Source organism: Pleurodeles waltl, unplaced genomic scaffold (genome assembly GCF_031143425.1).
Source record: "Pleurodeles waltl isolate 20211129_DDA unplaced genomic scaffold, aPleWal1.hap1.20221129 scaffold_71, whole genome shotgun sequence".
In the NCBI taxonomy this organism is placed as follows: domain Eukaryota; kingdom Metazoa; phylum Chordata; class Amphibia; order Caudata; family Salamandridae; genus Pleurodeles; species Pleurodeles waltl.
In genome coordinates, this window is record NW_027150392.1 from 319,577 (window position 1) to 896,292 (window position 576,716).

General features: G+C 48.2%; 1 protein-coding gene across 2 annotated transcripts; it reads left to right on the plus strand.

Annotated features, from left to right (window-relative positions):
• The first annotated feature begins 37,318 nt into the window (after positions 1–37,318).
• LOC138280278 (CD5 antigen-like) lies at positions 37,319–443,436 on the plus strand. Of its 2 annotated transcripts, XM_069219467.1 has the most exons (7): positions 37,319–37,429; positions 56,220–56,293; positions 71,269–71,589; positions 131,868–132,182; positions 214,325–214,645; positions 227,674–227,706; positions 442,057–443,436. In XM_069219467.1, the coding sequence occupies exons 2-7, from the start codon at positions 56,230–56,232 to the stop codon at positions 442,584–442,586; spliced, it is 1,584 nt and encodes a 527-aa protein (XP_069075568.1). In that variant the 5' UTR covers positions 37,319–37,429; positions 56,220–56,229; the 3' UTR covers positions 442,587–443,436. The 2 variants fall into 2 exon arrangements, with proteins under 2 accessions (XP_069075568.1, XP_069075569.1); XM_069219468.1 differs by lacking the exon at positions 56,220–56,293.
• Positions 443,437–576,716: the final 133,280 nt, after the last annotated feature.

Consider the following 576,716-nt stretch of genomic DNA (forward strand, 5'->3'; position numbering starts at 1 on the left):
TGGACAGTCATGTGGTGGCAAAGATGCACCTCCATTAGTATGCCCCAACAATATAGGGGTGCATTCTTCTCATCATGTGCATCCAAGAGAGACGTCCAAAAGCTGGTTACTTGAGGACTGCATGACCTCTCAAACTCAAACAACCTATGTGGTCATTTTCCCTACACACCAACCAGACACACATGTGACATATGTGTGAACAACATTGCTAACTTCAATTGACGTGAAGGCTTCACTCATTTATAGCATCATGTTGGGCTTACAAATGTCAGTCTAGCTATGGCGTCTACATATGTAGGTATGATGTTTCAACATCCATTTTTCACTGGCTATTGTGACCTGTAGAGTTCTAATTGAGTCATTAACGTGTTGCTTGTCTGACACAAAGGCAGCACTACATTACATACTGCTACAGGCAACCGGTATGTGTAGAAAACATGAGCTACCTGACTGCTTGCATTTGTCGGTTTCCCTAGCATTACACACAGTCAGCTACTTATCTGGCAGATTGGGTAACAATCATCACATGTCGCCACACAGCTTTAGATTGTGCACATGTAATTGATGTGTACTCACCAACATGGCCACCAATCCTGATTCCCAGGTGGTCCAGCAGATCTTGCTCCCTGGATATCAGATCAGCCCAGCGGTGCTTCAGTTGATGTTCATTCCTTAGGCTACCATATACACGGACCAAGTGATGGCGCACCTTCCCCCACCGGACTTTACGGCCTGCGTGTGATACCCCTGTATCACCCTACCCCCAGCCTCCAGCATGAGTGGGAGGAAATGGCAAACAAGCCATATAAATCCCCCCAATTGCTCCTCACCCATCCTGGCAAGCCGTGGCCTACCAGACATGTCAGCACTGACAAAGGGGAAAAAGTTGTAGAAAAAGGAAAAGGGGGAAATGGGGAAAGGTAGAGTGGTGAAAAACAAAGAAAATTTAAGAAGAAGAGCCCAACTAAACCCTAAATTACAGTACCCACAACAGACTCCCACAGACAATAAATGAAACACTGGACTTGACAAAATAATACAACACAGACTCAGACAGTATTCAACAACAAGACAATGATGACAAAAGCACAATTGGGATGGTACACAGGACACAAAAGCACTAATACACAGGACAACACTTTCCACACAGCCACACAGTCTAGAATAATCTGAGACTGCAAAGTGAAAGTGAAAGTACACCCACTGTACAGATTCTGTAAACAGGATCTCCTATTACATCACATCCTGCATAAAATGGCCGCCATTTTTTTCCCGCTATGCGTCATTTTTTCACGCATACAGCTTGTGCGTCATATTTTTTGACGCATAGGAGTGCACATAATGCAGAGTCAAAAAATGTTTCAACATTGGTCCATTATATTTGTTTGAGGCTTATTTTACAGTTCTAGAGTTGAAAATTAAGCCGCTGGCAATTATGATATCTAAATATGAAAAATAATTTTGACTCTGCATTATCTGCACTCCTGTGCGTCAAAAATTATGACGCACAAGCTGTATGCGTGGAAATATGACGCATTATGGGAAAAAATGGTGGCCATGTAATGCTGGATAGTATTATATCTATTTTTAAATTATTTTTTTGACTCAGCATTATCTGTACTCCTATGCGTCCAAAAATTATGACGCACGAGCTGTATGCGTGGAAATATGACGCATTATGGGAAAAAATGGTGGCCATGTAATGCTGGATAGTATTATATCTATTTTTAAATTATTTTTTGGACTCAGCATTATCTGCACTCCTATGCGCCAAAAATTATGACGCACAAGCTGTATGCGTGGAAATATGACGCATTATGACAAATATGTCTTTCATTTGTCAAATTGTGAAAAGAATTTTGTCATGACCAAACGGTGCTAAGTGATACACATTTGGGGTTAGCTATGGCAAATGTCCCTTATAGGATGTCTAGAAGGTATTCACAGTGCAATAGTAATGATTGGTCAGAATGGATATTACTCATAATTGTACACATATGTGGGTAATTGCTGATGGCTATTTTCAAAATATGAATGGGATACCAGGATGTATTCCTTAGCAAAAATGTGTCCACATTTATCACGGTAATCAAAATTATATAAAGGCCAAATAGGTAGTGCAATTGTCGCCTACACTTTTTAAGGGGGTAACCATGTCCTAATTACGGGTTAATGTATCTTAAATGTGTTTTACTTTTGACATGTAGGCCACACATGCACCTTATGCATGTGTGTGCTTCACATGTGCATATATAGGGGGTCATTCTGACCCTGGCGGTCAGTGTTAAAGCGGCGGCCAACCCGCCAACAGGCTGGCGGTCAAAAAAATGGAATTCTGACCCTGGCGGGAACCGCCAACACAGGCCGCCGCTTTAACACTCCGACCGCCATGGCGGCACAAACAAACAGCGCGGCGGTCACCGCCAACAGCCAGGCGGCAGACAATGTACCGCCCACACTATCACGACTCACCAATCCGCCACCTTTTCCGGGGCCGGAGCCCCGCCGATAAAAACACGGCGGAAACAGACTTTCCAAACGGAAAACGCTCACCTCTACACACTCCACGCGAAATCGGGACAGCATGGAACCGTAACTCCACATCCTCCCAGTCATTGCCTTCCTGCTCTTCTTCCAGGATCACGAACGTCGCCGCAGACGACAACGGTGAGTACTGCACCTATGACACAGGGGAGGGGGGAGGAGGAAAGGTTACGGGCACACACATACGCGACACACCCACCCCCACCCTCACCCCCACCCAAATACCTACACACCAATGCAGATTAAAAAGTCAGAGTGACACCCCCAAACCCCCCAAAAAAAAATGCAAAGACAAAAGGCAATGATTGAAAAAATATAACTATATTATACCAATAATTAAGTATAGTGAACTTAGAAATATATAAAAAATTATTATTCATCTGGAACTAAATATATACAGGTAGCAAAAGTCCGGCACAGTTTTGCTAAGTTCAAATGTCCGTGGGCCAATGTGCAGCAACACATGGGCAAAGCCCACAAACGAGATCGAGTCCACTGGAGAGAACACTGCTGGGGCATCACAAAAATAAAATACAGGCACCTCAGGGGGAAGGGAAGGGGGGGCACCTCAGCCACATGACTCCACGACGCAAGATCCACGAAGGGCCTCCATGCCCACTGTGCAATCCTGGGGAGTGCAAAGCCACAGTCTCTCAAGTCTCTACAGTGGGTGGCTTGCCCGCTGGACCATCCTGGGGAGTGCAAATCCACAGTCTCACAAGTCTCTACAGTGGGTGGCTTGCCCACTGGACCATCCTGGGGAGTGCAAAGCCACAGTCTCACAAGTCTCTACAGTGGGTGGGTTTCCCACTGTACCATCCTGGGGAGTGCAAAGCCACAGTCTCTTAAGTCTCTACAGTGGGTGGGTTGCCCACTGTGCCATCCTGGGGAGTGCAAAGCCATAGTCTCTCAAGTCTCTACAGTGGGTGGTTTGCCCACTGTGCCATCCTGGGGAGTGCAAAGCCACAGTCTCTCAAGTCTCTACAGTGGGTGGTTTGCCCACTGTGCCATCCTGGGGAGTGCAAAGCCACAGTCTCTCAAGTCTCTACAGTGGGTGGTTTGCCCACTGTGCCATCCTGGGGGGTGCAAAGCCACAGTCCATCAGGTGGATTACAGAGTCCACAGGTCATGGAGGAGGCATGGTGGGCAGAGTGCCTCGTGAAGCCCTGCCCGACACAGATCCGGGCCTGCCAATGTGCCAGCGGTGCTTGACAGGAAGGGCCAGCGGAGCGGTGCTTGAGATGAGGGCCCAGCGGAGCGGTGCTTGATAGGAGGGCCCAGCGGAGCGGTGCTTGAGATGAGGGCCGAGCGGAGCGGTGCTTGACAGGAGGGCCCAGCGGACCGGTGCTTGACAGGAGGGCGGAGCGGTGCTTGACAGGAAGGGCAAGCGGAGCGGTGCTTGACAGGAGGGCCCAGCGGAGCGGTGCTTGACAGGAAGGGCCCAGTGGAGCGGTGCTTGAGATGAGGGCCCAGCTGAGCGGTGCCTGACAGTAGGGGCCCAGCGGAGCGATGCTTGAGATGAGGGACCAGCGGAGCGGTGCTTGACAGGAAGGGCCAGCGGAGCGGTGCTTGAGATGAGGGCCCAGCGGAGCGGTGCTTGACAGGAGGGCCCAGCGGAGCAGTGCTTGACAGGAAGGGCCAGCGGAGCGGTGCTTGAGATGTGGGCCCAGCGGAGCGGTGCTTGAGATGAGGGCCCAGCGGAGCGGTGCTTGCCTTGAAGGGCCCTGTTCAGCGGTGCTTGCCTTGAAGGGCCCTGTTCAGCGGTGCTTGCCTTAAAGGGCCCTGTTCAGCAGTGCTTGCCACGGCGGTCCCTGTTCAGCGGTGCTTGCCTTGAAGGGCCCTGTTCAGCGGTGCTTGCCACGGCGGTCCCTGTTCAGCGGTGCTTGCGTTGAAGGGCCCTGTTCAGTGGTGCTTTCCACGGCAGTCCCTGTTCAGCGGTGCTTGCCTTGAAGGGCCCTGTTCAGCGGTGCTTGCCTTGAAGGGCCCTGTTCAGCGGTGCTTGCCACGGCGGTCCCTGTTCAGCGGTGCTTGCCACGGCGGTCCCTGTTCAGCGGTGCTTGCCACGGCGGTCCCTGTTCAGCAGTGCTTGCCTTGAAGGGCCCTGTTCAGCGGTGCTTGCCACGGCGGTCCCTGTTCAGCGGTGCTTGCGTTGAAGGGCCCTGTTCAGCGGTGCTTGCCACGGCGGTCCCTGTTCAGCGGTGCTTGCCTTGAAGGGCCCTGTTTAGCGGTGCTTGCCTTGAAGGGCCCTGTTCAGCAGTGCTTGCCACGGCGGTCCCTGTTCAGCGGTGCTTGCCACGGCGGTCCCTGTTCAGCGGTGCTTGCCTTGAAGGGCCCTGTTCAGCGGGGCTTGCCACGGCGGTCCCTGTTCAGCGGTGCCTGTCTTGTGTTTCAAGTGAACCACACCTGGCCAATACTTCCCGCTCAGTCAGCATCGGACCTTTCCTTTGCGGGGCCCTCCTGTGATGGAGTCCTAGGGCCCTGGGTCTCCTCCGATACCCCCGGAATGGGGCTGGTGGGGCCCTCATGGCCAGGTTGGCTGCTCCCTGCCTTTTCCGCTTTGCTGCCCATTGTCCTCCTTGGCAGACTCTCCGTGGCCCTTGGCTCCCTTACCCGATTTGGCAGGTGACGGTGCAAGGCTACTCTCCTTGGGGGCAGGTGTATCAGGCCTGTCACGCCTGCCCTTCAGTTTTTTTGTCCTCTTCCCGGGGAGGGGGGCTGGCTGTGCTTATGCTGCTGGTCGATGTCCCTGCCCAAGGAAAGGGCGGACTCCAAAAACCAGGCACGACGTTTTTGGGAGTCGCTGGGCTGGTGGTGGCTGAGGTGTTTTTCGAACTCTTACGAGAAGGAGGGGGTGGGTCAGGTGAGGAAAAGAGGTTCACTTTAGAGAGGAAAAGTTTTTTAGGAGCAATGGGAAGGGTAGCTGGAGTGGGTATGGGAGTGGAGGAAGAGGATGTGGTTGTAGGAGAGTCAAGTCTGGTGTCTTTGGGTGCAGGTGCTTGGGCTGGAGGCTGTCGTGAGGTGGATGGCTGTTGGGTGGGTGGCTGCCTGCGTTTGTGTGGTTTGGAAGCGGGGGTGACAGACACACTGGGAGAGGACACAGGGGACGTGTACATGGCAGTGGGGGTGGTGACTGCACGTGTGCGGACTGGTCTGGAGGGTGTGCTGGTGATGGGTGTACTGGCTGATGGTGGTGTGCATGCAGGTGTGAGTGGAGACGTCACAGGGAGGGAGGAGTGAGACGAGGAGGTGGGGGACACAGAGGATGTAGTGGCTGTTGGCATGTCTGCATCTGGATGTTGCTTGGGTGAATGCTTGTGTGTTTTGTGGTGCTTATGTTTGGATGAGCTTCCCTTGGGTGTTGAGGTGTGTGCAGGCTGGTCTGTAGGTGTGGATGGGATAGGCAGAGGAACAGGGGAGTGGGACTGGGTGGAGGCAGTTAGAAGAGGGAGGCTGGAGACAGGGACAATCGCTGCCGTCAGTGCTGAGGCCAGAGCGTTGAACGATCGCTGCTGGGCAGCCTGACCCGAATGAAGGCCCTCCAGGTATGCATTGCTTTGATGCACCTCCCTCTCCACACCCTGGATGTCATTCAAAAGGGTAGACTGCCCAACAATGATGGTCCTCAGGAGGTCAATGACCTCCTCACTGAGGGCAGCAGGGGTGACTGGGGCAGGGCCTGAGGTGCCTGGGGCGGAGGAGATGGCCGCCTTCCTGGCCGTGCGGGCACGGGCCGAAGGCTGAGGGGCTGCTGGGAGGGCGGAGCTGGTGCGCTGGGTGGCGGCTGTACCTGTAGTATCTGTGGGCAAGGATGTTGCCGCCACCGCAAGGGAGCTCCCATCCGAGGACGTGTCGCTGTCACTGACGTCTGCACGGGTCCCCGTGGTGGAGCCCCCCTCGCCCTCCGTCTCACTGGTCAAGTCGGAGTCCGTTGCATGGCCCTCCGGGACCATGTGAGATGCAGCTCCCTCTTGCGCCGATGCCACTTCTCCTCCGTCTGATGATGCTATGGCACACATTCACAGAAAAACAAAGAAAATGGGGGGGGGTGGAGAAATAAAGACAAGTTGAGTGCATGCACTGGGGACACCGTTGGCGGAGAGGACAGACACAGATGCCCCCTGCACTACGCTGCGCACTTGGGGTACACTACTCATTCACTGGGACATGCCCTACAAGCCTATGGGCGACAACTGCCCACACAGAATACACAGATCCATGAATAGCGTTACTAGGCACCCTACAGAGGTGGGGGGCGGGGGCACAGGACCATACCTCACGGAGGGGCCTAGCCTACAGAAATCGCCCTGGCCTGGGAATACCCACAACCCTCCTCCCCCACCCAGGCACCTCCACTGCGCGTAACTATAGCTGAATGTGCTGGTACTCACCCCCTTGTGTCTGCTGTGATATCCTCAAGCGCCCATCTAAATCGGGGTAGGCCACCGCCAGGATCCGGGACATCAGGGGGGTCAAGGTACGACTGGCACCCCTCCTAGGTTGGGAGGCCATCCCCAGCAGAGCCTCGGCGGTCTTCCTGCTCCCACGGCGGATGTCCTCCCACCTCTTGCGGCAGTGGGTGCCCCGTCTGTTGTGGACCCCCAGGGCCCGTACGTCCTTGGCGATGGCACGCCAAATCTCGATCTTCTGATGGGCGCTGACCTATGTGACATGTACAGGGGGGGAAAAGAAACATCATCACTTTTCTGCATGATGGGTGTGAGTGGCCCCCCCTCCCCAACTTTGAAATGTGGCACATGCTCTCATCTGTCGTGCCATGCATTCCGCATTCGCTCCCCTCCCCTCCATCGTACATCCACTCCACTCATCCCAGGCATTGGCCACTATGCATTGTCCCCCGTGTACTCACCTGTTGGTCTGGAGGACCGTAGAGTAGTGCATACTGGGGGAGGACCCCGTCCACGAGCTTCTCCAACTCTTCCGAACTGAAGGCGGGGGCCCTTTCCCCAGTCGTAGCAGCCATTATCACTTCCAGACCGAGGTCACAGCAGCACTTGCAGTATAGGCCCTCTCCTGTGGATGATCAGGTCTCGAGTGATTAAGCAGATAGAAAATGGCAGTTACGGCCGCGGCGGTGCGTAACGCGGCGGTGCGTACGGCGACCGCCGGCGCACATCGCCATTGGCTCCTGAAACCGCCTACCGCCACAGTGTGCCACGCCAGCGCAATGACCTCACTTCACATTGTCACACTTCACAGGTCAGGCAGCCGTCATTTCAAAGGCCCACATGACTTAATTCCTACTGCGTCACACATGCCTAGGCCTTGCATCTACACTCATACACGCCATTCAATCCAGAGAGATTTGTGTACTCTGCAAGCTGTGGGAACTTACCTGTGGGTTGATTGACTCTGTGCTCGCTGTTGTCCTTCCTAGGCACCGTCCGCTGGGACTTGCGAGGAGACGGAGGAATGTTCCCGTGTACAGACCGCTGGTGGACCTGGCGACAATGGAAGAACGACATGTCATACTGACCTACAGACTCAACCGTGCCACTATACAGGAACTGTGCGCCCAGCTGGAGCCAGACCTGATGTCACCCATCCGCCAACCCACAGGGATTCCGCCTCTAGTGCAGGTGCTGTCAGTTCTCCATTTTTTGGCTAGTGGATCATTTCAAACTACAGTGGCCATATCATCTGGAATGTCTCAGCCTATGTTTTCCAAGGTATTGTCCAGAGTGTTGTCTGCCCTGATGAAATACATGCGGAGCTACATCATTTTCCCTGAGGTGGGTGACTTGCCTACAGTGAAGGGTGATTTCTATGCCCTTGGACACATTCCCAATATCATTGGTGCCATTGATGGTACCCATGTGGCTTTGGTCCGACCAAAAGACGATGAACAGGTGTACAGGAACCGAAAAAATTATCATTCGATGAATGTCCAGGTGGTCTGTTTGGCTGACCAGTACATCTCCCATGTTAATGCCAAATTCCCAGGGTCAGTGCATGACGCGTATGTCATGCGAAATAGCAGCATCCCTTATGTGATGGAACAGCTACAGAGACAGCGTGTGTGGCCTATTGGTGACTCTGGTTACCCCAACCTGCCTTGGCTATTGACCCCAGTGAGGAATCCCAGCACAAGGGCAAAGGAACGGTACAATGAGGCCCATGGGCGTACTAGGAGGGTGATCGAGCGGACCTTCGGCCTCCTGAAGGCCAGGTTTAGGTGCCTGCATATGACTGGTGGATCCCTAATGTACTCACCAAAGAAGGTGTGTCATATCATCGTGGCCTGCTGCATGCTTCACAACCTGGCTTTGAGACGCCAGGTGCCTTTCCTGCAGGAGGATGGTCCAGATGGTGGTGTTGTGGCAGCTGTGGAGCCTGCGGAGAGTGAAGAGGAGGAAGACGAAGAGGACGACACAGGCAACAGGGACAGAGTGATACTGCAGTATTTCCAGTAACACACAGGTAAGAATCTACTCCAGCATTTTATGATATCTTTAACAGTACTGGCTCTCTACTGTCTGATCTTTCCCCCCAATGTATGGTTACTTAGTTGAGAATTTCCCTTCCTATTTCAGTGATCTGGTCCCCACGGAGTGCCCTCTGGTTTATTTCCCCATGGACTACCGCTGTGTGACACTGGTATGTTGTCATCACAATGTAATTGCACATTTTTGATTGGTTATTTCGAATACATTTGGTTAGAAATAAAAAAAAAGCACACTCAAGATGGTTTTTGTGCAATAATTGTGTTTATTTAAGTTGGAAAATTGGTGATTAGTTCTAAAAGGGTGATGGGTGATGGTGGAGGCATGTCCATGGCAGAGTCCAGACTCTCGTTCGCACAGGTGCATTGTCCATGTGCCTGTGGAAGGTGGAGCAGGGGCAGTTCAAGGTTGGACAGGGTGAACAAGTGGGATGACATCCGGGGGTATCCGTGCATGGCGGGGGTCTTGACATCCTAGATCTCAGGCCTTTGTTGCGGGGTGGTTCTTGTTCTGCAGGGGGTGGGGTCCAGGTGGCCCGTTGCTGTTGTGTCGGGGCCTCCTGACCACTAGCGCCGGCAGAGGTGGTGGGCTGCTCTTTGTCCATGCTAGTGGCAGGGGCCCTTTGGGGGGCCACATGGTCCCGCAATGTGGTGACAATCTGGTTGAGTGCCACCACGATTGTACCCATTGTGGAACTGATGGTGCGCAGTTCTTCCCGGAACCCCATGTACTGTTCCTCCTGCATGGCCTGGATCTCCTGGAACCTGGCCAGGACCGTCGCCATCGTCTCTTGGGAGTGGTGGCAGGCTCCCATGATGGTGGTGAGGGCCTCTTGGACAGTGGGTTCCCTAGGCCTGTCCCCCCTCTGTCGCACAGCAGCCCTCCCAGTTCCCCTTTGTTCCTGGGCCTCTGTCCCCTGGACGGTGTGCCCACTACCACTGCCCCCAGGTCCCTGTTGTTGTTGGGGTGGTGGGTTACCCTGGGTGCCCTGTAGTGGTAGACACACCGCTGCTTGACCTGTCCTGGAGACAGAGGCATGGGCCCGCTGGGTGGGTGCTGTGCTGGTGTTCCCAGAGGGGGGTAGGTCTGCTGTGGCCTGTGGCTGCCTGAGGGGAACCGACTGCCCAGAGGTCCCCGATGGTCCGGGCTGGTCATCAGGTTCCAGGTCGACAGAGCTGCTGTCATCACTGGGGGCCTGTTCTGGGGGTGGGATGGACATTTCTGGACCCTCCTGGCCGGTGTGTTGGCGTTCGGGTCCTGCAGGGGTAAAAGAGTATGGTTATTGCTTCTGTGTGTGCCATGGCGTGCGATTTGTGGGTGCCCTTGTCCCCCAGTGCTGGCATTCTCTTGTGGGAGGAGTTGTGAAGGTGGTTTGTGGGGGGGGATGGGTATGTGCAGTGGTCATGCTTAGGTGATGGGTGTCCATGGTTTGTGTTGGCATTCAGGGGTTGGTGTTGGGATGGGTGGGTTGTGCTGGTGAGACATTATCAGGGAGGATGTGTGATGGGGGATTGGGGGTGAGGGTGGGGGTGTGGGTTGGCATGCTGGTGGGGTGGGGGGGATGTAGTAGTTGAGATTAGACTTACCAGAGTCCATTCCTCTGGCTACTCCAGCGAGGCCCTCAGGATGCAGGATGTTTAAGACCTCTTGCTCCCATGCTGTGAATTCGGGTGGAGTGGGTGGGGGTCCGCCGCCAGTCTTCTGCACAGCGATGTTGTGTCTTGACACCATCGACCGCACCTTCCCCCGTAGGTCGTTCCAGCGCTTTCGGATGTCTTCCCGATTTCTGGGATGCTGTCCCACAGCGTTGACCCAGTCTACGATCCTTTGCCATAGCTCCGCCTTCCTGGCTATTGTGGTGTGCTGCACCTGTGTGCCGAAGAGCTGGGGCTCTACCCTTATTATTTCCTCCACCATGACCCTGAGTTCTTGGTCCGAGAACCTGGGGTGTCTTTGGGGTGCCATGGGGTGGTGTGGATGAGGTGTGGGGTGGTGTTTGTGGTGATGAGTGTGGTGGTGTGTGGTGTTTTGTGCGTGGATGTGGTGTGGGTGATGATTTTGGGTTCCTGTGTGTGTAGTGGTTTGCGTTCCCTGTGCTCTCTCTCTGTGTATTGCGCCTGGTCTCTGAATTCCGATTTATGGGGGTTTGTGGGTGATGTGGGTGTGTGTTTTATATCGTATTGATTGTGTGGGAGTGGTGGATGTATGTGTTTCAGGTGTGTGTATTTCAAATTGTCCAATGTGGCTGTGTTTTGGTGCTGGGTGTGTATTTTGACCGGGGCGGTGTGTACCGCCAATAGAATACCGCGTTTGAATGACCGCCACGTGGATTCGTGGGTCGTAATGGCATGGGCGTATTTCTGTTGGCGTGACGGTGGAGGTTTGGTCATCTCCAGTTTATCGCTGCCCGCTGATGTGGCGGCCTTCAGTGGAGGTCGGGTTTTTGGCGGTTTGGCAGTTGTGGGTCAGAATGACCGTGGCGGTTTACCGCGGCCGTGGCGGTGTTATGGCGGTCTTCTGACCGGCGGTATCTGCCTTTTACCGCCGAGGTCAGAATGACCACCATAATGTCTATTTGGGGGGCAGTAGAGGTGGACTTAGACCCCCAGCACCCTAGGGTTTGCTCTTCCAGACTTGCAAATTTATCCAAGGGTTTCCCAAATTCAGTAATGCTAAACCTGCAGCAGCAGGCTCATGGAAGCAAATAGGGTATGATTCACTGTTTGCCATTCTGTAATCCCATTTGCCCATTTGACGTTTGCCCTATTGATTCTTTGTAGAAATCTGACATACCATTTTGCATTGATATTTTTTGCTACATCTCAACGTTCCTCATGTCCTGATGGCAAATAGGTTGTTGATGCATGTGGCCCTTTATGCATTACCTGGTTTAATGGCATGTTTCATTCTTCCTGCTAGGTTACAACTGGGACACTACTGTGATCAGCAGCTTGCAAATATTTTGTTGATTGGATGGTACATGTTTATGTGTGTGGTCCAATATTGATCCACTATCAACTGTCAGGGTGTATGTTGTCACTGTAACTTCCAGGTCTCCTCATGAGTTAGTGGCAGCTAATGTTGTTTCAATTGGGTATTGTTTGTAGCAAAATTTGAGAGAAGCCATTGAGGACATGGTCACCTACACATGGATGGTCCCACCCTGTCACTGAAAACGTGTAATGAGACTTTCAACTGGGAAACCTTGGTGTGCTGAGTGAGAGAATGTCTCAGGTGTCTGGATCTGGTATGTGTCATTGCAACATTTCTACTCCAGTTGGCCTCTGTGGATGGTAATGTATCATGAAACATCATAGCCTCTGTACAGAGGTAAATGGCTGGTATTCAACACATGACGCATCTTTATCATTTGAAAAATGTTACTCAGCGTTTGAACAGTCAGGGTCCTCATATGTGTTACCTTTTCATGGACATTATCTGAGGTTGCTGGCTTTGATGGAGGCCATTTACACCATCATACACTATGGTCCTGGTCCACTGTCACACTTTGTAGTTTAGGCATTAATGAGGGCCAGACAACGGAAGTGCCAAGATTTGGCTATTCAAGGGCACTGTCACAAATCGGATGCAAACAACAGTCAGATGATGCAATACTATGTATTTGAGTATACATTGATGAGGCTAATGACAAATTAGTGTCTGAGGTACAAGAGGTTTTGGACAGCACTTGTGGGCCATAGGTGGGCCCCAGGTATCTGTAGAGTGACCCACGGACAGGTGACAGTCAGGCTGACAGGATGCTGGGTCAATCAGGAGCAAGTTCTTTCAGTAATTACATGATCACGTGTTCTGACTAGGACTGGTCAGAGGGAGCAGTAGACAGTTGAGATGTCACACTGTGTATGTCCTGTGTTGTTTTGAAGGTGACACATGAACCATGATAAAGTTTTCTACGGCAACATTAGTGTCAAAGCTTAATGATGTAATAGCTCAAATTCAAACATGTATGCAGTAGGAGGCATCAGCAGGGACGGGGCATGTACATTTGGGTGGTGTGCATGGAGGGGATCACTGGTGTGGCCTCCATTTGTGTCTCACTAGTCCTGTCAGATGGGATTTGCTGATAAATAGCCTACAGTACCTTTCACAGAAGAATCAATCTACAGGTGATACCAGGCCTTATAAAATCCAAGCCAGTGAATTCTATGAGCTGAGTTCCATGCACTGAGATGGTAGTATGACAATGGTAGCCATAGTAAAGGGTGTGGCACACTGGATGACTCTTGTGAGTGTGTGTGTGTAGATGAGGGAATCTCAGTGTACACAAATCCGCATTCCAGGGACCTCTTCAGACAGGTGGGGTGTGAGCAGCTGCAAGTGTGTGTAATGTTTTTAGAAAAGGGCTGACATGTAGATGGGATGTGATGTGCTGGATGCTTGTCATAGGTGTAGCACTTGTGCTGTGTATGTTCTGCTTATGTGTAACTCTAGTGACAGATAGTCATTGCAATGATAGTAAGTAGTTGGAATTACTGTTGGCAAGAGTCTAGTACTACATTCCTGTTCCTGAAGCATTAGCATGTGAACTGCCTAATGTATGAGGCCTGTTTTCCCCTAGTTGAGTGATGGAGTTTTAGTTGTGTGCCATCTGCTGCGATGTTCCATGTTTACTACATGTATGTGAGTCATATGTGTGGTCCTCAGCTATTGCCCTTCAAAGGTGAACTGTACAGGATGTCTGTCATTTACATTGTGTGTTTATTTGAGCATTGTATGGTGGCCATTACATTTGTGGTGTATTTTTTTGTGTCATGATTGTTATATCATTATTGCTCAATGAGACGACATTCTTCTTCAGATATTTCAAGCTAAAGGTGGGCAGAAATGAATAGGCCAAACCATGATGTGGTGTTTGTTATCAGTGTTTATTTACAATAGTGCATTATGTGGTGATGGTGATAATTATGAAAATAAATTATTTACAATGTGTTGGCGCCTATGCACTCCAGCAGCTGTGTTTGGTTGTTCCCCCTCCTGTTGCAGGCCAGCATCCTCCTCTTCGTCGTCTTCAGGCATGTATGGGTCTGGTTCGAGGAGGGGAATGTTCCTTTTTACACAAATGTTGTGCAATATTGCACATGTGAGTATGATCCTACAGACCATCTCGGGGGAATATAGTAGGCTACCGCCAGTGATGTCAAGGCAGCGGAACCTTGACTTTAGGATCCCAAAGGTCCGCTCGACAATGCTGCGTGTCCTCTTATGGGCGTCGTTGTATGCCCGCTCTGCAGCAGTACTCGGGTTCCCAAATGGTGTCATTAGCCATGGCTGGATGCCATACCCCTGATCAGCTGAAAGAATAACACAGAATGGGATCATGTAGATGTAGCTGGCACTATTGAAAAGACCTTTAATGGCAGTAGCTGTCTTGTGTTGTCCGTGACTCTTTTGTGTACTAATGTGACATCCTATACTTGTAGGCTATACCATATGCATTGTGTTGTTTCCTTGGCTGAGCAAGTGTTTGTCTGCTAACCGTTTGTCATCAGTATGTTTTGGGATTTTCAGTACAGTGTGCCCTCCCTAGCATTGTGACTTGTGATACAGGTGTCCGTGGGTCTTCACTGAGGGTGAGATGATAGTTCCATGCACATTTAAATTTGGAAGTGTTGTTAACACGTTCATATGAAAGTACCCTGTACATCCCATACCTTGAAGCTTATGCAATGTATTAATGTAAAGGTCATTGTGACACTTACAATTTGCAAGGTGACATTTGGGCAACCACACTCATTAATGTCTTCACATTAGGCTGTACAGTAAATTCCAATGTGTGACAGGTTCAATGGTGACTTAAGAAACATGGCTAGTGATGTAAGGACCTCAGTGTGTTCCTGTCTAGATGTTGCTGTTGTGGTGTATGTGTTGTGTGTCCTAGAGGGTTGCTGTGCAGTGTGTATATAAGTAGGTTTCATTACTTACCAACAAGTAGTCCATTGCCATACCGTCCATCCTGGAAGTGTTGGTTGATGGTGCAGTGACGGAAGATGAATGAGTCATGTACACTCCCAGGATATTTAGCCACAATGTTGCTGATCAATCCCTGGTGATCGACTATGGCCTGCACGTTGATTGAATGTGTGTGCTTCCTGTTGCGGTAGAGGTGTTCTGTTGCAGCAGGTGGCACAAGGCGTACGTGTGTGCAGACGATTGCACCAAGGACGTGTGGGAAGCCACTGATGGTGTAGAACCCCTGTTTAGTTTCCTACTGCTTCTGCAGTGTGTTAGGGTAGCAGATGTGGGAGGGGTGTTAGGCGAATGATGGCATCTAGTACTTTTGGCAGAAATGCGGAGAATGATGGTTGTGATATTCCGCCAACCAGGGCACCAGTTGTTTGAAACAACCCACTTGCCAGCAGGTGAAGTACGGCAAGCAGCTTTGTTTCTGTTGGGATGGTGCGGGGTGTCACTAAAGTGGGGGCCAACTGCGGTTCAATGTTGCGCAGCAGCTGCTGAATGGCCTGCCAGTTCAACCGGTACCTCTGGATGATGTCGTGTTCCCTGAGGCCATGCAGGGTTGTTCTTGGGCGGAATATCCTCTCCTGCGTTCTGCGCTGCCTTTGGGGTCCCTGCTGGTGTTGTTGTAGCTGCTGTTGTTGCTGCAGGGCTCTGCGTCTACGTGCACGCTGGATAAAAATCACCTCCATGTCTCCCTGTTGCTGCTCTGCTGCTGCTCTGCTGCTGCTCTGCTGCTCTGCTGCTCTGCTGTTTGTGCTGTGTGTTCTGATTAAATACAGGTGTGTTTGCCCCATTTTAACGCCTGCCCTGACCCAGGCATTAAATTTTGATGAAAATCGGGCTGTGCGTCATTTTTTTGCTCCGCCTTCCGGCCGAGAGTCATTTTTGCCCGGAAGCATAAATACGACGCACGGCCGTTTGTGTCGTTTTTTGGACGGGAACGCCTACCCTGCATATCATTAACGCAGGGCCGGTTGCCGCATCCAAGAAATGACGCACACGGCGGATTTTTGTCGTCCTCGGGCGTCAGAGTTTAAATATGGGGCAACGTTTGCGCTGATTGTGCGTCCAATTTTTTGACGCACAATCGGCGCAAACGGAGTATAAATATGCCCCTTAGTGTGTGGGCACCCTGGCACTAGCCAAGGTGCCCCCACATTGTTCAGGGCAAATTCCCCGGACTTTGTGAGTGCGGGGACACCATTTCACGTGTGCACTATACATAGGTCACTACCCATGTATAGCGTCACAATGGTAACTCCGAACATGGCCATGTAACATGTCTAAGATCATGGAATTGTCACCCCAATGCCATTCCGGCATTGGGGAGACAATTCCATGATCCCCGGGTCTCTACCACAGAACGCGGGTACTGCCAAACTGCCTTTCCCGGGTTTTCACTGCAGCTGCTGCCAACCACTCAGACAGATTTCTGCCCTCCTAGGGTCCAGCCAGGCCTGGCCCAGGAAGGCAGAACAAAGGACTTCCTCAGAGAGAGGCTGTTACACCCTCTCCCTTTGGAAATAGGTGTCAGGGCTGGGTAGGAGTAGCCTCCCCCAGCCTCTGGAAATGCTTTGATGGGCACAGATGGTGCCCATCTCTGCATAAGCCAGTCTACACCGGTTCAGGGATTCCCCAGCCCTGCTCTGGCGCGAAACTGGACAAAGGAAAGGGGAGTGACCACTCCCTTGACCTGCACCTCCCAGGAGAGGTGTCCAGAGCTCCTCCAGCGTGCCCCAGACCTCTGCCATCTTGGATTCAGAGGTGTGCTGGCACACTGGACTGCTCTGAGTGGCCAGGGCCAGCAGGTGACGTCAGAGACTCCCTGGTACCCACTACAAGCCAGGCCAGCCTCCTACACTCCTGTTCCCTGAAGTCTCAGGATCAAAAAGACTTCTCTCCTGCAGCTGAAATCCCTGTGCGGCGAACATTCTATGCACCGCCTGCTCGTGGTGAAAAATTCCCTGCACGCCGAGACCGGAATGACGCATCCTGACTTTGCGACAGAAGATCGACGCAGCACCAGCGACATGACGAGAACTTCGGCGCACGGCCCTACTGGATTGACGCAAGCCAACCCGGAACGACGCAGCCCGACTTCCTGAGAGAAATCGACGCAGCGGCTGCCGTGTGGGAGAAATTTCCACGCATCGGCGACCGGAATCGATGCAGCGCCTGTGACTTCGCTCCGTGAACCCAGGATTCAACGTATCGTCCCCGGGGCGTCCAAAAACCCTGCAACCCGAAGAGGATCCAAGTCTGCACACCAGAAATCGACGTAACTTCTTCCCCGCGTCGAAAATATTGACGCAAGTCCATGTGCAAAGGGACGAAAATGACACACACCTGCCTTTTTTCCACGCATCTCCTCCTCTGCGGTCCCTTGCGATGATTTTTCAACGCAAACCATGTACTTTGCCCTGCAAGCGATACTTGTTGTTTCTTGGAGTACTTAAGACACTTGTTATTGCTTTTACAGTGAAAATTAAACTCTAAAGACACTTTATATTGCTTTTACAGTAATATCTCAACGTATACTTATTGCATTTTAATCGTTTTGACCTGCAAATATTCAGATAAATATTCTATATTTTTACAAACACTGTGTGGTATATTTTTGTGGTGTTATACTGTGTTATTGCATGATTATTGCACAAATACTTTAAACATTGCCTTCTAAGTTAAGCCTGACTGCTCAGTGCTAAGCTACCAGATGGAGGGCAAAGGATAATTTGGATTGTGTGTGACTTAACCTGACTAGAGAGAGGGTCCTTGCTTGGACAGGGGGTAGCATGAATGCCAACCAAAGACCCCATTTCTAACAATGGTGATCAGCGGTGAGGATAGGACTTGTATTCATGCAGTGACATACAGTAGCTACGTGTACACTACCTACCCACAGTTGAAGGTCATCTTGATTTTTATCCTTTTTTTCTGCAATTTCATTTTTCTGCTTGAGTTTAACTAAATGCTCATTTTCAACATGTCTCTGGCTGGGTCTCAAGCAGGATCTAAAGATTTTGACCTAGTCAGGCTGGAGACATATACTGTTAAACAGCTGAAGGGGTTCTGCAAGGATATGGGTGCACCCACCCAAGGTGCCTCCAGAAAGGAGGAAATTCAAAAGGCGCTCAGGGCCTGTGCAGAAGCCCATTCTGAAGAGAATGTTGAGAAGGAGGGTCCAGAGGATAGCCCCTCAGAGGATTTTTCGCCATTAGTGGAGGAAGTTACCACTGTGATTGTGCCCCCTGCCAAACCAGGGAGCAGTGTCTCTAGCCACGGCCTGACCGCAGAGGAAAGGAGGGAGGAAAGAGAGTTTAAATTACAAATGGCAAAGTTAAACCTGGAAGCAGAGAAAAGGAAAGCTCAAAGAGCAGCAGAAGAGAGGAGAGCTGAGGCTGCTGCTGAGAGAGCCTTTGCAGAAAAGAAACGTTTGTTGGCTTATGAACTGAGTCTCAAGGAACTGGATCTGAAGGTGAAGAAGTCTGAATCCAGCAGTAATGGTGGTAGAATACATGCAGGACCTGCTGGAGAGAAGAAGGTTTGTATACCCAAAAGTGTGATGCCCAGTTTTGTGGTGGGAAATGACATTGATAAATGGCTAGCTGCTTATGAAGTTGCACTAAGGGCTCATGGGGTTCCTGAAGAGCAATGGGGTACAGCTATGTAGGGGTATGTACCAGCAATTGGGAGGGACACACTCCTTACATTGGACCCAAAGGATCAAAACACATACCCACCCATGAAAGCCATTTTACTTGCCAAGTTTGGACTGACCCCTGAGAAATACCGTCAGAGGTTCAGGGACAGTACCAAAGAGTCCACACAAACATGGGTAGATTTCTTTGACTTTTCCAATAAGGCACTGAATGGATGGGTGCAGGGTTGCAAAGTAAATGATTACACAGGATTGTATAATTTGAGAGAGCATAGTACTTGTTTTACAGAGTTGCACCAGCACCTAATAGACAGTAAGCTGACTGACCCCAGGAAGCTTGCTGAGGAGGCGGACCTCTGGACTAGCACCAGAGTGTCCAGAAAGGTATCTGGGGGGGGCACCCACAAAGGTGGTCAGGGTTCCCATCAGAAGAAAGAGGGGGAAGAAAAACTTAAAAACAAGGATTTCTCAAAAGGCCCCCAAAATAATTCCCAAGGAAATAGTGGTAACCAGTCCTGGTCTGACTCTAAGAAGAGAGGGTTCACTGACCATAAGACAGGGAGGTTTGTACCCCAATGTGCAAAGTGCAATAAGTGTGGGCACTCTGAGGGTGACTCCAAGTGCCCCAAGAAGGCATAGCCCCCCAAAGGAGGGCAGATACCTGGGTTGGCTAGTGTAGCGCTCGGGGAGGAGGTAGTCCCAGATAGTTTTGGGGAGCAGACAGAGGTAACCCTAGTGTCCCTGGGGGATGCAGAGATGGTGGCAAAAGCCCACATGCCTGCCAATACTTCTAAGTATAGGCAGTGGGTCACCATCAATGGGGAACGGGTGGAGGCTCTGTGTGACACAGGAGCCAGCATGACTACTGTCAGGGGTCAGCTGGTGTCAGCAGAGCAGGTCATCCCAAATACATTCCACCAAGTCATAGTTGCTGACAATCGAGAGAGCCACCTAACGGTAGCTCTGGTTCCCTATGAGTGGGGGGGGAGTCTCTGGTACTCTGAAAGTAGCTGTGAGTCCTGCCATGCCTGTAGAGTTCCTGTTAGGCAATGACCTTGAGCACACTACCTGGAATGAGGTAGAGCTAAGGTCTCACTTGGAGATGTTAGGGTTGCCTGAATGGGTCTGCATGACCACACAGTCCATGGCTGCCCAGGAGGGAATCAAGGGCGTCTAGAGCCTGGAACAATGGCCCAGGCAGCTGCCAAGAAGAGGGCAAGGGGCACGCGAAACCGGTACCAGAAGTTCCAGTGGTGGTTGATGGGGTTCCCGAGGAGGAGGCCCCGACCCAACTGGGGAAGACATTGCCACCCTACGTGACCTACCTGAGCTTGCTGGCTGGCAAGTTGAGGGTGGGCCCACCAGGGAGGAATTCTGCAAGGCGCAGAAAGAGTGCCCCACTCTAGAGGGCTTGAGGCGACAGGCCTCAGCCCAGGCAGCAGGTGAAGCCTCTGGCGATCACCATATCTATTGGGAGAATGATCTCCTTTACAGTGAGCCTAAGGTGACGTCCATTGGGGCAGCGCATGCGCTGGTGGTCCCCCAGTGTTACCGAGCCTTCCTACTGGGTTTGGCTCACGACATTTCCCTGGCAGGACATCTGGGGCAAGACAAGACCTTTGCCACGCTTGTCACCCACTTTTATTCTCCCCGGATGAGGAATAACTCAGATGCGTTCTGTAGGTCCTGCCAGGCCAGTAGGAAAACAGGTAAAAAGCTCAAAGCTCCCCTGATCCCAGTCCCTGTCGTTGGCACCCCCTTTGAAAGGGTAGGCATCGACGTTGTTGGTCCCTTGGACCAAAACACTGCCTAGGCAACAGGTTCATCCTGCTTTTGGTGGACCATGCCACCCGTTACCCAGCGGCAATCCCTCTGAGAACCGTAACTGCACCGGTGGTGACCAGAACTCTAATGGGAATATTTATCCGTGTGGGATTCCCAAAGGAGATTATGGGGGTCATTACAACATTGGCGGTAAAAGGCGCTTACCGCCGTGCAGAAGACCACCAATACACCGCTGGCGCCGCGGAACTCCGCCACAGCTATTATGACCCACATCTCGGAATCCGCCGAAATTCAGACACCCACACACGTCCGCCACACCAAAGGTCAGTGGTAAAGTGTCGAAAACAAAACCTCCACCTCCACGCCAACAGAAACACGCCCATGCTATTACGACCCATGAATCCACGCAGCGGTGTTTCAACCGCGGTATTCCATTGGCGGTACACACCGCCGCGCTCAAAATACACACACATCTCCAAAACACCGCCACATTGGACAATTCAAAATACACACACCTGAGACACATACAAACACCACTCCCACACATCCAGCACTATATAAAACACACTCTAACATCACCCACAAACACCTACGACCAAAAATTAGTCATGAAGGCCAGAGAGACAGCACAGAATAGACAACCCCACCACACAGAGGCACACAACACCATCACCCACACAACATCCACGCACAAAACACCACACACCACTACACATCACCACACACATCAACACTGACACCGCCCCACACATCACCCACACCACCCCATGTCACGCCAAAGACACCCCCGCTTTTCCGAGGAGGAGCTCCGGGTCATGGTGGAGGAAATCCTACGGGTAGAGCCACAGCTATTTGGCTCACAGGTGCAGCACACATCCATAGCCAGGAAGATGGAGCTATGGCGCAGAATAGTCAACAGGGTCAACGCTGTGGGACAGCATCCAAGAAATCAGGAGGACGTCAGGAAGAGGTGGAACGACCCACGGGGAAGGTGCGTTCAGCAGTCTCCAGGCACAACATCGCGGTTCAGCGGACTGGCGGCGGACCCCCACCTCCTCCCCCACAACTAACAACACGGGAGGAGCAAGTCTTGACCATCATGCATCCAGAGGGCCTCAGAGGAGTCGGTGGAGGAATGGACACTGGTAAGCCAATTCTTAACTATTATATCCCCCACCCTACCTGTATGCTATCACACACCCCCACCAACACCCCCTCCCCTATCACTCCAACTCCTCACTAATGTACTCATAACACAAACCACCCATCCCAACACCAAGCCCTGCATGACACAACTAAGCATGGACACCCATCACTAAAGCATGGCCACTGCACATACCCATACACCCCCCTAAACCATCATCACACAAGCCTCCACACAGGAATGCTTGCACTGGGGTACACGGTGAGCCCCAAATTGCACACCATGACACACACACATTCAATAATCATGCACTTATGCCCCTGCAGGAACACGAAGGACCGTCACCACCCCGGAGGGTCCAGACAACTCCACTCCACCCACAGAAGAGGCCCACAGTGACGATAGCAGCTCTGCCCTACTGGATCCTGATGACCAGCCCAGACCATCGTGGGCCTCGGGACAGTCGGTTCGCCTTGCACAGGCACAGCCCAGCACTGACCTTCCACCCTCTGGTAACACCAGCACAGCACCCACCCAGCGGGCCCAACCCTCCATACCCAGGACAGGTCAATCAGCAGTGTGTCCACCACTACAGGGAACTCAGGATAACCCACCACCCCAACAACAACAGGGACCTGGGGGCAGTGGTAGTGGGCACACGGTCCAGGGGATGGAGGCACAGGAACACAGGGGAACTGGGAGGGCTGCTGTGCGACAGGGGGCGGACAGGCCAAGGGAACCCACTCTCCACGAGGCCCTCTCCTCCATCATGGGAGCATATCACCACTCCCAGAAGACAATGGCGACGGTCCTGGTCAAGTTTCAGGAGACCCAGTGCCTGCAGGAGGAACAGTATTTGGGGTTCAGGGAGGAGCTCAGGACCATCAGCTCCGCCTTGGGCACCATCGTAGGGGTGCTGAAGGACATACAGCAGACCTTGAGGGACACCGTGGCAGTCCAAGGGGCCACTGACACTAGCCAGGACGATGAACTGCCCACCACCTCCGCTGGCGCTAGTGGACAGGACGCCCCGCCACAGTACAACCACACCAGCACGCCACCCCCTGCAGACGAACAACCACCACACAAGCGGGCCCTGAGATCCAGGAACAGGACAGAGCAAGATGGCAAGACCCCCGCCAGGAAATGAGACCACCTTGATGTCCTCCCACTGTCCCACTTTGTTACCCTGTCCATACTTAAACTGCCCCAGCTCCACTTCCTATGCCCATATGGGCAGTGCACCTGTGTGACCAATAGACTGGACTCTGCCATGGACATTCCTCCACCGTCCATTTTACAACCCCCCTCCATTTTTGAGCACTTAAATAAACACCCTTGAAACGCCAAACAATCTGGAGTCAGTCTATGATTTGGTAAAATGTATTATCAATGACAGTGTGAAAATGCGTTTCTAGTTGTAAAGGCAACATACCTATGTCACACATCACAAGTCCTTGAAGGATGCATGCAGATGACACACGTTGGTAACCACACCTGTGAAACCGTAATGGAAAGGTACAACTCAGTTACCAAATAATGCTATGAAATTACACACAGGATAGAGGAAGACGTGTGACAGTGAATGTAATGGTAAAAATGGAAATGTTCTCACCTGTTTGTCACTGGAAATATTGCTGTATGGCTGACTCCCTGTTGTCGTTGTCTTTTTCCTCAGCTTTCTCCTCATCACTGTCCACAGGCTCCACAGCTGCCACAACACTGCCATCTGGACCATCCTCCTGCAAAAAAGGCACCTGGTGTCGCAATGCAAGATTGTGAAGCATCGAGCAGGCGATGATGATCTGGCACACCTTCTTCGGTGAGTAGAATAGGGAACCACCTGTCATATGGAGGCACCTGAACCTGGCCTTCAGGAGGCCGAAGGTGCATTCAATCACCCTCCTAGTTTGCCCATGGGCCTCATTGTAGCGTTCCTCTGCCCTGGTCCTGGGATTCCTCACTGGGGTCAATAGCCAGGACAGGTTGGGGTAACCAGAGTCTCCTAATAACCACACACGGTGCCTCTGGAGTTGACCCATCATATCAGGGATGCTGCTATTCCACAGGATGTAGGCGTCATGCACTGAGCCAGGAAACATTGCATTTACCTGAGAGATGTACTGGTCTGCCAAACATACCATGTGTACATTCATAGAATGATAACTCTTCCGGTTCCTGTACACCTGTTCACTCCTGTGGGGGGGGACCAGAGCTACATGAGTCCCATCAATAGCAGCTATGATGTTGGGGATATGTCCAAGGGCATAGAAGTCACCTTTAACTGTAGCCAAATCTTCCACCTGAGGGAAAATGATGTATCTCCTTACGTGTTTCAGCAGGGCAGCGAACACTCTGGACAGCACGTTGGAAAACATAGGCTGGGACATCCCTGATGCCATGGCCACTGTTGTCTGAAAAGACCCACTTGCAAGGAAATGGAGCACTGACAGCACCTGCACGTCAGGGTGGATTCCTGTGGGATGGCGGATTGGTGACATCAGGTCTGGCTCCAACTGGGTACACAGTTCCTGGATAGTGGCACGGTCAAACCTGTAGGTGACGATTAAATGCCACTCCTCCATTGTCAACAGGTCCACCAGCGGTCGGTACACCGGAGGATTCCGCCATCTTCTCCATTGTCCCAAATGACGGTGCCTAGGAAGGACAACAGCGACCACAGAGTCAACTGTTTTCCAGGTATGTACCCACAGTTACACAGAACACGACACCAAACACAAAACCCTTCCTGTATGTGTGTTGAGTGTAGGCCTAGCTATGTGTGACGCAGAAGTAAATGAAGCCATGTGGGCCCCTGAGATGGCGGCTGCCTGACCTCTAAACTGGGACAATGGGATTGTGGGGTAACTGCGTTGCCGTTGCACACCGTCGCGGTAGGCGGTCGTAGATCGCGGCGCAATGCTGCATTGGTTAACATTGGACCCTATGGGTCCCAGGAGCCAATGAACAAGTGCGCCGCCGGTGATAATACGCACCGCCGCGGACGTCACCGCTGCGGACGTCACCGCCATTTTCTATCTGTTCAATCACTAGATACCTGATCTTCGACAGGAGAGGACCTACACTGCAAGTGCTGCTCTGACCTCGGTCTGGAAGCGACGATGGCTGCTGCATCTGGGGAAAGGGCCCCTGCCTTTACTGCTCAGGAGTTGGAGAAACTAGTAGACGGGGTCCTCCCCCAGTACACGCTACTCTACGGTCCTCCAGACCAACAGGTGAGTACACAGGGAGCACGTTCTATGGGTTAGGCCTGGGTGGAGAGGGCTGTTTGTAAGAGGGAAGGGGGCAGAGTTCAGGGAACATGAATGCATGTGAATGAATGTGCCACATGGCTAGGGTAGGGAGGGGGGACACTCACATCGATGGTGCAGTTGATAATGACTTCTCTTCTTCCCTTGTGCATGTCATGTAGGTCAGCGCCCACCAGAAGAAGGACATTTGGCGTGCCATTGCCAAGGACGTCCGGACCCTGGGGGTCCACCAGAGACGGGGCACCCACTGCCGGAAAAGATGGGAGGACATTCGCCGTTGGAGCAAGAAGACGGCGGAGGCTCAGCTGGGGATGGCCTCCCAACGTGGGAGGGGTGCCCGTCGCCCCATGACCCCCCTGATGTTCCGGATCCTGGCGGTGGCCTACCCGGAGTTGGATGGGCGCTTGAGGGCATCACAGCAGACACAAGGGGCTGAGTACAACCTCATTCTGGGGACTTTGCGCGCAGTGGAGGGGCTGGCTGAGGGAGGAGGGCTGTGGGTGTACTTAGGCCAGGCAGAAATACGTAGGCTAGGCCCCTCCGTAATGCAGGCCATGTGGCACTCTACCCCACCGCAGTATAGTGCCAAGTACAGGTATACATGCCCCTGTGGCATCCATGTGTGCAGATGTCTACCATGGCCATGTAGGCCAGATCCCAGAAATTGCATCTGTAGAGGCCAGGAGCACGGCGTAGTGCAGGGGGCTGCTGTGTCTGTATTGTCCGCCAACGGTAGCGGTATGCCATGCACTCAACCTGTCTTTCTTCTGTCTTCCCCCACTGCTTTTTCTGCTCTCCCTGTTCTTTTGTGCCTCAGCATCATCAGGCGGAGGTACAGGCAGAGGAGCTGCATCCCACATGGCCATGGAGGACCACACCACGGACTCAGAATGCACCAGTAGGACGAGGGCGAGGGGAGCATCACGTCGGCCACCGGATCACCAGCCAGCGACACGGACTCGTCCGCCGATGGGAGCTCCCTTGTGGTGGTGGCACCATCTGTGCGCCCCACTTCTACAGGTACAGCCGCCACCTCCCCTACCAGCACCACCCTCCCAGCAGCCCCCCTGCGTTCGGCCCGTGCCCGCTCACCCAGGAGGGTGGGCATCACCTTCGCCCCAGGCACCTCAGGCTCTGCCCCAGTCACCCCTGCTGCCCTCAGTGAGGAGGCCATTGACCTCCTCAGGTCACTCACTGTTGGGCAGTCTACAATTGTGAATGCCATCCAGGGAGTAGAAAGGGAGTTGCAACATGGTAATGCATTCCTGGAGGGCATTCATTCTGGTTAGGCTGTCCTTCAGCGAACCCTGCAATCTCTGGCCTCAGCACTGATGGCAGCCATTGTCCCTGTCTCTAGCCTCCCCCCTCCAACTTCCTCCACCCAGACCCAGTCCCCTGTACCCCAGCCTGTCCGAAGCACACCATCAGATCAGCATGCACACACCTCAACACACAAAAGTAGCTCAGGCAAACTTAAGCACCACACAACCCACAGGCACTCACACAAGCATCACCCACATGCAAACACTGCAACATCCACTGCCTCCACTGTGTCCCCCTCCTCGTCGTCTGCCTCCTCCCTCCCAGTGTCGTCTACACTCTCACCTGCATGCACTACATCTCCAGGCACCAGGACTCGCACCAGAACACCCAGCACCACACCCCGCTCACCTGCACTCACCACCCCCACTACCATTTACATGTCCCCTGTGTCCTCTCCCAGTGTGTGTGTGACACCCCCTCCCAAAGTACACAAACGCGGGCACCCACACACCCAACATCCATCCACCTCACGACAGCCTCCAGTACCTGCACCTGCACCCAAAACACCTAAAGTGACACCTTCTACAACCACCTCCTCTTCCTCCACTCCCAGACACCCTCCAGCTACCCATCCCAGTGTTCGTTAGAAAACTGTCCCTCTGTAAAGTTGACCTTTTTGCACCCACCCCTCCAATTCATCAGTCCCGTCGTAGCGCCTCAGCCAAAAAGCCTCCAGTACTAGTGGTGCGTGTTACAGGTGTGTGGAGTGCACCGGCCACCAGGGCAGGCAGTGTGACACGGAGCCAAGGCACTGCCAGTCCACCCCCTGTAAAGGCTCTGAAGTTGGAAAGTGGCCGACGGGACCGTGTGAAGACTCCTGGAGGCAAAACAACTCACAGGGGTCCCAGGGGGATTGCAGAGTCAGCTGTGACTCCTCCAAAGGTGGGGAAGGGCCAGGAGAAGTTTGCACAGCCTGGTGTGAGCATCACAGCGGAGAAGGGCGGCATCCTTCCCGGCGGCCGGGACGCCACCGCCAGCACCGTTGTCACTGGTCAGGTGACCACCGCCGGAGTCATTACCCAGGAGGGCCCAAGTATTGTCACTGGTCAGGAGACCACCGCCGGAGTCATTGCCCAGGAGGGCCCAAGTATCGTCACTGGTCAGGAGACCACCGCCGGATTCAGTGCCCAGGAGGGCCCAAGTATCGTCACCAGTCAGGAGACCACCGCCGGAGTCAGTGCCCAGGAGGGCACAAGTATCGTCACTGATCAGGGGACCACCGCCGGAGTCAGTGCCCAGGAGGGCCCAAGTATCGTCACTGGTCAGGAGACCACCGCCGGAGTCAGTGCCCAGGAGGGCACAAGTAACGTCACTGGTCAGGAGACCACCGCCACCGCAGGAGTCAGTGCCCAGGAGGGCCCCGGCAGCCACAGCCCCGCTGGGCAATGAGGGACCGTCATGCCACACACCAATGCCCAGTCCAGAGAACGTCAGGCCACACACCAGTGCCCAGTCCAGAGAACATCATGCCACACACCAATGCCCAGTCCAGAGAACGTCATGCCACACACCAATGCCCAGTCCAGAACCGTCATGGCAAAGCACTGCTGAACAGTCCAGCACCGCCATGGCAATGCACCGCTGAACATGGCAAATCACTGCTGAACAGTCCAGAACCGCCATGGCAAAGCACCGCTGAACAGGGCAAGCACCGCTGAACAGTCCAGAACCGCCATGGCAAAGCACCGCTGAACATGGCAAAGCACCGCTGAACAGGGAAAGCACCACTGAACAGGGCATGCACCGCTGAACAGGGCAAGCGCCGCTGAAGAAGGAAAAGACCGCCACATCAAGCATCGTTATCCCATGTGCAGCTGGGACAGTGACGGGACAGGAACTGTCACCGGGAGACTAATCCAGTCTGGGCACCAGACCCCCTCCAGAACCAGTGGAGTCATGCATCCACTCTGTCTGTCCTGCACAGGATGAAGCACTCTGGGCACCAGACCCCCTCCAGAACCAGTGGAGACATGCATCCACTCTGTCTGTCCTGCACAGGATGAAGCACTCTGGGCACCAGTCCCCCTCCAGAACCAGTGGAGGCTGTCATCTACTTGAGAGACTGTGGCTTTGCTCTCCCCAGGATGGTCCAGTGGGCAACCCACCCACTGTAGAGACTTGAGAGACTGTGGCTTTGTACTCCCCAGGATGGTACAGTGGGCAACCCACCCACTGTAGAGACTTGAGAGACTGAGGCTTTGCACTCCCCAGGATGGTACAGTGGGAAAACCACCCACTGTAGAGACTTGAGAGACTGTGGCTTTGCACTCCCCAGGAGCAAGCAGTGGGCAACCCACCCACTGTAGAGACTTGAGAGACTGTGGCTTTGCACTCCCCAGGATGGTACAGTGGGCAAACCACCCACTGTAGAGACTTGAGAGACTGTGGCTTTGCACTCCCCAGGATGGTCCAGTGGGAAACCCACCCACTGTAGAGACTTGAGAGACTGTGGCTTTGCACTCCCCAGGATGGTACAGTGGGCAACCCACCCACTTGTGAGACTTGAGAGACTGTGGCTTTGCACTCCCCAGGATGGTACAGTGGGCAAACCACCCACTGTAGAGACTTGAGAGACTGTGGCTTTGCACTCCCCAGGATACATCAATGGGCACGGAGCCCCATCGTGGATCTGGCTTTGCACTCATCCGGCTGAGGTTGCCCCCCGTTCCCTTCCCCCTGAGGTGCTTGTTGTATTTCTCTCTGATGCCCCGGCAGTGTTCTCTCCGTTTGTGGACAGGTATCTTGTGTGGGCCTCGCCCATGCATTTTTGGACTAGTGGTGTACGGACATTGATATGTGCATATCTGCACTACTTCTCGTTATGTATATATTTTTGAATGATTTTATGATATATCTGTATATATTTGAAACATGTATATTGATACATTACAATGTTTGAACTGATTTTGTTTTGTCTTTGCATTCTTCCGGGGGGGGTTGTGGGTTGTTACTGTGATGTTTGTAAATGCATTGGTGTGTGTGTTGTAATGTGCGAGGGTGGGGGGGGGTCTTGCATGTGTGTCCCCTTGACTTTTGCCTCCCCTATGTCGTAGGTGCAGTACTCACCGTTGTCTTCGCCGGCGCCGGCGTTGGTCTTCGTAGATGAGTAGGAATACAAGGGCAGTTAGGATTTGTAATTCCGGCTCCATGGTGTCCTCCTTCCTCATGGGATGTGTTCAGGTGAGCATTTTTCCATCGCAGAAACTGTTTCCGCCGTGTTTTTATCCACGGTGAAACTGACCCGGAAAAGGTGGCGGATTGGCGCGTTGTGATACTATGGGCGGTACATTGTCTTCCGTCTGTCTGTTGGCGGTGACCGCCGCAATGCTTGTCTGTACCGCCGTGGCGGGCGGTGTGTTAAAGTTGCTGTCTTTGTTGGCGGTTTCCGCCAGGGTCATAATTCCCTTTTTTTGTCCACCGGTATTACCGCCGCTTTAACACCGTCCGCCAGGGTTGTAATGACCACCTATGTCTGACAAAGGCACAAACTTTATGTCTGCGTACATGAAGTCAATGTGGGATGCGTGTGGTGTAACCTACAAGTTCACTGCACCTTATCATCCCCAATCTAATGGTCTTGTGGAGGTGCTTCAGGCCCTGCAACAGGCAGGCCTGGCCATCAAGGCTAGTAAGTGCCAGATTGGGTAGGGTTCCGTGGTGTACTTGGGACACCTAGTAGATTTTTGCAAGGTGCAGCCCCTCTAGGCCAAGATTGAAACTATCGAGGCCTGGCAACCACCTAAAACCCAAACCGAGATGAGGGCCTTCTTGGGCCTCACTAGTTACTACCGCAGATTTGTCAAGGGCTATGGAACCATTTTGACACCCTTGACAGCTGCCATCCAAAAAGCAACCTAGGTTGGTAAATTGGACAGAGGCTTGTCAGAACGCCTTTGATTCTCTCAAGGAAGCAATGTGCACGGCCCCCGTGCTCAGGGCCCCTGACTACTCCAAGGAATTTATCATGCAGACAGACGTTTCAGAGCATGGCATAGGGGCAGTCCTAGCACAGCTAAATGAGGAGGGCCTAGACCAACCAGTAGTCTTTATTAGCAGACTATTACCACTGGAACAGAGGTGGAGTGCTATTGAAAGAGAAGCATTTGCTGTGGTCTGGGCACTGAAGAAGCTGAGACCATACCTTTTGGGACTCACTTTCGGGTTCAGACAGACTACAGGCCCCGCAGATGGCTCATGCAGATGAGGGGCAAAAATCCTAAACTCTTGAGGTGGATTTCCCTACAGGGGATGGGCTTTACGGTGGAGCATCGTCCCGGGATTGACCACGCCAACGCTGATGGTCTCTCCAGATACTTAGCGATGAGAGCTCCCAGGAGGTTGGGTAGCTCTCCCCACTTTCAACTGGAGGGGACACATGTTAGACCTGACAGCCTTAGGGTGGTCACCCCTAACTTTTTGCTTGCCTCCCCCCACTTTTTGGACAGTGTTTTTGCTGGTTTTAGGACTCTGCGCACCTTACCACTGCTAACCAGTGCGAAAGTGCATATGCTCTCTTCCTTCAAACATGGTAACATTGGTTCATACCCAATTGGCTTATTTAATTTAGTTGTAAGTCCCTAGTCTAGTGCACTACATGTGCCAGGGCCTGTAAATTAAATGCTACTAGTGGGCTGCAGCAGTGGTTGTGCCACCCACATAAGTAGCCCCCTAACCATGTCTCAGGCCTGCCATTGCAGGGCCTGTGTGTGCACTTTCACTGCCAATTCGACTTGGCATTTAAAAGTACTTGCCAAGCCTAAAACACCCTTTTTTCTACATATAAGTCACCCCTAAGTTGGGCCCTAGGTAACCCCTATGGCAGGGTGCTGTGTAGGCAAAAGGCAGGACATGTACCGGTATAGTTTACGTGTCCTGGTAGTGTAAAACCCCTAAATTCGTTTTTACACTGCTGTGAGGCCTGCTCCTTTAATAGGCTAACATTAGGGCTACCCTCATATACTGTTTTAGTGGTAGATTCTGATCTGAAAGGAGTAGACAGGTCATATTTAGTATGGCCAGAATGGTAATACAAAATCCTGCTGACTGGTGAAGTTGGATTTAAATTTTAGAAATGCCACTTTTAGAAAGTGAGCATTTCTCTGCACTTACATCCTTTTGTGCCATACAATCCACGTCTGGCTAGGTTTAGTTGACAGATCCTTTGTGCATTCACTCAGACAAACCCCAAACACAGGATGCTCAGTCACACTTGCACAAATCTGCATTTTGAATGAGTCTTCCTGCGATGGGAGGGTGGAGGGCCTGACACTTATATGTCAAAGGACAGTAGCCTGCCTTCACACAAAGGACTGCCACACCCCCTACTGGGACCACTGGCAGACAGGATGGAACTGAAAGGGGACCTTGTGCACTTCTAAGCCACTCTTTGAAGTCTCCCCCCAAGTCACATTTGGGTACTTAAACAGGGCCTCTGTCCTACCAAATCAGACACTACTTCGGAAGGAAACTCTGGACCAGAACCTGCAACCTGTCAAGAAGAACTGCCTGGCTGCCCAAAGGACTCACCTGACTGCTTTCTGTGAAGGACTGCTGCCTTGCTGTTGCCCTGCTGCCTTGCTGCTCTCTTGCTGTGCTGAAGGAGTGCTCTCCAAGGGCTTGGATAGAGCTTGCCTCCTATTCCCTGAAGTTTCAGGACCAAAAAGACTTCTCTCCTGCAGCTGAAATCCCTGTGCAGTGAAAATTCGATGCACTGCCTGCCAAAAACGACGCACAGCCTGCTCTCAGTGAAAAATTCACCGCACGGCGAGACCAGAACAATGCAGCCCGACTTTGCGACGGAGGATCGACGCAGCGCCAGCGACGTGACCGGAACATCGACGCACGGCTCTACTGATTGACGCAAGCCGACACAGAACGACACAGCCCGACTTCCTGAGAGGAATCGACGCAGCCCTATATTTTGTGTATTACTTACCTCCTAAGGAAGTGTTGCCTCTATAGCATTTTTGGTATTTGTTTCACCAAAATAAAGTACCTTTATTTTTGTAACACTGAGTGTATTCTTTGATGTGTGTAAGTACTAAGCATCTCTCCTAGATAAGCCTTGGCTGCTCATCCACAGCTACCTCTAGAGAGCCTGGCTTCTAGACACTCACTACACCACACTAATAAGGGGATACCTGGACCTGATATAAGGTGTAAGTAACATAGGTACCCACCACACATCTGGCCAGCTTCCTACAGTTCTTATGATACTATCTTGGCCTATGATTATACGCCTATTGCGCCATGTGTATTCTTGGGGGGTCTGTCATGTTATACTCCTCCATGATAATGTAGTGGCCATTATGATCATATGTTTTACCCTGACATGTGCATTCTTATGATAATGACAACCTGCTTACCATTTATGTTGTAGGACAACCAGTAACCTACATGCCTACCTGACCTATGTGTTTTATTATGACTACTGCTTACTTCTGCAAAGTACTAGTAACCTGAGGAATGTTCTGCTTGAGTAGCAGGGTACTACTGATACATGTTGTGTTTGATCTAATGATGTTTTGTGCAATACAGTTTATTTTTATATAACATGATGTTGTGTTTCCTTTGTGGTGGGGATAGTGCATCACGTGTGTTGTGTGTGTTGTGCAATTGCTCTACACATTGTCTCCGGGTTAGGCCTGACTGCTCGTGCCAAGCTACCAAGGGGGTGAGCCGGGGTTATCCTGGGTGTGTGACCCCCTCACCCTGACTAGAGTGGGTGAGTTCTGCCTGACTTAGGTGCATACTCTAGCCAACCAAAAACCCAATTTCTAACACAGTACAGTCTCCTCTCTGCTGCTCCAGTGGCGTGGGACTCCTCTCTAGGTGTGCTGATTGGGCTTCACCGCAACTTAATGTGCCTGCTGCCAGTGGGTTGCCTGTGGGGGCTGCAACTGCTTCTTCTGACTCTCCCAACTGCTGAGGGCAGCCCAGACTCCTCTCCAAGGGTCAAGTTCCTTGGACCTTGCTGGTCCTCTTCACCCATGCAACTCTTCTTTTGCTCTGACTTGCATTTGCCAAGGCTTGTTGGTGGTCTTCCTGACCACTGACCAACGGCAACGTGGCAACTGACGTGGGACATCACCTGCATGGCCCCAAGGACTTCTCTGCAGCTCCTGGGCTCCACAGCTGTTCTTCTTCCTCCCCTGTCAACCCGAATCTTCATCCACAGAAGGGTGGGTAGTGGCTCCTGCCCTTTCTGGACACTCCATCATAGACTGGACTCCGTCCTCTTCTTTTACAGGTCCTCTTCTTCTAGAATCCACCTTTGGGTTCCTTTGATCTGGTCCTGTTCTTGCAAAGTTCCTTTTCTAAGCCCTCTTGTTACTCCTTGGAAAGAACAGGTACTTACCGCTGCTCTCTTGGTCGCTGGGGGTCACATAGGTACTCACCTCTTGGGGTCCCGAGTTCTCCAAGCTCCCCTCTAATGACTCTATAGCCTTGGGTGGGGGACTTCACTTCACATTCCACTATTTTAGTATTTGGTTTGGCCCTCCCCAGGGCCCTAACTATTTTCTATAGTTTCTTGCCAGTGCTTGTTGTGAATTTCTACGGTTTTGTACGAGTAAATGCAGAACCTAACTATAACATTCATGTAACCTTTGTTTTTTTCAGTGAATTTCTAAGGTTGTTTAAATTCTATTTCCTAACTATAACGTCCCTGTAACCTTTAGTTTTTTCAGTGAATTTCTAAGTTTTTTTTATTCTATCTCCTCACTGTAACCTTTGGTTTTTTCAGTGAATTTCTATGTTTTTTTTAACGAATAGTAATTTTAATTACTATACGTTAATTCAACCACCACAGCGCACGGCCTTTGGCCATGTGCGGCTGCGGTTAGGCCAGGCCCTGAGGCCAACCCCCTATAAGCTTCCAACCGTGCATGTCCTTCACCCATGCGCAGAGGAGGTTGCCCACAGGACCTGGCCTGCAGCCAGACCCTGCGGCAATCACTCCCCAACCACCTAAACTCATGCTGTGCACAGCCCTTTCGCTGTGGCGGCAGGAGTTAGCTGCATCTTCTGTGGGTGTGAGAATAGATGTGAGAGGGTGTATCTTGTGGTGAGAGTGGCTGTCAGATTGTCTGTCTGGGTGTGAGAGTGCGTACATCATTGTTTTAGTGGGTGTGTCAGCCTGTGCGCTGGTCTTTGAGTGGCTGCAAGAGGGTCTTAGTTGGTCTGTGAGTTGTTGCATGAGTGTCTGAGTGGGTCTGTGAGTGGGTGCGTAAGTGTCTAAGTGGGTGTGTGAGAAAATGATTGAAAGAGAGAAAGAGAGAAAGTGAGAGAGGAAGAGGTTTTTTTTAGGCTTTAATCTCATATACTTAGAATGAGATATTTTTGTTAGATTTAGCAACAAAAAGTATTTAATATATTTTTTTATTTTTTTCATTTATAAAAAAAAAAAGGAAAATGAGTCCCGCTGGACTCAAACCCCCATAGTTTAGTGTGAAAGTCTCTGACCCTAACACTGAGCTATGGGGGTGTTAGATTATTTTTTTTAGCCCTTTGTGGGCTTTGTAGTGAAAAAATATATATTAAAAGTAGGGACTGCGGGTGGAGCCCTTAAGGGATCTCCCACGGCCCCTAATTATTTTTTTTATTGAAAACAAAATGTTAAAATTTTATTATAAAGCCCTTTACGGGCTATGTGGGACCGCGAGGGACCCCTCAAGGGCTGCCCCCGTGGTCCCTACTGTTTATTATTTTTTTTGTTTTTTAATACAAAGCCCTTACGGGCTACCTGGCTCTGCGGGGGAAGCCTCAAGGCTTCCCCCGCAGTGCCAATGCCTCAGCAAGTATGGAGCTGCTTTGACAGAAGCTATTGGAGGCCGAATCTAAGTGTAAGGAAGGGGACAGGGTCTGATGTTCCACTTAGGCACCTTGACGCCTGGAGGTAGAACTTTGTATGTGTTGCAATAGAAATCCTACATGGTCCTACTACAATTACAGCTGGCTGAGCATGCTCCAAGTGGTCTGCATCGTTGTTTTGTGAAGTCTCAATAATAGGTAAGAAGGGCTATGCTAAATAAGAATCTCGTTGAATGAATAGTTCTGAACACAAAATACGAGTCTCCTGAACACCAGTGAATAAACCTACAGGCTGCTTCAAGTGAAAGAGGACCAGTATGGGAACAGAGTTTGTTTGTTCTACATGTATTTGCGTGTGTTTGCTTCTGTTAGCCTGTTCATGCCTATTAGTGTGTGTTTCTATAAGCATGTAAATAATTATCTATGCTCTGTTGAGTATGAGTGGGTCTCTTTTTATCTTACTCTGTTTGTGACTATTTTTGTCAGTGTTAATGTTAATGTGTGCCAATGCATACCTATGTGTGAGCATGAGTGTGAGCCGGGGTGCCCAGGTCTGTGTGTGCTTGCTTCTGTGAATCTACTTGTGTCAGTATTTCACTCTATATTTATGTGTGAGCACGAGTGTGAGCCTGTGTGCCCAGGTCTGCTTGTGCTTGCTTCTGTGAATCTACTTGTGTCACTATTTCACTCTATATTTATGTGTGAGCACGAGTGTGAGCCTGTGTGCCCAAATCTGCGTGTGCTTGCTTCTGTGAATCTACTTGTGTCAGTATTTCACTCTATATTTATATGTGAGCACAAGTGTGAGCCTGTGTGCCCATGTCTGCGTGTGCTTGCTTCTGTGAATCTATTTGTGTCAGTATTTCACTCTATATTTATGTGTGTGCACGAGTGTGAGCCTGAGTGCCCAGGTCTGTGTGTGCTTGCTTCTGTGAATCTACTTGTGTCAGTATTTCACTCTATATTTATGTGTGAGCATGAGTTTGAGCCTGTGTGCCCAGGTCTGCGTGTGCTTGCTTCTGTGAATCTACTTGTGTCAGTATTTCACTCTATATTTATGTGTGAGCACGAGTGTGAGCCTGTGAGCCTGTGTGCCCAGGTCTGTGTGTGCTTGCTTCTGTGAATCTATTTGTGTCAGTATTTCACTCTATATTTATGTGTGTGCACGAGTGTGAGCCTGTGTGCCTAGGTCTGTGTGTGCTTGCTTCTGTGAATCTACTTGTGTCAGTATTTCACTCTATATTTATGTGTGAGCACGAGGGTGAGCCCGTGTGCCCAGGTCTGTGTGTGCTTGCTTCTGTGAATCTACTTGTGTCAGTATTTCACTCTACATTTATGTGTGAGCACGAGGGTGAGCCTGTGTGCCCAGGTCTGTGTGTGCTTGCTTCTGTGAATCTACTTGTGTCAGTATTTCACTCTATATTTATGTGAAAGCACGAGTGTGAGCCTGTGTGCCCAGGTCTGTGTGTGCTTGCTTCTGTGAATCTACTGTCAGTATTTCAATCTATATTTATGTGTGACCATGACTGTGAGCCTGTGTGCCCGGGTCTGTGTGTGCTTGCTTTTGTGAATCTAGGGTCTGTATTCCAATCTACATTTATGTGTGAGCACGAGTGTGAGCCTGTGTGCTCGGGTCTGTGTGTGCTTGCTTTTGTGAATCTAGGGTCAGTATTTCAATCTACATTTATGTGTGAGCACGAGTGTGAGCTTATGTGCCCGGGTCTCTGTGTGCTTGCTCCTGTGAATCTACTGTCAGTATTTCACTCTATATTTATGTGTGAGCACGAGTGTGATCCTGTGTGCCCAGGTCTGTGTGTGCTTGCTTCTGTGAATCTACTTGTGTCAACATTTCACTCTATATTTATGTGTGAGCCCGAGTGTCAGCCTATGTGCCTGGATCTGTGTGTGCTTGCTCCTGCGAATCTATTGTCTGTATTTCAATCTAAATTTATGTGTGTGCACGAGTGTGAGCCTGTGTGCACAGGTGTCTGTGTGCTTGCTTCTGTGAATCTACGGTCAGTATTTCACTCTATATTTATGTGTGATCACAAGTGTGATCCTGTGTGACTGGGTCTGTGTGTGCTTGCTTCTGTGAATCTACTTGTTTCAGAATTGCTTCTGGTTGCTGCATCTGCCTGTATTTCTGTTTGGGTTTGCTTCTGTTTACATTTAGGTTTATGTACACTCAGAAAGCATGTAACTTGCATTTTCTCAGGTAGAAGAGGTGGTAAAAGGTGGGTGGAGAGGTGGAGAGTGGGTGGAGAGTAGGTGGAGTCTACTGCAAACCAGACTATACATTATCAGTTGCCTTGTTTTTCTCTCTTCAGAGCTACAAGTTAATGATTAGAAGTGGTTTGTTCATCACCATTCCAACTGAATAAATATTCTACTTGATCTACGCCAGCAGACAAGAAACACAGCTCTTTCCTGGACGTGCGTGTGAATCCAGATGGTAAGTAAACTTTGTTTCACTACCTGAGGAGACAGCTGAGTTAAAGTCTGTTAACTCCAGGCAGTTTGTGTATTTCATCCTTTAGTGGGGAATCTGTGACAGTGATTAGACGAGAAATTCAAAATAGTGAGTTTCTTGTTTTGGGTAGGACAGTCACTGCTGGTTTGATTTACTCAAGAAATAGAGGTGAGGTCAAAAGTCCTAGTCCTCCTCAGTCAAAAACTCCCTCAGATTGTCCACTCTGCGGACTATGTTCTGAATCAGACCTTGAAATTATGAGTTTATTTCACATGATTTTTGTAACATTTGGTTTCTCGTGGGACTACATAGGTGGAAGATTACATGAAGGACATCTGCAGTATGTTTGTGACCCTAAGGCACCGCTGTTGTGCTAGGCAATCAAACACAGAATCTAAGTTATTTACTTTATTTGTTGTGAATGTTATAGTTAGCTCAGAGGTTACATTCAAAAGGCATTTTTGTTTGTTTTCTTAATAACGTTGGTACTGTTTTTTGTATTCCCAAAATGTGCATCCACTTTGAGATTTTCATAGCACGTTTCATGTTACAGCTGCTATTAGTCAACTCGGTGGACAAGCAGAAAGCTGGAGAAAAATGAAAAAGTCATATTCAAAATACTAGAGTGGTCGAGGGTCTAACAAAGAAAACTATTTCTTTCATAGCAGGGTGACAGCCAGAGGGCACACTGGTTTTCTTAAGAAATGGGAAAAGGTATGGGACACTTTTTTTAATGTGACAGATTACTAAGGGAGAGTGGTTCCCCATTTCTTAACACCCAAAGTCCCCGAAGAAGGGCCCTGCAGTACCTTCTTTTTGCTCCCAGAGCCAAAAGCAAAAAGCAAAAGGGACGGGGTTAACCTACCTCGATCCCAAGGCCTTGTATGGTCCCCCAAGGGACTGTGTCAGCAAAAAAGTAATGATTAAACATATACTTGTATTGCTACATTTGCAGATCCTACAATGGCTGGTAGAACCCAGAGAGTTGACAGGTTTTATGAATCGTGGATAAAAAAAATAGAAACAAGTATTTAGGGTGCTGTTGAAGTGCTTGGCCAGCAGCCCCACATGGGCACTGGCCACACATGGTTGTTTGGGAGCAGGGCCAGTCCCTACAGCCGATCCCTTCTGTGCACTGCCAAATCCCATGCAGAGTGGGGGATGGCCACCTTTGCAATTTGGGATACTGGGTCTGGCAACAGGGCATGTTCAATGGTCAACTTATGTTGTAACAAGATTGTGGCTGTGTGCATTAGGGGTTGGCTGTCCATGAACTGTTAAAAGCTGCTCTGGCCAGACATCAAACTCTACATCCAATCCCCTTAAGCAAAGATCTTAACATTGCACAATAGGCTTGGCCACCAATATAGGGTGGGTTACAGGGTACAGCCTGAGCTTTGCAGCCAACCGCCACTGCCCAAAGCCAAACGCAATACACTGTGGGGATTTGCTGCCCCCCACAGGTTGGGTGCCCACAGGAAGACAAGCACAGGGCTTGGCCAGAGGACAGGTCCTGCATCCAACCTCACACTGTGCATGGCAAAAGGATGTGCATAGAAGGTGGTTGGGATCCCAACGGGGTCGGGCACAGTTTGAACAAGAGGGTTGGGCACATGGTTGACTTTGATTATGATAAATAATTTATGCACTAAAAAAACAAGTGTTAATATAAATTTATAATTAGTATAATTAGGTATGTAAATTAAATCTTAACATATATAAAAATAGTAAATCTCTAAAAAAGAAAGAAAGGTTAAAGTTACGTTATAGACAGGAGTTGAAATCAGATGAGAACTAACATTTAGATAACAAGTAACTACTGCTGTTCACTAGCAAAGGTTTTGTGAACTATATATAACTTGCACCTCCATCAGCCTCACATATTACATCACTCATGACATACTAAATGACATCATTGATGATATCACTGATGAGATCTCAAATTACATAATTGATGAAATTACTAATGACATCATCCAGTCTCTGTGACAGTGTCCTTAGCTTAAAATTCAACAAGCTACACCTGTACCCATTTTTCTATTATGAATCAAGTGATAATTATTCTTGAACACATGCTGGCCACATACAATACCTGTCAAGTCACCGGCATTTGGTGGATGTTACCCTCTTTTCACTGGCATTCATTTACTTAGAAAACAAAATGCCTTGATAGACTGTACTGGGTTCACACCCATTTTAAACTTTGAACACGATGCAAAAAGAGACTGTAGTCCATCCACCTTAACAGGATCAACCTCTTAAAGGCTTCATATTACCTAAAGTTTTAAGTTAAAAGGTTGACAAGTATGGGGGCGTGGTTACAACATTGAAGGAAGATGGTGCACAGTGAGTATTTTCCAGCTGATGAAGATTGGATCCAACACTTTTCCATAGTTTCTCCAGCGTAGCAGGCAGGATCAGGTGGCAGCAGGTAAAAGGAGTCACTGGGACTGCTGGAATCTCCTTGAGAAAAAAAGGTAATATTCTGCTGCTGGCATGCTGCTTGGAGCACATTCAGCAACAGTCGATGACAAAGATTGTATGCCGGGCTGTGATGAGTGGGATTGTTGAGACAGCCCCAAAGGAAAGAGACTGAGATCCTCTTGGCCACTGGATGCACTAAACAAACTGAGCCCAACACGCCACAACCGATAACAGCAGCCCTCTCACGGGCCCTTCAGTTCCCTTTTGGGAGTGAAGGAACACAGAGGCAGTGCCTAATCCTGAAAGCCTCCTGTGAAGTCTGTTGAAACAAAAACCAGGTGAAAGTATATGGTTCCAAAAAGGAACTTCTGGAAAGCTGTTGAAAATACCATTAGCACACATAGTGAGGCAAAGACAGAGAAATTGGTAAAGATCAAGGGGGGACCCAGCACTCAGGCTGTCCCAGGTGGGTCTCTCTGTACACCTCCTCACTTTCTCAGTCATTTATACCATAAGGAGCAGTAACCATGCCACCATCACAGCAGTTCCAGTGTGAGATGTATGCAGACCCCCTCCCGGTGAGAGAACACTCATGATTTTCCAATAAGGGTCAAACAACCGAACAAAGCAACAAATGGGAAAATAATGCATTCTGGGGTGGAGAAACATGCAAGATGCAGAAATGGGAGGGCCCTCCAAACAAGTGGACAGTTAGGAACAAGATCCTCACTCAAGGAATTGCTGGTGGCAATTATGGGAACCAGATCAGCCCTGGTGAATAAAATTTGCAAGGTGATGTTGGGCATTTACTAGCTCCGGACAGATGTCGGGAAAATTGCAGCTAGATTCTACAAGGTGAGCACAATCAACAATCACACTGAATCAATCAATCAATCAAGCACAGCAAATTACCCATGAGGGTCTCAAGGCACTGAAATAGCAAGGATAAGACAGGAGCAAGAGCGAAGCAGCAGCATGGAGAGAGCTAGGCTTGGGACCTGCTCAATGGGGTTGTGCTGCGGCCTCCATTAAGTTGGTCATGGGAGGAGGAGGGGTGCTGGGAGGCAGTGGGTGGGGCTAGGCAGGAGGTGGGAAATAACAGGTGGCATGCAGAAGCAGCAAGGGAAAAGCAAGAAGAAAACAATGAAAATGAGGTGAAAGCAAGGAGAAGACACAGAAAATGGTGGAAGAAGCAAACAGAAGACACACAAAAAATTAGGGAAAAAAGCAAGGAGATGGCAAGCATAAAATGAGGAATAAAGCAAGGAGAAAGCAGTGAAAATGAGGGACAAGCAAGGGGAAGGCACACAAAAAACAGGGGAAAAAGCAAGATGAAGGCACACAAAAAAACAGGGCAAAAATAGGGCAAGGAACACAAAAATGGGGGGAAAGGCAAGGAGAAAGCAGTGAAAACAAGGGTAAAGCAAGGAGAAGGCAAACAAGAAACTGGGAGGAAAGCAAAGAGAAAGCAATCAATCAATCAAGGATTTATAAAGCTCAGCAAATCACCCATGAGAGTCTCAAGGAGCTGAAGAAACAAAGAGAAGACAGGAGTAGGAGCGATGCAGCAGCATGGGGAGAGCTGGGTCAGGGATCTGCTCAATGGGGTCATGCTGAATCCATCAGAATGGTGCTGAAGTTAGTACAAACACTTCAGAAGACCACCCGTCACCTCCATGCCAGGGTGGAAGATGTGGAGGAGTGATTCCACCACAACAACATACTGATTGTGGGCTTTCCAGAAAAGATAGGGCAACAACAGTACCAAAATCTGTCTAGAACATTGTACAAACTATACTAAAACCTGAAGACCTATCCTCACACTTCATAATAAAATGAGCTCACTGAGTGCCAAGTGCAGCGCTGAGACATGAGATGGGATCACGGCCCATTATAGCATGTATCATGAACTTCCGAGTCAGGGCGCAAACATAGGGTTGGCTTGCCTATGCGATCTACTACAATTCGAGAACCATTCAATTATGAACTTTCTGGATTATACTCAGGAAGTAAAGGAAGATCCTCTGATAAGGTAAAGCCCAAACTACAGGATATGATGATCCCCCCCAAACTTAAAGTTCTGTCAGAAGGAAAATGCTGGTCCTTCGGCACACCTGAAGAGTCTTTGGAATGGTTAAAGGGATGGTGACCATTGGAAAACAGGCAACAAGGTGGCTGGCTGTTACCACTGAAGGGATGGGATTGAGAAGAAACATCCCCCACAGAGGCTGTGACGGTGAAGAGAACCATCAAGTCTCCGAACAAGATCCACAGTAGGTTCAAGGAGACAACATGCAGGATTGTGCTTGAAGCATAGTTAAAAGAGTAAAACTACTACAGATACGGCCATGAGCAGGAGTCACATGATTGAGACACACCCTATGGAGCCTGCTGCATTCTTGGCATCTAAACATGAGGCATTGAGGCAGGAATGTAAAGAGGTTTGATGTCAATATGGGGATTAGCTTTTTAAGAAGGTGTAGTTTAATGGAGGATGCTCTTGTCAATTTGGTGGTGTGGTGTGTTAGGTTAAGGTCTGGATCTATGAGAAAGATCCTAGCCCACAAGGGAACGCGGTCAGTGTTTAATGAAGCGGTGGAGACTCTTCCTTCTTTTAATATGACCCTTACACACTCTAATAGTCTCATGCTTCTTCATCGGGTCCTTCCTGGCCCCTAAAAGCTAGGATGGGCTCAACCATATTCCAAGGAGTGCTTTTGATACTAGTTCTACTGGGAAAACAATACAAATAGCTCAAACAGACCAATGTATCCCCTTATTTGTGGTCTGAGAGTATATGGTTTAAAAAATCAATAAATGGGGTACTTAGGATATAATGATCCATCCTATAACCCTAAAATGATTGCTGGCATGCGTCAGCCCCTATACTATGGCCTATCAGGTCCAGGGCTTTCTTCAGGATGTAAGGATATTCAATGCCCGGTGTAGTGTACATTCAGTAATTAGTGGCCTGTACATAAAGCATGCAGTCCTAAAATCACATGCAAGGTGAGTTTAAATCACTCGCCTCAATATGGCATCATTGTTCCTGTAACAGAAATAACAAAGCATCAAATAACTTTAATATACAGCTTTCGTATTATGTGGAAATCACCACGTGGAAAAGGAAAACATAAGGTAGACATTGTCTGCTCTAAGGGCACTGTTTGATGATATTTGTCATCACATGGGTGGTGCCAAGACATGAGCAATTCACAAAGATGTGTCATGCTGTACTCAGCAGTATAACAATTGAAAGAATAGCAGCTGGTATTTCACACTGTGCGTTGCATATTCTAGATTACACAAGTATTTCGTGTCCATTCATAGTTATGCATTAAATACAGTCCATGCTTAGTGAATGTACTGACAAGTGGAGTAAACACACAAAAGAGAAAAAAGCATCAGCATTCACACTCTCACTTACCCCAGTTGGGATAGTGGTCCTGCTACTCGAGAGCGGGGGACCATGTCCCTGTAGTCACACACTGCCAAGGGATTTAATAAATACCCTCATAAAATTAAAATTAAAGAAAAAAAAGGTTTTCCTTACAGACAGATGGGTAATACTAAAAACAAAGCTGACATTGGCGTGTTATTGATGAAATCCTTGGGGACAAGATCCCCTGTCCACGTCCTCAAGGATAGCATGCCTTTCACAAAAAAATATGCAGCATAAATGTATCAGTATATTAAACTGTGCTGGAAATTTAGAATTGAAAAAAAATAACAAAAAATATTTCAGAACAAGAAAAAAGTTTTGCGGAAGAAGGACAAAAAGGGGGAAAACAAAATGGAAGAACAAATTGGTTTGATACCACAAATCTCAGCACTGATGTAATACGGGTCATGAGTAACTGCTTGAAGCATGACCATGTTTTATCAGAAAGACAGGTGATGTCGTGTTTACAAAAAATTGTGTAATTTACAGACACAAAAGTTATTATTTCTGGTCTATATTATGCTGGATTTTGGTCCTCAGAAGGGATCTCTTGAGGGATGATTATAAAAATATCTTGAAAGGCGAAACCTATTGCCCTTGAAAAACTAGCGTATTAGTTCACTCAACGCTTGAATAAACCATATACGGGGACTTAATAATGCTCTTGTTAGGGAGCAGGTGGGAAGAAAAAGGTCATGGTAAAGTTGTTACAGTGTTTAATGCGAGGAATTAAAATAGTTCCATGGGATCTCCTCATTGAGGCCGAAACTGTGCATTTCTTTTCTCTAAATTCAACTTTGTTCTTTTTCCAAGAGGGGCTTTATGTTCCCTTACAGGTTTGAAATTTTCTCTATGATCGTCCAAGACATTTCATTATTGGTATGCATCTTCTCTTTGAACAGCGGATAATGCTCCTGTGCTCTCCTATTCTGATTTTCACTTTTCATGTCATCAGACCTATGTACCTTAGGTTGCACAGACATTCAATCAGGTTTGTGTGCAGACGCTGTTCCCATGGGATGGGGAGGCCCAGGTCTAGAGTTTAGGAATGTTTCTTAAGTGGGCACACTGCACATTGGCCACAAGGAAAGTGGCCCATTACTGGTGGGAGGTTCCATAAGGTAGTAGGGCAAGAGATACTCCACTTCTTGTATTATTTATTAAGGGAGACTGCATTCAACAAAGTGGACAGATTGAGACTCTGGCAGAAGCTGCATAACTGGGACATCCTGGAACATCTTATGAGAGCCATTAGGAGCCTTTACAGCAAGACTTGGGTGACAGTGAAAATATTGGATAATAATAATAATAACAAATGATTCCTATAAAGATTTTATACACAACTACAGCCCGAACCGCTGGATGGAATTACACCAAATTTAGCAAACAACTAGCTATTGGTCCAGAAAGTGTGCCTTTTGTGATTATTTATATGCCTGGGAGCAAAACTCCTCTCTGCTGGCAGAGTTTGTGGAATTCAGGGACTTCGCACTATGTCGAGTTGCGCAGACTTTCCGAATTCCGGTGCGAGGCAGAGATATTTTTTTTTTCTTCATACGCAAAAGATTTGTTTTTGGCGCTCGCTCGTGCCAATATATTCTCAGGCTGCTTGCGAGTTCACGCAAGATTTGCAAGTGCGAATGCACCTCGAGTATATTTTCTACTCTAGAAGCAGCTAAAAATACTCAATAATAGATTTTTGAGTGGATTTTCTTCTCCAAAGGACCATTTATGTTGTTTTTTTAGTGTGAGAAGGCTTTTTTAAAACTTTTTTTTCCAACAGGAAGGAAGTGTCCCACAGCAGCCTACTCCCAGCAGGCTTCTTTCACTGCTTTTTCCATTTCCTGGTCACTTTTCATTTGGATTTCGAGATGGGAGGATCACTCTCTTTGACTCCTGGATATATATGTTTGGATTTAAGGACTTTGCTTTTGTGCTATCACACAAGTCATTTCAAAACTATTGTATAAGGGTGTTGTTTGTTTTCTTGGCATGCACCAGTATTTCTTTGTACTTTTATTTGATAATTAAATTCCATTTTAATGGGTGGCCTTGACTTAAAGTAGTGGCCTAGATATATATTTTTTTTTTTTGCATTTCATTGATTTTTCATCTTTTGTAAAGGAAAATTGTTACACAACTCAGTCTGTACCTTTTCTCCATGTTTGTTACATTTGCAATATTCATTTATTTTACTATGTGGTCTAGACTTCCAACAGGCAATCTAGCCAGTAGGCCCAGTATTAATCATCAGTGTATGAAGGAAATGTTTCAGGGGGATACAGCTTTAAAAATTCATTTAGGTCAAGGATGTCATTAGATTAAATAAAAAATGTTGTCTATTGTTTGAAATTCATTTATTTCTCCAAAAAGTGTATATGTGGGGTAATATTTGAAGGCATAGGAGGATTTTGTTGCTGTAAACATTTTGTAGCTCAGTTGATTTTCTTCAGTGTTTGCACCCTGCCTCCTTTTTCTGGTCTTTGTGTGTGCGTGTGTGTGTATTTGTCATCAGTCACCCTTTGTTTGTTCTCCATGCCATGTGGCCAGGGGCCATTATGGGTAGTCTATGTCCAAAGGCCTGAATGTGTTCCTTGGTCCCCATGCTGCCTTGCTCGCTGTTATTGTTTGACAATGTGGCTGGCAGACAATGTGTGCATGCAGCCAATGTTTTTTTGCCATAGGCTTGCATGTGTTCTTTGTTCTCCATGCCTCCTTGCTCGCTATTGTTGCTTGACATTGTGGCTGGCAGCCATTTTTTGCTTACAGCCAGTGTGTTTTTGCCATAGACTTGGATGTGTTCTTTGCTCCCCATGCCTCATTGCTTGCTGTTGTTGTTTGGCCATGTGGCTGGCAACCATTTTGTGCATCCAGGCAGCGTGTTTTGCCATAGGCATGCATGTGTTCTTTGTTTCCCATACCTCCTTACTTGCCGTTGTTGTTTGACCATGTGGCCGGTAGCCCTTTTGTGCATCCAGCCAGTGTTTTTTTTTTTAGATAAGCATACATGTGTTTTTTGTTCTCCATGCCTCCTTGCTCACTGTTGTTGTTTGACCATGTGGCTTGTGGCCATTTTGTGTACCCACCAGTATTCCTTTGCCATAGTCTTGCATATGTTCATTGTTCCCTATGTCTTCTTGCTCATTGTTGTTGTTTGACCACACGGCAGGCAGACATTTTGCGCATCCATTCAGTGTGCTTTTGCCATGGGCTTGCTTGTGTTCTTTGCTCTCTATGCCTCTTTGCTTACTGTTGTTGTTTGACCACATGGTTGACGGCCATTTTGTGCATCCAGCCAGTGTGCCTGTGCCATAGGCTTGCATGTGTTCTTTGTTCCACATGCCTCCTAGCTTGTTGTTGTTGTTTGACTATGTGGCTGGCAGCCATTTTGAGCGTCCAGCCAGTGAGTTTTGCCATAGGCTTGCAGGTGTTCTTTGTTCTCCATGCCTCCTTGTTCTCTGTTGTTGTTTGACCATGTGGCTGGCAGGCATTTTGTGCATCCAGCCAGTGTGCCTTTGCCATAGGCTTGCAAGTATGGGTGTGATATCAGTTGAATAAGTATTGAGGATCATTGTAGTATTTGTATATTAAGAATATGACTTTGATCAACAGTGCTTATATTATAATCTGTTGTTTTTGCATTTTTTATTTTGCACCACCTTGCCTCCCAATAGGTTTCTTTCTTCCCATCCTTCCATACAAACATTGGCAATTATTGATCCTTTTTCAATTTAATATTTTATTTTAATTTTAAATTCATTTTTTTAATTTTTATTTTTTTTATTTTTTATTTTAGTATTTGTTATTTAAATGTTCTTATATTTTTATTTTAGATTTTTTTTTAATTTAATTACATTTTTCTATTTTTTAACATATTTATTCATTTATTTTTTCGCATTTCACCTGGGTCGATTCATCCACCATAGGCGCACAGGTATAATTCAATTTCTTCCTGGACACCCTGGCTGTGGTGCACTGCAGACACATCAACATCATTCTTTTTTTTAATGATTATTCCATTTACCCATGCACCTTTCTGACTACCACAGGTGTCTTCTTTAGAATAGATGGACATAGAGCAAAGAGCTATATCTGTATGTTGTGTTGCCTGATTTGAAGTGAAATTTCATGGTATGGTGGGGTGGTTTGAATTGACAAAGTTTGGATAAATTGTTATTAATGATGTAAGTAACCAACCACACTAATATTGTCTTTGTCTGTACTATTCCAACCTGCAACAATAGCACGTTTCACTAACTACATGTTTTTTTACCTTGGTGCTTTGATGTGTACAAGAGAAGAAGAGACATCACAAGCAGTACTACCAAACAAAAGGCCTGTACAGTTACTTCAGTCCTCCACTCTCTTCCGCTTGTGCAGCTTAGTGTCACTGCCAACTGAAAGCTTTAAGATGGCCCCCAAGAAAGTTGCTTCCAAGACAGCGAGAAGAAGCAGCTTTCCAACAGTGGCGTGCCAACCACAACCTTTTTCAGAAGACGTGTGCCTGCCACATTGGCCTCCGGGGAGGAACCTGGGAGCAGCACTCCCCCATCAGCAACACCTCCCCAGCTTAAGCCCAAGACCATGTCTGTCAGTGATGCAGCCACTGAAATCATGGCGACGCCAACGAGCAGTGACGTTAGATTGGATTTATCCCTTTCACAAAGTAGCACCCAATTGTTTCAGGAAACTGAGCAAAGTGGACAGCAGCTTCAGCCAGCAACAGTAGATCTTCCTGATGTTGGAGCAGAACATGAGGTCAAGTTTCCTGTTGAGCTAGATCCTCCTCTTTTAGAATCATTGGCTCCCAGATCTCTAGCAAGGAAAAGGAAGGGTACTACTCCACCATCTTTTCTAAGCACCACTTCTGATGATGCTGATAGGGACATGGAGTGGACCCCGGCAGAGTCTGGAAAAAAACAGGAGAGACAAGGGAAAAGAAAAGTTCATGAAAGCCTTACAATAATAAAAGGGGATGATGAGGAGGAATACGATGACGAGCCAGTCACTGTGGAAGCTGGCACAGAGGAGCACAACATTACTATCCAAACTGTTCCCAGGGATGTGGCACAGGCAGCACCGCCAGCTCCCATATTTGTAAGACCCCAGCAGAGACCTGCATCAAATCCTACCTGAAGTATTCACTAGAGAGGCAACCGACGACACAAATACCTACTTCCAGTTCTTCTTCAGGCATTGGCAGTGGCCCACTAAGAAACTACTCCTCTCCAGTTTGAGACTTTTTTATGACTAACAAACCTGAGGAGAACATTACAATATGCTTCATTTGCCAGACAGGTGTCCGTCGAGGTAAGCCTGGGTAGGTGAGCCAGGAAACATCAGCTACAAGTCTGTTCACAGAGGGAAGTGATGATGAGAAAGAAGAGGGTGACATCCTAATACAAATCAGCCCTGTCCCCAGCAGTGCATCAGAATCACCTGCCTCAGCTACCTCACAATGGCACAGGAAGACTCAAAGTCAGATGGGGACACCTCAGCATATGGTGATTGCCCCATGATGCACATTGAGTCTACCACCACCTATGTCTTGAAAGTGGCTTGCTTCAGTGGACCCAGAAAAGAAGAAAATCCAGGCTACTATTACAAGCATGTTTTGGCAGGAGGGGCCCTACGACCGCAACCACCCAACGGCATGTTTGTACAATGGGAAGCTGGCAAAAATGTTAGAGCTGGACCTCCTCCTTTTTTCTTTTGTGGAAAGAGTGGGATTCTTAGAGTTTGTGGCAGCCCTCTGCCTGAAATAGAAGGTTTCAAGTCAGACTTATTTTGCCAGAGTATCTGTTCCAGCACTGCATCATGATGTGCTGCAATTTGTTGGACAAGCTTTGCAGCGAAGTGTTTTCCGCACTATTCACCTGACAACAGAAATGTGGACCAGTTGTCAGGCAACTAATCACATGTGCATCACTGCACACTGGATCTCTTTTCTGGGGGTAAAGCAAAAGCTATCTACAGGTTTTGGCCCTGAAGAAAGTTTTAATTTTAGGAGCATTAGGAGGCATGCAACAGTAGCCATGTTCGCCATGGAGAACTCATATACAGCTGCAAATATCAATGATGAATTTAGCAGCAAGGTGTCTGAATGGCTGCAACTCAGGGGTCTCCAAATTGGATTTGTTGCAACAGACAATGCCAGTAACATAGTCAAGGCCATGGCAGACTGTGACTATTTCAGGGTCCTGTGTTTTGTGCATTGCATCAACCTCGTTGTGGAAGCCTCTCTCAAAAAAGAAGACATAGTCAGCAACATACTGACCACATACAGACGAATGCACACTAGTTTCAGCCATACTTTTAAATCCCAGAAGCAGTTGTAGATTATTCAGCATGCTAACAGAGTACCAGTTAGAGCCATGATATTGGAGGTGCCAACACGTTGGAACTCGACCTATTACATGTTGCAACATCTATTTGAACAGTATAGACAGATTCATGACTATGTAATGCAAAGAGGAAGTAATGCAATTGGGAAAACTATGACCATGGATTGCAGACAAATGGGGCCTAGTCAAATGTCTGACACAGATGCTACTCTCTTTTGAGATTTTCCCATGAGAAGTTAGCAAGGACAACAGTACAATGGGCCAAGCAATCCTGTTGGTGCATCTGCTACAGGATTAGCTAAAGAAGGTGTCTGCAAGGTTCACACTCGCAGGTGTGAACAAAAACCCAGAAGCACATGCCTTGGTTGAGAGAGTAATCTTTCGCTTGGCTTGTAATGCAAGGTTGCAAAATGACATTGTTTCATCCACAGAGTACATCTGTGCCATACTACTTGATCCATGGTATAAAAAAATGCTGCACACTTTCATTCCTTTTTCTGAACTGGATGTTTCAAAATACAATAAGAACAGTTAGAACTTAAGGCCTGATTATGAGTCTGGCGGTCCCAAGACTGCCAAACGCGCTGCAACGGTTGGACCACGGAAGCTGACCTGCCAAAAGACCTCCATCTCCACCAGGATCCAAGATCCTGATGGGCTAATGGTGATCTTAGTTGTAATCAGCCAGGGCAGCGCTGAACTCAGCACCACCCTGCTGATTACAACTTTGTTCTTTGCCAGCCTTTTTACATGGAGGTTTCCTCACCCTGAAAAGGCTGGTGGAGAACAAAAGCAGGAGGCCATAGGGGGGCCTCTGCACTGCCCATGCCCATGGTATGTGCAGTGCAGGGGCCCTCCGCCAGAACCCTCGGAATATGCACTGTCTGCTTTGCAGACAGTGTGCATTCCAAGGGTGCTGGACGGCTCCCTCTGTGCTACAAGATAGCTCTTGGCTTCTTTAAGGGAGCCGATTGCTATCCCGTAGCCCAGTTCCCACCTGTCAGACCAGCGGGAGCGCTCTATTTCAATGTTTCCGCCAGTCAGCCTGGTCAGACCAATGTAAACATTGTAATAGAGCGGGGGGACGCCACCACCATGGTGGTGGTGTCCTCCCCGCAGGTTTGGCGGTCACACGTTGGGACTGCCAAACTCATAATCAGGCCCTTAGAGTCCCACTCACCAGTTCTGGGGAGCCATCTTCAACTTACAGAGAGGGCAGTCTTGTCTCACAGCAGCCAACACCAGCAACAAGAACACCGGCAGCAACAGAAGAATCAGACCCAACCTCTACTTTGGCAGCACCAATGACCATTCAGATGATGTTTCAGGTGTATCTGGATAACCCACAAGAGGTCTATGTGGATCAAACCCATTGATGTATTGGTATGGGAAGAGATCAGCAGGCTGGAAATAAAGTATCTGGCTTGTCCTGTCATCAGTGTGTCTGCTGAGCATTTTTTCAGTGCAGCTGGCACAGTTGTTACAGTGAGAAGGACCAGTCTCTCACCTCAAAACATGTAGAGATTGACCATGATGAAAATGAACCAAGATTTCATACCACCTGATTACACAGTTGCTGAAACAGCACAGGAAGAGGAAGATGATTGGTCAGAATTAAGGGGCATATTTATTCTCGGTTTGCAAATTAGCGTCATTTTTTTCTGCAAATTCGTCGCAAACTGGACTCCATATTTATACTTTGGTGCTAGACACGTCTTGCGCCAAAGTTATAGAGTTTGCAACATGTTTTGTTTTCAGGAAACTACCTTGCGTCAATGAGATACAAGGTAGGCGTTCCCGGGCAAAAAATGCTGCTATGGCTTTAGTGCCATATTTATCCCTTCGTGCCAATATCACGCACGGGGGTGGGGACCTTAAATAATGGTGCTAAGCTTGCTTAGCGCCATTATTTAAGGCCTGGGTCAAGGCAGGCATTAGGGGACCTGTGGACCTATTTCCATGGTCAGAGACCATGGAAAGAACCCACAGGTGCCCTTCCTAGCCCCAGGGACACCCCCACCCACACCAGGAGGACACCAGAGGATGGGGGACCCCATCCCAGGTAAGTACAGGTAAGTAGAGGTAAGTATTTACAATATTTTTTATTTAAGTGCCATAGGGGGGCCTAACTTGGGCCCCCTTACAAGGCACTAGGCCCAATGGCCTTGCCTAGGGGACATAAGTCCCCTGGGCATGACCATTGGGCTGTGGGGCATGACTCCTGTCTTTACCAAGAGTCATGTCCATAACTTGACTTAGGGACTGATTTAGATTTTAGACTAGAGTTTGGCAGAGGGGCTACTCCATCACAAACGTATTACAATTCATAATGGGGCCGATGGGATATCCGTCACGCTTGTAGTGGAGTAACCCTCTCTGCCAAACTCTAAATCAGCCCCTTAGTCTGCGGCAGCAGTGTAAGGTACAGGGGAAAGTCTGGGCAGGTACGATAGAGGTTTTGCTCTAGAATACTGGGAGGGGTGGTTCACTGATGATGTAGCTTCAGCTTAATCAGTTGATGTAGTTGAAAATGAAAGCTGAAGAATGTCAAATTTAAAAGGCGTAAATCCATTATGGAAGCCATATGAAGTGTGCAGTATGAACCACTTGCCTGGGCTGTTACATCTGATACATGCCAAAAATGTTTTGTTTAATGTGGACAGAACTTAGGAATGTATAAAGGAGTGCAGTACTAAGGGGGGTGACTGAGTGGGCACTGAAAGGGAAAAGAAAGACACCTTGTTTTTTTTGTTTGCAATCCATTGAAAGCTTTGTAAATGCTGCATTGAAAGAAGCAGACGCACATTGCACAGCCAACACTACAGTACCTGATTGTACCATGTCGCAGTTGGGAGGGGTCATCATCATTATCATGACTCGCAAAGTGTCATGGGCAGGGAGGTCATAGATGATGGTGAATGGGTGTGTAGTAGGGCTCTTGTTCGAATGAGACTGCTGTATTCAGGACGGCAGCGCCACCACTTGTGGGCGACTGAGTCATTCCCACAGCAGTTGGCGGTTGTTAACCCAACCCTTCTCGCTTGCTAGTAGCACCTCATTCAGTCCAGAAAGAAAAGGTGACTTGTGGCAGCCTATCGCATGACACTCAAATGATCTTTCAGGGAAATGATGGTGCCAGATCTTACAACAAATCTTACATCAAAGATCTCATACAGGAATACAGCACACCCCTGAGTTTCCCCCTGCGCCGGCGCTGAATTAAGTTGCCTGCACCAACACAGGCACCCTTGCACCATAGTGCAAGGGTGTCTGTGTTGAGGGGATAGGTTGGTTATGTGCATGAAGGTGTCCCTTCCTGCACATAAACAATCTACAATGGCGATTTGGCAAAATGCAACACTCATAGAAGTACCAAAGCATCATTTTGAAATGATTGTTTATGTGCAGGAAGAGACACCTTCCTGCACATAAACAACCATTCATGGGATTTTGCTCCTTCTATGTGTATTGCAGAATGCAGCACACATAGTAAGAGCAAAAAATTAGGAGGAGTAAAAGTATTCCTCTTCGTTGCACCATGCTAACATCACCACTGTGGTGGCATTCGTTTTTGGTGCTGCCTCAGATTTACGCCTTCTTGTAAAACTCGGGCAGTATGAAAAGCAGTGGGTGTTGTGGTGGAACGCCCACAGCAACACTCATTGCATGCCCCTCAGACGCAGAAAACTGCATTGGGGGGCCATATATACAAGGAGGCGTTAAGCTACAAAACAGTGACTTAACGCCTCCTTGTAAATATGGTGCAGTGAAAAGCGCCACCGGAGCGTCACTGAAAGTGACGCTCTGGTGGCGCTAGGGCCTTGTAAATCTGGCCCCACGTGTCTTAGTCTTAGGGGCAGCATAACCAAGCAGATGAAAGCTTCAGCTACAGATTAGTGTAGAAACAGGAGGAACTCAGCTACAGAAACACAAAATATAGAAAAAAAGATAATGCAGGGTGGGATAACAAGAAAAAACATGGAATAGAATGAAGAGCATTTGAAAAAATAATGTATTGGGGAGGGTTAAAAGAGAAATAAATATTAAGAAGAACTTACTGGGGCCAGCAGAGCCGTCTGCCGTGGCACTGGTGGTGGATCTTCCACCTGCCGCAGCACTGCTTGTGGCACCCTCCTCGGCCCGCCTCTAATGCCCTCTTCTTGCCCTTGGGTGCTAACGTAAGAAATAAAGAAGGTAACAAAAATAGATTAGTGATACAATTGATCTCCTAGAAAATATTTTAACAGGGAAAGGCAGACGCAGTAACCTATTGACATTCTACTTTTCAAAATCAGATTACCTGTATGACCGAGTTCGCCTATTCCTGATTTCTGACACCTTACCTAAGCCCTATTTCAAATTTCCTAATCTACATTTGGAAAGACGGATGCATTGCAACGAATGATCTTTGCTTCCCAAAGCGCATTCACAACCCCTTTTGATGGGCCAATTCAGTCAGTTTCCCTTTTCAATGCATAGATGCACGGACACATCACTGGGAGATTGCTTGAGACAGTATGAGCTACACAAAAAGAAAGACACAGAGAACGCTAACTCACTGATATATGTTACTTACTACAACTACCGCAGTACCACTATCTTAGTGACAGGCGGACAGAGAAGTCAGTATAACTTCTTAAATAGTCCGACCAAGCGAGCGTCTACAGCAACGAGCAGAACTAGGTAGCACTGATCATCTGTCTCAATCAAATTGGATCACATAATATTTGTAACCTTATATTACATGATCTTAATTTACCTCTGAGTGTAAGCATCATGTTAGTTGAAAAAAATTGCAATGTAGTATAGGACACAACAAAACCAGTAATAATTATTTACTAGTACTCGCCAAGCCCCGTAACCTGGACGTCCATCAAGTTGAGGAGGTCCCTCTCCCAGTCAAGGATATTGGCCCAGCAGTGCATCAGCTGCTGCTGGGTGCACCGGAACCCAGTATATCGGTGGACGCAATGGTGTACCTCCCCCAAGCAGCCAACGCTCCCTCATGCCGTCCCTACACCCGGGCCTGCCACCTGCTGCCAGCATGGAGGGGAGGAGGCGCTGCACAAAGAAAAACAAGTGCCATCACCTCCTCCTCACTAAAAATGATGCGACGTTGCACCTCTTGGCGGGGCGGGTGACAGCAGGGTGTGCTGTTCGCTGCATTAGTGCCTCCTTGTCCCCCACGTTTTGCCATGGCGCTGGGTGGAATATAAAAAAAGACAGTGGGCAAAGAAGGAATAGAGAGGGAGAAATTAAGTTAGGGAAGTTACAGGAAAACTAAGGGATGGACAAAAAAGTAACAGAAAATAAATAAAAGAGGCAAAAACATAAAATACACCAACACAAAGATAATAAATGTAAAACTGGGGGTGCTAATTTGGATAAAGTAAGGATGGCTAAGATAAAGTATGGATTGAAAAGTTGGCCCAGCACCATGTACAGAATAGGAAAAACAAGATGGCAGTGTGCGCGACTTGCACAAATCAGCGCGAACAGGTTGCCAATCACAACTTTGCCCACTCACGCAGAGTTAGGCGGAGTTCGCAGAGTTTTTTCTTCACTCCACAGAATTCCACATGGCGGAACACCACAGACGCCTTCCAGGCATATTCTTGATAACTTCTTCTTTTGTACCTTTAAATATGATCTTGTATTGCTCTGAGTTGCTCATTTGAGTGAATTGAGAAAACGGTAGATATCTTTACAGACTGTCAGGATGAAAAACATGGTAAACAATGTATTCCTCTCTTATATATGTTAGTTTTGGTTTAATGATTGACTAGAAATACTAACACTTCAAGGTAAGTAATGTGATCTTTGCTTCTGTGACTGAAAGAGATATGTGCATTTTTTTGGTTCAGAGAACAAATATTTAGTTCCAGATTATGAGCCCACACCACTCCCCTTGAGTATGAGAGTCAAATGCTACTATGAGTTACTTGGCTCCCAGTAAAGAAACATTAGTGGACTTATTACTAGTTAAGTCTTCATGTCCTTCTCAACTACTAAACAATTTTCTGTATTAAGCACTTTTTACAGAGATTCGAGGACTTACCCTTCCCATCTCCTTTTAAATGCTTCTCTTTTTTGAGGATTGCTGCTTTAACTTTCAGGATACTACACAGAAAAGGCAGGTGTTTATTATCACTAAAATGTTTTAAAATAGGGTATAGTATTCATGTGAGCCCTGGGTTACCGAGAGATAGAGAATGAAACAGGTCAGTCTATAGCTGGCGTCTCCAACCTTTTCTGTAGTAAGAGCTACTTATTTTACTAGAATTCTAATACTGACCGCATCAGACAAGTTTACATTTTTTTCTTGAATACACACTTTTTAATTTTATATATATATATATATATATATATATATATATATATATATATATATATATATATATATATATATATTCATTCAACCCAGCAAAAGCTTCCATGTTTGAAGACCGGGCTGCACACAGGAGAGCTACTCATGGGTACCCAGAGATCTACTGGTAGCTTCAGAGCTACCAATTGGAGAAGCCCGGTCTAGAGGAAACTAATATTTTCATTCTTTTTTCAGAGCCTCCATCATGCTGGTGAAGACTGCTTGCCTTCTTCAGGTCCTGAGTGTTGTGGTCATTTATTCTGCCTATGGTGAGTGTGGACTCAGTCTGAGGAAGGGGTAGTAATGTCATGTAGTGATGACCAAAGGCTGCTGAAATTAACTTTAACGTGACCTAGAAAAGTAGAGTGTACAACTGAAAGCTCACTTAAAAACCTTCTAAAGTGCTTCTAATCACACAGCACTTGCGATCCAAGTTCCATTCGAGTGAAAAAGATTTTGTTTTTAAATAAACTATAAGATTAGTGACTACTGCAATGCATTTGTCTGAGCTACTTACTCTGGTGAAGAGATTCCAAGACTGTGAAAGGCATACAACTTGTACTAGTAATTAATGTACTTAATGACCATATAAGTACATCAAGTAACCACTTCTAAACACCCCCAACACCATTCGCACCCGTGACCCTCAAGGTGCTCAAGGAGCAAAAGGAATGCATTTATTGAGCTGTCCCTTCAACTCTGCACATCCCCTACTGAGAGGCAGGTTTGGTGTAAGTAACACTCCCTTCAGACTCTGACATCATTCTGAGTTTTTACATAAAACCAGCACCCCCTAGAAGTGGGCTCTCCTTAGCAGGCACCTGGACCTGGATACCCTCATGTTCTTCATCTCCATCCCCTCTTGGGATGATCCCTCCTAAAGCTCTGTCAAGAACATGTGGTGTATGTTATCTTTTCTACTGAAGTGGACAATTGGAATATACAATCACACTAACATTGACTGCCAGATACCCCTCAATTTACACTCAATGGAGGTGAATCCTGCAAGGGAGGCCAAGGTTTGACGAGTCAAGAAGAAATGATGAACTGCATCTAAAACAGTATTTGGCTGAATCCATCCTGAAGTTGGTGAAGACAAACTCTGCTGACTATATCCCCACAGCCCCTGTTTTATTGTTTAACGAGACCACCGAGGAGGCTGCCATCTGCCTCTATAGTATCTTTTAAATCTCATAATGTGTATACACCGGCTTCTAACACCAATAGATTTTACACCTCATATATTATATACATCATACTGGCTCAAGCTATATTACTCTGCAAGTAAACGAATAAACTGTTTCACACTGAAAACCCCCACACAGAGCGAGACGTGTCAGTAATTATTGAACAGCTTTGAGAGTTCATATCAGGCCATGAGCCGAGCTTTGACTTCTAGCTGACTTTGAGCTGGTGAATGGAAAGTGTCTCCTAAAGTATGGACTACCATACCTGACATCAACACTACATTTTCTCTTACTCATAATTTCAACATTCTGCTCAACTAGCTAGACTGTGCAGATGGCTTGTGTGACAAATGCTCTCTATGATTTCTGTGCTGCTCTGCAAGTGTTCTAGACTGTGCTGGACACGGTCAGTGCATCCAAAGTGGACCTCCTTTTATCAGGGTTGATTAACATCCGCCTAACTAGGCCATTGCTGGATTAATAGTTGGTGCCATATGATCATGGAGTTCAGGCCTTTTCATCTGTCTTTAGTCCTCTGTTGTAGCCCAGTATTGCTTCTTCTAACCAGAACCATGGTGGAGGGGGGGTGCAGGCTGATGGGATCCATATATATTAGTTGGGAGATGTGATGAGCTACGTACAGCTTCATGTGTGGTAGGCATAAGCCCCCTGCTTCTCTTTCGATTTACAGTTTGTCACTCTTCAGTCTTGGTTTCCACCCTCCAGATGAAGGTCCTTATGTCTGTGTCTATCTGGTTCATTAGGGCTTTCCCTATAATAAGGGGGAGCAAACCAAGGACATCATCTTATCGGGGTGCGACAAACATTTTGCTTTCACCCTTTCCCATAGTAATAACTGCAAATTGGACCACTTCTCAAAATCCTGCCTGTTTTCTCCATCAATAGCCTCAGATTGCCTTCATGTTTACCCATCATCCCTCAGTTGACGAAAACTCTGAAGTATCTTGGTCCCTGTCACACTCATTTGATGAGGAAGTCCTCTAGGCTTAAGCTCATGCTTGAGAAATGGAAAGTGGCTCACTCTTTCACAGATTACTGGGAAAATGTGTATATTGGTTTTATCATGGTTGGGATGGTAGCATCAGGCTGCTTAATAGTCAAGAGAATGCCACAGAGAGTGACTTGGCTGAACCTGAGGGTGTAAGTATCCCCTTGAGTTCTACCTTAGATCTCCTTACATTGATGAAAGGCGCTAGTGCTATGAGGCAGACCAGTGGTGATAGTGGACACCCTTACTTCCCTGTTTGATTTCTACTGTGAAGGATTAAAACCAACTGCAGTTTATGTATGCTGTGAGTATCTAGTGGGACAATTTTACTCTTGAAATGAAGTTTTTTCCTAAGCTGAATATCTCAAGTGTTGTGAAATGGCACCCCCATTCTACACGGTCAAGAGGTTTTTCTCCATCTAAGGATAGGGTGAGTTCTTCTTCATGAGCGTCCCAGGAGTTCTACTGAAGGTGGGATAATGTTTGATAATGATTTCTTGAAGACATGGCCAGCACAACTCCACTTGGGAAGGGTGTATGATAGTCGCTCTGAACCTGCTCCGTCATGTTACTGACTGCTCAGTCACGCTGGTCAGTTTTAAATGTCTGCATCTATAAGTATGATGGGTCCACAGCTTTCATTCTCTAAGACGTTCCTGTCACCGTTTGGCAGTTATGTGATTATTGCATGCTTGGATATGTGCCCTAGGGAGCCTGAATCCTCTGATTCTCTGAAGGTGTCTAGTGGTAGGAATCATGAGTCCCCTGTTCTCTGAAGGCTTCCAGTAGTAGGGGGATTGTCTGAACTTTGCGGGAAACCCTCAGCGGATTTTCACACAGTAGTGCCAATATTGACTCTTTGATCTTTTCTATGTTGATGCATCTCCTCAAGAGGTCTCTGCTCACCTCTCCCAATGTGGGTAGCTGTGTAGAGTTAAAGAATTATCCCCAGTCCTTTTTCTTATGCTGCATCCAAATCATACTTTCCCTTAGAAAACTGCCCAAAAACTTCAACTATTTGTTCAGGATGGGTCACTATTCTGACCTGTTTATTTTTGATGGCCAGATAGCAAACTGCTTTCTGCTGTCTCAATTGATAGACAAGCACCTTGCTAGCCTTCTTGCCTCATTCATAGTCCTTGTGTCTCAGTCCTGTCAGGGCGTATTCAGCTGCATTGCTATTCATTATATTCACTTTTGGCCTTCTGCAAGCATCTCCTGTTATCTGCAGAGGAGAAGTGACTAAATTCTCATGTTAGGGACCCAGGGGGTCATTTTGACCCCGGCGGTCTGCGTTAATGTGGCGATAGTACCACCAACAGGCTAGCGATACTTACTGCCACATTAAGACCGTGGCAGAGCCGCTACGGTAATACCGCCGGGACCACCAGGCTGATGCCAGCCTACAGCCTGACGGTCCCGCCGGCAGTAATCCGCAAGGGCAGCGCTGCAAGCAGCGCTGCCCTGGGGATTACGAGTCCCCATCCGCCAGCCTTTCCATGGCAGTAAACACCACCATGGAAAGGCTGGCGGTATGGGGAAATCGGGGGGCCCCTGGGGCCCCGGCAGTGCCCATGCACTTTGCATGGGCACTGCAGGGGCCCCCATGCCCAGCCCCATCACGCATTCCACTGCCCAAATTACGGGCAGTGGAATGCGCGACGGGTGCTGCTGCACCCGACACACCTCAACATTGTCGCCGGCTCGATTATGAGCCGGCTTCAATGTTGTGGTGAGTTTTCCGCTGTTTCCGTACGCTGGCCCAGTGTAAAGCTCATAGTAGGGCAACAAACATACCGCCAGCACTGGCAGTATGTTGTTGCCCGCGGCTTAGTCGGTCTTTAGACTTCGACGGTCTTTGGAAAAGACCGCCAAAGTCGTAACGAGGGCCCTAATATCTTCCTCTAGTCATTTTCCTGACTCACAACTTTACGTTTTGTGATAGCTGAGCCACACAGCATTTGCTCCCTCTATGTTGTCTTGCATGTAGTTGATGGTAGTTGAGGTGCATGGCGTTTTATGTGTCCCAATGTAGGTACATATGTGTGCATCCAGCAGTCACTTCTCTACAAGGAGCCTATGCTGGGTAGATTGCATTCTCCAACAGGACAGGGTTCGGGAGAAGAGTCCCAGTAATACATCTAGTTGGACTAGGGAATGGTCCAATATGTTACATGGTATTATCCTGGGATCTTGTATTGTTGTAAATAAATTCATTGTCAGTCATATTGAAGGTCTAGATCTACTGTCCTGTGCCATCTGTTAAATGGGTCTGGGTGTCTGGCTTATCAAGTAATGGATCTAAAGTTAGAGTCCTGTCTCCATCTATCACTGTTTTTGTTCTGTTGAAAACTATCAGATGTCTAATGAAATGTGTTAGAAATGTTTTGTTCAGTATGTTAGATTGGTATTCTGTACCCACTATTAGGGTCATCCCCATTGTTCTGAGCTTTGCAGACATGTATCATCTCTCAGGGTTTGTCCAAGTCTTTAGTACTTTGGGGGACAGTGGCTACATAATTAGAATAACCACTCAACATTTTCTGTGTCACAAGGCTGTTTGAGTGTGCGTGACTGTGTCTGAACCTATTAATTAGCCTTCTCTCCCAATTTTATTTGAACTCATCAACTTTACAGTGGAGTAGGTGTTTCTCCTGAATTAAGGCTGCGTCTAATTGTTTAAGATAGTGCAGCTAAACATGCTGTTAAGTTTCTTGGTCAATATCCTTAGTGGTTTAGGTCACAATCTCCTGTCCATTTGAGGCTGCATAATTGGCTGTGAAGGTGCATTAATTATGTGTGTGCAAAGATTTGCAATGTGGGTTGCTTAGGAGTATCCTTAATTTAGGGAGTGTGGAGGGAGCATTATTTCCACATCTCTCCTGGTATTTTAAGTTTGTGGTATTTTGATTCTTCTCTCTACTCTTACCAATATGTAGCTATTTACATTTTAGCCATGTGCACCAGATGTACTCAACTTTTAACTGTGGGTATATCTCCCATGTCTCCCACTCTGAGTGCTTTTAGGCCCACGTCCGCATTCAGGACTACGGCTGTCAGTGTGTTGTTCTGGTGTTAGGTTTGGTTCTGTCCTGCTTTAGAATTATGATGAGTCTGACAATTAATGAGGGTGTATGTTTGATGGTGTGTGACCAGAAAATTTTGCCTCAGGTCTGGTGATGACTGACAGGCCATCCGCTCTCATCTGTGTTTTTAGTGTTGTTTGATTATTACCAGAGTTGACTCCACTTTATGGTCCTGTACTATTGTCATCTAGGGATTAGCCAACAGTATACAAACTCTGTGAAAAAAACAATTAAACACCACAAATAACTATAAGTCCTTATACTTTCCTTAGGCACTGATTGTGAGAAGCTGGCCCGGCTTGTAGTGGGTACCTGTGGTACTTATACCTTACACCAGGTCCAGTTATCCCCTTTTAGTGTATGTAGTAGTGTTCTAGCAGCTTTGGCTGATAGAGGTAGCTATAGCAGAGCAGCGTAGACTGAACTAGGAGACATATAAAGCTCCCACTATACCACTTGTCACTTGTACTATATCTAGGAGGCTGGCCTGGCTTATAGTGGGTACCAAGTGGTACTTACACCCTGTGCCAGGTCTAGTTATCCCTTACTAGTAGAATAGAGGTGTTTCTAGCAGCTTAGGCTGATAGAGGTAGCTATAGCAGAGCAGCTTAGGCTGAACTAGGAGACATGCAAAGCTTCTACTATACCACTTATATCATATAGTACAATATCATAAGAAAACACAATACTCAGAGTTGCTAAAAATAAAGGTACTTTATTTTTATGACAATATGCCAAAAGTATCTCAGTGAGTACCCTCAGTTAGAAGGTAAGTAATATACACAAGTTAAGTGTACACAAACCCAAAACAGGTAAGTAACAGTAAGAAAAGTAACGCAAACAGTGTAGGATTACAATAGGATGCAATGGGTGAACATAGGTCTAGGGGCAACAAAAACCATATACTCCAAAAGTGGAATGCGAATCACGAATGGACCCCAGACCTATGGGAGCTTGTAGAGGGTCACTGGGACTGTAAGAAAACAGCCAGGGTGTCCAAGATACCCCACCCCAAGACCCTGAAAAGTAGAAGTAAAATACACCTACCACCCCAATAGGACACAATAGTCGTGATAGGGGGATTCTGCAGGAACCACAAACATCAGCAAAGCACTGAAGATGGATTCCTGGACCTGAGGACCTGCAAGGCAAGGGGACCAAGTCCAAGAGTCGGATAGTGTCCAGGGGGGGCAGGAGCCCAGTAATCCCCGGATGAAGGTGCAAGGAAGCTGCCTCCGGATGGAAGAAGCTTAGGATTCTGCAACAAGGAAGAGGACTAGGAACTTCTCCTTTGGATGGAAGATGTCCCACGTCGTGCTGAAGGTTGCAGAAGTGTTCCCATGCAGAAATACCACAAACAAGCCTTGCTAGCTGCAAGGGTCGCGGCAGAGGTTTTTGGGTGCTGCTGAGGACCAGGAAGGACCAGGATGTCGCCACTTGGAGGAGGAGACAGAGGGGGCGATCAGAAACTCAGAGAGCCCCCACAGAAGCAGGCATCACCTGCAAAAGTACCGGAGCAGGCACTTAGAAGATTTGTGAACCAGAGTCCATGCAGAGTCACAAAGGAGGGTCCCACGACGTTGGATTTCAACTCAGCGAGTTGAGCAATGCAGGACGGAGTGCTGGGGACCCATGCTAGGTTGTGCACAAAGGAATCCTTGGAAAAGGGCACAGAAGCCAGAGCAGCTGCAGATCACGCAGTACACAGGTTTGCAGTCTAGCGTAGGGAGGCAAGGACTTACCTCCACCAAACTTGGACTGAAGGATCACTGGACTATGGGGGTCACTTGGATATATCTCCTGTGTTCCAGGGACCATGCTCGTTGAGATGAGAGGGGGCCCAGAGGACTGTTGATGCAGAAGTTTGGTGCCTGCGTTAGCAGGGGGAAGACTTTGTCAACCCACTGGAGATTTCTTCAGCATTTCCAGTGCAGGGTGAAGGCAGACAGCCCTCAGAGCATGCACCACCAGGAAGAAGTCGAGAAAGCCCGCAGGATTAGGCGCTACAATGTTGCTAGTAGTCATCTTGCTACTTTGTTGCGGTTTTGCAGGCGTCCTGGAGCAGTCAGCAGTCGATCCTTGGCAGAACTCAAAGAGGGAAGTGCAGAGGAAGTCTGGTGAGCTCTTGCATTCGTTATCTGAAGAATACCCCAGAGGAGAGACCCTAAATAGCCAGAAAAGGAGGTTTGGCTACCAAGAAAGGAGGATTGGCTACCAAGAAATGTAAGAGCCTTTCAGAGGGGGTCTCTGACGTCACCTGCTGGCACTGGCCACTTAGAGCAGTCCAGTGTGCCCCCAACACCTCTGAATCCAAGATGGCAGAGGTCTGGGACTCACTGGAGGAGCTCTGGGCACCTCCCCTGGGAGGTACTGGTCAGGGCAGTGGTCACTTCCCTTTCCTTTGTCCAGTTTCGCGCCAGAGCAGGGCTGGGGGATCCCTGAACCAGTGTAGACAGGCTTATGCAGAGATACAGCATCTGTGCCCATCAAAGCATTTCCAGAGGGTGGGGGTGGCTACTCCTCCCCAGCCCTTCACACCTATTTCCAAAGGGAGAGGGTGTAACACCCTCTCTCAGAGGAAATCCTTTGTTCTGCCTTCCTGGGTTGGGGCTGCCGAGACCCCAGGGGGGCAGAAACCTGCCTGAGGGGTTGGCAGCAGCTGCAGTGGAAACCCCAGAAAGGCAGTTTGGCAGTACCCGGGTTCTGTGCTAGAGACCCGGGGGATCATGGAATTGTCTCATCCTGCCGGCTTTCTCGACTGTTTCCAGCTGGTGCATGCTCTGGGGGTAGCCTGCCTCCTCCCTGCACAAGAAGCTCTGAAGAAATCTTCCGTGGGTCGAAGGAATCTTCCCCCTGCAACCGCAGGCACCAAAAGACTGCATCACTGGTCCTCTGGGTCCCCTCTCAGCACGACGTGCGTGGTCCCTGGAACTCAGCAACTCTGTCCAAGTGACTCCCACAGTCCAGTGACTCTTCAGTCCAAGTTTGGTGGAGGTAAGTCCTTGCCTCCCCACGCTAGACTGCATTGCTGGGTACCGCGTGATTTGCAGCTGCTCTGGCTCCTGTGCACTGTTCCAGGATTTCCTTTGTGCACAGCCAAGCCTGGGTCCCCGACACTCCTTCCAGCAGTGCACAACCTTCTGAGTTGTCCTCCGGCGTTGTGGGACTCCCTTTTGTGACTTCGAGTGGACTCCAGTTCACTTTTCTTCTAAGTGCCTGTTAAGGTACTTCTGCGGGTGCTGTCTGCTTCTGTGAGGGCTCCCTGAGTTGCTGGACGCCCCCTCTGGTGACATCCTGGTCCCTCCTGGGCCACAGCAGCACCCAAAAACCTTTACCGCGACCCTTGCAGCTAGCAAGGCTTGTTTGCAGTCTTTCTGCTTAGGAACACCTCTGCAAGCTTCATCGCGACGTGGGACATCCATCTTCCAAAGGAGAAGTTCCTAGTCCTCTTCTTTCTTGCAGAACTCCAAGCTTCTTCCATCCGGTGGCAGCTTCCTTGCACCCTCAGCTGGCATTTCCTGGGCTCCTGCCCACTCTCGACACTGTCGCGACTATTGGACTTGGTCCCCTTGTCTTACAGGTACTCGGGTCCGGAAATCCACTGTTGTTGCATTGCTGGTGTTTGTTCTTCCTGCAGAAACCCCCTATCACAACTTCTGTGCACTCTGGGGGTAGTAGGTGCACTTTACACCTACCTTTCAGGGTCTTGGGGTGGGCTATTTTTTTAACCCACACTGTTTTCTTACAGTCCCAGCGACCCTCTACAAGCTCACATAGGTTTGGGGTCCATTCGTGGTTCGCATTCCACTTTTCGAGTATATGGTTTGTGTTGCCCCTATACCTATGTGCTCCTATTACAATCTATTTTAATTCTACACTGTTTGCATTACTTTTCTTGCTATAACTTACCTAAGTTAGGTTTGTGTACATATATCTTGTGTATATAACTTATCCTCATACTGAAGGTACTCACTGAGATACTTTTGGCATATTGTCATATAAATAAAGTACCTTTATTTTCAGTACTTCTGTGTATTGTGTTTTCTTATGATATTGTGCATTTGACACCAGTGGTATAGTAGGATCTTTACATGTCTCCTAGTTCAGCCTAAGCTGCTTTGCCATAGCTACCTTCTATCAGCCTAAGCTGCTAGAAACACCTCTTCTACACTAATAAGGGATAACTGGACCTGGCACAGAGTGTAAGTACCCTTGGTACCCACTATAAGGCAGGCCAGCCTCCTACAGAGGCTACCTCTCCAAAGCCTGTAACACCTATTTCCAAGGGGAGAGGGTGTAACACCCCTCTCCCAAAGGAAATCATTTGTTCTGCCTTCATGGGCTTGATCAGACCAAGCAACAGGAAGGCAGGAACCTGTCTGTGGGGTGGCAGCAGCTGGGCTGCCTTGAAAACCCCAGAAGGCTGATATGGCAGTACTGGGGGTCCACTGTGGAGCCTCAAGGGTGCATGGATTCATAAAACCAATGCTTGGGTTAGCATTGGAGTATGATTCCTACATGTTTGATACCAAACATGGCCATTTTTGGAGTTACCATTGTGAAGCTGTACATAGGTACATAGCCTATGTCCAGTGCACTCGTGTAATGGCGTTCCCGCAATCACGAGGTCCGGGGAAATGGCTCTGGGCAACTTGGGGGCACCTCTGCTAGTGCAGTGGTGCCCTCACACACAGATACTCTGCACCCAGCCTTCAGGGTTGGAAGGCTTAGTAGATGGGTGACTTATAGGTGACCTGGTGCAGTGTAAATGGCAGTGAAAGGGTGCATGCACCATTTCACACTGCCTGCAATGGCAGTCCTGTAGAAGCCTTTGCATTGGCTCCCTATGGGTGGCAAAAGAATTGGTGCAGCCCATAGGGATCCCCTGGCACCCCAATGCCCTGGGCACGTAGGTACAATATACTAGGGATTTATAAGGGGGCACCAGTATGCCAATTGTGGGTGAGATACCGAGTTAACAGTATCCAAATAACCATAATTGAAGGGAGTGAGCATAACTACTGGGGTCCTGGTTAGCAGGATCCCAGCAGACACAGTCAAACACACTGACAAACAGGCCAACAGTGGGGTAACCCTGCTAGAAGAAGCTACCTTCCTACACAAGGACAGGGCTGCTGTCCTATATTTTTAGAGGTAGTGCAGGGGTGTTGCACTAAAGCTTATCTGGGAGGGCTGGAGGGTTGCTCCAAAGTTACTAAAACAGGGCCAGTATGCTTGTGTGTTTTACTGTTTCCACAGAGATACTTTTACCTCTGGGAGTTCAGCTGTGGTAGCTGTAGACTCCTTTGGTACAGGTTCTACCCTAGGAGAGGTGTCTCCCACCACAGGAATGGTATCCTTAGTGGTAGGGTGGGGAAGGGATACTTTGATACCCTTTTTACCTGTGGGGCGAGGACGATCCTGAGACTTCAGGGGTCCTTCTCTTCTTTGCTTTTTCATCTCACTTGATATTAAAGGAAGCAATTCCTTGGGTTTGCCCAGCATGGATGCATGGGTAATAAACTCTACTACAGCCTAACCTGAGGCCTCTAGGTCATTTCCTAGACAGTCTACAGGTAAGCTAGGTGACGCTACCACCTGCTTAGGGCCAGTAACTCCACCCCAACTAAGTTGCACTACAGCTAAGGGGTGATGCTGAGTGGAGTTGTTGACATCAGTAACCTGGCACTTCTGTCCAAGGAGCTGTTGTGCAGGTGACACCAGGTTTTCAGTCATCGAATTGATACTGGCACCTGTGTCCCTGTAGGCCTGGGCCTCAACACCATTTATTTCAATTAACTTCTGGTACTTATCCATGTTAAGGGGACAAGCAGTCAAGGTGGCAAGGCCAGTGCCACCAGGGGAGACAGAAACTGTCTTGGGGGTTTCTACACCTACCCCAGTTTCTATGATTGCCCCAAAAGTGAACCCGACCACATCTTTGAATTGACTATTGCCAGTAGTCCACCCACTATTACTACTACTACTAGGGGCACTAGAAGTGGAAGCAAGTGTATTAGTGGTGGTAGGCTCGGGGGCTTTACCTGGACAGGATGTGTCCCCTGGACTATGGCCTTTATTTATGCACACATAGCACCAGGGCTTTTTATTTTGTGAAGAAGAGGAAGAGGTATTAGTCCCACCCCCAGAGGTGTTGTTTGAAACGGACTGGGAATCCTTACTTTTTTCTTTCTCCCCAGCCTTTTCACCAGACTTACCATCCTTCTTCTTTTCTTTGTCACCCCCTGTATGAGCTTTTCTTCTCACCCGTGTTCTAACCCATTTGTCAGCCTTCTTTCCCTATTCTTGGGGAGAAGTCAATTCTGAGTCTACCTATTATTGGTGTACCAAATCAGATACACAGCTATTCAAAATATGCTCTTTCAGAATTAGATTATATAGACCCTCATAGTCAGACACTTTTCTGCCATGTAACCAACCTTCTAAAGCCTTCACAGAACACTCCACAAAGTCTATCCAATCTTATCTCTTTTCTGGTGTCTCTGAACTTGATCCTGTAGTTTTCAGTGGTTAAGCTAAACCCATCCAAGAGTGCATTCTTAAGAATGCTGTAGTTGTCTGAGTCTTCTTCTCTGACAGTGAGAAGTCTATCCCTCCCCTAGTCAGAAAAGGACAACCACAGAATAGCAGCCCACTGCCTATTAGGGACCCTCTGAACTTTGCAGGCCCTCTCAAGTGCAGAAAACCACTTATGAATGTTATCCTCCACCTTGTAAGGGGAAACAATTTTGTGTAGGTTTCTGCAGTCAATGGTGTTCTCCCTAACTCCATAACTCCTGAAACTGCTGCAGCCACCAGGGGGTGCTAACCCCAACCCCTGCCTTTCCACAGCTAAGGCCTTCCTGTCTAGGGCTAGCTGTTGCTACTGCAGCCTCAGGCTGGCCTCCTCCACCCTCAGATTTCTGAGCTCTCTATCTAAGGAGCATTCACCTGGAGTGGAACCATGGGATCCCTCAGAAACTGAGGTGATATGGGAATGTGCAGAAGCAGATCTTTCCCTAGGCTTAGTAACCCTGACTACCTGCCTTTTGGAAGTGAAGGGAGCCCTGCTTGTGTGACTACCCCTCCCACTCCCAGAAATACTAGAGGGTTTGCTAGGTACTCCATCCTTGGAAGTACCCTCCCCTGGAGATGGAAGATCCTTTTCTATCTCTAAGGTTGTAGAAGTTTCCTCCTCCTGCTCCTGACTACCAGTCTCGTCCTGTTCAGCCTGGAGAAGGAGGTTCAATAGGAACTCCCTGCTTGGGTTCTTCCCCACACCTGGCTTCCTCTTTGAACATATCTCCCTTAACGTCTTAAAGGTGAGGTCCTCATATTGAGGGTTTACTACCTCAGATTTAAGTTCAGCTGTCGACATGGTGTGGTATGAGTGTTAATGTAGTATAAGTGAGGTAACCTACTCTACCTAACAAGAGAGAAAAAAATATTTTTGTGTTTTTGCACTAGGTATAGTGTATAGCTCTAGGTGTCAAAGTAATCTTTCCTGTGTAAAGCACCGGTGACAGAGTGATAAGGCAATTGCAAGTACTTATCCCACCACTGCCATCAATGTGAGAGGCTGGCCTGGTTTGTAGTGGGTACCTAAGGTACTTACACCTTATACCAGGTCCAGTTATCCCTTATTAGTGAAATGTAGACAGTGTCTAGAAGCTCTCTAGCGGTCGAGTGGATGAGCAGCCAAGGCCTAACTAGGAGACATGCAAAGCTCATTCAATACCACTGTAGTCACGCAGTACTCACACACATGAAAGTAAATACCCAGTGTTAGAAAAATAAAGGTACTTTATTTTAGTGACACAATACCAAAAATACCATTAGAAACTAAGGGGGTCATTATGACCCTGGCGGTCACTAGACCGCCCGGGTCACGGTCGCGGTCAGACCGCCGCCAAAGTGGCGATCCGACCGTGACATTATGACAGTGGCGGAGCCGCCATGGTCAAACCGTCTACACCGCCCGGCTGCCTGGGTAGCAGGATCCCAGTAGACACAGTCAAACACACTGACAAACAGGCTACACAGCTATTGAGCGATCACCTTCGGGGAGGAATTGCCTGCTTGTCTAGTAGAGTGAGCGGGTGAGCTAGAACTTACAACGTACCCTCACAAATCTCCATCTCTGTCTTTGCAAGGACGGTACACATAGGCACATTCCATCACTATAATATATCTCCTCAGATGTGGGAAATTGGGTTACTGGTTGTGGGGGGTGAAACCCTACTCAAGCAGCTACCATAATTCTTGTCAAGTTGAAGTCACAAATAAATCCTAAATAAACCTGTGCTTAACGCTCTAGTAGTTTGGCACAAAGTAGTCAGACTTTTTTTTTTTACATTTTATTCCTTTTGGTAACATCAGCACAGGAAACAAACACACTTTGCAGTCCCTAAAAAGGCCCCCAAGGGGCCAGTTACAGTAAATCTCTCCTCTGTGTGGAACCTCTTCCCTCATCTTAGGCGCTCCCCAAGCTGACTCTGTGGTATTTCCACCATTTCCCTCAAATGTTGGAATGTTTCTTGGGGCATCTATGTGCTAAGTAGATGGTCTCTTCTAATTTCACACATCTGACTATACCATTTCCTCGGTTGGGGGGAACGGTGGGGGTATCTGGCGCCTTCTCATGCTTGGTGAGGCCCCATTTTACCAGTAGCGTTCCCAGACCTACCGGAGGTCTGTCACCCCTTTGGCTAGCCAGGTTGTCCAGGAGACCAAGCAAGGCAATTTTTGGGGAGGCCTCAATGTCAGGCCCAGCACCTTCAAGAAGGTCCTGATTTGGTTCAGCCAGTATCATTGACCGGGCAGCCCAACATCATGTGGAAAAAGTCTCTCATGCGCTTCTGGGCCACTAGCAGCATTTAATTTACAGGCCCTGAGTACATGCAGTGGTACTTTACTAGGGACCTATAAGTAAATTAAAAATGCCAATTGGTTGTGAGCAAATTCCACCATGTTTAAAGGAAGAGAGCAGAAGCACTTTAGCACTGGTTAGCAGAGGGAGAGTCCTAAAAACCAACAAAAATGGGTTCAGAAAGCAGGAGGGTGAAGGCACCAAATGTGGAGATGACCCTGCAGAAAGGGCCAAGTTCAATATGGGGTTATCATATCCATCCCATTCCATTGGTTACGTTTTTTCTCCACTTGAAAAGTATTTCTTAAAGTGCATCCCCCACTCCTCTTGTCAACATACTTACTTTCTCTTGCTTTCTCTCTCAATGCCACTCTAATGTGTGTGACAGCAGTTTAAGTCCTGTGAATATCCCAACCCCTCTCCCTGACTTTCGTTTTTAAAAGTTCTGTGTCAGAAATTCCTACAATTTTATGTTTTGTGTTGCGCATTTTGATATTTTATTTGCATAATTCTTGTATCGTCTTGTCTGATGCACTGAAAATGGTTGATTGGAAATGGAAGAATCAGGTAAAATCCTCTGCCCAGGACAACTTGACCCAGAACAATAGCTGCTGACGCGTTAATAAAACTCAAATGTGTAAATGTGGCAGATTTTCAACCACTGACAAGGACAAGGTACAATCTTGGAGAGAAGCCAGAATATCCACCCGCCAGCCTCAGACCACTGCCTGCCCAAGAATGCATGGGAAGTCAGTGTGTGAATGAAATCTACTTGTCACCACTGAAGTCCCACTGAGTGCAGGATTATGGCACAAATGGTTGTTTCCTATCATGTGCTTTCTACTCAATTATATGTAACGCGATTGAGGTGTGAACACTTTAGAGGCATTTATTAACAAAGAACAGGATGATGGGAGCTGACCTCTGACCTCAGAAGAAATCAAAATCTGCGTAAGAGCGATTAACACCGCTTTCTTGTCCTGTCTCTGTCGCTGTGTTCCTCTATTCTTGGCAGTCAGTGGAACAATATTAATGAAAACAGGGAATAAATAACATTAATGAGTAACTGTAAATATATTCTGTTTCTTTGAAGCCTACATCGGTCCTGTTAGACTGACAGGCTCCAAAGCCCCCTGTGCTGGGGTTGTACAGGTGAAGATAATGCGCAAATGGGAAAGAGTCTGTGACAGCCAATGGGACCTGCAGGACGCTGCTGTGGTGTGTAAGGAGCTGGGATGTGGAGTTCCCTATTCAGTCCCTCCAGCCTCAGCCTTCGGGGCAGCAATGACTGACGCAGTTGTGATTACTGATGTCCAGTGCAGAGGAGATGAAGACAGCCTGGGGCAGTGTCCACACAGCACCAGGATACAGCGCTTTTGTTATGACGGGAGGTTTGCAGCCGTGAACTGCACAGGTAAGGACCAAACCTCCTCCTCTACAGCACTTCTTCACTCTCAATCGAGGGTGATTAAACCTCCTCTACAGCACTTCTTCCCTTTCATCCAGAGCAATCACACTTTCTCCTACAGCACTTCTTCTCTCTCCATCCAGTGTGATTACACCACTTCCTACAGCACTTCTTCCCTTTACCTCCAGTGTGATTACACCGCTTTCTACAGCACTTCTTCCCTTTACCTCCAGTGTGATTACACCGCTTTCTACAGCACTTCTTCCCTTTACCTCCAGTGTGATTACACCTCCTCCTACCGCACTTCTTCTCTCTCCATCCAGTGTGATTACACCGCTTTCTACAACACGTATTCCCTTTACCTCCAGTGTGATTACACCACTTCCTACAGCACTTCTTCCCTTTACCTCCAGTGTGATTACACCGCTTTCTACAGCACTTCTTCCCTTTACCTCCAGTGTGATTACACCGCTTTTTACAGCACTTCTTCTCTCTCCATCCAGTGTGATTACATCTCCTCCTACAGCACTTCTTCCCTTTCCATCCAGTGTGATTACATCTCCTCCTACAGCACTCATTCCCTTTTCCATCCAGTGTGATTACACCACTTCCTACAGCACTTCTTCCCTTTACCTCCAGTGTGATTACACCACTTCCTCCTACCGCACTTCTTCTCTCTCCATCCAGTGTGATGACATCTCCTCCTACACCACTTCTTCCCTTTACCTCCAGTGTGATTACACCACTTCCTACAGCACTTCTTCCCTTTACCTCCAGTGTGATTACACCGCTTTCTACAGCACTTCTTCCCTTTACCTCCAGTGTGATTAAACCACTTTCTACAGCACTTCTTCCCTTTACCTCCAGTGTGATTACACCACTTCCTTCAGCACTTCTTCTCTCTCCATCCAGTGTGATTACATCTCCTCCTACAGCACTTCTTCCCTTTACCTCCACTGTGGTTACACCTCCTCCCACCACACTTCTTCTCTTTCCATCCACGGTGATTACACCTCCTCCTACAGTACTTCTTCTCTTTCCATCCAGTGTGATTACACCGCTTTCTACAGCACTTCTTCCCTTTCCTTCCAGTCTGATTACACTTCCTCCTACAGCACTTCTTCTCTTTACATCCACGGTGATTATACCTCCTCCTATATCACTTCTTCTCTTTCCATCAAGTGTGATTTTCTTATAAGTCCCTAGTAAAGTGCACTACTTCTGCCCAGGGCCTTTAAATTAAATGCTACTAGTGGGGTGCAGCACTGGTTGTGCCACCCACATAAGTAGCCCCCTAACCATGTCTCAGGCCTGCCATTGCAGGGCCTGTGTGTCCAGTTTCACTGCCACTTCGACTTGGCATTTAAAAGTCCTTGCCAAGCCTTTTCTGCATATAAGTCACCACTAAGGTAGGTCCTAGGTAGCCAATAGGGCAGGGTGCTATGTAGATAAAAGGCAAGACATGAACATATGTGTTTTATATGTCCTGGTAGTGAAAAACTCCTAAATTTGTTTCCACTACTGTGAGGCTTGCTCCTTTCATAGGCTAGCATTATGACTGCCCTCAGATACTTTTTGAGTGGTAGATCCTGATCTGAAAGGGGTAACCAGGTTATATTTAGTATGGCCAGAATGATAATAGAAGCTCCTGCTTACTTGCTGTAGGAAGCTGGCCTGATGTGTGGTGGGTACCCATAGTACCTACACCTTATATCAGGTCCAGGTATCCCCTTATCAGTGTAGTGTAGTCAGTGTCTAGAAGCCAGGCTCTCTCGAGGTAGCTGTGGAAGAGCAGCCAAGGCTTATCTAGGAGACATGCAAAGCTCATGCAATACCACTGTAGTCACACTTAGTACTTACACACATGAAAGAAACACTCAGCATTACAAAAATAAAGGTACTTTATTTTGGTGACACAAATACCAAAAATACCATAGAGGTCATACTCCCTTAGGAGGTAACTAATACACAAAATATATACACTAGCATGCAGAAAAAGGCATAAAAACAGTTAGAAAACAGTGCAATATAGTGAAAATCCCATAGAGAATAATAGGCCTAGGGGAGCACAAACCATATACTAAAAAAATGGAATGCGAAAGTCGGTCCCCCACCTAGATAAGTGGAGTGTGTAGAGGGGAGCTGGGAGTATTAGAAAAGCACAAAGGTAAGTACCACAATACCCCCCCAGCGCCCAGGAACAGAGGAGTAAAACACTGTAGTTTCCCCAAACCACCCACTTAGAAGAAAAGAGGAATATTGCAAAGACCAGAAGAGACTGCAAGACACCAACAGTAGATTCCTGGACCAGAAGACATGTGGAAGAAGGGGACCAAGTCCAAGAAGCACAGAAGAGTTCAGGAAGGGCATGAGCCCCTACCCACCAGGCTGAAGGTGCAAAAAGAGAGTCGACTGTGAGGATGAAGAGTCACTGCTGCACCCTGGAAGACGGAGTTGAGTTCCTGAAGGATGTAAGTGCTGTCCCACGCCGGAAGAAGGATTGCAGTTGGGTTTGTGTCTTTGGATTCCACCAACAAGCCTTGGAGCATGCAAAACTCGCGACTGGTGGAAAGTGGTGCTGCCGGGGACCAGGAAGGCCCAGGAGGACTCTACACAAGAGGGGGAATCAGAGGGGGCTCTCAGCAACTCAGCGAGCCCACAGAAGCAGAGGCAGCTCTCACAGGAGACCCACAGGACAGGGACACAGAAGTCGAGGAAGGGGTCCATTCAGCACTACGAAAAGGGATCCCACGCTGCAGGAGAACTACTCAGGAAGCTATGCGTCACAGGAAGGAGTGCTGGTGGCTGGAAGTTCCAGATGCCTGAAGATCCTGGAAAGGATGCCAACAAGCCTTGGCAGACGCAAATGGCGATGGACACTGAAGTAATGTGCTGCGTGGGAAGGCAAGGACTCACCTCCACCGAACCTGGACAGCTGGACTTGAGAACCATCGGGACCACTGCAGTCTACCCAACATGTTTCAGGATCCACGCAGCTCATCAGGAGAGGGGATCCATGCAACCAGTCATTGTTGCAGATGGTGCCTGCTGATGCAGGGTAGTGACTCCTTCACCCCAAGGGAGATTCCTTTGTCCTTCCTGTGCAGATTGAAGTCAGGCTGTCTTCAGAGGTTGCACGACTGGGAAATTGTTGCAGTTGCAGGCAGGAGCCGAAGATACATTGTTGCAGGCAGAGTCTTGCTTCTTTGTTGCAGCTTGTAGGTGCCAGGAGCGTCTGGATACAGTTTCTTCAGCCAGAAGTTGAAGTAAAGTTTGCAGAGGAATCCTGCTGGAGTCTTGCAAAATGAATCTGAGGAACCACCCAAGAGAGAGACCCTGAATAGCCCTGAAATGGGGATTGGTCACCTAGCAGTGTAACCACCTATCAGGAGGGGGCTCTGACGTCAACTGCCTGAAATGGCCACTCAGATGCTCCCAGAGTTCCCTGCCAACCTTGTTTCCAAGATGGCAAAGCTCAGGGACCATCTGGAGGAGCTCTGAGCACCACCCCTGGGGTGGTCATGGGCAGGGGAGTGACCTCCCCTTTCCTTTGTCCAGCTTTGCGCCAGCGCGAGGACTGGCAGTCCCTGAACTGGTGTAGACTGGTTTATGCAAGGAAAGCACCAAATGTGCCCTTCAAAGCATTACCAGTGGCTTGGGTAGGCTACCCCTCCCAAGCCTGCAACGCCTATTTCCAAAGGGAGAGGGTGTAACACCCCTCTCCCAAAGGAAATTCGTTGTTCTGCCTTCCTGGGCTTGAGCTGATCAAGCAACAGGAGGGCCGAAACCTGTCTGTGAGGTGGCAGCAGCTGTGGCTGCCTGCAAAACCTCTGAAGGCTGAAATGGCAATACTGGGGGTCCTTTAAGGAGCCCCCAGAGTGCGTAGGATCATAGAACCAATGCTTGCAAAAGCATTGGGGTATGATTCCAACATGTTTGATAACAAACATGACCATATTCATTATATACCATTATGTAGCTGGACATAGGTATTGACCTATGTCCAGTACACGCATAAAATGACGTCCCCGCACTTACAAAGTCTGGGAAAATGGGCCTGGAGTTCATTGGGGCACCTCTGCTAGTGCAGGGGTGCCCTCACACACAGGTACTTTGCACCCTGCCCTCTGGGCTGGAAGGTCTGCCATAAGTGTGACTTATAGGTGACTGGTGCAGTGTAAAATGGCAGTGAAAGGGTGCTTGCACCTTTTCACGCAGGCTACAATGGCAGTCCTGCAAACAATTTGCATGGGCTCCCTGTGGGTGGCAAAATATATGCTGCAGCTCATAGGGATGTCCTGGTACCCCAATGCCCTGAGTACCTAGGTACAATATACTAGGGACTTACAAAGGGGCACCAGTATGACAAATGTGGAGTGAAAGACAGAGTTTTGGGAGAGAGAGCATAATCACTGGGGTCCTGTTAGCAGGATCTCAGTGAACACAGTCAAACACACTGACAAACAGGGGACAGTCTAGAAAAGGCCTACTTTCCTACATTGGCGAGGTTGGATTTTATATTACTAATTTAGAATTGCCACTTTTAGAAAGTGGGCTTTTCTCTGCACTTTAAAACCATCTGTGCCTTACAGCCTGTCTCCAATCCATGTCTGGGCTGGTCTGGTTGACAGCTCCCTTGTGCATTTCACCCAGACAACCACAGACACAGGACACTCAGTCACACCTGCACTCATCTGCATATTGAATGGGTCTTTGTGGGCTGGAAGGGTGGATGGCCTGACACTGACATTTCAAAGTCCAGTGGCCTGCCCTCACACAATGGACTGCCAAACCCCCTACTGGGACCCTAGTAGAAAGGACTGTACTGAAAGTGGAACTTGTTCACTTTAAAAACCACTCTTTGAAGTCTCCCTCACTTCAAAGGCATTTTTGGGTATATAAACTGGGTCTCTGACCCCACCAACTCAGACACTTCAGGACCTACACCTGCATCCTGTCAAGAGGAACTGCCTGGTTGCCCAAATGACTAATCAGGACCGCTTTGCTGAGAAAGACTGCTGCCCTGCTGTTGCCCTGCTGCCCTGCTAGCCTCTGATGTTTCTGAGAAGTGCTCTCCATGGGCTTGGATTGAGCTTGCCTCCTGTTTTCTGAAGTCTCAGGGCCAAGAAGACTTCATCCCTTGAGGAAACTCCTTGTGCATCGAAAATCGACACACGGCCTGCCGGAAGCGACGCACTGCCTACCTTGCAACCGAGAAATCACTGCAGAGCCGAACCAGAACGACACAGCCCGACTTCCAGAGTGGAAATTCGACTCAGTGCCTGCCTTGCGATGGAAAAGTCAACGCATCACCTACCGGATCGACGCAACGCCCGTGTCAAGGATTTGCCTGGATCATCCCTGGGTGTCAAAAAGATCCCCGCATTGCAGTGAGGAACCAAGACTGCGTGCCGGAAAATGACGCAAACCCCTTGCAGCGTGGAAAGAAACAACGCAACGTCTGTGCCACCCTGGAAAAATCCGACCCACACCTTATTTTTCCACGCATCTACTCCTCTGCGTTCTCCGTCCGTGATTTTGTTTACGCAAACCAAGTACTTTGTGTAACCAAGAGACAACTGTTTATTTCTTAGGAATAAGACTCTTTAAAATCTTTTAAAAGTGATATTTCAACTTATACTCATTGGATCCTTGTCGATTTGACCTTATCCTCTTCAGATAAATATTATCTATTTTTCTAAAACCTCTGTGGTGTATATTTGTGGTGTTTTTTCTGTGTTACTGTATGATCTATTGCACAAATACTTTACACATTGCCTTGTAAGTTGAGCCTAACTGCTCAGTGCCAAGCTGCCAGAGGGTGGGCACAGGATGATTTGGATTGTGTGTGACTTACGCTGACTAGGATTGTGGTCCCCACTTGGATAAGGGTGTATACCTCTGTCAACTAGAGACCCCATTTCTAACATTGTTGATCAGCGGTGAGGATAGGACTTGTGTGTGTGCAGTACCATACAATAGCTATGTGTACACTACCTACCCACAGTTAAAGGTCAATTTGATTTGTTATCTTTTTGCTGCAATTTCCCTGCTTGACATTCTTTAATCAATATCCTATACAACATGTCTCTGGCTGGGTCTCAAGGAGGAGCTGGAGAGTTTGACCAAGCCAAGCTGGAGGCATATACTGTCAGCCAGCTGAAAGGGTTCTGCAAGGGGATGGGAGTACCTACCCGGGGAGCCTCCAAGAAGGAGGAGCACCACAAGGCGCTGAGGGCCTGGGCAGAAGCCCTTTCACAAGAGAAAGTTGAGTTGGGAGAGCAAGGGGATGGCTGTCCTGAGGATTTTCCAACAGTAGTGGGGGTGAAAGCTCTGAATTTGTGCCTCCTGCCAAACCAGGGAGCAGTGTCTTAAGTCACAGCCTGACCGCAGAGGAAAGGAGGGAGGAGAGAATTTCAACTACAGTTGGCAAGATTGAAAATAGAGGCAGAGGAGAGGAGAGCTGAGGCTGAGAGGGCCTTGACAGAAAAGAAACTAATCTTGGCTCATGAACTGAGTCTGAAAGAGCTGGAGCTCAGGTCTAGGCAGTCTGAGTCCAGCAGTGATGGTGGCAGCACACATACAGGACCTGCTGGAGACAAAAAGGTTCGCATACCCAAGGATTTGGTGCCAAGTTATGTGGTGGGAGATGACATTGATAAGTGGTTTGCTGCATATGAAATTGCACTAAGGGCTCATGGGGTTCCTGAAGAGCAATGGGGGACTGGCTTGTGGAAACACATGTCAATACTTGGGAGGGACACACCTCTTACACTAGAGGTTGGGGACCAGGACAATTATGCCCCTATGAAAGCCATTTTGGTTGCCAAATTTGGACTGACCCCTGAAAAGTATCGCCAAAGATGCAGGGACAGCATCAAGCTCCCCAACCAAACCTGGGTAGATTTTTTTGATTCTTCTAGTAAGGCAGTGAATGGTTGGGTGCAGGCAGTACGCTAAATGATTACATGGGTTTGTAAAATTTGATCCTGAGAAAGCATATGCTCAGTATTTGCTTTACAGAGTTGCACCAGCATCTAGTTGACAGTAACAACATGTCAACAATGACTTCAAAATAGCGGCACATCCCTATAATTACTTCAAAACCTAATATATCACTTAATGGTGATCAATACATTATAACACATCTGTTGCCTTCATGTGTGAGCTGGAATCAAAGAACCAGTTAATAACAAAAACAAAAAATAGTGGAGCACTCAAAAACTCTTTTTTCAATCATATTATAGTAATCATTGGGACCATCTGGAGAATGGATTAAGTCAATGTATGATGAAAGAGAAAAAGACACATGAAGAGTTAAATACAAAAACAAATGGGTGTCAACATTCTCTTGATCGTTAACATCTTTAATAATAATATATTTCTGTATATTAAAAAAGCAGTATATTTTTCCCCTTTGAAACTGCGAAAGGATTAATGTCCATTCATATAAAATTCCATTTGGCCGTGGAGCCCAGATGTTCAGTCTTTATAAATCCTCAACCAATGGAAGAAAGTTTCCGCCTGTACGATGTTTAGCCATGTCCATTCATATAAAATTCTGTTTGGCCATGGAGCCCAGATGTTCAGTCTTTATAAATCCTCAACCAATGGAAGTAAATTTCAGCCTGTACGATGTTTAGCCGACACGTGTTTCGTCCTATTCCAGGACTTTATCAAGGCTGATAAGATATTAATACCGAAAAAAGCAAAAAAAATTCTGTCACCTATTACATATGCCCACTGACTGATAGATACTTATTAAGATCAACTAGTGTTTAATAGATTAACAACTATCAACGTCACCTTATACTCCAGTGTCCTATAATGTATCTTATGTTCAAAATCACAGTACCAGACATATGTGAGAAAGACTTAAATGAAGAAACAATCCAACACCCAAAAGTTAAAAAAACAATTACAGAAAAGAGGAGACCCTCAGTGATCCCTTGTTACATAGAACATGCTTTGTTAATGTTGATGTGTAAAAGTAGAGAATCAGAGTTGAGAAATAACCATAATGTCCCACAAGGTAGAATTTCTAAGTATACCTTACATTTTATTCATAATGAACTACAAATTCCAAATCCAATAGAAACCAACTCTGTAAGATAATGTCCAAAATTGATGAAATATCCCACATTTTACTAAAATTCTAAATATATGTCCACATATAGTACATGAACCAACCTTGTCATTTTTTTATTTTTTTTCCTCGCTTACTTTTCAATATCCTGGTTTGGCTCATTGTTTTTTATTGTTCAACCCTCATCAGGGTTTCCAGACTCTATATAATGGTCCATATTAAGCGCGCATTATCTTATGCATGTCTGAGCGAAATAAACAACGCATATGATTTAATTGAATGTTGAGACAGAGGACCAAAAAATACGAATGCAGAATCCAAAAAGGTTGATGATTAATGCCGTATTTGGCTATATTATGATCAATCAAACCCTGCCCATACTATATCGCTTTATCCACTGTATGTAATTTTATTTCAAAATTGTTAAGATACAAAATCATATCATTGCACGTTCATCAATATCTGATATAGATTTTTACTATAGAAAATGCCTATTATGTCACTTCCCATCTTGTGATAAAACTCATATCAATTTAGCATACCAATATCTACAGATCACCTTTCATAATTTGTCCTTAGAAAGCCAGCCAACTTCAATTAATTCTATCGAATCACAAGTCAAAAGGAAGTATGGTTACTTAATGGTAATGATCAAGGAAACGGGTAGACAATGGTTCGTCATATTTGTCTCATATAATTTGAAAAAATCTAACTGGACAATCTATTTATCCAAAAATTACTCAACTTCCTAGCAATTCATTTGCATTGTTATCTTATTGTTCTTATCTTGGCCTGTTTGTGAATATATGTCAGGGTATTTTCACTGTCTCACTGGGATCGTGCTAGCCAGGGCCCAGTGCTCATAGTGAAAACCCTATGTTTTCAGTATGTTTGTTATGTGTCACTGGGACCCTGCAAGTCAGGACCCCAGTGCTCATAAGTTTGTGGCCTATATGTATGTGTTCCCTGTGTAGTGCCTAACTGTCTCACTGAGGCTCTGCTAACCAGAACCTCAGTGGTTATGCTCTCTCAGCTTTACAAATTGTCACTAACAGGCTAGTGACTAATTTTACCAATTCACATTGGCATACTGGAACACCCTTATAATTCCCTAGTATATGGTACTGAGGTACCCAGGGTATTGGGGTTCCAGGAGATCCCTATGGGCTGCAGCATTTCTTTTGCCACCCATAGGGAGATCTGACAAATCTTACACAGGCCTGCCAGTGCAGCCTGAGTGAAATAATGCCCACATTATTTCACAGCCATTTTACACTGCACATAAGTAACTTATAAGTCACCTATATGTCTAACCTTCACCTGGTGAAGGTTGGGTGCAAAGTTACTTAGTGTGTGGGCACCCTGGCACTAGCCAAGGTGCACCCACATTGTTCAGGGCAAATTCCCCGGACTTTGTGAGTGCAGGGACACCATTACACGCGTGCACTATACATAGGTCACTACCTATGTATAGCGTCACAATGGTAACTCCGAACACGGCCATGTAACATGTCTAAGATCATGGGATTGTCACCCCAATGCCATTCTGGCATTGGGGAGACAATTCCATGATCCCCCGGGTCTCTAGCACAGAACCCGGGTACTGCCAAACTGCCTTTCCGGGGTCTCCACTGCAGCTGCTGCCAACCCCTCAGACAGGTTTCTGCCCTCCTGGGGTCCAGGCAGGAAGGCAGAACAAAGGATTTCCTCTGAGAGAGGGTGTAACACCCTCTCCCTTTGGAAATAGGTGTGAAAGCTGGGGAGGAGTAGCCTCTCCCAGCCTCTGGAAATGCTTTGATGGGCACAGATGCTGCCCATCTCTGCAAAAGCCAGTCTACACCAGTTTAGGGATCCCCCAGCCCTGCTCTGGCGCGAAACTGGACAAAGGAAAGGGGAGCGACCACTCCCCTGACCTGCACCTCCCAGGGGAGGTGCCCAGAGCTCCTCCAGTGTGCCCCAGACCTCTTGCATCTTGGAAACAGAGGTGTTGCTGGCACACTGGACTGCTCTGAGTGGCCAGTGCCATCAGGTGATGTCAGAGACTTGTTCTGATAGGCTCCTACCTTTCTTACTAGCCTATCCTCCTTCCTAGGTAGCCAAACCTCCTTTTCTGGCTATTTAGGGTCTCTGCTTTGGGGAATTCTTCAGATACCAAATGCAAGAGCTCATCAGAGTTCCTCTGCATCTCCCTCTTCACCATCTGCCAAAGGATCGACCGCTGACTGCTCAGGACGCCTGCAAAACCGCAACAAAGTAGCAAAGACGACTACTGCAACCTTGTATCGCTTCATCCTGCTGGCTTTCTCGCCTGTTTCCTGGTGGTGCATGCTCTGGGGGTAGCCTGCCTCCTTCTTGCACCAGGAGCTCTGAAGAAATCTCCTGTGGGTCGACGGAATCTTCCCCCTGTAACCGCAGGCAACAAAAGACTGCATCACCGGTCCTCTGGGTCCCCTCTCAGCACGACGAGCGTGGTCCCTGGAACTCAGCAACTCTGTCCAAGTGACTCCCACAGTACAGTGACTCTTCAGTCCAAGTTTGGTGGAAGTAAGTCCTTGCCTCCCCACGCTAGACTTTATTGCTGGGAACCGCGTGATTTGCAGCTGCTCCGGCTCCTGTGCACTCTTCCAGGATTTCCTTCGTGCACAGCCAAGCCTGGGTCCCTGACACTCTAACCTGCAGTGTACAACCTTCTGAGTTGTCCTCCGGCGTCGTGGGACTCCCTTTTCTGACTTCAGGTGGACTCTGGTTAACTCCTCTTCTAAGTGCCTGATCTGGCACTTATGCGGGTGCTGCCTGCTTCTGTGAGGGCTCCCTGACTTGCTGGGCGCCCCCCTCTGTCTCCTCATCCAAGTGGTGACATCCTGGTCCCTCCTGGGCCACAGCAGCATCCAAAAACCCTAACCGCAACCCTTGCAGCTAGCAAGGCTTGTTTGCGGTCTTTCTGCGTGGGAACACCTCTGCAAGCTTCTTCACGACGTGGGACATCCATCCTCCAAAGGGGAAGTTCCTAGTCCTCTTCGTTCTTGCAAAACACCAAGCTTCTTTCATCCGGTGGCAGCTTCCTTGCACCCTCAGCTGGCATTTCCTGGGCATCTGCCCACTCTCGACACTGTCCCGACTCTTGGACTTGGTACCCTTGTCTTACAGGTACTCAGGTCCGGAAATCCACTGTTGTTGCATTGCTGGTGTCGGTTTTCCTTGCAGAATCCCCCTATCACGACTTCTGTGCTCTCTAGGGGTTGTAGGTGCACTTTACACCTACCTTACAGGGTCTTGGGGTGGGCTATTTTTCTAACCTTCACTGTTTCCTTACAGTCCCAGCGACTCTCTACAAGCTCACATAGGTTTGGGGTCCATTCGTGGTTCGCATTCCACTTTTGGAGTATATGGTTTGTGTTGCCCCTATACCTATGTGCTCTTATTGCAATCTATTGTAACTTTAGACTGCTTGCATTACTTCCTTTTGCTATTACTGCATTTTTTTGGTATTGTGTACATATATCTTGTGTATATTTGGCATCCTCATACTGAGGGTACTCACTGAGATACTTTTGGCATATTGTCATAAAAATAAAGTACCTTTATTTTTAGGATATCTGTGTATTGTGTTTTCTTATGATATTGTGCATATGACACCAGTGGTATGGTAGGAGCTTTGCGTGTTTCCTAGTTCAGCCTAAGCTGCTCTGCTATAGCTACCTTCTATCAGCCTAAGCTGCAAGAAACACCTCTTCTACACTAATAAGGGATAACTGGACCTGGTACAGAGTGTACGTACCCCTTGTTACCCACTACAAGCCAGGCCAGCCTCCTACAGGAACCCACAGAGTCTGGGTACCTCTAGAATCCCTAGGATGTTGGAAAAAAAGGACGCAAATTTGGCGTGGGTAGCTTATGTGAACAAAAAGTTATGAGGGCCTAAGCACGAACTGCCCCAAATAACCAAAAAAAGGCTTGGCAGAGGAGTGGGAAAAGGCCTGGCAGCGAAGGGGTTAATGATCAAGAGAATGTTGACAACCATTTGTTTTTGTATTTAACTCTTCATGTGTCTTTTTCTCTCTCATCATACATTGACCTAATCCATTCTCTTAGATGGTCCTAATGATTACTATAATATGATTTTAAAAAGAGTTTTTGAGTCCTCCACTATTTTTTGTTTTTTTTCTAGTTTACAGTAAGCTGACTGATCATAGGAAGCTTGCTGAGGAGGCGGACCTCTGGGCTAGCACCAGAGTGTGCAAAAAGGTATCTGGGGGGACACCCACTAAGGTGGTCAGGGTTCCCAACAGAAGAACGAGGGGAGAGAAAAACTTAAAAATAAGGGGTTCTCAAAAGGCCCCTGAAATAATCCCCAAGGGAACAGTGATAACCAGTCCCAGTCTGAGTCTAAAAGGAAGGGGTTCTTTGACAGTAAGACAGGGAGGTTTGTACCCCAATGCTTAGAGTGCACTAAGTATGGTCACTCTAAGGGTGACTCCAAATGTCCCAAGAGGGCACAGCCCCCCACTGGAGGGAAGACACCTGGGTTGGCTAGTGTAGCGCTCGGGGAGGAGGTAGTCCCAGTTAGTTTTGGAGAACAGATTGAGGTAACCCTAATGTCCCTGGGGGATGCAGAAATGGTTCCAAAAGCCCACATGCCTGCTAATATTTCCAAGTATAGGCAGTGGGTCACTATTAATGAGCAACGGGTGGAGGCTCTGCGTGACACAGGAGCCAGCATGACTACTGTCAGGGGTCAGCTGGTGTCAGCAGAGCAGATTCTATTGAACACATTCCCCGAGCCATAGTCGCAGAAAATTGTGAGAGCCACCTACTGGTAGTTCCTGTTCCCTTTGAGTTGGGGGGGTCTCTGGTACTCTGAAAGTAGCTGTGAGTCCTGCCATCATGTAGGTTGTCTGTTAGGCAACAACCTTGAGCACACTACCTGGAGGAAAGTAGAGCTAAGGTCTCACTTGGAGGTGTTGGGATTGCCTTAGTGGGTCTGCATGACCACAAAGTCCATGTCTGCCCGGGAGGGGAGTCAAGGACGTCTGGAGCCTGGAACAATGGCCCAGCTAGCTGCCAAGGAGAGGAGCAAGGGGCACAGGAAACTGCTCCCAGAAGTTCCCGCAGTGGTTGACGGGGTCCCTGAAGAGGAGGACCCTGAGCCAACCGGGGAGGACATTGCTGCCCTAGGTGACCTACCTCAGCTTGCTGGCTGGCAAGTTGAGGGTGGGCCCAACAGGGAAGAATTCTGCAAGGCACAGAAAGAGTGCCCCACTCTTGAGGGTCTGAGGCAACAGGCCTCAGCCCAAGTAGCAGGCGAAGCCTCTGGTGATCACCTTATCTGTTGGGAGAATGATCTCCTTTACAGTGAGCCTAAGGTACTGGAGGCTGTGGCAGCATGTGTGCTAGTGGACCCCCAGTGTTACCAGGCCTTCCTACTGGGCGTGGCTCATGACATTCCCCTGACAGGAGAGTAGGCCTGACAATCAAGGCCAGTAAGTGCCACATTTGACAGGGTTCTGTGGTGTACTTGGGACACCTACTAGGTGGCAAGGTGCAGCCCCTCCAGGCCAAGATTGAGACAATCACGGCCTGACAACCACCTAGAACCCAAACAGAAGTGAGAGCCTTTCTAGGCCTCACTGGATACTACCATAGGTTTGTTAAGGGTTATGGCACCATAGTGGCCCCCTTAACAGAACTCACTTCCAAAAAGCAACCTAGGTTGGTGCATTGGACATAGGCTTGTCAGAAAGCCTTTGACTCTCTAAAGGAAGCCATGAATCAATCAATCAGTTTTTGTAAAGCGGGGCCACTCACCAGTGAGGTTCTCAAGGCGCTGGCACCCGTGCTCAGGGCCTTTGACTACTCCAAGGAGTTCATTGTGCAGACAGACGCTTCAGAGCATGGCATAGGGGTGGTTCTAGCACAGCTGAATGAGGAGGGACTAGACCAAAGAGTAGCCTTTATTAGCAGAAGGCTTTTACCACGGGAACAAAGGTGGACTGCCACTGAAAGAGAAAAATTTGCTGTGGTCTAGGCACTGAAGAAACTGAGACCATACCTGTTTTGGACTTACTTCCGGGTTCAGACAGACCTCAGGCCACTCAAATGGCTCATGCAGATGAGGGGCGAAAATCCTAAATTCTTGAGGTGGTCCATTTCCCTACAGGGGATGGACTTTACACTGGAGCATCACCAATGCTGATGGTCTCTCCAGGATCTTCTGCCTTAGTGATGAGAGCTCCCAGTGGGTTGGGTAGTTCTCCCCACTTTCAGTTGGTGGGGAACATGTTAGACCTGACAGCCTTTGGGTGGTCATCCCCCAACTTTTTGCCTACCTTCCTCCACTTTTCTGACACTGTTTTTGCTGATTTTAGGACTCTGCACACTTTACCACTGCTAACCACTGCTAAAGTGCGTATGCTCTCCCTTAAACATGGTAACATTGGTTCATTCCAAAACAGTATCATTGATTTACTTATAAGTCCCTAGTACAGTCCACTACATGTGTCCAGGGCCTGTAAATTAAATGCTACTAGTGAGCCTGCAGCACTGATTGTGCCACCCACAACAGTAGCCCCTTAACCATGTCTCAGGCCTGCCATTGCAAGGCCTGTGTGTGCAGTTTCACTGCCATCTCTACTTGACATTTAAAAGTTCTTGCCAAGCCTTAAACTCCCCTTTTCTACATATAAGTTACCCCTAAGGTAGGCCCTTGGTAACCCATAGGGAAGGGTGCTATGTAGGTAAAAAGCAGGACATAAACATGTGTGTTTTATATCTCCTGGTAGTGAAAAACGCCTACATTTGTTGTCCACTAATGTGAGGCCTGCTCCTTTCATAGGCTAGCATTTGGACTGCCCTCAGATACTTTTTGAGTGGTAGATTCTGATCTGAAAGAGGTAACCAGGTTATATTTAGTATGACCAGAATGGTAATAGAAAATCCTACTCATTGGTGAGGTTGGATTGCATATTAGTATTTTAGAAGTACCACTTTTAGACAGTGGGCATTACTTTGCACTTTAAAACCATCTGTGCCTTACAGCCTGCCTCCAATCCACGTCTGGGCTGGTTGACAGCTCCCTTGTGCATTTCACCCAGGCAACCACAAACACAGGACACTCAGTCACACCTGCACTCATCTGCATATTGAATGGGTCTTCCTGGGCTAGTAGTGTGGAGGGCCTGAAACTTACATTTCAAAGGCCAGTGGCCTGCTCTCACACAATGGACTTCCAAATCTCCTACTGGGACCCTGGCAGACAGCACTGTACTGAAAGGGGAACTTGTGCACTTCAAACCCACTCTTTGAAGTCTCCCTCACTTGAAAGGCCTTTTGGGTATATAAACTGGGTCTCTGACCCCACCAACTCAGACACTTCAGGACCTACACCTGCACCCTGTCAAGAGGAACTGCCTGGTTGCCCAAAGGACTTCTTTGCTGTTGCCCTGCTGGCCTCAGACTTTGCTGAGAAGTGCTCTCCAAGGGCTTGGATTGAGCTTGCCTCCTGTTTTCTGAAGTCTCAGGGCCAAAAAGACTTCATCCCTTCAGGAAACTTCTTGTGCATCGAAAATAGATGCAAGGCCTGCCAGAAACGACGTACAGCCTGCCTTGCGACCGAGAAATCGCCGCACAGCTGATCCGGAATGATGCAGCCCAACTTCCAGAGTGGAAATTCGATGCAGTGCCTGCCTTGCGATGGAAAATTCAACGCATCACCTACCGGATCAACGCAATGCCCGTGTCTTCTTCCAGCGCATCAATGATTTCCCCGCATCGTCTCTGGCCGTCAAAAAGATCCCCGCATCACAGTGAGGAACCAAGTCTGTGCGCCGAAAAACAATGCAAACCCCTTACAGCGTGGAAAGAAACAACGGAATGTCTGTGCTGCGTCAGAAAATACGACGCACACCTTATTTTTCCACACATCGTCTGCTCTGCGGTCTCCATGTGTGTTATTTTTTACGCAAACCAGATACTTTGTGTAACCAAAAGACAACTGTTTATTTCTTAGGAATAAGACTCTTTTAAATCTTTCAAAAGTGATATTTCAACTTATATTCATTGGATCTTTGTTGTTTTTACCTTATCCTATTCAGATAAATATTATCTATTTTTCTCAAACCTGTGTGGTGTATTTCTGTGGTGTTTTCACTGTGTTACTGTATGATTTATTGCACAGATACTTTACACATTCCCTTTAAGTTGTATAGAAGGGTGTATACCTCTGCAAACTAGGGACCTCATTTCAAACAAGTGTGATTACACTGATTCCTACAGCACTTCTTCCCTTTACATCCAGTGCGGTTACACCTCCTCCTTCACCACTTCTCTTTCCTTCATGTGTGATTACACCTAAAGCACTTCTTCTCTTTCTATCCAATTTAATTATACCTCCTCCTACAGCACTTCTTCCCTTTCATCCAGAGGAATCACACCTTCTCCTACAGCACTTCTTACCCTTCATCCAGAGTGATCACACGTCCCCTACAGCACTTCTTACTTTTCCATCCAGTGTGATTACACATCCTCCTACAGCACTTCTTCCCTTTCCCTCCAGTGTGATTATACCTTCTCCTACAGCACTCTTTCACTCTCAATCCAGTGTGATTACACTGCTTCCTATAGGACTTCTTACCTTTCCATCCAGTGTGATTACAGCTCCTCCAATAGCACTTCTTCCCTTTCCATCCAGTGTGATTACACTTTCCCTACAGCACTTCTTCCCTTTCCGTCCAATGCTATTACACCTCCTTCTACAGCACTTCCTCTCTTTCCCTCCAGTGTGATTACACCTACTCCTACAATACTTTGTCCCCTTCCATTTAGTGTGATTACATGTCCTCTACAGCACTTCTTTCCTTTCCTTCCAGTGTGATTACACTTTTCCTACAGCACTTTTTCCCTTTCTGTCCAATGCTATTACACCTCCTTCTACAGCACTTCCTCTCTTTCCCTCCAGTGTGATTACACCTCCTCCTACAATACGTTGTCCCCTTCCATTTAGTGTGATTACATGTCCCCTACTGCTCTTCTTTCCTTTCCATCCAGTGTGATTACACTTTCCCTACAGCACTTCTTCCCTTTCCATCCAATGTTATTACACCTCCTTGTACAGCACTTCCTCTTTTTCACTCCAGTGTGATTACACTTTGTGAGAAAGTAGCCTCTTTCTAGTCTTGTTACCCCCACTTTTGGCTGTTTGTGAGTGTATGTCAGGGTGTTTTCACTGTCTCACTGGGATCCTGCTAGCCAGGGCCCAGTGCTCATAGTGAAAACCCTATGTTTTCAGTATGTTTGTTATGTGTCACTGGGACCCTGCTAGTCAGGACCCCAGTGCTCATAAGTTTGTGACCTATAGGTATGTGTTCCCTGTGTGATGCCTAACTGTCTCACTGAGGCTCTGCTAACCAGAACCTCAGTGGTTATGCTCTCTCATTTCTTTCAAATTGTCACTAACAGGCTAGTGACCAATTTTACCAATTTACATTGGCTTACTGGAACACCCTTATAATTCCCTAGTATATGGTACTGAGGTACCCAGGGTATTGGGGTTCCAGGAGATCCCTATGGGCTGCAGCATTTCTTTTGCCACCCATAGGGAGCTCTGACAATTCTTACACAGGCCTGCCACTGCAGCCTGAGTGAAATAACGTCCACGTTATTTCACAGCCATTTTACACTGCACTTAAGTAACTTATAAGTCACCTATATGTCTAACCTTTACCTGGTAAAGGTTAGGTGCAAAGTTACTTAGTGTGAGGGCACCCTGGCACTAGCCAAGGTGCCCCCACATTGTTCAGAGCCAATTCCCTGAACTTTGTGAGTGCGGGGACACCATTACACGCGTGCACTACATATAGGTCACTACCTATATGTAGCTTCACAATGGTAACTCCAAATATGGCCATGTAACATGTCTAAGATCATGGAATTGCCCCCTCTATGCCATCCTGGCATTATTGGTACAATTCCATGATCCCAGTGGTCTGTAGCACAGACCCTGGTACTGCCAAACTGCCTTTCCTGGGGTTTCACTGCAGCTGCTGCTGCTGCCAACCCCTCAGACAGGTTTCTGCCCCCCTGGGGTCAAGCCAGGCTTTTCCCAGGATGGCAGAACAAAGGACTTCCTCTGAGAGAGGGTGTTACACCCTCTCCCTTTGGAAAATGGTGTGAAGGCAGGGGAGGAGCAGCCTCCCCCAGCCTCTGGAAATGCTTTCTTGGGCACAGATGTGCCCAATTCTGCATAAGCCAGTCTACACAGGTTCAGGGACCCCTTAGCCCCTGCTCTGGCGCGAAACTGGACAAAGGAAAGAGGAGTGACCACTCCCCTGACCTGCACCTCCCCTGGGAGGTGTCCAGAGCTCCTCCAGTGTGCTCCAGACCTCTGCCATCTTGGAAACAGAGGTGCTGCCAGCACACTGGACTGCTCTGAGTGGCCAGTGCCACCAGGTGATGTCAGAGACTCCTTCTGATAGGCTCCTTCAGGTATTAGTAGCCTATCCTCTCTCCTAAGTAGCCAAACCCTCTTTTCTGGCTATTTAGGGTCTCTGTCTCTGGGGAAACTTTAGATAACGAATGCAAGAGCTCATCAGAGTTCCTCTGCATCTCTCTCTTCACCTTCTGATAAGGAATCGACTGCTGACCGCGCTGGAAGCCTGCAAAACTGCAACAAAGTAGCTAAGACGACTACTGCAACTCTGTAACGCTGATCCTGCCGCCTTCTCAACTGTTTTCCTGTCTGTGCATGCTGTGGGGGTAGTCTGCCTCCTCTCTGCACCAGAAGCTCCGAAGAAATCTCCCGTGGGTCGACGGAATCTTCCCCCTGCAACTGCAGGCACCAAAAAGCTGCATTACCGGTCCCTTGGGTCTCCTCTCAGCACGACGAGCGAGGTCCCTCGAATCCAGCAACTCTGTCCAAGTGACTCCCACAGTCCAGTGACTCTTCAGTCCAAGTTTGGTGGAGGTAAGTCCTTGCCTCACCTCGCTGGGCTGCATTGCTGGGAACCGCGACTTTTGCAGCTACTCCGGCCCCTGTGCACTTCCGGTGGAAATCCTTTGTGCACAGCCAAGCCTGGGTCCACGGCACTCTAACCTCCATTGCACGACTTTCTAAGTTGGTCTCCGGCGACGTGGGACTCCTTTGTGCAACTTCGGCGAGCACCGTTTCACGCATCCTTGTAGTGCCTGTTTCTGGCACTTCTCCGGGAGCTACCTGCTTCAGAGAGGGCTCCCTGTCTTGCACGACGTCCCCTCTCTCTCCTGGTCCAATTTGCGACCTCCTGGTCCCTCCTGGGCCTCAGCAGCGTCCGAAAACGTTAACTGCACGATTTGCAGGTAGCAAGGCTTGTTGGCGTTCTTTTGGCAGGAAATCACTTCTGCACAACTCTCCACGGCGAGAGGGATCCGTTCACCAAAGGGGAAGTCTCTAGCCCTTTTCGTTCCTGCAGAAACCGCAGCTTCTTCTGTCCGGTAGAAGCTTCTTTGCACCCGCAGCTGGCATTTCCTGGGCATCTGCCCATCTCCGACTTGCTTGTGACTTTTGGACTTGGTCCCCTTGTTCCACAGGTACCCTAGATTGGAAATCCACAGTTGTTGCATTGTTGGTTGGTGTCTTTCCTGCATTATTCCTCTATCACGACTCTTTGTCTTTTGGGGAACTTCAGTGCACTTTGCACTCACTTTTCAGGGTCTTGGGGAGGGCTATTTTTCTAACTCTCACTATTTTCTAATAGTCCCAGCGACCCTCTACAAGGTCACATAGGTTTGGGGTCCATTCGTGGTTCACATTCCACTTTTGGAGTATATGGTTTGTGTTGCCCCTATCCCTATGTGTCCCCATTGCATCCTATTGTAACTATTCATTGTTTGCACTGTTTTCTAAAACTATACTGCATATATTTGGTATTGTGTACATATAACTTGTGTATAATTGCTATCCTCATACTGAGGGTACTCACTGAGATACTTTGGCATATTGTCATAAAAATAAAGTACCTTTATTTTTAGTATATCTGTGTATTGTGTTTTCTTATGATATTGTGCAAGTGACACTTGTGGTACTGTAGTAGCTTCACACGTCTCCTAGTTCAGCCTAAGCTGCTCTGCTAAGCTACCATTATCTATCAGCCTAAGCTGCTAGACACCCTATACACTAATAAGGGATAACTGGGCCTGGTGCAAGGTGCAAGTACCCCTTGGTACTCATTACAAGCCAGTCCAGCCTCCTACATTGGTTGTGCAGCGGTGGGATAAGTGCTTTGAGACTACTTACCACTCTTGTCATTGTACTTTTCATAAGAGAAAAATATACAAAACAAGTTCAGTGTGTGTACACAGTGCTAAAACGTTTTGCATTTCCTCTTTTCTCTCTTTTCTAAGTGCTAAAAAGTACATCTAAACTTTCTAAAAAGTTCTTAAAAGTTTTAAAAGTTTTTTTTTTCTGTCTTTCTAAAAAGTTCTGAAAACTTTTTACTCTTTTTCTATCACTTTAACTCTCTCTAAAAATGTCTGGCACAGGCCAAAATGTTGATCTGTCCAAACTTGCATATGATCACCTTAGCTGGAAAGGAGCAAGGAGTCTCTGCATAGAGAGAGGTTTGAGTGTAGGGAAGAATCCTTCCTTGGAATTGTTAATTAACATGCTTAGAGAACAACATAAGGCCATAAGTGCCCCATCTGTTGAAAAAGTACCTAATAGTTCCCAATCTGATTCAGGGTCTCCCCCAGGAAAAGATTCAGGAAAGAAACTTCATAGCCTGCCCATTACTAGACAGTCTAGCATAGTTGGTAATGATGGAGAGCCACACCATACAAATAGTGTTGTCTCACATCATAGCAAAAGCATTTATTCTCACCACACTGGTAGTAATGTTTCTGTTAGCCAAGCTGTTAGGGTGGCTTCTGTAAGGGACAGGTCTCCTTCTGTCCATTCTCACCATACTTCTGTGTCTAGGAATGTCCCTCCCACCCACCCTGATGACAGAATGTTAGAAAGGGAACTCAATAGATTGAGAGTGGAGCAATCCAGACTGAAGCTTAAACAGCAACAGCTGGATTTAGATAGACAATCCTTAGAAGTAGAGAAGGAGAGACAGAGGTTGGGTTTAGAAACCCATGGTGGCAGCAGCAGTATTCCCCATAGTCATCCTGTAAAAGAGCATGATTCCAGGAATCTGCACAAGATAGTTCCCCCTTATAAGGAGGGGGATGACATTAACAAGTGGTTTGCTGCACTTGAGAGGGCCTGTGTTGTACAGGATGTCCCTCAAAGGCAGTGGGCTGCTATCCTATGGCTATCATTTAGTGGGAAAGGTAGGGATAGACTCCTTACTGTGAATGAAAATGAAGCCAATGATTACAAAGTTCTTAAGAATGCACTCCTGGATGATTATGGCTTAACCACTGAACAATACAGGATAAAGTTCAGAGAGACCAAAAAGGAGTCTTCACAAGACTGGGTTGATTTCATTGACCATTCAGTGAAGGCCTTGGAGGGGTGGTTACATGGCAGTAAAGTTACTGATTTTGAAAGCCTGTATAACTTGATCCTGAGAGAGCATATTCTTAATAATTGTGTGTCTGATTTGTTGCACCAGTACTTGGTGGACTCTGATCTGACCTCTCCCCAAGAATTGGGAAAGAAGGCAGACAAATGGGTCAGAACAAGAGTGAACAGAAAAGTTCATACAGGGGGTGACAAAGAGAACAATAAGAAGAAAGATGGTGAAAAATCTCAAGATAAGCATGGGGATAAGGGTAAGACCAAAGATCCCACTTCTAATCTTAAACACTCTTCAGGGTGTGGGGATAAAACAAATTCTTCCTCTTCTTCTCAACCTACACAATTTAAAAAGCCTTGGTGCTTTGTGTGTAAAAATAGAGGCCATAGGCCAGGGGATAAGTCCTGTCCAGGTAAACCCCCTGAGCCTACCACCACTAATACATCAAGCTCTAGTGCCCCGAGCAGTAGTGGTACTAGTGGTGGGACTGCTGGCAACAGTCAAGTTAAGGGTGTAGTTGGGTTCACTTATGGGTCCATAGTAGAAACTGGGGTAGTCAGTCCCAAGACAGTTTCTGTCACACCTAGTGGCATTGGCCTTGCCACACTGGCTGCTTGTCCCCTTACAATGGATAAGTACAGGCAGACAGTTTCAATAAATGGTGTTGAGGCCTTGGCCTACAGGGACACAGGTGCCAGTATCACTTTGGTGACTAAAAACCTAGTGCATCCTGAACAACACATCATTGGACAACAGTATAAGATTATTGATGTCCATAACTCCACTAAGTTTCTTCCCTTAGCTATAATTCAGTTTAGTTGGGGTGGAGTTACTGGCCCTAAGCAGGTGGTGGTATCACCTAGCTTACCTGTAGACTGTCTCTTAGGTAATGACCTAGAGGCCTCAGGTTGGGCTGATGTAGAGTTTTATGCCCATGCAGCCATGCTGGGCATCCCTGAGGAATTGTTCCCTCTCATTTCTACTGAAATGAAAAAGCAAAGGAGAGAAGGCCTGAAAACTCAGGATCCCTCTCCATCAACAGGTAAAAAGGGTATCACAGTATCCCCTAACCACCCTACCATTCAGGATACCATTCCTGTGGTGGGAGAAACCTCTCCTGGGGTGGCACCTGTTCCAAGGGAATCATCAGCTGGCAAAGCTGGACTCCCTGAGGTAGAAGTACCTCTCTGTGGGATAACTAACATTGGTGAGAAAAAAAACACCATTTTAGTTAACATGGAGCATCCCTCCAACCCTCCCAGAGAACCTTTAGTGCAGAAACCCTGCACTGCCTCACAACACTTAGGACAGCATCCCTGCCCTAGTGTGGAGCTCATAGGACAGCATCCCTGCCCTGCTCCAACTAAAGAGAAACAGCATCCCTGTTCTCTCTTCCAGCCATATGGACAAAGTTTTTGCCCAGCTATGGCTTTTCTGAGACAGCATCCCTGTCTGGCATTTCCATCACTACAAATAGGTTCAGTGGACAATTCCCACTGCTGTAAACTAAAACTTACTGATAGAAACTCTGAAAATACATCTTCACATTGTTGCTTAACTAAAAAACTTCAAACAGGGTGGTTTACATCCCCACAGGGAAGTAACCATATAGTGGATGATAAAGGGAGTAACCAGTCTATTGCAGAGCTACTCTCTACTTATCACCACTTAGACAATAAAGTCTCAACTGGCCAAGGTTAGCCTTATTGTCCTTCGTTTGGGGGGGGGGGTTGTGTGAGAAAGTAGCCTCTTTCTAGTCTTGTTACCCCCACTTTTGGCTGTTTGTGAGTGTATGTCAGGGTGTTTTCACTGTCTCACTGGGATCCTGCTAGCCAGGGCCCAGTGCTCATAGTGAAAACCCTATGTTTTTAGTATGTTTGTTATGTGTCACTGGGACCCTGCTAGTCAGGACCCCAGTGCTCATAAGTTTGTGACCTATAGGTATGTGTTCCCTGTGTGATGCCTAACTGTCTCACTGAGGCTCTGCTAACCAGAACCTCAGTGGTTATGCTCTCTCATTTCTTTCAAATTGTCACTAACAGGCTAGTGACCAATTTTACCAATTTACATTGGCTTACTGGAACACCCTTATAATTCCCTAGTATATGGTACTGAGGTACCCAGGGTATTGGGGTTCCAGGAGATCCCTATGGGCTGCAGAATTTCTTTTGCCACCCATAGGGAGCTCTGACAATTCTTACACAGGCATGCCACTGCAGCCTGAGTGAAATAACGTCCACGTTATTTCACAGCCATTTTACACTGCACTTAAGTAACTTATAATTCACCTATATGTCTAACCTTTACCTGGTAAAGGTTAGGTGCAAAGTTACTTAGTGTGAGGGCACCCTGGCACTAGCCAAGGTGCCCCCACATTGTTCAGAGCCAATTCCCTGAACTTTGTGAGTGCGGGGACACCATTACACACGTGCACTACATATAGGTCACTACCTATATGTAGCTTCACAATGGTAACTCCGAATATGGCCATGTAACATGTCTAAGATCATGGAATTGCCCCCTCTATGCCATCCTGGCATTATTGGTACAATTCCATGATCCCAGTGGTCTGTAGCACAGACCCTGGTACTGCCAAACTGCTTTTCCTGGGGTTTCACTGCAGCTGCTGCTGCTGCCAACCCCTCAGACAGGTTTCTGCCCCCCTGGGGTCAAGCCAGGCTTGTCCCAGGATGGCAGAACAAAGGACTTCCTCTGAGAGAGGGTGTTACACCCTCTCCCTTTGGAAAATGGTGTGAAGGCAGGGGAGGAGCAGCCTCCCCCAGCCTCTGGAAATGTTTTCTTGGGCACAGATGTGCCCAATTCTGCATAAGCCAGTCTACACCGGTTCAGGGACCCCTTAGCCCCTGCTCTGGCGCGAAACTGGACAAAGGAAAGGGGAGTGACCACTCCCCTGACCTGCACCTCCCCTGGGAGGTGTCCAGAGCTCCTCCAGTGTGCTCCAGACCTCTGCCATCTTGGAAACAGAGGTGCTGCCAGCACACTGGACTGCTCTGAGTGGCCAGTGCCACCAGGTGACGTCAGAGACTCCTTCTGATAGGCTCCTTCAGGTGTTAGTAGCCTATCCTCTCTCCTAAGTAGCCAAACCCTCTTTTCTGGCTATTTAGGGTCTCTGTCTCTGGGGAAACTTTAGATAACGAATGCAAGAGCTCATCAGAGTTCCTCTGCATCTCTCTCTTCACCTTCTGATAAGGAATCGACTGCTGACCGCGCTGGAAGCCTGCAAAACTGCAACAAAGTAGCTAAGACGACTACTGCAACTCTGTAACGCTGATCCTGCCGCCTTCTCGACTGTTTTCCTGTCTGTGCATGCTGTGGGGGTAGTCTGCCTCCTCTCTGCACTAGAAGCTCCGAAGAAATCTCCCGTGGGTCGACGGAATCTTCCCCCTGCAACCGCAGGCACCAAAAAGCTGCATTACCGGTCCCTTGGGTCTCCTCTCAGCACGACGAGCGAGGTCCCTCGAATCCAGCAACTCTGTCCAAGTGACTCCCACAGTCCAGTGACTCTTCAGTCCAAGTTTGGTGGAGGTAAGTCCTTGCCTCACCTCGCTGGGCTGCATTGCTGAGAACCGCGACTTTTGCAGCTACTCCGGCCCCTGTGCACTTCTGGCGGAAATCCTTTGTGCACAGCCAAGCCTTGGTCCACGGCACTCTAACCTGCATTGCACGACTTTCTAAGTTGGTCTCCGGTGACGTGGGACTCCTTTGTGCAACTTCAGCGAGCACCGTTTCACACATCCTCGTAGTGCCTGTTTCTGGCACTTCTCTGGGGGCTACCTGCTTCAGAGAGAGTTCCTTGTCTTGCTCGACGTCCCCTCTCTCTCCTGGTCCAATTTGCGACCTCCTGGTCCCTTCTGGGCCTCAGCAGCGTCCGAAAACGCTAACCGCACGATTTGCAGCTAGCAAGGTTTGTTGGCGCTCTTTTGGCGGGAAAACACTTCTGCACGACTCTCCACGGCAAGAGGGATCCGTTCACCAAAGGGGAAGTCTCTAGTCCTTTTCGTTCCTGCAGAAACCACAGCTTCTTCTGTCCGGTAGAAGCTTCTTTGCACCCGCAGCTGGCATTTCCTGGGCATCTGCCCATCTCCGACTTGCTTGTGACTTTTGGACTTGATCCCCTTGTTCCACAGGTACCCTAGATTGGAAATCCACAGTTGTTGCATTGTTGGTTGGTGTCTTTCCTGCATTAGTCCTCTATCACGACTCTTTGTCTTTTGGGGAACTTCAGTGCACTTTGCACTCACTTTTCAGGGTCTTGGGGAGGGCTATTTTTCTAACTCTCACTATTTTCTAATAGTCCCAGCGACCCTCTACAAGGTCACATAGGTTTGGGGTCCATTCGTGGTTCACATTCCACTTTTGGAGTATATGGTTTGTGTTGCCCCTATCCCTATGTGTCCCCATTGCATCCTATTGTAACTATACATTGTTTGCACTGTTTTCTAAAACTATACTGCATATTTTTGGTATTGTGTACATATAACTTGTGTATAATTGCTATCCTCATACTGAGGGTTCTCACTGAGATACTTTGGCATATTGTCATAAAAATAAAGTACCTTTATTTTTAGTATATCTGTGTATTGTGTTTTCTTATGATATTGTGCAAGTGACACTTGTGGTACTGTAGTAGCTTCACACGTCTCCTAGTTCAGCCTAAGCTGCTCTGCTAAGCTACCATTATCTATCAGCCTAAGCTGCTAGACACCCTATACACTAATAAGGGATAACTGGGCCTGGTGGAAGGTGCAAGTACCCCTTGGTACTCATTACAAGCCAGTCCAGCCTCCTACACACCTCCTCCTACAATACTTTGTCCCCTTCCATTTAGTGTGATTACACTTCCCCTACAGCACTTCTTCTATTTCCATTCAGTGTGGTTACACCACTTCTTACAGCACTTATTCCCTTTCCATCCAGTGTGAATACACCTTCTCTTACTTCCCTTTACATCCAGTGCGATTACACCTCCTCCTTCACCACTTCTCTTTCCTTCATGTGTGATTACACCTCCTTCTAAAGCACTTCTTCTCTTTCTATCCAGTTTAATTACACTTCCTCCTTCAGCACTTCTTCTCTTTCCATCCAGTGTGGTTACACCTCTTCCTACAGCACTCATTCCCTTTCCATCCAGTGTGAATACACCTCCTCTTATAGCACTTCTCTTTCCATCCAGTGTGATTACACAGCACTTCTTTCCTTTCCGTCCAGTGTGACTACACCTCCTTCTTTCCATACTGCAACAAACAACTACGGAGGAAGACTATTTTTCTAACTGCAGTTCCAACTACCTCAGTACCATGTGGACTGTGCTTTACAAAACTGCTTTACAACCGTTTTGTGTGTGAATAACGCAGGAAGATTGGAGCACGGTGGTGACTCTGCCACATTGTTTTTCTGGACTTTTTCGTCAATAGTATTTTGTCGATATACACATATGTTTTTATATGTTGATATATACCTTGTATCGTATCCCTTATATTTTGATGTATAGCTCGCATTGTACTTTGTATGTGTAATCTATTTTAGGTTGAAGGGTAGGATTGTGTGAGATAGCAATAAATTGTGGAAATAATTCTAGATAAAAATAATGATTATTTCCCAGTAATTAATTTACATATATTTTTCCCTACTGTATGCCATTTCATATGACGTACACCTCCTTCTACAGCACTTCTTCCCATTCCCTCCAGTGTGATCACACCTCCCCTACAGCACTTCTTCACTCTCAATCCAGTGTGATTATACCTCCTCCTACAGCATGTGTTAACTTTCCATCCAGTGTGATTACACCTCCTTCTACAGCACTCCTTTCCTTTCAGTGTGATTACATCTCCTCCTGCAACTCTTCTTCCCTTTCCATCCAGTGTTATTAGACTGCCTCCTGCAGCACTGCTTCTCTTTCGATCCAATGGGATTACACTACTTCCTACAGCACTTCTTCACTTTCATCCGGTATGATTACACCTCCTCCAGCAGTTCTTCCCTTTCATACAGTGTGATTACACCTCCTCCTACAGCACGTCTTCTGTTTCCATCCAGTGTGATTACATCGCCTCCTACAGCACTTCTTCCCTTTCCATCCAGTGTTATTAGACCGCCTCCTGCAGCACTTCTTCCCTTTCTTTCCAATGTGGTTACACCTCCTCCTACAGCACTTCTTCTCTTTCATCCTGTGTGATTATAACTACTCATGCAGCATTTCATCCCTGTCACACCTCCTCCAGTAGTTCTTTCCTTTCCATCCAGTGTGATTACACTTCCTCCAACAACACTTCTTTCATTTCCCTTCAGTGTCATTACACCTCCTTCTACAGCAGTTCTTCCCTTTCCATCCATTGTTATTAGACCTCCTCCTACAGCACTTCTTCTCTTTCCATCCAATGTGATTACACTTCCCCCTACAACACTTCTTCTCTTTGCATGCAGTGTGACTACACCTCCTCATACAGTACTTCTTCTATTTCTTTCCAGTGTGATTCAACCTCCTCCTAGAGCACTTCTTCCCTTTCCCTCCAGTGAAGTTACACCTTTCCCAGCAGCACTTCTTCCCTTTTCATCCAGTATGATTACACCTCCTTCAGCACGTACTCCCTTTTCATCCTGTGTGATTACATATTTATCTACAGCACTTCTTCCCTTCCAGTCCCACGCATACCCTGCATTTAATCTTCACCTACTTGACTTGACTTAAATGGATTTTCCAAACATATTGCACAGAATATCTGATATGTGATTAAAGAGAAAGAGGCAAATAATTATTGCATCTCTGTCCACTTGAGTAATTGTATTTTATTTTATGGTACCTTTTCATCAGAATCATATAACTGATCACTCTTGTCTGTCTGCTTTCTTCAAGTTTTGTCCAATCTGTACTATATCATCCCAGCAATGAGTAGCTCGTCCCCAGCTGCTGAGGTTCCGCCTATGATGTCCTCTTACCACCAAGGCCTCACTGTTCTAACATCTTGGTTTTCACAGGTTATTCTCTCACTTTGAGAGAGTCCTCACTGAGGGTCAATATCCATCACAAATGGAAATAACACAAGATAACACAAAACAGCATTTCCCCAACAAAGTTGTACACTCTTTGCAAGATGTTGAAAACAAGATTTTATAAATGATTTGATGTGAGATATGAAACAATACGTTCATTTGTATTAAGATCTTTGGGTCTTAGCAATGAATTTGTCTGGATTTAGTAAAATGTTGCTAAAACAAAGAAATGGTTGAAATATTTTTAGACAAAGTGCCCCTGTGAGGTTACACTAGGAGGTGGAGGGGCGTGTGGAGGCGAGGAGCGGTGAGTGGAGAGAAGAGTGACAGGAGTACAGGAGGTACAGCAGTTCACAGAGGTACGGGGGAGTGGAGGAGGGCTAGAAAACCCCCTGTGAGACATCCGGGTAACCAGGCAGCCCCAAGTCAGGTGTGAGTGTGCTGCAGTAGGCACTTGATGAGTAGGGTGGAGCACTGCCTGGTCACAGAAGATGCAGGCTTAGAAGCAGGTGTGGCTTGCATCTGCATTGCTCCCTGGCCCTGCACTGTCCAGACCTTGTGGTGGCAGGTAGTGGTCTACTATGCCTTGCCTTCAGTCTTTAGCTGCTGCTACTGCTAGTAAGCGCATCACCAAGCTCCAAGCCCCAGAGTGTCCAAAGACACTTCATCTGTCTGCTACATCACTGGCAAACTCACTCAGGAGCACTCTGGCCTAAGACACTCCATCTGTCTGCTACATCACTGGCGAACTCACTCAGGAGCACTCTGGCCTAAGACACTCCATCTGTCTGCTACATCACTGGCAAACTCACTCAGGAGCACTCAGGCCAGGGTACTGTGGAGAAGGGGCTCCAACGCAGGCAGTGGGGGCTTTTGTTACACCACTGATCACTATCACCTTGCCTGCTTAGCTCAGCCCAGAGTGCAGGACCCCAGCCTTTCTGAGAAGTGGGTCAAGGACATGGGGGCCTGACATCAGGGGCCTGACATCAAAGGCCTACATCAGAGGACTGAATAATGGCAGAAAGGGCCACTTGTGACGGTGCAGCTCCAAATGTCCTGGTGCCGTCTCCCCCTGCAACAGTTCTCCTGTCCATCTTGCCTGCAGTCCGCTACCCTCTGCTGCTTTCTGATTGTGACTCCTCTGCTCATTTTCTGCAAATTTTTCTGCCTCTTCTGCTCTTTTTCAGCTCCTTTTCCACTCTTTTTACTATCTTTTCTGCTTGTTTTATTGCCTTTTCTACTCCTGTTCTGCTATTTTTCTTCCTCTGCACTCTATTTTGCCTTTTTCAGCCTCTTCTTCTCCTTTTCTTCTTGTTTTTCTGTCTTTTCTACTCATTTTTTGTTCCTTTTCTGCTCCTTTTCTGCTCGTATTTCTGCCTCTTCTGCTCCTTTTCTTCTGTTTTTTCTGCCTTTTCTGCTCATTTTCTGCTTGTTCTTTGCTAGTTTTTCTACATTTTCTTCTCCTTTTCTGCTAAATTTGTCTGTTTTTCTGCTCCTTTCCTGCTCTTTCTGTCTTTTCTACTCCTTATCGGCACTCTTTTTCACCCTTTTCTGCTCATTTTTCTGCCTCTTCTGCCAGTGGCGTAACAAAACTTGAGGGGGTCTGTAGGAAGTTGGCTCTGTATGTGCTATTTCAAAGTAAGGAATAGCATGCACAGAGTCCAAGGGTTCCCCTTAGAGGTAAGATAGTGGCAAAAAGAGATAATACTAATGCTCTATTTTGTGGTAGTGTGGTCGAGCAGTAGGCTTATCAAAGGAGTACTGTTAAGCATTTGTTGTACATACACACAGGCAATAAATGAGGAACACACACTCAGAGACAAATCCAGCCAATAGGTTTTGTTATAGAAAAATATATTTTCTTAGTTTATTTTAAGAACCACAGGTTCAAATTCTACATGTAATATCTCATTTGAAAGGTATTGCAGGTAAGTACTTTAGGAACTTTGAATAATTACAGTAGCATATATACTTTTCACATAAAAAACAAATAGCTGTTTTAAAAGTGGACACACTGCAATTTCCACAGTTCCTGGGGGAGGTAAAGTATTGTTATTTTTAGCAAGTAAGTAAATCACTTACAAGTCTCAGTTTTGGGTCCAAGGTAGCCCACCGTTGGGGGTTCAGAGCAACCCCAAAGTTACCACACCAGCAGCTCAGGGCCGGTCAGGTGCAGGGTCAAAGAGGTGCCCAAAACGCATAGGCTTCAATGGAGAGAAGGGGGTGCCTGCGTCTTCGGAGGGCAGACCAGGGGGGTTTTGTAGGGCACCGGGGGGGGGGACACAAGTCCACACAAAAAGTACACCCTCAGCAGCGCGGGGCGGCCGGGTGCAGTGTGTAAACAAGCGTCGGGTTCTCTGTTGATTTCAAAGGGAGACCAAGGGGTCTCTTCAGCGGTGCAGGCAGGCAAGAGGGGGGCTCCTCGGGGTAGCCACCACCTGGGCAAGGGAGAGGGCCTCCTGGGGGTCACTCCTGCACAGAAGTTCCGTTCCTTCAGGTGCTGGGGGCTGCGGGTGCAGGGTCTTTTCCAGCCGTCGGGACTTTAGGTTCAGGCAGTCGCGGTCAGGGGGAGCCTCGGGATTCCCTCTGCAGGCGTCGCTGTGGGGGCTCAGGGGGGACAACTTTGGTTACTCACGGTCTCGGAGTCGCCGGAGGGTCCTCCCTGAGGTGTTGGTTCTCCACCAGTCGAGTCGGGGTCGCCGGGTGCAGTGTTGCAAGTCTCACGCTTCTTGCGGGGATTTGCAGGGGTCTTTAAATCTGCTCCTCTGTAACAAAGTTGCAGTTCTTTTGGAGCAGTGCCGCTGTCCTCTGGAGTTTCTTGTCTTTCTTGAAGCAGGGCAGTCCTCAAAGGATTCAGAGGTCGCTGGTCCCTTGGAAAGCGTGGCTGGAGCAGGTTTCTTTGGAAGGCAGGAGACAGGCCGGTAAGTCTGGGGCCAAAGCAGTTGGTGTCTTCTGTTCTTCCTCTGCAGGGGTTTTTCAGCTCAGCAGTCCTCTTCTTCTTGTAGTTTCAGGAATCTAAATTCTTAGGTTCAGGGGAGCCCTTAAATACTAAATTTAAGGGCGTGTTTAGGTCTGGGGGGTTAGTAGCCAATGGCTACTAGCCCTGAGGGTGGGTACACCCTCCTTGTGCCTCCTCCCAAGGGGAGGGGGTCACAATCCTATCCCTATTGGGGGAATCCTCCATCTGCAAGATGGAGGATTTCTAAAAGTTAGAGTCACTTCAGCTCAGGACACCTTAGGGGCTGTCCTGACTGGCCAGTGACTCCTCCTTGTTATTCTCATTATTTTCTCTGGCCTTGCCGCCAAAAGTGGGGGCCGTGGCCGGAGGGGGCGGGCAACTCCACTAGCTGTAATGTCCTGCGGTGCTGGAACAAAGGGGTGAGCCTTTGAGGCTCACCGCCAGGAGTTACAGCTCCTGCCTGAGGGAGGTGTTAGCATCTCCACCCAGTGCAGGCTTTGTTACTGGTCTCAGAGTGACAAAGGCACTCTCCCTATGGGGCCAGCAACATGTCTCTAGTGTGGCAGGCTGCTGGAACCAGTCAGCCTACACAGATAGTTGGATACAGTTTTAGGGGGCACCTCTAAGGTGCCCTCTGGGGTGTGTTTCACAATAAAATGTACACTGGCATCAGTGTGCATTTATTGTGCTGAGAAGTTTGATACCAAACTTCCCAGTTTTCAGTGTAGCCATTATGGTGCTGTGGAGTTCGTGTTTGACAAACTCCCAGACCATATACTCTTATGGCTACCCTGCACTTACAATGTCTAAGGTTTGGCTTAGACACTGTAGGGGCACAGTGCTCATGCACTGGTGCCCTCACCTATGGTATAGTGCACCCTACCTTAGGGCTGTAAGGCCTGCTAGAGGGGTGACTTATCTATACTTGCATAGGCAGTGAGAGGCTGGCATGGCACCCTGAGGGGAGTGCCATGTCGACTTACTCATTTTGTTCTCCACAGCACACACAAGCTGGCAAGCAGTGTGTCTGTGCTGAGTGAGGGGTCTCCAGGGTGGCATAAGACATGCTGCAGCCCTTAGAGACCTTCCCTGGCATCAGGGCCCTTGGTACCAGAGGTACCAGTTACAAGGGACTTACCTGGATGCCAGGGTGTGCCAATTGTGGATACAAAAGTACAGGTTAGGGAAAGAACACTGGTGCTGGGGCTGATTAGCAGGCCTCAGCACACTTTCAATTCAAAACATAGCATCAGTAAAGGCAAAAAGTCAGGGGGTAACCATGCCAAGGAGGCATTTCCTTACACAACCCCCCCCCCCCAAACGAAAGAGGATGAGACTAACCTTTCCCAAGGGAGTCTTCATTTTCTAAGTGGAAGAACCTGGAAAGGCCATCTGCATTGGCATGGGCAGTCCCAGGTTTGTGTTCCACTATAAAGTCCATTCCCTGTAGGGAGATGGACCACCTCAACAGTTTTGGATTTTCACCTTTCATTTGCATCAGCCATCTGAGAGGTCTGTGGTCAGTTTGAACTACAAAGTGAGTACCAAAGAGGTATGGTCTCAGCTTTTTCAGGGACCAAACCACAGCAAAGGCCTCCCTCTCAATGGCACTCCAACGCTGCTCCCTGGGGAGTAACCTCCTGCTAATGAAAGCAACAGGCTGGTCAAGGCCATCATCATTTGTTTGGGACAAAACTGCCCCTATCCCATGTTCAGAGGCATCTGTTTGCACAATGAATTGCTTGGAGTAATCTGGAGCTTTTAGAACTGGTGCTGTGCACATAGCTTGTTTCAGGGTGTCAAAGGCCTGTTGGCATTCTGCAGTCCAGTTTACTTTCTTGGGCATTTTCTTGGAGGTGAGTTCTGTGAGGGCTGTCACAATGGATCCATATCCCTTCACAAACCTCCTATAGTACCCAGTCAAGCCAAGGAATGCCCTGACTTGAGTCTGGGTTTTTGGAGTTGCCCAGTCCAGAATAGTCTGGATCTTAGGCTGGAGTGGCTGAACTTGGCCTCCACCTACAAGGTGTCCCAAGTAAACCACAGTTCCCTGCCCTATCTGGCATTTGGATGCCTTGATAGAGAGGCCTGAAGATTGCAGAGCCTTCAAAACCTTCTTCAGGTGGACCAGGTGATCCTGCCAGGTAGAGCTAAAGACAGCAATATCATCAAGATAAGCTGCACTAAAGGATTCCAGCCCAGCAAGGACTTGATTCACCAACCTTTGGAAGGTGGCAGGGGCATTCTTTAAACCAAAGGGCATAACAGTGAACTGATAATGCCCATCAGGTGTGGAGAATGCTGTTTTCTCTTTTGCTCCAGGTGCCATTTTGATTTGCCAGTACCCTGCTGTTAAGTCAAAGGTACTTAAGAATTTAGCAGCACCTAATTTGTCAATCAGCTCGTCAGCTCTAGGTATGGGATGGGCATCTGTCTTGGTGACAGAATTAAGACCTCTGTAGTCCACACAAAACCTCATCTCTCTCCTTCCATCTTTGGTGTGAGGTTTGGGGACTAAGACCACTGGGCTAGCCCAGGGACTGTCAGAGTGCTCAATTACTCCCAACTCCAGCATCTTGCGGACTTCCACCTTGATGCTTTCCTTAACTTGGTCAGACTGTCTGAATATTTTGTTTTTGACAGGCATGCTGTCTCCTGTGTCCACATCATGGGTACACAGGTGTGTCTGACCAGGGGTTAGGGAAAAGAGCTCTGCAAACTGCTGCAGGACCTTCCTACAGTCAGATTGCTGTTGGCCAGAGAGGGTGTCTTAATAGATCACTCCATCCACTGAGCCATCTTTAGGGTCTGATGAGAGGAGATCAGGGAGAGGCTCACTCTCAGCTTCCTGGTCCTCATCTGTTACCATCAACAGATTCACATCAGCCCTATCATGGAAAAGTTTTAGGCGGTTTACATGGATCACCCTCTTGGGGCTCCTGCTTGTGCCTAGGTCCACCAGGTAGGTGACCTGACTCTCCTTCTCTAGGATTGGGTAAGGGCCACTCCATCTGTCCTGAAGTGCCCTGGGAGCCACAGGCTCCAAAACTCAGACTTTCTGCCCTGGTTGAAATTCAACCATTGCAGCCTTTTGGTCATACCAAAACTTCTGGAGCTGTTGGCTGGCCTCAAGGATTTTACTTGCCTTTTCCATGTACTCTGCCATTCTTGAGCGAAGGCCAAGTACATAGTCCACTATGTCTTGTTTAGGCTCATGAAGACGTCTCTCCCAGCCTTCTTTAACAAGAGCAAGTGGTCCCCTTACAGGGTGGCCAAACAGAAGTTAAAAGGGTGAGAACCCTACTCCCTTCTGAGGCACCTCTCTGTAAGCGAAAAGCAGACATGGCAGGAGGACATCCCATCTCCTTTTGAGTTTTTCTGGGAGCCCCATGATCATGCCCTTTAATGTCTTGTTGAATCTCTCAACAAGGCCATTAGTTTGTGGGTGATAGGGTGTAGTGAACTTATAAGTCACTCCACACTCATTCCACATATGTTTTAGGTATGCTGACATGAAGTTGGTACCTCTGTCAGACACCACCTCCTTAGGGAAGCCTACCCTTGTAAAGATACCAATGAGGGCCTTGGCTACTGCAGGGGCAGTAGTCGACCTAAGGGGAATAGCTTCAGGATACCTAGTAGCATGATCCACTACTACTAGGATGTACATATTTCCTGAGGCTGTGGGAGGTTCCAGTGGACCCACTATGTCCACACCCAGTCTTTCAAAGGGGACCCCCACCACTGGAAGTGGAATGAGGGGGGCCTTTGGATGTCCACCTGTCTTGCCACTGGCTTGACAGGTGGTACAGGAGATGCAAAACTCCTTAACCTTCTGGGACATGTTGGGCCAGTAGAAGTGGTTCACTAACCTCTCCCACGTCTTGGTTTGTCCCAAATGCCCAGCAAGGGAAATATCATGGGCTAAGGTCAGAATGAACTCCCTAAACTCCTGAGGCACTACCACTCTCCTAGTGGCACCAGGTTTGGGATCTCTTGCCTCAGTGTACAGGAGTCCATCTTCCCAATAGACCCTATGTGTTCCAGTTTTCTTGCCTTTGGACTCTTCAGCAGCTTGCTGCCTAAGGCCTTCAAGAGAGGGACAGGTTTCTGGCCCCTTACACAACTCTTCCCTGGAGGGTCCCCCTGGGCCTAGGAGCTCAACCTGATAAGGTTCCAGCTCCATAGGCTCAGTTCCCTCAGAGGGCAGAACTTCTTCCTGAGAAGAGAGGTTCTCTTTTTCTTGTTGTGTTGCAGCTGGTTTCCCAGCTGATTTTCCTTTTCTCTTGGTAGGCTGGGCCTTTCTTCCAGACTCCAGCTCTACTTTTTCACCCTGTGCCTTGCACTGTGCCCTTGTATTGACACACACCAGTTCAGGGATACCCAGCATGGCTGCATGGGTTTTCAGTTCTACCTCAGCCCATGCTGAGGACTCCAGGTCATTTCCAAGCAAAAAGTCTACTGGGATATTTGAGGAGACCACCACCTGTTTCAGGCCATTGACCCCTCCCCACTCTAAAGTTACCATTGCCATGGGATGTACTTTAGTTTGATTGTCAGCATTGGTGACTGGATAGGTTTGTCCAGTCAGGTATTGACCAGGGGAAACCAGTTTCTCTGTCACCATAGTGACACTGGCACCTGTATCCCTCAGGCCCTCTACACTTGTCCCATTAATTAAGAGCTGCTGCCTGTATTTTTGCATGTTAGGGGGCCAGGCAGCCAGTGTGGCTAAATCCACCCCACCCTCAGAGACTAATGTAGCTTCAGTGTGACACCTGATTTGCTCTGGGCACACTGTTGATCCCACTTGGAGACTAGCCATTCCAGTGTTAGCTGGAGTGGAGTTTGAAGTGGTATTTTTCTTGGGACAGGCCTTGTCTCCAGTTTGGTGTCCAGACTGACTACAGCTACGACACCAGGCCTTTTTGGGATCAAAGTTTTTACCCTTGTACCCAGAATTGTTTTGTGAAGAGGCTCTGGGCCCACCCTCCTGTGCAGGTTTTTGGGGGCTGTAGAAGACTCTTTACTATTTTTGTTTTTGGCTGTCTCACCACCTTTCCCCTGGGGAGGTTTTGTGACCCCTTTCTTTTGGTCACCCCCTGTGGAAGTTTTGGACACCCTAGTCTTGACCCAATGGTCCGCCTTCTTTCCCAATTCTTGGGGAGAAATTGGTCCTAGGTCCACCAGATGCTGATGCAGTTTATCATTGAAACAATTACTTAACAGGTGTTCTTTCACAAATAAATTGTACAGCCCATCATAATTACTTACACCACTGCCTTGAATCCAACCATCTAGTGTTTTTACTGAGTAGTCTACAAAGTCAACCCAGGTCTGGCTCGAGGATTTTTGAGCCCCCCTGAATCTAATCCTATACTCCTCAGTGGAGAATCCAAAGCCCTCAATCAGGGTACCCTTCATGAGGTCATAAGATTCTGCATCTTTTCCAGAGAGTGTGAGGAGTCTATCCCTACACTTTCCTGTGAACATTTCCCAAAGGAGAGCACCCCAGTGAGATTTGTTCACTTTTCTGGCTACACAAGCCCTCTCAAAAGCTGTGAACCATTTGGTGATGTCATCACCATTTTGTTACAATCCCTTTGGGGATTTTCAACATGTCAGGAGAATCTCTGACTCTATTTATGTTCCTGCCACCATTGATGGGTCCTAGGCCCATCTCTTGTCTTTCCCTTTCTATGGCTAGGATCTGTCTTTCCAAAGCCAATCTTTTGGCCATCCTGGCTAACTGGATGTCCTCTTCACTGGAGTTATCCTCAGTGATTTCAGAGAGGTTGGTCCCTCCTGTGAGGGAGCCAGCATCTCTGACTAGTATGCTTGGAGTCAGGGCTTGAGAGGCCCTGTTCTCCCTAGATAGGACTGGTAGGGGGGAATCATCCTCCAAGTCACTATCATCTTCCTCTGTGTTGCCATCCTCAGAGGGGTTGGCCTTTTCAAACTCTGCCAACAGCTCCTGGAGCTGTAGTTTGGAAGGTCTGGGGCCCATTACTATTTTCTTTATCTTACAGAGTGACCTTAGCTCCCTCATCTTAAGATGGAGGTAAGGTGTGGTGTCGAGTTCCACCACATTCATATCTGTACTAGACATTTTGTTTCTAAAAGTTGGAATACTTTTTAAGGATCTAAAACTAGTTCTAGAATCTAATTCAAACTTTTCACAAACTTTTAAACTCTAAAAGCAATGCTAACAGGGACTAACACAAGGCAATAGCAGGACTTTAAAGAATTTAGAAAAATTTCAAATTGCAAAAATCAATTTCTAATGACAATTTTTGGAATTTGTCGTGTGATCAGGTATTGGCTGAGTAGTCCAGCAAATGAAAAGTCTTGTACCCCACCGCTGATCCACCAATGTAGGAAGTTGGCTCTGTATGTGCTATTTCAAAGTAAGGAATAACATGCACAGAGTCCAAGGGTTCCCCTTAGAGGTAAGATAGTGGCAAAAAGAGATAAAACTAATGCTCTATTTTGTGGTAGTGTGGTCGAGCAGTAGGCTTATCAAAGGAGTAGTGTTAAGCATTTGTTGTACATACACACAGGCAATAAATGAGGAACACACACTCAGAGACAAATCCAGCCAATAGGTTTTGTTATAGAAAAATATCTTTTCTTAGTTTATTTTAAGAACCACAGATTCAAATTCTACATGTAATATCTCATTTGAAAGGTATTGCAGGTAAGTACTTTAGGAACTTTGAATAATTACAGTAGCATATATACTTTTCACATAAAACACAAATAGCTGTTTTAAAAGTGGACACAGTGCAATTTTCACAGTTCCTGGGGGAGGTAAAGTATTGTTATTTTTAGCAGGTAAGTAAATCACTTACAAGTCTCAGTTTTGGGTCCAAGGTAGCCCACCGTTGGGGGTTCAGAGCAACCCCAAAGTTACCACACCAGCAGCTCAGGGCCGGTCAGGTGCAGAGGTCAAAGAGGTGCCCAAAACGCATAGGCTTCAATGGAGAGAAGGGGGTGCCCTGGTTCCAGTCTGCCAGCAGGTAAGTACCCGCGTCTTCGGAGGGCAGACCAGGGGGTTTTGTAGGGCACCGGGGGGGACACAAGTCCACACAAAAAGTACACCCTCAGCAGCGCGGGGGCGGCCGGGTGCAGTGTGTAAACAAGCGTTGGGTTCTCTGTTGATTTCAATAGGAGACCAAGGGGTCTCTTCAGCGGTGCAGGCAGGCAAGGGGGGGGGGGCTCCTCAGGGTAGCCACCACCTGGGCAAGGGAGAGGGCCTCCTGGGGGTCACTCCTGCACAGAAGTTCCGTTCCTTCAGGTGCTGGGGGCTGCGGGTGCAGGGTCTTTTCCAGCCATCGGGACTTTAGGTTCAGGCAGTCGCGGTCAGGGGGAGCCTCGGGATTCCCTCTGCAGGCGTCGCTGTGGGGGCTCAGGGGGGACAACTTTGGTTACTCACGGTCTCGGAGTCGCCGGAGGGTCCTCCCTGAGGTGTTGGTTCTCCACCAGTCGAGTCGGGGTCGCCGGGTGCAGTGTTGCAAGTCTCACGCTTCTTGCGGGGATTTGCAGGGGTCTTTAAATCTGCTCCTCTGTAACAAAGTTGCAGTTCTTTTGGAGCAGTGCCGCTGTCCTCAGGAGTTTCTTGTCTTTTTTGAAGCAGGGCAGTCCTCAGAGGATTCAGAGGTCGCTGGTCCCTTGGAAAGCGTCGCTGGAGCAGGTTTCTTTGGAAGGCAGGAGACAGGCCGGTAAGTCTGGGGCCAAAGCAGTTGGTGTCTTCTGTTCTTCCTCTGCAGGGGTTTTTCAGCTCAGCAGTCCTCTTCTTCTTGTAGTTTCAGGAATCTAAATTCTTAGGTTCAGGGGAGCCCTTAAATACTAAATTTAAGGGCGTGTTTAGGTCTGGGGGGGTTAGTAGCCAATGGCTACTAGCCCTGAGGGTGGGTACACCCTCTTTGTGCCTCCTCCCAAGGGGAGGGGGTCACAATCCTATCCCTATTGGGGGAATCCTCCATCTGCAAGATGGAGGATTTCTAAAAGTTAGAGTCACTTCAGCTCAGGACACCTTAGGGGCTGTCCTGACTGGCCAGTGACTCCTCCTTGTTCTTCTCATTATTTTCTCCGGCCTTGCCGCCAAAAGTGGGGGCCGTGGCCGGAGGGGGCGGGCAACTCCACTAGCTGGAGTGTCCTGCGGTGCTGGAACAAAGGGGTGAGCCTTTGAGGCTCACCACCAGGTGTTACAGCTCCTGCCTGGGGGAGGTGTTAGCATCTCCACCCAGTGCAGGCTTTGTTACTGGCCTCAGAGTGACAAAGGCACTCTCCCCATGGGGCCAGCAACATGTCTCTAGTGTGGCAGGCTGCTGGAACCAGTCAGCCTACACAGATAGTTGGATACAGTTTCAGGGGGCACCTCTAAGGTGCCCTCTGGGGTGTGTTTCACAATAAAATGTACACTGGCATCAGTGTGCATTTATTGTGCTGAGAAGTTTGATACCAAACTTCCCAGTTTTCAGTGTAGCCATTATGGTGCTGTGGAGTTCGTGTTTGACAAACTCCCAGACCATATACTCTTATGGCTACCCTGCACTTACAATGTCTAAGGTTTGGCTTAGACACTGTAGGGGCACAGTGCTCATGCACTGGTGCCCTCACCTATGGTATAGTGCACCCTGCCTTAGGGCTGTAAGGCCTGCTAGAGGGGTGACATATCTATACTTGCATAGGTAGTGAGAGGCTGGCATGGCACCCTGAGGGGAGTGCCATGTCGACTTACTCATTTTGTTCTCACCAGCACACACAAGCTGGCAAGCAGTGTGTCTGTGCTGAGTGAGGGGTCTCCAGGGTGGCATAAGACATGCTGCAGCCCTTAGAGACCTTCCCTGGCATCAGGGCCCTTGGTACCAGAGGTACCAGTCAATCAATCAATCAATCACAATATTTATAAAGCGCGCTATGTACCCGTCAGGGTTTCGAGGCGCTGAGGGGAGGGGGGTGGGGGGTGCGCTGCTGTTTAGCGGTCGAAGAGCCAGGTCTTGAGGAGCCTTCTGAATGCGAGGAGGTCCTGGGTCTGGCGTAGAGGTGTGGGGAGAGAGTTCCAGGTCTTGGCGGCGAGGAAGGAGAAGGATCTGCCGCCGGAGGTCTTGCGCTGGATTCGGGGTACGATGGCGAGGGCGAGGTTGGCGGATCGGAGTTGACGTGTTGGAGTGTAGAAGTTAAGTCTGGTGTTGAGGTAGGAGGGTCCGGTGTTGTGAATCGCCTTGTGAGCGTGGGGGAGGAGTTTGAAGGTGATCCTCTTGTCTACCGGGAGCCAGTGGAGTTCCCTCAGGTGAGGGGAGATGTGACATCGGCGGGGTATGTCGAGGATCAGTCGGGCGGAGGCATTTTGGATACGTTGAAGTCGTTTGATGTCTTTGGTTGGGATGCCTGTGTAGAGTGCGTTGCCGTAGTCAAGTCTGCTGCTGACGAGGGCCTGGGTCACCGTCTTTCTGGTTTCTGTTGGAATCCACTTGAAGATTCTGCGGAGCATGCGAAGGGTGTTGAAACAGGAGGAGGAGACGGCGCTGACCTGTTTGGACATGGTGAGGGCGGAGTCCAGGATGAAGCCGAGGTTTCTTGCGTGGTTGGCAGGGGTGGGCGGGGGTCCGAGGTTGGAGGGCCACCATGAGTCGTTCCAGGCCGAGGGAGTGCGCCCGAGGATGAGGACTTCCGTCTTGTCGGAGTTGAGTTTCAGGCGACTGTTGTTCATCCAATCGGCGATGGCTTTTAGTCCCTCATGGAGGTTTGTTTTGGCGGTGAGCGGGTCTTTGGTCAGGGAGAGGACGAGCTGGGTGTCGTCGGCGTAGGAGATGATGCTGAGATGATGTTGGCGGGCCAGTTTAGCGAGGGGGGCCATGTAGACGTTGAACAACGTAGGGCTGAGGGAGGATCATTGGGGGACGCCGCAGATGAGGTTGGTGGCTTTGGAGCGGAAAGGGGAGAGACGGACTCTCTGAGTTCTGTCGGAGAGGAAGGATGAGATCCAGTGGAGGGCTTTATCTTGGATGCCGGCTTCCTGGAGGCGGGTCAGTAGGGTGCGGTGGCAGACTGTGTCAAAGGCGGCTGATAGGTCGAGGAGGATGAGGGCTGAGGTTTCGCCGTTGTCCATTTGATGTCTGATGTCATCTGTGGCGGCGAGGAGAGCAGTCTCAGTGCTGTGGTTTCGTCTGAATCCGGATTGTGAGGGGTCCAGGATGGAATTGTCTTCGAGGAAGTGGGTGAGCTGAGTGTTGACGATCTTCTCGATGACTTTAGCTGGAAAAGGGAGGAGAGAGATCGGACGGAAGTTTTTGAGATCGTTGGGGTCGGCCTTGGGTTTCTTGAGGAGGGGTTGGATTTCTGCGTGTTTCCAGCTACAAGGGACCAGTTACAAGGGACTTACCTGGATGCCAGGGTGTGCCAATTGTGGATACAAAAGTACAGGTTAGGGAAAGAACACTGGTGCTGGGGCCTGGTTAGCAGGCCTCAGCACACTTTCAATTCAAAACATAGCATCAGCAAAGGCAAAAAGTCAGGGGGTAACCATGCCAAGGAGGCATTTCCTTACAGGGTCCCCTTGCAAAATACATGGTTGGAGCCCCCATGTTCTAGACCCAGTCAGGAGCTCTCATGCCTGGGCCCACTGCCCATGCACAATGTCAGAGAAGTCCCTCTGGAGCTGGGGGCCCACCTGCACCACAGGGGCTGCGGGGGCTATTGTTAAGCCATTGTCTTCTGCTCCTTTTCTTCTCATTTTCCTGCCTGTTCTGCTCCTTTTCCGTCTCCTTTCCTGATTGTTTTTCTGACTTCCTTGCTCATATTTCTGCCTCTTCTGCTCCTTTTCGTCTTGTTTTTCTTCCTTTTCTGTTCATATTTCTGCCTTTTCTGCACTCTATTTTGCCTTATTCTGCTATTTATTTGCTTATTGTTCTGCCTTTTTTCCCCCTTTTCTGCTTACTTTTTCTTCTTGTTTTTTCCGCTACTTTTCTGCTCGTTTTTCTGCCTTGTCTGCTCGTTTTCTGCACTCTATTTTGCCTTTTTCTGGTTGTTTTTCTGCCTTTTCTACTCCTTCTCTGCTTGTTTTTCTGCTGTTTCTGCTCCCTTTCTGCACTCTTATGCCCTTTTCTGCTTGTTTTTCTGCCTTTTCTGCTTGTTTCTCTACCTTTTCTGCACTCTATTTTGCCTTTTTCTGCTAATTTTCTGCTCATTTTTCTTCTTGTTTTTTCTTCCTTTTCTGCTCATCTTCTGTTCATTGTTCTGCTCCTCTTATGCTCATTTTCAGCCTTTTTTGCAAATTTTTGTCTCACTTTCCTGCTCCTTTTCTGCACTCCATTTAGCCTTTTTCTGCTCTTTTCTTCCCTCTTCCCACTGTTTCCCTCCTTCCGCACTTTATTTATCATTTTTCTGCTTGTTTTTTCTGCCTTTTCGGCTCATTTTCTGCTTGTTTTCTGCTCATTTTTCTACCTTTTCTGCTAGTTTTCTGCTAATTTTTCTACCTTTTCTGCTCATTTTCTGTTCATTTTTTCAGCATTTTCTGCTCCTTTTCTGCCTCTTCTGCTCCTTTTCCTCTTGTTTTTCTACCTTTTTTGCTCGTTTTCTGCTTGTTCTCTGCTTGTTTTTCTACCTTTTCTTCTCCTTAATTGCTCATTTCTTCTGCCTTTTCTGCTCCTTTTCTGCTCTTTCTGTCTTTACTGCTCCTTTACTGTACTCGTTTTTGTCCTATTCTCATTTTTCTGCCTCTTCTGCCAGTGGCGTAACAAAACATGAGGGGGGCCCTGCAAAATACAGGAGGGGGGGCCCCACGCTCTAGACCTAGTCAGGAGCTCTCACCCATGGGCCTGCTGCCCATGCATAATGCCGGAGAAGTCCCACTGGAGCGCGAGCCCCCCTCCACCACAGGGGATGTGGGGCTATGGTTAAGCCACTGTCATCTGCTCTTATTCTACTCGTTTGTCTGCCTTTTCTGCTCCTTTCCTGATCGTATTTCTGACTTTCCTGCTCGTATTTCTGCTTCTTCTGCTCCTTTTCTTCTTGCTTTTCTTCCTTTTCTGCTCCTTTCCTGTTCATATTTCTGCCTTTTCTGCACTCTATTTTGCCTTATTCTGCTAGTTTCTGTAAGAAGCTGGCCTGGTTTGTAGTGGGTACCACAGGTACTTGCACCTTATACCAAGTCCAGTTATCCCCTTATTAGTGTAGTGTAGACAGTGTTCTAGAAGCCAGGCTCTCTAGTGGTAGAGTGGATGAGCAGCCAAGGCTAAACTAGGAGACATGCAAAGCTCATACCATATCATTGTAGTCACACAGCACTTACACACACGAAAGAGTGTTGCAAAAATAAAGTATTTATTTTTGGTGACACAAATACCAATTATACTATCAGATACTATACTCCCTTAGGAGGTAAGTAATATACTTATTATATACAATAGTACACAGAAATAGTCACATAAATACTTAAAAAACAGTGAAAATGCTGTAAAATATAATAGGTAGAAATGGGCCTAGGGGGAAGACAAACCATATACTAAGAAGGTGGAATGCAAATGTCGACTTCCCACCTAGGCAAGTGTAGTGTGTAGAGGGGCGCTGGGAGCACTAGAAAACCCCAAAGGTAAGTAATAGAACTAACCCCAGACCCCAGAAAAGTAGGAGTAAAGTGAGGAAACTTTACTCTTAGACACATAAAAACGACAATCAGGATTGTGCAAAAATTAAGAGGGACTGCATGGCACCAACAGTGGATTTCTGGACCTGAGGACCTGTAAAAGAAGGGGACCAAGTCCAAGAAACACAGAAGACCCCAGGAAGGGCTGGAGCCCCGGATTTCCTGGGAGAAGGTGCAAAAGTGGAACCACCGGTGCAATAGAACAGTTAGGATTGCACCAAAGAAGACGACTTCGGGTTCCTGGCTGGTGCAGGTGATGTCACACGATGGATGGAGTATTGCATTCTAGTTTGCGTCGCTGAAGTTGACACAGGAAGCTCGCAGAAAGAACAAAATGGCACTGCCTAGGCCCAGGAAGGACCAGGTGGACTCTACCCATGTGGGGGAGTCGAAGGGGGCTCTAGGCGTTCTAGACAGCCCACAACGGACCAGGCAGCCCACTCAGGAGTCCCACAGGAATGGAACACAGGATTTGCAACACAACAAAGGCTCCACTCAGGGAGCTGTGCGTTGCAGCATAGTGTGCTGGGGGCTCAGGCTTGGATATGCACTTGAAACTTTGTGCCTGCAAGCCATGCGGTGCACAGGGGTGCTGCGTGGAGTCGGGAGGCAAGCTCTTACCTACACCAAACTCGCACTGCTGGACAAGGGGACCATCCAGTACACTTCTATCCACCACCCGTGTTGCAGGATCCCCTCAGCTCCGCTGGAGAGGAGGTCCAAGCTACCGGTCATCGATGCAGAGGGTGTCTGCTGAAGCAGGGGGGTGACTCCTTCTACCCCAAGGGAGATTCCTTCTCTCTTCCTGTGCAGGCTGAAGACAGGCTGTTCTCTGAGGATGCACGACCGGGAAACAGTTGCATTTACTGGAAGGAGCTGAAGTTACAATGTTGCAGAATGTTTCTTGCTTCTTTGTTGCAGGCTTTGTAGAGTTCCTGGAAGCCCAGATGCAGTTTCTTCAGGTCAGAAGTTGAAGTAAGAGTGCAGAGGATTCCTGCTGGAGTCTTGCGATCCAAATCTGATGAAACACCCAGGAGAGATACCCTAAGTAGCCGTGTAAGAAGGAGTGGTCAGTTAAATGAGTGTCCATCTATCAGGAGGGTGCTCTGACGTCACCTGTATGGCCTGGCCACTCAGATGCTCTCAGAGTGTCCTGCCCATCTGGAAATCAAGATGGCTGAACCCAGAAAAACTCTGGAGGAGCTCTGAGCCCCACCCCGAGGGTGGAGATGGACAGGGGAGTGGTCACTCCCCTTTTCTTTGTCCAGTTTCGCACCAGAGCAGGGACTGGGGGTCCCAGGACCGCTGTAGTCTGGTTTATGCAAGGAGCAAAGCCAGTGGCTTGGGGAGGCTACCCCTCCCAAGCCTGTAACAGCGTTTCCAAAGGGAGAGGGTGTAACGCCCCTCTCTCAAAGGAAGTCCTTTGTTCTGCCTTCCTAGACTTGATGAAATCAAGTGACAGGAGGGAAGAAACCTGTCTGGGGGTGGCAGCAGCTGAGCTGCCTCTGAAAACCCAGCAAAGCTGGTATGGCAGTATTGGAGGTCCACTGTGGAGCCCCCAGAGTGCATGGAATCACAAAACCAATTCCAGGGTTAGCATTGGGGTATGATTCCTATATGTTTGACACAAAACATGGCCATATTCGGAGTTACCATTGTGAAGCTGTACATAGGTATTGACACTTAAAATGACTTCCCCGTACTCACGAAGTCCGGGGAATTGGCCTTGGACAATGTGGGGGCACCTCTGCTAGTGCAGGAGTGCCCTCACACTCAGTTACTCTGCACTGAGCCTTCAGAGTAGGAAGGCACTGCATATGGGTGACTTATAAGTGTCCTGGTGCAGTGTAAATGGCAGTGAAAGGGTGCATGCACCTTTTCACACAGGCTGCAATTGCAGTCCTGTAGAAGCCTTTGCATGGGCTGCAGCCCATAAGGGTACCAGGAACCCCAATGCCCTGGATACCTTGGTACCATATACTAGGGACTTAGAAGGGGGGCACCAGTATGCCAATTGTGGATGAAATACTGAGGTAACAGTATCCAAATATCCTTCATTAAAGGGAGAGAGCATAACTACTGGGGTCCCGATTAGCAGGATCCCAGTAGACACAGTCAAACACACTGACAAACAGGCCACAAATGGGGTTACCATGCTGGAAGAAAGTTACCTTCCTACAGTTTCCTGCTTATTGTTCTGCCTTTTCTGCTCCTTTTCTGCTTGCTTTTTCTACTTGTTTTTCTGCTGCTTGTCTGCTCGTTTTCTGCACTCTATTTTGCCTTTTTCTGCCCATTTTTCTGCAGTTTCTGCTCCCTTTCTGCACTCCATTATTCCCTTTTCTGCTTGTTTTTCTGCATTTTCTGCTTGTTTTTCTACCTTTTCTGCTTGTTTTGTGCACTCTATTGCGCCTTTTTCTGTTCATTTTCTGCTCGTTGTTTTTTTCTTCCTTTTCTGCTGCTCTTCTGTTCATTTTTCTGCTCCTCTTACGCTAATTTTTCTGCCTTTTTTGCTAATTTTTGTCTGGATTTTCTGCTCTTTTTCTGCACTCCATTTTGCCTTGTTCTGCTCTTTTCTTCCCTCTTCCCACTTTTTCTCCCCTTCTGCACTTTATTTTGCCTTTTTCTGCTTGTTTTTCTGCTCCTTTTCTTCTAGTTATTCTGCCCCCTTTCTGCACTTCTCTATTCTGCTACTTTCTTTCATCTTCCCGTCTTTTCCCTCTTCCCGTCATTTCCCTCCTTCCGCACCCAGCACCCCACCCTCGGCCCAGAAACTATGTAACGGAGGCCACAGCACAAACCCATTGAGAAGGTCCTCATGCCAGCTCCCCCTGCAACAATTCTCCTGTCGAGCTTGCCTGCAATCCGCTACCCTCTGCAGCCTTCTGTTTGTGTTTTCTCTGCTCATTTTCTGCCTCTTCTGCCTCTATTCTGCTTGTTGTTTGGCCTTCTCTGCTCCTTTTCTGCACTCTATTTTGCCTTCTTCTGCTCATTTTGCTGCCCCTTCCGCTCCTTTGCTTCTTGTTTTTCTGCCTTTTTTCCTCCTTTCCTGCTAGTTTTTCTGTCTTTTCTGCCCGCTTTTCTACCTCTTCTGATTCTTTTCTTCTAATTTTTCTACCAAGCAAGGCGAATGCCGCCACTTGGGCTATGGCAGACTTGAGGGCCTCATTTACAAGAATCTGGCACACCAGCATCGATGTAGGAAGGTAGCTTTCTTCCAACATGTTTACCCCCATTTTTGGCCTGTTTGTCAGTGTGTTTGACTGTGTCTACTGGGACCCTGCTAATCAAGGCCCCAGTAGTTATGCTCTCTCTCCTAAATTATGGTTATTTGGATACTGACAACTCTGTATTCCACCCACAATTGGCATACTGGTGCCTCCTTGTAAGTCCCTAGTATATGGTCCTAGGTACCCAGGGCATTGGGGTTCCAGGGGACCCTTATGGGGTGCAGCATTTCTTTTGCCACCCATAGGGAGCTCATGCAAAGGCTTCTACAGGACTGCCATAACAGCCTGTGTGAAAAGGTGCATTCACTGCACCAGGTCACTTATAAGTCACCCATATACCAGGCCTTCCTACCCTGAAGGCTGGGTGCAAAGTACCTGAGCAGAGGTGCCCCCATGTCCTCCAGGGCCACTTCCCCAGACCTCGTGAGTGCGGGACGCCATTTTACGAGTGCACTGTACATAGGTCACTACCTATGTACAGCTTCACAATGGTAACTCTGAATATGGCCATGTTTAGTGTCAAACATGCAGGAATCATACCCCAATTCTAACCCAAACATTGGTTTTCTGATTCCATGCACTCTGAGGGTTCCACAGTGGACCCCCTGTACTGACACACCAGCCTTCTGGGGTTTTCAAAGGCAGCCCAGCTGCTGCCACCCCACAGACAGGTTTCTGCCCTCCTGTTACTTGATTTCATCAAGTCCAGGAAGGCAGAACAAAGGACTTCCTTTGGGAGAGGGATGTTACACCCTCTCCCTTTAGAAAAGGTGTTACAGACTTGGGAGGGGTAGCCTCCCCAAGACACTGGCTTTGCTTTGAAGGGCACATTCGGTGCCCTCCTTGCATAAACCAGTCTACACCGGTCCTGGGACCCCCAGTCCCTGCTCTGGCATGAAACTGGACAAAGGAAAGGGGAGTGACCACTCCCCTGCCCATCACCACCCCAGGGGTGGTGCCCAGAGCTCCTCCAGAGTTTTACTGGGTTCAGCCATCTTGATTTCCAGATGAGCAGGACACTCTGGGAGCATCTGAGTGGCCAGGCGGGTGACGTCAGAGCCCCCTCCTGATAGGTGGACACTCACTTCACTGACCACTCCTCCTCTCAGGGCTACTTAGGGACTCTCTGCTGGGTGTTTCATCAGATTCGGTTTACAAGACTCCAGCAGGAGTCCTCTGTATCCTTTACTTACACTCCTGACTGAAGAAACTGCAACTGGACCTCCAGGAACTCTACAAGCCTGAAGCCTTCTGCAACATTGTTACTTCAGCTCCAGCCAGCAACTGCAACGGTTTCCTGGTCGTGCATCCTCAGAGGAAAGCCTGTCTTCAGCCTGCACAGAAGAAGCAAAGGAATCTCCCTTGGGGTTGAAGGAGTCACCCCCCTGCTTCAGCAGGCACCCTCTGCCTCAATGACTGGTGGTGTGGAACCCCTCTCCAGTGGAACTGCGTGGATCCTGCAACACGGGTGGTGGACAGAAGTGTTTCAGATGGTCCCCTTGTCCAGCTATGCAAGTTTGGTGTAGGTAAGACCTTGCCTTCCTACCCCACGCAGCTACCCCTATGCACTGCGTTTGTTGCATCCACCAAGGCTTGGCTGCTCCTTCCCACAAGGTTTCAAGTGCATATCCAAGCTTGAGTGCCGAGCACACGATCCTGCGATGCACAGCTCCCTGAGTGGTTCTCTGGTGACGTGGGAGCCTTTGTTGTGTTGCTGCATGGGCTACTTCTGCTAATTCTTTGTCCCCATCCTGTGGGACTCCTGAGTGGGCTGCCTGGTCTGTTGTGTGCTCTCTGGAAAGCGTAGAGCCCCCTTTGACTCCCCCACATGGGTAGAGTCCACCTGGTCCTTCCTGGGCCCAGGCAGCACCATTTTGTCCTAACAATGAGACTCCTCTGTGTCATGGCTTGTGGGAGGACTTCAGTGACGCAAACAAGACTGCAATCCTCCATCTGGCGTGGGACATCACCTACACCAACCAAGAATCCGAAGTCATCTTCTTGGGTGCAATCCTGACTGTTTTTCTGAACCAGTGGTTCCACTTTTGCACCTTCACCCAGGAAATACAGGGCTCCTGTCCTTCCTGGGCTCTACTGTGTTTCTTGGACTTGGTCCCCTTCTTCCACAGGTCTTCAGGTCCAGGAATCCACTGTTGGTGCTTTGCAGTCTCCTTTAGTTTTTGCATAATCCTGATTGTTGTTTTAGTGTGTCTAAGAGAAAAGTTCCCTCACTTTACTCCTACCTTTCTGGGGTTGGTTCTAGTACTAATCTTTGGGGTTTTCTAGTACTTCCAGCTCCCCTCTACTCATTACAGTTGCCTAGGTGGGAAACCCACATTCACATTCCACTTTCTTAGAATATGGTTTGTGTTCCCCCTAGGCCCATTTCTTCCTATTGTAGTTTACATAATTTTCACTGTTTTCTAAGTATTTCTGTGATTATTTCTGTGTACCAGTGTATATAATAAGTATATTACTTACCTCCTAAGGGGGTATAGTCTCTGATGGTATATTTGGTATTTGTGTCACCTAAATAAATCCTTTATTTTTGTAACACTGAGGGGGTCATTCCAACTACCGCCGCCCGCCAGGCGAGAACCGCCATTTGGCCGCCACGCGGCCAAAATACCGCTGCCCCCATTCCAACATTCCAGCTGGGCCGGCGGGCGCTAACCATGTTAGCGCACGCCGGCCCAGCGGGAATGAGGCCTGCAACACAGGAGGCGGCTCCGAATGGAGCCGGCGGTGTTGCGGCCGTGCGACAGGTGCAGTTGCACCCGTCGCGCTTTTCACTGTCTGCTAAGCAGACAGTGAAAAGCTGGCCTGGGCCCTGTTAGGGGACCCCTGCACTGCCCACGCCTGTGGCATGGGCAGTGCAGGGGCCCCCAGGGGTCCCAGGACACCCCTTACCGCCAGCCTCTTCCTGGCGGTGAAAACCGCCAGAAACAGGCTGGCGGTACAGGGGTCAGAATCCCCAGGGCAGCGCTGCCCTGGCGGATTCACCCAGCCGGGGCAAAAACGGCGGAAAACCGCCGGCCCCGGCGGGGCGACCAGAATGGCTTGGGAAGCACCGCCAGTCTGTTGGCGGGGCTTACGTCATTCGCGACCCTGGCGGTCCAAGACCACCAGGGTCAGAATGACCCCCTGAGTATTCTCGTTCGTGGGTGTGAGTGCTGTGTGACTGCAGTGGTATTGCATGAGCTTTGCATGTCTCCTGGATAAGTCTTGGCTGCTCATCCACTCTACCACTAGAGAGCCTGGCTTCTAGACACTGCCTACACTACACTTATAGGGGATAACTGGACCTGGTATAAGGTGTACGTACCTGTGGTACCCACTACAAACCAGGCCAGCTTCTTACAATCAATGCATCAGATTTCTTGTGCTTTCCTAACATCTCCTATTGACACCATGGATGCACTCCATTTACATTACAAAGCTTCATGGTGCACGTTTTCACAGATGAGTCGACGCATCTGTTGGCGCTAAACTCACACATTGCTGGAGTAGCGTTAAACTGATGCAACTGCAGCAATGCGAGGAGCCTCCCATAGGGAAAAGCCTTGTGTCAATTGTACGCCTACTCTGAGAAGGTGGTAAAAGTTTGACACAGTGAAGTCACAGAATGACGCAGTCAAATTTGTTAAATTTCATTGTGTCATTTCTGCATAGTTTTTCCCATGGGAATAACCTACCCTGCATACACTATACCTGGTGCAGGTATAATGTGACGCAGGGCTTTCCAAACTCACTCATTGGTCCCAATGCGTCAGTTTGTAAATATGGAGCAGTGTAGTACACTGCTAGCGCCACCACTGAGTCAAAACAACATGATGCAGTGGTGGCACAAGGGGCTTGTAAATAAGCCCCTGAGCACAGAAAACTCTTCCTTTAAGGGACTTGACACTTCCATTCATGTCCCGCTCCTTCATGACCCACACCAGACCAAAATGTCAGTAAGGGAAGCCAAGGCCAAAAGCATCCTGCAAGATAAAAGGCTGTCAGTACATTCTATACATCTTCTTAGGCTCTCTAAGAGCACTTGGGCCCATAGTTAAACATTTTCACGCAAACCTGCGCTAACCCAAGTTTGCGTGAAAAAGTTTACCGCTGTCTTGCGCCATTCCAAGATGCCGGCCGGGTGCCATATTTATGGAATAGCGCAAGCAGGCGGTAATGCCCAGCTAGCGTCATAGAAAATGATGCTAGCGGGTGGGGGGTGGCGGTAGGGAAGGTGGAGGTTGCGTGTCAGTAAATGACACTAGTCTGGTTTAGAGGCAAAAACTGCTTCTAAACAGATTAGCACCATTTCCTGGCACCCAACCCCCACAAACATGACTTCTGTCTTAGATAAGACAGGAGTCATGCCCACTACCCCAGTGGCCATGCCCAGGGGACAAATGTCCCCTGGACATGGCCATTGGGCCCAGTACCATGCAGGGGGCCCCAAGTTAGGGCCCCTGATGGCAAAAAAATAAAATAAATAAAAAATACTTACCGGGACTTACCTGGGATGGGTCCCCCATCCTGTGGTGTTCCTGTGGTGTGGGTGGGGGTGTCCCTGGGGCTTGTGAAGGGCACCTGTGGGCCCATTCCATGGTGTTCCACCATGGAAAGGGGCCCACAGGTCCTCTAATGCCTGCCCCTACCCAGGCGTTAAATATTGGTGCTAAGCAAGCTTAGCACCATTATTTAAGGCCGCTTCCCCCATGCATGATTTTAGTATGGGGGATAAACATGGCACTAAGGCCATAGCGTGTTTTTTGGTCGGGAACACCTAACTTGCATCTCAAAATTCCGCTAACTCCATAACTTTGGCGCTAGATGGGTCCAGCACCAAAGTATAAATATGGAGTTAGTTCTGCACGGAATTTGCATCAAAGAATTGACACAAATTTGGCGCAAAAAAAGTATAAATATGCCCCTTCGTCTCAGATCGATGAGGCAGAAACTCATGGCCAGAGCGTTAGAGAGACCCAGAACCTAATCTGATGGCCAGATAATTAGATCATTAGGGAAAAAGCACAGATAAATTAATATTATGTCCTGGTTATGCATCACATGTCAAGGAAGACTTATCGAATAAAGGAAAGCTATTAAAATTATTCATTGCAATTCCATTTCTGGTGTACATATCCTTCAATGACATTGATTTTATAGCTTTCACCCCCAGATTACAGGAGGAACTCAGAAAAGATCAGAGATACGCTTTCTCAAAAACAACATTCTACCACATATTTTAGCAGAAAAACACAAGTTTAAACAATGGGGCATATTGACCGTTGAACCAGCTAAGGCGAAATAGCCATTCATGTGTGCGCCAGTTAAAACGAGATCAGCTCACTGATAGGGCAGTCCCCTCAAGGACTTCTGTCCTGCACAGTTCTATTGGACTATTGTAGAGTTCACTTCAGCTAGACTCACTGAACAGTTTAATAATGTGCAAAGACAGTGGGTCAGGCAGAAGGGATTGCTGCTTTCTAAAAACAACACCAGACAATTGTTCTTGGTTACTGGGCACCGTCCATCATTATCCCTGATCCAAGATTGAGGCAATATAGCATCATGCTTACCATCTGCACATGGAAAATCAGGGGCCATAATAATGTAATCTCCTCTCCTGATTATTTACAACATGTATGAACCTTCAAAATAGTTTGCCTACAAGAAACCTGGCAGGTGACCACAAATCCCTGGACAGATTACACCGAGTTCCAATCACCAGGTCTGAGGTCAAATAATGGTGGCCACCCTCTGGGTGGTGTTTCAGTTTATGTGCGCAATCCGTTAGGGCTAACCACAACTGTGGCTGATTTCAATGGAGAGATTATCATAATAAAGCTTGAGTCGCACACTGGTGCAAACATTCGTCATAATTTTGTAGTGCTGGCCAATATACACATATTCCTAAATCCGGCTAAGAAAAGGGCAACAATGGAGTATTAAAGTGATGCCCTCCGTCAACTAAGACCTGACAACCTAAAATCTGTATGGCTACTAGAAGGGGATTTCAACGCCAATTTGGTAACTCCATTGAGTGAACAGGAATGGTTAGACATCGTGAATCAGCTATGGGGTATACCTCAAATAACCGCGACCTGTCCAGATAGACGCACCAACACAAGCATTACACTTACCTCTGCTCTGAACGTCCTAGGTTTATGGCCATTGAACGAGTCCAGCCAGAAGCACCAACACAAGCATTACACTTAGCTCTGCTCTGAACTCCCTCAGTTTATGGCCATTGAATGTGTCCAGGTAGAAGCACCAACGCTAGCATTGCACTTACCGCTGCTCGGAATCTCCAGGGTTTATGGTCACAGAAATGTATGAGACCAAGCCACAAATTTTACGCATATCTCACATCAGAGGTATGCTTGACTATTAATGGGTATCAACTCAGCATTTTTACTGGCTTGAAATTTTCCAAATTAACCATAAGCTCATAAGAGATCATGCTATCCCTGTGTTTCCTAGTGAAGCTACTCCTTTGAGAAAAGTAACAGTATTCAGCCACAATGCTGATGACACCTTTCTCATGGACAAATGACAATAGGTCTACAAAGATATCTGATGTGTCAGAAAAGTAAACGAGCTCAGCATTAACATGTCGAAAACCAAGATTCTAGTCTTTGGCAAAAGGAGGGACACGTGTGGGGCATGGTGGATAAATGGCAAGGAAATTGAACGAGTTTCTACAATCAGATACCTAATGGAAGCACAACCTGCTACAGAAAATGCTCTTACTTTTGCCTTCCAGCGTCTTCTTAATAACTGTCTGGGTCCAGATCTTTCTGCAATTTGTAAAGTGATTGAATTAATGTCTAATGGCTCCCTTGTTTATAAACAAATGCCTAACGTCTTGGTTGGATCTTGTTTAATGCCGTTGTTACAGACGTTTTTTCCAGCTTCTGTCAAGCACGGCTCAGACTCAAACCCCAATGGAGTTCAATTTAATCCACCAGGATAGCTCCCTTTATGCCAGATTTGTTTCAATTTGTGTGAACTTACAGTCAGGTGATTTGGAGTCTATTAGGCATCTCCTATGGAGTACTATCTAAGATAAGGGATCACAAATCCTTAAGCTTTACCAGACTGTGACTGATGGGCCTGCGGCTAAAGATCCGATGCAAATTTCACTTCCATTGAATACACTAGCAAAAATTATTTTGAAACAAGTCTGCATCAGCCCAGGACGATTTGCAAGCCATCCTTTCAAGGGCTCATGCAACATGTAATATGCATCTTCACCGGCCCGATCCCTGCCATTACATCTACCCCCCCATCTAAACTGTTTTGCTAAAATTCATCTACTTCTTCAACAACTCAGTTGGATGCCATTGAACGCATACATGTAGGGTGCAGTGGTGTAGCAAAGGCGCCTGCAGACCCCGTGGTACTGGGGGGGGCGAGCTCTAGGGTTGCACATCCTGAGTGAATCGAGAGGGGACCCTCCATGTACTGTGCAGGAGGGACCCTTAGGTTTCATTACATCACTGATAGGGTTGCCCAGCAGGTGACCAGGATGGTTATTGCAGAAGCTGTCGAACCTCGAGGGATATTCTCCAGCACATTACCTACCCAAAGCACCTATCTTCAGATGGCTGAATATTAAATCTTGCAAACCTGCTGTAGATGAATGTTTAAGGGGCGCTTTGTGCGAATTATATGCAAAATTCTTGAAATCCACGAGGTCTGCCATATCAGTGCTGAATGCTGTTACACAATAGTATCTGCAATTGACTTGCTTCCAATGTGGGCTGAGTGGACGCACCCTGCGACACCCCTCTGATTGTATTTAGATTTACATCAGCTCTTCATTCGTGATGATCCTTGATGAAACGTGGTTTTCCCCATTCATAGCATGTGGATTTTAAGTCATCTCTGATCAATCAATCAATCAATCAGTCATTGAATTTATAAAGCGCGCTACGTACCCATGAGGGTTTCAAGGCGCTGGGGGTGGGGCGGGGTGGGGTGGGAAGAGCTGGTGTTACTGGTCGAAGAGCCAGGTCTTGAGGAGTCTTCTGAAGGTGAGTAGGTCTTGAGTCTGTCACAGGTTGGTGGGGAGGGTGTTCCAGGTTTTGGCAGCAAGGTATGAGAAGGATATGCCGCCGGAGATCTTTCTTCGGATGCGGGGGACGACGGCGAGGGCGAGGTTAGTGGAGCGGAGCTGACGGGTGGGGGTGTAGAAGTTGAGTCTGTTGTTTAGGTAGACTGGTCCTGTGTCATGGAGCGCTTTGTGAGCGTGGGTAAGAAGCTTGAAAGTGATCCTTTTGTCTACGGGGAGCCAGTGAAGGTTTCTCAGGTGGTGGGAGATGTGGCTGTGGTGGGGTACATTGAGGATCAGCCGGGCGGAGGCGTTTTGGATGCGTTTGAGGTGTAGTAGGTCTTTTGCTGGGATGCCTGTATAGAATGCGTTGCCGTAGTCCAGCCTGCTGGTGACGAGGGCCTGTGTCACTGTTCTTCTTGTTTCTGTCGGGATCCACTTGTAGATTATGCGGAGCATGCGGAGTGTGTTGTAGCAGGAGGAGGAAACCGCGTTGGCCTGTTTAGACAAGGTGAGGGAGGAGTTGAGGATGAAGCCCAGGTTGTGAGCGTGGTCGGACGGTGTCGGCGGGGTTCCTAGTGCAGTGGGCTACCAGGAGTCGTCCAGGTGGAGGGGGTGGGTCCGAGGATGAGGACCTCCGTCTTGTCTGAGTTCAGTTTCAGACGGCTGTTTCTCATCCATTCGGCAATGGATTTCATTCCCTCGTGGAGGTTGGTTTTGGCGGTGTGGGGGTCTTTGGTTAGTGAGAGGATGAGCTGGGTGTCGTCGGCGTAGGTGAGAATGTTGAGGTTGTGTTGTCGGGCTACTTGAGCGAGGGGGGCCATGTAGATGTTGAACAGCGTCGGGCTGAGGGATAAGCCTTGGGGGACGCCGCAGATGATGTCAGTGGCTTCGGAGCGGAAGGGGGGGGAGGTGGACTCTCTGGGTTCTGCCGGAGAGGAATGAGACGATCCAGTCGAGGGCTTTACCTTGGATTCCGGTTTCGTGGAGGTGTGTTTTCAGGGTGCGGTGGCAGACAGTGTCGAAGGCGGCAGATAGGTCCAGGAGGATGAGGGCTGATGTTTCGCCGTTGTCCATTTGGCGTCTGATGTCGTCTGTGGCGGCGAGAAGGGCGGTTTCGGTGCTGTGGTTTCGTCTGAAGCCGGACTGGGAGGGGTCTAGGATGCCGTTGTCTTCGAGGTGGCTGGTTAGTTGTGTGTTGATGATTTTTTCAATCACCTTTGCTGGGAAGGGGAGCAGGGAGATGGGGTCTGCTTTGGGCTTCTTGAGGAGGGCGCGGATCTCAGCGTTTTTCCATTTTTCAGGGAATGTCGCTGTTTCAAAGGAGATGTTGATGACCTTCCGTAGTTGGGGGGCGATGGTGGAGTCGGCTTTGTTGTATACGTGGTGGGGGCAGGGGTCTGACGGTGAGCCTGAGTGGATGGAGTTCATGATCTTGTGTGTCTCTGTGTCATTCACTTTGGTCCAGGAGGTCAGGTGGTTTGCACAGGTGGAGTGTTCGGGGGTGGGGGCTGGCGTGGGAGTGGCGTCAAAGCTGTTGTGGATGTCGGTGATCTTCCGGTGGAAGAAGGTGGACAGTGCGTTGGGATGGAGGGATGTCGTTGATGTTGGCACTGGGGTTGGAGAGTTCTTTCACGATGCTGAAGAGCTCTTTGCTGTCGTGTGCATTGTTGTCCAGGCGGTCTTTGAAGTGGGATCGTTTGGCTTGTCTGATGAGTTGGTGGTGCTTGCGGGTGGCTTCCTTGTGGGCTGTGAGGCTGTCAGGTGTGCGTTTGAGAAGCCATACCTTTTTTAGCTTCCGGCACGTTTGGAATTTAGGAGCTCGTCGGTGAACCAGGCGGCTTTTCTTCTGGCTTGGTTGTCGGTGGGTTTTTTGAGTGAAGCGAGGGTGTTGGCGCAGTCATTGATCCACAGGGTGAGGTTGTTGGCGGCGGTGTCTGGGTCGGTTGAGTCGGGGGGTGGGTTCTGGGCGAGGGTGTTGGTAAGCTGGTCTTCCGTAACTTTGCTCCAGCATCGGCGGGGTGGTTGTTGGGTGCGGTGGTGCTCGGTAGGTTTCTTGTAGGTGAAGTGGATGCAGTGGTGTTTGGTCCAGTGGAGTACAGTGGTATGGTTGAAGGTGACGTGGGCGCTTGAGGAGAAGATGGGATCAAGCGTGTGGCCGGCGATGTGGGTTGGTGTGTTGACGAGTTGTCTGAAGCCGTGAGGTTGTCGATCAGGGTAGTGGAGTTGGTGTTGTTGTTGTTCCCCAGGTGGAAATTTAGGTCCCCGAGGAGGATGTAATCCGTTGAGGTGAGTGCGTGGGTTCTGGTGAGGTCGGCAAGGGATTCGCTGAATGGTGCTCGTGGTCCGGGGGGTCTATAGATGAGCGTTCCTCTGAGAGTGGTGTTGGGGTCGGTGTGGATGCAGAAGTGTAGGTGTTCGGTGGTCTTGAGGGAGTCGTCAGTGTGGGTGTCGACCTTGAGGGAGGATTTGTGGGCGATGGCTATGCCTCCTCCGATTCCGTTTTTGCGGTCCCTGCGGATGATCTTGTAGCCGTCCGGGATGGCTATTGCGATGTTGGGTGCCGAGGAGTCGTTCCACCAGGTTTCCGTAAGGAAGGCTACGTCGGGGGCGGTGGAGTCGAGCAGGTCCCAGAGCTCGATGGCGTGCTTGCTTGAGGAGCGGGTGTTGAGGAGTATGCAGTGGAGGTGGTTAGTTTCGGCCTTTGTTGGTTTCGTTGTTCTGTCACAGGTGAGTCTGCAGGTGCGGCATGAGAAGGGCCCGTAGGTGTTCCTTGGTGAGGACTGGGAGCATGCTGTGATGCGGCCGGGGTTGAGGGCGTTGAGTTGGTCGGCAAAGTAGCGGCGTCTGGAGGTGCAGGTGTCTCGCGGACCAGGGTGGGGTGGCACTGGGCGCGGTCCAGGCGCGGACGGGCGCAGACGGGCTTGCCTTTGGCGCACTTTTGGCACGCCGCGGCTGGCATAAGAGGAGGGGAGGGTGGGAGTGGCAGCTGGGAGGCGGGAGGGCATGTCCAATGGGAGGGCTGGGGGGAGGGGCCGCAGGGGACGCAGCGGCGGGAAAAAAGGCAAAGCAAGCGGTGAGAAGGAGGGTAGAGGCGGGATGGGCCGCGGGAGACGCAGCGGCGGGAAAAAAGGCAAAGCAAGTGGTGAGAAGGAGGGGGGAGGGGGGAGACGGGAGGGGCCACAGGGGACGCAGCGCCAGGAAAAAAGCAAAACGGGAGAAACAGGATGGAGCGCGGCAAGGCGGAGCGGGGAGCGACCTGCCTGCAGTAGCAGGGTCAGAGGTTGCTCCCTTTCACCGCGCTGCGGCTGGCATAAGAGGAGGGGAGGATGGGAGTGGCAGCTGGGAGGCGGGAGGGCCTGTCCAATGGGAGGGCTGGGGGGAGGGGCCGCAGGGGAGGCAGTGGCAGGAAAAAAGGCAAAGCAAGCGGTGAGAAGGAGGGGGGAGGCGGGAGGGGCCACGGCGGATGCAGCGGCGGAAAAAAAGGCAAAGCAAGCGGTGAGAAGGAGGCAGGAGGGGCTGCAAGGGACGCAGCGGCGAGAAAAAAGCAAAACGGGAGAAACGGGATGGAGCGCGGCAAGGCGGAGCGGGGAGCGACCTGCCTGCAGTAGCAGGGTCAGAGGTTGCTCCCTTTCACCGCGCTGCGGCTGGTATAAGAGGAGGGGAGAGTGGGAGTGGCAGCTGGGAGGGCCTGTCCAATGGGAGGGCTGGGGGGAGGGGCCGCAGGGGACGCAGCAGCGGGAAAAAAGGCAAAGCAAGCGGTGAGAAGGAGGGGGGAGGCGGGAGGGAACACGGGGGACGCAGCGGTGGGAAAAAAGGCAAAGCAAGCGGTGAGAAGGAGGCGGGAGGGGCCCCAAGGGACGCAGCGGTGGGAAAAAAGCAAAACAGGAGAAACGGGATGGAGCGCAGCAAGGTGGAGCGGGGAGCGACCTGTGTGCAGTAGCAGGGTCAGAGGTTGCTCCTGCTGACCCTGATGTGGTTGTTTTTTTTCAACTAATATATAGTGGGCCTTGATGAGAAGGGGTCCTTGGACCTCACTTGCACTTGCATTTTAACTGCTCTTGTTGCGGGATTCTGCACTCTTAGGGTCATATTTATGAGAGGTTTGCTTCATGCTTGCATCACGCAGTGTGGTACAATTATGACGCAAATCTCCAAGTCAGATTTTTTAAGCTATGCAAAGCCCTGACTGGTTTAAAAATCTGGAGTAATGCAAAGCAGTACAAAGTTCACATACAACTCCTATGGCTTTTGATGAATTTCCAGATTTACACAACCTGGTAAACCATGGAGTACACCAAAGCGATGTGTCTCTCCAGGAGAGGCGTAACGAGGATAAATCTTTTTATTTTTCCTCATTATTTCCTCTTTCTACGTGTGCTGCAATCTGAACAGGAATACACACTATGACTTAAATACCTTGCATTCCTGCCCTTTTCCAGTGACGCAGTCCAGCGCAGTAAGGTGACTGGCTGCTCTGCCCCACTTTCCCATGAATATGGGCCTTAATATTTAGCTACAGTTCACCTGAGCTTGACTAGAATGGACATTTTATGACACTTTTCCTGCTGCTCTTGCTTTCCTTACCCATCTGTCTACAATGAACCACAAAGAGCCTGGACCTGTGTTGCTTTTGTTTGATGTTTGTATTGCTATATTCCCACTGTATATGCAGTGTGTAAACTGATGATTTGCAGTGATTTTGATTAATCGTGAACAATAAAAAACAAAAGTAAAATGTTGAGACTTTGCCTGATTTTGCAGCTGTTGATTGACATCTCTTTCCCATCCTGCTGTTTCCAGGTCCTGATGAGGTCCGGTTGGTGAACGGCACATCCATCTGCTCCGGGAGAGTGGAGGTAAAACACAAAGGAGTCTGGGGGACCGTGTGTGATGACTCCTGGGATCTGAAGGATGCTTCAGTGGTCTGCAGGCAGCTTAGCTGTATTTCAGTACAAGAACATGAATACAACCCAACATTTGGAAAGAGCTCCCTGCCTGTTTTAATGAGTAATGTTCAATGCACAGGAGATGAGGCTGCTCAATGGGAGTGCCCACAGCAAGGCTGGGAGCACAATACCTGTCCTACAGGAAGGGATGCTGGAGTGACCTGCACAGGTAAGATATGCAATGGAAATGCAATAAACATATCTTTGCTCAAGAAATGGAAGGAACTAACAGTGGAAGACACATATTTGATGCAAGATGCAAAGTGAAAGATTACAACAAACAATAACTGATTGCAATAACTACAGATGTGTATGTTCTAGACTTGCTCTCCTCTAAGAAACCTCACATATTTTCCCACAACTCACAGACAGCAGATACCCTGACACAGGCATCCTCACAACAACTCTCACTTCTGCAAAGAATTAAGACATGTCATTAGGACAGCTATGCAGGCAGTTGGTGATCACCACCCCTGATGGTGGCAGTGCTCCACTTGCCAGTATCCCACAGACAGATCTGGTACCACTGAAGAGCATCTACCACATAGCTGCCAGATTCACTGAAGGGCTGAGGAAGAACACACAGATGAATCCTGGACCTGTCTAACACCATCACTACTTCACCTCTGTAAGAAACATCTTGATTTCAAGTATGAACACCTCCTATAGTCCCAGCACTGGATGTGATTCTACAAGTGACCCATTATCCTGAATCCCATGATAACCTGTACTGCCTGCCTTCATGCACAGTGCTCAGTAGCCCTGTAGCTAGTTTTACGCTCTGTAATGACCCTACATGCAGATATTCACAGAGGCCCACATGTCATGATTAAAGATTATGCTTATATCCACCAAAGCAGTAAAGTCTACAGTTGTTTAAGTGCTGGAGGCATTAGCACAGAAAACTGCATCTAATCATGCATACTGGTGCAGTAATCCAAACACATTTACAGAGTGTTAGCCTGCACTAAGCAATAAATCCCATTAAGTGATCCTTGATTATAACAGCATATTTTTCCTACAGTGCTTCGGACTCAGAGGCAATGCATAGGTGAAAATGATACATATATGTTCTTTCAATAGGTCTGTGTCTATTTATGATTATTGTAAAAGGCACCAGGGCATAAATTGTATGGGAATTGATATGGTTTGTTGATTTGCTCATGTGCCTGTGTGTGTTTATGTGCGTTTGTGTGTGTGTGTGTGCGTGCATGTGTGGGTGTGCGTGGGTGTTCATGTGCATGCATGAGAAGGAGTGATGAGGTTGATGGTTCAGCCAGCATCAGCAAAAACTCTAGAGTCAGCTGTGAATTGCATAACTAGATTAGATATTCAAAGTAAAAAAGTTGGCTATTTTGAGACTGTTTGTGTGTTATGGATAATGTAGCAACAAAAGACACACTCTGGGAAATCATTGTGAATTCTTTTTATCAACAATGCAAAGGCATTTCTGTAAATATGATTCCCTTGGAGAACACCCATCAACTAAATCCCCACTGTGTTTTAGGATTTATCTTCCTCTGCCCATCCTGCATGTGGCAGTATTGCCACATTGACAGATTCCTGGGTAGAAAGGGGTTAGAGAGGAAAGTCCCTCCCCTGCTTCAATTCATGATGACATGAGGCAGTCTTGCCTCTGTATACACCAAACCCCTAGAACCTTTAGCAGAAATGCCCCCCACCACTCCTTCCCTTCCTCGTTGTCTCAAGAGACACCCACACCTGCTGCTGAAGGGGGTCTCATGACGTGTATTTGCAGTTGTTGGAGTGACTCTATGTGGAAAGAGGATCCCGTTAGTGATGTCTGTGGGGTAGGGGACAAGGGAGAAGGACAGCGGGAGGCGTCTAAACTCACTGCTCTGCAGGAAGGTGGCCCTCCCTCTATAGCGGCCATGACAGGGTTCAGTAGGTTCATGCTGCCAGCTGCCTTTTCTTTTTGCTAGTTTCCTGTTTTCTTTTCCTGTAGCCGCTGCGTCCCCGCGGCCCTGCCCCCTCCCTCCTCGAGTTCTTGCCTCCCCGTGGTTTCCCGCCTGGAGACCGGCTGCCCTGCCCCCCCTGCCCCCCCTGCCCTGCTATTGGTCCATCCACCCCCTCCTCCCAGCTGCCACTCCCTCCCACCTCCCCTCTTATGCCAGCCGCACCGCACCCAGCGCCAGACCCCCTGGCCAACACGCCCCGTGCCACCATTCACCATTACACCGCCGACAAACTCCACGCCCTAAATCCAGGACGCTCCTCTATCTGCTTCAAGTCCACACCAACGCGCACCAGAGGACCCTTCTCCTGCAAAGCCTGCAACTTCACCTGCAACCTAACCCCCGAACACCATATCAAAACAACAGACAGCCGCCTAAGATGCATCCTGCTGAACGCCCGCTCCATCCACAAACATGCAATTGAACTCTGGGACTTACTGACCACACACTCGCACTACATCGCATTCCTCACCGAAACCTGGATGAACCCTGCCTCGGAACCAGACATAGCCATAGCTATACCAGAAAACTACAAGATCACCAGAAGAGACCGCAACAACAAACCAGGAGGAGGAATCGCCACAGTCCACAGAAACACCATAAGAGTCTCCAACTCCGACAACATCATCAGGTCCGCCGAGCACCTCCACTTCACAATCCACATCAACGCCAACAACACACTCAGAGGAACAGTGGTCTACAGACCCCCTGGCCCTAGACCAAAGTTCTGCGACGACATTGCCGACACCATCAGCACCTCGGCGACCTGAACTTCCACCTGGAGAATAACAACAATACCAACACCACCAACCTAATCGACAACCTCGGCCTCAAGCAACACGTCACTACACCGACCCACTCTGCAGGCCACACACTCGATCCCATCTTCTCAGCCAGCAACCACGTCTCCTTCAGCCACACCACCAAACTCTACTGGACTGACCACCGATGCATCCACTTCTCCTACCAGAAACCAGTCACTCACCACCACCGCACACAACCTCCCCGACGCAAATGTAGCAAAATATCTACAGATCAACTGATCTCCACCCTCGCCCGGGCCCCTCCCCCGGTACCGCGGACCCCAACACAGCCGCCAGCAACCTGCATCACTGGATAGAAGACTGCGCAAACACCCTCTCACCGCTCAAAAAACACCCAAACACCCCCCACTGAATCAAGGCCAGCTGGTTCATCCCAGATCTACAGGAATCCAAAAGACTTTGCCGCAGAATGGAAAACACCTGGCACCGTGACCCTACCATCTCCAATAACATCGCCTTCAAGGATGCCCTACGCAAACATCACCAACCGATCCGCACCACCAAAAGGACCCACTTCAAAAACCGCATTGACACCAGCGCTCACAACAGCAAAGAGCTCTTCGGCATCATGAAAGAGCTCTCCACCCAACTCACTTGCAACACACTTCCGTCGAAATATAGAAGAAATCCACAACAGCTACAACCCCCAGACCCACCAGCTAGCTACAAACACCTACGAACCCTATGCTCCAAGCAACACCCACTTCCTCCACACCTGGACCCCTGTCAACATAGAAGACACCGCCAGCGCCATGGCCTCCATCCACTCCGGATCACCATCGGACCCCTGCCCACACCATATCTTCAACAAAGCTAACACCATCATCGCTCCCCATCTCTGCAACACCATCAACAGGTCCTTCGAATCAGCCACCTTCCCAGAGAGATGGAAGCACGCAGAAATCAACGCCCTGCTAAAGAAACCAAAGGCAGACCCTGACGACCCCAAGAACTATCAGACGATCTCCCTCCTCCCCTTCCCAGCCAAGGTCATCGAAAAAAATCGCGAACAATCAACTATCCCAGTTCTTGGAAGACAGCAAGACGCTTGACACCTCCCAATCCGGATTCCGCAAAAACCACAGCACCGAGACCACACTTATTGCTGCCACAGACGACATCAGGACCATGCTCGACGAAGGAGAAACAGCAGCACTCCTTCTCCTGGGCCTCTCTGCAGCTTTCGACACGGTATGTCATCACACTCTCCGCACACGCCTCCACAACGTCGGAATCCACGACAAAGCACTGGACTGGATCTTGTCATTTCTCACGGGCAGAACCCAGAGAGTCTGCCTCCTGCCGTTCCTGTCAGAAGCCTCCAGAATCACCTGTGGCGTCCCTCAAGGATCTTCGCTCAGCCCCACACTTTTCAACATTTACATGGCCCCCCTCGCCAACATCACACGAACATACCACATCAACATAGTCTCCTACGCAGACGACACTCAGCTCATCATCTCCCTCACAAAAGACCCTACTACTGCAAAGCACAACCTCCACAACGGACTCCATGCCATCGTCAGCTGGATGGAATCAAGCCACCTCAAGTTAAACACAGACAAGACAGGAAATACTCATCTTTGTCACCAACCCCTCAGCTAGGACCGACTCCTGGTGGCCCACCTCCATAGGATCTGCACCCTCACCCATCGCCCACGCACGCGACCTGGGCTTCATCTTGGATTCCACACTCAGCATGACTCAGCAGGTCAATGCCATCTACTCTTCCTGCTACAACACCCTCCACCTGCTCCGCAAAATCTTCAAGTGGATTCCCATTGAAACCAGGAAAACCATCACCCACGCCTTGGTCAGTAGCCGATTGGACTACGGAAACACCCTTTATGCAGGAATAACAAACAAACTCCAAACAAAGCTGCAAAGAATCCAGAACGTGTTCGCCCGCATCATTCTCGACGTCCCACGCTGCGACCACATCTCACCCCACCTCAGAGACCTACGCTGGCTACCAGTATCAAAGAGGATCACCTTCAAAACCCTCATCCACGCACACAAAGCCCTCCACAACACAGGGCCCGCCTACCTCAATGACAGACTCACCTTTCACACCCCCACCCGCAACCTTCTCTCCGCCAACCTCGCCCTCGCCTACGTCCCCCGCATCCGTCGCACCACCGCCGGAGAAAGATCATTATCTCACCTAGCCACCAAGACCTGGAACTCCCTACCGCTCCACCTCCGCCTGACCCAAGACCTTCTATCATTCAGGAAACACCTCAAGACTTGGCTTTTCGACCAGTAGCTCTCCCCCCCCCAGCGCTTTGAGACCCTACCGGGTGAGTAGTGCACTCTAAAAATACTTGATTGATTGATGTGTGGCTGGGCCTCCACCATCCAAGCTGAAGGTAAGCGCCCCCCCCAGTACCTGCTACAGGGATGACAGAAGGCAGTGCCACTATCGACAGAAGGTAAAAGCCCGGAGGGGCAAAGTAATACAAATGTGTTAGCTTTGAGGGTTTCAGAAGCTTTTGAAATAATTGGATTCATTCCTTACTTCGACTTATTGCTTTATAGGGAGACACAAGAGGTATCTTGGTCATGTGTGTGTACGAAGAGTAAAAGACTTACAAAGGGAAAGCATGTCTTATCTACTTCACCGGAGGACAAGGAACTGATCTCAGCAAGGAGAGCGAGAGTGAGGTGCCCTCATTCAGGGATACCTGCTCTCATAACCCTGCGAGAAATGCAAAGAATGATGACAGCCAATCCAGGACAGAAGACAAGTACCTGTGTATGAGGGCACCCCTGCACTAGCAGAGGTGACCCACCGAACTCCAGCCCCATTTTCCTGAACTTGTTGAGTGCGGGTATGCCATTTTATGCGTGTACTGGACATACGTCACTACCTATGTCCAGCTACATAATTGTTACTACAAACATGGGCATGTTTGGTATCAAACATGTTGGAATCATACCCCAATACATTTGCAACTATTGGTTGTATAATTCCATGCACTCTGGGGGCTCTTTAGGGGACCCCCCAAAATTACCATTATAACCTTCTGAGAATTTCTAGGCAGCCCACCTCACAGACAGGTTTCTGCCCTCCTGTTAATTGATCAGCTCAAGCCCAGGAAGGCAGAACAAAGGATTTCCTTTGGGAGAGTGGTTTTACACCCTCTCCCTTTGGAAACAGGTGTTACAGGCTTGGGAGGGGTAGCCACTCTGACATGTGGTCACCCAGCTGGTGACCAATCCCCCTTTCAGGGTTATTTTCACCTCAAGCTAACACATAGCCTACACTCACACCACTGAACTCCTCTGGACTGACCACTGCGTCCACTTCTCCTTCACCAAACCCCACACACACCACCATCAACACACCACACCCTACCGCATGTGGGACAAGATCCCCACAGAACGCCTGAAGTCCCAACTGGCTCACAACCCCCCCCACACCAACGACCCCAATGCAGGAGCACACAACCTCTCTAAATGGATCACTACCTGCGCAGACACTCTAGCCCCCCTCAGAAAACACATCGCCACCCGCAACTTCAAGAACGCCTGTAGGAGGCTGGACTGGCTTGTAGTGAGTACCAAGGGGTACTTGCACCTTGCACCAGGCCCAGTTATCCCTTGTTAGTGTATAGGGTGTCTAGCAGCTTAGGCTGATAGATAATGGTAGCTTAGCAGAGCAGCTCAGGCTGAACTAGGAGACGTGTGAAGCTACTACAGTACCACCTAGTGCCATATGCACAATATCATAAGAAAACACAATACACAGTTATACTAAAAATAAAGGTACTTTATTTTTATGACAATATGCCAAAGTATCTTAGAGTGTACCCTCAGTGAGAGGATAGGAAATATACACAAGATATATATACACAATAGCAAAAATATGCAGTATAGTCTTAGAAAACAGTGCAAACAATGTATAGTTACAATAGGATGCAATGGGGAAACATAGGGATAGGGGCAACACAAACCATATACTCCAAAAGTGGAATGCGAACCACGAATGGACCCCAAACCTATGTGACCTTGTAGAGGGTCGCTGGGACTATTAGAAAATAGTGAGAGTTAGAAAAATAACCCTCCCCAAGACCCTGAAAAGTGAGTGCAAAGTGCACTAAAGTTCCCCTGAGGACAAAGTAGTCGTGTTAGAGGAATAATGCAGGAAAGACACAAACCAGCAATGCAAGAACTGTGGATTTCCAATCTAGGGTACCTGTGGAACAAGGGGACCAAGCCCAAAAGTCACAAGCAAGTCGGAGATGGGCAGATGCCCAGGAAATGCCAGCTGCGGGTGCAAAGAAGCTTCTACTGGACAGAAGAAGCTGAGGTTTCTGCAGGAACGAAAAGGGCTATAGACTTCCCCTTTGGTGGACGGATCCCTTTCGCCTTGGAGAGTCGTGCAGAAGTGCTTTCCCACCGAAAGGACGCCAACAAGCCTTGCTAGTCACAAATCGTGCGTTTGGCGTTTTTGGATGCTGCTGGGGCCCAGGAGGGACCAGGAGGTCGCAAATTGGACCAGCAGAGAGAGGGGACGTCGAGCAAGACAAGGAGCCCTCTCTGTAGCCGGTAGCACCTGGAGAAGTGCCAGAAATAGGCACTACGAGGATGCGTGAAATGGTGCTCGCCGAAGTTGCACAAAGGAGTCCCACGTCGCCGGAGACCAACTTAGAAAGTCGTGCAATGCAGGTTAGAGTGCCGTGGACCCAGGCTTGGCTGTGCACAAAGGATTTCCGCCGGAAGTGCACAGGGGCCGGAGTAGCTGCAAAGTCACGGTTCCCAGCAATGCAGCCCAGCGAGGTGAGGCAAGGACTTACCTCCACCAAACTTGGGCTGAAGAGTCACTGGACTGTGGGGGTCACTTGGACAGAGTCGCTGGATTCGAGGGACCTCGCTCGTCGTGCTGAAAGGAGACCCAAGGGACCGGTAATGCAGCTTTTTGGTGCCTGCGGTTGCAGGGGGAAGATTCCGTCGACCCACGGGAGATTTCTTCGGAGCTTCTGGTGCAGAAAGGAGGCAGACTACCCCCACAGCATGCACAAGTAGGAAAACAGTCGAGAAGGCGGCAGGATCAGCGTTACAGAGTTGCAGTAGTCGCCTTTGCTACTATGTTGCAGGTTTGCAGGCTTCCAGCGCGGTCAGCAGTCGATTCCTTATCAGAAGGTGAAGTGAGAGATGCAGAGGAACTCAGATGAGCTCTTGCATTCGTTATCTAAAGTTTCCCCAGAGACAGAGACCCTAAATAGCCAGAAAAGAGGGTTTGGCTACCTAGGAGAGAGGATAGGCTACTAACACCTGAAGGAGCCTATCAGCAGGAGTCTCTGACGTCACCTGGTGGCACTGGCCACTCAGAGCAGTCCAGTGTGCCAGCAGCACCTCTATTTCCAAGATGGCAGAGGTCTGGAGCACACGGGAGGAGCTCTGGACACCTCCCAGGGGAGGTGCAGGTCAGGGGAGTGGTCACTCCCCTTTCCTTTGTCCAGTTTCGCGCCAGAGCAGGGGCTAAGGGGTCCCTGAACCGGTGTAGACTGGCTTATGCAGAATTGGGCACATCTGTGCCCAAGAAAGCATTTCCAGAGGCTGGGGGAGGCTACTCCTCCCCTGCCTTCACACCATTTTCCAAAGGGAGAGGGTGTCACACCCTCTCTCAGAGGAAGTTCTTTGTTCTGCCATCCTGGGCCAGGCCTGGCTGGACCCCAGGAGGGCAGATGCCTGTCTGAGGGGTTGGCAGCAGCAGCAGCTGCAGTGAAACCCCAGGAAGGGCAGTTTGGCAGTACCAGGGTCTGTGCTACAGACCACTGGGATCATGGGATTGTGCCAACTATGCCAGGATGGCATAGAGAGGGCAATTCCATGATCATAGACATGTTACATGGCCATATTCGGAGTTACCATTGTGAAGCTACATATAGGTAGTGACCTATATGTAGTGCACGCGTGTAATGGTGTCCCCGCACTCACAAAGTTCAGGGAATTGGCTCTGAACAATGTGGGGGCACCTTAGCTAGTGCCAGGGTGCCCTCACACTAAGTAACTTTGCACCTAACCTTTACCAGGTAAAGGTTAGACATATAGGTGACTTATAAGTTACTTAAGTGCAGTGTAAAATGGCTGTGAAATAACGTGAACGTTATTTCACTCAGGCTGCAGTGGCAGGCCTGTGTAAGAATTGTCAGAGCTCCCTATGGGTGGCAAAAGAAATGCTGCAGCCCATAGGGATCTCCTGGAACCCCAATACCCTGGGTACCTCAGTACCATATACTAGGGAATTATAAGGGTGTTCCAGTAAGCCAATGTAAATTGGTAAAAATGGTCACTAGCCTGTTAGTGACAATTTGGAAAGAAATGAGAAAGCATAACCACTGAGGTTCTGATTAGCAGAGCCTCAGTGAGACAGTTAGTCACTACACAGGTAACACATTCAGGCACACTTATGAGCACTGGGGCCCTGGGTTACCAGGGTCCCAGTGACACATACAACTAAAACAACATATATACAGTGAAAAATGGGGGTAACATGCCAGGCAAGATGGTACTTCCTACACAACCCCCCCCCCCAAACGAAGGACAATAAGACTAGCCATGACCTGATGAGTCTTCATTGTCTAAGTGGAAATATCTGGAGAGTCCATCTGCATTGGAGTTGCTACTCCCAGGTCTATGTTCCACTGTATAGTCCATTCCCTGTAGGGATATGGACCACCTCAACAATTTAGGATTTTCACCTTTTATTTGTTTTAGCCAAAGTAGAGGTTTGTGGTCTGTCTGAACAATGAAGTGAGTGCCAAACAGGTATGGCCTCAACTTCTTCAGAGCCCAGACCACAGCAAAGGCCTCCCTCTCAATGGCAGACCAACGCTTTTCTCTAGGGGTCAACCTCCTACTAATAAAAGCAACAGGTTGATCCTGGCCCTCAGAATTAAGTTGTGATAGGACTGCCCCTACTCCTAATTCAGATGCACCAGTTTGGACATAGAATTTTTTAGAGTAACAAGGGCTTTTCAGGACAGGTGCAGAGCACATGGCCTGCTTCAGCTCCTCAAAAGCTTTCTGACAGCTTGCTGTCCATAATACCTTTTTAGGCATTTTCTTGGATGTGAGGTCATTAAGAGGGGCTGCAATGGAGCCATAGTTCTTAATGAACCTCCTGTAATACCCAGTGAGGCCTAGGAAGGCTCTCACCTGAGTCTGAGTGGTAGGGGGAACCCAATCAATAATTGTTTGGATTTTCCCCTGAAGTGGTGCAATCTGTTCCCCACCAAGGTGTCCCAGATAAACCACCTTACCCTGCCCTATCTGGCACTTTGAAGCCTTGATAGTGAGGCCTGCCTTTTGCAGGGCCTCCAAAACTTTCCATAGGTGGACCAGGTGATCATCCCAGCTGGAGCTAAAGACAGCTATATCGTCCAAATATGCTGCACTGAAAGCTTCCAGCCCTTGCAGGACTGTGTTCACCAACCTCTGAAAAGTGGCAGGTGCATTTTTCAAACCAAAAGGCATTACAGTAAACTGGTAATGTCCTCCAATGGTAGAAAATGCAGTCTTAGGTTTAGCATCTTCTGATAATTTGATCTGCCAATACCCTGCAGTCAAATCAAAAGTGCTTAGATACTTGGCAGATGCCAGTGTATCTATAAGCTCATCTGCCCTGGGTATAGGGTGAGCATCAGTTTTGGTTACCAAGTTGAGACCTCTATAGTCTACACAAAACCGCATTTCCTTCTTTCCATCTTTAGAATTGGGTTTTGGTACCAGTACCACAGGAGAAGCCCATGGACTGTCAGAGTGCTCAACCACTCCTAGTTCCAACATTTTCTGAACTTCTTGCTTTATGCAGTCACTGACATGGTCAGGCTGCCTATAGATCTTACTTTTGACAGGTAAACTGTCTCCAGTATCTATAGTGTGCTCACACCAAGAAGTGGTGCCTGGCACAGTAGAGAAGAGTTCTGAAAATTGTCCTAGGAGATTTATGCAATGGTCTTTCTGCTCAGCAGTAAGACAATCTGCCAAAACTACACCTTCCACAAGAGCATCTTGTTCTGTGGAAGAGAAGAGATCAGGTAGAGGATCACTGTCTTCTTCCTGTCCCTCATCAGTTGCCATGAGCAGGGTGAGATCAGCCCTGTCATAGTAGGGTTTCAGGCGGTTGACATGGAGCACCCTAAGGGGACTCCTGGCAGTGCCTAAGTCAACCAAGTAGGTGACTTCACCCTTCTTTTCAACAATTGTGTGGGGTCCACTCCATTTATCTTGGAGTGCTCTTGGGGCCACAGGCTCCAAGACCCACACTTTCTGCCCTGGTTGGTACTGAACCAAAACAGCCTTCTGATCATGCCATTGCTTCTGGAGCTCTTGGCTGGCCTGAAGGTTTTTACTGGCCTTTTTCTTGTACTCAGCCATCCTTGATCTGAGGCCAAGTACATAGTCCACAATATCATGCTTAGGAGCTTTTAAAGGTTGTTCCCAACCCTCCTTTACAAGTGTGAGTGGACCCCTCACAGGGTGTCCAAAAAGAAGTTCAAAGGGGCTGAAGCCCACTCCTTTCTGGGGGACCTCCCTGTAGGCAAAAAGGAGGCATGGTAGAAGGATATCCCATCTCCTGCGGAGTTTTTCAGGGAGACCCATAATCATGCCTTTGAGAGTTTTATTAAATCTCTCCACCAGTCCATTTGTTTGTGGATGATAGGGTGTTGTGAACTTGTACGTTACACCACACTCCTTCCACATGGCCTTTAAGTATGCAGACATGAAATTGCTTCCTCTGTCTGATACTACTTCCTTTGGGAAGCCCACCCTGGAAAATATTCCCAGGAGGGCCTTTGCCACTGCAGGAGCTGTAGTGGTCCTTAAAGGAATAGCTTCAGGATATCTTGTGGCATGGTCCACTACCACCAAGATAAACCTATTGCCTGAAGCAGTAGGAGGGTCAAGGGGGCCAACTATGTCAACCCCTACCCTTTCAAAGGGAACCCCAACCACAGGCAGTGGGATAAGGGGTGTCTTTGGGGTGCCACCTGTCTTGCCACTGGCTTGACAGGTTTCACAGGACTTAAAAAAATTCCTTTGTGTCCTCAGACATCCTAGGCCAATGAAACAGGGGAACAAGCCTGTCCCAAGTTTTCATTTGTCCTAGAGGCCCAGCTAAGGGAATGTCATGTGCCAGTGTTAGGAGGAACTTTCTGTACTCCTGAGGAATCACTAATCTCCTGGCAGCTCCAGGTTTAGGATCCCTATGCTCAGTGTACAAGAGGTTGTCCTCCCAGTAAACTCTGTGAGAGTCACTGACATCCCCATTAGCCTGTTTGACAGCTTGCTGTCTGAGACCCTCTAATGTGGGACAGGTTTGCTGTGCCACACTCAGCTCCTCTCTGGCAGGCCCCCCTTCACCCAAAAGCTCAGCAGTGTCTGCTTCCAGCTCCTCTGGTGTAGGTTCTGGACATGGAGGGAATTCTTCTTCCTCAGAAGTAGAATCCACTGTAGAGGGAGGGATAGTAGGAAGTGGTTTGCTTCTACTAGCCCTAGCTTTAGGGAGCACTTGGTCCATTGTTCCAGGATCCAAGCTTCCCTGTCATTTTTGCTTTTTGGCCTGAGCCCTTGTCAAAGCAAAAATATGCCCTGGGATGCCCAGCATTGCTGCATGGGCCTCCAACTCCACATCTGACCAAGCTGATGTCTCCAAATCATTCCCTAATAGAAAGTCTACAGGTAATTCTGAAGCTACCACAACTTTCTTTGGACCAGTTACCCCCCCCCAGTTGAGATTTACAACAGCCATGGGGTGGCTTTGTGTTATGTTGTGAGCATCGGTTACTTGGTACTGGTGTACATGTATGTGTTGTTCAGGGTGCACCAGTTTCTCAATCACCATTGTGACACTGGCACCTGTGTCCCTGTAGGCCTGAACCTCAACACCATTTATTAGGGGTAGCTGCTTGTACTTATCCATATTAAGGGGACAAGCAACTAAGGTGGCTAAATCAATAGCCCCCTCAGAGACTAACACAGCCTCTGTGGCCTCCCTAACAAGGCCAACCCCAACTAAATTACCAAAAGTGAGCCCAGCTACTCCCTTGGATTGGCTATTAGTAGGTTTGCTCCCACCACCACTGCTATTAGTAGGGACACTAGGTGTAGCAGTAGGGGTTGTAGTGGTAGGAGCAGTGGTGCCTTTCTTTGGACAACTGGGATCTGTTGTCCAATGGCCTTTTATTTTACATAAATAGCACCATGGTTTCTTTTCCTTGTTCTGATTAAAGGAGGATTTGGACCCACCATCCCCACCAGAGTGTTTTTGTGGGCCTGATGAAGACTCATTTTTAGATTTGTCCCCACCCTTGTCAGAAGACTTACCATCCTTTTTGTTGCCATCTTTGTCACCCCCTGTATGAACTTTTCTGTTCACTCTTGTTCTGACCCATTTGTCTGCCTTCTTTCCCAATTCTTGGGGAGAGGTCAGATCAGAGTCCACCAAGTACTGGTGCAACAAATCAGACACACAATTATTAAGAATATGCTCTCTCAGGATTAAGTTATACAGGCTGTCATAATCAGTAACTTTACTGCCATGTAACCACCCCTCCAAGGCCTTCACTGAATGGTCAATGAAATTAACCCAGTCTTGTGAAGACTCCTTTTTGGTATCTCTGAACTTTATCCTGTACTGTTCAGTGGTTAAGCCATAACCATCCAGGAGTGCATTCTTAAGAACTTGGAAATTATTAGCATCATTTTCTTTCACAGTAAGGAGCCTATCCCTACCTTTTCCACTAAATGATAGCCATAGGATAGCAGCCCACTGCCTTTGAGGGACATCCTGTACAACACAGGCCCTCTCAAGTGCAGCAAACCACTTGTTAATTTCATCCCCCTCCTTATAAGGGGGAACTATCTTGTGCAGATTCCTGGAATCATGCTCTTTTGCAGGATGACTATGGGGAATACTGCTGCTGCCACCATGGGTATCTAAACCCAACTTCTGTCTTTCCTTCTCTAATTCAAAAGACTGTCTATCCAAATCCAGCTGTTGCTTGTTAAGCTTCAGTCTGGTTTGTTCCACCCTCAACTTATTGAGTTCCCTCTCTAACATTCTGTCATCAGGGTTGTTGGGAGGGACATTCCTAGAAACAGAGCTATGATGGGAATGAACAGAAGGAGACCTGTCCCTTACAGAAGCCACCCTAACAGCTTGGTTAACAGAAACATTACTACCAGTATGGTGAGAAAAAATGCTTTTGCTATGATGTGAGACAACACTATTTATATGGTGTGGCTCATCATCATTACCATCTATGCTAGATTGTCTAGTAATGGGCAGGCTAGGAAGTTTCTTTCCTGTATCTTTTCCTGAGGGAGTCCCTGAATCAGATTGAGAACTATTAGGTACTTTTTCAACAGATGAGGCACCTATGGCCTTATCCTGTTCTCTAAGCATGTTAAGTAACAGTTCCAAGGAAGGATTCTTCCCTACACTCAAACCTCTCTCTATACAGAGACTCCTTGCTCTTTTCCAGCTAAGGTTGTCATATGCATGTTTGGACAGATCAACATTTTGGCCTATGCCAGACATTTTTAGAGAGAGTTAAAGTGATAGAAAAAGAAAAAAAGTTTTCAGAACTTTTTGGAAAGACAGAAAAAAACTTTTTAAACTTTTAAGAACTTTTTGAAAGTTTAGAGGTACTTTTCAGCACTTAGAAAAGAGTGAAAAGAGGAAATGCAAAACTTTTTGGCTATGTGTATATACACTGACCTTGTTTTGTATATTTTTCTCTTATGAAAAGTACAATGACAAGAGTGGTAAGTAGTCTCAAGCACTTATCCCACCACTGCACAACCAATGTAGGAGGCTGGACTGGCTTGTAGTGAGTACCAAGGGGTACTTGCACCTTGCACCAGGCCCAGTTATCCCTTATTAGTGTATAGGGTGTCTAGCAGCTTAGGCTGATAGATAATGGTAGCTTAGCAGAGCAGCTCAGGCTGAACTAGGAGACATGTGAAGATACTACAGTACCACCTAGTGCCATATGCACAATATCATAAGAAAACACAATACACAGTTATACTAAAAATAAAGGTACTTTATTTTTATGACAATATGCCAAAGTATCTTAGAGTGTACCCTCAGTGAGAGGATAGGAAATATACACAAGATATATATACACAATAGCAAAAATATGCAGTATAGTCTTAGAAAACAGTGCAAACAATGTATAGTTACAATAGGATTCAATGGGGAAACATAGGGATAGGGGCAACACAAACCATATACTCCAAAAGTGGAATGCGAACCACGAATGGACCCCAAACCTATGTGACCTTGTAGAGGGTCGCTGGGACTATTAGAAAATAGTGAGAGTTAGAAAAATAACCCTCCCCAAGACCCTGAAAAGTGAGTGCAAAGTGCACTAAAGTTCCCCTAAGGACAAAGTAGTTGTGTTAGAGGAATAATGCAGGAAAGACAGAAACCAGCAATGCAACAACTGTGGATTTCCAATCTAGGGTACCTGTGGAACAAGGGGACCAAGTCCAAAAGTCACAAGCAAGTCGGAGATGGGCAGATGCCCAGGAAATGCCAGCTGCGGGTGCAAAGAAGCTTCTACTGGACAGAAGAAGCTGAGGTTTCTGCAGGAACGAAAAGGGCTAGAGACTTCTCCTTTAGTGGACGGATCCCACTCGCCTTGGAGAGTTGTGCAGAAGTGTTTTCCCGCCGAAAGGACGCCAACACGCCTTGCTAGTTGCAAATCGTGCGATTGGCGTTTTTGGACGCTGCTGGGGCCCAGGAGGGACCAGGAGGTCGCAAATTGGACCAGCAGAGAGAGGGGACGTCGAGCAAGATAAGGAGCCCTCTCTGAAGCCGGTAGCACCCGGAGAAGTGCCAGAAACAGGCACTACGAGGATGCGTGAAACGGTACTCGCCGAAGTTGCACAAAGGAGTCCCACGTCGCCGGAGACCAACTTAGAAAGTTGTGCAATGCAGGTTAGAGTGCCGTGGACCCAGGCTTGGCTGTGCACAAAGGATTTCCGCCGGAAGTGCACAGGGGCCGGAGTAGCCTGCAAAGTCGCGGTTCCCAGCAATGCAGCCCAGCGAGGTGAGGCAAGGACTTACCTCCACCAAACTTGGGCTGAAGAGTCACTGGACTGTGGGGGTCACTTGGACAGAGTCGCTGGATTCGAGGGACCTCGCTCGTCGTGCTGAGAGGAGACCCAAGGGACCGGTAATGCAGCTTTTTGGTGCCTGCGGTTGCAGGGGGAAGATTCCGTCGACCCACGGGAGATTTCTTCGGAGCTTCTGGTGCAGAGAGGAGGCAGACTACCCCCACAGCATGCACAAGCAGGAAAACAGTCGAGAAGGCGGCAGGATCAGCGTTACAGAGTTGCAGTAGTCGTCTTTGCTACTATGTTGCAGGTTTGCAGGCTTCCAGCGCGGTCAGCAGTCGATTCCTTATCAGAAGGTGAAGTGAGAGATGCAGAGGAACTCAGATGAGCTCTTGCATTCGTTATCTAAAGTTTCCCCAGAGACAGAGACCCTAAATAGCCAGAAAAGAGGGTTTGGCTACCTAGGAGAGAGGATAGGCTACTAACACCTGAAGGAGCCTATCAGCAGGAGTCTCTGACGTCACCTGGTGGCACTGGCCACTCAGAGCAGTCCAGTGTGCCAGCAGCACCTCTGTTTCCAAGATGGCAGAGGTCTGGAGCACACTGGAGGAGCTCTGGACACCTCCCAGGAGAGGTGCAGGTCAGGGGAGTGGTCACTCCCCTTTCCTTTGTCCAGTTTCGCGCCAGAGCAGGGGCTAAGGGGTCCCTGAACCGGTGTAGACTGGCTTATGCAGAATTGGGCACATCTGTGCCCAAGAAAGCATTTCCAGAGGCTGGGGGAGGCTACTCCTCCCCTGCCTTCACACCATTTCCCAAAGGGAGAGGGTGTCACACCCTCTCTCAGAGGAAGTTCTTTGTTCTGCCATCCTGGGCCAGGCCTGGCTGGACCCCAGGAGGGCAGATGCCTGTCTGAGGGTTTGGCAGCAGCAGCAGCTGCAGTGAAACCCCAGGAAGGGCAGTTTGGCAGTACCAGGGTCTGTGCTACAGACCACTGGGATCATGGGATTGTGCCAACTATGCCAGGATGGCATAGATGGGGCAATTCCATGATCATAGACATGTTACATGTGTAGGAAAGTACCATCTTGCCTGGCATGTTACCCCCATTCTTCACTGTATATTTGTTGTTTTAGTTGTATGTGTCACTGGGACCCTGGTAACCCAGGGCACCAGTGCTCATAAGTGTGCCTGAATGTGTTACCTGTGTAGTGACTAACTGTCTCACTGAGGCTCTGCTAATCAGAACCTCAGTGGTTATGCTCTCTCATTGCTTTCTAAATTGTCACTGACAGGCTAGTGACCATTTTTACCAATTTACATTGGCTTACTGGAACACCCTTATAATTCCCTAGTATATGGTACTGAGGTACCCAGGGTATTGGGGTTCCAGGAGATCCCTATGGGCTGCAGCATTTCTTTTGCCACCCATAGGGAGCTCTGACAATTCTTACACAGGCCTGCCACTGCAGCCTGAGTGAAATAACGTCCACGTTATTTCACAGCCATTTTACACTGCACTTAAGTAACTTATAAGTCACCTATATGTCTAACCTTTACCTGGTAAAGGTTAGGTGCAAAGTTACTTAGTGTGAGGGCACCCTGGCACTAGCCAAGGTGCCCCCACATTGTTCAGAGCCAATTCCCTGAACTTTGTGAGTGCGGGGACACCATTACACGCGTGCACTACATATAGGTCACTACCTATATGTAGCTTCACCATGGTAACTCCGAATATGGCCATGTAACATGTCTATGATCATGGAATTGCCCCCTCTATGCCATCCTGGCATTGTTGGTACAATTCCATGATCCCAGTGGTCTGTAGCACAGACCCTGGTACTGCCAAACTGCCCTTCCTGGGGTTTCACTGCAGCTGCTGCTGCTGCCAACCCCTCAGACAGGCATCTGCCCTCCTGGGGTCCAGCCAGGCCTGGCCCAGGATGGCAGAACAAAGAACTTCCTCTGAGAGAGGGTGTAACACCCTCTCCCTTTGGAAAATGGTGTGAAGGCAGGGGAGGAGTAGCCTCCCCCAGCCTCTGGAAATGCTTTGTTGGGCACAGATGTGCCCAATTCTGCATAAGCCAGTCTACACCGGTTCAGGGACCCCTTAGCCCCTGCTCTGGCGCGAAACTGGACAAAGGAAAGGGGAGTGACCACTCCCCTGACCTGCACCTCCGCTGGGAGGTGTCCAGAGCTCCTCCAGTGTGCTCCAGACCTCTGCCATCTTGGAAACAGAGGTGCTGCTGGCACACTGGACTGCTCTGAGTGGCCAGTGCCACCAGGTGACGTCAGAGACTCCTTGTGATAGGCTCCTTCAGGTGTTAGTAGCCTCTCCTCTCTCCTAAGTAGCCAAACCCTCTTTTCTGGCTATTTAGGGTCTCTGTCTCTGGGGAAACTTTAGATAACGAATGCACGAGCTCAGCCGAGTTCCTCTGCATCTCCCTCTTCATCTTCTGATAAGGAATCGACCGCTGACCGCGCTGGAAGCCTGCAAACCTGCAACATAGTAGCAAAGACGACTACTGCAACTCTGTAACGCTGATCCTGCCGCCTTCTCGACTGTTTTCCTGCTTGTGCATGCTGTGGGGGTAGCCTGCCTCCTCTCTGCACCAGAAGCTCCGAAGAAATCTCCCGTGGGTCGACGGAATCTTCCCCCTGCAACCGCAGGCACCAAAAAGCTGCATTACCGGTCCCTTGGGTCTCCTCTCAGCACGACGAGCGAGGTCCCTCGAATCCAGCGACGCTGTCCAAGTGACCCCCACAGTCCAGTGACTCTTCAGCCCAAGTTTGGTGGAGGTAAGTCCTTGCCTCACCTCGCTGGGCTGCATTGCTGGGACCCGCGACTTTGCAGCTACTCCGGCCCCTGTGCACTTCCGGCGGAAATCCTTTGTGCACAGCCAAGCCTGGGTCCACGGCACTCTAACCTGCATTGCACGACTTTCTAAGTTGGTCTCCGGCGACGTGGGACTCCTTTGTGCAACTTCAGCGAGCACCGTTTCACGCATCGTCGTAGTGCCTGTTTCTGGCACTTCTCCGGGTGCTACCTGCTTTAGTGAGGGCTCTTTGTCTTGCTCGACGTCTCCTCTCTCTTCAGGTCCAATTTGCGACCTCCTGGTCCCTCCTGGGCCCCAGCAGCGTCCAAAAACGCCAAACGCACGATTTGCGCCTAGCAAGGCTTGTTGGCGTCCTTCCGGCGGGAAAACACTTCTGCACGACTCTCCAAGGTGAGAGGGATCCGTCCACCAAAGGGAAAGTCTCTAGCCCTTTTCGTTCCTGCAGAAACCTCAGCTTCTTCTGTCCAGTTGAAGCTTCTTTGCCCCCGCAGCTGGCATTTCCTGGGCATTTGCCCATCTCCGACTTGCTTGTGACTTTTGGACTTGGTCCCCTTGTTCCACAGGTACCCTAGATTGGAAATCCACAGTTGTTGCATTGCTGGCGGTGTCTTTCCTGCATTATTCCTCTAACACGACTTCTTTGTCCTTAGGGGAACTTTAGTGCACTTTGCACTCACTTTTCAGGGTCTTGGGGAGGGTTATTTTTCTAACTCTCACTATTTTCTAATAGTCCCAGCGACCCTCTACAAGGTCACATAGGTTTGGGGTCCATTCGTGGTTCGCATTCCACTTTTGGAGTATATGGTTTGTGTTGCCCCTATCCCTATGTTTCCCCATTGCATCCTATTGTAACTATACATTGTTTGCACTGTTTTCTAAGACTATACTGCATATTTTTGCTATTGTGTATATATATCTTGTGTATATTTCCTATCCTCTCACTGAGGGTACACTCTAAGATACTTTGGCATATTGTCATAAAAATAAAGTACCTTTATTTTTAGTATAACTGTGTATTGTGTTTTCTTATGATATTGTGCATATGACACTAAGTGGTACTGTAGTAGCTTCACACGTCTCCTAGTTCAGCCTAAGCTGCTCTGCTAAGCTACCATTATCTATCAGCCTAAACTGCTAGACACCCTATACACTAATAAGGGATAACTGGGCCTGGTGCAAGGTGCAAGTACCCCTTGGTACTCACTACAAGCCAGTCCAGCCTCCTACATTGGTTGTGCAGTGGTGGGATAAGTGCTTGAGACTACTTACCACTCTTGTCATTGTACTTTTCATAAGAGAAAAATATACAAAACAAGGTCAGTGTATATACACATAGCCAAAAAGTTTTGCATTTCCTCTTTTCACTCTTTTCTAAGTGCTGAAAAGTACTCCTAAACTTTCAAAAAGTTCTTAAAAGTTTAAAAAAGTTTTTTCTGTCTTTCCAAAAAGTTCTGAAAACTTTTTTCTCTTTTTATATCACTTTAACTCTCTCTACAAAATGTCTGGCACAGGCAAAAATGTTGAACTGTCCAAACTTGCATATGATCACCTTAGCTGGAAAGGAGCAAGGAGTCTCTGCATAGAGAGAGGTTTGAGTGTAGGGAAGAATCCTTCCTTAGAACTGTTAATTAACATGCTTAGAGTACAGGATAAGGCCATAAGTGCCCAATCTGGTGAAAAAGTAGCTAATGGTTCTCAATCTGATCCAGGGACTCCCCCAGGAAAAGGTTCAGGAAAGAAACTTCTCAGCCTGCCCATTACTAGACAGTCTAGCATAGTTGGTACAGAGGTTGAATCACACCATACTAATGGTGTGCTCTCACATTATACTGTTAGCCAAGCTGTTAGGGTGCCCTCTGTAAGGGACAGGTCTCCTTCTGTTCATTCCCATCATACCTCTGTATCTAGAAATGTCCCTCCCACCCACCCTGATGACAGATTGTTAGAAAGGGAGCTCAATAGATTGAGAGTGGAACAAACCAGACTGAAGCTCAAGAAGCAACAGCTGGATTTGGATAAACAGTCTTTAGAATTAGAGAAGGAAAGACAGAAGTTGGGTTTAGAAACCCATGGTGGCAGCAGCAGTATTCCCCATAGTCATCCTGCAAAAGAGCATGATTCCAGGAATCTGCACAAGATAGTTCCCCCTTATAAGGAGGGGGATGACATTAACAAGTGGTTTGCTGCACTTGAGAGGGCCTGTGCTGTACAGGATGTCCCTCAAAAGCAGTGGGCTGCTATCCTATGGCTATCATTTACTGGAAAAGGTAGGGATAGGCTCCTTACTGTAAAAGAAAATGATGCTAATAATTTCCAAGTTCTTAAGAATGCACTCCTGGATGGTTATGGCTTAACCACTGAACAGTACAGGATAAAGTTCAGAGAGACCAAAAAGGAGTCTTCACAAGACTGGGTTGATTTCATTGACCAGGCAGTGAAGGCCTTGGAGGGGTGGTTACATGGCAGTAAAGTTACTGATTATGACAGCCTGTATAACTTGATCCTGAGAGAGCATATTCTTAATAATTGTGTGTCTGATTTGTTGCACCAGTACTTGGTGGACTCTGATCTGACCTCTCCCCAAGAATTGGGAAAGAAGGCAGACAAATGGGTCAGAACAAGAGTGAACAGAAAAGTTCATACATGGGGTGATAAAGATGGCAACAAAAAGAAGGATGGTAAGTCTTCTGACAAGGGTGGGGACAAATCTAAAAATGAGTCTTCATCAGTCCCACAAAAACACTCTGGTGGGGGTGGTGGGTCCAAATCCTCCTTTAATCAGAACAAGGAAAAGAAACCATGGTGCTATTTATGTAAAATAAAAGGCCATTGGACAACAGATCCCAGTTGTCCAAAGAAAGGCACCAAAGCTCCTACCACTACAACCCCTACTGCTACACCTAGTGTCCCTACTAATAGCAGTGGTGGTGGGAGCAAACCTACTAATAGCCAATCCAAGGGAGTAGCTGAGCTCACTTTTGGTAATTTAGTTGGGGTTGGTCTGATTAGGGAGACCACAGAGGCTACTTTAGTCTCTGAAGGGGCTATTGATTTAGCCACTTTGGTTGCTTGCCCCCATAACTTGGAGAAGTACAAGCAACTAACCCTAATAAATGGTGTTGAGGTCCAGGCCTACAGGGACACAGGTGCCAGTGTCACAATGGTGATTGAGAAACTGGTGCACCCTGAACAACACATACTTGGACACCAGTACCAAGTAACCGATGCTCACAACATAACACAAAGCCACCCCATGGCTGTTGTAAATCTCAACTGGGGGGGGGTAACTGGTCCAAAGAAAGTTGTGGTAGCTTCCGATTTACCTGTAGACTGTCTATTAGGGAATGATTTGGAGACATCAGCTTGGTCAGATGTGGAGTTGGAGGCCCATGCAGCAATGCTGGGCATTCCAGGGCATATTTTTGCTTTGACAAGGGCTCAGGCCAAAAAGCAAAAAGGACAGGGAAGCTTGGATCCTGGAACAATGGACCAAGTGCTCCCTAAAGCTAGGGCTAGTAGAAGCAAACCACTTCCTACTATCCCTCCCTCTACAGTGGATTCTACTTCTGAGGAAGAAGAATTCCCTCCCTGTGCAGAACCTACACCAGAGGAGCTGGAAGCAGACACTGCTGAGCTTTTGGGTGAAGGGGGGCCTGCCAGAGAGGAGCTGAGTGTGGCACAGCAAACCTGTCCCACATTAGAGGGTCTCAGACAGCAAGCTGTCAAACAGGCTAATGGGGATGTCAGTGACTCTCACAGAGTTTACTGGGAGGACAACCTCTTGTACACTGAGCATAGGGATCCTAAACCTGGAGCTGCCAGGAGATTAGTGATTCCTCAGGAGTACAGAAAGTTCCTCCTAACACTGGCACATGACATTCCCTTAGCTGGGCACCTGGGTCAAATGAAAACTTGGGACAGATTGGTACCATTGTTTCATTGGCCTAGGATGTCTGAGGACACAAAGGAATTTTGTAAGTCCTGTGAAACCTGTCAAGCCAGTGGCAAAACAGGTGGCACTCCAAAGGCACCCCTTATCCCACTGCCTGTGGTTGGGGTTCCCTTTGAAAGGGTAGGGGTTGACATAGTTGGCCCCCTTGACCCTCCTACTGCTTCAGGCAATAGGTTTATCTTGGTGGTAGTGGACCATGCCACAAGATATCCTGAAGCTATTCCTTTAAGGACCACTACAGCTCCTGCAGTGGCAAAGGCCCTCCTGGGAATATTTTCCAGGGTGGGCTTCCCAAAGGAAGTGGTATCAGACAGGGGAAGCAATTTCATGTCTGCATACTTAAAGGCCATGTGGAAGGAGTGTGGTGTAACATACAAGTTCACAACACCCTATCATCCACAAACAAATGGACTGGTGGAGAGATTTAATAAAACTCTCAAAGGCATGATTATGGGTCTCCCTGAAAAACTCCGCAGGAGATGGGATATCCTTCTACCATGCCTCCTTTTTGCCTACAGGGAGGTACCCCAGAAAGGAGTGGGCTTCAGCCCCTTTGAACTTCTTTTTGGACACCCTATTAGGGGTCCACTCACACTTGTAAAGGAGGGTTGGGAACAACCTTTAAAAGCTCCTAAGCAGGATATTGTGGATTATGTACTTGGCCTCAGATCAAGGATGGCTGAGTACATGAAAAAGGCCAGTAAAAACCTTCAGGCCAGCCAAGAGCTCCAGAAGCAATGGCATGATCAGAAGTCTGTTTTGGTTCAGTATCAACCAGGGCAGAAAGTGTGGGTCTTGGAGCCTGTGGCCCCAAGAGCACTCCAAGATAAATGGAGTAGACCCCACACAATTGTTGAACAGAAGGGTGAAGTCACCTACTTGGTTGACTTAGGCACTGCCAGGAGTCCCCTTAGGGTGCTCCATGTCAACCGCCTGAAACCCTACTATGACAGGGCTGATCTCACCCTGCTCATGGCAACAGATGAGGGACAGGAAGAAGACAGTGATCCTCTACCTGATCTCTTCTCTTCCACAGAACAAGATGCTCTTGTGGAAGGTGTAGTTTTGGCTGATTGTCTTACTGCTGAGCAGAAAGATAATTGCATAAATCTCCTAGGACAATTTTCAGAACTCTTCTCTACTGTGCCAGGCACCACTTCTTGGTGTGAGCACACTATAGATACTGGAGACAGTTTATCTGTCAAAAGTAAGATCTATAGGCAGCCTGACCATGTCAGGGACTGCATAAAGCAAGAAGTTCAGAAAATGTTGGAACTAGGAGTGGTTGAGCACTCTGACAGTCCATGGGCTTCTCCTGTGGTACTGGTACCAAAACCAAATTCTAAAGATGGAAAGAAGGAAATGAGGTTTTGTGTAGACTATAGAGGTCTCAACTTGGTAACCAAAACTGATGCTCACCCTATACCCAGGGCAGATGAGCTTATAGATACACTGGCATCTGCCAAGTATCTAAGCACTTTTGATTTGACTGCAGGGTATTGGCAGATCAAATTGTCAGAAGATGCTAAACCTAAGACTGCATTTTCTACCATTGGAGGACATTACCAGTTTACTGTAATGCCTTTTGGTTTGAAAAATGCACCTGCCACTTTTCAGAGGTTGGTGAACACAGTCCTGCAAGGGCTGGAAGCTTTCAGTGCAGCATATTTGGACGATATAGCTGTCTTTAGCTCCAGCTGGGATGATCACCTGGTCCACCTTTGGAAAGTTTTGGAGGCTCTGCAAAAGGCAGGCCTCACTATCAAGGCTTCAAAGTGCCAGATAGGGCAGGGTAAGGTGGTTTATCTGGGACACCTTGTTGGTGGGGAACAGATTGCACCACTTCAGGGGAAAATCCAAACTATTATTGATTGCGTTCCCCCTACCACTCAGACTCAGGTGAGAGCCTTCCTAGGCCTCACTGGGTATTACAGGAGGTTCATTAAGAACTATGGCTCCATTGCAGCCCCTCTTAATGACCTCACATCCAAGAAAATGCCTAAAAAGGTATTGTGGACAGCAAGCTGTCAGAAAGCTTTTGAGGAGCTGAAGCAGGCCATGTGCTCTGCACCTGTCCTGAAAAGCCCTTGTTACTCTAAAAAATTCTATGTCCAGACTGATGCATCTGAATTAGGAGTAGGGGCAGTCCTATCACAACTTAATTCTGAGGGCCAGGATCAACCTGTTTCTTTTATTAGTAGGAGGTTGACCCCTAGAGAAAAGCGTTGGTCTGCCATTGAGAGGGAGGCCTTTGCTGTGGTCTGGGCTCTGAAGAAGTTGAGGCCATACCTGTTTGGCACTCACTTCATTGTTCAGACAGACCACAAACCTCTACTTTGGCTAAAACAAATGAAAGGTGAAAACCCTAAATTGTTGAGGTGGTCCATATCCCTACAGGGAATGGACTATACAGTTGTGAGAAAGTAGCCTCTTTCTAGCCTTGTTACCCCCACTTTTGGCCTGTTTGTGAGTATATGTCAGGGTGTTTGTCACTGTTTTCACTGTCTCACTGGGATCCTGATAACCAGGCCTCAGTGCTCATAGTGAAAACACTATGTTTTCAGTATGTTTGTTATGTGTCACTGGGATCCTGCTGGTCAGGACCCCAGTGCTCATAGGTTTGTGGCCTATATGTATGTGTCACTGGGACCCTGTCACACAGGGCCCCAGTGCTCATAGGTGTGCATGTATATGTTCCCTGTGTGGTGCCTAACTGTCTCACTGAGGCTCTGCTAACCAGAACCTCAGTGGTTATGCTCTCTCATTACTTTTAAATTGTCACTAACAGGCTAGTGACCATTTTTACCAATTTACATTGGCTTACTGGAACACCCTTATAATTCCCCAGTATATGGTACTGAGGTACCCAGGGTATTGGGGTTCCAGGAGATCCCTATGGGCTGCAGCTTTTCTTTTGCCACCCCTAGGGAGCTCGGACAATTCTTACACAGGCCTGCCACTGCAGCCTGAGTGAAATAACGTCCACGTTATTTCACAGCCATTTTACACTGCACTTAAGTAACTTATAAGTCACCTATATGTCTAACCTTTACCTGGTAAAGGTTAGGTGCAAAGTTACTTAGTGTGAGGGCACCCTGGCACTAGCCAAGGTGCCCCCACATTGTTCAGAGCCAATTCAATGAACTTTGTGAGTGCGGGGACACCATTACACGCGTGCACTACATATAGGTCACTACCTATATGTAGCTTCACCATGGTAACTCCGAATATGGCCATGTAACATGTCTATGATCATGGAATTGCCCCCTCTATGCCATCCTGGCATTGTTGGTACAATTCCATGATCCCAGTGGTCTGTAGCACAGACCCTGGTACTGCCAAACTGCCCTTCCTGGGGTTTCACTGCAGCTGCTGCTGCTGCCAACCCCTCAGACAGGCAGCTGCCCTCCTGGGGTCCAGCCAGGCCTGGCCCAGGATGGCAGAACAAAGAACTTCCTCTGAGAGAGGGTGTGACACCCTCTCCCTTTGGAAAATGGTGTGAAGGCAGGGGAGGAGTAGCCTCCCCCAGCCTCTGGAAATGCTTTGTTGGGCACAGATGTGCCCAATTCTGCATAAGCCAGTCTACACCGGTTCAGGGACCCCTTAGCCCCTGCTCTGGTGCGAAACTGGACAAAGGAAAGGGGAGTGACCACTCCCCTGACCTGCACCTCCCCTGGGAGGTGTCCAGAGCTCCTCCAGTGTGCTCCAGACCTCTGCCATCTTGGAAACAGAGGTGCTGCTGGCACACTGGACTGCTCTGAGTGGCCAGTGCCACCAGGTGACGTCAGAGACTCCTGCTGATAGGCTCCTTCAGGTGTTAGTAGCCTTTCCTCTCTCCTAGGTAGCCAAACCCTCTTTTCTGGCTATTTAGGGTCTCTGTCTCTGGGGAAACTTTAGATAACGAATGCATGAGCTCAGCCGAGTTCCTCTGCATCTCTCTCTTCACCTTCTGATAAGGAAACGACCGCTGACCGCGCTGGAAGCCTGCAACATAGTAGCAAAGACGACTACTGCAACTCTGTAACGCTGATCCTGCCGCCTTCTCGACTGTTTTCCTGCTTGTGCATGCTGTGGGGGTAGCCTGCCTCCTCTCTGCACCAGAAGCTCCGAAGAAATCTCCCGTGAGTCGACGGAATCTTCCGCCTGCAACCGCAGGCACCAAAAAGCTGCATTACCGGTCCCTTGGGTCTCCTCTCAGCACAACGAGCGAGGTCCCTCGAATCCAGCGACACTGTCCAAGTGACCCCCACAGTCCAGTGACTCTTCAGCCCAAGTTTGGTGGAGGTAAGTCCTTGCCTCACCTCGCTGGGCTGCATTGCTGGGAACCGCGACTTTGCAGCTACTCCGGCCCCTGTGCACTTCCGGCGGAAATCCTTCGTGCACAGCCAAGCCTGGGTCCACGGCACTCTAACCTGCATTGCACGACTTTCTAAGTTGGTCTCCGGCGACGTGGGACTCCTTTGTGCAACTTCGGCGAGCACCGTTTCACGCATCCTCGTAGTGCCTGTTTCTGGCACTTTTGCGGGTGCTACCTGCTTCAGTGAGGGCTCTTTGTCTTGCTCGACGTCCCCTCTCTCTTCAGGTCCAATTTGCGACCTCCTGGTCCCTCCTGGGCCCCAGCAGCGTCCAAAAACGCCAAACGCACGATTTGCGTGTAGCAAGGCTTGTTGGCGTCCTTCCGGCGGGAAAACACTTCTGCACGACTCTCCAAGGCGAGAGAGATCCGTCCACCAAAGGGGAAGTCTCTAGCCCTTTTCGTTCCTGCAGAAACCTCAGCTTCTTCTGTCCAGTCGAAGCTTCTTTGCACCCGCAGCTGGCATTTCCTGGGCATCTGCCCATCTCCGACTTGCTTGTGACTTTTGGACTTGGTCCCCTTGTTCCACAGGTACCCTAGATTGGAAATCCACATTTGTTGCATTGCTGGTTTGTGTCTTTCCTGCATTATTCCTCTAACACGACTATTTTGTCCTTAGGGGAACTTTAGTGCACTTTGCACTCACTTTTCAGGGTCTTGGGGAGGGTTATTTTTCTAACTCTCACTATTTTCTAATAGTCCCAGCGACCCTCTACAAGGTCACATAGGTTTGGGGTCCATTCGTGGTTCGCATTCCACTTTTGGAGTATATGGTTTGTGTTGCCCCTATCCCTATGTTTCCCCATTGCATCCTATTGTAACTATACATTGTTTGCACTGTTTTCTAAGACTATACTGCATATTTTTGCTATTGTGTATATATATCTTGTGTATATTTCCTATCCTCTCACTGAGGGTACACTCTAAGATACTTTGGCATATTGTCATAAAAATAAAGTACCTTTATTTTTAGTATAACTGTGTATTGTGTTTTCTTATGACATTGTGCATATGACACTAAGTGGTACTGTAGTAGCTTCACACGTCTCCTAGTTCAGCCTAAGCTGCTCTGCTAAGCTACCATTATCTATCAGCCTAAGCTGCTAGACACCCTATACACTAATAAGGGATAACTGGGCCTGGTGCAAGGTGCAAGTACCCCTTGGTACTCACTACAAGCCAGTCCAGCCTCCTACAACATGGCCATATTCGGAGTTACCATTGTGAAGCTACATATAGGTAGTGACCTATATGTAGTGCACGCGTGTAATGGTGTCCCCGCACTCACAAAGTTCAGGGAATTGGCTCTGAACAATGTGGGGGCACCTTGGCTAGTGCCAGGGTGCCCTCACACTAAGTAACTTTGCACCTAACCTTTACCAGGTAAAGGTTAGACATATAGGTGACTTATAAGTTACTTAAGTGCAGTTTAAAATGGCTGTGAAATAACGTGGACGTTATTTCACTCAGGCTGCAGTGGCAGGCCTGTGTAAGAATTGTCAGAGCTCCCTATGGGTGGCAAAAGAAATGCTGCAGCCCATAGGGATCTCCTGGAACCCCAATACCCTGGGTACCTCAGTACCATATACTAGGGAATTATAAGGGTGTTCCAGTAAGCCAATGTAAATTGGTAAAAATGGTCACTAGCCTGTTAGTGACAATTTGGAAAGAAATGAGAGAGCATAACCACTGAGGTTCTGATTAGCAGAGCCTCAGTGAGACAGTTAGTCACTACACAGGTAACACATTCAGGCACACTTATGAGCACTGGGGCCCTGGGTTACCAGGGTCCCAGTGACACATACAACTAAAACAACATTTATACAGTGAAAAATGGGGGTAACATGCCAGGCAAGATGGTACTTTCCTACAACGCCCCATGGTTCACCCCCGAACTCCAAGACTCCAAGCGCAAATGCCGCCAAGTGGAGAAAATATGGCGACAAGAACCCTCTACAACCAACTTCTCCACCCTCAAAGCCACCATTCGCACCCATCACCAACTCATACGCACCGCCAAAAGAGATCATTACAAGACACGCCTTGACAACAACTCTCAAAACAGCAAAGAACTCTTCACCATCATTAAAGAGCTTGCCAAACCCAAAGCCAGCAACATAGACCCCCCACACACACACAGCCCCTATGTGACGCCCTCTCCAACCACTTCCACCACAATATCTCGTCCACAGCAGCTTCATACCACACACACACCTCACTCACCCAACTCAACCCCCGCTCACGACCCCCCACCACACTCACCACCTGGGCCCCTACCACACCTGAAGAAAATGAAAAAACCATGAACTCCATCCACTCCGGGTTCTCCTCTGACCCCTGTCCACATCGCATCTACAACAAAGCCAGCCCAACCATCGCCTCCGTACTCCGCGACATAATCAACTACTCTTTCGACTCCGCCACCTACCAAGACCCCTGGAAGCACGCGGAAATCACCGCTCTCCTAAAAAAAAACAAAGTCGACCCGGAGATCCTCTCCAACTATCGCCCCGTCTCCCTCCTGCCTTTCCCCGCCAAGGTTGCAGAGAAACTAATCAACGTCCGCCTATCCCACTTCCTTGAAGAAAACAACACTCTTGACCCCTCACAATCTGGGTTCCGCAAGAACCACAGCATGGAAACCGCCCTCATCGCATGCACTGAGGACATCAGGACCAAAGTCGACAAAGGCGATACCGTCACACTCATCCTCCTAGACCTCACCGCAGCCTTTGACACTGTCTGCCACCACACACTCAGCACACGCCTCCACAACATAGGAATTCGCCAAAAAAGCCTTACACTGGCTCACCTCCTTCCTCACCGACCGGACCCAGAGAGTCCGCCGTCCACCTTTCCACTCCACCGCTACCAAGATCATCTACAGAGTCCCCCAAGGGTCCTCCCTCAGCCCCACACTCTTCAACATTTACTCGATGCCCCTAGCCAACATCCTCCCACCACACGGAATCACTATCCTCTCCTACGCAGATGACACCCAACTCATCCTCTGCCTCACCCGCAACCCCACCACCGCCAAAACCAACCTACATGCTGCTCTCCTCGACACCGCCAACTGGATGACAACTAACCACCTCAAGCTTAACTCCAACATCATCATCTTCGGCCCCAATAAAACCATATGGCACAACTCCTGGTGGCCCACCGCCCTAGGCCCCGCACCCACCCCCACAAACCACTCATGCAACCTCAGCATCATCCTGGACCCCTCCATCTCCATGACACAACAAATCAATGCACTAACCTTATCTTGCTTCCACACACTCCGTACTCTAAAAAAATCCTTCAAATGGATTCCCCCAGAGACCAGGAAGACAGTCACCCATGCACTCATCAGCAGCAGACTTGACTATGGTAACGCCCTCTACGCCGGCACCAGACTCAAACTCCAGAGAATCCAGAACACAGCTGCACGCCTCGTCCTTGGCCTCCCCTGCCACAAACGAATCTCACCACACCTCAAGTCTCTTCACTGGCTCCCCATTGACAAGAGAATCACTTTCAAGATCCTCATCCACGCACACAAATCCCTCCACAACACCGGCCCGACCTACCTCAACGAAAGAGTGAACTTCCACACTCCCACCCACAACCTCCGATCAGATGACCTCACACTAGCTACAGTCCCCTGCATCTATCGAACCACCACAGGAGGCAGGGCCTTCTCATACCTCGCCCCCACAACCTGGAACTCCCTCCCCACCAACCTCCGAAAAACCAAAGACCTCCTACTCTTCAGAAAAAACCTCTGGACTAGGCTGTTCGAACAGTAACTCCGCCTTACCTCCCCCCCCCCACTAGCACCTTGAGACCCTCACGGGTGAGTAGCGCGATCTATAATTTTTTTTGGTTGATTGATTGATTGATCTCTCTTGGGTGGTTCCTCAGATTAAGCATGCAAGATTCCAGCAGGATTCCTCTGCAATCTCCACTTTGATTTCTGACCAAAGAAACTGTATCCAGATGCTCCTATTTCCAAAGGTAGAGGGTGTAACACCCCTCTCCCAAAGGAAATCCTTTGTTCTGCCTTCCTGGGCTGGTATTGACCTATGTCCAGTACACGCATAAAATGGCATCCCCACACTCATGAAGTCTGGCATCCCCACACTTGCACCCTGCCCTCTGGGCTAGGAGGGCCTGGCATAGGGGTGATTTATAGTGACCTGAGTGCAGTGAAATGGCAGTGAAAGGGTGCTTGCACCTTTTCAAGCAGGCTGCAATGGCAGGCCTGCAGACCAGTTTCCACGGGCTCCCTACGGATGGCGTAATATATGCTGAAGCCCATAGGGTTCCCCTGGTAGCCCAATGCCCTGGGTACCTAGGTACCATGTTCTAGAAACTTACAAGGGGGCACCAGTATGCCAAATGTGGAGTGAAATAGAGCGTTTTGGGAGAGAGAGCACAGTCAATGGGGTTATGGTTAGCAGGATCCCAGTTAACACACTCAAACATACTGACAAACAGTTAAACAAACTGACAAACAGACAGAAAATGTGGGTAGCCATGCCAAGAAAGAGGGTACTTTCCTACAGGATTGCACTTGGAATAGGGACTGGAGTTGCTGACACCCCCAAGGTTACTCTCGGTACATAGATTGGAGTTAATGACACTCCCAATGTCTGCTAGAAACACAGACTGAGGTGACAAGGTTCACACAGTATCAAACACATCTAAAAGAACATTCTTCTTGACACTTGAGTTCAACAGAGAAACACAGAATTAAAGGCCTGATTGAGATCTTGACGGACGACTTACTCTGTCACAACAGTGATGGATATCTAAATCCAATTATATCCTATGGAACTTATATATTCAGTAGCCAGAATATCCATCACCATTGTGGTCCGTCAAGGTCTCACTTAGGCCCTAAGGCCCATATTTATACTTTTTCAGCACTGCGTCATTTTTTGATGCAAAAGCGGTGCAAACTTACAAAATATAATTTAATTTTCTAAGTTTGCGCTGCTTTTGCATGAAAGAAAAGTAAATGCGGTGCTAGAAAAGTATAAATATGGGCCTAAGTCTCTAGTCCATGAGCAACAAGAGATCAAGCACCAGGGTTGGAGAGATGATCTAGAGTAAAGACAAACAAGGAGCGATGAAGAAAAAATCACAGAGAAGGAACTGGAGAGGAGTCTAGAGTCTTGGAGCAAGTGAATGTCCGGCCTGCTTACTACTATAAAGCATTAGTGCACACTAACCTGAAGGGAAGGTGTAGGAGGCTGGACTGGCTTGTAGTGAGTACCAAGGGGTACTTGCACCTTGCACCAGGCCCAGTTATCCCTTATTAGTGTATAGGGTGTCTAGCAGCTTAGGCTGATAGATAATGGTAGCTTAGCAGAGCAGCTTAGGCTGAACTAGGAGACGTGTGAAGCTACTACAGTACCACTTAGTGTCATATGCACAATATCATAAGAAAACACAATACACAGTTATACTAAAAATAAAGGTACTTTATTTTTATGACAATATGCCAAAGTATCTTAGAGTGTACCCTCAGTGAGAGGATAGGAAATATACACAAGATATATGTACACAATACCAAAATATGCAGTAATAGTATTAGAAAACAGTGCAAACAATGTATAGTTACAATAGGATGCAATGGGGGCACATAGGGATAGGGGGCAACACAAACCATATACTCCAAAAGTGGAATGCGAACCACGAATGGACCCCAAACCTATGTGACCTTGTAGAGGGTCGCTGGGACTATTAGAAAATAGTGAGAGTTAGCAAAATAACCCTCCCCAAGACCCTGAAAAGTGAGTGCAAAGTGCACTAAAGTTCCCCTAAGGACAAAAGAGTCGTGTTAGAGGAATAATGCAGGAAAGACACCAACCAGCAATGCAACAACTGTGGATTTCCAATCTAGGGTACCTGTGGAACAAGGGGACCAAGTCCAAAAGTCACAAGCAAGTCGGAGAGAAATGCCAGCTGCGGGTGCAAAGAAGCTTCGACTGGACAGAAGAAGCTGAGGTTTCTGCAGGAACGAAAAGGGCTAGAGACTTCCCCTTTGGTGGACGGATCCCACTCGCCTTGGAGAGTCGTGCAGAAGTGTTTTCTTGCCGGAAGGACGCCAACAAGCCTTGCTACACACAAATCATGCGTTTGGCATTTTTGGACGCTGCTGGGGCCCAGGAGGGACCAGGAGGTCGCAAATTGGACCTGAAGAGAGAGGGGACGTCGAGCAAGACAAAGAGCCCTCACTAAAGCAGGTAGCACCCAGAGAAGTGCCAGAAACAGGCACTACGAGGATGCGTGAAACGGTGCTCGCCGAAGTTGCACAAGGGAGTCCCACGTCGCCGGAGACCAACTTAGAAAGTCGTGCAATGCAGGTTAGAGTGCCGTGGACCCAGGCTTGGCTGTGCACGAAGGATTTCCGCCAGAAGTGCACAGGGGCCGGAGTAGCTTGCAAAGTCGCGGTTCCCAGCAATGCAGCCCAGCGAGGTGAGGCAAGGACTTACCTCCACCAAACTTGGACTGAAGAGTCACTGGACTGTGGGGGTCACTTGGACAGAGTCGCTGGATTCGAGGGACCTCGCTCGTCGTGCTGAGAGGAGACCCAAGGGACCGGTAATGCAGCTTTTTGGTGCCTGCGGTTGCAGGGGGAAGATTCCGTCGACCCACGAGAGATTTCTTCGGAGCTTCTGGTGCAGAGAGGAGGCAGACTACCCCCACAGCATGCACAAGCAGGAAAACAGTCGAGAAGGCGGCAGGATCAGCGTTACAGAGTTGCAGTAGTCGTCTTTGCTACTATGTTGCAGGTTTGCAGGCTTCCAGCGCGGTCAGCGGTCGATTCCTTATCAGAAGGTGAAGAGGGAGATGCAGAGGAACTCGGCTGAGCTCATGCATTCGTTATCTAAAGTTTCCCCAGAGACAGAGACCCTAAATAGCCAGAAAGGAGGGTTTGGCTACCTAGAGAGAGGAGAGGCTACTAACACCTGAAGGAGCCTATCACAAGGAGTCTCTGACGTCACCTGGTGGCACTGGCCACTCAGAGCAGTCCAGTGTGCCAGCAGCACCTCTGTTTCCAAGATGGCAGAGGTCTGGAGCACACTGGAGGAGCTCTGGACACCTCCCAGGGGAGGTGCAGGTCAGGGGAGTGGTCACTCCCCTTTCCTTTGTCCAGTTTTGCGCCAGAGCAGGGGCTAAGGGGTCCCTGAACCGGTGTAGACTGGCTTATGCAGAATTGGGCACATCTGTGCCCAACAAAGCATTTCCAGAGGCTGGGGGAGGCTACTCCTCCCCTGCCTTCACACCATTTTCCAAAGGGAGAGGGTGTCACACCCTCTCTCAGAGGAAGTTCTTTGTTCTGCCATCCTGGGCCAGGCCTGGCTGGACCCCAGGAGGGCAGCTGCCTGTCTGAGGGGTTGGCAGCAGCAGCAGCTGCAGTGAAACCCCAGGAAGGGCAGTCTGGCAGTACCAGGGTCTGTGCTACAGACCACTGGGATCATGGAATTGTACCAACAATGCCAGGATGGCATAGAGGTGGCAATTCCATGATCATAGACATGTTACATGGCCATATTCGGAGTTACCATGGTGAAGCTACATATAGGTAGTGACCTATATGTAGTGCACGCGTGTAATGGTGTCCCCGCACTCACAAAGTTCAGGGAATTGGCTCTGAACAATGTGGGGGCACCTTGGCTAGTGCCAGGGTGCCCTCACACTAAGTAACTTTGCACCTAACCTTTACCAGGTAAAGGTTAGACATATAGGTGACTTATAAGTTACTTAAGTGCAGTGTAAAATGGCTGTGAAATAACGTGGACGTTATTTCACTCAGGCTGCAGTGGCAGGCCTGTGTAAGAATTGTCAGAGCTCCCTATGGGTGGCAAAAGAAATGCTGCAGCCCATAGGGATCTCCTGGAACCCCAATACCCTGGGTACCTCAGTACCATATACTAGGGAATTATAAGGGTGTTCCAGTAAGCCAATGTAAATTGGTAAAAATAGTCACTAGCCTGTCAGTGACAATTTAGAAAGCAATGAGAGAGCATAACCACTGAGGTTCTGATTAGCAGAGCCTCAGTGAGACAGTTAGTCACTACACAGGTAACACATTCAGGCACACTTATGAGCACTGGGGCCCTGGGTTACCAGGGTCCCAGTGACACATACAACTAAAACAACATATATACAGTGAAGAATGGGGGTAACATGCCAGGCAAGATGGTACTTTCCTACACAACCCCCCCCCAAACGAAGGACAATAAGACTAGCCATGACCTGATGAGTCTTCATTGTCTAAGTGGAAATATCTGGAGAGTCCATCTGCATTGGAGTGGCTACTCCCAGGTCTATGTTCCACTGTATAGTCCATTCCCTGTAGGGATATGGACCACCTCAACAATTTAGGGTTTTCACCTTTCATTTGTTTTAGCCAAAGTAGAGGTTTGTGGTCTGTCTGAACAATGAAGTGAGTGCCAAACAGGTATGGCCTCAACTTCTTCAGAGCCCAGACCACAGCAAAGGCCTCCCTCTCAATGGCAGACCAACGCTTTTCTCTAGGGGTCAACCTCCTACTAATAAAAGCAACAGGTTGATCCTGGCCCTCAGAATTAAGTTGTGATAGGACTGCCCCTACTCCTAATTCAGATGCATCAGTTTGGACATAGAATTTTTTAGAGTAACAAGGGCTTTTCAGGACAGGCGCAGAGCACATGGCCTGCTTCAGCTCCTCAAAAGCTTTCTGACAGCTTGCTGTCCATAATACCTTTTTAGGCATTTTCTTGGATGTGAGGTCATTAAGAGGGGCTGCAATGGAGCCATAGTTCTTAATGAACCTCCTGTAATACCCAGTGAGGCCTAGGAAGGCTCTCACCTGAGTCTGAGTGGTAGGGGGAACCCAATCAATAATTGTTTGGATTTTCCCCTGAAGTGGTGCAATCTGTTCCCCACCAAAAGGGGGCCCAGATAAACCACCTTACCCTGCCCTATCTGGCACTTTGAAGCCTTGATAGTGAGGCCTGCCTTTTGCAGGGCCTCCAAAACTTTCCATAGGTGGACCAGGTGATCATCCCAGCTGGAGCTAAATACAGCTATATCATCCAAATATGCTGCACTGAAAGCTTCCAGCCCTTGCAGGACTGTGTTCACCAACCTCTGAAAAGTGGCAGGTGCATTTTTCAAACCAAAAGGCATTACAGTAAACTGGTAATGTCCTCCAATGGTAGAAAATGCAGTCTTTGGTTTAGCATCTTCTGACAATTTGATCTGCCAATACCCTGCAGTCAAATCAAAAGTGCTTAGATACTTGGCAGATGCCAGTGTATCTATGACCTCATCTGCCCTGGGTATAGGGTGAGCATCAGTTTTGGTTACCAAGTTGAGACCTCTATAGTCTACACAAAACCTCATTTCCTTCTTTCCATCTTTAGAATTGGGTTTTGGTACCAGTACCACAGGAGAAGCCCATGGACTGTCAGAGTGCTCAACCACTCCTAGTTCCAACATTTTCTGAACTTCTTGCTTTATGCAGTCCCTGACATGGTCAGGCTGCCTATAGATCTTACTTTTGACAGGTAAACTGTCTCCAGTATCTATAGTGTGCTCACACCAAGAAGTGGTGCCTGGCACAGTAGAGAAGAGTTCTGAAAATTGTCCTAGGAGATTTATGCAATTGTCTTTCTGCTCAGCAGTAAGACAATCAGCCAAAACTACCCCTTGCACAAGAGCATCTTGCTCTGTGGAAGAGAAGAGATCAGGTAGAGGATCACTGTCTTCTTCCTGTCCCTCATCTGTTGCCATGAGCAGGGTGAGATCAGCCCTGTCATAGTAGGGTTTCAGGCGGTTGACATGGAGCACCCTAAGGGGACTCCTGGCAGTGCCTAAGTCAACCAAGTAGGTGACTTCACCCTTCTGTTCAACAATTGTGTGGGGTCCACTCCATTTATCTTGGAGTGCTCTTGGGGCCACAGGCTCCAAGACCCACACTTTCTGCCCTGGTTGGTACTGAACCAAAACAGCCTTCTGATCATGCCATTGCTTCTGGAGCTCTTGGCTGGCCTGAAGGTTTTTACTGGCCTTTTTCATGTACTCAGCCATCCTTGATCTGAGGCCAAGTACATAATCCACAATATCCTGCTTAGGAGCTTTTAAAGGTTGTTCCCAACCCTCCTTTACAAGTGTGAGTGGACCCCTAACAGGGTGTCCAAAAAGAAGTTCAAAGGGGCTGAAGCCCACTCCTTTCTGGGGTACCTCCCTGTAGGCAAAAAGGAGGCATGGTAGAAGGATATCCCATCTCCTGCGGAGTTTTTCAGGGAGACCCATAATCATGCCTTTGAGAGTTTTATTAAATCTCTCCACCAGTCCATTTGTTTGTGGATGATAGGGTGTTGTGAACTTGTAAGTTACACCACACTCCTTCCACATGGCCTTTAAGTATGCAGACATGAAATTGCTTCCTCTGTCTGATACTACTTCCTTTGGGAAGCCCACCCCGGAAAATATTCCCAGGAGGGCCTTTGCCACTGCAGGTGCTGTAGTGGTCCTTAAAGGAATAGCTTCAGGATATCTTGTGGCATGGTCCACTACCACTAAGATAAACCTATTGCCTGAAGCAGTAGGAGGGTCAAGGGGGCCAACTATGTCAACCCCTACCCTTTCAAAGGGAACCCCAACCACAGGCAGTGGGATAAGGGGTGCCTTTGGAGTGCCACCTGTCTTGCCACTGGCTTGACAGGTTTCATAGGACTTACAAAATTCTTTTGTGTCCTCAGACATCCTAGGCCAATGAAACAATGGTACCAATCTGTCCCAAGTTTTGATTTGACCCAGGTGCCCAGCTAAGGGAATGTCATGTGCCAGTGTTAGGAGGAACTTTCTGTACTCCTGAGGAATCACTAATCTCCTGGCAGCTCCAGGTTTAGGATCCCTATGCTCAGTGTACAAGAGGTTGTCCTCCCAGTAAACTCTGTGAGAGTCACTGACATCCCCATTAGCCTGTTTGACAGCTTGCTGTCTGAGACCCTCTAATGTGGGACAGGTTTGCTGTGCCACACTCAGCTCCTCTCTGGCAGGCCCCCCTTCACCCAAAAGCTCAGCAGTGTCTGCTTCCAGCTCCTCTGGTGTAGGTTCTGCACAGGGAGGGAATTCTTCTTCCTCAGAAGTAGAATCCACTGTAGAGGGAGGGATAGTAGGAAGTGGTTTGCTTCTACTAGCCCTAGCTTTAGGGAGCACTTGGTCCATTGTTCCAGGATCCAAGCTTCCCTGTCCTTTTTGCTTTTTGGCCTGAGCCCTTGTCAAAGCAAAAATATGCCCTGGGATGCCCAGCATTGCTGCATGGGCCTCCAACTCCACATCTGACCAAGCTGATGTCTCCAAATCATTCCCTAATAGACAGTCTACAGGTAAATCTGAAGCTACCACAACTTTCTTTGGACCAGTTACCCCCCCCCAGTTGAGATTTACAACAGCCATGGGGTGGCTTTGTGTTATGTTGTGAGCATCGGTTACTTGGTACTGGTGTCCAAGTATGTGTTGTTCAGGGTGCACCAGTTTCTCAATCACCATTGTGACACTGGCACCTGTGTCCCTGTAGGCCTGGACCTCAACACCATTTATTAGGGTTAGTTGCTTGTACTTCTCCAAGTTATGGGGGCAAGCAACCAAAGTGGCTAAGTCAATAGCCCCTTCAGAGACTAAAGTAGCCTCTGTGGTCTCCCTAATCAGACCAACCCCAACTAAATTACCAAAAGTGAGCCCAGCTACTCCCTTGGATTGGCTATTAGTAGGTTTGCTCCCACCACCACTGCTATTAGTAGGGACACTAGGTGTAGCAGTAGGGGTTGTAGTGGTAGGAGCTGTGGTGCCTTTCTTTGGACAACTGGGATCTGTTGTCCAATGGCCTTTTATTTTACATAAATAGCACCATGGTTTCTTTTCCTTGTTCTGATTAAAGGAGGATTTGGACCCACCACCCCCACCAGAGTGTTTTTGTGGGCCTGATGAAGACTCATTTTTAGATTTGTCCCCACCCTTGTCAGAAGACTTACCATCCTTCTTTTTGTTGCCATCTTTGTCACCCCCTGTATGAACTTTTCTGTTCACTCTTGTTCTGACCCATTTGTCTGCCTTCTTTCCCAATTCTTGGGGAGAGGTCAGATCAGAGTCCACCAAGTACTGGTGCAACAAATCAGACACACAATTATTAAGAATATGCTCTCTCAGGATCAAGTTATACAGGCTGTCATAATCAGTAACTTTACTGCCATGTAACCACCCCTCCAAGGCCTTCACTGCCTGGTCAATGAAATCAACCCAGTCTTGTGAAGACTCCTTTTTGGTCTCTCTGAACTTTATCCTGTACGGTTCAGTGGTTAAGCCATAACCATCCAGGAGTGCATTCTTAAGAACTTGGAAATTGTTAGCATCATTTTCTTTTACAGTAAGGAGCCTATCCCTACCTTTTCCAGTAAATGATAGCCATAGGATAGCAGCCCACTGCTTTGAGGGACATCCTGTACAGCACAGGCCCTCTCAAGTGCAGCAAACCACTTGTTAATGTCATCCCCCTCCTTGTAAGGGGGAACTATCTTGTGCAGATTCCTGGAATCATGCTCTTTTGCAGGATGACTATGGGGAATACTGCTGCTGCCACCATGGGTTTCTAAACCCAACTTCTGTCTTTCCCTCTCTATTTCTAAAGACTGTCTATCCAAATCCAGCTGTTGCTTCTTGAGCTTCAGTCTGGTTTGTTCCACTCTCAATCTATTGAGCTCCCTTTCTAACAATCTGTCATCAGGGTGGGTGGGAGGGACATTTCTAGATACAGAGGTATGATGGGAATGAACAGAAGGAGACCTGTCCCTTACAGAGGGCACCCTAACAGCTTGGTTAACATTATAATGTGAGAGCACACCATCAGTATGGTGTGATTCAACCTCTGTACCAACTATGCTAGACTGTCTAGTAATGGGCAGGCTGAGAAGTTTCTTTCCTGAACCTTTTCCTGGGGGAGTCCCTGGATCAGATTGAGAACCATTAGCTGCTTTTTCACCAGATTGGGCACTTATGGCCTTATCCTGTACTCTAAGCATGTTAATTAACAGTTCTAAGGAAGGATTCTTCCCTACACTCAAACCTCTCTCTATGCAGAGACTCCTTGCTCCTTTCCAGCTAAGGTGATCATATGCAAGTTTGGACAGTTCAACATTTTGGCCTGTGCCAGACATTTTTAGAGAGAGTTAAAGTGATAGACAAAGAGAAAAAAGTTTTCAGAACTTTTTGGAAAGACAGAAAAAAACTTTTTAAACTTTTAAGAACTTTTTGAAAGTTTAGAAGTACTTTTCAGCACTTAGAAAAGAGTGAAAAGAGGAAATGCAAAACTTTTTGGCTATGTGTATATACACTGACCTTGTTTTGTATATTTTTCTCTTATGAAAAGTACAATGACAAGAGTGGTAAGTAGTCTCAAGCACTTATCCCACCACTGCACAACCAATGTAGGAGGCTGGACTGGCTTGTAGTGAGTACCAAGGGGTACTTGCACCTTGCACCAGGCCCAGTTATCCCTTATTAGTGTATAGGGTGTCTAGCAGCTTAGGCTGATAGATAATGGTAGCTTAGCAGAGCAGCTTAGGCTGAACTAGGAGACGTGTGAAGCTACTACAGTACCACTTAGTGTCATATGCACAATATCATAAGAAAACACAATACACAGTTATACTAAAAATAAAGGTACTTTATTTTTATGACAATATGCCAAAGTATCTTAGAGTGTACCCTCAGTGAGAGGATAGGAAATATACACAAGATATATATACACAATAGCAAAAATATGCAGTATAGTCTTAGAAAACAGTGCAAACAATGTATAGTTACAATAGGATGCAATGGGGAAACATAGGGATAGGGGCAGCACAAACCATATCCTCCAAAAGTGGAATGCGAACCACGAATGGACCCCAAACCTATGTGACCTTGTAGAGGGTCGCTGGGACTATTAGAAAATAGTGAGAGTTAGCAAAATAACCCTCCCCAAGACCCTGAAAAGTGAGTGCAAAGTGCACTAAAGTTCCCCTAAGGACAAAAGAGTCGTGTTAGAGGAATAATGCAGGAAAGACACCAACCAGCAATGCAACAACTGTGGATTTCCAATCTAGGGTACCTGTGGAACAAGGGGACCAAGTCCAAAAGTCACAAGCACGTCGGAGATGGGCAGATGCCCAGGAAATGCCAGCTGCGGGTGCAAAGAAGCTTCGACTGGACAGAAGAAGCTGAGGTTTCTGCAGGAACGAAAAGGGCTAGAGACTTTCCCTTTGGTGGACGCATCCTTCTTGCCTTGGAGAGTCGTGCAGATGTGTTTTCCCGCTGGAAGGACGCCAACAAGCCTTGCTACACGCAAATCGTGCGTTTGGCGTTTTTGGACGCTGCTGGGGCCCAGGAGGGACCAGGAGGTCGCAAATTGGACCTGAAGAGAGAGGGGACGTCGAGCAAGACAAAGAGCCCTCACTGAAGCAGGTAGCACCCAGAGAAGTGCCAGAAACAGGCACTACGAGGATGCGTGAAACGGTGCTCGCCGAAGTTGCACAAGGGAGTCCCACGTCGCCGGAGACCAACTTAGAAAGTCGTGCAATGCAGGTTAGAGTGCCGTGGACCCAGGCTTGGCTGTGCACGAAGGATTTCCGCCGGAAGTGCACAGGGGCCGGAGTAGCTTGCAAAGTCGCGGTTCCCAGCAATGCAGCCCAGCGAGGTGAGGCAAGGACTTACCTCCACCAAACTTGGACTGAAGAGTCACTGGACTGTGGGGGTCACTTGGACAGAGTCGCTGGATTCGAGGGACCGCGCTCGTCGTGCTGAGAGGAGACCCAAGGGACCGGTAATGCAGCTTTTTGGTGCCTGCGGTTGCAGGGGGAAGATTCCGTCGACCCACGGGAGATTTCTTCGGAGCTTCTGGTGCAGAGAGGAGGCAGACTACCCCCACAGCATGCACAAGCAGGAAAACAGTCGAGAAGGCGGCAGGATCAGCGTTACAGAGTTGCAGTAGTCGTCTTTGCTACTATGTTGCAGGTTTGCAGGCTTCCAGCGCGGTCAGCGGTCGATTCCTTATCAGAAGGTGAAGAGGGAGATGCAGAGGAACTCGGCTGAGCTCATGCATTCGTTATCTAAAGTTTCCCCAGAGACAGAGACCCTAAATAGCCAGAAAGGAGGGTTTGGCTACCTAGGAGAGAGGAGAGGCTACTAACACCTGAAGGAGCCTATCACAAGGAGTCTCTGACGTCACCTGGTGGCACTGGCCACTCAGAGCAGTCCAGTGTGCCAGCAGCACCTCTGTTTCCAAGATGGCAGAGGTCTGGAGCACACTGGAGGAGCTCTGGACACCTCCCAGGGGAGGTGCAGGTCAGGGGAGTGGTCACTCCCCTTTCCTTTGTCCAGTTTCGCGCCAGAGCAGGGGCTAAGGGGTCCCTGAACTGGTGTAGACTGGCTTATGCAGAATTGGGCACATCTGTGCCCAACAAAGCATTTCCAGAGGCTGGGGGAGGCTACTCCTCCCCTGCCTTCACACCATTTTCCAAAGGGAGAGGGTGTCACACCCTCTCTCAGAGGAAGTTCTTTGTTCTGCCATCCTGGGCCAGGCCTGGCTGGACCCCAGGAGGGCAGCTGCCTGTCTGAGGGGTTGGCAGCAGCAGCAGCTGCAGTGAAACCCCAGGAAGGGCAGTCTGGCAGTACCAGGGTCTGTGCTACAGACCACTGGGATCATGGAATTGTACCAACAATGCCAGGATGGCATAGAGGGGGCAATTCCATGATCATAGACATGTTACATGGCCATATTCGGAGTTACCATGGTGAAGCTACATATAGGTAGTGACCTATATGTAGTGCACGCGTGTAATGGTGTCCCCGCACTCACAAAGTTCAGGGAATTGGCTCTGAACAATGTGGGGGCACCTTGGCTAGTGCCAGGGTGCCCTCACACTAAGTAACTTTGCACCTAACCTTTACCAGGTAAAGGTTAGACATATAGGTGACTTATAAGTTACTTAAGTGCAGTGTAAAATGGCTGTGAAATAACGTGGACGTTATTTCACTCAGGCTGCAGTGGCAGGCCTGTGTAAGAATTGTCAGAGCTCCCTATGGGTGTACAAGAAATGCTGCAGCCCATAGGGATCTCCTGGAACCCCAATACCCTGGGTACCTCAGTACCATATACTAGGGAATTATAAGGGTGTTCCAGTAAGCCAATGTAAATTGGTAAAAATAGTCACTAGCCTGTCAGTGACAATTTAGAAAGCAATGAGAGAGCATAACCACTGAGGTTCTGATTAGCAGAGCCTCAGTGAGACAGTTAGTCACTACACAGGTAACACATTCAGGCACACTTATGAGCACTGGGGCCCTGGGTTACCAGGGTCCCAGTGACACATACAACTAAAACAACATATATACAGTGAAGAATGGGGGTAACATGCCAGGCAAGATGGTACTTTCCTACAGAAGGTACTTACTTTAACTGGAATCTGAAGATGGCAGGAGGCTCAGGAGCTCAAGAGGAGGTGGAATTGTAGCTCATGAAGGAAAACACTGGAAGTGTCTCAGAAGCCAGGATCATGGAATAATCAGGATGGCTTGGAAGACTAGAGCACAGGTAGTTCCAGGTGACTCAGGAGATGAGTGTAGGGATGACACTTGCGCAGGACTGAAACTTTGAAGATCTGTGTAGGAGGCTGGCCTGATGTGTGGTGGGTACCTATGGTACTTACACCTTATACTGTTGAAGCTTCCTTTAGCTCAGGAACAAACCAAAGACCAGGCAGCCTTAAGATACAAGCAGAAGGCTTTATTACATGCACGGAGACTGGGGCTTGAGTGGCCAAGTCCAACAGTCTACATACAGGAAGTAATACATGATCTTATATTCGTGCAAACCACAAGTTGTGTTCATACATTACATCAATTCTTGTCATCAATATATGGTCATTTCTTGAACATTGAGAGAGGTGTTACCGTTAATGTCTAGGTACCATATCAAATAAGGTATGATAGAATACTTGAGGGAAGTTGTAGAACATAGCCTACGTGTTTCATACTGTAAGGTGGAACTTTCCATCCGAGAGAGGCAGCAGATAGACCGGATGGTACATTTCATCATGCATAGTGCTCCAGCTTAGCGTGCATTGATATTTCATGAGCGCTGTCTTACTGGCAAGCCTTGCAACATAACGCGCTCCAAGCGAAGATAAATAATAACAGTAAATACTATTTATTTGTATATAAGTCATGTTCAACAAACAGGTCTTGTTATCATTGAGTATCACAGGGCCTAGTAGGCCCAAATGGAGGTAAGAGTGAAATGCAATTCCACATTCTGCCCTCTGATACTCAATTATAACCTACACTGTCCTTTGGAGCAGAATTGTCTCAGGGGTAACTTTCTCCTCAGGGGCAGCGTCTCCAGAGTGCAGCTGGTGATATGCATCATTCCTCTTACAGCTTTGGTGCAGCCTTATCCTTATACACGTGGGACACACCTGTATTTGCCCACAGATCGTTATCAAAGCCACTACTCCTATTATTGCACCTCTATGAACCAAGAGCCCCAATTGCTGAACCATGACCCTAATTGTTCCCAAATCCCCCCGGTGTCTGAATATTGCCTCTTCATCTACTTTCCTTATATTTCCTATTGCTTTATTGATGTTGCCACTATTGTCCGGTATATAAACAGCAATACTGATGGATCACGGCACATACCCCACCATCCTTTGTGGGGATGATGTCTAATGCCATTCTGGTCGGACAGCTCTTAAGTCGGTAAGCTCCTCTGTGATATTTCCCAGAGCTGTCGCTGTGGAGTTCTGCCAATGTCTCAACCAGCCCGGGCAGTCTGTGTTTTTTATTTTCAGAATGCATAACTTCTAGTGGTGGCACCATCACTCCCATTACTGCTAATACCTGGTCTATCCAAGAAGGGGTTCTCTTTTTGCGTTTCTTCCCTTGTGTTAGATCTGTTATCTGGGACAGGCTAGTTACATGTGTCATGCATGGCAACACCAGTGCTGGGTAGAAGGTACCTCGCCATCCAGCCAGTAGTCTGAAGTAGGCGTTATTGCCACACACAAAGGAAAAACCCCTGGGCCCTGACAGGCCCACGGACAGCCTTTTGGGGCCCAACCTTATCTTATCTAAGTTGGTATAGCTGAGGCAGTCACTGGTGCCTACTTGTATGTTGACATTGGCATCAGTGGTACCCTCCTGACAACGGGGGTCAACCTGGGGATTACGTCCAGAGAATTTCAAGATAGGGCACAGGTACTTTCTATCATTCTCTGCAGTTTTCTTTTCTACTGGTGTGGAACCTTTGGTGTATTTTATGCACAATGGCGCCTTCTTATAGCCATATATCCTAAGGAATGGGGTGCCCATACTTCCTGCAGTCATATCACTGGGCGCCTGCCCCTCTCTTCTACCGTGTTGGTATCCCTGCCCAATTGCCTAGTACACTGAAGGTGGGCCAGGATCAGCTGATCCTCTGCTGAGGGGTCAGCCCCCACACATGCTGATGAATTTCGAGGTCTGTCCCTTCCGTATATTCTGGCTGCTCTTAACAGGTGTCTGGAGCTGCTGCTCTATGAGTCTGTTCACCACGTTGCACCCCACATACTTGCTAAGTGTAATGGCTCTATGATTCATGGCGCTTTGGAGGTGCGTGGGCAAATGGGTACATACATAACAGTCTGATACATTTGCCGTTTCTATGTACAACTTAACTGTTTGCACAAACGTGTTGTCAGCATATATCTCCTTGTTCTCACTCCATGGTACCTGTCCCCTCTTTTTCTCGTCTCCTAATATCCCTGTCTCCATTCCCTCTGATACATTGACATGCTGTTCTCCACTCTTAATATTAACATAATTATTATCATCCAGAAATGGTATGTATGTTTTGTCTGCAAACAGTATTAATATAATTGTCGATAATATTCCTGGGACCGGGGTGCAGATAGCTTTCAGCACTGCAGGCCATTTCCTCTTGTCAATCTTTTTTTTAGGCATTGTTCTTGCCATTGGTATCAGTGACCAGAAGATGTTCCCTTTTTCCCCACCACAGTTAATTTGTTCCAGTGTCCTCTAATAAGTGTGTTGTTATTTCATCTATGGTACTCTAGAAGATGGCATCTGAGGTTATCCAGCACTTAATGCCCATTCCGGTACATTTATAGGCAAATCCAGAATCCAGACAGGACCCGCTTGCACCCTGTATTTTCAAAGGTGTGCAGCACGAGCAGTCCTATGAAGAGTCACCACAGTACCCGCTTGCGCCCCTTCACTTTGGCGAGGATGCAGCACGAGCAGTCCTGCCAGTGTTCCCTTGTCTTGTTCCTTGGTCGAAGGTTGTATTCTGGTGGTGGTGGCTGAACCCTTGTTGGTGCCACAGGTGGTTGTTGCAACTCCGTTGGTCCCGCTCCTTTTTTGGTGTCGGAGCTGTGTGTCCAGGATGTTAGCCCCTCACACTTGACTGCGGTAGCTGTGATCAGAAGGACCTGGTAAGGTCCCTTCCACCGGGGCTGTAGGCAATGGCATCTTCCAGACTGCAGTCCGTGTTCTGGTGGTGTTTCCTCTTCTGGTAAGGCCTGCAGCACCTGGCATTGGAGATAACACAGGGTCTCTTTATTTTCTTGCAGTACTGTAACAATATATCATCTGTTACTGCTAATGGTGCCCCAGACATGTGGCCAGGGATGTGCATGGGGCAGCCAAACAGTATCTCATGGGGGATCAACTTTGTCACTCTGTCGGGGGTACTTCTCATGGCGATCAGTGCCAATGGTAGCGCATCAATCCAGGAGAGTTCGGTGGATGCACAGATCTTCCCTATCTTGTTACACCATTCTTTCTTTCAACAGCTCCTGCTGCAGGTGGATAGTATGCACAATGCAATTTCTGGGTGACCCCTAGCCCCGTGCAGAGTCCCTGTATTACCTGAGTAATGAACCCTGGTCTGTTGTCAGAACTCAGGGGTGCTGGGACCCCAAACCTGGGATAAGTTCTTTCAACAGGCACGTAACTACTGTCTGTGCATCACAATTCTTTGTGGGATAGGCTTCTGTCCATTTACTAAACATGCACACAATGACCAAAACATGTCTAAACTTGTGTGTCAGGGCATTTCAATGAACTCCATTTGTAGGTTCTTGAAGGGTCCATACGGCGATGGGAAATGGCCTGATGCAGTGGGTGTGCCTTTGCCTGTGTTGTACTGAGCACAAATAGTGCATTGCTTGCATAAATGTTCTGCATACTGGCGAAATCTTGGGCTGAACCAACATTGGGAAAACAAACGGATCATTCCATCTCGCCCCACATGCGAGGGACCATGGAAGAGTTGGGCCATGGAGGAGAGCAACACTGATGGCAGACATATTTTACCATTTGGGGCTACCCAACCCCTCTCCCCATTCTGTATACATCGTCCACTCTTCCATTCCTCCAGCTCCTGTTCCCCGGCCTGTTCTTGAACACATTTAGCATCAAAGTATGTGCATTCCTCTTTAACTAGTGGGGCAGATGTCACCTGCACCATTTCTTACTCGCACCCACTTAGGGCTATTCTCCTTGCTTCCCTATCAATGAATGCATTACCGATGGAGGCATAATCCTTGGCAGAGGTGTGAGCTGCACACTTTACAATGGCAACCCTTTTTGGTAAGAGCAATGCCTGCAACAGTTCGGCAATCAATGATGCATGTTGTATGTGTTGGCTAGCTTAAGTGAGGAATCCCCTCATCGCCCACAGCTGGCCAAAGTCATGTGTTACTCCAAAAGCATATTGACTGTCTGTGTAGATATTTACTGACCTTCCCTCCGCCAGTTTGCAGGCCCTCGTCAGTGCACCTAATTCTGCTGCCTGGGCACTTTTTACTGTTGCCAACCTTCCTCCTTCCAGCAGTCTCTTTGCTGTACCTACGGCATAAGCAGCCTGCAATGTCCCATTTTTATCCCTGATGCATGACCCATCAACAAACAAGTCCCCCTCTGCATCTGGAAATGGGGTATCTCTGATATCTGGTCTTATTTTTGTGTGACTATCAACTGCCAAGATGCAGTCATGGAAGGAGTTGTCTATGGAGGGGTCATCATGATCTCGTTCTGTTGGAAGGAGACAGGAAGTGTTCAGTGTGATGCATATTTTAATGATGATAATTGGTGCCAGTAATGTCAACTCATATCGAGAGAGGCAAGCGTTTGTGAGGTGCTGTGTTTTTGTGGTAATCAGTAATGTGTCCACAGCATGTGGAACATGTAAAATCATTGTGTGCCAGCACAACATTTTCTGACCGCTCCACTGCCAGGGCAGTGGCAGCCACCACCCTCAGACATGGTGGAAGTGCTGCAGCAACAGTTTCTAGGGTGGAGCAGCCTCCCTTCTCATGACAGAATAAGTGGAAGTCTTTTGTATAATCTGGGAGCCCTAGTGCTAGTGCTGCACACAGTTCTCTTTTCAACCTTTGAAAGTCTTCCTCACAGTCGGGGGACCAGGGGACTTCATCTGGCACTTCTTTGTGTGTGAGTTTCTGGAGTGGGCGCTACAAGGGAAAAATGTGGGATCCTGTGCTTGCAGTAGCCTGCTACTCCCAGAAAGGCCCTCACTTCCTTCTGTGTCTGTGGTCTGGGATATTGTGTTGACTGCTATCCTGTCTGGAAGTAACTTCTGTGTCCGCTGGGATAGTTCATTGCCTAAATACTGTACTTTTTCCTGGCAGAACTACAATTTCTGTGTTAATTGAGCATCGTCCAAGGAGCGCAGTCCGCTGTCTGTGAAGCTGAGCTGGGGGGCACCCCAGGTGTATGCTTGTGGTAGGGGGGATGCACTCTTGGTGTGCTGAGTGTAGCTGAGGTGAACTTGGGGACGTTGGATCATTAAGTCAGCAGGTGCCAATTTCCTCCCTATGTGATCTGTTATCATTTTCATTTACGTCTGCCAGCGTTATCCTTTTGTCTATTAGATCTGTTAATAATGTGCGGCATTTGGCACTGTCTGCTCTAAGCAACATTTTCTTTTGTGCTGCAGGGGAGCCGCGTGGGGTGGTGGGGGGGTGGACCTTTAAGACGCGGGCTGTGAAATGCTTTCCCTCCTGCTGCCTGTTGTAGTGCCCTGTGAAGCCTCTGTCAGCATATTAATGTTGTGCTGTTTGTGATGTGCATATATGCATATTTCCCATATTCGTTGCTGCATTCCATCGGTATCCAGAGCACTGTCCCCCGAGTCATCATCAAGATATTGTGCCCAGTTTAGTTTGACCAGGAGGGGCATCTTGTCCCCCCTTCCCTCACATTCTTTTTGTAACTGCGTGCTAATGTTGCTGAGTTTTCCAGCAGCATGAGCTACTTCCTCTCTAATTTCTTTCAGCAACACTGTGTCTGTCACTTTCTTAAGTTCCATTCTCTGTACTTCCTCTTTTACCAGGCGCTGCGCCAAGGCACGAAAAGCTGCCTTCTCAGCTGTGGACAGCTAAGAGGGTTGAGTCCCAGTCACTGAGTGCTCCGGAGTGTCTTTCTTCACTGGAGCAACTATATCATTTGTATTTCCCATTCTCCCCATTAGTATGTCTTCCATCAGTTGGTCTTCTCCCTCATCCCCTTCTATGCTTTGTTCCTGTGGTTGTGCACCTACCACAGGAAGAGATGGGAATGTCCCTACTACCTCTAGTGTCCTTTCTCTCCACTCCTCCATTTTCCCTTTGTCTTTTTAGCTCAGAATAGAAGCCCTTTTTCAATTCCAACAATTCCTTATGCACTTTCTCTGCCACATTGCTAGTCACACGCAAGTCACTCAACACAGTATCCCACATCCAGAATGCGTCCCATTCAAGAGGCCGAACTTTCCACTCTTTAAGAATCAACATTTGTCTCAAATAGGTCAATTTATTCATATCATAGGTGCCAGTTTTAGGGTACTGCAAGTCTGGTCTCTTGGCCATTAACCTGTTCCACTTATCATGGAAGAACAGTATCTTAAAGCCTTGTTTAACTGCGACCTGGTGCGCTGGGGAATCCCGAGGCGGTGAGGGCCGATTGGTACCCAAATCCCTTTTACTTTGAGAGTTACCCATAGTTGGTATGTAATCTTCCCTTGTGGTGCTACACAGACAATCCAGCTGTACTTAGTGTGGGAAAACAAAGGGTGTCGACAGGCTGTTTCTGCCGCTTATGCCCAATGGAACATGAGGGAGCAGACAGTGGATACCACAAGCAATCAGGCGCTCACCTGCCAGCAGCGCAAATATTATTAGTGAAGCAGAGAGAGCATTTCAATTATGCCACATTACACTTGGTACTAGTTCACCGTAAGCATTCACAAGTTAGAAATAGGTAGACGCCAAAGGTGCTGTTTTACCGGTGTCCTTACACAGCCAGAAGGAGAGATGACAGAAAGTAGTGATGGAAGGTAAAAATCCCACACCCTTCCGTTCGTGACCAAAGAGGCCAAGGTGCGGCTGTATGAGCGTTAAGCCTACCAAATCCACAGGAGACATCACACAGGTAAAGCAGTAGATGGTGAACCCTGGAGGCACTGACATTCATACAGACACAATACAAGAAGCAGGGGAATATCCCTTGTAGGAGGCTGGACTGGCTTGTAGTGAGTACTAAGAGGTACTTACACCTTGCACCAGGCCCAGGTATCCCTTATTAGTGTATAGGGTGTCTAGCAGCTTAGGCTGATAGATAATGGTAGCTTAGCAGAGCAGCTTAGGCTGAACTAGGAGACGAGTGAAGCTCCTACAGTACCACTAGTGTCACTTGCACAATATCATAAGAAAACACAATACACAGATATACTAAAAATAAAGGTACATTATTTTTATGACAATATGCCAAAGTATCTCAGCGAGTACCCTCAGTATGAGGATAGCAAATATACACAAGATATATGTACACAATACCAACAATATGCAGTATAGTCTTAGAAAATAGTGCAAACAATGTATAGTTACAATAGGATGCAATGGGGACACATAGGGATAGGGGCAACACAAACCATATACTCCAAAAGTGGGATGCGAACCACGAATGGACCCTAAACCTATGTGACCTTGTAGAGGGTCGCTGGGACTGTGATAAAACAGTTAGGGTTAGAAAAATAGCCCACCCCAAGACCCTGAAAAGTGAGTGCAAAGTGCACTAAAGTTCCCCAAAGAGCACAGAAGTCGTGATAGGGGAATTCTGCAGGAAAGACCAACACCAGCAATGCAACAACGATGGATTTGCAGACGAGAGGACCTGTGGAACAAGGGGACCAAGTCCAAGAGTCACAAGCAAGTCGGAGATGGGCAGATGCCCAGGAAATGCCAGCTGTGGGTGCAAAGAAGCTGCTACTAGGCAGTAGAAGCTGAAGATTCTGCAAGAACGACACGGGCTAGAAACTTCCCCTTTGGAGGATGGATGTCACACGTCGTGAAGAGTCGCGCAGAAGTGTTTTCCTGAAGAAAGACCGCAAATAAGCCTTGCTAGCTGCAAATCATGCAGTAAGGGTTTTTGGATGCTGCTGTTGCCCAGGAGGGACCAGGATGTCGCCAATTGTGTCTGGGGACAGAGGAGGCGACGAGCAAGACAAGGAGCCCTCTCAGAAGCAGGCAGCACCTGCAGAAGTGCCAGAACAGGCACTACGAAGAGGAGTGAAACTGTGCTCACCCGAAGTTGCACAAAGGAGTCCCACGCCGCCGGAGGACAACTTAGGAGGTTGTGCAATGCAGGTTAGAGTGCCGTGGACCCAGGCTTGGCTGTGCACAAAGAATTTCTGCCGGAAGTGCACTGAGGCCGGAGTAGCTGCAAAAGATGCGGTTCCCAGCAATGCAGTCTGGCGTGGGGAGGCAAGGACTTACCTCCACCAAACTTGGACTGAAGAGTCACTGGACTGTGGGAGTCACTTGAACAGAGTTGCTGGATTCAAGGGACCTCGCTCATCGTGCTGAGAGGAGACCCAGAGTACTGGTAATAAAGTTCTTTGGTGCCTGCGGTTGCAGGGGGAAGATTCCGTCGACCCACGGGAGATTTCTTCGGAGCTTCTAGTGCAGAGAGGAGGCAGACTACCCCCACAGCATGCACCACCAGGAAAACAGTCGAGAAGGCGGCAGGATCAGCGTTACAGAGCTGCAGTAGTCGTCTTTGCTACTTTGTTGCAGTTTTGCAGGCTTCCAGTGCGGTCAGCAGTCGATTCCTTGGCAGAAGGTGAAGAGAGAGATGCAGAGGAACTCTGATGAGTTCTTGCATTCGTTATCTAAGGAATTCCCCAAAGCAGAGACCCTAAATAGCCAGAAAAGAGGGTTTGGCTACTTAGGAGAGAGGATAGGCTAGCAACACCTGAAGGAGCCTATCAGAAGGAGTCTCTGATGTCACCTGCTGACCCTGGCCACTCAGAGCAGTCCAGTGTGCCAGCAGCACCTCTGTTTCCAAGATGGCAGAGGTCTGGAGCACACTGGAGGAGCTCTGGGCACCTCCCAGGGGAGGTGCAGGTCAGGGGAGTGGTCACTCCCCTTTCCTTTTTCCAGTTTCGCGCCAGAGCAGGGCTGAGGGGTCCCTGAACCGGTGTAGACTGGCTTATGCAGAAATGGGCACCATCTGTGCCCATGAAAGCATTTCCAGAGGCTGGGGAAGGCTACTCCTCCCCTGCCTTCACACCTTTTTCCAAAGGGAGAGGGTGTAACACCCTCTCTCTGAGGAAGTCCTTTGTTCTGCCTTCCTGGGCCAAGCCTGGCTGGACCCCAGGAGGGCAGAAACCTGTCTGAGGGGTTGGCAGCAGCAGCAGCTGCAGTGAAACCCCGGGAAAGGTTGTTTGGCAGTACCCGGGTCTGAGCTAGAGACTCGGGGGATCATGGAATTGTCTCCCCAATGCCAGAATGGCATTGGGGTGACAATTCCATGATCTTAGACATGTTACATGGCCATGTTCGGAGTTACCATTGTGACGCTATACATATGTCGTGACATATGGATAGTGCACGCGTGTAATGGTGTCCCCGCACTCACAAAGTCCGGGGAATTTGCCCTGAACAATGTGGGAGCACCTTGGCTAGTGCCAGGGTGCCCACACAAGAAGTGGTTTAGCACCCAACCTTTACCAGGTAAAGGTTAGACATACAGGTGACTTATAAGTTACTTAAGTGCAGTGAAAATGGCTGTGAAATAACGTGGACGTTATTTCACTCAGGCTGCAAGGGCAGGCCTGTGTAATAATTGTCAGAGCTCCCTATGGGTGGCAAAAGAAATGCTGCAGCCCATAGGGATCTCCTGGAACCCCAATACCCTGGGTACCTCAGTACCATATACTAGGGAATTATAAGGGTGTTCCAGTATGCCAATGTAAATTGGTGAAATTGGTCACTAGCCTGTTAGTGTGAATTTGGAAAGAAATGAGAGAGCATAACCACTGAGGTTCTGGTTAGCAGAGCCTCAGTGAGACAATTAGGCATCACACAGGGAACACATACATATAGGTCACAAACTTATGAGCACTGGGGTCCTGACTAGCAGGGTCCCAGTGACACATAACAAACATACTGAAAACATAGGGTTTTCACTATGAGCACTGGGCCCTGGCTGGCAGGATCCCAGTGAGACAGTGAAAACACCCTGACATACACTCACAAATAGGCCAAAAGTGGGGGTAACAAGGCTAGAAAGAGGCTACTTTCTCACATCCCTCAACTAGTACAGTGCGATCTACCCTTTGCACTGAGTGTTTCTACCAGCCCCTTCTGTGGAGTAGGAGCCACAGTATGAACAACATGACACAGAAGAGGGTAGTGAGAAGTAATGTTTCAATGATGGATACCTTGTCATTTGACGGCATCAGTAATCTTAATATATCTGTCACAGTCCTAAAAGGAAACCCTTCTCTGGTAAGGGTAGCAGCCTAGAAGTGTCATTTTCTGTAGAATGTCAGAATACCCCTATAGACAAAGATATTGTCCTTACCTTAATCGTCCGCTCATTCGGCCTACAGATGTGTGCTCAGACATTCAACATCACACAAGAAGCTAATATTTCACACAATGCAACATTGCCTCCTGCATACAAAGCATTAAAAGAGAGCAAAATATCTATACAGTAAACAATGGTACCAAGACAGTAGAATCCTCTTTAAGACACACAATAATCAAAAACCACCACCCGTCTCCCCACCTCTTGTCCCCTGGGCCCTAGTGAGCTCTCAGGGACAAACCAGAGGCCCCTGGGGTATAAGCGTCTGGAAGAAAGGAGCAAAATGAACCATTCTGAGGTGTAGGCAGGCAAACCAGCAGAGCACCCCCTCCCTGCTGCACTGGGGCAGACCTCTACTGCCCCTCTGGCCATGTCTCCACCACAGCCCCTCCAGCTGGGTACATAACTGTCACAACCCCTCCAGCTGTGACCAGAGACCACCTCACTGGGTGTCCTAGAAAATACGCGCATTAGCCCCACTGGCTGACAGCTGCACTGTTACACCCCCTCTGGCTGCCACCCTGGACAAGCTCTCGTGCTGTCCAGAAAACCACACTGCAGCCCCACAGGCTACAGACATCCCCAAAATATGACACTCACTCACATCCCCGGAGCCAAGGAAACAAATAGCAGAATTAGCTCAGAAAGAAAGGAGTAAGGAAACGATGTGTGAAGAGGGAAAGTAGCACATTAGCACAGAATCCCAGAATCGGACGCGTGGTGGACAGCTACCAATGGAAAATAAGGAGCAGGCACTTGAACAGCGGTGGCACAACAGGCATGGCACCGAACACAAAGTTGCAAACAAACCAGAAAGAAAACCATGCTCAGGGGAAAGGAGATGGTGAAGATCAGAACAAAAACAGAATCCATACAGGCAACAGCACCACTTCACCCCTTTAATGCTCCGTTCCCCTGCCAGGCAAGACCAAGGCATAGCGTAATAAAGGAGAGGTGACCAGGAGTTCACAGATACCCACCACTGCACTGGCTCCCCTCCTGGAAGGGCCCACACAGCAGAGCGGGAAGACCACAGGAGCCGGATGGCCCCCCAAACAGCTGGGAGCCAGGCAGGGGAGGCCGTCAATCCAAGCAGCACTGGATTCTCCACCAAGATGTTGAAGCTTCCTTTAGCTCAGGAACAAACCAAAGACCAGGTAGCCTTAAGATACAAGCAGAAGGATTTATTAAATGCACGGAGACTGGGCCTTGAGTGGCCAAGTCCAACAGTTTACATACAGGAAGTAATACATGATCTTTTTTTCATGCAAACCACAAGGCGTGTTCATACATTTCATCAATTCTTGTCATCAATATATGGTAATTTCTTGAACATTGAGGTAGGTGTTACCGTTAATGTCTAGGTACCATACCAAATAAGGTATGATAGAATACTTGAGGGAAGTTGTAGAACATAGCCTACGTGTTTCATACTATAAGTTGGAACTTTCCATTCCAGAGAGGCAGCAGGTACACAGGATGGTACATTTCATCATGCATATTGCTCCAGCTTAGCGTGCATTGATATCTCATGAGCGCTGTCTTACTGGCAAGCCTTGCAACATGATGTGCTGCAAGTGAAGAAACATAATAACAGTAAATACTATTCATTTGTATATAAGTCATGATCAGTTCAACAAACAGGCCTTGTTATCATTGAGTATCACAGGGCCTTGTAGGTCCAAATGGAGGTAAGAGTAAAATGCAATTCCACATTACCAGGTAATGGTATCCCTTATTAGTGTAGTGTTGTAGGAGGCTGGACTGGCTTGTAGTGAGTACCAAGGGGTACTTGCACCTTGCACCAGGCCCAGTTATCCCTTATTAGTGTATAGGGTGTCTAGCAGCATAGGCTGATAGATAATGGTAGCTTAGCAGAGCAGCTTAGGCTGAACTAGGAGACGAGTGAAGCTCCTACAGTACCACAAGTGTCACTTGCACAATATCATAAGAAAACACAATACACAGATATACTAAAAATAAAGGTACTTTATTTTTATGACAATATGCCAAAGTATCTCAGTGAGTACCCTCAGTATGAGGATAGCAATCATACACAAGTTATATGTACACAATACCAAAAATATGCAGTATAGTCTTAGAAAACAGTGCAAACAATGTATAGTTACAATAGGATGCAATGGGAACACATAGGGATAGGGGCAACACAAACCATATACTACAAAAGTGGAATGCGAACCACGAATGGACCCCAAACCTATGTGACCTTGTAGAGGGTCGCTGGGACTATTAGAAAATAGTAAGGGTTAGAAAAATAGCCCTCCCCAAGACCCTGAAAAGTTAGTGCAAAGTGCACTAAAGTTCCCCAAAGGACAAAGAAGTCGTGATAAGGGAATTCTGCAGGAAAGACACAAACCAGCAATGCAACAACGATGGATTTCCAAACGAGGGTACCTGTGGAACAAGGGGACCAAGTCCAAAAGTCACAAGCAAGTCGGAGATGGGCAGATGCCCAAGAAATGCCAACAATGGGTGCAAAGAAGCTGCTACTGGACAGTAGAAGCTTAGGACTCTGCAGGAACGACAAGGGCTAGAAACTTCCCCTTTAGAGGATATATCCCCCACGCCGTGGAGAGTCGTGCAGAAGTGTTTTCCCGTGGAAATACAGCCAAAAAGCCTTGCTAGCTGCAAATCGTGCGAAAAGGGATTTTGGACGCTGCTGTGGCCCAGGAGGGACCAGGATGTCGCCAATTGCGTCAGGGGACAGAAGGGACGTCGAGCAAGACAAGGAGCCCTCTCAGCAGCAGGTAGCACCCGCAGAAGTGCCAGAAACAGGCACTACGAGGATGCGTGAAACGGTGCTCGCCGAAGTTGCACAAAGGAGTCCTACGTCGCCGGAGACCAACTTAGATAGTCGTGCAATGCAGGTTAGAGTGCCGTGGACCCAGGCCTAGCTGTGCACAAAGGATTTCCGCCGGAAGTGCACGGAAGCCGGAGTAGCTGCAAAATTTGCGGTTCCCAGCAATGCAGTCTGGCGTGGGGAAGCAAGGACTTACCTCCACCAAACTTGGACTGAAGAGTCACTGGACTGTGGGAGTCACTTGGACAGAGTTGCTGGATTCAAGGGACCTCGCTCGTTGTGCTGAGAGGAGACCCAGGAGACCGGTAATGCAGTTCTTCGGTGCCTGCGGTTGCAGGGGGAAGATTCCGTCGACCCACAGGAGATTTCTTCGGAGCTTCTAGTGCAGAGAGGAGGCAGACTACCCCCACAGCATGCACCACCAGGAAAACAGTCGAGAAGGCGGCAGGATCAGCGTTACAGAGTTGCAGTAGTCGTCTTTGCTACTTTGTTGCAGTTTTGCAGGTTACCAGCGCGGTCAGCAGTCGATTCCTTGGCAGAAGGTGAAGAGAGAGATGCAGAGGAACTCTGATGAGCTCTTGCATTCGTTATCTAAGGAATCCCAAGAGACAGAGACCCTAAATAGCCAGAAAAGAGGGTTTGGCTACCTAGGAGAGAGGATAGGCTAGCAACACCTGAAGGAGCCTATCAGAAGGAGTCTCTGACGTCACCTGGTGGCACTGGACACTCAGAGCAGTCCAGTGTGCCAGCAGCACCTCTGTTTCCAAGGTGGCAGAGGTCTGGAGCACACTGGAGGAGCTCTGGACACCTCCCAGGGGAGGTGCAGGTCAGGGGAGTGGTCACTCCCCTTTCCTTTGTCCAGTTTCGTGCCAGAGCAGGGCTAAGGGGTCCCTGAACCGGTGTAGACTGGCTTATGCAGAAATGGGCACAAATGTGCCCATGAAAGCATTTCCAGAGGCTGGGGGAGGCTACTCCTCCCCTGCCTTCACACCATTTTCCAAAGGGAGAGGGTGTAACACCCTCTCTCAGAGGACGTCCTTTGTTCTGCCATCCTGGGAGAAGCCTGGCTTGACCCCAGGGGGGCAGAAACCTGTCTGAGGGGTTGGCAGCAGCAGCAGCTGCAGTGAAACCCCTGAAAAGGCAGTTTGGCAGTACCCGGGTCTGAGCTACAGACCCGTGGGATCATGGGATTGTACCAACAATGCCAGGATGGCATAGAGGGGGCAATTCCATGATCTTAGACATGTTACATGTGTAGGAGGCTGGACTGGCTTGTAGTGAGTACCAAGGGGTACTTGCACCTTGCACCAGGCCCAGTTATCCCTTATTAGTGTATAGGGTGTCTAGCAGCTTAGGCTGATAGATAATGGTAGCTTAGCAGAGCAGCTTAGGCTGAACTAGGAGACGTGTGAAGCTACTACAGTACCACTTAGTGTCATATGCACAATATCATAAGAAAACACAATACACAGTTATACTAAAAATAAAGGTACTTTATTTTTATGACAATATGCCAAAGTATCTTAGAGTGTACCCTCAGTGAGAGGATAGGAAATATACACAAGATATATATACACAATAGCAAAAATATGCAGTATAGTCTTAGAAAACAGTGCAAACAATGTATAGTTACAATAGGATGCAATGGGGAAACATAGGGATAGGGGCAACACAAACCATATACTCCAAAAGTGGAATGCGAACCACGAATGGACCCCAAACCTATGTGACCTTGTAGAGGGTCGCTGGGACTATTAGAAAATAGTGAGAGTTAGAAAAATAACCCTCCCCAAGACCCTAAAAAGTGAGTGCAAAGTGCACTAAAGTTCCCCTAAGGACAAAGTAGTCGTGTTAGAGGAATAATGCAGGAAAGACACAAACCAGCAATGCAACAACTGTGGATTTCCAATCTAGGGTACCTGTGGAACAAGGGGACCAAGTCCAAAAGTCACAAGCACGTCGGAGATGGGCAGATGCCCAGGAAATGCCAGCTGCGGGTGCAAAGAAGCTTCTACTGGACAGAAGAAGCTGAGGTTTCTGCAGGAACGAAAAGGGCTAGAGACTTCCCCTTAGGTGGACGGATCCCACTCGCCTTGGAGAGTCGTGCAGAAGTGTTTTCCCGCCGGAAGGACGCAAACAAGCCTTGCTAGTTGCACATTGTGCGTTTGGCGTTTTTGGACGCTGCTGGGGCCCAGGAGGGACCAGGAGGTCGCAAATTGGACCTGAAGAGAGAGGGGACGTCGAGCAAGATAAAGAGCCCTCACTGAAGCAGGTAGCACCCGGAGAAGTGCCAGAAACAGGCCCTACGAGGATGCGTGAAACGGTGCTCGCCGAAGTTGCACAAAGGAGTCCCACGTCGCCGGAGACCAACTTAGAAAGTCGTGCAATGCAGGTTAGAGTGCCGTGGACCCAGGCTTGGCTGTGCACAAAGGATTTCCGCCGGAAGTGCACAGGGGCCGGAGTAGCTGCAAAGTCGCGGTTCCCAGCAATGCAGCCCAGCGAGGTGAGGCAAGGACTTACCTCCACCAAACTTGGACTGAAGAGTCACTGGACTGTGGGGGTCACTTGGACAGAGTTGCTGGATTCGAGGGACCTCGCTCGTCGTGCTGAGAGGAGACCCAAGGGACCGGTAATGCAGCTTTTTGGTGCCTGCGGTTGCAGGGGGAAGATTCCGTCGACCCACGGGAGATTTCTTCGGAGCTTCTGGTGCAGAGAGGAGGCAGACTACCCCCACAGCATGCACAAGCAGGAAAACAGTCGAGAAGGCGGCAGGATCAGCGTTACAGAGTTGCAGTAGTCGTCTTTGCTACTATGTTGCAGGTTTGCAGGCTTCCAGCACGGTCACCAGTCGATTCCTTATCAGAAGGTGAAGAGAGAGATGCAGAGGAACTCGGATGAGCTCTTGCATTCGTTATCTAAAGTTTCCCCAGAGACAGAGACCCTAAATAGCCAGAAAAGAGGGTTTGGCTACCTAGGAGAGAGGATAGGCTACTAACACCTGAAGGAGCCTATCAGCAGGAGTCTCTGACGTCACCTGGTGGCACTGGCCACTCAGAGCAGTCCAGTGTGCCAGCAGCACCTCTGTTTCCAAGATGGCAGAGGTCTGGAGCACACTGGAGGAGCTCTGGACACCTCCCAGGGGAGGTGCAGGTCAGGGGAGTGGTCACTCCCCTTTCCTTTGTCCAGTTTCGCGCCAGAGCAGGGGCTAAGGGGTCCCTGAACCGGTGTAGACTGGCTTATGCAGAATTGGGCACATCTGTGCCCAAGAAAGCATTTCCAGAGGCTGGGGGAGGCTACTCCTCCCCTGCCTTCACACCATTTTCCAAAGGGAGAGGGTGTCACACCCTCTCTCAGAGGAAGTTCTTTGTTCTGCCATCCTGGGCCAGGCCTGGCTGGACCCCAGGAGGGCAGATGCCTGTCTGAGGGGTTGGCAGCAGCAGCAGCTGCAGTGAAACCCCAGGAAGGGCAGTTTGGCAGTACCAGGGTCTGTGCTACAGACCACTGGGATCATGGGATTGTGCCAACTATGCCAGGATGGCATAGAGGGGGCAATTCCATGATCATAGACATGTTACATGGCCATATTCGGAGTTGCCATTGTGATGCTACATATAGGTAGTGACCCATATGTAGTGCACGCGTGTAATGGTGTCCCCGCACTCACAAAGTTCAGGGAATTGGCTCTGAACAATGTGGGGGCACCTTGGCTAGTGCCAGGGTGCCCTCACACTAAGTAACTTTGCACCTAACCTTTACCAGGTAAAGGTTAGACATATAGGTGACTTATAAGTTACTTAAGTGCAGTGTAAAATGGCTGTGAAATAACGTGGACGTTATTTCACTCAGGCTGCAGTGGCAGGCCTGTGTAAGAATTGTCAGAGCTCCCTATGGGTGGCAAAAGAAATGCTGCAGCCCATAGGGATCTCCTGGAACCCCAATACCCTGGGTACCTCAGTACCATATACTAGGGAATTATAAGGGTGTTCCAGTAAGCCAATGTAAATTGGTAAAAATGGTCACTAGCCTGTTAGTGACAATTTGGAAAGAAATGAGAGAGCATAACCACTGAGGTTCTGATTAGCAGAGCCTCAGTGAGACAGTTAGTCACTACACAGGTAACACATTCAGGCACACTTATGAGCACTGGGGCCCTGGGTTACCAGGGTCCCAGTGACACATACAACTAAAACAACATATATACAGTGAAAAATGGGGGTAACATGCCAGGCAAGATGGTACTTTCCTACAACATGGCCATATTCGGAGTTACCATTGTGAAGCCACACATAGGTAGTGACCTATGTGTAGTGCACGCCTGTAATGGTGTCCCCGCACTCACAAAGTTTGGGGAATTGGCCCTGGACAATGTGGGGGCACCTTGGCTAGTGCCAGGGTGCCCTCACACTAAGTAACTTTGCACCTAACCTTTACCAGGTAAAGGTTAGACATATATGTGACTTATAAGTTACATAAGTGCAGTGAAAATGGCTGTGAAATAATGTGTGCATTATTTCACTCAGGCTGCAGTGGCAGGCCTGTGTAAGAATTGTCAGAGCTCCCTATGGGTGGCAAAAGAAATGCTTCAGCCTATAGGGATCTCCTGGAACCCCAATACCCTGGGTACCTCAGTACCATATACTAGGGAAATATAAGGGTGTTCCAGTAAGCCAATGTAAATTGGTAAAATTGGTCACTAGCCTGTTAGTGACAATTTGTAAAGAGAGAGCATAACCACTGAGGTTCTGCTTAGCAGAGCCTCAGTGAGACAGTTAGGCACCACACAGGGAACACATACATATAGGCCACAAACGTATGAGCACTGGGGTCCTGACTAGCAGGGTCCCAGTGACACAAAACAAACATACTGAAAACATAGGGTTTTCACTATGAGCACTGGGCCCTGGCTAGCAGGATCCCAGTGAGACAGTGAAAACACCCTGACATACACTCACAAACAGGCCAAAAGTGGGGGTAACAAGGCTAGAAAGAGGCTACTTTCTCACACAACCCCCCCCCCCCCCAAACGAAGGACAATAAGGCTAACCTTGGCCAGTTGAGACTTTATTGTCTATGTGGTGATAAGTAGAGAGTAGCTCTGCAATAGACTGGTTACTCCCTTTATCATCCACTATATGGTTACTTCCCTGTGGGGATGTAAACCACCCTGTTTGAAGTTTTTTAGCTAAACAACAATGTGAAGATGTATTTTCAGAGTTTCTATCAGTAAGTTTTAGTTTAGAGCAGTGGGAATTGTCCACTGAACCTATTTGTAATGATGGAAATGCCAGACAGGGATGCTGTCTCAGTAAAGCCATAGCTGGGCAAAAACTTTGTCCATATGGCTGGAAGAGAGAACAGGGATGCTGTTTCTCTTTAGTTGGAGCAGGACAGGGATGCTGTCCTATGAGCTCCACACTAGGGCAGGGATGCTGACCTATGTGTTTTGAGGTAGTGCAGGGTTTCTGCACTAAAGTTTCTCTGGGAGGGTTGGAGGGATGCTCCATGTTAACTAAAATGGTGCTCTTTTTCTCACCAATGTTAGTTATCCCACAGAGAGTTACTTCCACCTCAGGGAGTACAGTTTTGCCAACTGGTGATTCCCTTGGAACAGGTGCCACCCCAGGAGGGGTTTCTCCCACCACAGGAATGGTATCCTGAATGGTAGGGTGGTTAGGGTATACTGTGATACCCCTTTTACCTGTTGATGGAGAGGGATCCTGAGTTTTCAGGCCTTCTCTCCTTTGCTTTTTCATTTCAGTAGAAATGAGAGGGAACAATTCCTCAGGGATGCCCAGCATGGCTGCATGGGCATAAAACTTTACATCAGCCCAACCTGAGGCCTCTAGGTCATTACCTAAGAGACAGTCTACAGGTAAGCTAGGTGATACCACCACCTGCTTAGGGCCAATAACTCCACCCCAACTAAACTGAATTATAGCTAAGGGAAGAAACTTAGTGGAGTTATGGACATCAATAATCTTATACTGTTGTCCAATGATGTGTTGATCAGGGTGCACTAGGTTTTCAGTCACCAAAGTGATACTGGCACCTGTGTCCCTGTAGGCCAAGGCCTCAACACCATTTATTGAAACTGTCTGCCTGTACTTATCCATTGTAAGGGGACAAGCAGCCAGTGTGGCAAGGCCAATGCCACTAGGTGTGATAGAAACTGTCTTGGGACTGACTACCCCAGTTTCTACTATGGACCCATAAGTGAACCCAACTACACCCTTAACTTGACTGTTGCCAGCAGTCCCACCACTAGTACCACTACTGCTAGGGGCACTAGAGCTTGATGTATTAGTGGTGGTAGGCTCAGGGGGTTTACCTGTACAGGACTTATCCCCTGGCCTATGGCCTCTATTTTTACACACAAAGCACCAAGGCTTTTTAAATTGTGTAGGTTGAGAAGAAGAGGAAGAATTTGTTTATCCCCACCCCCTGAAGAGTGTTTAAGATTTGAAGTGGGATCTTTGGTTTTACCCTTATCCCCATGCTTATCTTGAGATTTTTCACCATCTTTCTTCTTATTGTTCTCTTTGTCACCCCCTGTATGAACTTTTCTGTTCACCCTTGTTCTGACCCATTTGTCTGCCTTCTTTCCCAATTCTTGAGGAGAGGTCAGATCAGAGTCCACCAAGTACTGGTGTAACAAATCAGACACACAATTATTAAGAATATGCTCTCTCAGGATCAAGTTATACAGGCTGTCATAATCAGTAACTTTACTGCCATGTAACCACCCCTCCAAGGCCTTCACTGAATGGTCAACAAAATCAACCCAGTCTTGTGAAGACTCCTTTTTGGTCTCTCTGAACTTTATCCTATATTGTTCAGTGGTTAAGCCATAACCATCCAGGAGTGCATTCTTAAGAACTGTAAAATTATTGGCATCACTTTCTTTCACAGTAAGGAGCCTATCCCTACCTTTTCCACTAAATGATAGCCATAGGATAGCAGCCCACTGCCTTTGAGGGACATCCTGTACAGCACAGGCCCTCTCAAGTGCAGCAAACCACTTGTTAATGTCATCCCCCTCCTTATAAGGGGGAACTATCTTGTGTAGATTCCTGGAATCATGCTCTTTTGCAGGATGACTATGGGGAATACTGCTGCTGCCACCATGGGTTTCTAAACCCAAGTTCTGTCTCTCCTTCTCTACTTCTAAGGTCTGTCTATCCAAATCCAGCTGTTGCTTCTTGAGCTTCAGTCTGGTTTGTTCCACTCTCAATCTATTGAGCTCCCTTTCTAACAATCTGTCATCAGGGTGGGTGGGAGGGACATGCCTTGAAACAGAAGTATGGTGAGAATGGACAGCAGGAGACCTGTCCCTTACAGAAGGCACCCTAACAGCTTGGTTAACAGAAACATCACTTCTACTGTGGTGAGAATGAATGCTCTTGCTATGATGTGAGACAACACTATCTGTATGGTGTGACTCTACATCAGTACCAACTATGCTAGACTGTCTAGTAATGGGCAGGTGTAGGAGGCTGGACTGGCTTGTAGTGAGTACCAAGGGGTACTTGCACCTTGCACCAGGCCCAGTTATCCCTTATTAGTGTATAGGGTGTCTAGCAGCTTAGGCTGATAGATAATGGTAGCTTAGCAGAGCAGCTTAGGCTGAACTAGGAGACGTGTGAAGCTACTACAGTACCACAAGTGTCACTTGCACAATATCATAAGAAAACACAATACACCGTTATACTAAAAATAAAGGTACTTTATTTTTATGACAATATGCCAAAGTATCTTAGAGTGTACCCTCAGTAAGAGGATAGCAAATATACACAAGTTATATGTACACAATACCAAAAATATGCAGTATAGTCTTAGAAAACAGTGCAAACAATGTATAGTTACAATAGGATGCAATGGGGACACATAGGGATAGGGGCAACACAAACCATATACTCCAAAAGTCGAATGTGAACCACGAATGGACCCCAAACCTATGTGACCTTGTAGAGGGTCGCTGGGACTATTAGAAAATAGTGAGAGTTAGAAAATTAGCCCTCCCCAAGACCCTGAAAAGTGAGTGCAAAGTGCACTAAAGTTCCCCAAAAGACAAAGAAGTCGTGATAGAGGAATAATGCAGGAGAGACACAAACCAACAATGCAACAACTGTGGATTTCCAATCTAGGGTACCTGTGGAACAAGGGGACCAAGTCCAAAAGTCACAAGCAAGTCGGAGATGGGCAGATGCCCAGGAAATGCCAGCTGCGGGTGCAAAGAAGCTTCTACTGGACAGAAGAAGCTGCGGTTTCTGCAGGAACAAAAAGGGCTAGAGACTTCCCCTTTGGTGGACCGATCCCTCTCTCCGTGGAGAGTTGTGCAAAAGTATTTTCACACCGAAAGAGTGCCAACAAGCCTTGCTAGCTGCAAATCATGCGGTTAGCAGTTTTGGAAGCTGCTGCAGCCAGGAGGGACCAGGAGGTCGCAAATTGGACCAGGAGAGAGAGGGGACATCGAGCAAGACAAGGAGCCCTGTCATCAGCAGGTAGCACTCAAAGAAGTGCCAGAAACAGGCACTACAAGGATGCATGAAACGGTGCTCGCCGAAGTTGCACAAAGGAGTCCCACGTCGCCGGAGACCAACTTAGAAAGTCGTGCAATGCAGGTTAGAGTGCCGTGGACCCAGGCTTGGATGTGCACAAAGGATTTCCGCCGGAAGTGCACGGAAGCCGGAGTAGTTGCAAAAGTTGTGGTTTCAAACAATGCAGTCTGGCGTGGGGAGGCAAGGACTTACCTCCACCAAACTTGGACTGAAGAGTCACTGGACTGTGGGAGTCACTTGGACAGAGTTGCTGGATTAAAGGGACCTTGCTCGTTGTGCTGAGAGGAGACCCAAGGGACCGGTAATGCAGCTTTTTGGTGCCTGCGGTTGCAGGGGGAAGATTCCGTCGACCCACGGGAGATTTCTTCGGAGCTTCTGGTGCAGAGAGGAGGCAGACTACCCCCACAGCATGCACAATCAGGAAAACAGTCGAGAAGGCGGCAGGATCAGCGTTACAGAGTTGCAGTAGTCGTCTTTACTACTATGTTGCAGTTTTGCAGGCTTCCAGCGCGATCAGCAGTCGATTCCTTGGCAGAAGGTGAAGAGAGAGATGCAGAGGAACTCTGATGAGCTCTTGCATTCGTTATCTAAAGTTTCCCCAGAGACAGAGACCCTAAATAGCCAGAAAAGAGAGTTTGGCTACCTAGGAGAGAGGATAGGCTAGCAACACCTGGAGGAGCCTATCAGAAGGAGTCTCTGACGTCACCTGGTGGCACTGGCCACTCAGAGCAGTCCAGTGTGCTGGCAGCACCTCTGTTTCCAAGATGGCAGAGGTCTGGAGCACACTGGAGGAGCTCTGGACACCTCCCAGGGGAGGTGCAGGTCAGGGGAGTGGTCACTCCCCTTTCCTTTGTCCAGTGTAGCGCCAGAGCAGGGCTAAGGGGTCCTTGAACCGGTGTAGACTGGCTTATGCAGAATTGGGCACATCTGTGCCCATGAAAGCATTTCCAGAGGCTGGGGGAGGCTACCCCTCCCCTGCCTTCACACCATTTTCCAAAGGGAGAGGGTGTAACACCCTCTCTCAGAGGAAGTCCTTTGTTCTGCCATCCTGGGACAAGCCTGGCTTGACCCCAGGGAGGCAGAAACCTGTCTGAGGGGTTGGCAGCAGCAGCAGCTGCAGTGAAACCCCTGAAAAGGCAGTTTGGCAGTACCAGGGTCTGAGCTACAGCCCCGTGGGATCATGGGATTGTACCAACAATGCCAGGATGGCATAGAGGGGGCAATTCCATGATCTTAGACATGCTACATGGCCATATTCGAAGTTACCATTGTGAAGTTACACATAGGTATTGACCTATGTGTAGTGCACGCGTGTAATGGTGTCCCCGCACTCACAAAGTCCGGGGAATTTGCCCTGAACAATGTGGGGGCACCTTGGCTAGTGCCAGGGTGCCCTCACACTAAGTAACTTTGCACCTAACCTTTACCAGGTAAAGGTTAGACATATAGGTGACTTATAAGTTACTTAAGTGCAGTGTAAAATGGCTGTGAAATAATGTGTGCCTTTTTGTCACTCAGGCTGCAGTGGCAGGCCTGTGTAAGAATTGTCAGAGCTCCCTATGGGTGGCAAAAGAAATGCTGCAGCCCATAGGGATCTCCTGGAACCCCAATACCCTGGGTACCTCATTACCATATACTAGGGAATTATAAGGGTGTTCCAGTAAGCCAATGTAAATTGGTAAAATTGGTCACTAGCCTGTTAGTGACAATTTGAAAGAAATGAGAGAGCATAACCACTGAGGTTCTGGTTAGCAGAGCCCCAGTGAGACAGTTAGGCACCACACAGGGAACACATACATATAGGCCACAAACTTATGAGCACTGGGGTCCTGACTAGCAGGGTCCCAGGGACACATAACAAACATACTGAAAACATAGGGTTTTCACTATGAGCACTGGGCCCTGGCTAGCAGGATCCCAGTGAGACAGCGAAAACACCCTGACATACACTCACAAACAGGCCAAAAGTGGGGGTAACAAGGCTAGAAAGAGGCTACTTTCTCACACAACCCCCCCCAAACGAAGGACAATAAGGCTAACCTTGGCCAGTTGAGACTTTATTGTCTAAGTGGTGATAAGTAGAGAGTAGCTCTGCAATAGACTGGTTACTCCCTTTATCATCCACTATATGGTTACTTCCCTGTGGGGATGTAAACCACCCTGTTTGAAGTTTTTTAGCTAGGCAACAATGTGAAGATGTATTTTTAGAGTTTCTATCAGTAAGTTTTAGTTTAGAGCAGTGGGAATTGTCCACTGAACCTATTTGTAGTGATGGAAATGCCAGACAGGGATGCTGTCTCAGAAAAGCCATAGCTGGGCAAAAACTTTGTCCATATGGCTGGAAGAGAGAACAGGGATGCTGTTTCTCATGAGTTGGAGCAGGACAGGGATGCTGTCCTATGAGCTCCACACTAGGGCAGGGATGCTGTCCTAAGTGTTGTGAGGCAGTGCAGGGTTTCTGCACTAAAGTTTCTCTGGGAGGGTTGGAGGGATGCTCCATGTTAACTAAAATGGTGCTCTTTTTCTCACCAATGTTAGTTATCCCACAGAGAGGTACTTCTACCTCAGGGAGTCCAGCTTTGCCAGCTGATGATTCCCTTGGAACAGGTCCCACCCCAGGAGAGGTTTCTCCCACCACAGGAATGTTATCCTGAATGGTAGGGTGGTTAGGGGATACTGTGATACCCTTTTTACCTGTTGATGGAGAGGGATCCTGAGTTTTCAGGCCTTCTCTCCTTTGCTTTTTCATTTCAGTAGAAATGAGAGGGAACAATTCCTCAGGGATGCCCAGCATGGCTGCATGGGCATAAAACTCTACATCAGCCCAACCTGAGGCCTCTAGGTCATTACCTAAGAGACAGTCTACAGGTAAGCTAGGTGATACCACCACCTGCTTAGGACCAGTAACTCCACCCCAACTAAACTGAATTATAGCTAAGGGAAGAAACTTAGTGGAGTTATGGACATCAATAATCTTATACTGTTGTCCAATGATGTGTTGTTCAGAATGCACTAGGTTTTCAGTCACCAAAGTGATACTGGCACCTGTGTCCCTGTAGGCCAAGGCCTCAACACCATTTATTGAAACTGTCTGCCTGTACTTATCCATTGTAAGGGGACAAGCAGCCAGTGTGGCAAGGCCAATGCCACTAGGTGTGACAGAAACTGTCTTGGGACTGACTACCCCAGTTTCTACTATGGACCCATAAGTGAACCCAACTACACCCTTAACTTGACTGTTGCCAGCAGTCCCACCACTAGTACCACTACTGCTAGGGGCACTAGAGCTTGATGTATTAGTGGTGGTAGGCTCAGGGGGTTTACCTGGACAGGACTTATCCCCTGGCCTATGGCCTCTGTTTTTACACACAAAGCACCAAGGCTTTTTAAATTGTGTAGGTTGAGAAGAAAAGGAAGAATTTGTTTTATCCCCACCCCCTGAAGAGTGTTTAAGATTTGAAGTGGGATCTTTGGTTTTACCCTTATCCCCATGCTTATCTCGAGATTTTTCACCATCTTTCTTCTTGTTGTTCTCTTTGTCACCCCCTGTATGAACTTTTCTGTTCACCCTTGTTCTGACCCATTTGTCTGCCTTCTTTCCCAATTCTTGGGGAGAGGTCAGATCAGAGTCCACCAAGTACTGGTGCAACAAATCAGACACACAATTATTAAGAATATGCTCTCTCAGGATCAAGTTATACAGGCTGTCATAATCAGTAACTTTACTGCCATGTAACCACCCCTCCAAGGCCTTCACTGAATGGTCAATGAAATCAACCCAGTCTTGTGAAGACTCCTTTTTGGTCTCTCTGAACTTTATCCTGTATTGTTCAGTGGTTAAGCCATAACCATCCAGGAGTGCATTCTTAAGAACTGTAAAATTATTGGCATCACTTTCCTTCACAGTAAGGAGCCTATCCCTACCTTTTCCACTAAATGATAGCCATAGGATAGCAGCCCACTGCCTTTGAGGGACATCCTGTACAACACAGGCCCTCTCAAGTGCAGCAAACCACTTGTTAATGTCATCCCCCTCCTTATAAGGGGGAACTATCTTATGCAGATTCCTGGAATCATGCTCTTTTGCAGGATGACTATGGGGAATACTGCTGCTGCCACCATGGGTTTCAAAACCCAACTTCTGTCTTTCCTTCTCTAGTTCTAAAGACTGTCTATTCAAATCCAGCTGTTGCTTCTTAAGCTTCAGTCTGGTTTGTTCCACTCTCAATCTATTGAGCTCCCTTTCTGACAATCTGTCATCAGGGTGGGAGGGACATTCCTAGATACAGAGGTATGATGGGAATGAACAGAAGGAGACCTGTCCCTTACAGAGGGCACCCTAACAGCTTGGCTGACAGTGCAATGTGAGAGCACATCATCTGTATGATGTAACTCCACCTCAGTACCAACTATGCTAGACTGTCTTGTAATGGGAAGGCTAAGAAGTTTCTTTCCTGAACCTTTACCTGGGGGAGTCCCTGGATCAGATTGGGAACCATTAGCTACTTTTTCAACAGATGGGGCACTTTTAGCCTTATCTTGTTCTCTAAGCATGTTAAGTAACAATTCCAAGGAAGGATTCTTCCCTACACTCAAACCTCTCTCTATGCAGAGACTCCTTGTTCCTTTCCAGCTAAGGTGATCATATGCAATCTTAGACAGGTCAACATTTTGGCCTGTGCCAGACATTTTTAGAGAGAGTTAAAGTGATAGAAAAGAGAAAAAAGTTTTCAGAACTTTTTAGAAAGACAGAAAAAAACTTTTAAAACTTTTTAGAACTTTTTAGAAAGTTTAGATGTACTTTTCAGCACTTAGAAAAGAGTGAAAAGAGGAAATGCTAAACTTTTTAGCACTGTGTACACACACTGAACTTGTTTTGTATATTTTTCTCTTATGAAAAGTACAATGACAAGAGTGGTAAGTAGTCTCAAAGCACTTATCCCACCGCTGCACAACCAATGTAGGAGGCTGGACTGGCTTGTAGTGAGTACCAAGTGGTACTTGCACCTTGCACCAGGCCCAGTTATCCCTTATTAGTGTATAGGGTGTCTAGCAGCTTAGGCTGATAGATAATGGTAGCTTAGCAGAGCAGCTTAGGCTGAACTAGGAGACGTGTGAAGCTACTACAGTACCACAAGTGTCACTTGCACAATATCATAAGAAAACACAATACACAGTTATACGAAAAATAAAGGTACTTTATTTTTATGACAATATGCCAAAGTATCTTAGAGTGTACCCTCAGTAAGAGGATAGCAAATATACACAAGTTATATGTACACAATACCAAAAATATGCAGTATAGTCTTAGAAAACAGTGCAAACAATGTATAGTTACAATAGGATGCAATGGGGACACATAGGGATAGGGGCAACACAAACCATATACTCCAAAAGTGGAATGTGAACCACGAATGGACCCCAAACCTATGTGACCTTGTAGAGGGTCGCTGGGACTATTAGAAAATAGTGAGAGATAGAAAATTAGCCATCCCCAAGACCCTGAAAAGTGAGTGCAAAGTGCACTAAAGTTCCCCAAAAGACAAAGAAGTCGTGATAGAGGAATAATGCAGGAGAGACACAAACCAACAATGCAACAACTGTGGATTTCCAATCTAGGGTACCTGTGGAACAAGGGGACCAAGTCCAAAAGTCACAAGCAAGTCGGAGATGGGCAGATGCCCAGGAAATGCCAGCTACGGGTGCAAAGTAGCTTCTACTGGACAGAAGAAGCTGCGGTTTCTGCAGGAACAAAAAAAGCTAGAGACTTCCCATTTGGTGGACGGATCCCTCTTGCCGTTGAGAGTCGTGCAGAAGTATTTTCCCGCCGAAAGAACGCCAACAAGCCTTGCTAGCTGCAAATTGTGTGGTTAGCATTTTTGGAAGCTGCTGCGGCCCAGGAGGGACCAGGAGGTCGCAAATTGGACCAGGAGAGAGAGGGGACGTCGAGCAAGACAAGGAGCCCTCTCAGCAGCAGGTAGCACCCAAAGAAGTGCCAGAAACAGGCACTACAAGGATGCGTGAAACGGTGCTCGCCGAAGTTGCACAAAGGAGTCCCACGTCACCGGAGACCAACTTAGAAAGTCGTGCAATGCAGGTTAGAGTGCCGTGGACCCAGGCTTGGATGTGCACAAAGGATTTCCGCCGGAAGTGCACGGAAGCCGGAGTAGTTGCAAAAGTCGCGGTTTCAAACAATGCAGTCTGGCGTGGGGAGGCAAGGACTTACCTCCACCAAACTTGGACTGAAGAGTCACTGGACTGTGGGAGTCACTTGGACAGAGTTTCTGGATTCGAGGGACCTCGCTCGTCATGCTGAGAGGAGAACCAAGGGACCAGTAATGCAGCTTTTTGGTGCCTGCGGATGCAGGGGGAAGATTCCGTCGACCCACAGGAGATTTCTTCGGAGCTTCTGGTGCAGAGAGGAGGCAGACTACCCCCACAGCATGCACAAGCAGGAAAACAGTCGAGAAGGCGGCAGGATCAGCGTTACAGAGTTGCAGTAGTCGTCTTTGCTACTATGTTGCAGTTTTGCAGGCTTCCAGCGCGGTCAGCAGTCGATTCCTTGGCAGAAGGTGAAGAGAGAGATGCAGAGGAACTCTGATGAGCTCTTGCATTCGTTATCTAAAGTTTCCCCAGAGACAGAGACCCTAAATAGCCAGAAAAGAGGGTTTGGCTACCTAGGAGAGAGGATAGGCTAGCAACACCTGGAGGAGCCTATCAGAAGGAGTCTCTGACGTCACCTGGTGGCACTGGCCACTCAGAGCAGTCCAGTGTGCTGGCAGCACCTCTGTTTCCAAGATGGCAGAGGTCTGGAGCACACTGGAGGAGCTCTGGACACCTCCCAGGGGAGGTGCAGGTCAGGGGAGTGGTCACTCCCCTTTCCTTTGTCCAGTTTCGCGCCAGAGCAGGGCTAAGGGGTCCCTGAACCGGTGTAGACTGGCTTATGCAGAATTGGGCACATCTGTGCCCATGAAAGCATTTCCAGAGGCTGGGGGAGGCTACCCCTCCCCTGCCTTCACACCATTTTCCAAAGGGAGAGGGTGTAACACCCTCTCTCAGAGGAAGTCCTTTGTTCTGCCATCCTGGGACAAGCCTGGCTTGACCCCAGGGGGGCAGAAACCTGTCTGAGGGGTTGGCAGCAGCAGCAGCTGCAGTGAAACCCCAGGAAAGGCAGTTTGGCAGTACCAGGGTCTGTGCTACAGACCACTTGGATCATGGGATTGTGCCAACAATGCCAGGATGGCATAGAGGGGGCAATTCCATGATCTTAGACATGTTACATGGCCATATTCGGAGTTACCATTGTGAAGCTACACATAGGTATTGACCTATGTGTAGTGCACGCGTGTAATGGTGCCCCCGCACTCACAAAGTCTGGGGAATTTGCCCTGAACAATGTGGGGGCACCTTGGCTAGTGCCAGGGTGCCCTCACACTAAGTAACTTTGCACCTAACCTTTACCAGGTAAAGGTTAGACATATAGGTGACTTATAAGTTACTTAAGTGCAGTGTAAAATGGCTGTGAAATAATGTGTGCATTATTTCACTCAGGCTGCAGTGGCAGGCCTGTGTAAGAATTGTCAGAGCTCCCTATGGGTGGCAAAAGAAATGCTGCAGCCCATAGGGATCTCCTGGAACCCCAATACCCTGGGTACCTCAGTACCATATACTAGGGAATTATAAGGGTGTTCCAGTAAGCCAATGTAAATTGGTAAAATTGGTCACTAGCCTGTTAGTGACAATTTGAAAGAAATGAGAGAGCATAACCACTGAGGTTCTGGTTAGCAGAGCCTCAGTGAGACAGTTAGGCACCACACAGGGAACACATACATATAGGCCACAAACTTATGAGCACTGGGGTCCTGACTAGCAGGGTCCCAGTGACACATAACAAACATACTGAAAACATAGGGTTTTCACTATGAGCACTGGGCCCTGGCTAGCAGGATCCCAGTGAGACAGCGAAAACACCCTGACATACACTCACAAACAGGCCAAAAGTGGGGGCAACAAGGCTAGAAAGAGGCTACTTTCTCACAGCAGGCTCTGAAGTTTCTTTCCTGAATCTTTTCCTAGGGGTGTCCCTGGATCAGATTGGGAACCATTAGCTACTTTTTCAACAGATGGGGCCCTTTTGGCCTTATCTTGTTCTCTAAGCATGTTAAGCAATAATTCCAAGGAAGGATTCTTCCCTACACTCAAACCTCTTTCTATACAGAGACTCCTTGCTCCTTTCCAGCTAAGGTGGTCATATGCAAGTTTGGACAGACCAACATTTTGGCCTGTGCCAGACATTTTAGAAAGAGTTTAAGTGACAGAAAAAAAGTGAGAAAAAGTTTTTAGAACTTTTAGAAAGACAGAAAAAAAAAACTTTTTCAACTTTTTAGAACTTTTAGAAAGTTTAGAGGTACTTTTCAGCACTTAGCAAAGAGTGAAAAGAGGAAATGCTAAACTTTTTGGTTAGGTGTACATACACTGAACTTGTTTTGTATATTTTTCTCTTATGAAAAGTACAATGACAAAAGTGGTAAGTAGTCTCAAAGCACTTATCCCACCGCTGCACAACCGATGTAGGAGGCTGGACTGGCTTGTAGTGAGTACCAAGGGGTACTTGCACCTTGCACCAGGCCCAGTTGTCCCTTATTAGTGTATAGGGTGTCTAGCAGCATAGGCTGATAGATAATGGTAGCTTAGCAGAGCAGCTTAGGCTGAACTAGGAGACGAGTGAAGCTCCTACAGTACCACTAGTATCATTTGCACAAGATCATAAGAAAACACAATACACAGATATTCTAAAAATAAAGGTACTTTATTTTTATGACAATCTGCCAAAGTATCTCAGAGTGTACCCTCAGGAAGAGGATAGCAAATATACACAAGATATATGTACACAATACCAAAATATGCAGTAATAGTATTAGAAAACAGTGCAAACAATGTATAGTTACAATAGGATGCAATGGGGGCACATAGGGATAGGGGGCAACACAAACCATATACTCCAAAAGTGGAATGCGAACCACGAATGGACCCCAAACCTATGTGACCTTGTAGAGGGTCGCTGGGACTATTAGAAAATAGAAAGGGTTAGAAAAATAGCCCACCCCAAGACCCTGAAAAGTGAGTGCAAAAATGCACTAAAGTTCCCCAAAGGACAAAGAAGTCGTGATAGGGGAATTCTGCAGGAAAGACACAAACCAGCAATGCAACAACAATGGATTTCCAGTCGAGGGTACCTGTGGAACAAGGGGACCAAGTCCAAAAGTCACAAGCAAGTCGGAGATGGGCAGATGCCCAGGAAATGCCAGCTGTGGGTGCAAAGAAGCTGCTACTGGACAGGAGAAGCTGAAGGTTCTGCAGGAACGACAAGGGCTAGAGACTTCCCCTTTGGAGGATGGATTTCCCACGCCGTGGAGAGTTGTGCAGAAGTGTTTTCCTGCTGAAAGACCGCCAACAAGCCTTGCTAGCTGCAAATCGTGCTGTAAAGGTTTTTGAATGCTGCTGTGGCCCAGGAGGGTCCAGGATGTCGCCAATTGCGTCTGGGGACAGAGGGGGCGTCAAGCAAGACAAAGCGCCCTCTCAGCAGCAGGCAGCACCCTCAGAAGTGCCAGAAACAGGCACTACGATGATGCGTGAAACGGTGCTCACCCGATGTCGCACAAAGGAGTCCCACGTCGCCGGAGGACAACTTAGGAAGTCGTGCAATGCAGGTTAGAGTGTCGTGGACCCAGGCTGGACTGTGCACAAAGGATTTCCGCTGGAAGTGCACGGAGGCAGGAGTAGCTGCAAAAGTCGCGGTTCCCAGCAATGCAGTCTGGCGTGGGGAGGCAAGGACTTACCTCCACCAAACTTTGACTGAAGAGTCACTGGACTGTGGGAGTCACTTGGACAGAGTTGCTGGATTCCAGCTACCTCGCTCATCGTGCTGAGAGGAGACCCAGGGGACCGGTGATGCAGTTCGTTGGTGCCTGCGGTTGCAGGGGGACGATTCCGTCGACCCACGGGAGATTTCTTCAGAGCTTCTAGTGCAGAGAGGAGGCAGACTACCTCAACAGCATGCACCACCAGGAAAACAGTCGAGAAGGCAGCAGGATCAGCGTTACAGAGTTGCAGTAGTCGTCTTTGCTACTTTGTTGCAGTTTTGCAGGCTTCCAGCGCGGTCAGCAGTCGATTCCTTGGCAGAAGGTGAAGAGAGAGATGCAGAGGAAATCTGATGAGCTCTTGCATTCGTTATCTGACGAATCCCCAAAGACAGAGACCCTAAATAGCCAGAAAAGAGGGTTTGGCTACCTAGGAGAGAGGATAGGCTAGCAACACCTGAAGGAGCCTATCAGAAGGAGTCTCTGACGTCACCTGCTGGCACTGGCCACTCAGAGCAGTCCAGTGTGCCAGCAGCACCTCTGTTTCCAAGATGGCAGAGGTCTGGAGCACACTGGAGGAGCTCTGGGCACCTCCCAGGGGAGGTGCAGGTCAGGGGAGTGGTCACTCCCCTTTCCTTTGTCCAGTTTCGCGCCAGAGCAGGGCTGAGGGGTCCCTGAACCGGTGTAGACTGGCTTATGCAGAAATGGGCACCATCTGTGCCCATGAAAGCATTTCCAGAGGCTGGGGGAGGCTACTCCTCCCCTGCCTTCACACCATTTTCCAAAGGGAGAGGGTGTAACACCCTCTCTCAGAGGAAGTCCTTTGTTCTGCCATCCTGGGACAAGCCTGGCTGGACCCCAGGAGGGCAGAAACCTGCCTGAGGTGTTGGCAGCAGCAGCAGCTGCAGTGAAACCCCAGGAAAGGCAGTTTGGCAGTACCAGGGTCTGTGCTACAGACCACTGGGATCATGGGATTGTGCCAACTATGTTACATGGCCATATTCGGAGTTTCCATTGTGAAGCTACACATAGGTAGTGACCTATGTGTAGTGCACATGTGTAATGGTGACCCCGCACTCACAAAGTCCGGGGAATTTGCCCTGAACAATGTGGGGGCACCTTGGCTAGTGCCAGGGTGCCCTCACACTAAGTAACTTTGCACCTAACCTTTACCAGGTAAAGGTTAGACATATAGGTGACTTATAAGTTACTTAAGTGCAGTGGTAAATGGCTGTGAAATAACATGGACGGTATTTCACTCAGGCTGCAGTGGCAGGCCTGTGTAAGAATTGTCAGAGCTCTCTATGGGTGGCAAAAGAAATGCTGCAGCCCATAGGGATCTCCTGGAACCCCAATACCCTGGTTACCTCAGTACCATATACTAGGGAATTATAAGGGTGTTCCACTAAGCCAATGTGAATTGGTAAAATTGGTCACTAGCCTGTTAGTGACAATTTGAAAGAAATGAGATAGCAGAGCCTCAGTGAGACAGTTAGGCACTACACAGGTAACACATTCAGGCACAATTATGAGCACTGGGGCCCTGGCTGGCAGGGTCCCAGTGACACATACAACTAAAACAACATATATACAGTGAAAAATGGGGGTAACATGTCAGGCAAGATGGTACTTTCCTACAGTCACACACAGTACTTACACACATAAAAGAAAATACTCAGTGTTACAAAAATAAAGGTACTTTATTTTGGTGACACAATACCAAAAATACAATAGAGACTGTACATGCGTATGAGGTAAGTGATACTCAAATTATGTACACTAGTATGCAGAAATAGGCATAAACATATTTAGAAAACAGTGCAATATAGTGAAAATCACATAGAGAATAATGGGCCTGAGGGAGCACAAACCACATAGTAAAAAAATGGAATGCGACAGTCATACCCCCACATAGGTAAGTTGAGTGTGTAGGGGGGAGCTGGGAGTACTAGGAAAGCTGAAGGTAAGTACCACAACAACCCCCAGCGACCAGGAAAGCAGGAGTAAATTACTGAAACACCCACTTGGAAGAAAATAAGAAGAATGCAAAACCCAGAAGAGACGGCAAAACACCAACAGTGGATTCCTGGACAAGAAGTCCTGTGGAAGCAGGAGACCAAGTCTAACACGCACAGCAGAGTCCAGGAAGGGCAGGAGCCCCTTCCCACCAGAAGAAAGGTGCAAGGAGTGAGTCAACGGTGGAGAAGAAGAGTCAGTGCTGCACCCCAGAAGATGGAGTCGAGTTCCTGGAGGATGCAGGGGACCAGGAAGGATCAGGAGGACTCTACACAGGAGGGGGAGTCAGAGGGGACTCTCAGCAACACAGATAGCCCACAGAAGCAGAGGAAGCACCCACAGGAGTCCCACAAGACAGGGACACAAAAGTCAAAGAACAAGCTATGCAGCACTATGAAAAGGGATACCACGCCGCAGGAGAACCACTCAGGAAGCTGTGCATCACAGGGAGGAGTACTGGGGGCTGGAGCTTCAAAATGCCTGAAGATCCCATGGAAAGGATGCCAACAAGCCTTGGCAGCTGCAAATGGCGATGGACACGGGCGTACTGTCCTGCGTGGGAAGGCAAGGACTCACCTTCACCAAAGTTGGACAGTTGGAAGAGAGGACCGTCCCGACCACTTCAGTACACCACCCATGTTGCAGGATCCATGCAGCTCAGCAGAAGACGGGATCCACACAGCCAGTTGTTGTTGCAGTTGGTGCCTGTTGATGCAGGGGAGTGACTCCTTCACCCCAAGGGAGATTCCTTCTTCTTTCTAGTGCAGACTGTTGATGGGCTGTCTTCAGGGGATGCAGGACCCGGAAATTGTTGCAGTCGCAGGCAGGAGCTGTTGTGACAATGTTGCAGGCAGAGTCTTGCTTCTTTGTTGCAGCTTGTAGGGTCCTGGAGGGTCTGGATACAGTTTCTTTGGTCAGAAGTCGAAGTGAAGGTTGCAGAGGAATCCTGCTGGAGTCTTCAAGCTGAATTTAATAAATCACCCAAGCAAGAGACCCTAAATAGCCCTGATAGGGGGCTCTGACGTCACCTGCTTGCACTGGCCACTCAGATGCTCCCAGAGTTCCCTGCCAACCTTGTTTCCAAGATGGCAAACCCAGGGACCCTCTGGATGAGCTCTGTGCACCACCCCTGGGGTGGTGATGGACAGGGGAGTCCCCGAACCAGTGTAGACTGGTTTATGCAAGGAGGGCACCAAGTGTCCAGGGCGGGAATCATGGAGTGCTCAAGACTGGAAGGTGCCAAAGGGAAGCATGACTTGAAGTACTCGGGCTGGGAACCCACCACAAGGGAACAGTGAAAGGAGCCTGGTGATTAAACCCCACCAAACATAGAGCACAAGATGGAGCCATGACAGAGGGTCAGTTACAACGAACAAATTACCCCCACACCATAGGACAATACTGCCATGGTGTTGGCGCTTTAGTTTTTACTTTTCCTTAAATAACTCCTGCTTTAAATGGCTTTGTATGAATGTGAGAAGCTGGCCTGGCTTGTAGTGGGTACCAGAGGTACTTACACCTTGCACCTTGCACCAGGTCCAGTTATCAGTGTATGTAGTAGTGTTCTAGCAGCTTAGGCCGATAGGGGTAGCTATAGCAGAGCAGCTTAGGCTGAACTAGGAGACATATAAAGCTCCTACTATATCACTTATCACTTGTACTATATCATAAGAAAAGACAATACTCTGTGTTACTAAAAATAAAGGTACTTTATTTTTATGACAATATGCCAAAAGTTATCTTAGAAGATATCATCCAACAGGAGGTAAGTAACAAGCATAAAATATACCCAGATACTGAAATCAGGTAAGTAAACAGTCAGGAAAACAGTGCAATTACCATAGAATGCAATAGACTGTAATGGTCCTGGGGCAACACAAACCATATACTTCAAAATGTGGAATGCGAAATGGAATGTCCCCTAGGTAGGACTAGTGTGTAGAGAATCGCTGGGAGTATGAGAAAACACCAAAGGAGTAAAGGATACCGCACCCCAGGACCCTGGAAAGTAGGAGTAAAGTGATACTACTTTCCATAGAAGACACACAGAAGTTGAAGTAAAGGATATTGCAAGAACTACACCACTGTGCCAGACACTGAAGACGGATTATGGAAGCTGAACACCTGCAAAGAAAGGGGACCAAGTCCAAAAGTCACTGGAGTATCCAGGGGGGGCAGGAGCCCACTAAACCCCGGATGAAGGTGCAAAATGGCTGCTCCGGTTGAAAACAGATGCTGGTTTTGCACAGACGAAATGACCTAGGAGGTCTAAATTCATGCAGGAGCTGTCCCACATCGTGCTGGAAAATGCAGTGAAGAAACTTTGCAAAAGCACCGCAAACAAGCCTTGCTACACGCAAGGGTCACGGTTCGGTGAAAAAGGTGCTGCCCGGGCCCAGGAAGGAACAGGATGTCAAAACTCAGACTGAGTGGACAGAGGGGGCCCTCAGCAAGGATGAAGGCCCACAACGAAAAAGGTAGCATCCACAAGAGCCTCTGAACACGGGTTGAAAGGAGCTAAACATGCCGGTCATCTCAAAACTGCTTTGAGGAGTCCCACGCCACTGGAGATCAACTCACAAAGCTGTGCGTCGCAGGACAGAGTGCTGGGAACCTTGGCTCGGCTGTGCACAAAGGGATTCTGGATTGGACTCACAGCTCTAGGAGCTGCTGGACACTGGACACATGGTGGCACTGACTGGTGAGGGGAGGCAAGGACTTACCTCCACCAATTTCGTGCAGTTGGACCTCTGGACAGTCGGGGTCACTTGGGTCCACCACTCGTGTTCCGGGGACAACGCTCTTTGAAGAGGCAGAAGCCCCAGAGGGTCAGTGTTGCTGCTTTTGGTTGCCTGATGGAGCAGGGGGAAGATTCCTTTGACCCACGGGAGATTTCTTCTGGACTTTGAGTGCAGACTGAAGGCAGACAACCCACAGAGGATGCACAATCAGGAAACAGTTGAGAAAGCCAACAGGATTAGGTGCTACAATGTCGCAGTAGCCGTCTGGATACTTTGTTGCAGTTTTGCAGGCGTCCTGGGTCAGTCAGCGGTCGATCCTTGATAAAAGTTGAAGAGAGAGATGCAGAGGAGTCCTGGTGGATTCTTGCAAGTCGTTATCTGAGGAAACCCCCACAGGAGAGCCCCTAAATAGCCCAAAGAAGAGGTATGGCTACCACCCAGGTCTGAGCCTATCAGGAGAGGTCTCTGACGTCACCTGCTGGCACTGGCCACTCAGAGGTGTCCAATGTGCCCCCACACCTCTGAAGTCAAGATGGCAGAGGTATGGGACACACTGGAGGAGCTCTGGGCACCTCCCCTAGGGAGGTGCAGGTCAGGGGAGTGGTCACTCCCCTTTCCTTTGTCCAGTTTCGTGCCAGAGCAGGGACAGGAGATTCCTAAACCGGTGAAGACTGGCTTATGCAAGGAGGGCACCATTTGTGCCCTTCAAAGCATTTCCAGAGGCTCTGGGACGCTACCCCTCCCAAGCCTGTGACACCTATTTCCAAAGGCAGAGGGTGTGACATCCCCCTGCCAAAGGAAAAACATTGTTCTGACTTCCTGGAACTGAGCTGCTCAGACCCCAGGAGGGCAGAAACTTGTCTGGAGGTTGGCAGCAACTGTAGCTGCAGAGAAACCCCCAGAGAAGTGGTTTGGCAGTACTGGTGGTCCATGGTGGAGCCCCCAGGGTACATGGAATTGCCCCCCCAGTACCAGATTCAGACTGGGGGTGAAATTCCACAATCCCAGACACCTCACATGGCCATATTCGGTTCAGCCATTGTGCAGCTACATATAGGTGGTGACCTATATGTCGTGCACGCGTGAAATGGCGTCCCCGCACTCACAATATCCGGGGAAAAGGCCCTGGACAATGTGGGAGCACCTTTGCTACTGCAAGGGTGCCCTCACACTTAATAACTTTGCACCTAGCCAGAGCTGGACATATAGGTGACTTATGGGTTACTTAAGTACAGTGAAAAATGGCTGTAAAATAGTGTTGTCACTATTTTACCCAGGCTGCTGTGGCAGTCCTGTGAAAGGTTTGTCTGAGCTCCTTATGGGTAGCAAAAGTAATGCAGCAGCCCATAAGGTGCTCTTGGAACTCCAATACCCTGGGTACCTAAGTACCATATACAAGGGAATTATAAGGGTGTTCCAAAGTGCCAATTGGAATTTGAAAAATAAGTCACTAGCCTGCAGTGAAAAATTTAAAGCAGAGAGAGCATAAGCACTGAGGTTCTGATTAGCAGAGCCTCAGTGACACAGTAAGCACTACAGACTGCACACACATAGGCCACAAACTATGAGCACTGGGTTCCTGGCTAGCAGGATCCCAGTGAGACAGTAAAACACACTGACACACACTCACAAACAGGCCAAAAGTGGGGGTAACAATGCTAGAAAGAGGCTACTTTCTCACAATGAAGCGCAGTGATAGTGGTTCATACAAACACATAGAGTTCCCACAGGGCTGGTGGTGAACTCTGAATCTGGCGGGTGGAGTAAAAGTAGTGTGGTGGACATAAAGTCCGCCACCACCTTGACTGCCTTTTCTCCCTCTGCCAAACTCTAAATTGGGCCCTAAGTGTGAAATTACTCAATGCTGAATTCTACAGTCTAATAATAAAACATTCTTCTGAGAGTGACTCTAATGTCGTTAAAGTTATCCAATCAAAAAGCTCCCAAGAAAATGATTTTATTTTGCAGATCCACATGATGGCTAAGGCTAGTAAATAATGTTGTACCAGGATTCAAAAACAGCTTATTTGAACACAATTAATTAACTTATGTATCTAACGGTGAGCTTGTGCTAATATTTCAGAATGTCTAAAGGTTGTATTAGCTTCATGGACTTCATGAGGTTTTAAGATGTGTCTCTGACCTTTTAGATCGTATCCAAATATATAAATTTGGGGTTTAGCGCTGGACAATGTGCAGCTTCTTAGATCTGTTTGCTGGTGTGTGAGCTCAAGGAGGAACCTGCTGGCTGGTGATATATCTCTTTATTCACCTTTGAATGTCTCCCTTCTGGAAGTGGTCAGTGTACTCAGTATCTGTTCCCTTCTCTCCCACTGGTCACAGGTGATGCTGATGAGATCCGCTTGGTCAATGCTGGTGACGAATGCAGTGGGAGGATAGAGGTCAGGCATGGAAAGCGATGGGGAACAGTCTGCGATACTGACTGGGATAAGAAGGATGCTGAGGTGGTCTGCAGACACCTTGGATGTGGATCTGCTTTAAGAGTGCCAATTGTCAATGGAGAGATTCGAAGAGGATGGCACCCAGTGTGGCTGAGTCAGGTTCAATGCACAGGAGCAGAGACATCTTTCTTCGATTGTGCTCATGGTGAATGGGGATATAATGACTGCTCGTTCAGAAAAGATGCTGGAGTGATATGTACAGGTAAGAGAAAGAAGCCTTAGAGGAACAATTCATTTATGAAAACTAATATCATGAAATATGAAAATGCAGTAATGTGATTGTTGAAGCAATGAGCAGTGCTTGGATGTGGTGGCTGTGTGGTGACGACTCATCTGCAAGTCTATCACTTGGTGATTCACAACAATACGGGTACCCCATAGAGTGATGCAGGATGACTAACTGATAGTAGCAGCCAATCATAGGGGGTTATTCTAACTGTGGAGGAGTGTTAATCCGTCCCAAAAGTGACGGTAAAGTGACGGATATACCACCAGCCGTATTACGAGTTCCATAGGATATAATGGACTCGTAATACGGCTGGTGGTAAATCCGTCACTTTTCCGTCACTTTTGGGACGGATTAACACCTCCTCCAAAGTTAGAATAACCCCCATAGTGTCTGTGTCTCTTTTGTGCACTGTAGCATCATGGGAAGTATTTACCCTATGATAGAAATGCCTCTGCTAGGTCATTTATGAGAGGAGGCAGCACAGCCTACACAGTCAATCAACAAGCAGGTATCTTCAGTAGGATTCAGTCGATTTCTGGAGAAATTCAATACCTAGGTCTTGCAAAGGAGATTGTGAGTTGGGCCGGTGATGGTTAGAGATGCATAGAAGGTGAACCGGAGGATAAAAGACAGAACAGATAGGCAGATAGCAGAAACCAGAGAGAGTTGTCAAGGTAATTTATCAAGCTGGGTTAAGAGATTGTATGTGCCTTTTCATTCCATTGTGTTGATTTATTTTATTTAAAATAAAGTTTATAATGGCTGAAATTGAGAGCCTTTACAAGCCACTGTTTGTTATTTGCTCAAATCCAGTACTAGGGTGTTTCTTCTGGAGTCTGTGGGCCTTATTTATGAATAGGTTGTGTCGCTTTTGCACCATGCAACAGGTTGCACTTGCGACGGAACCCTTAAGTGTGATTTATCAAGCCATGAAAGGCCACCTTGCAGGGTCCTGATGGGCTTGACAAATCCAGAGTAATGAAACGCAGTGCAAGTCGCTGTGATGTGCTACTCTGCCCCAGGGAGGCATTCCATGGATGGTGCTTGGGTGTTCCCATGCAAACCCCTGGATTTTGACGCATTTCCAGATTTCCCATATGTGTTAGACCTGGGAATGCACCAAAACTGCTACCACTCCCCAGGTGACGTGTAATGAGGAGAAATATGTTTATTTCTCTTTGTCTTTTCCTCCTTCTATGTGTGCTACATTTTGCAGCACACATAGAAAAAAGAAAATGCCTCAGGGGACTGTTTTTGTGCAGGAAGGTGCACTTTCCTGTTTACAATGCAGGTACCCTAGCACCATGGGGCAAGAGTGCCTGCGCTGGTGCCAGGGAGCACATTGTGCAGCAGCGCTGGGAAAAGGCAGGAATGCGGCATATTATTTTAAGTACAGCACATTCCTGCACTTTCCCTGTCACGCAGTGCAGCAAGGTGGCTTGCTACGCTGCATCACTTAATGATAAATCTGCCCTTGTCATTTCATGCAGCAGGCCAGATAAAAACATAACTAAACACAAAAACAACCAAAAAAAATAGCACAAGAGAACACACCTGCACAACAAATATGCCAACAGAATTCAACACTATATAGGTGAGGTAGCAAGAGACATAAGGTGAGCTAGGGATAAACGTTAGGTGAATATTGTAGGAAGCAGGCCTGGTGTGTGCGAGGCACCTATGGTACTTACACCTTATACCAGGTCCAGGTATCTCCTTAGTAGTGAAACGTAGTCAGTGTCTAGAAGCCAGGCTCTCTAGGGGTAGCTGTGGATGAGCAGCCAAGGCTTATCTAGGAGACATGCAAAGCTCATGCAATACCACTGTAGTCACACTTAGGGGCATATTTATACTCTGTTTGCCTCGAATTAGCGTCATTTTTTTTAACGATAATTTGACGCAAACTTAACTCCATATTTATACTTTGGTGCTAGGCCCGTCTACAGTTAATAAACAGTGTAATATAGTGGAAATCACTTAGAGAATAATGGGCCTAGAGAAGCATAAACCATATACTAAAGAAAATGGAATGCGAAAGTCTGTTCCCCACCTAGGTAACTGGAGTGTATAGAGGGGAGCTGGAAGTACTAGGGAAGTCCAAAGGTAAGTACCACAACACCCCCAGCGACCAGGAAAGCAGGAGTAAATCACTGAAGTTTCCCCAGAACACCCACTTCGAAGAAAAGAAGAAGAATGCAAAAACCAGAATAGATTGCAAGACACCAACTGTGGATTCCTGGACAAGAGGACCTGTGGAAGAAGGGGAGCAAGTGCAAGAAGCACAGCAGAGATCAGGAAGGGCAGGAGCCGCTACCCACCAGAAGGAAGGTACAAGAAGTAAGTCAACGGTGAGGAAGGAGAGTCACTGCTGCAGCCCAGAAGACGGAGTCTAGTTCCTGGGTGATGCAAATGATGTCTCACGCTGGAAGAAAGATTGCAGTCGGGTTTGCGTCTTCGGATTCCACCAACAAGCCTTGGCACACGCAAAACTCGTGGTTGGCGGAAAGTGGTGCTGTTGGGGACCAGGAAGGCCCAGGAGGACTCTACCCAGGAGGGGGAGGAAGAGGAGACTCTTAGCAACACAGAAAGCCCACTGAAGCAGAGGCAGCACCCACAGGAGTCCCACAGGACAGGGACACAGAAGTCCAAGAAGGAGCCTCATGTAGCACTACTAAAAGGGATCCCACGCCACAGGAGAACCTCTCAGGAAGCTGTGCATCACAGGAAGGAGTGCTGAGGGCTGGATTTTCAAGATGCCTGAAGATCCAGTGGAAAGGATGGCAACAAGCCTTGGCACCTGCAAATGACGATGTACACGGGGATACTGTCCTACGTGGGAAGGCAAGGGCTTACCTTCACCAAAGTTAGACAGTTGGAAGAGAGGACCATCCGGACAACTTCAGTCTATCACCCGTGTTGCAGGATCCACGTAGCTCGTCAGGAGAGGGCGTCTACGTAGCCAGTCATCATTGCAGTTGGTGCCTGCTGATGCAGGGGAGGTACTCCTTCACCCCCAGGTTTCTTGAGCAGACTGTCTATGGGCTGCCTTCAGAGGATGCACAACCGGGAAATTCTTGCAGTTGCAGTCAGGAGCTGGAGATACAATGTTGCAGGCAGAGTCTTGCTTCTTTGTTGCAGCTTGTAGAGTACTGGAGCGTCTTGATACAGTTTCTTCCGCTAGAAGTCAAAGTAAAGGTTGCAGAGGAGTCCTGCTGGAGTCTTGCAAGTCAACTTTGAGGAACCACCCAAGAGAGAGACCCTAAATTGCCCTGAAAGGGGGATTGGCCGCCTAGCTGGGTGACCACCTATCAGGAGGGGGCTCTCACGTCACCTACCTGCACTGGCCACTCAGATGCTCCCAAAGTTCCCTGCCAACCTTGTTTCCAAGATGGCAAAACCCAGGGACCCTCTGTAGGAGGCTGCCCTGGCTTATGGTGGGTACCTTGTGGTACTTACACCTTCTGCCAGGTCCAGTTATCCCTTATTAGTAGAATAGAGGTGGTTCTAGCCTCTTAGGCTGATAGAGGTAGCTATGGCAAAGCAGCTTAGGCTGAACTAGGAGACATGCAAAGCTCCAACTATACCACTTATATCATACAGCGCAAGATCATAAGAAAACACAATACTCAGAGTTACTAAAAATAAAGGTACTTTATTTTAGTGACAATATGCCAAAAGTATCTCAGAGGATACCCTCACTTAGGAGGTAAGTAATATACACAAATTATATGTAGACAAACCAAAAACAGGTAAGTAACAGTTAGAAAAGTAGTGCAAACAATGTAGAATCACAATAGGATGCAATAGGTACAAATAGGACTAGGGGCAACACAAACCATATACTCCAAAAGTGGAATGTGAACCACAAATGGACCCCAGGCCTAGTGTAGGTTGCAGTAGGTCACTGGGACTGTAAGAAAACAGTAAGGGTGTCCAAGATACCCCACCCCAAGACCCTAAAAAGTAGGAGTAAAGTTACCCTACTGCCATGTAGGAGGCTGGACTGGCTTGTAGTGAGTACCAAGGGGTACTTGCACCTTGCACCAGGCCCAGTTATCCCTTATTAGTGTATAGGGTGTCTAGCAGCATAGGCTGATAGATAATGGTAGATTAGCAGAGCAGCTTAGGCTGCACTAGGAGACGAGTGAAGCTCCTACAGTACCACTAGTGTCACTTGCACAATATCATAAGAAAACACAATACACAGATATACTAAAAATAAAGGTACTTTATTTTTATGACAATATGCCAAAGTATCTCAGAGTGTACCCTCAGTATGAGGATAGCAAATTTACACAAGATATATGTACACAATACCAAAAATATGCAGTATAGTCTTAGAAAACAGTGCAAACAATGTATAGTTACAATAGGATGCAATGGGGACACATAGGGATAGGGGCAACACAAACCATATACTCCAAAAGTGGAATGCGAACCACGAATGGACCCCAAACCTATGTGACCTTGTAGAGGGTCGCTGGGACTATTAGAAAATAGTAAGGGTTAGAAAAATAGCCCACCCCAAGACCCTGAAAAGTGAGTGCAAAGTGCACTAAAGTTCCCCAAAGGACAAAGAAGTCGTGATAGGGGAACTCTGCAGGAAAGACACAAACCAGCAATGCAACAATGATGGATTTCCAGTCGAGGGTACCTGTGGAACAAGGGGACCAAGTCCAAAAGTCACGATCAAGTCGAGAGTGGGCAGATGCCCAGGAAATGCCAGCTGTGGGTGCAAAGAAGCTGCTACTAGGCAGTAGAAGCTGAGGATTCTGCAAGAACGACAAGGGCTAGAAACTTCCCCTTTGAAGGATGGATGTCCCACGTGGTGAAGAGTTGTACAGAAGTGTTTTCCCGCCGAAAGACCGCCAACAAGCCTTGCTAGCTGCAAATCGTGCAGTTAAGGTTTTTGGATGCTGCTGTGGCCCAGGAGGGACCAGGATGTCGCCAATTGCGTCTCGGGACAGAAGGGGCGTCGAGCAAGACAAAGAGCCCTCTCAGAAGCAGGCAGCACCCGCAAAAGTGCCAGAACAGGCACTACGAAGAAGAGTGAAACGGTGCTCACCTGAAGTTGCACAAAGGAGTCCCACGTCGCCGGAGGGCCACTTAGAAAGTCGTGCAATGCAGGTTAGAGTGCCGTGGACCCAGGCTTGGCTGTGCACAAAGGATTTCTGCCGGAAGTGCACAGAGGCCGGAGTAGCTGCAAAAGTCGCGGTTCCCAGCAATGCAGTCTGGCGTAGGGAGGCAAGGACTTACCTCCACCAAACTTGGACTGAAGAGTCACTGGACTGCGGGAGTCACTTGGACACAGTTGCTGGATTCAAGGGACCTCGCTCGTCGTGCTGAGAGGAGACCCAGGGGACCAGTGATGCAGTTCTTTAGTGCCTGCGGTTGCAGGGGGAAGATTCCGCCGACCCACGGGAGATTTCTTCAGAGCTTCTAGTGCAGAGAGGAGGCAGACTACCCCCACAGCATGCACCACCAGGAAAACAGTCGAGAAGGCGGCAGAATCAGCGTTACAGAGTTGCAGTAGTTGTCTTTGCTACTTTGTTGCAGTTTTACAGGCTTCCAGCGCTGTCAGCAGTCGATTCCTTGGCAGAAGGTGAAGAGAGAGATGCAGAGGAACTCTGATGAGCTCTTGCATTCGTTATCTAAGGAATTCCCCAAAGCAGAGACCCTAAATAGCCAGAAAAGAGGGTTTGGCTACCTAGGAGAGAGGATAGGCTAGCAACACCTGAAGGAGCCTATCAGAAGGAGTCTCTGACGTCACCTGCTGGCCCTGGCCACTCAGAGCAGTCCAGTGTGCCAGCAGCACTTCTGTTTCCAAGATGGCAGAGGTCTGGAGCACACTGGAGGAGCTCTGGACACCTCCCAGGGGAGGTGCAGGTCAGGGGAGTGGTCACTCCCCTTTCCTTTGTCCAGTTTCGCGCCAGAGCAGGGCTAAGGGGTCCCTGAACCGGTGTAGACTGGCTTATGCAGAAATGGGCACCATCTGTGCCCATGAAAGCATTTCCAGAGGCTGGGGGAGGCTACTCCTCCCCTGCCTTCACACCATTTTCCGAAGGGAAAGGGTGTAACACCCTCTCTCAGAGAAAGTCCTTTGTTCTGCCATCCTGGGCCAGGCCTGGCTGGACCCCAGGAGGGCAGAAACCTGTCTGAGGGGTTGGCAGCAGCAGCAGCTGCAGTGAAACCCCTGAAAAGGCAGTTTGGCAGTACCAGGGTCTGTGCTACAGACCACTGGGATCATGGGATTGTGCCAACTATGCCAGGATGGCATAGAGGGGGCAATTCCATGATCAGAGACATGTTACATGGCCATATTCGGAGTTACCATTGTGAAGCTACACATAGGTAGTGACCTATGTGTAGTGCAAACATGTAATGGTGTCCCCGCACTCACAAAGTCCGGGGAATTTGCCCTGAACAATGTGGGGGCACCTTGGCTAGTGCCAGGGTGCCCTCACACTAAGTAACTTTGCACCTAACCTTTACCAGGTAAAGGTTAGACATATAGGTGACTTATAAGTTACTTAAGTGCAGTGGTAAATGGCTGTGAAATAACGTGGACGTTATTTCACTCAGGCTGCAGTGGCAGGCCTGTGTAAGAATTGTCAGAGCTCCCTATGGGTGGCAAAAGAAATGCTGCAGCCCAGAGGGATCTCCTGGAACCCCAATACCCTGGGTACCTCAGTACCATATACTAGGGAATTATAAGGGTGTTCCAGTAAGCCAATGTAAATTGGTAAAATTGGTCACTAGCCTGTTAGTGACAATTTGAAAGAAATGAGAGAGCATAACCACTGAGGTTCTGGATAGCAGAGCCTCAGTGAGACAGTGAGTCATAACACAGGTAACACAGTCAGGCACACTTATGAGCACTGGGGCCCTGGCTGGCAGGGTCCCAGTGACACATACAACTAAAACAACATATATACAGTGAAAAATGGGGGTAACATGCCAGGCAAGATGGTACTTTCCTACATGCCCCAAAAGGACAGAAAAGTTGTGATAGGGGATTCTGCAAGAACCACAAGCACCAGCAAAACACTGAAGACGGATTCCTGGACCTGAGGACCTGTAAAGGAAGGGTACAAAGTCTGAGAGTCACGAAAGTGTCCAGGGGGGGCAGGAGCCCACTAAACCCTGGATGAAGGTGCAAAAGGGCTGCCTCCGGGTGGAAGAAGCCAATGATTCTGCAACAACAAAAGATGCCAGGAACTTCCCCTTTTGAGAGAAGTTGTCCCACGACGTACTGGAGGTTGCAGAAGTGTTTCCAGGCAGAAATACCGCAAGCAAGCCTTGCTAGCTACAAGAGACGCGCTCGAGGATTTTGGGTGCTGCTGGGGCCCAGGAAATACCAGGATGTCGCCACTTGGAGGAGGACACAGACGGGGTACTCAGCAACTCAGAGAGCCCCCGCAGAAGCAGGCAGCACCCGCAGAAGTACTGGAGGAGGCACTTAGAAGATCTGAGGACAGCAGTCGACTCAGAGCCACAAAGGAGGGTCCCACGACGTCGGAGTCCAACTCAGCAGGTTGAGCACTGCAGGACAGAGTGCTGGGGACCCAGGCTAGGCTGTGCACAAAGGAATCCTTGGAAAAGTGCACTGAAGCCGGAGCTGGTGCAAATCACGCAGTGCACAGGTTTGTCATCTGGTGGGGGAGGAAAGGACTTACCTCCACCAAACTTGGACTGAAGGGCCACTGGACTGTGGAAGACAATTGGACCCAGCTCCTGTGTTCCAGGGACCACGTTCGTCGAGATGAGAGGGGACCCAGAGGACTGGTGATTCAGAAGTTTGGTGCCTGCGTTAGCAGGGGAAAGACTCCGTCAACCCACGGGAGATTTCCTTGGGATTTCCAGTGCAGGGTGAAGGCAGGCAGCCCTCAGAGCATGCACTAACAGGAAGCAGTCGAGAAAGCAGGCAGGATTAGGCGCTACAATGTTGCTGGTAGTCGTCTTGCTACTTTGTTGTGGTTTTGCAGGCGTCCTGAAGCAGTCAGCGGTCGATCCTTGGCAGAAGTCGAAGAGGGAAGTGCAGAGGAACTCTGGTGAGCTCTTGCATTCGTTATCTGAAGAATACCCCAGAGGAAAGACCCTAAATAGCCAGAAAAGGAGGTTTAGCTACCAAGAAAGGAGGATTGCTACCAAGAAAGGTAAGAGCCTATCAGAGGGGGTCTCTGATGTCACCTGCTGGCACTGGCCACTCAGAGCAGTCCAGTGTGCCCTTAACACCTCTGAATCAAAGATGGCAGCGGTCTGGCACACACTGGAGGAGCCCTCGGCACCTCCCCTGTGAGGTGCAGGTCAGGGGAGAGGTCACTCCCCTTTCCTTTGTCCAGTTTCGCGCCAGAGCAGGGCTGGGGGGTCCCTGAACATGTGTAGACTGGCTTATGCAGAGATGGACACCATCTGTGCCCATCAAAGCATTTCCAGAGGCTGGGGGAGGCTGCTCCTCCCCAGCCCTTCACACCTATTTCCAAAAGGAGAGGGTGTAACACCCTCTCTCAGAGGAAATCCTTTGTTCTGCCTTCCTGGGCCTGGGCTGCCCAGACCCCAGGGGTTTAGAAACCTGTCTGAGGGGTTGGCAGCAGCAGCAGCTGCAGTGCAAACCCTGGAAAGGCAGTTTGGCAGTACCCGTGTTCTGTACTAGAGACCCGGGGGATCATGGAATTGTCCCCCCAATACCAGAATGGTATTGGGGTGACAATTCCATGATCTTAGACATGTTACATGGCCATGTTCGGAGTTACCATTGTGACGCTACAGATAGTGACCTATATGTAGTGCACACGTGTAATGGTGTTCCCGCACTTACAAAGTCCGGGGAATTTTCCCTGAACAATGTGGGGGCACCTTGGCTATTGCCAGGGTGCCCACACACTAAGTAACTTTGCACCTAACCTTCACCCAGTGAGGATTAGACATATATGTGACTTATAAGTTACTTATGTGCAGTGATAAATGGCTATGAAATAACGTGGACTTTATTTCACTCAGGCTGCAGTGGCAGTCCTGTGTAAGAATTGTCTGAGTTCCCTATGGGTGGCAAAAGAAATGCTGCAGCCCATAGAGATCTCCTGGAACCCCAATACCATGGGTACCTAAGTACCATATACAATGGAATTATATGGGTGTACCAGTGTGCCAATGTTAATTTGTAAAATTAGTCACTAGCCTGCAGTGACAATTTTAGAAAGCAGAGAGCTCATAAACACTGAGGTTCTGGTTAGCAGAGCCTCAGTGATACAGTTAGGCACCACACAGGGAACACATATAGGCCACAAACCTATGAGCACTGGGGTCCTGGCTAGCATGATCCCAGTGACACATAACAAACACACTGACAACACAGGGTTTTGACTATGAGCACTGGGCCCTGGCTAGCAGGATCCCAGTGAGACAGTGAAAACACCCTGACATATACTCACAAACAGGCCAAAATTGGGGGTAACAAGGCTAGAAAGAGGCTACCTTCCTACAGCCACATATGAGAGTTTAAACTACAAAGGTTTGAGGGGTCTTTGCCTGGATAGAGGTTTGAGTATAGGTAAGAATCCTACAAAAGAGTTTCTCTTTAACATGCTCATTGTAGATGACCAGAACCAGTCTGGCCCATCACAGGAGAGGTTAGAAAAAGGGGACGCTTCCCAGTCAGACTCAGAGGAGTTCCCTGAAGAAGCAGGCTGGCCTGGCTTATAGTGGGTACCTTGTGGTACTTACACCTTGTGCCAGGTCCAGTTATTCCTTATTAGTAGAATAGAGGTGTTTCTAGCAGCTTAGGCTGATAGAGTTAGCTATGGCAAAGCACCTTAGGCTGAACTAGGAGACATGCAAAGCTCCTACTATACCACTTATATCATATAGCACTATATCATAAGAAAGACAATACTCAGAGTTACTAAAAATAAAGGTACTTTATTTTAGTGACAATATGCCAAAAGTATCTCAGAGGATACCCTCACTTAGGAGGTAAGTAATATACACAAATTATATGTACACAAACCAAAAACAGGTACGGAACAGTTAGAAAAGTAGTGCAAACAATGTAGAATCACAATAGGATGCAATAGGTATAAATAGGCCTAGGGGCAACACAAACCATATACTCCAAAAGTGAATGCGAACCACGAATGAACCCCAGGCCTAGTGTAGGTTGTAGAAGGTCGCTGGGACTGTAAGAAAACAGTACGGGTGTTCCTCTTGGGCCACGTTTACCAAAAACCCTTCTATTGCCATTATAGGGCCTGTGACTGGGTGACTTTTTTGGATAGCTTTGTTCATCTTCCTTATGAGTAATTGGACCTTCAGCATTTCCAACACAGGCCTTTCAACCTGGAGACATCAACCAGACTCTGCCTCTGGGGGCTGTATTTTCTTGCGTGTGTTGCCTTGGTTTCCTCAGTGCTTCTTGAAATTTTGTGAACCTTTAGGAAACGTGTTTAATCACTTATGTACTTTGTATGTTGGTTAGTCTGTTGGAGGCCAAACCCATCCTTCCTGCGGTCTCCCCTTGGGACTTCTTAGACATTCTGGTGGTGAGCAATTATTCTGAAGCCCTAGCTAACTCCCTGGGGCCAGAGAACATGGGCCGCAGCAAACACCTAAGCAAACCTGCAAAACAAATATTCAAGATCTGCCCTCTAATTATCAGTTTTTTTAGACCATTTTGCAACCTTTAATCAGGCCATGGAATCCCTTTATAATAGTATATGCAAAAATATCCCAGGTCAGGGCAGATTGACCTGAGACGCCTCTGTTTTCTGCACGTTCTTCAAGGAGTTATCCCAGACCTTTGGATTATAACATCCTTAACCTTTGAGTCCAGTGAGAGGAGCCCAGGTTTTAAGATACATATTACACCTGTAGGGAACCCCTCCCCACTACCACCCCAGTGTTCTCAGTCTTCATTATACAAGGTGCAGCTAAATTAATCTAACTATTCTCTTGTCGCTATCATCTGAAATGCCCAATTCATTAGGTAGATAACGTCAAGTGTTAAAGGTGTTTGAAGCACAACTCACCTGGCTTGAAAAACCTGTACTGAGGTCATCCAATACTCCGGGTCAAGTTTTCACATGACTTGCATCTGTACAGTCTCTTCTCCTCCATTACTAGGCCTATCAGCTTGTACACCTCAGCTCTCTGGCTTTCTGCGCAGGTCAGGCAAGATTGGAAACACCTCTGATGTCTCTCAGCCTCCTCTCGTCAATTTCCATTCTTTTAAATTCTGGTTCAATGGGAGCACGTTTATTTTTTTATTTCTGCTTACACTCATTGCACCAGACCTGATCTCAGCATCTGATCTGACCTGTCAGCAGCGTTTAATGCTTTTGAACTGCAGGTCTTACTTGACAAAGCCCCCTAAGATTTTCAGTCTGTACTAGAGACACTAGGAGTACTAAAGAGCCAAGATTACATTTCTGTCCACTAATATGCCAAAAAACTAACCAATAATATCTTACTATGATGTCAACTAACAACTACCATATGCTAAGACTGTATTAATGTGACAGCTAATCTGCAAGTCTGCAAACAGGTAATGTTAAACTCAACCTAAGAATGATTTAGGGGGTCATTCTGACCCCCGCCGGCGGCGGAAGCCGCCGGCCTGGCGGGTACCGCCAGAAGACCGTACTGCGGTCAAAAGACCGCGCGGTCATTCTGAGTTTCCCGCTGGGCTGGCGGGCGACCGCCAGAAGGCCGCCCGCCAGCCCAGCGGGAAACACCCTTCCATGAGGATGCCGGCTCCGAATGGAGCCGGCGGAGTGGAAGGGGTGCGACGGGTGCAGTTGCACCCGTCGCGATTTTCAGTGTCTGCATGGCAGACACTGAAAATCTTGGTGGGGCCCTGTTACGGGGCCCCTGCAGTGCCCATGCCATTGGCATGGGCACTGCAGGGGCCCCCAGGGGCCCCACGACACCCGTTACCGCCATCCTGTTCCTGGCGGCCAAAACCGCCAGGAACAGGATGGCGGTAAGGGGGTCGGAATCCCCATGGCGGCGCAGCAAGCTGCGCCGCCATGGAGGATTCCCCAGGGCAGCGGAAACCCGGCGGTACACCGCCGGTTTTCCGTTTCTGACCGCTGCTGTACCGCCGCGGTCAGAATGCCCATGGGAGCATCGCCAGCCTGTTGGCGGTGCTCCTGCGGTCCCCGGCCCTGGCGGTTTTTACCGCCAGGGTCGGAATGACCCCCTTAGTCCTTATAAAAGGAGGGGACCTTGAGGCCTATAGCAAGTTGTGGCTCAAGAGTTAAGAAGACTCCTTTCCTTGTTTTGAATCTAATGCTAAAGTCCAAGGCTTTGTCATTGAGCTTTGTCCTAAAAGACCATATCAAGAAAAGGCCAAAGAGCATTGATTCCAGGCCACATTCCTCTGAAAAATCCAGCCTTTCTTCTCTTCCTCAAATGTTCTAGTCCACATTCGAGGTCCTCACATTATCATACATGGACGGGTGTAACACAGTACTTGTTAGACTTCCAGAGTCCAAGAACAAAACTTTCCTCAGTCAGTATCTCAAATATTGTTTAACAAATAGACTTTGAGAACAACTCCACTACAATGGAAGAACTGCATTGGGTCCCTCTCCCTGATAGATTCCATTTCACAGCCTGTTGTGTGATCTACAAGACACTCCACCCAAGTAAACCTGGCTATCTTGCCTCTAACTCTGCATTTCCTGTTTCGTATGCACTAACAGGAGCACATTCATGGCCAGACAGGAAATCCCAAAACCTCAGAAAGAACATCTACATCAACATATCTCTGTACATAGTCTTAGACTCTGGAACAAGCTCCTTTTGATCCTCAAACATACTCGCTTGGTGGTGCAATTCAGGGAAGGTATCAGCACAGACCGTATACCTGTATCCTTTACACCTGACCACACTGTGAGGCTGTTTCTGACCTAGTCTGCATTTGAACACATTTATTATCCAGATTTCTATTTTTATTTATAACAAATATTAATGATCTTATCTTCATTTTTTTCTCTTTATAGAGAAGCGGAAACTGCATCCACAGAGATACAAAGGTAAATGCATATTGAACAATGTATGCAGACATTTACAGTTGTTAGTGTTATAGCATATATTTGAATTAATGGTTTGTATATTCTTTTACTTATATATCTTAGTACACTTTTGATCATACTACTGCAGTACTAAACTGTGCTATGCGCTTACCGTGTGTCGCCACCCACATGCCCTTAGCACGTAGCCATGATTCTGAGTAAACAGTGGTGTAGGTGCTTCCACTATATTTCAAATAGCTGCTTTGTAGCTCCACCAGATTGCTTAAGACCAGTTAGGAACCAGGGCCGAGATTTACTAACAGTTGGTGCAACTCACAACAGCAAGACAACTTGCTGAGCTGCAAGAAATGGAGAGATCAGGAATGTGGCATATTTACTAAAATATGGCGCCTTCCTGCTCTCTTTCTCTGCACCCTGGGGCACTAAGTGCTGCCTAGCACCAACGCAGGCACCCTTGTGCCATGGTGCCTGTGTTACGGGCAGGATTGTTTTTGTGCAGGATAGAACACCTTCCTGCACAAAAACAATCCTCTGAGGTATTTTCCTCTTTATACATATGCTGCAGAATGCAGCACACGTATAAAGAGGAAATCACAAGTATAAATAAACACATTTGTCCTTGTTACACCGCTGTTGGGATGATGTACTATTTGGGCGCATTCCCAGGTTTACTATTCTTAGTATATCTGTGACTGCGGCAAAACCCATGGGTGGGTGTGTGGCAATGCTCTCACGCCACTTATGGAACGACTTCCCGACAGAGTTACACAATGCAGCAAAGTTGGGGGGTGGCCACCCTATGGCTCACAGGTCTAACACTTATAGAGCAAAACAATCTGTCTGACAGATTACAAGAAATATATTCAAAAGACAAGACTGAAATATAGTAGGCTATGATCTGGCAGGATGGTTGCTTGATTTTTCATATGTGATGAGCATTGAGCATCTACATTATAAATAATCATGTGCATTTCCACCACTCCTGCCAAACAGAATGACCCCTTAGGCTCCATTCCCAGCCCATGATATGTAACTGGCTCAATAGAAGTGTTTCGCACAAAATTAAATATTGCCCGATAACCGGATGCTGAAGACTCTCATTTCTACTAAAAGATTTTTGTAAGCAACTAACATTCTTTGCCTAACACCCTGTTTCGCATCAATCAGACCTGAATTCAGGCAGTTGTCCCCTTTTTTTATATTATTGCACCGGTAGAGAAACAAACATAACCAATTTTGTCCCTGTTACCCCAGTTCGTCCTTGAGCCCCACACTATTTATCCTCTATGTCTCCCCTTTGGCCAAGCTTAAATGCTTCTTTGGGCCTCAGGCTGATGACACCCTGATAATTGTGTTTATCTCAAAAGACTCCGATGCCCTTGCGGTTAATTTCAATAACTGCATGAAGGCAGTGACCACGTGGATGGGCAAGAATTGATTGAAGCTCAACGGTGATAAGACGGAGGTTCTGATTTTTAGGAGCCAACCAACTACTTGGAATAGCAACTGGTGGCCAAATATGCTGGGTACCCTACCCACTCCAACGGACTCAATGAAAAATCTAAGAGTAATCCTGGATAGTGAGATATTACTAGACCTCGAGGTTAATCACACAGTCGGTCTCCAAAGGACTACTCAAACTGCACTGGCTTCCAGTGAAAAAGTGCATTATGTTTAAGGCACTTTGTATTGTTCATAAAGCTCTGTATAATGTGAATCCCTATGGAATCAAAACCATGTTTCAGTGGTATATCCCAATGAAAAAAACTTCGCTCGGCAGATCATGATTGGGTTGCTACACCCAGAATTCAGAAAAAGAGATGGAGAGGAAGAGCTTTCTCAGTTGCGTCAACTAGTCTTACTTGTTTGAAGGTGCATACTCCTTTCAGGAAGGCTTTAAAGACCTGGCTTTTCTCCCAGTAAGGAGGTTAGCTTCATCTGTGCAATCAGGAACAAGCTTACGGCCAAGCTGTATAGCTGGACTAATTTTTTAGCACCGGATGCATTAAGACATTTGTGCTCCCATACAAATCCATATCATATCGTATCATTTTATATCATATCATATCATAGCATATCAATTATATCACATCATATCATATCATGTCAAGTTGTCATGTCATGTCATATCATATCATATATCATATCATATCAATTTTGCAATTACAGAGTAGGGTTACAATGCCAATTAATTTCTACAGCAATTCTTCTATGGAAGATTACTGCAATCTTCATCAAACTTTCCAAAAATGTGCTCTTTTTCCTGGAAAGTTTCAGGGTGATCCGTCAAGTGGGGGGCAAACAAAGAGGGAGTGCTCAACGCTGCCCTGTGTGAATCCACAACTGATTTGCAGATCCAGACCCCAATCAACAAAATAATACACCAACTCACAGACCTACTCAGACACTCGCTGAAACACCCACAAAACCACTACCATACTCACTTATAGACCTACAGAGCCACTCACATACCCATTCACACACTCATTCACACACTCACATACCTACTCACATACCTACTCACACACCCACGACCACACCCACCCACTACCATACCCACTCGTAGTCCCACCCCACTCACACACCCATTCACACACTCACACACCCACTCACACACTCATTCATACATACACACCTACTCACAGACCCACAAATGTAGGAGGCTGGACTGGCATGTAGTGAGTACCAAGGGGTACTTACACCTTGCACCAGGCCCAGGTATCCCTTATTAGTGTATAGGGTGTCTAGCAGCTTAGGCTGATAGATAATGGTAGTTTAGCAGAGCAGCTTAGGCTGAACTAGGAGACGAGTGAAGCTCCTACAGTGCCACTAGTGTCACTTGCACAATATCATAAGAAAACACAATACACAGATATACTAAAAAAAAGGTACTTTATTTTTATGACAATATGCCAAAGTATCTCAGTGAGTACCCTCAGTATGAGGATAGCAAATATACACAAGATAAATGTACACAATACCAAAACTATGCAGTATAGTCTTAGAAAACAGTGCAAACAATGTATAGTTACAATAGGATGCAATGGGGACACATAGGGATAGGGGCAACACAAACCATATACTCCAAAAGTGGAATGCGAACCACGAATGGACCCCAAACCTATGTGACCTTCTAGAGGGTCGCTGGGACTGTAAGGAAATAGTTAGGGTTAGAAAAATAGCCCACCCCAAGACCCTGAAAAGTGATTGCAAAGTGCACTAAAGTTCCCCAAAGGACATAGAAGTCGTGATAGGGGAATTCTGCAGGAAAGACACAAACCAGCAATGCAACAACGATGGATTTCCAAACGTGGGTACCTGTGGAACAAGGGGACCAAGTCCAAAAGTCACAAGCAAGTCGGAGATGGGCAGATGCCCAGGAAATGCCAGCTGTGGGTGAAAAGAAGCTGCTACTGGACAGTAGAAGCTGAGGATTCTGCAGGAACGACAAGGGCTAGAGACTTCCCCTTTGGAGGATGGATCTGCCACGTAGAGGAGAGTCGTGCAGAAGACTGCCAACAAACCTTGCTAGCTGCAAATCGTGCAGTTAGGGTTTTTGCGTGCTGCTGTGGCCCAGGAGGGACCAGAATGTCGCCAATTCCGTCTGGGGACAGAGGGGGCGTCGAGCAGACAAGGAGCCCTCTCAGAAGCAGGCAGCACCCGCAGAAGTGCCGGAACAGGCACTACAAAGAAGAGTCAAATGGTGCTCTCCCGAAGTTGCACAAAGGAGTCCCACGCCGCCGGAGGACAACTTAGAAAGTCGTGCAATGCAGGTAAGAGTGCCGTGGACCCAGGCTTGGCTGTACACAAAGGATTTCCACCAGAAGTGTACAGAGGCCGGAGTAGCTGCAAAAGACGTGGTTCCCTGCAATGCAGTCTGGCGTGGGGAGGCAAGGACTTACCTCCACCAAACTTGGACTGAAGAGTCACTGTACTGTGGGAGTCACTTGGACAGTGTTGCTGGAATCAAGGGACCTTGCTCGTCATGCTGAGAGGAGACCCAGAGTACCGGTAATGCAGTTCTTTGGTGCCTGCGGTTGCAGGGGGAAGATTCCGTCGACCCACGGGAGATTTCTTCGGAGCTTCTAGTGCAGAGAGGAGGCAGACTACCCCCACAGCATGCACCACCAGGAAAACAGTCGAGAAGGCGGCAGGATCAGCGTTACAGAGTTGCAGTAGTCGTCTTTGCTACTTTGTTGCAGTTTTGCAGGCTTCCAGCGCAGTCAGCAGTCGATTCCTTGGTAGAAGGTGAAGAGAGAGATGCAGAGGAACTCTGATGAGCTCTTGCATTCGTTATCTAAGGAATTCCCCAAAGCAGAGACCCTAAATAGCCAGAAAAGAGGGTTTGGCTACTTAGGAGAGAGGATAGGCTAGCAACACCTGAAGGAGCCTATCAGAAGGAGTCTCTGATGTCACCTGCTGGCCCTGGCCACTCAGAGCAGTCCAGTGTGCCAGCAGCACCTCTGTTTCCAAGATGGCAGAGGTCTGGAGCACACTGGAGGAGCTCTGGGCACCTCCCAGGGGAGGTGCAGGTCAGGGGAGTGGTCACTCCCCTTTCCTTTGTCCAGTTTCGCGCCGGAGCAGGGCTAAGGGGTCCCTGTACCGGTGTAGACTGGCTTATGCAGAAATTGGCACCATCTGTGCCCATGAAAGCATTTCCAGAGGCTACTCCTCCCCTGCCTTAACACCTTTTTCCAAAGGGAGAGGGTGTAACACCCTATCTCTGAGGAAGTCCTTTGTTCTGCCTTCCTGGGCCAAGCCTGGCTGGACCCCAGGAGGGCAGAAACCTGTCTGAGGGGTTGGCAGCAGCTGCAGTGAAACCCCTGAAAAGACAGTTTGGCAGTCCCCGGGTCTGTGCTACAGACCTGTGGGATCATGGGATTGTGCCAACAATGCCAGGATGGCATAGAGGGGGCAATTCCATGATCTTAGACATGTTACATGGCCATATTTGGAGTTACCATTGTGAAGCTACACATAGGTAGTGACCTATGTGTAGTGCACACGTGTAATGGTGTCCCCGCACTCACAAAGTCCGGGGAATTTGCCCTGAACGATGTGGGAGCACTCTGGCTAGTGCCAGGGTGCCCACACACTAAGTAATTTAGCACCCAACCTTTACTAAGTAAAGGTTAGACATATAGGTGACTTATAAGTTACTTAAGTGCAGTGAAAATGGCTGTGAAATAATGTGTGCATTATTTCACTCAGGCTGCAGTGGCAGGCCTGTGTAAGAATTGTCAGAGCTCCCTATGGGTGGCAAAAGAAATGCTGCAGCCCATAGGGATCTCCTGGAACCCCAATACCCTGGGTACCTCAGTACCATATACTAGGGAATTATAAGGGTGTTCCAGTATGCCAATGTGAATTGGTGAAATGGTCACTAGCCTGTTAGTGACAATTTGTAAAGAGAGAGCATAACCACTGAGGTTCTGGTTAGCAGAGCCTCAGTGAGACAGTTAGGCATCACACAGGGAACACATACATATAGGTCACAAACTTATGAGCACTGGGGTCCTGGCTCAGAGACCCAGAGAACCACTCACACTCCCACTAACAGATGCACACAGGCACATACACACCTACTCATAGACCTACACAGCCACTTGCACACCCACTCACACACTCATACAGCCACTTACACACCAATACCGTGAAATCAGATCCGCAGAGGCGTTGAAGATCCTCCCACAATATGAGAGGCAGACCCCTTTTTTGGCCAGAAATCTGCGATGGATGTGCAGATCCGAGTGAGAAATTGAAGAAATTGATTTGAAAACAAAAAGAACCAGGGTTTGGGAAAAGGGTTGGCTTTGAGAAAAGCGGCTGTATTTTGTGTGCAGATGATAATTACACATAGAAAATGATGCAGTATTTTAAGTTGTTGAGGAACACCCTGTTGCCTCCGTCGGTGAAATGGACTCTGTCTTTTCAATATATTCCATCCACATCGAAGCGTATGTTGTTATGGTGTACAAATCCCATGTTGTGGTCTCGGAGGAATGCAGAAACAGCTTCATTGACATGTTTCCTGGATTTCTCTAACTGTGGAAAAATTTGGTAGGCCACTACCACCCCTGTCTTTGGCAAATATTGGAGAACACCAAGGCAGTACGTGGGAAAAGTGACATTAATTTACGAAAGTCATCCTTCATTAGGCTTTCCAGTCCAACCACAGTATTTGTGCCTAGGACATTGCCACCACAGTGCATAATCATGATGTCTGGATGTTAGCAAGCAGCATTGCTTTCAACCAAAGGCAGCAATTGATGTCACTTTAATCCTCTCTGACCAACCCAAGTAAAGTCACCAATAGGTCAACCTAGGACCCTGTCAGTGCCACTCTTTCTCGCAATCTCCCTGGCTCAAAAAAACAAATTATGGCCCACAATCCAGACTCTGACCATTTTGTATACAGGCAAGAGTATCACACTGGAAACAGATGCAGCAGAATGAGGCAGGTTTGAAGAAGAAAAGCAGTTAAAACTGAGAGCAGAAAGTGAAATATAAAAAAACATATTTGATTGTTGGTTGCAATGTGCAGGGAACTAAAATTAGGAAGTGACTTTAGGAAAAAAAAGTAACTTACTCTGTGATTGGCGTTTGAAAATAAAAAAAGCTATGTTGTTAGGGATATGCTTGGTATTGCACAGTCAACCACACCTGCGACAGTTAATGTGAAACTAGAATGCTTTTGAGAGAAACTCTTGTTATCTTTTGACCTAATGCTAGGCAGAGACTATTGGAATCATGGCTACTATGGAATCGGAGCTAAAAGAGTGTGAGGGAAGGCACAAAAGAGGCTGCAGTGCAAAACCGAAAAGCAGACTGCTGTAGAAAAATAGCTCAGACGGGAGTATACATCTTGCAATGGACAATATTTTACAAAATAACAATATAAAATAAAAATCATTGACCGCATATTGTTGAATGCTTTTAAGGTTTTCCGTGTAGATCCGCAGATCTGCCGCAAATTCACACAGGGGCTGTACTGAGCCCCACAGTGGAGCTGTGGATCTGCAAAAAAGCTACTGAATTGGACTTCTTTACAGGAAACATGGAAAGGGTTAAAACATAGTGATCATTTAGAAGTGGTAAAACAAAAATAAAAGTTAAAAGGAAGTCTGTGATTTGATAAGTACAGCAGTATGAGTGAGAGCCAAGTGGGAAGGGTAGGTATTACTGGTACTTTTCTACTGAGAGTAGAGGAGGGTTTGCATATTTCTGACTTCCGATTTGTAGTGGAAAATGACAACAGCTAAGAGATTTTTCGGAAAATGTAAAAAAAATCTGTGAGTGTTTATAAGCTGAAAGAATATGTGTAGCTTCTAGACACTACATTAAAAAGCAAAATTGAAGAAAACGTGTAGCTTCTAGATAGTGCAGTAAAAAGCAAAATAGAAGGGAGGTTAGATGAGAATATTAACCCCTTCGCTGCCAGGCCTTTTCCCCCTCCTGTGCCAAGCCTTTTTTTGGCTACTTGATCCCTGGTGCTAGTGGATTCTGCCCCCCTTGGGGGCAGATTGACCTAAAATCGTCCGATCTGCCCCCAAAGCGGGCAGAAATGGCCTAAATACAATTTGCCCCTCCAGGGGAGCAACCCTTGCCTAAGGGGTCGCTCCCCATCTCTAAAAAAACAAACAAATAAAAAAAAAATTTGCCCTGGCGCCTAGAGGTTTCTGCCCCCCCCGGGGCAGATCAGCCTAATAACAATAGGCTGATCTGCACCCAGGGGGGGCAGAAATGGCCTAAAATAAATTTGTCCCCCCATCCTCCCGGGGAGCGACCCTTGCCTACAAGGTCTCTCCCCTTGCGTGACGGCGCAAAAAAAGATCCCTGGTGCCTAGTGGTTTCTGCCCTCCCTTGGGGGCAGATTGACCTAAAATCGCCCGATCTGCCCCCAAAGCGGGCAGAAATGGCATAAATACAATTTGCTCCTCCAGGGGAGCGACCCTTGCCTAAGGGGTCGCTCCCCATCTGTAAAACAACAACAACAAAAATCCCCAGTGCCTAGTGGTTTCTGCCCCCCTTGGGGGCAGATCGGCCTAATTAAAATAGGCTTATCTGCCCACCTGGGGGGCAGAAATGGCCTAAAATAAATTTGCCCCCCAGGGGAACGACCCTTGCCTAAGGGGTCGCTCCCCTTACGTGAAATTCACGAACAAAAAAAATAACTCCCTGGTCGCTAGTGGTTTCTGCCCCCTTGGGGGCAGATTGGCCTCATAAAATAGGCCAATCTGGGCAGAAATGGCCTAAATATAATTTGCCCCCTATGGGAGCGACCCTTGCCTAAGGGGTCGCTCCCCACGCCTAAAACAAAAAACTTAACAAAACAAAAAAAAATAATTATCCCTGGTGCCTAGAGGTATCTGCCCCCGTGGGGGCAGAAAAGGCCTTAAAAAAAAAATGCCCCCCGGGAGAGGCCCTTGCCCAAGGGGTCGCTCCCTTATCAATCAATCAATCAATTAATGCATTTATAGAGCGCGCTACTCACCAGAGAGGGTCTCAAGGCACTGGAGAAGGGGGGGGGGAGTTACTGCTACTCGAAAAGCCATGTCTTAAGGAGTTTCCTGAAGGCGAGATGGTCCTGGGTAGTTCTTAGGTGTGCGGGCAGGGAGTTCCATGCTTTGGCTGCCAGGTAGGTAAATGATCTTCCTCCGGCGGTGGTTCTGCGGATCCGTGGGACGGTGGCGAGGGCGAGGCTGGCTGAGCGGAGCTGACGGGTGGGCGCGTAGAACGAGAGGTGGCTGTTGAGGTATTCGGGGCCCATGTTTTGGAGTGCTTTGTGTGCGTGGGTGAGGAGCCTGAAGGTGATCCTCTTGTTGACGGGGAGCCAGTGAAGGTGTCTCAGGTGGGCTGATATGTGGCTGTGGCAAGGGATGTCGAGGATGAGGCATGTGGAGGCGTTCTGTATGCGTTGCAGACGTTTCTGAAGCTTTGCGGTGGTACCTGCGTATAGGGTGTTTATGCAGTCCAAACGGCTCGTGACGAGGGCATGGGTAACTGTCTTTCCAGTTTCGGTGGGGATCCATCGGAAGATTTTTCGGAGCATGCGTAGGGTGTTGAAGCATGATGACGAGACGGCGTTGACTTGCTTGGTCTTAGTGAGAAGGGGGTCCAGGATGAATCCGAGGTTGCGTGCGTGCTCCGAGGGGGTTGGAGCGGTGCCCAGCGCCGTGGGCCACCAGGAGTCGTCCCAGGCAGATGGGGATTGTCCGAGGATGAGGACCTCCGTTTTGCCTGAGTTCAGTTTTAGGCGGCTGAGCTTCATCCATTCCGCGACGTCTTTCATTCCTTCCTGTAGGTTGGTTTTGGCGGTGGTAGGGTCTTTGGTGAGGGAGAGTATCAGCTGGGTGTCGTCGGCGTAGGAGATGATGTTGATGTTGTGTTTGCGTGCAATGGCGGCAAGGGGGCTCATGTAGATATTGAAGAGGGTTGGGCTGAGCGAGGATCCTTGGGCACGCCGCAGATGATCTCGGTGGGTTCTGAGCGGAAGGGAGGGAGGTGGACTCTCTGGGTTCTGTCGGAGAGGAACGATATGATCCAGTCTGGGGCCTGTCCTAGAATTCCAGTGGTGCGGAGGCGGGTTATTAGGGTGCGATGGCATACGGTGTCGAAGGCAGCCGTGAGGTCCAGGAAGATGAGGGCGGTTGTTTCTCCGTTGTCCATCAGAGTCCTGATGTCGTTAGTGACTGCAATGAGGGCGGTTTCTGTGCTGTGGTTGGCTCGAAATCCAGATTGTCAGCTGTTTATTGACGGTCTTCTCAATGACCTTGGCCGGGAAGGGGAGAAGAGAGATGGGGCGGAAATTCTTCAGGTCTTTGGGATCAGCCGTGGGTTTTTTCAGGAAGGCGTTGACTTCCGCGTGTTTCCATCTCTCGGGGAAGGTGACTGATGTGAACGAGCTGTTGATGATGTTCCGGAGATGAGGGGGCGATGACGGAGTCTGCTTTGTTGAAGATGTGATGGGGGCAAGGGTCCGAGGGGGAGCCGGAGTAGATGGTATTCATGATGCTTCTGGTCTCTTCTGAACTGATAGTGGTCCAGTAGCTGAGTGTAGTGGTGAGGGCTGCTGGATCGGTGGTAGGGGGCGGGGTCTGGGGTCCGAAGCTGTCGTGTAGATTTGCGATCTTTTGGTGGAAGAACGTAGCGAGGGAGTTGCAGAGTTCTTGTGAGGGTATGATGTCGTTGGAGCTGGCGCTGGGGTTGGAGAGCTCTTTGACGATGTTGAAGAGTTCTTTGCTGTTGTGGGTGTTGTTGTCTAGTCGCTCTTTGAATGAAGTCATTTTGGTGGAGTGGATCAGCTGGTGGTGTTTACAGGTGGCGATCTTGAGGGCTGTCATGTTTTCTGTGGTTCGCTCCCTGCGCCAGGTTTTTTTCGAGGGTTCGGCAGGATTTCTTGGATTCCTTGAGGGCGTCCGTGAACCATGGGGGTTTCCTAATGCTGGTCTAGCTTGGGGGGCTTTTAAGTGGAGCAAGGTTATTGGCACAGTGATCCACTGTGTGAGGCTGTGGGCTGCGTTGTTGGCGTCAGCGATGTTGGCTGGTGGGTTTTGGCTCAGTGTTGAGAGGAGCTGCTCTGTGGTGATCTTGCTCCAGCGTCTGTGGGGGATTTGTTGTGTTTGATGGTGGTGAGTCTCATGTTTGAAGGTGAAGTGGACGCATCTGTGGTCAGTCCAGTGTAGCTCGGAGGAGTGGCTGAAGAAGATGTGCTTGCTGGCGGAGAAGATGGGGTCGAGTGTGTGGCCAGCGGTGTGGGTGGGGGTGTTCACCAGTTGCTTGAGTCCGAGGTTGGCGAGGTTGTCGAGCAGGGTGGCGGTGTCGTTGTCGTTGTTTTTCTCCAGGTGGAAGTTCAGGTCCTCGAGGAGGATGTAGTCTGGTGAGGCTAGTGCGTGCGGGCTGATGAAGTCTGTGATGCTTTCACTGAATTGCGCGTGTGGGCCCGGGGGTCTGTAGACGAGTGTTCCTCTGAGGGTGGTTCTGGGGTCGGTGTGGATCTGGAAGTGTACGTGTTCGGCGGCAAGTGGGGTGTCTTCGGTGGTGATCGTGATGTTGATGGTGTTCCTGTATATGATGGCGATTCCTCCTCCGGTTCGGTTGATGCGGTCCTTCCGGGCGATCTTGTAGCCGTCGGGGATGGCTATGGCGATGTCCGGAGCCAAGGAGGCGTTCATCCAGGTTTCTGTGATGAAGGTGACGTCTGGTGCTGTTGTGTCCATGAGGTCCCATAGTTCGATGGCGTCCTTCTGGACGGAGCGTGTGTTGAGGAGGATGCACTTGAGGTGGTTGTTGTTGCGAGGGCCGGTGGGTGATCTGCAGGTTCGGTGGAACGTGTGCTTGCAGGCTTGGCAGGTGAAGGGTCCATGGGTACGTTTAGGGCTGGCTTGGTAGCAGGTGGCCATTCGTCCGGTGTTGAGGGCGTAGAGGGAGGCGGCGTTGTATCTTAGTCCGGTGTTTTGAGTGCGGTAGGGGCCAGGGGTTCTGCCGCTGGCTGCGGTCCAGGCGCGGCCGTCATAAGAAGGAAGGGGGGGAGGAGGGGTCAGCTGGGAGGCGGGAGGGGGGGAGAGCCAATGGTAGCAGGGGGGCGTGGCCGCAAGGGTGGCAGCTGTGGGAAACGAGCGAAGCGCTAGGACAGGAGGAGAATGGAGAATGGAGGAAAAAGGAAGAAAAAGAAAGAAGAAAATGGAAGAAAAGGAAAAAGAAAGAAGAAAGAAAAGAATGGAAGAAAAAAGCGACAAGAAAGGAGAAAATGGAAGAAAAAGAAACAAGAAAGAAGAAAATGGAAGAAACAAGAAAGGAACAACAAAGGAGGTAACAGGGATCTACCTGGCAGGGGCCTGGGCAGGCGGAGCTGCAGCAGCGGGGAAGCGACCTACCCGATGGTCAAGGGTCGCTGTCTCTGCTGCGCAGCGGCCGTCATAAGAAGGAAGGGGGAGAGGAGGGGTCAGCTGGGAGGCAGGAGGGACGGAGAGCCAATGGGAGCAGGGGGCGGGCCGCAAGGGTGGCAGCGGCAGGAAACGAGCGAATCGCTAGGACAGGAGCAGAATGGAGAATGGAGGAAAAAGGAAGAAAAAGAAACAAGAAAGAAGAAAATGGAAGAAAAAGAAACCAAGAAAGGAGAGAATGGAAGAAAAAAGAGACAAGAAAGGAGAAAATGGAAGAAAAAGAAACAAGAAAGAAGAAAATGGAAGAAACAAGAAAGGAACGACAAAGGAGGTAACAGGGATCTACCTGGCAGGGGCCTGGGCAGGCGGAGCTGCAGCGGCGGGGAAGCGACCTACCTGAGGGTTATGTCCATTTCCTTTTTAGAAAAGATATCCCTGGTGTCTAGTGGGCGTTTTGACAGCCGGATTGCTTTCAATCTGGCTGCCAAAACGCTGAGAGAGACTTCAAAGGGAAGGAAATACATTTTCTTCCCTTTGAAGCCTCTCTCGGCCTCCTCCACGTGATCGGAAGAGAAATGCAAAGCATTTCTCTTCTGGCGCGATGGGGGAGGCTCTGTGATTGTCAGATTGTTAGATTTGGGTGTTTGCTTATGGTATGCCATTTATTAGTATGTAATTTGCACTCACTCACACAGTCAGGCAGGCACTTACATACCCAGTTACAGTCCTACAAAATCAATTATGTACCCACCAGTCACAGATAGTCACTGAAACTCTCAGCCAGACACCCATAAACCCATTTACACACCCCTTTACTCACCTATACATTTGCTTACTCAGTCATTCACATACCTGTGCAGGCACTGCCACATCTACTCACACACCTATACAGCCATTCATGTGCCCAGCACTCAGACAGACAGTTACACATGCACTTACACACCAATACACCAGTTATACACCTAGCCAAACAGGCACTCACATACCTTGGGAAAAGGGTTGGCTTTGAAAAAAGCATTTGTGTTTATGATGTGTAGATGATAATTGCACATAGAACAGGATGCAGGTTTTTAAGTTGTGTAGAAACATCCTGTTGCCCCCTTGTGTGAAATGAACTCTGTCTTTCGATATATTTCGTCCATATCGAAGTATAAGTTGTTATGGTATACAGAGCCCATGTTGAGGTCTCAGAGAAATGCAGAAACAGCTTTATTGAGATGTTTCCTGGATTTTTCTATCTGAGGATAAATTTGGTTGACCACTACCACTTCTGTCTTTTGCAAATGTTGGAGAACACCAAGGCAGTATGTGGGAAAAATGACATTAATTTACCAAAGGTATCCTTCATTAGGATTTCCAGTCCTACCTCAGTAATTGTGCCAAGGACATTGCCCCCACAGTGAACAATCATGAGGTCTGGATGTTAGCAATTTGCAATTCTTTCAACCAAAGGCAGCAATTGATGTCACTTTAAGCCTCTCTGGCCATCCCAAGTAATGTCAACATTAGGTAAACCTAGGTCCCTGTCAATGCCATTCTTTCTAGCACTTTCTCTGGCACAAAACACAAAATACAAAACTATGCCCCACAATCGAGCCTCAGATCATTTTGGAGATAAGCAGGAGCAGCACACCAGCAACGTCTGCAGCAGAATGAGGCAGTTTTGAAGATGAAAGGCAGTTAAAATGGAGGACAGCAGGACTGAGATGTGCAGGGAACTCAAATTAGGCAGTGACTTTAAGAAAAAAGTAACTTACTCGGGTAGGCAGGGACTATTGGAAGCATGGTTAGTATGGAAACTGAGCTAAAAGAACATGGGGGAAGGGACTAAACAGACTGCATTGCAAAACTGAAAAGCAGAGTGATGTGCAAACATTGCTCAGTAGAGAGTGTATGTCTTGTGCTTGACAATATTCTACAAAAGAACAATATAAAATAAAAAGCATTGACATTAGACTGTTGAATGCTTTTAAGGGTTTCCGTGTAGATCCACACTTCTGCCGCAAATTCACACAGTGGCTGCGCTGTGCGCAGCTGTAGAGTCACGGATCCGCAAAAAGCTACTGAATTGGGCTTCTTTACAGGAAACATGGAAAGGGTTAAAAAATAGTGGTCACTTAGAAATGGTATAGCAAAAATAAAAGTTGGAAGGAAGTCTGTGATTTGCTAAGTAAAGCAATATGACTGAAAGCCCATTGGGAATGGTAGCTATTACTTGTACTTTTCTACTGAGAGTGGAGACGGATTTACATATTTCTGATTTCCGATTTGCAGTGGAAAAGAGATAGTAACAGATACTAAAAGAAACGTTGGACAGCAGCAAAGAGATTTTATGGGTATGTGAATTAGGTTGTACTATAAAAATGTATTTAAAAAATAAATGAGTGTTTATAACCTAAAAGAAAATGTGTAGCTTTTAGACACTACAGTAAAAAGCAAAATAGAAGGGAGGTTAGATGAGAATATTAAAAAAAGATAGTCAGCAGCAAAGGAAGAAAAGGAATTGCTATTCTGAACATATACTTATTTTATTAAGGAATTATGAATGAATGTGTTTGAAATTAGATGTGGGTGCTTGCTTATGGTACATCATTTATTAGTATGTAATTTGCACCTACTCACACAGTCAGGCAGGTACTTACATACCCAGTTACACTCCTACAAAAGCAGTTATGTACCTACCAGTCATACAGACAAATAGTCACTGACACACTCAGTCACACACCCATAAAACCATTCACACACTCATTTACTCACCTATACATTCACTGACTTAGTCATTCACACACCCATGCACATCTACTCTCACACCTATACAGCCTATACCTATACAGCCATTCATGCACCCACCATTCAGACAGTCAGTAACACATGCGCTTATACACCCATACACCGGTTATACATCCAGTCACCCAGCGAAACAGGCAGTCACATACCTATTTACAAAACCATACAGCCACTCATACACCCAGACAGCAACAGATACACTTATACATCCACTCACTCACCCATACATCACTTGTATATCCACCACCAACAGAGACACTTCCTCATACAGCCACTAACACAGCTAGTTACCAATCCATACTGCCACTCACATAATCACTCACACAATACCTAACACACCCAGTCACACACCCACACATCCAGTGACACAACCATAGAGGCACTGATACATTTACCACATGTCCACTCAACCACTGACACACCCAGTCACCCTCCTGTACAGCCACTCACATACACATTTATACACCTATACTTGAACACTTACATAGCCTGTTGTACACTGACATAACCCCTTATGTAGCTACTCATTTGCTTATAGTATGTAATGTAATAGTATGCAATATAAAGGTAACTGTGTCACGATTCACCCTGGGCTTACCATCGAGGTTGGAGAGAGGTGGTGAGCGGCCCCGGTTCCTGCAGGTCCTGCTTTGGCCGAGGTAGGGGCGACCCCTTCCGGTAGCCACAGTGCTGTTTGACAATAGTAAGCCACTACAGTCCGTGCCCTCCAGAAGGGTAAAAAACCTCCAACAGGAACTCCCTGAAACAGAAGGTGGACACAAGGATGTTAGGACTTAAAATTCTGGAATTCAGGAATTCTGGAGACGGAAGACAGATCAAGAACAACTGGCTTAACAAGAGCAAACCAGCCGGAGCGTGACTACCACCACAGGAGTGTTGCAACGCAATGAGAAAGAAGCTAGATTTTTCTCATATACCCCTAGACAGGAAGTGGAAAACAGGAAGTAGTGATACCACCATCTTTGATTGGGGAAAAGATCATAACTAAGAATAGAGAACATGCGCCTGAAAAAGAGAAACACTGCATGCAGGGAAGAGAGGAAGTGAACAGCATGCTGGGAAGGGGAAAAGCATGCATAAAAGCTAATCATGTGCAGGCATCCGGCTTTTGATCGTGTGACCAGTAAGTGGTGTAAAGGAGGGGGTACTGGGAATCCCAATGCGCTATTTATGCTTTCCGTGCTGAGTGCGGCAAGGACCGTGACCCGATTCGGGTTCTCCGGTCCTGCCGCGTTTGCCCAGGAATCCGTGGCCGGAGAAAAGGGCCACGACGAGTGCCGCGACCCTTGAATCGGGCCCCGTCTTCCCTCGCGGCCTGTCTGCGGGCCGCCGCGGTCTCAGAGACCAGCGCAACAAAATGTATTCTATATTTGCCTTTCAGATATATACTTGTGTTTAAAGATAAATTGAATATGGAAGAGTGAGGTGGAAAAAAATAAACATCATGCTTGTTGACAGTATCCATAAACCGGAACAGATTACATTTTTAGTGCAGCTGGCATATGGCATCTGCTATAATGAGTGACCATGTCTTCCAGTTTTGGTGAAACAACGGTGGTGGTAACCATCTGGTTAAGAGGTAAGGGTTCCACAGATGGTCCAGCTGTTCATGATGACGCACACATTCCCTCTCTCTTATCATGTTGTGATATGTCCTTCTATGTATGGCTTTCAGGTGTTTCCAAATAGAGGATGTGCCATGTGAATACTTCTTCACCATAACTCTTGACAGATTTTTGCTGCATATATTGCATTGGACAAATTTTAGATAGAACTTTCTTTTCTCCTGAAGGAATGGAGAAATATTTTCAAAGGTTAGAGGAATTCTTTGAGGTGGTAAACCTTCTTCTTCTTTGTCCTTCTCTTCTATCTTCAGCAGAAGACATTCAAACTTTGAAACTCTTCTTTTGAAGGGAAGCCAAAAAAAAAGATGGAGCTGTGGCTTTGAGTCTGTCTCCAGAGAGATGTGAAACCCAAATAACTGATTTAGGGTATAGTTTGCAATGTGGATGGGCGGTGGCGGTCCGACAGCTGCTTCCTTGGCACTCTTACTGCCAGATTATGAAGCTGGCAGTCGGACTGCCACAAGATCTACGCACCCGCCAAGATCACAGATCCCGCAGTTACAGCGGTTCAGAAAGCCATGGTCAAACCCCGAGGTGCTGATGTCGGCACCGCCATGCTGATCACATCTTGCCTTTCCACTGACCTTTTCATGGCAGGGATACCACCATGAAAAGGTTGGTGGAAAAGGCAGATAAGTGGCCACAGGGGGGCCCCTGCACTGCCCATGTCATTGACAGTGCAGTGGCCCCCCTGTCAGCACAGTCGGAATGCGCACTGTCTGCAATGGCAACAGTGCGCATTCCGACTGTGCTGGCAGCACCATCTGCACTTTCCAGCCCCACAGGAACACCATAATACGGAAGTTGGGCAGCCTCCGGCTTGGTGGCATCCTCCCAACTGCCATATTGGTGGTCTGACGGTCGGACCGCCAAAATCCGAATCGGTCCCTTATTTTATCCAATGATATGTTTTATATGGAATTGGGGCAGATTCGTGGTGGCATTGCAGCAGATCCATGGATCCATAAAATGAAAACAAAAAGAGAAAAACGTGCTGTATTGCATTTATATAAAGTTTACATAAGTTACCCTACGTTGTTTTTTTTAATTGTTACTTTTAAAATATATTACAAGAAAAGGTGTGTTAATGAAATGTATTTATAAACTTGTGAAAATATATATTACTCAATTGAATGTATGGGTGAAATTGTACCAGAATTTGTATTAAAAAAACCTTAGAAATTCACTGAAAAAAACAAAGGTTACAGGGATGTTGTAGTTAGCAAATAGAATTTGATAAATCTTAGAAATTCACTGAAAAACCAAAGGTCACAGGGACGTTATAGTTTGGAAATAGAATGAACCCCTTATATGCCTGGGACGCAGGAACGGTTATGTCCTGGAACTGATCCACGGGGGAAGCGATAACGGTCCCCCCATGAGTCACTCACCCTCACCGGGAATGGCAGTGGAAGACCTTCCGCTGCCACACCGACACCCCTCCTCAGAGATCTGATGATGTCAGTGAGCTGACAGCTCGCCAACATCATCAGATGCTGCTGGGGACGTGCTAGAAGCATTTGCTTCCAGCGCATCGAAGAGAAAGGACTCTTTAGAGTTGAGTCCTTCTCCTGGGGCGGTTGGTGGGGGGAAAACAGACACAGGGAGAAAGGAAAGAGTTTTTCCTTTCCCCCTGTGGTTGTTTTGAATGGATTCCTGCTCCACAATCGCAGGCGAGGCGCACGATCATGGAGCAGGAATCCACCTAATAGACACCAGGGATTTTTATTTTTATTTAGAGGAGCGACCCCTTAGGCAAGGGTTGCTCCCCTGGGGGCCATACAAGATCCATGTTTCGACCCCCCCCCGGGTGTTAGATCGGCCATTTTTCCAGCTGATCTGCTCCCCCTGCCACCCGGTGGGTCGAAACTCACTAGACACCAGGGACTGTTTATAATTATATTTTTAGGGCAGCAACCCCTTGGACAAGGAATAACATACAGGTTGGAGGCGGACCTAAATAATGACGCTAAGCACCATTTTTTAACGCCTGGGTCAGACCAGGCATTAAGGTCCAGGTAGGCCCATTTCCAGGGTGAAACACCATGGAATAGGCAGAAAGATGCCAACCCCAACCCCCAGCAACACCACCAGCCACATCCTAGGGACACCACAGGAGGAGGGAGCACATTCCAGGTAAGTTTGAGGTAAGTTCTTTTTTTTGGGGGTTGTGCCACTGGGGGCCCCTTACATGGGGCCTGTAGGAGGCTGGACTGGCTTGTAGTGAGTACCAAGTGGTACTTACACCTTGCACCAGGCCCAGGTATCCCTTATTAGTGTATAGGGTGTCTAGCAGCTTAGGCTGATAGAAAATGGTAGCTTAGCAGAGCAGATAGATAATGGTAGCTTAGCAGAGCAGCTTAGGCTGAACTAGGAGACGAGTGAAGCTCCTACAGTACCACTAGTGTCACATGCACAATATCATAAGAAAACACAATACACAGATATACTAAAAATAAAGGTACTTTATTTTTATGACAATATGCCAAAGTATCTCAGTGAGTACCCTCAGTATGAGGATAGCAAATATACACAAGATATATGTACACAATACCAAAAATATGCAGTATAGTCTTAATAAACAGTGCAAACAATGTATACTTACAATAGGATGCAATGGGGACACATAGGGATAGGGGCAACACAAACCACATACTCCAAAAGTGGAATGCGAACCACGAATGGACCCCAAACCTATGTGACCTTGTAGAGGGTCGCTGGGACTGTAAGAAAACAGTTAGGGTTAGAAAAATAGCCCTCCCCAGACTACCCCCACAGCATGCACCACCAGGAAAACAGTCGAGAAGGCCGCAGGATCAGCGTTACAGAGTTGCAGTAGTCGTCTTTGCTACTTTGTTGCAGTTTTGCAGGCTTCCAGCGCGGTCAGCAGTCGATTCCTTGGCAGAAGGTGAAGAGAGAGATGCAGAGGAACTCTGATGAGCTCTTGCATTCGTTATCTAAGGAATTCCCCAAAGCAGAGACCCTAAATAGCCAGAAAAGAGGGTTTGGCTACTTAGGAGAGAGGATAGGCTAGCAACACCTGAAGGAGCCTATCAGAAGGAGTCTCTGACGTCACCTGCTGGCCCTGGACACTCAGAGCAGTCCAGTGTGCCAGCAGCACCTCTGTTTCCAAGATGGCAGAGGTTTGGAGCACACTGGAGGAGCTCTGGGCACCTCCTAGGGGAAGTGCAGGTCAGGGGAGTGGTCACTCCCCTTTCCTTTGTCCAGTTTTGCGCCAGAGCAGGGCTGGGGGATCCCTGAACCGGTGTAGACTGGCTTATGCAGAGATGGGCACCATCTGTGCCCATCAAAGCATTTCCAGAGGCTGGGGGAGGCTACTCCTCCCCAACCCTCACACCTATTTCCAAAGGGAGAGGGCGTTGCACCCTCTCTCAGAGGAAGTCCTTTGTTCTCCCTTCCTGGGCGAGGGCTGCCTGGACCCCAGGGGGGCAGACACCTCTCTGAGGGGTTGGCAGCAGCAGCAGCTGCAGTGCAGACCCTGAGAAGGCAGTTTGGCAGTACCCGGGTTCTGTGCAAGAGACCCGGGGGATCATGGAATTGTCCCCCCAATACCAGAATGGTATTGGGGTGACAATTCCATGATCTTAGACATGTTACATGGCCATGTTCGGAGTTACCATTGTGACGCTATGCATAGGTAGTGACCTATGTATAGTGCACGCGTGTAATGGTGTCCCCGCACTCACAAAGTCTGGGGAAATTGCCCTGAACGATGTAAAGCCATAGCTGGGCAAAAACTTTGTCCATATGGCTATAAGAGAGAACAGGGATGCTGTTTCTCTTGTTTTGGAGCAGGGCAGGGATGCTGTCCTATGAGCTCCACAATAGGGCAGGGCTGCTGTCTTAAGTGTTTTGAGGCAGTGCAGGGTTGCTGCACTAAAGTTTATCTGGGAGGGTTGGAGGGATGCTCCATGTTAACTACAATTGTGGACTTTTTCTCACCAATATTAGTTATCCCACAGAGAGGTACTTCCATCTCAGGGAGTACAGCTGTGCCAGCTGATGGTTCCCTTGGTACAGGTGCCACCCCAGGAGAGGTTTCTCCTACCACAGGAATGGTATCCTGAATGGCAGGGTGGGTAGGGGATACTGTGATGCCCTTTTTACCTGTTGTTCGAGAAGGATCCTGAGTTTTCAGGCCTGTTCCTCTCCTTTGCTTTTTCATTTCAGTAGAAATTAGAGGAAGCAATTCCTCAGGGATACCCAGCATGGCTGCATGGGTATAAAACTGTACCTCAGCCCGACCTGAGGTCTCTAGGTCATTACCTAAGAGACAGTCTACAGGTAATCTAGGTGACACTACCACCTGCTTAGGGCCAGTAACTCCACCCCAACTAAGCTGAACTATAGCTAAGGGAAGAAACTTAGTGGAGTTATGGACATCAATAATCTTATACTGTTGTCCAATGATGTGTTGTTCAGGAGCCACAAGGTTTTCAGTCACCAAAGTGATACTGGCACCTGTGTCCCTGTAGACCTGGGCCTCAACACCATTTATTGAAACTGTCTGCCTGTACTTATCCATTGTAAGGGGACAAGCAGCCAGTGTGGCAAGGCCAATGCCACTAGATGTGACAGAAACTGTCTTGGGACTGACTACCCCAGTTTTTGTATGATGGACCCATAAGTGAACCCAACTACACCCTTAGTTTGACTGTTGCCAGCAGTCCCACCACTATTACCACCCACTACTGCTAGGGGCACTAGAGTTTGATGTATTAGTGGTCGTTGGCTCAAGGGGTTTACCTCGACAGGAATAATCCCCTTGCCAATGGCCTTTACTTTTACACACAGAGTACCAAGGCTTTTTAATGTGTGTATGTTGTGAAGAAGAGGAAGAATTTGATTTACCCCCACCCCCTGAAGAGTTTTTAAGATTTTAAGAAGGATCTTTGCTTTTACCCTTATCCCCATGCTTAGCCTGAGATTTCTCACCATCTTTCTTCTTGCCATCCTTGTCACCCCCTGTATGAACTTTTCTGTTCACTCTTGTTCTGACCCATTTGTTTTCCTTCTTTCTTAATTCTTGGGGAGATGTCAGATCTGAGTCCATTAGATATTGGCGTAACAAGTCAGACACACAGTTATTCAGAATATACTCTCTCAGAATAAGATTATACAGGCTTTCATAGTCAGAAACTCTACTGCCATGTAAACACCCCTCCAAGGCCTTCACTGAACAGTCTACAAAGTCTGTTCAGTCTTGTGAGGACTCTTTTCTGATGTCTCTGAACTTAATCCTGTATTGTTCAGTGGTTAAGCCAAATCCATCCAAGAGTGCATCCTTCAAAACTGCAAAATTGTTAGCATCACTTTCTCTACAAGTAAGGAGCCTATCCCTACCCTTTCCAGTGAAAGATAGCCACAACATAGCAGCCCACTGCCTTTGAGGGACCCCCTGTACCATACAGGCCCTCTCAAGTGCAGCAAACCACTTGTTGATGTCATCCCTCTCCTTGTAAGGGGGGACTATCTTGTGCAGATTCCTGGAATCATGCTCTCTAACAGGATTACTATCAGGAATACTGCTGCTAACACCATGGGGTCCAAACCCCAATCTCTGTCTTTCCTTCTCCAGGTCTAGGTATTCCCTATCTAAGGCCAGCTGTTGCTGTTTAAGCTTCAGTCTGGTATCTTCAACCCCCAATTTTTTGAGTTCCCTTTCTAACAAGTTATCCTCAGGGTGGGTGGGTTGGGAATGCTTGGACACAGAAGAGTAATTGGGAACAACAGTGGGGATCTGTCCCTAACTGACTGAACCCTAGTAACTTGGCCTCCAGGAATAAAGACTCCTCTACTGTGATGGGAACCTCCATTACTACCAACATTACTGGGTGTCCTGCTAGGGGGCAGATCTGGTTCAGAACCCTCCCCACCTCCCTCAAGGAGATCCCCTGAGTCAGAATGGGAACCTTCTATTAACCTCTCATTTGATGTGCCTGCTTGGGACTCATCATTCACAATAAGCATATTATATAGAAACTCTTTTGTAGGGTTCTTTCCTATCACTAAACCTCAATCTAAGCAGACACTCCTTAGGCTCTTGTAATTTAAATTGTCATAAGTAGTACTGACCATTTTAAGAGTAGAGTCTTCTACAGACATGATAGTAAAAGGCTTAGAAATAGTGAGAAGGAAGAAAAAGTTTCAGAACTTTTTAACAAGTTTAAGAGGAGAAAAGCAAAACATTTTGGTTAGGTGTACATACACAGAGATTGTTTTGTATATTATTCTCTTATGAAAAGTACACAATGACAAAGTGGTAAGTAGTTACAAGTACCGCTGCACAACTAATGTCGGAGGCTGGCCTGGCTTGTAGTGGGTACCAGAGGTACTTACACCTTCTGCCAGGTCCAGTTATCCCTTATTATTGTAGAAGAGGTGTTTCTAGCAGCTTAGGCTCATAGAAGGTAGCTATGGCAAAGCAGCTTAGGCTGAACTAGGAGACATGTAAAGCTCCTACTATACCACTGGTGTCATGCACAATATCATAAGAAAACACAATACACAGAAATACTAAAAATAAAGGTACTTTATTTTTATGACAATATGACAAAAGTATCTCAGTGAGTACCCTCAGTGTAGGAAAGTACCATCTTGCCTGGCATGTTACCCCCATTTTTCACTGTATATATGTTGTTTTAGTTGTATGTGTCACTGGGACCCTGGTAACCCAGGGCCCCAGTGCTCATAAGTGTGCCTGTATGTGTTACCTGTGTAGTGACTAACTGTCTCACTGAGGCTCTGCTAATCAGAACCTCAGTGGTTATGCTCTCTCATTTCTTTCCAAATTGTCACTGACAGGCTAGTGACCATTTTTACCAATTTACATTGGCTTACTGGAACACCCTTATAATCCCCTAGTATATGGTACTGAGGTACCCAGGGTATTGGGGTTCCAGGAGATCCCTATGGGCTGCAGCATTTCTTTTGCCACCCATAGGGAGCTCTGACAATTCTTACACAGGCCTGCCACTGCAGCCTGAGTGAAATAACGTCCACGTTATTTCACAGCCATTTTACACTGCACTTAAGTAACTTATAAGTCACCTATATGTCTAACCTTTACCTGGTAAAGGTTAGGTGCAAAGTTACTTAGTGTGAGGGCACCCTGGCACTAGCCAAGGTGCCCCCACATTGTTCAGAGCCAATTCACTGAACTTTGTGAGTGCGGGGACACCATTACACGCGTGCACTACATATAGGTCACTACCTATATGTAGCTCCACCATGGTAACTCCGAATATGGCCATGTAACATGTCTATGATCATGGAATTGCCCCCTCTATGCCATCCTGGCATTGTTGGGACAATTCCATAATCCCAGTGGTCTGTAGCACAGACCCTGGTACTGCCAGACTGCCCTTCCTGGGGTTTCTCTGCAGCTGCTGCTGCTGCCAACCCCTCAGACAGGCATCTGCCCTCCTGGGGTCCAGCCAGGCCTGGCCCAGGATGGCAGAACAAAGAACTTCCTCTGAGAGAGGGTGTGACACCCTCTCCCTTTGGAAAATGGTGTGAAGGCAGGGGAGGAGTAGCCTCCCCCAGCCTCTGGAAATGCTTTGTTGGGCACAGAGGTGCCCAATTCTGCATAAGCCAGTCTACACCGGTTCAGGGACCCCTTAGCCCCTGCTCTGGCGCGAAACTGGACAAAGGAAAGGGGAGTGACCACTCCCCTGACCTGCACCTCCCCTGGGAGGTGTCCAGAGCTCCTCCAGTGTGCTCCAGACCTCTGCCATCTTGGAAACAGAGGTGCTGCTGGCACACTGGACTGCTCTGAGTGGCCAGTGCCACCAGGTGACGTCAGAGACTCCTTGTGATAGGCTCCTTCAGGTGTTAGTAGCCTTTCCTCTCTCCTAGGTAGCCAAACCCTCTTTTCTGGCTATTTAGGGTCTCTGTCTCTGGGGAAACTTTAGATAACGAATGCATGAGCTCAGCCGAGTTCCTCTGCATCTCCCTCTTCACCTTCTGATAAGGAATCGACCGCTGACCGCGCTGGAAGCCTGCAAACCTGCAACATAGTAGCAAAGACGACTACTGCAACTCTGTAACGCTGATCCTGCCGCCTTCTCGACTGTTTTCCTGCTTGTGCATGCTGTGGGGGTAGTCTGCCTCCTCTCTGCACCAGAAGCTCCGAAGAAATCTCCCGTGGGTCGACGGAATCTTCCCCCTGCAACCGCAGGCACCAAAAAGCTGCATCTCCGGTCCCTTGGGTCTCCTCTCAGCACGACGAGCGAGGTCCCTCGAATCCAGCGACACCGTCCAAGTGACCCCCACAGTCCAGTGACTCTTCAGCCCAAGTTTGGTGGAGGTAAGTCCTTGCCTCACCTCGCTGGGCTGCATTGCTGGGAACCGCGACTTTGCAAGCTTCTCCGGCCCCTGTGCACTTCCGGCGGAAATCCTGTGTGCACAGCCAAGCCTGGGTCCACGGCACTCTAACCTGCATTGCACGACTTTCTAAGTTGGTCTCCGGCGACGTGGGACTCCTTTGTGCAACTTCGGCGAGCACCGTTTCACGCATCCTCGTAGTGCCTGTTTCTGGCACTTCTCCGGGTGCTACCTGCTTCAGTGAGGGCTCTTTGTCTTGCTCGACGTCCCCTCTCTCTGCAGGTCCAATTTGCGACCTCCTGGTCCCTCCTGGGCCCCAGCAGCGTCCAAAAACGCCAAACGCACGATTTGCGTGTAGCAAGGCTTGTTGGCGTCCATCCGGCGGGAAAACACTTCTGCACGACTCACCAAGGCGTGGGGAATCCATCCTCCAAAGGGGAAGTCTCTAGCCCTTGTCGTTCCTGCAGTATTCACAGTTCTTCAGCCTAGTAAGAGCTTCTTTGCACCAACCGCTGGCATTTCTTGGGCATCTGCCCATCTCCGAGCTGCTTGTGACTTTTGGACTTGGTCCCCTTGTTCCACAGGTACCTTCAGACAGGAATCCATCGTTGTTGCATTGCTGATTTGTGTTTTCTTTGCATTCTCCCTCTAACACGACTATTTTGTCCTTAGGGGAACTTTGGTGCACTTTGCACTCACTTTTCAGGGTCTTGGGGAGGGTTATTTTTCTAACTCTCACTATTCTCTAATAGTCCCAGCGACCCTCTACAAGGTCACATAGGTTTGGGGTCCATTCGTGGTTCGCATTCCACTTCTGGAGTATATGGTTTGTGTTGCCCCTATCCCTATGTTTCCCCATTGCATCCTATTGTAACTATACATTGTTTGCACTGTTTTCTAAGACCATACTGCATATTTTTGCTATTGTGTATATATATCTTGTGTATATTTCCTATCCTCTCACTGAGGGTACACTCTAAGATACTTTGGCATATTGTCATAAAAATAAAGTACCTTTATTTTTAGTATAACTGTGTATTGTGTTTTCTTATGATATTGTGCATATGACACTAAGTGGTACTGTAGTAGCTTCACACGTCTCCTAGTTCAGCCTGAGCTGCTTTGCTAAGCTACCATTATCTATCAGCCTAAGCTGCTAGACACCCTATACACTAATAAGGGATAACTGGGCCTGGTGCAAGGTGCAAGTACCCCTTGGTACTCACTACAAGCCAGTCCAGCCTCCTACATTGGTTGTGCAGTGGTGGGATAAGTGCTTGAGACTACTTACCACTCTTGTCATTGTACTTTTCATAAGAGAAAAATATACAAAACAAGGTCAGTGTATATACACATAGCCAAAAAGTTTTGCATTTCCTCTTTTCACTCTTTTCTAAGTGCTGAAAAGTACTTCTAAACTTTCAAAAAGTTCTTAAAAGTTTAAAAAGTTTTTTCTGTCTTTCCAAAAAGTTCTGAAAACTTTTTTCTCTTTTTCTATCACTTTAACTCTCTCTAAAAAATGTCTGGCACAGGCCAAAAAGTTGAACTGTCCAAACTTGCATATGATCACCTTAGCTGGAAAGGAGCAAGGAGTCTCTGCATAGAGAGAGGTTTGAGTGTAGGGAAGAATCCTTCCTTAGAACTGTTAATTAATATGCTTAGAGTACAGGATAAGGCCATAAGTGCCCAATCTGTGGAAAAAGTAGCTAATGGTTCTCAATCTGATCCAGGGACTCCCCCAGGAAAAGGTTCAGGAAAGAAACTTCTTAGCCTGCCCATTACTAGACAGTCTAGCATAGTTGGTACAGAGGTTGAATCACATCATACTGATGATGTGCTCTCACATTATACTGGTAGCCAAGCTGTTAGGGTGCCCTCTGTAAGGGACAGGTCTCCTTCTGTTCATTCCCATCATACCTCTGTATCTAGAAATGTCCCTCCCACCCACCCTGATGACAGATTGTTGGAAAGGGAGCTCAATAGATTGAGAGTGGAGCAAACCAGACTGAAGCTCAAGAAGCAACAGCTGGATTTGGATAGACAGTCTTTAGAAATAGAGAGGGAAAGACAGAAAATGGGTTTAGATACCCATGGTGGCAGCAGCAGTATTCCCCATAGTCATCCTGCAAAAGAGCATGATTCCAGGAATCTGCATAAGATAGTTCCCCCTTACAAGGAGGGGGATGACATTAACAAGTGGTTTGCTGCACTTGAGAGGGCCTGTGTTGTACAGGATGTCCCTCAAAAGCAGTGGGCTGCTATCCTATGGCTATCATTTACTGGAAAAGGTAGGGATAGGCTCCTTACTGTAAAAGAAAATGATGCTAACAATTTCCAAGTTCTTAAGAATGCACTCCTGGATGGTTATGGCTTAACCACTGAACAGTACAGGATCAAGTTCAGAGATACCAAAAAGGAGTCTTCACAAGACTGGGTTGATTTCATTGACCAGGCAGTGAAGGCCTTGGAGGGGTGGTTACATGGCAGTAAAGTTACTGATTATGACAGCCTGTATAACTTAATCCTGAGAGAGCATATTCTTAATAATTGTGTGTCTGATTTGTTGCACCAGTACTTGGTGGACTCTGATCTGACCTCTCCCCAAGAATTGGGAAAGAAGGCAGACAAATGGGTCAGAACAAGAGTGAACAGAAAAGTTCATACAGGGGGTGACAAAGATGGCAACAAAAAGAAGGATGGTAAGTCTTCTGACAAGGGTGGGGACAAATCTAAAAATGAGTCTTCATCAGGCCCACAAAAACACTCTGGTGGGGGTGGTGGGCCCAAATCCTCCTTTAATCAGAACAAGGAAAAGAAACCATGGTGCTATTTATGTAAGATAAAAGGCCATTGGACAACAGATCCCAGTTGTCCAAAGAAAGGCACCACAGCTCCTACCACTACAACCCCTACTGCTACACCTAGTGTCCCTACTAATAGCAGTGGTGGTGGGAGCAAACCTACTAATAGCCAATCCAAGGGAGTAGCTGGGCTCACTTTTGGTAATTTAGTTGGGGTTGGTCTGATTAGGGAGACCACAGAGGCTACTTTAGTCTCTGAAGGGGCTATTGACTTAGCCACTTTGGTTGCTTGCCCCCATAACTTGGAGAAGTACAAGCAACTAACCCTAATAAATGGTGTTGAGGTCCAGGCCTACAGGGACACAGGTGCCAGTGTCACAATGGTGATTGAGAAACTGGTGCACCCTGAACAACACATACTTGGACACCAGTACCAAGTAACCGATGCTCACAACATAACACAAAGCCACCCCATGGCTGTTGTAAATCTCAACTGGGGGGGGGTATCTGGTCCAAAGAAAGTTGTGGTAGCTTCAGATTTACCTGTAGACTGTCTATTAGGGAACGATTTGGAGACATCAGCTTGGTCAGATGTGGAGTTGGAGGCCCATGCAGCAATGCTGGGCATCCCAGGGCATATTTTTGCTTTGACAAGGGCTCAGGCCAAAAAGCAAAAAGGACAGGGAAGCTTGGATCCTGGAACAATGGACCAAGTGCTCCCTAAAGCTAGGGCTAGTAGAAGCAAACCACTTCCTACTATCCCTCCCTCTACAGTGGATTCTACTTCTGAGGAAGAAGAATTCCCTCCCTGTGCAGAACCTACACCAGAGGAGCTGGAAGCAGACACTGCTGAGCTTTTGGGTGAAGGGGGGCCTGCCAGAGAGGAGCTGAGTGTGGCACAGCAAACCTGTCCCACATTAGAGGGTCTCAGACAGCAAGCTGTCAAACAGGCTAATGGGGATGTCAGTGACTCACACAGAGTTTACTGGGAGGACAACCTCTTGTACACTGAGAATAGGGATCCTAAACCTGGAGCTGCCAGGAGATTAGTGATTCCTCAGGAGTACAGAAAGTTCCTCCTAACACTGGCACATGACATTCCCTTAGCTGGGCACCTGGGTCAAATGAAAACTTGGGACAGATTGGTACCACTGTTTCATTGGCCTAGGATGTCTGAGGACACAAAAGAATTTTGTAAGTCCTGTGAAACCTGTCAAGCCAGTGGCAAGACAGGTGGCACTCCAAAGGCACCCCTTATCCCACTGCCTGTGGTTGGGGTTCCCTTTGAAAGGGTAGGGGTTGACATAGTTGGCCCCCTTGACCCTCCTACTGCTTCAGGCAATAGGTTTATCTTGGTGGTAGTGGACCATGCCACAAGATATCCTGAAGCTATTCCTTTAAGGACCACTACAGCTCCTGCAGTGGCAAAGGCCCTCCTGGGAATATTTTCCAGGGTGGGCTTCCCAAAGGAAGTAGTATCAGACAGAGGAAGCAATTTCATGTCTGCATACTTAAAGGCCATGTGGAAGGAGTGTGGTGTAACTTACAAGTTCACAACACCCTATCATCCACAAACAAATGGACTGGTGGAGAGATTTAATAAAACTCTCAAAGGCATGATTATGGGACTCCCTGAAAAACTCCGCAGGAGATGGGATATCCTTCTACCATGCCTCCTTTTTGCCTACAGGGAGGTACCCCAGAAAGGAGTGGGCTTCAGCCCCTTTGAACTTCTTTTTGGACACCCTGTTAGGGGTCCACTCACACTTGTAAAGGAGGGTTGGGAACAACCTTTAAAAGCTCCTAAGCAGGATATTGTGGATTATGTACTTGGCCTCAGATCAAGGATGGCTGAGTACATGAAAAAGGCCAGTAAAAACCTTCAGGCCAGCCAAGAGCTCCAGAAGCAATGGCATGATCAGAAGGCTGTTTTGGTTCAGTACCAACCAGGGCAGAAAGTGTGGGTCTTGGAGCCTGTGGCCCCAAGAGCACTCCAAGATAAATGGAGTGGTCCACACACAATTGTTGAAAAGAAGGGTGAAGTCACCTACTTGGTTGACTTAGGCACTGCCAGGAGTCCCCTTAGGGTGCCCCATGTCAACCGCCTGAAACCCTACTATGACAGGGCTGATCTCACCCTGCTCATGGCAACAGATGAGGGACAGGAAGAAGACAGTGATCCTCTACCTGATCTCTTCTCTTCCACAGAACAAGATGCTCTTGTGGAAGGGGTAGTTTTGGCTGATTGTCTTACTGCTGAGCAGAAAGATAATTGCATAAATCTCCTAGGACAATTTTCAGAACTCTTCTCCATTGTGCCAGGCACCACTTCTTGGTGTGAGCACACTATAGATACTGGAGACAGTTTACCTGTCAAAAGTAAGATCTATAGGCAGCCTGACCATGTCAGGGACTGCATAAAGCAAGAAGTTCAGAAGATGTTGGAACTAGGAGTGGTTGAGCACTCTGACAGTCCATGGGCTTCTCCTGTGGTACTGGTACCAAAACCCAATTCTAAAGATGGAAAGAAGGAAATGAGGTTTTGTGTAGACTATAGAGGTCTCAACTTGGTAACCAAAACAGATGCTCACCCTATACCCAGGGCAGATGAGCTAATAGATACACTGGCATCTGCCAAGTATCTAAGCACTTTTGATTTGACTGCAGGGTATTGGCAGATCAAAATGTCAGAAGATGCTAAACCTAAGACTGCATTTTCTACCATTGGAGGACATTACCAGTTTACTGTAATGCCTTTTGGTTTAAAAAATGCACCTGCCACTTTTCAGAGGTTGGTGAACACAGTCCTGCAAGGGCTGGAAGCTTTCAGTGCAGCATATTTGGATGATATAGCTGTCTTTAGCTCCAGCTGGGATGATCACCTGGTCCACCTTTGGAAAGTTTTGGAGGCACTGCAAAAGGCAGGCCTCACTATCAAGGCTTCAAAGTGCCAGATAGGGCAGGGTAAGGTGGTTTATCTGGGACACCTTGTTGGTGGGGAACAGATTGCACCACTTCAGGGGAAAATCCAAACTATTATTGATTGGATTCCCCCTACCACTCAGACTCAGGTGAGAGCCTTCCTAGGCCTCACTGGGTATTACAGGAGGTTCATTAAGAACTATGGCTCCATTGCAGCCCCTCTTAATGACCTCACATCCAAGAAAATGCCTAAAAAGGTATTATGGACAGCAAACTGTCAGAAAGCTTTTGAGGAGCTGAAGCAGGCCATGTGCTCTGCACCTGTCCTGAAAAGCCCTTGTTACTCTAAAAAATTCTATGTCCAAACTGATGCATCTGAATTAGGAGTAGGGGCAGTCCTATCACAACTTAATTCTGAGGGCCAGGATCAACCTGTTGCTTTTATTAGTAGAAGGTTGACCCCTAGAGAAAAGCGTTGGTCTGCCATTGAGAGGGAGGCCTTTGCTGTGGTCTGGGCTCTGAAGAAGTTGAGGCCATACCTGTTTGGCACTCACTTCATTGTTCAGACAGACCACAAACCTCTACTTTGGCTAAAACAAATGAAAGGTGAAAATCCTAAATTGTTGAGGTGGTCCATATCCCTACAGGGAATGGACTATACAGTGGAACATAGACCTGGGAGTAGCCACTCCAATGCAGATGGACTCTCCAGATATTTCCACTTAGACAATGAAGACTCATCAGGTAATGGCTAGTCTTATTGTCCTTCGTTTGGGGGGGGGTTGTGTAGGAAAGTACCATCTTGCCTGGCATGTTACCCCCATTTTTCACTGTATATATGTTGTTTTAGTTGTATGTGTCACTGGGACCCTGGTAACCCAGGGCCCCAGTGCTCATAAGTGTGCCTGTATGTGTTACCTGTGTAGTGACTAACTGTCTCACTGAGGCTCTGCTAATCAGAACCTCAGTGGTTATGCTCTCTCATTTCTTTCCAAATTGTCACTGACAGGCTAGTGACCATTTTTACCAATTTACATTGGCTTACTGGAACACCCTTATAATCCCCTAGTATATGGTACTGAGGTACCCAGGGTATTGGGGTTCCAGGAGATCCCTATGGGCTGCAGCATTTCTTTTGCCACCCATAGGGAGCTCTGACAATTCTTACACAGGCCTGCCACTGCAGCCTGAGTGAAATAACGTCCACGTTATTTCACAGCCATTTTACACTGCACTTAAGTAACTTATAAGTCACCTATATGTCTAACCTTTACCTGGTAAAGGTTAGGTGCAAAGTTACTTAGTGTGAGGGCACCCTGGCACTAGCCAAGGTGCCCCCACATTGTTCAGAGCCAATTCACTGAACTTTGTGAGTGCGGGGACACCATTACACGCGTGCACTACATATAGGTCACTACCTATATGTAGCTCCACCATGGTAACTCCGAATATGGCCATGTAACATGTCTATGATCATGGAATTGCCCCCTCTATGCCATCCTGGCATTGTTGGGACAATTCCATAATCCCAGTGGTCTGTAGCACAGACCCTGGTACTGCCAGACTGCCCTTCCTGGGGTTTCTCTGCAGCTGCTGCTGCTGCCAACCCCTCAGACAGGCATCTGCCCTCCTGGGGTCCAGCCAGGCCTGGCCCAGGATGGCAGAACAAAGAACTTCCTCTGAGAGAGGGTGTGACACCCTCTCCCTTTGGAAAATGGTGTGAAGGCAGGGGAGGAGTAGCCTCCCCCAGCCTCTGGAAATGCTTTGTTGGGCACAGAGGTGCCCAATTCTGCATAAGCCAGTCTACACCGGTTCAGGGACCCCTTAGCCCCTGCTCTGGCGCGAAACTGGACAAAGGAAAGGGGAGTGACCACTCCCCTGACCTGCACCTCCCCTGGGAGGTGTCCAGAGCTCCTCCAGTGTGCTCCAGACCTCTGCCATCTTGGAAACAGAGGTGCTGCTGGCACACTGGACTGCTCTGAGTGGCCAGTGCCACCAGGTGACGTCAGAGACTCCTTGTGATAGGCTCCTTCAGGTGTTAGTAGCCTTTCCTCTCTCCTAGGTAGCCAAACCCTCTTTTCTGGCTATTTAGGGTCTCTGTCTCTGGGGAAACTTTAGATAACGAATGCATGAGCTCAGCCGAGTTCCTCTGCATCTCCCTCTTCACCTTCTGATAAGGAATCGACCGCTGACCGCGCTGGAAGCCTGCAAACCTGCAACATAGTAGCAAAGACGACTACTGCAACTCTGTAACGCTGATCCTGCCGCCTTCTCGACTGTTTTCCTGCTTGTGCATGCTGTGGGGGTAGTCTGCCTCCTCTCTGCACCAGAAGCTCCGAAGAAATCTCCCGTGGGTCGACGGAATCTTCCCCCTGCAACCGCAGGCACCAAAAAGCTGCATCTCCGGTCCCTTGGGTCTCCTCTCAGCACGACGAGCGAGGTCCCTCGAATCCAGCGACACCGTCCAAGTGACCCCCACAGTCCAGTGACTCTTCAGCCCAAGTTTGGTGGAGGTAAGTCCTTGCCTCACCTCGCTGGGCTGCATTGCTGGGAACCGCGACTTTGCAAGCTTCTCCGGCCCCTGTGCACTTCCGGCGGAAATCCTGTGTGCACAGCCAAGCCTGGGTCCACGGCACTCTAACCTGCATTGCACGACTTTCTAAGTTGGTCTCCGGCGACGTGGGACTCCTTTGTGCAACTTCGGCGAGCACCGTTTCACGCATCCTCGTAGTGCCTGTTTCTGGCACTTCTCCGGGTGCTACCTGCTTCAGTGAGGGCTCTTTGTCTTGCTCGACGTCCCCTCTCTCTGCAGGTCCAATTTGCGACCTCCTGGTCCCTCCTGGGCCCCAGCAGCGTCCAAAAACGCCAAACGCACGATTTGCGTGTAGCAAGGCTTGTTGGCGTCCATCCGGCGGGAAAACACTTCTGCACGACTCAACAAGGCGTGGGGAATCCATCCTCCAAAGGGGAAGTCTCTAGCCCTTGTCGTTCCTGCAGTATTCACAGTTCTTCAGCCTAGTAAGAGCTTCTTTGCACCAACCGCTGGCATTTCTTGGGCATCTGCCCATCTCCGAGCTGCTTGTGACTTTTGGACTTGGTCCCCTTGTTCCACAGGTACCTTCAGACAGGAATCCATCGTTGTTGCATTGCTGATTTGTGTTTTCTTTGCATTCTCCCTCTAACACGACTATTTTGTCCTTAGGGGAACTTTGGTGCACTTTGCACTCACTTTTCAGGGTCTTGGGGAGGGTTATTTTTCTAACTCTCACTATTCTCTAATAGTCCCAGCGACCCTCTACAAGGTCACATAGGTTTGGGGTCCATTCGTGGTTCGCATTCCACTTCTGGAGTATATGGTTTGTGTTGCCCCTATCCCTATGTTTCCCCATTGCATCCTATTGTAACTATACATTGTTTGCACTGTTTTCTAAGACCATACTGCATATTTTTGCTATTGTGTATATATATCTTGTGTATATTTCCTATCCTCTCACTGAGGGTACACTCTAAGATACTTTGGCATATTGTCATAAAAATAAAGTACCTTTATTTTTAGTATAACTGTGTATTGTGTTTTCTTATGATATTGTGCATATGACACTAAGTGGTACTGTAGTAGCTTCACACGTCTCCTAGTTCAGCCTGAGCTGCTTTGCTAAGCTACCATTATCTATCAGCCTAAGCTGCTAGACACCCTATACACTAATAAGGGATAACTGGGCCTGGTGCAAGGTGCAAGTACCCCTTGGTACTCACTACAAGCCAGTCCAGCCTCCTACACTCAGTATGAGGATAAGATATATACACAAGATATATGTACACAAACCAAAATTATGCAGGTAATAGCAAGAAAAGTAATGCAAGCAGTGTAAAGCTACAGTAGATTGCAATAGGAACACATAGGTATAGGGGCAACACAAACCATATACTCCAAAAGTGGAATGCGAACCACAAATGGACCCCAAACCTATGTGAGCTTGTAGAGGGTCGCTGGGACTGTAAGAAAACAGTGAGGGTTAGAAAAATAGCCCACCCCTAGACCCTGAAAGGTAGGTGTAAAGTGGACCTACTACCCCCAGAGTGCACAGAAGTCGTGATAGGGGGATTCTGCAGGAAGAATACACACCAGCAATGCAACAACAGTGGATTTCCGGACCTGAGTACCTGTAAGACAAGGGGACCAAGTCCAATAGTCGCAACAGTGTCGAGAGTGGGCAAGAGCCCAGGAAATGCCAGCTGAGGGTGCAAGGAAGCTGCCACCGGATGGAAGAAGCTTGGAGTTCTGCAAGAAAGAAGAGAGCTAGGGACTTCCCCTTTGGAAGACGGTTGTCTCACGTCGCGATAAAGCTTTGCAGATGTGTTCCCACGCAGAAAGACCGAAAACAAGCCTTGCTAGCTGCAAGGGTTGTGGTAAAGGTTTTTGGGTGCTGCTGTGGCTCAGGAGGGACCAGGATGTCACCACTTGCAGGAGAATACAGAGGGGGCGCCCAGCAAGTCAGGGAGACCTCACAGAAGCAGGCAGCACCCGCAGAAGTACCGAAACAGGCACTTGGAAGAAGAGTGAACCAGAGTCCATGCGAAGTCACAAAAGGGAGTCCCACGACGCCGGAGGACAACTCAGAAGGTTGTGCACTGCGATTAGAGTGTCGGGGACCCAAGCTTCGCTGTGTAGAAAGAAAATCCTGGAAGAGTGCACAGGAGCCGGAGCAACTGCAAATCACACGGTACCCAGCAATTCAGTCTACCGTGGGGAGGCAAGGACTTACCTCCACCAAACTTGGACTGAAGAGTCACTGGACTGTGAGGGTCACTTGGACAGAGTTGCTGAGTTCCAGGGACCACACTCGTTGTGCTGAGAAGGGACCCAGAGGACCAGTGATGCAGTCTTTTGGTGCCTGCGTTAGCAGGGGGAAGATTCCGTCAACCCACAGGAGATTTCTTCAGAGATCCTGGTGCAGAGAGCAGACAGGCTACCCCCAGAGCATGCACCACCTGGAAACAGTCGAGAAAGCTGGCAGGATGAAACAATACAAGGTTGCTAGTAGTTGTCTTGCTACTTTGTTGCGGTTTTGCAGGCGTCCTGAGCAGTCAGCGGTCGATCCTTTGGAAGAAGGTGAAGAGGGAGATGCAGACGAACTCTGGTGAGCTCTTGCATTCGGTATCTGAAGAATTATCCAAAGCCTGGGGAATTTGCCCTCAACGATGTGGGGACACCTTGGCTAGTGCCAGGGTGCCCACACACTAAGTAACTTTGCACCCAACCTTCACCAGGTGAAGGTTAGACATATAGGTGACTTATAAGTTACTTAAGTGCAGTGGTAAATGGCTGTGAAATAACGTGGACGTTATTTCACGCAGGCTGCAGTGGCAGGCCTGTGTAAGAATTGTCAGAGCTCCCTATGGGTGGCAAAAGAAATGCTGCAGCCCATAGGGATTTCCTGGAACCCCAATACCCTGGGTACCTCAGTACCATATACTAGTGAATTATATGGGTGTAGCAGTATGCCAATGTGAATTGGTAAATTTAGTCACTAGCCTGTTAATGACAAATTTTAAAGTAAAGAGAGAGCATAACCACTGAGGTTCTGGTTAGCAGAGCCTCAGTGAGACAGTTATGCATCACACAGGGAACACATATAGGCCACAAACTTATGAGCACTGGGGTCCTGGCTAGCAGGGTCCCAGTGACACATAACAATCATACTGACAACATCGGGTCTTCACTATGAGCACTGGGCCCTGGCTAGCAGGCTCTCAGTGATAAAGTGAAAACACCCTGACATATACTCACAAACAGGCCAAAAATGGGGGTAACAAGCCTAGAAAGAGGCTACTTTCTCAGACCAGGTCCAGTTATCCCCTTATTAGTGTATGTAGTATTGTTCTAGCAGCTTAGGCTGATAGAGGTAGCTATAGCAGAGCCGCTTAGGCTGAACTAGGAGACATATAAAGCTCCTACTATACCACTTATCACTTACTACTATATCATAAGAACAGACAATACTCAGTGTTACTAAAAATAAAGGTACTTTATTTTAGTGACAATATGCCAGAAAGTATCTCAGAGGATATACTCCCTTAGGAGGTAAGTAACATACTTAAAATATACACAGATAATGAAATCAGGTAAGTAAAACAGTCAGAAAACAGTACAATTACTGTAAATCACAATAGACTGCAATGGGCCTAGGGGCATCACAAACCATATACTAAGAAAGTGGAATGCGAAGCACGTGTGCACCCCTCGCAAGAGTAGTGTGTAGAGAATCGCTGGGAGTGTGAGAAAACACCAAGGGTGTAAAGGAGACCCCCCCTGGACCCAGGAAAGTAGGTGTAAAGTACTACTATTTCCCCCAAACAACACTAAAGTCGTGATAGAAGATATTGCAAAGACCACACAAGACTGCAAAGCACTGAAGACGGATTCCTGGACCTGTAGACCTGCAAAAGAAGGGGACCAAGTCCAAGAGTCACTGAAGTGACCGGGGGGGCAGGAGCCCACTAAACCCCGGATGAAGGTGCAAAATGGCTGCCTCCGGTTAGAAGCAAATGCTGGTTTTGCACCAACGGAGTGAGCTAGGAGGTTCTGCTTTGGGCAGAAGGTGTCCCACGTCGTGTTGGAAGATGCAGGGTGGTTACTTTGTAAAAGTACCGCAAACAAGCCATGCTACACACAAGAGTCGCGGTTGGAGTAAAAGGGTGCTGCCTGGGCCCAGGAAGGACCAGGATGTCGCCACTCGGGATTAGAAGACAGAGGGGGCCCTCAGCAAGGAAGAGAGCCCACTTAGAAGAAGGGAGCACCCGCAGGAGCCTCTGAACATGGGTTCAAAGGAGCTGAACGTGGCGGTTATCTCAACACCGAAGAACAGAGTCCTACGTCGCTGGAGGTCAACTCAGGGAGCTGGGGACCTAGGCTCGGCTGTGCATGCAGGGATTCCAGGAAGGATGCACAGAAGCCCTTGTAGCTGCATATCACAGGACACATAATGGCACTGACTGGTGAGGGGAGGCAAGGACTTACCCCCACCAATTTCGTGCAGCTGGACCTCTGGACAGTCGAGGTCACTTGGGTCCACCACTTGTGTTCCAGGGACGTTGAAGACAGAGAAGTCCCAGAGTACTGGTGATGCTGTAGTTTGTTGCCTGCTGGAGTAGGGGGAAGATTCCGTCAACCCATGGGAGATTTCTTCGTGGCTTCTGGTGCAGGGTGCAGGCAGACTGCCCTCAGAACATGCCCCAACAGGAAACAGTCGAGAAAGCCGGCAGGATTAGGCGTTACAATGTCGCAGTAGTCTTCTTCCTACTTTCTTGCAGTTTTGCAGGCATCCTGGAGCAGTCAGAGGTCGAACCTTGGCAGAGGTCGAAGAAAGAAGTGCAGAGGAGTCCTGGTGGATTCTTGCAAGTCGAAATCTGAGGAAACCCCCACAGAAGAGACCCTAAATAGCCCTCAGAGGAGGATTGGCTACCTACCCAGGTGTGGGCCTATCAGGAGGGGTCTCTGACATCACCTGCTGGCACTGGACACTCAGAGGTGTCCAGAGTGCCCCCACACCTCTGAAAACAAGATGGCAGAGGTCTGGGACACACTGGTGGAGCTCTGGGCACCACCCCTAGGGAGGTGCAGGTCAGGGGAGTGGTCACTCCCCTTTCCTTTGTCCAGTTTCACGCCAGAGCAGGGACTGGGGTTCCCTGAACCGGTGTAGACTGGCTTATGCAAGGAGGGCACCATCTGTGCCCTTCAAAGCATTTCCAGAGGCTCTGGAAGGCTACCCCTCCAAAGCCTGTAACACCAATTTCCAAAGGGAGAGGGTGTAACACCCCTCTGCCAAAGGAAATACATTCTGCCTTCCTGTGAGTAAGCTGCTCAGACCCCAGGAGGGCAGAACCCTGTCTGTGGGGTGGCAGCAACTGTAGCTGCAAAGAAAACCCCAGAGAGCTGGTTTGGCAGTACTGGGGGGCCGCAGTGGAGCCCCCAGGGTACATGGAATTACCCCCCCCCCCCCAGGTACCTGAATCGGACTGGGGTGAAATTCCACAATCCTAGACACCTTACATGGCCATATTCGGAGTTGCCATTGTCCAGTTACAGATAGGTGGTGACCTATTTGTCGTGCACGCATGTAATGGCGTCCCCGCACTCAAGAAGTCCTGGGAAATGGCACTGGACAACGTGGGGGCCCCTTTGCTACTGCAAGGGTGCCCTCATGCCTAGTAACTTTGCACCTAGCCAGAGTTGGACATTTAGGTGACTTATAAGTTACTTAAGTGCAGTGTAAAATGGCTGTAAAATAGTGTGGACACTATTTTACCCAGGCTGCAGTGGCAGTCCTGTGAAAGGTTTGTCTGAGCTCCTTATGGGTGGCACTGAGGTTCTCATTAGCAGAGCCTCAGTGACACAGTAAGCACTACAGACAACACACACATAGGCCACAAACTATGAGCACTGGGGTCCTGACTAGCAGGATCCCAGTGAGACAGGGAAAAACATACTTACATACAGGCACATTTGGGGGTAAAATGACAAGAAAGATGGTACTTTCCTACACAACCCCCACCCCCCAAACGAGGGACAATAAGGCTAACCTTGCCCAGATGAGTCTTCATTGTCTAAGTGGAAATATCTGGAGAGTCCATCTGCACTGGAGTGGGTACTCCCAGGTCTATGTTCCACTGTAATGTCCATTCCCTGTAGGGAGATGGACCAACTCAACAATTTAGGGTTTTCACCTTTCATTTGTTTAAGCCATGATAGAGGTTTTTGGTCTGTCTGAACACTGAAGTGAGTCGCAAACAGGTATGGTCTCAACTTCTTCAGGGCCCAGACCACAGCAAAGGCCTCCCTCTCTATGGCAGACCAACGCTTTTCTCTAGGGGTCAACTTCCTGCTGATGAAAGCAACAGGTTGATCCTGGCCCTCTGTGTTTAGTTGTGATAGTACTGCTCCTACCCCTAATTCAGAAGCATCAGTTTGAACTATGAATGTTTGGAGTAACAGGGGCATTTGAGGACAGGTGCAGAGCACATGGCCTGCTTGAGCTCATCAAAAGCTTTCTGACAGCTAGCTGTCCATACACCTTCTTAGGCATCTTTTTTGATGTGAGGTCATTTAGAGGGGCAGCTATGGTGCCATAATTCCTAATAAACCTCCTGCAATACCCAGTGAGGACTAAGAAGGCCCTCACCTGGGTTTGATTTGTAGGGGGAGTCCATTCCATGATGGTCTGGATCTTCCCCGGCAGTGGTGCAATCTGTTCCCCACCTACCAGGTGGCCCAGATAAACCACTTTCCCCTGCCCTATCTGCCACTCACAGGCCTGCCTTTTGCGGGGCCTCCAAAACTTTCCACAGGTGGACCAGGTGATCATCCCAGGTGGAGCTAAAGACAGCAATATCGTCCAAATATGCTGCACTGAAGGCTTCCAATCCTTGGAGGACTGTATTCACCAACCTTTGAAAAGAGGCAGGTGTGTTTTTCAATCCAAAGGGCATAACTGTAAACTGATATTGCCCTCCAATGGTTGAAAATGCTGTTTTTGGTTTTGCATCCTCTGATAATTTAATCTGCCAATACCCTGCAGTTAAATTAAAAGTGCTCAGATACTTGGCAGATGCCAGTGTATCAATTAGCTCATCTGCCCCGGGTATAGGTTGAGTATCAGTTTTAGTAACTGTGTTGAGATCCCTATAGTCCACACAAAACTGCATTTCTCTCTTGCCTTCTTTGCAATGAGGTTTGGGGACAAGCACCACTGGGCTGGACCAGGGGCTTTCAGAGGGCTCAATCACTCCTAGGTCTAACATGTTCTGCACCTCTTGTTTGATACAGTCTCTGACATGGTCAGGCTGCCTATAAATTTACTTTTGACAGGTAAACTGTCTCCAGTGTCAATTATGTGCTCACACCAGGTAGTTGTGCCTGGAATCAGTGAGAAGAGGTCTGAAAACTGTCCACAAAGATTGATGCAATCTTCCTTCTGCTCAGCAGTAAGGCAGTCTGCCAATACAACTCCCTCCACTAAGCCATCAGCTCCAGTGGTGGAGAATAGGTCAGGGAGAGGGTCACTTTCTTCTTCCTGCCCTTCTTCTGTGGCCATGAACAGGGTTAAGTCAGCCCTGTCATAGTAAAGCTTACGGCGATTGACATAAAGTACCCTCAAGGGGCTTCTGACAGTGCCCAGGTCTACCAAGTAGGTGACCTCACCTTTTTGCTCCACAACTGGATGGCGTCCACTCCATTTGTCCTGGAGTGCTCTTGGTGCCACAGGCTCCAATACCCACACCTTCTGTCCTGGTTGGTACTGAGTCAGGACAGCCTTCTGGTCATGCCACTGCTTTTGGAGCTCTTGGCTGGCCTGAAGGTTTTTAGTGGCCTTTTTGATGTACTCAGCCATTCTTGATCTTAGGCCAAGCACATAATCCACAATGTCTTGTTTGGGAGCTTTTAAAGGTTGTTCGCAACCCTCCATCACAAGAGCAAGGGGACCTCTTACAGGGTGCCCAAAGAGGAGTTCAAAGGGGCTGTAGCCCACTCCTTTCTGGGGTACCTCCCTATAAGCAAAAAGGAGGCATGGCAAAAGGACATCCCATCTCCTCCTGAGTTTTTCAGGGAGTCCCATGATCATGCCTTTGAGGTGTTTTTTAAATCTCTCAACCAATACATTTTCTTTGTGGATGATAAGGAGTGGTGAACTTGCGGGTAACACCACACTCCTTCCACATTGCTTTTAGGTATGCAGACATGAAGTTACTACCTCTGTCTGACACCACTTCCTTAGGGAAGCCTGTAGGAGGCTGGACTGGCTTGTAGTGGGTACCAAGGGGTACTTACACCTTGCCCCAGGCCCAGGTATCCCTTATTAGTGTACAGGGGTGTCTAGCAGCTTAGGCTGATAGAAAAGGTAGCTTAGCAGAGCAGCTTAGGCTGAACTAGGAGACGAGTGAAGCTCCTACAGTACCACTAGTGTCATTTGCACAATATCATAAGAAAACACAGTGCACAGATATACTAAAAATAAAGGTACTTTATTTTTATGACAATATGCCAAGTATCTCAGTGAGTACCCTCAGTATGAGGATAGCAAATATACACAAGATATATCTACACAATACCAAAATATGCAGTAATAGCAATAGAAAACAGTGCAAGCAATGTATAGTCACAATAGAATGCAATGGGGGCACATAGGGATAGGGGCAATACAAACCATATACTCTAGAAGTGGAATGCGAACCACGAATGGACCCCAAACCTATGTGACCTTGTAGAGGGTTGCTGGGACTGTAAGACAACAGTGAGGGTTAGAAAAATAGCCCACCCCAAGACCCTGAAAAGTGGGTGCAAAGTGCACCTAAGTTCACCAAAGAGCACAGAAGTCGTGATAGGGGAATTCTGCAAGGAAGATCAACAACAGCAATGCAACAACGATGGATTTCCTGACGAGAGTACCTGTGGAACAAGGGGACCAAGCCCAGAGTCACGATAAAGTCGGGAGTGGGCAGATGCCCAGGAAATGCCAGCTGTGGGTGCAAAGAAGCTGCCACCGGATGGTAGAAGCTGTGGATTCTGCAAGAACGACAAGGGCTAGAAACTTCCCCTTTGGAGGATTGAGGTTCCACGTCGTGAAGAGTCGTGCAGAGGTTTTTCCGTTCAGAAAGACCACAAACAAGCCTTGCTAGCTGCAAGGGTCGCGGTTAGGGTTTTTTGATGCTTCTGTGGCCCAGGAGGGACCAGGATGTTGCCAATTATGTGAGGAGACAGAGGGGGCACCCCGCAAGACAAGGAGCCCACTCAGAAGCAAGCAGCACCCACAGAAGTGCTGCAACAGGCACTACGAAGAAGAGTGAACCGGAGCTCACCCGAAGTCACAAAGGAAGGTCCCACAACGCCGGAGGACAACTCAGGAGGTCATGCACTGCAGGTTAGAGTGCAGGGGACCCAGGCTTGGATGTGCACAAAGGAAATCCTGGAAGACTGCACAGGAGCCGGAGCAGCTGCAAAACACGCGATTCCCAGCAATGCAGTCTAGCGTGGGGAGGCAAGGACTTACCTCCACCAAATTTGGACTGAAGAGTCACTGGACTGTGGGAGGCACTTGGACAGAGTTGCTGAGTTCAAGGGACCTCGCTCGTCATGCTGAGAGGAGACCCAGAGGACCGGTGATGCAGTTCTTTGGTGCCTGCGGTTGCAGGGTGAAGATTCCGTCGACCCACAGGAGATTTCTTCAGAGCTTCTAGTACAGAGAGGAGGCAGACTACCCCCACAGCATACACCACCAGGAAAACAGTCGAGAAGGCAGCCGGATCAGCGTTACAAGGTCGCAGTAGTCATCTTTGCTACTTTGTTGCAGTTTTGCAGGCTTCCAGAGCAGTCAGCGGTCGATTCCTTGGCAGAAGGTGAAGAGAGAGATGCAGAGGAACTCTGATGAGCGCTTGCATTCGTTATCTAAAGAATTCCCCAAAGCAGAGACCCTAAATAGCCAGAAAAGGAGGTTTGGTTACTTAGGAGAGAGGATAGGCTAGCAACACCTGAAGGAGCCTATCAGCAGGAGTCTCTGACGTCACCTGCTGGCACTGGCCACTCAGAGCAGTCCAGTGTGCCAGCAGCACCTCTGTTTCCAAGATGGCAGAGGTCTGGAGCACACTGGAGGAGCTCTGGGCACCTCCCAGGGGAGGTGCCGGTCAGGGGAGTGGTCACTCCCCTTTCCTTTGTCCAGTTTCGCGCCAGAGCAGGGCTGGGGGATCCCTGAACCGGTGCAGACTGGCTTATGCAGAGATGGGCACCATCTGTGCCCATCAAAGCATTTCCAGAGGCTGGGGGAGGCTACTCCTCCCCAGCCCTGACACCTTTTTCCAAAGGGAGAGGGTGTAACACCCTCTCTCTGAGGAAGTCCTTTGTTCTGCCTTCCTGGGCCAAGCCTGGCTGGACCCCAGGAGGGCAGAAACCTGTCTGAGGGGTTGGCAGCAGCAGCAGCTGCAGTGAAACCCCGGGAAAGGTTGTTTGGCAGTACCCGGGTCTGAGCTAGAGACTCGGGGGATCATGGAATTGTCTCCCCAATGCCAGAATGGCATTGGGGTGACAATTCCATGAACTTAGACATGTTACATGGCCATGTTCGGAGTTACCATTGTGACGCTATACATATGTCGTGACATATGGATAGTGCACGCGTGTAATGGTGTCCCCGCACTCACAAAGTCCGGGGAATTTGCCCTGAACAATGTGGGAGCACCTTGGCTAGTGTCAGGGTGCCTACACAATAAGTAGCTTAGTACCCAACCTTTACCAGGTAAAGGTTAGACATATAGGTGACTTATAAGTTACTTAAGTGCAGTGGTACATGGCTGTGAAATAACGTGGACGTTATTTCACTCAGGCTGCAAGGGCAGGCCTGTGTAAGAATTGTCAGAGCTCCCTATGGGTGGCAAAAGAAATGCTGCAGCCCATAGGAATCTCCTGGAACCCCAATACCCTGGGTACCTCAGTACCATATACTAGGGAATTATAAGGGTGTTCCAGTATGCCAATGTAAATTGGTGAAATTGGTCACTAGCCTGTTAGTGAGAATTTGGAAAGAAATGAGAGAGCATAACCACTGAGGTTCTGGATAGCAGAGCCTCAGTGAGACAGTTAGTCATAACACAGGTAACACATACAGGGCACACTTATGAGCACTGGGGCCCTGGCTGGCAGGGTCCCAGTGACACATACAACTAAAACAACATATATACAGTGAAATATGGGGGTAACATGCCAGGCAAGATGGTACTTTCCTATACAACCCTGTAGGAAAGTACCATCTTGCCTGGCATGTTACCCCCATTCTTCACTGTATATATGTTGTTTTAGTTGTATGTGTCACTGGGACCCTGGTAACCCAGGGCCCCAGTGCTCATAAGTGTGCCTGAATGTGTTACCTGTGTAGTGACTAACTGTCTCACTGAGGCTCTGCTAATCAGAACCTCAGTGGTTATGCTCTCTCATTGCTTTCTAAATTGTCACTGACAGGCTAGTGACTATTTTTACCAATTTACATTGGCTTACTGGAACACCCTTATAATTCCCTAGTATATGGTACTGAGGTACCCAGGGTATTGGGGTTCCAGGAGATCCCTATGGGCTGCAGCATTTATTTTGCCACTCATAGGGAGCTCTGACAATTCTTACACAGGCCTGCCACTGCAGCATGAGTGAAATAACGTCCACGTTATTTCACAGCCCTTTTACACTGCACTTAAGTAACTTATAAGTCACCTATATGTCTAACCTTTACCTGGTAAAGGTTAGGTGCAAAGTTACTTAGTGTGAGGGCACCCTGGCACTAGCCAAGGTGCCCCCACATTGTTCAGAGCCAATTCCCTGAACTTTGTGAGTGCGGGGACACCATTACACGCGTGCACTACATATAGGTCACTACCTATATGTAGCTTCACCATGGTAACTCCGAATATGGCCATGTAACATGTCTATGATCATGGAATTGCCCCCTCTATGCCATCCTGGCATAGTTGGCACAATCCCATGATCCCAGTGGTCTGTAGCACAGACCCTGGTACTGCCAAACTGCCCTTCCTGGGGTTTCACTGCAGCTGCTGCTGCTGCCAACCCCTCAGACAGGCATCTGCCCTCCTGGGGTCCAGCCAGGCCTGGCCCAGGATGGCAGAACAAAGAACTTCCTCTGAGAGAGGGTGTGACACCCTCTCCCTTTGGAAAATGGTGTGAAGGCAGGGGAGGAGTAGCCTCCCCCAGCCTCTGGAAATGCTTTGTTTGGCACAGAGGTGCCCAATTCTGCATAAGCCAGTCTACACCGGTTCAGGGACCCCTTAGCCCCTGCTCTGGCGCGAAACTGGACAAAGGAAAGGGGAGTGACCACTCCCCTGACCTGCACCTCCCCTGGGAGGTGTCTAGAGCTCCTCCAGTGTGCTCCAGACCTCTGCCATCTTGGAAACAGAGGTGCTGCTGGCACACTGGACTGCTCTGAGTGGCCAGTGCCACCAGGTGACGTCAGAGACTCCTTGTGATAGGCTCCTTCAGGTGTTAGTAGCCTCTCCTCTCTCCTAAGTAGCCAAACCCTCTTTTCTGGCTATTTAGGGTCTCTGTCTCTGGGGAAACTTTAGATAACGAATGCATGAGCTCAGCCGAGTTCCTCTGCATCTCCCTCTTCACCTTCTGATAAGGAATCGACCGCTGACCGCGCTGGAAGCCTGCAAACCTGCAACATAGTAACAAAGACGACTACTGCAACTCTGTAACGCTGATCCTGCCGCCTTCTCGACTGTTTTCCTGCTTGTGCATGCTGTGGGGGTAGTCTGCCTCCTCTCTGCACCAGAAGCTCAGAAGAAATCTCCCGTGGGTCGACGGAATCTTCCCCCTGCAACCGCAGGCACCAAAAAGCTGCATTACCGGTCCCTTGGGTCTCCTCTCAGCACGACGAGCGAGGTCCCTCGAATCCAGCGACACCGTCCAAGTGACCCCCACAGTCCAGTGACTCTTCAGCCCAAGTTTGGTGGAGGTAAGTCCTTGCCTCACCTCGCTGGGCTGCATTGCTGGGAACCGCGACTTTGCAAGCTTCTCCGGCCCCTGTGCACTTCCGGCGGAAATCCTTCGTGCACAGCCAAGCCTGGGTCCACGGCACTCTAACCTGCATTGCACGACTTTCTAAGTTGGTCTCCGGCGACGTGGGACTCCTTTGTGCAACTTCGGCGAGCACCGTTTCACGCATCCTCGTAGTGCCTGTTTCTGGCACTTCTCTGGGTGCTACCTGCTTCAATGAGGGCTCTTTGTCTTGCTCGACGTCCCCTCTCTCTGCAGGTCCAATTTGCGACCTCCTGGTCCCTCCTGGGCCCCAGCAGCGTCCAAAAACGCCAAACGCACGATTTGCGTGTAGCAAAGCTTGTTGGCGTCCATCTGGCGGGAAAACACTTCTGTACGACTCTCCAAGGCGTGGGGGATCCATCCTCCAAAGGGGAAGTCTCTAGCCCTTGTCGTTCCTGCAGTATTCACAGTTCTTCAGCCTAGTAAGAGCTTCTTTGCACCAACCGCTGGCATTTCTTGGGCATCTGCCCATCTCCGAGTTGCTTGTGACTTTTGGACTTGGTCCCCTTGTTCCACAGGTACCCTCAGTCAGGAATCCATCGTTGTTGCATTGCTGATTTGTGTTTTCCTTGCATTTTCCCTCTAACACGACTATTTTGTCCTTAGGGGAACTTCAGTGCACTTTGCACTCACTTTTCAGGGTCTTGGGGAGGGTTATTTTTCTAACTCTTACTATTTTCTAATAGTCCCAGCGACCCTCTACAAGGTCACATAGGTTTGGGGTCCATTCGTGGTTCACATTCCACTTTTGGAGTATATGGTTTGTGTTGCCCCTATCCCTATGTTTCCCCATTGCATCCTATTGTAACTATACATTGTTTGCACTGTTTTCTAAGACTATACTGCATATTTTTGCTATTGTGTATATATATCTTGTGTATATTTCCTATCCTCTCACTGAGGGTACACTCTAAGATACTTTGGCATATTGTCATAAAAATAAAGTACCTTTATTTTTAGTATAACTGTGTATTGTGTTTTCTTATGATATTGTGCATATGACACTAAGTGGTACTGTAGTAGCTTCACACGTCTCCTAGTTCAGCCTAAGCTGCTCTGCTAAGCTACCATTATCTATCAGCCTAAGCTGCTAGACACCCTATACACTAATAAGGGATAACTGGGCCTGGTGCAAGGTGCAAGTACCCCTTGGTACTCACTACAAGCCAGTCCAGCCTCCTACATTGGTTGTGCAGTGGTGGGATAAGTGCTTGTGACTACTTACCACTCTTGTCATTGTACTTTTCATAAGAGAAAAATATACAAAACAAGGTCAGTGTATATACACATAGCCAAAAAGTTTTGCATTTCATCTTTTCACTCTTTTCTAAGTGCTGAAAAGTACTTCTAAACTTTCAAAAAGTTCTTAAAAGTTTTTAAAGTTTTTTTCTGTCTTTCCAAAAAGTTCTGAAAACTTTTTTCTCTTTGTCTATCACTTTAACTCTCTCTAAAAATGTCTGGCACAGGCCAAAATGTTGAACTGTCCAAACTTGCATATGATCACCTTAGCTGGAAAGGAGCAAGGAGTCTCTGCATAGAGAGAGGTTTGAGTGTAGGGAAGAATCCTTCCTTAGAACTGTTGATTAACATGCTTAGAGTACAGGATAAGGCCATAAGTGCCCAATCTGGTGAAAAAGCAGCTAATGGTTCTCAATCTGATCCAGGGACTCCCCCAGGAAAAGGTTCAGGAAAGAAACTTCTCAGCCTGCCCATTACTAGACAGTCTAGCATAGTTGGTACAGAGGTTGAATCACACCATACTAATGGTGTGCTCTCACATTATACTGGTAGCCAAGGTGTTAGGGTGCCCTCTGTAAGGGACAGGTCTCCTTCTGTTCATTCCCATCATACCTCTGTATCTAGAAATGTCCCTCCCACCCACCCTGATGACAGATTGTTAGAAAGGGAGCTCAATAGATTGAGAGTGGAACAAACCAGACTGAAGCTCAAGAAGCAACAGCTGGATTTGGATAGACAGTCTTTAGAAATAGAGATGGAAAGACAGAAGTTGGGTTTAGAAACCCATGGTGGCAGCAGCAGTATTCCCCATAGTCATCCTGCAAAAGAGCATGATTCCAGGAATCTGCACAAGATAGTTCCCCCTTACAAGGAGGGGGATGACATTAACAAGTGGTTTGCTGCACTTGAGAGGGCCTGTGCTGTACAGGATGTCCCTCAAAAGCAGTGGGCTGCTATCCTATGGCTATCATTTACTGGAAAAGGTAGGGATAGGCTCCTTACTGTAAAAGAAAGTGATGCTAACAATTTCCAAGTTCTTAAGAATGCACTCCTGGATGGTTATGGCTTAACCACTGAACAGTACAGGATAAAGTTCAGAGATACCAAAAAGGAGTCTTCACAAGACTGGGTTGATTTCATTGACCAGGCAGTGAAGGCCTTGGAGGGGTGGTTACATGGCAGTAAAGTTACTGATTATGACAGCCTGTATAACTTGATCCTGAGAGAGCATATTCTTAATAATTGTGTGTCTGATTTGTTGCACCAGTACTTGGTGGACTCTGATCTGACCTCTCCCCAAGAATTGGGAAAGAAGGCAGACAAATGGGTCAGAACAAGAGTGAACAGAAAAGTTCATACAGGGGGTGACAAAGATGGCAACAAAAAGAAGGATGGTAAGTCTTCTGACAAGGGTGGGGACAAATCTAAAAATGAGTCGTCATCAGGCCCACAAAAACACTCTGGTGGGGGTGGTGGGTCCAAATCCTCCTTTAATCAGAACAAGGAAAAGAAACCATGGTGCTATTTATGTAAAATAAAAGGCCATTGGACAACAGATCCCAGTTGTCCAAAGAAAGGCACCACAGCTCCTACCACTACAACCCCTACTGCTACACCTAGTGTCCCTACTAATAGCAGTGGTGGTGGGAGCAAACCTACTAATAGCCAATCCAAGGGAGTAGCTGGGCTCACTTTTGGTAATTTAGTTGGGGTTGGTCTGATTAGGGAGACCACAGAGGCTACTTTAGTCTCTGAAGGGGCTATTGATTTAGCCACTTTGGTTGCTTGCCCCCATAACTTGGAGAAGTACAAGCAACTAACCCTAATAAATGGTGTTGAGGTCCAGGCCTACAGGGACACAGGTGCCAGTGTCACAATGGTGATTGAGAAACTGGTGCACCCTGAACAACACATACTTGGACACCAGTACCAAGTAACCGATGCTCACAACATAACACAAAGCCACCCCATGGCTGTTGTAAATCTCAACTGGGGGGGGGTAACTGGTCCAAAGAAAGTTGTGGTAGCTTCAGATTTACCTGTAGACTGTCTATTAGGGAATGATTTGGAGACATCAGCTTGGTCAGATGTGGAGTTGGAGGCCCATGCAGCAATGCTGGGCATTCCAGGGCATATTTTTGCTTTGACAAGGGCTCAGGCCAAAAAGCAAAAAGGACAGGGAAGTTTGGATCCTGGAACAATGGACCAAGTGCTCCCTAAAGCTAGGGCTAGTAGAAGCAAACCACTTCCTACTATCCCTCCCTCTACAGTGGATTCTACTTCTGAGGAAGAAGAATTCCCTCCCTGTGCAGAACCTACACCAGAGGAGCTGGAAGCAGACACTGCTGAGCTTTTGGGTGAAGGGGGGCCTGCCAGAGAGGAGCTGAGTGTGGCACAGCAAACCTGTCCCACATTAGAGGGTCTCAGACAGCAAGCTGTCAAACAGGCTAATGGGGATGTCAGTGACTCTCACAGAGTTTACTGGGAGGACAACCTCTTGTACACTGAGCATAGGGATCCTAAACCTGGAGCTGCCAGGAGATTAGTGATTCCTCAGGAGTACAGAAAGTTCCTCCTAACACTGGCACATGACATTCCCTTAGCTGGGCACCTGGGTCAAACCAAAACTTGGGACAGATTGGTACCATTGTTTCATTGGCCTAGGATGTCTGAGGACACAAAAGATTTTTGTAAGTCCTGTGAAACCTGTCAAGCCAGTGGCAAGACAGGTGGCACTCCAAAGGCACCCCTTATCCCACTGCCTGTGGTTGGGGTTCCCTTTGAAAGGGTAGGGGTTGACATAGTTGGCCCCCTTGACCCTCCTACTGCTTCAGGCAATAGGTTTATCTTGGTGGTAGTGGACCATGCCACAAGATATCCTGAAGCTATTCCTTTAAGGACCACTACAGCTCCTGCAGTGGCAAAGGCCCTCCTGGGAATATTTTCCAGGGTGGGCTTCCCAAAGGAAGTGGTATCAGACAGGGGAAGCAATTTCTTGTCTGCATACTTAAAGGCCATGTGGAAGGAGTGTGGTGTAACTTACAAGTTCACAACACCCTATCATCCACAAACAAATGGACTGGTGGAGAGATTTAATAAAACTCTCAAAGGCATGATTATGGGTCTCCCTGAAAAACTCCGCAGGAGATGGGATATCCTTCTACCATGCCTCCTTTTTGCCTACAGGGAGGTACCCCAGAAAGGAGTGGGCTTCAGCCCCTATGAACTTCTTTTTGGACACCCTGTTAGGGGTCCACTCACACTTGTAAAGGAGGGTTGGGAACAACCTTTAAAAGCTCCTAAGCAGGATATTGTGGATTATGTACTTGGCCTCAGATCAAGGATGGCTGAGTACATGAAAAAGGCCAGTAAAAACCTTCAGGCCAGCCAAGAGCTCCAGAAGCAATGGCATGATCAGAAGGCTGTTTTGGTTCAGTACCAACCAGGGCAGAAAGTGTGGGTCTTGGAGCCTGTGGCCCCAAGAGCACTCCAAGATAAATGGAGTGGACCCCACACAATTGTTGAACAAAAGGGTGAAGTCACCTACTTGGTTGACTTAGGCACTGCCAGGAGTCCCCTTAGGGTGCTCCATGTCAACCGCCTGAAACCCTACTATGACAGGGCTGATCTCACCCTGCTCATGGCAACAGATGAGGGACAGGAAGAAGATAGTGATCCTCTACCTGATCTCTTCTCTTCCACAGAACAAGATGCTCTTGTGGAAGGTGTAGTTTTGGCTGATTGTCTTACTGCTGAGCAGAAAGATAATTGCATAAATCTCCTAGGACAATTTTCAGAACTCTTCTCTACTGTGCCAGGCACCACTTCTTGGTGTGAGCACACTATAGATACTGGAGACAGTTTACCTGTCAAAAGTAAGATCTATAGGCAGCCTGACCATGTCAGGGACTGCATAAAGCAAGAAGTTCAGAAAATGTTGGAACTAGGAGTGGTTGAGCACTCTGACAGTCCATGGGCTTCTCCTGTGGTACTGGTACCAAAACCCAATTCGAAAGATGGAAAGAAGGAAATGAGGTTTTGTGTAGACTATAGAGGTCTCAACTTGGTAACCAAAACTGATGCTCACCCTATACCCAGGGCAGATGAGCTCATAGATACACTGGCATCTGCCAAGTATCTAAGCACTTTTGATTTGACTGCAGGGTATTGGCAGATCAAATTGTCAGAAGATGCTAAACCTAAGACTGCATTTTCTACCATTGGAGGACATTACCAGTTTACTGTAATGCCTTTTGGTTTGAAAAATGCACCTGCCACTTTTCAGAGGTTGGTGAACACAGTCCTGCAAGGGCTGGAAGCTTTCAGTGCAGCATATTTGGATGATATAGCTGTATTTAGCTCCAGCTGGGATGATCACCTGGTCCACCTGTGGAAAGTTGTGGAGGCCCTGCAAAAGGCAGGCCTCACTATCAAGGCTTCAAAGTGCCAGATAGGGCAGGGTAAGGTGGTTTATCTGGGACACCTTGTTGGTGGGGAACAGATTGCACCACTTCAGGGGAAAATCCAAACAATTATTGATTGGGTTCCCCCTACCATTCAGACTCAGGTGAGAGCCTTCCTAGGCCTCACTGGGTATTACAGGAGGTTCATTAAGAACTATGGCTCCATTGCAGCCCCTCTTAATGACCTCACATCCAAGAAAATGCCTAAAAAGGTATTATGGACAGCAAGCTGTCAGAAAGCTTTTGAGGAGCTGAAGCAGGCCATGTGCTCTGCACCTGTCCTGAAAAGCCCTTGCTACTCTAAAAAATTCTATGTCCAAACTGATGCATCTGAATTAGGAGTAGGGGCAGTCCTATCACAACTTAATTCTGAGGGCCAGGATCAACCTGTTGCTTTTATTAGTAGGAGGTTGACCCCTAGAGAAAAGCGTTGGTCTGCCATTGAGAGGGAGGCCTTTGCTGTGGTCTGGGCTCTGAAGAAGTTGAGGCCATACCTGTTTGGCACTCACTTCATTGTTCAGACAGACCACAAACCTCTACTTTGGCTAAAACAAATGAAAGGTGAAAACCCTAAATTGTTGAGGTGGTCCATATCCCTACAGGGAATGGACTATACAGTGGAACATAGACCTGGGAGTAGCCCCTCCAATGCAGATGGACTCTCCAGATATTTCCACTTAGACAATGAAGACTCATCAGGTCATGGCTAGTCTTATTGTCCTTCATTTGGGGGGGGGGGTTGTGTAGGAAAGTACCATCTTGCCTGGCATGTTACCCCCATTCTTCACTGTATATATGTTGTTTTAGTTGTATGTGTCACTGGGACCCTGGTAACCCAGGGCCCCAGTGCTCATAAGTGTGCCTGAATGTGTTACCTGTGTAGTGACTAAATGTCTCACTGAGGCTCTGCTAATCAGAACCTCAGTGGTTATGCTCTCTCATTGCTTTCTAAATTGTCACTGACAGGCTAGTGACTATTTTTACCAATTTATATTGGCTTACTGGAACACCCTTATAATTCCCTAGTATATGGTACTGAGGTACCCAGGGTATTGGGGTTCCAGGAGATCCCTATGGGCTGCAGCATTTCTTTTGCCACTTATAGGGAGCTCTGACAATTCTTACACAGGCCTGCCACTGCAGCCTGAGTGAAATAACGTCCACGTTATTTCACAGCCATTTTACACTGCACTTAAGTAACTTATAAGTCACCTATATGTCTAACCTTTACCTGGTAAAGGTTAGGTGCAAAGTTACTTAGTGTGAGGGCACCCTGGCACTAGCCAAGGTGCCCCCACATTGTTCAGAGCCAATTCCCTGAACTTTGTGAGTGCGTGGACACCATTACACGCGTGCACTACATATAGGTCACTACCTATATGTAGCTTCACCATGGTAACTCCGAATATGGCCATGTAACATGTCTATGATCATGGAATTGCCCCCTCTATGCCATCCTGGCATTGTTGGTACAATTCCATGATCCCAGTGGTCTGTAGCACAGACCCTGGTACTGCCAGACTGCCCTTCCTGGGGTTTCTCTGCAGCTGCTGCTGCTGCCAACCCCTGCAGCTGCAGTGAAACCCCGGGAAAGGTTGTTTGGCAGTACCCGGGTCTGAGCTAGAGACTCGGGGGATCATGGAATTGTCTCCCCAATGCCAGAATGGCATTGGGGTGACAATTCCATGAACTTAGACATGTTACATGGCCATGTTCGGAGTTACCATTGTGACGCTATACATATGTCGTGACATATGGATAGTGCACGCGTGTAATGGTGTCCCCGCACTCACAAAGTCCGGGGAATTTGCCCTGAACAATGTGGGAGCACCTTGGCTAGTGTCAGGGTGCCTACACAATAAGTAGCTTAGTACCCAACCTTTACCAGGTAAAGGTTAGACATATAGGTGACTTATAAGTTACTTAAGTGCAGTGGTACATGGCTGTGAAATAACGTGGACGTTATTTCACTCAGGCTGCAAGGGCAGGCCTGTGTAAGAATTGTCAGAGCTCCCTATGGGTGGCAAAAGAAATGCTGCAGCCCATAGGAATCTCCTGGAACCCCAATACCCTGGGTACCTCAGTACCATATACTAGGGAATTATAAGGGTGTTCCAGTATGCCAATGTAAATTGGTGAAATTGGTCACTAGCCTGTTAGTGAGAATTTGGAAAGAAATGAGAGAGCATAACCACTGAGGTTCTGGATAGCAGAGCCTCAGTGAGACAGTTAGTCATAACACAGGTAACACATACAGGGCACACTTATGAGCACTGGGGCCCTGGCTGGCAGGGTCCCAGTGACACATACAACTAAAACAACATATATACAGTGAAATATGGGGGTAACATGCCAGGCAAGATGGTACTTTCCTATACAACCCTGTAGGAAAGTACCATCTTGCCTGGCATGTTACCCCCATGCTCTGCACCTGTCCTGAAAAGCCCCTGTTACTCCAAAAAATTCATTGTCCAAACTGATGCATCTGAATTAGGGGTAGGGGCAGTCTTATCACAACTTAATTCTGAGGGCCAGGATCAACCTGTTGCTTTTATCAGCAGGAGGTTGACCCCTAGAGAAAAGCGTTGGTCTGCCATGGAGAGGGAGGCCTTTGCTGTGGTCTGGGCACTGAAGAAGTTGAGGCCATACCTGTTTGGCACTCACTTCATTGTTCAGACAGACCACAAACCTCTACTTTGGCTAAAACAAATGAACGGTGAAAACCCTAAATTGTTGAGGTGGTCCATATCCCTACAGGGAATGGACTATACAGTGGAACATAGACCTGGGAGTACCCACTCCAATGTAGATGGACTCTCCAGATATTTCCATTTAGACAATGAAGACTCATCAGGTCATGGCTAGTCTTATTGTCCGTTTGGGGGGGGGGTTTGTAGGAGGCTGGACTGGCTTGTAGTGAGTACCAAGGGGTACTTGCACCTTGCACCAGGCCCAGTTATCCCTTATTAGTGTATAGGGTGTCTAGCAGCTTAGGCTGATAGATAATGGTAGCTTAGCAGAGCAGCTTAGGCTGAACTAGGAGACGTGTGAAGCTACTACAGTACCACTTAGTGTCATATGCACAATATCATAAGAAAACACAATACACAGTTATACTAAAAATAAAGGTACTTTATTTTTATGACAATATGCCAAAGTATCTTAGAGTGTACCCTCAGCGAGAGGATAGGAAATATACACAAGATATATATACACAATAGCAAAAATATGCAGTATAGTCTTAGAAAACAGTGCAAACAATGTATAGTTACAATAGAATGCAATGGGGAAACATAGGGATAGGGGCAACACAAACCATATACTCCAAAAGTGGAATGCGAACCACGAATGGACCCCAAACCTATGTGACCTTGTAGAGGGTCGCTGGGACTATTAGAAAATAGGGAGAGTTAGAAAAATAACCCTCCCCAAGACCCTGAAAAGTGAGTGCAAAGTGCACTAAAGTTCCCCTAAGGACAAAATAGTCGTGTTAGAGGGAAAATGCAAGGAAAACACAAATCAGCAATGCAACAACGATGGATTCCTGACTGAGGGTACCTGTGGAACAAGGGGACCAAGTCCAAAAGTCACAAGCAACTCGGAGATGGGCAGATGCCCAAGAAATGCCAGCGGTTGGTGCAAAGAAGCTCTTACTAGGCTGAAGAACTGTGAATACTGCAGGAACGACAAGGGCTAGAGACTTCCCCTTTGGAGGATGGATCCCGCACGCCGTGGAGAGTCGTGCAGAAGTGTTTTCCCGCCGGATGGACGCCAACAAGCCTTGCTACACGCAAATCGTGCGTTTGGCGTTTTTGGACGCTGCTGGGGCCCAGGAGGGACCAGGAGGTCGCAAATTGGACCTGAAGAGAGAGGGGACGTCGAGCAAGACAAAGAGCCCTCACTGATGCAGGTAGCACCCGGAGAAGGGCCAGAAACAGGCACTACGATGATGCGTGAAACGGTGCTCGCCGAAGTTGCACAAAGGAGTCCCACGTCGCCGGAGACCAACTTAGAAAGTCGTGCAATGCAGGTTAGAGTGCCGTGGACCCAGGCTTGGCTGTGCATGAAGGATTTCCGCCGGAAGTGCACAGGGGCCGGAGTAGCTTGCAAAATCGCGGTTCCCAGCAATGCAGCCCAGCGAGGTGAGGCAAGGACTTACCTCCACCAAACTTGGGCTGAAGAGTCACTGGACTGTGGGGGTCACTTGGACGGTGTCGCTGGATTCGAGGGACCTCGCTCGTCGTGCTGAGAGGAGACCCAAGGGACCGGTAATGCAGCTTTTTGGTGCCTGCGGTTGCAGGGGGAAGATTCCGTCGACCCACGGGAGATTTCTTCGGAGCTTCTGGTGCAGAGAGGAGGCAGACTACCCCCACAGCATGCACAAGCAGGAAAACAGTCGAGAAGGCGGCAGGATCAGCGTTACAGAGTTGCAGTAGTCGTCTTTGCTACTATGTTGCAGGTTTGCAGGCTTCCAGCGCGGTCAGCGGTCGATTCCTTATCAGAAGGTGAAGAGGGAGATGCAGAGGAACTCGGCTGAGCTCATGCATTCGTTATCTAAAGTTTCCCCAGAGACAGAGACCCTAAATAGCCAGAAAAGAGGGTTTGGCTACCTAGGAGAGAGGAAAGGCTACTAACACCTGAAGAAGCCTATCACAAGGAGTCTCTGACGTCACCTGGTGGCACTGGCCACTCAGAGCAGTCCAGTGTGCCAGCAGCACCTCTGTTTCCAAGATGGCAGAGGTCTGGAGCACACTGGAGGAGCTCTGGACACCTCCCAGGGGAGGTGCAGGTCAGGGGAGTGGTCACTCCCCTTTCCTTTGTCCAGTTTCGCGCCAGAGCAGGGGCTAAGGGGTCCCTGAACCGGTGTAGACTGGCTTATGCAGAATTGGGCACCTCTGTGCCCAACAAAGCATTTCCAGAGGCTGGGGGAGGCTACTCCTCCCCTGCCTTCACACCATTTTCCAAAGGGAGAGGGTGTCACACCCTCTCTCAGAGGAAGTTCTTTGTTCTGCCATCCTGGGCCAGGCCTGGCTGGACCCCAGGAGGGCAGCTGCCTGTCTGAGGGGTTGGCAGCAGCAGCAGCTGCAGTGAAACCCCAGGAAGGGCAGTTTGGCAGTACCAGGGTCTGTGCTACAGACCACTGGGATCATGGAATTGTACCAACAATGCCAGGATGGCATAGAGGGGGCAATTCCATGATCATAGACATGTTACATGGCCATATTCGGAGTTACCATGGTGAAGCTACATATAGGTAGTGACCTATATGTAGTGCACACGTGTAATGGTGTCCCCGCACTCACAAAGTTCAGGGAATTGGCTCTGAACAATGTGGGGGCACCTTGGCTAGTGCCAGGGTGCCCTCACACTAAGTAACTTTGCACCCAACCTTTACCAGGTAAAGGTTAGACATATAGGTGACTTATAAGTTACTTAAGTGCAGTGTAAAATGGCTGTGAAATAACGTGGACGTTATTTCACTCAGGCTGCAGTGGCAGGCCTGTGTAAGAATTGTCAGAGCTCCCTATGGGTGGCAAAAGAAATGCTGCAGCCCATAGGGATCTCCTGGAACCCCAATACCCTGGGTACCTCAGTACCATATACTAGTGAATTATAAGGGTGTTCCAGTAAGCCAATGTAAATTGGTAAAAATGGTCACTAGCCTGTTAGTGACAATTTGAAAGTAATGAGAGAGCATAACCACTGAGGTTCTGGTTAGCAGAGCCTCAGTGAGACAGTTAGGCACCACACAGGGAACATATACATGCACACCTATGAGCACTGGGGCCCTGTGTGACAGGGTCCCAGTGACACATACATATAGGCCACAAACCTATGAGCACTGGGGTCCTGACCAGCAGGATCCCAGTGACACATAACAACCATACTGAAAACATAGTGTTTTCACTATGAGCACTGAGGCCTGGCTATCAGAATCCCAGTGAGACAGTGAAAACAGTGACAAACATCCTGACATACACTCACAAACAGGCCAAAAGTGGGGGTAACAAGGCTAGAAAGAGGCTACCTTCTCACACAACCCCCCCCCAAACGAAGGACAATAAGGCTAACCTTGGCCAGTTGAGACTTTATTGTCTAAGTGGTGATAAGTAGAGAGTAGCTCTGCAATAGACTGGTTACTCCCTTTATCATCCACTATATGGTTACTTCCATGTGGGGATGTAAACCACCCTGTTTGAAGTTTTTTAGCTAACCAACAATGTGAAGATGTATTTTCAGAGTTTCTATCAGTAAGTTTTAGTTTAGAGCAGTGGGAATTATCCACTGAACCTATTTGTAATGATGGAAATGCCAGACAGGGATGCTGTCTCAGTAAAGCCATAGCTGGACAAAAACTTTGTCCATTTGGCTGGAAGAGAGAACAGGGATGCTGTTTCTCTTGAGTTGGAGCAGGGCAGGGATGCTGTCCTATGAGCTCCACACTAGGGCAGGGATGCTGTCCTAAGTGTTTTGAGGCAGTACAGGGTTTCTGCACTAAAGTTTCTCTGGGAGGGTTGGAGGGATGCTCCATGTTAACTAAAATGGTGCTCTTTTTGTCACCAATGTTAGTTATCCCACAGAGAGGTACTTCTACCTCAGGGAGTCCAGCTATGCCAGCTGATGATTCCCTTGGAACAGGTGCCACCCCAGGAGAGGTTTCTCCCACCACAGGAATAGTATCCTGAATGGTAGAGTGGTTAGGGGATACTGTGATACCCTTTTTACCTATTGATGGAGAGGGATCCTGAGTTTTCAGGCCTTCTCTCTTTTGCTTTTTCATTTCACTTGAAATGAGAGGGAACAATTCCTCAGGGATGCCCAGCATGGCTGCATGGGCATAAAACTCTACATCAGCCCAACCTGAGGCCTCTAGGTCATTACCTAAGAGACAGTCTACAGGTAAGCTAGGTGATACCACCACCTGCTTAGGGCCAGTAACTCCACCCCAACTAAACTGAATTATAGCTAAGGGAAGAAACTTAGTGGAGTTATGGACATCAATAATCTTATACTGTTGTCCAATGATGTGTTGTTCAGGAGGCACTAGGTTTTCAGTCACCAAAGTGAAACTGGCACTTGTGTCCCTGTAGGCCAAGGCCTCAACACCATTTATTGAAACTGTCTGCCTGTACTTATCCATTGTAAAAGGGACAAGCAGCCAGTGTGGCAAGGCCAATGCCACTAGGTGTGACAGAAACTGTCTTGGGACTGATTACATCAGTTTCCACTATGGACCCATAAGTGAACCCAACTACACCCTTTGCTTGACTGTTGCCAGCAGTCCCACCACTAGTACCACTACTGCTAGGGGCACTAGAGCTTGATGTATTAGTGGTGGTAGGCTCAGGGGGTTTACCTGGACAGGACTTATCCCCTGGCCTATGGCCTCTGTTTTTACACACAAAGCACCAAGGCTTTTTAATGTGTGCAGGTTGGGAAGAAGAGGAAGAATTTGTTTTATCCCCACCCTCTGAAGAGTGTTTAAGATTTGAAGTTGGATCTTTGGTTTTACCCTTATCCCCATGCTTATCTTGAGATTTTTCACCATCTTTCTTCTTATTGCCATCTTTGTCACCCCCTGTATGAACTTTTCTGTTCACCCTTGTTCTGACCCATTTGTCTGCCTTCTTTCCCAATTCTTGGGGAGAGGTCAGATCAGAGTCTACCAGGTACTGGTGCAACAAATCAGACACACAATTATTAAGTATATGCTCTCTCAGGATTGTGTTATACAGGCTTTCATAATCAGTAACTTTACTGCCATGTAACCACCCCTCCAAGGCCTTCACTGAATGGTCAATGAAATCAACCCAGTCTTGTGAAGACTCCTTTTTGGTCTCTCTGAACTTTATCCTGTACTGTTCAGTGGTTAAGCCATAACCATCCAGGAGTGCATTCTTAAGAACTGTAAAATTATTGGCATCATTTTCTTTCACAGTAAGGAGCCTATCCCTACCTTTTCCAGTAAATGATAGCCATAGGATAGCAGCCCACTGCTTTTGAGGGACATCCTGTACAGCACAGGCCCTCTCAAGTGCAGCAAACCACTTGTTAATGTCATCCCCCTCCTTATAAGGGGGAACTATCTTGTGCAGATTCCTGGAATCATGCTCTTTTGCAGGATGACTATGGGGAATACTGCTGCTGCCACCATGGGTTTCTAAACCCAACTTCTGTCTTGCCTTCTCTAATTCTAAAGACTGTCTATCCAAATCCAGCTGTTGCTTCTTGAGCTTCAGTCTGGTTTGTTCCACTCTCAATCTATTGAGCTCCCTTTCTAACAATCTGTCATCAGGGTGGGTGGGAGGGACATTTCTAGATACAGAGGTATGATGGGAATGAACAGAAGGAGACCTGTCCCTTACAGAGGGTACCCTAACAGCTTGGCTAACAGTATAATGTGAGAGCACACCATCAGTATGGTGTGATTCAACCTCTGTACCAACTATGCTAGACTGTCTAGTAATGGGCAGGCTGAGAAGTTTCTTTCCTGAACCTTTTCCTGGGGGAGTCCCTGGATCAGATTGAGAACCATTAGCTACTTTTTCACCAGATTGGGCACTTATGGCCTTATCCTGTACTCTAAGCATGTTAATTAACAGTTCTAAGGAAGGATTCTTCCCTACACTCAAACCTCTCTCTATGCAGAGACTCCTTGCTCCTTTCCAGCTAAGGTGATCATATGCAAGTTTGGACAGTTCAACATTTTGGCCAGTGCCAGACATTTTTAGAGAGAGTTAAAGTGATAGACAAAGAGAAAAAAGTTTTCAGAACTTTTTTGGAAAGACAGAAAAAAAAACTTTTTAAACTTTTAAGAACTTTTTGAAAGTTTAGAAGTACTTTTCAGCACTTAGAAAAGAGTGAAAAGAGGAAATGCAAAACTTTTTGGCTATGTGTATATACACTGACCTTGTTTTGTATATTTTTCTCTTATGAAAAGTACAATGACAAGAGTGGTAAGCAGTCTCAAGCACTTATCCCACCACTGCACAACCAATGTAGGAGGCTGGACTGGCTTGTAGTGAGTACCAAGGGGTACTTGCACCTTGCACCAGGCCCAGTTATCCCTTATTAGTGTATAGGGTGTCTAGCAGCTTAGGCTGATAGATAATGGTAGCTTAGCAGAGCAGCTTAGGCTGAACTAGGAGACGTGTGAAGCTACTACAGTACCACTTAGTGTCATATGCACAATATCATAAGAAAACACAATACACAGTTATACTAAAAATAAAGGTACTTTATTTTTATGACAATATGCCAAAGTATCTTAGAGTGTACCCTCAGTGAGAGGATAGGAAATATACACAAGATATATATACACAATAGCAAAAATATGCAGTATAGTCTTAGAAAACAGTGCAAACAATGTATAGTTACAATAGGATGCAATGGGGAAACATAGGGATAGGGGCAACACAAACCATATACTCCAAAAGTGGAATGCGAACCACGAATGGACCCCAAACCTATGTGACCTTGTAGAGGGTCGCTGGGACTATTAGAAAATAGTGAGAGTTAGAAAAATAACCCTCCCCAAGACCCTGAAAAGTGAGTGCAAAGTGCACTAAAGTTCCCCTAAGGACAAAATAGTCGTGTTAGAGGGAAAATGCAAGGAAAACACAAATCAGCAATGCAACAACGATGGATTCCTGACTGAGGGTACCTGTGGAACAAGGGGACCAAGTCCAAAAGTCACAAGCAACTCGGAGATGGGCAGATGCCCAAGAAATGCCAGCGGTTGGTGCAAAGAAGCTCTTACTAGGCTGAAGAACTGTGAATACTGCAGGAACGACAAGGGCTAGAGACTTCCCCTTTGGAGGATGGATCCCCCACGCCTTGGAGAGTCGTGCAGAAGTGTTTTCCCGCCAGATGGACGCCAACAAGCCTTGCTACACGCAAATCGTGCATTTAGCGTTTTTGGACGCTGCTGGGGCCCAGGAGGGACCAGGAGGTCGCAAATTGGACCTGAAGAGAGAGGGGACGTCGAGCAAGACAAAGAGCCCTCACTGATGCAGGTAGCACCCGGAGAAGGGCCAGAAACAGGCACTACGAGGATGCGTGAAACGGTGCTCGCCGAAGTTGCACAAAGGAGTCCCACGTCGCCGGAGACCAACTTAGAAAGTCGTGCAATGCAGGTTAGAGTGCCGTGGACCCAGGCTTGGCTGTGCACGAAGGATTTCCGCCGGAAGTGCACAGGGGCCGGAGTAGCTTGCAAAATCGCGGTTCCCAGCAATGCAGCCCAGCGAGGTGAGGCAAGGACTTACCTCCACCAAACTTGGGCTGAAGAGTCACTGGACTGTGGGGGTCACTTGGACGGTGTCGCTGGATTCGAGGGACCTCGCTCGTCGTGCTGAGAGGAGACCCAAGGGACCGGTAATGCAGCTTTTTGGTGCCTGCGGTTGCTGGGGGAAGATTCGGTCGACCCACGGGAGATTTCTTCGGAGCTTCTGGTGCAGAGAGGAGGCAGACTACCCCCACAGCATGCACAAGCAGGAAAACAGTCGAGAAGGCAGCAGGATCAGCGTTACAGAGTTGCAGTAGTCGTCTTTGCTACTATGTTGCAGGTTTGCAGGCTTCCAGCGCGGTCAGCGGTCGATTCCTTATCAGAAGGTGAAGAGGGAGATGCAGAGGAACTCGGCTGAGCTCATGCATTCGTTATCTAAAGTTTCCCCAGAGACAGAGACCCTAAATAGCCAGAAAAGAGGGTTTGGCTACCTAGGAGAGAGGAAAGGCTACTAACACCTGAAGGAGCCTATCACAAGGAGTCTCTGATGTCACCTGGTGGCACTGGCCACTCAGAGCAGTCCAGTGTGCCAGCAGCACCTCTGTTTCCAAGATGGCAGAGGTCTGGAGCACACTGGAGGAGCTCTGGACACCTCCCAGGGGAGGTGCAGGTCAGGGGAGTGGTCACTCCCCTTTCCTTTGTCCAGTTTCGCGCCAGAGCAGGGGCTAAGGGGTCCCTGAACCGGTGTAGACTGGCTTATGCAGAATTGGGCACCTCTGTGCCCAACAAAGCATTTCCAGAGGCTGGGGGAGGCTACTCCTCCCCTGCCTTCACACCATTTTCCAAAGGGAGAGGGTGTCACACCCTCTCTCAGAGGAAGTTCTTTGTTCTGCCATCCTGGGCCAGGCCTGGCTGGACCCCAGGAGGGCAGCTGCCTGTCTGAGGGGTTGGCAGCAGCAGCAGCTGCAGTGAAACCCCAGGAAGGGCAGTTTGGCAGTACCAGGGTCTGTGCTACAGACCACTGGGATCATGGAATTGTACCAACAATGCCAGGATGGCATAGAGGGGGCAATTCCATGATCATAGACATGTTACATGGCCATATTCGGAGTTACCATGGTGAAGCTACATATAGGTAGTGACCTATATGTAGTGCACGCGTGTAATGGTGTCCCCGCACTCACAAAGTTCAGGGAATTGGCTCTGAACAATGTGGGGGCACCTTGGCTAGTGCCAGGGTGCCCTCACACTAAGTAACTTTGCACCCAACCTTTACCAGGTAAAGGTTAGACATATAGGTGACTTATAAGTTACTTAAGTGCAGTGTAAAATGGCTGTGAAATAACGTGGACGTTATTTCACTCAGGCTGCAGTGGCAGGCCTGTGTAAGAATTGTCAGAGCTCCCTATGGGTGGCAAAAGAAATGCTGCAGCCCATAGGGATCTCCTGGAACCCCAATACCCTGGGTACCTCAGTACCATATACTAGGGAATTATAAGGGTGTTCCAGTAAGCCAATGTAAATTGGTAAAAATGGTCACTAGCCTGTTAGTGACAATTTGAAAGTAATGAGAGAGCATAACCACTGAGGTTCTGGTTAGCAGAGCCTCAGTGAGACAGTTAGGCACCACACAGGGAACATATACATGCACACCTATGAGCACTGGGGCCCTGTGTGACAGGGTCCTAGTGACACATACATATAGGCCACAAACCTATGAGCACTGGGGTCCTGACTAGCAGGATCCCAGTGACACATAACAACCATACTGAAAACATGGTGTCTTCGCTATGAGCACTGAGGCCTGGCTATCAGGATCCCAGTGAGACAGTGAAAACAGTGACAAACACCCTGACATACACTCACAAACAGGCCAAAAGTGGGGGTAACAAGGCTAGAAGGAGGCTACCTTCTCACAGCCTCCAATGGTTGAAAATGCAGTTTTTGCTTTTGCATCTTCTGATAATTTGATCTGCCAATACCCTGCAGTCACGTCAAAAGTGCTTAGATACTTGACAGATGCCAGTGTATCTATTAGCTCATCTGCCCTGGGTATAGGTTGAGCATCAGTTTTGGTTACCTGGTTGAGACCTCTATAGTCTACACAAAACCGCATTTCCTTCTTTCCATCCTTGGAATGAGGCTTTGGTACAAGTACCACAGGAGAGGCCCATGGACTTTCAGAGTGCTCAACCACTCCCAGTTCAAGCATTTTCTGCACCTCTTGCTTTATGCAGTCTCTGACATGGTCAGGCTGCCTATAGATCTTACTTTGGACAGGCAAGCTGTATCCAGTATCTATAGTGTGCTCACACCAAGAAGTGGTACCTGGCACAGTAGAGAAGAGTTCAGAAAACTGACCCAGGAGATTTATGCAGTGGTATTTCTGCTCAGCAGTAAGACAATCTGCCAAAACTACCCCTTCCACCAGAGCATCTTTTTCTGTGGGGAGAGAAGAGATCAGGGAGAGGGTCACTCTCTTCTTCCTGTCCCTCATCTGTTACCATGAGCAGGGTGAGATCAGCCCTGTCATAGTAGGGTTTTAGGCGATTGACATGGAGCACCCTAAGGGGACTCCTGGCAGTGCCTAAGTCAACTAAGTAGGTGACTTCACCCTTCTTTTCAACAATTATGTGGGGTCCACTCCATTTGTCTTGGAGTGCTCTTGGGGCCACAGGCTCCAAGACCCACACTTTCTGCCCTGGTTGGTACTGAACCAAAACAGCCTTCTGGTCATGCCATTACTTTTGGAACTCTTGGCTGGCCTGAAGGTTTTTACTGGCCTTTTTCATGTACTCAGCCATCCTAGATCTGAGGCCAAGTACATAGTTCACTATGTCTTGCTTTGGAGCTTTTAAAGGTTGTTCCCAACCCTCCTTAACAAGTGTTAGGGGACCTCTTACAGGGTGTCCAAATTGGAGTTCAAAGGGGCTGAAGCCCACTCCTTTTTGGTGTACCTCCCTGTAAGCAAAAAGGAGGCAAGGTAATAGGATATCCCATCTCCTGAGGAGTTTTTCAGGGAGTCCCATAATCATGCCTTTGAGAGTTTTGTTAAATCTCTCCACCAGTCCATTTGTTTGTGGATGATAGTGTGTGGTGAACTTGTATGTAACACCACACTCCTTCCACATGGCCTTTAAGTAAGCAGACATGAAATTGCTTCCCCTGTCTGATACCACCTCTTTTGGGAAGCCCACCCTGGAAAAGATTCCCAGGAGGGCCTTTGCCACTGCAGGAGCTGTAGTGGTCCTTAGAGGAATTGCTTCAGGATATCTGGTGGCATGGTCCGCTACCACCAAGATAAACCTATTGGCTCAAGCAGTAGGAGGGTCAAGGGGGCCAACTATGTCAACCCCTACCTTTTCAAAGGGAACCCCAACCACAGGCAGTGGAATAAGGGGTGCCTTTGGAGTGCCACCTGTCTTGCCACTGGCTTGACAGGTGTTACAGGACTTACAAAATTCCTTTGAGTCCTCTGACATTCTAGGCCAATGAAACAAGGGAACAAGCCAGTCCCAAGTTTTCATTTGCCCCAAATGTCCAGCTAAGGGAATGTCGTGGGCTAGAGTTAGGAGGAACTTTCTGTACTCCTGAGGAATCACTAATCTCCTGGCCGCTCCAGGTTTTGGACCCCTTGCTTCAGTGTACAAGAGGTTGTCCTCCCAGTAAACTCTGTGAGAGTCACTGACATCCCCATTTGCTTGTTTGACAGCTTGCTGCCTTAGACCCTCTAGTGTGGGACAGGTATGCTGTGGCACACTCAGCTCCTCCCTGGCAGGCCCCCCTTCACCCAAAAGCTCAGCAGTGTCTGCTTTCAGCTCCTCTGGTGTAGGTTCTGCACAAGGTGGAAATTCTTCTTCCTCAGAATTAGAATCCACTGTAGAGGGAGGGATAGTAGGTAGTGTTTTACCTTTACTAACCCTAGCTTTAGGTAGCACTTGGTCCATTCTTCCAGGATCCAAGTCACCCTGTCCTTTTTGCTTTTTGGCCTGAGCCCTGGTCAAAGCAAAATATGCCCTGGAATTCCCAGCATTGCTGCATGAGCCTCCAACTCGACTTCTGCCCAAGTTGATGTCTCTAAATATATTTCCTAATAGACAGTCTACAGGTAAATCTGAGGCAACCACAACTTTCTTTGGACCAGTAACCCCCCCCAGTTGAGATTCACAACAGCCATGGGGTGGCTAAGAGTGTTGTTATGAGCATTGGTTAGTTGGTACTGGTGACCAAGTAGGTGTTGTTCAGGGTGTACCAGTTTCTCTATTACCATTGTAACACTGGCACCTGTGTCCCTGCAGGCCTGAACCTCAACACCATTTATTAGGGGTAGTTGCTTGTACTTATCCATGTTAAGGGGACAAGCAACCAAGGTGGCTAAATCAATAGCCCCCTCAGAGACTAACACAGCCTCTGTGGTCTCCCTAATCAGACCAACCCCAACTAAATTCCCAAATGTGAGCCCAGCTACTCCCTTGGATTGGTTATTAGTAGGTTTGCTCCCACCACCACTGCTATTACTAGGGGCACTAGGTGTAGCAGCAGGGGTTGTAGTGGTAGGAGGCTTGGTGCTTTTCTTTGGACAACTGGGATCTGTTGTCCAATGGCCTTTTATTTTACATAAATAGCACCATGGTTTCTTTTCTTTGTTTTGATTTGAAGAGGATTTGGATCCACCACCCCCACCAGAGTGCTTTTGTGGGCCTGATGAAGACTCATTTTTAGATTTGTCCCCACCCTTGTCAGAAGACTTACCATCCTTCTTCTTGCCATCTTTGTCACCCCCTGTATGAACTTTTCTGTTCACCCTTGTTCTGACCCATTTGTCTGCCTTCTTTCCCAATTCTTGGGGAGAGGTCAGATCAGAGTCCACCAGGTACTGGTGCAACAAATCAGACACACAATTATTAAGAATATGCTCTCTCAGGATTAAGTTAAACAGGCTTTCATAATTAGTAACTTTACTGCCATGTAACCACCCCTCCAAGGCCTTCACTGAATGGTCAACAAAGTCTACACAGTCTTGTGAAGACTCCTTTTTGGTTTCTCTGAACTTCATCCAGTACTGTTCAGTGGTTAAGCCATAACCATCTAGGAGTGCATTCTTAAGAACTGAAAAATTATTGGCATCACTTTCTTTTACAGTAAGGAGCCTCTCCCTACCCTTTCCACTAAATGATAGCCATAGGATAGCAGCCCACTGCCTTTGAGGGACATCCTGTACAACACAGGCCCTCTCAAGTGCAGCAAACCGCTTGTTAATGTCATCCCCCTCCTTGTAAGGGGGAACTATCTTATGCAGATTCCTAGAATCATGCTCTTTTGCAGGATGACTATTGGGAATACTGCTGCTGCCACCATGGGATTTGTAGGAAAGTACCATCTTGCCTGGCATGTTACCCCCATTTTTAACTGTATATATGTTGTTTTAGTTGTATGTGTCACTGGGACCCTGCCAGCCAGGGCCCCAGTGCTCATAAGTGTGCCTGAATGTGTTACCTGTGTAGTGACTAACTGTCTCACTGAGGCTCTGCTATCCAGAACCTCAGTGGTTATGCTCTCTCATTTCTTTCAAATTGTCACTAACAGGCTAGTGACCAATTTTACCAATTTACATTGGCTTACTGGAACACCCTTATAATTCCCTAGTATATGGTACTGAGGTACCCAGGGAATTGGGGTTCCAGGAGATCCCTATGGGCTGCAGCATTTCTTTCGCCACCCATAGGGAGCTCTGACAATTCTTACACAGGCCTGCCACTGCAGCCTGAGTGAAATAATGTCCACGTTATTTCACAGCCATTTACCACTGCACTTAAGTAACTTATAAGTCACCTATATGTCTAACGTTTACCTGGTAAAGGTTAGGTGCAAAGTTTCTTAGTGTGAGGGCACCCTGGCACTAGCCAAGGTGCCCCCACATTGTTCAGGGCAAATTCCCCGGACTTTGTGAGTGCGGGGACACCATTACACGCGTGCACTACACATAGGTCACTACCTATGTGTAGCTTCACAATGGTAACTCCGAATATGGCCATGTAACATGTCTATGATCATGGAATTGCCCCCTCTATGCCATCCTGGCATAGTTGGCACAATCCCATGATCCCAGTGGTCTGTAGCACAGACCCTGGTACTGCCAAACTGCCTTTTCAGGGGTTTCACTGGAGCTGCTGCTGCTGCCAACCCCTCAGACAGGTTTCTGCCCTCCTGGGGTCCAGCCATGCTTGTCCCAGGATGGCAGAACAAAGGACTTCCTCTGAGAGAGGGTGTTACACCCCTCCCTTTGGAAAATGGTGTGAAGGCAGGGGAGGAGTAGCCTCCCCAGCCTCTGGAAATGCTTTCATGGGCACAGATGGTGCCCATTTCTGCATAAGCCAGTCTACACCGGTTCAGGGACCCCTCAGCCCTGCTCTGGCGCGAAACTGGACAAAGGAAAGGGGAGTGACCACTCCCCTGACCTGCACCTCCCCTGGGATGTGCCCAGAGCTCCTCCAGTGTGCTCCAGACCTCTGCCATCTTGGAAACAGAGGTGCTGCTGGCACACTGGACTGCTCTGAGTGGCCACGGCCAGCAGGTGACGTCAGAGACTCCTTCTGATAGGCTCCTTCAGGTGTTGCTAGCCTATCTTCTCTCCTAAGTAGCCAAACCCTCTTTTCTGGCTATTTAGGGTCTCTGCTTTGGGGATTTCCTTAGATAACGAATGCAAGAGCTCATCAGAGTTCCTCTGCATCTCTCTCTTCACCTTCTGCCAAGGAATCGACTGCTGACCGCGCTGGAAGCCTGCAAAACTGCAACAAAGTAGCGAAGACGACTACTGCAACTCTGTAACGCTGATCCTGCTGCCTTCTCGACTGTTTTCCTGGTGGTGCATGCTGTGGGGGTAGTCTGCCTCCTCTCTGCACTAGAAGCTCCGAAAAAATCTCCCGTGGGTGGACGGAATCTTCCCCCTGCAACCGCAGGCACCAAAGAACTGCATTACCGGTACTCTGGGTCTCCTCTCAGCACGACGAGCGAGGTCTCTTGATTCCAGCAACTCTGTCCAAGTGACTCCCACAGTCCAGTGACTCTTCAGTCCAAGTTTGGTGGAGGTAAGTCCTTGCCTCCCCACGCCATCCTGCATTGCTGGGAACAGCGACTTTTGCAGCTACTCCGGCCTCTGTGCACTTCCGGCGGAAGTCCGTTGTGCACAGCCAAGCCTGGGTCCATGGCACTCTAACTTGCATTGCACGGCTTTCTAAGTTGGTCTCCGGCGACGTGGGACTCCTTTGTGCAACTTCGGGTGAGCACCGTTTTACTCTTCTTTGAAGTGCCCGTTCCGGCACTTTTGCGGGTGCTGCCTGCTTGTGAGAGGGCTCCTTGTCTTGCTCCACGCCCCCTCTGTCCACAGACGTAATTGGCGATATCCTGGTCTCTCCTGGGCCACAGCAGCATCCAAAAACGCTAACCACAAGACTTGCAGCTAGCAAGGCTTGTTGGCAATCTTTTGGCGGGAAAACACTTCTGCATGACTCTCCAGGGCTTGGGGGATCCATCCTCCAAAGGGGAAGTCTCTAGCCCTTGTCGTTCCTGCAGAATCCTCAGCTTCTACTGTCCAGTAGCAGCTTCTTTGCACCCACAGCTGGCATTTCCTGGGCATCTGCCCATCTCCCACTTGCTTGTGACTTTTGGACTTGGTCCCCTTGTTCCACAGGTACCCTCAACTGGAAATCCATCATTGTTGCATTGCTGGTTTGTGTCTTTCCTGCAGAATTCCCCTATCACGACTTCTAAGTCCTTTCGGGAACTTAAGTGCACTTTGCACTCATTTTTCAGGGTCTTGGGGTGGGCTATTTTTCTAACCCTCACTATTTTCTAATAGTCCCAGCGACCCTCTACAAGGTCACATAGGTTTGGGGTCCATTCGTGGTTCGCATTCCACTTTTGGAGTATATGGTTTGTGTTGCCCTAATCCCTCTGTGTCCCCATTGCATCCTATTGTAACTATACATTGTTTGCACTGTTTTCTAAGACTATACTGCATAGTTTTGGTATTGTGTACATATATCTTGTGTATATTTGCTATCCTCATCCTGAGGGTACACTCTGAGATACTTTGGCATATTGTCATAAAAATAAAGTACCTTTATTTTTAGTATATCTGTGTATTGTGTTTTCTTATGATATTGTGCAAGTGACACTAGTGGTACTGTAGGAGATTCACTCGTCTCCTAGTTCAGCCTAAGCTGCTCTGCTAAGCTACCATTATCTATCAGCCTATGCTGCTAGACACCCTATACACTAATAAGGGATAACTGGGCCTGGTGCAAGGTGCAAGTACCCCTTGGTACTCACTACAAGCCAGTCCAGCCTCCTACATTGGTTGTGCAGCGGTGGGATAAGTGCTTTGAGACTACTTACCACTCTTGTCATTGTACTTTTCATAGGAGAAAAATATACAAAACAAGTTCAGTGTGTGTACAAATAACTAAAATGTTTTGCATTTCCTCTTTTCACTCTTTTCTAAGTGCTGAAAAGTACTTCTAAACTTTCAAAAAGTTCTTAAAAAGTTTTAAAAGTTTTTTTTCTGTCTTTCCAAAAGTTCTGAAAAACTTTTTCTTCACTTTTTCTATCACTTAAACTCTTTCTAAAATGTCTGGCACAGGCCAAAATGTTGATCTGTCTAAACTTGCATATGATCACCTTAGCTGGAAAGGAGCAAGGAGTCTCTGTGTAGAAAGAGGTTTGAGTGTAGGGAAGAATCCTTCTTTGGAATTGTTGCTTAACATGCTTAGAGAACAAGATAAGGCCAAAAGGGCCCCATCTGTTGAAAAAGTAGCTAATGGTTCCCAATCTGATCCAGGGACTCCCCAAGGAAAAGATTCAGGAAAGAAACTTCCTAGCCTGCCCATTACTAGACAGTCTAGCATAGTTGGTACTGATGTAGAGTCACACCATACAGATGGTGGTGTCTCACATCATAGCAAGAGTATTCCTTCGCACCACAGTAGAAATGATGTTTCAGTTAACCAAGCTGTTAGGGTGCCTTCTGTAAGGGACAGGTCTCCTTCTGTCCATTCTCACCATACTTCCGTTTCAAGGCATGTCCCTCCCACCCACCCTGATGACAGAATGTTAGAAAGGGAGCTCAATAGATTGAGAGTGGAACAAACCAGACTGAAGCTCAAGAAGCAACAGCTGGATTTGGATAGACAGACCTTAGAAGTAGAGAAGGAAAGACAGAAACTGGGTTTAGAAACCCATGGTGGCAGCAGCAGTATTCCCCATAGTCATCCTGCAAAAGAGCATGATTCTAGGAATCTGCACAAGATAGTTCCCCCTTATAAGGAGGGGGATGACATTAACAAGTGGTTTGCTGCACTTGAGAGGGCCTGTGCTGTACAGGATGTCCCTCAAAGGCAGTGGGCTGCTATCCTATGGCTATCATTTAGTGGAAAAGGTAGGGATAGGCTAATTACTGTGAAAGAAAATGAAGCCAATGATTACAAAGTTCTTAAGAATGCACTCCTGGATGGTTATGGCTTAACCACTGAACAATACAGGATAAAGTTCAGAGAGACCAAAAAGGAGTCTTCACAAGACTGGGTTGATTTCATTGATCATTCAGTGAAGGCCTTGGAGGGGTGGTTACATGGCAGTAAAGTTACTGATTATGACAGCCTGTATAACTTGATCCTGAGAGAGCATATTCTTAATAATTGTGTGTCTGATTTGTTGCACCAGTACTTGGTGGACTCTGATCTGACCTCTCCCCAAGAATTGGGAAATAAGGCAGACAAATTGGTCAGAACAAGGGTGAACAGAAAAGTTCATACAGGGGGTGACAAAGATGGCAATAAGAAGAAGGATGGTAAGTCTTCTGACAAGGGGGGGGACAAATCTAAAAATGAGTCTTCATCAGGCCCACAAAAACACTCTGGTGGGGGTGGTGGGCCCAAATCCTCTTCTAATCAAAACAAAGAAAAGAAACCATGGTGCTATTTATGTAAACTAAAAGGCCATTGGACAACAGATCCCAGTTGTCCAAAGAAAAGCACCAAGCCTCCTACCACTACAACCCCAACTGCTACACCTAGTGTCCCTACTAATAGCAGTGGTGGTGGGAGCAAACCTACTAATAGCCAATCTAAGGGAGTAGCTGGGCTCACCTTTGGTAACTTAGTTGGGGTTGGTCTGATTAGGGAGACCACAGAGGCTGTGTTAGTCTCTGAAGGGGCTATTGATTTAGCCACCTTGGTTGCTTGTCCCCTTAACATGGATAAGTACAAGCAACTACCCCTAATAAATGGTGTTGAGGTTCAGGCCTACAGGGACACAGGTGCCAGTGTCACAATGGTGATAGAGAAACTGGTCCACCCTGAACAACACCTACTTGGTCACCAGTACCAAGTAACCGATGCTCACAACAACACCCTTAGCCACCCCATGGCTGTTGTAAATCTCAACTTGGGGGGGGGTTACTGGCCCAAAGAAAGTTGTGGTTGCCTCAGATTTACCTGTAGACTGTCTATTAGGGAATGATTTAGAGACGTCAGCTTGGGCAGAAGTGGAGTTGGAGGTTCATGCCGCAATGCTGGGAATTCCAGGGCATATTTTTGCTTTGACAAGGGCTCAGGCCAAAAAGCAAAAATGACAGGGTGACTTGGATCCTGGAACAATGGACCAAGTGCTCCCTAAAGCTAGGGCTCGTAGAAGTAAAGCACTACCTACTATCCCTCCCTCTACAGTGGATTCTACTTCTGAGGAAGAAAAATGTCCACCCTGTGCAGAACCTACACCAGAGGAGCTGGAAGCAGACACTGCTGAGCTTTTGGGTGAAGGGGGGCCTGCCAGGGAGGAGCTGAGTGTGGCACAGCAGACCTGTCCCACACTAGAGGGTCTAAGACAGCAAGCTGTCAAACAAGCAAATGGGGATGTTAGTGACTCTCACAGAGTTTACTGGGAGGACAACCTCTTGTACATCGAGGCAAGGGATCCTAAACCTGGAGCTGCCAGGAGATTAGTGATTCCTCAGGAGTACAGAAAGTTCCTCCTAACTCTTGCTCACGACATTCCCCTTGCTGGACATTTGGGGCAAATGAAAACTTGGGACAGGCTTGTTCCCTTGTTTCATTGGCCTAGAATGTCTGAGGACACAAACGATTTTTGTAAGTCCTGTGAAACCTGTCAAGCCAGTGGCAAGACAGGTGGCACTCCAAAGGCACCCCTTATTCCACTGCCTGTGGTTGGGGTTCCCTTTGAAAGGTTAGGGGTTGACATAGTTGGCCCCCTTGACCCTCCTACTGCTTCAGGCAATAGGTTTATCTTGGTGGTAGTGGACCATGCCACCAGATACCCTGAAGCAATTCCTCTAAGGACCAGTACAGCTCCTGCAGTGGCAAAGGCCCTCCTGTGAATATTTTCCAGGGTGGGCTTCCCAAAAGAGGTAGTTTCAGACAGAGGAAGCAATTTCATGTCTGCTTACTTGAAGGCCATGTGGAAGGAGTGTGGGGTGACATACAAGTTCACAACACCCTATCATCCACAAACAAATGGACTGGTGGAGAGATTTAACAAAACTCTCAAAGGCATGATTATGGGTCTCCCTGAAAAACTCCGCAGGAGATGGGATATCCTATTACCATGCCTCCTTTTTGCCTACAGGGAGGTACCCCAGAAAGGAGTGGGCTTCAGCCCCTTTGAACTTCTTTTTGGACACCCTGTTAGGGGTCCACTAACACTTGTCAAGGAGGGTTGGGAACAACCTTTAAAATCTCCAAAGCAAGATGTTGTGGATTATGTACTTGGCCTCAGATCAAGGATGGCTGAGTACATGAAAAAGGCCAGTAAAAACCTTCAGGCCAGCCAAGAGCTCCAGAAGCAATGGCATGATCAGAAGGCTGTTTTGGTTCAGTACCAACCAGGGCAGAAAGTGTGGGTCTTGGAGCCTGTGGCCCCAAGAGCACTCCAAGATAAATGGAGTGGACCCCACACAATTGTTGAGAAAAAGGGTGAAGTCACCTACTTAGTTGACTTAGGCACTGCCAGGAGTCCCCTTAGGGTGCTCCATGTCAATCACCTGAAACCCTACTATGACAGGGCTGATCTCACCCTGCTCATGGCAACTGATGAGGGACAAGAAGAAGACAGTGATCCTCTTCCTGATCTCTTCTCTTCCACAGAACAAGATGCTCTGGTGGAAGGGGTAGTTTTGGCTGAATGTCTTACTGCTGAGCAGAAAGACCATTGCATAAATCTCCTAGGTCAGTTTTCTGAACTCTTCTCTACTGTGCCAGGTACCCCTTCTTGGTGTGAGCACACTATAGATACTGGAGACAGCTTGCCTGTCAAAAGTAAGATCTATAGGCAGCCTGACCATGTCAGAGACTGCATAAAGCAAGAGGTGCAGAAAATGTTAGAACTGGGAGTGGTTGAGCACTCTGAAAGTCCATGGGCTTCTCCTGTGGTACTAGTACCAAAACCCCATTCCAAAGATGGAAAGAAGGAAATGCGGTTTTGTGTAGATTACAGAGGTCTCAACCAGGTAACCAAAACTGATGCTCACCCTATACCCAGGGCAGATGAGCTCATAGATACACTGGCATCTGCCAAGTATCTAAGCACTTTTGATTTGACTGCAGGGTATTGGCAGATCAAATTATCAGAAGATGCTAAACCTAAAACTGCATTTTCAACCATTGGAGGACATTACCAATTCACAGTAATGCCTTTTGGATTGAAAAATGCACCTGCCACTTTTCAGAGGTTGGTGAACACAGTCCTGCAAGGGTTGGAAGCTTTCAGTGAAGCATATTTGGACGATATAGCTGTCTTTAGCTCCAGCTAGGATGATCACCTGGTCCACCTATGGAAAGTTTTGGAGGCCCTGCAAAAAGCAGGCCTCACTATCAAGGCTACAAAGTGCCAGACAGGGCAGGGTAAGGTGGTTTATCTGGGACACCTTGTTGGTGGGGAACAGATTGCACCACTTCAGGGGAAAATCCAAACAATTATTGATTGGGTTCCCCCTACTACTCAGACTCAGGTGAGAGCCTTCCTAGGCCTCACTGGGTATTACAGGAGGTTCATTAAGAACTATGGCTCCATTGCATCCCCTCTTAATGACCTCACATCCAAGAAAATGCCTAAAAAGGTATTATGGACAGCAAACTGTCAGAAAGCTTTTGAGGAGCTGAAGCAGGCCATGTGCTCTGCACCTGTCCTGAAAAGCCCTTGTTACTCTAAAAAATTCTATGTCCAAACTGATGCATCTGAATTAGGAGTAGGGGCAGTCCTATCACAACTTAATTCTGAGGGCCAGGATCAACCTGTTGCTTTTATTAGTAGGAGGTTGACCCCTAGAGAAAAGCGTTGGTCTGCCATTGAGAGGGAGGCCTTTGCTGTGGTCTGGGCACTGAAGAAGTTGAGGCCATACCTGTTTGGCACTCACTTCATTGTTCAGACAGACCACAAACCTCTACTTTGGCTAAAACAAATGAAAGGTGAAAATCCTAAATTGTTGAGGTGGTCCATATCCCTACAGGGAATGGACTATACAGTTGAACATAGACCTGGGAGTAGCCACTCCAATGCAGATGGACTCTCCAGATATTTCCACTTAGACACTGAAGACCCATCAGGGAATGACTAGTCTTATTGTCTTTCGTTTGGGGGGGAAGGGTTGTGTAGGAAAGTACCATCTTGCCTGGCATTTTACCCCCATTTTTCACTGTATATATGTTGTTTTAGTTGTATGTGTCACTGGGACCCTGCCAGCCAGGGCCCCAGTGCTCATAAGTGTGCCTGAATGTGTTACCTGTTGTAGGAAAGTACCATCTTGCCTGGCATGTTACCCCCATTTTTCACTGTATATATGTTGTTTTAGTTGTATGTGTCACTGGGACCCTGGTATCCAGGGCCCCAGTGCTCATAAGTGTGCCTGAATGTGTTTCCTGTTTAGTGACTAACTGTCTCACTGAGGCTCTGCTAATCAGAACCTCAGTGGTTATGCTCTCTCATTTCTTTCAAATTGTCACTAACAGGCTAGTGTAGGAGGCTGGACTGGCTTGTAGTGAGTACCAAGGGGTACTTGCACCTTGCACCAGGCCCAGTTATCCCTTATTAGTGTATAGGGTGTCTAGCAGCATAGGCTGATAGATAATGGTAGCTTAGCAGAGCAGCTTAGGCTGAACTAGGAGACGAGTGAAGCTCCTACAGTACCACTTAGTGTCACTTGCACAATATCATAAGAAAACACAATACACAGATATACTAAAAATAAAGGTACTTTATTTTTATGACAATATGCCAAAGTATCTCAGTGAGTACCCTCAGTATGAGGATAGCAATTATACACAAGTTATATGTACACAATACCAAAAATATGCAGTATAGTCTTAGAAAACAGTGCAAACAATGTATAGTTACAATAGGATGCAATGGGAGCACATAGGGATAGGGGCAACACAAACCATATACTCCAAAAGTGGAATGCGAACTGCGAATGGACCCCAAACCTATGTGACCTTGTAGAGGGTCGCTGGGACTATTAGAAAATAGTAAGGGTTAGAAAAATAGCCCTCCCCAAGACCCTGAAAAGTGAGTGCAAAGTGCACTAAAGTTCCCCAAAGGACAAAGAAGTCGTGATAAGGGAATACTGCAGGAAAGACACAAACCAGCAATGCAACAACGATGGATCGCCAAACGAGGGTACCTGTGGAACAAGGGGACCAAGTCCAAAAGTCACAAGCAAGTCGGAGATGGGCAGATGCCCAAGAAATGCCAACGGTGGATGCAAAGAAGCTGCTACAGGACAGTAGAAACTTAGGATTCTGCAGGAACGACAAGGGCTAGAAACTTCCCCTTTGGAGGATGGATCTCACACGCCGTGGAGAGTCGTGCAGAAGTGTTTTCCTGTGGAAATACAGCCAACAAGCCTTGCTAGCTGCAAATCGTGCAAAAAGGGTTTTTGGATGCTGCTGTGGCCCAGGAGGAACCAGGATGTCGCCAATTGCGTCTGGGGACAGAGGAGACGTCGAGCAAGTCAAGGAGCCCTCTCAGCAGCAGGTAGCACCCGCAGAAGTGCCAGAAACAGGCACTACAAGGATGCGTGAAACGGTGCTTGCCGAAGTTGCACAAAGGAGTCCCACGTCGCCGGAGACCAACTTAGAAAGTCGTGCAATGCAGGTTAGAGTGCCGTGGACCCAGGCTTGGGTGTGCACAAAGGATTTCCGCCGGAAGTGCACAGGGGCCGGAGTAGCTGCAAAAGTCGCTGTTCCCAGCAATGCAGTCTGGCGTGGGGAGGCAAGGACTTACCTCCACCAAACTTGGACTGAAGAGTCACTGGGCTGTGGGAGTCACTTGCACATAGTTGCTGGATTTAAGGGACCTCGCTCATTGTGCTGAGAGGAGACCCAGGGGACCGGTGATGCAGTTCTTTGGTGCCTGCGGTAGCAGGGGGAAGATTCTGTTGACCCACAGGAGATTTCTTCGGAGCTTCTAGTGCAGAGAGGAGGCAGACTACCCCCACAGCATGCACCACCAGGAAAACAGTCGAGAAGGCGGCAGGATCAGCGTGACAGAGTTGCAGTAGTCGTCTTTGCTACTTTGTTGCAGTTTTGCAGGCTTCCAGCGCGGTCAGCAGTCGATTCCTTGGCAGAAGGTGAAGAGAGAGATGCAGAGGAACTCTGATGAGCTCTTGCATTCGTTATCTAAAGTTTCCCCAGAGACAGAGACCCTAAATAGCCAGAAAAGAGGGTTTGGCTACCTAGGACAGAGGATAGGCTAGCAACACCTGAAGGAGCCTATCAGAAGGAGTCTCTGACGTCACCTGGTGGCACTGGCCACTCAGAGCAGTCCAGTGTGCCAGCAGCACCTCTGTTTCCAAGATGGCAGAGGTCTGGAGCACACTGGAGGAGCTCTGGACACCTCCCAGGGGAGGTGCAGGTCAGGGGAGTGGTCACTCCCCTTTCCTTTGTCCAGTTTCGCGCCAGAGCAGGGCTAAGGGGTCCCTGAACCGGTGTAGACTGGCTTATGCAGAATTGGGCACAAATGTGCCCAAGAAAGCATTTCCAGAGGCTGGGGGAGGCTACTCCTCCCCTGCCTCCACACCATTTTCCAAAGGGAGAGGGTGTAACACCCTCTCTCAGAGGAAGTCCATTGTTCTGCCATCCTGGGACAAGCCTAGCTTGACTCCAGGAGGGCAGAAACCTGTCTGAGGGGTTGGCAGCAGCTGCAGTGAAACCCCCGAAAAGGCAGTTTGGCAGTACCCGGGTCTGAGCTACAGACCCGTGGGATCATGGGATTGTACCAACAATGCCAGGATGGCATAGAGGGGGCAATTCCATGATCTTAGACATGTTACATGGCCATATTCGGAGTTACCATTGTGAAGCTACACATAGGTAGTGACCTATGTGTAGTGCACGCATGTAATGGTGTCCCCGCACTCACAAAGTCCGGGGAATTGGCCCTGAACAATGTGGGGGCACCTTTGCACCTAACCTTTACCAGGTAAAGGTTAGACATATAGGTGACTTATAACTTACATAAGTGCAGTGAAAATGGCTGTGAAATAATGTGGGCATTATTTCACTCAGGCTGCAATGGCAGGCCTGTGTAAGAATTGTCAGAGCTCCCTATGGGTGGCAAAAGAAATGCTGCAGCCCATAGGGATCTCCTGGAACCCCAATACCCTGGGTACCTCAGTACCATATACTAGGGAATTATAAGGGTGTTCCAGTAAGCCAATGTAAATTGGTAAAAATGGTCACTAGCCTGTTAGTGACAATTTGGAAAGAAATGAAAGAGCATAACCACTGAGGTTCTGATCAGCAGAGCCTCAGTGAGACAGTTAGTCACTACACAGGTAACACATTCAGGCACACTTATGAGCACTGGGGCCCTGGATGACAGGGTCCCAGTGACACATACAACTAAAACATCACATATACAGTGAAAAATGGGGGTAACATGCCAGGCAAGATGGTACTTTCCTACACAACCGCCCCCCTCCCCCAAAAGAAGGACAATAAGACTAATCATTCCCAGATGGGTCTTCATTGTCTAAGTGGAAATATCTGGAGAGTCCATCTGCATTGGAGTGGGTACTCCCAGGTCTATGTTCCACTGTATAGTCCATTCCCTGTAGGGATATGGACCACCTCAACAATTTAGGATTTTCACCTTTCATTTGTTTTAGCCAAAGTAGAGGTTTGTGGTCTGTCTGAACAATGAAGTGAGTGCCAAACAGGTATGGCCTCAACTTCTTCAGTGCCCAGACCACAGCAAAGGCCTCCCTCTCAATGGCAGACCAACGCTTTTCTCTAGGGGTCAACCTCCTACTAATAAAAGCAACAGGTTGATCCTGGCCCTCAGAATTAAGTTGTGATAGGACTGCCCCTACTCCTAATTCAGATGCATCAGTTTGGACATAGAATTTTTTAGAGTAACAAGGGCTTTTCAGGACAGGTGCAGAGCACATGGCCTGCTTTAGCTTCTCAAAAGCTTTCTGACAGTTTGCTGTCCATGATACCTTTTTAGGCATTTTCTTGGATGTGAGGTCATTAAGAGGGGCTGCAATGGAGCCATAGTTCCTAATGAACCTCCTGTAATACCCAGTGAGGCCTAGGAAGGCTCTCACCTCAGTCTGAGTAGTAGGGGGAACCCAATCAATAATTGTTTGGATTTTCCCCTGAAGTGGTGCAATCTGTTCCCCACCAACAAGGTGTCCCAGATAAACCACCTTACCGTGCCCTATCTGGCACTTTGAAGCCTTGATAGTGAGGCCTGCCTTTTGCAGGGCCTCCAAAACTTTCCATAGGTGGACTAGGTGATCATCCCAATTGGAGCTAAAGACAGCTATATCGTCCAAATATGCTGCACTAAAAGCTTCCAGCCCTTGCAGGACTGTGTTCACCAACCTCTGAAAAGTGGCAGGTGCATTTTTCAAACCAAAAGGCATTACTGTAAATTGGTAATGTCCTCCAATGGTTGAAAATGCAGTTTTAGCTTTAGCATCTTCTGATAATTTGATCTGCCAATACCCTGCAGTCAAATCAAAAGTGCTTAGATACTCGGCAGATGCCAGTGTATCTATGAGCTCATCTGCCCTGGGTATAGGGTGAGCGTCAGTTTTGGTTACTTGGTTGAGACCTCTGTAATCTACACAAAACCGCATTTCCTTCTTTCCATCTTTGGAATGAGGTTTTGGTACTAGTACCACAGGAGAAGCCCATGGACTGTCAGAGTGCTCAACCACTCCTAGTTCCAACATTTTCTGGACCTCTTGCTTTATGCAGTCTCTGATATGGTCAGGCTGCCTATAGATCTTACTTTTGACAGGCAAGCTGTTTCCAGTATCTATAGTGTGCTCACACCAAGAAGTGGTACCTGGCACAGTAGAGAAGAGTTCAGAGAATTAATCTAGGAGATTTATGCAGTGGTCTTTCTGCTCAGCAGTAAGACAATCTGCAAATACAACACCTTCCACTACAGCATCTTGTTCTGTGGAAGAGAAGAGATCAGGTAGAGGATCACTGTCTTCTTCCTGTCCCTCATTGTAGGAGGCTGGACTGGCTTGTAGTGAGTACCAAGGGGTACTTGCACCTTGCACCAGGCCCAGTTATCCCTTATTAGTGTATAGGGTGTCTAGCAGCTTAGGCTGATAGATAATGGTAGCTTAGCAGAGCAGCTTAGGCTGAACTAGGAGACGTGTGAAGCTACTACAGTATCACTTAGTGTCATATGCACAATATCATAAGAAAACACAATACACAGTTATACTAAAAATAAAGGTACTTTATTTTTATGACAATATGCCAAAGTATCTTAGAGTGTACCCTCAGTGAGAGGATAGGAAATATACACAAGATATATATACACAATAGCAAAAATATGCAGTATAGTCTTAGAAAACAGTGCAAACAATGTATAGTTACAATAGGATGCAATGGGGAAACATAGGGATAGGGGCAACACAAACCATATACTCCAAAAGTGGAATGCGAACCACGAATGGACCCCAAACCTATGTGACCTTGTAGAGGGTCGCTGGGACTATTAGAAAATAGTGAGAGTTAGAGAAATAACCCTCCCCAAGACCCTGAAAAGTGAGTGCAAAGTGCACCAAAGTTCCCCTAAGGACAAAATAGTTGTGTTAGAGGGGAAATGCAAGGAAAACACCAATCAGCAATGCAACAACGATGGATTCCTGACTGAGGGTACCTGTGGAACAAGGGGACCAAGTCCAAAAGTCACAAGCAGCTCGGAGATGGGCAGATGCCCAAGAAATGCCAGCGGTTGGTGCAAAGAAGCTCTTACTAGGCTGAAGAACTGTGAATACTGCAGGAACGACAAGGGCTAGAGACTTCCCCTTTAGAGGATGGATCCCCCACGCCTTGGAGAGTCGTGCAGAAGTGTTTTCCCGCCGGATGGACGCCAACAAGCCTTGCTACACGCAAATTGTGCGTTTGGCGTTTTTGGACGCTGCTGGGGCCTAGGAGGGACCAGGAGGTCGCAAATTGGACCTGTAGAGAGAGGGGACGTCGAGCAAGACAAAGAGCCCTCACTGAAGCAGGTAGCACCCGGAGAAGTGCCAGAAACAGGCACTACGAGGATGCGTGAAACGGTGCTCGCCGAAGTTGCACAAAGGAGTCCCACGTCGCCGGAGACCAACTTAGAAAGTCGTGCAATGCAGGTTAGAGTGCCGTGGACCCAGGCTTGGTTGTGCACGAAGGATTTCCGCCGGAAGTGCACAGGGGCCGGAGTAGCTTGCAAAGTCGCGGTTCCCAGCAATGCAGCCCAGCGAGGTGAGGCAAGGACTTACCTCCACCAAACTTGGGCTGAAGAGTCACTGGACTGTGGGGGTCACTTGGACGGTGTCGCTGGATTCGAGGGACCTCGCTCGTCGTGCTGAGAGGAGACCCAAGGGACCGGTAATGCAGCTTTTTGGTGCCTGCGGTTGCAGGGGGACGATTCCGTCGACCCACGGGAGATTTCTTCGGAGCTTCTGGTGCAGAGAGGAGGCAGGCTACCCCCACAGCATGCACAAGCAGGAAAACAGTCGAGAAGGCGGCAGGATCAGCGTTACAGAGTTGCAGTAGTCGTCTTTGCTACTATGTTGCAGGTTTGCAGGCTTCCAGCGCGGTCAGCGGTGGATTCCTTATCAGAAGGTGAAGAGGGAGATGCAGAGGAACTCGGCTGAGCTCATGCATTCGTTATCTACAGTTTCCCCAGAGACAGAGACCCTAAATAGCCAGAAAAGAGGGTTTGGCTACCTAGGAGAGAGGAGAGGCTACTAACACCTGAAGGAGCCTATCACAAGGAGTCTCTGACGTCACCTGGTGGCACTGGCCACTCAGAGCAGTCCAGTGTGCCAGCAGCACCTCTGTTTCCAAGATGGCAGAGGTCTGGAGCACACTGGAGGAGCTCTGGACACCTCCCAGGGGAGGTGCAGGTCAGGGGAGTGGTCACTCCCCTTTCCTTTGTCCAGTTTCGCGCCAGAGCAGGGGCTAAGGGGTCCCTGAACCGGTGTAGACTGGCTTATGCAGAATTGGGCACCTCTGTGCCCAACAAAGCATTTCCAGAGGCTGGGGGAGGCTACTCCTCCCCTGCCTTCACACCATTTTCCAAAGGGAGAGGGTGTCACACCCTCTCTCAGAGGAAGTTCTTTGTTCTGCCATCCTGGGCCAGGCCTGGCTGGACCCCAGGAGGGCAGATGCCTGTCTGAGGGGTTGGCAGCAGCAGCAGCTGCAGTGAAACCCCAGGAAGGGCAGTTTGGCAGTACCAGGGTCTGTGCTACAGACCACTGGGATCATGGAATTGTACCAACAATGCCAGGATGGCATAGAGGGGGCAATTCCATGATCATAGACATGTTACATGGCCATATTCGGAGTTACCATGGTGAAGCTACATATAGGTAGTGACCTATATGTAGTGCACGCGTGTAATGGTGTCCCCGCACTCACAAAGTTCAGGGAATTGGCTCTGAACAATGTGGGGGCACCTTGGCTAGTGCCAGGGTGCCCTCACACTAAGTAACTTTGCACCTAACCTTTACCAGGTAAAGGTTAGACATATAGGTGACTTATAAGTTACTTAAGTGCAGTGTAAAATGGCTGTGAAATAACGTGGATGTTATTTCACTCAGGCTGCAGAGGCAGGCCTGTGTAATAATTGTCAGAGCTCCCTATGGGTGGCAAAAGAAATGCTGCAGCCCATAGGGATCTCCTGGAACCCCAATACCCTGGGTACCTCAGTACCATATACTAGGGAATTATAAGGGTGTTCCAGTAAGCCAATGTAAATTGGTAAAAATGGTCACTAGCCTGTCAGTGACAATTTGGAAAGAAATGAGAGAGCATAACCACTGAGGTTCTGATTATCAGAGCCTCAGTGAGACAGTTAGTCACTACACAGGTAACACATTCAGGCACACTTATGAGCACTGGGGCCCTGGGTTACCAGGGTCCCAGTGACACATACAACTAAAACAACATATATACAGTGAAAAATGGGGGTAACATGCCAGGCAAGATGGTACTTTCCTACACAACCCCCCCCAAACGAAGGACAATAAGACTAGCCATTACCTGATGAGTCTTCATTGTCTAAGTGGAAATATCTGGAGAGTCCATCTGCATTGGAGTGGCTACTCCCAGGTCTATGTTCCACTGTATAGTCCATTCCCTGTAGGGATATGGACCACCTCAACAATTTAGGATTTTCACCTTTCATTTGTTTTAGCCAAAGTAGAGGTTTGTGGTCTGTCTGAACAATGAAGTGAGTGCCAAACAGGTATGGCCTCAACTTCTTCAGAGCCCAGACCACAGCAAAGGCCTCCCTCTCAATGGCAGACCAACGCTTTTCTCTAGGGGTCAACCTCCTACTAATAAAAGCAACAGGTTGATCCTGGCCCTCAGAATTAAGTTGTGATAGGACTGCCCCTACTCCTAATTCAGATGCATCAGTTTGGACATATAATTTTTTAGAGTAACAAGGGCTTTTCAGGACAGGTGCAGAGCACATGGCCTGCTTCAGCTCCTCTAAAGCTTTCTGACAGCTTGCTGTCCACAATACCTTTTTAGGCATTTTCTTGGATGTGAGGTCATTAAGAGGGGCTGCAATGGAGCCATAGTTCTTAATGAACCTCCTGTAATACCCAGTGAGGCCTAGGAAGGCTCTCACCTGAGTCTGAGTGGTAGGGGGAACCCAATCAATAATAGTTTGGATTTTCCCCTGAAGTGGTGCAATCTGTTCCCCACCAACAAGGTGTCCCAGATAAACCACCTTACACTGCCCTATCTGGCACTTTGAAGCCTTGATAGTGAGGCCTGCCTTTTGCAGAGCCTCCAAAACTTTCCATAGGTGGACCAGGTGATCATCCCAGCTGGAGCTAAAGACAGCTATATCATCCAAATATGCTGCACTGAAAGCTTCCAGCCCTTGCAGGACTGTGTTCACCAACCTCTGAAAAGTGGCAGGTGCATTTTTCAAACCAAAAGGCATTACAGTAAACTGGTAATGTCCTCCAATGGTAGAAAATGCAGTCTGAGGTTTAGCATCTTCTGACAATTTGATCTGCCAATACCCTGCAGTCAAATCAAAAGTGCTTAGATACTTGGCAGATGCCAGTGTATCTATGAGCTCATCTGCCCTGGGTATAGGGTGAGCATCAGTTTTGGTTACCAAGTTGAGACCTCTATAGTCTACACAAAACCTCATTTCCTTCTTTCCATCTTTAGAATTGGGTTTTGGTACCAGTACCACAGGAGAAGCCCATGGACTGTCAGAGTGCTCAATCACTCCTAGTTCCAACATTTTCTGAACTTCTTGCTTTATGCAGTCCCTGACATGGTCAGGCTGCCTATAGATCTTACTTTTGACAGGTAAACTGTCTCCAGTATCTATAGTGTGCTCACACCAAGAAGTGGTGCCTGGCACAGTAGAGAAGAGTTCTGAAAATTGTCCTAGGAGATTTATGCAATTATCTTTCTGCTCAGCAGTAAGACAATCAGCCAAAACTACACCTTCCACAAGAGCATCTTGTTCTGTGGAAGAGAAGAGATCAGGTACAGGATCACTGTCTTCTTCCTGTCCCTCATCAGTTGCCATGAGCAGGGTGAGATCAGCCCTGTCATAGTAGGGTTTCAGGCGGTTGACATGGAGCACCCTAAGGGGACTCCTGGCAGTGCCTAAGTCAACCAAGTAGGTGACTTCACCCTTCTTTTCAACAATTGTGTGGGGTCCACTCCATTTATCTTGGAGTGCTCTTGGGGCCACAGGCTCCAAGACCCACACTTTCTGCCCTGGTTGGTACTGAACCAAAACAGCCTTCTGATCATGCCATTGCTTCTGGAGCTCTTGGCTGGCCTGAAGGTTTTTACTGGCCTTTTTCATGTACTCAGCCATCCTTGATCTGAGGCCAAGTACATAATCCACAATATCCTGCTTAGGAGCTTTTAAAGGTTGTTCCCAACCCTCCTTTACAAGTGTGAGTGGACCCCTAACAGGGTGTCCAAAAAGAAGTTCAAAGGGGCTGAAGCCCACTCCTTTCTGGGGTACCTCCCTGTAGGCAAAAAGGAGGCATGGTAGAAGGATATCCCATCTCCTGCGGAGTTTTTCAGGGAGACCCATAATCATGCCTTTGAGAGTTTTATTAAATCTCTCCACCAGTCCATTTGTTTGTGGATGATAGGGTGTTGTGAACTTGTAAGTTACACCACACTCCTTCCACATGGCCTTTAAGTATGCAGACATGAAATTGCTTCCCCTGTCTGATACTACTTCCTTTGGGAAGCCCACCCTGGAAAATATTCCCAGGAGGGCCTTTGCCACTGCAGGTGCTGTAGTGGTCCTTAAAGGAATAGCTTCAGGATATCTTGTGGCATGGTCCACTACCACTAAGATAAACCTATTGCCTGAAGCAGTAGGAGGGTCAAGGGGGCCAACTATGTCAACCCCTACCCTTTCAAAGGGAACCCCAACCACAGGCAGTGGGATAAGGGGTGCCTTTGGGGGGGCACCTGTCTTGCCACTGGCTTGACAGGTTTCACAGGACTTACAAAAATCTTTTGTGTCCTCAGACATCCTAGGCCAATGAAACAATGGTACCAATCTGTCCCAAGTTTTCATTTGACCCAGGTGCCCAGCTAAGGGAATGTCATGTGCCAGTGTTAGGAGGAACTTTCTGTACTCCTGAGGGATCACTAATCTCCTGGCAGCTCCAGGTTTAGGATCCCTATGCTCAGTGTACAAGAGGTTGTCCTCCCAGTAAACTCTGTGAGAGTCACTGACATCACCATTAGCCTGTTTGACAGCTTGCTGTCTGAGACCCTCTAATGTGGGACAGGTTTGCTGTGCCACACTCAGCTCCTCTCTGGCAGGCCCCCCTTCACCCAAAAGCTCTGCAGTGTCTGCTTCAAGCTCCTCTGGTGTAGGTTCTGCACAGGGAGGGAATTCTTCTTCCTCAGAAGTAGAATCCACTGTAGAGGGAGGGATAGTAGGAAGTGGTTTGCTTCTACTAGCCCTAGCTTTAGGGAGCACTTGGTCCATTGTTCCAGGATCCAAGCTTCCCTGTCCTTTTTGCTTTTTGGCCTGAGCCCTTGTCAAAGCAAAAATATGCCCTGGGATGCCCAGCATTGCTGCATGGGCCTCCAGCTCCACATCTGACCAAGCTGATGTCTCCAAATCATTCCCTAATAGACAGTCTACAGGTAAATCTGAAGCTACCACAACTTTCTTTGGACCAGTTACCCCCCCCCAGTTGAGATTTACAACAGCCATGGGGTGGCTTTGTGTTATGTTGTGAGCATCGGTTACTTGGTACTGGTGTCCAAATATGTGTTGTTCAGGGTGCACCAGTTTCTCAATCACCATTGTGACACTGGCACCTGTGTCCCTGTAGGCCTGGACCTCAACACCATTTATTAGGGTTAGTTGCTTGTACTTCTCCAAGTTATGGGGGCAAGCAACCAAAGTGGCTAAATCAATAGCCCCTTCAGAGACTAAAGTAGCCTCTGTGGTCTCCCTAATCAGACCAACCCCAACTAAACTACCAAAAGTGAGCCCAGCTACTCCCTTGGATTGGCTATTAGTAGGTTTGCTCCCACCACCACTGCTATTAGTAGGGACACTAGGTGTAGCAGTAGGGGTTGTAGTGGTAGGAGCTGTGGTGCCTTTCTTTGGACAACTGGGATCTGTTGTCCAATGGCCTTTTATCTTACATAAATAGCACCATGGTTTCTTTTCCTTGTTCTGATTAAAGGAGGATTTGGACCCACCACCCCCACCAGAGTGTTTTTGTGGGCCTGATGAAGACTCATTTTTAGATTTGTCCCCACCCTTGTCTGAAGACTTACCATCCTTCTTTTTGTTGCCATCTTTGTCACCCCCTGTATGAACTTTTCTGTTCACTCTTGTTCTGACCCATTTGTCTGCCTTCTTTCCCAATTCTTGGGGAGAGGTCAGATCAGAGGCCACCAAGTACTGGTGCAACAAATCAGACACACAATTATTAAGAATATGCTCTCTCAGGATTAAGTTATACAGGCTGTCATAATCAGTAACTTTACTGCCATGTAACCACCCCTCCAAGGCCTTCACTGCCTGGTCAATGAAATCAACCCAGTCTTGTGAAGACTCCTTTTTGGTATCTCTGAACTTTATCCTGTACTGTTCAGTGGTTAAGCCATAACCATCCAGGAGTGCATTTTTAAGAACTTGGAAATTGTTAGCATCATTTTCTTTAACAGTAAGGAGCCTATCCCTATCTTTTCCAGTAAATGATAGCCATAGGATAGTAGCCCACTGCTTTTGAGGGACATCCTGTACAGCACAGGCCCTCTCAAGTGCAGCAAACCACTTGTTAATGTCATCCCCCTCCTTGTAAGGGGGAACTATCTTGTGCAGATTCCTGGAATCATGCTCTTTTGCAGGATGACTATGGGGAATACTGCTGCTGCCACCATGGGTATCTAAACCCATCTTCTGTCTTTCCCTCTCTATTTCTAAAGACTGTCTATCCAAATCCAGCTGTTGCTTCTTGAGCTTCAGTCTGGTTTGCTCCACTCTCAATCTATTGAGCTCCCTTTCTAACAATCTGTCATCAGGGTGGGTGGGAGGGACATTTCTAGATACAGAGGTATGATGGGAATGAACAGAAGGAGACCTGTCCCTTACAGAGGGCACCCTAACAGCTTGGTTAACATTATAATGTGAGAGCACACCATCAGTATGGTGTGATTCACCTCTGTACCAACTATGCTAGACTGTCTAGTAATGGGCAGGCTGAGAAGTTTCTTTCCTGAACCTTTTCCTGGGGGAGTCCCTGGATCAGATTGTGAACCATTAGCTGCTTTTTCACCAGATTGGGCACTTATGGCCTTATCCTGTACTCTAAGCATGTTAATTAACAGTTCTAAGGAAGGATTCTTCCCTACACTCAAACCTCTCTCTATGCAGAGACTCCTTGCTCCTTTCCAGCTAAGGTGATCATATGCAAGTTTGGACAGTTCAACATTTTGGCCTGTGCCAGACATTTTTAGAGAGAGTTAAAGTGATAGGAAAAGAGAAAAAAGTTTTCAGAACTTTTTGGAAAGACAGAAAAAAAACTTTTTAAACTTTTAAGAACTTTTTGAAAGTTTAGAAGGACTTTTCAGCACTTAGAAAAGAGTGAAAAGAGGAAATGCAAAACTTTTTGGCTATGTGTATATACACTGACCTTGTTTTGTATATTTTTCTCTTATGAAAAGTACAATGACAAGAGTGGTAAGTAGTCTCAAGCACTTATCCCACCACTGCACAACCAATGTAGGAGGCTGGACTGGCTTGTAGTGAGTACCAAGGGGTACTTGCACCTTGCACCAGGCCCAGTTATCCCTTATTAGTGTATAGGGTGTCTAGCAGCACAGGCTGATAGATAATGGTAGCTTAGCAGAGCAGCTTAGGCTGAACTAGGAGACGTGTGAAGCTACTACAGTACCACTTAGTGTCATATGCACAATATCATAAGAAAACACAATACACAGTTATACTAAAAATAAAGGTACTTTATTTTTATGACAATATGCCAAAGTATCTTAGAGTGTACCCTCAGTGAGAGGATAGGAAATATACACAAGATATATATACACAATAGCAAAAATATGCAGTATAGTCTTAGAAAACAGTGCAAACAATGTATAGTTACAATAGGATGCAATGGGGAAACATAGGGATAGGGGCAACACAAACCATATACTCCAAAAGTGGAATGCGAACCACGAATGGACCCCAAACCTATGTGACCTTGTAGAGGGTCGCTGGGACTATTAGAAAATAGTGAGAGTTAGAGAAATAACCCTCCCCAAGACCCTGAAAAGTGAGTGCAAAGTGCACCAAAGTTCCCCTAAGGACAAAATAGTCGTGTTAGAGGGGAAATGCAAGGAAAACACCAATCAGCAATGCAACAATGATGGATTCCTGACTGAGGGTACCTGTGGAACAAGGGGACCAAGTCCAAAAGTCACAAGCAGCTCGGAGATGGGCAGATGCCCAAGAAATGCCAGCGGTTGGTGCAAAGAAGCTCTTACTAGGCTGAAGAACTGTGAATACTGCAGGAACGACAAGGGCTAGAGACTTCCCCTTTGGAGGATGGATCCCCCACGCCTTGGAGAGTCGTGCAGAAGTGTTTTCCCGCCGGATGGACGCCAACAAGCCTTGCTACACGCAAATCGTGCGTTTGGCGTTTTTGGACGCTGCTGGGGCCTAGGAGGGACCAGGAGGTCGCAAATTGGACCTGTAGAGAGAGGGGACGTCGAGCAAGACAAAGAGCCCTCACTGAAGCAGGTAGCACCCGGAGAAGTGCCAGAAACAGGCACTACGAGGATGCGTGAAACGGTGCTCGCCGAAGTTGCACAAAGGAGTCCCACGTCGCCGGAGACCAACTTAGAAAGTCGTGCAATGCAGGTTAGAGTGCCGTGGACCCAGGCTTGGCTGTGCACGAAGGATTTCCGCCGGAAGTGCACAGGGGCCGGAGTAGCTTGCAAAGTCGCGGTTCCCAGCAATGCAGCCCAGCGAGGTGAGGCAAGGACTTACCTCCACCAAACTTGGGCTGAAGAGTCACTGGACTGTGGGGGTCACTTGGACGGTGTCGCTGGATTCGAGGGACCTCGCTCGTCGTGCTGAGAGGAGACCCAAGGGACTGGTAATGCAGCTTTTTGGTGCCTGCGGTTGCAGGGGGACGATTCCGTCGACCCACGGGAGATTTCTTCGGAGCTTCTGGTGCAGAGAGGAGGCAGGCTACCCCCACAGCATGCACAAGCAGGAAAACAGTCGAGAAGGCGGCAGGATCAGCGTTACAGAGTTGCAGTAGTCGTCTTTGCTACTATGTTGCAGGTTTGCAGGCTTCCAGCGCGGTCATCGGTGGATTCCTTATCAGAAGGTGAAGAGGGAGATGCAGAGGAACTCGGCTGAGCTCATGCATTCGTTATCTACAGTTTCCCCAGAGACAGAGACCCTAAATAGCCAGAAAAGAGGGTTTGGCTACCTAGGAGAGAGGAGAGGCTACTAACACCTGAAGGAGCCTATCACAAGGAGTCTCTGACGTTCATTGGTGGCACTGGCCACTCAGAGCAGTCCAGTGTGCCAGCAGCACCTCTGTTTCCAAGATGGCAGAGGTCTGGAGCACACTGGAGGAGCTCTGGACACCTCCCAGGGGAGGTGCAGGTCAGGGGAGTGGTCACTCCCCTTTCCTTTGTCCAGTTTCGCGCCAGAGCAGGGGCTAAGGGGTCCCTGAACCGGTGTAGACTGGCTTATGCAGAATTGGGCACATCTGTGCCCAACAAAGCATTTCCAGAGGCTGGGGGAGGCTACTCCTCCCCTGCCTTCACACCATTTTCCAAAGGGAGAGGGTGTCACACCCTCTCTCAGAGGAAGTTCTTTGTTCTGCCATCCTGGGCCAGGCCTGGCTGGACCCCAGGAGGGCAGATGCCTGTCTGAGGGGTTGGCAGCAGCAGCAGCTGCAGTGAAACCCCAGGAAGGGCAGTTTGGCAGTACCAGGGTCTGTGCTACAGACCACTGGGATCATGGAATTGTACCAACAATGCCAGGATGGCATAGAGGGGGCAATTCCATGATCATAGACATGTTACATGGCCATATTCGGAGTTACCATGGTGAAGCTACATATAGGTAGTGACCTATATGTAGTGCACGCGTGTAATGGTGTCCCCGCACTCACAAAGTTCAGGGAATTGGCTCTGAACAATGTGGGGGCACCTTGGCTAGTGCCAGGGTGCCCTCACACTAAGTAACTTTGCACCTAACCTTTACCAGGTAAAGGTTAGACATATAGGTGACTTATAAGTTACTTAAGTGCAGTGTAAAATGGCTGTGAAATAACGTGGATGTTATTTCACTCAGGCTGCAGTGGCAGGCCTGTGTAATAATTGTCAGAGCTCCCTATGGGTGGCAAAAGAAATGCTGCAGCCCATAGGGATCTCCTGGAACCCCAATACCCTGGGTACCTCAGTACCATATACTAGGGAATTATAAGGGTGTTCCAGTAAGCCAATGTAAATTGGTAAAAATGGTCACTAGCCTGTCAGTGACAATTTGGAAAGAAATGAGAGAGCATAACCACTGAGGTTCTGATTATCAGAGCCTCAGTGAGACAGTTAGTCACTACACAGGTAACACATTCAGGCACACTTATGAGCACTGGGGCCCTGGGTTACCAGGGTCCCAGTGACACATACAACTAAAACAACATATATACAGTGAAAAATGGGGGTAACATGCCAGGCAAGATGGTACTTTCCTACACTCATCAGTTGCCATGAGCAGGGTGAGATCAGCCCTGTCATAGTAGGGTTTCAGGCGATTGACATGGAGCACCCTAAGGGGACTTCTGGCAGTGCCTAAGTCAACTAAATAGGTGACTTCACCCTTTTTCTCAACAATTGTGTGGGGTCCACTCCATTTATCTTGGAGTGCTCTTGGAGCCACAGGCTCTAAGACCCACACTTTCTGTCCTGGTTGGTACTGAACCAAAACAGCCTTCTGGTCATGCCATTGCTTCTGGAGCTCTTGGCTCGCCTGAAGGTTTTTACTGGCCTTTTTCATGTACTCAGCCATCCTTGATCTGAGGCCAAGTACATAGTCCACAATATCTTGCTTTGGAGCTTTTAAAGGTTGTTCCCAACCCTCCTTGACAAGTGTGAGTGGACCCCTAACAGGGTATCCAAAAAGAAGTTCAAAGGGGCTGAAGCCCACTCCTTTCTGGGGTACCTCCCTGTAGGCAAAAAGGAGGCATGGCAACAGGATATCCCATCTCCTGCGGAGGTTTTCAGGGAGACCCATAATCATGCCTTTGAGAGTTTTGTTAAATCTCTCTACCAGTCCATTTGTTTGTGGATGATAGGGTGTAGTGAACTTGTACGTTACACCACACTCCTTCCACATGGCCTTCAAGTAAGCAGACATGAAATTGCTTCCTCTGTCTGATACCACCTCTTTTGGGAAGCCCACCCTGGAAAAGATTCCCAGGAGGGCCTTTGCCACTGCAGGAGCTGTAGTGGTCCTAAGAGGAATAGCTTCAGGGTATGTTGTGGCATGGTCCACTACCACCAAGATAAACCTATTGCCTGAAGCAGTAGGAGGGTCAAGGGGGCCAACTATGTCAACCCCTACCCTTTCAAAGGGAACCCCAACCACAGGCAATGGAATACGGGGTGCCTTTGGAGTGCCACCTGTCTTGCCACTGGCTTGACAGGTTTCACAGGACTTACAAAAATCTTTTGTGTCCTCAGACATTCTAGGCCAATGAAACAAGGGAACAAGTGTAGGAGGCTGGACTGGCTTGTAGTGAGTACCAAGGGATACTTGCACCTTGCACCAGGCCCAGTTATCCCTTATTAGTGTATAGGGTGTCTAGCAGCACAGGCTGATAGATAATGGTAGCTTAGCAGAGCAGCTTAGGCTGAACTAGGAGACGAGTGAAGCTCCTACAGTACCACAAGTGTCACTTGCACAATGTCATAAGAAAACACAATACACAGTTATACTAAAAATAAAGGTACTTTATTTTTATGACAATATGCCAAAGTATCTCAGAGTGTACCCTCAGTGAGAGGATAGCAAATATACACAAGTTATATGTACACAATACCAAAAATATGCAGTATAGTCTTAGAAAACAGTGCAAACAATGTATAGTTACAATAGGATGCAATTGGGACACATAGGGATAGAGGCAACACAAACCATATACTCCAAAAGTGGAATGCAAACCACGAATGGACCCCAAACCTATGTGACCTTGTAGAGGGTCGCTGGGACTATTAGAAAATAGTGAGAGTTAGAAAATTAGCCCTCCCCAAGACCCTGAAAAGTGAGTGCAAAGTGCACTGAAGTTCCCCAAAAGACAAAGAAGTCGTGAAAGAGGAATAATGCAGGAAAGACACAAACCAACAATGCAACAACGGTGGATTTCCAATCTAGGGTACCTGTGGAACAAGGGGACCAAGTCCAAAAGTCACAAGCAAGTCGGAGATGGGCAGATGCCCAGGAAATGCCAGCTGTGGGTGCAAAGAAGCTTCTACTGGACAGAAGAAGCTGAGGTTTCTGCAGGAACAAAAAGGGGTAGAGACTTCCCCTTTGGTGGACGGATCCCGATTGCCGTGGAGAGTCGTGCAAAAGTATTTTCCCGCCGAAAGACTGCCAACAAGCCTTGCTAGCTGCAAATCATGCAGTAAGCGTTTTTGGATGCTGCTATAGCCCAGGAGGGACCAGGATGTCGCAAATTGCGTCAGGAGAGAGAGGGGACGTCGAGGAAGTCAAGGAGCCTTCTCAGCAGCAGGTAGCACCCGGAGAAATGCCAGAAACAGGCACTATGAGGATGCGTGAAACAGTGCTTGCCGAAGTTGCACAAAGGAGTCCCACGTCGCCGGAGACCAACTTAGAAAGTCGTGCAATGCAGGTTAGAGTGCCGTGGACCCAGGCTTGGCTGTGCACAATGGATTTCCACCGGAAGTGCACGGAAGCCGGAGTAGTTGCAAAAGACGTGGTTTCCAACAAGGCAGTCTGGCGTGGGGAGGCAAGGACTTACCTCCACCAAACTTGGACTGAAGAGTCACTGGACTGTGGGAGTCACTTGGACAGAGTTGCTGGATTCAAGGGACCTCGCTCGTTGTGCTGAGAGGAGACCCAAGGGACCGGTAATGCAGCTTTTTGGTGCCTGCGGTTGCAGGGGGAAGATTCCGTCGACCCACGGGAGATTTCTTTGGAGCTTCTAGTGCAGAGAGGAGGCAGACTACACCCACAGCATGCACCACCAGGAAAACAGTTGAGAAGGCGGCAGGATCAGCGTTACAGAGTTGCAGTAGTCGTCTTAGCTACTTTGTTGCAGTTTTGCAGGCTTCCAGCGCGGTCAGCAGTCGATTCCTTGGCAGAAGGTGAAGAGAGAGATGCAGAGGAACTCTGATGAGCTCTTGCCTTCGTTATCTAAAGTTTCCCCAGAGACAGAGACCCTAAATAGCCAGAAAAGAGGGTTTGGCTACCTAGGAGAGAGGATAGGCTAGCAACACCTGGAGGAGCCTATCAGAAGGAGTCTCTGACGTCACCTGGTGGCACTGGCGACTCAGAGCAGTCCAGTGTGCCAGCAGCACCTCTGTTTCCAAGATGGCAGAGGTCTGGAGCACACTGGAGGAGCTCTGGGCACATCCCAGGGGAGGTGCAGGTCAGGGGAGTGGTCACTCCCCTTTCCTTTGTCCAGTTTCGCGCCAGAGCAGGGCTAAGGGGTCCCCTGAACCGGTGTAGACTGGCTTATGCAGAATTGGGCACATCTGTGCCCATGAAAGCATTTCCAGAGGCTCGGGGAGGCTACCCCTCCCCTGCCTTCACACCATTTTCCAAAGGGAGAGGGTGTAACACCCTCTCTCAGAGGAAGTCCTTTGTTCTGCCATCCTGGGACAAGCCTGGCTTGACCCCAGGGGGGCAGAAACCTGTCTGAGGGGTTGGCAGCAGCAGCAGCTGCAGTGAAACCCCAGGAAAGGCAGTTTAGCAGTACCAGGGTCTGTGCTACAGACCACTGGGATCATGGGATTGTGCCAACAATGCCAGGATGGCATAGAGGGGGCAATTCCATGATCTTAGACATGTTACATGGCCATATTCGGAGTTACCATTGTGAAGCTACATATAGGTAGTGACCTATATGTAGTGCACGCGTGTAATGGTGTCCCCGCACTCACAAAGTCCGGGGAATTGGCCCTGAACAATGTGGGGGCACCTTGGCTAGTGCCAGGGTGCCCTCACACTAAGTAACTTTGCACCTAACCTTTACCAGGTAAAGGTTAGACATATAGGTGACTTATATGTTACTTAAGTGCAGTGTAAAATGGCTGTGAAATAACGTGGACGTTATTTCACTCAGGCTGCAGTGGCAGGCCTGTGTAAGAATTGTCAGAGCTCCCTATGGGTGGCAAAAGACATGCTGCAGCCCATAGGGATCTCCTGGAACCCCAATACCCTGGGTACCTCAGTACCATATACTAGGGGATTATAAGGGTGTTCCAGTAAGCCAATGTAAATTGGTAAAATTGGTCACTAGCCTGTTAGTGACAATTTGAAAGAAATGAGAGAGCATAACCACTGAGGTTCTGGTTAGCAGAGCCTCAGTGAGACAGTTAGGCACCACACAGGGAACACATACATATAGGCCACAAACTTATGAGCACTGGGGTCCTGACTAGCAGGGTCCCAGTGACACATAACAAACATACTGAAAACACAGGGTTTTCACTATGAACACTGGGCCCTGGCTAGCAGGATCCCAGTGAGACAGTGAAAACACCCTGACATGTACTCACAAACAGGCCAAAAGTGGGGGTAACAAGGCTAGAAAGAGGCTACTTTCTCACAAGTGGTCACTCCCCTTTCCTTTGTCCAGTTTCGCGCCAGAGCGGGGCTGGGGGATCCCTGAACCGGTGTAGACTGGCTTATGCAGAGATGGGCACCATCTGTGCCCATCAAACCATCTCCAGAGGCTGGGGGAGGCTACTCCTCCCCAGCCCTGACACCTTTTTCCAAAGGGAGAGGGTGTAACACCCTCTCTCTGAGGAAGTCCTTTGTTCTGCCTTCCTGGGCCAGGCCTGGCTGGACCCCAGGAGGGCAGAAACCTGTCTAAGGGGTTGGCAGCAGCAGCAGCTGCAGTGAAACCCCGGGAAAGGCAGTTTGGCAGTACCCGGGTCTGTGCTAGCGACACAGGGGATCATGGAATTGTCTTCCCAATGCCAATGGCATTGGGGTGACAATTCCATGATCTTAGACATGTTACATGGCCATGTTCGGAGTTACCATTGTGACGCTATACATAGGTAGTGACCTATGTATAGTGCACACGTAAAATGGTGTCCCCGCACTCACAAAGTCCGGGGAATTTGTCCTGAACGATGTGGGGGCACCTTGGCTAGTGCCCGGGTGTCCACACACTAAGTAACTTAGCACCCAACCTTCACCAGGTGAAGGTTAGACATATAGGTGACTTATAAGTTACTTAAGTGCAGTGGTAAATGGCTGTGAAATAACGTGGACGTTATTTCACTCAGGCTGCAGTGGCAGGCCTGTGTAAGAATTGTCAGAGCTCCCTATGGGTGGCAAAAGAAATGCTGCAGCCCATAGGGATCTCCTGGAACCCCAATACCCTGGGTACCTCAGTACCATATACTAGGGAAGTATAAGGGTGTTCCAGTATGCCAATGTGAATTGGTGAAATTGGTCACTAGCCTGTTAGTGACAATTTAGAAAGCAGAGAGAGCATAACCACTGAGGTTCTGATTAGCAGAGCCTCAGTGAGACAGTTTGTCATCACACAGGCAATACATACAGGTCACACATATGAGCACTGGGGCCCTGGCTGGCAGGGTCCCAGTGACACATACACTAAATAAACATATATACAGTGAAAAAGGGGGGTAACATGCCAGGCAAGATGGTACTTTCCTACAGTCTTCCTTGCAGAATCCCCCTATCACGACTTCTGTGCTCTCTGGGGGTTGTAGGTGCACTTTACAACTACCTTTCAGGGTCTTGGGGTGGGCTATCTTTATAACCCTCACTGTTTTCTTACAGTCCCAGCGACACTCTACAAGCTCACATAGGTTTGGGGTCCATTCGTGGTTCGCATTCCACTTTTGGAGTATATGGTTTGTGTTGCCCCCATACCTATGTGCTCCTATTGCAATCTACTGTAACTTTACACTGCTTGCATTACTTCCTTTTGCTATAACTGCATATTTTTGGTATTGTGTACATATATCTTGTGTATATTTGGCATCCTCATACTGAGGGTACTCACTGAGATACTTGGCATATTGTCATAAAAATAAAGTACCTTTATTTTTAGTATATCTGTGTATTGTGTTTTCGTATGATATTGTGCATATGACACCAGTGGTATAGTACGAGCTTTGCATGTCTCTTAGTTCAGCCTAAGCTGCTCTGCTATAGCTACCTTCTATCAGCCTAAGCTGCTAGAAACAGCTCTTCTACACTAATAAGGGCTAACTGGACCTGGTACAGAGTGTAAGTACCCCTTGGTACCACCTACAAGCCAGGCCAGTCTCCTACAGTCAGTGTGTTTGACTGTGTTCACTGGGATCCTACTAACCAGGACCCCAGTGATTATGGCCTTTCCTTTAAACTTGGTTGTTAAAACTGTATTTAATCCCACATTTGGCATACTGGTGCCCATATGTAAGTGCCTAGTATATGGTACCCAGGTACCCAAGTCATTGGGGTTCCAAGGGTTCCCATATATTATGCCACTCATAGGTAGCCCATGCAAAGTGTTCTGCAGGCCTGCCATTGCAATCTGTGTGAAAGGGTGGGTGCAAGTACCTGTGTCTGAAGGGCACCCCTGCACTAGCAGAGGTGCCCCCACAAACTCCAGGACCACTTTCCTGGACTTCGTGAGTGCGTGAAGCCATTTTATGCGTGTACTGGACATAGGTCATTACCTATGTCCAGCTACATAATGGTAACTCTGAATATGGGCATGTTTGGTATAAAACATGTTGGAATCATACCCCAATACGTTTGCAAGTATTGGTTGTATGATCTCATGCACTCTGGGGGCTCCTTAGAGGACTCCCAGTATTGCCATTACAGCCTTCTGAGGAGGTTTTCCAGGCAGCCCGAGCTTCTGCCACCTCACAGACAGGTTTCTGCCCTCCTGCTGCTTGGGAAGCTCAAGTCCAGGAAGGCAGAACAAAGGATTTGGGATGTTACACCCTCTCCCCTTAGAAACAGGTGTTACAGGCTTGGGAGGGGTGAACTCGTCAAGCCACTGGTCTACACCGGGTCAGGGACCCCCAGTCCCTGCTCTGGCGCGAAACTAGACAAAGGAAAGGGGAGTGACCACTCCCCTGTCCATCACCACCCCAGGGGTGGTGCTCAGAGCTCCTCCAGAGGGTCCCTGGGTTTTCCAATATTGGATTTAAGGTTGGCAGAGAACTCTGGGAGCCTCTGAGTGGCCAGTTCAGGCAGGTGATGTCAGAGCCCCCTCCTGATAGGTGGTCACCTAGTTACGTGTCCAATCCCCCTTTCAGAGCTATTTAGGGTCTCTCTCTTGGGTGGTTCCTCAGATTCGGCTTGCAAGATTCCAGCAGGATTCCTCTACAACCTCCACTTTGACTTCTGACCATGGAAACTGTATCCAGACGCTCCAGGACCCGACAAGCTGCAACAAAGAAGTGAGACTCTGCTTGCAACATTGTATCCACGGCCCCTGCCTGCAACTGCAACAATTCCCCTGTCGTGAATCCTCTGAGGACAGCCCATTTTCAGTTCCCACAGGAAATAAGAAGGAAGCTCCCTTGGAGTGAAGGAGTCACTCCCCTGCACCTGCAGGCACCAAATGCAACGACAACTGGCTGCCTGGATCCCCTCTCCTGCTGAAATGCATGGATCCTGTACACGGGCGGTGGACTGAAGTGGTCCTGAGGGTCCTCTCTTCCAGCTGTTTAACTTGGGTGGAGCCTTCCCACGCAGGACAGTACCCCGTGCACCTTGTCACTTGCAGCTGCCAAGGCTTGTTGGCATCCTCTCCAAGGGATTTTCAGGCATTTTAAAGCTCCGGCCCCCAGCACTCCATCCTGCGACGCACAGCTCCCTGAGTGGCTCTCCTGCGTCGTGCAACTCCTTCTCATAGGCACACTGGAACACCCTTATAATCCCCTTGTAAATGGCACCTAGGTACCCAGGGTATTGGGGTTCCAGGAGATCCCTATGGGCTGCAGCATTTCTTTTGCCACCCATAGGGACCTCAGACAATTCTGCAGCCTGAGTGAAATAGCGTCCACGTTATTTCACAGCCATTTTCACTGCACATAAGTAACTTATAAGTCACCTGCCTTTCCGGGGTCTCCACTGCAGCTGCTGCTGCTGCCAACCCCTCAGATAGGTTTCCTCCCCCCCTGGGGCCTGGGGAGCCCAGTCCCAGGAAGGCAGAACAAAGTATTTCCTCTGAGAAAGGGTGTTACACCCTCTCCTTTTGGAAATAGGTGTGAAGGGTTGGGGAGGAGTAGCCTCCCCCAGCATCTGGAAATGCTTTCATGGGTACAGATGGTGCTCATCTCTGCATAAGCCAGTCTACACCAGTTCAGGGATCCCCCAGCCCTGCTCTGGTGCGAAACTGGACAAAGGAAAGGGGAGTGACCACTCTCAGTAGCCAAAACTCCTTTTTTTGGCTATTTTAGGGTCTCTCCTCTGGGCTATTCCTCAGATAACGAATGCAAGAGCTCACCAGAGTTCCTCTGCACTTCCCTCTTCGACTTCTGCCAAGGATCGACCGCGGACTGCTTCAGGGAGCCTGCAAAACCGCAACAAAGTAGCAAGACGACTACCAGCAACATTGTAGAGCCTCATCCTGCCGGCTTTCTCGACTGTTTCCTGGTGGTGCATGCTCTGAAGGCTGACTGCCTTCACCCTGCATTGGAAGCCAAGAAGAAATCTCCAGTGTGTCGACGGAATCTCCCCCCTGCTAACGCAGGCACCAAACTTCTGCATCACCAGTTCTCTGGGTCCCCTCTCATCCTGATGCGTGTAGTCCCTGGAAGACAGGAGCTGGGTTTAAGTGTCTCCCACAGTCCAGTGGCCCTTCTGTCCAAAGTTGGTGGAGGTAAATCCTTGCCTCCCCACGCCAGACAGCAAACCTGTGTACTGCGTGATTTGCAGCTGCTCTGGCCTCTGTGCACTTTTCCAGGGCTTCCTTTGTGCACAGCCTAGCCTGGGTCCCCATCACTCCGTCCTGCATTGCCCAACTCGCTGAGTTGGATTCCAACGTCGTGGGACTCTCCTTTGTGACTCTGAGTCGACTGCTGTCCTCAGGTCTTCTAAGTGCCTGTTCCGGTACTTCTGCGGGTGCTGCCTCCTTCTGTCGGGCTCTCTGAGTTGCTGAGTGTCCCCTCTGTCTCTTCCTCCAAGGGGAGACATCCTGGTCCTTCCTGGGCCCCAGCAGCACCCAAAATCCCCAACCATGACTCTTGCAGCTAGCAAGGCTTGTTTGTGGTATTTCTGCACGGAAACAACTCTGCGTCCTCCACCACGCCGTGAGACATCTTCTGACCAAAGGAGAAGTTACTGGCTCCTTCCTTTGTTGCAGAACCCTTGGCTTCTTCCACCGGGAGGCAGCTCTCTTGCACCTTCATCTGGGGTTTAGTGGGCTCCTGCCCCCCCTGGACACTTGCGTGACTCTTGGACTTGGTCCCCTTCCTTTACAGGTCCTCAGGTCCAGGAATCCGTCTTCAGTGTTTTGCTGGCAGCTGTTGTTCTTGCAGAATCCCCTATCTCAACTTTACTGTCTTTCTGGGGCAGTAGGGTAACTTTACTCCTACTTTTCAGGGTCTTGGGGTGGGATATCTTGGACACCCTTAGTGTTTTCTGACTCTCCCAGCAACCCTCTACAACCTACACTAGGCCTGGGGCCCATTCCTGGTTCGCATTCCACTTTTGGAGTATATGGTTTGTGTTGCCCCTAGGCCTATTTCTACCTATTGCATCCTATTGCGATTCTACATTGTTTGCACTACTTTTCCAATGTTACTTACCTGATTTTGGTTTGTGTACATATAATTTGTGTACATATAATTTGTGTATATTACTTACCTCCTAAGTGAGGGTATCCTCTGAGATACTTTTGGCATATTGTCATAAAAGTACCTTTATTTTTAGTAACTCTTAGTATTATGTTTTCTTGTGATATAGTGCTATATGATATAAGTGGTATAGTAGGAGCTTTGCATGTCTCCTAGTTCAGCCTAAGCTGCTCTGCTATAGCTACCTCTATCAGCCTATGCCGCTAGAACACCTCTTTTCTACTAATAAGGGATAACTGGACCTGGCACAAGGTGTAAGTACCACAAGGTACCCACTATAAGCCAGGCCAGCCTCCTACATTGGTGGTGCAGTGGTGGGATAAGTACTTGTAACTGCTTTACCACTTTGTCATTTGGTGCTTTTCATAAGACAATCATATACCAAATAGTTCAGTATATGTACATTGAACCAAAACAGTTTACTTTTCTGCTCTAAAATGTTCTACTAAGTTTCTGAAAAGTCCAGAAAACTTTCAAAAGTTTTCTAAAAGTTTGAAAAGGTTTTTCTCTGTAGCTTCAAAAGTTCTAAAACTTTTTCTCTCTCTGTCTTAAACCTTTTCTATCATCTCTTCAGTAGAGGTCACTCCCAAAGTTGTTCAGGCAACTTATGAGAGTTTAAACTACAAATGTTTGAGGGGTCTCTGCTTAGAAAGAGGTTTAAGCCTTGGTATCTTTAACCTACTCTTAGAGGATGACCAGAACCAGTCTGGCCCATATCAGAAAAGGGAGGTAGGAGGGGAAGCTTCCCAGTCAGACTCAGAGGAGTTCCCTGAAGAAGTTAGGGAGGGTTCTTACAAAGACCTGCCATCTAGCAGGCCACCTAGTGACACTGGTAGTGTTAGAGGGTCACACATTAGTAGAGCATATTTCACTCCTAAAGGCCAGGTTACTAGGGTCCAGCCAGTTACAGACAGGTCTCTCTCTGCCAATTCCCAAATCACCTCTGTGTCCAAAAATTCCCAAGCATCCCACCCTGAGGATAACTTAATGGAAAGGGAACTCAGAAAGCTGCGGTTGGAAGAGACCAGACTGAAGCTTAAACAGCAGCAGCTGGCCCCACACAGGGAAACCCTGGATATAGAGAGGGAAAGACAGAGATTGGGGTTAGTTCCCCATGGTGGCAGCAGCAGTGTTTCAGATAGTAATCCTGTTAGAGAGCAAGATTCCAGAAACCTGCATAAGATAGTCCCCCCTTACAAAGAGGCGGATGACATTAACAAGTGGCTTGATGCACTTGAGAGGGCCTGTATGGTACAGTTGGTCCCTCAAAGGCAGTGGGCTGCTATCTTGTGGCTATCTTTCACTGGAAAGGGTAGGGATAGGTTCCTTACTGTCAGAGAAAGTGATGCCAATAATTACAAAGTTTTGAAGGATGCACTCTTGGATGGATTTGGCTTAACCACTGAACAATATAGGATTAAGTTCAGAGACACCAGACAAGAGTCCTCTCAAGACTGGACAGATTTTGTTGACTATTCAGTGAAGGCCTTGGAGGGTTGGTTACATGACTATGAAAGCCTGTATAATCTGATCCTGAGAGAGCATATTCTTGACAATTGTGTGTCTGATTTGTTGTACCAGTACTTGGTAGACTCAGATCTGACCTCTTCTCAAGAACTGGGAAAGAAGGCAGACAAATGGGTCAGAACAAGAGTAAACAGAAAACTTCGTACAGGGGGTGACAAGAAGAAGGATGGTAAGCCTTCTGACAAGGTTGGCGACAAAAGTAAACATTCTGAGTCTTCATCAGGCCCACAAAAATCCTCTGGGGGTGGTGGGTCCAAATCCTCTTCAAACAATCAGAAAAAGCTATGGTGTTATTTATGTAAAGTAAAAGGCCATTGGGCAAGTGATTCCACTTGTCCAAAAAAAAACACCAAACCTCCCACCACCACAACCCCAACTGCAACCTCTAGTGCCCCTAGTAATAGCAGTGGTGGTGGGAAATCGACTACAAATAGCCAATCCAAGGGTGTAGCTGGGCTCACTATTGGTAATGTAGTAGGGGATGGTCTTGTTAGGGAGACCACAGAGGATGTTTTAGTCTCTGATGGTGGCATTGATTTTGCCATATTGGTTGCTTGTCCCCTTAATATGGATAAGTACAAGCAACTACTCCTAATCAATGGTGTTGAGGTTGAGGCCTACAGGGACACAGGTGCCAGTGTAACTATGGTGAAAGAAAAACTGGTCCACCCTGATCAACACCTACTTGGTCAGCAGTACCAAGCGACTGAACCTCATAACAACACTCTTAGCCACCCCATGGCTGTTGTGAATCACACTTGTGGGGGGGGGGGGGGGGGGGATTTACCTGTCCAAAGAAAGTTGTGGTAGCCACTGAATTACCTGTAGATTGCTTACTGGGCAATAATTTGGAAACATCAGCTTGGGCAGGAGTGGAGTTGGAGGCTCATGCAGCAATGCTGGGTATTCCTGGGCATATTTTTGCTTTGGCAAGGGCCCAGGCCAAAAAACAAAAAGGACAGGAAACTTGGATCCTGGAACAATGGGCCAAGTGCTCCCAAACACTAGGGGTAGAAAGGATAAATCCCTGAAACTGGTCAAAGGAAAGGGGAGTGACCACTCCCCTGACCAGTACCTCCCAGGGGAGGTGCCCAGAGCTCCTCCAGTGTGTCCCATACCTCTGCCCTCTTGGATTCAGAGGTGTTGGGGGCACACTGGACTGCTCTGAGTGGCCAGTGCCAGCAGATGATGCCAGAGACCCCCTGTGAAATGCTTTTACCTTTCTTATAGGCCAATCCTCCTTTCTTGGTAGACAAACCTCCTTTTCTGGCTATTTAGGGTCTCTCCTCTGGGGTATTCTGCAGATAACGAATGCAAGAGCTCACCAGAGTTCCTCTGCACTTCCCTCTTCGATTTCTGCCAAGGATCGACCGCTGACTGCTCCAGGACACCTGCAATACCGCAACAAAGTAGCAAGACGACTACCAGCATAATTGTAGCACCTCATCCTGCCGTCTTTCTCGACTGTTTCCTGGTGGTGCATGCTCTGAGTGCTGTCTTCCTTCACCTTGCACTGGAAGCCAAGAAGAAATCTCCTGTGGGTCAACGGAATCGTCTCCCTGCTAACGCAGGCACCAAAAGACTGCATCACCGGTTCTCTGGGTACTCTCTCATCCTGACGAGCGTGGTCCCTGGAACACAGGAACTCTATCCAAGTGACTCCCACAGTCCAGTGATCCTTCAGTCCAAGTTTGGTGGAGGTAAGTCCTTGCCTCCCCACGCTAGACTACAAACCTGTGTACTGCGTGATATGCAGCTGCTCCGGCTTCTGTGCACTTCTCTAAGGATTCCTTCGTGCACAGCCTAGCCTGGTTCCCCAGCACTCCGTCCTGCAGTGCTCAACCCCCTGAGTTGGACTCCGACATCGTGGGACCCTCCTTTGTGACTCTGAGCCAGCTGTGATTCACAAATCTTCTAAGTGCCTGCTCTGATACTTCTGTGGGTGCTGCCTGCTTTTGCGGGGGCTCTCTGAGTTGCTGAGTCCCCCCTCTGTCTCCTCCTCCTAGAGGCAACATCCTAGTCCTTCCTGGTCCCCAGCAGCACCCAAAAACCTCTACTGCGACCCTTGCAGCTCGCAAGGCTTGCTTGTGGTATTTCTGCTTAGGAACACTTCTGCATCCTCCAGCACGCTGTGGGACATCTTGTGACCAAAGGAGAAGTTCCTGGCACCTTCCTTTGTTGTAGAATCTTCAGCTTCTTCCACCCGGAGGCAGCCCTCTTGCACCTTCATCTGGGGTTTAGTGGGCTCCTGCCCCCCCGGACACTTGCTTGATTCTTGGACTTGGTCCCCTTCCTTTACAGGTCCTCAGGTCCAGGAATCCGTCAGTGTTTTGCTGGCAGCTGTTGTTCTTGCAGAATCCCCAATCTCAACTTTACTGTCTTTCTGGGGTAGTAGGGTAACTTTACTCCTACTTTTCAGGGTTCCTGGGGTGGGATATCTTGGACACCCTTAGTGTTTTCTGACACTCCCAGCGACCCTCTACAACCTACACTAGGCCTGGGGCCCATTCGTAGTTCGCCTTTCACTTTTGGAGTATATGCATTGTGTTGTCCCTAGGCCTATTTTTACCTATTGCATCCTATTGTGATTCTACATTGTTTGCACTACTTTTCTAACTGTTACTTACCTGATTTTGATTTGTGTACATATAATTTGGGTACATACAATTTGTGTACATATAATTTGTGTATATTACTTACCTCCTAAGTGAGGGTATCCTCTGAGATACTTTTGGCATATTGTCACTAAAATAAAGTACCTTTATTTTTACTAACTCTGAGTATTGTGTTTTCTTCTGATATAGTGCTATATGATATAAGTGGTATTGTAGGAGCTTTGCATGTCTCCTAGTTCAGCCTAAGCTGCTCTGGTATAGGTACCTCTATCAGCCTAAACTGCTAGAACACCTCTTTTCTACTAATAAGGGATAACTGGACCTGGCACAAGGTGTAAGTACCACAAGGTACCCACTATAAGCCAGGCCAGCCTCCTACAGTCTCCTCTCTCCACAGGTCTTCAGGTCCAGGATTCCATTGTTTGTTGCTTGCAGTCTTGCTTGGTGTGAGAAAGTAGCCTCTTTCTAGCCTTGTTACCCCCACTTTTGGCCTGTTTGTGAGTATATGTCAGGGTGTTTTCACTGTCTCACTGGGATCCTGCTAGCCAGGGCCCAGTGCTCATAGTGAAACCCCTATGTTTTCAGTATGTTTGTTATGTGTCACTGGGACCCTGCTAGCCAGGACCCCAGTGCTCATAAGTTTGTGACCTATATGTATGTGTTCCCTGTGTGATGCCTAACTGTCTTACTGAGGCTCTGCTAACCAGAACCTCAGTGGTTATAATCTCTCTTTACAAATTGTCACTAACAGGCTAGTGACCAATTTCACCAATTCACATTGGCATACTGGAACACCCTTATACTTCCCTAGTATATGGTACTGAGGTACCCAGGGTATTGGGGTTCCAGGAGATCCCTATGGGCTGCAGCATTTCTTTTGCCACCCATATGGAGCTCTGACAAATTCTTACACAGGCCAGCCCCTGCAGGCTGAGTGAAATAATGCCCACATTATTTCACAGCCATTTTACACTGCACATAAGTAACTTATAAGTCACCTATATGTCTAACCTTCACCTGGTGAAGGCTGGGTGAAAAGTTACTTAGTGTGTGGGCACCCTGGCACTAGCCAAGGGGCCCCCACATTGTTCAGGGCAAATTCCCCGGACTTTGTGAGTGCGGGGACACCATTTCACGCGTGCACTATACATAGGTCACTACCTATGTATAGCGTCACAATGGTAACTCCGAACATGGCCATGTAACATGTCTAAGATCATGGAATTGTCACCCCAATGCCATTCTGGCATTGGGGAGACAATTCCATGATCCCCCGAGTCTCTAGCACAGACCCGGGTACTGACAAACTACCTTTCCCGGGGTTTCTCTGCAGCTGCTGCTGCTGCCAACCCCTCAGACAGGTTTCTGCCCTCCTGGGGTCCAGCCAGACCTGGCCCAGGAAGGCAGAACAAAGAACTTCCTCAGAGAGAGGGTGTTACACCCTCTCCCTTTGAAAAAAGGTGTCAGGGCTGGGGAGGAGTAGCCTCCCCAACCTCTGGAAATGCTTTGATGGGCACAGATGGTGCCCATCTCTGCATAAGCCAGTCTACACCGGTTTAGGGATCCCCCAGCCCTGTTCTGGCGCAAAACTGGACAAAGGAAAGGGGAGTGACCGCTCCCGTGACCTGCACCTCCCAGGGGAGGTGCCCAGAGCTCCTTCAGTGTGCTCCAGACCTCTGCCATCTTGAAAACAGAGGTGCTGCTGGCACACTGGACTGCTCTGAGTGGCCAGTGCCAGCAGGTGACGTCAGAGACTCCTTCTGATAGGCTCTTACCTGTGTTGCTAGCCTATCCTCCTTCCTAGGTAGCCAAACCTCCTTTTTCTGGCTATTTAGGGTCTCTGCTTTGGGGAATTCTTTAGATAACGAATGCAAGTGCTCATCAGAGTTCCTCTGCATCTCTCTCTTCACCTTCTGCCAAAGGATCGACCGCTGACTGCTCAGGACGCCTGCAAAACCGCAAAAAAGTAGCAAAGATGACTACTGCAACCTTGTATCGCTGATCCGGCCGCCTTCTCGACTGTTTCCCTGGTGGTGCATGCTCTGCGGGTAGCCTGCCTCCTCTTTGCACTAGGAGCTCTGAAGAAATCTCCTGTGGGTCGCCGGAATCTTCCCCCTGCAACCGCAGGCAGCAAAAGACTGCATCACCGGTCCTCTGGGTCCCCTCTCAGCACGACGAGCGTGGTCCCTGGAACTCTGTCCAAGTGACTCCCACAGTCCAGTGACTCTTCACTCCAGGTTTGGTGGAGGTAAGTCCTTGCCTCCCCAAGCTAGACTGCATTGCTGGGTACCGCGTGATTTGCAGCTGCTCCGGCTCCTGTGCACTCCTCCAGGACTTACTTTGTGCACAGCCAAGCCTGGGTCCCCGACACTCTAACCTGCAGTGCACTACCTCCTGAGTTGTCGTGGGACTCCCTTTTGTGTCTTCGGGTGAGCTCCGGTTCACTCCTCTTCGTAGTGCCTGTTCCGGCACTTCTGCGGGTGCTGCCTGCTTCTGTGAGGGCTCCCTGACTTGCTGGGCGCCCCCTCTGTCTCCTCATCCAAGTGGCGACATCCTGGTCCCTCGTGGGCCACAGCAGCATCCAAAAACCCTAACCGCGACCCTTGCAGCTAGCAAGGCTTGTTTGCGGTCTTTCTGCGTGGGAACATCTCTGCAAGCTTCTACACGACGTGGGGAAGTTTATAGCCCTCTTCGTTCTTGCAGAATCCACAGCTTCTACCATCCGGTGGCAGCTTCTTTGCACCCTCAGCTGGCATTTCCTGGGCATCTGCCCAATCTCGACTTTGTCGCGACTCTTGGACTTGGTCCCCTTGTTCCACAGGTACTCTTGTCCGGAAATCCACTTTGGTTGCTTTGCTGGTGTTGGTCTTCCTTGCAGAATTCCCCTATCACGACTTCTGTGCTCTCTGGGGAATATAGGTGCACTTTACACCTACTTTTCAGGGTCTTGGGGTGGGCTATTTTTCTAACCCTCACTGTTTTCTTACAGCCCCAGCGACCCTCTACAAGCTCACATAGGTTTGGGGTCCATTTGTGGTTCGCATTCCACTTTTGGAGTATATGGTTTGTGTTCCCCTATACCTATGTGCTCCTATTGCAATCTACTGTAATTCTACATTGCTTGCATTATTTTCTGTTGCTATCACTGCATAATTTTGGTATTGTGTACATATATCTTGTGTATATTTGGCATCCTCATACTGAGGGTACTCACAGAGATACTTTTGGTATATTGTCATAAAAATAAAGTACCTTTATTTTTAGTATATCTGTGTATTGTGTTTTCTTATGATATTGTGCGTATGACACCAGTGGTATAGTAGGAGCTTTGCATGTCTCCTAGTTCAGCCTAAGCTGCTCTGCTATAGCAACCTTCAATCAGCCTAAGCTGCTAGAAACACCTCTTCTACACTAATAAGGGATAACTGGACCTGGTACAGAGTGTAAGTACCCCTTGGTACCCACTACAAGCCAGGTCAGCCTCCTACACTTGGTTCTTGCAAAATCTCTTATAATGACTTGTAGTGTGTCCTCAGGAAATTTTCTCCTGTTTTCCTATGCTCTGGGGAGGGGTATTTTACTTACCGTTGGTGTTTTCTTACACTCCCAGTGCCCCTCTACACACTACACTTGCCTAGGGGGGAATTTGTGATTCGCATTCCACTATTTTAGTATATGGTTTGTGTTGCAATCTATTGTATTTTCTACTGTTTGCACTATTCTATGACTGTGTACTTGCCTGATTTTGGTTACTAGTGTATATATTGTATATAATACTTACCTCCAGAAGGAGTATTGCCTCTAAGATATTTTTGACCTTGTGTCACTAAAATAAAGTATTTTTGGTAACACTGAGTATTGCCTTTTATTGTGTATAAGTACTGTGTAACTATAGTGGTATTGCAGGAGCTTTGCATGTCTCCTAGTTCAGCCTAAGCTGCTCTGCTAAAGCTACCTCTAGACAGCCTAAGCCGCTAGAACACTGCCTACATTTCACTTATAAGGGTTAACTGGACCTGGTATAAGGTGTAAGTACCTTAGGTACCCACTACAAACCAGGCCAGCCTCCTACATTGGTGGTGCAGCGGTGGGATAAGTACTTGCAATTGCTTTACCACTTTGTTACTGGTGCTTTTCACAAGAAAAGTGTACTCCAATACTTAGAGCTATACACATTTATACCCAGCAGTCATTTTTTCACTTTCAAAAAGTTCTTTCTAAAAGTTTTCAAATGTTCTGAAAAGCTTTCTTTTCTCCTAAAAAGGTAGGTCAAATAGTTTACTAACTTTTTACTCTTCTCCCTAACCTTCTTTCACTATGTCTGTTGTAGAGGCTACCCCCAGGGTTGTTAAGACCACTTATGAAAGTCTGAATTTCAAATGTCTGAGGGGGCTCTGCTTGGAAAGAAGCTTAGGGATTTGGAAGAACCCCAACAAGGAATTTCTCTTGAATCTCCTCTTGCAAGATGACCAGGAGCAACCTACTGGTCAGGTACAGTCAGAAGGGGAGGTAGAGGGAGATTCCACCCAGGTAGACTCAGGAGAGGGTCCTGAAGATCCAGGGGAGGGTCCTTCCAGATATCTTTCCCTTAACAAACCACATAGTGTAGCTGGTAGTGGGAAGGGGTCTCACACAAGTAGGGAACCATTCACACCTAGAGGCCAGGTCACTAGGGTTACACCAGTTAGGGAGAGATCGACTTCTGCCCATTCTCACATCACCTCAGTCTCTGAAGGGTCTCACATCTCCTACCCTGAGGATAACTCCCTAGATAGGGAACTCAGAAAGCTGAGATTGGAAGAGGCTAGACTGATGCTGAAAAAGCAACAGCTGGCCCTAGATAGGGAAGCCTTAGCTTTAGAAAGATAAAGTCAGGGGTTGGGGTTAGTTCAAATATAAAGTGGTACACTGTTCCGAATAAGAGAAAAGAAAAGGAGTCCTGAAATTCAGGAGCAATGGTCCTCACACACCTTAGTTGGTGTCATGCTTCATCATCGGACAGCTCCTCGTCAAACCGGCGCTGCAATGTCTGACGGGCACCCCCCGAAGGGGGGCTCTTTGCCGGAGATCTTTTTATATATTCGATGATGCCGTGGGACCTAATATGGATCCAAGAAAAGGACAAATCCACAAGAGAGAGAAAGATAAGGATAAAATTGGCTCAAATCCCTCACTCAATGATTTATTGCTTGCTATTGGGAGATGGTCAAGATAAAAAAAAAATGTAGGGAGTGGAAACAGAGGTAATGCTCGGACACTCACACAAAACATTTAAGAAAAGAGGATGGTGGAAATAATCCACTCCTCATTAGTATGCGGTCGACATGTTTCGCGTCTATGATGGTCCCACAGGATCCAGTGACGCTTCTTCAGGACCTACTAAATCAAAAAATCACTCTCAAAATATCAATATACCTATACTCCTGCTGACTATCGTTCACAGTCAAGGCGTCATCAGTCACTTACTGAGGTCAAACCGGACTGGCTTCTCTTTCCTACTAGTCACCCTAAATCAGGGGAAAAAAAGGGCTCAAATTAGCACTGTAAAAAATCACTCCATCAGTACTAGAGAGTGATAGATTTGTGATGAAGAAAACAAATTGTGGCAAACTGTGCAACACTCAGGGCCATATTTGTACTTTTTGACGCAAAACTGCGCTAACGCAGTTTTGCGTCAAAATATTTTGCGCCGTCTAACGCCATTTGGATGCGCCGTGCGGGCGTCAAATTTATACTTTGACGTACGGCGGCGCAACCAACAGGTGGGCGTCAGGATATTGTGACGCACACAGCAGCGTCAAGTCGTAAGGAAAAACCACGTAAAGGCGACGCACATCACCGTGGGCCGATTTACGACAGCGCAATCGTGAAAGCGCTGGTTTTTCTCACGCAATTGCGTCAAATTCTAGCGCGAAAACTGCAGTGTTACCAGAGAGCCAACATGGATCCCAGTGGACACAACAGAGCCCAGGATGATGACAGCAGACCAGGAACCAGCCAAGAGGTCCCACAAACAAACCAGGATAACCAAAAAAAGAAAAGAAAGTGTCGCTTCAGTGAAGAGGAGCAGGAAATCCTGGTGAGAGAGGTGACGGAACACCAGCACCAACTTTTCATTACATCCAAATTGCCACTCAGTAGGAGAGAGGCCATATGGAAGCAAATAGTGGACAAGATCAACAGTGTGGCTGAAGAACGCCGCACAGTCACTGAGTGTAAGAAACGCTGGCATGACTGTAAACGCAGGACCAAAGAGAAAATGGCCAGGAACAGGAAGGCAGCAATGCAGACTGGAGGTGGGAGTCCAGCACAACAGGAGGCCCTGGACCACATGGAGGAGATGGTTGCAGCCGCCATCCCCGAGGAGATCGTCACAGGGATTCAAGGGCAGGACAGTGCAGACTACCAAGACACAATGCACATGCAGGGTAAGTCGCATGGGGAATTATAATGCACTAATGTTAACTGCAACCAGGGGGGGAATACCTACTACACATTGCATGTAAGTCAGCATATACATAGAGTGGCATGGGTAAAGGAGCACAGTAGGGGGGCATGCCCTGCACAGACAGAAGCTGGGGCACCACCAAACACAGCAACAAGTACAGCCCCATGGGGACATCCTGTAAGTACAACAATAGAGCCAAGGGAAAGCAGCGACAGGTAGGAAGGCCACTACAGCAAACTCACATCCAGGCACTTGTTTTGTAAAATCTATCCTACAGCAACTAGGTCCCTATCAGTAACCCAGTAGGCAAAGCAACAACTGCAATGTAACTGCCACAACACCTTACAATAACGCCTCTCATCTCTGTGCAGCTACAGTACCAAATGGCAGCAACCTCCCCATGGAATATACATACACAGATTAGGGGGTGACATTGACATCCGCAACAAGTCAGTGTAAAAATACAAACGCACCAGTACACTCAAATGCCCAATGTCCATACCTGACACATACATAAGCCAAAGTAAACAGCAATAGGACCCACACAGCACCAACCACACACACATGCTGCATACGTCAGGGTCCCTCACATGCCTGGATAACAAGGCTACATCACTAATGTCATACTGCTCAGACAACACCTGAGGAGGAGACATAGGCAACTGGTCACTCAAACACACCTGCAAAGTCTGACAAACAAATCGGACCTTCATACGATAAACAGGCTTATACAATCAAACACACATGACCCACCTTCATCTTCAAACATCAACAATGTTTACATCCACACCACATCCAAACATGAACATGCATAGGAAATGGCACGGAACATGTACACTGCATGCAATGTGAATCAAAAGTGAATGGGGCAGGTCCTGAGAGGCAAGTGTGTTGGCAGGGCACTCACAACACCCACAGTCAGTCAATGTGTATTCTGGCAAGTGTAATGTATACTTTGCGCATTAGCCTCAGGCTGTAGGCCTTTCTGCACCTTACCCTGAATGTACTCTTACGCATATGCTCACATCTAAGAGCCTCTGAGCACTTTGCACTACATGCTTCTCATTGGCCTTCCTATCAGGAAATATACCAAATAGCCAGTCCTAGGGTGTTGTTAATAAGTCCAATCACACTGTTTTGCCTACATCTGCACTGGAGTGTGCCAGAACAGATACACTCTGTGCCCCAGTCAAGGATACAGTCTGGTACTTTGCGGATAGATGGGGTAGGGGTTCTGATTTGGCATTCCTGCGTAGGGAAACTATCTCATCACCATGACTTATGACTTATAAAATCACTTCCTTGTCCCAAGACACACAAGAGGGAGTCTCCAAACAGAGAAACACCAGACGCTGCCTGCCTTGCTGCAGATGCAAAACCAGATCACAGGCCATTGCTCAGATATGACGGATGAAGTCTCCCCAGTGATTCAGACAGGCAGGCTAGAAGCTTAACATGCTGTGCTATAAATAGAACAAGCAGAGGGAGAGTACAAACTGTTAGGCACCATGATAGTTTTCGACCAATGTCTTACTCTCCTGCTGACTATTTCAAGTCTACCATGTTGAAGTATTTGGGTTATTGTGGCTCACACCTAAATATAGACAAGTCAGTTGTTCAAAGAGATCATCATATGAAACAAATACTGTCTTTGACTTTTGTGTATGAGTTCATACTGGAAAAGAGTGAAGATGTTGGGATCTGAGTGACCACAACTTCCCTGAAAAGTTCCAAAGATGTCATGCGCTCGGATGTATAATCATTCCTTTGCTGTGGGAGACATGAGCCAATGCTAGTTAGCTAGAGCAAAATGAAAGAATCAGGGTGACAGAGTCAATTAAAAGTGGGTCAGACTCAGTCCATCACACCATTAGCTATCCTGCTGCCTCGTAAGCAAGTCAGCTCAGGTCGGATAATGAGAACACACCCTCGAAAATGTCTCTACATAAGAATAGTTAATCACGGAGGGACTAGTAGGACACAAAGATGCCTATTCACAAAATGTTACAAAGCAACACCTAGCGGCAATTAGGCAGACAAGTCTGGTAGCTCCACATCACACATGTGACACACAGGTGGGCCATAGGCCTACAACAATGCCCATATGAAGGACAGCAGATACCCAGAAAAAAACAGAGACCAAAGATAAGGCATCCAAACGCCTGTAACTGTTTGCAAACTTGTTACAACACAGACACACTAATTGTACCCTGTTTCATTGCAGAGGAACATGGATCTCCTGCCGATATGCCTGACCCTGATTTCCCTGATGACATCGATGACGACCCCATCAACCTCTCCCCACAAACCCTCAACATGGTCTTTGGAAGCCTCCAAACCCCACCTTCAGTCCCAAGGAGGAGCCCAGAAGAAGCAGCCACCCCAGTAGACCCACCTGCCACCCCAAATGTAATACCTGCCAGCTCCAACACAGCTGAGGACTCCGACGACACTGGAACCAGCTTTGAAAGAACCGTCGTTGGGGTCCAGCGGGAGCTGGCCAAGGAGGTGCGGGTGGGGATGCAAACTATGGCAGCCAGCCTTGAGGGGGTGCGTTCGTGCATGATCCCTCCTGCTGATCAGACAGCTGTGATGCAAGCACTAACATCGCACATGCAGGAACTTGTAGAAACACAAAAGCAAATCGCCACAGCTGTCATCCAGTTGACGGAACAACTAAGAATGCAAGCCAGTCAACGGGTGCACAAATGCAACATCGAACCCCTCAGGGCTGACCTGGCTGCCTACCATCGGGATGTGGCTGCCATTCTGAGAAACCAGCAGGCCCTCCTTGCTGCAGTATTGCCCTTCCTAAGTCCACAGGGACTAGCCCCCGGGATGTCTGCCTCCATGTCTTCTAACACTGAGGTGTGTGTTGCCCCTTCACAACCAACAACAACAAGGACAGAGGAGGCAACACACACATCAGAAGAAGAAGACGTGGAACAGATAACCTTCACACGGAGGAGTACCCGGAAGCCCTAGTCCCTGCACCATGGCCTACTCTGACCAAGGTCCTGCGTTTAGTCAAATCCCAGTTTCTGAACACCTACACTCAATGACTGTTTGGCAATCCACTGTTTGACTTGTCCACATTGCCAGTGAATGTCTCTCTCCTACAATTTGGTAATCCTGTCCCTCTGCACTGACACCTTCTATAGGCTCACCAAGAAATGATGCCCCAGAACGGACTCAGCAAAAATGTTGAATGGACAATTTGCACTACAACACCTGTAAATAAATCGCACTTGCTCACCTATTGTGTCTCTGTGTCATTTCACACTTCAACTGTGCAGTACCTAACTCCAAAGTGGCTGTGTGGCAACCCTGTTGAATCTCTATACTACTGACCTGATGTCATATATTCAGATCCATCTGTGCATTGGCCAGGATTGCATCATAGCCCTACCATACTGAGGGAAATAACTGAGGAAGGAACTAAGCACACACAATCATGCTGTGTTGGTCAGAATGATGCACCATCTATCGCTATTCCAGAGAGCAAATGGTGGCTGGGAAATGTAGGCTCCATCCAAGACTTAAATAAGAATGGATGCCGCTTAATGTAATGAATCGTGTACAAATCACACTGCATTAACTTCCCTTACAGAGTAGGCTTCCATGAAGGAAATTCATGCTGCTTCAGTACACACATGATGTAGCTCAGCAATGAAAGCAGCAATACATGAGTGTGAACAACTCCTCATCTACAAAGATCTCCCTGAGCTTCACACTGCTGTCCGACCTAACAATTAACCCACATTGACATGTAATGAAGCACTCTTTGTGAAGTTGGACACATATCATAACAAAAGCTTGGTGTACAATGCACACTACCAATGGGGAGTCTCCCAATTTGAGGATACTTAACAAGTGAGCACACGGGTAGATGGGATGTTAAACATCCATTCCCAGGGGATGCTGAGCATAGGACACAAATGTCACACTAAATCATTCTGCAACATGGATGTCAAGGCCATGATAAAGTAGCACCTAACGCATCAAGTAAAGGGTTAACAAAATATTTATTTATATCTAGTACTACAAGAGGCAACTAAGGGAAAGGTACACCTACACTAATCTAACCTGACTACTAATAACCCACAACTGTCCCTATCTAACCTAAGCTAAACTTACTCTACACATGTAACGAAACGATCTAAACATCAACCCCCCACCCACCATTATGAGACAGGACACATGCAGGACAAAACATACTAACCTACACACATACTACACTATCCTAAACAAGCAGATATTTTTTTTTTTTTTTTTTTTTTAATTTTTTTTTTTTTTTTTTTTTTTATTAAACATGAATCCCAACATTGCCCCCCACCCACCCACCCACACACAAATATTTGAGAAAAATAACAAGGACCCCCCACCCTCTCCCCTAACACTAACTAAGCTACATACCTATCCTAATCCTAATACTAATCCCCAAAGCCCAACTAACAGGATAAAAAAAGGAAAGAGGTGAGAGGGGAGGGATAAAAGTTTAAGAGGGCAAACGAACTAGAGGTTTGCCCTCCTTAGTGTGCGCCTGATGTCGCGGACCCGGGTCTTTACATAGTTCATGTCATCAGTCAGGTTGTCCACCTTCCTCAAAAGTTGGTCCACTTTCAGGGACAATGCCTGGAAGGCTGCAGGGTCCACGGGAGGGTCTGTGGGGAGGGTTTGTGTGCCAGCAGAGACCGAGCTAGTGGCAGCTGTTGGTGGGACATGTGACTGTCCTGCTGCCAGCACACGGCTGGGTCCAGGTCGTGCTGCATGCGGCGGGTCCATGGCAGCCGAAGTAGATGGGACCACTGGGCCAGACCTGGTGGCTGTGTCGTTGGTGGCTGTAGGTGGCACACTTGTTGGAGGCCCTTTCGGAGTGATACCTGCGGCCCATCCGCCGATACCCAGACTGCACCTGCAGGATGTGCCTGTAACGGATGGCACGCCGCTCAAAATGGATGCGATCGGCCGCCCTCATGTTAGCAGCTGTGAAGAGAAAAGGCAGATATTTACCTTTGGCTTTGCATTGGGTGGGATAGCACAATGGGTTATTTGTACATTACTAGAAATGTATAGGTTGCAGCAATTGTCACAACATAGTTCACAGAAGGGCTCAGAGGAAGTACATGTGAAGCATGCATGCATAAGGGCATATCACACCTAGAATATCCAGGTCTCTACATGATGGATGACATCACCCTACACTACTCATCCTAATCATCCCTACGGTTTTGTACATCATGGCTGCACCTCTTCCGCATACTTACTTCACTACATATGTCACTATATGTGATAACTATCACACTCCTCACTCTAAGCCATCTGGAATTGGTTGTGTGCTAAGATTGAACCAATGGGCTATAACCCAATGTCTACACTAGGGACCAGATGTAGGAAGATGGGAAATGGGACGAACAATCTGCAATGCAGAATGGGGTATCTGACACCGTCTGTGAGTTGCTATGGGGTTGCTAAGAGCCACCTCATTTACATCAATGATGTGGGTTGCAAGTTGCTCCACCTTTGCAACTATGGGCACTCACGGGGATGGAGGCCTGCTGGGAACAGCAGACCTCCATGTCCGTGACCGCTTGGAAATAACGCAGAACATGTTCCCCAAGTGTAGGCCGTTTACCTCAACGGGAAATGAGCAGCACTTAGAAATAATTTACGACAATTTCAATATTGAATAATTTAAGGCACTTAGGCCCGTATTTATATTTGTTGTTGCGCCGCATTTGCGTCACTTGTTGACGCAAAAGCCGCGCAAACTTGCAAATTCCAATTGTAATTTGTAAGTTTGCGCCGTTTTGGCGTCAAAAAGCTGCGCAAATGTGGTGCAAAAAAATTATAAATACGGGCCGCAGTGGTCCCTTGGACCACTGCCTGTTTTGTACAGGATTATTTTGGTACACTCGGAAAGGTGATGGGTTACAATGGGGACCCCTTACAGCTAGCAAGTGGGTTACCATCCACTTCAAGTGGATGATAACTGCGACTCACTTAGCAACCACAAACTCCATTGCAAATGGACTTGCATACCACTGTCAGTTGCAAATAGGACTGGAAAAAGCCTTCATATTTAGGATTAGGAATAAAATCTCCCATATATTTTCATGATCACCTAATACATTTCGGAATAGGAAACAGATGTTTGCAACTCACACACAATAATTATGAGTTTATCAACTTGTACACAGTTTGGCACATCTGGCCCTAGGTTCTGACTCACGACACAAAAGGTGTCAAGTAAGTGTGAGATACTGGTTGCTACAGTCCAAGGTAGCCTGTTTCACATTAACATCCCAGTCGTTGAGGGTGGTGTGGGAAGAACAACCACCAATCCCATGTGAAATGCACACCCAGGAGTGTATTGAACGTTCACCAAGTATGTGCCTTCACACACAAGACCTATGAATGGCTAGCAACACGTTGGACTTAGGCAAACATTGTGACATCCATGGACCACACATGTCACAATGATATGACTTTTGCCAACATGACATACTATCAGTGAGGCATGTTTTACTACACACACAGAGGAGGTGGAACACCCATTCTCATGATTCAACAGAACACATAGGCCATTGCACTCAAGTCACACACACTCCTAGTTCAGCTTGTGTAAGTACATGCCCCCGGAAGATCCAACCTACAGTGTGCACAGTCCATCCTCAACTAGGAAGATGCACTTTTCATCACAGCCATGTGCCTAAGCTATATGGGAGAATGTCAGTCTGATATGCAGACTCAGTTCATGTCAAGTCCCCGACCAAGTCTTACTTTGACCAGTGTATTCTAAGTAACTCATCCCATTCCCCATTGCGGCCCAACTGTAATGTCCTACAGCCCCTCAATCTCAGAGATGGCTAGGTGTTGCTTAACAGAAACATAAGTCCAATTTGATATCACACTAACACGACAATGGCAATGAACGGCCAGCGCATCACATCATGATTTCTCTTGAACACACAGTAGTCCATTTTGCGTCATTGGCAAATAAATATATCAAATAGCACTCAGGCAACAATCACTGTAGGCATCGGGGTCGTCGAAGTGTGCCACCTCTCCCACGGTGTAAGGCTCTGGTCCACCTGTAAAGCATGACAGGAAGAATGTACTCAGACTGGGTGGACTGACAAAATAATTCTGTTAGAATGACACTGTGAGAATATGACATGGTAATGATACACTTTCACACATGCTCATACTGCATGGATGAGTTTGTATTCAACATTAACATTGGATGATTCTCCTGCTACAGTTACACACCCTACTACACACATGCAGTGGCCAGGACAGTCAGGTGTCGTCCAAGTTTACTCACAATAATTATGCCCCGACAATATTGTTATCCAAACATCTCAGCATGTGCATTCCAGAGAGACATCCAGACACTTGTTCCATGAGGACTGCATGACCACTCACAGTCAAACAGCCTATGTGGACATGTTCAACACACAGCAACCACACACACATGTGACATATCTGTGGAAAACATATCTGACTTCATGTGACGTGTATAAAACACACATGTATATCATCATCATGGGATTCAAATCAGATTTCGAGCGATGGGGTCTACATATGTAGGTATGTTGTTTCGACATGACTTACTCATTGCCCATTATGACATGTAGAGTACAAATAGAGCCATTAACGTGTTGCTTGTCTGACACAAATGCTACACTACATTACATACAGCTACAGCCATCTGGTATGTGTAGAACAACTGAGCCATCTGACTGCTAGCATAGGTCTTCATACACATTGTGCAACACGTACACATTAGGGCACATATGTAAACATTAGTAAGGCAGCATTTGCATCATTGCATCACGCAGAGATGGGCCACACCTGCCAAATACAGATATATGTATTAAGTTTCTGCTGTTTGAGGGAGAAAAAGTGTAGCCAATTTGGGGATATCAATATATATTGACAAGGGCCTAGGTTTCCCTAGCATTACACATAGGCAGCTCCTTATCTAGCAGATTGGGTAACATTCATCACATGTTCACACTCAGATTACTATCATGTCCATGTAATTGATTGCTACTCACCAACATGGCCACCAATCCTGACTCCCAGGTGGTCCAGCAGGTCCTGTTCCCTCGTGATCAGATCGGCCCAGCGGTGTTTCAACTGATGGACATTCCGCATGCTCCCATGGACCCGGACCATGTGATGGCGCACCTTCTCCCAGCGAATTTTCCGGGCCTCCGTGTGATACCCCTGTATCACACGGCCCCCAGCCTCCAGCATCAGCGGGAGGAAATGGCACACTAGCCAGATAAATCCCCCCAATTCATCTTCGCCCATCCTGGACAGGCGAGGCCTCCCTGACATTATGACTGATGACAAACAGAAAAAATAAAGTAGGAAATGGGGAAAGGTAGAGGTGTGAAGTTAAGAAAAGGAGAAAATAGCCCAACTAACCCCAATAACTACCCTACCCACAACAGACTCCCACAGACAATACAAACAAATACAGGAATGGACAAAACTAGACTTAACAGACTGAGACAATGATACACAACAATATTAGACTGAACAAAGTACAAAAGACAAGCTACACAGGACAACAAAGCAGTAATTCACAGGACAACACTCTTCACTGAACCACACAGTCTAGAAAAATCTGAGACTGCAAAGTGAAAGTGAAAGTCAACTTCCAATACAGATTTGGCAAACAGGATATCCTATTACATCACTTCCTGCATAAAATGGCCGCCGTTTTTTAATCGCGGTTTGCGTCGTATTTTCACGCATACATAATTTCGCGTCATTTTTTATGACGCATAATATTGCACATGCTGCTGAGTGTAAAAATATGATATGAATATTAATATTTATTTACTGTACGAGATGTCCAAAAATATGTGCATGTTGCGTCATTTTTTCCGACGCATACATGATGGGCGTCATATTTTATCCACCTACAGGAGTGCTAATGCTGCTGAGTGAAAAAATATGATATGAATATTAAGATTCATTTACTGTACGAGATGTACGAAAATATGTGCATGTTGCGTCATTTTTTCCGACGCATACATGATGGGCGTCATATTTTATCCACCTACAGGAGTGCTAATGCTGCTGAGTGAAAAAATATGATATGAATATTAAGATTCATTTACTGTACGAGATGTACGAAAATATGTGCATGTTGCGTCATTTTTTCCGACGCATACATGATGGGCGTCATATTTTTGAAACGTACAGGAATGCACATGCTGCTGAGTCAAATCTGAAATATGATGTAACTTATATTTTGCTGTCTAAATCTGTGAAATTTTTGTATACATTCAGATTTGACTCTGCATTCTGTGCACTCATGTACGTGACCAAAATATGACACCCATGCTGTATGCGTAGAATTATGATCAAATCTTTTTGTTACGTCTTCATGTTTTTAACTTGGGGAAGGTGATTTGTCAGGGTCAAACGGGGCAATGTGATACACATTTGTGTTTGGATATGCCACATGTCCATTGTTGTATGTATGGCAGGCATTCACACAGTAATGGTGTGGATACGTTACATAATGTCTTTTCCATATTTGTCAACATATTTGTGGCAATTGCTGATGGCTGTTTGGAAATGATGGATGGGATACCATGATGTATTCCTTCTCCAAATTTGGTCCACACTTATGATGGTGATGCTTTTATCTGGAGTCCTAACAGGGAGTGCAATGGTCACTTACAGTTATTATGGGGCTAACCATGTCCTAGCCTCATTTTGTGTTTGTGCTTTGTGTTCTACTCTTGACATGTAGGCCACACATGTACCTTATGCATGTGTTTGGCTCACAAGTACAGGATTTGTGTATGTTTGTGGGACCGTAGAAGTGGACTTAGGCCCCCAGCACCCTAGGATTTGACCATCCTGATTAGTTACAGTATCCATGGCTTGGCTTAATATTTTATGGGAAACCTGCAGCAGCAGGCTAATGTAAGGCCATATGGTATGTATGACTGTTGACCATTCATTCATCTCATTAGCCCATTAGAAGTTTGCAGTAATGATGATTTTGAGCTGACATGCCTACCATTTCCCAATGACTATGTTTGGAAGACTCTGAGCGTTCCTGATGTTCTGGGGAATATTCTTTAGTGGGTGTCTGTGTCCCTTTCTGCATTAACTGGTTAAGTGGCATGTCACATTCTTCCTGCTAGGTTCAAACTGGGACCCGACTGTGATGGTCTACTTTCAATAATTTGGTTGATTGTATGACATATGTGTACATGTGTTGGTATGTGGATCCACTATCACCTGTCTGGGTGTATGTTGTCACTGTGACATCCAGGTCTCCTCCTGAGTTAGTGGCAGCTAATGTTGTCCCAATTGTGTTTTGCTCATATCACCCACTGGAGAGAAGCCATTGATGACATGGTGACGTACACATGGATGGTCCCACCCTGTCTCTGACCACATGTGATGTGACTTTCACATGATCTACTTTTTTTGTCTGGGTGCAAGACTGTCTCAGGTGTTTTGATGTAGCATGTGGATTTGCCACATTTGTACTCATGTGGGCCTCTGTGTATGGCAATGTATCATGTCACATCCTACCCTCTGTGCATACAATTGAAATGTTCTTTTTTGTTGTGATGATTGTTATGGCATTGTTGGTCAAGGAGACCACATTCTTCGTCAGCATTTTATAAGTAAAGGTGCTCAGTAATGCATGGACCAAAACATGATGTGGTGTTTGATATCTGTGTTTATTTACAATAGTGTAATACAGGTGATTATTATACATTAAGCAAAAAAATTATTTACAAGCTGCTGGCGCCTACGCTTTCCTGCTGCCGTGTTGGGTTGTCCCCCCTCCTGTTGCGGCCCAGCATCCTCCTCTTCGTCATCCTCAGGCATGCCTGGGTCCAGTTCAAGGAGGGGAATGTTCCTCTGGACACATATATTGTGCAATATGGCACAAGTGAGGATGATTTTGCACACCATCTCTGGGGAATAGAGTAGGCTCCCGCCAGTGATGTCAAGGCAGCGGAACCTAGACTTTAGGATCCCAAAGGTCCTCTCCACAATGCTGCGGGTCCTCTTGTGGGCGTCATTGTATGCCCGCTCTGCAGCAGTGATTGGGTTCCCGAATGGTGTCATCACCCAAGGCTGGATGCCATACCCCTGATCAGCTGAAAGAGAAAGAGAATGGATTGAATTAGATGTAGGAGGCAGTGTTGTACGGATCTTTGATGGCTGTAGTTGTCTTGTGTTGTCTGTGACTCTTTTGTGTACTAATGTTCCAACCTATGGTTGTTGTTGAAAAGTTTGCTTTGATATATTTTCCCTTGGCTGAGCAAGTGTTTGTTGGCTAACCGTTTGTCAGAAGGACTGTTTTTGTTGTTGCAGTAGAGTGTTCCCTCCCTAGCATTGTGACTAGTGATACAGTTGTCTGTGTGTCCTCACTGGGGGTGTGATGTTAGTTCCATGCCGAGTTAAAACGTGAAAGTGTATTTGACACCTTCATGTGTATGAGCCCAGGCCATCCCATACCTTTTGACTTATGCATTGTATTAGTGTACAGGTTATTTTGAGACTTCCAATCTGTAAAGTGACATTTGGCCAACCACACTCATTGATGTCTTCACATTAGGCTGTGGATTAAATTCCAATGTGTGACAGGTTAAATGTTGACTTCTGACACATGGCTAGTGATGTGAGTACCTCAGTGTGTTCCTGGCTAGGTGTTGCTATTGTGGTGTATGTGTTGTTTGTCCTAGAGGGTTTGTGTGCGGTGTGTGTATGGGTTTGTTTTTTGTCCTTACCAACAAGTAGTCCATTGCCATAGCGTCCATCCTGGAAGTGTTGGTTGATGGTGGAGTGACGGAAGATGAATGCGTCATGTACACTCCCAGGATATTTGGCCACGATGTTGGTGATCAGTCCTTGGTGATCGACTATGGCCTGGACGTTGATTGAATGTGTGTGCTTCCTGTTGCGGTAGAGGTGTTCTGAATCAGCAGGTGGCACAAGGCGTACGTGTGTGCAGTCGATTGCACCAAGGACGTGCGGGAAGCCACTGATGGCGTAGAACCCCTGTTTCATTTCCTGCTGCTTCTGCAGTGTGTTAGGGAAGCAGATGTGGCGGGGTGTCAGGCGAATGATGGCATCCAGGACTTTAGGCAGGAATGCAGAGAATGATGGTTGGGATATTCCACCAACCAGGGCACCAGTTGTCTGAAAGGAGCCACTTGCCAGCAGGTGTAGTACGGCAAGCAGCTTTGTTTCAGTTGGGATAGTGCGGGGTGTCACTAAAGTGGGGGCCAACTGTTGTTCGATATTTGCCAGCAGCTGCTGAATGGCCTGCCAGTTCAACCGGTACCTCTGGATGATGTCCCGTTCCCTGAGGCCATGCAGGGTTGTTCTTGGGCGGAATATCCTGTCCTGCCTTCTGCGCTGTCTTTGGGGTCCCTGCTGTTGTTGTTGTAGCTGCTGTTGTTGCTGCAGGGCTCTGCGTCTACGTGCACGTTGAAGAAAAAGCACCTCCATAGCTCCCTGTTGCTGCTCTGCTGCTCTGTTGTTTGTTCTGTGTGTTCTGCTTAAGTACAGGTGTGTTTGCCCCATTTTAACGCCTGCCCTGACCCAGGCGTTAAAATTTCACGCTATTCGTGCTTTGCGTCATTTTTTTGCGCCGCCTACGGCCCGGGAGTCATTTTTGCCCGGAAGCATAAATACGACGCACCGCTGTATGCGTGGGTTTTTGGACGGGAACGCCTACCCTGCATGTCATTAACGCAGGGCGGGGTGCCGCTTCCAAAAACTCACGCACATAGCGCCATTCCCCTTGTGCGCCGCATCGGGCGTCAGGGTATAAATATGGGGCATCGTTTGCGCTGAATGTGCGTCAAAATTTTTGACGCACATTCGGCGCAACCGGAGTATAAATATGGGCCTCAGTGACCAGGTGGGTGCAAAGCAAGCCATGCTAATAACACATAGGGAGGCTTACCCTCTTTACTGAAAGAACAGGTTCCATGGGATCACGCTGGCCTCTTGCCTGGCTTACCGAAAATCTGGTTGGTAAGAAAACATATACCGAATGGGGGACCACATGTTATAGTCCAACATTAGTCTATGGGATATTCCGCAAAGTAGCTGGGTATCAGTAAACCATAGCGTGGAAACAAAATTCAAAAGTAATACTTCACAACTGTGTGTAGGTATCTCATAAACACACACAAATAACAATATCCACACAGCAGAAAAAGATAATGCATAGTTTAGTACTGGTACGTCACCCTTAGAAACGAATATGAAGTAGGGTGTTCAGTACAACCATATTTAGGTAGAAAAAAATGATCGTTTACTTTAATAGGTAATGCGATGTGGCACACATCAAAAAGTAATTCGCCCATGCGAGGAGAATGAGGTTCCGGCACCGATATATCTAAGAATGGTATAAACATTCTGAAAGTCACCTCTTGAAAGTAAGGCGTCTCATTTGGCCAAAAATAGAGTACATAACAGAACCGGGTACGAGGAAAACAAATTGCTCTTTTTTATATCACTCGCCCAGAAAGAAAACGTCCCATAGACTTGTGGATACAGGCACCGTCTATCAAGATTGAGTACGTCTTCAAAGACACTCGAAAGAATCTATCAAGAGAGGCTGGGTCAGGGCACTTACTTTTCAAGTAGCCGAGGTCCTCCGTAACACCTACCCTGGGGTTCGCGGTCCCGGATGTGATCGTAGCCCAGGGACCGGCGAGTTTAAATATAACGCGTGATAGGCGCGTATGTCTTAATTAGGGGAATCGGTATCCTAGCAACCTCCTAGTGAGTTGCAACCATATCTGAAAATAGACGATGGACTATAAAAACGAGGTGGTGAGAACCCCTCGTTCGTGTCGGCCATCTTAAAATGGTAAATGGCCACAAATAGTGAGCCTAGTCTGCAGTGATTGACCAGACATAGGACAGATCATTTAGAAATGCCAATGATATCGATCGTGGCATTCATCAAATCACACAGTCTGATAATTTTGTACATCGTATGGTGAAAAACGGGGGTGACAAAGTTGAAGACTGACATGAAAGGTGTCGTCATAGGGAATCTATCCAAACAAAAAGGGTATATACAGCGGGGTTACGTAGTCAGAATGAACATACTGTCTATTTGGATAGGTGGAACCAAGGGATGTCATCATTGAGTCCCTGACGGTGGGTATTCAAACGATACACCCAGCGTTGTTCCAATTCAAAAAGTTAATGTGTGCCTGTCGAGTTACAAGTCTGTAGCACCACCCACCACATGTCATCTGGTGTATGTTTAAGTTCAATGAAATGGATGCTGAGTTTGGTAGTGGCGCGTCCACATCGGATATTACTCCGATGTTCATTTATCCTGAGGGGTTCAAGGTGTAAAGTGTCTGTACGCTTGGTGAGTGAACAGAAGCGTACAGACACTTTACACCTTGAACCCTTCCTCACTTGGCAATTGAGGAAACACACTAACTGCAATACTCGGAATTGTGTGTATTTGATTACTTGCCCGTGTGAGCTACGATACGTAGGGATGACTACACGACCTGTGAAAATCAGGATAAATGAACATCGGAGTAATATCCGATGTGGACGCGCCACTACCAAACTCAGCATCCATTTCATTGAACTTAAACATACACCAGATGACATGTGGTGGGTGGTGCTACAGACTTGTAACTCGACAGGCACACATTCACTTTTTGAATTGGAACAACGCTGGGTGTATCGTTTGAATACCCACCGTCAGGGACTCAATGATGACATCCCTTGGTTCCACCTATCCAAATAGACAGTATGTTCATTCTGACTACGTAACCCCCCTGTATATACCCTTTTTGTTTGGATAGATTCCCTATGACGACACCTTTCATGTCAGTCTTCAACTTTGTCACCCCCGTTTTTCACCATACGATGTACAAAATTATCAGACTGTGTGATTTGATGAATGCCACGATCGATATCATTGGCATTTCTAAATGATCTGTCCTATGTCTGGTCAATCACTGCAGACTAGGCTCACTATTTGTGGCCATTTACCATTTTAAGATGGCCGACACGAACGAGGGGTTCTCACCACCTCGTTTTTATAGTCCATCGTCTATTTTCAGATATGGTTGCAACTCACTAGGAGGTTGCTAGGATACCGATTCCCCTAATTAAGACATACGCGCCTATCACGCGTTATATTTAAACTCGCCGGTCCCTGGGCTACGATCACATCCGGTACCGCAAACCCCAGGGTAGGTGTTACGGAGGACCTCGGCTACTTGAAAAGTAAGTGCCCTGACCCAGCCTCTCTTGATAGATTCTTTCGAGTGTCTTTGAAGACGTACTCAATCTTGATAGACGGTGCCTGTATCCACAAGTCTATGGGACGTTTTCTTTCTGGGCGAGTGATATAAAAAAGAGCAATTTGTTTTCCTCGTACCCGGTTCTGTTATGTACTCTATTTTTGGCCAAATGAGACGCCTTACTTTCAAGAGGTGACTTTCAGAATGTTTATACCATTCTTAGATATATCGGTGCCGGAACTTCATTTTCCTCGCATGGGCGAATTACTTTTTGATGTGTGCCACATCGCATTACCTATTAGAGTAAACGATCATTTTTTTCTACCTAAATATGGTTGTACTGAACACCCTACTTCATATTCGTTTCCAAGGGTGACGTACCAGTACTAAACTATGCATTATCTTTTTCTGCTGTGTGGATATTGTTATTTGTGTGTGTTTATGAGATACCTACACACAGTTGTGAAGTATTACTTTTGAATTTTGTTTCCACGCTATGGTTTACTGATACCCAGCTACTTTGCGGAATATCCCATACACTAATGTTGGACTATAACATGTGGTCCCCCATTCGGTATATGTTTTCTTACCAACCAGATTTTTGGTAAGCCAGGCAAGAGGCCAGCGTGATCCCATGGAACCTGTTCTTTCAGTAAAGAGGGTAAGCCTCCCTATGTGTTATTAGCATGGCTTGCTTTGCACCCACCTGGTCACTGAGTGTTGCACAGTTTGTCACAATTTGTTTTCTTCATCACAAATCTATCACTCTCTAGTACTGATGGAGTGATTTTTTACAGTGCTAATTTGAGCCCTTTTTTTCCCCTGATTTAGAGTGACTAGTAGGAAAGAGAAGCCAGTCCGGTTTGACCTCAGTAAGTGACTGATGACGCCTTGACTGTGAACGATAGTCAGCAGGAGTATAGGTATATTGATATTTTGAGAGTGATTTTTTGATTTAGTAGGTCCTGAAGAAGCGTCACTGGATCCTGTGGGACCATCATAGACGCGAAACATGTCGACCGCATACTAATGAGGAGTGGATTATTTCCACCATCCTCTTTTCTTAAATGTTTTGTGTGAGTGTCCGAGCATTACCTCTGTTTCCACTCCCTAAATTTTTTTTAATCTTGACCATCTCCCAATAGCAAGCAATAAATCATTGAGTGAGGGATTTGAGCCAATTTTATCCTTATCTTTCTCTCTCTTGTGGATTTGTCCTTTTCTCGGATCCATATTAGGTCCCACGGCATCATCGAATATATAAAAAGATCTCCGGCAAAGAGCCCCCCTTCGGGGGGTGCCCGTCAGACATTGCAGCGCCGGTCTGACGAGGAGCTGTCCGATGATGAAGCAGACACCAACTAAGGTGTGTGAGGACCATTGCTCCTGAATTTCAGGACTCCTTTTCTTTTCTCTTATTCGGAACAGTGTACCACTTTATATTTGCATATTATTGGGAGAACGTACACTGGACCACCCAATTCTCCTTTTCCCCCCCTTGTGTTTTGAAGTTGGGGTTAGTTCCCCATGGTAGCAGCAGCATTGAAAGTCTCTGGACTCATGGGGTCAGGGAGGACAACATTAGCTCCAGAAACTTACATAAAATTGTTACCCCATACAAGGTTGGGGATGATATTCTTCAAAAGTGGTTTGCTGCACTTGAGAGGGCCAGTAAGGTTCAAAGGGTCCCTCAAAAGCAGTGGGCCGCTATACTTTGGTTGTTCCTCTCTGACAAAGGGAGGGACAGACTCCTCACTGTTAGGGAGGAGGATGCAGACAACTACAACATTTTAAAGAATGCACTCATTGATGGTTTTGGCCTAACCCCAGAGCAATACAGGATCAAGTTTAGGTAAACCAAGATAAAATCTTCACAAGATTGGGTTGACTTTGTGGACTGTTCTGTGAAAGCTCTAGAGGGTTGGTTAAATGGCAGTATAGTGTCTGATTACCAGCACCTGTATAATCTGATTTTGAGAGAGCATATATTGAATAGTTGTGTGTCTGATTTGTTGCACCAATATCTTGTGGACTCAGATCTGACCTCTCCCCAAGAATTGGGAACAAAGGCAGACAAATGGGAAAGAAGGCAGACAAATGGGTCAGAACAGGGGTGAGCAGAAAAGCTCATACAGGGGGTGACAAAGAAAAGAAGAAAGATGGTGAAAAATCTCATGATAAGCATGGGGATAAAAGTAAGCACAAAGATCCTTCTTCAGGTCCACAACACTCCTCTAGGGGTGGGGATAAATCATCTTCCTCTTCTTCTCACTCTACACACAATAAACAGCCCTGGTGTTATGTGTGCAGCGGCAAAGGCCATAGACCAGGGGATAAGCCCTGCCCAGGTAAAGCCCCTGCGCCTACCACCACTAATACATCAAGCTCTAGTGCCCCTAGCAGTAGTGGTAATAGTGGTGGAACTACTGCAATAGTCAATCAAAGGGTGTAGTTGGGTTCACTTTTGGGTCCATCATAGAAACTGGGGTAGACACTCCCAAGACAGTTTCTGTCACACCTGGTGGCATTGGCCTTGCCACCTTGGATGCTTGCCCCCTTAACATGGAAAAGTACAGTGCATTTTAATAAATGGTGTTGAGGCCCTGGCCGACAGGGACACAGGTGTGAGAAGCTGGCATGGCTTGTAGTGGGTACCGATGGTACTTACACCTTATACCAGGTCCAGTTTTCTCCTTATTAGTGTATGTAGTAATGTTCTAGCAGCTTAGGCTGATAGAGGTAGCTATAGGTACCCTCAAGGGGCATCTGGCAGTGCCCAGGTCCACCAAGTAGGTGACCTCACCTTTTTTCTCCACAATGACGCCTGCAAAACCGCAACAAAGTAGCAAGACGACCACTAGCAACGTTGTAGCGCGTCATCCTGCCGGCTTTCTCGACTGTTTCCAGGTGGTGCATGCTCTGGGGGTAGCCTGCCTTCACCCTGAACCAGAAGCTCTGAAGAAATCTCCCGTGGGTCGCTGGAATCTTCCCCCTGCTAACGCAGGCACCAAAAGACTGCAACACTGGTCCTCTGGGTCCCCTCTCATCCTGACGAGTGTGGTCCCTGGAATTCAGCAACTCTGTTCAAGTGACTCCCACAGTCCAGTGACTCTTCAGTCCAGGTCTGGTGGAGGTAAGTCCTTGCCTCCCCACGCTAGACTGCATTGCTGGGTACCGCGTGATTTGCAGCTGCTCCGGCTCCTGTGCACTCTTCCAGGATTGCCTTCGTGCACAGCCAAGCCTGGGTCCCTGGCACTCCTTCCTGCAGAGCACAACCTTCTGAGTTGTCCTCCGGGGTCGTGGGACTCCCTTTTGTGACTTCCCGTGGACTCCAGTTCACTTTCCTTCCAAGTGCCTGTTGTAGGAAAGTACCATCTTGCCTGGCATGTTACCCCCATAATTCACTATATATATGTTGTTTTAGTCTATGTGTCACTGGGACTTTGCCAGGCAGGGCCCCAGTGCTCATAAGTATGTGCCCTGTATGTGTTCCCTGTGTGATGCCTAACTGTCTCACTGAGGCTCTGCTAACCAGAACCTCAGTGGTTATGCTCTCTGCTTTCCAAATTTGTCACTAACAGGCTAGTGACTAAATTTACCAATTCACACTGGCATACTGGTACACCCATATAATTCCCTAGTATATGGTACTGGGGTACCCAGGGTATTGGGGTTCCAGGGGATCCCTATGGGCTGCAGCATTTCTTTTGTCACCCATAGGGAGCTCTGACAATTCTTACACAGCCCTGCCACTGCAGCTGCGTGAAATAACGTCCACGTTATTTCACAGCCATTTACCACTGCACTTAAGTAATTCAGGAACTCAGTCCAAGTGACTCCCACAGGCCAGTGACTCTTCAGTCCAAGTTTGGTGGAGGTAAGTCCTTGCCTCCCCATGCTAGACTGCATTGCTGGGTACCACGTGATTTGCAGCTGCTCCGGCTCCTGTGTTCTCTTCCAGCATTTCCTTCGTGCACAGCCAAGCCTGGGTTCCCGACACTCCTTCCTGCAGTGCACAACGTTCTGAGTTGTCCTCCGCCGTCGTGGGACTCCCTTTTGTGACTTTGGGTGGACTCCGGTTCACTTTCCTTCCAAGTGCATGTTCAGGTACTTCTGTGGGTGCTGCCTGCTTCTGTGAGGGCTCCCTGAGTTGCTGGGCACCCCCTCTGTCTCCTCCTCCAAGTGGCGACATCCTGGTCCCTCCTGGGCCACAGCAGCACCCAAAAACCTCTACCGCGATCCTTGCAGCTAGCAAGGCCTGTTTGCAGTCTTTCTGCTTGGGAACACCTCTGCAAGCTTCGTCGCGACGTGGGACATCCGTCTTCCAAAGGAGAAGTCCCTAACTCTCTTCTTTCTTGCAGAACTCCAAGCTTCTTCTATCCGGTAGCACCCTCAGCTGGCATTTCCTGGGCTCCTACCCACTCTCGACACTGTTGTGACTATTGGACTTGGTCCCCTTGTCTTACAGGTACTCATGTCCGGAAATCCACTGTTGTTGCATTGCTGGTGTTTGTCCTTCCTGCAGAATCCCCCTATCATGACTTGTGTGCTCTCTGGGGGTAGTAGGTGCACTTTACACCTACCTTACAGGGTCTTAGGGTCGGCTATTTTTCTAACCCTCACTGTTTTCTTACAGTCCCAGCGACCCTCTACAAGCTCACATAGGTTTCTCGTCCATTCGTGGTTCGCATTCCACTTTTTGAGGTTATGGTTTGTGTTGCCCCTATACCTATGTGCTCCTATTGCAATCTACTGTAATTTTACATTGCTTGCATTACTTTTCTTGCTATTACTTACCTAAGTTTGGTTTGTGTACATATATCTTGTGTATATAACTTATCCTCATACTGAGAGTACTCACTGAGATACTTTTGGCATATTGTCATAAAAATAAAGTACCTTTATTTTTAGTATATCTGTGTATTGTGTTTTCTTATGATATTGTGCGTATGACACCAGTGGTATAGTAGGAGCTTTGCATGTCGCCTAGTTCAGCCTTAGCTGCTTTGCCATAGCTACCTTCTATCAGCCTAAGCTGCTACAAACACCTCTTCTACACTAATAATGGATAACTGGACCTGGCACAAGGTGTAAGTATCGATGGTACCCACTACAAGCCAGGCCAGCCTCCTACATTGGTTGTGCAGCGGTGGGATAAGTACTTGTAACCACTTACCACTTTCTCATTGTGTACTTTTCATAAGAGAATAATATATAAAACAGTTCAGTGTATGTACACCTAACCAAAAAGTTTTGCTTTTCTCCTCATAAACTTTTTTACAAAGTTCTGAAAAGTATTCTAAAACTTCTAAAGTTAGAAAAAGGTTTTTTTCTCTGTTCTTTAAAAAGTTCTGAAACTTTTTCTTCCTTCTCACTATTTCTAAACCTTTTACAATCATGTCTGTAGAAGACTCTACTCTTAAAATGGTCAATACTACTTATGACAATTTGAATTACAAGAGCCTAAGGAGTCTCTGCTTAGATAGAGATTTAGTTATAGGAAAGAACCCTACAAAAGAGTTTCTATTTAACATGATTATTGTGAATGATGAGTCCCAAGCAGGCACTTCAAATGAGAGATTAATAGAAGGTTCCCATTCTGACTCAGGGGATCTCCTTGAGGGAGGTGGGGAGGGTTCTGAACCAGATCTGCCCCCTAGCAGGACACCCAGTAATGTTGGTAGTAATGGAGGTTCCCATCATAGTAGAGGAGTCTTTATTCCTGGAGGCCAAGTTGCTAGGGTTCAGTCAGTTAGGGACAGACCCCCCTCTGTTGTTTCCAATTACTCTTCTGTGTCCTAGCATTCCCAACCCACCCATCCTGAAGACAACATGTTAGAAAGGGAACTCAAAAAGTTGAGAGTGGAAGAGACCAGACTGAAGCTTAAACAGCAACAGCTGGCCTTAAATACGGAATCCCTAGACCTGGAGAAGGAGAGACAGAGATTGGGGTTTGGACCCCATGTTGGCAGCAACAGCAGTATTCCTGATAGTAATCCTGTTAGAGAGCATGATTCCAGGAGTCTCCACAAGATAGCCCCCCCTTACAAGGAGGGGGATGACATCAACAAGTGGTTTGCTGCACTTGAAAAGGCCTGTATGGTACAGGGGGTCCCTCAAAAGCAGTGGGCTGCTATATTGTGGCTGTCTTTCAATGGAAAGGGTAGGGAGAGTCCCCTTACTGTTAGAGAAAGTGATGCTAACAATTTTGCAGTTTTGAAGGATGCACTCTTGGATGGATTTGGCTTAATCACTGAACAATACAGGATTAAGTTCAGAGACACCCGAAAAGATTCCTCACAAGACTGGATAGACTTTGTTGACTGTTCAGTGAAGGCCTTGGAAGGGTGGTTACATGGCAGTAAGGTTTCTGACTATGAAAGCCTGTATAATCTTATTCTGAGAGAGCATATTCTGAATAACTGTGTGTCTGACTTGTTACACTAATATCTAGTGGGCTCAGATCTGACCACTCCCCAAGAATTAGGAAAGAAGGCAGACAAATGGGTCAGAACACGAGTGAACAGAAAAGTTCATACAGGGGGTGACAAGGATGGCAAGAAGAAGGATGGTAAGTCTTCTGACAAGGGTGGGGACAAAAGTAAAAATGAGTCTTCATCAGGCCCACAAAACTCCTCAGGTGGGGTTGGTGGGTCCAAATCCTCTTCAAATCAACTTAAAAAGCCTTGGTGTTATTTGCGTAAAGTCAAAGGCCATTGAACAACTGATGCCAGTTGTCCAAAGAAAAACACCAAACCTCCCACTACCACAACCCCTACTGCAAATTCTAGTGCCCCTAGTAATAGCAGTGGTGGTAGGAGCAGACCTGTTAATAGCTGTAGGAAAGTACCATCTTGCCTGGCATGTTACCCCCATTTTTCACTGTATATATGTTGTTTTAGTTGTATGTGTCACTGGGACCCTGTCATCCACTTTTGTCTGCCAGCCAGGGCCCCAGTGCTCATATGTGTGCCCTGTACGTGTTCCCTGCGTGATGACTAACTGTCTCACTGAGGCTCTGCTAATCAGAACCTCAGTGGTTATGCTCTCTCTGCTTTCTAAATTGTCACTAACAGGCTAGTGACCAATTTCACCAATTCACATTGGCATACTGGAACACCCTTATAATTCCCTAGTATATGGTACTGAGGTAACCAGGGTATTGGGGTTCAGGGAGATCCCTATGGGCTGCAGCATTTCTTTTGCCACCCATAGGGAGCTCTGACAATTCTTACACAGGCCTGCCACTGCAGCCTGAGTGAAATAACATCAACGTTATTTCACAGCCATTTACCACTGCACTTAAGTAACTTATAAGTCACCTATATGTCTAACCTTCACCTGGTGAAGGTTGGGTGCTAAGTTACTTAGTGTGTGGGCACCCTGGCACTAGCCAAGGTGCTCCCACATCGTTCAGGGCAAAGTCCCCGGACTTTGTGAGTGCGGGGACACCATTTCACGCGTGCACTATACATAGGTCACTACCTATGTATAGCGTCACAATGGGAACTCCGAACATGGCCATGTAACATGTCTAAGATCATGGAATCGTCACCCCAATGCCATTCTGGCATTGAGGAGACAATTCCATGATCCCCCGAGTCTCTAGCACAGACCAGGGTACTTCCAAACTGCCTTTCCCGGGGTTTCTCTGCAGCTGCTGCCAACCCCTCACACAGGTTTCTGCCCTCCTGGGGTACAGCCAGGCCTGTCCCAGGATGGCAGAACAAAGGACTTCCTCAGAGAGAGGGTGTTACACCCTCTCCCTTTGGAAAAAGGTGTCAGGGCTGGGGAGGAGTAACCTCTGGAAATGCTTTGATGGGCACAGATGGTGCCCATCTCTGCATAAACCAGTCTACACCGGTTCAGGGATCCCCCAGCCCTGCTCTGGCGTGAAACTGGACAAAGGAAAGGGGAGTGAACACTCCCCTGACCTGCACCTCCCCTGAGAGGTGCCCAGAGCTCCTCCGGTGTGCTCCAGACCTCTGCCATCTTGGAAACAGAGGTGCTGCTGGCACACTGGACTGCTCTGAGCAGCCAGTGCCAGCAGGTGACGTCAGAGACTCCTTCTGATAGGCTCTTACCTGTGTTACTAGCCTATCCTCCTTCCCAGGTAGCCAAACCTCCTTTTCTGGCTATTTAGGGTCTCTGCTTCAGATAACGAATGCAAGTGCTCATCCGAGTTCCTCTGCATCTCTCTCTTCACCTTCTGCCAAAGCATTGACCGCTGACTGCTCAGGACGCCTGCACAACCGCAACAAAGTAGCAAAGACGACTATTGCAACCTTGTATCGCTGATCCTGCCGCCTTCTTTACTTTTTCCTGTTGGTGCATGCTCTGCGGGTAGCCTGCCTCCTCTCTGCACCAGGAGCTCTGAAGAAATCTCCCGTGGGATGACAGAATCCTCCCCCTGCAACCGCAGGCAACAAATGACTGCATCACCGGTCCTCTGGGTCCCCTCTCAGCACAACGAGCGTGGTCCCTGGAACTCAGCAACTCTGTCCAAGTGACTCCCACAGTCCAGTGACTCTTCAGTCCAAGTTTGGTGGAGGTAACTCCTTGCCTCCCCACGCTAGACGGCATTCCTGGGTACCGCGTGATTTGCAGCTGCTCCGGCTCCTGTGCACTCTTCCAGGATTTCCTTCATGCACAGCCAAGCCTGGGTCCCTGATACTCTAACCTGCAGTGCTCAACCTTCTGAGTTGTCCTCCGGCGTTGTGGGACTCCCTTTTATGTCTTCGGGTGAGCTCCGGTTCACTCCTCTTCCAACTGTCTGCTCTGGTACTTCTGCGGGTGCTGTCTGCTTCTGTGAGGGCTCCCTGACTTGCTGGGCGCCCCCCCTGTCTCTTCATCCAAGTGGCAACATCCTGGTCCCTCCTGGGCCACAGCAGCATCCAAAAACCCTAACCGCGACCCTTGCAGCTAGCAAGGCTTGTTTGGGGTCTTTCTGCGTGGGAACACCTCTGCAAGCTTCTTCACGACGTGGGACATCCATCCTCCAAAGGGGAACTTTCTAACCCTCTTTGTTCTTGCAGAATCCACAGCTTCTACCATGAGGTGGCAGTTTCTTTGCACCCTCAGCTGGCATTTCCTGGGCATCTGCCCACTCTCGATTTTGTCGCGACTCTTGGACTTGGTCCCCTTGTTCCACAGGTACTCTCGTCTGGAAAGCCACTTTGGTTGCTTTGCTGGTGTTGGTCTTCCTTGCAGAATTCCCCTATCACGACTTCTGTGCTCTCTGGGGGTTATAGGTGCACTTTACACCTACTTTTCAGAGTCTTGGGGTGGGCTATTTTTCTAACCCTCACTGTTTCCTTACAGTCCCAGCGACCCTCTACAAGCTCACATAGGTTTGGGGTCCATTCGTGGTTCGCATTCCACTTTTGGAGTGTATGGTTTGTGTTGCCCCTATACCTATGTCATCCTACTGCAATCTACTGTAACTTTACATTGCTTGCATTACTTCCTTTTGCTATTACTGTATATTTTTGGTATTGTGTACATATATCTTGTGTATATTTGGCATCCTCATACTGAGGGTACTCACTGAGATACGTTTGGCATATTGTCATAAAAATAAAGTATCTTTATATTTAGTATATCTGTGTATTGTGTTTTCTTATGATATTGTGCATATGACACCAGTGGTATAGTAGGAGCTTTGCATGTCTCCTAGTTCAGCCTAAGCTGCTCTGCTATAGTTACCTTCTATCAGCCTAAGATGCTAGAAACACCTCTTCTACACTAATAAGGGATAACTGGACCTGGTACAGAGTGTAAGTACCCCTTTGTACCCACTACAAGCCAGGTCAGCTCCCTACATTGGTGGCAGCGGTGGGATAAGTACTTGCAACTACTTACCACTTTGTAATTTTGTTCTTTTCATAAGAAGAAATATACAAAACAAGTTCAGTGTATGTACACCTAACCAAAAAGTTTTGCTTTTCTTCTCTTACACTATCTGCTAAGGGCTGAAAAGTACTTATAAACTTTCTAAAAGTTTCAAAAAGTTTCAAAAAGTTTTTTTCTGTTCTTTAAAAAGTCCTGAAACTTTTTCTCTCTTCTGTCTGTCTCTAAACCTTCTTCTATTATGTCTGATGTAGGAACTTCTCTTAAAATGGTCAATACAACATATGACAATCTTAACTTTAAGAGCCTAAAGAGTCTCTGCATTGATAGAGTTTTAGTGATAGGAAAGAACCCTTCTAGAGAATTTCTGTCTAACATGCTTATTGAAAATGATAAGGCCCAGGGTGGCACTTCATCTGAAAAGTTGGTAGACAGCTCACACTCTGACTCGGGGAGCCCCTTGAGGGAGTGGTACAGGGTTCTCTTCCTAATCTGCCCCTTAGCAGACCACCTAGCATTACTGGTAGTAATAGAAGCTCCCATCATAGTAGGAAGGGTTTTGTTCCTGAAGTCCAGGTTGTTAGAGTACAAGCTGTTAGAGGCAGGTCTCCCTCTGTTGAATCCAATATTTCTTCTGTGTCCAAGCATTCCCAACCCACCCACCCTCAAGACAAATTGTTAGAAAGGGAACTCAATAAGTTGAGAGTGGAAGAGACCAGACTGAAGCTTAAATAGCAACAGCTGGCTCTAGACAGGGAATCCCTAGATCTGGAGAAGGAGAGACAGAGGTTGGGGTTTGGACCCCATGGTGGCAGCAGTAGTATTCCTGATAGCAATCCTGTGAGAGAGCATGATTCCAGGAATCTGCACACAATAGTTCCCCCTTACAAAGAGGGGGATGACATTAACAAGTGGTTTGCTGCACTTGAGAGGCCCTGTATGGTACAGGGGGTCCCTCAAAGGCAGTGGGCTGCTATCCTATGGCTATCTTTCAGTGGAAAGGGTAGGGATAGGCTCCTTACTGTTAGAGAAAGTGATGCCAATAATTTTGCAGTTTTGAAGGATGCACTCTTGGATGGATTTGGCTTAACCACTGAACAATACAGGATTAAGTTCAGAGAAACCAGAAAAGAGTCCTCACAAGACTGGGTAGACTTTGTTGACTATTCAGTGAAGGCCTTGGAGGGGTGGTCACATGGCAGTAAAGTTTAAGACTATGAAAGCCTGTCCAATCTAATCCTGAGAGAACATCTTCTGAATAACTGTGTGTCTGATTTGTTACACCAATATCTAGTGGGCTCAGATCTGACCTCTCCCCAAGAATTAGGAAAGAAGGCAGACAAATGGGTCAGAACAAGAGTGAACAGAAAAGTTCATACAGGGGGTGACAAGGATGGCAAGAAGAAAGATGGTGAGAAATCTCAGGATAAGCATGGGGATAAGGGTAAAACCAAAGATCCTTCTTCACATCCTAAACACTCTTCAGGGGGTGGGGATAAATCAAATTCTTCCTCTTCTTCACAACATACACACATTAAAAAGCCTTGGTGCTATGTGTGTAAAAATAAAGGCCATTGTCAAGGGGATAAGTCCTGTCCAGGTAAACCCCCTGAGCCAACCACCACTAATACATCAAGCTCTAGTGCTCCTAGCAGTAGTGGTAATAGTAGTGGGACTGCTGGCAACAGTCAAACTAAGGGTGTAGTTGGGTTCACTTATGGGTCCATCATAGAAACTGGGGTAGGCAGTCCCAAGACAGTTTCTGTCACACCTAGTGGCATTGGCCTTGCAACACTGGCTGCTTGTCCCCTTACAACGGATAAGTACAGGCAGACAGTTTCAATAAATGGTGTTGAGGCCCAGGCCTACAGGGACATAGGTGCCAGTATCACTTTGGTGACTGAAAACCTAGTGCCTCCTTAACAACACATCATTGGACAACAGTACAAGATTATTGATGTCCATAACTCCACTAAGTTTCTTCCCTTAGCTATAGTTCAGCTTAGTTGGGGTGGAGTTACTGGCCCTAAGCAGGTGGTAGTATCACCTAGCTTACCTGTAGACTGTCTCTTAGGTAATGACCTAGAGACCTCAGGTTGGGCTGAGGTAGAGTTTTATACCCATGCAGCCATGCTGGGTATCACTGAGGAATTGTTCCCTCTCATTTCTACAGAAATGAAAAAGCAAAGGAGAGAAAAAGGCCTGAAAACTCAGGATCCTTCTCCAACAACAGGTAAAAAGGGTATCACAGTATCCCCTACCCACCCTGCCATTCAGGATACCATTCCTCTGGTGGGAGAAACCTCTCCTGGGGTGGCACCTGTACCAAGGGAATCATCAGCTGGCATAGCTGTACTCCCTGAGGTGGAAGTACCTCTCTGTGGGATAGCCAATATTGGTGAGAAAAAGAGCATCATTTTAGTTAACATGGAGCATCCCTCCAACTCTCCCAGAGAAACTTTAGTGCAGAAACCCTGCACTGCCTCACAACACTTAGGACAGCAGCCCTGCCCTAGTGTGGAGCTCATAGGACAGCATCCCTGCCCTGCTCCAACTCAAGAGAAACAGCATCCCTGTTCTCTCTTACAGCCATATGGACAAAGTTTGTGCCCAGTTATGGCTTTACTGTCCAGTGGACAATTCCCACTGCTCTAAACTAAAATATACTGATAGAAACTCTGAAACTATATCTTCACATTATTGCTTAGCTAAAAAACTTCAAACAGGGTGGTTTACATCCCCACAGGGAAGTAACCATACAGTGGATGATAAAGGGAGTAACCAGTCTATTGCAGAGCTACTCTCCACTTATCACCACTTAGACAATAAAGTCTCAACTGGCCAAGGTTAGCCTTATTTGTCCTTCATTTGGGGGGGGGGTAGTGTAGGAAAGTAGCCTCTCTCTACCCTTGTTATCCCCACTTTTGGCCTGTTTGTGAGTATATGTCAGGGTGTTTTCACTATCTCACTGGAATCCTGCTAGCCAGGGCCCAGTACTCATGGTGAATGCCCTATGTTTTCAGTATGTGTGTTATGTGCCACTGGGACCCTGCCAGCCAGGACCACAGTGCTCATAAATTTGTGGCCTATATGTATGTGTTCCCTGTGTGATGCCTAACTGTCTCACTGAGGCCCTGCTAACCAGAACCTCAGTGGTTATGCTCTCTCTGCTTTACAAATTGTCACTAACAGGCTAGTGACCAATTTCACCAATTCATATTGGCATACTGGTAAACCCATATAATTCCCCTTTTATATGGTACTTAGGTACCCAGGGTATTGGGGTTCCAGGAGATCCCTATGGGCTGCAGCATTTCTTTTGCCACCCATAGGGAGCTCTGACAATTGTTACACAGGCCTGCCACTGCAGCCTCAGTGAAATAATGCCCACATTATTTCACAGCCATTTTACACTGCACATAAGTAACTTATAAGTCACCTATATGTCTAACCGGGGACACCATTTCACGCGTGCACTATACATAGGTCACTACCTATGTATAGCGTCACAATGGTAACTCCGAACATGGCCATGTAACATGCGATCCCCCAGGTCTCTAGCACAGAACCCGGGTACTGCCAAACTGCCTTTCCCCGGGTTTCACTGCAGCTGCTGCTGCTGCCAACCCCTCAGGCAGGTTTCTGCCCTCCTGGGGTCCAGCCCGGCCTGGCCCAGGAGGGCAGAACAAAGGACTTCCTCAGAAAGAGAGTGTTACACCCTCTCCCTTTGGAAATAGGTGTCAGGGCTGAGGAGGAGTAGCCTCCCCCAGCCTCTGGAAATGTTTGATGGGCACAGATGCTGCCCATCTCTGCATAAGCCAGTCTATACCGGTTTAGGGATCCCCCAGCCCTGCTCTGGCGTGAAACTGGACAAAGGAAAGGGGAGTGACCACTCCCCTGACCTGCAGCTCCCAGGGGAGGTGCCCAGAGCTCCTCCAGTGTGCCCCAGACCTCTGCCATCTGGGAAACAGAGGTGTTGTTGGCACACTGGACTGCTCTGAGTGGCCAGTGCCATCAGGTGACGTCAGAAACTCCTTCTGATAGGCTCTTACCTTTCTTACTAGCCTATCCTCCTTCCTAGGTAGTTAAACCTCCTTTTCTGGCTATTTAGGGTCTCTGCTTTGGGGTATTCTTCAGTTTCCGAATGCAAGAGTTCACCAGAGTTCCTCTGCATCTCCCTTTTCACCTTCTGCCAAAGGATCGAACGCTGACTGCTCAGGACACCTGCATAACCGCATTAAAGTAGCAAAGACGACTACTGCAACTTTGTATCGCTTCATCCTGCTGGCTTTCTCGACTGTTTCCAGGTGGTGCATGCTCTGGGGGTAGCCTGCCTCCTTCTTGCACCAGGAGCTCTGAAGAAATCTCCTATGGGTCGCGGAATCTTCCCCCTGCAACCGCAGGCACCAAAAGACTGCATCACTGGTCCTCTGGGTCCCCTCTCAGCACAACGAGCGTGGTCCCTGGAACTCAGCAACTCTGTCCAAATGACTCCCACAGTCCAGTGACTCTTCAGTCCAAGTTTCGTGGAGGTAAGCCCTTGCCTCCCCGCGCTAGACTGCATTGCTGGGTACTGCGTGATTTGCAGCTGCTCCGGCTCCTATGCACTCTTCCAGGATTTCCTTCGTGCACAGCCAAGCCTGGGTCCCCAACACTCTAACTAGCAGTGCACAACCTTCTGAGTTGTCCTCTGGCGTTGTGGGACTCCCTTTTGTGACTTCGGGGGGACTCCGGTTTACTTTTGTTCTAAGTGCCTGTTCAGGTACTTCTGCGGGTGCTGCCTGCTTTTGTGAGGGCTCCCTCATTTGCTGGGCGCCCCCTCTGTCTCCTCATCCAAGTGGCGACATCCTGGTCCCTCCTGGGCCACAGCAGCATCCAAAAACCCTAATCGCAACCCTTGCAGCTAGCAAGGCTTGTTTGCAGTCTTCCTGCATGGGAACATTTCTGCAAGCTTCCTCATGACGTGGGACATCCATCCTCCAAAGGGGAAGTTCCTAGTCCTATTCGTTCTTGCAGAACACCATGCTTCTTCCACCCAGTGGCAGCTTCCTTGCACGTTCAGCTGGCATTTCCTGGGCTCCTGCCCACTCTCGACACTGTCGCGACTCTTGGACTCGGTCCCCTTGTCTTACAGGTACTCAGGTCCGGAAATCCACTGTTGTTGCACTGCTGGTGTTTGTACTCCTTGCAGAATCCCCCTAACACAATTTCTGTGCTCTCTGGGGGTAGTAGGTGCACTTTACACCTACCTTTCAGGGTCTTGGGGTGGGCTATTTTATTAACACTCACTATTTTCTTACAGTCCCAGCAACCCTCTACAAGCTCACATAGGTTTTTGGTCCATTTGTGGTTCGCATCCACTTTTGGACTATATGGTTTGTGTTGCCCCTATACCTATGTGCTCTTATTGCAATCTACTGTAACTTTACATTGCTTGCATTACTTCCTTTTGCTATTATCTGCATAATTTTGGTTTGTGTACATATATCTTGTGTATATTTCTCATCCTCATACTGAGGATACTCACTGAGATACTTTTGGCATATTGTCATAAAAATAAAGTACCTTTATTTTTAGTATATCTGTGTATTCGGTTTTCTTATGATATTGTGCATATGACACCAGTGGTATAGTAGGAGCTTTACAAGTCTCCTAGTTCAGCCTAAGCTGCTTTGCCATAGCTACCTTTTATCAGCCTAAGCTGCTAGAAACACCTCTTCTACACTAATAAGGGATAACTGGACCTGGCACAAGGTGTAAGTACCTCTGGTACCCACTACAAGCCAGGCCAGACTCCTACATTGGTTGTGCAGCGGTGGGATAAGTACTTGTAACTACTTACTGTAGGAGGCTGGACTGGCTTGTAGTGAGTACCAAGGGGTACTTGCACCTTGCACCAGGCCCAGTTATCCCTTATTAGTGTATAGGGTGTCTAGCAGCTTAGGCTGATAGATAAATGGTAGCTTAGCAGAGCAGCTTAGGCTGAACTAGGAGACGTGTGAAGCTACTACAGTACCACAAGTGTCACTTGCACAATATCATAAGAAAACACAATAAACAGATATACTAAAAATAAAGGTACTTTATTTTTATGACAATATGCCAAAGTATCTCAGTGAGTACCCTCAGTATGAGGATAGCAATTATACACAAGTTATATGTACACAATACCAAAAATATGCAGTATAGTCTTAGAAAACAGTGCAAACAATGTATAGTTACAATAGGATGCAATGGGGACACATAGGGATAGGGGCAACACAAACCATATACTCCAAAAGTGGAATGTGAACCACGAATGGACCCCAAACCTATGTGACCTTGTAGAGGGTCGCTGGGACTATTAGAAAATAGTGAGAGTTAGAAAAATAGCCCTCCCCAAGACCCTGAAAAGTGAGTGCAAAGTGCACTGAAGTTCCCCAAAAGACAAAGAGTCGTGATAGAGGAATAATGCAGGAAAGACACCAACCAACAATGCAACAACTGTGGATTTCCAATCTAGGGTACCTGTGGAACAAGGGGACCAAGTCCAAAAGTCACAAGCAAGTCGGAGATGGGCAGATGCCCAGGAAATGCCAGCTGCGGGTGCAAAGAAGCTTCTATTGGACAGAAGAAGCTGTGGTTTCTGCAGGAAGAAAAAGGGCTAGAGACTTCCCCTTTGGTGGACAGATCCCGCTCGCCGTGGAGAGTCGTGCAGAAGTGTTTTCCCGCCGAAAGAACGCCAACAAGCCTTGCTAGCTGCAAATTGTGCGGTTAGCGTTTTCGGACGCTGCTGAGGCCCAGGAGGGACCAGGAGGTCGCAAATTGGACCAGAAGAGAGAAGGGACGTCGAGCAAGACAAGGAGCCCTCTCTGAAGAAGGTAGCACCCAGAGAAGTGCCAGAAACAGGCACTACGAGGATGCGTGAAACGGTGCTCGCCGAAGTTGCACAAAGGAGTCCCACGTCGCCGGAGACCAACTTAGAAAGTCGTGCAATGCAGGTTAGAGTGCTGTGGACCCAGGCTTGGCTGTGCACAAAGGATTTCCGCCGGAAGTGCACAGGAGCCGGAGTAGCTGCAAAAGTCGCGGTTCCCAGCAATGCAGCCCAGCGAGGTGAGGCAAGGACTTACCTCCACCAAACTTGGACTGAAAAGTCACTGGACTGTGGGGGTCACTTGGACAGAGTTGCTGGATTCGAGGGACCTCGCTCGTCGTGCTGAGAGGAGACCCAAGGGACCGGTAATGCAGCTTTTTGGTGAGAGGAGGCAGACTACCCCCACAGCATGCACAAGCAGGAAAACAGTCGAGAAGGCGGCAGGATCAGCGTTACAGAGTTACAGTAGTCGTCTTAGCTACTTTGTTGCAGTTTTGCAGGCTTCCAGTGCGGTCAGCAGTCGATTCCTTATCGGAAGGTGAAGAGAGAGATGCAGAGGAACTCTGATGAGCTCTTGCATTCGTTATCTAAAGTTTCCCCAGAGACAGAGACCCTAAATAGCCAGAAAAGAGGGTTTGGCTACCTAGGAGAGAGGATAGGCTACTAACACCTGAAGGAGCCTATCAGAAGGAGTCTCTGACGTCACCTGGTGGCACTGGCCACTCAGAGCAGTCCAGTGTGCTGGCAGCACCTCTGTTTCCAAGATGGCAGAGGTCTGGAGCACACTGGAGGAGCTCTGGACACCTCCCAGGGGAGGTGCAGGTCAGGGGAGTGGTCACTCCCCTTTCCTTTGTCCAGTTTCACGCCAGAGCAGGGGCTAAGGGGTCCCTGAACCGGTGTAGACTGGCTTATGCAGAATTGGGCACATCTGTGCCCAAGAAAGCATTTCCAGAGGCTGGGGGAGGCTACTCCTCCCCTGCCTTCACACCATTTTCCAAAGGGAGAGGGTGTAACACCCTCTCTCAGAGGAAGTCCTTTGTTCTGCCATCCTGGGACAAGCCTGGCTTGACCCCAGGGGGGCAGAAACCTATCTGAGGGGTTGGCAGCAGCAGCAGCTGCAGTGAAACCCCAGGAAAGGCAGTTTGGCAGTACCAGGGTCTGTGCTACAGACCACTGGGATCATGGAATTGTACCAACAATGCCAGGATGGCATAGAGGGGGCAATTCCATGATCTTAGACATGTTACATGGCCATATTCGGAGTTACCATTGTGAAGCTACATATAGGTAGTGACCTATATGTAGTGCACGCGTGTAATGGTGTCCCCGCACTCACAAAGTTCAGGGAATTGGCCCTGAACAATGTGGGGGCACCTTGGCTAGTGCCAGGGTGCCCTCACACTAAGTAACTTTGCACCTAACCTTTACCAGGTAAAGGTTAGACATATAGGTGATTTATAAGTTACTTAAGTGCAGTGTAAAATGGCTGTGAAATAACGTGGACGTTATTTCACTCAGGCTGCAGTGGCAGGCCTGTGTAAGAATTGTCAGAGCTCCCTATGGGTGGCAAAAGAAATGCTGCAGCCCATAGGGATCTCCTGGAACCCCAATACCCTGGGTACCTTAGTACCATATACTAGGGAATTATAAGGGTGTTCCAGTAAGCCAATGTAAATTGGTAAAATTGGTCACTAGCCTGTTAGTGACAATTTGAAAGAAATGAGAGAGCATAACCACTGAGGTTCTGGATAGCCGAGCCTCAGTGAGACAGTTAGGCACCACACAGGGAACACATACCTATAGGCCACAAACTTATGAGCACTGGGGTCCTGACTAGCAGGGTCCCAGTGACACATAACAAACATACTGAAAACATAGGGTTTTCACTATGAGCACTGGGCCCTGGCTAGCAGGATCCCAGTGAGACAGTGAAAACACCCTGACATACACTCACAAACAGGCCAAAAGTGGGGGTAACAAGGCTAGAAAGAGGCTACTTTCTCACACAACCCCCCCCCCCAAACGAAGGACAATAAGGCTAACCTTGGCCAGTTGAGACTTTATTGTCTAAGTGGTGATAAGTAGAGAGTAGCTCTGCAATAGACTGGTTACTCCCTTTATCATCCACTATATGGTTACTTCCCTGTGGGGATGTAAACCACCCTGTTTGAAGTTTTTTAGCTAGGCAACAATGTGAAGATGTATTTTCAGAGTTTCTATCAGTAAGTTTTAGTTTAGAGCAGTGGGAATTGTCCACTGAACCTATTTGTAGTGATGGAAATGCCAGACAGGGATTCTGTCTCAGAAAAGCCATAGCTGGGCAAAAACTTTGTCCATATGGCTGGAAGAGAGAACAGGGATGCTGTTTCTCTTGAGTTGGAGCAGGACAGGGATGTTGTCCTATGAGCTCCACACTAGGGCAGGGATGCTGTCCTAAGTGTATTGAGGCAGTGCAGGGTTTCTGCACTAAAGTCTGTCTGGGAGGGTTGGAGGGATGCTCCATGTTAACTAAAATGGTGCTCTTTTTGTCACCAATGTTAGTTATCCCACAGAGAGGTACTTCTACCTCAGGGAGTCCAGCTTTGCCAGCTGATGATTCCCTTGGAACAGGTGCCACCACAGGAGAGGTTTCTCCCACCACAGGAATGGTATCCTGAATGGTAGGGTGGTTAGGGGATACTGTGATACCCTTTTTACCTGTTGATGGAGAGGGATCCTGAGTTTTCAGGCCTTCTCTCCTTTGCTTTTTCATTTCAGTAGAAATGAGAGGGAACAATTCCTCTGGTATGCCCAGCATGGATGCATGGGCACAAAACTCTACATCAGCCCAACCTGAGGCCTCTAGGTCATTACCTAAGAGACAGTCTACAGGTAAGCTAGTTGATACCACCACCTGCTTAGGGCCAGTAACTCCACCCCAACTAAACTGAATTATAGCTAAGGGAAGAAACTTAGTGCAGTTATGGACATCAATAATCTTGTACTGTTGTCCAATGATGTGTTGATCAGGGTGCACTAGGTTTTCAGTCACCAAAGTGATACTGGCACCTGTGTCCCTGTAGGCCAAGGCCTCAACACCATTTATTGAAACTGTCTGCCTATACTGATCCATTGTAAGGGGACAAGCAGCCAGTGTGGCAAGGCCAATGCCACTAGGTGTGACAGAAACTGTCTTGGGATTGACTACCCCAGTTTCTACTATGGACCCATTAGTGAACCCAACTACAACCTTAACTTGACTGTTGCCAGCAGTCCCACCACTAGTACCACTACTGCTAGGGGCACTAGAGCTTGATGTATTAGTGGTGGTAGACTCAGGGGGTTTACCTGGACAGGACTTATCCCCTGGCCTATGGCCTTTGTTTTTACACACAAAGCACCACGGCTTTTTAATGTGTGTGGGTTGAGAAGAAGAGGAAGAATTTGTTTTATCCCCACCCTCTGAAGAGTGTTTAAGATTTGAAGAAGGATCTTTGGTTTTACCCTTATCCCCATGCTTATCTTGAGATTTTACACCATCTTTCTTCTTATTGCCATCTTTGTCACCCCCTGTATGAACTTTTCTGTTCACCCTTGTTCTGACCCATTTGTCTGCCTTCTTTCCCAATTCTTGGGGAGAGGTCAGATCAGAGTCTACCAGGTACTGGTGCAACAAATCAGACACACAATTATTAAGAATATGCTCTCTCAGGATCAAGTTATACAGGCTGTCATAATCAGTAACTTTACTGCCATGTAACCACCCCTCCAAGGCCTTCACTGAATGGTCAATGAAATCAACCCAGTCTTGTGAAGACTCCTTTTTGGTCTCTCTGAACTTTATCCTGTATTGTTCAGTGGTTAAGCCATAACCATCCAGGAGTGCATTCTTAAGAACTGTAAAATTATTGGCATCACTTTCTTTCACAGTAAGGAGCCTATCCCTACCTTTTCCACTAAATGATAGCCATAGGATAGCAGCCCACTGCCTTTGAGGGACATCCTGTACAACACAGGCCCTCTCAAGTGCAGCAAACCACTTGTTAATGTCATCCCTCTCCTTGTAAGGGGGAACTATCTTGTGCAGATTCCTGGAATCATGCTCTCTTGCAGGATGACTATGGGGAATACTGCTGCTGCCACCATGGGTTTCAAAACCCAACTTCTGTCTTTCCTTCTCTAATTCTAAAGACTGTCTATCCAAATCCAGCTGTTGCTTCTTAAGCTTCAGTCTGGTTTGTTCCACCCTCAACTTATTGAGTTCCCTTTCTAACAATCTGTCATCAGGGTTGGTGGGAGGGACATTCCTAGATACAGAGGTATGATGGGAATGAACAGAAGGAGACCTGTCCCTTACAGAAGACACCCTAACAGCTTGGCTAACAGTATAATGTGAGAGCACACCATCTGTATGGTGTGATTCAACCTCTGTACCAACTATGCTAGACTGTCTAGTAATGGGCAGGCTAGGAAGTTTCTTTCCTGAATCTTTTCCTAGGGGAGTCCCTGGATCAGATTGGGAACCATTAGCTACTTTTTCAACAGATGGGGCACTTTTAGCCTTATCTTGTTCTCTAAGCATGTTAAGTAAAAATTCCAAGGAAGGATTCTTCCCTACACTCAAACCTCTCTCTATGCAGAGACTCCTTGCTCCTTTCCAGCTAAGGTGATCATATGCAATCTTAGACAGGTCAACATTTTGGCCTGTGCCAGACATTTTTAGAGAGAGTTAAAGTGATAGAAAAAGAGAAAAAAGTTTTCAGAACTTTTTGGAAAGACAGAAAAAAACTTTTTAAACTTTTAAGAACTTTTTGAAAGTTTAGAAGTACTTTTCAGCACTTTAGAAAAGAGTGAAAAGAGGAAATGCAAAACTTTTTAGTTATGTGTACACACACTGAACTTGTTTTGTATATTTTTCTCTTATGAAAAGTACAATGACAAGAGTGGTAAGTAGTCTCAAAGCACTTATCCCACCGCTGCACAACCAATGTAGGAGGCTGGACTGGCTTGTAGTGAGTACCAAGGGGTACTTGCACCTTGCACCAGGCCCAGTTATCCCTTATTAGTGTATAGGGTGTCTAGCAGCATAGGCTGATAGATAATGGTAGCTTAGCAGAGCAGCTTAGGCTGAACTAGGAGACGAGTGAAGCTCCCACAGTACCACAAGTGTCACTTGCACAATATCATAAGAAAACACAATACACAGATATACTAAAAATAAAGGTACTTTATTTTTATGACAATATGCCAAAGTATCTCAGTGAGTACCCTCAGATAGAGGATAGCAATTATACACAAGGTATATGTACACAATACCAAAAATATGCAGTATAGTCTTAGAAAACAGTGAAACAATGTATAGTTACAATAGGATGCAATGGGGACACATAAGGATAGGGGCAACACAAACCATATACTCCAAAATTGGAATGTGAATCACGAATGGACCCCAAACCTATGTGACCTTGTAGAGGGTCGCTGGGACTATTAGAAAATAGTGAGAGTTAGAAAAATAGCCCTCCCCAAGACCCTGAAAAGTGAGTGCAAAGTGCACTGAAGTTCCCCAAAAGACAAAGAAGTCGTGATAGAGGAATAATGCAGGAAAGACACAAACCAACAATGCAACACCGGTGGATTTCCAATCTAGGGTACCTGTGGAACAAGGGGACCAAGTCCAAAAGTCACAAGCAAGTCGGAGATGGGCAAATGCCCAGGAAATGCCAGCTTTGGGTGCAAAGAAGCTTCTACTGGACAGAAGAAGCTGCAGTTTCTACAGGAACAAAAAGGGCTAGAGACTTCCCCTTTAGTGGACAGATCTCTCTCGCCGTGGAAAGTCGTGCAGAAGTGTTTTCTCGCCGAAAGAACGCCAACAAGCCTTGCTAGCTGCAAATCGTGCAGTTAGCGTTTTTGGATGCTGCTGTGGCCCAGGAGGGACCAGGAGGTCGCAAATTGGACCAGGAGATAGAAGGGACGTCGAGCAAGACAAGGAGCCCTCTTAGCAGCAGGTAGCACCCGGAAAAACGCCAGAAACAGGCACTAGGAAGATGCGTGAAATGGTGCTCGCGGAAGTTGCACAAAGGAGTCCCACGTCGCCGGAGACCAACTTAGAAAGTTGTGCAATGCAGGTTGGAGTGCCGTGGAACCAGGCTTGGCTGTGCACAAAGGATTTCTGCCGGAAGTGCACGGAAGCCGGAGTATTTGCAAAAGACACGGTTTCCAACAATGCAGTCTGGCGTGGGGAGGCAAGGACTTACCTCCACCAAACTTGGACTGAAGAGTCACTGGACTGTAAGAGTCACTTGGACAGAGTTGCTGGATTCGAGGGACCTCGCTCGTTGTGCTGAGAGGAGACCCAAGGGACTGGTAATGCAGCTTTTTGGTGCCTGCGGTAGCAGGGGGAAGATTCCGTCGACCCACGGGAGAGTTCTTCGGAGCTTCTAGTGCAGAGAGGAGGCAGACTACCCCCACAGCATGCACCACCAGGAAAACAGTCGAGAAGGCGGCAGGATCAGCGTTACAGAGTTGCAGTAGTCGTCTTTGCTACTATGTTGCAGTTTTGCAGGCTTCCAGCGCGGTCAGCAGTCGATTCCTTGGCAGAAGGTGAAGAGAGAGATGCAGAGGAACTCTGATGAGCTCTTGCATTCGTTATCTAAAGTTTCGCCAGAGACAGAGACCCTAAATAGGCAGAAAAGAGGGTTTGGCTACCTAGGAGAGAGGATAGGCTACTAACACCTGAAGGAGCCTATCAGAAGGAGTCTCTGACGTCACCTGGTGGCACTGGCCACTCAGAGCAGTCCAGTGTGCTGGCAGCACCTCTGTTTCCAAGATGGCAGAGGTCTGGAGCACACTGGAGGAGATCTGGACACCTCCCAGGGGAGGTGGAGGTCAGGGGAGTGGTCACTCCCCTTTCCTTTGTCCAGTTTCGCGCCAGAGCAGGGGCTAAGGGGTCCCTGAACCGGTGTAGACTGGCTTATGCAGAATTGGGCACATCTGTGCCCAAGAAAGCATTTCCAGAGGCTGGGGGAGGCTACTCCTCCCCTGCCTTCACACCATTTTCCAAAGGGAGAGGGTGTAACACCCTCTCTCAGAGGAAGTCCTTTGTTCTGCCATCCTGGGACAAGCCTGGCTTGACCCCAGGGGGGCAGAAACCTATCTGAGGGGTTGGCAGCAGCAGCAGCTGCAGTGAAACCCCAGGAAAGGCAGTTTGGCAGTACCAGGGTCTGTGCTACAGACCACTGGGATCATGGAATTGTACCAACAATGCCAGGATGGCATAGAGGGGGCAATTCCATGATCTTAGACATGTTACATGGCCATATTCGGAGTTACCATTGTGAAGCTACATATAGGTAGTGACCTATATGTAGTGCACGCGTGTAATGGTGTCCCCGCACTCACAAAGTTCAGGGAATTGGCCCTGAACAATGTGGGGGCACCTTGGCTAGTGCCAGGGTGCCCTCACACTAAGTAACTTTGCACCTAACCTTTACCAGGTAAAGGTTAGACATATAGGTGATTTATAAGTTACTTAAGTGCAGTGTAAAATGGCTGTGAAATAACGTGGACGTTATTTCACTCAGGCTGCAGTGGCAGGCCTGTGTAAGAATTGTCAGAGCTCCCTATGGGTGGCAAAAGAAATGCTGCAGCCCATAGGGATCTCCTGGAACCCCAATACCCTGGGTACCTTAGTACCATATACTAGGGAATTATAAGGGTGTTCCAGTAAGCCAATGTAAATTGGTAAAATTGGTCACTAGCCTGTTAGTGACAATTTGAAAGAAATGAGAGAGCATAACCACTGAGGTTCTGGATAGCCGAGCCTCAGTGAGACAGTTAGGCACCACACAGGGAACACATACCTATAGGCCACAAACTTATGAGCACTGGGGTCCTGACTAGCAGGGTCCCAGTGACACATAACAAACATACTGAAAACATAGGGTTTTCACTATGAGCACTGGGCCCTGGCTAGCAGGATCCCAGTGAGACAGTGAAAACACCCTGACATACACTCACAAACAGGCCAAAAGTGGGGGTAACAAGGCTAGAAAGAGGCTACTTTCTCACACAACCCCCCCCCCCCAAACGAAGGACAATAAGGCTAACCTTGGCCAGTTGAGACTTTATTGTCTAAGTGGTGATAAGTAGAGAGTAGCTCTGCAATAGACTGGTTACTCCCTTTATCATCCACTATATGGTTACTTCCCTGTGGGGATGTAAACCACCCTGAATGAAGTTTTTTAGCTAGGCAACAATGTGAAGATGTATTTTCAGAGTTTCTATCAGTAAGTTTTAGTTTAGAGCAGTGGGAATTGTCCACTGAACCTATTTGTAGTGATGGAAATGCCAGACAGGGATGCTGTCTCAGAAAAGCCAAAGCTGGGCAAAATCTTTGTCCATATGGCTGGAAGAGAGAACAGGGATGCTGTTTCTCTTGAGTTGGAGCAGGGCAGGGATGTTGTCCTATGAGCTCCACACTAGGGCAGGGATGCTGTCCTAAGTGTATTGAGGCAGTGCAGGGTTTCTGCACTAAAGTCTGTCTGGGAGGGTTGGAGGGATGCTCCATGTTAACTAAAATGGTGCTCTTTTTCTCACCAATGTTAGTTATCCCACAGAGAGGTACTTCTACCTCAGGGAGTCCAGCTTTGCCAGCTGATGATTCCCTTGGAACAGGTGCCACCACAGGAGAGGTTTCTCCCACCACAGGAATGGTATCCTGAATGGTAGGGTGGTTAGGGGATACTGTGATACCCTTTTTACCTGTTGATGGAGAGGGATCCTGAGTTTTCAGGCCTTCTCTCCTTTGCTTTTTCATTTCAGTAGAAATGAGAGGGAACAATTCCTCTGGTATGCCCAGCATGGATGCATGGGCACAAAACTCTACATCAGCCCAACCTGAGGCCTCTAGGTCATTACCTAAGAGACAGTCTACAGGTAAGCTAGTTGATACCACCACCTGCTTAGGGCCAGTAACTCCACCCCAACTAAACTGAATTATAGCTAAGGGAAGAAACTTAGTGCAGTTATGGACATCAATAATCTTATACTGTTGTCCAATGATGTGTTGATCAGGGTGCACTAGGTTTTCAGTCACCAAAGTGATACTGGCACCTGTGTCCCTGTAGGCCAAGGCCTCAACACCATTTATTGAAACTGTCTGCCTATACTGATCCATTGTAAGGGGACAAGCAGCCAGTGTGGCAAGGCCAATGCCACTAGGTGTGACAGAAACTGTCTTGGGATTGACTACCCCAGTTTCTACTATGGACCCATTAGTGAACCCAACTACAACCTTAACTTGACTGTTGCCAGCAGTCCCACCACTAGTACCACTACTGCTAGGGGCACTAGAGCTTGATGTATTAGTGGTGGTAGACTCAGGGGGTTTACATGGACAGGACTTATCCCCTGGCCTATGGCCTTTGTTTTTACACACAAAGCACCACGGCTTTTTAATGTGTGTGGGTTGAGAAGAAGAGGAAGAATTTGTTTTATCCCCACCCTCTGAAGAGTGTTTAAGATTTGAAGAAGGATCTTTGGTTTTACCCTTATCCCCATGCTTATCTTGAGATTTTTCATCATCTTTCTTCTTATTGCCATCTTTGTCACCCCCTGTATGAACTTTTCTGTTCACCCTTGTTCTGACCCATTTGTCTGCCTTCTTTCCCAATTCTTGGGGAGAGGTCAGATCAGAGTCTACCAGGTACTGGTGCAACAAATCAGACACACAATTATTAAGAATATGCTCTCTCAGGATCAAGTTATACAGGCTGTCATAATCAGTAACTTTACTGCCATGTAACCACCCCTCCAAGGCCTTCACTGAATGGTCAATGAAATCAACCCAGTCTTGTGAAGACTCCTTTTTGGTCTCTCTGAACTTTATCCTGTATTGTTCAGTGGTTAAGCCATAACCATCCAGGAGTGCATTCTTAAGAACTGTAAAATTATTGGCATCACTTTCTTTCACAGTAAGGAGCCTATCCCTACCTTTTCCACTAAATGATAGCCATAGGATAGCAGCCCACTGCCTTTGAGGGACATCCTGTACAACACAGGCCCTCTCAAGTGCAGCAAACCACTTGTTAATGTCATCCCTCTCCTTGTAAGGGGGAACTATCTTGTGCAGATTCCTGGAATCATGCTCTCTTGCAGGATGACTATGGGGAATACTGCTGCTGCCACCATGGGTTTCAAAACCCAACTTCTGTCTTTCCTTCTCTAATTCTAAAGACTGTCTATCCAAATCCAGCTGTTGCTTCTTAAGCTTCAGTCTGGTTTGTTCCACCCTCAACTTATTGAGTTCCCTTTCTAACAATCTGTCATCAGGGTTGGTGGGAGGGACATTCCTAGATACAGAGGTATGATGGGAATGAACAGAAGGAGACCTGTCCCTTACAGAAGACACCCTAACAGCTTGGCTAACAGTATAATGTGAGAGCACACCATCTGTATGGTGTGATTCAACCTCTGTACCAACTATGCTAGACTGTCTAGTAATGGGCAGGCTAGGAAGTTTCTTTCCTGAATCTTTTCCTAGGGGAGTCCCTGGATCAGATTGGGAACCATTAGCTACTTTTTCAACAGATGGGGCACTTTTAGCCTTATCTTGTTCTCTAAGCATGTTAAGTAAAAATTCCAAGGAAGGATTCTTCCCTACACTCAAACCTCTCTCTATGCAGAGACTCCTTGCTCCTTTCCAGCTAAGGTGATCATATGCAATCTTAGACAGGTCAACATTTTGGCCTGTGCCAGACATTTTTAGAGAGAGTTAAAGTGATAGAAAAAGAGAAAAAAGTTTTCAGAACTTTTTGGAAAGACAGAAAAAAACTTTTTAAACTTTTAAGAACTTTTTGAAAGTTTAGAAGTACTTTTCAGCACTTTAGAAAAGAGTGAAAAGAGGAAATGCAAAACTTTTTAGTTATGTGTACACACACTGAACTTGTTTTGTATATTTTTCTCTTATGAAAAGTACAATGACAAGAGTGGTAAGTAGTCTCAAAGCACTTATCCCACCGCTGCACAACCAATGTAGGAGGCTGGACTGGCTTGTAGTGAGTACCAAGGGGTACTTGCACCTTGCACCAGGCCCAGTTATCCCTTATTAGTGTATAGGGTGTCTAGCAGCATAGGCTGATAGATAATGGTAGCTTAGCAGAGCAGCTTAGGCTGAACTAGGAGACGAGTGAAGCTCCCACAGTACCACAAGTGTCACTTGCACAATATCATAAGAAAACACAATACACAGATATACTAAAAATAAAGGTACTTTATTTTTATGACAATATGCCAAAGTATCTCAGTGAGTACCCTCAGTATGAGGATAGCAATTATACACAAGGTATATGTACACAATACCAAAAATATGCAGTATAGTCTTAGAAAACAGTGAAACAATGTATAGTTACAATAGGATGCAATGGGGACACATAGGGATAGGGGCAACACAAACCATATACTCCAAAATTGGAATGTGAATCACGAATGGACCCCAAACCTATGTGACCTTGTAGAGGGTCGCTGGGACTATTAGAAAATAGTGAGAGTTAGAAAAATAGCCCTCCCCAAGACCCTGAAAAGTGAGTGCAAAGTGCACTGAAGTTCCCCAAAAGACAAAGAAGTCGTGATAGAGGAATAATGCAGGAAAGACACAAACCAACAATGCAACACCGGTGGATTTCCAATCTAGGGTACCTGTGGAACAAGGGGACCAAGTCCAAAAGTCACAAGCAAGTCGGAGATGGGCAAATGCCCAGGAAATGCCAGCTTTGGGTGCAAAGAAGCTTCTACTGGACAGAAGAAGCTGCAGTTTCTACAGGAACAAAAAGGGCTAGAGACTTCCCCTTTAGTGGACGGATCTCTCTCGCCGTCGAAAGTCGTGCAGAAGTGTTTTCTCGCCGAAAGAACGCCAACAAGCCTTGCTAGCTGCAAATCGTGCAGTTAGCGTTTTTGGATGCTGCTGTGGCCCAGGAGGGACCAGGAGGTCGCAAATTGGACCAGGAGATAGAAGGGACGTCGAGCAAGACAGGGAGCCCTCTTAGCAGCAGGTAGCACCCGGAAAAATGCCAGAAACAGGCACTAGGAGGATGCGTGAAATGGTGCTCGCGGAAGTTGCACAAAGGAGTCCCACGTCGCCGGAGACCAACTTAGAAAGTTGTGCAATGCAGGTTGGAGTGCCGTGGACCCAGGCTTGGCTGTGCACAAAGGATTTCTGCCGGAAGTGCACGGAAGCCGGAGTATTTGCAAAAGACACGGTTTCCAACAATGCAGTCTGGCGTGGGGAGGCAAGGACTTACCTCCACCAAACTTGGACTGAAGAGTCACTGGACTGTAAGAGTCACTTGGACAGAGTTGCTGGATTCGAGGGACCTCGCTCGTTGTGCTGAGAGGAGACCCAAGGGACTGGTAATGCAGCTTTTTGGTACCTGCGGTAGCAGGGGGAAGATTCCGTCGACCCACGGGAGATTTCTTCGGAGCTTCTAGTGCAGAGAGGAGGCAGACTACCCCCACAGCATGCACCACCAGGAAAACAGTCGAGAAGGCGGCAGGATCAGCGTTACAGAGTTGCAGTAGTCGTCTTTGCTACTATGTTGCAGTTTTGCAGGCTTCCAGCGCGGTCAGCAGTCGATTCCTTGGCAGAAGGTGAAGAGAGAGATGCAGAGGAACTCTGATGAGCTCTTGCATTCGTTATCTAAAGTTTCGCCAGAGACAGAGACCCTAAATAGGCAGAAAAGAGGGTTTGGCTACCTAGGAGAGAGGATAGGCTACTAACACCTGAAGGAGCCTATCAGAAGGAGTCTCTGACGTCACCTGGTGGCACTGGCCACTCAGAGCAGTCTAGTGTGCTGGCAGCACCTCTGTTTCCAAGATGGCAGAGGTCTGGAGCACACTGGAGGAGATCTGGACACCTCCCAGGGGAGGTGCAGGTCAGGGGAGTGGTCACTCCCCTTTCCTTTGTCCAGTTTCGCGCCAGAGCAGGGGCTAAGGGGTCCCTGAACCGGTGTAGACTGGCTTATGCAGAATTGGGCACATCTGTGCCCAAGAAAGCATTTCCAGAGGCTGGGGGAGGCTACTCCTCCCCTGCCTTCACACCATTTTCCAAAGGGAGAGGGTGTAACACCCTCTCTCAGAGGAAGTCCTTTGTTCTGCCATCCTGGGACAAGCCTGGCTTGACCCCAGGGTGGCAGAAACCTATCTGAGGGGTTGGCAGCAGCAGCAGCTGCAGTGAAACCCCAGGAAAGGCAGTTTGGCAGTACCAGGGTCTGTGCTACAGACCACTGGGATCATGGAATTGTACCAACAATGCCAGGATGGCATAGAGGGGGCAATTCCATGATCTTAGACATGTTACATGGCCATATTCGGAGTTACCATTGTGAAGCTACATATAGGTAGTGACCTATATGTAGTGCACGCGTGTAATGGTGTCCCCGCACTCACAAAGTTCAGGGAATTGGCCCTGAACAATGTGGGGGCACCTTGGCTAGTGCCAGGGTGCCCTCACACTAAGTAACTTTGCACCTAACCTTTACCAGGTAAAGGTTAGACATATAGGTGATTTATAAGTTACTTAAGTGCAGTGTAAAATGGCTGTGAAATAACGTGGACGTTATTTCACTCAGGCTGCAGTGGCAGGCCTGTGTAAGAATTGTCAGAGCTCCCTATGGGTGGCAAAAGAAATGCTGCAGCCCATAGGGATCTCCTGGAACCCCAATACCCTGGGTACCTTAGTACCATATACTAGGGAATTATAAGGGTGTTCCAGTAAGCCAATGTAAATTGGTAAAATTGGTCACTAGCCTGTTAGTGACAATTTGAAAGAAATGAGAGAGCATAATCACTGAGGTTCTGGATAGCCGAGCCTCAGTGAGACAGTTAGGCACCACACAGGGAACACATACCTATAGGCCACAAACTTATGAGCACTGGGGTCCTGACTAGCAGGGTCCCAGTGACACATAACAAACATACTGAAAACATAGGGTTTTCACTATGAGCACTGGGCCCTGGCTAGCAGGATCCCAGTGAGACAGGGAAAACACCCTGACATACACTCACAAACAGGCCAAAAGTGGGGGTAACAAGGCTAGAAAGAGGCTACTTTCTCACACAACCCCCCCCCCCCCCAAACGAAGGACAATAAGGCTAACCTTGGCCAGTTGAGACTTTATTGTCTAAGTGGTGATAAGTAGAGAGTAGCTCTGCAATAGACTGGTTACTCCCTTTATCATCCACTATATGGTTACTTCCCTGTGGGGATGTAAACCACCCTGTTTGAAGTTTTTTAGCTAGGCAACAATGTGAAGATGTATTTTCAGAGTTTCTATCAGTAAGTTTTAGTTTAGAGCAGTGGGAATTGTCCACTGAACCTATTTGTAGTGATGGAAATGCCAGACAGGGATGCTGTCTCAGAAAAGCCATAGCTGGGCAAAATCTTTGTCCATATGGCTGGAAGAGAGAACAGGGATGCTGTTTCTCTTGAGTTGGAGCAGGGCAGGGATGTTGTCCTATGAGCTCCACACTAGGGCAGGGATGCTGTCCTAAGTGTATTGAGGCAGTGCAGGGTTTCTGCACTAAAGTCTGTCTGGGAGGGTTGGAGGGATGCTCCATGTTAACTAAAATGGTGCTCTTTTTCTCACCAATGTTAGTTATCCCACAGAGAGGTACTTCTACCTCAGGGAGTCCAGCTTTGCCAGCTGATGATTCCCTTGGAACAGGTGCCACCACAGGAGAGGTTTCTCCCACCACAGGAATGGTATCCTGAATGGTAGGGTGGTTAGGGGATACTGTGATACCCTTTTTACGTGTTGATGGAGAGGGATCCTGAGTTTTCAGGCCTTCTCTCCTTTGCTTTTTCATTTCAGTAGAAATGAGAGGGAACAATTCCTCTGGTATGCCCAGCATGGATGCATGGGCACAAAACTCTACATCAGCCCAACCTGAGGCCTTTAGGTCATTACCTAAGAGACAGTCTACAGGTAAGCTAGTTGATACCACCACCTGCTTAGGGCCAGAAACTCCACCCCAACTAAACTGAATTATAGCTAAGGGAAGAAACTTAGTGCAGTTATGGACATCAATAATCTTATACTGTTGTCCAATGATGTGTTGATCAGGGTGCACTAGGTTTTCAGTCACCAAAGTGATACTGGCACCTGTGTCCCTGTAGGCCAAGGCCTCAACACCATTTATTGAAACTGTCTGCCTATACTGATCCATTGTAAGGGGACAAGCAGCCAGTGTGGCAAGGCCAATGCCACTAGGTGTGACAGAAACTGTCTTGGGATTGACTACCCCAGTTTCTACTATGGACCCATTAGTGAACCCAACTACAACCTTAACTTGACTGTTGCCAGCAGTCCCACCACTAGTACCACTACTGCTAGGGGCACTAGAGCTTGATGTATTAGTGGTGGTAGACTCAGGGGGTTTACCTGGACAGGACTTATCCCCTGGCCTATGGCCTTTGTTTTTACACACAAAGCACCACGGCTTTTTAATGTGTGTGGGTTGAGAAGAAGAGGAAGAATTTGTTTTATCCCCACCCTCTGAAGAGTGTTTAAGATTTGAAGAAGGATCTTTGGTTTTACCCTTATCCCCATGCTTATCTTGAGATTTTTCACCATCTTTCTTCTTATTGCCATCTTTGTCACCCCCTGTATGAACTTTTCTGTTCACCCTTGTTCTGACCCATTTGTCTGCCTTCTTTCCCAATTCTTGGGGAGAGGTCAGATCAGAGTCTACCAGGTACTGGTGCAACAAATCAGACACACAATTATTAAGAATATGCTCTCTCAGGATCAAGTTATACAGGCTGTCATAATCAGTAACTTTACTGCCATGTAACCACCCCTCCAAGGCCTTCACTGAATGGTCAATGAAATCAACCCAGTCTTGTGAAGACTCCTTTTTGGTCTCTCTGAACTTTATCCTGTATTGTTCAGTGGTTAAGCCATAACCATCCAGGAGTGCATTCTTAAGAACTGTAAAATTATTGGCATCACTTTCTTTCACAGTAAGGAGCCTATCCCTACCTTTTCCACTAAATGATAGCCATAGGATAGCAGCCCACTGCCTTTGAGGGACATCCTGTACAACACAGGACCTCTCAAGTGCAGCAAACCACTTGTTAATGTCATCCCTCTCCTTGTAAGGGGGAACTATCTTGTGCAGATTCCTGGAATCATGCTCTCTTGCAGGATGACTATGGGGAATACTGCTGCTGCCACCATGGGTTTCAAAACCCAACTTCTGTCTTTCCTTCTCTAATTCTAAAGACTGTCTATCCAAATCCAGCTGTTGCTTCTTAAGCTTCAGTCTGGTTTGTTCCACCCTCAACTTATTGAGTTCCCTTTCTAACAATCTGTCATCAGGGTTGGTGGGAGGGACATTCCTAGATACAGAGGTATGATGGGAATGAACAGAAGGAGACCTGTCCCTTACAGAAGACACCCTAACAGCTTGGCTAACAGTATAATGTGAGAGCACACCATCTGTATGGTGTGATTCAACCTCTGTACCAACTATGCTAGACTGTCTAGTAATGGGCAGGCTAGGAAGTTTCTTTCCTGAATCTTTTCCTGGGGGAGTCCCTGGATCAGATTGGGAACCATTAGCTACTTTTTCAACAGATGGGGCACTTTTAGCCTTATCTTGTTCTCTAAGCATGTTAAGTAAAAATTCCAAGGAAGGATTCTTCCCTACACTCAAACCTCTCTCTATGCAGAGACTCCTTGCTCCTTTCCAGCTAAGGTGATCATATGCAATCTTAGACAGGTCAACATTTTGGCCTGTGCCAGACATTTTTAGAGAGAGTTAAAGTGATAGAAAAAGAGAAAAAAGTTTTCAGAACTTTTTGGAAAGACAGAAAAAAACTTTTTAAACTTTTAAGAACTTTTTGAAAGTTTAGAAGTACTTTTCAGCACTTTAGAAAAGAGTGAAAAGAGGAAATGCTAAACTTTTTAAGTTATGTGTACACACACTGAACTTGTTTTGTATATTTTTCTCTTATGAAAAGTACAATGACAAGAGTGGTAAGTAGTCTCAAAGCACTTATCCCACCGCTGCACAACCAATGTAGGAGGCTGGACTGGCTTGTAGTGAGTACCAAGGGGTACTTGCACCTTGCACCAGGCCCAGTTATCCCTTATTAGTGTATAGGGTGTCTAGCAGCATAGGCTGATAGATAATGGTAGCTTAGCAGAGCAGCTTAGGCTGAACTAGGAGACGAGTGAAGCTCCCACAGTACCACAAGTGTCACTTGCACAATATCATAAGAAAACACAATACACAGATATACTAAAAATAAAGGTACTTTATTTTTATGACAATATGCCAAAGTATCTCAGTGAGTACCCTCAGTATGAGGATAGCAATTATACACAAGGTATATGTACACAATACCAAAAATATGCAGTATAGTCTTAGAAAACAGTGAAACAATGTATAGTTACAATAGGATGCAATGGGGACACATAGGGATAGGGGCAACACAAACCATATACTCCAAAATTGGAATGTGAACCACGAATGGACCCCAAACCTATGTGACCTTGTAGAGGGTCGCTGGGACTATTAGAAAATAGTGAGAGTTAGAAAAATAGCCCTCCCCAAGACCCTGAAAAGTGAGTGCAAAGTGCACTGAAGTTCCCCAAAAGACAAAGAAGTCGTGATAGAGGAATAATGCAGGAAAGACACAAACCAACAATGCAACACCGGTGGATTTCCAATCTAGGGTACCTGTGGAACAAGGGGACCAAGTCCAAAAGTCACAAGCAAGTCGGAGCTGGGCAAATGCCCAGGAAATGCCAGCTTTGGGTGCAAAGAAGCTTCTACTGGACAGAAGAAGCTGCAGTTTCTATAGGAAAAAAAAGGGCTAGAGACTTCCCCTTTAGTGGACGATCTCTCTCGCCGTGGAAAGTTGTGCAGAAGTGTTTTCTCGCCGAAAGAATGCCAACAAGCCTTGCTAGCTGCAAATTGAGCGGTTAGCGTTTTTGGATGCTGCTGTGGCCCAGGAGGGACCAGGAGGTCGCAAATTGGACCAGGAGATAGAAGGGACGTCGAGCAAGACAAGGAGCCCTCTTAGCAGCAGGTAGCACCCGGAAAAATGCCAGAAACAGGCACTACAAGGATGCGTGAAATGGTGCTCGCGGAAGTTGCACAAAGGAGTCCCACGTCGCCGGAGACCAACTTAGAAAGTTGTGCAATGCAGGTTGGAGTGCCGTGGACCCAGGCTTGGCTGTGCACAAAGGATTTCTGCCGGAAGTGCACGGAAGCCGGAGTATTTGCAAAAGACACGGTTTCCAACAATGCAGTCTGGCGTGGGGAGGCAAGGACTTACCTCCACCAAACTTGGACTGAAGAGTCACTGGACTGTAAGAGTCACTTGGACAGAGTTGCTGGATTCGAGGGACCTCGCTCGTTGTGCTGAGAGGAGACCCAAGGGACTGGTAATGCAGCTTTTTGGTGCCTGCGGTAGCAGGGGGAAGATTCCGTCGACCCACGGGAGATTTCTTCGGAGCTTCTAGTGCAGAGAGGAGGCAGACTACCCCCACAGCATGCACCACCAGGAAAACAGTCGAGAAGGCGGCAGGATCAGCGTTACAGAGTTGCAGTAGTCGTCTTTGCTACTATGTTGCAGTTTTGCAGGCTTCCAGCGCGGTCAGCAGTCGATTCCTTGGCAGAAGGTGAAGAGAGAGATGCAGAGGAACTCTGATGAGCTCTTGCATTCGTTATCTAAAGTTTCCCCAGAGACAGAGACCCTAAATAGGCAGAAAAGAGGGTTTGGCTACCTAGGAGAGAGGATAGGCTGCTAACACCTGAAGGAGCCTATCAGAAGGAGTCTCTGACGTCACCTGGTGGCACTGGCCACTCAGAGCAGTCCAGTGTGCTGGCAGCACCTCTGTTTCCAAGATGGCAGAGGTCTGGAGCACACTGGAGGAGCTCTGGACACCTCCCAGGGGAGGTGCAGGTCAGGGGAGTGGTCACTCCCCTTTCCTTTGTCCAGTTTCGCGCCAGAGCAGGGGCTAAGGGGTCCCTGAACCGGTGTAGACTGGCTTATGCAGAATTGGGCACATCTGTGCCCAAGAAAGCATTTCCAGAGGCTGGGGGAGGCTACTCCTCCCCTGCCTTCACACCATTTTCCAAAGGGAGAGGGTGTAACACCCTCTCTCAGAGGAAGTCCTTTGTTCTGCCATCCTGGGACAAGCCTGGCTTGACCCCAGGGGGGCAGAAACCTGTCTGAGGGGTTGGCAGCAGCAGCAGCTGCAGTGAAACCCCAGGAAAGGCAGTTTGGCAGTACCAGGGTCTGTGCTACAGACCACTGGGATCATGGAATTGTACCAACAATGCCAGGATGGCATAGAGGGGGCAATTCCATGATCTTAGACATGTTACATGTCCATATTCGGAGTTACCATTGTGAAGCTACATATAGGTAGTGACCTATATGTAGTGCACGCGTGTAATGGTGTCCCCGCACTCACAAAGTTCAGGGAATTGGCCCTGAACAATGTGGGGGCACCTTGGCTAGTGCCAGGGTGCCCTCACACTAAGTAACTTTGCACCTAACCTTTACCAGGTAAAGGTTAGACATATAGGTGATTTATAAGTTACTTAAGTGCAGTGTAAAATGGCTGTGAAATAACATGGACATTATTTCACTCAGGCTGCAGTGGCAGGCCTGTGTAAGAATTGTCAGCGCTCCCTATGGGTGGCAAAAGAAATGCTGCAGCCCATAGGGATCTCCTGGAACCCCAATACCCTGGGTACCTCAGTACCATATACTAGGGAATTATAAGGGTGTTCCAGTAAGCCAATGTAAATTGGTAAAATTGGTCACTAGCCTGTTAGTGACAATTTGAAAGAAATGAGAGAGCATAACCACTGAGGTTCTGGATAGCCGAGCCTCAGTGAGACAGTTAGGCACCACACAGGGAACACATACCTATAGGCCACAAACGTATGAGCACTGGGGTCCTGACTAGCAGGGTCCCAGTTACACATAACAAACATAATGAAAACATTGGGTTTTCACTATGAGCACTGGGCCCTGGCTAGCAGGATCCCAGTGAGACAGTGAAAACACCCTGACATACACTCACAAACAGGCCAAAAGTGGGGGTAACAAGGCTAGAAAGAGGCTACTTTCTCACACCTATGACAATTTAAATTTCAAGAGCCTGAGGAGTCTCTGCTTGGATAGAGGTTTAGTGATAGGAAAGAGCCCTACAAGAGAGTTACTGTATAATATGCTCATTGTGAATGATGAGTCCCTATCTGGCACTTCAAATGAGAAGTTGATAGATAGCTCCCATTCTGACTCAGGGGAACTCCTCGAGGGAGGTGAAGAGGGTTCTGTTCCAGGTCTGCCCCTTAGCAGACCACATAGCAATGCTGGTAGTAATAGGAGCTCCCACCATAGTAGGGATGTTTTTATTCCTGGAGGCCAGGTTGTTAGAGTCCAAGCTGTTAGGGACAGATCTCCCTCTGTTGTTTCCAATTTGTCCTCAGTGTCCAAGCACAACCCAACCCACCCACCCTGAAGACAACATGTTAGAAAGGGAACTAAAAAAGTTGAGAGTGGAAGAGACCAGACTGAAGCTTAAACAGCAACAGCTGGCTCTAGACAGGGAATCCCTAGACCTGGAGAAGGAGAGACAGAGATTGGGGTTAGGGCCCCATGTTGGTAGCAGCAGTATTCCTGATAGTAATTCTGTTAAAGAGCATGATTCCAGGAATCTGCACAAGATAGTTCCCCCTTACAAGGAGGGGGATGTGAGAAGGTAGCCTCTTTCTAGCCTTGTTACCCCCACTTTTGGCCTGTTTGTGAGTGTATGTCAGGATGTTTGTCACTGTTTTCACTGTCTCACTGGGATCCTGATAGCCAGGCCTCAGTGCTCATAGTGAAAACACTATGTTTTCAGTATGGTTGTTATGTGTCACTGGGATCCTGCTGGTCAGGACCCCAGTGCTCATAGGTTTGTGGCCTATATGTATGTGTCACTGGGACCCTGTCACACAGGGCCCCAGTGCTCATAGGTGTGCATGTGAATGTTCCCTGTGTGGTGCCTAACTGTCTCACTGAGGCTCTGCTAACCAGAACCTCAGTGGTTATGCTCTCTCATTACTTTCAAATTGTCACTAACAGGCTAGTGACCAATTTTACCAATTTACATTGGCTTACTGGAACACCCTTATAATTCCCTAGTATATGGTACTGAGGTACCCAGGGTATTGGGGTTCCAGGAGATCCCTATGGGCTGCAGCATTTCTTTTGCCACCCATAGGGAGCTCTGACAATTCTTACACAGGCCTGCCACTGCAGCCTGAGTGAAATAACGTCCACGTTATTTCACAGCCATTTTACACTGCACTTAAGTAACTTATAAGTCACCTATATGTCTAACCTTTACCTGGTAAAGGTTAGGTGCAAAGTTACTTAGTGTGAGGGCACCCTGGCACTAGACAAGGTGCCCCCACATTGTTCAGAGCCAATTCACTGAACTTTGTGAGTGCGGGGACACCATTACACGCGTGCACTACATATAGGTCACTACCTATATGGAGCTTCACCATGGTAACTCCGTATATGGCCATGTAACATGTCTATGATCATGGAATTGCCCCCTCTATGCCATCCTGGCATTGTTGGTACAATTCCATGATCCCAGTGGTCTGTAGCACAGACCCTGGTACTGCCAGACTGCCCTTCCTGGGGTTTCACTGCAGCTGCTGCTGCTGCCAACCCCTCAGACAGGCAGCTGCCCTCCTGGGGTCCAGCCAGGCCTGGCCCAGGATGGCAGAACAAAGAACTTCCTCTGAGAGAGGGTGTGACACCCTCTCCCTTTGGAAAATGGTGTGAAGGCAGGGGAGGAGTAGCCTCCCCCAGCCTCTGGAAATGCTTTGTTGGGCACAGATGTGCCCAATTCTGCATAAGCCAGTCTACACCGGTTCAGGGACCCCTTAGCCCCTGCTCTGGCGCGAAACTGGACAAAGGAAAGGGGAGTGACCACTCCCCTGACCTGCACCTCCCCTGGGAGGTGTCCAGAGCTCCTCCAGTGTGCTCCAGACCTCTGCCATCTTGGAAACAGAGGTGCTGCTGGCACACTGGACTGCTCTGAGTGGCCAGTGCCACCAGGTGACGTCAGAGACTCCTGCTGATAGGCTCCTTCAGGTGTTAGTAGCCTTTCCTCTCTCCTAGGTAGCCAAACCCTCTTTTCTGGCTATTTAGGGTCTCTGTCTCTGGGGAAACTTTAGATAACGAATGCATGAGCTCAGCCGAGTTCCTCTGCATCTCTCTCTTCACCTTCTGATAAGGAAACGACCGCTGACCGCGCTGGAAGCCTGCAAACCTGCAACATAGTAGCAAAGACGACTACTGCAACTCTGTAACGCTGATCCTGCCGCCTTCTCGACTGTTTTCCTGCTTGTGCATGCTGTGGGGGTAGCCTGCCTCCTCTCTGCACCAGAAGCTCCGAAGAAATCTCCCGTGGGTCGACGGAATCTTCCCCCTGCAACCGCAGGCACCAAAAAGCTGCATTACCGGTCCCTTGGGTCTCCTCTCAGCACGACGAGCGAGGTCCCTCGAATCCAGCGACTCTGTCCAAGTGACCCCCACAGTCCAGTGACTCTTCAGCCCAAGTTTGGTGGAGGTAAGTCCTTGCCTCACCTCGCTGGGCTGCATTGCTGGGAACCGCGACTTTGCAGCTACTCCGGCCCCTGTGCACTTCCGGCGGAAATCCTTCGTGCAAAGCCAAGCCTGGGTCCACGGCACTCTAACCTGCATTGCACACCTTTCTAAGTTGGTCTCCGGCGACGTGGGACTCCTTTGTGCAACTTCGGCGAGCACCGTTTCACGCATTCTCGTAGTGCCTGTTTCTGGCACTTCTTTGGGTGCTACCTGCTTCAGTGAGGGCTCTCTGTCTTGCTCGACGTCCCCTCTCTCTGCGGGTCCAATTTGCGACCTCCTGGTCCCTCCTGGGCCCCAGCAGCGTCCAAAAACGCCAAACGCACGATTTGCGTGTAGCAAGGCTTGTTGGCGTCCTTCCGGCGAGAAAACACTTCTGCACGACTCTCCAAGGCGAGTGGGATCCGTCCACCAAAGGGGAAGTCTCTAGCCCTTTTCGTTCCTGCAGAAACCTCAGCTTCTTCTGTCCAGTCGAAGCTTCTTTGCACCCGCAGCTGGCATTTCCTGGGCATCTGCCCATCTCCGACTTGCTTGTGACTTTTGGACTTGGTCCCCTTGTTCCACAGGTACCCTAGATTGGAAATCCACAGTTGTTGCATTGCTGGTTTGTGTCTTTCCTGCATTATTCCTCTAACACGACTCTTTTGTCCTTAGGGGAACTTTAGTGCACTTTGCACTCACTTTTCAGGGTCTTGGGGAGGATTATTTTTCTAACTCTCACTATTTTCTAATAGTCCCAGCGACCCTCTACAAGGTCACATAGGTTTGGGGTCCATTCGTGGTTCGCATTCCACTTTTGGAGTATATGGTTTGTGTTGCCCCTATCCCTATAATTCCCCATTGCATCCTATTGTAACTATACATTGTTTGCACTGTTTTATAAGACTATACTGCATATTTTTGCTATTGTGTATATATATCTTGTGTATATTTCCTATCCTCTCACTGAGGGTACACTCTGAGATACTTTGGCATATTGTCATAAAAATAAAGTACCTTTATTTTTAGTATAACTGTGTATTGTGTTTTCTTATGATATTGTGCATATGACACTAAGGCCCTCATTCTGACCTTGGCGGGCGGCGGAGGCCGCCCGCCAAAGTCCCGCCGTCAGGTTACCGTTCCGCGGTCGAAAGACCGCGGCGGTAATTCTGACTTTCCCGCTGGGCTGGCGGGCGGTCTCCTTCAGACCGCCAGCCAGCCCAGCGGGAAAGAGGCTTCCACGATGAAGCCGGCTCGGAATCGAGCCGGCGGAGTGGAAGCTGTGCGACGGGTGCAGTTGCACCCGTCGCGTATTTCACTGTCTGCGCAGCAGACAGTGAAATACATGTAGGGGCCCTCTTACGGGGGCCCCTGCAATGCCCATGCCAGTGGCATGGGCACTGCAGGGGCCCCCAGGGGCCCCGCGACCCCCCCTACCGCCATCCGGATCTCGGCGGTCTATCACTTTAACTCTCTCTAAAAAAATGTCTGGCACAGGCCAAAGTGTTGATCTGTCCAAACTTGCATATGACAACCTTAGCTGGAAAAGAGCAAGGAGTCTCTGTATAGAGAGAGGTTTGAGTGTAGGGAAGAATCCTGCCTTAGAACTATTAATTAACATGCTTAGAGAACCGGATAAGGCCATAGGTGCCCCATCTGTTGAAAAAGTACCTAATAGTTCCCAATCAGATTCAGGGACTCCCCCAGGAAAAGATTCAGGAAAGAAACTTCCTAGCCTGCCCATTACTAGACAATCTAGCATAGATGGTAATGATGATGAGCCACACCATAGAAATAGTGTTGTCTCACATCATAGCAAAAGCATATATTCTCACCATACTGGTAGTAATGTTTCTGTAAACCAAGCTGTTAAGTTGGCTTCTGTAAGGGACAGGTCTCCTTCTGTTCATTCCCATCATAGCTCTGTTTCTAGAAATGTCCCTCCCACCAACCCTGATGACAGAATGTTAGAGAGGGAACTCAATAAGTTGAGGGTGGAACAAACCAGACTGAAGCTTAAAAAGCAACAGCTGGATTTGGATAGACAGTCTTTTGAATTGGAGAAGGAAAGACAGAAGTTGGGTTTAGATACCCATGGTGGCAGCAGCAGTATTCCCCAAAGTCATCCTGCAAAAGAGCATGATTCCAGGAATCTGCACAAGATAGTTCCCCCTTATAAGGAGGGGGATGACATTAACAAGTGGTTTGCTGCACTTGAGAGGGCCTGTGTTGTACAGGATGTCCCTCAAAGGCAGTGGGCTGCTATCCTATGGCTATCATTTAGTGGAAAAGGTAGGGATAGGCTCCTTACTGTGAAAGAAAATGATGCCAATAATTTTACAGTTCTTAAGAATGCACTCCTGGATGGTTATGGCTTAACCACTGAACAGTACAGGATAAAGTTCAGAGAGACCAAAAAGGAGTCTTCACAAGACTGGGTTGATTTCATTGACCATTCAGTGAAGGCCTTGGAGGGGTGGTTACATGGCAGTAAAGTTACTGATTATGAAAGCCTGTATAACACAATCCTGAGAGAGCATATACTTAATAATTGTGTGTCTGATTTGTTGCACCAGTACCTGGTAGACTCTGATCTGACCTCTCCCCAAGAATTGGGAAAGAAGGCAGACAAATGGGTCAGAACAAGGGTGAACAGAAAAGTTCATACAGGGGGTGACAAAGATGGCAATAAGAAGAAAGATGGTGAAAAATCTCAAGATAAGCATGGGGATAAGGGTAAAACCAAAGATCCCACTTCAAATCTTAAACACTCTTCAGAGGGTGGGGATAAAACAAATTCTTCCTCTTCTTCCCAACCTGCACACATTAAAAAGCCTTGGTGCTTTGTGTGTAAAAATAGAGGCCATAGGCCAGGGGATAAGTCCTGTCCAGGTAAACCCCCCTGAGCCTACCACCACTAATACATCAAGCTCTAGTGCCCCTAGCAGTAGTGGTACTAGTGGTGGGACTGCTGGCAACAGTCAAGCAAAGGGTGTAGTTGGGTTCACTTATGGGTCCATAGTGGAAACTGATGTAATCAGTCCCAAGACAGTTTCTGTCACACCTAGTGGCATTGGCCTTGCCACACTGGCTGCTTGTCCCCTTACAATGGATAAGTACAGGCAGACAGTTTCAATAAATGGTGTTGAGGCCTTGGCCTACAGGGACACAGGTGCCAGTTTCACTTTGGTGACTGAAAACCTAGTGCACCCTGATCAACACATCATTGGACACAGTATAAGATTATTGATGTCCATAACTCCACTAAGTTTCTTCCCTTAGCTATAATTCAGTTTAGTTGGGGTGGAGTTATTGGCCCTAAGCAGGTGGTGGTATCACCTAGCTTACCTGTAGACTGTCTCTTAGGTAATGACCTAGAGGCCTCAGGTTGGGCTGATGTAGAGTTTTATGCCCATGCAGCCATGCTGGGCATCCCTGAGGAATTGTTCCCTCTCATTTCTACTGAAATGAAAAAGCAAAGGAGAGAAGGCCTGAAAACTCAGGATCCCTCTCCATCAACAGGTAAAAAGGGTATCACAGTATCCCCTAACCACCCTACCATTCAGGATACCATTCCTGTGGTGGGAGAAACCTCTCCTGGGGTGGCACCTGTTCCAAGGGAATCATCAGTTGGCAAAACTGTACTCCCTGAGGTGGAAGTACCTCTCTGTGGGATAACTAACATTGGTGAGAAAAAGAGCACCATTTTAGTTAACATGGAGCATCCCTCCAACCCTCCCAGAGAAACTTTAGTGCAGAAACTCTGCACTGCCTCACAACACTTAGGACAGCATCCCTGCCCTAGTGTGGAGCTCATAGGACAGCATCCCTGCCCTGCTCCAACTCAAGAGAAACAGCATCCCTGTTCTCTCTTCCAGCCAAATGGACAAAGTTTTTGTCCAGCTATGGCTTTACTGAGACAGCATCCCTGTCTGGCATTTCCATCATTACAAATAGGTTCAGTGGATAATTCCCACTGCTCTAAACTAAAACTTACTGATAGAAACTCTGAAAATACATCTTCACATTGTTGGTTAGCTAAAAAACTTCAAACAGGGTGGTTTACATCCCCACAGGGAAGTAACCATATAGTGGATGATAAAGGGAGTAACCAGTCTATTGCAGAGCTACTCTCTACTTATCACCACTTACACAATAAAGTCTCAACTGGCCAAGGTTAGCCTTATTGTCCTTCGTTTGGGGGGGGGGGTTGTGTGAGAAGGTAGCCTCTTTCTAGCCTTGTTACCCCCACTTTTGGCCTGTTTGTGAGTGTATGTCAGGATGTTTGTCACTGTTTTCACTGTGTCACTGGGATCCTGATAGCCAGGCCTCAGTGCTCATAGTGAAAACACTATATTTTCAGTATGGTTGTTATGTGTCACTGGGATCCTGCTGGTCAGGACCCCAGTGCTCATAGGTTTGTGGCCTATATGTATGTGTCACTGGGACCCTGTCACACAGGGCCCCAGTGCTCATAGGTGTGCATGTGAATGTTCCCTGTGTGGTGCCTAACTGTCTCACTGAGGCTCTGCTAACCAGAACCTCAGTGGTTATGCTCTCTCATTACTTTCAAATTGTCACTAACAGGCTAGTGACCAATTTTACCAATTTACATTGGCTTACTGGAACACCCTTATAATTCCCTAGTATATGGTACTGAGGTACCCAGGGTATTGGGGTTCCAGGAGATCCCTATGGGCTGCAGCATTTCTTTTGCCACCCATAGGGAGCTCTGACAATTCTTACACAGGCCTGCCACTGCAGCCTGAGTGAAATAACGTCCACGTTATTTCACAGCCATTTTACACTGCACTTAAGTAACTTATAAGTCACCTATATGTCTAACCTTTACCTGGTAAAGGTTAGGTGCAAAGTTACTTAGTGTGAGGGCACCCTGGCACTAGACAAGGTGCCCCCACATTGTTCAGAGCCAATTCACTGAACTTTGTGAGTGCGGGGACACCATTACACGCGTGCACTACATATAGGTCACTACCTATATGTAGCTTCACCATGGTAACTCCGAATATGGCCATGTAACATGTCTATGATCATGGAATTGCCCCCTCTATGCCATCCTGGCATTGTTGGTACAATTCCATGATCCCAGTGGTCTGTAGCACAGACCCTGGTACTGCCAGACTGCCCTTCCTGGGGTTTCACTGCAGCTGCTGCTGCTGCCAACCCCTCAGACAGGCAGCTGCCCTCCTGGGGTCCAGCCAGGCCTGGCCCAGGATGGCAGAACAAAGAACTTCCTCTGAGAGAGGGTGTGACACCCTCTCCCTTTGGAAAATGGTGTGAAGGCAGGGGAGGAGTAGCCTCCCCCAGCCTCTGGAAATGCTTTGTTGGGCACAGATGTGCCCAATTCTGCATAAGCCAGTCTACACCGGTTCAGGGACCCCTTAGCCCCTGCTCTGGCGCGAAACTGGACAAAGGAAAGGGGAGTGACCACTCCCCTGACCCGCACCTCCCCTGGGAGGTGTCCAGAGCTCCTCCAGTGTGCTCCAGACCTCTGCCATCTTGGAAACAGAGGTGCTGCTGGCACACTGGACTGCTCTGAGTGGCCAGTGCCACCAGGTGACGTCAGATCCTGCTGATAGGCTCCTTCAGGTGTTAGTAGCCTTTCCTCTCTCCTAGGTAGCCAAACCCTCTTTTCTGGCTATTTAGGGTCTCTGTCTCTGGGGAAACTTTAGATAACGAATGCATGAGCTCAGCCGAGTTCCTCTGCATCTCTCTCTTCACCTTCTGATAAGGAAACGACCGCTGACCGCGCTGGAAGCCTGCAAACCTGCAACATAGTAGCAAAGACGACTACTGCAACTCTGTAACGCTGATCCTGCCGCCTTCTCGACTGTTTTCCTGCTTGTGCATGCTGTGGGGGTAGCCTGCCTCCTCTCTGCACCAGAAGCTCCGAAGAAATCTCCCGTGGGTCGACGGAATCTTCCCCCTGCAACCGCAGGCACCAAAAAGCTGCATTACCGGTCCCTTGGGTCTCCTCTCAGCACGACGAGCGAGGTCCCTCGAATCCAGCGACTCTGTCCAAGTGACCCCCACAGTCCAGTGACTCTTCAGCCCAAGTTTGGTGGAAGTAAGTCCTTGCCTCACCTCGCTGGGCTGCATTGCTGGGAACCGCGACTTTGCAGCTACTCCGGCCCCTGTGCACTTCCGGCGGAAATCCTTCGTGCAAAGCCAAGCCTGGGTCCACGGCACTCTAACCTGCATTGCACAACTTTCTAAGTTGGTCTCCGGCGACGTGGGACTCCTTTGTGCAACTTCGGCGAGCACCGTTTCACGCATCCTCGTAGTGCCTGTTTCTGGCACTTCTTTGGGTGCTACCTGCTTCAGTGAGGGCTCTCTGTCTTGCTCGACGTCCCCTCTCTCTGCAGGTCCAATTTGCGACCTCCTGGTCCCTCCTGGGCCCCAGCAGCGTCCAAAAACGCCAAACGCACGATTTGCGTGTAGCAAGGCTTGTTGGCGTCCTTCCGGCGGGAAAACACTTCTGCACGACTCTCCAAGGCGAGTGGGATCCGTCCACCAAAGGGGAAGTCTCTAGCCCTTTTCGTTCCTGCAGAAACCTCAGCTTCTTCTGTCCAGTCGAAGCTTCTTTGCACCCGCAGCTGGCATTTCCTGGGCATCTGCCCATCTCCGACTTGCTTGTGACTTTTGGACTTGGTCCCCTTGTTCCACAGGTACCCTAGATTGGAAATCCACAGTTGTTGCATTGCTGGTTTGTGTCTTTCCTGCATTATTCCTCTAACACGACTCTTTTGTCCTTAGGGGAACTTTAGTGCACTTTGCACTCACTTTTCAGGGTCTTGGGGAGGGTTATTTTTCTAACTCTCACTATTTTCTAATAGTCCCAGCGACCCTCTACAAGGTCACATAGGTTTGGGGTCCATTCGTGGTTTGCATTCCACTTTTGGAGTATATGGTTTGTGTTGCCCCTATCCCTATAATTCCCCATTGCATCCTATTGTAACTATACATTGTTTGCACTGTTTTATAAGACTATACTGCATATTTTTGCTATTGTGTATATATATCTTGTGTATATTTCCTATCCTCTCACTGAGGGTACACTCTGAGATACTTTGGCATATTGTCATAAAAATAAAGTACCTTTATTTTTAGTATAACTGTGTATTGTGTTTTCTTATGATATTGTGCATATGACACTAAGTGGTACTGTAGTAGCTTCACACGTCTCCTAGTTCAGCCTAAGCTGCTCTGCTAAGCTACCATTATCTATCAGCCTAAGCTGCTAGACACCCTATACACTAATAAGGGATAACTGGGCCTGGTGCAAGGTGCAAGTACCCCTTGGTACTCACTACAAGCCAGTCCAGCCTCCTACATTGGTTGTGCAGTGGTGGGATAAGTGCTTGAGACTACTTACCACTCTTGTCATTGTACTTTTCATAAGAGAAAAATATACAAAACAAGGTCAGTGTATATACACATAGCCAAAAAGTTTTGCATTTCCTCTTTTCACTCTTTTCTAAGTGCTGAAAAGTACTTCTAAACTTTCAAAAAGTTCTTAAAAGTTTAAAAAGTTTTTTTTCTGTCTTTCCAAAAAAGTTCTGAAAACTTTTGTCTCTTTCTCTATCACTTTAACTCTCTCTAAAAAAATGTCTGGCACAGGCCAAAGTGTTGATCTGTCCAAACTTGCATATGACAACCTTAGCTGGAAAAGAGCAAGGAGTCTCTGTATAGAGAGAGGTTTGAGTGTAGGGAAGAATCCTGCCTTAGAACTATTAATTAACATGCTTAGAGAACAGGATAAGGCCATAGGTGCCCCATCTGTTGAAAAAGTACCTAATAGTTCCCAATCAGATTCAGGGACTCCCCCAGGAAATGATTCAGGAAAGAAACTTCCTAGCCTGCCCATTACTAGACAATCTAGCATAGATGGTAATGATGATGAGCCACACCATAGAAATAGTGTTGTCTCACATCATAGCAAAAGCATATATTCTCACCATACTGGTAGTAATGTTTCTGTAAACCAAGCTGTTAAGTTGGCTTCTGTAAGGGACAGGTCTCCTTCTGTTCATTCCCATCATAGCTCTGTTTCTAGAAATGTCCCTCCCACCAACCCTGATGACAGAATGTTAGAGAGGGAACTCAATAAGTTGAGGGTGGAACAAACCAGACTGAAGCTTAAAAAGCAACAGCTGGATTTGGATAGACAGTCTTTTGAATTGGAGAAGGAAAGACAGAAGTTGGGTTTAGATACCCATGGTGGCAGCAGCAGTATTCCCCATAGTCATCCTGCAAAAGAGCATGATTCCAGGAATCTGCACAAGATAGTTCCCCCTTATAAGGAGGGGGATGACATTAACAAGTGGTTTGCTGCACTTGAGAGGGCCTGTGTTGTACAGGATGTCCCTCAAAGGCAGTGGGCTGCTATCCTATGGCTATCATTTAGTGGAAAAGGTAGGGATAGGCTCCTTACTGTGAAAGAAAATGATGCCAATAATTTTACAGTTCTTAAGAATGCACTCCTGGATGGTTATGGCTTAACCACTGAACAGTACAGGATAAAGTTCAGAGAGACCAAAAAGGAGTCTTCACAAGACTGGGTTGATTTCATTGACCATTCAGTGAAGGCCTTGGAGGGGTGGTTACATGGCAGTAAAGTTACTGATTATGAAAGCCTGTATAACACAATCCTGAGAGAGCATATACTTAATAATTGTGTGTCTGATTTGTTGCACCAGTACCTGGTAGACTCTGATCTGACCTCTCCCCAAGAATTGGGAAAGAAGGCAGACAAATGGGTCAGAACAAGGGTGAACAGAAAAGTTCATACAGGGGGTGACAAAGATGGCAATAAGAAGAAAGATGGTGAAAAATCTCAAGATAAGCATGGGGATAAGGGTAAAACCAAAGATCCCACTTCAAATCTTAAACACTCTTCAGAGGGTGGGGATAAAACAAATTCTTCCTCTTCTTCCCAACCTGCACACATTAAAAAGCCTTGGTGCTTTGTGTGTAAAAATAGAGGCCATAGGCCAGGGGATAAGTCCTGTCCAGGTAAACCCCCTGAGCCTACCACCACTAATACATCAAGCTCTAGTGCCCCTAGCAGTAGTGGTACTAGTGGTGGGACTGCTGGCAACAGTCAAGCAAAGGGTGTAGTTGGGTTCACTTATGGGTCCATAGTGGAAACTGATGTAATCAGTCCCAAGACAGTTTCTGTCACACCTAGTGGCATTGGCCTTGCCACACTGGCTGCTTGTCCCCTTACAATGGATAAGTACAGGCAGACAGTTTCAATAAATGGTGTTGAGGCCTTGGCCTACAGGGACACAGGTGCCAGTTTCACTTTGGTGACTGAAAACCTAGTGCACCCTGATCAACACATCATTGGACAACAGTATAAGATTATTGATGTCCATAACTCCACTAAGTTTCTTCCCTTAGCTATAATTCAGTTTAGTTGGGGTGGAGTTACTGGCCCTAAGCAGGTGGTGGTATCACCTAGCTTACCTGTAGACTGTCTCTTAGGTAATGACCTAGAGGCCTCAGGTTGGGCTGATGTAGAGTTTTATGCCCATGCAGCCATGCTGGGCATCCCTGAGGAATTGTTCCCTCTCATTTCTACTGAAATGAAAAAGCAAAGGAGAGAAGGCCTGAAAACTCAGGATCCCTCTCCATCAACAGGTAAAAAGGGTATCACAGTATCCCCTAACCCCCCTACCATTCAGGATACCATTCCTGTGGTGGGAGAAACCTCTCCTGGGGTGGCACCTGTTCCAAGGGAATCATCAGTTGGCAAAACTGTACTCCCTGAGGTGGAAGTACCTCTCTGTGGGATAACTAACATTGGTGAGAAAAAGAGCACCATTTTAGTTAACATGGAGCATCCCTCCAACCCTCCCAGAGAAACTTTAGTGCAGAAACTCTGCACTGCCTCACAACACTTAGGACAGCATCCCTGCCCTAGTGTGGAGCTCATAGGACAGCATCCCTGCCCTGCTCCAACTCAAGAGAAACAGCATCCCTGTTCTCTCTTCCAGCCAAATGGACAAAGTTTTTGTCCAGCTATGGCTTTACTGAGACAGCATCCCTGTCTGGCATTTCCATCATTACAAATAGGTTCAGTGGATAATTCCCACTGCTCTAAACTAAAACTTACTGATAGAAACTCTGAAAATACATCTTCACATTGTTGGTTAGCTAAAAAACTTCAAACAGGGTGGTTTACATCCCCACAGGGAAGTAACCATATAGTGGATGATAAAGGGAGTAACCAGTCTATTGCAGAGCTACTCTCTACTTATCACCACTTAGACAATAAAGTCTCAACTGGCCAAGGTTAGCCTTATTGTCCTTCGTTTGGGGGGGGGGTTGTGTGAGAAGGTAGCCTCTTTCTAGCCTTGTTACCCCCACTTTTGGCCTGTTTGTGAGTGTATGTCAGGATGTTTGTCACTGTTTTCACTGTCTCACTGGGATCCTGATAGCCAGGCCTCAGTGCTCATAGTGAAAACACTATATTTTCAGTATGGTTGTTATGTGTCACTGGGATCCTGCTGGTCAGGACCCCAGTGCTCATAGGTTTGTGGCCTATATGTATGTGTCACTGGGACCCTGTCACACAGGGCCCCAGTGCTCATAGGTGTGCATGTGAATGTTCCCTGTGTGGTGCCTAACTGTCTCACTGAGGCTCTGCAAACCAGAACCTCAGTGGTTATGCTCTCTCATTACTTTCAAATTGTCACTAACAGGCTAGTGACCAATTTTACCAATTTACATTGGCTTACTGGAACACCCTTATAATTCCCTAGTATATGGTACTGAGGTACCCAGGGTATTGGGGTTCCAGGAGATCCCTATGGGCTGCAGCATTTCTTTTGCCACCCATAGGGAGCTCTGACAATTCTTACACAGGCCTGCCACTGCAGCCTGAGTGAAATAACGTCCACGTTATTTCACAGCCATTTTACACTGCACTTAAGTAACTTATAAGTCACCTATATGTCTAACCTTTACCTGGTAAAGGTTAGGTGCAAAGTTACTTAGTGTGAGGGCACCCTGGCACTAGACAAGGTGCCCCCACATTGTTCAGAGCCAATTCACTGAACTTTGTGAGTGCGGGGACACCATTACACGCGTGCACTACATATAGGTCACTACCTATATGTAGCTTCACCATGGTAACTCCGAATATGGCCATGTAACATGTCTATGATCATGGAATTGCCCCCTCTATGCCATCCTGGCATTGTTGGTACAGTTCCATGATCCCAGTGGTCTGTAGCACAGACCCTGGTACTGCCAGACTGCCCTTCCTGGGGTTTCACTGCAGCTGCTGCTGCTGCCAACCCCTCAGACAGGCAGCTGCCCTCCTGGGGTCCAGCCAGGCCTGGCCCAGGATGGCAGAACAAAGAACTTCCTCTGAGAGAGGGTGTGACACCCTCTCCCTTTGGAAAATGGTGTGAAGGCAGGGGAGGAGTAGCCTCCCCCAGCCTCTGGAAATGCTTTGTTGGGCACAGATGTGCCCAATTCTGCATAAGCCAGTCTACACCGGTTCAGGGACCCCTTAGCCCCTGCTCTGGCGCGAAACTGGACAAAGGAAAGGGGAGTGACCACTCCCCTGACCTGCACCTCCCCTGGGAGGTGTCCAGAGCTCCTCCAGTGTGCTCCAGACCTCTGCCATCTTGGAAACAGAGGTGCTGCTGGCACACTGGACTGCTCTGAGTGGCCAGTGCCACCAGGTGACGTCAGAGACTCCTGCTGATAGGCTCCTTCAGGTGTTAGTAGCCTTTCCTCTCTCCTAGGTAGCCAAACCCTCTTTTCTGGCTATTTAGGGTCTCTGTCTCTGGGGAAACTTTAGATAACGAATGCATGAGCTCAGCCGAGTTCCTCTGCATCTCTCTCTTCACCTTCTGATAAGGAAACGACCGCTGACCGCGCTGGAAGCCTGCAAACCTGCAACATAGTAGCAAAGACGACTACTGCAACTCTGTAACGCTGATCCTGCCGCCTTCTCGACTGTTTTCCTGCTTGTGCATGCTGTGGGGGTAGCCTGCCTCCTCTCTGCACCAGAAGCTCCGAAGAAATCTCCCGTGGGTCGACGGAATCTTCCCCCTGCAACCGCAGGCACCAAAAAGCTGCATTACCGGTCCCTTGGGTCTCCTCTCAGCACGACGAGCGAGGTCCCTCGAATCCAGCGACTCTGTCCAAGTGACCCCCACAGTCCAGTGACTCTTCAGCCCAAGTTTGGTGGAGGTAAGTCCTTGCCTCACCTCGCTGGGCTGCATTGCTGGGAACCGCGACTTTGCAGCTACTCCGGCCCCTGTGCACTTCCGGCGGAAATCCTTCGTGCACAGCCAAGCCTGGGTCCACGGCACTCTAACCTGCATTGCACGACTTTCTAAGTTGGTCTCCGGCGACGTGGGACTCCTTTGTGCAACTTCGGCGAGCACCGTTTCACGCATCCTCGTAGTGCCTGTTTCTGGCACTTCTCCGGGTGCTACCTGCTTCAGTGAGGGCTCTCTGTCTTGCTCGACGTCCCCTCTCTCTGCAGGTCCAATTTGCGACCTCCTGGTCCCTCCTGGGCCCCAGCAGCGTCCAAAAACGCCAATCGCACGATTTGCGTGTAGCAAGGCTTGTTGGCGTCCTTCCGGCGGGAATACACTTCTGCACGACTCTCAAAGGCGAGAGGGATCCGTCCACCAAAGGGGAAGTCTCTAGCCCTTTTCGTTCCTGCAGAAACCTCAGCTTCTTCTGTCCAGTCGAAGCTTCTTTGCACCCGCAGCTGGCATTTCCTGGGCATCTGCCCATCTCCGACTTGCTTGTGACTTTTGGACTTGGTCCCCTTGTTCCACAGGTACCCTAGATTGGAAATCCACAGTTGTTGCATTGCTGGTTTGTGTCTTTCCTGCATTATTCCTCTAACACGACTCTTTTGTCCTTAGGGGAACTTTAGTGCACTTTGCACTCACTTTTCAGGGTCTTGGGGAGGGTTGTTTTTCTAACTCTCACTATTTTCTAATAGTCCCAGCGACCCTCTACAAGGTCACATAAGTTTGGGGTCCATTCGTGGTTCGCATTCCACTTTTGGAGTATATGGTTTGTGTTGCCCCTATCCCTATGTTTCCCCATTGCATCCTATTGTAACTATACATTGTTTGCACTGTTTTCTAAGACTATACTGCATATTTTTGCTATTGTGTATATATATCTTGTGTATATTTCCTATCCTCTCACTGAGGGTACACTCTGAGATACTTTGGCATATTGTCATAAAAATAAAGTACCTTTATTTTTAGTATAACTGTGTATTTTGTTTTCTTATGATATTGTGCATATGACACTAAGTGGTACTGTAGTAGCTTCACACGTCTCCTAGTTCAGCCTAAGCTGCTCTGCTAAGCTACCATTATCTATCAGCCTAAGCTGCTAGACACCCTATACACTAATAAGGGATAACTGGGCCTGGTGCAAGGTGCAAGTACCCCTTGGTACTCACTACAAGCCAGTCCAGCCTCCTACAGGGGATGACATCAACAAGTGGTTTGCTGCACTTGAGAGGGCCTGTATGGTACAGGGGGTCCCTCAAAGGCAGTGGGCTGCTATATTGTTGCTATCTTTCAATGGAAAGGGTAGGGATAGGCTCCTTACTGTTAGAGAAAGTGATGCTAACAATTTTGCAGTTTTGAAGGATGCACTCTTGGATGGATTTGGCTTAACCACTGAACAATACAGGATTAAGTTCAGAGACACCAGAAAGGAGTCCTCACAAGACTAGATAGACTTTGTTGGCTGTTCAGTGAAGGCCTTGGAGGGGTGGTTACATGGCAGTAAAGTTTCTGACTATGAAAACCTGTATAATCTTATTATGAGAGAGCATATTCTGAATAACTGTGTGTTTGACTTGTTACACAAATATCTAGTGGACTCAGATCTGACCTCTCCCCAAGAATTGGGAAAGAAGGCAGACAAATGGGTTAGAACAAGAGTGAACAGAAAAGTTCATACAGGGGGTGACAAGGATGGCAAGAAGAAGGATGGTCAGTCTTCTGACAAGGGTGGGGACAAAAGTAAAACTGAGTCTTCATCAGGCCCACAAAAACCCTCTGGTGAGGGTGGTGGGTCCAAATCCTCTTCAAATCAAGTTAAAAAGCCTTTGTGTTACTTGTGTAAAGTCAAAGGCCATTGGACAACTGATGCCAGTTGTCCAAAGAAAAACACCAAACCTCCCACTACCACAACCCCTACTGCAAACTCTAGTGCCCCTAGTAATAGCAGTGGTGGTGGGAGCAAACCGACTAATAGCCAATCCAAAGGAGTAGCTGGGCTCACTTTTGGTAATTTAGTTTGGGTTGGTCTTGTTAGGGAGACCACAGAGGCTGTGTTAATCTCTGAAGGTGCCATTGATTTGGCCACCTTGGTTGCTTGTCCCCTTAATATGGATGAGTACAAGCAACGTCCCCTAATAAATGGTGTTGAGGTTCAGGCATACAGGGACACAGATGCCAGTGTTACCATGGTAATAGAGAAACTGGTACACCCTGAACAACACCTACTTGGTCAGCAGTACCAAGTGACAGACGTTCATAACAACACTCTTAGCCACCCCATGGCTGTTGTGAATCTCAACTGGGGGGGGGGGTTACTGGTCCAAAGTAAGTTTGGTTGCTTCAGATTTACCTGTAGACTGTCTGCTAGGAAATGATTTAGAGACATCAGCTTGGGCAGAACTGGAGTTGGAGGCTCATTCAGCAATGCTGGGCATTCCTGGGCATATTTTTGCTTTGACAAGGGCTCAGGCCAAAAAGCAAAAAGGACAGGGCAACTTGTATCCTGGAACAATGGACGAAGTGCTCCCTAAAGCTCGGGGTAGCAAGGGTAAATCCCTACCCACTATCCCTCCCACTACAGATGATTCTCCTTCTGAGGAAGAAGAATTTCTTCCCTGTGCAGAACCTTCACCAGATGAGCTGGCAGCAGACACTGCTGAGCTTTTGGGTGGAGGGGGGCCTGCCGGGGAAGAGCTGAGTGTGGCACAGCAATCCTTTCCCTCATTAGAGGGTCTCAGACAGCAAGCTGTCAAGCAGCAAAATGGGGATGTCAGTGACTCACATAGAGTTTACTGAGAGGACAACCTCTTGTACACAGAGGCAAGGGACCCAAAACCTGGAGCAGCCAGGAGATTGGTCATTCCCCTGCAGTACAGAGAGTTCCTCCTAACTCTGGCACATGATATTCCTTTGGCTGGGCATTTGGGCCGAATCAAAACATGGGAAAGGCTTGTCCTCCTGTTTCACTGGCCTAGGATGTCAGAGGACACAAAAGATTTCTGTAAGTCTTGTGTGACCTGCCAAGCCAGTGGCAAGACTGGTGGCACACCAAAGGTTCCCCTTATTCCACTACCTGTGGTGGGGGTCCCCTTTGAAAGGGTAGGGGTTGACATAGTTGGCCCCCTTGACCCTCCTACTGCTTCAGGCAATAGGGTTATCTTGGTGGTTGTGGACCATGCCACAAGATATCCTGAAGCAATTCCTCTAAGGACCACTACAGCACCTGCAGTGGCAAAAGCCCTCCTGGGATTCTTTTCCAGGGTGGGTTTCCCAAAAGAGGTTGTATCAGACAGGGTTAGCAACTTTATGTCTGCATACTTGAAGGCTATGTGGATGGAATGTGGTGTAACCTACAAATTCACCACACCTTATCATCCACAGACCAATGGACTGGTAGAGAGGTTTAATAAAACTCTCAAAGGAATGATAATGGGACTCCCTGAAAAACTCAGGAGGAGATGGGATGTCCTGTTACCTTGCCTCCTTTTTACTTACAAGGAGGTACCCCAGAAAGGAGTGGGCTTCAGGAATTCCTATTTGGGCACCCTGTAAGAGGTCCACTAACACTTGTGAAGGAGGGTTGGGAACAACCTTTAAAAGCTCCCAAACAGGACATAGTGCACTGTGTACTTGGCATAAGATACAGTATGGCTGAGTACATGAAAAAGGCCATTAAAAACCTTCAGGCCAGCCAAGAGCTCCAAAAGCAATGGCATGACCTGATTCTGTTCTGTTCTGATTCAGTACCAACCTGGACAGAAGGTGTGGGTATTGGAGCCTGTGGCCCTAAGAGCATTCCAAGACAAATGGAGTGGACCCCATCTCATTGTTGAGAAAAAAAGCAAGGTCACCTACCTGGTTGACCTGGCACTGCCAGGAGTCCCCTTAGGGTGATTCATGTCAACCGCCTAAAACCCTACTATGACAGGGCTGATCTCACCCTGCTCATGGCAACAGATGAAGAACAGGAAAAAGAGTGTGACCCTCTCCCTGATCTCTTCTCCTCCACTGAAGAGGATGCTTTAGTGGAGGGCGTAGTTTTGGCAGATTGTCTGAGTGCAGAACAGAAAGACAACTGCATAAATCTCCTTGGTCAGTTTTCTGAACTCTTTTCAACTGTTCCTGGCACCAGATCTTGTTGTGAACACACAATTGATACTGGAGACAGCATGCCTGTCAAAAGTAAAATCTATAGGCAGCCTGACTATGTCAGAGACTGCATAAAACAAGAGTTTCAGAAAATGCTTGATCTAGGAGTGGTTGAACCTTCTGAAAGCCCATGAGCGAGTCCTGTAGTGCTTGTACCAAAGCCTCACTCAAAAGATGGAAAAAGGGAGATGAGGTTTTGTGTAGACTACAGAGGTCTCAACCAGGTATCAATAAATGATGCTCACCCTATACCCAGGGCAGATGAGCTCATAGATACACTGGCATCTGCCAAGTATCTAAGCACCTTTGATTTGACTGCAGGGTATTGGCAGATCAAATTGGCTGAGGATGCTAAACCTAAAACTGCATTTTCAACTATAGGAGGGCACTACCAATTTACAGTGATGCCCTTTGGTTTGAAAAATGCACCTGCCACTTTTCAGAGGTTGGTGAAAACAGTCCGGCAAGGGTTGGTGGCTTTTAGTGCAGCATATCTTGATGATATAGCTGTCTTTAGCTCAACCTTGGATGAGCACCTGGTCCACCTTTGGAACGTTTTGGAGGCCCTGCAAAAGGCAGGCCTCACTATCAAGGCCTCAAAGTGCCAGATAGGGCAGGGAAAGGTGGTTTATCTGGGACACCTGGTAGGTGGAGAACAGATTGCACCACTTCAGGGGAAAACCCAGACAATTATGGATTGGGTTCCCCCTACAACTAAGACCCAGGTGTGAGATAGTAGCCTCTTTCTAGCCTTATTACCCCCACTTTTGGCCTGTTTGTGAGTGTGTGTCAGGGTGTTTTCACTGTCTCACTGGGATCCTGCCAGCCAGGGCCCAGTGCTCATAGTGAAAAGCCTATGTTTTCAGTATGTTTGTTATTTGTCACTGGGATCCTGCTAGCCAGGACCCCAGTGCTCATACGTTTGTGACCTATATGTATGTGTTCCCTGTGTGATGCCTAACTGTCTCACTGAGGCTCTGCTATACAGAACCTCAGTGGTTATGCTCTCTCATTTCTTTCCAAATTGTCACTAACAGGCTAGTGACCAATTTTACCAATTCACATTGGCATACTGGAACACCCTTATAATTCCCTAGTATATGGTACTGAGGTACCCAGGGCATTGGGGTTCCAGGAGATCCCTATGGGCTGCAGCATTTCTTTTGCCACCCATAGGGAGCTCTGACAATTCTTACACAGGCCTGCCAATGCAGCCTGAGTGAAATAATGCAGACATTATTTCACAGGCATTTTCACTGCACTTATGTAACTTATAAGTCACCTATATGTCTAACCTTTACTTAGTAAAGGTTGGGTGCTAAGTTACTTAGTGTGTGGGCACCCTGGCACTAGCCAGAGTGCTCCCACATCGTTAAGGGCAAACTCCCCAGACTTTGTGAGTGCGGGGACACCATTACACGCGTGCACTACACATAGGTCACTACCTATGTGTAGCTTCACAATGGTAACTCCGAATATGGCCATGTAACATGTCTAAGATCATGGAATTGCCCCCTCTATGCCATCCTGGCATTGTTGGTACAATCCCATGATCCCACGGGACTGTAGCTCAGACCCGGGTACTGCCAAACTGCCTTTTCAGGGGTTTCACTGCAGCTGCTGCTGCTGCCAACCCCTCAGACAGGTTTCTGCCCTCCTGGGGTCCAGCCAGGCTTGGCCCAGGAAGGCAGAACAAAGGACTTCCTCAGAGAGAGGGTGTTACACCCTCTCCCTTTGGAAAAAGGTGTAAAGGCAGGGGAGGAGTAGCCTCCTCCAGCCTCTGGAAATGCTTTCATGGGCACAGATGGTGCCCATTTCTGCATAAGCCAGTCTACACCGGTTCAGGGACCCCTTAGGCCTGCTCTGGCGCGAAACTGGACAAAGGAAAGGGGAGTGACCACTCCCCTGACCTGCACCTCCCCTGGGAGGTGCCCAGAGCTCCTCCAGTGTGTTCCAGACCTCTGCCATCTTGGAAACAGAGGTGCTGCTGGCACACTGGACTGCTCTGAGTGGCCAGGGCCAGCAGGTGATGTCAGAGACTCCTTCTGATAGGCTCCTTCAGGTGTTGCTAGCCTATCCTCTCTCCTAAGTAGCCAAACCCTCTTTTCTGGCTATTTAGGGTCTCTGCTTTGGAGAATTCCTTAGATAACGAATGCAAGAGCTCATCAGAGTTCCTCTGCATCTCTCTCTTCACCTTCTGCCAAGGAATCGACTGCTGACCGCGCTGGAAGCCTGCAAAATTGCAACAAAGTAGCAAAGACGACTACTGCAACTCTGTAACGCTGATCCTGCTGCCTTCTCGACTGTTTTCCTGGTGGTGCATGCTGTGGGGGTAGTCTGCCTCCTCTCTGCACTAGAAGCTCCGAAGAAATCTCCCGTGGGTCGACTGAATCTTCCCCCTGCAACCGCAGGCACCAAAGAACTGCATTACTGGTACTCTGGGTCTCCTCTCAGCACGACGAGCGAGGTCCCTTGATTCCAGCAACTCTGTCCAAGTGACTCCCACAGTCCAGTGACTCTTCAGTCCAAGTTTGGTGGAGGTAAGTTCTTGCATCCCCACACCAGACTGCATTGCTGGGAACCGCGTCTTTTGCAGCTACTCCAGCCTCTGTGCACTTCCGGCAGAAATCCTTTGTGCACAGCCAAGCCTGGGTCCACGGCACTCTAACCTGCATTGCACGACTTTCTAAGCTGTCCTCCGGCGGCGTGGGACTCCTTTGTGCAACTTCGGGTGAGCACCGTTTCACTCTTCTTTGAAGTGCCTGTTCTGGCACTTTTGCGTGTGCTGCCTGCTTCTGAGAGGGCTCCTTGCCTTGCTCGATGCCCCCTCTGTCCCCAGACGCAATTGGCGATATCCTGGTCCCTCCTGGGCCACAGCAGCACGCAAAAACCCTTTCCGCACGATTTGCAGCTAGCAAGGCTTGTTGGCTGTATTTCCACAGGAATACACTTCTGCACAACTCTCCACGACGTGTGGGATCCATCCTCCAAAGGACAAGTTTCTAGCCCTTATCATTCCTGCAGAATCCTCAGCTTCTACTGTCCAGTAGCAGCTTCTTTGCACCCACCGTTGGCATTTCCTGGGCTCTGCCCATCTCCGACTTGCTTGTGACTTTTGGACTTGGTCCCCTTGTTCCACAGGTACCCTCAACTGGAAATCCATCGTTGTTGCATTGCTGGTTTGTGTCTTTCCTGCAGAATTCCCCTATCACAACTTCTTTGTCCTTTGGGGAACTTTAGTGCACTTTGCACTCACTTTTCAGGGTCTTGGGGTGGGCTATTTTTCTAACCCTTACTATTTTCTAATAGTCCCAGCGACCCTCTACAAGGTCACATAGGTTTGGGGTCCATTCGTGGTTCGCATTCCACTTTTGGAGTATATGGTTTGTGTTGCCCCTATCCCTATGTGTCCCCATTGCATCCTATTGTAACTATACATTGTTTGCACTGTTTTCTAAGACTATACTGCATATTTTTGGTATTGTGTACATATATCTTGTGTATATTTTCTATCCTCATACTGAGGGTACTCACTGACATACTTTGGCATATTGTCATAAAAATAAAGTACCTTTATTTTTAGTACATCTGTGTATTGTGTTTTCTTATGATATTGTGCAAGTGACACTAGTGGTACTGTAGGAGCTTCACTTGTCTCCTAGTTCAGCCTAAGGTGCTCTGCTAAGCTGCCATTATCTATCAGCCTAAGCTGCTAGACACCCTATACACTAATAAGGGATACCTGGGCCTGGTGCAAGGTGTAAGTACCCCTTGGTACTCACTACAAGCCAGTCCAGCCTCCTACACCAGGTGAGAGCCTTTCTAGCCCTCACTGGGTATTACAGGAGGTTCATTAAAAACTATGGCTCCATAGCAGCCCCACTTAATGATCTGACAAGTAAGAAGATGCCTAAAAAGGTATTGTGGACAGCTAGCTGTCAGAAAGCTTTTGCGGAGCTCAAACAGGCCATGTGCACTGCACCTGTCCTAAAAAGCCCATGTTACTCCAAGAAATTAATTGTTCAGCCTGATGCATATGAATTAGGGGTAGGGACAGTCTTATCACAACTGAATTCTGAGGGCCAAGATCAACTGTAGGAGGCTGGCCTGGCTTGTAGTTGGTACCAAGGGGTACTTACACTCTGTACCAGGTCCAGTTATCCCTTATTAGTGTAGAAGAGGTGTTTCTAGCAGCTTAGGCTGATAGAAGGTAGCTATAGCAGAGCAGCTTAGGCTGAACTAGGAGACATGCAAAGCTCCTACCATACCACTGGTGTCATATGCACAATATCATAAGAAAACACAATACACAGATATACTAAAAATAAAGGTACTTTATTTTTATGACAATATGCCAAAAGTATCTCAGTGAGTACCCTCAGTATGAGGATGCCAAAAACACAAGATATATGTACACAATACCAAAAATATGCAGTAATAGAAAAAGGAAGTAATGCAAGCAGTGTATAGCTACAATAGATTGCAATATGAGCACATAGGTATAGGGGCAACAGAAACCATATACTCCAAAAGTGGAATGCGAACCACGAATGGACCCCAAACCTATGTGAGCTTGTAGAGGGTCGCTGGGACTGTAAGAAAACAGTGAGGGTTAGAAAAATAGCCCACCCCAAGCCCCTGAAAAGTAGGTGTAAAGTGCACCGAGAACCCCCAGAGAGCACAGAAGTCGTGAAGGGGGGTTTCTGCAAGGAAGACCAACACCAGCAAAGCAACAACAGTGGATTTCCGGACCTGAGTACCTGTGAAACAAGGGGACCAAGTCCAAGAGTCGCGACACTGTCGAGAGTGGGCAGATGCCCAGGAAATGCCAGCTGAGGGTGCAAAGAAGCTGCCACCGGATGGTAGAAGCTGTGGATTCTGAAAGAACGAAGAGGGCTAGAAACTTCCCCTTTGGAGAATGGATGTCCCACGTCGTGAAGAAGCTTGCAGAGGTGTGCCCACGCAGAAAGACCGCAAACAAGCCTTGCTAGCGGCAAGGATCGCGGTTAAGGTTTTTGGGTGCTGCTGTGGCCCAGGAGGGACCAGGATGTCGCCACTTGGATGAGGAGACAGAGGAGGCACCCAGCAAGTCAGAGAGCTCTCACAGAAGCAGGCAGCACCCGCAGAAGTACCGGAACAGGCACTTGGAAGAGGAGTGAACCGGAGTCCACCCGAAGTCAGAAAAGGGAATCCCACGACGCCGGAGGACAACTCAGAAAGTTGTGCACTGCAGGTTAGAGTGTCAGGGACCCAGGATTGGCTGTGCATGAAGGAAATCCTGGAAGAGTGCACAGGAGCCGGAGCAGCTGCAAATCACGCGGTACCCAGCAGTGCAGTCTAGCGTGGGGAGGCAAGGACTTACCTCCACCAAACTTGGACTGAAGAGTCACTGGACTGTGGGAGTCACTTGGACAGAGTTGCTGAGTTCCAGCAACCATGCTCGTCGTGCTAAAAGGGGACCCAGAGGACCAGTGATGCAGTCTTTTGTTGCCTGGGGTTGCGGGGGGGATTCCGTCGTCCCACAGGAGATTTCTTCAGAGCTCCTGGTGCAAGAAGGAGGCAGGCTACCCACAGGGCATGCACCACCAGGAAACAGTCGAGAAGGCGGCAGGAGAAGCGATACAAGATTACAGTAGTCGTCTTTGCTACTTTGTTGTAGTTTTGCAGACGTCCTGAGCAGTCAGCGGTCAATCCTTTGGCAGAAGGTGAAGAGAGAGATGCAGAGGAACTCTGATGAGCTCTTGCATTCGGTATCTGAAGAATTCCCCAAAGCAGAGACCCTAAATAGCCAGAAAAGGAGGTTTGACTACGTAGGAAGGAGGGTAGGCTAGTAACACAGGTAAGACCCTATCAGAAGGAGTCTCTGACGTCACCTGATGGCACTGGCCACTCAGAGCAGTCCAGTGTGCCAGCAGCACCTCTGTTTCCAAGATGGCAGAGGTCTGGAGCACACTGGAGGAGCTCTGGGCACCTCCCAGGGGAGGTGCAGGTCAGGGGAGTGGTCACTCCCCTTTCCTTTGTCCAGTTTCGCGCCAGAGCAGCATACCTGAACCGGTATAGACTGGCTTATACAGAAATGGGCACCATCTGTGCCCAGGAAAGCATTTCCAGAGGCTGGGGGAGGCTACTCCTCCCCTGCCTTCACACCTTTTTCCAAAGGGAGAGGGTGTAACACCCTCTCTCTGAGGAAGTCCTTTGTTCTGCCTTCCTGGGCTAGGCCTGGCTGGACCCCAGGAGGGCAGAAACCTGTCTGAGGGGTTGGCAGCAGCAGCAGCTGCAGTGAAACCCCGGGAAAGGCAGTTTGGCAGTACCCGGGTCTGTGCTAGAGACTCGGGATCATGGAATTATCTCCCCAATGCCAGAATGGCATTGGGGTGACAATTCCATGATCTTAGACATGTTACATGGCCATGTTCGGAGTTACCATTGTGACGTCATACATAGGTAGTGACCTATGTACAGTGCACGCGTGAAATGGTGTCCCTGCACTCACAAAGTCCGGGGAATTTGCGCTGAACGATGTGGGGGCACCTTGGCTAGAGCCAGGGTGCCCACACACTCAGTAACTTTGCACCCAGCCTTCACCAGGTGAAGGTTAGACATATAGGTGACTTATAAGTTACTTAAGTGCAGTGGTAAATGGCTGTGAAATAACGTGGACGTTATTTCACTCAGCTGCAGTGACAGGCCTGTGTAAAAATTGTCAGAGCTCCCTATGGGTGGCAAAAGAAATGCTGCAGCCCATAGGGATCTCCTGGAACCCCAATACCCTGGGTACCTCAGTACCATATACTAGGGAATTATAAGGGTGTTCCAGTATACCAATGTGAATTGGTGAAATTGGTCACTGTAGGAGGCTGGACTGGCTTGTAGTGAGTACCAAGGGGTACTTGCACCTTGCACCAGGCCCAGTTATCCCTTATTAGTGTATAGGGTGTCTAGCAGCTTAGGCTGATAGATAATGGTAGCTTAGCAAAGCAGCTCAGGCTGAACTAGGAGACGTGTGAAGCTACTACAGTACCACTTAGTGTCATATGCACAATATCATAAGAAAACACAATACACAGTTATACTAAAAATAAAGGTACTTTATTTTTATGACAATATGCCAAAGTATCTTAGAGTGTACCCTCAGTGAGAGGATAGGAAATATACACAAGATATATATAAACAATAGCAAAAATATGCAGTATAGTCTTAGAAAACAGTGCAAACAATGTATAGTTACAATAGGATGCAATGGGGAAACATAGGGATAGGGGCAACACAAACCATATACTCCAAAAGTGGAATGCGAACCACGAATGGACCCCAAACCTATGTGACCTTGTAGAGGGTCGCTGGGACTATTAGAAAATAGTGAGAGTTAGCAAAATAACCCTCCCCAAGACCCTGAAAAGTGAGTGCAAAGTGCACTAAAGTTCCCCTAAGGACAAAATAGTCGTGTTAGAGGGAAAATGCAAGGAAAACACAAATCAGCAATGCAACAACGATGGATTCCTGACTGAGGGTACCTGTGGAACAAGGGGACCAAGTCCAAAAGTCACAAGCAGCTCGGAGATGGGCAGATGCCCAAGAAATGCCAGCGGTTGGTGCAAAGAAGCTCTTACTAGGCTGAAGAACTGTGAATACTGCAGGAACGACAAGGGCTAGAGACTTCCCCTTTGGAGGATGGATCCCCCACGCCTTGGAGAGTCGTGCAGAAGTGGTTTCCCGCCGGATGGACGCCAACAAGCCTTGCTACACGCAAATCGTGCGTTTGGCGTTTTTGGACGCTGCTGGGGCCCAGGAGGGACCAGATGGTAGCAAATTGGACCTGCAGAGAGAGGGGACGTCGAGCAAGACAAAGAGCCCTCACTGAAGCAGGTAGCACCCAGAGAAGTGCCAGAAACAGGCACTACGAGGATGCGTGAAACGGTGCTCGCCGAAGTTGCACAAAGGAGTCCCACGTCGCCGGAGACCAACTTAGAAAGTCGTGCAATGCAGGTTAGAGTGCCGTGGACCCAGGCTTGGCTGTGCACGAAGGATTTCCGCCGGAAGTGCACAGGGGCCGGAGTAGCTTGCAAAGTCACGGTTCCCAGCAATGCAGCCCAGCGAGGTGAGGCAAGGACTTACCTCCACCAAACTTGGGCTGAAGAGTCACTGGACTGTGGGGGTCACTTGGACAGCGTCGCTGGATTCGAGGGACCTCGCTCGTCGTGCTGAGAGGAGACCCAAGGGACCGGTAATGCAGCTTTTTGGTGCCTGCGGTTGCAGGGGGAAGATTCCGTCGACCCACGGGAGATTTCTTCGGAGCTTCTGGTGCAGAGAGGAGGCAGACTACCCCCACAGCATGCACAAGCAGGAAAACAGTCGAGAAGGCGGCAGGATCAGCGTTACAGAGTTGCAGTAGTCGTCTTTGCTACTATGTTGCAGGTTTGCAGGCTTCCAGCGCGGTCAGCGGTCGATTCCTTATCAGAAGGTGAAGAGGGAGATGCAGAGGAACTCGGCTGAGCTCATGCATTCGTTATCTAAAGTTTCCCCAGAGACAGAGACCCTAAATAGCCAGAAAAGAGGGTTTGGCTACCTAGGAGAGAGGAGAGGCTACTAACACCTGAAGGAGCCTATCACAAGGAGTCTCTGACGTCACCTGGTGGCACTGGCCACTCAGAGCAGTCCAGTGTGCCAGCAGCACCTCTGTTTCCAAGATGGCAGAGGTCTGGAGCACACTGGAGGAGCTCTGGACACCTCCCAGGGGAGGTGCAGGTCAGGGGAGTGGTCACTCCCCTTTCCTTTGTCCAGTTTCGCGCCAGAGCAGGGGCTAAGGGGTCCCTGAACCGGTGTAGACTGGCTTATGCAGAATTGGGCACATCTGTGCCCAACAAAGCATTTCCAGAGGCTGGGGGAGGCTACTCCTCCCCTGCCTTCACACCATTTTCCAAAGGGAGAGGGTGTTACACCCTCTCTCAGAGGAAGTTCTTTGTTCTGCCATCCTGGGCCAGGCCTGGCTGGACCCCAGGAGGGCAGATGCCTGTCTGAGGGGTTGGCAGCAGCAGCAGCTGCAGTGAAACCCCAGGAAGGGCAGTTTGGCAGTACCAGGGTCTGTGCTACAGACCACTGGGATCATGGAATTGTACCAACAATGCCAGGATGGCATAGAGGGGGCAATTCCATGATCATAGACATGTTACATGGCCATATTCGGAGTTACCATGGTGAAGCTACATATAGGTAGTGACCTATATGTAGTGCACGCGTGTAATGGTGTCCCCGCACTCACAAAGTTCAGGGAATTGGCTCTGAACAATGTGGGGGCACCTTGGCTAGTGCCAGGGTGCCCTCACACTAAGTAACTTTGCACCTAACCTTTACCAGGTAAAGGTTAGACATATAGGTGACTTATAAGTTACTTAAGTGCAGTGTAAAATGGCTGTGAAATAACGTGGACGTTATTTCACTCAGGCTGCAGTGGCAGGCCTGTGTAAGAATTGTCAGAGCTCCCTATGGGTGGCAAAAGAAATGCTGCAGCCCATAGGGATCTCCTGGAACCCCAATACCCTGGGTACCTCAGTAACCATATACTAGGGAATTATAAGGGTGTTCCAGTAAGCCAATGTAAATTGGTAAAATTGGTCACTAGCCTGTTAGTGACAATTTAAAAGTAATGAGAGAGCATAACCACTGAGGTTCTGGTTAGCAGAGCCTCAGTGAGACAGTTAGGCACCACACAGGGAACATATACATGCACACCTATGAGCACTGGGGCCCTGTGTGACAGGGTCCCAGTGACACATACATATAGGCCACAAACTTATGAGCACTGGGGTCCTGACCAGCAGGATCCCAGTGACACATAACAAACATACTGAAAACATAGTGTTTTCACTATGAGCACTGAGGCCTGGCTATCAGGATCCCAGTGAGACAGTGAAAACAGTGACAAACACTCTGACATATACTCACAAACAGGCCAAAAGTGGGGGTAACAAGGCTAGAAAGAGGCTACCTTCTCACACAACCCCCCCCAAACGAAGGACAATAAGGCTAACCTTGGCCAGTTGAGACTTTATTGTCTAAGTGGTGATAAGTAGAGAGTAGCTCTGCAATAGACTGGTTACTCCCTTTATCATCCACTATATGGTTACTTCCCTGTGGGGATGTAAACCACCCTGTTTGAAGTTTTTTAGCTAACCAACAATGTGAAGATGTATTTTCAGAGTTTCTATCAGTAAGTTTTAGTTTAGAGCAGTGGGAATTATCCACTGAACCTATTTGTAATGATGGAAATGCCAGACAGGGATGCTGTCTCAGTAAAGCCATAGCTGGGCAAAAACTTTGTCCATTTGGCTGGAAGAGAGAACAGGGATGCTGTTTCTCTTGAGTTGGAGCAGGGCAGGGATGCTGTCCTATGAGCTCCACACTAGGGCAGGGATGCTGTCCTAAGTGTTGTGAGGCAGTACAGGGTTTCTGCACTAAAGTTTCTCTGGGAGGGTTGGAGGGATGCTCCATGTTAACTAAAATGGTGCTCTTTTTGTCACCAATGTTAGTTATCCCACAGAGAGGTACTTCTACCTCAGGGAGTCCAGCTATGCCAGCTGATGATTCCCTTGGAACAGGTGCCACCCCAGGAGAGGTTTCTCCCACCACAGGAATGGTATCCTGAATGGTAGGGTGGTTAGGGGATACTGTGATACCCTTTTTACCTGTTGATGGAGAGGGATCCTGAGTTTTCAGGCCTTCTCTCCTTTGCTTTTTCATTTCACTTGAAATGAGAGGGAACAATTCCTCAGGGATGCCCAGCATGGCTGCATGGGCATAAAACTCTACATCAGCCCAACCTGAGGCCTCTAGGTCATTACCTACGAGACAGTCTACAGGTAAGCTAGGTGATACCACCACCTGCTTAGGGCCAGTAACTCCACCCCAACTAAACTGAATTATAGCTAAGGGAAGAAACTTAGTGGAGTTATGGACATCAATAATCTTATACTGTTGTCCAATGATGTGTTGTTCAGGAGGCACTAGGTTTTCAGTCACCAAAGTGAAACTGGCACCTGTGTCCCTGTAGGCCAAGGCCTCAACACCATTTATTGAAACTGTCTGCCTGTACTTATCCATTGTAAGGGGACAAGCAGCCAGTGTGGCAAGGCCAATGCCACTAGGTGTGACAGAAACTGTCTTGGGAGTGACTACTTCAGTTTCTACTATGGACCCAAAAGTGAACCCAACTACACCCTTAACTTGACTGTTGCCAGCAGTCCCACCACTAGTACCACTACTGCTAGGGGCACTAGAGCTTGATGTATTAGTGGTGGTAGGCTCAGGGGGTTTACCTGGACAGGACTTATCCCCTGGCCTATGGCCTCTGTTTTTACACACAAAGCACCAAGGCTTTTTAATGTGTGCAGGTTGAGAAGAAGAAGAGGAATTAGTTTTATCCCCACCCTCTGAAGAGTGTTTAAGATTTGAAGTGGGATCTTTGGTTTTACCCTTATCCCCATGCTTATCTTGAGATTTTTCACCATCTTTCTTCTTATTGCCATCTTTGTCACCCCCTGTATGAACTTTTCTGTTCACCCTTGTTCTGACCCATTTGTCTGCCTTCTTTCCCAATTCTTGGGGAGAGGTCAGATCAGAGTCTACCAGGTACTGGTGCAACAAATCAGACACACAATTATTAAGTATATGCTCTCTCAGGATTGTGTTATACAGGCTTTCATAATCAGTAACTTTACTGCCATGTAACCACCCCTCCAAGGCCTTCACTGCCTGGTCAATGAAATCAACCCAGTCTTGTGAAGACTCCTTTTTGGTCTCTCTGAACTTTATCTTGTACTGTTCAGTGGTTAAGCCATAACCATCCAGGAGTGCATTCTTAAGAACTGTAAAATTATTGGCATCATTTTCTTTCACAGTAAGGAGCCTATCCCTACCTTTTCCACTAAATGATAGCCATAGGATAGCAGCCCAGTGCTTTTGAGGGACATCCTGTACAGCACAGGCCCTCTCAAGTGCAGCAAACCACTTGTTAATGTCATCCCCCTCCTTATAAGGGGGAACTATCTTGTGCAGATTCCTGGAATCATGCTCTTTTGCAGGATGCCTATGGGGAATACTGCTGCTGCCACCATGGGTATCTAAACCCAACTTCTGTCTTTCCTTCTCTAATTCTAAAGACTGTCTATCCAAATCCAGCTGTTGCTTCTTGAGCTTCAGTCTGGTTTGTTCCACTCTCAATCATATGCAAGTTTGGACAGTTCAACACTTTGGCCTGTGCCAGACATTTTTAGAGAGAGTTAAAGTGATAGAAAAAGAGAAAAAAGTTTTCAGAACTTTTTGGAAAGACAGAAAAAACTTTTTAAACTTTTAAGAACTTTTTGAAAGTTTTAGAAGTACTTTTCAGCACTTAGAAAAGAGTGAAAAGAGGAAATGCAAAACTTTTTGGCTATGTGTATATACACTGACCTTGTTTTGTATATATTTCTCTTATGAAAAGTACAATGACAAGAGTGGTAAGTAGTCTCAAGCACTTATCCCACCGCTGCCACCAATGTAGGAGGCTGGACTGGCTTGTAGTGCGTACCAAGGGGTACTTGCACCTTGCACCAGGCCCAGTTATCCCTTATTAGTGTATAGGGTGTCTAGCAGCTTAGGCTGATAGATAATGGTAGCTTAGCAAAGCAGCTCAGGCTGAACTAGGAGACGTGTGAAGCTACTACAGTACCACTTAGTGTCATATGCACAATATCATAAGAAAACACAATACACAGTTATACTAAAAATAAAGGTACTTTATTTTTATGACAATATGCCAAAGTATCTTAGAGTGTACCCTCAGTGAGAGGATAGGAAATATACACAAGATATATATACACAATAGCAAAAATATGCAGTATAGTCTTAGAAAACAGTGCAAACAATGTATAGTTACAATAGGATGCAATGGGGAAACATAGGGATAGGGGCAACACAAACCATATACTCCAAAAGTGGAATGCGAACCACGAATGGACCCCAAACCTATGTGACCTTGTAGAGGGTCGCTGGGACTATTAGAAAATAGTGAGAGTTAGCAAAATAACCCTCCCCAACACCCTGAAAAGTGAGTGCAAAGTGCACTAAAGTTCCCCTAAGGACAAAATAGTCGTGTTAGAGGGAAAATGCAAGGAAAACACAAATCAGCAATGCAACAACGATGGATTCCTGACTGAGGGTACCTGTGGAACAAGGGGACCAAGTCCAAAAGTCACAAGCAGCTCGGAGATGGGCAGATGCCCAAGAAATGCCAGCGGTTGGTGCAAAGAAGCTCTTACTAGGCTGAAGAACTGTGAATACTGCAGGAACGACAAGGGCTAGAGACTTCCCCTTTGGAGGATGGATCCCCGACGCCTTGGAGAGTCGTGCAGAAGTGGTTTCCCGCCGGATGGACGCCAACAAGCCTTGCTACACGCAAATCGTGCGTTTGGCGTTTTTGGACGCTGCTGGGGCCCAGGAGGGACCAGAAGGTCACAAATTGGACCTGCAGAGAGAGGGGACGTCGCGCAAGACAAAGAGCCCTCACTGAAGCAGGTAGCACCCAGAGAAGTGCCAGAAACAGGCACTACGAGGATGCGTGAAACGGTGCTCGCCGAAGTTGCACAAAGGAGTCCCACGTCGCCGGAGACCAACTTAGAAAGTCGTGCAATGCAGGTTAGAGTGCCGTGGACCCAGGCTTGGCTGTGCACGAAGGATTTCCGCCGGAAGTGCACAGGGGCCGGAGTAGCTTGCAAAGTCACGGTTCCCAGCAATGCAGCCCAGCGAGGTGAGGCAAGGACTTACCTCCACCAAACTTGGGCTGAAGAGTCACTGGACTGTGGGGGTCACTTGGACAGCGTCGCTGGATTCGAGGGACCTCGCTCGTCGTGCTGAGAGGAGACCCAAGGGACCGGTAATGCAGCTTTTTGGTGCCTGCGGTTGCAGGGGGAAGATTCCGTCGACCCACGGGAGATTTCTTCGGAGCTTCTGGTGCAGAGAGGAGGCAGACTACCCCCACAGCATGCACAAGCAGGAAAACAGTCGAGAAGGCGGCAGGATCAGCGTTACAGAGTTGCAGTAGTCGTCTTTGCTACTATGTTGCAGGTTTGCAGGCTTCCAGCGCGGTCAGCGGTCGATTCCTTATCAGAAGGTGAAGAGGGAGATGCAGAGGAACTCGGCTGAGCTCATGCATTCGTTATCTAAAGTTTCCCCAGAGACAGAGACCCTAAATAGCCAGAAAAGAGGGTTTGGCTACCTAGGAGAGAGGAGAGGCTACTAACACCTGAAGGAGCCTATCACAAGGAGTCTCTGACGTCACCTGGTGGCACTGGCCACTCAGAGCAGTCCAGTGTGCCAGCAGCACCTCTGTTTCCAAGATGGCAGAGGTCTGGAGCACACTGGAGGAGCTCTGGACACCTCCCAGGGGAGGTGCAGGTCAGGGGAGTGGTCACTCCCCTTTCCTTTGTCCAGTTTCGCGCCAGAGCAGGGGCTAAGGGGTCCCTGAACCGGTGTAGACTGGCTTATGCAGAATTGGGCACATCTGTGCCCAACAAAGCATTTCCAGAGGCTGGGGGAGGCTACTCCTCCCCTGCCTTCACACCATTTTCCAAAGGGAGAGGGTGTTACACCCTCTCTCAGAGGAAGTTCTTTGTTCTGCCATCCTGGGCCAGGCCTGGCTGGACCCCAGGAGGGCAGATGCCTGTCTGAGGGGTTGGCAGCAGCAGCAGCTGCAGTGAAACCCCAGGAAGGGCAGTTTGGCAGTACCAGGGTCTGTGCTACAGACCACTGGGATCATGGAATTGTACCAACAATGCCAGGATGGCATAGAGGGGGCAATTCCATGATCATAGACATGTTACATGGCCATATTCGGAGTTACCATGGTGAAGCTACATATAGGTAGTGACCTATATGTAGTGCACGCATGTAATGGTGTCCCCGCACTCACAAAGTTCAGGGAATTGGCTCTGAACAATGTGGGGGCACCTTGGCTAGTGCCAGGGTGCCCTCACACTAAGTAACTTTGCACCTAACCTTTACCAGGTAAAGGTTAGACATATAGGTGACTTATAAGTTACTTAAGTGCAGTGTAAAATGGCTGTGAAATAACGTGGACGTTATTTCACTCAGGCTGCAGTGGCAGGCCTGTGTAAGAATTTTCAGAGCTCCCTATGGGTGGCAAAAGAAATGCTGCAGCCCATAGGGATCTCCTGGAACCCCAATACCCTGGGTACCTCAGTAACCATATACTAGGGAATTATAAGGGTGTTCCAGTAAGCCAATGTAAATTGGTAAAATTGGTCACTAGCCTGTTAGTGACAATTTAAAAGTAATGAGAGAGCATAACCACTGAGGTTCTGGTTAGCAGAGCCTCAGTGAGACAGTTAGGCACCACACAGGGAACATATACATGCACACCTATGAGCACTGGGGCCCTGTGTGACAGGGTCCCAGTGACACATACATATAGGCCACAAACTTATGAGCACTGGGGTCCTGACCAGCAGGATCCCAGTGACACATAACAAACATACTGAAAACATAGTGTTTTCACTATGAGCACTGAGGCCTGGCTATCAGGATCCCAGTGAGACAGTGAAAACAGTGACAAACACTCTGACATACACTCACAAACAGGCCAAAAGTGGGGGTAACAAGGCTAGAAAGAGGCTACCTTCTCACAGTCACTAGCTGTAGGAGGCTGGACTGGCTTGTAGTGAGTACCAAGGGGTACTTGCACCTTGCACCAGGCCCAGTTATCCCTTATTAGTGTATAGGGTGTCTAGCAGCTTAGGCTGATAGATAATGGTAGCTTAGCAGAGCAGCTTAGGCTGAACTAGGAGACGTGTGAAGCTACTACAGTACCACTTAGTGTCATATGTACAATATCATAAGAAAACACAATACACAGTTATACTAAAAATAAAGGTACTTTATTTTTATGACAATATGCCAAAGTATCTTAGAGTGTACCCTCAGTGAGAGGATAGGAAATATACACAAGATATATATACACAATAGCAAAAATATGCAGTATAGTCTTAGAAAACAGTGCAAACAATGTATAGTTACAATAGGATGCAATGGGGAAACATAGGGATAGGGGCAACACAAACCATATACTCCAAAAGTGGAATGCGAACCACGAATGGACCCCAAACATATGTGACCTTGTAGAGGGTCGCTGGGACTATTAGAAAATAGTGAGAGTTAGAAAAATAACCCTCCCCAAGACCCTGAAAAGTGAGTGCAAAGTGCACTAAGGTTCCCCTAAGGACAAAGAAGTCGTGTTAGAGGAATAATGCAGGAAAGACACAAACCAGCAATGCAACAACAGTGGATTTCCAATCTCGGGTACCTGTGGAACAAGGGGACCAAGTCCAAAAGTCACAAGCAAGTCGGAGATGGGCAGATGCCCAGGAAATGCCAGCTGCGGGTGCAAAGAAGCTTCGACTGGACAGAAGAAGCTGAGGTTTCTGCAGGAACGAAAAGGGCTAGAGACTTCCCCTTTGGTGGACGGATCCTTCTTGCCTTGGAGAGTCGTGCAGAAGTGTTTTCCCGCCGAAAGGACGCCAACAAGCCTTACTAGGCGCAAATCGTGCGTTTGGCGTTTTTGGACGCTGCTGGGGCCCAGGAGGGACCAGGAGGTCGCAAATTGGACCTGAAGAGAGAGGGGACGTCGAGCAAGACAAAGAGCCCTCACTAAAGCAGGTAGCACCCGGAGAAGTGCCAGAAACAGGCACTACAAGGATGCGTGAAACGGTGCTCGCCGAAGTTGCACAAAGGAGTCCCACGTCGCCGGAGACCAACTTAGAAAGTCGTGCAATGCAGGTTAGAGTGCCGTGGACCCAGGCTTGGCTTTGCACAAAGGATTTCCGCCGGAAGTGCACAGGGGCCGGAGAAGCTGCAAAGTTGCGGTTCCCAGCAATGCAGCCCAGCGAGGTGAGGCAAGGACTTACCTCCACCAAACTTGGGCTGAAGAGTCACTGGACTGTGGGGGTCACTTGGACAGAGTCGCTGGATTCGAGGGACCTCGCTCGTCGTGCTGAGAGGAGACCCAAGGGACCGGTGATGCAGCTTTTTGGTGCCTGCGGTTGCAGGGGGAAGATTCCGTCGACCCACGGGAGATTTCTTCGGAGCTTCTGGTGCAGAGAGGAGGCAGGCTACCCCCACAGCATGCACAAGCAGGAAAACAGTCGAGAAGGCGGCAGGATCAGCGTTACAGAGTTGCAGTAGTCGTCTTTGCTACTATGTTGCAGGTTTGCAGGCTTCCAGCGCGGTCAGCAGTCGTTTCCTTATCAGAAGGTGAAGAGAGAGATGCAGAGGAACTCGGATGAGCTCTTGCATTCGTTATCTAAAGTTTCCCCAGAGACAGAGACCCTAAATAGCCAGAAAAGAGGGTTTGGCTACTTAGGAGAGAGGATAGGCTACTAACACCTGAAGGAGCCTATCAGCAGGAGTCTCTGACGTCACCTGGTGGCACTGGCCACTCAGAGCAGTCCAGTGTGCCAGCAGCACCTCTGTTTCCAAGATGGCAGAGGTCTGGAGCACACTGGAGGAGCTCTGGACACCTCCCAGGGGAGGTGCAGGTCAGGGGAGTAGTCACTCCCCTTTCCTTTGTCCAGTTTCGCGCCAGAGCAGGGGCTAAGGGGTCCCTGAACCGGTGTAGACTGGCTTATGCAGAATTGGGCACATCTGTGCCCAAGAAAGCATTTCCAGAGGCTGGGGGAGGCTACTCCTCCCCTGCCTTCACACCATTTTCCAAAGGGAGAGGGTGTCACACCCTCTCTCAGAGGAAGTTCTTTGTTCTGCCATCCTGGGCCAGGCCTGGCTGGACCCCAGGAGGGCAGCTGCCTGTCTGAGGGGTTGGCAGCAGCAGCAGCTGCAGTGAAACCCCAGGAAGGGCAGTTTGGCAGTACCAGGGTCTGTGCTACAGACCACTGGGATCATGGGATTGTGCCAACTATGCCAGGATGGCATAGAGGGGGCAATTCCATGATCATAGACATGTTACATGGCCATATTCGGAGTTACCATGGTGAAGCTACATATAGGTAGTGACCTATATGTAGTGCACGTGTGTAATGGTGTCCCCGCACTCACAAAGTTCAGGGAATTGGCTCTGAACAATGTGGGGGCACCTTGGCTAGTGCCAGGGTGCCCTCACACTAAGTAACTTTGCACCTAACCTTTACCAGGTAAAGGTTAGACATATAGGTGACTTATAAGTTACTTAAGTGCAGTGTAAAATGGCTGTGAAATAACGTGGACGTTATTTCACTCAGGCTGCAGTGGCAGGCCTGTGTAAGAATTGTCAGAGCTCCCTATGGGTGGCAAAAGAAATGCTGCAGCCCATAGGGATCTCCTGGAACCCCAATACCCTGGGTACCTTAGTACCATATACTAGGGAATTATAAGGGTGTTCCAGTAAGCCAATGTGAATTGGTAAAATTGGTCACTAGCCTGTTAGTGACAATTTAAAAGTAATGAGAGATCATAACCACTGAGGTTCTGGTTAGCAGAGCCTCAGTGAGACAGTTAGGCACCACACAGGGAACACATACATGCACACCTATGAGCACTGGGGCCCTGTGTGACAGGGTCCCAGTGACACATACATATAGGCCACAAACCTATGAGCACTGGGGTCCTGACCAGCAGGATCCCAGTGACACATAACAAACATACTGAAAACATAGTGTTTTCACTATGAGCACTGAGGCCTGGCTATCAGGATCCCAGTGAGACAGTGAAAACAGTGACAAACACCCTGACATACACTCACAAACAGGCCAAAAGTGGGGGTAACAAGGCTAGAAAGAGGCTACCTTCTAACACAACCCCCCCCCAAACGAAGGACAATAAGGCTAACCTTGGCCAGTTGAGACTTTATTGTCTAAGTGGTGATAAGTAGAGAGTAGCTCTGCAATAGACTGGTTACTCCCTTTATCATCCACTATATGGTTACTTCCCTGTGGGGATGTAAACCACCCTGTTTGAAGTTTTGTAGCTAAGTAACAATGTGAAGATGTATTTTCAGAGTTTCTATCAGTAAGTTTTAGTTTAAAGCAGTGGGAATTGTCCACTGAACCTATTTGTAATGATGGAAATGCCAGACAGGGATGCTGTCTCAGAAAAGCCATAGCTGGGCAAAAACTTTGTCCATCTGGCTGGAAGAGAGAACAGGGATGCTGTTTCTCTTGAGTTGGAGCAGGGCAGGGATGCTGTCCTATGAGCTCCACACTAGGGCAGGGATGCTGTCCTAAGTGTTGTGAGGTAGTGCAGGGTTTCTGCACTAAAGTTTCTCTGGGAGGGTTGGAGGGATGCTCCATGTTAACTACAATGGTGCTGTTTTTCTCACCAATGTTAGTTATCCCACAGAGAGGTACTTCCACCTCAGGGAGTCCAGCTTTGCCAGCTGATGATTCCCTTGGAACAGGTGCCACCCCAGGAGAGGTTTCTCCCACCACAGGAATAGTATCCTGAATGGTAGGGTGGTTAGGGGATACTGTGATACCCTTTTTACCTGATGGAGAGGGATCCTGAGTTTTCAGGCCTTCTCTCCTTTGCTTTTTCATTTCACTTGAAATGAGAGGGAACAATTCCTCAGGGATGCCCAGCATGGCTGCATGGGCATAAAACTCTACATCAGCCCAACCTGAGGCCTCTAGGTCATTACCTAAGAGACAGTCTACAGGTAAGCTAGGTGATACCACCACCTGCTTAGGGCCAGTAACTCCACCCCAACTAAACTGAATTATAGCTAAGGGAAGAAACTTAGTGGAGTTATGGACATCAATAATCTTATACTGTTGTCCAATGATGTGTTGATCAGGGTGCACTAGGTTTTCAGTCACCAAAGTGAAACTGGCACCTGTGTCCCTGTAGGCCAAGGCCTCAACACCATTTATTGAAACTGTCTGCCTGTACTTATCCATTGTAAGGGGACAAGCAGCCAGTGTGGCAAGGCCAATGCCACTAGGTGTGACAGAAACTGTCTTGGGAGTGACTACCCCAGTTTCTACTATGGACCCAAAAGTGAACCCAACTACACCCTTTGCTTGACTGTTGCCAGCAGTCCCACCACTAGTACCACTACTGCTAGGGGCACTAGAGCTTGATGTATTAGTGGTGGTAGGCTCAGGGGGTTTACCTGGACAGGACTTATCCCCTGGCCTCTATTTTTACACACAAAGCACCAAGGCTTTTTAATGTGTGCAGGTTGGGAAGAAGAGGAAGAATTTGTTTTATCCCCACCCTCTGAAGAGTGTTTAAGATTTGAAGTGGGATCTTTGGTTTTACCCTTATCCCCATGCTTATCTTGAGATTTTTCACCATCTTTCTTCTTATTGCCATCTTTGTCACCCCCTGTATGAACTTTTCTGTTCACCCTTGTTCTGACCCATTTGTCTGCCTTCTTTCCCAATTCTTGGGGAGAGGTCAGATCAGAGTCTACCAGGTACTGGTGCAACAAATCAGACACACAATTATTAAGTATATGCTCTCTCAGGATTGTGTTATACAGGCTTTCATAATCAGTAACTTTACTGCCATGTAACCACCCCTCCAAGGCCTTCACTGAATGGTCAATGAAATCAACCCAGTCTTGTGAAGACTCCTTTTTGGTCTCTCTGAACTTTATCCTGTACTGTTCAGTGGTTAAGCCATAACCATCCAGGAGTGCATTCTTAAGAACTGTAAAATTATTGGCATCATTTTCTTTCACAGTAAGGAGCCTATCCCTACCTTTTCCACTAAATGATAGCCATAGGATAGCAGCCCACTGCCTTTGAGGGACATCTTGTACAACACAGGCCCTCTCAAGTGCAGCAAACCACTTGTTAATGTCATCCCCCTCCTTATAAGGGGGAACTATCTTGTGCAGATTCCTGGAATCATGCTCTTTTGCAGGATGACTATGAGGAATACTGCTGCTGCCACCATGGGTATCTAAACCCAACTTCTGTCTTTCCTTCTCTAATTCAAAAGACTGTCTATCCAAATCCAGCTGTTGCTTTTTAAGCTTCAGTCTGGTTTGTTCCACCCTCAACTTATTGAGTTCCCTCTCTAACATTCTGTCATCAGGGTTGGTGGGAGGGACATTTCTAGAAACAGAGCTATGATGGGAATGAACAGAAGGAGACCTGTCCCTTACAGAAGCCACCCTAACAGCTTGGTTTACAGAAACATAACAACCAGTATGGTGAGAATAAATGCTTTTGCTATGATGTGAGACAACACTATTTATTTGGTGTGGCTCATCATCATTACCATCTATGCTAGATTGTCTAGTAATGGGCAGGCTAGGAAGTTTCTTTCCTGAATCTTTTCCTGGGGGAGTCCCTGAATCAGATTGGGAACTATTAGGTACCTTTTCAACAGATGGGGCACCTATGGCCTTATCCTGTTCTCTAAGCATGTTAAGTAACAGTTCCAAGGAAGGATTCTTCCCTACACTCAAACCTCTCTCTATACAGAGACTCCTTGCTCTTTTCCAGCTAAGGTTGTCATATGCAAGTTTGGACAGATCAACACTTTGGCCTGTGCCAGACATTTTTAGAGAGAGTTAAAGTGATAGAAAAAGAGAAAAAAGTTTTCAGAACTTTTTGGAAAGACAGAAAAAAACTTTTTAAACTTTTAAGAACTTTTTGAAAGTTTAGAGGTACTTTTCAGCACTTAGAAAAGAGTGAAAAGAGGAAATGCAAAACTTTTTGGCTATGTGTATATACACTGACCTTGTTTTGTATATTTTTCTCTTATGAAAAGTACAATGACAAGAGTGGTAAGCAGTCTCAAGCACTTATCCCACCACTGCACAACCAATGTAGGAGGCTGGACTGGCTTGTAGTGAGTACCAAGGGGTACTTGCACCTTGCACCAGGCCCAGTTATCCCTTATTAGTGTATAGGGTGTCTAGCAGCTTAGGCTGATAGATAATGGTAGCTTAGCAGAGCAGCTTAGGCTGAACTAGGAGACGTGTGAAGCTACTACAGTACCACTTAGTGTCATATGCACAATATCATAAGAAAACACAATACACAGTTATACTAAAAATAAAGGTACTTTATTTTTATGACAATATGCCAAAGTATCTTAGAGTGTACCCTCAGTGAGAGGATAGGAAATATACACAAGATATATATACACAATAGCAAAAATATGCAGTATAGTCTTAGAAAACAGTGCAAACAATGTATAGTTACAATAGGATGCAATGGGGAAACATAGGGATAGGGGCAACACAAACCATATACTCCAAAAGTGGAATGCGAACAACGAATGGACCCCAAACCTATGTGACCTTGTAGAGGGTCGCTGGGACTATTAGAAAATAGTGAGAGTTAGAAAAATAACCCTCCCCAAGACCCTGAAAAGTGAGTGCAAAGTGCACTAAGGTTCCCCTAAGGACAAAGAAGTCGTGTTAGAGGAATAATGCAGGAAAGACACAAACCAGCAATGCAACAACTGTGGATTTCCAATCTCGGGTACCTGTGGAACAAGGGGACCAAGTCCAAAAGTCACAAGCAAGTCGGAGATGGGCAGATGCCCAGGAAATGCCAGCTGCGGGTGCAAAGAAGCTTCGACTGGACAGAAGAAGCTGAGGTTTCTGCAGGAACGAAAAGGGCTAGAGACTTCCCCTTTGGTGGACTGATCCCTCTCGCCTTGTAGAGTCGTGCTGAAGTGTTTTCCCGCCAAAAGGACGCCAACAAGCCTTGCTAGGCGCAAATCGTGCGTTTGGCGTTTTTGGACGCTGCTGGGGCCCAGGAGGGACCAGGAGGTCGCAAATTGGACCTGAAGAGAGAGGGGACGTCGAGCAAGACAAAGAGCCCTCACTGAATCAGGTAGCACCCGGAGAAGTGCCAGAAACAGGCACTACGAGGATGCGTGAAACGGTGCTCGCCGAAGGTGCACAAAGGAGTCCCACGTCGCCGGAGACCAACTGAGAAAGTCGTGCAATGCAGGTTAGAGTGCCGTGGACCCAGGCTTGGCTGTGCACAAAGGATTTCCGCCGGAAGTGCACAGGGGCCGGAGTAGCTGCAAAGTCGCGGTTCCCAGCAATGCAGCCCAGCGAGGTGAGGCAAGGACTTACCTCCACCAAACTTGGGCTGAAGAGTCACTGGACTGTGGGGGTCACTTGGACAGAGTCGCTGGATTCGAGGGACCTCGCTCGTCGTGCTGAGAGGAGACCCAAGGGACCAGTGATGCAGCTTTTTGGTGCCTGCGGTTGCAGGGGGAAGATTCCGTCGACCCACGGGAGATTTCTTCGGAGCTTCTGGTGCAGAGAGGAGGCAGGCTACCCCCACAGCATGCACAAGCAGGAAAACAGTCGAGAAGGCGGCAGGATCAGCGTTACAGAGTTGCAGTAGTCGTCTTTGCTACTATGTTGCAGGTTTGCAGGCTTCCAGCGCGGTCAGCAGTCGTTTCCTTATCAGAAGGTGAAGAGAGAGATGCAGAGGAACTCGGATGAGCTCTTGCATTCATTATCTAAAGTTTCCCCAGAGACAGAGACCCTAAATAGCCAGAAAAGAGGGTTTGGCTACTTAGGAGAGAGGATAGGCTACTAACACCTGAAGGAGCCTATCAGCAGGAGTCTCTGACGTCACCTGGTGGCACTGGCCACTCAGAGCAGTCCAGTGTGCCAGCAGCACCTCTGTTTCCAAGATGGCAGAGGTCTGGAGCACACTGGAGGAGCTCTGGACACCTCCCAGGGGAGGTGCAGGTCAGGGGAGTAGTCACTCCCCTTTCCTTTGTCCAGTTTCGCGCCAGAGCAGGGGCTAAGGGGTCCCTGAACCGGTGTAGACTGGCTTATGCAGAATTGGGCACATCTGTGCCCAAGAAAGCATTTCCAGAGGCTGGGGGAGGCTACTCCTCCCCTGCCTTCACACCATTTTCCAAAGGGAGAGGGTGTCACACCCTCTCTCAGAGGAAGTTCTTTGTTCTGCCATCCTGGGCCAGGCCTGGCTGGACCCCAGGAGGGCAGCTGCCTGTCTGAGGGGTTGGCAGCAGCAGCAGCTGCAGTGAAACCCCAGGAAGGGCAGTTTGGCAGTACCAGGGTCTGTGCTACAGACCACTGGGATCATGGGATTGTGCCAACTATGCCAGGATGGCATAGAGGGGGCAATTCCATGATCATAGTCATGTTACATGGCCATATTCGGAGTTACCATGGTGAAGCTACATATAGGTAGTGACCTATATGTAGTGCACGCGTGTAATGGTGTCCCCGCACTCACAAAGTTCAGGGAATTGGCTCTGAACAATGTGGGGGCACCTTGGCTAGTGCCAGGGTGCCCTCACACTAAGTAACTTTGCACCTAACCTTTACCAGGTAAAGGTTAGACATATAGGTGACTTATAAGTTACTTAAGTGCAGTGTAAAATGGCTGTGAAATAACGTGGACGTTATTTCACTCAGGCTGCAGTGGCAGGCCTGTGTAAGAATTGTCAGAGCTCCCTATGGGTGGCAAAAGAAATGCTGCAGCCCATAGGGATCTCCTGGAACCCCAATACCCTGGGTACCTTAGTACCATATACTAGGGAATTATAAGGGTGTTCCAGTAAGCCAATGTGAATTGGTAAAATTGGTCACTAGCCTGTTAGTGACAATGTAAAAGTAATGAGAGAGCATAACCACTGAGGTTCTGGTTAGCAGGGCCTCAGTGAGACAGTTAGGCACCATACAGGGAACACATACATGCACACCTATGAGCACTGGGGCCCTGTGTGACAGGGTCCCAGTGACACATACATATAGGCCACAAACCTATGAGCACTGGGGTCCTGACCAGCAGGATCCCAGTGACACATAACAAACATACTGAAAACATAGTGTTTTCACTATGAGCACTGAGGCCTGGCTATCAGGATCCCAGTGAGACAGTGAAAACAGTGACAAACACCCTGACATACACTCACAAACAGGCCAAAAGTGGGGGTAACAAGTCTAGAAAGAGGCTACCTTCTCACACTAGCCTGTTAGTGACAATTTGTAAAGCAGAGAGAGCATAACCACTGAGGTTCTGGTTAGCAGAGCCTCAGTGAGACAGTTAGTCATCACACAGGGAACACATACAGGGCACACTTATGAGCACTGGGGCCCTGGCTGGCAGGGTCCCAGTGACACTTACATTAAAACAACATATATACAGTGAAATATGGGGGTAACATGCCAGGCAAGATGGTACTTTCCTACATCAACCAGTTGCTTTTATAAGCAGAAGGTTGACCCCTAGAGAAAAGCGTTGGTCTGCCATAGAGAGGGAGGCCTTTGCTGTGGTCTGGGCACTGAAAAAGTTGAGGCCATACCTGTTTGGCACTCACTTTATTGTTAAGACAGACCACAAACCTTTACTTTGGCCAAACCAAATGAAAGGTGAAAATCCTAAATTATTGAGGGGGTCCATATCTCTACAGGGAATGGACTATACAGTGGAACATAGACCTGGGAATACCCACTCCAATGCAGATGGACTCTCCAAATATTTCCACTTTGACAATGAAGACTCATCAGGTCATGGCTAGTCTTATTGTCCTTCGTTTGGGGGAGGGGGGGTTGTGAAGGAAAATACCATCTTGGCTGGCATGTTACCCCTATATTTCACTGTATATATGTTGTTTTAGTCTATGTGTCACTGGGACCCTGCCAGGCAGGGCCCCAGTGCTAATAAGTATGTGCCCTGTGTGTGTTCACTGTGTGATGCCTAACTGTCTCACTGAGGCTCTGCTAACCAGAACCTCAGTGGTTATGCTCTCTCTGCTTTCCAAATTTGTCACTAACGGTATAGTGACTACATTTACCAATTCACATTGGCATACTGGTACACCCATATAATTCCCTAGTATATGATACTGAGGTACCCAGTGTATTGGGGTTCAAGGAGATCCCTATGGGCTGAAGCATTTCTTTTGCCACCCATAGGGAGCTCTGACAATTCTTACACAGGCCTGCCACTGCAGCCTGAGTGAAATAATGCACACATTATTTCACAGCCATTTTCACTGCACTTAAGTAACTTATAAGTCACCTATATGTCTAACCTTTACCTGGTGAAGGCTGGGTGCAAAGTTACTTAGTGTGTGGGCACCCTGGCACTAGCCAAGGTGCCCCCACATCATTCAGGGCAAATTCCCCGGATTTTGTGAGTGCGGGGACACCATTACACGTGTGCACTATACATAGGTCACTACCTACGTATAGCCTCACAATGGTAACTCCAAACATGGCCATGTAACATGTCTAAGATCATGGAATTGTCACCCCAATGCCATTCTGGCATTGGGGGGACAATTCCATGACCCCCCGGGTCTCTAGCACAGAACCCGGGTACTCCCAAACTGCCTTTCTGGGGTTTCCACTGCAGCTGCTGCTGCTGCCAACCCCTAAGACAGGTTTCTGCCCTCCTGGGGTCCAGGCAGCCCTGGCCCAGGAAGGCAGAACAAAGGACTTCCTCTAAGAGAGGGTGTAACACCCTCTAGCTTTGGAAATAGTTGTGAAGGCTGGGGAGGAGTAGCCTCCCCCAGGCGCTGGAAATACTTTGATGTGCACAGATGGTGCCCATCTCTGCATAAGCCAGTCTACACCGGTTCAGGGATCCCCCAGCCCTGTTCTGGCGCAAAACTGGACAAAGGAAAGGGGAGTGACCACTGCCCTGACCTGCACCTCCCAGGGGAGGTGCCCAGAGCTCCTCCAGTGTGTCCCAGACCTCTGCCATCTTGGAAACAGAGGTGTTTGTGGCACACTGGACTGCTTTGAGTGTCCAGTGCCAGCAGGTGATGTCAGAGGCTCCTTCTGATAGGCTCTTACCTCTCTTGGTAGCCAATCCTCCTTCCTCGGTAGCCAAACCTCCTTTTCTGGCTATTTAGGGTCTCTGCTTTGGTGATCTCAGCAGATAACCAATGCAAGAGCTCATCAGAGTTCCTCTGCATTTCCCTCTTCACCTTCTTCCAAAGGATCGACCGCTGACTGCTCAGGACGCCTGCAAAACCGCAACAAAGTAGCAAGACGACTACTAGCAAACTTGTATCGCTTCATCCTGCCGGCTTTCTCGACTGTTTCCTGGTGGTGCATGCTCTGGGGGTAGCCTGCCTCCCCTCTGCACCAGGAGCTCTGAAGAAATCTCCCGTGGTTCGACGGAATCTTCCCCTGCAACCGCAGGCAACAAAAGACTGCATCATCGGTCCTCTGGGTCCCCTCTCAGCACGACGAGCGTGGTCCCTGGAACTTAGCAACTCTGTCCAAGTGACTCCCACAGTCCAGTGACTCTTCAGTCCAAGTTTGGTGGAGGTAAGTCCTTGCCTCCCCACGCTAGGCTGCATTGCTGGGTACCGCGTGATTTGCAGCTGCTCCGGCTCCTGTGCATTCTTCCAGGATTTCCTTCATGCACAGCCAAGCCTGGGTCCCCGAGACTCTAACCTGCAGTGCACAACCTTCTGAGTTGTCCTCCGGCATCGTGGGACTCCCTTTTGTGACTTCAGGTGGACTCTGGTTCACTTTTCTTCTAAGTGCCTGTTCAGGTACTTCTGCGGGTGCTGCCTGCTTCTGTGAGGGCTCCCTGACTTGCTGGGCGCCCCCTCTATCTCCTCATCCAAGTGGTGACATCCTGGTCCCTCCTGGGCCACAGCAGCATCCAAAAACCCTAACTGTGACCCTTGCAGCTAGCAAGGCTTGTTTGCAGTCTTTCTGCGTGGGAATACCTCTGCAAGCTTCTTCACGACGTGCGACGTCCATCCTCCAAAGGGGAAGTTCCTAGTCCTCTTAGTTCTTGCAGAACACTAAGCTTCTTCTACCCTGTGGCAGCTTCCTTGCACCTTCAGCTGGCATTTCCTGGGCTCCTGCCCACTCTCGACACTGTCGCGACTCTTGGACTTGGTCCCCTTGTTTACAGGTACTCAGGTCCGGAAATCCACTGTTGTTGCATTGCTGGTGTTTGTTCTCCTTGCAGAATCCCCCTATCACGACTTCTGTGCTCTCTGGGGGTAGTATAGGTGCACTTTACACCTACCTTTCAGGGTCTTGGGTTGGGCTATTTTTCTAACCCTCACTGTTTTCTTACAGTCCCAGCGACCCTCTACAAGCTCACATAGGTTTGGGGTCCATTTGTGGTTTGCATCCACTTTTGGAGTATATGGATTGTGTTGCCCCTATACCTATGTGCTCCTATTTCAATCTACTGTAACTTTACATTGCTTGCATTACTTCCTTTTGCTATTATCTGCATAATTTTGGTTTGTGTACATATACTTTATGTATATTTCTCATCCTCATACTGAGGGTATCACTGAGATACTTGTGGCATATTGTCATAAAAATAAAGTACCTTTATTTTTAGTATATCTGTGTATTGTGTTTTCTTATGATACTGTGCATATGACACCAGTGGTATAGTAGGAGCTTTGCATGTCTCCTAGTTCAGCTTAAGCTGCTCTGCTATAGCTACCTTCTATCAGCCTAAGCTGCTAGAAACACCTCTTCTACACTAATAAGGGATAACTGGACTGGCACAAGGTGTAAGTACCTCTGGTACCAACTACAAGCCAGGCCACCCTCCCACAAGTAGGAGACATGCAAAGCTCCTACTATACCACTTACATCATACTCAGAGTTATTAAAGATAAAGGTGCTTTATTTTTATGACAATATGCCAAAAGTATCTCAGTGAGTACCCTCAGTTAGAAGGTAAGTAATATACACAAGTTATATATACACAAACCCTAAACAGCTACGTAATAGTAAGAAAAGTAATGCAAACAGCGTAGAATTACAATAGGATGCAATAGGTGAACATAGGTCTAGGGGCAACACAAACCATATACTCCAAAAGTGGAATGCGAGTAACAAATGGATCCCAGACCTATGGGAGCTTGTAGAGGGTCGCTGGGACTGTAAGAAAACAGTCAGGGTGTCCAAGATACCCCACCCCAAGACCCTGAAAAGTAGGAGTAAAGTACCCCCACTACCCCAATAGGACACAATAGTCGTGATAGGGGGATTCTGCAAGGACCACTAACACCAGCAAAGCACTGAAGGCAGATTCCTGGACCTGAGGACCTGCAAGGCAAGGGGACCAAGTCCAAGAGTCACTATAGTGTCCAGGGGGGTGCAGGAGCACAGGAAACCCCAGATGAAGGTGCAAGAAGGCTGCCTTAGGGTGGAAGAAGCCAAAGATTCTGCAGCAACGAAAAGAGCTAGAAACTTCTCCTTTGGATGGCAGATGTCCCACGGCGTGCTGGATGCTGCTGAAGTGTTTCCACACAGAAATACCACAAACAATCCTTGTTAGCTGCAAGGGTCGCGATAGAGGTTTTTGGGTGCTGCTGGGGACCAGGAAGGACCAGGATGTCGCCCCTTGGAGGAGGAGACAGAGGGGGCGCTCAGCAACTCAGAGAGCCCCCACAGAAGCAGGTAGCACCCACAAAAGTACTGGAGCAGGCACTTAGAAGATTTGTGAACTGTAGAAGACTCAGAGTCACAAAGGAGGGTCCCACGACGTCGGAGTCCAACTCAGAGGGTTGAGCACAGCAGGACAGAGTGCTGGGGAGCCAGGATAGGTTGTGCACAAAGGAATCCTTTGAGAAGTGCACAGGAGTCGGAGCAGCTGCAAACCACTCAGTACAGAGGTTTGCAGTCTAGCGTGGGGAGGCAAGAACATACCTCCACCAAACTTGGACTGAAGGATCACTGGACTGTGGGAGTCACTTGGATAGAGTTCCTGTGTTCCAGGGACCACACTCGTCAGGATGAGAGGGGACCCAGAGGACCAGTGATGCAGTCTTTTGGTGCCTGCGTTAGCAGGGGGAAGATTCCGTTGACCCACAGGAGATTTCTTCTTGGCTTCCAGTGCAGGGTGAAGGCAGAAAGCCCTCAGAACATGCACCACCAGGAAACAGTCGAGAAAGCCGGCAGGATGAGGTGCTACAGTGTTGATGGTAGACGTCTTGCTACTTTCTTGCAGTTTTGCAGGCATCCTGGAGCAGTCAGCGGTCGATCCTTGGCAGATGGTGAAGAGGGAAGTGCAGAGGAACTCTGGTGAGCTCTTGCATTCGTTATCTGAAGAATACCCCAGAGGAGAGACCCTAAATAGCCAGAAAAAGAGGTTTGGCTACCAAGAAAGGAGGATTGGCTACCAAGAAAGGTAAGAGCCTATCAGAAGGGGTCTCTGACATCACCTGCTGGCACTGGCCACTCAGAGCAGTCCAGTGTGCCCCCAACACCTCTGAATCCAAGATGGCAGAGGTCTGGGACACACTGGAGGAGCTCTGGGCACCTCCCCTGGGAGGTACTGGTCAGGGGAGTGGTCACTCCCCTTTCCTTTGTCCAGTTTCGCGCCAGAGCAGGGTTGGGGGATCCCTCAACCGGTGTAGACTGGTTTATGCAGAGATGGGCAGCATCTGTGCCCATCAAAGCATTTCCAGAGGCTGGGGGAGGCTACTCCTCCCAGCCCTTCACACCTATTTCTAAAGGGAAACCCTGGGTACCTAAGTAACATATACAAGGGAATTATATGGGTGTACGAGTGTGCCAATGAGAATTTGTAAATTTAGTCACTAGCCTGCAGTGACAAATTTAGAAAGCAGAGAGAGCATAAACACTGAGGTTCTGGTTAGCAGAGCCTCAGTGATACAGTTAGTCACCACACAGGGAACACTTACAGGGCACATACTATGAGCAGGATCCCAGTGACACAAGGGCTAAAACACACATACATACAGTGAAAATGGGGGTAAGATGCCAGGCAAGATGGTACTTTCCTACACTGATGTAGCTCTGTTCCTTGCTTCAGCATTTCCTCTGTCCTTTGTTCTTATATGGATGTGAAGGGGGGGCAGTGCCTCTATGCAATCATATTTGTTGGTTCTGCAATAGAAGGCTGGTGTCTCCATTTATCCCTGTCCCTTTTGCGTAGATGAATGTGATTGGGAGCCTGATTCTGATGCAAGCCTGCCCTTGGTTCAGCAGGGCTTGTGACGAGAAAAGTGGCTGAATTGATCTTTTACTCCTACAGGAACCAACAGATTCCTTTCAGTTATGGATTTACAAGGGTGTGTTTCTTTCAAGTCCAACCCATTATTTCCTACGGGATTTATATTTTGGCAGACGGCATATCCATCACCGTCGTGACGAAGTAACTCGTCCGCTGAAATCTAAATCAGGCCCATATTCTCACTACGGCTTCGGCAGTCTTTTCTCCTAATCTCCATTTTTTAAGTCATTGTAGATGATAATGAACTAGCCCAGGCCTGACAAGCCCAGAGATCTTGTGACAGCATTGTTAATACTGAAAGAGAGGGAGTTTGCATTTAAACAAAGAGAGCAGCAGATTGGCGCATGTGATCACAGTAGAGAACTGAAGATAATTTGTCTTCTAGAACATGTCTGAAGGCAATTCTAGGTTTCAATGTCATCTTGAAGGTAGTATTTCAGCATCCACATCCTTCAAATGCCTTGTGTTTATTTATACTGTATCAAGGGATAAAGAGACTTGGACAGACAGGAGGATGCACAGATGGATGGGGCGATGGATAGATAGAAGGGTGGGTGACAGAAAGAAGCTGGTGGCTTAGAAGAGTGAAGATAGATGAGACAGGAGGGACTGACAGCTGGACAGACTGACTCACCTATACAAATCTTCTCTTTCTCCTCAGAATCTCTCTTCTGGGATCCGGACACAGCTCATCCTTCGCTAGACATCTCCACTGATGGGAAACAAGTCACAAGGCTTTCTATTTTAAAAAATGTTACAGAGAATATGAAGAGGTTTCGTCATCCTGATTGTGTCTTCGGAACTGTGGGCTTCACCTCTGGGAAGCATTACTGGGAGCTGAAGGTGCCCACAAACAGTGTCAGTAGATATTATTTTGTATTGTGGTATGTAGGGGTAGCCAGGCAGTCTGCTGCTAGAAAAAGAATCGTACAGGAAGTTCAGCCTGACAATGGCTTCTGGGTTTTGGAGCGTAATATAATGATTCCTAAGATTTACAGCAGGCCTTGGCCACTTTCAGGGCCACTACCATTAATAACGCTGATTGGAGTTTTCCTGGACTTTGAGGGAGGTCTGGTGTCTTTCTTCCATGCTGAGACCCAGGAGCACCTCTTCACCTACACAGACACCTTCACAGAGAAGGTCTTCCCTCTGGTTTGTAGCTACTATTCTTCCACTATTGAGCTGAATTAAACTGTGGAGGAGGGGGCCTGTGAATGTATTTCTTTCATCATTTCTATAATTCACTTCCTTGGAGGAAGTTTTGTTGTAAATCACGTTCAGAACTGATTTAGCTATTTCAAGGAAGTCATTCGCATTTATAAAGATACAGGAATTTAAATTGGCATTGTTCCTGGAAATTGCTACTGTAGTGTAGCCATTTTTAATGTGGCTTTCTGCGCGTTTGCTTAAAGTATTAGGCCTCGGTGCACTCTGCCCCAGATGCATTTTATTTAGCCTTGCACTGTTATTTTACAATAACCAGTTTCACGGTCTTGTTTTATTTTCTTCTATCACACTGTTTAGCTTACTTCAGCACTGAAGTTCTCAAACAATGCTTTCTTGCTCGCTTTGTGCTTCAGTCAAGGATACAGTCTGGTACATTGCCGATAGACGTGGTAGAAGTTTAGTCTTTAGGGTTCGTAGAAAGTACACTTTCTTACGTAGGGATGTTTCTTAGAACATCCAGTGTTAGTTATAAAAACACTTCCTAGTCCTGGTACACGTAAGAGGAAGATTCCCACCAGGAACCCACAACTAGATGCTGACTGCCCTGTTGCAGATGCTGATCCCGATCACAGGCCGTTTCTCAGGTATGAGGGTCGATGTCCTCCCGGGGGAACCTGAAAGGCAGGCTTAGAGCTTAACATGCTGTGCTCAAAATAGAACTTAGAGGAGAGAAAGTAATCTAGTTGCACAATGATAGCATTATTCTTATGTTTCACTCTCCTCGTTACTATTTCAATTGTACTGTGTTTTATGGTTCTGGTTATTGCGGCTCACGCCTTGTTATCTAAAATGCAGTTGTTTTATTAAACCAATATTTAAAACTTAAACTGCCTTTGTCATTTATATATGAGACCACACTGTGTATGAGAGAACTGGTTGGGACCTGAGTGACCACGACTTCCCTGGGAAGCGCTAAGATGTCATGCGCTCGGCTGCCCAATTGTCTCTTCCCTTTGGAAGAGATAAGGTACTGCTAGTTAGCCGGAGCTCAACCTGGATTTGGGGTGACAAGGGTCCTTCACCGTGGGTTAGACTTAGTCCCCCATACTGTGGACGATCTTGCCGCCCAAAAATCCAGTAGTCTCATTAGGATAATGAGAGCCCATGCGACACTACAAACATGTATACAAAAGTGCAGACATTTGTTTCTGCCACTTGAATATTTAAAATAAACATTCTACCAGTTTACAGATCATGGCAGCTCTGTTCTCATTATTCACACCGAAACACTCACTATTAATCACTTCATTTTCTACTGGACATTGTGCCTTAATCTGGTGGACTAGCTGACTGGGCCAAGCACCTGCTGCAGAACTTACTTTGCAAACTGCAGGCCACAGCAGCCTTCATGCATTGTGCAAGAAGAAACTTCCATTTAGTTCAGAAATACCATCTCCTTCTCATTTTGTCAGTAATACTAGGCCACATACCAAGCTCTTATCCACTATATAGTACCATTGTGGGATTGAACCATGTAAGCAGTAACATCTTCACACTATTCCAATACTTGTGACGTCCTATCCAACTCATTCCGTTGACTCTGTGCTTGTCACCGTCTGGATCAGACACCTTTGAGCCCATTGTGGACGTTCCTCATTCTTATTCTTAGCCTGAGACAACCATAACTGTTTGGAAGAGTTTACTCCATCAGTACACAGAGATTAGAAAGAGGTCACCCCCATCAGCTATGGTATTGTTGCTGCGCTGGTGCTTAGATGTAGTGGTGTCCGAATATGTGACAGAACAACTAGGTCCTAAACAACTATAGCCTAAACCACTACTGCTAAACAACTAAAATGTCTCTACAACTAAGTACTGAACAACTACTGTCTGAACAACTACTGTGTCTGAATAACAATTGCCTGAACAACTAATAAATATATATATATTCTAAACAACTAATAAACCATAAAAACCAAAAGGAAAACCTTACCTTAAAATGAGTTGTTCAGGCAATTGTTATTCAGACACAGTAGTTGTTCAGACAGTAGTTGTTCAGTACTTAGTTGTAGAGACTTTTTAGTTGTTTAGCAGTAGTGGTTCAGGCAAGTAGTGGTTTAGACCTAGTTGTTCAGGATGTTTCCCGTGGTGTCCAGTTCACGTAGTCGGGGATGATGCTTCTGTGAATAAGGTTCAAAGCAACATTTCAAAGTACAGTAAATAAAAAAAGACTGATCTAAAAAGAGAATTTGAGACCAGTAATTTAGAAAAAACTATGAAGTTTTATTAAAATATAAAGGTACAATAGAGAAGGGAAATATAGCTCAGGTCAATAAAGCATCAAACATCCTTTGCCATTGGGTCTCTATGCTTTAAACATGGATGCAGCATCATGGAAAATGTAGAAAAAGACTAAGGGCCTGATTTAGATCCTGGGGAGGGGAATACTCCATCCCAAACGTGACGGATAGCCCATTCGCTGTATTACGATCCCATTATATGCTAAGGGGATCGTAACATGGCAGGCAGGATATCTGTCACGTTTTTGACAGAGCATTCCATCTACCAGGATCAAAATCAGGCCCTTAATTCAGATTATGAGCAATGTGGTTATTGGTTGAGGGGTGTGTGAGCCCTTTTTAAGTAACAGTCACAATCCCTGTCAGGGTGAACCACAAAAGTCACTAATTTAACCTGTGTTTAAGCCTCTGGTAGCTTGGCATGAAAGCAGTGAGGATTAACTTACGGGCAATGTATAAAGTATTTATACAGCATCCAATATTTATACTCGGTGCCAGCCTTTGAACAGGAGAAACTAGAGTTTTCCCGCCACAGATGTGCTGGAATTTCCTATCTTGCTGCCCTTGACCTAGATTGTCTAGGGTCCCTATAGACTAATGTGAAATCCTTCTGAAGTGCAAGTGTTGTGTGTGACAGCTCCGCCCTTTCATCCTGCTAGAGATGGCCCATACTGTCTGGGAGGAATACACAAAGGCCCACTGCCAACTACAGGTAGTCATGTGACCCAAGAAACAGGCAGCAGACAGTGATCCTTCAGTCCAAGTTAGGTAGAACAAGAAAATTACAACTTTCAAAAATCCACCTTTATCATTACGGAGGGTTTTAAATTAAAGTTCTGTAGAGATCAATCTCAACAATGCTACCTGCTCCCAGTCAAAACTTATCACATATTAAATGGAATAAGGAAACCCAATGTTATCCTGTGGGAGAGGCAGTCAGTTGTGAAAAAAAAACAAATAGAAGAGTATTCCACTAATAGGATGCGTAAAACTTAAAAGTACATGAACAACATTTTAAATACACTTCACCCTTCGGACTGGGCTGTTTAGGACCTACTCCAGAGATTTCTTTTATGTATTAAAAAGAAAGATTTGAGCCTGTCAAAAGGTTTATATTGCCAGGTCAAAATGGCAGTTTAAAGGTTTGTAGGAAAGTACCATCTTGCCTGGCATGTTACCCCCATATTTCACTGTATATATGTTGTTTTAGTTGTATGTGTCACTGGGACCCTGCCAGCCAGGGCCCCACTGCTCATAAGTGTGCCCTGTATGTGTTACCTGTGTTATGACTAACTGTCTCACTGAGGCTCTGCTATCCAGAACCTCAGTGGTTATGCTCTCTCATTCTCTTTCCAAATTGTCACTAACAGGCTAGTGACCAATTTCACCAATTCACATTGGCATACTGGTACACCCATATAATTCCCTAGTATATGGTACTGAGATACCCAGGGTATTGGGGTTCCAGGAGATCCCTATGGGCTGCAGCATTTCTTGTGCCACCCATAGGGAGCTCTGACAATTCTTACACAGGCCTGCCAGTGCAGCCTGAGTGAAATAACGTCCACGTTATTTCACAGCCATTTACTACTGCACTTAAGTAACTTATAAGTCACCTATATGTCTAACCTTTACCTGGTAAAGGTTGGGTGCAAAGTTACTTAGTGTGTGGGCACCCTGGCACTAGCCAAGGTGCCCCTACATCGTTCAGGGCAAATTCCCCGGACTTTGTGAGTGCGGGGGCACCATTACACGTGTGCACTACACATAGGTCACTATCTATATGTAGCTTCACAATGGTAACTCCAAACATGGCCATGTAACATGTCTAAGATCATGGAATTGTCCCCCCAATGCCATTCTGGCATTGAGGGGACAATTCCGTAATCCTCCAGGTCTCTAGCACAGAACCCGTGTACTGCCAAACTGCCTTTCCGGGGTCTCAACTGCAGCTGCTGCTGCTGCCCACCCCTCAGACAGGTTTCTGCCCTCTTGGGGTCCAGGCAGCCCTGGCCTAGGGAGGCAGAACAAAGGACTTCCTCTGAGAGAGGGTGTAACACCCTTTCCCTTTGGAAATAGGTGTGAGGGCTGGGGAGGAGTAGCCTCCCCCAGCCTCTGGAAATGCTTTGATGGGCACAGATGGTGCCCATCTCTGCATAAGCCAGTCTACACCGGTTCAGGGATCCCCCAGCCCTATTCTGGCGCGAAACTGGACAAAGGAAAGGGGAGTGACCACTCCCCTGACCTGCACCTCCCAGGGGAGGTGCCCAGAGCTCCTCCAGTGTGTCCCAGACCTCTGCCATCTTGGAAACAGAGGTGTTTGTGGCACACTGGACTGCTCTGAGTGGCCAGTGCCAACAGGTGACATCAGAGGCTCCTTCTGATAGGCTCTTACCTCTCTTGGTAGCCAATCCTCCTTCCTAGGTAGCCAAACCTCCTTTTCTGGCTATTTAGGGTCTCTGCTTTGGGGATCTCACCAGATAACGAATGCAAGAGCTCACCAGAGTTCCTCTGCATCTCCTCTCCCTCTTCACCTTCTGCCAAAGGAGTGACCGCTGACTGCTCAGGATGCCTGCAAAACCGCAACAAAGTAGCAAGATGACTACTAGCAACCTTGTATCGCTTCATCCTGCCGGCTTTCTCGACTGTTTCCAGGTGGTGCATGCCCTGGGGGTAGCCTGCCTCCTCTCTGCACCAGGAGCTCTGAAGAAATCTCCCGTGGGTCGACGGAATCTTCCCCCTGCAACCGCAGGCACCAAAAGACTGCATCACTGGTCCTCTGGGTCCCCTCTCAGCACAACAAGCGCGGTCCCTGGAACTCAGCAACTCTGCCCAAGTGACTCCCACAGTCCAGTGACTCTTCAGTCCAAGTTTGGAGGAGGTAAGTCCTTGCCTCCCCAAGCTAGACTGCATTGCTGGGTACCGCGTGATTTGCAGCTGCTCCACCTCCTGTGCATTCTTCCTGGATTTCCTTTGTGCACAGCCAAGCCTGGGTCCGTGACACTCCTTCCTGCACAACCTTCTGAGTTGTCCTCCGGTGTCGTGGGACTGCCTTTTGTGACTTCGGGTGGACTCCGGTTCACTTTTCTTCTAAGTGCCTGTTCAGGTACTTCTGCGGGTGCTGCCTGCTTCTGTGTGGGCTCCCTACGTTGCTGGGCGCCCCCTCTGTCTCCTCCTCCAAGTGGCAACATCCTGGTCCCTCCTGGGCCACAGCAGCACCCAAAAACCTCTACCATGACCCTTGCAGCTAGCAAGGCCTGTTTGCAGTCTTTCTGCATGGAAACACCTCTGCAAGCTTCATTGCGACGTGGGACATCCATCCTCCAAAGGAGAAGTTCCTAGTCCTCTTCTTTCTTGCAGAACTCCAAGCTTCTTCCAACAGGTGGCAGCTTCCTTGCACCCTCAGCTGGCATTTCCTGTGCTCCTGCCCACTCTCGACACTGTTGCGACTCTTGGACTTGGTCTCCTTGTCTTACAGGTACTCAGGTCTGGAAATCTACTGTTGTTGCATTGCTGGTGTTTTTTCTTCCTGCAGAATCCCCCATCACGACTTGTGTGTTCTCTGGGGGTAGTAGGTGCACTTTACACCTACCTTTCAGGGTCTTGGGGTGGGCTATTTTTCTAACCCTCACTGTTTTCTTACAGTCCCAGCGACCCTCTACAAGCTCACATAGGTTTGGGGTCCATTCATGGTTCGCATTCCACTTTTGGAGTATATGGTTTGTGTTGCCCCTATACCTATGTGCTCCTATTACAATCTATTGTAACTTTACACTGCTTGCATTATTTGTCTTGCTATTACCTGCATAATTTTGGTTTGTGTACATATATCTTGTGTATATATCTTATCCTCATACTGAGGGTACTCACTGAGATACTTTTGGCATATGGTCATAAAAATAAAGTACCTTTATTTTTAGTACTTCTGTGTATTGTGTTTTCTTATGATATTGTGCATATGACACCGGTGGTATAGTAGGAGCTTTACATGTCTCCTAGCTCAGCCTAAGCTGCTTTGCCATAGCTACCTTCTATCAGCCTAAGCTGCTAGAAACACCTCTTCTACACTAGTAAGGGATAACTGGACCTGGCACAAGGTGTAAGTACCTCTGGTACCCACTACAAGCCAGGCCAACCTCCTACATTGGTTGTGCAGCGGTGGGATAAGTACTTGTTGTAGGAGGCTGGACTGGCTTGTAGTGAGTACCAAGGGGTACTTGCACCTTGCACCAGGCCCAGTTATCCCTTATTAGTGTATAGGGTGTCTAGCAGCTTAGGCTGATAGATAATGGTAGCTTAGCAGAGCAGCTTAGGCTGAACTAGGAGACGTGTGAAGCTACTACAGTACCACTTAGTGTCATATGCACAATATCATAAGAAAACACAATACACAGTTATACTAAAAATAAAGGTACTTTATTTTTATGACAATATGCCAAAGTATCTTAGAGTGTACCCTCAGTGAGAGGATAGGAAATATACACAAGATATATATACACAATAGCAAAAATATGCAGTATAGTCTTAGAAAACAGTGCAAACAATGTATAGTTACAATAGGATGCAATGGGGAAACATAGGGATAGGGGCAACACAAACCATATACTCCAAAAGTGGAATGCGAACCACGAATGGACCCCAAACCTATGTGACCTTGTAGAGGGTCGCTGGGACTATTAGAAAATAGTGAGAGTTAGAAAAATAATCCTCCCCAAGACCCTGAAAAGTGAGTGCAAAGTGCACTAAAGTTCCCCTAAGGACAAAGAAGTCGTGTTAGAGGAATAATGCAGGAAAGACACAAACCAGCAATGCAACAACTGTGGATTTCCAATCTAGGGTACCTGTGGAACAAGGGGACCAAGTCCAAAAGTCACAAGCAAGTTGGAGATGGGCAGATGCCCAGGAAATGCCAGCTGCGGGTGCAAAGAAGCTTCTACTGGACAGAAGAAGCTGAGGTTTCTGCAGGACCGAAAAGGGCTAGAGACTTCCCCTTTGGTGGACGGATCCCTCTCGCCGTGGAGAGTTGTGCAGAAGTGTTTTCCCGCCGAAAGAACGCCAACAAGCCTTGCTAGCTGCAAAAAGTGCAGTTAGCGTTTTTGGACGCTGCTGAGGCCCAGGAGGGACCAGGAGGTCGCAAATTGGAGCAGCAAAGAGAGGGGACGTCGAGCAAGACAAGGAGCCCTCTCTGAAGCCGGTAGCACCCGGAGAAGTGCCAGAAACAGGCACTACGAGGATGCGTGAAACAGTGCTTGCTGAAGTTGCACAAAGGAGTCCCACGTCGCCGGAGACCAACTTAGAAAGTCGTGCAATGCAGGTTAGAGTGCCGTGGACCCAGGCTTGGCTGTGCACAAAGGATTTCCGCCGGAAGTGCACAGGGGCCGGATTAGCTGCAAAGTCGCGGTTCCCAGCAATGCAGCCCAGCGAGGTGAGGCAAGGACTTACCTCCACCAAACTTGGACTGAAGAGTCACTGGACTGTGGGGGTCACTTGGACAGAGTCGCTGGATTCGAGGGACCTCGCTCGTCGTGCTGAGAGGAGACCCAAGGGACCGGTAATGCAGCTTTTTGGTGCCTGCGGTTGCAGGGGGAAGATTCCGTCGACCCACGGGAGATTTCTTCGGAGCTTCTGGTGCAGAGAGGAGGCAGGCTACCCCCACAGCATGCACAAGCAGGAAAACAGTCGAGAAGGCGGCAGGATCAGCGTTACAGAGTTGCAGTAGTCGTCTTTGCTACTATGTTGCAGGTTTGCAGGCTTCGAGCGCGGTCAGCAGTCGATTCCTTGGCAGAAGGTGAAGAGAGAGATGCAGAGGAACTCGGATGAGCTCTTGCATTCGTTATCTGAAGTTTCCCCAGAGACAGAGACCCTAAATAGCCAGAAAAGAGGGTTTGGCTACCTAGGAGAGAGGATAGGCTAGCAACACCTGAAGGAGCCTATCACAAGGAGTCTCTGACGTCACCTGGTGGCACTGGCCACTCAGAGCAGTCCAGTGTGCCAGCAGCACCTCTGTTTCCAAGATGGCAGAGGTCTGGAGCACACTGGAGGAGCTCTGGACACCTCCCAGGGGAGGTGCAGGTCAGGGGAGTGGTCACTCCCCTTTCCTTTGTCCAGTTTCGCGCCAGAGCAGGGGCTAAAGGGTCCCTGAACCGGTGTAGACTGGCTTATGCAGAATTGGGCACATCTGTGCCCAACAAAGCATTTCCAGAGGCTGGGGGAGGCTACTCCTCCCCTGCCTTTACACCATTTTCCAAAGGGAGAGGGTGTCACACCCTCTCTCAGAGGAAGTTCTTTGTTCTGCCATCCTGGGCCAGGCCTGGCTGGACCCCAGGAGGGCAGATGCCTGTCTGAGGGGTTGGCAGCAGCTGCAGTGAAACCCCAGGAAGGGCAGTTTGGCAGTACCAGGGTCTGTGCTACAGACCACTGGGACCATGGGATTGTGCCAACTATGCCAGGATGGCATAGAGGGGGCAATTCCATGATCATAGACATGTTACATGGCCATATTCGGGGTTACCATTGTGAAGCTACATATAGGTAGTGACCTATATGTAGTGCACGCGTGTAATGGTGTCCCCGCACTCACAAAGTTCAGGGAATTGGCTCTGAACAATGTGGGGGCACCTTGGCTAGTGCCAGGGTGCCCTCACACTAAGTAACTTTGCACCTAACCTTTAACAGGTAAAGGTTAGACATATAGGTGACTTATAAGTTACTTAAGTGCAGTGTAAAATGGCTGTGAAATAACGTGGACGTTATTTCACTCAGGCTGCAGTGGCAGGCCTGTGTAAGAATTGTCAGAGCTCCCTATGGGTGGCAAAAGAAATGCTGCAGCCCATAGGGATCTCCTGGAACCCCAATACCCTGGGTACCTCAGTACCATATACTAGGGAATTATAAGGGTGTTCCAGTAAGCCAATGTAAATTGGTAAAAATGGTCACTAGCCTGTTAGTGACAATTTGGAAAGAAATGAGAGAGCATAACCACTGAGGTTCTGATTAGCAGAGCCTCAGTGAGACAGTTAGTCACTACACAGGTAACACATTCAGGCACACTTATGAGCACTGGGGCCCTGGGTTACCAGGGTCCCAGTGACACATACAACTAAAACAACATATATACAGTGAAAAATGGGGGTAACATGCCAGGCAAGATGGTACTTTCCTACACTTGTAACTACTTACCACTTTGTCATTGTGTACTTTTCATAAGAGAATAATATACAAAACAAGTTCAGTGTATGTACACCTAACCAAAAAGTTTTGCTTTTCGTATCTCAAACTTTTTACTAAGTGCTGAAAAGTATTCTAAAACTTCTAAAAGTTTCTAAAAGTTAGAAAAAGTTTTTTTTCTCTGTTTCTTAAAATGTTCTGAACTTTTTTTTTCCTTCTCACTGTCCCTAAACCTTCTTCTATCATGTCTGATGTAGAGTCTGCTCTTAAAATGGTCAATACTACTTATGACAATTTGAATTACAAGAGCCTAAAGAGTCTCTGCTTAGATAGAGGTTTAGTGATAGGAAAGAACCCTACAAAAGAGTTTCTATATAACATGCTTATTATGAATGATGAGTCCCAAGCAGGCACTTCAAATGAGAGGTTAATGGAAGGCTCCCATTCTGACTCAGGGGATCTCCTTGAGGGAGGTGGGGAGGGTTCTGTTCCAAATCCGCCCCCTATCAGGCCACCTAGTAATGCTGTTAGTAATGGAGGCTCCCATCATAGTAGGGGTGTCTTTATTCCTGGAGGCCAGGTTATTAGGGTTCAGTCAGTTAGGGACAGATCTCCCTCTGTTGTTTCCAATTTATCTTCAGTGTCCAAGCATTAACAACCCACCCACCCACCCTGAAGACAACATGTTAGAAAGGGAACTCAAAAAGTTGAGAGTGGAAGAGACCAGACTGAAGCTTAAACAGAAAAAGCTGGTCTTAGATAGGGAATACCTAGACCTGCGGAAGGAGAGACAGAGATTAGGGTTTGGACCCCATGGTGGCAGCAGCAGTATTCCTGATAGTAATCCTGTCAGAGAGCATGATTCCAGGAGTCTGCACAAGATAGTCCCCCCTTACAAGGAGGGGTATGACATCAACAAGTGGTTTGCTGCACTTGAGAGGGCCTGTATGGTACAGGGGGTCCCTCAAAGGCAGTGGGCTGCTATATTGTGGCTATCCTTCAATGGAAAGGGTAGGGATAGGCTCCTTACTGTTAGAGAAAGTGATGCTAACAATTTTGCAGTTTTGAAGGATGCACTCTTGGATGGATTTGGCTTAACTACTGAACAATACAGGATTAAGTTCAGAGACACCAGAAAAGAGTCCTCACAAGACTGGATAGACTGTTCGTGAAGGCCTTGGAGGGGTGGTTACATGGCAGTAGAGTTTCTGACTATGAAAGCCTGTATAATCTTATTCTGAGAGAGCATATTCTGAATAACTGTGTGTCTGACTTGTTACACCAATATCTAGTGGACCCAGATCTGACCTCTCCCCAAGAATTGGGAAAGAAGGCAGACAAATGGGTCAGAACAAGTGAACAGAAAAGTTCATACAGGGGGTGACAAGGATGGCAAGAAGAAGGATGGTAAGTCTTCTGACAAGGGTGAGGACAGAAGTAAAACTGAGTCTTCATCAGGCCCACAAAAATCCTCTTCAAATAATCAAGTTAAAAAGCCTTGGTGTTATTTTTGTAAAGTCAAAGGCCCTTGGACAACTGATGCCAGTTGTCCAAAGAAAAACACCAAACCTCCCACTACCACAACCCCTACTGCAAATTCTAGTGCCCCTAGTTATAGCAGTGGTGGTGGGAGCAAACCTACTAATAGCCAATCCAAGGGAGTAGCTGGGCTCACTTTTGGTAATTTAGTTGGGGTTGGTCTTGTTAGGGAGACCACAGAGGCTGTGTTAGTCTCTGAAGGTGCCATTGATTTGGCCACCTTGGTTGCTTGTCCCCTTAATATGGATGAGTACAAGCAACTTCCCCTAATAAATGGTGTTGAGGTTCAGGCCTACAGTGACACAGGTGCCAGTGTTGCCATGGTAATAGAGAAACTGGTGCACCCTGAACAACACCCACTAGATCAGCAGTACCAAGTGACAGACGCTCAAAACAACATTCTTTGCCACTTCATGGCTGTTGTGAATCTCAACTGGGGGGGGTTACTGGTGCAAAGAAAGTTGTGGTTACCTCAGATTTACCTGTAGACTGTCTACTAGGGAACGATTTAGAGACATCAGCTTAGGCAGAAGTGGAGTTGGAGGCTCATGCAGCAATGCTGGGCATTGCTGGCCATATTTTTGCTTTGAAAAGGGCTCAGGCCAAAAAAGCAAAAAGGACAGGGTGACTTGAATCCTGGAACAATGGACCAAGTGCTCCCTAAAGCTAGGGGTAGCAAGGGTAAATCCCTACCCACTATCCCTCCCTCTCCAAATGATTCTCCTTCTGAAGAAGAAGAATTTCCTCCCTGTGCAGAACCTTCACCAGATGAGCTGGCAGCAGACACTGCTGAGCTTTTGGGTGGAGGGGGGCCTGCCAGGGAGGAGCTGAGTGTGGCACAGCATACCTGTCCCACATTAGAGGGTCTCAGACAGCAAGCTGTCAAACAGCAAAATGGGGCTGTCAGTAACTAACATAGAGTTTACTGGGAGGACAACCTCTTGTACACAGAGGCAAGGGACCCAAAACCTGGAGCAGCCAGGAGATTGGTCATTCCCCTGCAGTACAGAGAGTTCCTCCTAACTCTGGCACATAACATTCCTTCGGCTGGGTATTTGGGCCAGATCAAAACATGGGAAAGGCTTGTCCCCCTGTTTCACTAGCCTAGGACGTCAGAGGACACCAAAGATGTTTGCAAGTCTTGTGTGACCTGCCAAGCCAATGGCAAGACTGGTGGCACACCAAAGGCTCCCCTTACTCCACTACCTGTGGTTGGGGTCCCCTTTGAAAGGGTAGGGGTTGACATAGTTGGCCCCGTGACCCTCCTACTGCTTCAGGCAATAGGTTTATCTTGGTGGTTGTGGACCATGCCACAAGATATCCTGAAGCATGTCCTCTAAGGACCACTACAGCTCCTGCAGTGGCAAAAGCCCTCCTGGGAATCTTTTCCAGGGTGGGTTTCCCAAAAGAGGTTTATCAGACATGGGTAGCAACTTTATGTCTGCATACTTGAAGGCTATGTGGAAGGAATGTGGTGTAACCTACAAATTCACCACACCTTTTCATCAACAGACTAATGGACTGGTAGAGAGGTTTAATAAAACTCTCAAAGGTATGTTAATGGGACTCCCTGAAAAACTCAGAAGGAGATGGGATGTCCTGTTACCTTGCCTCCTTTTTGCTTATAGGGAGGTACCCCAGAAAGGAGTGGGCTTCAGCAGCCCCTTTGAACTCCTCTTTGGACACCCTGTAAGAGGTCCACTAACACTTGTGGAGGAGGGTTGGGAATAACCTTTAAAAGCTCCCAAACAGGACACAGTGGACTATGTACTTGGCCTAAGATCCAGAATGGCTGAGTACATGAAAAAGGGCAGTAAAAACTTTCAGGCCAGCCAAGAGCTCCAGAAGGAATGGCATGACCAGAAGGCTGTTCTGATCCAGTTCCAACCAGGACAGAAGGTGTGGGTATTGGAGCCTGTGGCCCCAAGAGCACTCCAGGACAAATGGACTGGACCCCATCTAATTGTTGAGAAAAATGGTGAGGTTACCTATCTGTTAGACCTGGGCACTGCCAGGAGTCCCCTTAGGGTGATTCATGTCAACCGCCTAAAACCCTACTATGACAGGGCTGATCTCACCCTGCTCATGGCAACAGATGAAGGACAGGAAGAAGAGAGTGACCCTCTCCCTGATCTCTTCTCCTCCACTGAAGAGGATGCTTTAGTGGAGGGAGTAGTTCTGACTGCAGAACAGAAAGACAACTGCATAAATCTCCTTGGACAATTTTCTGAACTCTTTTCAACTGTGCCAGGCACCCCATCTTGGTGTGAACACGCAATTGATACTGGAGACAGCATGCCTGTCAAAAGTAAAATCTATAGGCAGCCTGATCATGTCAGGGACTGCACAAAACAAGAGGTTCAGAAAATGCTTGATCTAGGAGTGGTTGAACCTTCTGAAAGCCCATGGGCGAGTCCTGTGGTGCTTGTACCAAAGCCTCACTCAAAAGATGGAAAAAGGGAGATGAGGTTTTGTGTAGACTACAGAGGTCTCAATCAGGTAACAAAAACTGATGCTCACCCTATACCCAGGGCAGATGAGCTCATAGTTACACTGGCATCTGCCAAGTATCCAAGCACCTTTGATTTGACTGCAGGGTATTGGCAGATCAAATTGGCTGAGGATGCTAAACCTAAAGTCGCATTTTCAACTATAGGAGAGCATTACCAATTTACAGTGATGCCCTTTGGTTTGAAGAATGCACCTGTCACTTTTCAGAGGTTGGTGAACACAGACCTGCAAGGGTTGGAGGCTTTTAGTGCAGCATATCTTGATGATATAGCTGTCTTTAGCTCCACCTGGGATGAGCACTTGGTCCACTTTGGAAAGTTTTGGAGGCCCTGCAAAAGGCAGACCTCACTATCAAGGCCTCAAAGTCCCAGATAGGGCAGGGAAAGGTGGTTTATATGGGACACCTGGTAGGTGGAGAACAGATTACACCACTTCAGGGGAAAATCCAGACAATCATGGATTGGGTTCCCCCTACAACTCAGACCCAGGTGAGAGCCTTCTTAGGCCTCACTGGGTATTACAGGAGATTCATTAAAACTATGGCTCCATAGCAGCCCTCTTAATGATCTCACTAGTAAGAAGATGCCTAAAAAAGTATTGTGGACAACTAGCTGTCAGAAAGCTTTTGAGGAGCTCAAACAGGCCATGTGCACTGCACCTGTCCTAAAAAGCCCATGTTACTCCAAGAAATTCACTGTCCAAACTGATGCATCTGAATTAGGGGTAGGGGCAGTCTTATCACAACTGAATTCTGAAGGCCAGGATCAACCAGTTGCTTTTATCAGCAGAAGGTTGACCACTAGAGAAAAGTGTTGTTCTGCCATAGAGAGGGAGGCCTTTGCTGTGGTCTGGGCACTGCAAAAATTGAGGCCATACCTGTTTGGCACTCACTTTATTGTTCAGACAGACCAGAAACCTCTACTTTGGCTAAAACAAATGAAAGGTGAAAACCCAAAATTGTTGAGGTAGTCCATATCTCTACAGGGAATGGACTATACAGTGGAACATAGACCTGGGAGTACCCACTCCAATGCAGATGGACTCTCCAGATATTTCCACTTAGACAATGAAGACTCATCAGGTCATGGCTAGTCTTATTGTCCTTCGTTTGGGGGGGGAGGTTGTGTAGGAAAGTACCATCTTGCCTGACATGTTACCCCCATATTTCACTGTATATATGTTGTTTTAGTCTATGTGTCACTGGTGTAGGAGGCTGGACTGGCTTGTAGTGAGTACCAAGGGGTACTTACACCTTGCACCAGGCCCAGGTATTCCTTATTAGTGTATAGGGTGTCCAGCAGCTTAGGCTGATAGATAATGGTAGCTTAGCAGAGCAGCTTAGGCTGAACTAGGAGACGAGTGAAGCTCCTACAGTACCACTAGTGTCACTTGCACAATATCATAAGAAAACACAATACACAGATATACTAAAAATAAAGGTACTTTATTTTTATGACAATATGCCAAAGTATCTCAGTGAGTACCTTCAGTATGAGGATAGCAAATATACACAAGATATATGTACACAATACCAAAAATATGCAGTATAGTCTTAGAAAACAGTGAAAACAATGTATAGTTACAATAGGATGCAATGGGGACACATAGGGATAGGGGCAACACAAACCATATACTCCAAAAGTGGAATGCGAACCTCGAATGGACCCCAAACCTATGTGACCTTGTAGAGGGTCGCTGGGACTATTAGAAAATAGTTAGGGTTAGAAAAATAGCCCACCCCAAGACCCTGAAAAGTGAGTGGAAAGTGCACTAAAGTTCCCCAAAGGACATAGAAGTCGTGATAGGGGAATTCTGCAGGAAAGACACAAACCAGCAATGCAACAACGATGGATTTCCAAACGAGGGTACCTGTGGAACAAGGGGACCAAGTCCAAAAGTCACAAGCAAGTCGGAGATGGGCAGATGCCCAGGAAATGCCAAGGGTGGGTGCAAAGAAGCTGCTACTGGACAGTAGAAGCTGAGGATTCTGCAGGAATGAAAAGGGCTAGAAACTTCCCCTTTAGAGGATGAATCCCACACACCGTGGAAAGTTGTGCAGAAGTGTTTTCCTGTGGAAATACAGCCAACAAGCCTTGCTAGCTGCAAATCGTGCGGTAAGGGTTTTTGGATGCTGCTGTGGCCCAGGAGGGACCAGGATGTCGCCAATTGCGTCTGGTGACAGAGGGGGCGTCGAGCAAGACAAAGAGCCCTCTCAGAAGCAGGCAGCACCCGCAGAAGTACTGGAACAGGCACTACAAAGAAGAGTGAAACGGTGCTCACCCGAAGTTGCACAAAGGAGTCCCCCGCCGCCGGAGGACAACTTAGAAAGTCGTGCAATGCAGATTAGAGTGCCGTGGACCCAGGCTTGGCTGGGCACAAAGGATTTCCGCCGGAAGTGCACAGAGGCCGGAGAAGCTGCAAAAGACACGGTTCCCAGCAATGCAGTCTGGCGTGGGGAGGCAAGGACTTACCTCCACCAAACTTGGACTGAAGAGTCACTGGACTGTGGGAGTCACCTGGACAGAGTTGCTGGAATCAAGGGATCTCGCTCGTCATGCTGAGAGGAGACCCAGAGTACCGGTAATGCAGTTCTTTGGTGCCTGCGGTTGCAGGGGGAAGATTCCGTTGACCCACAGGAGATTTCTTTGGAGCTTCTAGTGCAGAGAGGAGGCAGACTACCCCCACAGCATGCACCACCAGGAAAACAGTCGAGAAGGCGGCAGGATCAGCGTTACAGAGTTGCAGTAGTCGTCTTTGCTACTTTGTTGCAGTTTTGCAGGCTTTCAGCGCGGTCAGCAGTCGATTCCTTGGCAGAAGGTGAAGAGAGAGATGCAGAGGAACTCTGATGAGCTCTTGCATTCGTTATCTAAGGAATTCCCCAAAGCAGAGACCCTAAATAGCCAGAAAAGAGGGTTTGGTTACTTAGGAGAGAGGATAGGCTAGCAGCACCTGAAGGAGCCTATCAGAAGGAGTCTCTGACGTCACCTGCCGGCACTGGCCACTCAGAGCAGTCCAGTGTGCCAGCAGCACCTCTGTTTCCAAGATGGCAGAGGTCTGGAGCACACTGGAGGAGCTCTGGGCACCTCCCAGGGGAGGTGCAGGTCAGGGGAGTGGTCACTCCCCTTTCCTTTGTCCAGTTTCGCGCCAGAGCAGGGCTGAGGGGTCCCTGAACCGGTTTAGACTGGCTTATGCAGAAATGGGCACCATCTGTGCCCATGAAAGCATTTCCAGAGGCTGGGGAGGCTACTCCTCCCCTGCCTTCACACCTTTTTCCAAAGGGAGAGGGTGTAACACCCTCTCTCTGAGGAAGTCCTTTGTTCTGCCTTCCTAGGCCAAGCCTGGCTGGACCCCAGGAGGGCAGAAACCTGTCTGAGGGGTTGGCAGCAGCAGCAGCTGCAGTGAAACCCCTGAAAAGGCAGTTTGGCAGTACCCGGGTCTGAGCTACAGACCCGTGGGATCATGGGATTGTACCAACAATGCCAGGATGGCATAGAGGGGGCAATTCCATGATCTTAGACATGTTACATGGCCATATTCGGAGTTACCATTGTGAAGCTACACATAGGTAGTGACCTATGTGTAGTGCACACGTGTAATGGTGTCCCCGCACTCACAAAGTCCGGGGAATTTGCCCTGAACAATGTGGGGGCACCTTGGCTAGTGCCAGGGTGCCCACACACTAGGTAACTTAGCACTCAACCTTTACTAGGTAAAGGTTAGACATATAGGTGACTTATAAGTTACCTAAGTGCAGTGGTAAATGGCTGTGAAATAACGTGGACGTTATTTCACTCAGGCTGCAGTGGCAGGCCTGTGTAAGAATTGTCAAAGCTCCCTATGGGTGGCAAAAGAAATGCTACAGCCCATAGGGATCTCCTGGATCCCCAATACCCTGGGTACCTCAGTACCATATACTAGGGAATTATAAGGGTGTTCCAGTATGCCAATGTGAATTGGTAAAATTGGTCACTAGCCTGTTAGTGACAATTTGGAAAGAAATGAGAGAGCATAACCACTGAGGTTCCGGATAGCAGCGCCTCAGTGAGACAGTTAGTCATATACACAGGTAACACAGTCAGGCACACTTATGAGCACTGGGGCCCTGGCTGGCAGGGTCCCAGTGACACATACAACTAAAACAACATATATACAGTGAAAAATGGGGGTAACATGCCAGGCAAGATGGTACTTTCCTACAACTGGGACCCTGCCAGGCAGGGCCCCAGTGCTCATAGGTATATGGCCTGTATGTGTTCCCTGTGTGATGCCTATCTGTCTCTCTGAGGCTCTGCTAACCAGAACCTCAGTGGTTATGCTCTCCCTGCTTTCCACATTTGTCACTAACAGGCTAGTGACTACATTTACCAATTCATGTTGGCATACTGGTACACCCATATAATTCCCTAGTATATGGTACTGAGGTACCAGGGTATTGGGGTTCCAGGATATCCCTATGGGCTGCAGCATTTCTTGTACACCCATAGGGAGCTCTGACAATTCTTACACAGGCCCGCCAGTGCAGCCTGAGTGAAATAACGTCCGCGTTATTTCACAGCCATTTACCACTGCACTTAAGTAACTTATAAGTCACCTATATGTCTAACCTTCACCTGGTGAAGGTTGGGTGCAAAGTTACTTAGTTTGTGGCACCCTGGCACTAGCCAAGGTGCCCCCACATCGTTCAGGGCAAATTCCCCGGACTTTGTGAGTGCGGGGACGCAATTACACGCGTGCACTGTACATAGGTCACTACATATGTACAGTGTCACAATGGTAACTCCAAACATTGCCATGTAACATGTCTAAGATCATGGAATTGTCACCTCAATGCCATTCTGGCATTGGGGGTACAATTCCATGATCCCCCGGGTCTCTAGCACAGAACCCGGGTATTGCTAAACTGCCTTTCCGGGGTCTGCACTGCAGTTTCTGCCAACCCCTCAGACAGGTTTCTGCATTCCTGGGGTCCAGGCAGCCCTGTTCCAGGAAGGCAGAACAAAGGACTTCCTCTGAGAGAGGGTGTAACACCCTCTCCCTTTGGAAATAGGTGTGAGGGCTGGGGAGGAGTAGCCTCCCCCAGCCTCTGGAAATGATTTGATGGGCATAGATGGTGCCCATCTCTGCATAAGCCAGTCTACACCGGTTCAGGGATCCCCCAGCCCTGCTCTGGTGTGAAACTGAACAAAGGAAAGGGGAGTGACCACTGCCCTGATCTGCACCTCCCAGGGGAGGTGCCCAGAGCCCCTCCAGTGTGTCCCAGACCTCTGCCATCTTGGAAACAGAGGTATTTGTGGCACACTGGACTGCTCTGAGTGTCCAGTGCCAGAAGGTGATGTCAGAGGCTCCTTCTGATAGGCTCTTACCTCTCTTGGTAGCTAATCCTCCTTCCTAGGTAGCCAAACCTCCTTTTCTGGCTATTCAGGGTATCTGCTTTGGGGATCTCACCAGATAACGAATGCGAGAGCTCACCAGAATTCCTCTGCATCTCCCTCTTCACCTTCTGCCAAAGGATCGACCGCTGACTGCTCAGGACGCCTGCACAACCGCAACAAAGTAGCAAGACGACTACTAGCAACCTTGTATCCCTTCATCCTGCCGACTTTCTCGACTGTTTCCAGGTGGTGCATGCTCTGGGGGTAGCCTGCCTCCTCTCTGCACCAGGAGCTTTGAAGAAATCTGCAGTGCGTCGACGGAATCTTCCCCCTGCAACCGCAGGCAACAAAAGACTGCATCACTGGTCCTCTGGGTCCCCTCTCAGCACGACGAGCGTGGTCCCTGGAACTCAGCAGCCCTGTCCAAGTGGCTCCCACAGTCCAGTGACTCTTCGGTCCAAGTTTGGTGGAGGTAAGTCCTTGCCTCCCCACGCTAGACTGCATTGCTGGGTACCGCGTGATTTGCAGCTGCTCCAGCTCCTGTACCCTCTTCCAGGATTTCCTTCGTGAACAGCCAAGCCTGGGTCCCCGACACTCATTCCTGCAGTGCACAACCTTCTGAGTTGTCCTCCGGCGTCGTGGGACTCCCTTTTGTGACTTCGGGTGGACTCTGGTTCACTTTTCTTCTAAGTGCCTGTTCAGGTACTTCTGCGAGTGCTGCCTGCTTCTGTGAGGGTTCCCTACGTTGCAGGGCGCCCCCTCTGTCTCCTCCTCCAAGTGGCGACATCCTGTTCTCTCCTGGGCCACAGCAGCACCCAAAAACCTCTACCGCGACCCTTGCAGCTAGCAAGGCTTGTCTGCAGTCTTTCTGCGTGGGAACATGTAGGAAAGTACCATCTTGCCTGGCATGTTACCAACCACAGAATAGCAGCCCACTGCCTTTGAGGGACCCTGTGAACTTTTCAGGCCCTCTCACGTGCAGCAAACAACTTATAGATGTCATCCCCCACCTTATATGGTGGAACAATTTTGTGCAGGTTTTTGGACTCAATGCAGTGATACTTGACTCTATAATCCCTGAAACTGCTGCTGCTGCCATCATGGGGAACTAACCTCAACCCCTGCCTTTCCCTTTCAACTCCCAAGGCCTCCCTATCTAGGGTTAGCTGTTGCACCTGCAGCCTCAGCCTGGCCTCCTCCTGTCTCAGTTTCCTGAGCTCCCTATGTAGATCTTTTCCTAACTTTTGTGACCCTAGTGACCTGACCTCTGGGAGTGAAGGGAGCCCTACCTGAGTGACTACCCCTCCCACTACCAGCTACACTAGTGGGTCTGCTAGGTATTAAATCCTTGGAAGAGCCCTCCCCTGAACCTGAATGGTGAGTGTCAATGAGGTCAGAATCTCCCTCCACCTCCTCCTACTTCTGGCTACCAGCAAGCTCCTGGTCATCCTGGAGAAGGAGGCTCAAAGTTAAATTCTTGTTGGGGTTCTTCCCCACATCTAGTTTTCTGTCTGTACAAAGCCCCTTCAATTCCTTGAAGGTCATGCCCTTATAGGGAGTAGCCATGACCTCAGAGCTAGGCCCAGCAGTAGACATGATGTGTGTGTTAGGGTGGTATAGGTAAAACCTAACCTCTAGTCTGTTGGAAAGGAAAGTAAGAGACTTGACCCTTATACTAGGTATATATGTATAGCTCTAGGTATGGAGTAATCTTTTCTGTGGAAAGCACCAGGTGACAGAGTGATAAGGAAAGTGTAAGTACTTATCCCACCACTGCAGAAGGCTGGCCTGGTTTGTAATGGGTACCTAAGGTACTTACACCTTATATCAGGTTCAGTTATCCCTTATTAGTGAAATGTAGGCAGTGTCTAGAAGCTGGGCTCTCTAGAAGTAGCTGTAGCTGAGCAGCCAAGACTTATCTAGGAGACATGCAAAACTCATGCAATACTACTGTAGTCACACAGTACTCACACACAGAAGAAAATACTCAGTGTTACAAAAATAAAGGTACTTTATTTTGGTGACACAAATGCCAAAAATACCATAAAGTCTATACTCCCTTAAGAGGTAAGTAATAAACAAATTATATAGACTAATATGCAGAAATAGGCATAACAACAGTACGAAAACAGTGCAATTAGTGAAAATCACAATAGTTAGAAATGGGCCTGGGGGATCATAAACCATATACTAAGAAAGTGGAATGCAAATGTACCTAGGTAAGTGTAGTGTGTAGAAGGAGACCAAGTCCAAGAGTGTTGCCTGGTGTCGGGATCACTCTGATGTTCAGGTTCTTTCTGATGTACTTGGCGAGTAGCTCTATAACCAAAACAAACAGATAGGGCGAGAGCGGGCAGCCTTGTCTTACCCCAGACCTGATAGGAAAGGGGTCTGTTATCCAACCATTTACAATAACTGAATGACGATGTCCATATACATTACTTTAACATAATTGCAGAACTGCTCCCCCAGCCCAAAGCCCTGCAGTACCCTCTCCATGAACTCATGGGATACACGGTCAAAGTGATCGAGACAGAGTAGCGCAGATATTTTCGTCTGCAATGTGTTGGATCGTGTCCCTGATCAGTGCCAGGCTGTCCGCGACCCTGGATCCCCGCAGGTTTGGCCTGGGTGAACTATCTCTCCCATAGCGCCTTTGAGTCTATTCACCATTGTCTTGGCTAGAATCTTATAGTCCACATTCAGGAGAGAGATGGGGTGCCAGTTCTTCAGGTCACATCTCTCCCCCTAATGTTTATACAGAAGCGTGATCATTCCCTCCCTTAAAGTGTGGGGCATGATTCCCTCCTGCTCCATCCCCTCATACAGCTCTAGAAGGTCTGGTCCCACTAGGACCCAAAGTGAAGTGTAGAAATCAACTGGCAGACCATCACTACCTGGTGTCTTTCCTGACTTGAAGGATTTAACTGCAAGGTGCAGCTCCTCCAAGGTGAGGGGGCATTAAGGACTTCCATTGCTGTTGTGGAAACTGTTCTTGGGATACCTGACAAAAACATTTCAGCCTGATTCCCCTCTGACCTCTTCTCTGAGTAGAGATCCCCGTAGACATCTGTCACAGCCTTCCTAATGTCCTCCTTGGTGTCACACAAAATTCCCTCCCTGTTGCGCAGTTGAACCAGAAGGATGTGCACGGAGTGGATTTTCTTAAAGAAGAAGTTGCTTTTCTCCCCTTTTCCCAGGTTCTTTACTGTGTAACATAAGACAATCCTCCTGGACTTGTCAAGTGCTTGCTCAGCTCTTTCTTGACTTCCTCCAGAGGGTCCATGACGTCCCATCCCCGGAGTTGCAGCCTCAGAAACCTTTATTAAGTGCTTGAAGTAGGCGATACATAGGTTTTTAAAGAGTGGTACCTCTTCCCTTAGGAGGGGCAGTGTAATACCACTCTGTTTGAAATACACTTTTACATTCCAGTTGGCTACATATTAAAGAAGTAAAAAAGGGGGTTGATTTCTTGGGGCCGTCTGAGGAGTTCAGTGGGAAAGGGGAGATTAGGGTTTACAGTTCTTCCTTCCAGCCCATACAGCAGGGAGTGGTGAGTAATGTTTGGGTATGGGATGTGGGTTTCATTTCATTCGTTCATAATGCTTATAACTCGCTCTCTTCGCCCATACAAAAGTCTCTACTGTTGAAAACTCTCCAAAAATCATGAAATTGTATCCGTTTCTCATCGTCATACATAGTGCGAATGAACTACGGCAATTCACTCTATTTCCAGTACCGGGAGCATTTGTTCTCAAGCTGATAAAAAAATATAAAACCCACTAATTTTGGGGCAACTTTTATGCATCCGCATTTAGGGGCATATTTATACTACTACATAATGCATGGAAGTTATGATATTCAGGTAGTGGCCTGGGTAAAGGGGCAAGACACGGGGCATGGGCTGTACAGAGGAAACCTGGGGCACAGTACTACACTACACCAAAAACCTTTGCATGGGGGTATGCTGCCATGCCAAGGATGTCGGAAAGGTAAAGCCAGGCCAGGTGGGTAGGGTACAATGTAAAACTGGCAGCCCATCACACGTCAGCCAGTATTCTCCCTACATGAACTAGGGCCCAATTAACAACCTCTGGCCATATCTGCAAATGGACTATAACATTGACAACAGTTGCCATTACCACCTCTGCTGTGTGTGCAGGTCAAGTAGCTAATGGCAGTAACGTCCCCATGGATCAAACATACACAAATTAGAGGGATCAGGATGACGTTATCAATCCCCTGGAATCAATACAAATGTCCCAATTCTGTCAAATGTGATTGTCCATAGTTGCTACAAACATCAGCCATTGTCATAAACATTAGGAGGTACACAGCACTAATGTCATACCCATGCTGCATATGTCAGGGTCCACCCTGTGCCTGGGTCACAATGCAACATCCCAAATGTCATACTGCTCAGACAACAGCATTGAGGGGGAAGACATATGTAACTGGTTACAGAAATACACCCGCACAGTCAGAGGATGAAATGGAACACTGCTAGGACAATGAGTGCAATCCAATGTAGCACACATTCCCCAACATCAGCAGTACACATTACCAATGCTGACATCCGTATCGTGCCATACCAATGCTATACATAGTAAATGCTAGATATCAGCAACATATAGGTGGATGTGAAAGATCAGAGACTGGGGCAGTTCCAGAATGTTAAGTGTGGTGCTATTTTTTTATTTTTTTTAACACCAAAACCCCAACATCGTCCCCCACCCACCCACACACATAATAAAAAACAGTAGTAAAAAATATGATACCCCTCAACCCCCACCCACTACTACTAACTAAACTAACAGCCTATACTAACCTAACACTAAGCCCCCTAAACCCACTAAATGAAAGAACCAGGAAAGAGGAGGGAGGGGAGGGAATCATGGCTGATTATAAGCCTGCAAGTTGGCCCTCCGCAAAGTCCTTTTGATAGCACGCACCCTCTGATTCACTTGTGCCACCTCCTGCTGCAGCCTGGTCCTTTTACGCAACACTCGGTCCAAGTTCCGCTGCATCTGGTTAAAAGCTGCAAGGTCTATGACTGCAGCAGGGGTGGTCTGTGTGCCAGTGGAGGAAGTATGGGCCCTTGTCGGTGCCATGTCTGTAGGAGGGGGTGCAGGTCGTGCTGTGACAGATCCTGTAGCTGTTGATGATGATGGTCCAGCAAAGGTCCCTGCTAATGTTGGTGCCACCTGGGTGGTAGTGGTGGTGCTGGTGGTGGTGGCTGTGGTGGACACCGAAGGGCCCCCTTGGGCAAATGCCCTCCACACTCTGAAGGATCTTTCATGGCGATAACGCCTTGCCATGTTGCGGAACCCCGACTCCACATCCAGAATGTGGCAGTAATGCATTGCCATGCGCTGAAACTCTCGAAGCTGGATGGGAGTCATATTGGCAGCTGTTAAGACAAATAGAAAACCAAACATTAGGTACTTCATTGTGTGAAATGGCTCAAGAAGTAAATCAGACAATACATCTAATGTACCTGAAACAGCCCATATCATCATACAGATCACTGATTGTCCCTGAGGCAGTACATGCCAAGCCAGCCTACACATGCCCTATCATCAAACAGCACATCAAAACCCTAAAAGATGGGTAACAACTGGAATGAATTTGGCATCAGTGTTCAGCCATTTGTCAGGTAAAAATCATGCTGCAAATCCTCCACCACTGACAGGCCAACAAACTACTATGTTCTTGGTTACAATCTAGGGCCACTAGATCTGGGAGTTGTAAATGGACTTGCCAGTATAGAATGCGGTTGCTCATCATGAGTGGGTATCCTAGGTTTGGACAAGTGATTTACAGATTTACTTGTCTGTGTACTAAACTTGGATCATCAGTCCTAGGTACACTATTCACAACCCTACGCCTGTGCCTGGGGGTGGGGGTGGACAACCAACATATACTTTCAAACAACAAGGACACCCAGGAAGCTTTGGAAAGCTGTACATGGCTTTGGCCAGCACACCACATGTAAGGAAGAAGTCCAACTAGGATACACCCAAACCTTGGACAATCCCATCAACATTTATGTTTGGAAATGCAGACCATTGTCAACATCATTTCCTACCAGTAACCCATGACTTACAACAAACAGGTAGATGCAAGCACACCTCTGGCCATGAGCTGCATGCACACCTAGGCCATTGTACTCAAGTGCCTCATACTCATAGCACAACATGTGGAGCTACATTCTGCAAGGAAGTTAAACATACAGTCAAGCATGTACATCAGTGAATAGGGAAGCAGAAGTCTGTGGGTAAGACTTTGACATCCCTATTCTGGGAGAATCAGGGTCTGACTTGCTGACTAAATCACTAATATGGTCCTCTGCTACATTTTCTGACTTTAAGTTTTATCCACATAACTCATCCCTATTCACATGGCTGTGCCTACAGGACTGACCTACAATCCCAAATTATGACACTACGCTAATGATTGGCCAACTCAAAGAGGTGGAAAAAACGATACTCCACTCAAGGAACATATCCGATCATTGATCAGCGTATCACACCTTGCTATGTGTCCAACACACAGGAGTCCATCACACATCATCAGCAAACACAACACAGAACAGAAATAGCAACACTTGCTGAAGATGTCGGGGTCCGCAAATCGAGACACCTCTCCGATAGTGTAGGGTGCAGGTCCACCTGTAAGGCATGAAAGGGAGAAATGTGCTCAATGTCTCTGCACTGTACAACACTTCCAAATACAAATACTATGTGTAAAATTAACTCAGAAAGACAAGCCTCTCAGAAATGATGATACTGCATCCTACATACCACTACAAACATGTACAGAGCCGGGGACTCCAATGAGTGAGACATACATATCTACACACATGCAGTGGCCCTGACTATCATGTGGTGGCAAACATGCTCCTTCATTAGTTAGGTGAAAAATGTATGGTGTGTATTCCTCTCATCATATGGATCCATGTGAGACATGCAAAGCCACTTTCAATGAGGTCTGCAATACCAGTCACCCAGACATTGTGACTAAGACCAATTTAAGACACACAGGTACAATGTACAGAGGGCCAGGGACAGTTGTTAGCCCTCAATTTGTATCATTTTCTTCATTTGATGTGGCACAGCTATGGTAAGTTGCACCAACCATAGCGATATGAACCCGTGTACATACCCTTTGCCATCCATCCCTAATTTGAATGTGACACTACAAACCCAAAATATCATTCTAAGATGTTACCTGAGGTAAGCTATAACTTGTTACGTATGTGTCAGAATCCAGTTCAGACATGTATCCGAAAACAATTGAGGGACACATTGGCCCTCATTCTGACCTTGGCGGTCTTTTCGCGAGACCGCCGAGTTACCGCCGCGGTGAAGACCGCCGACCGCGGCGGTATGCCGCTGTGCGCATTCTGACCGCTGGGAGCGTTCCGCCGGAAAACCGCCAGCAGCCACACTGGCGGTCGGCGGGAAAGTGGAGACTGGTCAACCTCCACCGCCACGCCAGCAGAACACCGCCCACAGAATTACGACCCACATTTCTGTGTGGCGGTCTTCTGTTGGCGGTCTTCTGTTGGCGGTCACCTCCCCATGGCTCCTGTCACCTCCCGGAGGACCAACGCACAAGGTAAGTTGATCGTCCGTGAGGGGAGGGGGTGGGGGGGTGTTGTGTGATGTGTGCGTGCATGGGGGTGTGCGTGTGAGTGTGTAGAGGGGGTGTGTGAGTGCGTGCATGCGGGCGGGGAGTGCTGCTGTGCCTATGGGCAATGTGTGTAGTTCGGCGGGTGCGCATGTCGGCATGTATGTGTGCGGGTATGTGTCCCCGTTGTGTATGTGTGTGTGTAGGGGGTGTGTATATGTGCATGTTGGGGGTGTGTGCATGTCGGGGTGCGTGTATGTGCATGTCGGGGTGGGGTGGGGAGGGGGTTCGTACCACCTCTGGGGGGTGGCAGGGGGGTGGAGGGTGTGGGGGGAGGACTCGGGGGGGCAGTGGGGGGTGGGGGAGACCCCTATCAGTGCCAGGGAAGGAATTCCCTGGCCCCGATAGTGCCTACCGCCATGGTTCGCATGGCGGTTCCCGAACGCCAGAAACCGCGGCGGTAAGCAGGGTCATGATACCGTTGGCGGTCTTGGGTCGACCGCCGGACCGGAGTGCGCAGACTCCAGCCCCTCGGTCATGACCGCCGTGGCTGTCGGAGTGGGAAAGTGGCGGTCGGTCGCGGCGGTGACCGCCGCGGTCAGAATGCCATTTTTAATACCGCTGGTCTGTTCGCGGTCCGACCGCCGCCTCTCCGCCGACCGCCAAGGTCAGAATGAGGGCCATTATTTATTGAAAAAATCTGGATTTCAAACATATGTTTCCTGATACACTCACAGACCATACATGAAACACATGTTAAAGCCATATTGGCGTCATAAATTGACGTGAAGCCAGCACTAATTTACAGGCTCCTGTTGTGTTTTGAAAGTTAGTCTAGCTGTTGCGTCAACAAATGACGGTAATGTGTAGGAAATATTGTATACCTCACAGGCAACTGTGGCCCATATTTATACAAATTTTGCACTGCATTTGTGCTGCTTTTTGACACAAAGGCGGCGCAAACTTACAATATACAATTGTATCTTGTCAGTTTGCGCCGCTCTTGCTTCAAAACAGGTCGCATTTGCGGTGCTAACAAAGTAGAACTATGGCCCTGTATGTTTAACTAGCATTCCACATGTTCAAAAACATTGCCTGCAGCATATGAACAAATCAGCTTCTGTCATTACAGAGCATTTAAACATGCACATTATTCTGATTTGTACTCACCAACTGGGCCACCAATCAGAATTTCCAGGTGGTCCAGCAGGTCTTGCTCCCTGGCAACAAGGTCAGCCCAGCCGTGCTTCAGCTGGTGGTCATTGCGTGGTGTGTTGTAGATTCTCTGGAGATGGTACAACACCTTTGCCCACCGGAGCCTCCTTGCCTCTGTGTGATAGCCTTGTATCACACGACCACCTGCCTCTTACATTAACGGTAGGAAGTGGCACCCCAGCCAAACAAACCCACCCAGCTCCTCCTCTCCCATCCTGCCCAGACGAGGCCTACCCAACATGCTTGCACACAAAAAAGGGAATAAAGTGGTACAGAGGAGAATAGAGGGAAAGTAGGACAGGGAAATGCCAAATAACTAAGAACACAGCCCAACTATACCCAAGCTACCACTACCCACAACAGACTCCCAACACAACAAAGACAAATGTTGACACTACAAATGACCAAAAAAACAGACAGGATACCACAGACAGTTGTGAAACACAAAAAGACAATTTAAAGACCACACTGTAGACAAAATCTCAAAATGCACAGAGAGACAAGTCAATACACAGCCAGACAGGAAATATCAGACAGCAAAGTGAAAGTGAAAGTAAACCCACTGTACCAATTCTGTAAACAGGATATCCTATTACATCACTTCCTGCCTCAAATGCGGTGCGTTTTTATTGTTATGCATCAAAATATCATGACGCTTACAGTCTGTGTCATTTTTTTTTTTTTTTTACGCACATGCTTAGAAATAACCCTGCATCTATAATTTAAAATATGTATCATACCTAACCAATTTCAGGAGGTACAGTGTGGGAATTACCGCTCAGGGCCAATGGATGTTTCCTAACAATGTGCGTCATATTTCGACGCATATGCGTCGTGTTTTTACGCGTATGCATCAACATTTCTGCCTTTAACTGGGTTTGGGTCATTTGTAATAGTACATGACAGTTGTGACAATACAGAGTTAGGCTGATTGCACCCACATTGGGCATTACGGTGTATGGGCACATGTGACAGGTCATACAACTGCGGACCATGATCCTCTAGTAATCTGCAATAGATGGCCAAACGTGTGGGATACCATTAGGTATTACCCAGTTTGGGCATGTTTTGCGTCAAGAGAGGATAGCAAGGCGACACAAATCAATACAGTAACTCAATGCCTATGGGTCAATGTGTGTGATTTGCCTACTACTAGTGTTGTTGTCTCACTGCGTGATCATCACAAGATGCGTTTTTGCAAATCTGCTTGTATGCATGTGGTGTCAATGTGTCCAAGCCTCACATGCTAGTCAGTGTGGAAATGAGAGAGGACATGTGTTACTCATACATGTAGCAACAACTGCTGTGTGCACTTCCTAGATTCTTTGGAACATAAGCACCACCAATGACAAAGCATGCTCAGTATTGATAGCAGACGGTTGTTCATGGCAAGGTTCCAAAACTTAGCCATCACATGCCCTGGAATGTTGGATACTACTTCCTAGGCACTTGTTTGTTTACCCACCATGAGTCAGGCATGGGATAATGCTATGTGGGTACCGTGTTTGTGACACCGAGTCCCAAATATCATACACAATTGTAATGTTACGCCACAGTTGGAGTCATATAACTGAGCCATGTCTCTCCTGTGGCAGCGGAGGACCAGCAGACCAAGCAGCACGTGTTCACATATTTCCAGTGGTAAAATGCACAGAGGTGTCTGGTTCATGTGTGTGGGCCAATGATTAGCCTGTACCATTATTGGGGTCTATGTTGTCACAGTTACGTGCAGGTCGAGTCATACGTCTGTAGAGCCATTTCCTGTATCTACAAAGTATCCTTGGCAGATCAATAGAAGGAAAGCCAATGAGGAATTGAGAACACACATGGGGATGGTCCAGCTCCGTCATTGCAGACGTGTTATGAGACTGTCAACAGGGCAACCTTGGTGTGCTGACAAAGGTACTGTCTCAGGATTCTTATACCGGCAGGTGTCCTCACAACATTTGTACACAGGTTGGCCTCTAAAATTCCCACTGCATCTGGGAACATCAGTGCCTCTGTGCTGATTAATCTCACAGCTGTTCACCACACAAGCCCCATCAAGATGTTGGGAGCAATGTGCATCAGCGTGTGGACTGTCAGGGTCCTAACATGTGTAGACATTTCATGCACATTATCTGATGTTGTTTGTTGTGCTGGAGGCACCATACCCAATCCATGCATACAGCCATGGTACACTGTCACTATTTGTCACTCATGCATATATGAAACCCAGACAAGGGATAGGCCATAATTCGCCTATTTGGAGACAAGTTCCCCCCATGGTACGATAAATAAACAGATTATGCTATACAATGTATTTGAGTATGCATTGTAGACTCACCTGACACAATACCCCAGGAGGAATGTGAGGGTTGGGAAAGCAACTATGATACAAATGTAGCCACAAGGAACCTTTAGGGTAACGCAAAGACAGGAGCTAGTCAGGATCCCAACATTTGACAAGGTAAATACACAGTGGTCAGATTGAGAATGGTCAAAGGTGGAACAACACTGTAGAAACTGACAACTGTGTTTTTCCTGTGTGTTGGAACGTAACACATTAACCCAAGGGCTGTGTTACACAGCTGATTTTTACGGCAATGCCTAACAGTGTTATAGATAAAATGGCAGCTTCTATGCTGTTCCAGGCAGCTGCAAGGGCAGTGCATGTTCAAATGGCTGGTCTCCATGTAAGTGCTCACAGGTGTGTGCAGCATCAGTCTCTCACAAGTCCTGTAGGTGCGATTCAAGTTCAAAGGGCCAACAGTACCTTTCACATGGGAAGCAATGTACTGGTGATTACAGGTCCTACAGACTACAAGTCAGTGAATTATTTAACCTGACGTCCATGCAGACAGAAGTACAATGACTATGGCATACCATACTAAAGAGGGAAGCACACTGGATTAACATTGTGAGTCTGGGTGTGTGTAGAGGAGGGATTATCTGAGGACACATGTTCCCATTCCAGGGATCTCTGAAGAAGGGTGGACTGAGACAGGGAACATGGGTGTAGCTGGACTTAGGACATGGGCTGCTATGTGCAGGGGATGTCATGTGAGCAATGCTAGTCATACTTGGGGCACTTGTGCTATCTATTTGCTGCTTAAATGGAAATCTTGTCACACATAGTCCTTGCAAAGATAGGTGATGTAAAACTTACTGCTGTCAAGGGTCTGGTCATACCTTCTTGTCACCAATGCAATAGCACATCCACTGCCTCATGTATGAGGCATTTTTTTTCCTTATTGACTGATGTTGTCTTAGTTGTGTGCCATTTGCTGCGATGAACCATGTAGCCAACATGTATGTGTGAAATAGGTGTGTTCCTCTGGTATTGCCCTTCAAATGTGAAATGCACAGGATATATGTCATTTACAGTGTGTGTGTGAATGTGGCTGTACATTCATACGCATCAAAATAGATTTGGAATTTTCTGTGTCCTACTCTGTATTTCAGCAATGCTCCATGAGGCTACACTCTGATTCTGATAGTTAGAGATAATGTTATGCAAAAATGATTAAGCAGACCATGATATAGTGAATAGAATAGGTGTTTATTGACATATGGTAAGACAGTGGTGATGGTGAGTAGAGTCAAAAGAAATTTTGGACAATATGTTGGCGCCGACGCAATCCTGCAGCTGTGTTTGGATGGTCCCCCTCATGTTGATGGACAGCATCCGCCTCTTCCTCCTCTTTAGGCATTTGTGGGTCGGGATCATATTGGGAAATGTTCCTTCTTACACATATGTTGTGCGGGATGGCATAGGTCAAAATTATTTTGCACACCATTTCTGGTGAGTATAGGAGGCTGCCTCCAGTGATGTCGAGGCACCTAAAAGGTCCTCCCGACTATGGTGCGTGTCCTCCTATGTGCCTCATTATAGGCACGCTCTGCTGCAGTGCCTGGGTTTGCAAATGGGGTCATGATCCACGGCTGTGGAAAATGGTGTGAAGGCAGGGGAGGAGTAGCCTCCCCCAGCCTCTGGAAATGCTTTCATGGGCACAGGTGGTGCCCATTTCTGCATAAGCCAGTCTACACCGGTTCAGGGACCCCTCAGCCCTGCTCTGGTGCGAAACTGGACAAAGGAAAGGGGAGTGACCACTCCCCTGACCTGCACCTCCCCTGGGAGGTGCCCAGAGCTCCTCCAGTGTGCTCCAGACCTCTGCCATCTTGGAAACAGAGGTGCTGCTGGCATACTGGACTGCTCTGACTGGCCAGTGCCAGCAGGTGATGTCAGAGACTCCTTCCGATAGGCTCCTTCAGGTGTTGCTAGCCTATCCTCTCTCCTAAGTAGCCAAACCCTCTTTTCTGGCTATTTAGGGTCTCTGCTTTGGGGAATTCCTTAGATAACGAATGCAAGAGCTCATCAGAGTTCCTCTGCATCTCTCTCTTCCCCTTCTGCCAAGGAAACGACTGCTGACCGCGCTGGAAGCCTGCAAAACTGCAACAAAGTAGCAAAGACGACTACTGCAACTCTGTAACGCTGATCCTGCCGCCTTCTCGACTGTTTTCCTGGTGGTGCATGCTGTGGGGGTAGTCTGCCTCCTCTCTGCACTAGAAGCTGCGAAGAAATCTCCCGTGGGACAACGGAATCTTCCCCCTGCAACCGCAGGCACCAAAGAACTGCATTACCGGTACTCTGGGTCTCCTCTCAGCACGACGAGCGAGGTCCCTTGATTCCAGCGACTATCATTCCACAGTCCAGTGACTCTTCAGTCCAAGTTTGGTGGAGGTAAGTCCTTGCCTCCCCACGCCAGACTGCATTGCTGGGAACTGCGTCTTTTGCAGCTACTCCGGCCTCTGTGCACTTCCGGCGGAAATCCTTTGTTCACAGCCAAGCCTGGGTCGACGGCACTCTAACCTGCATTGCACGACTTTCTAAGTTGTCCTCCGGCGGCGTGGGACTCCTTTGTGCAACTTCGGGTTAGCACCGTTTCACTCCTCTTCGTAGTGCCTGTTCTGGCACTTCTGCGGGTGCTGCCTGCTTTTGAGATAGCTCCTTGTCTTGCTCGACGCCGCCTCTGTCCCCAGACGCAATTGGCGACATCCTGGTCCCTCCTGGGCCACAGCAGCACGCAAAAACCCTTACCGCACAATTTGCAGCTAGCAAGGCTTGTTGGCAGTCTTTCTTCAGGAAAACACTTCTGCATGACTCTCCATGGCGTGGGGGATCCATCCTCCAAAGAGGAAGTCTCTAGCCCTTGTCGTTCTTGCAGAATCCTCAGCTTCTACTGCCTAGTAGCAGATTCTTTGCACTCACAGCTGGCATTTCCTGGGCATCTGCCCATCTCCGACTTGCTTGTGACTTTTGGACTTGGTCCCCTTGTTCCACAGGTCCTCTCGTCTGGAAATCCATCATTGTTGCATTGCTGGTGTTAGTCTTTCCTGCAGATTTCCCCTATCACGACTTCTGTGCTCTTTGGGGAACTTTAGTGCACTTTGCACTCACTTTTCAGGGTCTTGGGGTGGGCTATTTTTCTAACCCTAACTGTTTTCTTACAGTCCCAGCAACCCTCTACAAGGTCACATAGGTTTGGGGTCCATTTGTGGTTCGCATTCAACTTTTGGAGTATATGGTTTGTGTTGCCCCTATCCCTATGTGTCCCCATTGCATCCTATTGTAACTATACAATGTTTGCACTGTTTTCTAAGACTATACTGCATATTTTTGGTATTGTGTACATATATCTTGTGTATATTTGCTATCCTCATACTGAGGGTACTCACTGAGATACTTTGGCATATTGTCATAAAAATAAAGTACCTTTATTTTTAGTACATCTGTGTATTGTGTTTTCTTATGATATTGTGCAAGTGACACTAGTGGTACTGTAGGAGCTTCACTCGTCTCCTAGTTCAGCCTAAGCTGCTCTGCTAAGCTACCATTATCTATCAGCCTAAGCTGCTAGACACCCTATACACAAATAAGAGATACCTGGGCCTGGTGCAAGGTGTAAGTACCCCTTGGTACTCACTACAAGCCAGTCCAGCCTCCTACAGTGTGTCATGGTGTTTGACCTGCAGCAAAACACATTACACCCCCCTTACACAGTACATATTGTTTGGAAGGGTGTTTGAGTGTTATTGATGTGATATTGAAAGATTAATCTTCCAAATTGTACAGCCAGTTGGGGCCATGTCTTTGTCATTGTGTTGCTTTAAATTGTCCCCTTGTGTCTGTGGAGTGGCATCAGTTGTTTTTTGGAACTGTCATTTGTCCCTAGGTGTGTATCCCATTGGGTGAGGATATCAAACATGCCTAGCGATGTCACTACCTCATTGTCTTCCTGTCTACGTGTTGATGTCGTGGTGTATGTGTTGTGTGTCCTAGAGGGTTTCTGTGCAGTGTGTATATAAGTAGGTTTCTGTACTTACCAACAAGTAGTCCATTGCCATATCGTCCATCCTGGAAGTGTTCATTGATGGTGCAGTGACGGAAGATGAATGAATCATGTACACTCCCAGGATACTTTGCCACGATGTTGGTGATCAATCCTTGGTGATCCACAATGGCCTGCACATTGATGGAGTGTGTGTGCTTCCTGTTGCGGTATAGGTGTTCAGTTGCAGCAGGTGGCACAAGGCATACATGTGTGCAGTCAATGGCACTAAGGACGTGTGGGAAGCTGTTAATTTGGTAAAACCCCTCTTTTGTCTCCTGCTGCTTTTGCTGTGTGTTGGGGAAGCTGATGTGGCAGGGTGTGAGGGAGATGATAGCACACGGTGGAATTTTGACGTTTGCGAGCTCGGGCGTCAAAGTTTAAATATGGTGCACAGCAAAAATGTTGGCACACACGGCGCAAACAGAGTATAAATATGCCCCTGTGTTTTTAGATTTTAGCTACACTGAGGCCCATATTTATCCTTCTTCAGCACCGCATTTGCGTCCTTTTTTAATATAATCGAATTTGGTCAGTTTGTGCAGCTTTTACCTCAAAAAATGACTCAAATCTATACAGCGGTAGCCTTTTCTGCAGGGGGCGGGTGGAGGGGGAATGGAGCGAGTCCGGGTGCCTTCGTTCCTTCTTTGGCAGCGTCTCGGAGCAACGGAGCCTCCGGGTCTGTATGTGGGGAGCTCGGGAGCCTCGGGTCAGTATGTGGGGGAGCCACGATGCAGGTCTGTGTGGGGGGCTCTGGAGCCTCCGGGTCTGTATGGGGGGCTCCGGAGCGACGCAGGTGTGTATGGGGGGCTCCGGGTCTGTATGTGGGGGGCTCCGGGTCTGTATGTGGGGGGGCACCGGAGCCTCCGGGTCTGTATGTGGGGGGCTCGGGAGCCTCGGGTCAGTATGTGGGGCTCAGTATGTGGGGGAGCCACGATGCGGGTCTGTTTGGGGGTGGGCTCCGGAGCCTCCGGGTCTGTATGGGGGGCTCCGGAGCGACGCAGGTGTGTATGGGGGGCTCCGGGTCTGTATGTGGGGGGCTCGGGTCTGTATGTGGGGGGGCACCGGAGCCTCCGGGTCTGTATGTAGGGGAGCCACATGATGGCCTCCGGGCCCGAGAGATCAGATGCCTCGATCCATTCATCAGCACCGCAATCAGCTCTTATCCGCTACGGGCTCTAAGAGCGGCAAAAAAATATAACTCACTAATGCTAGGGCGACTTTAAACGTCCATAACTAATTAAATATTAGAACTGCTTTTTAATGTATTATCACAATACCTCCCTTCAGTATTAAACGAATGTCTGTTTCCCCGTGACCATGAGCCGGGTGTTCACCGCGGTGTCTTCTGGGTATGCAGATTTCTATTTCCAGCGGCACTTGTTACTTACTCAATGTCAATCATGGATTCTAAGCTTGTGATTCTCGCTTTTTACGGGTTCATGAGCTTCTTTAAGAAAAAAACTCTCCAAAAGCTCCCATACGGTTGTCATCATCGCCACACAGAGTGCGCATGAGCCACGGAGATGGGCAGAGTTATGCAACATACGGTAGGGCTCCCATCTGTTCTCTTGATCATGAAAATATCCCCTTCTAATGGTAGGGCAACCTTTAAATGTCCAAAAGTAAATTAATATTACGAATTCCTCACAATACATAAGAAAAGCTACTGCTTCCATTATTAAATAAATGTCTATTTTACCCCGATCCTGAGAGGAAAGTGCTCACCATGGTGGCTTCTGGGTATGCACATTGCTGTTTGCATCACCACGTCCCCAAAGTACACAGTACACGTACTCCAGCTGCAGGCTCCGCCCCTCCCTCATAACATCCTCCCGCAGCAGGCCCCACCTCTTCCTAGTGACGTCTCTGCAGCAGGCCCCCCATTTCCTCGTGACCAGAAAGAGGCGGAGCCTGCTGCAGGACGTCGCGAGGAAAGGGCGGTGCCTGCAGCAGGAGGGGATCACGAGTAAAGGGCGGGGCATCTGCAGAGACGTCACTAGGAAGAGACGGGGCCTGCCGCAGGAGGATGTCATGAGGAATGGGCGGAGCCTGCAGCAGGAGCACGTCACTGCAGCAGGAGGATGTCATCAGGAAGGGGCGGAGCAGGACCGAGGACAGAGGAGGACATCACTATGCCCCAACCCAAGGCACCCAGAAGCCACTGCGGTGAACACTTCTGTTTGATGATCACGTGGGAAACAGACATTTGTTTAATACGAAAAGGAGTGGCTATTATTATAGATTCAAAAGCATCTATAAAATTGAGTTGAGCGGGGACATATTAAAGTTGCACTAGTATTCGTGGGTTAACTTTTATCACCATTAAAACAGCAGTGTGCTCAGTGGACATTACGCTCTTTCTCTGTATTCCATATGTATTGTGTGTGGCACTGAGGAAGTAATAAGTCAATGGAACTCGTTAGTTTGATAAAATATCCGCTCAATCGTGGTTCGCATTCCACTTTTGGAGTATATGGTTTGTGTTGCCCCTATACCTATGTGCTCCTATTGCAATCTATTGTAACTTTACACTGCTGGCATTACTTTTCTTGCTATTACCTGCATAATTTTGGTTTGTGTACATATATCTTGTGTATATAACTCATCCTCATACTGAGGATACTCACTGAGATACTTTTGGCATATTGTCATAAAAATAAAGTACCTTTATTTTTTGTACTTCTGTGTATTGTGTTTTCTTATGATATTGTGCATGTGACACCAGTGGTATAGTAGGAGCTTTACATGTCTCCTAGTTCATCCTAAGCTGCTTTGCCATAGCTACCTTCTGTCAGCCTTAGCTGCTAGAAACACCTCTTCTACACTAATAAGGGATAACTGGACCTGGCACAAGGTGTAAGTACCTCGGGTACCCACTACAAGCCAGGCCAGCCTCCTACATTGGTTGTGCAGCGATGGGATAAGTACTTGTAACTACTTACCACTTTGTCATTGTGTACTTTTCATAAGAGAATAATATACAAAACAAGTTCAGTGTATGTACACCTAACCAAAATGTTTTGCTTTTCTCCTCTTAAACTTTTTACTAAGTGCTGAAAAGTACTCTAAAACTTCTAAAAGTTTCTAAAAGTTAGAAAAAGTTTTTTTTCTCTGTTCTTTAAAAAGTTCTGAAACTTTTTCTTCCTTCTCACTGTCTCTAAACCTTTTGCTATCATGTCTGATGTAGAGTCTGCTCTTAAAATGGTCAATACTACTTATGACCATTTGAATTACAAGAGCCTAAGGAGTCTCTGCATAGATAGAGGTTTAGTGATAGGAAAGAACCCTACAAAAGAGTTTCTATATAACATGCTTATTGTGAATGATGAGTCTCTAGGAGGCACTTCAAATGAGAGGTTAATAGAAGGCTCCCATTCTGACTCAGGGGATCTCCTTGAGGGCGGTGGTGAGGGTTCTGTTCCAAATCGGCCCCTTAGCAGGCCACCTAGTAATGCTGATAGTAATGGCGGTTCCTATCATAGTAGGGGTGTCTTTATTCCTGGAGGCCAGGTTATTAGGGTTCAGTCAGTTGCGGACAGATCTCCCTCTGTTGTTTCCAATTTATCTTCTGTATCCAAGCATTCCCAACCCACCCTGAAGACAACATGTTAGAAAGGGAACTCAAAAAGTTGAGGGTTGAAGAGACCAGACGGAAGCTTAAACAGCAACAGCTAGCCTTAGATAGGGAGTCCCTAGACCTGGAGAAGGAGAGACAGAGATTGGGGTTTGGATCCCATGGTCGCAGCAGTAGTATTCCTGATAGTAATCCTGTTAGAGAGCATGATTCCAGGAATCTGCACAAGATAGTCCCCCCCTTAGAAGGAGGGGGAACACATCAACAAGTGGTTTGCTGCACTTGAAAGGGCCTGTATGGTACAGGGGGTCCCTCAAAGGCAGTGGGCTGCTATATTGTGGCTATCTTTCAATGGAAAGGGTAGGGACAGGCTCCTTACTGTAAGAGAGAGTGATGCTAACAATTTTGCAGTTTTGAAGGATGCACTCTTGGATGGATTTGGCTTAACCACTGAATAATACAGGATTAAGTTCAGAGACACCAGAAAAGAGTCCTCACAAGACTGGATAGACTTTGTTGACTGTTCAGTGAAGGCCTTGGAAGGGTGGTTACATGGCAGTAAAGTTTCTGACTATGAAAGCCTGTATAATCTTATTCTGAGAGAGCATATTCTGAATAACTGTGTGTCTGACTTGTTACACCAATATCTAGTGGACTCAGATCTGACCTCCCCCCAAGAATTGGGAAAGAAGGCAGACAAATGGGTCAGAACAAGAGTGAACAGAAAAGTTCATACAGGGGGTGACAAGGATGGCAAGAAGAAGGATGGTAAGTCTTCTGACAAGGGTGGGGACAAAAGTAAAACTGAGTCTTCATCAGACCCACAAAAATCCTCTGGTGGGGGTGGTGGGTCCAAATCCTCTTCCAATAATCAAGTTAAAAAGCCTTGGTGGTATTTGTGTAAAGTCAAAGGCCATTGGACAACTGATGCCAGTTGTCCAAAGAAAAACACGAAACCTCCCACTACCACAACCCCTACTGCAAACTCTAGTGCCCCTAGTAATAGCAGTGGTGGTTGGAGCAAACCTACTAATAGCCAATCCAAGGGAGCAGCTGGGCTCACTTTTGGTAATTTAGTTGGGGTTGGTCTTGTTAGGGAGACCACAGAGGCTGTGTTAGTCTCTGAAGGTGCCATTGATTTGGCCACCTTGGTTGCTTGTCCCTTAATATGGATAAGTACAAGCAACTTCCCCTAATAAATGGTGTTGAGGTTCAGGCCTACAGGGACACAGGTGCCAGTGTTACCATGGTGATAGAGAAACTGGTGCACCCTGAACAACACCTACTTGGTCAGCAGTAGCAAGCGACAGACGCTCATAACAACACTCTTACCCACCCCATGGCTGTTGTGAATCTCAACTGGGGGGGGATTACTGGTCCAAAGAAAGTTGTGGTTGCCTCAGATTTACCTGTAGACTGTCTCCTAGGGAACGATTTAGAGACATCAGCTTGGGCAGAAGTGGAGTTGGAGGCTCATGCGGCAATGCTGGGCATTCCTGGGCATATTTTTGCTTTGACAAGGGCGCAGGCCAAAAAGCAAAAAGGACAGGGTAACTTGGATCCTGGAACAATGGCCCAAGTGCTCCCTAAAGCTAGGGGTAGCAAGGGTAAATCCCTACCCACTATCCCTCCCTCTACAGATGATTCTCCTTCTGAGGAAGAAGAATTTCCTCCCTATGCAGAACCTTCACCAGATGAGCTGGTAGCAGACACTGCTGAGCTTTTGCGTGGAGGGGGGCCTGGCAGGGAGGAGCTGAGTGTGGCACAGCAAACCTGTCCCACATTAGAGGGTCTCAGACAGCAAGCTGTCAAGCAACAAAATGGGGATGTAATTGACTCACATAGTGTACAGCGAGGACAACCTCTTGTACACAGAGGCAAGGGACCCAAAACCTGGAGAGCCAGGAGATTGATCATTCCCCTGCAGAACAGAGAGTTCCTCCTAACTCTGGCACATGACATTCCTTTGGCTGGGCATGTGGGCCAGATCAAAACAGGGGAAAGGCTTGTCCCACTGTTTCACTGGCCTAGGATGTCAGAGGACACTAAAGATTCTTGCAAGTCTTGTGTGACCTGCCAAGCCAGTGGCAAGACTCGTGGCACACCAAAGGCTCCCCTTATTCCACTGCCTGTGGTTGGGGTTCCCTTTGAAAGGGTAGGGGTTGACATAGTTGGCCCCTTTGACCCTCCTACTGCTTCAGGCAATAGGTTTATCTTGGTGGTAGTGGACCATGCCACCAGATATCCTGAAGCAATTCCTCTAAGGACCACTACAGCTCCTGCAGTGGCAAAGGCCCTCCTGGGAATCTTTTCCAGGGTGGGCTTCCCAAAAGAGGTGGTATCAGACAGAGGTAGCAACTTTATGTCTGCTTACTTAAAGGCCATGTGGAAGGAATGTGGTGTAACATACAAATTCACCACGCCTTATCATCCACAAACAAATGGACTGGTTGAGAGGTTTAACAAAACTCTCAAAGGAATGATAATGGGACTCCCTGAAAAACTCAGGAGGAGATGGGATGTCCTGTTACCTTGCCTCCATTTTGCTTAAAGGGAGGTACCCCAAAAAGGAGTGGGCTTCAGCCCCTTTGAACTCCTATTTGGACACCCTGTAAGAGGTCCTCTAACACTTGTAAAGGAGGGTTGGGAACAACCTTTAAAAGCTTCTAAGCAAGACATAGTGGACTATGTACTTGGCCTAAGATCCAGAATGGCTGAGTATAGGAAAAAGGCCAGTAAAAACCTCCAGGCCAGCCAAGAGCTCCAAAAGCAATGGTATGACCAGAAGGATGTTCTGATTCAGTACCAACCAGGGCAGAAAGTGTGGGTCTTGGAGCCTGTGGCCCCAAGAGCACTCCAAGACAAATGGAGTGGACCCCACATTATTGTTGAAAAGAAGGGAGAAGTCACCTACTTGGTTGACTTAGGCACTGCCAGGAGTCCCCTTAGGGTGCTCCATGTCAATCGCCTGAAACCCTACTATGACAGGGCTGATCTCACCCTGCTCATGGCAACAGATGAAGGACTGGAAGAAGAGAGTGACCCTCTCCCTGATCTCTTCTCTTCCACAGAACAAGATGCTCTAGTGGAAGGTGTAGTTTTAGCAGATTGTCTTACTGCTGAGCAGAAAGACCACTGCATAAATCTCCTGGGTCAGTTTTCTGAAATCTTTTCTACTGTGCCAGGCACCACTTCTTGGTGTGAGCACACTATAGATACTGGAAACAGCTTGCCTGTCAAAAGTAAGATCTATAGGCAGCCTGACCATGTCAGGGACTGCATAAAACAAGAAGTTCAGAAAATGCTTGAACTGGGAGTGGTTGAGCACTCTGAAAGTCTATGGGCCTCTCCTGTGGTACTTGTACCAAAACCTCATTCCAAAGATGGGAAAAGGGAAATGAGATTTTGTGTGGATTACAGGGGTCTCAACCAGGTACCTAAAACTGATGCTCACCCTATACCCAGGGCAGATGAGCTCATAGATACACTGGCATCTGACAAGTATCTAAGCACCTTTGATTTGACTGCAGGGTATTGGCAGATCAAGTTATCAGAGGATGCTAAAGCAAAAATTGCATTTTCAACCATTGGAGGGCACTACCAATTCACAGTAATGCCTTTTGGTTTAAAACATGCACCTGCCACTTTTCAGAGGTTGGTGAATACAGTCCTGCAAGGGTTGGATGCTTTTAGTGCAGAATATCTAGATGATATAGCTGTCTTTAGCTCCACCTGGGATGATCACCTGGTCCACCTGTGGAAAGTTTTGGAGGCCCTGCAAAAGGCAGGCCTCACTATCAAGGCTTCAAAGTGCCAGATAGGGCAGGGGAAAGAGGTTTATCTGGGACACCTTGTAGGTGGAGAACAGATTACACCACTTCAGGGGAAAATCCAAACTATCATAGATTGGGTTCCCCCTACAACTCAGACCCAGGTGAGAGCCTTCTTAGGCCTCACTGGGTATTACAGGAGGTTCATAAATAACTATGGCTCCATAGCAGCCGCTCTTAATGACCTCACTTCAAAGAAAATGCCTAAAAAGGTATTGTGGACAGCTAACTGTCAGAAAGCTTTTGAGGAGCTGAAACAGGCCATGTGCTCTGCACCAGTCCTAAAAAGCCCATGGTACTCCAAAAAATTAATTGTCCAAACTGATGCATCTGAATTAGGGGTAGGGGCAGTCTTAACACAACTAAATTCTGAGGGCCAGGATCAACCTGTTGCTTTTATCAGCAGGAGGTTGACCCCTAGAGAAAAGCGTTGGTCTGCCATAGAGAGGGAGGCCTTTACTGTGGTCTGGGCACTGAAGAAGTTGAGGCCATACCTGTTTGGCACTCACTTCATTGTTCAGACAGACCAGAAACCTCTACTTTGGCTAAAACAAATGAAAGGTGAAAACCCTAAATTGTTGAGGTGGTCCATATCTCTACAGGGAATGGACTATACAGTGGAACATAGACCTGGGAGTACCCACTCCAATGCAGATGGACTCTCCAGATATTTCCACTTAGACAATGAAGACTCATCAGGTCATGGCTAGTCTTATTGTCCTTCGTTCGTTGGGGGGGGGGGGTTGTGTAGGAAAGTACCATCTCGTCTGGCATGTTACCCCCATATTTCACTGTATATATGTTGTTTTAGTTGTATGTGTCACTGGGACCCTGCCAGCCAGGGCCCCAGTACTCATAAGTGTGCCCTGTATGTGTTCCCTGTGTGATGACTAACTGTCTCACTGAGGCTCTGCTAACCAGAACCTCAGTGGTTATGCTCTCTCTTTGCTTTCCAAATTGTCACTAACAGGCTAGTGACCAATTACACCAATTCACATTGGCATACTGGAACACCCTTATAATTCCCTAGTATATGGTACTAAGGTACCCAGGGTATTGGGGTTCCAGGAGATCCATATGGGCTGCAGCATTTCTTTTGCCACCCATAGGGAGCTCTGACAATTCTTACATAGGCCTGCCACTGCAGCCTGATTGAAATAACGTCCACGTTATTTCACAGCCATTTACCACTGAACTTAAGTAACTTATAAGTCACCTATATGTCTAACCTTTACCTGGTAAAGGTTGGGTGCTAAGTTACTTAGTGTGTGGGCACCCTGGCACTAGCCAAGGTGCCCACACATCGTTCAGGGCAAATTCCCCGGACTTTGTGAGTGCGGGGACACCATTACACGCGTGCACTATACATAGGTCACTACCTATGTATACCGTCACAATGGTAACTCCGAACATGGCCATGTAACATGTCTAAGATCATGGAATTGTGGCATTGGGGAGATAATTCCATGATCCCCGAGTCTCTAGCACAGACCTGGGTACTGCCAAACTACCTTTCCCGGGGTTTCACTGCCGCTGCTGCTGCTGCCATGCCCTCAGACAGGTTTCGGCCCTCCTAGTGTCCAGCCAGGCTTGGCCCAGGAAGGCAGAACAAAGGACTTCTTCAGAGAAAGGGTGTTACACCCTCTCCCTTTGGAAAAAGGTGTCAGGTATGGGGAGGAGTAGCCTCCCCCAGCCTCTGGAAATGCTTTGATGGGCACAGATGGTGCCCATTTCTTCATAAGCCAACCTACACCGGTTCAGGGATCCCCCAGCCCTGCTCTGGCGCGAAACTGGACAAAGGAAAGGGGAGTGACCACTCCCCTGACCTGCACCTCCCCTGGGAGGTGCCCAGAGCTCCTCCAGTGTGCTCCAGACCTCTGCCATCTTGGAAACAGAGGTGCTGCTGGCACACTGGACTGCTCTGAGTGGCCAGTGCCAGCAGGTGATGTCAGAGACTCCTTCTGATAGACTCTTACCTTTGTTGCTAGCCTATCCTCCTTCCTAATTAGCCAAACCTCTTTTTCTGGCTATTTAGGGTCTCTGCTTTGGGGAATTCTTTAGATAACGAATGCAAGAGCTCATCAGAGTTCCTCTGCATCTCTCTCTTCACCTTCTGCCAAGAAATCGACCGCTGACTGCTCTGGACGCCTGCAAAACTGCAACAAAGTAGCAAAGATGACTACTGCAACCTTGTATCGCTGATCCGGCCGCCTTCTCTACTGTTTTCCTGGTGGTGCATGCTGTAGGGGTAGTCTGGCTTCTCTCTGCACTAGAAGCTCCGAAGAAATCTCCCGTGGGTCGACGGAATCTTCCCCCTGCAACCGCAGGCACCAAAAGAACTGCATCACCGGTCCTCTGGGTCCCCTCTCAGCACGACGAGCGTGGTCCCTGGAACTCAGCAACTCTGTCCAAGTGACTCCCACAGTCCAGTGACTCTTCAGTCCAAGTTTGGTGGAGGTAAGTCCTTGCCTCCCCACGCTAGACTGCATTGCTGGGTACCGCGTGATTTGCAGCTGCTCCGGCTCCTGTGCACTCTTCCAGGATTTCCTTTGGGTCCCCGACACTCTAACCTGCAGTGCACAACCTCCTGAGTTGTCCTCCGGCGTCGTGGGATCTCCTTTTGTGACTTCTGGTGAGCTCCGGTTCACTCTTCTTCGTAGTGCCTCTTCCAGCACTTCTGCTGGTGCTGCCTACTTCTGTCAGGGCTCCCTATCTTGCTGGGCGCCCCCTCTGTCTCCTCACACAATTGGCGACATCCTGGTCCCTCCTGGGCCACAGCAGCATCCAAAAACCCTAACCACGACCCTTGCAGCTAGCAAGGCTTGTTTGCGGTCTTTCTGCGTGGGAACACCTCTGCAAGCTTCTTCACGACGTTGGACATCCATCCTCCAAAGGGGAAGTTCCTAGTCCTCTTCGTTCTTGCAGAATCCACAGCTTCTACCATCTGGTGGCAGCTTCTTTGCACCCTCAGCTGGCATTTCCTGGGCATCTGCCCAATCTCGACTTTGTCGCGACTCTTGGACTTGATCCCCTTGTTCCACAGGTACTCGCGTCCGGAAATCCATTGTTGTTGCATTGCTGGTGTTGGTCTTCCTTGCAGAATTCCCCTATCACGACTTCTGTGCTCTTTGGGGAACTTAGGTGCACTTTTCACCTACTTTTCAGGGTCTTGCTGTGGGCTATTTTTCTAACCCTCACTGTTTTCTTACAGTCCCAGCGACCCTCTACAAGCTCACATAGGTTTGGGGTCCATTCGTTGTTCGCATTCCACTTTTGGAGTATATGGTTTGTGTTGCCCCTATACCTATGTGCTCTCATTGCAATCTATTGTTACTGTACATTGCTTGCATTGCTTTCTATTGCTATTACTGCATAATTTTGGTATTGTGTACATATATCTTGTGTATATTTGCTATCCTCATACTAAGGGTACTCACTGAGATACTTTTGGCATATTGTCATAAAAATAAAGTACCTTTATTTTTAGTATATCTGTGTATTGTGTTTTCTTATGATATTGTGCATATGACACCAGTGGTATAGTGGGAGCTTTGCGTGTCTCAAGCTGCTCTGCTAAGCTACCCTTTTCTATCAGCCTAAGCTGCTAGACACCTCTTCTACACTAATAAGGGATAACTGGACCTGGTGTAGAGTGTAAGTACCCCTTGGTACCACTACAAACCAGGCCAGCCTCCTACAGTGGGCACCCTGACACTAGCCAAGGTGCGCCCACATTGTTCAGGGCAAATTCCCCGAACTTTGTGAGTGTGTGGACACCATTTCACACGTGCACTACTTTGATACCCAGATTATTCCCGAAGTATTACTCCCCATGATAACAGAGAGTGCTACAGCAGATGACCAGTCACTAATGTCATATTTCCAACCCCCTTCCATGGATACTATTAAAAAGAAGATTCTTGAAATTAAATCGGGCTCCCCTCTGGGTCTGTGTCATCTTTCCATTTTTCACTTGGTTCCGGATTTAATGGCACGGATGTTGGTCCCCATTTACCAAGAACTAGCTATTTCTGGGGAGTACCCATCTATCTGGAAAGAAACAATAGTAGTACCCCTCAAGAAAAAAACAGAGGGGGATAATCAGGACACAAGTAATTTGCGGCCAATAGCACATCTCCCGTTTTTGGCAAAGATTCTAAAAAAAAATTTGAACTCTTAATTGATCGAGTTTTTAACAAAAGCGGATGCTCTTGATATCTCCCAACACGGGTTCAGAAAAGGGCATAGTAATGAAACTGCCCTAATCACATACTCTGATACTATTCGAAGGATGGTTGATGAAGGCATGGGGCCGTTTTGGTTCTTTTAGATTTATCCGCTGCCTTCAACACTATCTCTCCCACACTATTAATGTCCCGTTTGCATCATGAGGGACAAGGCGCTTAGACTTTTGAAGTATTTTCTTACAAATAGATGGACCACAATTAGCTGTGGTGATTTCAAATCTAGACCTTATCTTCTGCCATGTGGGAATCCGCAGGGATCTTCCCTCAGCCCCACATTGTTTAATGTGTATGTAGCGCCTTTGGCTAGTCTAATTCGTACTTTTGGTTTCATTCCATTTTCCTATGCTGATGACTCCCAGCTTATTATTCCTATTAATCAGCCATGGGAGGAGGTTGCAGATTGGTTTAGTAATTGTATGGTGGAAGTGAGTAAATGGATGAAGACCAATTGGCTAAAAATGAATGCCACCAAAACTGAAGTTTTATGTTTTGGACCTGGAAAGAATTTATGGAACTCACGGTGTTGGCCTTCTGAATGTGGTAACTGCCCTGAGCCCACTACTGTTACTAGAAACCTAGGCATCTTGTTCGACGAACATCTGTCTTTTAAAAAACAGATTAATCATGTGGTAAACATCAGTTTAGGGTCAATTAAAATGCTCAGAAAAATCTTCCCCTATCTGTTACATGAATGGAGAGTATCTGCTATCCTGGCATTGGTAATGTCCAAGATAGACTACTGTAATGCACTGTTCCTTAATCTGGATAAGGGGCTGATAAAAAGACTCCAATTAGTTCAGAATTCCGCTGTCAGAGCGGTTCTTAATCTCCCACGATGTATATAAGTTAGAGAGAGTCTTAGGAAATTACATTGGTTACCAGTGGAGCAGCGTATCCAGTTTAAGTCGCTCTGTCTTACTTTTAAGGCAGTTAATGGAATAGGACCACAGTACCTGACTTCCAGACTCCTCCTGCATGTACCTAAAAGAAGCTTGAGGTCTTCCCAAGCTCACTTGATTCAGGTCCCTCGCACACGCATAAAGCCAACTGGGGAGACAAGGCTTTTACAGTAGCTGCAGCCAGAGGATGGAACTCTCTCCCACAGAATATTAGGCAAGAATCAGGTTATATGAAATTTAGGAAAATGGTGAAAACTTGGCTCTTTCCTCGTTAATTTTTTGGTACATCAAGATCAGGGTCTTTGATTTAGTTTGCTTCAGTTTCTTCTATTGGATGTTTTTCTATCTTCATTATTTCTGTTATTTTTCTTATCCTCTGTCTATTTTTTACTACGTGCTTTCTTCCCATCGCTTCGATGCTCTTTGAGTAGGAACGCCCTTTATAAATCTCAAATTGAATCCAGTACTTCTGCGGGTGCTGCCTGCTTCTGTGGGGGCTCTCTGAGTTGCTGTGTGCCCCCTCTGTCTCCTCCTCCAAAGGGAGACATCCTGGTCCTTCCTGGGCCCCAGCAGCACCCAAAAACCTCTACCACGACCCTTGCAGCTAGCAAGGCTTGTTTGCGGTATTTCTGTGTGGAAACACTTCTGCAACACCCAGCACACCGTGGGACATCTCCCATCCAAGGGAGAAGTTCATAGCCCTTTTCATTGTTGCAGAATCTTCGGCTTCTTCCACCCGGAGGCATCCCTTTTGCACCTTCATCCGGGGTTTCCTGGGCTCCTGCCCCCCCTGGACACTATTGCGACTCTTGGACTTGGTCCCCCTTCCTTTACAGGTCCTCAGGTCCAGGAATCAGCCTTCAGTGTTTTGCTGGTGCTTGTGGTTCTTGCAGAATCCCCTATCACGACTATTGTGTCTTTCTGGGGTAGTAGGGTAACTTTACTCCTACTTTCTAGGGTCTTGGGGTGGGGTATTTTGGACACCCTTACTGTTTTCTCACAGTCCCAGCGACCCTCTACAATCTCCCATAGGTCTGGGGTCCATTCGTGATTCGCATTCCACTTTTGGAGTATATGGTTTGTGTTGCCCCTAGACCTATGTTTGCCTATTGCATCCTATAGTGATTCTACATTGTTTGCACTACTTTTCTCACTGTTACTTACCTGTTTTGGGTTTGTGTACATATAACTTGTGTATATTACTTACCTCCTAAGTGAGGGTATTCTCTGAGATACTTTTGGTATATTGTCACTAAAATAAAGTAGCTTTATTTTTTAGTAACTCTGAGTATTGTGTTTTCTTATGATATTGTGCTATATGATATACGTGGTGTAGTAGGAGCTTTGCATGTCTCCTAGTTCTGCCTAAGCTGCTTTGCAATAGCTACCTTCTATCAGCCTAAGCTGCTAGGACCACCTTTATTCTACTAATAAGGGATAACTGGACCTGGCACAGGGTGTAAGTACCACAAGGTACCCACTATAATTCAGGCGAGCCTCCTACAAGTACCCTCCACAGAATCTTCATGACTTCCTCAAAATCTAATGGCATACCCTCCCCACTAACCTCCTGCTCTAGGGTCTGACCAGACTCTTTCTGGTCACTTTCTAAGAGGAGATTAAGGAGAAGATCTTTTGTAGGGTTCTTCCCAATCCCCAAACTTCTTTCCAAACAGAGACCCCTCAAACTTTTAAAGTTTAGATTCTCAGAAGTGGTTTTCACCACTCTGTGGGTAGCCTCTACTATAGACACAGTGAAAGGAAAGAGTTTAGAGTGAGAGTGACAAAAGTTTGGAGACTTTTAGAAGAAAAGAAAAACTTTGTCAAAAGTTTAAGAAAGTTTTAGAACACTTGTAAAACAGTTTTAAAGTGCAGTAAAGAGTGTAAAAGCTTACCTGTGTATATTTTACAGTTAGAATATGATTTTCTTATGAAAAGCACAATATGAAAACGTGGTAAAGCAGTCACAAGTATCCCACCACTGCACCACCAATGTGAGAAGCTGGCCTGGCTTGTAGTGGGTACCAGAGGTACTTACACCTTGCACCAGGTCCAGTTATCCCCTTATTAGTGTATGTAGTAGTGTTCTAGCAGCTTAGGCTGACAGAGGGAGCTATAGCAGAGCAGCTTAGGCTGAACTAGGAGGCATATAAAGCTCCTACTATACCACTTATCACATGTACTATATCATAGGAAAAGACAATACTCAGTGTTACTAAAATTAAAGGTAGTTTATTTTATGACAGTATGACAAACGTTATCTTAAAAGATGTCCTGCAACAGGAGGTAGGTAACAAGCATAAAATATACACAGATACTGAAATCAGGTAAGTAAACAGTCAGGAAAACCGTGCAATTACCATAGAATGTGATAGACTGTAATGGGCCTAGGAGCAAGACAAACCATATACTCCAAAATGTGGAATGCGAAATGGGTTTGTCCCCTAAGTTGGACTAGTGTGTAGAGAATCGCTGGGAGTATGAGAAAACATCAAGAGTGTGAACATTACCTGTGAGAAAGTAGCCTCTTTCTATCCTTGTTACCCCCACTTTTGGCCTGTTTGTGAGTGTATGTCAGGGTGTTTTCACTGTCTCACTGGGATCCTGCTAGCCAGGGCCCAGTGCTCATAGTGAAAACCCTATGTTTTCAGTATGTTTGTTATGTGTCACTGGGACCCTGCTAGTCAGGACCCCAGTGCCCATAAGTTTGTGGCCTATATGTATGTGTTCCCTGTGTGGTGCCTAACTGTCTCACTGAGGCTCTGCTAACCAGAACCTCAGTGGTTCTGCTCTCTCATTTCTTTCAAATTGTCACTAACAGGCTAGTGACCAATTTTACCAATTTACATTGGCTTACTGGAACACCCTTATAATTCCCTAGTATATGGTACTGAGGTACCCAGGGTATTGGGGTTCCAGGAGATCCCTATTGTAGGAGGCTGGACTGGTTTGTAGTGAGTACCAAGGGGTACTTGCACCTTGCACCAGGCCCAGTTATCCCTTATTAGTGTATAGGGTGTCTAGCAGCTTAGGCTGATAGATAATGGTAGCTTAGCAAAGCAGCTCAGGCTGAACTAGGAGACGTGTGAAGCTACTACAGTACCACTTAGTGTCATATGCACAATATCATAAGAAAACACAATACACAGTTATACTAAAAATAAAGGTACTTTATTTTTATGACAATATGCCAAAGTATCTTAGAGTGTACCCTCAGTAAGAGGATAGGAAATATACACAAGATATATATACACAATAGCAAAAATATGCAGTATAGTCTTAGAAAACAGTGCAAACAATGTATAATTACAATAGGATGCAATGGGGAAACATAGGGATAGGGGCAACACAAACCATATACTCCAAAAGTGGAATGTGAACCACGAATGGACCCCAAACCTATGTGACCTTGTAGAGGGTCGCTGGGACTATTAGAAAATAGTGAGAGTTAGAAAAATAACCCTCCCCAAGACCCTGAAAAGTGAGTGCAAAGTGCACCAAAGTTTCCCTAAGGACAAAATAGTCGTGTTAGAGGGAGAATGCAAGGAAAACACCAATCAGCAATGCAACAACGATGGATTCCTGTCTGAAGGTACCTGTGGAACAAGGGGACCAAGTCCAAAAGTCACAAGCAGCTCGGAGATGGGCAGATGCCCAAGAAATGCCAGCGGTTGGTGCAAAGAAGCTCTTACTAGGCTGAAGAACTGTGAATACTGCAGGAACGACAAGGGCTAGAGGCTTCCCCTTTGGAGGATGGATCCCCCACGCCTTGGAGAGTCGTGCAGAAGTGTTTTCCCGCCGGATGGACGCCAACAAGCCTTGCTACACGCAAATCGTGCGTTTGGCGTTTTTGGACGCTGCTGGGGCCCAGGAGGGACCAGGAGGTCGCAAATTGGACCTGCAGAGAGAGGGGACGTCGAGCAAGACAAGGAGCCCTCACTGAAGCAGGTAGCACCCGGAGAAGTGCCAGTAACAGGCACTACGAGGATGCGTGAAACGGTGCTCGCCGAAGTTGCACAAAGGAGTCCCACGTCGCCGGAGACCAACTTAGAAAGTCGTGCAATGCAGGTTAGAGTGCCGTGGACCCAGGCTTGGCTGTGCACGAAGGATTTCCGCCGGAAGTGCACAGGGGCCGGAGAAGCTTGCAAAGTCGCGGTTCCCAGCAATGCAGCCCAGCGAGGTGAGGCAAGGACTTACCTCCACCAAACTTGGGCTGAAGAGTCACTGGACTGTGGGGGTCACTTGGACGGTGTCGCTGGATTCGAGGGACCTCGCTCGTCGTGCTGAGAGGAGACCCAAGGGACCGGAGATGCAGCTTTTTGGTGCCTGCGGTTGCAGGGGGACGATTCCGTCGACCCACGGGAGATTTCTTCGGAGCTTCTGGTGCAGAGAGGAGGCAGGCTACCCCCACAGCATGCACAAGCAGGAAAACAGTCGAGAAGGCGGCAGGATCAGCGTTACAGAGTTGCAGTAGTCGTCTTTGCTACTATGTTGCAGGTTTGCAGGCTTCCAGCGCGGTCAGCGGTCGATTCCTTATCAGAAGGTGAAGAGGGAGATGCAGAGGAACTCGGCTGAGCTCATGCATTCGTTATCTAAAATTTCCCCAGAGACAGAGACCCTAAATAGCCAGAAAAGAGGGTTTGGCTACCTAGGAGAGAGGAAAGGCTACTAACACCTGAAGGAGCCTATCAGCAGGAGTCTCTGACGTCACCTGGTGGCACTGGCCACTCAGAGCAGTCCAGTGTGCCAGCAGCACCTCTGTTTCCAAGATGGCAGAGGTCTGGAGCACACTGGAGGAGCTCTGGACACCTCCCAGGGGAGGTGCAGGTCAGGGGAGTGGTCACTCCCCTTTCCTTTGTCCAGTTTCGCGCCAGAGCAGGGGCTAAGGGGTCCCTGAACCGGTGTAGACTGGCTTATGCAGAATTGGGCACATCTGTGCCCAACAAAGCATTTCCAGAGGCTGGGGGAGGCTACTCCTCCCCTGCCTTCACACCATTTTCCAAAGGGAGAGGGTGTCACACCCTCTCTCAGAGGAAGTTCTTTGTTCTGCCATCCTGGGCCAGGCCTGGCTGGACCCCAGGAGGGCAGCTGCCTGTCTGAGGGGTTGGCAGCAGCAGCAGCTGCAGTGAAACCCCAGGAAGGGCAGTCTGGCAGTACCAGGGTCTGTGCTACAGACCACTGGGATCATGGAATTGTACCAACAACGCCAGGATGGCATAGAGGGGGCAATTCCATGATCATAGACATGTTACATGGCCATATTCGGAGTTACCATGGTGAAGCTACATATAGGTAGTGACCTATATGTAGTGCACACGTGTAATGGTGTCCCCGCACTCACAAAGTTCAGTGAATTGGCTCTGAACAATGTGGGGGCACCTTGGCTAGTGCCAGGGTGCCCTCACACTAAGTAACTTTGCACCTAACCTTTACCAGGTAAAGGTTAGACATATAGGTGACTTATAAGTTACTTAAGTGCAGTGTAAAATGGCTGTGAAATAACGTGGACGTTATTTCACTCAGGCTGCAGTGGCAGGCCTGTGTAAGAATTGTCAGAGCTCCCTATGGGTGGCAAAAGAAATGCTGCAGCCCATAGGGATCTCCTGGAACCCCAATACCCTGGGTACCTCAGTACCATATACTAGGGAATTATAAGGGTGTTCCAGTAAGCCAATGTAAATTGGTTAAAATGGTCACTAGCCTGTTAGTGACAATTTGAAAGTAATGAGAGAGCATAACCACTGAGGTTCTGGTTAGCAGAGCCTCAGTGAGACAGTTAGGCACCACACAGGGAACATGTACATGCACACCTATGAGCACTGGGGCCCTGTGTGACAGGGTCCCAGTGACACATACATATAGGCCACAACCTTATGAGCACTGGGGTCCTGACTAGCAGGATCCCAGTGACACATAACAAACATACTGAAAACATAGTGTTTTCACTATGAGCACTGAGGCCTGGCTATCAGGATCCCAGTGAGACAGTGAAAACAGTGACAAACACCCTGACATACACTCACAAACAGGCCAAAAGTGGGGGTAACAAGGCTAGAAAGAGGATACCTTCTCAAACCTATGGGCTGCAGCATTTCTTTTGCCACCCATAGGGAGCTCTGACAATTCTTACACAGGCCTGCCACTGCAGCCTGAGTGAAATAATGTCCACATTATTTCACAGCCATTTTCACTGCACTTAAGTAACTTATAAGTCACCTATATGTCTAAACTTTACCTGGTAAAGGTTAGGTGTAAAGTTACTTAGTGTGAGGGCACCCTGGCACTAGCCAAGGTGCCCCCACATTGTTCAGGGCCAATTCCCTGAACTTTGTGAGTGCGGGGACACCATTACACACGTGCACTACATATAGGTCACTACCTATATGTAGCTTCACAATGGTAACTCCGAATATGGCCATGTAACATGTCTAAGATCATGGAATTGCCCCCTCTATGCCATCCTGGCATTGTTGGCACAATTCCATGGTCCCAGTGGTCTGTAGCACAGACCCTGGCACTGCCAAACTGCCTTTCCTGGGGTTTCACTGCAGCTGCTGCTGCTGCCAACCCCTCAGACAGGTTTCTGCCCCCCTGGGGTCAAGCCAGTCTTGTCCCAGGATGGCAGAACAAAGGACTTCCTCTGAGAGAGGGTGTTACACCCTCTCCCTTTGGAAAATGGTGTGAAGGCAGGGGAGGAGTAGCCTCCCCCAGCCTCTGGAAATGCTTTCTTGGGCACAGATGTGCCCAATTCTGCATAAGCCGGTCTACACCGGTTCAGGGACCCCTTAGCCCCTGCTCTGGCGCGAAACTGGACAAAGGAAAGGGGAGTGACCACTCCGCTGACCTGCACCTCCCCTGGGAGGTGTCCAGAGCTCCTCCAGTGTGCTCCAGACCTCTGCCATCTTGGAAACAGAGGTGCTGCCAGCACACTGGACTGCTCTGAGTGGCCAGTGCCACCAGGTGACGTCAGAGACTCCTTCTGATAGGCTCCTTCAGGTGTTAGTAGCCTATCCTCTCTCCTAAGTAGCCAAACCCTCTTTTCTGGCTATTTAGGGTCTCTGTCTCTGGGGAAACTTTAGATAACGAATGCAAGAGCTCATCAGAGTTCCTCTGCATCTCTCTCTTCACCTTCTGCCAAGGAATCGACTGCTGACCGCGCTGGAAGCCTGCAAAACTGCAACATAGTAGCAAAGACGACTACTGCAACTCTGTAACGCTGATCCTGCCGCCTTCTCGACTGTTTTCCTGGTGGTGCATGCTGTGGGGGTAGTCTGCCTCCTCTATGCACTAGAAGCTCCGAAGAAATCTCCCGTGGGTCGACGGAATCTTCCCCCTGCTACCGCAGGCACCAAAAAGCTGCATTACTGGTCCCTTGGGTCTCCTCTCAGCACAACGAGCGAGGTCCCTTGAATCCAGCAACTCTGTCCAAGTGACTCCCACAGTCCAGTGACTCTTCAGTCCAAGTTTGGTGGAGGTAAGTCCTTGCCTCCCCACGCCAGACTGCATTGTTGGAAACCGCGACTTTTGCAACTACTCCGGCTTCCGTGCACTTCCGGCGGAAATCCTTTGTGCACAGCCAAGCCTGGGTCCACGCCACTCTAACTTGCATTGCACGACTTTCTAAGTTGGTCTCCGGCGACGTGGGACTCCTTTGTGCAACTTCGGCGAGCACCATTTCACGCATCTTTGTAGTGCCTGTTTCTGGCATTTCTCAGGGAGCTACCTGCTGCTGAGAGGACTCCTTGTTTTGCTCGACGTCCCCTCTCTCTGCTGGTCCAATTTGCGACCTCCTGGACCCTCCTGGGCCACAGCAGCATCCAAAATTGCTAACCGCACGATTTGCAGCTAGCAAGGCTTGTTGGCATTCTTTCGGCGGGAAAACACTTCTGCATGACTCTCCACAGCGAGAGGGATCCGTCCACCAAAGGGGAAGTCTCTAGCCCTTTTTGTTCCTGCAGAAACCTCAGCTTCTTCTGTCCAGTAGAAGCTTCTTTGCACCCACAGCTGGCATTTCCTGGGCATTTGCCCATCTCCGACTTGCTTGTGACTTTTGGACTTGGTCCCCTTGTTCCACAGGTACCCTAGATTGGAAATCCACAGTTGTTGCATTGTTGGTTGGTGTCTTTCCTGCATTATTCCTCTATCACGACTTCTTTGTCTTTTGGGGAACTTCAGTGCACTTTGCACTCACTTTTCAGGGTCTTGGGGAGGGCTAATTTTCTAACTCTCACTATTTTCTAATAGTCCCAGCGACCCTCTACAAGGTCACATAGGTTTGGGGTCCATTCGTGGTTCGCATTCCACTTTTGGAGTATATGGTTTGTGTTGCCCCTATCCCTATGTGTCCCCATTGCATCCTATTGTAACTATACATTGTTTGCACTGTTTTCTAAGACTATACTGTATATTTTTGGTATTGCTATCCTCTTACTGAGGGTACACTCTAAGATACTTTGGCATATTGTCATAAAAATAAAGTACCTTTATTTTTAGTATAACTGTGTATTGTGTTTTCTTATGATATTGTGCAAGTGACACTTGTGGTACTGTAGTAGCTTCACACGTCTCCTAGTTCAGCCTAAGCTGCTCTGCTAAGCTACCATTATCTATCAGCCTAAGCTGCTAGACACCCTATACACTAATAAGGGATACCTGGGCCTGGTGCAAGGTGCAAGTACCCCTTGGAACTCACTACAAGCCAGTCCAGCCTCCTACATTGGTTGTGCAGCGGTGGGATAAGTGCTTTGAGACTACTTACCACTCTTGTCATTGTACTTTTCATAAGAGAAAAATATACAAAACAAGTTCAGTGTGTGTACACAGTGCTAAAAAGTTTTGCATTTCCTCTTTTCACTCTTTTCTAAGTGCTGAAAAGTACATCTAAACTTTCAAAAAGTTCTTAAAAGTTTAACAAGTTTTTTTTCTGTCTTTCTAAAAAGTTCTGAAAACTTTTTTCTCTTTTTCTATCACTTTAACTCTCTCTAAAAATGTCTGGCACAGGCCAAAATGTTGATCTGTCCAAACTTGCATATGACCACCTTAGCTGGAAAGGAGCAAGGAGTCTCTGTGTAGAGAGAGGTTTGAGTGTAGGGAAGAATCCTTCCTTGGAATTGTTGCTTAATATGCTTAGAGAACAAGATAAGGCCATAGGGGCCACATCTGTTGAAAAAGTAGCAAATGGTTCCCAATCTGATCCAGGGACTCCCCCAGGAAAAGATTCAGGAAAGAAAGTTCCTAGCCTGCCCATTACTAGACAGTCTAGCATAGTTGGTAATGATGAAGAGCCACACCATACAAATAGTGTTGTCTCACATCATAGCAAGAGCATTTATTCACACCACAGTGGAAGTGATGTTTCTGTTAGCCAAGCTGTTAGGGTGGCTTCTGTAAGGGACAGGTCTCCTTCTGTTCATTCTTCTGTGTCTAAGAATGTCCCTCCCACCAACCCTGATGACAGAATGTTAGAAAGGGAACTCAACAAGTTGAGAGTGGAACAAACCAGACTGAAGCTTAAAAAGCAACAGCTGGATTTGGATAGACAGTCTTTTGAACTAGAGAAAGAAAGACAGAAATTGGGTTTAGATACCCATGGTGGCAGCAGCAGTATTCCCCATAGTCATCCTGTAAAAGAGCATGATTCCAGGAATCTGCACAAGATAGTTCCCCCTTATAAAAAGGGGGATGACATTAACAAGTGGTTTGCTGCACTTGAGAGGGCCTGTGTTGTACAGGATGTCCCTCAAAGGCAGTGGGCTGCTATCCTATGGCTATCATTTAGTGGAAAAGATAGGGATAGGCTCCTTACTGTGAAAGAAAGTGATGCCAATAATTTCCATCTTCTTAAGAATGCACTCCTGGATGGTTATGGCTTAACCACTGAACAATACAGGATAAAGTTCAGAGAGACCAAAAAGGAGTCTTCACAAGAGTGGGTTGATTTTGTTGACCATTCAGTGAAGGCTTTGGAGGGGTGGTTACATGGCAGTAAAGTTACTGATTATGACAGCCTGTATAACTTGATCCTGAGAGAGCATATTCTTAATAATTGTGTGTCTGATTTGTTGCACCAGTACTTGGTGGACTCTGATCTGACCTCTCCCCAAGAATTGGGAAAGAAGGCAGACAAATGGGTCAGAACAAGGGTGAACAGAAAAGTTCATACAGGGGGTGACAAAGAGAACACTAAGAAGAAAGATGGTGAAAAGTCTCAAGATAAGCATGGGGATCAGGGTAAAACCAAAGATCCCACTTCAAATCTTAAACACTCTTCAGGGGGTGGGGATAAAACAAATTCTTCCTCTTCTTCTCAACCTACACAATTTAAAAAGCCTTGGTGCTTTGTGTGTAAAAACAAAGGCCATAAGCCAGGGGATAAGTCCTGTCCAGGTAAACCCCCTGAGCCTACCACCACTAATACATCAAGCTCTAGTGCCCCTAGCAGTAGTGGTACTAGTGGTGGGACTGCTGGCAACAGTCAAGTTAAGGGTGTAGTTGGGTTCACTTATGGGTCCATAGTAGAAACTGGGGTAGTCAGTCCCAAGACAGTTTCTGTCACACCTAGTGGCATTGGTCTTGCCACACTGGCTGCTTGTCCCCTTACAATGGATAAGTACAGGCAGACAGTTTCAATAAATGGTGTTAAGGCCTTGGCCTACAGGGACACGGGTGCCAGTATCACTTTGGTGACTGAAAACCTAGTGCATCCTGAACAACACATCATTGGACAACAATATAAGATTATTGATGTCCATAACTCCACTAAGTTTCTTCCCTTAGCTATAATTCAGTTTAGTTGGGGTGGAGTTACTGGCCCTAAGCAGGTGGTGGTATCACCTAGCTTACCTGTAGACTGTCTCTTAGGTAATGACCTAGAGGCCTCAGGTTGGGCTGATGTAGAGTTTTATGCCCATGCAGCCATGCTTGGCATCCCTGAGGAATTGTTCCCTCTCATTTCTACTGAAATGAAAAAGCAAAGGAGAGAAGGCCTGAAAACTCAGGATCCCTCTCCATCAACAGGTAAAAAGGGTATCACAGTATCCCCTAACCACCCTACCATTCAGGATACCATTCCTGTGGTGGGAGAAACCTCTCCTGGGGTGGCACCTGTTACAAGGGAATCATCAGTTGGCAAAACTGTACTCCCTGAGGTGGAAGTACCTCTCTGTGGGATAACTAACATTGGTGAGAAAAAGAGCACCATTTTAGTTAACATGGAGCATCCCTCCAACCCTCCCAGAGAAACTTTAGTGCAGAAACCCTGCACTGCCTCACAACACTTAGGACAGCATCCCTGCCCTAGTGTGGAGCTCATAGGACAGCATCCCTGCCCTGCTCCAACCCAAGAGAAACAGCATCCCTGTTCTCTCTTCCAGCCATATGGACAACGTTTTTGCCCAGCTATGGCTTTTCTGAGACAGCATCCCTGTCTGGCATTTCCATCACTACAAATAGGTTCAGTGGACAATTCCCACTGCTCTAAACTAAAACTTACTGATAGAAACTCTGAAAAAACATCTTCACATTGTTGCTTAGCTACAAAAACTTCAAACAGGGTGGTTTACATCCCCACAGGGAAGTAACCATATAGTGGATGATAAAGGGAGTAACCAGTCTATTGCAGAGCTACTCTCTACTTATCACCACTTAGACAATAAAGTCTCAACTGGCCAAGGTTAGCCTTATTGTCCTTCGTTTGGGGGGGGGGTTGTGAGAGAAAGTAGCCTCTTTCTAGCCTTGTTACCCCCACTTTTGGCCTGTTTGTCAGTGTATGTCAGGGTGTTTTCACTGTCTCACTGGGATCCTGCTAGCCAGGGCCCAGTGCTCATAGTGAAAACCCTATGTTTTCAGTATGTTTGTTATGTGTCACTGGGACCCTGCTAGTCAGGACCCCAGTGCTCATAAGTTTGTGGCCTATATGTATGTGTTCCCTGTGTGGTGCCTAACTGTCTCACTGAGGCTCTGCTAACCAGAACCTCAGTGGTTATGCTCTCTCATTTCTTTCAAATTGTCACTAACAGGCTAGTGACCAATTTTACCAATTTACATTGGCTTACTGGAACACCCTTATAATTCCCTAGTATATGGTACTGAGGTACCCAGGGTATTGGGGTTCCAGGAGATCACTATGGGCTGCAGCATTTCTTTTGCCACCCATAGGGAGCTCTGACAATTCTTACACAGGCCTGCCACTGCAGCCTGAGTGAAATAATGTCCACCTTATTTCACAGCCATTTTCACTGCACTTAAGTAACTTATAAGTCACCTATATGTCTAACTTTTACCTGGTAAAGGTTAGGTGTAAAGTTACTTAGTGTGAGGGCACCCTGGCACTAGCCAAGGTGCCCCCACATTGTTCAGGGCCAATTCCCTGAACTTTGTGAGTGCGGGGACACCATTACACGCGTGCACTACATATAGGTGACTACCTATATGTAGCTTCACAATGGTAACTCCGAATATGGCCATGTAACATGTCTAAGATCATGGAATTGCCCCCTCTATGCCATCCTGGCATTGTTGGCACAATTCCATGGTCCCAGTGGTCTGTAGCACAGACCCTGGCACTGCCAAACTGCCTTTCCTGGGGTTTCACTGCAGCTGCTGCTGCTGCCAACCCCTCAGACAGGTTTCTGCCCCCCTGGGGTCAAGCCAGTCTTGTCCCAGGATGGCAGAACAAAGGACTTCCTCTGAGAGAGGGTGTTACACCCTCTCCCTTTGGAAAATGGTGTGAAGGCAGGGGAGGAGTAGCCTCCCCCAGCCTCTGGAAATGCTTTCTTGGGCACAGATGTGCCCAATTCTGCATAAGCCAGTCTACACCGGTTCAGGGACCCCTTAGCCCCTGCTCTGGCGCGAAACTGGACAAAGGAAAGGGGAGTGACCACTCCCCTGACCTGCACCTCCCCTGGGAGGTGTCCAGAGCTCCTCCAGTGTGCTCCAGACCTCTGCCATCTTGGAAACAGAGGTGCTGCCAGCACACTGGACTGCTCTGAGTGGCCAGTGCCACCAGGTGACGTCAGAGACTCCTTCTGATAGGCTCCTTCAGGTGTTAGTAGCCTATCCTCTCTCCTAAGTAGCCAAACCCTCTTTTCTGGCTATTTAGGGTCTCTGTCTCTGGGGAAACTTTAGATAACGAATGCAAGAGCTCATCAGAGTTCCTCTGCATCTCTCTCTTCACCTTCTGCCAAGGAATCGACTGCTGGCCGCGCTGGAAGCCTGCAAAACTGCAACATAGTAGCAAAGACGACTACTGCAACTCTGTAACGCTGATCCTGCCGCCTTCTCGACTGTTTTCCTGGTGGTGCATGCTGTGGGGGTAGTCTGCCTCCTCTCTGCACTAGAAGCTCCGAAGAAATCTCCCGTGGGTCGACGGAATTTTCCCCCTGCTACCGTAGGCACCAAAAAGCTGCATTACCGGTCCCTTGGGTCTCCTCTCAGCACAACGAGCGAGGTCCCTTGAATCCAGCAACTCTGTCCAAGTGACTCCCACAGTCCAGTGACTCTTCAGTCCAAGTTTGGTGGAGGTAAGTCCTTGCCTCCCCACGCCAGACTGCATTGTTGGAAACCGCGACTTGCAACTACTCCGGCTTCCGTGCACTTCCGGCGGAAATCCTTTGTGCACAGCCAAGCCTGGGTCCACGCCACTCTAACTTGCATTGCACGACTTTCTAAGTTGGTCTCCGGCGACGTGGGACTCCTTTGTGCAACTTCGGCGAGCACCATTTCACGCATCTTTGTAGTGCCTGTTTCTGGCATTTCTCTGGGAGCTACCTGCTGCTGAGAGGACTCCTTGTTTTGCTCGACGTCCCCTCTCTCTGCTGGTCCGATTTGCGACCTCCTGGTCCCTCCTGGGCCACAGCAGCGTCCAAAAACGCTAACCGCACGATTTGCAGCTAGCAAGGCTTGTTGGCATTTTTTTGGCGGGAAAACACTTCTGCACGACTCTCCACAGCGAGAGGGATCCGTCCACCAAAGGGGAAGTCTCTAGCCCTTTTTGTTCCTGCAGAAACCTCAGCTTCTTCTGTCCAGTAGAAGCTTCTTTGCACCCACAGCTGGCATTTCCTGGGCATTTGCCCATCTCCGACTTGCTTGTGACTTTTGGACTTGGTCCCCTTGTTCCACAGGTACCCTAGATTGGAAATCCACAGTTGTTGCATTGTTGGTTGGTGTCTTTCCTGCATTATTCCTCTATCACGACTTCTTTGTCTTTTGGGGAACTTCAGTGCACTTTGCACTCGCTTTTCAGGGTCTTGGGGAGGGCTAATTTTCTAACTCTCACTATTTTCTAATAGTCCCAGCGACCCTCTACAAGGTCACATAGGTTTGGGGTCCATTCGTGGTTCGCATTCCACTTTTGGAGTATATGGTTTGTGTTGCCCCTATCCCTATGTGTCCCCATTGCATCCTATTGTAACTATACATTGTTTGCACTGTTTTCTAAGACTATACTGTATATTTTTGGTATTGTGTACATATAACTTGTGTATATTTGCTATCCTCTTACTGAGGGTACACTCTAAGATACTTTGGCATATTGTCATAAAAATAAAGTACCTTTATTTTTAGTATAACTGTGTATTGTGTTTTCTTATGATATTGTGCAAGTGACACTTGTGGTACTGTAGTAGCTTCACACGTCTCCTAGTTCAGCCTAAGCTGCTCTGCTTAGCTACCATTATCTATCAGCCTAAGCTGCTAGACACCCTATACACTAATAAGGGATACCTGGGCCTGGTGCAAGGTGCAAGTACCCCTTGGAACTCACTACAAGCCAGTCCAGCCTCCTACATTGGTTGTGCAGCGGTGGGATAAGTGCTTTGAGACTACTTACCACTCTTGTCATTGTACTTTTCATAAGAGAAAAATATACAAAACAAGTTCAGTGTGTGTACACAGTGCTAAAAAGTTTTGCATTTCCTCTTTTCACTCTTTTCTAAGTGCTGAAAAGTACATCTAAACTTTCAAAAAGTTCTTAAAAGTTTAACAAGTTTTTTTTCTGTCTTTCTAAAAAGTTCTGAAAACTTTTTTCTCTTTTTCTATCACTTTAACTCTCTCTAAAAATGTCTGGCACAGGCCAAAATGTTGATCTGTCCAAACTTGCATATGACCACCTTAGCTGGAAAGGAGCAAGGAGTCTCTGTGTAGAGAGAGGTTTGAGTGTAGGGAAGAATCCTTCCTTGGAATTTTTGCTTAATATGCTTAGAGAACAAGATAAGGCCATAGGGGCCACATATGTTGAAAAAGTAGCAAATGGTTCCCAATCTGATCCAGGGACTCCCCCAGGAAAAGATTCAGGAAAGAAAGTTCCTAGCCTGCCCATTACTAGACAGTCTAGCATAGTTGGTAATGATGAAGAGCCACACCATACAAATAGTGTTGTCTCACATCATAGCAAGAGCATTTATTCACACCACAGTGGAAGTGATGTTTCTGTTAGCCAAGCTGTTAGGGTGGCTTCTGTAAGGGACAGGTCTCCTTCTGTTCATTCTTCTGTGTCTAAGAATGTCCCTCCCACCAACCCTGATGACAGAATGTTAGAAAGGGAACTCAACAAGTTGAGAGTGGAACAAACCAGACTGAAGCTTAAAAAGCAACAGCTGGATTTGGATAGACAGTCTTTTGAACTAGAGAAAGAAAGACAGAAATTGGGTTTAGATACCCATGGTGGCAGCAGCAGTATTCCCCATAGTCATCCTGTAAAAGAGCATGATTCCAGGAATCTGCACAAGATAGTTCCCCCTTATAAAAAGGGGGATGACATTAACAAGTGGTTTGCTGCACTTGAGAGGGCCTGTGTTGTACAGGATGTCCCTCAAAGGCAGTGGGCTGCTATCCTATGGCTATCATTTAGTGGAAAAGGTAGGGATAGGCTCCTTACTGTGAAAGAAAGTGATGCCAATAATTTCCATGTTCTTAAGAATGCACTCCTGGATGGTTATGGCTTAACCACTGAACAATACAGGATAAAGTTCAGAGAGACCAAAAAGGAGTCTTCACAAGACTGGGTTGATTTTGTTGACCATTCAGTGAAGGCTTTGGAGGGGTGGTTACATGGCAGTAAAGTTACTGATTATGACAGCCTGTATAACTTGATCCTGAGAGAGCATATTCTTAATAATTGTGTGTCTGATTTGTTGCACCAGTACTTGGTGGACTCTGATCTGACCTCTCCCCAAGAATTGGGAAAGAAGGCAGACAAATGGGTCAGAACAATGGTGAACAGAAAAGTTCATACAGGGGGTGACAAAGAGAACACTAAGAAGAAAGATGGTGAAAAGTCTCAAGATAAGCATGGGGATCAGGGTAAAACCAAAGATCCCACTTCAAATCTTAAACAGTCTTCAGGGGGTGGGGATAAAACAAATTCTTCCTCTTCTTCTCAACCTACACAATTTAAAAAGCCTTGGTGCTTTGTGTGTAAAGACAAAGGCCATAAGCCAGGGGATAAGTCCTGTCCAGGTAAACCCCCTGAGCCTACCACCACTAATACATCAAGCTCTAGTGCCCCTAGCAGTAGTGGTACTAGTGGTGGGACTGCTGGCAACAGTCAAGTTAAGGGTGTAGTTGGGTTCACTTATGGGTCCATAGTAGAAACTGGGGTAGTCAGTCCCAAGACAGTTTCTGTCAAACCTAGTGGCATTGGCCTTGCCACACTGGCTGCTTGTCCCCTTACAATGGATAAGTACAGGCAGACAGTTTCAATAAATGGTGTTGAGGCCTTGGCCTACAGGGACACAGGTGCCAGTATCACTTTGGTGACTGAAAACCTAGTGCATCCTGAACAACACATCATTGGACAACAATATAAGATTATTGATGTCCATAACTCCACTAAGTTTCTTCCCTTAGCTATAATTCAGTTTAGTTGGGGTGGAGTTACTGGCCCTAAGCAGGTGGTGGTATCACCTAGCTTACCTGTAGACTGTCTCTTAGGTAATGACCTAGAGGCCTCAGGTTGGGCTGATGTAGAGTTTTATGCCCATGCAGCCATGCTGGGCATCCCTGAGGAATTGTTCCCTCTCATTTCTACTGAAATGAAAAAGCAAAGGAGAGAAGGCCTGAAAACTCAGGATCCCTCTCCATCAACAGGTAAAAAGGGTATCACAGTATCCCCTAACCACCCTACCATTCAGGATACCATTCCTGTGGTGGGAGAAACCTCTCCTGGGGTGGCACCTGTTACAAGGGAATCATCAGTTGGCAAAACTGTACTCCCTGAGGTGGAAGTACCTCTCTGTGGGATAACTAACATTGGTGAGAAAAAGAGCACCATTTTAGTTAACATGGAGCATCCCTCCAACCCTCCCAGAGAAACTTTAGTGCAGAAACCCTGCACTGCCTCACAACACTTAGGACAGCATCCCTGCCCTAGTGTGGAGCTCATAGGACAGCATCCCTGCCCTGCTCCAACCCAAGAGAAACAGCATCCCTGTTCTCTCTTCCAGCCATATGGACAAAGTTTTTGCCCAGCTATGGCTTTTCTGAGACAACATCCCTGTCTGGCATTTCCATCACTACAAATAGGTTCAGTGGACAATTCCCACTGCTCTAAACTAAAACTTACTGATAGAAACTCTGAAAAAACTTCTTCACATTGTTGCTTAGCTACAAAAACATCAAACAGGGTGGTTTACATCCCCACAGGGAAGTAACCATATAGTGGATGATAAAGGGAGTAACCAGTCTATTGCAGAGCTACTCTCTACTTATCACCACTTAGACAATAAAGTCTCAACTGGCCAAGGTTAGCCTTATTGTCCTTCGTTTGGGGGGGGGGGTTGTGTGAGAAAGTAGCCTCTTTCTAGCCTTGTTACCCCCACTTTTGGCCTTTTTGTGAGTGTATGCCAGGGTGTTTTCACTGTCTCACTGGGATCCTGCTAGCCAGGGCCCAGTGCTCATAGTGAAAACCCTATGTTTTCAGTATGTTTGTTATGTGTCACTGGGACCCTGCTAGTCAGGACCCCAGTGCTCATAAGTTTGTGGCCTATATGTATGTGTTCCCTGTGTGGTGCCTAACTGTCTCACTGAGGCTCTGCTAACCAGAACCTCAGTGGTTATGCTCTCTCATTTCTTTCAAATTGTCACTAACAGGCTAGTGACCAATTTTACCAATTTACATTGGCTTACTGGAACACCCTTATAATTCCCTAGTATATGGTACTGAGGTACCCAGGGTATTGGGGTTCCAGGAGATCCCTATGGGCTGCAGCATTTCTTTTGCCACCCATAGGGAGCTCTGACAATTCTTACACAGGCCTGCCACTGCAGCCTGAGTGAAATAACGTCCACATTATTTCACAGCCATTTTCACTGCACTTAAGTAACTTATAAGTCACCTATATGTCTAACTTTTACCTGGTAAAGGTTAGGTGTAAAGTTACTTAGTGTGAGGGCACCCTGGCACTAGCCAAGGTGCCCCCACATTGTTCAGGGCCAATTCCCTGAACTTTGTGAGTGCGGGGACACCATTACACGCGTGCACTACATATAGGTCACTACCTATATGTAGCTTCACAATGGTAACTCCGAATATGGCCATGTAACATGTCTAAGATCATGGAATTGCCCCCTCTATGCCATCCTGGCATTGTTGGCACAATTCCATGGTCCCAGTGGTCTGTAGCACAGACCCTGGCACTGCCAAACTTCCTTTCCTGGGGTTTCACTGCAGCTGCTGCTGCTGCCAACCCCTCAGACAGGTTTCTGCCCCCCTGGGGTCAAGCCAGTCTTGTCCCAGGATGGCCGAACAAAGGACTTCCTCTGAGAGAGGGTGTTACACCCTCTCCCTTTGGAAAATGGTGTGAAGGCAGGGGAGGAGTAGCCTCCCCCAGCCTCTGGAAATGCTTTCTTGGGCACAGATGTGCCAAATTCTGCATAAGCCAGTCTACACCGGTTCAGGGACCCCTTAGCCCCTGCTCTGGCGCGAAACTGGACAAAGGAAAGGGGAGTGACCACTCCCCTGACCTGCACCTCCCCTGGGAGGTGTCCAGAGCTCCTCCAGTGTGCTCCAGACCTCTGCCATCTTGGAAACAGAGGTGCTGCCAGCACACTGGACTTCTCTGAGTGGCCAGTGCCACCAGGTGACGTCAGAGACTCCTTCTGATAGGCTCCTTCAGGTGTTAGTAGCCTATCTTCTCTCCTAAGTAGCCAAACCCTCTTTTCTGGCTATTTAGGGTCTCTGTCTCTGGGGAAACTTTAGATAACGAATGCAAGAGCTCATCAGAGTTCCTCTGCATCTCTCTCTTCACCTTCTGCCAAGGAATCGACTGCTGGCCGCGCTGGAAGCCTGCAAAACTGCAACATAGTAGCAAAGACGACTACTGCAACTCTGTAACGCTGATCCTGCCGCCTTCTCGACTGTTTTCCTGGTGGTGCATGCTGTGGGGGTAGTCTGCCTCCTCTCTGCACTAGAAGCTCCGAAGAAATCTCCCGTGGGTCGACGGAATCTTCCCCCTGCTACCGTAGGCACCAAAAAGCTGCATTACCAGTCCCTTGGGTCTCCTCTCAGCACAACGAGCGAGGTCCCTTGAATCCAGCAACTCTGTCCAAGTGACTCCCACAGTCCAGTGACTCTTCAGTCCAAGTTTGGTGGAGGTAAGTCCTTGCCTCCCCACGCCAGACTGCATTGTTGGAAACCGCGACTTTTGCAACTACTCCGGCTTCCGTGCACTTCCGGCGGAAATCCTTTGTGCACAGCCAAGCCTGGGTCCACGCCACTCTAACTTGCATTGCACGACTTTCTAAGTTGGTCTCCGGCGACGTGGGACTCCTTTGTGCAACTTCGGCGAGCACCATTTCACGCATCCTTGTAGTGCCTGTTTCTGGTACTTCTCTGGGAGCTACCTGCTGCTGAGAGGACTCCTTGTTTTGCTCGACGTCCCCTCTCTCTTCTGGTCCAATTTGCGACCTCCTGGTCCCTCCTGGGCCGCAGCAGCGTCCAAAATCGCTAACCACACGATTTGCAGCTAGCAAGGCTTGTTGGCATTTTTTCGGCGGGAAAACACTTCTGCACGACTCTCCACAGCGAGAGGGATCGGTCCACCAAAGGGGAAGTCTCTAGCCCTTTTCGTTCCTGCAGAAACCTCAGCTTCTTCTGTCCAGTAGAAGCTTCTTTGCACCCACAGCTGGCATTTCCTGGGCATTTGCCCATCTCCGACTTGCTTGTGACTTTTGGACTTGGTCCCCTTGTTCCACAGGTACCCTAGATTGGAAATCCACAATTGTTGCATTGTTGGTAGTGTCTTTCCTGCATTATTCCTCTATCACGACTTCTTTGTCTTTTGGGGAACTTCAGTGCACTTTGCACTCACTTTTTCGGGTCTTGGGGAGGGCTAATTTTCTAACTCTCACTATTTTCTAATAGTCCCAGCGACCCTCTACAAGGTTGTAGGAGGCTGGACTGGCTTGTAGTGAGTACCAAGGGGTACGTGCACCTTGCACCAGGCCCAGTTATCCCTTATTAGTGTATAGGGTGTCTAGCAGCTTAGGCTGATAGATAATGGTAGCTTAGCAGAGCAGCTTAGGCTGAACTAGGAGACGTGTGAAGCTACTACAGTACCACCTAGTGTCATATGCACAATATCATAAGAAAACACAATACACAGTTATACTAAAAATAAAGGTACTTTATTTTTATGACAATATGCCAAAGTATCTTAGAGTGTACCCTCAGTGAGAGGATAGGAAATATACACAAGATATATATACACAATAGCAAAAATATGCAGTATAGTCTTAGAAAATAGTGCAAACAATGTATAGTTACAATAGGATGCAATGGGGAACATAGGGATAGGGGCAACACAAACCATATACTCCAAAAGTGGAATGCGAACCACGAATGGACCCCAAACCTATGTGACCTTGTAGAGGGTCGCTGGGACTATTAGAAAATAGTGAGAGTTAGAAAATTAGCCCTCCCCAAGACCCTGAAAAGTGAGTGCAAAGTGCACTGAAGTTCCCCTAAGGACAAAGAAGTCGTGTTAGAGGAATAATGCAGGAAAGACACAAACCAACAATGCAACAACTGTGCATTTCCAATCTAGGGTACCTGTGGAACAAGGGGACCAAGTCCAAAAGTCACAAGCAAGTCGGAGATGGGCAGATGCCCAGGAAATGCCAGCTGCGGATGCAAAGAAGCTTCGACTGGACAGAAGAAGCTGAGGTTTCTGCAGGAACGAAAAGGGCTAGAGACTTCCCCTTTGGTGGACGGATCCCTCTCGCCTTGGAGAGTCGTGCAGAAGTGTTTTCCCGCCGGAAGGATGCCAACAAGCCTTGCTAGACGCAAATCGTGCGTTTGGCGTTTTTGGACGCTACTTGGGCCCAGTAGGGACCAGGAGGTCGCAAATTGGACCTGAGGAGAGAGGGGACGTCGAGCAAGACAAAGAGCCCTCACTGAAGCAGGTAGCACCCGGAGAAGTGCCAGAAACAGGCACTACGAGGATGCGTGAAACGGTGCTCGCCGAAGTTGCACAAAGGAGTCCCACGTCGCCGGAGACCAACTTAGAAAGTCGTGCAATGCAGGTTAGAGTACCGTGGACCCAGGCTTGGCTGTGCACAAAGAATTTCCGGCGGAAGTGCACAGGGGCCGGAGTATCTGCAAAGTCGCGGTTCCCAGCAATGCAGCCCAGCGAGGTGAGGCAAGGACTTACCTCCACCAAACTTGGGCTGAAGAGTCACTGGACTGTGGGCGTCACTTGGACAGAGTCGCTGGATTCGAGGGACCTCGCTCGTCGTGCTGAGAGGAGACCCAAGGGACCGGTGATGCAGCTTTTTGGTGCCTGCGGTTGCAGGGGGAAGATTCCGTCGACCCACGGGAGATTTCTTCGGAGCTTCTGGTGCACAGAGGAGGCAGGCTACCCCCACAGCATGCACAAGCAGGAAAACAGTCGAGAAGGCGGCAGGATCAGCGTTACAGAGTTGCAGTAGTCGTCTTTGCTACTATGTTGCAGGTTTGCAGGCTTCCAGCGCGGTCAGCGGTCGTTTCCTTATCAGAAGGTGAAGAGAGAGATGCAGAGGAACTCGGATGAGCTCTTGCATTCGTTATCTAAAGTTTCCCCAGAGACAGAGACCCTAAATAGCCAGAAAAGAGGGTTTGGCTACCTAGGAGAGAGGATAGGCTACTAACACCTGAAGGAGCCTATCAGCAGGAGTCTCTGACGTCACCTGGTGGCACTGGCCACTCAGAGCAGTCCAGTGTGCCAGCAGCACCTCTGTTTCCAAGATGGCAGAGGTCTGGAGCACACTGGAGGAGCTCTGGACACCTCCCAGGGGAGGTGCAGGTCAGGGGAGTGGTCACTCCCCTTTCCTTTGTCCAGTTTCGCACCAGAGCAGGGGCTGAGGGGTCCCTGAACCGGTGTAGACTGGCTTATGCTGAATTGGGCACATCTGTGCCCAAGAAAGCATTTCCAGAGGCTGGGGGAGGCTACTCCTCCCCTGCCTTCACACCATTTTCCAAAGGGAGAGGGTGTCACACCCTCTCTCAGAGGAAGTTCTTTGTTCTGCCATCCTGGGCCAGGCCTGGCTGGACCCCAGGAGGGCAGATGTCTGTCTGAGGGGTTGGCAGCAGCAGCAGCTGCAGTGAAACCCCAGGAAGGGCAGTTTGGCAGTACCAGGGTCTGTGCTACAGACCACTGGGATCATGGAATTGTACCAACAATGCCAGGATGGCATAGAGGGGGCAATTCCATGATCATAGACATGTTACATGGCCATATTCGGAGTTACCATGGTGAAGCTACACATAGGTAGTGACCTATATGTAGTGCACGTGTGTAATGGTGTCCCCGCACTCACAAAGTTCAGGGAATTGGCTCTGAACAATGTGGGGGCACCTTGGCTAGTGCCAGGGTGCCCTCACACTAAGTAACTTTGCACCTAACCTTTACCAGGTAAAGGTTAGACATATAGGTGACTTATAAGTTACTTAAGTGCAGTGTAAAATGGCTGTGAAATAACGTGGACGTTATTTCACTCAGGCTGCAGTGGCAGGCCTGTGTAAGAATTGTCAGAGCTCCCTATGGGTGGCAAAAGAAATGCTGCAGCCCATAGGGATCTCCTGGAACCCCAATACCCTGGGTACCTCAGTACCATATACTAGGGAATTATAAGGGTGTTCCAGTAAGCCAATGTAAATTGGTAAACATGGTCACTAGCCTGTCAGTGACAATTTGGAAAGTAATGAGAGAGCATAACCACTGAGGTTCTGATTAGCAGAGCCTCAGTGAGACAGTTAGTCACTACACAGGTAACACATTCAGGCACACTTATGAGCACTGGGGCCCTGGGTTACCAGGGTCCCAGTGACACATACAACTAAAACAACATATATATAGTCAAAAATGGGGGTAACATGCCAGGCAAGATGGTACTTTCCTACACAACCCCCCCCCCCAAACGAAGGACAATAAGACTAGCCATGACCTGATGAGTCTTCATTGTCTAAGTGGAAATATCTGGAGAGTCCATCTGCATTGAAGTGGCTACTCCCAGGTCTATGTTCCACTGTATAGTCCATTCCCTGTAGGGATATGGACCACCTCAACAATTTAGGATTTTCACCTTTCATTTGTTTTAGCCAAAGTAGAGGTTTGTGGTCTGTCTGAACAATGAAGTGAGTGCCAAACAGGTATGGCCTCAACTTCTTCAGAGCCCAGACCACAGCAAAGGCCTCCCTCTCAATGGCAGACCAACGCTTTTCTCTAGGGGTCAACCTCCTACTAATAAAAGCAACAGGTTGATCCTGGCCCTCAGAATTAAGTTGTGATAGGACTGCCCCTACTCCTAATTCAGATGCATCAGCTTGGACATAGAATTTTTTAGAGTAACAAGGGCTTTTCAGGACAGGTGCAGAGCACATGGCCTGCTTCAGCTCCTCAAAAGCTTTCTGACAGTTTGCTGTCCATAATACCTTTTTAGGCATTTTCTTGGATGTGAGGTCATTAAGAGGGGCTGCAATGGAGCCATAGTTCTTAATGAACCTCCTGTAATACCCAGTGAGGCCTAGGAAGGCTCTCACCTGAGTCTGAGTGGTAGGGGGAACCCAATCAATAATAGTTTGGATTTTCCCCTGAAGTGGTGCAATCTGTTCCCCACCAACAAGGTGTCCCAGATAAACCACCTTACCCTGCCCTATCTGGCACTTTGAAGTCTTGATAGTGAGGCCTGCCTTTTGCAGAGCCTCCAAAACTTTCCATAGGTGGACCAGGTGATCATCCCAGCTGGAGCTAACGACAGCTATATCGTCCAAATATGCTGCACTGAAAGCTTCCAGACCTTGCAGGACTGTGTTCACCAACCTCTGAAAAGTGGCAGGTGCATTTTTCAAACCAAAAGGCATTACAGTAAACTGGTAATGTCCTCCAATGGTAGAAAATGCAGTCTTAGATTTAGCATCTTCTGATAATTTGATCTGCCAATACCCTGCAGTCAAATCAAAAGTGCTTAGATACTTGGCAGATGCCAGTGTATCTATAAGCTCATCTGCCCTGGGTATAGGGTGAGCATCAGTTTTGGTTACCAAGTTGAGACCTCTATAGTCTACACAAAACCGCATTTCTTTCTTTCCATCTTTAGAATGGGGTTTTGGTACCAGTACCACAGGAGAAGCCCATGGACTGTCAGAGTGCTCAACCACTCCTAGTTCCAACATTTTCTGAACTTCTTGCTTTATGCAGTCCCTGACATGGTCAGGCTGCCTATAGATCTTACTTTTGACAGGTAAACTGTCTCCAGTATCTATAGTGTGCTCACACCAAGAAGTGGTGCCTGGCACAGTAGAGAAGAGTTCTGAAAATTGTCCTAGGAGATTTATGCAATGGTCTTTCTGCTCAGCAGTAAGACAATCTGCCAAAACTACACCTTCCACAAGAGCATCTTGTTCTGTGGAAGAGAAGAGATCAGGTAGAGGATCACTGTCTTCTTCCTGTCCCTCATCAGTTGCCATGAGCAGGGTGAGATCAGCCCTGTCATAGTAGGGTTTCAGGCGGTTGACATGGAGCACCCTAAGGGGACTCCTGGTAGTGCCTAAGTCAACCAAGTAGGTGACTTCACCCTTCTTTTCAACAATTGTGTGGGGTCCACTCCATTTATCTTGGAGTGCTCTTGGGGCCACAGGCTCCAAGACCCACACTTTCTGCCCTGGTTGGTACTGAACCAAAACAGCCTTCTGATCATGCCATTGCTTCTGGAGCTCTTGGCTGGCCTGAAGGTTTTTACTGGCCTTTTTCATGTACTCAGCCATCCTTGATCTGAGGCCAAGTACATAATCCACAATATCCTGCTTAGGAGCTTTTAAAGGTTGTTCCCAACCCTCCTTTACAAGTGTGAGTGGACCCCTAACAGGGTGTCCAAAAAGAAGTTCAAAGGGGCTGAAGCCCACTCCTTTCTGGGGTACCTCCCTGTAGGCAAAAAGGAGGCATGGTAGAAGGATATCCCATCTCCTGCGGAGTTTTTCAGGGAGACCCATAATCATGCCTTTGAGAGTTTTATTAAATCTCTCCACCAGTCCATTTGTTTTTGGATGATAGGGTGTTGTGAACTTGTACGTTACACCACACTCCTTCCACATGGCCTTTAAGTATGCAGACATGAAATTGCTTCCCCTGTCTGATACCACTTCCTTTGGGAAGCCCACTCTGGAAAATATTCCCAGGAGGGCCTTTGCCACTGCAGGAGCTGTAGTGGTCCTTAAAGGAATAGCTTCAGGATATCTTGTGGCATGGTCCACTACCACCAAGATAAACCTATTGCCTGAAGCAGTAGGAGGGTCAAGGGGGCCAACTATGTCAACCCCTACCCTTTCAAAGGGAACCCCAACCACAGGCAGTGGGATAAGGGGTGCCTTTGGGGTGCCACCTGTCTTGCCACTGGCTTGACAGGTTTCACAGGACTTACAAAATTCCTTTGTGTCCTCAGACATTCTAGGCCAATGAAACAGGGGAACAAGCCTGTCCCAAGTTTTCATTTGTCCTAGATGCCCAGCTAAGGGAATGTCATGTGCCAGTGTTAGGAGGAACTTTCTGTACTCCTGAGGAATCACTAATCTCCTGGCAGCTCCAGGTTTAGGATCCCTATGCTCAGTGTACAAGAGGTTGTCCTCCCAGTAAACTCTGTGAGAGTCACTGACATCCCCATTAGCCTGTTTGACAGCTTGCTGTCTGAGACCCTCTAATGTGGGACAGGTTTGCTGTGCCACACTCAGCTCCTCTCTGGCAGACCCCCTTCACCCAAAAGCTCAGCAGTGTCTGCTTCCAGCTCCTCTGGTGTAGGTTCTGCACAGGGAGGGAATTCTTCTTCCTCAGAAGTAGAATCCACTGTAGAGGGAGGGATAGTAGGAAGTGGTTTGCTTCTACTAGCCCTAGCTTTAGGAAGCACTTGGTCCATTGTTCCAGGATCCAAGCTTCCCTGTCCTTTTTGCTTTTTGGCCTGAGCCCTTGTCAAAGCAAAAATATGCCCTGGGATGCCCAGCATTGCTGCATGGGCCTCCAACTCCACATCTGACCAAGCTGATGTCTCCAAATCATTCCCTAATAGACAGTCTACAGGTAAATCTGAAGCTACCACAACTTTCTTTGGACCAGTTACCCCCCCCAGTTGAGATTTACAACAGCCATGGGGTGGCTTTGTGTTATGTTGTGAGCATCGGTTACTTGGTACTGGTGTCCAAGTATGTGTTGTTCAGGGTGCACCAGTTTCTCAATCACCATTGTGACACTGGCACCTGTGTCCCTGTAGGCCTGGACCTCAACACCATTTATTAGGGTTAGTTGCTTGTACTTCTCCAAGTTATGGGGGCAAGCAACCAAAGTGGCTAAATCAATAGCCCCTTCAGAGACTAAAGTAGCCTCTGTGGTCTCCCTAATCAGACCAACCCCAACTAAATTACCAAAAGTGAGCCCAGCTACTCCCTTGGATTGGCTATTAGTAGGTTTGCTCCCACCACCACTGCTATTAGTAGGGACACTAGGTGTAGCAGTAGGGGTTGTAGTGGTAGGAGCTGTGGTGCCTTTCTTTGGACAACTGGGATCTGTTGTCCAATGGCCTTTTATTTTACATAAATAGCACCATGGTTTCTTTTCCTTGTTCTGATTAAAGGAGGATTTGGACCCACCACCCCCACCAGAGTGTTTTTGTGGGCCTGATGAAGACTCATTTTTAGATTTGTCCCCACCCTTGTCAGAAGACTTACCATCCTTCTTTTTGTTGCCATCTTTGTCACCCCCTGTATGAACTTTTCTGTTCACTCTTGTTCTGACCCATTTGTCTGCCTTCTTTCCCAATTCTTGGGGAGAGGTCAGATCAGAGTCCACCAAGTACTGGTGCAACAAATCAGACACACAATTATTAAGAATATGCTCTCTCAGGATCAAGTTATACAGGCTGTCATAATCAGTAACTTTACTGCCATGTAACCACCCCTCCAAGGCCTTCACTGAATGGTCAATGAAATCAACCCAGTCTTGTGAAGACTCCTTTTTGGTCTCTCTGAACTTTATCCTGTACTGTTCAGTGGTTAAGCCATAACCATCCAGGAGTGCATTCTTAAGAACTTGGAAATTATTAGCATCATTTTCTTTCACAGTAAGGAGCCTATCCCTACCTTTTCCACTAAATGATAGCCATAGGATAGCAGCCCACTGCCTTTGAGGGACATCCTGTACAACACAGGCCCTCTCAAGTGCAGCAAACCACTTGTTAATGTCATCCCCCTCCTCATAAGGGGGAACTATCTTGTGCAGATTCCTGGAATCATGCTCTTTTGCAGGATGACTATGGGGAATACTGCTGCTGCCACCATGGGTATCTAAACCCAACTTCTGTCTTTCCTTCTCTAATTCAAAAGACTGTCTATCCAAATCCAGCTGTTGCTTTTTAAGCTTCAGTCTGGTTTGTTCCACCCTCAACTTATTGAGTTCCCTCTCTAACATTCTGTCATCAGGGTTGGTGGGAGGGACATTTCTAGAAACAGAGCTATGATGGGAATGAACAGAAGGAGACCTGTCCCTTACAGGAGCCACCCTAACAGCTTGGTTTACAGAAACATTACTACCAGTATGGTGAGAATATATGCTTTTGCTATGATGTGAGACAACACTATTTCTATGGTGTGGCTCATCATCATTACCATCTATGCTAGACTGTCTAGTAATGGGCAGGCTAGGAAGTTTCTTTCCTAAATCTTTTCCTGGGGGAGTCCCTGAATCAGATTGGGAACTATTAGGTACTTTTTCAACAGATGGGGCACCTATGGCCTTATCCTGTTCTCTAAGCATGTTAAGTAACAGTTCCAAGGAAGGATTCTTCCCTACACTCAAACCTCTCTCTATACAGAGACTCCTTGCTCTTTTCCAGCTAAGGTTGTCATATGCAAGTTTGGACAGATCAACACTTTGGCCTGTGCCAGACATTTTTTAGAGAGAGTTAAAGTGATAGAAAAAGAGAAAAAAGTTTTCAGAACTTTTTTTGGAAAGACAGAAAAAAACTTTTTAAACTTTTACGAACTTTTAGAAAGTTTAGAGGTACTTTTCAGCACTTAGAAAAGAGTGAAAAGAGGAAATGCAAAACTTTTTGGCTATGTGTATATACACTGACCTTGTTTTGTATATTTTTCTCTTATGAAAAGTACAATGACAAGAGTGGTAAGTAGTCTCAAGCACTTATCCCACCACTGCACAACCAATGTAGGAGGCTGGACTGGCTTGTAGTGAGTACCAAGGGGTACTTGCACCTTGCACCAGGCCCAGTTATCCCTTATTAGTGTATAGGGTGTCTAGCAGCTTAGGCTGATAGATAATGGTAGCTTAGCAGAGCAGCTTAGGCTGAACTAGGAGACGTGTGAAGCTACTACAGTACCACCTAGTGTCATATGCACAATATCATAAGAAAACACAATACACAGTTATACTAAAAATAAAGGTACTTTCTTTTTATGACAATATGCCAAAGTATCTTAGAGTGTACCCTCAGTGAGAGGATAGGAAATATACACAAGATATATATACACAATAGCAAAAATATGCAGTATAGTCTTAGAAAATAGTGCAAACAATGTATAGTTACAATAGGATGCAATGGGGAAACATAGGGATAGGGGCAACACAAACCATATACTCCAAAAGTGGAATGCGAACCACGAATGGACCCCAAACCTATGTGACCTTGTAGAGGGTCGCTGGGACTATTAGAAAATAGTGAGAGTTAGAAAAATAACCCTCCCCAAGACCCTGAAATGTGAGTGCAAAGTGCACTAAAGTTCCCCTAAGGACAAAGTAGTCGTGTTAGAGGAATAATGCAGGAAAGACACAAACCAGCAATGCAACAACTGTGGATTTCCAATCTAGGGTACCTGTGGAACAAGGGGACCAAGTCCAAAAGTCACAAGCAAGTCGGAGATGGGCAGATGCCCAGGAAATGCCAGCTGCGGATGCAAAGAAGCTTCGACTGGACAGAAGAAGCTGAGGTTTCTGCAGGAACGAAAAGGGCTAGAGACTTCCCCTTTGGTGGACGGATCCCTCTCGCCTTGGAGAGTCGTGCAGAAGTGTTTTCCCGCCGGAAGGATGCCAACAAGCCTTGCTAGACGCAAATCGTGCGTTTCGTCGTTTTTGGACGCTGCTGGGGCTCAGGAGGGACCAGGAGGTCGCAAATTGGACCTGAAGAGAGAGGGGACGTCGAGCAAGACAAAGAGCCCTCACTGAAGCAGGTAGCACCCGGAGAAGTGCCAGAAACAGGCACTACGAGGATGCGTGAAACGGTGCTCGCCGAAGTTGCACAAAGGAGTCCCACGTCGCCGGAGACCAACTTAGAAAGTCGTGCAATGCAGGTTAGAGTGCCGTGGACCCAGGCTTGGCTGTGCACAAAGGATTTCCGCCGGAAGTGCACAGGGGCCGGAGTAGCTGCAAAGTCGCGGTTCCCAGCAATGCAGCCCAACGAGGTGAGGCAAGGACTTACCTCCACCAAACTTGGGCTGAAGAGTCACTGGACTGTGGGGGTCACTTGGACAGAGTCGCTGGATTCGAGGGACCTCGCTCGTCGTGCTGAGAGGAGACCCAAGGGACCGGTGATGCAGCTTTTTGGTGCCTGCGGTTGCAGGGGGAAGATTCCGTCGACCCACGGGAGATTTCTTCGGAGCTTCTGGTGCAGAGAGGAGGCAGGCTACCCCCACAGCATGCACAAGCAGGAAAACAGTCGAGAAGGCGGCAGGATCAGCGTTACAGAGTTGCAGTAGTCGTCTTTGCTACTATGTTGCAGGTTTGCAGGCTTCCAGCGCGGTCAGCGGTCGTTTCCTTATCAGAAGGTGAAGAGAGAGATGCAGAGGAACTCGGATGAGCTCTTGCATTCGTTATCTAAAGTTTCCCCAGAGACAGAGACCCTAAATAGCCAGAAAAGAGGGTTTGGCTACCTAGGAGAGAGGATAGGCTACTAACACCTGAAGGAGCCTATCAGCAGGAGTCTCTGACGTCACCTGGTGGCACTGGCCACTCAGAGCAGTCCAGTGTGCCAGCAGCACCTCTGTTTCCAAGATGGCAGAGGTCTGGAGCACACTGGAGGAGCTCTGGACACCTCCCAGGGGAGGTGCAGGTCAGGAGAGTGGTCACTCCCCTTTCCTTTGTCCAGTTTCGCGCCAGAGCAGGGGCTAAGGGGTCCCTGAACCGGTGTAGACTGGCTTATGCAGAATTGGGCACATCTGTGCCCAAGAAAGCATTTCCAGAGGCTGGGGGAGGCTACTCCTCCCCTGCCTTCACACCATTTTCCAAAGGGAGAGGGTGTCACACCCTCTCTCAGAGGAAGTTCTTTGTTCTGCCATCCTGGGCCAGGCCTGGCTGGACCCCAGGAGGGCAGATGCCTGTCTGAGGGTTTGGCAGCAGCAGCAGCTGCAGTGAAACCCCAGGAAGGGCAGTTTGGCAGTACCAGGGTCTGTGCTACAGACCACTGGGATCATGGAATTGTACCAACAATGCCAGGATGGCATAGAGGGGGCAATTCCATGATCATAGACATGTTACATGGCCATATTCGGAGTTACCATGGTGAAGCTACACATAGGTAGTGACCTATATGTAGTGCACGCGTGTAATGGTGTCCCCGCACTCACAAAGTTCAGGGAATTGGCTCTGAACAATGTGGGGGCACCTTGGCTAGTGCCAGGGTGCCCTCACACTAAGTAACTTTGCACCTAACCTTTACCAGGTAAAGGTTAGACATATAGGTGACTTATAAGTTACTTAAGTGCAGTGTAAAATGGCTGTGAAATAACGTGGACGTTATTTCACTCAGGCTGCAGTGGCAGGCCTGTGTAAGAATTGTCAGAGCTCCCTATGGGTGGCAAAAGAAATGCTGCAGCCCATAGGGATCTCCTGGAACCCCAATACCCTGGGTACCTCAGTACCATATACTAGGGAATTATAAGGGTGTTCCAGTAAGCCAATGTAAATTGGTAAAAATGGTCACTAGCCTGTCAGTGACAATTTGGAAAGTAATGAGAGAGCATAACCACTGAGGTTCTGATTAGCAGAGCCTCAGTGAGACAATTAGTCACTACACAGGTAACACATTCAGGCACACTTATGAGCACTGGGGCCCTGGGTTACCAGGGTCCCAGTGACACATACAACTAAAACAACATATATATAGTGAAAAATGGGGGTAACATGCCAGGCAAGATGGTACTTTCCTACAAAGGTCACATAGGTTTGGGGTCCATTCGTGGTTCGCATTCCACTTTTGGAGTATATGGTTTGTGTTGCCCCTATCCCTATGTGTCCCCATTGCATCCTATTGTAACTATACATTGTTTGCACTGTTTTCTAAGACTATACTGTATATTTTTGGTATTGTGTACATATAACTTGTGTATATTTGCTATCCTCTTACTGAGGGTACACTCTAAGATACTTTGGCATATTGTCATAAAAATAAAGTACCTTTATTTTTAGTATAACTGTGTATTGTGTTTTCTTATGATATTGTGCAAGTGACACTTGTGGTACTGTAGTAGCTTCACACGTCTCCTAGTTCAGCCTAAGCTGCTCTGCTAAGCTACCATTATCTATCAGCCTAAGCTGCTAGACACCCTATACACTAATAAGGGATACCTGGGCCTGGTGCAAGGTGCAAGTACCCCTTGGAACTCACTACAAGGCAGTCCAGCCTCCTACATTACCCCACCCCAGAACCCTGAAAAGTAGTGGTAAAGTGACACTACTTCCCCAGAAGACACACAGAAGTCGAAGTAAAGGATATTGCAAGAACTGCACCACTCTGCCAGACACTGAAGACGGATTATGGATGCTGAAGACCTGCAAAGGAAAGGGACCAAGTCCAAAAGTCACTAAGGTGTCCGGGGGGGGCAGGAGCCCACTAAACCCCGGATGAAGGTGCAAAATGGCTGCCTCCGGTTGGAAACAGATGCTGGTTTTGCACCGACGGAATGACCTAGGAGGCCCAAATTCGTGCCGGAGCTGTCCCACGTCGTGCTGGAAGATGCAGTGAAGAAAGTTTGCAAAAGTACCACAAACAAGCCTTGCTACACGCAAGGGTAGCATTTGGTAAAAAAGGGTGCTGCCCGGGCCCAGGAAGGACCAGGATGTAGCCTCTTGGACGAGGGGACAGAGGGGGCCCTCAGCAAGGTTGGAAGCCCACAAAGAAAACGATAGCACCCACTGGAGCCTCTGAACACGGATTCAGAGGAGCTGAACACGGCACTCATCTCACAAGGTTATAAGAAGTCTTACGAGGCTGTGCGTTGCAGGATGGAGTGCTGGGTACCTTGGCTCAGCTGGGCTGAAAGGGATTTGGAAAAGGATGCCCACAAGCACTTGGAGCTGCAGACCACTGGGCACACAGTGGCACTGATTGGTGAGGGGAGGCAATGACTTACCTCCACCAATTCCATGCAGCTGGACCACTGGACTGTCAGGGTCACTTGGGTCCACCACTCGTGTTCCGGGGACACTGCTCATTGCAGAGAGAAATGTCCCAGAGGGCCTGTGTTGCTGCTTTTGGTTGCCTGCTGGAGCAGGGGGAAGATTCCGTTGACCCACAGGAGATTTCTTCTGGACTTTGAGTGCAGACTGAAGGCAGACAGCCCCCAGAGGATGCACAATCAGGAAACAGTTGAGAAAGCCGGAAGGATTAGGCGCTACAAGGTCGCAGTAGCCGTCTGGATACTTTGTTGCAGTTTTGCAGGCGTCCTCGGTGGGAAACATCCTCTACACCGACTTTTTTATAACGAAGTCCTGGTTAACGAAAGCGGAACAACGCTTTCTTTAACCACGACTTCGTTATTTTGTGCCTTAACCACGCATGTCCTGAACAACGAACATGCGTGGTTAAGGTACAAACAAGGGAGTCGGCTGAGGAGGACGACGCAGGTGACGAGGCGACGACTCAGGTAAGTAGGGGGGTTTTAGGTTTTGGGGCGGGGTTGGGGGGTGGGAGGGATTTTAGGTTTTGGGGCTGGGGTTGGGGGGGCGGGCGTTTTAGGTTTTGGGGTGGGGGATCAGGGGTTTTAGGTTTTGGGGCGGGGTTGTGGGGTTTTAGGTTTGGGGCGGGGTGGGGGGTCGGGTTTTTAGGTTTTGGGGCGGGGTTGGGGGTGGGGCGTTTTAGGTTTTGGGGCAGGGATGGGGGGTTTCAGGTTTTGGGGCGGGGTTGGGGGTGCGGGTGTTTTAGGTTTTGGGGTGGGGGTGGGGGGTCGGGGGTTTTAGGTTTTGGGGCGGGGTTCGGAGGTGGGGCGTTTTAGGTTTTGGGGTGGGGTGGGGGTCAGGGGGTTTTAGGTTTTGGGGCGGGGTTAGGGGGCAGGGTGTTTTAGGTTTTGGGGTAGGGGTCGAGCGGTTTTAGGTTTTGGGGTGGGGTTGGGGTGTGGGGCGTTTTAGGTTTTGGGGCGGGTGTGGGGGGTCAGGGGGTTTTAGGTTTTGGGGTGGGGTTGGGGGGTGGGGCGTTTTAGGTATTGTTGGGGTGACGCATGCAGGATCAATGGGTGCCTATTACTAATGCCTTTACCAGGAATGCCTTTACAACGAAATATCGTTGTTAAGGCATTCGTGGTAAAGGCATTAGTAGTAACAACGAGGTCGGTGTTCCGACCTCGTTGTTCAGGCACTCGTTGTTTTGGCAGTCGGCGTTCCGTCGTGCAACCGTCCTGGGTCAGTCAGCGGTCGATCCTTGATGAAAGTCGAAGAGGGAGATGTAGAGGAGTTCTGATGGATTCTTGGAAGTCGTTACCTGAGGAAACCCCCACAGGAGAGCCCCTAAATAGCCCAAAGAGGAGGTATGGCTACCTACAGAGTGTGGACCTATCAGGAGGGCTCTCTGACGTCACCTGCTGGCATTGGCCACTCAGAGGTGTCCAGTGTGCCTCCACACCTCTGAATCCAAGATGGCAGAGGTCTGGGACACACTGGAGGAGCTCTGAGCACCTCCCCTAGGGTGGTGCAGGTCAGGGGTGTGGTCACTCCCCTTTCCTTTGTCCAGTTTTGCATCAGAGCAGGGACAGGGGATCCCTAAACCGGTGCAGACTGGCTTATGCAAGGAGGGCACCATCTGTGCCCTTCAAAGCATTTCCAGAGGCTCTGGGAGGCTACCCCTCCCCAGCCTGTGACACCTATTTCCAAAGGCAGAGGGTGTAACACCCCCCTGCCAAAGGAAATACATTGTTCTGCCTTCCTGAGACTGAGCTGGTCAGACCCCAGGGGGGCAGAATCCTGTCTGAGGGTTGGCAGCACTTGTAGCTGCAGAGAAAACCCCAGAGAGCAGATTTGGCAGTACTGGGGGTCCATGGTGGAGCCCCCAGGGTGCATGGAATCACCCCCCCAGTACCAGATTCGGACTGGTGAATTTCCACAATCCCAGACACCTCACATGGCCATATTCAGTTCAGCCATTGTGCAGCTACATATAGGTGGGCACCTATATGTCGTGCACGTGTGTAATGGCGTCCCCGCACTCACAAAGTCCGGGCAAAGTGCCCTGGACAACGTGGGGGCACCTTTGCTACTGCAAGGGTGCCCTCACACTTAGTAACTTTGCACTCAGCCAGAGTTGGACATTTAGGTGGCTTGTAAGCTACTTAAGTGCAGTGAAAAATGGCTGTAAAATAGTGTAGACACTATTTTACCAGGTCTGCTGTGGCAGCCCTGTGAAAGGTTTGTTTGAGCTCCCTATGGGTGGCAAAAGAATTGCTGCTGCCCATAAGGTGCTCTTGGAACCCCAATAGCCTGGGTACCTAGGTACCATCTACTAGGGGATTATAAGAGTGTTCCAATGTGCCAATTAGAATTGGGTGAATGAGTCACTAGCCTGCAGTGACAAATTTAAAGCAGAGCGAGCATAAGCACTGAGGTTCTGATTAGCAGAGCCTTAGTGACCAGTAAGCACTACAGACAACACACACATAGGCCACAAACTATGAGCACTGGGGTCCTGGCTAGCAGGATCCCAGTGAGACAGGCAGAAACATACTGACAAACAGGCAAAAATGGGGGTAACATGCCAAGAAAGATGGTACTTTCCTACAGATTGGTCCACTGGGCCAATGACAAGACAGGTTTGCTGCCCTAAGGAAGAGAATGCCAGACAGGGATGCTGTCTCAGCAAAGCCATAGCTGGGTAAAACGTTTGTCCATATGGCTGTAAGAGAGAACAGGGTTGCTGTTTCTCTTGGGTTGGAGCAGGGCAGGGCTGCTGTCCTATAAGCTCCACACTAGGACAGGGCTGCTGTCCTAAGTGTCCAGAGGTAGTGTAGGGTTGCTGCACTAATGTTTCCATGGGAGGGCAGGAGGGTTGCTCCAAATTTACTAAAACAGTGCAATTTTTCACATCTTGTTTAGTAGTTCCACAGAGTGGTACTTTTAACTCTGGGAGTCTAGCTGTGGTAGCCCAGGGCTCCCTTGGGACAGGTTCCACCTCAGGAGAAGTTTCTCCCACCACGGAAATGGTATCCTTAGTGGTAGGGTGGGGAAGGGATACTTTGATGCCCTTTTTACCTGTTGATGGAGAGGGATCCTGAGATTTCTGCCCTTTTTCTCTCCTTTGCTTTTTCATTTCACCTGAAATGAGAGGAAGCAATTCCTCAGGGATATCCAGCTTGAATGCATGGATCCTAAACTCTACCTCAGCCCAACCTGAGGCCTCTAGGTCATTACCTAAGAGACAGTCTACAGGTAAGCTAGGTGATACCACCACCTGCTTTGGGCCAGTAACTCCACCCCAACTTAGTTGTACTACAGCTAAGGGGAGAGACTGAGTGGAGTTGTTGACATCAGTAACCTGGTACTTCTGTCCAAGGAGGTGTTGTGCAGTTGACACCAAGTTTTCAGTCACCAAAGTGATACTGGCACCTGTATCCCTGTATGCCTGTGCCTCAACACCATTTATTACAATTGACTGCTTGTACTTGTCCATGTTAAGGGGACAAGCAGCCAAGGTGGCAAGGCCAATGCCACCAGGTGTGACAGAAACTGTCTTGGGATTGTCTACCCCAGTTTCTACGATGGACCCAAAAGTGAACCCAACTACATCCTTAATTTGACTATTGCCAGTAGTCCCACCACTATTAACACTACTGCTAGGGGCACTAGAGCTTGATGTATTAGTGGTGGTAGGCTCAGGGGCTTTACCTAGGCAGGACTTATCCCCTGGCCTATGGAATTACCTCTGCACACATAGCACCAGGGCTTTTTACTGTGTGTAGAGTGAGAAGAAGAGGAAGATGATTTATCCCCACCCCAGAGGAGTGTTTTGGACCTGAAGAAGGATCTTTGTGCTTTCTTTTATCCCCAGGCTTGTCCTGAGATTTTTCACCATCTTTCTACTTGCTGTCCTGAATGTTCCTGGTCATCTTGCAGGAGGAGATTCAAGAGAAATTCCTTCAAGGGGTTCTTCCCCATCCCTAAACTTCTTTCTAAGCAGAGACCCCTCAAACGTTTTAAATTCAAGCTTTCATAAGTTGTCTTTACAACCCTGGGGTTAACCTCTACGCCAGACATAGTGAATGAAAGAGGTTAGGGAGAAGATTAAAAAGTTAGCAAACTATTTGGCCTAACTTTTTAGAGAAAAGAAAAAGTTTTCAAAACTTTTGAAAACTTTTAGAAAGTTTGTAAGAACTTTTTAGAAAGTGAAAAATGACTGCTAGGTACAATTGTATATAGCTCTAAGTATTGGAGTACACTTTTCTTGTGAAAAGCACTAGTAACAAAGTGGAAAAGCAATTGCAAGTACTTATCCCACCGCTGCACCCCCAATGTAGGAGGCTGGCGTGGTTTGTATTGGGTACCTAAGGTGCTTACACCTTGTACCAGGTCCACTTATCCCTTATTATTAAAATGTAGGCTGTGTCAAAAAGCCAGGCTATCTAGTGGTAGAGTGGATGAGCAGCCAAGGCTTATCTAGGAGACATGCAAAGCTCATGCAATATCACTGTAGTCACACAGTCCTCACACACATGAAAGAAAATACTCAGTGTTACAAAAATAAAGGTACTTTATTTTGGTGACGCAAATACCAAACATACCATTAGAGACTATTGTCCCTTAGGAGGTAAGTAAAACATTTATTATATGCAATAGAATACAGTAATAGTCATAGAAATGCTTAGAAAACAGTGCAATTACCATAGAACACAGTAGGTGTAAATGGGACTAGGGGGCACACAAACCATATACTAAGAAAGTGGAATGTGAAAGTCAGTTTCCCACCTAGGCAAGTGTAGTGTGTAGAGGGGAGCTAGGAGTACTAGAAAACCCCAATGGTAAGTACTAGAACCAACCCGAAGCCCCAGAAAAATAGGAGTAAATTGAGGGAACTTTACTCTAGAACACACAAAAACGACAATCAGGATTATGCAAGAACCATAGAAGACTGCAAGACACCAACAGTGGTTCCTGGACGTGATGACCTGTGGAAGAAGGGGACCAATTCCAAGAAGCACAGAAGAGTCCAGGATCAACAGGAGTCCTTGCTAACCCGGATAAAGGTGCAAAATAGGAACCACAGGTGCAGAAAAACAGCCAGGATTGCACCCAAGAAGAAGGATTTGGGTTCCTGGTTGATGCAGCTGACGTCCCATGCCGGATGGATGATTGCAGTATGGTTTGCATCACAGAAGTCGACCCACGAGCCGTGTAACAAGGGAAGCCCGCGGTTCGAGAAAAATGGCGCTACCCAGGACCAGGTGAACTCTACCCATAAGGGGGAGTCGAAGGGGGCTCTCCGTGTCCTAGAGAGCCCACAGAAGACCAGGCAGCCCACTCAGGAGTCCCACAACACAGGACAAAGAAGTTACAAAGGAGGCTGTAGGAGGCTGGCCTGGTTTGTAGTGGGTACCAGAGATACTTACACCTTGTGCCAGGTCCAGTTATACCTTATTAGTGTATAAGAGAGCTATGGCAAAGCAGCTTAGGCTGAACTAGGAGACATGTAAAGCTCCTACTATACCACTGGTGTCATATGCACAATATCATAAGAAAACACAATACACAGAAGTACTAAAAATAAAGGTACTTTATTTTTATGAAATTATGCCAAAAGTATCTCAGTGAGTACCATTAGTATGAGTATAAGATATATACACAAGATATATGTACACAAACCAGAATTATGCAGGTAATAGCAAGAAAAATAACGCAAGCAGTGTAAAGTTACAATAGATTGCAATAGGAGCACATAGGTATAGGGGCAACACAAACCATATACTCCAAAAGTGGAATGCGAACCACGAATGGACCCCAAACCTATGTGAGCTTGTAGAGGGTCGCTGGGATTGTAAGAAAACAGTGAGGGTTAGAAAAATAGCCCACCCCAAGACCCTGAAAGGTAGGTGTAAAGTGCACCTACTACCCCCAGAGAGCACAGAAGTCGTGATAGGGGGATTCTGCAGGAAGAACAATCACCAGCAATGCAACAACAGCGGATTTCCGGACCTGAGTACCTGTAAGACAAGGGGACCAAGTCCAATAGTCGCGACAGTGTTGAGAGTGGGCAGGAGCCCAGGAAATGCCAGCTGAGGGTGCAAGGAAGCTGCTACCTGTTGGAAGAAGCTTGGAGTTCTGCAAGAAAGAAGAGGACTAGGAACTTCCCCTTTGGAGGGTGGAGGTCCCATGTCGCAATGAAGCTTGTAGAGGTGTTCCCACACAGAAAGACCGAAAACAAGCATTGCTAGCCGCAAGGGTCGCGGTTAGGGTGTTTGGATGCTGCTGTGGCCCAGGAGGGACCAGGATGTAGCCACTTGGAGGAGGAGACAGAGGGGGCGCCCAGCAAGTCAGGGAGCCCTGACAGTAGCAGGCAGCACCCGCAGAAGTACCTGAAAAGGCACTTGGAAGAAGAGTGAACCGGAGTCCACCCGAAGTCACAAAAGGGAGTCCCACGACGCCGGAGGACAACTCAGAAGGTTGTGCACTGCAGGTTAGAGTGTCGGGGAACCAGGCTTGGCTGTGCACAAAGGAAATCCTGGAAGAGTGCACAGGAGCCGGAGCAGCTGCAAATCACGCGGTACCCAGCAATGCAGTCTAGCGTGGGGAGGCAATGACTTACCTCCACCAAACTTGGACTGAAGAGTCACTGGACTGTGGGAGTCACTTGGACAGAGTTGCTGAGTTCCAGGGACCCCGCTCGTCGTGCTGAGAGGAGACCCAGAGGACTGGTGATGCAGTCTCTTGTTGCCTGCGGTTGCAGGGGGACGATTCTGTTTAATCACGGGAGATTTTTTCAGAGCTCCTGGTGCAGAGAGGAGGCAGGCTACCCCCAGAGCATGCACCACCTGGAAACAGTCGAGAAAGCCGGCAGGATGAAGCGATACAAGGTTGCTAGTAGTTGTCTTGCTACTTTGTTGCGGTTTTGCAGGCGTCCTGAGCAGTCAGCGGTCGATCCTTTGGTAGAAGGTGAAGAGGGAGATGCAGATGAACTCTGGTGAGCTCTTGCATTCGTTATCTGAAGGATTCCCCAAAGCAGAGACCCTAAATAGCCAGAAAAGGAGGTTTGGCTACCTAGGAAGGAGGATTGGCTACCAAGAGAGGTAAGAGCATCTCAGAAGGAGCCTCTGATGTCACCTGCTGGCACTGGCCACTCAGAGCAGTCCAATGTGCCACACACACCTCTGTTTCCAAGATGGCAGAGGACCTGGGAGGTGCAGGTCAGGGGTGTGGTCACTCCCCTTTCCTTTGTCCAGTTTTGCATCAGAGCAGGGACAGGGGATCCCTAAACCGGTGCAGACTGGCTTATGCAAGGAGGGCACCATCTGTGCCCTTCAAAGCATTTCCAGAGGCTCTGGGAGGCTACCCCTCCCCAGCCTGTGACACCTATTTCCAAAGGCAGAGGGTGTAACACCCCCCTGCCAAAGGAAATACATTGTTCTGCCTTCCTGAGACTGAGCTGGTCAGACTCCAGGGGGGCAGAATCCTGTCTGAGGGTTGGCAGCACTTGTAGCTGCAGAGAAAACCCCAGAGAGCAGATTTGGCAGTACTGGGGGTCCATGGTGGAGCCCCCAGGGTGCATGGAATCACCCCCCCAGTACCAGATTCGGACTGGTGAATTTCCACAATCCCAGACACCTCACATGGCCATATTCAGTTCAGCCATTGTGCAGCTACATATAGGTGGGCACCTATATGTCGTGCACGTGTGTAATGGCGTCCCCGCACTCACAAAGTCCGGGCAAAGTGCCCTGGACAACGTGGGGGCACCTTTGCTACTGCAAGGGTGCCCTCACACTTAGTAACTTTGCACTCAGCCAGAGTTGGACATTTAGGTGGCTTGTAAGCTACTTAAGTGCAGTGAAAAATGGCTGTAAAATAGTGTAGACACTATTTTACCAGGTCTGCTGTGGCAGCCCTGTGAAAGGTTTGTTTGAGCTCCCTATGGGTGGCAAAAGAATTGCTGCTGCCCATAAGGTGCTCTTGGAACCCCAATAGCCTGGGTACCTAGGTACCATCTACTAGGGGATTATAAGAGTGTTCCAATGTGCCAATTAGAATTGGGTGAATGAGTCACTAGCCTGCAGTGACAAATTTAAAGCAGAGCGAGCATAAGCACTGAGGTTCTGATTAGCAGAGCCTTAGTGACCAGTAAGCACTACAGACAACACACACATAGGCCACAAACTATGAGCACTGGGGTCCTGGCTAGCAGGATCCCAGTGAGACAGGCAGAAACATACTGACAAACAGGCAAAAATGGGGGTAACATGCCAAGAAAGATGGTACTTTCCTACAGATTGGTCCACTGGGCCAATGACAAGACAGGTTTGCTGCCCTAAGGAAGAGAATGCCAGACAGGGATGCTGTCTCAGCAAAGCCATAGCTGGGTAAAACGTTTGTCCATATGGCTGTAAGAGAGAACAGGGTTGCTGTTTCTCTTGGGTTGGAGCAGGGCAGGGCAGGGCTGCTGTCCTATAAGCTCCACACTAGGACAGGGCTGCTGTCCTAAGTGTCCAGAGGTAGTGTAGGGTTGCTGCACTAATGTTTCCATGGGAGGGCTGGAGGGTTGCTCCAAATTTACTAAAACAGTGCAATTTTTCACATCTTGTTTAGTAGTTCCACAGAGTGGTACTTTTAACTCTGGGAGTCTAGCTGTGGTAGCCCAGGGCTCCCTTGGGACAGGTTCCACCTCAGGAGAAGTTTCTCCCACCACGGAAATGGTATCCTTAGTGGTAGGGTGGGGAAGGGATACTTTGATGCCCTTTTTACCTGTTGATGGAGAGGGATCCTGAGATTTCTGCCCTTTTTCTCTCCTTTGCTTTTTCATTTCACCTGAAATGAGAGGAAGCAATTCCTCAGGGATATCCAGCTTGAATGCATGGATCCTAAACTCTACCTCAGCCCAACCTGAGGCCTCTAGGTCATTACCTAAGAGACAGTCTACAGGTAAGCTAGGTGATACCACCACCTGCTTTGGGCCAGTAACTCCACCCCAACTTAGTTGTACTACAGCTAAGGGGAGAGACTGAGTGGAGTTGTTGACATCAGTAACCTGGTACTTCTGTCCAAGGAGGTGTTGTGCAGTTGACACCAAGTTTTCAGTCACCAAAGTGATACTGGCACCTGTATCCCTGTATGCCTGTGCCTCAACACCATTTATTACAATTGACTGCTTGTACTTGTCCATGTTAAGGGGACAAGCAGCCAAGGTGGCAAGGCCAATGCCACCAGGTGTGACAGAAACTGTCTTGGGATTGTCTACCCCAGTTTCTACGATGGACCCAAAAGTGAACCCAACTACATCCTTAATTTGACTATTGCCAGTAGTCCCACCACTATTAACACTACTGCTAGGGGCACTAGAGCTTGATGTATTAGTGGTGGTAGGCTCAGGGGCTTTACCTAGGCAGGACTTATCCCCTGGCCTATGGAATTACCTCTGCACACATAGCACCAGGGCTTTTTACTGTGTGTAGAGTGAGAAGAAGAGGAAGATGATTTATCCCCACCCCAGAGGAGTGTTTTGGACCTGAAGAAGGATCTTTGTGCTTTCTTTTATCCCCAGGCTTGTCCTGAGATTTTTCACCATCTTTCTACTTGCTGTCCTGAATGTTCCTGGTCATCTTGCAGGAGGAGATTCAAGAGAAATTCCTTCAAGGGGTTCTTCCCCATCCCTAAACTTCTTTCTAAGCAGAGACCCCTCAAACGTTTTAAATTCAAGCTTTCATAAGTTGTCTTTACAACCCTGGGGTTAACCTCTACGCCAGACATAGTGAATGAAAGAGGTTAGGGAGAAGATTAAAAAGTTAGCAAACTATTTGGCCGAACTTTTTAGAGAAAAGAAAAAGTTTTCAAAACTTTTGAAAACTTTTAGAAAGTTTGTAAGAACTTTTTAGAAAGTGAAAAATGACTGCTAGGTACAATTGTATATAGCTCTAAGTATTGGAGTACACTTTTCTTGTGAAAAGCACTAGTAACAAAGTGGAAAAGCAATTGCAAGTACTTATCCCACCGCTGCACCCCCAATGTAGGAGGCTGGCGTGGTTTGTATTGGGTACCTAAGGTGCTTACACCTTGTACCAGGTCCACTTATCCCTTATTATTAAAATGTAGGCTGTGTCAAGAAGCCAGGCTATCTAGTGGTAGAGTGGATGAGCAGCCAAGGCTTATCTAGGAGACATGCAAAGCTCATGCAATATCACTGTAGTCACACAGTCCTCACACACATGAAAGAAAATACTCAGTGTTACAAAAATAAAGGTACTTTATTTTGGTGACGCAAATACCAAACATACCATTAGAGACTATTGTCCCTTAGGAGGTAAGTAAAACATTTATTATATGCAATAGAATACAGTAATAGTCATAGAAATGCTTAGAAAACAGTGCAATTACCATAGAACACAGTAGGTGTAAATGGGACTAGGGGGCACACAAACCATATACTAAGAAAGTGGAATGTGAAAGTCAGTTTCCCACCTAGGCAAGTGTAGTGTGTAGAGGGGAGCTAGGAGTACTAGAAAACCCCAATGGTAAGTACTAGAACCAACCCGAAGCCCCAGAAAAATAGGAGTAAATTGAGGGAACTTTACTCTAGAACACACAAAAACGACAATCAGGATTATGCAAGAACCATAGAAGACTGCAAGACACCAACAGTGGATTCCTGGACGTGATGACCTGTGGAAGAAGGGGACCAATTCCAAGAAGCACAGAAGAGTCCAGGATCAACAGGAGTCCTTGCTAACCCGGATAAAGGTGCAAAATAGGAACCACAGGTGCAGAAAAACAGCCAGGATTGCACCCAAGAAGAAGGATTTGGGTTCCTGGTTGATGCAGCTGACGTCCCATGCCGGATGGATGATTGCAGTATGGTTTGCATCACAGAAGTCGACCCACGAGCCGTGTAACAAGGGAAGCCCGCGGTTCGAGAAAAATGGCGCTACCCAGGACCAGGTGAACTCTACCCATAAGGGGGAGTCGAAGGGGGCTCTCCGTGTCCTAGAGAGCCCACAGAAGACCAGGCAGCCCACTCAGGAGTCCCACAACACAGGACAAAGAAGTTACAAAGGAGGCTGTAGGAGGCTGGCCTGGTTTGTAGTGGGTACCAGAGATACTTACACCTTGTGCCAGGTCCAGTTATACCTTATTAGTGTAGAAGAGAGCTATGGCAAAGCAGCTTAGGCTGAACTAGGAGACATGTAAAGCTCCTACTATACCACTGGTGTCATATGCACAATATCATAAGAAAACACAATACACAGAAGTACTAAAAATAAAGGTACTTTATTTTTATGAAAATATGCCAAAAGTATCTCAGTGAGTACCATTAGTATGAGTATAAGATATATACACAAGATATATGTACACAAACCAGAATTATGCAGGTAATAGCAAGAAAAATAACGCAAGCAGTGTAAAGTTACAATAGATTGCAATAGGAGCACATAGGTATAGGGGCAACACAAACCATATACTCCAAAAGTGGAATGCGAACCACGAATGGACCCCAAACCTATGTGAGCTTGTAGAGGGTCGCTGGGATTGTAAGAAAACAGTGAGGGTTAGAAAAATAGCCCACCCCAAGACCCTGAAAGGTAGGTGTAAAGTGCACCTACTACCCCCAGAGAGCACAGAAGTCGTGATAGGGGGATTCTGCAGGAAGAACAATCACCAGCAATGCAACAACAGCGGATTTCCGGACCTGAGTACCTGTAAGACAAGGGGACCAAGTCCAATAGTCGCGACAGTGTTGAGAGTGGGCAGGAGCCCAGGAAATGCCAGCTGAGGGTGCAAGGAAGCTGCTACCTGTTGGAAGAAGCTTGGAGTTCTGCAAGAAAGAAGAGGACTAGGAACTTCCCCTTTGGAGGGTGGAGGTCCCATGTAGCGATGAAGCTTGTAGAGGTGTTCCCACACAGAAAGACCGAAAACAAGCATTGCTAGCCGCAAGGGTCGCGGTTAGGGTGTTTGGATGCTGCTGTGGCCCAGGAGGGACCAGGATGTAGCCACTTGGAGGAGGAGACAGAGGGGGCGCCCAGCAAGTCAGGGAGCCCTGACAGTAGCAGGCAGCACCCGCAGAAGTACCTGAAAAGGCACTTGGAAGAAGAGTGAACCGGAGTCCACCCGAAGTCACAAAAGGGAGTCCCACGACGCCGGAGGACAACTCAGAAGGTTGTGCACTGCAGGTTAGAGTGTCGGGGAACCAGGCTTGGCTGTGCACGAAGGAAATCCTGGAAGAGTGCACAGGAGCCGGAGCAGCTGCAAATCACGCGGTACCCAGCAATGCAGTCTAGCGTGGGGAGGCAATGACTTACCTCCACCAAACTTGGACTGAAGAGTCACTGGACTGTGGGAGTCACTTGGACAGAGTTGCTGAGTTCCAGGGACCACGCTCGTCGTGCTGAGAGGAGACCCAGAGGACTGGTGATGCAGTCTCTTGTTGCCTGCGGTTGCAGGGGGACGATTCTGTTTACCCACGGGAGATTTTTTCAGAGCTCCTGGTGCAGAGAGGAGGCAGGCTACCCCCAGAGCATGCACCACCTGGAAACAGTCGAGAAAGCCGGCAGGATGAAGCGATACAAGGTTGCTAGTAGTTGTCTTGCTACTTTGTTGCGGTTTTGCAGGCGTCCTGAGCAGTCAGCGGTCGATCCTTTGGTAGAAGGTGAAGAGGGAGATGCAGATGAACTCTGGTGAGCTCTTGCATTCGTTATCTGAAGGATTCCCCAAAGCAGAGACCCTAAATAGCCAGAAAAGGAGGTTTGGCTACCTAGGAAGGAGGATTGGCTACCAAGAGAGGTAAGAGCATCTCAGAAGGAGCCTCTGATGTCACCTGCTGGCACTGGCCACTCAGAGCAGTCCAATGTGCCACACACACCTCTGTTTCCAAGATGGCAGAGGACCTGGGAGGTGCAGGTCAGGGGAGTGGTCACTCCCCTTTCCTTTGTCCAGTTTCGCACCAGAGCAGGGCTGGGGGATCCCTAAACCGGTGTAGACTGGCTTATGCAGAGATGGGCACCATCTGTGTCCATCAAAGCATTTCCAGAGGCTGGGGAAGGCTACTCCTCCCCAGCCTTCACACCTATTTCCAAAAGGAGACGGTGTTATACCCTCTCTCAGAGGAAATCCTTTGTTCTGCCTTCCTGGGCCAGGGCTGCCTGGACCCCAGGAGGGCAGAAACCTGTCTGAGGGGTTGGCAGCAGCAGCAGCTGCAGTGGAGACCCCGGAAAGGCAGTTTGGCAGTACCCGGGTTCTGTGCTAGAGACCCGGGGGATCATGGAATTGTCCCCTCAATGCCAGAATGGCATTGGGGTGACAATTCCATGATCTTAGACATGTTACATGGCCATGTTCGGAGTTACCATTGTGACGCTGTACATAGGTAGTGACCTATGCACAGTGCACGCGTTTAATGGTGTCCCAGCACTCAAAAAGTCCGGGGAATTTGCCCTGAACGATGTGGGGGCACCTTGGCTAGTACCAGGGTGCCCACACACTAAGTAACTTTGCACCCAACCTTCACCAACCTTCACTAGGGGAAGGTTAGACATATAGGTGACTTATAAGTTACTTAAGTGCAGTGGTAAATGGCTGTGAAATAACGTGGATGTTATTTTACTCAGGCTGCACTGGCAGGCCTGTGTAAGAATTGTCAGTGCTCCCTATGGGTGGCAAAAGAAATGCTGCAGCCCATAGGGATCTCCTGGAACCCCAATACCCTGGGTACCTCAGTGCCATATACTAGGGAATTATATGGGTGTACCAGTATGCCAATGTGAATTGGTAAAATTAGTCACTAGCCTGTTAGTGACAAATTTGGAAAGCAGAGAGAGCATAACCACTGAGGTTCTGGTTAGCAGACCCTCAGTGAGACAGTTAGGCATCACACAGGGAACACATACAGGGCACATACTTATGAGCATTGGGGCCCTACATGGCAGGGTCCCAGTGAAACATAGGGGGTCATTACAACATTGGCGGTAAAAGCCGCTTATTGCCCTGCAGAAGACCGCCAATACACCGCCGCCGCCGCGGGAGACCACCACAGCTATTATGACACACATCACGGATTCCGCCGAAATTCAGACACCCACACAAGTCCGCCACACCAAAGGTCAGCGATAAATATGCGGAAACAAATCCTCCACCTCCACGCCAACAGAAACACGCCCATGCTATTACGACCCACGAATCCACGCGGCGGTCTTTCAACCGTGGTATTCCATTGGCGGTACACACCGCCACGCTCAAAATACACACACACCTCCAAAACACCGCCACATTGGACAATTACAAATACACACACCTGATACACATACACACACCACTCCCACACACCCAACACAATATAAAACACACACCCACATGACCCACAAACCCCTACGACCACAAATTAGACACAAAGGCCAGAGAGAGACAGCACAGAACAGATAACACCATCACACAGAGGCACACTACACCATCACCCACACAACATCCACACACAAAACACCACATACCACTACACTCACCACACTCATCAACACATACACCACCCCACACATCACACACACCACCCCATGTCACGCCAAAGACACCCCCGCTTCTCCGAGGAGGAGCTCAGGGTCATGGTCGAGGAAATCATCAGGGTAGAGCCACAGCTATTTGGCTCACAGGTACAGTACACATCCATAGCCAGGAAGATGGAGCTATGGCAAAGAATAGTCAACAGGGTCAACGCTGTGGGACAGCACCCAAGAAATAGGGAGGACATCAGGAAGAGGTGGAACGACCTACGGGGGAAGGTGCGTTCCACGGTATCCAGGCACCACATCGCCGTACAGCGGACTGGCGGCGGACCCCCACCTCCTCCCCCACAACTAACAACATGGGAGGAGCAAGTCTTGTCCATCCAGCATCCTGAGGGCCTTGCAGGAGTCGTTGGAGGAACGGACGCTGGTAAGTCAAATCTTCGCTATCATATCCCCCACCCTACCTGCATGCTATCACACACCCCCACCCTCACACCCTCCCCATCACCCTAACTCCTCACTAATCTACCCATAACACCAACCACCCATCCCAACCCCAAGACCTGCATGACACAACTAAGCATGGACACCCATCACTAAAGCATGCTGTGAGAAGGTAGCCTCTTTCTAGCCTTGTTACCCCCACTTTTGGCCTGTTTGTGAGTGTATGTCAGGGTGTTTGTCACTGTTTTCACTGTCTCACTGGGATCCTGATAGCCAGGCCTCAGTGCTCATAGTGAAAACACTAGGTTTTCAGTATGTTTGTTATGTGTCACTGGGGTCCTGCTGGTCAGGACCCCAGTGCTCATAGGTTTGTGGCCTATATGTATGTGTCACTGGGACCCTGTCACACAGGGCCCCAGTGCTCATAGGTGTGCATGTATATGTTCCCTGTGTGGTGCCTAACTGTCTCACTGAGGCTCTGCTAACCAGAACCTCAGTGGTTATGCTCTCTCATTACTTTCAAATTGTCACTAACAGGCTAGTGACCATTTTTACCAATTTACATTGGCTTACTGGAACACCCTTATAATTCCCTAGTATATGGTACTGAGGTACCCAGGGTATTGGGGTTCCAGGAGATCCCTATGGGCTGCAGCATTTCTTTTGCCACCCATAGGGAGCTCTGACAATTCTTACACAGGCCTGCCACTGCAGCCTGAGTGAAATAACGTCCACGTTATTTCACAGCCATTTTACACTGCACTTAAGTAACTTATAAGTCACCTATATGTCTAACCTTTACCTGGTAAATGTTAGGTGCAAAGTTACTTAGTGTGAGGGCACCCTGGCACTAGCCAAGGTGCCCCCACATTGTTCAGAGCCAATTCCCTGAACTTTGTGAGTGCGGGGACACCATTACACGCGTGCACTACATATAGGTCACTACCTATATGTAGCTTCACAATGGTAACTCCGAATATGGCCATGTAACATGTCTATGATCATGGAATTGCCCCCTCTATGCCATCCTGGCATAGTTGGCACAATCCCATGATCCCAGTGGTCTGTAGCACAGACCCTGGTACTGCCAAACTGCCCTTCCTGGGGTTTCACTGCAGCTGCTGCTGCTGCCAACCCCTCAGACAGGCATCTGCCCTCCTGGGGTCCAGCCAGGCCTGGCCCAGGATGGCAGAACAAAGAACTTCCTCTGAGAGAGGGTGTGACACCCTCTCCCTTTGGAAAATGGTGTGAAGGCAGGGGAGGAGTAGCCTCCCCCAGCCTCTGGAAATGCTTTGTTGGGCACAGAGGTGCCCAATTCTGCATAAGCCAGTCTACACCGGTTCAGGGACCCCTTAGCCCCTGCTCTGGCGCGAAACTGGACAAAGGAAAGGGGAGTGACCACTCCCCTGACCTGCACCTCCCCTGGGAGGTGTCCAGAGCTCCTCCAGTGTGCTCCAGACCTCTGCCATCTTGGAAACAGAGGTGCTGCTGGCACACTGGACTGCTCTGAGTGGCCAGTGCCACCAGGTGACGTCAGAGACTCCTGCTGATAGGCTCCTTCAGGTGTTAGTAGCCTATCCTCTCTCCTAGGTAGCCAAACCCTCTTTTCTGGCTATTTAGGGTCTCTGTCTCTGGGGAAACTCTAGATAACGAATGCATGAGCTCAGCCGAGTTCCTCTGCATCTCCCTCTTCACCTTCTGATAAGGAATCGACCGCTGACCGCGCTGGAAGCCTGCAAACCTGCAACATAGTAGCAAAGACGACTACTGCAACTCTGTAACGCTGATCCTGCCGCCTTCTCGACTGTTTTCCTGCTTGTGCATGCTGTGGGGGTAGTCTGCCTCCTCTCTGCACCAGAAGCTCCGAAGAAATCTCCCGTGGGTCGACGGAATCTTCCCCCTGCAACCGCAGGCACCAAAAAGCTGCATTTCCGGTCCCTTGGGTCTCCTCTCAGCACGACGAGCGAGGTCCCTCGAATCCAGCGACACCGTCCAAGTGACCCCCACAGTCCAGTGACTCTTCAGCCCAAGTTTGGTGGAGGTAAGTCCTTGCCTCACCTCGCTGGGCTGCATTGCTGGGAACCGCGACTTTGCAAGCTTCTCCGGCCCCTGTGCACTTCCGGCGGAAATCCTTCGTGCACAGCCAAGCCTGGGTCCACGGCACTCTAACCTGCATTGCACGACTTTCTAAGTTGGTCTCCGGCGACGTGGGACTCCTTTGTGCAACTTCGGCGAGCACCGTTTCACGCATCCTCGTAGTGCCTGTTTCTGGCACTTCTCCGGGTGCTACCTGCTTCAGTGAGGGCTCCTTGTCTTGCTCGACGTCCCCTCTCTCTGCAGGTCCAATTTGCGACCTCCTGGTCCCTCCTGGGCCCCAGCAGCGTCCAAAAACGCCAAACGCACGATTTGCGTGTAGCAAGGCTTGTTGGCGTCCATCCGGCGGGAAAACACTTCTGCACGACTCTCCAAGGCGTGGGGGATCCATCCTCCAAAGGGGAAGTCTCTAGCCCTTGTCGTTCCTGCAGTATTCACAGTTCTTCAGCCTAGTAAGAGCTTCTTTGCACCAACCGCTGGCATTTCTTGGGCATCTGCCCATCTCCGAGCTGCTTGTGACTTTTGGACTTGGTCCCCTTGTTCCACAGGTACCTTCAGACAGGAATCCATCGTTGTTGCATTGCTGATTTGTGTTTTCCTTGCATTCTCCCTCTAACACGACTATTTTGTCCTTAGGGGAACTTTAGTGCACTTTGCACTCACTTTTCAGGGTCTTGGGGAGGGTTAGTTTGCTAACTCTCACTATTTTCTAATAGTCCCAGCGACCCTCTACAAGGTCACATAGGTTTGGGGTCCATTCGTGGTTCGCATTCCACTTCTGGAGTATATGGTTTGTGTTGCCCCTATCCCTATGTTTCCCCATTGCATCCTATTGTAACTATACATTGTTTGCACTGTTTTCTAAGACTATACTGCATATTTTTGCTATTGTGTATATATATCTTGTGTATATTTCCTATCCTCTTACTGAGGGTACACTCTAAGATACTTTGGCATATTGTCATAAAAATAAAGTACCTTTATTTTTAGTATAACTGTGTATTGTGTTTTCTTATGATATTGTGCATATGACACTAAGTGGTACTGTAGTAGCTTCACACGTCTCCTAGTTCAGCCTGAGCTGCTTTGCTAAGCTACCATTATCTATCAGCCTAAGCTGCTAGACACCCTATACACTAATAAGGGATAACTGGGCCTGGTGCAAGGTGCAAGTACCCCTTGGTACTCACTACAAGCCAGTCCAGCCTCCTACATTGGTTGTGCAGTGGTGGGATAAGTGCTTTGAGACTACTTACCACTCTTGTCATTGTACTTTTCATAAGAGAAAAATATACAAAACAAGGTCAGTGTATATACACATAGCCAAAAAGTTTTGCATTTCCTCTTTTCACTCTTTTCTAAGTGCTGAAAAGTACTTCTAAACTTTCAAAAAGTTCTTAAAAGTTTAAAAAGTTTTTTTCTGTCTTTCCAAAAAGTTCTGAAAACTTTTTTCTCTTTGTCTATCACTTTAACTCTCTCTAAAAAAATGTCTGGCACAGGCCAAAAAGTTGAACTGTCCAAACTTGCATATGATCACCTTAGCTGGAAAGGAGCAAGGAGTCTCTGCATAGAGAGAGGTTTGAGTGTAGGGAAGAATCCTTCTTTAGAACTGTTAATTAATATGCTTAGAGTACAGGATAAGGCCATAAGTGCCCAATCTGTAGAAAAAGTAGCTAATGGTTCTCAATCTGATCCAGGGACTCCCCCAGGAAAAGGTTCAGGAAAGAAACTTCTCAGCCTGCCCATTACTAGACAGTCTAGCATAGTTGGTACAGAGGTTGAATCACATCATACTGATGATGTGCTCTCACATTATACTGGTAGCCAAGCTGTTAGGGTGCCCTTGGTAAGGGACAGGTCTCCTTCTGTTCATTCCCATCATACCTCTGTATCTAGAAATGTCCCTCCCACCCACCCTGATGACAGATTGTTAGAAAGGGAGCTCAATAGATTGAGAGTGGAACAAACCAGACTGAAGCTCAAGAAGCAACAGCTGGATTTGGATAGACAGTCTTTAGAATTAGAGAAGGAAAGACAGAAGTTGGGTTTAGATACCCATGGTGGCAGCAGCAGTATTCCCCATAGTCATCCTGCAAAAGAGCATGATTCCAGGAATCTGCACAAGATAGTTCCCCCTTATAAGGAGGGGGATGACATTAACAAGTGGTTTGCTGCACTTGAGAGGGCCTGTGCTGTACAGGATGTCCCTCAAAAGCAGTGGGCTGCTATCCTATGGCTATCATTTAGTGGAAAAGGTAGGGATAGGCTCCTTACTGTAAAAGAAAATGATGCCAATAATTTTACAGTTCTTAAGAATGCACTCCTGGATGGTTATGGCTTAACCACTGAACAGTACAGGATAAAGTTCAGAGAGACCAAAAAGGAGTCTTCACAAGACTGGGTTGATTTCATTGACCAGGCAGTGAAGGCCTTGGAGGGGTGGTTACATGGCAGTAAAGTTACTGATTATGAAAGCCTGTATAACACAATCCTGAGAGAGCATATACTTAATAATTGTGTGTCTGATTTGTTGCACCAGTACCTGGTAGACTCTGATCTGACCTCTCCCCAAGAATTGGGAAAGAAGGCAGACAAATGGGTCAGAACAAGGGTGAACAGAAAAGTTCATACAGGGGGTGACAAAGATGGCAATAAGAAGAAAGATGGTGAAAAATCTCAAGATAAGCATGGGGATAAGGGTAAAACCAAACATCCCACTTCAAATCTTAAACACTCTTCAGAGGGTGGGGATAAAACAAATTCTTCCTCTTCTTCCCAACCTGCACACATTAAAAAGCCTTGGTGCTTTGTGTGTAAAAATAGAGGCCATAGGCCAGGGGATAAGTCCTGTCCAGGTAAACCCCCTGAGCCTACCACCACTAATACATCAAGCTCTAGTGCCCCTAGCAGTAGTGGTACTAGTGGTGGGACTGCTGGCAACAGTCAAGCAAAGGGTGTAGTTGGGTTCACTTATGGGTCCATAGTGGAAACTGATGTAATCAGTCCCAAGACAGTTTCTGTCACACCTAGTGGCATTGGCCTTGCCACACTGGCTGCTTGTCCCCTTACAATGGATAAGTACAGGCAGACAGTTTCAATAAATGGTGTTGAGGCCTTGGCCTACAGGGACACAGGTGCCAGTTTCACTTTGGTGACTGAAAACCTAGTGCCTCCTGAACAACACATCATTGGACAACAGTATAAGATTATTGATGTCCATAACTCCACTAAGTTTCTTCCCTTAGCTATAATTCAGTTTAGTTGGGGTGGAGTTACTGGCCCTAAGCAGGTGGTGGTATCACCTAGCTTACCTGTAGACTGTCTCTTAGGTAATGACCTAGAGGCCTCAGGTTGGGCTGATGTAGAGTTTTATGCCCATGCAGCCATGCTGGGCATCCCTGAGGAATTGTTCCCTCTCATTTCAAGTGAAATGAAAAAGCAAAGGAGAGAAGGCCTGAAAACTCAGGATCCCTCTCCATCAACAGGTAAAAAGGGTATCACAGTATCCCCTAACCACCCTATCATTCAGGATACTATTCCTGTGGTGGGAGAAACCTCTCCTGGGGTGGCACCTGTTCCAAGGGAATCATCAGCTGGCAAAGCTGGACTCCCTGAGGTGGAAGTACCTCTCTGTGGGATAACTAACATTGGTGAGAAAAAGAGCACCATTTTAGTTAACATGGAGCATCCCTCCAACCCTCCCAGAGAAACTTTAGTGCAGAAACTCTGCACTGCCTCACAACACTTAGGACAGCATCCCTGCCCTAGTGTGGAGCTGATAGGACAGCATCCCTGCCCTGCTCCAACTCAAGAGAAACAGCATCCCTGTTCTCTCTTCCAGCCAGATGGACAAAGTTTTTGCCCAGCTATGGCTTTTCTGAGACAGCATCCCTGTCTGGCATTTCCATCACTACAAATAGGTTCAGTGGACAATTCCCACTGCTCTAAACTAAAACTTACTGATAGAAACTCTGAAAATACATCTTCACATTGTTGCTTAGCTAAAAAACTTCAAACAGGGTGGTTTACATCCCCACAGGGAAGTAACCATATAGTGGATGATAAAGGGAGTAACCAGTCTATTGCAGAGCTACTCTCTACTTATCACCACTTAGACAATAAAGTCTCAACTGGCCAAGGTTAGCCTTATTGTCCTTCGTTTGGGGGGGGGTTGTGTGAGAAGGTAGCCTCTTTCTAGCCTTGTTACCCCCACTTTTGGCCTGTTTGTGAGTGTATGTCAGGGTGTTTGTCACTGTTTTCACTGTCTCACTGGGATCCTGATAGCCAGGCCTCAGTGCTCATAGTGAAAACACTAGGTTTTCAGTATGTTTGTTATGTGTCACTGGGGTCCTGCTGGTCAGGACCCCAGTGCTCATAGGTTTGTGGCCTATATGTATGTGTCACTGGGACCCTGTCACACAGGGCCCCAGTGCTCATAGGTGTGCATGTATATGTTCCCTGTGTGGTGCCTAACTGTCTCACTGAGGCTCTGCTAACCAGAACCTCAGTGGTTATGCTCTCTCATTACTTTCAAATTGTCACTAACAGGCTAGTGACCATTTTTACCAATTTACATTGGCTTACTGGAACACCCTTATAATTCCCTAGTATATGGTACTGAGGTACCCAGGGTATTGGGGTTCCAGGAGATCCCTATGGGCTGCAGCATTTCTTTTGCCACCCATAGGGAGCTCTGACAATTCTTACACAGGCCTGCCACTGCAGCCTGAGTGAAATAACGTCCACGTTATTTCACAGCCATTTTACACTGCACTTAAGTAACTTATAAGTCACCTATATGTCTAACCTTTACCTGGTAAATGTTAGGTGCAAAGTTACTTAGTGTGAGGGCACCCTGGCACTAGCCAAGGTGCCCCCACATTGTTCAGAGCCAATTCCCTGAACTTTGTGAGTGCGGGGACACCATTACACGCGTGCACTACATATAGGTCACTACCTATATGTAGCTTCACAATGGTAACTCCGAATATGGCCATGTAACATGTCTATGATCATGGAATTGCCCCCTCTATGCCATCCTGGCATAGTTGGCACAATCCCATGATCCCAGTGGTCTGTAGCACAGACCCTGGTACTGCCAAACTGCCCTTCCTGGGGTTTCACTGCAGCTGCTGCTGCTGCCAACCCCTCAGACAGGCATCTGCCCTCCTGGGGTCCAGCCAGGCCTGGCCCAGGATGGCAGAACAAAGAACTTCCTCTGAGAGAGGGTGTGACACCCTCTCCCTTTGGAAAATGGTGTGAAGGCAGGGGAGGAGTAGCCTCCCCCAGCCTCTGGAAATGCTTTGTTGGGCACAGAGGTGCCCAATTCTGCATAAGCCAGTCTACACCGGTTCAGGGACCCCTTAGCCCCTGCTCTGGCGCGAAACTGGACAAAGGAAAGGGGAGTGACCACTCCCCTGACCTGCACCTCCCCTGGGAGGTGTCCAGAGCTCCTCCAGTGTGCTCCAGACCTCTGCCATCTTGGAAACAGAGGTGCTGCTGGCACACTGGACTGCTCTGAGTGGCCAGTGCCACCAGGTGACGTCAGAGACTCCTGCTGATAGGCTCCTTCAGGTGTTAGTAGCCTATCCTCTCTCCTAGGTAGCCAAACCCTCTTTTCTGGCTATTTAGGGTCTCTGTCTCTGGGGAAACTCTAGATAACGAATGCATGAGCTCAGCCGAGTTCCTCTGCATCTCCCTCTTCACCTTCTGATAAGGAATCGACCGCTGACCGCGCTGGAAGCCTGCAAACCTGCAACATAGTAGCAAAGACGACTACTGCAACTCTGTAACGCTGATCCTGCCGCCTTCTCGACTGTTTTCCTGCTTGTGCATGCTGTGGGGGTAGTCTGCCTCCTCTCTGCACCAGAAGCTCCGAAGAAATCTCCCGTGGGTCGACGGAATCTTCCCCCTGCAACCGCAGGCACCAAAAAGCTGCATTTCCGGTCCCTTGGGTCTCCTCTCAGCACGACGAGCGAGGTCCCTCGAATCCAGCGACACCGTCCAAGTGACCCCCACAGTCCAGTGACTCTTCAGCCCAAGTTTGGTGGAGGTAAGTCCTTGCCTCACCTCGCTGGGCTGCATTGCTGGGAACCGCGACTTTGCAAGCTTCTCCGGCCCCTGTGCACTTCCGGCGGAAATCCTTCGTGCACAGCCAAGCCTCGGTCCACGGCACTCTAACCTGCATTGCACGACTTTCTAAGTTGGTCTCCGGCGACGTGGGACTCCTTTGTGCAACTTCGGCGAGCACCGTTTCACGCATCCTCGTAGTGCCTGTTTCTGGCACTTCTCCGGGTGCTACCTGCTTCAGTGAGGGCTCCTTGTCTTGCTCGACGTCCCCTCTCTCTGCAGGTCCAATTTGCGACCTCCTGGTCCCTCCTGGGCCCCAGCAGCGTCCAAAAACGCCAAACGCACGATTTGCGTGTAGCAAGGCTTGTTGGCGTCCATCCGGCGGGAAAACACTTCTGCACGACTCTCCAAGGCATGGGGGATCCATCCTCCAAAGGGGAAGTCTCTAGCCCTTGTCGTTCCTGCAGTATTCACAGTTCTTCAGCCTAGTAAGAGCTTCTTTGCACCAACCGCTGGCATTTCTTGGGCATCTGCCCATCTCCGAGCTGCTTGTGACTTTTGGACTTGGTCCCCTTGTTCCACAGGTACCTTCAGACAGGAATCCATCGTTGTTGCATTGCTGATTTGTGTTTTCCTTGCATTCTCCCTCTAACACGACTATTTTGTCCTTAGGGGAACTTTAGTGCACTTTGCACTCACTTTTCAGGGTCTTGGGGAGGGTTAGTTTGCTAACTCTCACTATTTTCTAATAGTCCCAGCGACCCTCTACAAGGTCACATAGGTTTGGGGTCCATTCGTGGTTCGCATTCCACTTCTGGAGTATATGGTTTGTGTTGCCCCTATCCCTATGTTTCCCCATTGCATCCTATTGTAACTATACATTGTTTGCACTGTTTTCTAAGACTATACTGCATATTTTTGCTATTGTGTATATATATCTTGTGTATATTTCCTATCCTCTTACTGAGGGTACACTCTAAGATACTTTGGCATATTGTCATAAAAATAAAGTACCTTTATTTTTAGTATAACTGTGTATTGTGTTTTCTTATGATATTGTGCATATGACACTAAGTGGTACTGTAGTAGCTTCACACGTCTCCTAGTTCAGCCTGAGCTGCTTTGCTAAGCTACCATTATCTATCAGCCTAAGCTGCTAGACACCCTATACACTAATAAGGGATAACTGGGCCTGGTGCAAGGTGCAAGTACCCCTTGGTACTCACTACAAGCCAGTCCAGCCTCCTACACATGCCCACTGCACAGACCCACTACACCCCCCAAACATCACCACACAAGCCCCCACACAGGAATGCCTGCACTGGGGTTCAAGCACACCCAACCATTGCACACCATGAAACACACACATGCAATAATCATGTACTTATACCCCCGCAGGAACCCGAAGGAACGTCACCACACCAGAGGGTCCAGACAACACCACTCCACCCCCAGAAGAGGCCCACAGTGACGATAGCAGCTCTGCCCTGCTGGATCTTGATGACCAGCCCGGACCATCGTGGGCCTCAGGACAGTCGGTTCCCCAGCACAGCACCCACCCAGCGGGCCCATACCTCCCTACCCAGGACAGGTCAATCAGCGATGTGTCCACCACTACAGGGCACCCAGGTAACCCACCACCCCAACAACAACAGGGACCTGGGGGCAGTGGTAGTGGGCACACGGTCCAGGGGACGGAGGCACAGGAACACCGGGGAACTGGTAGGGCTGCTGTGCGACAGAGGCAGGACAGGCCAAGGGAACCTACTCTCAACAAGGCCCTCTCCTCCATCATGGGAGCATACCACCACTCCCAGGAGACGATGGCAACGGTCCTGGACAAGTTGCAGGAGACCCTGCGTCTGCAGGAGGAGCAGTATTTGGGGTTCAGGGAGGAGCTCGGGACCATCGCCTCCGCCCTGGGCACCATCGTAGGGGTGCTGACGGACATTCAAAAGACCTTGAGGGACACCGTGGCACTCCAAGGGGCCCCTGACACTAGCCAGGACGATGAAATGCCCACCACCTCCGCCGGCGCTAGTTGACAGGACGCCCCGCCACAGGACCAACACACCAGCACCCCACCCCCTGCAGACGGACAACCACCACGAAAGCGGGCCCTGAAATCCAGGAACAGGACAGAGAAAGATGGCAAGACCCCCGCCAGGAAATAAGACCACCCTGATTGTCCCCCCACTGTTCCACTTTGTTACCCTGTCCAGCTTGGAACTGCCCCAGCTCCACTTCCAATGGCCAGATGTGCAATGTACCTGTGAGACTAATAGACTGGACTCTGCCATGGACATTCTTCCACCATGACCTCTCCCCATTTCACAACCCCCCTACATTTTTATGCACTTCAATAAACACCTTTGAAACCTCAATAATATTGGAGTCAGTCAATGACTGTGAACTTTGTATTGTCAATTACAGTGTTAAAAAAGGTTACCCATTGGAAGGTCAACATACCAATGTCACACATCACAAGCCTTTCAAGGGTGCAAGCTGTTGACACGTAGGTTACCACATTACTGAAACTGAAATGGAAGGGGACAACTCAGTTACCAAATAGGGAGTGAAATGTAGGTACAGGATAGAGGTAGACGTGTGAAATGTAATATAATGTGAAACATGAAATTGTACTCACCTGTGTCTCATTGAAAATATTGCTGTATGACTGACTCCCTGTTGTCGTTTTCATCTTCATCAGCTTCATCCTCATCACTGTCCACAGGCTCCACAGGCTCAACCGCTGCAACAACACCGTCATCTGGATCATCCTCCTGCAGAAAAGGCACCTGGCGTCGCAATGCCAAGTTATGGAGCATGGAGCAGGCGATGATGATGTCGCACACCTTCTTCGGTGAGTAGAATAGGGACCCACCTGTCATATGGAGGCACCTGAACCTGGCCTTCAGGAGGCCGAAGGTCCGCTCGATCACCCTCCTAGTCCGCCCATGGGCCTCATTGTACCGTTCCTCTGCCCTGGTCCTGGGATTCCTCACTGGGGTCAGTAGCCAGGACAGGTTGGGGTAACCAGAGTCCCCCAATAGCCATACACGGTGCCTCTGGAGTTCACCCATCATATCAGGGATGCTGCTATTCCGCAGGATGTAGGCGTCATGCACTGAGCCAGGGAACATTGCATTTACCTGTGAGATGTACTGGTCTGCCAAACAGACCATCTGGACATTCATGGAATGATAACTCTTCCTGTTCCTGTACACATGTTCATTCCTGCGGGGGGGACCAGAGCTACATGGGTCCCATCAATGGCACCTATGACGTTGGGGATATGTCCAAGGGCATAGAAGTCACCTTTCACTGTAGGCAAATCCGCCACCTCAGGGAAAATGATGTATCTCCTTACGTGTTTCAGCAGGGCAGACAACACTCTGGACAACACGTTGGAAAACATAGGCTGGGACATCCCTGATTCCATGGCCACTGTTGTCTGAAAAGACCCACTTGCAAGGAAAGGGAGCACTGACAGCACCTGCACGTCAGGGGGGATTCCAGTCGGATGGCGGATTGGTGACATCAGGTCTGGCTCCAACTGGGTACATAGTTCCTGGATTGTGGCACGGTCAAACCGGTAGGTCACGATGACATGTCGCTCTTCCATTGTCAACAGGTCCACCAGCGGTCGGTACACCGGCGGATTCCGCCATCTTCCAATATGTCCCAACTGACGGTGCCTAAGAAGGACAACAGCGAAGAAACTGTCAGCATTCTTCCAGGTATGTACCCACAGTCACACACAAGACTACACCAGACAATTAACCCATCCGGGAAAGGTTTTGAGTGTAGGCCTCAGTATGTGTGACGCAGTAGTAATTGAAGCCATGTGGGCCCCTGAAATGGCGGCTGCCTGACCTCTAAACTGGGACATTGGAATTGTGGGGTAACTGCGCTGGCGTTGGACACCGTCGCGGTAGGAGGTCGTAGAGCGCGGCGCAATGCTGCATTGGTTAACATTGGACCCTATGGGTCCCAGGAGCCAATGAACAGGTGCGCTGGCGGTGATGATGCGCACCGCCGCAGACGTCACCGCCGCGGACGTCACCACCATTTTCTATCTGTTCAATCACTAGATACCTGACCTTCGACAGGAGAGGACCTACACTGCTAGTGCTGCTGTGACCTCGGTCTGGAAGCGACGATGGCTGCTGCGTCTGGGGAAAGGGCCCCTGCCTTCACTGCACAGGAGTTGGAGAAACTGATAGACGGGGTCCTCCCCCAGTATACGCTACTCTACGGTCCTCCAGACCAACAGGTTAGTACATAGGGAGCACGTTGTATGGGCTAGGCCTGGGTGGAGAGGGCTGGGTGGATGAGGGAAGGGGGCAGAGTACATAGAACAGTCATGCATGGGGATGAATGGGCCACAGGGATAGAGTTGGGAGGGGGCCAATTACAACGACGGTGCTGTAGGTAATGACTGTTCCTCTTTCCTTGTGCATGTCATGTAGGTCAGCGCCCACCAGAAGAGGGACATTTGGCCTGCCATCGCCAAGGAAGTCCGGACCCTCGGGGCCCACCAGAGACGGGGCACCCACTCCCGGAAGAGATGGGAGGACATTCGCCGCTGCAGCAAGAAGACGGCGGAGGCTCAGCTGGGGATGGCCTCCCAACGTGGGAGGGGTGCCCGTCGCACCATGACCCCCCCCTGATGTTCCGGATCCTGGCGGTGGCCTACCCGGAGTTGGATGGGCGCTTAAGGACATCACAGCAGACACAAGGGGGTGAGTACAACCTCATCCTATGGACTTTGCGTGCAGTGGAGCTGTCTGGGTGGGGATGGTGGGCTGTGGGTGTCCCTAGGCCAGGGCGAGTTAGGTAGGCAAGGCCCCTCCGTTATGTAGGCCATATGGCACTCTACCCCAGCTCAAAAAAATGGCAAATTGATGTATAGTTGCCCCTTTGCCATCCATGTGGGCAGATTTCTACCATTGTGATGTAGGCCATGTAGGCCATATCCCAGAAATTGCATGTGCGTAATGCAGGGGGCTGCTGCGTTTGTCTTGTCCGCCAACGGTAGCAGTATGCCATGCACTAAAACTCTCTTTCTTCTGTCTCCACCCTTTTTCTGCTCTCCCTGTCCTTCTGTATATCAGCATCAACAGGCGGAGGTACAGTGGCACCGGAGCACGAGGGAGCTGCATCCCACATGGCCATGGAGGGCCACACCACAGACTCTGAATTCACCAGTGAGACGGAGGGCGAGGGGAGCTTCAGGTCGGCCACAGGATCACCAAACAGCGACACGGACTCGTCCGCCGATGGGAGCTCCCCTGTGGTGGCGGCACCATCTGTGCGCCCCACTTCTACAGGTACAGCCGCCACCTCCCCTACCAGCACCGCCCTCCCAGCAGCCCCTCAGCGTTCGCCCCGTGCCCGCTCACCCAGGAGGGTGGGCATCATCTTCGCCCCAGGCACCTCAGGCCCTGCCCCAGTCACCCCAGCTGCCCTCAGTGAGGAGGCCATTGACCTCCTCAGGTCACTCACTGTTGGGCAGTCACCATTGTGAATGCCATCCAGGGTGTAGAACGAGAGTTGAAACACGGTAATGCATTCCTGGAAGGCATTCATTCTGGTCAGGCTGTCTTTCAGCGAACCCTGCAATCTCTGGCCTCAGCACTGATGGCAGCCATTGTCCCTCTGTCCAGCCTCCCCCCTCCAACTTCCTCCACCCAGACCCAATCCCCTGTACCCCAGCCCATCCCAAGCACACCTACAGACCAGCATGCACACAAGTCAACACACACAAGTAGCTCAAGCAAACATAGGCACCACACACACCACAGGCACTCACACAAGCATCAGACCCATACAGACACAGCAACATCCACTGTCTCCACTGTGTCCCCCTCCTCCTCTTCTACCTCCTCCCTCCCAGTCTCGTCTACACACACACCTGCATGCACCACATCTACAGGCACTAGGACTCGCACCAGGACACCCAGCACCACAAGCCGCTCACCTGCACTCACCACCTCCACTCCCATTTACACGTCCCCTGTGTCCTCTCCCAGTGTGTCTGTGACGCCCCCTCCCAAAGTACACAAAAGCCGGCAATCACTCACCCAACATCCATCCACCTCACGAAAGCCTCCAGTACCTGCACCTGCACCCAAAACAGCTAAAGTGACACCTCCTACAACCACCTCCTCTTCCTCCACTCCCAGAGCCCTTCCAGCTACCCATCCCAGTGTACGTCAGAAACTGTCCCTATGTCAAATTGACCTTTTTACCTCCACCCCCCCCCTCCAATTCATCAGTCCCGTCGTAGCGCCTCAGCCAAAAAGCCTCCAGTACCAGTGGTGCGTGTACCAGGTTTTTGGAGTGCCCCGTCCACCAGGGCAGGCAGTAGGACCCGGAGCCAAGGCACTGTCAGCCCACCCCCTGTAAAGGCTCCGAAATTGGAGAGTGGTCGACGGGACCATGTCAAGACTCCTGGTGGGACAAACAGTGAAATGGGATCCAAGGCGATTGGTGAGTCTTCTGTACCTCAAAAGAAGGTGGGGAATGTCCCGAGGAAGTCTCCCCAACCTGTTGTGAGTGTCACGGCGGAGAAGTGCGCCATCATTTCCGGCGGTCCAGACACAACCGCCAGCACCGTTGTTACTGGTCAGGAGACCACCGCCAGAGTCATAGCCCAGGAGGGCTAAAGTATCGTCACTGGTCAGGAGACCACCGGCAGAGTCACAGCCCAGGAGGGCTCAAGTATCGTCACTGGTCAGGAGACCACCGCCAGAGTCATAGCCCAGGAGGGCCCAAGTATCGTCACTGGTCAGGAGACCACCGCCACAGCCGGAGTCACAGCCCAGGAGGGCTCAAGTATCGTAACTGGTCAGGAGACCACTGCCAGAGTAATAGCCCAGGAGGGCTCAAGTATCGTAACTGGTCTAGAGACCACCGCCAGAGTCATAGCCCAGGAGGGCTCAAATATTGTAACTGGTCCAGAGACCACCGCCAGTGTCATAGCCCAGGAGGGCTCAAGTATCGTCACTGGTCCAGAGACCACCGCCAGAGTCATAGCCCAGGAGGGCCCAAGTATCGTTACTGGTCAGGAGACCACCGCCACCGCCGGAGTCACAGCCCAGGAGGGCTCAAGTATCGTAACTGGTCAGGAGTCCACCGCCAGAGTCATAGCCCAGGAGGGCCCAAGTATTGTTACTGGTCAGGAGACCACTGCCACCGCCGGAGTCACAGCCCATGAGGGTCCAGAATCCCACAGCCCCGCTGGGCAATGATGGAACGTCATGCCACACACCAATGTCCAGTGTGGAGTTCGTCATGCCACACACCAATGTCCAGTATGGAGCTCGTCATGCCACACACCAATGTTCAGTGTGGAGATCGTCATGCCACACACCAATGTCCAGTGTGGAGTTCGTCATGCCACACACCAATGTCCAGTGTGGAGATCGTCATGCCACACACCAATGTCCAGTGTGGAGTTCGTCATGCCACACACCAATGTCCAGTGTGGAGTTCGTCATGCCACACACCAATGTCCAGTGTGGAGATCGTAATGCCACACACCAATATCCGTACCAGAACCGCCATGGCAAAGCACCGCTGAACAGGGTAAAGACCGCCATGGTGAAGACCGCTGAACAGGGCAAAGACCGCCATGGTGAAGACCGCTGAACAGGGCAAAGACCGCCATGGCTAAGCACCGCTGAACAGGGCAAAGACCGCCATGGCTAAGCACCACTGAACAAGGCCAAGACTGCCATGGTGAAGACCGCTGAACAGGGCAAAGAGCGCCATGGTGAAGACCGCTGAACAGGGCAAAGACCGCCATGGCTAAGCACCGCTGAACAGGGCAAAGACCGCCATGGCTAAGCACCGCTGAACAAGGCCAAGACTGCCATGGTGAAGACCGCTGAACAGGGCAAAGACCGCCATGGTGAAGACCGCTGAACAGGGCAAAGACCGCCATGGCTAAGCACCGCTGAACAGGGCAAAGACCGCCATGGTGAAGACCACTGAACAGGGCAAAGACCGTGTGGGTATGAATAGTCCAGCACATCAGACATCGTTCTCCCATGTGCAGCTGGGAATGTGACAGGACATGTACTTTCACGGGGAGACTCATCCAGTCTGGGCACCAGTCCCACCCAGTACCAGTAGAGAACTGCATCTACTTGCGAAGATGTGTTGTTGCACTCCCCAGGATGTAACAGTGGGCAAGCCACCCACTGTAGAGGCTTGAGAGACTGTGGCTTTGCACTCCCCAGGATAAGGCAGTGGGCAAGCCACCCACTGTAGAGACTTGAGAGACTGTGGCTTTGCACTCCCCAGGGTAAGGCAGTGGGCAAGCCACCCACTGTAGAGACTTGAGAGACTGTGGATTTGCACTCCCCAGGATTGAACAGTGGGCAACCCACCCACTGTAGACTTGAGAGACTGTGGCTTTGCACTCCCCAGGATTGAACAGTGGGCAAACCACCCACTGTAGAGACTTGAGAGACTGTGGCTTTGCACTCCCCAGGATACATCAAAGGGCATGGAGCGCCGTCGTGGATCTGGCTTCGCATTCATCTGGCTGAGGTGCCCCCCCTTCCCTTCCCCCTGAGGTGCCTGTATTGTTTCTATCTGATGCCCTGGCAGTGTTCTCTCGGATTTTGGTCAGGTATCTATTGTGGGCGTCGCCCATGCATTTTTGGACTGTTGGTGCACGGACATTGTTGTGTACAACTCTGCACTACTTCTTGTATTGTACATTTATTTTTGACAGATTTCGCTATATATATATCCGTATATTTTTTAATGAGTAGTATATTGGCACAATACAAAGTTTGACCGCTATTCGCTTTGTCTTTGCATTCTTCCAGGGGGATTGTGGGTTTTTACTGTGATTTTTGTGAATGCATTGGTGTGTATGTTGTAATATGCGATGGTGGGGGTGTTTGGTGGGTGTCCCCGTAACTTTTGCCTCCCCCCTCCCCATGTCGTAGGTGCTGTACTCACCGGTATGTTCTGCACTCACGTCGCTGTTGGTCGTAGATGAGCAGGAATGAAAGGTCAGGTAAGATTTGTAGTTCCGGCTCCATGGTGTCCTCGTTCCTCGTGGGATGTGTTGAGGTGAGCGTTTTCCCATAGCACAAGCTGTTTCCGCCGTGTTTTTATCCACGGTGAATCCGCCCCGGAAAAGGTGGCGGATTGGTGTGTTGTGATAGTGTGGGCGGTACATTGTCTTCCGCCTGTCTGTTGGCGGTGACCGCCGCGCTGTTTGTCTGTACCGCCGTGGCGGGCGATGTGTTAAAGTGGCTGTCTTAGTTGGCGGTTTCCGCCAGGGTCGTAATTCCCTTTTTTTGTCTGCCGGCCTGTTTGCGGTATTACCGCAGCTTTAGCACCGTCCGCCAGGGTTGTAATGACCACCATAGACTAAAAAAACATATATAGAGTGAAATATGGGGGTAAATTGTTTGCTGCACGTGAGAGGTCCTGTAAAGTTCACAGGGTCCCTCAAAGGCAGTGGGCTGCTATTCTGTGGTTGTCCTTTTCTGACAAGGGGAGGAATAGACTTCTCACTGTCAGAGAAGAAGACTCAGACAACTATAGTGTTCTTAAGACTGCACTCTTAGATGGTTTTAGTTTCCCAAAAGAGGTGGAGTCAGATAGATGTAGTAACCTCATGTCTGCATATGGAACAATATAGAATCAAGTTCAGGGAGACCAGAAAAGAGGCCTCGCAGGATTGTGTTGACTTTGTGAACTGTTCTGTTAAAGCTTTAGAAGGCTGGTTATATAGCAGCAAAGTGTCTGATTATGAGGGTTTATATAATCTTCTGTTGAGAGAGCATATTATGAATAACTGTGTGTCTGTCTTGTTGCACCAGTATTTGGTAGACTCAGTTCTAACCTCTCCCCAAGAACTGGGAAAGAAGGCAGACAAGTTGGTCAGAACAAGAGTGAGCAGAAAAGTTCGTACAGGGGGTGCCAAGGACAAGAAGAAGAATGGTAAGTCACATGACAAAGGTGGAGATAAAGAAACAAAAAGTCTTCATCAGGCCCACAAAACTCTTCTGGGGGTGGGTCTAAATCCTCTTCACACCATCAGAATAAAAAGTGTGGTGCTATGTCTGTAAGGATAAAGGCCATAGGGCAGGAGATAGTGCTTGCCCTAAGAAAAGCACCAAGCCACCCAAGACCACATCCCCCACTGCTTCAACTAGTGCCCCTAGCAATAGCAGTGGTGGTGGGAAAAATAACACTATAAATAGTCAATCCAAGGGTGTAGCAGGGCTCACTCTGGGAAGTGTAGTGGGGGTTGGTTTACTTTGGTAAACCACTGAGGCTGCTTTAGTCTGTAATGGTGGCATTGACCTTGCCACCCTTGTTGCGTGTTCCCTTAATATGGATAAGTACAAGCAACAACCCCTATTAAATGGTGTTCAGGTTGAGGCCTACTGGGACACAGGTGCCAATGTCACAATGGTGACTGAAAACTGGTGGGTGGCCACTGAGCAACACCTACAACAGTACCAAGTAACAGACACTCATAACAACACTATAAACCACCCCATGGCTGTTGTGGATCTCAACTGGGTGTTACTGGTCCTACAAAGTTGTGATATCCACAGACCTACCTGTAGAATGTCTACTAGGGAACAACTTTGAGACTTCAGCTCGGGCTGAAGTGGAGTTGGAGGCCCATGCTGGGCATTCCTGGGCATATCTTTGCTTTAACCAGGGCTCAGGCCAAGAAGCAAAGAGGACAGGGACACTTGGATCCTGAAACAATGGACCAAGAGCTTCCCAAAAGTAGGGGTAGAAAGTGTAAAAAGTTATCCACTATCACTCCCTCCACTGATGATTCCCCTTTTGAGGAGGAAGAGTCAACTCCCTGGACAGAACCTACACCTGAGGAGCTGCAAGCTGACACAGCTGTGCTTTTAGGTGCGGGGGGCTGCCAGGGAGGAGTTAAGTGTGGCACAGAAAATCCGCCTCACACTTGAGGGTTTAAGAAAGCAAGCTGTCAAAGAGGAAGCAGGGGATGTCAGTGGCACCCACAGGGTGAAGTGGGAAAACACCCTCCTATATTCAGAAGCAAGGGAACCCAAACCTGGTGCCACCAAGAGATTGGTCATTCCTCTGCTATAGAGAGAGATTTTGTTGACTTTGGTACATGATATTCCCCTTGCTGGACATCTGGGGCAAAGTAAGAACTGGGATAGACTGGTCCCTCACTTTCACTGGCCTCACATGTCTGAAGAAACCAAGGAGTTGTGCCGCTCCTGTGTTACTTGCCAAACCAGTGGCAAGACAGGTGGCACCCCAAAGGCCCCTGTAATCCCACTGCCAGTGGTTAGGGTGCCCTTGACATTCTTGCCCCCCTTGACCCTCCCACAGCTTCTGGTGATAGATTCATTTTGGTGGTGGTAAACCATGCCACTAGATATCCAGAAGCTATACCTCTTAGGACCACTACAGCTCATGCAGTGGTCAAAGCCCTCCTGGGTGGGTTTCCCAAAAGAGGTGGTGTCAGATAGAGGTAATAACCTAATGTCTGCATACCTAAAAGCAATGTGGAAAGAGTGTGGGGTAACTTACAAGTTCACTACACCTTATCATCCCCAGACAAATGGGTTGGTTGAGTGTTTTAAAAGGCATGATTATGGGACTCTTTGAAAAGCTCAGGAGGAGATGGGATGTCCTGTTACCATGCGTCCTTTTTGCCAACAGGGAGGTACCCCAGAAAGGAGTAGGCTATAGCCCCTTTGAACCCCTCTTTGGTCACCCTGTTAGTGGTCCATTAGCTCTTGTGAAAGAGGGGTGTGAGCAACCCTTGAAGCCCCCTAAACAATATATAGTGGATTATGTGATTGGCCTAAGATCTAGAATGGCTGTGTACATGAAAAAGGCCACTAAAAACCTTCAGGCAAGCTAGGAATTACAAAAGCAATGGCATTCCCAGAAGGCTGTCCTGACAGTGTACCAACCAGGACAGAAGGTATGGGTCCTAGTGCCTGTGGCACCCAGAGCACTCCAAGATAAATGGAGTGGATCACACATCATAGTGGAGAAGAAGGGTGAGGTCACTTATTTAGTTGACTCAGGCACTCCTAGAAGTCCTCTTAGAGTACTTCATGTGAACCGCCTGAAGCCCTACAATGACAGGGCTGACTTAACCCTGCTCATGGCCACTGATGAGGGACAGGAAGAAGAGAGTGACCGTCTCCCTGATCTCTTTTCCAAAACTGTAGCTGATGGCTCAGTGGATGGAGTAGTCCTAACAGACTGCCTTAGTGAGTCTCAGAAGGAGGACAGCAAGAATCTCTTAGGTCAATTTTCTGAACTATTTTTTCAGACACCTGGTCAGACTACATGGTGTGAGCACGCCATTGATACAGGGGACAGTGTACCTGTCAAAAGTAATATTTATAGGCAGCCTGACCATGTAAGTGACTGCATTAAAGCTGAGGTTCAGAAAATGCTTGACCTAGGAGTGATTGAGCACTCTGGTGCTTGCACCCAAAACTCACTCTCAAAATGGGAAATGGGAAATTAGGTTCTGTGTGGATTACAGAGGGCTCAAAACAGTCACCAAAACTGATGCTCCCCCTATACCCAGGGCAGATGAGCTAATAGATACACTGGATTCTGCCAAGTATCTAAGCACTTTTGATTTGGCTGCAGGGTATTGGCAGATCAAACTATCAGAAGAAGCTAAACCAAAGACAGCTTTCTTAACCATTGGGGGGCATTATCAGTTTACAGTTATGCCCATTGGTTTGAAGAATGCACCTGCTACTTTTCAGAGGTTTGTGAATACCGTCTTCCAAGGTCTGGAAGCTTTCAGTGTAGCATATCTTGATTATATTGCTGTCTTTAGCTCCATCTGGGATGACCACCTGCTCCACCTTTGGACAGTTTTAAAGGCTCTGCAAAAGGCAGGCCTCACTATCAAGCCTTCAAAAGGCCAGATAGGTCAGGGGAAGGTGGTTTATCTGGGACACCTGGTAGGTGGAGAACAGATTGAACTACTACAGGGGAAGATCCACACTATTTTAGACTGGGCTTCCCCTACAACACAGACCCAGGTCAAAGCCTTTCTTGGTCTCACTGGGTATTACAGGAGGTTCATTATTAACTATGGCTCCATTGTTGCCCCTCTTAATGACCTCACCTCAAAGAAGATGCCTAAAAAGGTAATATGGACAGCTAGCTGTCAGAAAGCTTTTGAGGAGCTAAAGCAGGCCATGTGCACTGCACCTGTCTTAAAAAGCCCAAACTACTCCAAGAAGACCATAGTTCAGACTGATGCTTTAGAGGTAGAGGTTGGGGCAGTTTTATCACAACTAAATACGTAGGGCCACGATCAACCAGTAGCTTTTATCAGCAGAAGGTTGACCCCTACAGAAAACCGTTGGTCAGTTATAGAGAGGGAGACCTTTGCTGTGGTCTGGGCCTTGAGGAAATTGAGACCATACCTCTTTGGGACTTACTTCATTGTCCAGACAGACCACAAACCTCTCTCAAGGCTAAAGCAAATGAAAGGAAAAAACCCTAAATTGTTGAGGTGGTCCATTTCCCTACAGGGGATGCACTTTACAAAGGAATATAGACCTGGGAGTAACCACTCCGATGCAGATGGACTCTCCAGATATTTCCACTTAGACAATGAAGACTCATCTGGGCAAGGTTAGCCTTACTGTCCATCTTTTTTTTGGGGGGGGCGGGGTTGTATAAGAAAGTACCCTCTTTTTGCTATTGTTATTGTAGGAGGCTGGCCTGGTAAGTAGTGAGTACCTTGGGTATTTACACCTTATAACAGGTCCAGTTATCCCCTATTAGTGAAGTAGTAGTGTTCTAGCAGCGTAGGCTGATAGAGGTAGCTATAGCAGAGCAGCTTAGGCTGACCTAGGAGACATGCAAAGCTCATGCAATACCACTTATAGTTACACAGTACTTATACACAAGTAAAGACAATACACAGTGTTACCAAAAATAAAGGTACTTATTTGGGTGACACAGTACCAAAAATATCTTAGAGAGAATACTCCTTCTGGAGGTAAGTATTATACACAATATATACACTACACACCAGAATTAGACAAGCAAAATAGTCATAGAACAATGCTAACAGTAGGAAATCCTATAGAATGCAACAGGAGAAAATAGGACCAGGGGCAACACAAACCATATACTAAAAAAGTGGAATGTGAATCATGAATTCTCCCCTAGACAAGTGTAGTGTGTGCAGAATCGCTGGGAGAGTATGAATACAGTAAAGGTAAGTACATTACCTCAACCCAGAGCCCAGAAAAGCAGGAGTAAAGTACTGCAAGTTTCCTTAGGACACACTGCACCTCGGTTTTGGGATTTTGCAGCAGCCAACCAAGTCTGCAGAGTACAACTGCTGGATTATAGGACCTGAAGACATGCAAAGGAAGGAGACCAAGTCCAGAAGTTGGAAGAAGTTCCAGGAAGGATAGGAGTCCCTGCCAACCCAGAAGAGGGTACAAAAGAAGAGTCCCCGGTTAGTCGAAGACTGCAGAAATGCACCCTAGGAAGATGCCAGCAGGTTCCTGCATGATGCAAAAGATACCTGTAGGAAACTACCATCTTTCCTGGCATGTTACCCCCATATTTCACTGTATATATGTTGTTTTAGTGTATGTGTCACTGGGACCCTGCCAGCCAGGGCCCCAGTGCTCATAAGTATGTGTTCCCTGTGTGATGACTAACTGTCTCACTGAGGCTCTGCTAACCAGAACCTCAGTGGTTATGCTCTCTCTGCTTTCTAAATTGTCACTAACAGGCTAGTGACCAATTTCACCAATTCACATTGGCATACTGGAACTCCCTTATAATTCCCTAGCATATGGTACTGAGGTACCCAGGGTATTGGGGTTCCAGGAGATCCCTATTGGCTGCAGCATTTCTTTTGCCACCCATAGGGAGCTCTGACAATTCTTACACAGGCCTGCCACTGCAGCCTGAGTGAAATAACGTCCACGTTATTTCGCAGCCATTTACCACTGCACTTAAATAACTTATAAGTCACCTATATGTCTAACCTTCACCTGGTGAAGGTTGGGTGCTAAGTTACTTAGTGTGTGGGCACCCTGGCACCAGCCAAGGTGCCCCCACATCGTTCAGGGCAAATTCCCCGGACTTTGTGAGTGCGGGGACACCATTTCACACGTGCACTATACATAGGTCACTACCTATGTATAGCGTCACAATGGTAACTCCGAACATGGCCATGTAACGTGTCTAAGATCATGGAATTGGCACCCCAATGCCATTCTGGCATTGGGGAGACAATTCCATGATCCCTTGAGTCTCTAGCACAGACCTGGGTACTGCCAAACTGCCTTTCCCGGGGTTTCACTGCAGCTGCTGCTGCTGCCAACCCCTCAGACAGGTTTCTGCCCTCCTGGGGTCCAGCCAGGCCTGGCCCAGGAAGGCAGAACAAAGGACTTCCTCAGAGAGAGGGTGTTACACTCTCTCCCTTTGGAAACAGGTGTTAGGGCTGGGGAGGAGTAGCCTCCCCCAGCCTCTGGAAATGCTTTGATCGGCACAGATGATGCCCATCTCTGCATAAGCCAGTCTACACCGGTTCAGGAATCTCCCAGCCCTGCTCTAGCGCGAAACTGGACAAAGGAAAGGGGAGTGACCACTCCCCTGACCTGCACCTCCCAGGGGAAGTGCCCAGAGCTCCTCCAGTGTGCTCCAGACCTCTGCCATCTTGGAAACAGAGGTGTTGCTGGCACACTGGACTGCTCTGAGTGGCCAGTGCCATCAGGTGACGTCAGAGACTCTTTTTGATAGGCTCTTACCTATGTTACTAGCCTATCCTCCTTCCTAAGTAGCCAAACCTCCTTTTCTGGCTATTTAGGGTCTCTGCTTTGGGGAATTCTTCAGATAACGAATGCAAGTGCTCATCCGAGTTCCTCTGCATCTCTCTCTTCACCTTCTGCCAAAGGATCGACCGCTGACTGCTCAGGACGCCTGCAAAACCGCAACAAAGTAGCAAAGATGACTACTGCAACCTTGTATCGCTTCTCCTGCCGCCTTCTCGAATGTTTCCTGGTGGTGCATGCTCTAGGGGTAGCCTGCCTCCTCTCTGCACCAGGAGCTCTGAAGAAATCTCCCGTGGGACGACGGAATCCTCCCCCTGCAACCGCAGGCAACGAAAAGACTGCATCACCGGTCCCCTGGGTCCCCTCTCAGCACGACGAGCGTGGTCCCTGGAACTCAGCAACTCTTTCCAAGTGACTCCAACAGTCCAGTGACTCTTCAGTCAAAGTTTGGTGGAGGTAAGTCCTTGCCTCTTCACGCTGGACTGCATTGCTGGGTACCGCATGATTTGCAGCTGCTCCGGCTCCTGTGCACTCTTCCAGGATTTCCTTTGTGCACAGCCAAGCCTGGGTCCCCGACACTCTAACCTGCAGTGCACAACCTTCTGAGTTGTCCTCCGGCGTCATTGTAGGAGGCTGGACTGGCTTGTAGTGAGTACCAAGGGGTAGTTGCACCTTGCACCAGGCCCAGTTATCCCTTATTAGTGTATAGGGTGTCTAGCAGCTTAGGCTGATAGATAATGGTAGCTTAGCAGAGCAGCTCAGGCTGAACTAGGAGACGTGTGAAGCTACTACAGTACCACTTAGTGTCATATGCACAATATCATAAGAAAACACAATACACAGTTATACTAAAAATAAAGGTACTTTATTTTTATGACAATATGCCAAAGTATCTTAGAGTGTACCCTCAGTGAGAGGATAGGAAATATACACAAGATATATATACACAATAGCAAAAATATGCAGTATAGTCTTAGAAAACAGTGCAAACAATGTATAGTTACAATAGGATGCAATGGGGAAACATAGGGATAGGGGCAACACAAACCATATACTCCAAAAGTGGAATGTGAACCACGAATGGACCCCAAACCTATGTGACCTTGTAGAGGGTCGCTGGGACTATTAGAAAATAGTGAGAGTTAGAAAAATAACCCTCCCCAAGACCCTGAAAAGTGAGTGCAAAGTGCACTAAAGTTCCCCTAAGGACAAAATAGTCGTGTTAGAGGGAGAATGCAAGGAAAACACAAATCAGCAATGCAACAACGATGGATTCCTGTCTGAAGGTACCTGTGGAACAAGGGGACCAAGTCCAAAAGTCACAAGTAGCTCGGAGATGGGCAGATGCCCAAGAAATGCCAGCGGTTGGTGCAAAGAAGCTCTTACTAGGCTGAAGAACTGTGAATACTGCAGGAACGACAAGGGCTAGAGACTTCCCCTTTGGAGGATGGATCCCCCACGCCTTGGAGAGTCGTGCAGAAGTGTTTTCCCGCCGGATGGACGCCAACAAGCCTTGCTACACGCAAATCGTGCGTTTGGCGTTTTTGGACGCTGCTGGGGCCCAGGAGGGACCAGGAGGTCGCAAATTGGACCTGCAGAGAGAGGGGACGTCGAGCAAGACAAAGAGCCCTCACTGAAGCAGGTAGCACCCGGAGAAGTGCCAGAAACAGGCACTACGAGGATGCGTGAAACGGTGCTCGCCGAAGTTGCACAAAGGAGTCCCACGTCGCCGGAGACCAACTTAGAAAGTCGTGCAATGCAGGTTAGAGTGCCGTGGACCCAGGCTTGGCTGTGCACGAAGGATTTCCGCCGGAAGTGCACAGGGGCCGGAGAAGCTTGCAAAGTCGCGGTTCCCAGCAATGCAGCCCAGCGAGGTGAGGCAAGGACTTACCTCCACCAAACTTGGGCTGAAGAGTCACTGGACTGTGGGGGTCACTTGGACGGTGTCGCTGGATTCGAGGGACCTCGCTCGTCGTGCTGAGAGGAGACCCAAGGGACCGGAGATGCAGCTTTTTGGTGCCTGCGGTTGCAGGGGGAAGATTCCGTCGACCCACTGGAGATTTCTTCGGATCTTCTGGTGCAGAGAGGAGGCAGACTACCCCCACAGCATGCACAAGCAGGAAAACAGTCGAGAAGGCGGCAGGATCAGCGTTACAGAGTTGCAGTAGTCGTCTTTGCTACTATGTTGCAGGTTTGCAGGCTTCCAGCGCGGTCAGCGGTCGATTCCTTATCAGAAGGTGAAGAGGGAGATGCAGAGGAACTTGGCTGAGCTCATGCATTCGTTATCTAAAGTTTCCCCAGAGACAGAGACCCTAAATAGCCAGAAAAGAGGGTTTGGCTACCTAGGAGAGAGGAAAGGCTACTAACACCTGAAGGAGCCTATCAGCAGGAGTCTCTGACGTCACCTGGTGGCACTGGCCACTCAGAGCAGTCCAGTGTGCCAGCAGCACCTCTGTTTCCAAGATGGCAGAGGTCTGGAGCACACTGGAGGAGCTCTGGACACCTCCCAGGGGAGGTGCAGGTCAGGGGAGTGGTCACTCCCCTTTCCTTTGTCCAGTTTCGCGCCAGAGCAGGGGCTAAGGGGTCCCTGAACCGGTGTAGACTGGCTTATGCAGAATTGGGCACATCTGTGCCCAACAAAGCATTTCCAGAGGCTGGGGGAGGCTACTCCTCCCCTGCCTTCACACCATTTTCCAAAGGGAGAGGGTGTCACACCCTCTCTCAGAGGAAGTTCTTTGTTCTGCCATCCTGGGCCAGGCCTGGCTGGACCCCAGGAGGGCAGCTGCCTGTCTGAGGGGTTGGCAGCAGCAGCAGCTGCAGTGAAACCCCAGGAAGGGCAGTCTGGCAGTACCAGGGTCTGTGCTACAGACCACTGGGATCATGGAATTGTACCAACAATGCCAGGATGGCATAGAGGGGGCAATTCCATGATCATAGACATGTTACATGGCCATATTCGGAGTTACCATGGTGAAGCTACATATAGGTAGTGACCTATATGTAGTGCACGCATGTAATGGTGTCCCCGCACTCACAAAGTCCAGTGAATTGGCTCTGAACAATGTGGGGGCACCTTGGCTAGTGCCAGGGTGCCCTCACACTAAGTAACTTTGCACCTAACCTTTACCAGGTAAAGGTTAGACATATAGGTGACTTATAAGTTACTTAAGTGCAGTGTAAAATGGCTGTGAAATAACGTGGACGTTATTTCACTCAGGCTGCAGTGGCAGGCCTGTGTAAGAATTGTCAGAGCTCCCTATGGGTGGCAAAAGAAATGCTGCAGCCCATAGGGATCTCCTGGAACCCCAATACCCTGGGTACCTCAGTACCATATACTAGGGAATTATAAGGGTGTTCCAGTAAGCCAATGTAAATTGGTAAAATTGGTCACTAGCCTGTTAGTGACAATTTGAAAGTAATGAGAGAGCATAACCACTGAGGTTCTGGTTAGCAGAGCCTCAGTGAGACAGTTAGGCACCACACAGGGAACATATACATGCACACCTATGAGCACTGGGGCCCTGTGTGACAGGGTCCCAGTGACACATACATATAGGCCACAAACCTATGAGCACTGGGGTCCTGACCAGCAGGATCCCAGTGACACATAACAACCATACTGAAAACATAGTGTTTTCACTATGAGCACTGAGGCCTGGCTATCAGGATCCCAGTGAGACAGTGAAAACAGTGACAAACACCCTGACATACACTCACAAACAGGCCAAAAGTGGGGGTAACAAGGCTAGAAAGAGGCTACCTTCTCACACAACCCCCCCCCAAACGAAGGACAATAAGGCTAACCTTGGCCAGTTGAGACTTTATTGTCTAAGTGGTGATAAGTAGAGAGTAGCTCTGCAATAGACTGGTTACTCCCTTTATCATCCACTATATGGTTACTTCCCTGTGGGGATGTAAACCACCCTGTTTGAAGTTTTTTAGCTAAGCAACAATGTGAAGATGTATTTTCAGAGTTTCTATCAGTAAGTTTTAGTTTAGAGCAGTGGGAATTGTCCACTGAACCTATTTGTAGTGATGGAAATGCCAGACAGGGATGCTGTCTCAGAAAAGCCATAGCTGGGCAAAAACTTTGTCCATCTGGCTGGAAGAGAGAACAGGGATGCTGTTTCTCTTGAGTTGGAGCAGGGCAGGGATGCTGTCCTATGAGCTCCACACTAGGGCAGGGATGCTGTCCTAAGTGTTGTGAGGTAGTGCAGGGTTTCTGCACTAAAGTTTCTCTGGGAGGGTTGGAGGGATGCTCCATGTTAACTAAAATGGTGCTGTTTTTCTCACCAATGTTAGTTATCCCACAGAGAGGTACTTCCACCTCAGGGAGTCCAGCTTTGCCAGCTGATGATTCCCTTGGAACAGGTGCCACCCCAGGAGAGGTTTCTCCCACCACAGGAATAGTATCCTGAATGGTAGGGTGGTTAGGGGATACTGTGATACCCTTTTTACCTGTTGATGGAGAGGGATCCTGAGTTTTCAGGCCTTCTCTCCTTTGTTTTTTCATTTCACTTGAAATGAGAGGGAACAATTCCTCAGGGATGCCCAGCATGGCTGCATGGGCATAAAACTCTACATCAGCCCAACCTGAGGCCTCTAGGTCATTACCTAAGAGACAGTCTACAGGTAAGCTAGGTGATACCACCACCTGCTTAGGGCCAGTAACTCCACCCCAACTAAACTGAATTATAGCTAAGGGAAGAAACTTAGTGGAGTTATGGACATCAATAATCTTATACTGTTGTCCAATGATGTGTTGTTCAGGAGGCACTAGGTTTTCAGTCACCAAAGTGAAACTGGCACCTGTGTCCCTGTAGGCCAAGGCCTCAACACCATTTATTGAAACTGTCTGCCTGTACTTATCCATTGTAAGGGGACAAGCAGCCAGTGTGGCAAGGCCAATGCCACTAGGTGTGACAGAAACTGTCTTGGGACTGATTACATCAGTTTCCACTATGGACCCATAAGTGAACCCAACTACACCCTTAGCTTGACTGTTGCCAGCAGTCCCACCACTAGTACCACTACTGCTAGGGGCACTAGAGCTTGATGTATTAGTGGTGGTAGGCTCAGGGGGTTTACCTGGACAGGACTTATCCCCTGGCCTATGGCCTCTGTTTTTACACACAAAGCACCAAGGCTTTTTAATGTGTGCAGGTTGGGAAGAAGAGGAAGAATTTGTTTTATCCCCACCCTCTGAAGAGTGTTTAAGATTTGAAGTGGGATCTTTGGTTTTACCCTTATCCCCATGCTTATCTTGAGATTTTTCACCATCTTTCTTCTTATTGCCATCTTTGTCACCCCCTGTATGAACTTTTCTGTTCACCCTTGTTCTGACCCATTTGTCTGCCTTCTTTCCCAATTCTTGGGGAGAGGTCAGATCAGAGTCTACCAGGTACTGGTGCAACAAATCAGACACACAATTATTAAGTATATGCTCTCTCAGGATTGTGTTATACAGGCTTTCATAATCAGTAACTTTACTGCCATGTAACCACCCCTCCAAGGCCTTCACTGAATGGTCAATGAAATCAACCCAGTCTTGTGAAGACTCCTTTTTGGTCTCTCTGAACTTTATCCTGTACTGTTCAGTGGTTAAGCCATAACCATCCAGGAGTGCATTCTTAAGAACTGTAAAATTATTGGCATCATTTTCTTTCACAGTAAGGAGCCTATCCCTACCTTTTCCACTAAATGATAGCCATAGGATAGCAGCCCACTGCCTTTGAGGGACATCCTGTACAGCACAGGCCCTCTCAAGTGCAGCAAACCACTTGTTAATGTCATCCCCCTCCTTATAAGGGGGAACTATCTTGTGCAGATTCCTGGAATCATGCTCTTTTGCAGGATGACTATGGGGAATACTGCTGCTGCCACCATGGGTATCTAAACCCAACTTCTGTCTTTCCCTCTCTATTTCTAAAGACTGTCTATCCAAATCCAGCTGTTGCTTCTTGAGCTTCAGTCTGGTTTGTTCCACTCTCAATCTATTGAGCTCCCTTTCCAACAATCTGTCATCAGGGTGGGTGGGAGGGACATTTCTAGATACAGAGGTATGATGGGAATGAACAGAAGGAGACCTGTCCCTTACAGAGGGCACCCTAACAGCTTGGCTACCAGTATAATGTGAGAGCACATCATCAGTATGATGTGATTCAACCTCTGTACCAACTATGCTAGACTGTCTAGTAATGGGCAGGCTGAGAAGTTTCTTTCCTGAACCTTTTCCTGGGGGAGTCCCTGGATCAGATTGAGAACCATTAGCTACTTTTTCTACAGATTGGGCACTTATGGCCTTATCCTGTACTCTAAGCATATTAATTAACAGTTCTAAGGAAGGATTCTTCCCTACACTCAAACCTCTCTCTATGCAGAGACTCCTTGCTCCCTTCCAGCTAAGGTGATCATATGCAAGTTTGGACAGTTCAACTTTTTGGCCTGTGCCAGACATTTTTAGAGAGAGTTAAAGTGATAGACAAAGAGAAAAAAGTTTTCAGAACTTTTTGGAAAGACAGAAAAAACTTTTTAAACTTTTAAGAACTTTTTGAAAGTTTAGAAGTACTTTTCAGCACTTAGAAAAGAGTGAAAAGAGGAAATGCAAAACTTTTTGGCTATGTGTATATACACTGACCTTGTTTTGTATATTTTTCTCTTATGAAAAGTACAATGACAAGAGTGGTAAGTAGTCTCAAGCACTTATCCCACCACTGCACAACCAATGTAGGAGGCTGGACTGGCTTGTAGTGAGTACCAAGGGGTAGTTGCACCTTGCACCAGGCCCAGTTATCCCTTATTAGTGTATAGGGTGTCTAGCAGCTTAGGCTGATAGATAATGGTAGCTTAGCAGAGCAGCTCAGGCTGAACTAGGAGACGTGTGAAGCTACTACAGTACCACTTAGTGTCATATGCACAATATCATAAGAAAACACAATACACAGTTATACTAAAAATAAAGGTACTTTATTTTTATGACAATATGCCAAAGTATCTTAGAGTGTACCCTCAGTGAGAGGATAGGAAATATACACAAGATATATATACACAATAGCAAAAATATGCAGTATAGTCTTAGAAAACAGTGCAAACAATGTATAGTTACAATAGGATGCAATGGGGAAACATAGGGATAGGGGCAACACAAACCATATACTCCAAAAGTGGAATGTGAACCACGAATGGACCCCAAACCTATGTGACCTTGTAGAGGGTCGCTGGGACTATTAGAAAATAGTGAGAGTTAGAAAAATAACCCTCCCCAAGACCCTGAAAAGTGAGTGCAAAGTGCACTAAAGTTCCCCTAAGGACAAAATAGTCGTGTTAGAGGGAGAATGCAAGGAAAACACAAATCAGCAATGCAACAACGATGGATTCCTGTCTGAAGGTACCTGTGGAACAAGGGGACCAAGTCCAAAAGTCACAAGTAGCTCGGAGATGGGCAGATGCCCAAGAAATGCCAGCGGTTGGTGCAAAGAAGCTCTTACTAGGCTGAAGAACTGTGAATACTGCAGGAACGACAAGGGCTAGAGACTTCCCCTTTGGAGGATGGATCCCCCACGCCTTGGAGAGTCGTGCAGAAGTGTTTTCCCGCCGGATGGACGCCAACAAGCCTTGCTACACGCAAATCGTGCGTTTGGCGTTTTTGGACGCTGCTGGGGCCCAGGAGGGACCAGGAGGTCGCAAATTGGACCTGCAGAGAGAGGGGACGTCGAGCAAGACAAAGAGCCCTCACTGAAGCAGGTAGCACCCGGAGAAGTGCCAGAAACAGGCACTACGAGGATGCGTGAAACGGTGCTCGCCGAAGTTGCACAAAGGAGTCCCACGTCGCCGGAGACCAACTTAGAAAGTCGTGCAATGCAGGTTAGAGTGCCGTGGACCCAGGCTTGGCTGTGCACGAAGGATTTCCGCCGGAAGTGCACAGGGGCCGGAGAAGCTTGCAAAGTCGCGGTTCCCAGCAATGCAGCCCAGCGAGGTGAGGCAAGGACTTACCTCCACCAAACTTGGGCTGAAGAGTCACTGGACTGTGGGGGTCACTTGGACGGTGTCGCTGGATTCGAGGGACCTCGCTCGTCGTGCTGAGAGGAGACCCAAGGGACCGGAGATGCAGCTTTTTGGTGCCTGCGGTTGCAGGGGGAAGATTCCGTCGACCCACTGGAGATTTCTTCGGATCTTCTGGTGCAGAGAGGAGGCAGACTACCCCCACAGCATGCACAAGCAGGAAAACAGTCGAGAAGGCGGCAGGATCAGCGTTACAGAGTTGCAGTAGTCGTCTTTGCTACTATGTTGCAGGTTTGCAGGCTTCCAGCGCGGTCAGCGGTCGATTCCTTATCAGAAGGTGAAGAGGGAGATGCAGAGGAACTCGGCTGAGCTCATGCATTCGTTATCTAAAGTTTCCCCAGAGACAGAGACCCTAAATAGCCAGAAAAGAGGGTTTGGCTACCTAGGAGAGAGGAAAGGCTACTAACACCTGAAGGAGCCTATCAGCAGGAGTCTCTGACGTCACCTGGTGGCACTGGCCACTCAGAGCAGTCCAGTGTGCCAGCAGCACCTCTGTTTCCAAGATGGCAGAGGTCTGGAGCACACTGGAGGAGCTCTGGACACCTCCCAGGGTAGGTGCAGGTCAGGGGAGTGGTCACTCCCCTTTCCTTTGTCCAGTTTCGCGCCAGAGCAGGGGCTAAGGGGTCCCTGAACCGGTGTAGACTGGCTTATGCAGAATTGGGCACATCTGTGCCCAACAAAGCATTTCCAGAGGCTGGGGGAGGCTACTCCTCCCCTGCCTTCACACCATTTTCCAAAGGGAGAGGGTGTCACACCCTCTCTCAGAGGAAGTTCTTTGTTCTGCCATCCTGGGCCAGGCCTGGCTGGACCCCAGGAGGGCAGCTGCCTGTCTGAGGGGTTGGCAGCAGCAGCAGCTGCAGTGAAACCCCAGGAAGGGCAGTCTGGCAGTACCAGGGTCTGTGCTACAGACCACTGGGATCATGGAATTGTACCAACAATGCCAGGATGGCATAGAGGGGGCAATTCCATGATCATAGACATGTTACATGGCCATATTCGGAGTTACCATGGTGAAGCTACATATAGGTAGTGACCTATATGTAGTGCACGCATGTAATGGTGTCCCCGCACTCACAAAGTCCAGTGAATTGGCTCTGAACAATGTGGGGGCACCTTGGCTAGTGCCAGGGTGCCCTCACACTAAGTAACTTTGCACCTAACCTTTACCAGGTAAAGGTTAGACATATAGGTGACTTATAAGTTACTTAAGTGCAGTGTAAAATGGCTGTGAAATAACGTGGACGTTATTTCACTCAGGCTGCAGTGGCAGGCCTGTGTAAGAATTGTCAGAGCTCCCTATGGGTGGCAAAAGAAATGCTGCAGCCCATAGGGATCTCCTGGAACCCCAATACCCTGGGTACCTCAGTACCATATACTAGGGAATTATAAGGGTGTTCCAGTAAGCCAATGTAAATTGGTAAAATTGGTCACTAGCCTGTTAGTGACAATTTGAAAGTAATGAGAGAGCATAACCACTGAGGTTCTGGTTAGCAGAGCCTCAGTGAGACAGTTAGGCACCACACAGGGAACATATACATGCACACCTATGAGCACTGGGGCCCTGTGTGACAGGGTCCCAGTGACACATACATATAGGCCACAAACCTATGAGCACTGGGGTCCTGACCAGCAGGATCCCAGTGACACATAACAACCATACTGAAAACATAGTGTTTTCACTATGAGCACTGAGGCCTGGCTATCAGGATCCCAGTGAGACAGTGAAAACAGTGACAAACACCCTGACATACACTCACAAACAGGCCAAAAGTGGGGGTAACAAGGCTAGAAAGAGGCTACCTTCTCACAGTCATGTGTAGGAAAGTACCATCTTGCCTGGCATGTTACCCCCATTTTTCACTGTATATATGTTGTTTTAGTTGTATGTGTCACTGGGACCCTGCCAGCCAGGGCCCCAGTGCTCATAAGTGTGCCCTGTGTGTGTTACCTGTGTTATGACTAACTGTCTCACTGAGGCTCTGCTATTCAGAACCTCAGTGGTTATGCTCTCTCATTTCTTTCCAAATTGTCACTAACAGGCTAGTGACTAATTTCACCAATTTACATTGGCACACTGGAACACCCTTATAATTCCCTAGTATATGGTACTGAGGTACCCAGGGTATTGGGGTTCCAGGAGATCCCTATGGGCTGCAGCATTTCTTTTGCCACCCATAGGGAGCTCTGACAATTCTTACACAGGCCTGCCACTGCAGCCTGAGTGAAATAACGTCCACGTTATTTCACAGCCATTTACCACTGCACTTAAGTAACTTATAAGTCATCCAATATGTCTAACCTTTACCTGGTAAAGGTTGGGTGCTAAGTTACTTAGTGTGTGGGCACCCTGGCACTAGCCAAGGTGCCCCCACATTGTACAGAGCCAATTCCCTGAACTTTGTGAGTGCGGGGACACCATTACACGCATGCACTATACATAGGTCACTACCTATGTATAGCTTCACAATGGTAACTCCGAATATGGCCATGTAACATGTCTAAGATCATGGAATTGCCCCCCTATGCCATCCTGGCATTGTTGGCACAATTCCATGATCCCACGGGTCTCTAGCACAGACCCTGGTACTGCCAAACTGCCTTTCCTGGGGTTTCACTGCAGCTGCTGCTGCTACCAACCCCTCAGACAGGTTTCTGCCCCCCTGGGGTCAAGCCAGGCTTGGCCCAGGAAGGCAGAACAAAGGATTTCCTCAGAGAAAGGGTGTTCTGAGTGGCCAGTGCCAGCAGGTGACGTCAGAGACTCCTTCTGATAGGCTCCTTCAGGTGTTGCTAGCCTATCCTCTCTCCTAAGTAGCCAAACCCTCTTTTCTGGCTATTTAGGGTCTCTGCTACCAAGGGGTACTTGCACCTTGCACCAGGCCCAGTTATCCCTTATTAGTGTATAGGGTGTCTAGCAGCTTAGGCTGATAGATAATGGTAGCTTAGCAGAGCAGCTTAGGCTGAACTAGGAGACGTGTGAAGCTACTACAGTACCACTTAGTGTCATATGCACAATATCATAAGAAAACACAATACACAGTTATACTAAAAATAAAGGTACTTTATTTTTATGACAATATGCCAATGTATCTTAGAGTGTACCCTCAGTGAGAGGATAGGGAATATACACAAGATATATATACACAATAGCAAAAATATGCAGTATAGTCTTAGAAAACAGTGCAAACAATGTATAGTTACAATAGGATGCAATGGGGAAACATAGGGATAGGGGCAACACAAACCATATACTCCAAAAGTGGAATGCGAACCACGAATGGACCCCAAACCTATGTGACCTTGTAGAGGGTCGCTGGGACTATTAGAAAATAGTGAGAGTTAGAAAAATAACCCTCCCCAAGACCCTGAAAAGTGAGTGCAAAGTGCACTAAAGTTCCCCTAAGGACAAAGCAGTCGTGTTAGAGGAATAATGCAGGAAAGACACAAACCAGCAATGCAACAACTGTGGATTTCCAATCTAGGGTACCTGTGGAACAAGGGGACCAAGTCCAAAAGTCACAAGCAAGTCGGAGATGGGCAGATGCCCAGGAAATGCCAGCTGCGGGTGCAAAGAAGCTTCGACTGGACAGAAGAAGCTGAGGTTTCTGCAGGAACGAAAAGGGCTAGAGACTTCTCCTTTGGTGGACCGATTCCTCTTGCCTTGTAGAGTCGTGCAGAAGTGTTTTCCCGCCGAAAGGACGCCAACAAGCCTTGCTAGGCGCAAATCGTGCGTTTGGCGTTTTTGGACGCTGCCGGGGCCCAGGAGGGACCAGGAGGTCGCAAATTGGACCTGAAGAGAGAGGGGTCGTCGAGCAAGACAGAGAGCTCACACTGAAGCAGGTAGCTTCCGGAGAAGTGCCAGAAACAGGCACTACGAAGATGCGTGAAACGGTGCTCGCCGAAGTTGCACAAAGGAGTCCCACGTCGCCGGAGACCAACTTAGAAAGTCGTGCAATGCAGGTTAGAGTGCCGTGGACCCAGGCTTGGCTATGCACAAAGGATTTCCACCGGAAGTGCACAGGGGCCGGAGTAGCTGCAAAGTCGCGGTTCCCAGCAATGCAGCCCAGCGAGGTGAGGCAAGGACTTACCTCCACCAAACTTGGGCTGAAGAGTCACTGGACTGTGGGGGTCACTTGGACAGAGTCGCTGGATTCGAGGGACCTCGCTCGTCGTGCTGAGAGGAGACCCAAGGGACCGGTAATGCCGCTTTTTGGTGCCTGCGGTTGCAGGGGGAAGATTCCGTCGACCCACGGGAGATTTCTTCGGAGCTTCTGGTGCAGAGAGGAGGCAGGCTACCCCCACAGCATGCACAAGCAGGAAAACAGTCGAGAAGGCGGCAGGATCAGCGTTACAGAGTTGCAGTAGTCGTCTTTGCTACTATGTTGCAGGTTTGCAGGCTTCCAGCGCGGTCAGCAGTCGATTCCTTATCAGAAGGTGAAGAGAGAGATGCAGAGGAACTCGGATGAGCTCTTGCATTCGTTATCTGAAGTTTCCCCAGAGACAGAGACCCTAAATAGCCAGAAAAGAGGGTTTGGCTACCTAGGAGAGAGGATAGGCTACTAACACCTGAAGGAGCCTATCAGCAGGAGTCTCTGACGTCACCTGGTGGCACTGGCCACTCAGAGCAGTCCAGTGTGCCAGCAGCACCTCTGTTTCCAAGATGGCAGAGGTCTGGAGCACACTGGAGGAGCTCTGGACACCTCCCAGGGGAGGTGCAGGTCAGGGGAGTGGTCACTCCCCTTTCCTTTGTCCAGTTTCGTGCCAGAGCAGGGCTATGGGGTCCCCTGAACCGGTGTAGACTGGCTTATGCAGAATTGGGCACATCTGTGCCCAACAAAGCATTACCAGAGGCTGGGGGAGGCTACTCCTCCCCTGCCTTCACACCATTTTCCAAAGGGAGAGGGTGTCACACCCTCTCTCAGAGGAAGTTCTTTGTTCTGCCATCCTGGGCCAGGCCTGGCTGGACCCCAGGAGGGCAGATGCCTGTCTGAGGGGTTGGCAGCAGCAGCAGCTGCAGTGAAACCCCAGGAAGGGCAGTTTGGCAGTACCAGGGTCTGTGCTACAGACCACTGGGATCATTGGATTGTGCCAACTATGCCAGGATGGCATAGAGGGGGCAATTCCATGATCATAGACATGTTACATGGCCATATTCGGAGTTACCATGGTGAAGCTACATATAGGTAGTGACCTATATGTAGTGCACGCGTGTAATGGTGTCCCCGCACTCACAAAGTTCAGGGAATTGGCTCTGAACAATGTGGGGGCACCTTGGCTAGTGCCAGGGTGCCCTCACACTAAGTAACTTTGCACCTAACCTTTACCAGGTAAAGGTTAGACATATAGGTGACTTATAAGTTACTTAAGTGCAGTGTAAAATGGCTGTGAAATAACGTGGACGTTATTTCACTCAGGCTGCAGTGGCAGGCCTGTGTAAGAATTGTCAGAGCTCCCTATGGGTGGCAAAAGAAATGCTGCAGCCCATAGGGATCTCCTGGAACCCCAATACCCTGGGTACCTCAGTACCATATACTAGGGAATTATAATGGTGTTCCAGTAAGCCAATGTAAATTGGTAAAAGTGGTCACTAGCCTGTTAGTGACAATTTGGAAAGAAATGAGAGAGCATAACCACTGAGGTTCTGATTAGCAGAGCCTCAGTGAGACAGTTAGTCACTACACAGGTAACACATTCAGGCACACTTATGAGCACTGGGGCCCTGGGTTACCACGGTCCAAGTGACACATACAACTAAAACAACATATATACAGTGAAAAATGGGGGTAACATGCCAGGCAAGATGGTACTTTCCTACACAACCCCCCCCCAAACGAAGGACAATAAGACTAGCCATGACCTGATGAGTCTTCATTGTCTAAGTGGAAATATCTGGAGAGTCCATCTGCATTGGAGTGGCTACTCCCAGGTCTATGTTCCACTGTATAGTCCATTCCCTGTAGGGATATGGACCACCTCAACAATTTAGGATTTTCACCTTTCATTTGTTTTAGCCAAAGTAGAGGTTTGTGGTCTGTCTGAACAATTAAGTGAGTGCCAAACAGGTATGGCCTCAACTTCTTCAGAGCCCAGACCACAGCAAAGGCCTCCCTCTCAATGGCAGACCAACGCTTTTCTCTAGGGGTCAACCTTCTACTAATAAAAGTAACAGGTTGATCCTGGCCCTCAGAATTAAGTTGTGATAGGACTGCCCCTACTCCTAATTCAGATGCATCAGTTTGGACATAGAATTTTTTAGAGTAACAAGGGCTTTTCAGGACAGGTGCAGAGCACATGGCCTGCTTCAGCTCCTCAAAAGCTTTCTGACAGCTTGCTGTTCATAATACCTTTTTAGGCATTTTCTTGGATGTGAGGTCATTAAGAGGGGCTGCAATGGAGCCATAGTTCTTAATGAACCTCCTGTAATACCCAGTGAGGCCTAGGAAGGCTCTCACCTGAGTCTGAGTGGTAGGGGGAACCCAATCAATAATAGTTTGGATTTTCCCCTGAAGTGGTGCAATCTGTTCCCCACCAACAAGGTGTCCCAGATAAACCACCTTACCCTGCCCTATCTGGCACTTTGAAGCCTTGATAGTGAGGCCTGCCTTTTGCAGGGCCTCCAAAACTTTCCATAGGTGGACCAGGTGATCATCCCAGCTGGAGCTAAAGACAGCTATATCGTCCAAATATGCTGCACTGAAAGCTTCCAGCCCTTGCAGGACTGTGTTCACCAACCTCTGAAAAGTGGCAGGTGCATTTTTCAAACCAAAAGGCATTACAGTAAACTGGTAATGTCCTCCAATGGTAGAAAATGCAGTCTTAGGTTTAGCATCTTCTGACAATTTGATCTGCCAATACCCTGCAGTCAAATCAAAAGTGCTTAGATACTTGGCAGATGCCAGTGTATCTATGAGCTCATCTGCCCTGGGTATAGGGTGAGCATCAGTTTTGGTTACCAAGTTGAGACCTCTATAGTCTACACAAAACCGCATTTCCTTCTTTCCATCTTTAGAATTGGGTTTTGGTACCAGTACCACAGGAGAAGCCCATGGACTGTCAGAGTGCTCAACCACTCCTAGTTCCAACATTTTCTGAACTTCTTGCTTTATGCAGTCCCTGACATGGTCAGGCTGCCTATAGATCTTACTTTTCACAGGTAAACTGTCTCCAGTATCTATAGTGTGCTCACACCAAGAAGTGGTGCCTGGCACAGTAGAGAAGAGTTCTGAAAATTGTCCTAGGAGATTTATGCAATTATCTTTCTGCTCAGCAGTAAGACAATCAGCCAAAACTACACCTTCCACAAGAGCATCTTGTTCTGTGGAAGAGAAGAGATCAGGTAGAGGATCACTGTCTTCTTCCTGTCCCTCATCAGTTGCCATGAGCAGGGTGAGATCAGCCCTGTCATAGTAGGGTTTCAGGCGGTTGACATGGAGCACCCTAAGGGGACTCCTGTCAGTGCCTAAGTCAACTAAATAGGTGACTTCTCCCTTCTTTTCAACAATTGTGTGGGGACCACTCCATTTATCTTGGAGTGCTCTTGGGGTCACAGGCTCCAAGACCCACACTTTCTGCCCTGGTTGGTACTGAACCAAAAC

Bases quoted from the DNA above. Each gene is read 5' to 3' on its own strand.
- LOC138280278 (XM_069219467.1), top strand. From the start codon at position 56,230: ATGCTGGTGAAGACTGCTTGCCTTCTTCAGGTCCTGAGTGTTGTGGTC. The intron at 132,183-214,324 runs GTAAGATATGCA...CACTGGTCACAG, and splicing joins TGCTGGAGTGACCTGCACAG to GTGATGCTGATGAGATCCGC. The intron at 227,707-442,056 runs GTAAATGCATAT...CTTTCTCCTCAG, and splicing joins GCATCCACAGAGATACAAAG to AATCTCTCTTCTGGGATCCG.